At 42.0% G+C, this 451,764-nt stretch overlaps 10 protein-coding genes, 3 long non-coding RNA genes and 4 other non-coding genes across 46 annotated transcripts; 11 read left to right on the top strand and 6 right to left on the bottom strand.

The window, feature by feature from the left end:
• Positions 1 to 2,953: 2,953 nt before the first annotated feature.
• On the top strand, positions 2,954 to 118,610 carry DIP2A (disco interacting protein 2 homolog A). 17 transcript variants are annotated; one of them, XM_072041092.1, is made up of 45 exons: positions 2,955 to 3,212; positions 27,823 to 27,894; positions 39,326 to 39,445; positions 44,957 to 45,076; positions 53,193 to 53,438; positions 58,441 to 58,569; positions 59,713 to 59,832; positions 61,482 to 61,679; positions 63,359 to 63,454; positions 63,690 to 63,796; positions 64,555 to 64,678; positions 64,958 to 65,067; positions 65,474 to 65,576; positions 66,657 to 66,721; positions 67,045 to 67,138; positions 67,623 to 67,742; positions 69,341 to 69,455; positions 70,603 to 70,742; positions 77,864 to 78,000; positions 78,944 to 79,024; positions 79,516 to 79,643; positions 80,753 to 80,867; positions 82,006 to 82,207; positions 82,756 to 82,865; positions 83,010 to 83,090; positions 86,314 to 86,437; positions 87,254 to 87,375; positions 87,713 to 87,824; positions 88,014 to 88,123; positions 88,603 to 88,733; positions 89,895 to 90,063; positions 91,223 to 91,393; positions 93,313 to 93,342; positions 94,540 to 94,601; positions 96,234 to 96,291; positions 96,772 to 96,846; positions 97,511 to 97,685; positions 99,327 to 99,450; positions 101,071 to 102,534; positions 102,619 to 102,708; positions 106,103 to 106,254; positions 106,983 to 116,622; positions 117,366 to 117,475; positions 117,897 to 117,933; positions 118,181 to 118,610. In XM_072041092.1, the coding sequence occupies exons 1-39, from the start codon at positions 3,116 to 3,118 to the stop codon at positions 101,321 to 101,323; spliced, it is 4,746 nt and encodes a 1,581-aa protein (XP_071897193.1). In that variant the 5' UTR covers positions 2,955 to 3,115; the 3' UTR covers positions 101,324 to 102,534; positions 102,619 to 102,708; positions 106,103 to 106,254; positions 106,983 to 116,622; positions 117,366 to 117,475; positions 117,897 to 117,933; positions 118,181 to 118,610. The 17 variants fall into 17 exon arrangements, with proteins under 17 accessions (XP_038037920.1, XP_071897202.1, XP_071897193.1 ...); XM_072041088.1 differs by having other exon boundaries at positions 102,619 to 104,039; XM_072041093.1 differs by having other exon boundaries at positions 101,071 to 104,039; positions 106,983 to 110,341; positions 116,583 to 116,622.
• Positions 99,107 to 101,100, bottom strand: LOC119717455 (uncharacterized). The gene is made up of 2 exons (XR_011810717.1): positions 100,960 to 101,100; positions 99,107 to 99,416 (listed from the first exon to the last, which is right to left on the bottom strand). It is a non-coding gene; the product is annotated as an uncharacterized lncRNA (long non-coding RNA).
• S100B (S100 calcium binding protein B) lies at positions 109,350 to 111,021 on the bottom strand. The gene is made up of 2 exons (XM_021270451.4): positions 110,773 to 111,021; positions 109,350 to 110,282 (listed from the first exon to the last, which is right to left on the bottom strand). Exons 1-2 carry the CDS (start codon positions 111,019 to 111,021, stop codon positions 110,142 to 110,144), a joined length of 390 nt encoding a protein of 129 aa, XP_021126126.2. The 3' UTR covers positions 109,350 to 110,141.
• A 153-nt stretch (positions 118,611 to 118,763) lies between the features above and the next one.
• LSS (lanosterol synthase) lies at positions 118,764 to 129,509 on the top strand. Of its 2 annotated transcripts, none has more exons than XM_072041102.1 (23): positions 118,764 to 118,992; positions 119,073 to 119,268; positions 119,340 to 119,478; positions 119,572 to 119,680; positions 120,034 to 120,155; positions 120,390 to 120,486; positions 121,326 to 121,461; positions 121,684 to 121,792; positions 122,146 to 122,264; positions 122,685 to 122,782; positions 122,917 to 122,944; positions 123,196 to 123,252; positions 123,827 to 123,898; positions 124,597 to 124,647; positions 124,796 to 124,945; positions 125,743 to 125,839; positions 126,013 to 126,118; positions 126,675 to 126,740; positions 127,074 to 127,154; positions 127,431 to 127,601; positions 127,987 to 128,065; positions 128,282 to 128,497; positions 129,074 to 129,509. In XM_072041102.1, exons 1-22 carry the CDS (start codon positions 118,973 to 118,975, stop codon positions 128,465 to 128,467), a joined length of 2,289 nt encoding a protein of 762 aa, XP_071897203.1. In that variant the 5' UTR covers positions 118,764 to 118,972; the 3' UTR covers positions 128,468 to 128,497; positions 129,074 to 129,509. The 2 variants fall into 2 exon arrangements, with proteins under 2 accessions (XP_071897203.1, XP_027317126.3); XM_027461325.3 differs by having other exon boundaries at positions 118,769 to 118,992; positions 128,282 to 128,493.
• A 1,031-nt stretch (positions 129,510 to 130,540) lies between these two features.
• On the bottom strand, positions 130,541 to 145,535 carry TMEM237 (transmembrane protein 237). Its single transcript, XM_072041114.1, has 12 exons — positions 145,499 to 145,535; positions 143,038 to 143,127; positions 141,509 to 141,565; positions 139,758 to 139,871; positions 139,385 to 139,499; positions 138,716 to 138,876; positions 138,000 to 138,123; positions 136,793 to 136,984; positions 135,747 to 135,820; positions 135,168 to 135,261; positions 134,809 to 134,930; positions 130,541 to 132,933 (listed from the first exon to the last, which is right to left on the bottom strand). Exons 2-12 carry the CDS (start codon positions 143,063 to 143,065, stop codon positions 132,866 to 132,868), a joined length of 1,149 nt encoding a protein of 382 aa, XP_071897215.1. The 5' UTR covers positions 143,066 to 143,127; positions 145,499 to 145,535; the 3' UTR covers positions 130,541 to 132,865.
• A 908-nt stretch (positions 145,536 to 146,443) lies between these two features.
• MPP4 (MAGUK p55 scaffold protein 4) lies at positions 146,444 to 173,475 on the bottom strand. 6 transcript variants are annotated; one of them, XM_072041108.1, is made up of 22 exons: positions 170,968 to 173,475; positions 167,216 to 167,331; positions 165,253 to 165,374; positions 164,232 to 164,309; positions 163,637 to 163,717; positions 162,963 to 163,094; positions 162,180 to 162,261; positions 161,212 to 161,297; positions 160,665 to 160,736; positions 160,021 to 160,217; positions 158,813 to 158,877; positions 158,036 to 158,053; positions 156,992 to 157,030; positions 155,976 to 155,996; positions 154,723 to 154,737; positions 153,537 to 153,578; positions 152,498 to 152,668; positions 151,427 to 151,507; positions 150,412 to 150,505; positions 149,486 to 149,594; positions 147,704 to 147,838; positions 146,444 to 146,872 (listed from the first exon to the last, which is right to left on the bottom strand). In XM_072041108.1, exons 1-22 carry the CDS (start codon positions 171,009 to 171,011, stop codon positions 146,681 to 146,683), a joined length of 1,992 nt encoding a protein of 663 aa, XP_071897209.1. In that variant the 5' UTR covers positions 171,012 to 173,475; the 3' UTR covers positions 146,444 to 146,680. The 6 variants fall into 6 exon arrangements, with proteins under 6 accessions (XP_071897209.1, XP_071897204.1, XP_071897205.1 ...); XM_072041103.1 differs by lacking the exons at positions 153,537 to 153,578; positions 154,723 to 154,737; positions 155,976 to 155,996 and adding an exon at positions 148,504 to 148,572; XM_072041104.1 differs by lacking the exons at positions 153,537 to 153,578; positions 154,723 to 154,737; positions 155,976 to 155,996 and adding an exon at positions 148,504 to 148,572 and having other exon boundaries at positions 165,253 to 165,350.
• A 140-nt stretch (positions 173,476 to 173,615) lies between these two features.
• Positions 173,616 to 390,295, bottom strand: ALS2 (alsin Rho guanine nucleotide exchange factor ALS2). Of its 7 annotated transcripts, XM_072041083.1 has the most exons (42): positions 390,175 to 390,295; positions 389,279 to 389,394; positions 365,646 to 365,796; positions 291,529 to 291,770; positions 289,514 to 289,636; positions 252,017 to 252,146; positions 249,799 to 249,913; positions 229,793 to 230,108; positions 229,051 to 229,176; positions 209,069 to 209,158; positions 206,942 to 207,096; positions 204,431 to 205,350; positions 202,809 to 203,169; positions 201,796 to 201,964; positions 201,274 to 201,370; positions 200,782 to 200,859; positions 199,761 to 199,934; positions 198,014 to 198,185; positions 197,590 to 197,770; positions 195,665 to 195,730; positions 192,993 to 193,155; positions 192,099 to 192,230; positions 191,720 to 191,848; positions 191,316 to 191,386; positions 190,874 to 190,940; positions 190,400 to 190,602; positions 190,191 to 190,256; positions 188,878 to 188,976; positions 188,222 to 188,386; positions 185,816 to 185,927; positions 185,397 to 185,474; positions 185,166 to 185,299; positions 182,755 to 182,943; positions 181,575 to 181,692; positions 180,838 to 180,995; positions 180,039 to 180,161; positions 178,835 to 179,011; positions 178,379 to 178,424; positions 177,402 to 177,463; positions 176,632 to 176,781; positions 176,257 to 176,353; positions 173,616 to 174,874 (listed from the first exon to the last, which is right to left on the bottom strand). In XM_072041083.1, the coding sequence occupies exons 10-42, from the start codon at positions 209,086 to 209,088 to the stop codon at positions 174,836 to 174,838; spliced, it is 4,971 nt and encodes a 1,656-aa protein (XP_071897184.1). In that variant the 5' UTR covers positions 209,089 to 209,158; positions 229,051 to 229,176; positions 229,793 to 230,108; positions 249,799 to 249,913; positions 252,017 to 252,146; positions 289,514 to 289,636; positions 291,529 to 291,770; positions 365,646 to 365,796; positions 389,279 to 389,394; positions 390,175 to 390,295; the 3' UTR covers positions 173,616 to 174,835. The 7 variants fall into 7 exon arrangements, with proteins under 7 accessions (XP_071897184.1, XP_071897185.1, XP_071897186.1 ...); XM_072041084.1 differs by lacking the exon at positions 229,793 to 230,108; XM_072041085.1 differs by lacking the exons at positions 291,529 to 291,770; positions 365,646 to 365,796; positions 389,279 to 389,394; positions 390,175 to 390,295 and adding an exon at positions 291,167 to 291,183.
• Positions 213,077 to 246,875, top strand: CDK15 (cyclin dependent kinase 15). The gene is made up of 14 exons (XM_072040421.1): positions 213,077 to 213,548; positions 213,665 to 213,795; positions 214,427 to 214,506; positions 218,761 to 218,855; positions 219,611 to 219,673; positions 221,800 to 221,923; positions 222,490 to 222,610; positions 229,067 to 229,160; positions 231,398 to 231,461; positions 237,880 to 237,977; positions 238,526 to 238,567; positions 240,546 to 240,686; positions 241,122 to 241,257; positions 246,210 to 246,875. Exons 1-14 carry the CDS (start codon positions 213,402 to 213,404, stop codon positions 246,317 to 246,319), a joined length of 1,446 nt encoding a protein of 481 aa, XP_071896522.1. The 5' UTR covers positions 213,077 to 213,401; the 3' UTR covers positions 246,320 to 246,875.
• FZD7 (frizzled class receptor 7) lies at positions 313,880 to 317,615 on the top strand. The gene is made up of 2 exons (XM_072041082.1): positions 313,880 to 316,631; positions 317,248 to 317,615. The coding sequence occupies exon 1, from the start codon at positions 314,418 to 314,420 to the stop codon at positions 316,137 to 316,139; it is 1,722 nt and encodes a 573-aa protein (XP_071897183.1). The 5' UTR covers positions 313,880 to 314,417; the 3' UTR covers positions 316,140 to 316,631; positions 317,248 to 317,615.
• LOC119717456 (uncharacterized) lies at positions 338,633 to 342,253 on the top strand. Its single transcript, XR_005267007.2, has 3 exons — positions 338,633 to 339,029; positions 341,321 to 341,602; positions 341,886 to 342,253. It is a non-coding gene; the product is annotated as an uncharacterized lncRNA (long non-coding RNA).
• Positions 390,296 to 390,337: 42 nt separating the features above from the next.
• Positions 390,338 to 407,195, top strand: LOC140002955 (uncharacterized). The gene is made up of 5 exons (XR_011810719.1): positions 390,338 to 390,433; positions 391,531 to 391,713; positions 393,495 to 393,653; positions 394,235 to 394,378; positions 407,061 to 407,195. It is a non-coding gene; the product is annotated as an uncharacterized lncRNA (long non-coding RNA).
• SUMO1 (small ubiquitin like modifier 1) lies at positions 398,568 to 407,743 on the bottom strand. The gene is made up of 5 exons (XM_027461471.3): positions 407,587 to 407,743; positions 403,080 to 403,154; positions 401,876 to 401,953; positions 400,456 to 400,527; positions 398,568 to 399,441 (listed from the first exon to the last, which is right to left on the bottom strand). The coding sequence occupies exons 1-5, from the start codon at positions 407,596 to 407,598 to the stop codon at positions 399,373 to 399,375; spliced, it is 306 nt and encodes a 101-aa protein (XP_027317272.1). The 5' UTR covers positions 407,599 to 407,743; the 3' UTR covers positions 398,568 to 399,372.
• A 28-nt stretch (positions 407,744 to 407,771) lies between these two features.
• Positions 407,772 to 433,359, top strand: NOP58 (NOP58 ribonucleoprotein). 2 transcript variants are annotated; one of them, XM_072041113.1, is made up of 15 exons: positions 407,772 to 407,933; positions 412,366 to 412,442; positions 414,187 to 414,239; positions 416,056 to 416,180; positions 416,900 to 417,036; positions 418,151 to 418,215; positions 419,516 to 419,650; positions 420,509 to 420,654; positions 421,606 to 421,732; positions 422,351 to 422,514; positions 423,149 to 423,283; positions 424,513 to 424,574; positions 427,176 to 427,309; positions 432,111 to 432,241; positions 433,000 to 433,359. In XM_072041113.1, the coding sequence occupies exons 1-15, from the start codon at positions 407,919 to 407,921 to the stop codon at positions 433,054 to 433,056; spliced, it is 1,563 nt and encodes a 520-aa protein (XP_071897214.1). In that variant the 5' UTR covers positions 407,772 to 407,918; the 3' UTR covers positions 433,057 to 433,359. The 2 variants fall into 2 exon arrangements, with proteins under 2 accessions (XP_071897214.1, XP_027317271.1); XM_027461470.3 differs by lacking the exon at positions 407,772 to 407,933 and adding an exon at positions 409,587 to 409,746.
• On the top strand, positions 414,508 to 414,596 carry LOC113844228 (small nucleolar RNA SNORD70). Its single transcript, XR_003498632.1, has one exon. It is a non-coding gene; the product is annotated as a small nucleolar RNA SNORD70 (small nucleolar RNA).
• On the top strand, positions 418,818 to 418,905 carry LOC113844229 (small nucleolar RNA SNORD70). The gene has a single exon (XR_003498633.1). It is a non-coding gene; the product is annotated as a small nucleolar RNA SNORD70 (small nucleolar RNA).
• Positions 420,759 to 420,842, top strand: LOC113844232 (small nucleolar RNA SNORD11B). The gene has a single exon (XR_003498636.1). It is a non-coding gene; the product is annotated as a small nucleolar RNA SNORD11B (small nucleolar RNA).
• LOC113844231 (small nucleolar RNA SNORD11) lies at positions 421,887 to 421,972 on the top strand. Its single transcript, XR_003498635.1, has one exon. It is a non-coding gene; the product is annotated as a small nucleolar RNA SNORD11 (small nucleolar RNA).
• Positions 433,360 to 451,764: the final 18,405 nt, after the last annotated feature.

Genomic DNA, 451,764 nt, shown 5'->3' with positions numbered 1-451,764 from the left:
CCTAGGAACTTTAACACCATGACTACACTCACAATATATTTGGTGTTCCTGGATAATCAGTATTACTGTATTCATGCCTAGAGTTTGTGTCACTTGGCCTTATGCATGTGGAGGTCTGGTACCAACCTTTGGAGCAGGAAGATAATGCTCCTGATGAGTTTTGGAGGTGCTGGACTGCCCCTGCTACTCTTGGCTCCTCAACAGTTGTTTCCGCCTGTTGATTGTAGCCTGACTCAACAAACTGTCATCCCTGACAACTCTGGGTATTTTTGTCATTTTCTGGTGGGAGCACCCAATGCTGTATTTCTGGGTTACAGGAGCAGAGCAGGACACTATGCAGGCTCATGCCTGCAGCCCTGAGAAAGCATAGCTGCCCTTGGGCAGTGTTGTGATTTGGTGATGAATCTCCCGTGAGTCATTAAGCACCTAGGTGCTATTTCCCACAGGCCTGGTGTAGGTAGAGTAGAGAACATTTCAGTTCTTCCTTTGTCCCTTGCCAGGCTGTTGGTTCCAGAGGCAAGCATGCAGACAGGAGCCACGTGGTGCTCTGCAGACCACAGCTGAGCTTTGTGCCAGCCCCTTAAGAACTTCTATTAGAGATGACACAGCAAGGCATCCTGGCTATTCTTCAAGAAATTAATAATGCACTGCCTTCTTCATGTTCAGTAAGAGCTTCCGCAATGCCTACTGTCACTAATAGTGAGCTAGCACTGTGCTAATTCTATAAACTTTGAGAGCTTTTCCTAGACAGGCTGAAGGTTGCATTGGAAAAAAAAAAAAAAAAAAAAGGATCTCACCCACGTTGCTGTGAAGGCTGACTCAGTCTTCCACTGTCCCTGATAATGGATCTGTACATTGTCCTATACCTGGGTTAGGGTCAGTGTGTGCATATGATCCAGTTTGTGCAATGTTATCTTCACACATGTACTGACTATTATCCTATGACAGCTATTGGAGAACCTATTATACCTGATTTGGCCTAAATTTAAGAGATTTAATGAAAAAAAGCAGTACCTAATTTGGTATAAAATCTAAGTTAACTTCTGCAAAGTTCTATACCCATTCAAATTGACAAAGTAAATTTATGCTGGATCAGTAACTTTAAAAAAAAAAAAAAAAGAATCTGTTGCGGGAGAACAGAGAAGGTCTTGTGAGGGACATTGCAATTGGCGGCCATCTTGGTCATAGTGACCATGAAGCGGTTGAGTTTAAAATTTTTGGTGACAGGAGGAAAACTGCCACCAAAACATCAGCCCTGGATATGAGGAGAGCAGAATTCAGGCTGCTGAGGGAACTCGTTAGCAAGGACCCCTGGGAAACTGCTTTTGAAGGTTTGGCATCCATCAGTGCTAGTTAGTCTTTAAGCGCTGCCTCCTAAAAGCACAGGATCAGGCAATTCCAAAATATCAGAAGTCAAGCAGGCGGGGCAGTAGGCCAGCTTTGTTGACCAGAGATCTTCTGGATCTTAGGCACAAAAAGAAAGTGTATGTCTGCTGGAAGCAGGGTCAGGCAACGTGGAAGGACTACAGGTATGATGTTTGCATTTGTAGGGAGAAAATTCGTGCGGCCTAAGCCCAATTAGAGTTTACGCTGGCTAGGTCTGTGGGAGAAGATAAAAAGGGCTTTTTTAAATATGTGACGAAACATCACACCAAAAAACATCACACAATGGGTGAACAATTGGTTGACAGGTAGGGCTCAAAGGGTTGTGGTAAATGGGTCCACATCAGGCTGGCAGATGGTCATCAGTAGAGTCCCCCAAGGCTCCATTTTACAGCCAGTTCTCTTCAATGTTTTTATAAATGGTTTGGATGTAGGACTAGAAGGTATTTTGAACAAATTTGACGATGATACTAAACTTGGAGGAGTTGTTGACTCTGCTGAGGGTGGAAAGGCCTTGCAGAGAGATCTGGACAGATTGGAGAGCTGGGCAAACACCAACCGCATGAAGTTTAACAAAAGCAAGTGCTGGGTCCTGCACCAGGGACAGGGCAAACATGGCTATACGTACAGACTGGGGAACAAGACACTAGAGAGCAGCCCCACAGAGGGATCTGGGGGCTGTGGCTGACAGCAAGCTGAATGTGAGCCAGCAGTGTGCCCTGGCAGCCAGGAGGGCCAAATGTAACCTGGGGTGCATCAAGCAGAGCATTGCTAGTCGGTCAAGGGAAGTGATTATCCTGCTGTACTCTGCGTTGGTGTGGCCTCACCTCGAGTACTGTGTGCAGTTCTGGGCACCACATGCCCGGAAAAGAGGAGCCTGAGGGGAGACCTCATTGCAGCCTACAGCTTCCTCATGAGGGAGTAGAGGGGCAGGCGCTGATCTGTTCTCTTTAGTGACCAGTGACAGGACCTAGGGGAATGGACTCAAGCTGTGACAGGGGAGGTTCAGGCTGGGCATCAGGAAGAGGTTCTTCAGTGAGAGGGTTGTCACGCACTGGAACAGGCTCCCCAGGGATGTAGTCATGGCACCAAGCCTGTCAGAGTTTAAGAAGCGTTTGGACTGTGCTTATGGTCTGAACTTTTGGGTAGACTTTTGTGGTGCCAGGAGTTGGACTTGATGGACTTCCAACTCAGGATATTTTATGATTCCACGATTCCTTACACCTGTGACACAGGCACCTCACTAGTGAGTTGTCCTGTATTCAGAAATAAACAGAGACCCTTCATCCTCTGTCATTTTCCTTCCTGCTGAAGGGGACACCAGCTGTAGTGGAAGGGCCATGTTCTTCCGCCACACCACTCAAGAAAGAGCAGGTGCGGAGAAAACGTCAACCCTGAAGGCTCTGGGGGGGCTGCCCTGCCACTGCCTCGCGTGTGAGGAGACCCTTCCGCGGTCGTCGCAGGCGGAGGGCGCCGGCTCCTCCTGAAGCCCCCTCTCGGGGCCAAGCTCCGCGGCGGGTCCTAGCCCTGCCTGCGCCGCCAGGGGGCAGCCTCCGGGGGCTGCGGCGGCGGCTGCGCGGTGCGCGGGGGCCGGCCCGGTGCGGCCCGGTGCGGCTCGGCGCGGCGCTTCCTCCCGCTCCCCGCCCGTCCCTTCCGCGCCTTGCGGCCGCGGCCGCTCCCCGTCCTCCCGCCTGGGGCCGCGCTGGGCGGCGGCTGCGGCGGGGCCCGCGCCATGGCGGCGGAGCGGGGGGGCTGCTCCCTGGACGCCGTGCCGCTGCCGCCCGAGGTGCGAGAGAGCCTGGCGGAGCTGGAGCTGGAGCTGTCGGAAGGTGAGAGCGGGGCCGGGGGGGGGCTCGGCTCCTCGGGCCGGGCCGGGGCGCGGTGCCTCTGCCACAGCCCGCGGGGGTGCCGGGGGGCTGCGAGGCCGCGGCCTGGCCGCCCTGCGCCGCCTCACGCCGCGCTGCGGCTCTCGGCGGGCGGCTGTGAGGACGCGGCCGGGCGGGGTGGGCCCGGGGGGGCTTCGTTCCCCAACGGGTCCATACAGCGAGCCCGGAGCGGCTTCTCAGCACCCGGGCTGAAATGTGCTCTGCTGGGCTCAGGTCAGAGGGCAGTCAAGTTTCTTCTTAAGCAGCTATTTGGATTCCAGCAGGCGGGTAGTTCCAGAAGTCCTGTTAGTGTCTTTCGCTTGCGGTCTCTGCTTGTTGTGTGACTGGGTTCTGTGAAAATATCACCCTTTTTTTTTCTTTTCTTTTTTTTTTTTTTGTACCATTTCTTAATAATAGCTAAGATATTAAGCCTTTAGCTACGATTCAAAATATTTTTTATATTTTTCACTGTCCCAAGGACCAGTGAGGCAATGAGGTTACATTCCTCTCCTGGCCTGGTTTCAGAGATGCGGTGGCAGACCGAGGTTTCTCTCCTGGTGCTGTAGTTAAGCCCTTCTGCCTGTTTGCTGTCCCCAAAGGCACGGTTTCGTCCTGCTATCTCCACTCATGTTTGATGATGATGATGCTCCTATGACCCTGTGGCAATTACATTTGTGTTCTTGGATTGCTTTTATTTGTTTGTTTTGTGCTGTTGTTAGACTGTTTTGGTTGTTTGGTTTGTTTTTTTGTGCGTTAGTTGCCTGGCTGGCCACATGGACAGGCAGGCTCTGGGTGCTGCAGAGCAGGCAGGGCAGGAGACCAAGACAGCGCCTTCTGGGAGCAGGTGCTCGTTACGCTTCCCCCGGCTATGTGGTTGGACTATACCTCGAAGTAGAGTAGATAAAAAGCTATTAATACTGTGGCCCTGAGGTAGAAGCAACTGATCTCCTCCTTGAGTGTTGCAGTTTTCAGATCAGTGTGTTCAGGTGGGCAAAACCTGGGTTATTTTACCTCAGGTGTGCTGGCTGAAAGGTGGTGGTTTAGGAAATGGTTCACAGGTCAGCTGTCTTTCCTCAGGTGTGGGACCATTGCTGCAGAGGTAGGGGAGAAGCAGAGGAACAGTAATGCCAGGTTCTCTGCGTTTAACCTGCTGCTGCACAGCTGCTGGGTGGCCGAAATAGCACCAGGGCTTATCACTGCCTGTGTGGGAGATCTGATTCCTTTTTTTGCTATTCCTTTTCTGCCTTGCCCAAATGTCTTCAAAGTGTTTCTGGGTAGGAATCCTTCAACATCTAAAACTATTTTATGCATTTGTGTTCTCTGATCGCCTGGTGTTTGCACGCGCTGCTTTAGCGGACGTCTCTGTAATCAATATTCAGATCTTGTTTACTTGGGCAGGAAGGAATAGTGATCTCGGATTATATATTTGTATTTTAATCTATATAAAATAGAGTACAGTACAAAATTCATATCTACTTCTGGAAAGAGTAAGTTGATACTTGCAGAGATGGTCAGTTATTTTGCTCTTCTATAGACAGGGGAGCATCCTCCTCCGAGATGGACTTATATGATGGGATTCTTAATGCTACAACAAAGCAACAGGTATTTGTGGTCTTTAACAGATCACAGTCCACGGCCACTGTTAGCTTCAGTTTGCTGAAGTTGTCAGAAGCCTTTTTCCTGTATGCACAACGCTGTCCTGAGCTCTGCGTGTGGATGTTGTAGATGGCCTCTGCCTTAACCGAGGCTGGGACTTTAGCAGGGGGGGGCATGAGCAGACTGAACAGAGGTTCAAAGGGGGATTTCTTATGGTGAATAAGCTCTAGATTAGCGAAGGTCACACTTGGAAGGATGTTTCCATAATGCGAGAGGAAGTGTCAAGGGAGGAAAAGGAAATTTGAGATCGAGTGCTTTCCTACTTTGTATGTGTATTTTGGTGAGATGTCATGCGTGCTGTGTTGGGACAGGAATAAAATATGTTCTTTTTAATTAAATTATTGTCATTTATAAATAAATCAGGGAGATGATTAAGAATTTCCTCTCCTTTTGCCTCAGGTTGTTGTAATGAAAGTTAGGAGAAGTGTTTGCCTTTAGAGGAGGAGAAAAATGAAAACAGACAATGCACATTGCTTCCTTCTGAACAATTCAAAATCTGAACTGAAGTGCAGCAGTTCAGCTTATAAGAGTTTTGCATGGGAATGGGACTCTGCCATGCTGCAGTTCTGATCTTGTGTTGTGTGATGCATCCTTTCACTTTTACAGGAGCTCTCTTAATGTTTTAAATTACAATTATTTACATTCTTTATGTAATGGAAAAGTAATAGGTGGGGGAAAAAACAGATGTGAAATTCTACTGTGTTGCTTTGTTTTAGCAGCATCGTAATTGCTTTTATTGCTTGACTAATAAAGATAAGAAGACTAAAAGGTCTGCCACAACCTCTTTGGGAGATAAGGACAATTTTGAGGAAGTCAGCAGCAGCTAAGCTGAACTGTATCTCATTAACCTGTGGACCATGCGGAAGTTTTCCTAACTTATGACTGTAAGATGCTGCAACTTCTTGATGTTATGGAGAGATGAGTGGTTCCCTAATGAGCTTGCCAGGATGCTTGGTAAAAGCACAAAAGTGGCGATGATAAAGTCAAGTACTTCAATTCTTTATTAGTATAGTTCTCCTTGAGAGGGGAAAAAAAAATCTCCCTTTTTTTCTTAAAATTAAATCTGCAGTGGAGATTTTGTAAGATAAATGTCAAATGTGGTTTTTTTTTTTTTTTAAAGCCTCCATCTCTTTTATGATAGCATATCATGTTTATGTGAATTTTTATGTCTATAAAGTATTTGTACAGCGCTTTTCGTTAATATGTGATAATGTTGAAGAACAGTTCTCATTTAGACACAAATGCTACTTATATAATTTATCCATTCACTAAAACCACATTTTATTTTAAAACTATGTTGGAATATGTTTTGACTGTTCTCTTGTGCTTTCTCATAATTTTTAGCTATATTTTTTCCATGGTATGTTACTGCAATTTGCTGGCATTTGCAATTAGATGCCTCTTTTGGGTAAGAGAGAGAAGCTTGAGAGGTCATCAAACACTTACTGTGATAGAAATAGATCCTGGTGTTTCAAGAATATATGAAGCTCCGGTTTGTCTTCTAGAGATGTTGGTTGTGGTACGTCCCTCAGCTTGTGGCTCAGGATCTCACACAACATTAGACTATACTCGTGTCTTTTGCTGGACTCGTGTTGTACTTGTTGTTACGCAGTTCTTATGAGACCAGGTCATGTGGATGCATAATGTGATTTGCCTTCAGTAGATGTTGGACATTTGGAGACGAGTGTGGGATAATAGGCCTTCAGGCAGCTGTTTGACCAGTGTTGCAATGGTATAAGGCTTTTCTCTTTGTTTGCTTTTGTTTGTTTGTTTTTGGGGGGAGGGTGTCTTAATTTCTGATCAGCTTTAAAATGCAAATAAAAGGACTTGGGTTTTCATCTGTTTACTGGGAGTTTTGTAAGTAAGGCTTGTTTTGGAACTGAACTGAAACTCCTAGCAAAGATTATCTACTCTAAATAGGCTTTTTTTTTTTTCTCCCAATTCAGTGTTCCCTCAATTCAAATAGCAGTTACCCTGCTGACTGCAAATTTGCCTGATGGTAAATTCTCCTCTTGATGACTTCTGTCAAACAGTCTTCAGAATCAGTCTAGAGACAAAAGTGTTTGTATTTCCTTAGTTGTAACTTTATTTTATTATTTATTTGGGGTGTTATGTTTTCCAACCCTTAATGCATCGCTCCAAAGTGTTTCCAGTACCTAGTTAAGTTAGTGGAAAGCATGACATTTTAGCATGGGATTTAGATAGAAAGATAGGAAGTTTGATGTGCAGATTGAGATGTTTGTGTCTGCCTAGCAAAAAGCTTGGTTTTGCATAATACTGATTCAATTGTTTATTTCTCTTATAAAAAAAAAAAAAATGTGTCCGACAAGGAGACTTGGTCTGTTTGTCTTAGCATCTTTTGAGATACTGCAGTTAGTATAATGCATATATCTGAGTAGAAGAAGGTGCCTACTAAGAAGGGTTTCCTGAAAAAAATCAAGATGTTTTGTGTCTGACTTTTCTGGCTATTCTGTGACTAGCAAATGGTTTTTGTAATCTCTGCTAGGCCTATACTAACGCTCAGGTTGGGTTTTAAAAATACAATTGATAACAACACTTTTTTTGGACAGAACACCTTCGATAAAATACCTAAAGGTGGAAGTCAAAACTGACGTGCTTAAATTAATTTATTGTGTTACACTAGCAGGATTGATGTGGTATTAAAATACTGCGTATAAAATCAGGTGAGGAAGATGTGCACACAAGTTAACCTGTTTTCCTTATGATAAAGTGTGTTGTTTTTTTTTTTTCTGGTCTCAAGGTGGGAGTTTTCTATTATGAAAATCTTGAAAACATATGTGTGTAAGTTACATTTATTTACCACTGCTGTGATCATTTTAATTTTGGAAGCAAATATAATCTGAAGATAGCAATGAGAAGAACTGTTAGGACTGGAGAGAGAAATACTTTGCAAGTGGATGGCAATCTGTAAAACTTGACCTGCAACATCTTTGTTGCTTAATTTCTGGGCCTCTCCAACAGAAACTGTTAATTGTATGATAATATGTGAGGTATGCCAAATGCCCATTGGGATTAAGTAAGTCTACAACACTTGTCCTTGCATGTTACACTTGACACAGTTCTCAAGTAGTGGTTCGCTGATGAACTTCCAGGATAGTTGATACCCTTTGATCTGGTTTGCTACTGAAATAAGTCACCTTCTGTGTAAAGGAAGCAGATTTCTGATTTTTTTTTTTTCAATTTATTTTATAATAATGGTCTGACAGATTTTGATTACAAAACAAAAGTGATGTCATGAACATTACACTCCTGAAATATTTGGAGAACATAATTATCGTGGTTTGACCTTGTGGAAATCATTGTTTCGCTGCTGTGTCTCTAAGTGCGTTCACAACTTTTGTCACTCTTATATTTCTGTTGTGTAATGCATGTCTGGGATTGTTATTAATAAGAGATTGTTATTTCAAGAAGATCATCGATTTGATAGTGCAAGGGGGGGATTTACACAGCCTGTAACTGACCTCTAGGTAGAGGATTTCACTTGCTACTGGTTGAAATGAAGATGGTGAATGTGCATATGGAATTCCACAGCTCAGAGAGTGACCTGGGAGTCCTGGTGGGCAGCAGGCTAACCACGAGCCAGCAGTGTGCCCTTGGGGCCAAGAAGGCCAGCGGTATCCTGGGCTGCTTTCACAAGAGTGTTGCCAGCAGGTCAAGGGAGGTGATCCTCCCCCTCTGCTCAGTGCTGGTGAGGCCACACCTGGAGTATTGTGTCTAGTTCTGGGCTCCCCAGTACCAGAGGGACATGGAGCTACTGGAGCGAGTCCAGAGGAGGGCTACTGAGATGATGAGAGGACTGGAGCACCTGTCCTATGAGGACAGGCTGAGAGAGCTGGGCCTGTTTAGCCTGGAAAAGACGACTGAGCAGAGACCTCATCAATGTGTCTAAATATCTGAGGGGACGGTGCCGAGAGGATGGAGACAGTCTCTTTTCAGTTGTGCCCAGTGAGAGGATGAGAGGCAACGGGCACAAACTGAAGCACAGGAGGTTTCTGCTGAATATGAGAGGGCATTTCTTTACTGTAAGGGTAACAGAGCACTGTAACAGGCTGCCCAGAGGGGTTGTGAAGTCTCCTTCTCTAGAGATACTCAAAACCTGCCTGGATGCCATCCTTGCAACGTGCTCTAGGTGATCGTGCTCAGCAGGGGAATTGGACGTTGATCTTCAGAGGTCCCTTCCAACCTCAACCATTCTGTGATGATGATGGTCTGCGAGATGATGAGGGACACCTGTGTACAGAAATTAACAATTTAATTAACAAATTAACAATTTAAAAGGAACAGAAACTCTCTGGAGCTGGGAACCATGTTAACATCTCTACTACAATTCTTCCAGATTATTCCATTTTCCAAGTAAGAATTCATATAGCAAGTTGATAAAGGAGGAGGTTTTTTTGCTTGCTCATCCTGGAAAGGGAGACCAAGCAAAGCTGCCTTCCCATCTTTCAGGTCCTGGCTATTTGAGGTAGGATCTGTTGCCTGAGTAGGAATTAGCCAAATGGGTCTCAGAGGCACGTTACTGATGATTAGAAACTGCTCCACATGGATCCAGTTTCCTTTCTCTTCCTGGTGGAAAACTATGCAAGGTTTCTCTAGTTTATTGCGTGCTGTTTTACAAGTTTCTGTTATTAAAAGCAAGGTCAATAAAATTTCACTTTACCTGAACCAGGAATGAGAGAGAGCCACAGAGCTACGTTTTGTAGACTTTGACTCTGTTGTCTCTGGAACGGCCCGTGCCCCCTGCAGCTCTGTATTAGCATTTCCAGCATCCAAAGTTTTTGTTTTAAAAGAATCTAAACAGCCTGAAGTACATCTGAAAAACACCTTTCATAAGCAAGTGAAGATTCTGATTTGCTGTAGCTTAATGGCCAGTTTCAGGTGCTGATAAAAATTGAAATTGATATCCTATGAAAATAAAAATAAACCAAATCAGAATAATGTCAATATATGACAAAAACCACAGCTTCATACTCATTTAGGCAATAGTTGCTGATACTTTAATTCATGGCGTCACAACAGGTTTGAAAAGTCTAGAAATACAGGTGTAAATTGGTCCAGCCACTTTAATTAGAACAACATTTCCGGCTATTAAAAAAATACTCATTTTCTTTACCTGTTCCTTCATCCGTCCCACAATCACATTAGTCAACTACTTCTGCAATACTTCTGTGACAAGCCAGTTCACTGCATTGCTCAAGAAAAGTAACCCAAACCCTCACAAACAAGGCTGATGTAGCTGAAAAGGGAGCACAGAGACAAGGGCACACAGTAACTCTAGCACTGTGCTACTGCTGACACATCAAGCTACGTTTCAGGCTTTGACTACCACAAGATAATTTCTCAGTTTACTAAACTACTCAAGGAAGACAAACTCGCAACCAGCAACACAGAAACACAAAGCAGCCAAAATAATCCCTCTTCCTACTCGTGTCCTTTGGGTAAATTATGCATGCAACCAGAAGTCAGTGGAGACCATACTGAACCAAACTGGCAGAGCTCTGGGCTGAGAATCCTTGATGCACATACTCATTGAATCATAACACAGTGGCATTAGAACAAGGAGAAAAAGACCTCTAACTCCTGCTTATTGAGGGCTCTGGGTTCATCAGTTTTGACTACTGATCAGTTTCAAGGTCATGAATTTTACTGTGCTCAAATGTAACCCAAGGGCATTAGAAACAAGGCAAAGAGCAAAAACGAACAGTCCAAAGTACAGCCATTGTAATTCACACGATATATACTGTAACATCATCTAGCCATTTTCTATAGTTTTTAGTGAGGTCTACTCAGACAAAAAAAGTATGTAAGTACTTGCTTTCTTCAAATACCAAGTTTCTGATTTTTTTTTTCTGAGCATTATTTTTTAAAGAAAAATCCTTACCTGGTTCTTGTCTCTGGAAACAGAGAGTACTCTTTGCAGACTGAAAGAATTCCCACCAAGTACAAATTATACACAAACACCTGAAATTTGAAACTTAAGTATTTTTGTTAGAAAACAATTGTAAACAAACATTTTCCAGTGATCTTGAATGTTAGTTCCAAATCTAGCCTTCCCAGCGTGTTTTAATGACATAATATGCCAGACGTTTTCTTTGTGAAGACAGATCTCTGCATTTTCTTAATATTCCTTATAATATAGGAGAGAGCTCATTCCACTGAACTTTCACAAAAGTCAGTCATCACTCCAGGAAGCAAAAGGACCTCAAAAGATGACAAAACACAGTAGCATACCTTTTACCCCTCAACTGCCCCTTAACACAGTTTTACCACGTGCAGATAGTTGCTGCCAAGAAGTTGATGCACAGATCAAAGGTGAAAGGCATATAGTTATAAAAGCACAGGGCATGCAGGGGTAAGCTTGAAGCCCACCTTGTTTTATTAATAACAGGATCATAATGCTGAAGCTCCAGGGTGGCACAGAGCCTTGCACAGGGGACAGTAACAGGGACGTGCAGCACGATGTTGCACGTACACAGCACGTGCTGCTAGCATCAAAGTTGGACCTACCAGCAGGTCCTGAGCAAGGGGCTCTGCTGACATGTAACATGGCCACGTGAAATCCTGAGAGGGCAAAGAATCTTTGAAAGCCTGGTGAAGAGGGAAGGCACTGCATCAATGCTCACCATTAGCCCCCTCTGCCCTTCTAAATTACATGTTCCCACTATTGACCTTGCACAGCACGTGGTACTTACTGAAAGTGGTAAACTGAATCTGCTCAGCACAAAAAGTGGTCACCCGTAATCTTTATACCATTGACAGGAATACTCTTTTCAGCCTCACTGTTGCATTGTTATCTTCCATGTCACATATGCCCTTACTGTTTCCTTTCCACACATATACCTTGCTGCAAGACAAGGGAAAACAGAACCCCGAATCCCCAGCTTTTCTCATATCCAAAGAAGCTGCAGTTCCAGGACCGGCCTGCAGAATCTTCTTCCTGGTGGGGCAGAGCTGAAGGCTCCAACTTGTATTCAAAGAACCTACCATTACAGATTTTCAGTTTTCTGTATGCGAGCAGCTTTTTCAAATCCTATCTGGTAACATATCAAGTAGCTTGTATTTTCCTTGCCTCTGATTAATCACAGGTCTGTGGTGCACTAATGTATTGATCTTGCACCATGCAATTTTTTATAATTCAAGTTCTAGAAAAGCTCTAAGCGCTGCTGTAACCAGCAAAGAAAATGACTCATTCCAGACTGAATCCAGGACAGCTCTGGAGGAGAAGAAGCACAGATACAGGCAGACACCAAAACAACTTATTTTGGGCATAGACTCACATTGCAGTGGAGCTAAATCACTAAGTCCTGCTCCACCCTTCTCCTCAGGATTTAATCCTGCCAGTCAGTGTAAAGCCCATCTGCTTATGTGCTAAGTCAATTCAACTCACTAACTTGCTTTTAAAAAGTGTGCTTTTTCTCTCATGCTAATTCTTCTCCACTGTACCACACCACCAGACAGGCACCAGATATATCTCAAGATAAAAGCCCGTGGACAGGAATTCTGCTTCTGGGCAATTGCTGCTTAGTCTGGTGAAAGAGCGCCCTACACAGAGAGGGGGGACTGCAAGAGACAACCTCCAACCCCCCTTCATAGCAGCCAGAAAACAAAAAAGGCAAACAAGATCCTCATTGTAAACACTGAGAATCTTTTGTGCCTAAGACGGGAAATGGAAAGAATGAGCTCTTGCAGAAGCAGAAGGGTGCCCCAAAACTTGATCAGAAAACCATGACACAAAGGATAATAGGGCACAGAGGAAGTAGCAGAAATGCAGCATTACACTTTTCCAGTGGGAAGGAAGGAGACGGCCTATAAACTGATACTTCCTGTAGATACATAGGCACACACACTTTCTAAACTTCGACATCAGCCTGTGAAGTATAAACAGCGTCCAGTAGCAGAGAGTATTGTTTTAAGGATAAATGAGAAAATATTACCTCACATCTGTCTTCTAAAGTAGCTGTTTACTTTGAAAGCAGACTAGGGAAAAAAAAAAAAAAAGAATTAGAAATTAAAGAAACAATAAAATTAGGAAAAGAACAAAAATGGATGTCCTTACATCTGCAGATTTCAAGTAGGCAACACTTTCACTAAACACGCAACTGTTTTCAGTAAAAACAGCAGAAGATAAGAAGTATAAGGATACTCTTGGCTAAGACACACACCAGACTCATCCTCACATGTCCCAGAAAATAGGAAAAAAGGCAGAGGGAGCAGAATAACGCTGACAGAAAATTAGAACGATGGAGAAAGAGGCAATCAGAGCAAAAGGGAAGGAGTATTATAGACAAAACCAAGGTCAACCATATTACTCCACTTTCCAATAAGACTTCCCAGCATGGTTACTGCTCATTTTTAAGGCCAACCCTGTACTCCATAATGACAACCCTCAAAATCACTTCTCACTACCCTCTAAAATAGAGGGGAGAAAAATTTCCAGTCTAGTTGTACAGGTCAATTTGTTTTTATCGCACAGCCTTAAAGAGGGATATGTAGGACTTTGAACTCTTCACATCAGTTTTGTAAACTGCCATCTCTCTTGAGACTTGGGTAATAACAATAGTACATTTCCTCTGCAGAAGTAACTGCGCCTCATTTTTAAGGAAGAGACTTTTAATTTGAAATAATTAAAAAGGGGGGTGTTAAACACGCCAGTAAAAATGTGAAAAACTCGTTTTCACTGTAGTAATCCAACAAACAGGTAAAAGACTCCCATTTATTATTGCTGCAAGTATATTAATGTGCTTGGATAACTCTGAAACATTGGGGATAGTTCCACTTACAGCATCTCTCAGATTACAAAACAAATCTGCCTCTGATTTTGGACAGAACACCTCAAAAGTACCACTCACCTGCCCCATCATGGGTAAGAACAAGCTTTGCAAAGTCAGGAGGCTGAGGCACAGGGTGGAGGAGGACAAAGACGTAAGGGACAAATGCTGTCACCTGAGTGCCAGCTAAACCACAGTTCTGCTTAACCCAACAGCAGTGCCTTCCTCCTCGGTCTCTTCTTCCTTCTCCCGCTCCACCAGCACTCCAGTTCACTGTTTTGGTAAAATTTGATCTCTGAACAATTTTAGAAATCTGTTCCAGCCAAAAATAACGTTTTGGATGGAGGACGCATCCCACAGGCCCAGTGCCTACTTACCTGGCAAACTAGCCAAATAGCGTTAATCTGAGAAGACATCTGGCACTTCAGTCCTACCTACCCTGAGCCAGTGAGCAGCAAGAGTCTACACTCACCTTCCAAAAGGAAACTCCAATCTAGACCATACAAAGTAAGGATGATATTTTCATTTTACAGTCTAATAACAATAATATTATTGAAGTCATCATACGTAACTGTCCAGTAAGGGAAAATCTTCCTTCCAACCATCACCTTAATAGGCAAATTAATTTGAGTTTTCTGTCAGAATCACAGATCATCACAGAATGGTTGAGGTTGGAAGGGACCTCTGAAGATCAATGTCCAACTCCCCTGCCGAACACGATCACCTAGAGCACGTTGCACGGATGGCATCCAGGCAGGTTTTGAATATCTCTAGAGAAGGAGACTTCACAACCCCTCTGGGCAGCCTGTTACAGCGCTCTGTCACCCTCACAGTAAAGAAATGCCCTCTCATATTCAGCCAGAACCTCCTGTGCTTCAGTTTGTGCCCGTTGGCTCTTGTTCTGTCACTTGGCACAACTTAAAAGAGACTCTCTCCATCCTCTCAGCACCGTCCCCTCAGATATTTAGACACATTGATGAGGTCTCTGCTCAGTCGTCTCTTTTCCAGGCTAAACAGGCCCAGCTCTCTCAGCCTGTCCTCATAGGACAGGTGCTCCAGTCCTCTCATCATCTCAGTAGCCCTCCTCTGGACTCGCTCCAGTAGCTCCATGTCCCCCTGGTACTGGTAGCTATGGCCTCAGCATTGTAATCTTACAGTAGTGTTAAGATTATAAATAATATTTTAGATATTGAAATGGCTGTTTATAATTCCTGTTATTTATAACTCTTGCCCCAGCAAGTTATATGGGTCTTAAATTTTGAGAAAAGTCTGTGTGCTGCAAAATCCTAGCAGGCTTGGTGTGGTGAAGAAGGTAAACCCCTAAGCAGTGATCACAATAAACTAAAAGTGACATCAGCTAAGTAATAACAAGAGGTAGTCTTGCTATGTTAAAACAAGCAATTGTTTGAAAAGGCAAATAGAATTTACTAATTATTATAATTCCCTGTGGTGACTGAAGCATATTGTTGGACAAATCGATGGCTCATGCAGTACTGACATTATGAAAACTGTTATCACATGAAATAGATTCTCAGTGCCCTTTTATAGGGAAATTCTGAACTTCAAGAGATGAGAACTTACATTGCAGTTGCTTTCACTGGAAATTATATTTGGTAGAATGACTGTAGTAAAATTGTTGACCGTTGCTGTATAAAGACTGTTGTGCTTCTAGCACAACACCGGACAGTATAACTGTTGTTGGAAAGGGAATAATACTGTTGTGTGCAAGTGGTAGAAATATCTTTGGCAAAATGTGGTTCCAGTTATTTTAAATCAAGATATTTCTGTAAGTGCAATGCTTCTCCATTGTGATTAAAGGGGGAAAAAAATGATTACATTGATGCACTGCTTTCGGTTGACGAATCAGATGATAAAATAGGAACTCTATAGTGGTTTTATGTTCACAGAATCACAGAATGCTAGGGATTGGAAGGGACCTTGAAGGGATACACGTCCATTAGGGCTACGAAGCTGGTGAGGGGTCTGGAGCACAAGTCATATGAAGAGCATCTGAGGGAGGAGGGGTTGTTTAGTCTGGAGAAGAGGAGGCTCGGGGAGACCGTATTGCTCTCTAGAACTACCTGAAAGGAAGGTGTGGGGAGCTGGGGGTTGGCCTCTTTTCACAGGTGATAGCACTAGAGGAAATGACCTCAAGTTGCCAGGACCAGATGATCTTGAAAGTCTTTTCCAATCCTAATGATTCTATGATTTCATGTTAAGAATGTTACCAATTTCCAGCTTCTGCAGGAATGGACTTCAGTGGTAGCTCTTATATTGAATTGTATTATCAGTTATAACAAAGGAAGTTGCAATAAGACCTCAAGGAAAATCTGTGCAGAATAGTGACTTTGAAATTACTTTTTGTTTTCCTAGCTGCAGTGACTTGTCAGCGATTAGCAAAAGCTGTACGACTCATCAGAATTGCTTGCTTTTTCAGTCTTTCTTCTTCTGAGATGAAGGTAGAATAATGTTGCTTTCAAGAATGTTACAGGAAGGGAAACATATCAACTATAAAAGTTTTAGAATTTTAAACTCTAAAAATATTTTCCATTATCTGTGAACTAAAATTACTTTCTAAATCTTTGAAGAAATCAGTATAGCTGTTGAAAGAAGACTTCAGTATCTAAGAGAAGTATATGAGGCTTTAAAATTATTATCCACTTGTCAGTTTTTAACCCCATGGTTTATGTGTTAAGTCACGTACACTGAAAAAGATGAAAAGTAAGACAGTTCTGGAAAACTCCCTTGCCCTTGTTCCCTAGAGAAGCTAAAAACGTTGCATCTCATTTCTGAAGTGCAGGAGGATTTATCCAGACAACTCTGCAGAGAGTCTAGGAATGTTATGATTCAGTTATTTTCTTACAGACCAAGATATGTGCTAAGAAACATTGACTCATGTAACATCAGAAAAATTTTGCAGATTGTGGATATTGAAAAACTTAAAATTTGAGAGCTTTGAAAAACAGAATTTTTAGTAATGTTTAGTAAAACAGTTTTTTCAGTAATATACTAAGGCAGTTTTTTTGGGAAAGAAATTATATTTCCAAAACAGAAATCTTGTACAAATACGCCTCTACTAGTACTAAACAGATTTTCAGCAGTAAAAAATCTGCATGTAAGGAATAAAGTTGTTACGTAAGTGAGAAGTGAACTAGATGCTGCTCAGGCTTTGAGGGGCTGGAGCTGTAATAGAAGAGCCAAGTTCATAAAATCTTGGTTGTATTGCTTAATGTCAGTATATTCAGAGATTGCGTATTTATCATTTATTATTTGTTACCTATCTGTCACTTGAATTTTTAAGGAGGATGCTGTTACAGAGCTTGGGAGATTATTCCTTGGGTTATTCCCATAGAAAATGATTTGTAGTTTTTTTGGACGGGACTCAGGGGCTACCTCGCTGTCATTTTCTAGTAGAAGTTTATTACTTAAGATTACCAGATCCTGCCTTAAAGAATATAGTAACTGTTACACAGAAACCGATTTTCTCTATTAAAAAAGAAAAAAAAGGGTTTAAGTGTCATACTAACAGATAATGGGGAAGTTAATGTAACTCAGGACATATGCTTTTGCGGCTTATAAGAAGCTGTCCAGCAAACTTCTGGAAAGGCTATATTTTCCAGGAATGAAAAAGTAAAATGCTGTTGTGACTTAATAAAGCCATGGCAAATTCGTGGATAGTAGCTCAATTGGATTCTTTTTTTCCTCATATAAGGCAAGAGTGCAGAGAGAAGACTGGGGAATTTCTGATAATCCTAATCAGTTTGGATGAATGAGCAAGTGAAACTTGCATTTGTAGAGGAAACGTGGGGAACTTCTACATATTAGATTAACTGGGATTTAATCGATTTTAAATTCCACAGCTGCTTACAAAATGTGCTGAGACTATTAAAGTGTCTTCTGATCGTCACTCAGAATGAAGGGACTAAATATAGCTGTTTGAAATCCTTAACTCTAACAGTACCTGCTTTTTTTGTATTAGTTATATAGGGACTTCTTTAATCCCATGTAAAATAATATGCAGCATTGAAATGTTTATCTGTTGGAAATAGTAAAGAATTTGACTTATGAATGTTTAAACCAAATCATCAAACAATTTAAATGTGATTTGAGGTGTCCATTTAAAAATGCTAGTGCATTTCCTTTGTTATCTCCCAATCTTTGAAGTCTTGGTGGTAGTAGCCATATAAAATGTGGTGTTGAGGCATAACTGTGTATTATGTAATGACTTACACTGAAAAAAGTAACTTAAAATTCATAACTTTCAGAAAGAACAGTCTTTTATTTATTTATTTATTGATTGATTGATTGTATTTGTATGGTTAGATGTCTATGCCCCAGGCCTTTCTGGTGGAACAGAAGGTAAATATTGTATAACTTTGTAATGCTTTCCTAAAATTGCAGTGTTCAGACCTCATTGGTTACTTAAGAAATAAACAACATCCTTTTTAGAAGCACTTCTGCAAAACAGATTTTTTTATACATTAGTGAACTGCTATGCTGGAAACAGATTTCAAGTAGCCTGTTAAATAAACATAGACTGAGCAAGTACTGGGACAGGTATTTAACATGGCATCCATGCCATGTCCCATGGCATCCCCCTGCCTGCCTGTCCATCTTCCCTGTGTTGTGTGATCCCCATCCATAAGCTCTGTTCTGGAAGCCCATTTGCTTGAACTTTAAAAGGAAAAACAAGCAGCCTTTTAGCTTGATCTTCTGACAATTTTGTCTTTGTTCTGACACCTAAAGATTTAATAAACCATGTCTAGTCATTAAATAGTCACTGCATTTGGAAGGGTAATGCCTGTGGTGCCTTAAGTTTGCCAAAGCTTATGGAGTCAAATGTCAAAATCTATTGCTTTATACTTTTTTTTTTTTTTTTTGCCATTTTGGGTACCACAGTATAAAAAGGACATAAAAGTATTAGAATGCCTTCAAAAGAGGGCAACAAAGATGGTGAAGGGTCTAGAGGGCAAGACATATGAGGAGTGGCTGAGGCCCCCTGGTGTGCTCAGCCCCAAGCAGAGCAGGCTGAGGGGAGGCCTCATGGCGGCCTGCAGCTCCCTCACGAGGGGAGCGGAGGGGCAGGCGCTGAGCTCTGCTCTCTGGGGACAGCGACAGGACCCGAGGGAATGGCATGGAGCTGGGACAGGAGGTCAGAAAAGGTTATCAAGAAAAGGTTCTTCACCAGGAGATTGGTCAGGCACTGGAACAGGCTCCCCAGGGCAGTGGTCATGTCACTGAGCCAGCCAGAGTTCACTTTGGACAACACTCTCAGACACATGGTCTGATTTTTGGGTGGTCCTGTGTGGAGCCAGCAATAGGACTTGAAGATCTTTGTGGGTCCCTTGCAACTCAGGATGTTATATGATTCTATAATTCTAGCACGATTCTGCTGCTAGTGAGTTTTCCACATACATTTTTTATGTTCTGATCTCTTAAATTGAATTGCAAGAGACTGTGTAAAAAGCAACTTAACAGTTGATAGGTCAGCTTTATTCTGCAGATATCTGGAAACTGTTTTGGAAATGCAGGTTATACAAGGTGAAAACAGATCCAGGTGTTATCTTTGGAGACATCGACTTCTGTACAAGTGGTGCTATTTATTTTATTTTTTTTTAATTGTGGTGCCCTGCTTTCCAGACCGTTACCAGACCCAGGTGTTCTGCAGGTTGTTGCTGCTCCATCAGGCTCCAAACACCAAGAGCTGCCACTGGAAACCTTAGGAGCACCCCTGAAATAAATCCCCATGCAGACTAATCTGAAGATAGGATCAGATGATTTCTTGTACAATAACTTACCTGAATTGAGATCATTTTGTGCATAAATAGGTACAAATTTTTTGAGGGTGAGAAAGTACGGCCACGTTGATGGCGGCCCAGTAACCTCTTCACAGCTACCCCCCATTCAGTGCCCTGACTGTGACCTTCTTCTGGCAATCCTCTGATCCAAAGGCTGTTATATCTTGGCAGGAGAACTTGAAACAAAAAACTATTCAATATTCTGTTCTTTGAACAATGTTTCCTCAGTGCACTGGATGAGTCAGAGGTCTTACTGAAAAATAAATGTGATCATGTAGATTTTCTCAGTACTTGCCTGCAAGGGGACTACATTGGATTGAACAGACAAGCTTCAGTCTGATGTTTTTGTCCCATATTTGTCTTTGTAACAGTAATGTTTGTCTATGCTTGTATTTTGTGCAGAGTTTTTACATTTGTACTGAGTGGCATTGTTGTTTTTTTGCCTTAGAATTGCAATTCTAGAGGAGGTTGTGCAGTGCATCACTGTTAAGGCATCCAATAGGTGAACTTTAAAAAAATTCATAGATGAGTACCATATTAAAAGTATATATTAATAGAGAGATTTCAGGAGATTAAGTGATTAATAATCACTTAATTGTGATTGCTGTGAAGGAGCAGTGGTGAAAGCTACTAGCAATAGGAGAGCTCAAGGCAAACACAACTGTGCGCTATTATTACTAAAGAACTCTTTTACCTGTGGCTGGGATTGATCCTCTATTCTAACTGTGGGACTCAGCAGACCCTTCTGTGAGTCAGTTCAGATCACTCACTTGAAAGAAAAGAAATACTCCCTCCCTACCTATTTTTTTCTCAAATATATGTAATATATTTTGCAGGGTTGGTGAGCTCAGCCAGGCTTTGAAAGGGTCTGAATGCTGGTGCAGTGTTGTAGCAGAAGCTGTGGTTCAGGGCATGCTGAAGGGGAGCAGGCTGGTCTCTTCCAGCCACAATCCTGTCTCATTCAGCCGCACCTTTTGCCTGCTTGCCAGGGTGAAAAATAGTTTTGCTGCCACACCCCTCTTCAGCCACCCTCTTAGTGAACTGAAGCAATTTTCAGCACAATTCAATGTCCTTTCAACAGCACTTGTATTAGTAACAGCACCAAACTTGCAGACCAAATATGATACAAGCTCTGGATAAAGCAGTATGGTATGGTCATGAGAAAGATGGTGATAGCACGTGTTAAAGAAGAAAAATGAAAACCTCTTGAATGAGTTTGCCTGACTTTGGCACTCATAACTGTTCTAGTACAGTTACATTGTCTCTGTAGTTTATTGATATTTCATTGTAGGCAGATGTCAAAAGTGAAAAAGAGGATCTAGGATCTGTAGGAAGGAAGAAGACCTAGCAGCTCACCTGGCACTAAGTGAATCATCCTGGCTTTTTCTAAACTTGCCGGGTTTGTGTTTAATTCCATGTACTTTGCGATTGCACGAGCTCTAAAGCTGGGAAGATGCAGTGACTGGGGGATGTAGGCAGAACTATTGGGTCTTTCAGCAGCAGTAACCTCATCGGTTTTCTTCAGTGTTTTCCTTGAATGCTATTTTCCTTTGTTGTCTTTTGGACTTGGCTTAGGAACTTCCTTAGCTACTACACCCACTACCTTCTGTTAAGTACCTGGTCACTTCTAGAATCTTCACCTGCCTGTTGCTGCTGTTGAACCTGCAAGTGCATTTTGAGAGAGAGAAAGTCTGTGATCTTTTGAGACATGGTTTTGTGCTGCAATATTTCGGCCACTCTCCCAGTGCTGATCAAAAGTATCTTTCTTACCTGAAGTCAGACTTCCTTTGTACAAGATCAGTATTGGGGAGTTGGCAGGAAGGAAAAACTGTGGTTTGGAAAAACAAGCTGTGGCAATACAGAGAGTTGTCTAAGTAGTTCTCATTGTCTCCAACCTGATTTGGGAAGAGCTGTTTCCCAGACTCAAGAAAGCAAGAAACTGGCCGCCATGAAAACAGGTTTAATATTGGCAGATTTTAAGAGCTAAAGCAATTTTATTCTCCGTATCTGGAGGCAGATGGGAGAAAATGCTATGAGCAATATAGAATACCTCCTCATCCCTTCTTCTGTAGTTACAAGTGTTGTCGTGCCTGGGTTCAGAGCACAGAAACATCAAAGCATTTTTTGAAAGATACGTAGTACTCGGATATTCCAGTTCACAAAAGAACATGTGCCTGTGGAGAGATTTACAGTCCTTCAAGGATGGCAGATTATCCTGATGTGCAGGAGACTTTGGTTAAAAACTTTGCCCATTCTTTATGCCTATCAAAAGCAACTATAAAGATGAATTAGGAAAGGGAAGAATGAAATTGATGTCAGGTTACATGAGTTAGAAGTTTGGAGCTACTGAGCAGAATAAATATGTGACTGAGACTAAAATAATAAGTAGATTGAGGACAAAGGAATCCTAAGAAGTATAGATTATTATCATATCAAAATTACAGATTTCTCAAATAATTTGGGAAAGGTAGAAATACTTAAAGGAATTCCCTGTTGTACATAGGGAAGGCACAGAAGATGCTCTTTTTCAGCAGTAATTGGGAATGTTTAACCTAGTCCACGGGAGTGAGACAACTTTAAATCAGCAGCTGAGGGCAGTTGGCATGCGTGAGGCTTTGAGAAGGGGGTGGAGGGATTCTAGTGGAGATTTTTGAACCATTGTCCCTCATCTTTGAAGAGATTATCCAGAAGATGAAGTCAGGCTCTTCACAGTGGCACATGCAGGGATGATGGGAGGCAGTGGACTTGAAATGAAGCAGGACTGGATCTGGCAGGAGATATGGAGAAGGATTAGGATTGCCCTTTTTCACCCTGAGGGCAATTGGAATACCCAGAGAGGATGTGCAGTTTTTGTTTTTGAAGGTTTTCAGGACTATATAAATACCTGAGCAACCCAATCTGACCTTTTAATTTTCCTGCTTTTACCAGGAGGTTGAACTAGAGATCTCTTAGGGTCTCTCTGAGCCTGAATTACTTTGAAGTTAATTTCTTTCAGTGGTACTAGAAAGAGAAGGAGAAGAGGAAACATTTCAGGAAGGCTTTGCTTGAGAAATGGAGGAGAAAGATTTAGGAGGTTTACCAGGAACACCCCACAGCTCAGAAAGATCCATTAAATGTATCCTTTGAATGAATTAGGATGCATTGAGTAACACAGGCAACTAGCAGATAATAGATGAGTATATCCTAGGACAGGGTGAGGTACATATGAATACAGAAGACTTGAAAACCTTGTTTATCTTTAAGGACCAAGTACTGAATTGTAGGATTGCAAGGGATCTCTGAAAAAGTGGTCTTTGAAGTTAGTGATGTGATTGTAAGAAACTAGGAAGATTAAAAGTCACTCAGAGTTATCTAAAAAGCAATTTAAGGTTGGGACTTTAAAAATGCAATTATAAATAGGGCTACTTCCTGAATAGAAGCATTTTTATTAGACTTCCTCAGTTTGGCCTGATTATAGACACTTTATTTATCTCAAGCAATTGTCATCTGAATACTAAAATTTTAGATTACAGTGAGAGTAATAAAGGTAAGTAGATAAGTAGCTTGAAAAGTAGGTTTAGAGGCAACATAAAGTATATGGCTGAATCCATTACTTACTTGTAGTCCTTAGTAACCTCAAACTCAGTACAAGTTGGTTCTATTAATCTTTGAAGTAGCAAGGTATAAAACCGTATCACTAGTCACAATTCCAGCACTGAAAAATACCGTATTTGAGTGTTTGTAACTCTTGAATAGGAAATAAAAATTTGCACTGGAATATCATTTTTGTAGATGAAAATAACTGAACCCCCCGTTCTTGATTAGTCTTTTACCTGCAATTCATATCCCGAGCAAGTGAAGGTTGAGTCTGAGCTGTTAATTTGAGCAGATATGAAAAATACGTGACTACTTGGAGAAAGGTAAATTGCTAGGTTCTTTTCTGATGTCAGTACTGTTTTTCTAGAAGTACTAACACTTCCAAAGTTTGTGCTGGGAAAAAATGTCAATGTGATGCTGCTGGTGTAGTTCTTGATGACAGTCAATAATATATACCAAGGGTATTGATGCATGTAACTTTCTTCAGCTTGTAAGAGGAGACAGGGATACTCATGATTTATGTCATAATGCTATAGGAAAGCTGGATCTGGTTTGATAAATTGCATTTATAAACTCTGGGTGAAGATTATAATAATTTCACAAAATATATCAGTTGAGTGATTCAAAAAGAGTTTTCATACTTAAAAATGCCTGATGAAGTTGCAGTGGTTTGGAAATGCATTGTATTTTGAAGCTTGTGTCTGTGTGGAAATTCAGACTTGTAACTTAACAGGAACGTAATGAAAATAGTTCTTCATTTCATCTTCTGGTGCAATAGTAGGTAAGATTGTGTTTCATTGAAGGGAAGCATCTCAACTTTTTAAAAACAGGACTATTTAAAACTATAATTTTTAATAATTATAAGGGCAGGAGCCAATGTCAGTCTGGTATATCTACAGAGGTAGCTGACATCTGTCAATCTCTTTCTCTATTCTGTAAAGAGCCCTAATGGAATAGAAGGAAAGTGGCAGAAATTGAGCTTTTTCCGTCTCTCTGTGGAGTGAGCTTGAGGATTTACTGGAGCCATGTATTATCAATGCATTAAACAGACTGACTGCGCCTGGAAACTTGCCAGATTGCTTTTGTGATCCAGCTATTTAACCTTCTTCTACCCTGCCTGACTCTGTACCCTGTCTACCCCCAATGCTGACTGGCAGAAGAAATAAATAATGACTTGTGAAGTAGCACTGAGAGCTGCAGAGCTGCTCTGTTTTCTTTTCCTACATGCTTCTGTCATCAGCAATTTCTTCAGGACTGGTTGCTACATTATTTACTCTGGAGGACAGACAGCGTGAGAAACCGGGCCATTTCTTCCACGGTCTGCATGGTTCACTGTTTGTCAGAGACACCTTTTGATTTCCCAGCTGTGACACCAAGTGTTGCTGGCTTTTCTGATTGTTGATTCTCATCGTAGTTCTTAGAAATGCCATGCTTTCACAATGGACAAAAATCACAGATGCCAGAGTAATTATATCTTCCTCGATTATTTTTGTTTGATTTTGAAGTAAGTCAAAATCAAGTAGCAATGCACTATTCCTTTTATAATACTCTAGAATTATGTAAAATAAAACTTCAAGTTGTTTCATTTAACAAATACTTACCCAAGCGTGTCTAAGAGTTAGAACATGATGATTGCTGGATCAGTTCTCCCATCCCCATCAATGCTCCAAATATGGTGACAGCCTGTTCCCAGAAACACTGGATATTTACATGACATTTTTGCACAGGTGACTTCTGTGTTATGTTTCAGATAGGCAGCGCGCCTGCCTGTTCAAACCACCAAAGTTAACCATCTTTTCTGGCAGTGCCAGTATTCACACTGTTGACTTCCACTTTATAATGAAGAAGTGGTAAAAGCTTCTGCAGCGATTTGTCAATAGATGATAGTCCTGAGACTGTAAATGTGCTTGCCAACACAATCCATACTAAACTGTGGAATCCTTAAAGATGTTAGGCTTGCAAGAGAAAACATTTTTCTTTTGATCTGTATGTTTAATCCACAGTCATCTTGTTCAGAAATGTCTCCATTGACCTCTGCAGATCGTCCACCAGGAGCCATTTCCTCATCCACAGGAAGTACTGTGCTCTCACACTGCTCCCAGCAAGAATTTAAGTGCAAACTACTGATTAAGGACTGGAGAAGTTGCTCAATTAGTAGCAAGCTCACCTTTCCACGAGCTTTTCTCCTGTCTATGACTGCTCCTTATCCAGCAGAAGCTTCTTAGGACTCCTCAGTGCACAGAGCTGAAGCCACAAAGGAGCTTGGCTCCCTTAATCAGCAGCTATATGCCTGAATGGATTTGGGGTGACTACATTATAGATGCTTTGTGCACAAATTAAGGAAATAACGGTTATGGATCACTTCAACATTTTCATCTTTGTTTAGATTAATTTTGTTGGAGCCTCTGACATATTTTAAAATATGTCAAGTATCCCAGGCAGGGTAGTGATAGCTCAAACCGTCCAAACCACTGCCTAACTGTGGTGTTCCCAGCTGGTTCAATGAGGCTGAGAAACCTCAGATTGCTCTTGTGTCATCTAATAACTAGGGAGAAAGTGAGGCTAAATGACAGCAGCTGTGGCCCTGATGTACCAGATGTGGCTCAGCATCTCTTTTGGGAAGAGACAGGGACTACAAAGAAGCCAAATAAAGTGGGTTAATCCCACTGCACCATAGCGGGCAAGGGGGTGGGGAGTGATTGTTGGGGAGGATCCCACCGCTGAGCTTTTGAGAAAGGAAGAAAGAAATCCTTGTTAAGCTTCTCTGACCTGCCGGTGGGGCTGCAAAAGTCTACAGAGATGCTTTTGACTTTAGACTTTTCCTAAGACGATTCAAGGAAAATGCTTAGAGTCAGCATTCTTTTTTTATCCACTAAAATCAATGAATTTTCAAATGCAGTGGGAAGCAAAAGTTTGGGATTCTTGTTTAAATGAGACTTTCTTTCCAACCCTGTCTTCTGAGCTGCTGTTTCTACACCATACCTCTTCAGCTGGGTGATGCCTGACAAGGTAGCTGATCTGCGCAGAGGTTTGATTTAAGGATTGAATCCTTTATGGAGCTGTGATAATGACTGTCCTCAATGAAGTTGCGGTATGGAAAATTTGTATTATGCACAGCTTTTGTCACATAAAGAATTTACTGAGGGGGATTGATTTGGTCTTCCAAATTACTTGTGTTTTAAGATACTGTTCTTCCTGCTTGTGCTTCTTCGATGTTTTCTTACCGCCACCACTGAAAATGATACATCTTTTTCTCTGGTATTTTCCTTCCTTCTTTGTAGAAATGACTTATTTAAAGAACATACTTTGTCATTTTCATCATCTATACCAAGACACACCTGACTGTGCATTTGTGGTTTTGTTTAGGTTTAGTTTTTGTGTCACATTTTTATATAATTGTATAATGATATATAATATTAAATATACATAATTATGTTCCCACATATTTTCTGTTAAAAACTTCTCTGTTTAGCAAAAGTGATTTGATATGAAGCATTTATGCAGGTTTCTGAGTAAAAAGTGGCACATTCTGTTTGGTTGCAATGTGAGGTACCTGCAGGGACTGAGGCATTCTGCGACTTACCTCTGTGGGTTTTTGTTTGTTTGTTTTTAGCAATATCTTCAAGCTCTCATTGATTGTTTTTTTTGTACACTGTCAGTAACTTTAAATGGTGCATATTCATGTAATTGGTGGGATTTAAGTTACTTTATTTCTGTTACCGGTGATTGCTGATGTAGGAGGGAGGTGGATGGATGTTGGAGGAAATGTTTAGAACACATACAGCTGTGGATGGTATTTAAAACCAAACTTATATTTTAAGACAAATACCCGAGGAACATTGGAAATACAGAGGGAGATTAGGTATTTTTTCATAATATCCAATGAATGAATAAAAGTTGTTTTGAGTTCTGCAAGCCTTTGAGAAAGTGTGAATTTTGAGAGTGAGAGTGGTTTTAAGCTTGTTTGTGATCACTGTTTTCATGTCTATGCTGCAGTCTAGAAAATGGGTGAAGCTCGTTAATTTTAAAAATAAAAACAACTTGTTAAGCTTTCCATTAGCAATGCATGAACCCTTTTTGTTTGGTTAGTAGAATCAAAGAAGTACCAGATTCTGAAAGGTCCTAAACTTATTTGGGGTTATGTAGAAGTTTTCCTTTTATTCTATGTGAAAAGATGCATAGTGTCTTAACAATGAAGACCACAACACAAGTTTACAACTAGACACCAGATTTCAAATGTGAACAAAACCTACTGCTAGGAGTAGCTTACTGCCTCCTAGAATTTGAAGGCAGAGTGAGTGGTACAATCTAGTTTTGAAAGGTCTTGCACAAGTATCCAAGAGCGTGATCTCTTAAGTCTTGTTACAGGGAGAGTTTCTGATGCCACAAAAACATGCAGAATCAGGTTTGTCATCTTCAATGGCTTCTATTACGCTGCAAATCTCTTAGGCTATGTCCTGCATTATGGCAAATATCTCCAGAACCGGGTTCAATGTAGCGCTGCAGACAAAATAATTATTCCTGTACTGTATAGCTCTAAGATTTAAGACACTTGTACTTATACATAGGCAGGGAACACTGCATGGGTGTGCACATGGCCGTGAATTGTTTCTCTGACAACCACCACACATGCTGAGTTCTTTGTTGCTAATGTGACTTTTCCAAAGCTAATGAGTTTATTCATAGCTATTATGAAAATGAGGTTTATTTAAGTACTGTTCCAAACAATATGAATTTATTTCTTTGTTTCTTTAGGAGACATCACTCAGAAAGGCTATGAAAAGAAAAGAGCAAAGCTGTTAGCACGGTACATACCACTAATTCAAGGTAAGAGACTCATAAGTTACACCTTTTACAATAAATCTATAAAAATATGTAATGGAAAAGTTATCTTTAAGAATTAGTAACATTTGATTGACATAGCATCTGTTAGTAAAGAAGGGCTACTTTTGTGGGGAAAAAAAGAGGTCTGCAGTGTTTTTTAACACCAAGGTGAGGTTCAACATGGCTGAGTGCTGGGTCCTGCACTTTGTCCACAACAACCTCATTCAGCACTATAGGCTTGGGGCAGAGTGGCTCAAAAGCTGTGCAGAGGAAAAGGACCTGGGGGTGCTGACTGATGCTCGCCTGAATACGAGCTGGCAGTGTGCCCAGGTGGCCAAGAAGGTCAACAACATCCTGGCTTGTATCAGGAATAGTGCAGCCAGCAGGAGCAGGGAGGTCATCGTCCCCCTGCACTCAGCTCTGGTACTACACCTCGAGTATTGTGTTCGGTTTTGGGCCCTTCACTACAAGAAGGACATCGAGGCTCTGGAGCATGTCCATAGAAGGGCTATGAAGCTGGTAAAGAAGCTGGAACACAAGTCCTGTTGGTAATTGCTCTTGCACTGCAGACTGAAAATGTGTAAAACTTGCACTTGACCTCCAACTTTGTCTTTAGGTTTTCTTGAGGATAGGTCTGTTGGTTTAAAAAAAAAATAGATGCTCTCTTAAGGAACATTAAGAGCCTCTTAGGAATTGGTGTTTTATTATAACTCAAAAAGAATTCCAAGCCAAAGCAGAAGAAATGAGATTAAAAATATATATATATATAAAAATATATATATATTGCTGTCAGATTCTGAGATGACAAAAAAGACCTCTATTGACTTGAAGGTATATGTAATTCCTACATTTTGAGACCATATTTTTGCAGTCAGTAGTGGATCTGCATTGAAACATCCAATAAAAGATTTGTTCTGGATCAGCTACATGGTTGTAATCAGCCACAATGCATAACAGTGTGTTCCTGTTAGCTTTTTTAGTGCTGAGGAGGTAGCTCATGTCTGATCTAATATATAAATGTTCTTGATGTAAAGTTCACTAATCAACTTTATGAATATGTTTGGATTAGCAGAACACATTGGATCATTTTTTCATTAACTATGATGAAGCTGCTCTTTCTGAGATGCCAAGTCTTCAACTTGAAGGTCTTGGAAGTTTGATTACTTCAGTCATGTCAGTTGTCTAATGAAATATTACCTGGCCCTCTGTATGTCAGTTCTTTCAAATATTTTTACAGTGAATTAAATAGAATAATGGATGGACTGACAAATCTGGAGAGTGTTTTGTAGTTAGAGAACTGACTTCTTGTAAAAAGTACATGCATCTCTTGAAGGATATCTGTTCGCGTTATTGATAAGACATCTAGTGAAGGGAACTTTTAAAATATGGATGTTTTCCATTGTGAGCTAGTATGCTTCAAGTATCACCAAGGTGTCATGTCTCTTGGTAGGTACAGAAACAAATCTGCTACAATAAGAAATGAGCCAACAAAGCCAATCATATCTCAGGCTGCATCAAAAGAAGCATGGCCAGTAAGTCAAGGCAGGCGATTCTCCCCCTATACTCCACTCTTGTGAGACCTCCCCAGAGTACTGCACCCAGGTCTGGTGTTTCCAATACAAGAGAGACATAAATCTATTAGTGAGTCCAGAGGAAAGCCATGAGGATGGGTGACCAGAAGGCTGGAGCACCCCTCCTACAAAGAGAGGTTGAGAGAGTTGGGGTTGTTCAGCCTGGAGAAGAGAAGGTTTTGGGGAGAGCTCACTGTGACCTTCCAGTACCTAAAGGAAGCCTCCAGGAAAGATGGGAAGAGATGCTCTACCAGGGTGTGTAGTGATAGGACAAGGGGTAGCAGTTTTTAAACAAAAGGGGAGTAGATTTAGAGTGTAGTGAGTGGAAATATTGCTAGCGGGATTATTGCTTGCTAGCCATATAATAAAAGGGAATTCTGCCATCAAGGTTTCTTTAAGGAAAGAAGAATTCTACTAGCTGGTAGGTCTGGTAAAAGTGAAACACAGGGATTGTATGATAAATCTGAAATATTTTTTTTTCCTCTTCTATTTGTCTAATTCTTCCCAACTATTACTGGTTCTAATAAAAGATAGTATTTTTCTGCACAAATTTTTGTATTATTTGTTTTGCAGTTTTCCTCTGCTCTAGATTTACCATTTTTGGCTTTCTTTTGTTTTGGTCATTTAAAATCTTCAAATCTTATGTGTTACCTCTTTTTTCTCATTTAGGTATTCTTGAAAACAAATGAACAACTGTGGTGGTTTTACCTTGCTGGGTGGTTAAACTCCACCTCGACCGCTCTATCACTCCCCCTCCTCCTCAGAAGAGGGGGAGAAGAAAGTATGCTGTAAAGAAAAAAATAAAAGGGCTCATGGATTGAGATAAGGATAATTTAATTAAAGGGAAAAGGAAGAGAGAAACAAAAACAAGCAAAGGCTGTGCAGAAGCACAGAGGAAAAAAGAATTCTGTACTTCCCATCAATGAGCAATGATTGGCCATGACCTGGGAACCTGGGCCTCAATATGCATAGCGGTTGCTTGGCAGGACAGATGTCTTCATAACGAGAGCGCCCCCCTTTCCTTCCCCTTTTTCCCCTTTTCTTGCAGAGTGTGACATCATATGGCATGGAATATCTCTTTGGTTGGTTTAGGTCAGCTGCTGGGGGGGTGCAGGGAGGTGATACCAATGCAGTTTTAGCTACAAGTGCAGAGCACAACACTTTATGAGCAACTGCAGGGAAAATTAACTCCATCCCAGCCAAACCCCAGTACAGCTACTTTGGCACCAAGGCATAGTCAAAAGATGGGGGAGGATTTATTTACAGGGAGATTAGGGAAAGAGTTTATTCCTCAATATAAAACAGGTTATGTAAGTTGGATGGCTGCCCCAAAGAATCATATTGCAAAACTCCTTAAAATGTTTTCAGATGGGTGTGGTAATGGCAAATAGGAATTAATTGCATATTAGTTTAGCAGCTGAGAGGTTTGACAAAGGACTTTTCATAAGCAAGCCTCTAGATAGGAATACCAGCCAACTTTTCTAGCTTGTTTAGAGTTTTCCTAAGTTACTTACTATATTCTGAGTAATTCTTTGGTACTGTCTGAGCAGGGAAACCAACCGTAAAATCCTGGTACTGTCAGAAATCTTCACAGGTGGTTCACAGTAGAAACACCTAACACAGTAGTTTCCTTTTTCAGTGGGATTCTTGCTCCCAGAGAGATATCTATCAAATCAAAAGTATCTGTCTGTCTGATAGGGCAGACACATGTATGCAAGCATTCCTCTTCATTAGGTTGATGCCTTCTCACATGGAAAATTCCTTCCTCCATTAGGTCTGCTAATGGAAGTAGAATTTCTTTGTGATCCTGATCTTGTTGAACCTCTTCTCTCTTTTATGGATCTTAAGACTTAACTGGATCTTAACTGGATCTTAAGACTGTGGGCCATTGGCCAACTGCAGTGTGCATGCTCACATGCTGGGCAGGTAATCATTGCATCTGCTGTTACTGGTAAGGCCGATACGTGCTTTTAAACCTATTTAAACCTATTCTAAAAGTCTGGGGCCCAGGCTTCTCTGAAGAACTAGGTTCATCATGTTTGCTGAAGAAGCAGGCCTTCTGTTCTGATTTGAAGAATTTACACTAAAGGAAAAAGTTATTCTTCCACTGGGTATTTGCAAGGTTAAAGGTCTTCGGTTTTGGCTAATGCTCATATGAAGTCCAGAAAATAAAGGACTTATTTCTTACACTACAAGAGTTTTGGCAGCTTGGTAAACAATGAATGCACATTGTTAGCTGTGCTGAGTGGAAAGGCATGTTATACTGAGATTAAGACATAGCTAATGTAGGAAACTGAGTTTAAGACTGCAGTAATTGGAACTTTCTGAAAAAAAAAGGTCTTGGAAAAATGTTTCTGCTGATAGCAAGGATACATGCTCTTTCTACATAACTGTAACTTATTTATGTATTTCTGCTTGATGTTTTTTCATCTTAGTAATTCTATTAGAATGGATCTAGATTCACAAACCTTACAACACTTTGTTTTCTAGCTCCTTGCTGAAGGAATGTGCAATTTGCTCTGGTGCTTTGGAGTCTGTGATAGCATACATAATTTCTTTATGGACAAAACAAAAAGTGCTGTTGTCTTTCTTGATGCTACTGAATTAAAAACTGCTATTTTGTATTTCAGGCATAACAGCTCTGATCAAATTATGTCCAGATCTTAATAGGCTAATTTGATTTGATCTTAGTGTAATTAGTTGAAATTAAATATATGAAAACTAAATGTGATCAGGTGTGCTAGCTGAAGAGCTGTTTATAGCTTGACTATTAACAGTTTCTGAAAATAGCAAGAGATTACTCTTCGTTTGCCTTTTTAATTAAGTGATTTTAGTAATGCAATGGGAAATCTTTATGGTCAAATATCCTACCACGTTGTTTTGGGAGTTGAATGTGGAAATTGGGCTATTGGATTGACTTTTTATTGTGGTAAATCAAATTTTCATAGATTTTTTTTTTTTAATCCTACCACCAGTCTAGCTGTTATCTTTCTAGGTACAGAAAATGTTTTTGAGTTCCCTGCCAGTGGAAGAAACAAAGTTTTTGCAATTTCACTCTCTGAATATGAAAACAAACAAACAAATACACACAGAGAAATCAGTCCTCCAGGTGGTTCTCAAGTAAACAAATTCAGGAGTCAAGTCCTAGCAATTCATCTTTTTCCATGGTTCATTTGGTAATAAGTTGATGGTTGCCACCTAAGTACCTGATGGCTAAGTCTGCCTACATAGCACAGAGCTTAGTAATCATGTTTTTTAAGGGTGGTGTATTCTGTATGGATGTTTCTGCTAAAAATATTTTGTTTGGGATTTAGCAGCAGTGCAAACTGTATGTTTTGGCCTAAGCCTTTTGACGTAATCAGGAGCAAATGGTCAAATGCTCTAGAGTAACAATTAATGGGGAAGGTGAGAGTATTTCCAGCATGCTTGGCCCTGCCCTTGCTCCTTGCTTATGTTATTAAAGGGCTGAGAACCCTGTCAGGAAGGACCTTACCTATTCTTATAGGTGACCTGTCTCTTAATTGGGAAGCTCCTGAAACTCCTGCTCCTGTAGGGCTTGGAAAAGTAGAGAGGAAACTGCGAAGTGCTGCACTCCTTGGTAAAAACCTCCCCTAGTGTGGTCAGATCCTTGTGTGAGCACCAAGTGAAGTGCTGTAGGTCTTGGATCACAGAGAAGTGGGGTGGAAACCAGGACAGGAGAGGAGGGGATGCACTGAAGAGTAGCAGCAACAGGCTGGCTTGGGGGTGCCAGGGGCAATAAGGAAAGGAGCATGCTGCAGGCTGGATAGCCAGCTGTGGTCTCTGGGCAGCGCCGGGTGCAGAGAGGACAGCAGAGAGGGGACTGAAGCAAGACTGAGAGGTTGGCCTAGAGCCTGACCAGCTGTTTCCTACCCTTGTTTTATTTTCTGCCTTGTCATACACCTTTCCCTGTCTTTCAGTGCTTTGAACATGTTTTGTTCCTTTCTAATTTACAGAGCCAGTTCAACAGCAGCAAAACAGTATAATGGCATACAAAGAACCTGAAGCTTCAGCCTCCTCTTCCCTTGTCCTCTCTGCAAAGCTTTTTAATGTGCTACATCATATTCTGTAGACAGTGAATGGTTGGAAACATGGTATATAACTGTGTGACAATGCAAGGAAAACCAAGATGAGTGATTTGTTGCCATGCTATTTTAACTGCTTTGGCTTTACTTTTCAAGGTACCTTTAAAACTTTGAAAAGTTGAATCTTTCAAGAGTATTCTATCAATTTAGAACTGAAATTACTTTGGGGAGATGAATTTTGGGATCAGTGTTTCTGCAAAGATAATTAAATTTGAGTGCTTAATAGCCGTTTCAAATAAGAGTTTGCTGAGATGTTGAGAAGTCTTTAAAAATGTTGAGTTTGATGTTAAGACATCGTGTCTGATGCAGATAAATGAAAAATGTGATAGGGCAGCTGCTCTGCAGGTAGATTCCCCAGGAAGGTTGCCCAGGAAAGTCCTCTAGCAATAAAGTCGGTGCTTTTGCTAGATATGAAGAATAAAGCTTTTTGAATCAGAAGTGGGCAACTTTTCAGGATTGACTATTAAACAGGAGTTTTTATTCGGTAATATGTTCTTTACTCAAATGTTACTCTCTACAGAATGAAGCTAGTGTAGGTTATGCCTCTTAAACTTTTGCTTTATTTGAATTTTTTTCTTCCCAGCTTTCTTAGGATTGAGTAACGTGTTTTCACATACGACATGGTCACATATTTCTTGCATTAAAATATGTTGCTCATTTTTCTTAAAGTGGAACGAACCTACATGCCTATGAATCACAAATTTTCTTACTTTCAAACCCGGGTCTTCTCTCTTCATTGCAGTATGCTGTGGTTAAATTTTATTTTTTTTTTGATGTGTGCAGGCATATCATACTAGTTAATGGGGCTAAGTATGAAAAACTTGTTTGTAGCTATATTTGTTAACATACAGAATAGTTTACAAAACACTTCTCTCTAGCATTAGTAAAATAGTAGTCTTATAAGTCTTATAAGTGTGCGTGCAGGAGTTCAAGAATCGTTTGGACATACAGTTTAATTTTTAGGTAGTCCTGTGTGGAGACAGGATTTGGACTCTGATCTTTGTGGGATCCAGCTTTTGGATATTCTGTGCTTCTGTGATCATTAAGAACATAAGTTGTACTTGTTCCATCAAAGCCATCTGTTAGCTGATATTTATGGCAGTCTAAGGTAGATGGTCCAGAGCAACTGGATTTATAGGTGCCTTCCTATAGGAAGGCAAGTGTACTTTTTAGACAGTATTTATGGAAATATTACTTCAACATTTGTTTTATTCAGAAATTAATATATTGAAGAACATGACTTTCCTACTGATAAGAACTTCAGAGAAAGTGCAGGAAAAAGTGTATTCATGTTGCTATTCACTATTCTGTGCAATTTCAGGTGAGGTATTTCTACATTGTGCTGAGATTTCTGTTCAAACATTAAAAAACCAAACAAACTGCACTTAACCCTAAAGAGCTCACAAACTCAAACTCTGTAACCTTAATGAGAGATATCTACTGATGCCTTGTTTTTGAAAATTTTCTCTCTGCATATCTGATTACAGATGTGTTTAGCTAGGCATCTTCCTGAGCAAGGCTAGCCAAGTGTCTTTGTTCGACTGTAAATTGTTCAGTGCTGTTACAGTAAATAGTTTTTACTTGTATGAAATAAAATTGCTACAGATGTCATTGTTATCTTTGATTCTTCAGAGTTAATAGATGGAAAAACAATTCTAATTCAAGTATTAACTTTAATCTCTTCCTGTACAGTCAAATTGTTCAGTTAGTTGGAATAAGTGTATACCTAGTGGCCTCATTAAAATGGCATTTTATTTTTGCTAGTTTTTGCTAAGTTAAAAACAGACAAACTACAGTGATAGTGGATCATGTTCCATTAAGTTGTATCTCTTAAAATGTTTTGTTTGTAAAGATCTTCAATGTGAATAGAGGGAGTTGGCCTAATTATCCAGCTGCTTTTGCTGAAGTTTAAGGTTGTGATTTACACAGAACCAGAATAAATTAGCAAATTCACCGAGCTTGTGAAACAGGATTTTTCTGGCATGTAGTTGTGGGAGAAAAAAAAGAGAAGAAAAAAAAAAAAAGCACAAAAACAACAGAGATTTAAGCTGAAGAAAAACAGTCATTGTTTTCCAACCGTGCCACTGATTTTGAGCACCATCTTAATTTAAAGGGAACTTCTGAGGTTTGTTGGTCACTTCATCTCAGTACAATTGTCCTAGTGCTGATCCACAAAAATCTGTTTTGTAAGTATTGGAGGAGGAGAATTTTGTGTTTTGGAGTTGGTAAGCTTTTGTTCATTCTCTTGTGTTTATTTGGGGTCCCTTCTCATCCCTGACAGCCCCCCCCCCATAGCATTTAGCATTGCTCAGGTGGCATATGGCTCTGGAGCATTACACATACAGCTTGTCAGCTGTTGATGGTTTTTTCCTGTTAGTTCATCGTTCCATCTGAAGCCTCCTGTTTTTCCAAGTACATTCGAAGACAAAAGCCCCGTACCACATGCAGCAGTGCCATTGTTCCCAGATAGCGCTGGGCAGTTTTGCCGGTGTCACAGAGTGAGAAAGGGGCTAGTTTGTGGTCTGATGGGTCCTGACCCCAAGGCTCTAGTTGCTTGATTATGTGTATGCAACATGTACAGCTGCAGAAGCCTGAAACAGGGATTGATGGGATCTTCGGTGTCTGGGGAGAGAGGCAAGTGGGGGATGTTGGGTACTGAACTATAGGCCTGCTAAAAAGCAAGGGGTTTTGAATAAGACATTAGTCTCTTCCCCCCACTAACAATTAATAACCTACCTTTGAAGGAAAAAAATGGCACACAATCATTCTCTCCCTCTTTTGTTGCCTACTTCACTCTACGTCCCCTGATAAGATCACCCAAAACTAAGCACATTGTTGGGTAGGAACTTTATTAATGAATAATTGCTGTTTTTTGAATGTTTCATAGATGAGCAGTCTATTTTAGGGAGACTTCCAGTTTAGCTGCTCCTCTTTGTTCTCCTCCTTTTCACCACCCTCATTATCATATTATCTGTTGGCATCTGTTCTTTTCTTGGCCCAGGATTTTAGGTGGTGACTGGCCTCAATCTTTTTTATGAAATATGAAGTTGTTTGGAGAGCGACAAACCTCACTGGACTGCTGACTTTTGGTTATGTAAAACTTTTGTTCAAATGAAATGTAAAATGCAGTTCTTACATGCTTTAACCACTCTTTGAGAATTAGATGAATCGAATCAATTCTGTTTGTAGAATAAATCTGCTAAAGTGTTTCAGGGAACATTACCCGTTGTATTGGGTAGTAGCTGTGTCCTTACTCAGCTCCATGTTCAGCTGTTTTCCATTGGAACACTTCAGTTTCTTTACTGATCCATGTTATTTCCCCTATTGTCAGAGTGGTTGATGTTAATCTGTCACCTACTTCAAAAGTTTTGCTTTTGGAGAGTGGGAAAACTCCATTAGGTTAATTTATTTGGTTTCAGTAGTAAATTGTAAAAGCCAAGCATTTCTCTGGAGCTGGATTAACTTCTAAAAACTTAGGTTAGTGTGGTTTATTATATGTTACTTCCTTTTCCATTACTGAGACTCACACATTTTTATTCTTTTTCCCACTAAGAACTCCTGGGTAATCCAGGGTTGACATCCTGAACGTCTGGAGGTTTTGCCTGTTGGCTGCAGGTTGGGGTGGGGAAAGTGTTCCAGGCTGCATTTACCTAGTGGTCTTAGCAGGTACCTAAGAAAACTCTTGTAAGCAACTGCTTCGGTCAGGAAGATGGCAAAACGCTTTTCCTGTGGATATTAAATTTAAAGAGAGTATTTGAAAGTTACTTCTGATCAGCTGAAACAACTGGTATATACTGTTTGAAAATTTATACCTCAAATGTAAAGACCAGGTCTTACTGAAAGATCTGGATAAAAATCTCTTATAATTGCTATATTTATTAATGAGTGCTGATTTCTTTTTTGGTACGCATTTACGGGAGAGGGGAGGGAACAGAAACCCCCCAAGTGAAAGAGGAATCTTTTCTTACTTTTTAAAGTAATGCATTGACTTCCAAAGAAGCTGGCAGCAATCCTTCTAAAATGTCATCTTCAGTGAAAGCCACCATCTGTAAACAGCTACATTTTGAAAATACTGCTTCTAGTTCTATCAAAACTGAGAGCAGGCAGGAGGGCAGAAGCTATTCAAGGGAAGCAGAGACCAGAATGACAGATAGTACTCAGCCCTGTATGGTACAAGGGCTAGAAACATAGTAAACTTGGTGGAACAAATCTTCATGATTTAAGGAAAGTTTGCTATTGAACGCAACACTAATTCAAATAGCCACATTGATCAAAAATTGATGATGGGTTAGCACAAAAAACAAACAAAAAAATATTCCCACTGCATTATAATGCTACAGATGTTCTACATGTTCTGTAGTGGCTGTTGCACTTCTGAAGGCTGTCATCCACCAGTCTTAAAACAGCACAAGCTACAGTACTTCTTTGTTCCTTTATGTTCTTTCTGGTGTCTCAGTGCTTTCAGTGTGACATGCATCTTCAGAACACCTGCAGGGGGTTTAGTTCTTGGTTTTGTACTTGTGTGTAGATATATAAGAGATAATAAAATTGCAAGTTCCTTGTTCTAATTCAATTTTGTGTAGTCCCTGCAGATGCACCAGGAGCCAGTAGCATGTCTCTTTATTTGGGTGGATGGGGAGTAATAGGGAATATTTATTTGTTACTGTCCACCTCTTTGATTTCTGATTTCTCCTATGCTAGAATCTAAAGCTGAGATTCACCTTTCTGAAATTCAGCCAGCCTAGAGGGCTGCTCTGGGTTATCCACCTGGAGTCACAGAATCAGAGAATCATCTAGGTTGGAAAAGACCTCCGAGATCACTGAGTCCAACCTCTGACCTAACACTAACAAGTCCTCCACTAAACATATCACTAAGCTCTACATCTAAATGTCTTTTAAATACCTCCAGGGATGCTGACTCAACCACTTCCCTAGGCAGCCCATAGAGTCCTATTCTAGGCAGGTGTGGAGAAGACAACTAGAGAGCAGTTCGGTTCTTTTTATTTTGTGTACATTTTATGGGGGTGGAAAGATCTGTGTTCTTGTACTGAATAGCCAATCTAGATTAGAGGAGTTGTTTCTTAGACACCCAAAGGTGACAGAATAGTTCTGCCCTTAATGTTTGTGAGATGTTTATTAGAGAGTTGTAGAGTTCTTGTAAAATGTGATTCTTCTGGTATTATTCCATTAAATGGGTATAGATTAAGCAGACATGCACATTCTCGTTTTTGCTTAATTTAGCAGTCTTGTTTTTAAAGTTGAAATGAATTTGACAGAATGGTTCAAGTTATATCTAAAAGGTAGAGCAGTGTAATTGTGTATTTTCAGTATCCTCAAGTATGATGTATAATTATAATTATTGGGCGAAATGCTCATCATAGAGTCATAGAATGGCTTGGGTTGGAAGGGACTTCTAAGATCAAATAGTTCCAACCCCCCTGCTCTCTGGGCAGGGTTGCCAACCACTAGATCAGGTTGCTCAGGGCCTCACCTAACCTGGTCTTGAACACCTCCAGGGATGGGTCATCTGCAACCTCTCTGAGCAACCTGTTCCAGTGTTTCACCGCCCTCTGACAGCAGATTTGATTTTAGTTTAAAGAATTTAAAATGTAGATGGAAAATTAGATTTTTAAAGGTACAGACTTTGGGCTCCAGTAGGATTTGTAAGTAGGTGTCAGGGCTGGTAGAAAACGTTAAACATGAGGAGCACATACTTTATGTAAGAACCTGAATTTATATTGAAGGAAAACTATATTTCAGGTGTGGATCCATCCCTGCAAGCAGAGAACAGAGTCCCAGGCACCTCGCAAGCTACAGCTGCTGTGTCTAAACAGCAGAAATCACGTTCTACTAACTCAAGGGATGAGCGCTTCCGATCTGGTAAGTAAAAGATAAGTAGCTAAAACACCGGCTGTCTTAACTAGAAAAAGATTACCAGTACAGTAGTATGTATGCCTAAAGAGGAAGATGGAAGGGAAGATCTAATGAGTATTTTTCAAGTAGCTTTATGTATTTCTACACACAAGAGTTTTTGTTCAAATCCAGAATGAAGGAAGTACTAGGAGAGGAAGAAATTGTATCCATGCTTTGTGACTTTTTCATTATTGTGAATTTACACCATGCTTAGCACTTTTCTCTTGTTCGTTGATTGGCTTTCCAGTCTCTAATACAATTACTTAAATGTTTAGAAGAATATAGTATGTGGGCTGTGGGTTTAATTTTGCTTGCTTGGCTGGGATGTTTTTTAAAGGAAGGTTATAGGATTTGAGTATTTTCTGTAGCTCACTTTCAAATATTTCCTGGTTTAAAACAAGTGCACAAAAAAGGGAAATGTCACAATGGATACTCTACATCAGTTTTAAATGGACACCACTCTGACAAACCTGTTTTGGAAAATCATGTGAAAATACCAATGTCATCATCACATCCTGTATCCATTGTTACTTTTCAGGTGGTTACAATACAGTTTCCCTGTGAAATTCCTTGTTACAATAGCGAGAAAAGGCAGGTGTTTGGAAGCTTTTCTCTGCTAAATACCTTTGGATTTCTAACTGGAATTTTTCCTTTTGCTTTCAATGGAAATTATATATCTTGGATTTGGGTATGAGGAGTGCAAGTAATGACATGTACCATAATGGTACATGTGACCCAGTTAATCTTGGGTCACCTTGCATTGCAATTGCTTCATCATGGTAATTTATTGGATCATATTTACCTTGCTTCAGAAATGGAGTTGATATGTCTACATGCGTTCTTTATGAATAATTGAAGGATGAATGGGATCCTTAAATATTCTGAGGAACATATATGGATTCCTTGGAAAGATGTATATAGTCAGCTGCACAAAGAAACTTCTGAATTTCAGTGAAGATTACCTAGTATTAAAATTAACAAAAGGAAAATTTGACTAATGTCCAAATTTGTCGTTTAAATTTATTTTTGCATTTCAGATGTATCTTCAACAGTAGAATCCTTTGAATGTACACTGAAAAAGTAGATTGATTGGTTGAATTGCAACCATGATTTCCAAGTTACTTTGTGAAAAAAAAGAGTTTCCAAGTAAATTACAATCTGAGTCATGGATCTGATATAAAGTAATTCATTTAAGTAGCACTTATTTCTGTTAGTTTAACAACATCAAAATTTGCAAGAAGAGCACAGTTACAACGGGGAATACTTGGGAGGCATTAGCCAGGAGAGCTAAAAGGGTCTAGAGCAATGTTTTCTACATGGCTACTTTTCCTGTCTTAGAGCCTCAGATGCCTTACTTAATTTGCACCAAGGATACTTTAAAGCAAACAAACAAAAAGCAACTAAACAGCCCTGCCATATTACTGGTATTGTTTGGGGGAAGTTTAGTATTGGTCTCTTTAATCGTACAATGCAAGACATATTACTATACGTAGGTGGATATTAAACAAGTTCAACTAGCATATTTGCTTCTGAATGTACCTTTTAAATATTAGTCTATCAGTGGTTCATCTTTTCGTAGAGTTAATATCTCTGTGCTCTTGTTGATTTAAATTTCTTTAAATTAACTTTCAGTAAATCTATACAACTCTGCCTCGTTGGTCTACATGCAGCCTAACAAGTTTGCAGATGACATACATATTAGTGATAGGTCAAGGGGGAATGGTTTTAAACTAAGATGTGAGATTAAGGTTACATGTTAGGAGGCAGCTTTTCACTCAGAGGTTGGTGAGGCACTGGAACAGGTTGCCCAGGGAGGCTGTGCATGCCCCATCCCTGAAGGCACTCAAGGCCAGGCTGGATGTGGCTCTGGGCAGCCTGCCCTAGTGGTGGGCAACCCCGCCCAGAGCAGGGGAGTTGAAACTGGGTGATCTTTAAGGTCCTTTTCAACCCAGGCCATTCTATGATTCTATGTTAAATGTTGTGAAAGATGAACAGCTTTAAACAATAATTTTGGACACTACTGCTTCTTCCATCAGTTGCATGCCGTATGTGTTCTTTAGACTTGAGGGGGGGAGAATCTTGTTTCTTTTTCTGTTTATTTCCTTCTAGCCTTCTATTTATATCTTTTCCCCCTTGCATCTTGTCAGTTCTGCTATGTCCTTTGCAAGAGTAGCTGATGAGGTTGGAATGCAATTTTTTATAGAACAGGATCTCTTTCTGGAGCAATTATAGTACTTTAGAGCCATCAACATAAATTATTTTAAATAAGCAAGCAAGACAATTATGCCTTTTTGTGCAATTAATCTGCCACTTACTAGCTGCAAGCAGATTTTTTTATAGTTTTCCAGAATTGTCTTCTATTTAAGTTAACTAAGTTTTATCATCCACAGATTTTTGTCTTAAAGCAGTAAATCTTACCCAAAAATTTGCAACAGTGAAAATATGGTCAAAAATACTGTAGGCTAATAAATTTCGTAAGTGTTCCCAGAACAGCAGTTAATATTACAGTGCTTTAACTAGATTTGCACTCTGTTAAATGACAACAATGTGGTAGAAAAGCTGAGAAAAGCAGAGACTTTGCAGGCATTTGTGCAGGCTGATAAGCACTAAGTACCTTGTGTTCCACAGTTCAGAGGACACTTTAAGCCACTATATTGCTGTTGTTGCTGCTGGTAGTTCTACCATGAGGATGCCCAATTCCTAGTGAAAACTCCTGTTCCTCCTCTTGCTTTAGCCCCACTGTGGTCTGGTTTTGGCTAAGAAGACATGGAAGTTAGCTGGTAAGCCCTTAGGGTGTCTGAAGATGCTTCCCCAGCAACTATACTCTTTCCACTCTCACTTTTTTTCTAGTAACTCTTCTTCAGCCTCTAACAGCTGGGTCTTTACTGCTAATGCCCTGTTGGATGTACTGCTGCAGTATACAGCCAGTTCTCCCAGCTTGCCTGAAATGGGCTACAAGGATGTGTCTATTCCAGCTGATACACAAGTCTGTTCAGTGTGCAAGTGTGACACCTGTATAGCAGTGTGGAAAATACTGTATTTCATGTCATGTGACAGAGCTTGTTCCTGCAACAGTCCTCTCTTCTCTGTCAGCCTTGCCAGTCATACTTGCTTTCTTATTGTGGGAAGCAACACTTCAGTAGTAAATGCAAAATTCCAGTAGAAAATACAACAAACTAAAGAACTTCCAGGGGAAGTTTTTAATGAAAGAGAAAACCAGTTCCACCAAGAAGTGTAAGGGATGCAACGGTGAGTTCATGGCTGCTTACAGAAGTGTCAAATTATCAATAAAAACTAGTTATTAGTTTGCATGGTTTCCCAATGGGTCAGTTAGCTGGTACAACCTCTCTTCTAGTCTATACACAGTACTACTTACAGTTCAAAAGTTAATCCCAGCATTCTCTGAATGTTATAGTATAATAAAGATACATCCGGAAAATATTCTTTTTTCTTTTTTTTGGCAATCCTTGTCACAGGCATGCAGTCAGATGGGACACTAGTTTGCAGCAGCCATTTTTAGAGGCCTGATGCTTGAAACTATTCCAATTCTCATTAAAATATATACTTATTACCTGCCTGTAGCTATCTCTTGCTTTGTTAGAATTAATTGGAATTGATTGGTGTATTTGAAATAATCTAGGAAGAATCTCATGCTCAAGAACCAAAGAAGTTCCCAGGACTAGTACCAGAAATCAGTTCTTACTCTTTTTAACATGCCTTCTAGCTCTGCGTTTGTCTAAAGACAGATTTTCTGTCATATCATTACTGATCTTGTGTTACCATGAAGCAAGGTGTAGGATTCATGCATCATGAATGAAATAACATGCAGAGTGTAGTTATATCTACAGGGTTGAACATGCTTGGAATTTACAGCTACTATACTGAACTTGAGCTGTTGCTTGTAATATTTGTAAATAGAGTAAATTACATATCCCTGAATTTAGGAGTACTTTTTAAAACTCTGGGATCCTTTTCATAACACAGTCCTTTAAATAGGGATGGATGTATTGCAGGTGAGCATGACAAAGGCTTGTGTCTGGTAATGCTGCTAAGGAAGTCAGAAGGTGCAAGTTTTCTTTGGTACTTTTTGTACTGCTTAAAACAAAACCAACACAGAGTTCAGTAACTTTGTTCTGTTGCTGTTCTGTAGCAGAACTGAAGAGTTATAGCTCAAAGAATAGTTTTTTGTTCTTTTGTTTCTTTGTGTTTTTTTTTTTTTAATGGACCCTAAAATATGGAGTTGTGGCTGACAACCTGTAGTTGGCATTAAGGTTAATTGCTCTAGGTACAGGACAGAGAAAGGATATTTCTTTTAATGTACATTGTGTAAGTGTATTTGTCACATACCTCTGAGTTTCATACTTTGCATATGTCTACCAATCTCCTGTTACATATTTTCAGCCTTAGGTGGCTTAGAATGCATTTTTATTTATTTTTCAAAACTGGACTTAGGGACATGGTTTATTGGTAGAGTTGGCAGTGTTAGGGTAACAGTTAGACTTGATGATCTTAGAGGTCTTTTTCAACTTAAATGATCCTATGATTCTTGTACAGCATCTTCCACGTGAAATGTGATCATGCTTTTTCCTACCACAATACTTGCTTTTTGGCCCTTCATCAGTACATGTTGGTGCATATCCATTTTATCCATTTTTCATGAGTTTAAATCTTAGTTCATAAGTCAGTATATTTTTGGTTTGTCTCATTTCTCCTTGTCATCTGTTCACTTCTCAAGATTTTTTTTTACCTAAGCTTTATGTGTTTAAGTGATGTCAAAAGCTATGTTAAAGAGAAAAATCTGTTGAAGATGATTTAGAATTACTTGAATACAGTATTTTTTATCTGCAGTATAGTCTTGATTGAACACTAATTCCTTTTTACTAAACTCTTTGTTTATGGCTTAAAAATAGCAAAATTTACAGTATACGCATTGGAATTTACCAAAAATTAAAAATAAATGAGTACTGAGAATTAATGTGTTAGGTGTGCTGTAACTTCAATACCGGTTGTCAGGGTGTTCTTCCTAATGATACTAGCAAAGCCTTTTTAAGCTGATTTCATGATGAAAATATGTTGATTTGACCTCTTTGTATTTTCCCTTGAGTCTCTAATGAATTGCTTCTGAACTGCATTTGAGTGGAGTGGGAGGCAAGTGTATTTGTTCAGTCCTACTGAACACCCTTGAAGGAAAAGCAACTGATAAACTTGTCACAGCTTTGAGTTCAAAACCACATTACTGGAATTCAACTTTGGACCTTTCTGCTGTCCAAGAAATGCTTCCTTTGAGACTGAAAACCTGCTGCTGTTCGTGAGCTAAGCAGTTGGACTAAATATAGGACAAAAGCATTAAGGACCTTAATGTGCAATTCATATTTTGTATTTGAGCTGTAAAAGATGACATTCATGCTTCCTATGTTTTTAGAAAGAAATTATGATTGAACTTAATTTCTCTTACCTTTTTGTTTGTTTTCTATGTAGATGTCCATACTGAAGCAGTACAAGCAGCTCTTGCGAAATACAAAGAGAGAAAAATGCCCATGCCTTCCAAGAGACGGTCTGTTCTTGTGCACTCTTCAGTAGAAACATACACACCTCCAGGTATCTATTGAGTTAAAGTATTTAAATGTTGCTAGGTAAACTTCTTATCAAAACATAAAAGAGCAAGTTGCAATGAACTTTTTCCATATTCATAGCTGTATTTGCTGATAACCATATGTTGCCTGGATTTGTTCCTTGATGTCTTTCCACAAAATTTTTAGTGTTTCATCTAGCGATGCTGTAGGTAATAAAGATACTCCTGAAAGCTACAAGGGAGTGTGAGCAGTTGCCCTGTCCATTCTCTTACAGAATCTTAATTGGAAAGAGAGAATCTTGACAAGTATGTCAGAGTTCTAAGCACCTTATTTCATGTTGCATAAGATTCTTTTTCTTAAGAATTAAAAAAGATATACTAGGGTGTTAAGTTGCTCCATTAGCTTGCAGAACACTCATCAGATTGTTCCAATTGTGAGCCCTTTAAGCCATTCAATGTCATATGCTATAATTGTTCAGATTGTTTAGGTCAGGATGTTTCCTTAAATTTTTTAGGAAAAACAATAATCTTCCTATTGCCTCAGAATGAATTCTCTAGAGGTTAAGCAAATCTTTCTCCAGATACGTCTTGGTAGCAAGCCGCCAAGTATTTTGGGGCCAGTATTGTATACAAAGAAGAGTTTAGCTCTTAAGCTGTTACTGATGAGCTCTTGCCATTTCTAATATGCCCCTAGAGTAGAAGCACGCTGACCTCTAGTGCCCTTCTCCATCAATTCTATTTCTTAGTCCTGTAAAAGAGCAGATCTGCTGTGCTGCTCTGTTGCTTCCTAGGCTCTATTTCTTCTGTCTGTCATTTACAGGAAGTACCAATTTTCTTTGCTAGTTGCTCAGTTGCATTTTTTTGTTTGTTTGTTTTGGGTGGAGGTGTCTTTAGTTATTTCATTAGTTAAAAAAATAATAAGTATCTTCTGTAGTCTTAAATCAGATCTTTCTTCACCTTTACATTTTCCCTTTAAGATAGGTTAAGGTATCACACTTCTTGATTAGATTATTCCACTTCTTGTATACTTGGATGCCCATAAGGACAATTAGTGCAGTTGGGTGGTTATCATGCTATTGAGTTTTCTTGTGTACAGGTTGTTTATGTATATATGAAAGTTATTGAGAATTGCATAAACTGAAATCTTGGAGAAAATTCAATTACAGTGACCATCTGTATATTGAAGCTTCAAGAGAGAGGCTGTGAAGTTTCTGTTTATAGCTTTTGAAAGCAATATTAAGTCTTACTGTCCAAAATAAATTCCGATGTTACAATCAGTAGTGCATTTGTGCTGCTTCACTCTGTCCTTCTGTCATTCGTGTAGTTTGCCAAATCACTGTGTGTTTGGATTGAGGTGTATCACAGTAAGAAAAGAACATGCTGTTATTCTGCGTAAGATTTCCTTGCCGAGGCGATCGGCTCTGGGGCAGATGTGTTCTGCAGCAGCGTGGGGGATTGAGATGGGCAGGGCTTTTTTTCTGGCATCAAGGCCACTCGAGGCAGCTAAGGGAGCCGCCAGGACCTGGCAGCCCTTAGGAGGGAGGCTGACAAGGTGTAGGCAGAGCCAGCAGTGGCAGCGGTGGGCCTTTCAAATCGGGTGTTGCCACCATTTTGTAGCCACTCACCGAGGTGATCGGCTCCAGGGCAGACGGAGTTAAAAGTTGGGTTAAAAAGTGGCTAGATAGCTGGGTCTGAAGAGTTGTGGTGAATGGAGTTAAATTCAGTTGGAGGCCAGTCACTAGTAGAGTTCTCCAGGGCTCACTACTGGGACCAGTCCTCTTTAATATCTTTATTGATGATCTGGATGAGGGGATCGAGTGCACCCTCAGTCAGTTCGCAGATGACACCAAGCTAGGTGCGTGTGTCGATCTGCTCGAGGGTAGGAAGGCTCTGCAGGAGGATCTGGATAGGCTGCACCAATGGGCTGAGGTCAGCTGCATGAAGTTCAACAAGGCCAAGTGCCGGGTCCTGCACCAGGGGCGCAATAACCCCAAGCAGAGCTCCAGGCTGGGAGATGAGTGGTTGGAGAGCTGCCAGGCAGAGAAGGACCTGGGAGTGATGGTTGATAGTCGGCTGAATATGAGCCAGCAGTGTGCTCAGGTGGCCAAGGAGGCCAACGGCATCCTGGCTTGTATCAGAAACAGTGTGACGAGCAGGGCTAGGGAGGTGATCGTCCCCCTGTACTCGGCTCTGGTGAGGCCGCACCTCGAGTACTGTGTTCAGTTTTGGGCCCCTCACTACAAGAAGGGCGTCGAGGTGCTTAAGAGAGTCCAGAGAAGGGCAACGAAGCTGGTGAGGGGCCTGGAGAACAAGTCCTACGAGGAGCGGCTGTTCTCCCACGTGCCTGGTGACAGGACAAGGGGGAATGGGCTAAAGTTGTGCCAGGGAGGTGTAGGTTGGATATTAGGAAGAACTTCTTTACTGAAAGGGTTGTTAGGCATTATAATGGGCTGCCCAGGGAAGTGGTGGAGTCACCATCCCTGGAGATCTTTAAATGAAATTTAGATGTAGAGCTTAGTGATATGGTTTAGTGGAGGACTTGTTAGTGTTAGGTCAGAGGTTGGACTTGGTGATCTTGGAGGTCTCTTCCAACCTAGATGATTCTGTGATTCAGTATACAAAAAATAGCTGGCATCCAGAAGCTCTGCTGGGAGAGATAAGTGAGTGGGAGGACAGCTAGACTTCCCTGTCTCCTGTCGCATTTAAACTAGAATCTCCTGGCAGTTTTTTGAAGAAAACCCAAGTATTCCTTTTTTGGATACCTTCAGGACAGATTTGGAGCAGCTCTGACAGTGTCCCTACCTGCTCCATCTCGGGTTTGTGTGGTGCATTAAAGGATAAAAGTCCTGGGGGCTTGAGAGAATCTAGGTAAAACATGTGATAGCTTCCTTGTATATAGTGTGGAGAAGCCGTGAGGTTATGTGATCAGTGCTCATCTGCACACCTTCAAAGGAGTACAGACAAACAGTGGTAGGTTGGGGAGCCCGAACAACACCTTGCCCCAGCTACTCCCAGCCCAGCTCAGAAGTCATCAGCACATCACAGATCCATCTTCACAAGCCCGCAAGAGCACCGTGACAATGAAAACCCAAATCAGTTATTGAGAGGAATGGTTCACCCTCTCCAGGCCCCTCCTGGACTGTCCTTGGAGAGCTTTGGCCGTGTTGTCCAGACATGAAACCTATCAAGTCTGGTCAGCACAAGAGTACCTTCTGGTCTTGGGGAACATGTGTGTATGGGGCACATTATGGGATGCAGGGAAAAAGCATTTTAGGATTGCACAAGATTTATTATGGGTGTTTAGGTGAGGAACCAAAAGTGGGGGAAAGGGTGGATTTGGGTGATTTGTGGAGAAACAAGTACGGGGAAAACAAAGGGGTAAGGAGATTTATAAAAAGAAAAGAAGGCCAATTGTGTAAGTGGTTCACTTCCCTGGCTATGCCCTGCACGTGACCAATTTTGTCTGTCCTATCTCTGTTACAGTCTATTTCTGTTGATTTTTCTGGGTGAAGGACTTCCTGTTCAGTGTGTGGGGAGAGGCTGAGCTCTGGCAGCTGAAGTTGGACCATGGGTTGGGGGACTGTGCCTGGAGGGACCAGTGAGTGGACTCAAGTGTCATCAGTGAGTGGGACCACAAGTCACTCAGGCCTGTGCATCCATGGTGCCAGCAGCAGGAGTGAGAGCCTGAGTGCCAGTCACTGTGCTGGGACCAGCAGTCAGAGGCTTTGGGTACCACTAACCAGAGAGATCAGAGTGAGAGAAACCAAGCACCATGCCCTAGCGTGGGACTCAGGTCAGAGGCCTCTGTCATCCAGGAAAGGAAGCAGAATGAAGCTGTGGGTGCTGCCAGTGTGTGTTATCTGTGTGGTCAACAGTGTATGCATGCACGTGGTGTCTACATGTGCTCTCTGCGTGTGTGTCTACTGAGAATACACGCTTGAGCCTCAGTGCTGCTTGGACCTGGGGCATGGAGCTGTGGCAGCCTCGCCCCTCTTGGGTTAGCAGATTCAGCATTGTATATATTCCCTCAAGAGAAACCGTTTATATAGCTGCAGTCATATCAAATTCCAGCCTCCTTTGTTGTCAAGTGTGGTTACAGAATATAGATAATCTTCTGTGAAGTACCCTGGTGAGGAATGCAGCTGGATTTACCAGTTAAAGAAGAAGAGATTTTTTTGGCTGTTTCTTCGTGGGGGGAGGGGTAAAAATGCTATCAGACAGGAGCTAATACAATGTCATCTTCTAAGATGTCTGTCCAAGTGGTTAGCACAGAAGTAAAAATAGCCAGTGTGGGCTTCAGTGGGATACAGAAAAACCCTAACCAAATTATCGTGAAAGAAGAATAAAGTATTGTCTCTGGGATCTGTTGTGCAGCTTATAAGAGAAGATAACTTGTTATGAGATACCCTTAGAAGAGACAGGACAACTAGATGTATTACTGTATCATGAGAGATCAGGCCATTCAAAAATACTGAGGAGTTGCTTCAGCTGCATCAATGCATAAAAATAATTGTGTTTTTAAGGGCCTTATTTTAGAATCACAGAATCGTCTAGGTTGGAAAAGACCTTCAAGATCATCAAGTCCAACCATCAGCCTGATCTGCAGAGCCCCGTCACTAACCATGTCCCTCAGTGCCACATCCACACGTCTCGTAAATAGTTACAGGGATGGGTACTCAATCGCTTGACCACACTCTTCCTAATCTAACTGTGCAGTCTGCTTGACCACACTCTTCCAATCTAACCCCCTCTGGCACAATTCTAGACCATTTCTTCACATCCTATCACTTTTCACCTGAAAAAAGAGACCAACACCCTTCTCCCTGCCAACACCCTCCTCCCTGCAACCTCCTTTCAGGTAGCTATAGAGAGCATTGAGGTCTCTCCTCAGCATCCTCTGCTCCAGACTGATCACTCCCAGTTCCCTCATTCACTCCTCACAAGTCTCACTTTCCTAGTCCCTTCATCAGCTTCATTGCTCTTCTCTCCACAGTCAAGCAACTCAGTAGCTCAGTAGCCTTCCTGTAGCGAGGGGCCCAAAACTGAACAAAATTAACTGCAAAATTAACTCAGCAAGAAAATTGCAAAGAACCCAACTGGCTTTGAAGCATCTAATTTTACTGTCGAGCACTAGCAACAAAGTTTGTTGCTCTGGCAAGGAAGTTATGAGACTTGTTGGATGTGGTCAGTTGTCTTTAAAATAAATAAATAAATCTGTCGGCCTGTATTTGCTGGTAAAGGTTTCAGGAGAGAATGTTCTGTAAGCATTGTCATGTTACCAGAGTGCTTAGAGCTTTTTCTAAATGTGAGAGCTGGGCAAAAAATTTCAGAAGTCTCATTGCTCACAGCCTGCACGCTCTCTGCACCTGAATGGGAGGCATTCCCTCTACGTACCTACCCTGAATTATCCTTTTTAATAGTGCAATAACCATGAACTTAGGATGGTTCAGGAGTTCCACATGCCTTTGTTATTATTTATTTTTGTCAGTTCAGATCTCTTTCAAAATAATTTTTCTAGCTAATTTAGCACGGTGAGCTTAAAACACTTTTTTTTTTTTCCCATTTCACATTACTGGGGATGTGTAGACCTGAGCCAGTAAGCCACTACATTACAATCCTTGTATTTGCAGAAATGAATGCAATTAAAATCAGACATTGTTAATACTTAGTAACTGAAATGTTGTTACATATAGTTACCATCCATTACCAGGAAGGAAGCACTGTGTTCTAGTTACAGTGTTAAGTTCAAAGCGAAGTCCCCTGGCCAGTAGTAATGGAAGTGCTTTTATTGTCTGTCTTTCCAAAAATTTTGATGTGCTATTGTTTATGTCCCATTGAGTCTCTCATGCTTCCCATACACATTTCACATGATCAGAACTTGGGATGTTGTCTTGGTACACGTTTGGTCCCTAAGGCAGTGGTTTCTGTGGCTATCATGGGTAAGCTCCCAGACAGGAAGAGCTGCAAGCCAAGTACATAGCATTCTGTCCACAGCACACTGAGAACCAAGATTTAACTCCTGTGATTGTCACACAGCCAGGTGTTACCTGGCTAATTTTCTCTTCCTGGTAAAATTGTTTTAATATTGGGAAGTTTTTACTATGAGTATTTCCATTTCATATTCAGTTAATACTTTGCATTCTTTACATTTAAATGTGTTTGTTTTTTTTTCCTCGGCTTATATAAGATATCTGAAAGTGTAGAAATTTTAGATAGACTTTGTTGAACTTGTAACTGGGTAACGGACACCATCAGAATATGTATCCTCTGAGAAACCTGTGTTTTCCTGTACTTTTATTTCTTACTCTGAAGTGATAATATATCACAAATGTGTTTTGTTTTGTTTTGTTTTGTTTTAAACCTGACTATAATCCTATTTTGTTATATCTTCCTGGAATTGTTTATTTTTGCCTTCCGCCTAAAAGAAAGGGAAGGTTGCAAGCACTAATGGGCTGGTTTGGCTCCTCTCCAGAGACAGATGGAGTCAGAAGCCAAAAACTAAAACTGTTGTCCACAGAAATATCACATGAGGCGCAGGCCCAGTAATGGTGATCCACAGCAGTATCTTCTCAAAGATCAGTTGTTTGTGTATATTTATTCAAAGCTTGTCATGTTTGACTAGGGATGGCCAAGTAATGGGAGATTTGTGATTTAAACTTTGAAACGGCCCTTAAGTTAAACTGGATTTCTAATTTTGTGTTTTCACACTATTTAAGAACAATTATTCTAGAGCTGTTGGAAATGCACATATTCTTGAAAGCAGAAAGTTAAACACCTGGTGATTGAAAATTGTTCCCAAAGGTGAGGAAATGATTGTCAGTATGGCTTCAACAAAATTTTGCTATTAAGTTATATATTGCTTAATCTTCTGTGTTCAGTAGATGTAGAAAAATGCCAAAGCAAAGGCTGCAAGTTTCTGAGGTAACCAATCTGTGTTGCCCAGGAGCTCTGTGTCTGGAAATGACTCTGGAGTACAGCAATGGACACCTTGTCTTTTTCATCAGGTGTTTGTTTTTTTCTTTTCTTTTCTCATGCTGACTTCTTCCTGCAGTATCTTTTCTAAATTCTTCTCATCATTGTGTGTGGCTTAAAACCACTGTGTGCAAACTGACTTGATTTGAGCTTTATCAGTATATGGGCAATACATTGTTTTAGGAGCTTCCCTTTGACTACCGGAGTTGGAGGATGTTATATTGAGGATCAAGTTCTTAAAATACCGTAGTTTATTTAGGAAGAAACTGAACATCCAGCTTACATAGTGTGTTTTGTGGCAAGCCTCAGTTTCACATTCTAACAATTTTGACAGGAGATCTCAGACTGAAAAAAGACAAGATGTCTTTCTTTAAAAAGTTCCTATTTTTCACTCAAAAAAAAAGATTTTTTTATATTTTAAAAATTATATTAAAAAAAAACTTTTTATTTGCTTTTGTGTAGATAAATATAGACAGATTGGATGCAAAAGGGAAACTTACAAAAACCTGTGAATAACTGGGTGGTGGTAATTAAAATGGGGATGTTTCATCAGACTTGTAACAGCAACAAATACACATCTACAATGAAAAGATTCTTTATTAAGCATTTATATAATGTGCACATTAATATCACCTTATGTGGTTAAAATCCATGCTTTTTAGTTCCTCTGTTTATTCTTAGATTAATGAAATGACTTTTTCATTGAACTGTATAGCACTGTGTTGTTTTTTTTTAGTAACTAGTTGAAAGAAGTCAGAAGAATCTAAACATTAAAAATACCCAACATGTTTTTTCAGTTTGGATGAAGTTTCACTTTATCTGTTTAGAACATAAATATTCCATAAGAGTGGTATGCTCACTTAGCATAGTTAGTAAGTACACTAGGTAGCTTAGGTAGAAGGTTTTTTCAAGCATTATGTCTTTCCAAATGCAGGAGTTAAATGAAACTTTCCTTCATGTGTTTTCTTATTATAACATGTATAAGTTGTCACATTACGCTGAAAATGGCAATAAGCAGAATTTGTGCATGCGAATATACCATTAGCTTTAATACACGCATCTCATGTGTAGCACATGAGAACACTATGCGAAGAACATGGAAATACTTCATGTTCCTGTCTGTTGGGTCATTCCTACATTACATGCCTGTCATCGTTATTTTAATCACAGACACATCGTCAGCATCAGAAGATGAGGGCTCGTTACGTCGGCAAGGGCGGATCACCTCCACTCCGTTCCAGAGCCATTCCAACGTAGAGCCCTGGCTTAACCGTGTTATTCAGGGCTCGTCCACCTCATCCTCTGCATCCTCCACCTCATCTCATCCAGGAGGGAAACCTGCTGCTGCTTCCAATACTGCTACTGCCACCGCTGCTGCCACTGTGCTTGCAGATCTCATGGCACACACCCAGCTAGGTCAGTAAAGAAATGCCTGTGTGGTTGCAATAAAATCGAATTGAAAATCCCAAAGCAGAGCTACATGCAAAAGTCAGGTATGAATGCTGTACTTCACGAGGAGACATCCACAAATAGCCTTAAAATGTACAATCCACAGACCAGGTACGCATGATATACGTGTATTTTAATTTAAACCAAACCAGTTGTTCACAAGATCTGAACATTCATTCTCTTGATAAAATGCTTAATTTATCAGGAAGCAGAAGTTAAATTTGTAGTTGTCTAAAAAATGGAATTTCAAAAGGATGATATTCTCGGTGCATGCTTTCTGATCTACTTGTATTTAAGCTAGAGAATATTGATGGATTCCAAAGGTGACTTGATTGGTAAACATCCAAAAAACAAGAGAAACATCCAGAATCTTTTGGAATTTTATGAAATTAGAGGTACTAACAAAGCTAAATTTCAAGCTAAAACATTATTTTCTTTTAATTAAAGTTTGTAATGATAAAATTTGTCCTTTATTGTGGGATTAGAGTGAAAACATAGAAGTACTGTTAAGCCAAAATGTAAATGTGAGTTTTTTCTCAATCTCTGTAACACTGAAGGTCTGGAACTTCATGTTACCTTCTTCTTTTTTTTTTTTTCCCTAAATGCAGAGCATTAGTCTTATGCCTGTGAAATATTTGGTAGGGAGGGAGACAGGCCATCTTTTGCACTGTGGAAATGATTTTTATAATGTTTTTGTACACTCTGTAGTGAAGAATGACAGTGGGTTTCTGTGTGTGCAACAGATGCACAGTAATGTAAAGGTACAGGAAGGAACTTAGTGGTGCAGTAAAAACATTTTATTTCAAATAATTTATCTTTTTTTCATCATAATTAGAAAATCTAAATACTACACAGATTCATAGAATGGTTTGGGTTGGAAGGGTCTTTAAAGACCATACAGTTTCACACGCACCACACCACACTCACTCTCCTCCCTGCCACGGGCAGGGACACCTTCCACTAGACCAGGTTGCTCCAAGCCCCATCCAACCTGTCCTTGAGCGTTTCCGGGGCTGGGGCATCCACATCTTCTTCGGGCAGTCTGTTCCAGTGCCTCACCACACCCAGTAAAGAATTTCTTCTGAATATCTAATCTAAACCTATATTTTGTTTTAGTTTAAAGCCTTGTCCTGTCACCACATTCCGTGAAAGAGTTCCTCCCCAGCTTTCCTGTGGACCCCCTTTAGGAACTGGAAGGCCACTATAAGGCCTCCCCAGAGCCTTCTGTTTTCCAGGCTGAACAAACTCAGCTCTCTCAGCCTTTCGTCTTAGTCTTCATAGGAGAGGTGTTAGGAGAGGTGTTCCAGCCCTCTGATCATCCTCATCGCCTCCTCTGGACTCACTCAAGATGATATGGGCCCCAGAGCATGGTACATGATGAAGTTCTTGTGTTTTTAGTACTATGCAGTGTGTATCACATGTATTATTCCTGATGGTTTCAGATTTTGGCAGCTTTACTACTCAACTTTTTGCTTATCTGTAGCTGTATGACTTACCTGTATGTGGACTATACCGAGTTTTCTCTTAATTCATTACAGAGGTTAGGTTGAATATGGAAAACGGTAAATGCTTCAGTAGACTTAAACTGAGTATACAGACTTCTGTATGCTGAGATGAAATACTTCTGAGGTGTCAATTGATGTGATAATTTAAGGCACAAATTTATTTCTCAAATACCTGTTAATTGAGCTAGTCGAGCTGTTACTGTCAAATTTTGTTGAAAGCCCCATCAGGTATCCTTTAGACTTCTTTTTGTAGATAATAGTGTGTTTATAGTTTCATAGACGTGCAGTGGCTATTCATGAGAATGTTGTTTCTCAGCTCTTTGCTAGCATGCCCTCCAAGTACCTTCTGCCTTATACTCAGTTTGGGACACCAGCCTTAGTTTATAGTAGCTATGGGTTTCAAAATGTAACTACTGCTTGTAGTTTGTGTAGTTTTACTTTTTCAGATTTGTAAAGCACATTATGAAACAGGGAAGGGTGTATGAGCAAGGTAGAGGTTGTGGTGGTTTTACTCGAGTGGGCAGCCAAGCTCCAACACGACCACTCTTTCACTTCCCCTCCTCAAAGGGAAATGGGGAGAAAATACGATGCACAGGGCTCAAGGGTTGAGATAAGGATGGGGAGAGATATCGCTCAACAATTATAATGACAGGCAAAACAGACTCAGAGTAGGGAGATAGTAAGATTTACTGCCTATTACTAGCAAGCTAGAAAAATGAGAAACAAAGGAAATAAGCAAAGAACACCTTCCTCCCATCCACCCTCTTCCATCTTCTCCCCCCGAGCATCACAGGGTATCAGGGGAATGGGGGTTGTGGTCAGTTTATAGCACTTTGTCTCTGCCGCTCCTTCATGGTCACTCGCTGTCCTTGCTCCAACATGGGTTCCCTCCCACAGGATGCTGTCCTTCCCAAACTGATCCTGCGTGGGCTTCCCACAGGCGGCAGCTCTTCAAGAACTGCTCCAGATATGGGTCCATAGGAGCAACAGAGATGAAGTGCTGGCCGCAACCCCATTCCCCTGTTCCCCTCTGCACCTTGAGATGCAAGAGGAGATGGAAGAGGGTGGATGAGGGAAGGCATTTTTAGTTTCATTCCTTTGTTTCTCACTTCTCTAGCTTGTTAGTTAATAGGCAATAAATCTGACTATCTCCCTATTCTGATTCTGTTTTGCCTGTCATGATAATTGTTGAATGATCTCCCCATCCTTATCTCAACCCTTGAGCCCTGCACATTGTATTTTCTCCCCCTTTCTCTTTCAGGAGGGGGAGTGAGAGAGTGGTTGTGTTGAAGCTCGGCTGCCCACCTGAGTAAAACCATCACATTAGGTCAGAACTTTTCTAAAGTCTTTGAATCTTCAGTATAGGGTTCTTCCTTAGAGATCGCTTTCTGACTGATGTCTAGCTTTTAGATTTCTGTATTGTACATCATACTTCTTTTTTTCTTGGGCTACTGCCTTCCTTTACGTTTATCTCTGTGTCTTCAAATTAGTAATTGAAATGTACATGTGCTTCAGTTTAAATCCAATTATCTTTAGTCCCCAAGTTACAAGTCTGTTCACAGATGCTTTACCGGCTTTTCTCTTTATGTATTTTGTCACAGTATCTCTAGATGATACAGATTAATTTCATGGATTTTTATGGGTGTATATGAATAAAATGCCTAAATAATTAATGAGGCTAATGTAATTTTCATCTGAGCATAAATCCTGAAAATTGAAATTATTCCTTTCACACACATAATTTTGCCTTCTCAGGGCAGAATTGTGGGAGGATCTGTTCTCTGTTGTGTGTAGGATAAAGCAGCTGTGGACAACAGAGCTGTTGTTTATACGCACCCCTGGCATTTTCTTTCTGTGATTAGGGACATCGATTTGCATGAAACTTGGCTCTGAAATGCTTGTGAAATACCTGAATTCTGTAGAGCAGCACCTCCATATATAGTTACTTTATGTGTTTTCAGTTGGGATCATTGTTTTTTGTTTGTTTTCCAAGAATTTTCATTTTCTTGAGTGATTTCTTTGAACTGTTCACAAGTACACAGAACTTCTGTAACTGTTCCCAAATAGCTTCTTCCTTGTGTTACTCTCTTTGCATCTAGTTGCAGAGCTTTTATGTTTCAAAAATCCATCTTGAGCATGCGGATGGAAGATGGCTTTTTGCCTAACAGGAAAGTGCATGGCAAAACCCGTATCCTTTTAGCATTTCAGCTTCTGATCCAAGTGCACCAAGTTGCGTTGTGTGTGTGTGTATTGTTCTCTCTCTTGATTATTTGTATCCATATGCATATGATGTCAAGTGCATGGAATAGATTTATGCTCTGAGTCACCTTAATGCTTAGTGGTTATGACATATTATATGCAGAATGGTATTTTGGGGATTTCCACTGATAAAGTGTTGTGGCTTAGCTGTGTTGCCATGTTTTCTTGTTACTGGTTTTAACTCTCACCTTTGTCCGATCAAGTGATATTTTGTCCTTCTTGTATCTTTACCCATAGGAAAGAAATTTATGGTCCTTGCTTAGTACCTGGCAAGACAGATCTCCCTAATAAAACAATTGTCATTGCATTGATGATGGCTGCAAAGTATAAGAATGGATTTAGTGTTTTCTGGTGATGCCTCTAAAACTGCTTAGAGCTGTATTGGTGGTTTGTATTAAGCTCTGGAAATCTGTGAACAGAGCTAGAAGTACTTTTTATGTTAGCACTAATCACTTCCTCAAAAAGAGTGGGTTAATACATACATTTCACAGCATAGCCTTTATCTCCCTAGGTTATCTCCCTAGGGTTCTTACTGCAGAATTTGTGCCATACAAAGGTTCTTTGAGGGTTCTGTCACTGGCAAGCTGTGTGACCGCATCCAGTTCTTCCAGCACCGTTGTGTCCAGCAGAATTGTGTTCATAAGCTTTTTCCTGTTACAGTTCTATTCTTATTCATTAGGATTCTGAACATTTCAGGCCTCCAGTTCTTGATAATAGTACTTCAGGCATTCCTTATTTGAACACTTCTTCCAAATAATTGACTATCTTAACCTGTGATTGTGCAGAAAATCATTCCATAAAATAGGTCACAATTTTGGGATGACAGTACTTGCTAGCATTCTGTAGTAGTACAGAAACGTGATGCAGTTCCAAGCAATGCAGGTTTTTGCCTCAAGGTTGTTATAAGGTGTTTCTCAAGCCCCTTGAGTATATGAGAATTTGAGAATTGCCCTGTTTTCCCTATGTAAATGTACATTATAAAACGTTTAAATATTAACTGCTTGTATCACACACCGTTGGAATTAAACAGCTTGTCATGTCAGGCCATACCACATCATGCCTCAGAAAACCCAGTGCTTTTTCTGTTGTGAGCAGTGGTGCACAAAACATGAGAGGAATAGCAAGAAGGCTGTAACAAACAACTTTGGATGTACTGAGTCTTAACGTGACTGATGAGTTCCCATGTCATTCTTACATTTCTACAGATAACCACTCTGCACCTCCTGATGTAACCACTGGTTTGGTGGAACACTTGCATCATGAGCGACCACAACTGGCATCAGTACGAGGAGTTCCCAGAGGCTACAACAGCAGCATTTTGGAAACTGCAGATGGTGATTGTATTATAAATCTCCCACCTTTCCATCTATGTCCCTTTTTCTGAATAAGCAGATGGATAACATAGTGTGTCATAACCCCTCCAAAGCTCTGCAGTACTATGCTGTATATGTCAGACTGCAAAAGGAAAGGAAGCTGTTTTGCATTTCCCTTGCTCTGCCACTGGGAACCAAGTGGAATCTATGTCACCGTTTCAGTATATTTTTATAGTAAAAGACAACAAAAGCCCTTTAATCTCACATTTTAAATATGTATTGTCTCAAAACTGTAAATATAAACAAACACGCGTTGTTAAATGCTATTGAATTATAAATAAGAATATAACATACACAAATGAAAATCAGCATACAACATGGTTTTGTGTTGTGGTTATTGTTTGCTAGCAGTATAAAATATTGAAAGATTCACTTATTTTTTCCATAGCTATCTTTATTCAATTTTCACACTTCCAGTACTGACTGAATGTAAAATGTAGATTAAAGTATGAGAATGTATATGTATCAGTCAGACAGCTAGGAAACAGCATTGTTTTAAAGGACTGTGGTGATTTTACACTGATGCCTAGCTAAACTTCACAACACCACTCTCTCACTCCTCCTCCTGAAAGGAACAGTGGTATAAAATACCATGAAAATAGTCTCAAGGGTTGAGATAAAGGTAGGGAGATCACTCACCAATTACTGTCACAGGCAAAACAGACTCAGCATAGGGAGATTAATTTATTGCTTATCACTAGCAAACTAGAGCAGTGAGAAACAAAAAGCAAACTAAAACACCTTGCTTGTTGGCTCAGCTCTGGCCAGTGGTGGGTCCCTTTTGGAATCAACCAGAGCTGTTTTTATTCTAACACAGGGCAGTTCCTGGACTCCTTTCACATATGCCAACCCCCATATCCCCTCTGCTACCAAAACCTTGCTACGTAAGCCCAATACAAACAAATAAATCTGTGTTTGAAACTGTTATTTATTAAAGCTTTTTTTTCTTTTTTTTTTTCCCTAACAAGCTACTCATTTTGAATAACTCTTCCATCTGAAAACTATACTGAGCTTCGAGTGATGTTGTCAGCAGCGTGGAAGCTATATTATTTTATTGTATGTGTATTAATACATAGTAAGTAATGCATCTTTTCTGCTTGACAGGTGTCCCAGTGAATAGCAGGGTGTCCTCTAAAATCCAGCAGCTTCTAAATACCTTGAAAAGACCAAAGCGCCCACCTTTGAAGGAGTTTTTTGTTGATGATTTTGAAGAACTGCTAGAAGGTTAGTTTTCTTTTAAATAAAAATTTCACTCTTTGTGTAATCAATTAAAGAAAGAACTGTTATGTCTTAAAAAGTATTGTTTTCTTCCTTTCTTCCCCCCCCCCCAAAAAAAAAAGTGATAGAATTATGATATCATGTGACCTTTCTGTCTCTAATCTTTCTGTCTCTGAATCTTCTGATTCAGCTCAGTTTGGACCAGTGTGATGAGCTGGTGAATACTAGAGCCAGTAATTTACATATATTTGGAGAATTTCTATTCACACCTTTGTTAAGAACTACACTGGGAGATTCAGAAATTATATCATGTTTGGTGATGGGCATGCAGTCACTTTTTGCTGCAGACATTTTATACCTGGTCTTACAGTAATCAGTGAATTTGTAGTGGGTACTCACTGGAGTAAATCAAGGAATAGCCAAAGTGTAACTGATCACAGGATGGACCTCTGGAAGCCTCTGACCAACCTGCTGTTCAAAGCAGGTCTGAGTAGGTGTCGTTGTTTTAACCCAGCCAGCAGCTAAACACCACACAGCCGTTCGCTCACCCTCCCCCCTCCCTCTCTGGGACAGGGGAGAGAAAGGGAAAGTGAAGCCCGTGAGTTGAGATAAAGACAGTTTAATAAGACAGGAAAATAATAATAACAATAATAATAATAACAATAATAATAATAGTACAATGATGATAATAGTACTACTAATAACAATGTGTACAAACAAGTGATGCACAATGCAATTGCTCACCACCCACTGACCGATGCCCAGCCTAACCCCGAGCAGTCCAGCCCCCTCCCCCCGGCTAGCCACCCCTATATATTGTTTAGCATGACGTCAGAAAATACGGAATACCCCTTTGGCTAGTTTGGGTCACCTGTCCTGGGTCTGTTCCCTCCCAGCTCTTGCTGCACCCCCAGCCTGCCCGTTGGCAGGACAGAGCAAAAGGCTGAGATGTCCTTGGCTTGGAATAAGCACTGCTCTGCAACAATTAAAACATCAGGGTGTTATCAGCACTCTTCTCATCCTAAGCCAAAACATAGCATTCTACCAGCTACTAGGAAGAAAATTAACTCTGTTCTAACTGAAACCAGGACAGTCGGTCAGGCTGCTCAGAGCTTTGTCTAGTCAAGTTCTGAGTATCTCCTAAGACAGAAATTCCATGGCCTGTCTGGACGCTGTACCAGTGTTTGACCAGTTTCAAAGCAGAAAAAAGGGTTTCTGTATACCTGGTTGGAATTTCTCATGTTCCAGCTTTTGCCTTTACTGTCTTTCTTCACAGTGAGAACACTTGTTCAATTGACACTGAAGGCATTCTTTCTGATGATGATTCTTGACTTTGTGTAGGCTTTCATTTAAACAGATGTTAGAACAAACAGAAGAAAATAATATCCTCCCATAGTAGAGAAAAAGTGAACTCAGGATTCAAATTCTGTTCTGTGGCCAGCTTCTTTGAACAATGTGGAATCAGAACTACAAAATGGTGGTAATTACTTTTTGTGAAGCCAACAGATGATTAGCATGGCATCATCATAAAGCAGGGTAAAAGCAGTGATAGCTCTGAGGAAGGATGAGAATAGTTCATAGAATTACCTTTTAAGTGTAATGTGCACTTTTGATAAAGATTGACATTCTGCCACTTTACTGTTCTCTGGTTTTAGTGCAACAGCCTGACCCAAATCAACCAAAGCCTGAAGGAAATCAGATGAGTGTTCTTAAAGGTGAACCCTTAGGTGTGGTAACCAACTGGCCACCTTCTCTGCTGGCTGCCCTGCAACGCTGGGGAACTACACAGCCGAAATCCCCATGTCTGACTGCTTTGGATACAACCGGGAAAGCTATTTATACACTTACCTATGGTAGGTATTGGTGAAAACTAAGAAAGAAATAGGTGTTCATTGTGAAATGAACGATTGGCTTTCCTTAGGAGGGACTGACTGTTCAGGACAGATCATTTGAGATTTCTACTCAAATAGAAGTTAAAAGTTCATTGTATATGAAAAAGAGTTTTGAAAGTTAACGAAGGCAAAATAATCACATCAGTTCTTTACAAGTGGCTATTTATAAATTTCAAACAATTTTGCTTAAAAAAACCTGCAAAAGAAAGCTAAAAAGAGACTGATGTAAAATAGGAGAAAGTAGCAGATGACTACTAATGGACTCTTAAGATTCCCAAAGTAGACAGAATGCTTCAGTGTGCATGTATGTTCTTGCATATCCTTATAGAGAAAACTTGTACTTCAGGATATTATTGAGGGAAGTGAGACTTGACTGTATCAGTGAATTAGAAAAATTACAGTAATTGTGGGTTTTTTTTGAAGGTAATCTTATCCCTCAGGGTAGCTAACTCTGCAGCATGTTGCTTACATTTAATCACGCAGTATGTTGGAATATTACATTTTCTTGTTTGCGTTCTTGCAGGTGAAGTATGCTTAGGGAAAATATAATTGAGTAGGTGCATTAGTTTCATTACCTTGCACAGGAACTTTAAGAAAGTGAAAACTGTTTAGAAGATCATGTTTAGTTGTATGTTTAAAAAACAAAATGAACAAACATAAAAATAAAAAGAAGCCAAGTTCTAAACTGTACTTGGATTCTGCCAACTTCTCTGGGCAGGTCACAAAGCCATAGTATTTATTTTGATGAACTTGAGTCCTGCACCTGTTTTGTGTTTTTGTTGTGTGTACTTTTTTTTTTTTTAATATACATATATATAAAACTTATAATATATAAACTTGCATATATGTTACACAGCAAAAAAAGATGTTGAATTGAGGAAGTTTGAGACTGACAAACACAAATTACATGATGGTTGGCTACATGGTCTGAAGAGCATGGATGCAAGTCCAAGACACCATACTAGAAAACTGTACCAAATGCATGCTACAATGTGGCTCCCTGGGTTCTACATGCTTTGATTTGCCATTAACAGTGGAAGGGTTTTGCTGTTGCTCAACTTTTTATGAAGAGTTTGTTTTAATCAATACTCTTCTTTTTGGAGGATTGTTGAAGATCGTCTTCTATGCTGTGTCAAATAATTAATTAGGTTTTTGTCTTTGTATTTAATAGTTTGGATGCATTTTTTGTTCTGAGTTATTGAAGGCTGTGTAGATGACTATTGAGCACTGAACTGGCATTTCACAGAGATGGATATTATGGCATTTGTTTGTACCCTTTGTTTCTTAAATTTCAGTTATTTTTTGGCCAAATTAGAATTTTTATTTTTATCCCAGGCAGTTTGATTTCTCTAAGAACCCTTAATAAGGAGTTGTCTAAGTTTTGTTGGAAATACACTTAAGTTATATCAACCAGACTGTGTGTGTGTGTGTGCACTGATACTGCAGATGAGCTCAGCAGGCTTCTGTGGTGTGATTGCTTTTGCAAAAGCAGTGTTCACTTTTCCAGAATGCTTGTGTGACCACTAATTCTGTTTTCACACAACCAACTTGTGTGTATATAGAGCATCGACATTTGCCAGTTAAAAGCTGTGACATTTGCCAGTTAAAAGCTATTTCTTTGATTTCTGCATCATCTTTAGGCAAACTGTGGAGTCGGAGCTTGAAGTTAGCGTATACCCTGCTAAACAAGCTAACCACTAGGAATGAACCACTGCTGAAGCCTGGAGACCGGGTAGGTTTGTTTGATTGGTCTATGTGGATAAAATAGACAGTGTGGAACAGTTTTAGCTAAAGAAAGCTTTGTAATACTGTGATTTTTAATACTGTATTATCACAACATTCAGTATTTCTGCTCCTAGTTTGTGACCCCAGCAGTGTTATGACAATTTTTTCCCACAAACTTAAAAAACCATCCCCCTCCAAATAACAACAAAAAGCATTTCATGTTTTTTAATGTATTTTTGTAGGTAGCTCTTGTATTTCCTAATAGTGATCCAGTTATGTTTATGGTGGCTTTTTATGGATGTCTCCTGGCAGAACTTATTCCTGTCCCAATAGAAGTTCCACTAACCAGAAAGGTAGGCAAATATATTCAGTTTTTTTGGCTTCACAAATGAAGTAGGATCCCTAGGACCCTGCATGTTTGAAAGCAGTATGATGCATCAGCTTAATTACTTAACTCTGCTTCTCAGTAGTTTACCAACTGTAAATACATGTTAATATGTTCATAAAATGTATAATATTTTGAGAAGGGAGAAAAAGCTATGAAGCAAAGAAGTTAGCTATTTTAGGATGTATACTTGTAGATTTATTTTTTTTTAAAGATGTGTGAAATTATTTCTTAAAATATACTACAGAAATGTGATATTTTCAGCTCCCAGTCTATGTAATGGGAACAGAGACAGGCAGAGATATCACAGTTTTGCAAATACGTGGATAATCCCTCAAATGTTGGAAGTTATTAGAAGAGGTGTGAAATCAGGCCTGAAAAGTTACAGGCTCTGTTCTTCAGTGCCTCGGGACTCAGAGGCAGCATAAGACCATCTCTGAGTTTTGCCAGAACATATGAACTTCCCTGCAGGGTTCGAGAAACATGCACAAATATTGTTTTGCTTCCATTGTTTATCAGATCTACTGCCAATTAGTTGGCACTAAGCAAAAGTTGATGCATTTTGAGTGTAAAGTTCAGTGCTAACAACAAAAAAAAATCTTTTGACCAAGGATTTTCTTTTCCTGTGGTATCATTCGTCTTAATTTCAAAACATGGAAAAGTTGCAGTAAACTGTGCTAAAGTGTGATTTATTACTAAGTTTGCTAAAACTTCATTTCTCTGTAGGATGCAGGCAGCCAGCAAATTGGATTTCTTTTGGGCAGTTGTGGAGTAACACTAGCTTTAACCACTGATGCTTGTCAAAAAGGCCTTCCTAAAGCTCAGACTGGTGAGGTAGTTACGTTCAAAGGTATGTTTCTGAGATACTCAAATTTCTTTATACAATAAAGGATGTGTATATTGATTGTTGGTGTTAAGCCACTTCTTTGACTTTGCTTGTATGCTTCTAGCTTATGTATAAAGACAAACTGCCATAATTGTAAAGAGAGTACTTAGTGCTTCTTCTTCCTGTCAGGGGTGTGATGCTGCAGCATTTACTTGCTACGTGTCGCTACCCAGAATACTGGGGGGAAAAAGTACTTTGGAAGTATAATGATACTAACTTTTTTCTTTTTTTTTTCATTTGAAGGTTGGCCTCGTCTCATTTGGTTTGTGATTGATGGAAAACATCTGGCAAAACCAGCTAAGGACTGGCATCCGCAAGTACGGGATGCCAGTGCTGAGATTGCTTATATTGAGGTGATCCAGTATAATATGCCTAACTTATTATTACACTATTCCCGTTTATGTCACAGCACATTTTCTTCCTTTAATCTTCTGGTGCTACAAAAAAGATGACTATAATATGTATAATTGTGGAACAAGAGTGTTTTCCTCAAGGCTACCAGGAAAACTGGTGTGTGAGTGGTTATACTGGCATTTTGGGATCCCTGGGAGAATTTGTTTAAATGGGGTAGAGAGATGGTCAGGTTTCCTTTGATATTAGAATATTTGCTGAACATAAATGCATCTTTTACATAGCTCTTTGATTATTAAAAAAAAAAAAAGTTCACCTTTTTATAATAAAATATCCTTTAAGTTCACTACATTAAATTTTCTTTATTTTGTTGTTAAACTAATGAGCGTGTAAACTTTCTCTTTTCAGTACAAAACAAGTAAAGAGGGGAGCACAGTGGGCATTACTATATCTCATGCTTCCATGCTGGCACACTGTCATGCATTGACTCAGGCATGTGGCTATTCAGAAGGTAAGTTAACTACAACTTTAGAATGATGATCATAGCTTTGATTATCCAGGAAAACTACATTGCCAAATCATGTCTACTGTCTTAAATGAACTTTAAATAAGCTTTAGATACTTTCTCATACTTCAGATTCTCTCTCTGAGCATCATACAAAATCTGTCATAAGATTCTGTGAAACTGCCGACAGCCTTCTACCAGCCAACACTTACATATGCACTCCACTTTTCCTGAAGGCTGAAAATATTCGAGGCTATAGAAGATGTGCATTTCCTTAATTACAGGCTCACAAGGGAGGTGGTGGAGTCACCATCTCTGGAGGTGTTTAAGGAAAGGTTGAACGTGGTGCTTAGGGACATGATTTAGTGGATGATCCTGGCGGTAGGGGGGTGGTTAGACCAAATGATCTTGGAGGTCTTTTCCAACCTTTATGATTTTATGGCTGGGACAACTTATGTGTCTTAGAGCCCTTGGAGTTCTCAGTCACCCAGGGGATGAATGGGTATGTGACTGGCTTGCTGAAGTTTTCTGTTTATTGGGAAATAGCTGTGTATTTTCTTGTATTTTCTGAAAATTTAACAAGAATAGTAAATACCTTGAAGAACCATTTCTTTTACATGTAATCATCCTACATCAGTGGTAAGCAAATTTCACCTGATCAACAAAAGACATCCTTCTAAAATCAGATTAGATCTTATGCCAAACTTTGATTCTGTGTTTTGAATCACGTAAGGCTTTTGAATTTCTCAGAGAAAGCATAGAAGTAAATTTAGTACAGCCATGATAATATTTCTCAAGAAATTAAGAATCAAGAATTTAATTATTTCAAGTATAGCTAAACAATTTTTAGTTGAAAATTTCAGCAGTTGGCATCAAAAGCATTGTTTCAGCCTGCATAGCCCTTTGGCAAAGGTAACAAACATGTGGAAGTGGTATTAAACTGAAAATTAGGTCTTAAATTCTTTGTAATAATCTAGTCTATAATTGTACTTTTAAGATGATTGTAGTAAGTAATATAAGACACTTTCAGATTAAGCAGCCTATATACCGCTTTTTAAATCTGATAGTTTTTTCCTTTGTTTTCAGCTGAAACACTAACAAATGTCTTGGATTTCAAAAGAGATGCTGGCCTTTGGCATGGAGTACTAACAGTAAGTATTTGAATGAATTAAACTGCAGCAATAAGGTTCTCTTTGGGGTAGTGCATTAACATCAGAATGCGGTCATAAACCACAGTTTGAGAACTATATTTAATTATTTATATTTTTATTAATAAAATAGTCCCTTTTCACTAACAGACTGTACAGATATACCTTACATTTTTATTGACTGTACACATAATTTTCACTGATAGTGAAATGTGAGAGTTATGCTGTAGCTGTGTTTTTTTAAAAAGATATTGGTGTGTTTATTAAAAATATATTATGTGTATTCTTTGAACCGCTTGAAACTTTTTTTTTAATATTTTTCTCAGAGTGTTATGAACAGGATGCATGTCATCAGTATTCCCTATGCGCTAATGAAGGTTAATCCACTTTCGTGGATACAGAAAGTCTGCTCATACAAAGGTAACCTTAAAGTATTATTACTTTACCTACCTTTTCTCTGATGATTTATTAAAAACAAACAAACAAAAAAAAAACAGGCAACATTAAATTAAAATCTGTGTAAGATGTCTGCTGTAGGCAAGGCCACTGGTGTTTTATCCAGCTGACTTCCTTTGCCACCGTGATGCCTCAGCTTTAGCAATCAAGTACTACAAATACAGTGTTAAATGTACTGATGGATTGATTGATAAGCAACTTCGATGGCTTATTCTGATAGATCTTTAATGATGACTATTTCTCATCCTGTTAATTGAGTTTATAGTAAGCATTTGAATTCTATAATCAAGTCCATTTGGAGACAGGTCATAGTAGTTAAATAGTAGTAGTTTGTAATTTGTTTAATAAATTTATGTAAATACGCAAAAATATTTGTATAATTTAATAAATTTTGTCTTTATTTTGTTCTGCACACACGCCATAATTATTTTCTTCATTTAATTTTCAGCCCGTGTCGCAGTAGTAAAATCACGTGATATGCACTGGTCACTTTTGGCTCAGAGAGATCAGAGAGATGTCAGTCTAAGCTCTTTACGAATGTTAATAGTGGCAGATGGAGCTAATCCATGTAAGTACAGGTGTATTTTCTGAGCTGTCAGTCCAAGGTGAACTGAAGTACGTTCTAAATCACAACACTGTTTCTGTACTGTAGGAGCTCAGCAGTTCATCTTCAGAAAGGCAGACAGCAGCATTTCTTTGCTAAGAACACTGGAGAGAAACTTTCACAGAAAATATTCTGTTACTCTTTACATAAAAAATAGTTGGCAATGTAATTTGAAATAGGATTTTTAAATTTAAAGTAAATCATAATGTCAGTTTTGAAGTAGTTGCTCATGTAGTGCAGGTAGAAGAAGTCTTTGAGTTGCAATGTGTCTGATTTCTGTACATTCCCATAGGGCTTCCAGCTCTTCCTGTTTGTTACCCATGCTGTGTGCATTGGTGTGGATGCACTTCAGTTTCACCATTGCCCTCACCCCCAAGTAGCGTGGGGGTCAGTCTATAGCGCTTTGTCTCCATCGCTCCTTCTCAGTCACCCTCTTCCCTTGATCCAGTGTGGGTTCCCTCCCACAGCATGCCATCCTTCCTAAACTGATCCTGTGTGGGCTTGCCACAGGCAGCAGCTCTTCAAGAACTGCTCCAGATATGGGTCTGTACCACGGGGTCCATCCAGCAGGAGCACTCTGCTCCAACCTGGGTCCCCCACGGGCAGCTGGTCTGGCCTGGGGCCTGCTCTGGCAGGGGTCTTCCACAGGTGGCAGCTTCCGTCAGTGCAGGTCCACCTGCTCCACCGTGGGTCTCCAGGGGCTGCAGTGGAACCCTGCCCCAACATGGTACTCCACGGGCTGCAGGGGGACAGCCTGCTTCACCATGTTCCTCACCACAGGCCTCAGGCGAACTTCTGCTCCGGCGCCTGGAGCACCTCTCCCCCTCCTTCTTCACTGACCTTGGAGTCTGCAAGGCTGTTTCTCACTCCTCTCACTCTCCCAGCTGCTGTTCCCCAGCTGTTTTCTTTTCCCTTTCTTAAATAGGCTTTCACAGAGGCACAGATAATATCACTTTCTGGCCTGGTTCTGGCCATCAGCAGGGCCCTTATCTAACATGGGGCAGCTTCTGGATTCTTCTCACAGAAGCCACACCTATGGCCCCCTGCTACCAAAAGCTTGCCACATAAACTCACACCTGTGCACCCACTCCATCCAGTAACCACCCCAGTCCCCTGAAGTCCCTTTTGATAGCCCTCAGGCTTCTCTCAGCAGTGTCATTGCTGCCAGCCTGAATTATCACTAAGGAGTAATTCTGTGGCATCTGAAAGAAACACTTGTATAGGAACTTAAGAACTGCATCATTGGCAGACTTTCAATAATGTGAAGTTTTATGGATCGTTGCCTCAGGAAAATTATGCAGAATTTCATAAATCTGTTCTGAGTATGCAGAGAGTCACAGAATTTCGTTCTGTGAATTTGTTAACCACTTTTTTTTCTTCAAATCTGGAATCTAATTGTAGGCTACTGTGTCCTTTAGGCAGTTTGAAAGTGTGTAGTTTCTGTGCAAGGATACAGTCTTTGTACAACTGGGCTTAGGGTAAGCATAGATTTTGAAATTCTGCAGATCAAGCTTTCCTGCACTTGGCAGAAATGTTTCCAATTGTGTGCCTGTTCTTTTTAGGGTCAATATCTTCTTGTGATGCGTTCCTGAATGTATTTCAATCCAGAGGTTTGAGACCGGAAGTAATCTGCCCCTGTGCTAGTTCCTCAGAGGCACTAACTGTTGCTATTCGCAGGTAATTCTTTATTTTATTTTATTTTTTCTGAGAACTGGGCTGAAAACATTTCTTGACTATTGAAATGTGTCTGGTGATAAGGTAGTTGCCAAAAAAAGACAACTACATACACAAAGGTGATCAAAGACCTAGACAGAGGAAGTCTGAGGCTTGCAGGTTTCACCTTCACTGAAGGAAGTGGGAATTTTTATATATATACACATAAGTGTGTGTGTGTTTGTTTATTTATTTATTTATTTATTTGCTTATTTATTTAAAATGTTATATATTCCAGAAGTAATCAGCCATACTATTTTTAAGCATTTTGGAAAATGGGGTCTGATCCTCACTGAGTTTGCTGTAAGACCTTTAGGAAATGCCACTAAAATCAAGACTTCTGCTTACTTGGGAGGAAGAAGATACTGAAAATTCAATTAATCAATGACTTACATATTTTGTCTTGTAATAAGGGGCCAAAGAAAAACAATAATAATTGTAATTGGCCTGGAAAATTCCATTCAATTTCTAGAGATAGAAAGTGATGTGCTGAGAAAGCAGCATGCTTTGCTTATGAATAGGCACATGAATGCTGGATTTTTTGGGCCATGGTTTTGAACAAAATGTACTTTTTTGGGGAAAATACATTTCAAGAAAATTTGATACAAAAAAATCCCTAAATATTGGAGAATCTTCTCTGCTGCAGGAACTGACCTTTCCCAATAAATAAATAAAAAAAAATAGATTTTTTTTTATATAACACTTGGATTCTTCTGTTCTATGTCATCACAAAAGGTGAGCAACTGCACAAAATGGAGTTGTTAGTCCTCAACCAATACATCTCAGAGAGTATTGTTGAGCCTACAAACACTTCCTAATTTTTCTGTTGGACAGAAGATTCAGCCTTTGAATACTTATTCTTGACACTTTGCCCGTAATAGATCTAACTCCTCTCCGTAATGTTTTAGGGTGGGAGGAAGCTATGTGATGTTTTGATCTAACTATTTTTTTAATCTAGTAAAATACGTTACCAGTCTTGAACTCTTGTTTGTGTAGGATGAAAGACCATTATTTTGGTTAGCCTTAATAGACCTGACAGAATTGCACTGTGTTTTTGATGACCCTAAGCCAGTTCAGTTGGTTCATTCTGATTTGACTTTCTGTTTTTCAGACCTCCAGAACTGGGTGGGCCTCCTCCAGGAAAAGCAGTGTTATCTATGAATTGTCTTAGTTTTGGTGTGATAAGAGTGGATACAGAAGAGAAGTTGTCCATTTTAACTGTACAGGATGTTGGTCAGATTATGCCTGGAGGTAGGAAAACATTTCATGTAGGTTTACGCAAACTCCATGTAACTTATCTTTTCTATTATGCTTATGCCGATGAAACAAATGAAATTGGTAAATGAGAATTATCTTCAAGGTAGTATGACTTACATTTTGACACATTACCCGAACACTTCAGTATTAAGTACTGTCTCAACTAAATTGTTAAATGTTTGCAGTAGAAATTAACTGATGATAAACTTGAACAACTATAGGTTTTTGTGTGAGCACATGCATTTGACTGGTTTTCAGAGTTGTGTTTTTGTACATTTGTTAGCATTAGTGCAGACTGATTTACAGCTATGTAATAACAAGTACAGCAGGAAAAAAAAAAAACACCTTAAATCTTAGTAGGAAATGTTATGTTTTATCCAGCAGTTGTTTCTCCTAGTGATAGTCCATGTGTTCATACTGAGCTGCAGCTGCTCTGTGTGCTGTGACAGTTCTTTTTCTTCAGCAGCCCCTGCAGCAGTTCTCTAAGCCTTTTTGTGTACCACAGGAGCATGTGTAGTCCAAGATACCTCCTCTGTTTCTCTCAGCCCTTCACAGTGTGATTTAGTGAGATTGTTCAATATCTGGCAGCAATTTACTATTTTTGAAGGCTTTATTTTTATTGCTGCTTTTTTGTTTTTATCTTTAGCTCTCCAACATTCCAAGACCTAGCTTTGTCCTGATGTGGCTTTACCCACCTTTTAGTGTTTGTTTATGGCCTAGAAACTTAGGTTAGCATAGAAATTTGTCATCTTTGAAACTAATAGTGAGTGTGTGTGTTGCTGCCAGACTCTCATTTTGAATTGCTCTAGAGTATTTGTGAAGAATATATTTTATCTGGTGCTGGATATGCAATTAACAATAATAACTTAAAAATTCAGGAAGCGGCAATTTTGGTATTTCCTCTTAATAAAGCCGTGACACTGAAACTGCGGGAAATCAGCATGCTGGGATGCCTCTCTGAAGTGAATTTACACTAATGCATGCAGCGTGAAGAATAAACATGAGGAAGTAGACATGTACAGTTGCAGGTCTACAGTTGTGTTGGGATCACAGAGACATGGTGAGATGGCTCTCATCACAGAATCACAGAATATTAGGGATTGGAAGGAACCTTGAAAGATCATCTAGTCCAATCCCCCTGCTGGAGCAGGAACACCTAAATCATGTCACACAGGAATGCTCATGGCTGGAGGGTTGCAGTGGAAGGCTCTTTAGGAAGGAAAGGCTGGGGAGATGAGGAGGAGTTGTTTCCCTTTACGTGATAGAATAGTTAGAGTGCATGGAGGTCTGCCTGGGGATGGATGAAGAGACATCTAAGAGCTTATGGGTAAGGGTAGAGCAGATTGGTACAGGTGACATTGTAGTGGATGTCTACTGTAGGCCACCTGACAGGGAAGAAGTGGATGAGGCCTTGTACCAATGGCATCCTCAAATCTATGGGCTCTGCTCTTCATGGGGGCTTCAAACACCCTAATGCCTGCTGGAGGGACAACCCAGGAGGGCATAAGCAAACCAGAAGGTTCCTGGAGTGCAGTGATGACAGCTTCCTGACACAAATGATAAAGGAGTCACTGAGGAGAGGTGCTCTGCTGGACCTCATACTCACAAAAAAGGAGAGGGGAGATCATTGGGGATGTGAAAGTTGAAGGCTACGTGATCATGAGATAGCAGTATTCCAGATCATGAGAGGAAGGAGCAGGGAAGAAGCATGATCACAATGCTGGACTTAAGGAGAGGAGACTTTGGCCTCTTCATGAATTGGCTTGAAAGAGTCCCGTGGGATAACATTCTGGGGAGGAGAGAGGCCCAAGAAAGCTGGTTAATATTCAGAGATCTCCTCTTCTAAGCTGGTATGTTTTAAGATGTCATTTACAGACAATTGGCATCACTATCATGATTTTATATATCAGTGAGAAACATGGAGTGACTTGTCTGATGAGAGGGATAGTTAAGTGTGTATCCGTCTTATGCCTTGAAGTGATATGACTTGTAGTGGATGGCTATTGATATTTTAAAAGAAGTAGTAAGTGGCAAAACTACGTGTAGGTTAAGCTGATGTTAAATGACTTAATTCATTAACTGTTTTAAAACTCTCATCAGCATCAAGCTATTAGTCTGTAGGGCAGATTAATTTCAATTTGACAGAATGATAAAAATTCCATGTCAAGTATAGTTTAGCAGAAATGTCTCTGTACATTCTCTAAGTCAGAACATAGATAAGAGGGTGCTTTCTAGGTGATAATCTAAGAATTTTGTTGCTTGTGACTGTCTCTTTAAAAACAAAAACGAGCAGTTGTTTAAAGATTTATGCCAAATGAAAAGAAATTGTTGTCTTAAAGAACTTAATGAATTCTTTCAAATGAGTCAGCGTGTACATTCTAGTATTGGATATACTTGTGCCTTGCCTTGTAAGTTTTATGGTTTTTCCTGTGTAGTATCATGAAGGATGTGCTCTGTCCCTTCGTGTTTGGCACACAGGAGAGAACATACCACCATTTCCTTGCCTGTCACTTGTCACTTTGAATTACTCTGCAGACTGATGAGTCTTGATCTTTCCCTGTTTTTTCCCTTTCTTTAGATTGCAGTGCTTTCACCAAAAGCCTAATTTGAGTGTCATGCTGTCCCTGAAAGCTGTATTCCATACTTAGGGAATACTTCTGTAAGGTCTTGGAAGTCACTATATGCCTTAGTCATTCAAACATCTTAAAACATAGGAGCTCACATTCCTGAATTTCGTTTGGGCAAATGAAGGTTGGACTAGATCTCAGGTCCCTTCCAAGCTGGGCTTTTCTCTAATTTCTATGAAATGTGCTATGAAAGTAGTCTCCTAGCCAAGAACAAGTAGTCTTGCTGAGGCTTGTTCAGTCAAGCCAAATGGCTTTGATTTCAGTACCCTTGAAGATCCCTGGTGTGCTTTATTCAGGAGCCAGCTTCTTAAAAGGTCATGGACATAAAGTGTCCACTTCTGCCGTCCTTTTCTGCAGACCTTGCTATTCGTTCTGAGACACTGTGGGTCCACCTTCTTACAGTGTCTTAATTAGCAAATAAGACAGACCCCTTAGCACCAGCATGATGTCTTGTGTTGATGCTGTTTAACCCACAGGCCACTCTCAATGCTATATTCTCTTCAGTTGCCTTGGCTGTTCACTTTGATTATCTACCATGAATGCCAATCACAAGAACCACCAGGGAAGTGCAAGCATCCACAAAGAAATGTCTGCATGAAAGATAGCATGGGAATTTGTAGGAGAGAATCTAGTATGCATTTCCCTAAAAACTCCTATGTAGCTCCTGGAAGGATGATGTTTCGTCTCACCTGTTGATGAGCTCGGGCTATTTTGCATGCTTTCTGTCTTGGAACCAACCTTGGTAAGAAGCAGTATTTGACTCATAATGGTCTTTAGTCCATTTTTTTTTTTTCAAATTGGACTGGTAAAGATAGTAGTGAGAGTATCAAACCTGTCTTTTGTTTTCAGCCTCCAACTTTCCCATCAATTGGGATGCAACCAGCATGTCACCTATCATCTTGGAAGCTTATAATATCTTATGCTAGGATGTGGATGGTCAGGGGACTCAATTTTGCCTCCCTGCTGTTTACCATTTCCATTGTTTTGCAGGAATTTTCCTCACATTGTTTCTTTGACAGTAGAATAACCCTATCAATCCAGATCATCTATATCCCTACAGCTCCTAATCATACAAAACCTGGTTCATAAAGTGCTGCAGCAGTTACTTTCTTACATTCAAGCAGAGAAGTTTAGGTTGGAGCCAGATCTTAAGCTTCTGTAAAAAGAACAGGATGTTAGGATGCTTCCTTTGTCTTGAGTTTGTAGATGTCTGTGTCTCAGCAAACATTTGTGCAGATTCCGGTGGTTATCACGATACTTCTTCATTGCAAAAAAATTTAGTTCCTATATCTCAGTGCCTCTTACTGATTTTTGAAGGGAGCTGTTACAGGACAATTTCATGATGCTTTTCGTCTTATTCCTTAGATGGTGAATGTGAAGAAACAGTATTCCATCTCAGTTCTGTGTTCCATTTGGCTTCAGGCTGTCATGTGACAGCACAACACCCTCCCACTGTAGACCTACTTTTGGAGATCTGTGGTGATGGGTACATTTATGATGAGATGTTCTCTTCCAATTTAAATGTTGTGCTCTGGTTACTTGCATGACCACTTTTAGAGTCTAGAGTCTTGTTCATCTTCGTCTATGAATGACCTTACTTTATGCCTAATGCCCTTTCCAGAAGACAGGGAAAATATTCAGGTCCTTCTGTTGAACAGCCTCATATGCTGTTCCCTTCAGGGATTAGGTTTCTCTGGAACTACTGCGAGTGCCTTCAACAGTGGCAGTTAGAGGTGTTTTATCCTAGCTTTTTGTTATTTTTCCTGAGGTTTCCTGCTTCTATAACAGAAGCTGTAACACCTGCAGTGCTAGAAGGGCCCTCTTTTTATTTTCACGGCCCCAGGACTTTCAGGAAGACTTGCTCCCTACAAGAAGATTCTGGCATTCCACTATTGGCACACTGTAACAGTTGCATATGGATCTGCCATGAAACCATGAAAATGGAATGAAAACACTTTCTAACATTCTAACACGTATCAAGCATCCTTGGTGGCAGTAGTTTTCTGTTCTAGCGATCTGCTGTGTAGACCTCCAGAATTCTAACATTCATGCAGTGCTGTTCTTGAAATATTCAAAGCTAAGTCCACTCTTCAGTAGGGGTATCAGTTTGGTCATTTATTTGCACAATAGGATTCTCATCCTCTGCCAGAAATCTCATGGCAGGGCTAACTCCTGAGACTCCATCTGTAAGAATGTACATGTGGACTCATTTGAAGAAAGGAAGTTTTCCTACCAGTAATCAGTATTCTTCATGATGTGTAGTCCACATGTACATTCCTGTCCCATCTACCTTTCCCTTCTCTAATTCTTTTTCAGATGCGATGCTGTTGAGAGACTGAAATGGTGGTAGATGCGCTCTCTTGTATAGCACACATGAAGCAGGAAAAAAAGAAGCCCAAGTACAGGCTCTACAGGTGCTGCAAAAGGAAAACCTTGCAGTAACACATGGCAAGGCAGAACTATGCCTGCTGTTAGAATGTATGTGTAGACTACCTATTTCATACATTGGTTACTGGTAAGTATTTTTTTGACTTGATCAGGGTGATAGGCTTGTCCTAGGGCTTCATGGATGGAGCATCAGTTCAGAACCGCAGGCTAATTGGCTGTGCTCTCTGTGTTTGTGAATGAGTTGAAGACTATTATTTGGTAATAAAGTGTCTGTTTCAATTTGTGACAAAGGTTTGAACTGCCTTTTTAAAAGTTTCTAATGTTTTTAATGAGTTTTTCTGAATGACTAAATTATGAACTGGTGGTTCTTTCCAACCTTGTAGTTCACACATATTTTCAGCAGCTGAAACTCTTGTTCTGCTTTGGAGTTGGACCTGTACCAGTCATTGACCATGCAGTCTCCTTCTTTGGTCAGTGAAGGTTAATATCACAGGGTCCCACACTCTGTATTAATAAACATCTGTTGTTCTAAAAAATTACCTATTCTTTATGAAACCAAGATAATCTAGAGGTTGGTCTATTTGTAGGGTGAATTATTGTCTTTCCTGTTCAGACATAAGTTGTCGAGGACTGAATACTTCACTGAGACTCGACAATGTCCTTAAGCACTTTATCAACTAGCAACTTGGCCCATGCTTGCAGCAGAACTAACTGTATCATGTGTTATTTTTGGATAAAATGTTCTATGTTCCCTTTAGGATTTCTTTTTGTTCTGGTTGAACAATGGTAAAAGTAAGGGCTATCTGTAGTATCGGTTAAGACTGGCTAAATTGGAATGCAATAATACACTCCTTCATAATGGCTGTTGTCAGCCATATCTAGGTTTCATATCTGCCATACGTTCCATGTCCAAAACATTCAAAGGGTCCTGATAGAAATCTTTCCTTTTTACATACAGTACACTTGACAACAAAATACTCTGATAATCTGGATTGGAAGCAGGTACAATGGGAAAGGGCAGAAAATTAATTCGTGGCATAGTTTGTGTTGTTTTTCAAATGTTCTGTGTATTTCATATTGGCTAAGATGACCCATTTGATTTCTTTTTAATCTTGTCTGTAAGTGCTAAGATAAACTTTGTTGCTCTGTTGTGCCTTCTCCTTTATTGTGCTTTTTCTTTTCACTTTGGTGATGGGAAGAGACAAATCCCAACTGCTATAAGCAAAGGGTCTGCTAGAGAAAAGGTTTCTGCCAGAGAAACTTCTAAAAAATTGTTTCTTCAGAAGTGAGATATATAACCAGTGGCCAGAGCAAAGATCAGCGTTATATTTGGTTTACAAGTGTGTATTTGCATGATTAAAAATAAGAAAATGTCAGTGTTGGAAGATCTGAGATTTCAGAAGAAAATTAGTTTTCTTCTAGGTAACAGGAGGATAATAGTAGTAGGACCTTTATGAAATGAAATAGTTTTAATGATTTGAAGAAAGTTGTCACAAGATGAAGTCATCGCACTGAAGCTTGGAAAGAAATAATGTGTTGTCATGGGATTAGGTTCAGCAAGAGACATCTCTCTGAAAGATGGTAGATGGAAGACTGCTTTAAAAGAGGGTGGGACATAATGCAGAAAAATCATGACCTGGCAGTGAGAAATTATAATGGCCTAATTTTCTCGCCATTTCTAGTGTGTTTCTCACATAACTATGAAAACAAAAGTGTAATAGTAGAATAAAAGGTGTGGTACATCTGTAACTTAATATCTTTTCTTTTTCATCTTTATTCTCATATGAGCTTTAATTTGAAGAAACCACCTGCCTTCATATTGAAAAGCAATTGCTACAGTTTTGGAGTCAGTTGCATCTGATACATAGGCTGTGAAGCGCTGTTAAAAAAAAATGCATTTGCAAATTTGTATCTTTCATCTTGGAGATCATATTGCACAGGCTGTCAGAAAGAGAGTTCTCTTGCATGCTGTGTTTTTTTCTGTAGCTGTTAGATAAATTATATTAAAATTTTTATTTGTCTACCAGTAGCCAAGTAACTTCTGTATCAGTTGCTGAAATATACCAATGTTATGATTCTGTTTTCTTCCTTTCCCTTTAGCAAATGTTTGTGTCGTGAAGGTGGATGGGACTCCTTATCTGTGTAAAGCTGATGAGGTTGGAGAAATATGTGTGAATTCAGGTGCAACTGGAATGGCATATTTTGGCCTTCTTGGAATCACCAAAAATGTGTTTGAGGTTTGTATTTCTCTGTGTAATGTACAGTTGTTGTAACTCTGCGTAATGTACAATTGTTGTAGCTCTGGTATTTCTGCTTGAAAATAATATCTTTTCTTCCACTTATTTATTTATTTATTTATTCATTCATTCATTTTTATTTATTTCACTTTTTATTTTTTATTACTTCCCCTTTTTTTAAAAATAAAAAGCCATGGTGAAATACAGTGTCCTTCATTTTTCGTGTCAGAACTTGAAATTCCTTCTCTTACAACCAAAATACAAAGGACCATCAGCAGTCAGTCAGCTGCCTCTATATTCTGCAATACAGTATTGTGTCCATGTTGGCATTTAAATTTATCTCCATTAAGTCTTACGTAAAGTTACATGAAGATATTTCAATTTATTGGTGCATAGCTTGGGACAGAGAGAAGTTAGTTTGATATTTATTCTGCCCAGATTTTTCCTCACAGGGGTATCCTAATTTCAATTTTTCCCTGTTCTGGCAAAAAAGGAGAGGAAGTAGTATTTTTGCAGTAGTATTGCAGTGGGCGAAAATTTGGAGGCTTGGCTGAAGTATGGAATTCTAGAAGAAAGGTGAGAGAAATCCTGGCCATGGTCTTCATTTTCAAAAAAGCCTCTTTCTGTCATTTTGCCTAATCTTAAAACTTTAAACACCTTAGCTTTCAGCACTATAGTTAGCTAGTGAGAACAGCAGTGAGATACCTGATGTAATGCAACAGTTGAAGAAAAAAAAAAAGGCAAGGAAACCACCTGAGTTAGATGGACTGGTGTGTTTTTCATTATTGTAAAAGCTGTTGTTCATACTTGATGTGATAGTGAATGTTGTCCTCAAGTAATTTTTCAGCTGAATTTTTCAGCTGCGGTGAACAGAGGCAGAAAGTATTTTAACTTTGGTTTTCTTAGTACTGTGTGTGTGAATATTTCTTCTGTGTTCTTTTAGGCCATTCCAGTGACAGCCACCGGTGTGCCTGTTTCAGATCAACCCTTTACAAGAACAGGATTACTTGGCTTTGTGGGTCCTGTAAGTGTGAATGAGCAGTTTTGGCCTCACTTTCTCCTGACACCCACATCTGAATGACACATACCCACCCCAGTTGATCTGGTACACAATGAAGAGGAGATAGGTTGTCAGTGGGGAAACAGAACAGAAGAGCTTCTATGACAGCTTGCAGATGAAGTGAAGCCAGAGTGAAACAAACTAGCATCTACCCCTTGAGGGAGCAGTATTTTCATTTATTTTCCGTAATAGTTGGCCCATGTCTTCAACTGCCTCTTGACTGGTGGCAGCTGTGGTGATACTATTTCAAGTCCATGCTGGAAGTCAGTGTCTATATGCCTTGAGCTGTGCAGCCCATGTAGGCAGCAAGCTGGGTCCTTTGTGACCATAGATGCACTGAGCACAATTCTGTGTCAGGGCAGTGACCTCATACCAATATTGTGAATATCATTGGTTTTAGTCAGGCATATTGCCAGGTTTTTCCTTATCTTTTTCTAATCTTGTCTTCTTTTCAGGACTATTTGGTGTTTGTGGTAGGAAAATTGGATGGCCTAATGACAGTTAGTGGTCGCAGACATAATGCAGATGATGTAGTAGCCACTGCATTAGCAGTAGAACCAATGAAATTTGTCTACCGGGGAAGGTGAGTATATTATAAACTTTACCACCATTGATTGAACTTTGTTGCTCTTTTTTCATCTGCAAGCAACGAACAAGCAATATAGTGTATGTGGGAGTTCCTCATGTGAATTTTTACATGTTTACTTTCCAGGAAAAATGGCACTAGGTTGTGGTATGCCAAATAAGAACTTGGCTGTCACTGCTAATTTGGAAGACAAATAGTGACATCCTGCTTCTTGCATATTAGATTTCTGTATAATTTACAATTATCTTCATATATTATAAACATCAAACTTTAAGTGTCTGTTTAAAACTTATTTCAAAGCTTCTCTTAAGACAGTCAAATGAAGCGTGATACAGAATGTAAAATACAGCTCCCTTTTGTCCACCCGAGCAGTCTTATGCAGAGTGGCCTAGGGAAGAGCTTTACAGTGTTCTAAAGAACAAACTGGAAGTGCTGTTGAAGGGCTTTCAAAGAGTGTGTGTGCTGTGTCACCAACCTTACTGCTCTTCAGTTGAGAATCCTTTAGTTCAAGTGTTTTTCTTCTGCAACTGTGACAGTGACACAGAACTATTACCGACTCACAAAGTTGAGCTCTCTTCATTTTTGCATCATTTGCTCAATTCACAGGTCATAAAAATAATGGCAGATACCTGGTTAAGACATGATTAATATTTTGTCCTAGAAGTTGCAAGCCTAAAACTAATTTAATTCACAAAAGGGGAGTAAGTATTCATCAGTGCAAACATCACTAGACATGCTAGCCAGTAATTTGGCATAATTGTTGTCTTTCAGGACAGATGAAGTATGTAAGAGCAACGGGTTTAGTGTGCATGATGGAGCTATATAGGCAAGGTTTGCCTAGCCCTTGCATGTATAGAACCTGCCCGTGTTAAACACATCCTACACGTTAGTGACTGCAAATTCACTTGACCCCCAGTAGAATTTTACAGAAATAAACTTGCATTTGTTCTAAATTTGTCTGTGATTTTGCGATGATCTGGCATGAATAATACTTGTATGTGTTGAAGCAGTACCATTGAAGATTGCAGTCATTGCCATATTATAGTAAGCCATGCTATGTTCATCATATGTTGCATCCTATCATTCTTCTATCCTTTGCGTTTTAGGATAGCAGTTTTTTCTGTGACCGTTTTGCATGATGATCGAATAGTGCTTGTGGCAGAGCAGCGCCCTGATGCATCAGAGGAGGATAGTTTTCAGTGGATGAGCAGGGTTCTACAGGTAGTCAGATCTGTCCTTTCTCTCTTTCCAGGTGAATAAGGCTAATGAATGAAATGAGAATCTTAGAGCATCTGTTTTCCATAAGAAAAAAACTTCCAGTGTAACTAGAGTTACAATATGCTGACTTTGAATGTATTTCAGAGCTGACAGTTAACCAAAAAAAAATGTAAAAAGTAAGACTGCTTTTCAGAATGTTTTTGAACTTAGTATTACTAGGATGACAGTTTGTGTGTTTTAATTCTATGGGTTTCTGCTGATTTCATACTGGCTGGGAGAGTTAAGACTGAAAATGTTTAAGGTTACTTAGTGCCAATTAGCAAAACAGACCCTAGAATATAAGTCACTAATGTTCTTATTCTAGATCTCTAATAGTAAGCAGTGAAAACTTTTTTCTCTTGTTTACTGTATTGTGCTTCCTTGGGGGTGAGGAGGAATTCCGGTAGTTGCATTTAAGGATTTTGGAACAAATTGAACAGTTATAAGAAAGTAAAAAGTGAGAGCACAATTATAGAAGAAGACTCTGTCAAGAGGACAAATTAAGGGAAAACTAGAGAAAACAAGGGAAGATAGATACCTCTTAAGCACAACACAGTTTTGTAGTTACAGTTTCTGTCTAATTTCAGGTTTTAATCTTTTTGGAGGGCATACCTGGTAATAAGCTGTTTTTCACAAGAGAAATTTTAGTTATTTCTAATTTTAGAAGTGTCATAGCTAAAATGGACACCTCAGTTTTAGGTAGCAAGATGTTTCCCTTCCTATTTTTGTGGTTTTATGTTCTACTGTGCTTTTGTGATCGTGCCATACGTGCTAAATTTGCTGTGATATAGTTTTGGCTTTTTAAAATCTCTGCACTTGTTGCCCACTTTTAAGAGACTTTCCTAATCCCTGATGTGCAGGTGGCATCCCATTGATAGCGTGCACAAGCAAAGTCCTGGGTCTGCTCCTGCTCCCATTGAAGTCATGGCACAACTTCTATGAGTTCAGTGAGTGCAGAATTGGACCCTTTATTTGCAAATTATGGTGCAAGTAAAAATTTTAATGTTATTAAATGACTTGAATTCTTGCTTTATCTACATCCAGTTGATAATGTGGAATATTTTGTTGTTGTTGTGTTTGTTGTTTTTTTCTCTTTATCAAGGCAATTGATAGCATTCACCAAGTGGGCGTCTACTGTCTTGCCTTGGTGCCAGCCAACACTTTGCCAAAAGCACCACTTGGAGGAATTCATGTTTCAGAAACCAAGCAGCGCTTTTTAGAAGGTGCTCTGCACCCTTGTAATGTCTTGATGTGTCCACATACTTGCGTTACTAACCTGCCTAAGCCTCGACAGAAACAACCAGGTAAGTAAAACAGCACATGTTGCTTAGGTCTACCTGTCTGTTTCTGAGGGCAAGTGTAGGGTGACCTGGTAGCAATGTGAGAGCTCAGGGTTGTGCATCTTGGATGGCTTCAAGATGCCTAACTTAGCAAAGCTAGTGGTGGTGTCAGAGCAGCCTAGAGCTCAGTGGGGGTATTATGGTCTACCTTGAATCCCAGTTAAATGCGAAGACAGACAGCATGTCCCATTTTCATGCTTCCATAAATATATTGTAAATTGTTCCAGTACTGGCAATCTTGCACAGATGAGTCTTCTTACATACTGTAACTCACATAAGAGAACTGAAGTACAAATAGACCACAGCTTACTGAGTCAGTACTAGACTGCTTTAGTGTACCGTATTATCCTCGTCTCTCTTATTCTACGGAATATGGTCTTTGCTTTTAGCTTTTCATCTTTTCCTGTCTATATTCCAAGTGGCATTTATAGCAATCTACAGTCTGAATTATTGATTGTTGCATGTTTATTACATTTTATTTTTCTTATTTTGCACTGTTTTTTAAAATACAGATGTTGGTCCTGCTTCAATGATAGTAGGAAATCTTGTTGCTGGAAAGAGAATTGCACAAGCCTCAGGGAGAGATGTTACCCAGTTGGAGGATAACGATCAAGCAAGAAAGGTAATGCCAGCATCCTAGTAATATTAAATATTTGAGTTGGTTTCTTCAAAGTTAGGGAAGAACAGTCATGGTATTCTGCTGAAACTAAGCATGGGGCATTCTTAGTGAATCTGAATGTTTTCTATTATTCTTTTTCTGTTTCAGTTCCTGTATTTAGCAGATGTTCTTCAGTGGCGAGCTCAGACAACTCCAGATCATCCCCTCTTCTTGTTGTTGAATTCCAAGGTGAAATGCATCTTAGATTTTGCTTTAAGGTCAAGATCAGTAAAGGATTGTTTGAATTAGATTCACTAAGTTTGGAAAAGACATCCAAGATCTCTAAGAATTCTAAGACAAAAACACATAGAAGTCTTTTTCCTAAAATGCTTCAAGTTATTTTAATGTGTCATGTCATGGTTCTGAAGCAAATATAAATCATTGGTGGTTAGAAAGCAGCATAATTCTACATCTGGAATTTTATTCCATGTCTAAAATTCTAGTGTGCATTTTGTATTTCTAACTTAAAAACATGTCAGCAGTTGTGTTTCCTGCTGGAAAACAACTTCCGTCATTTTAATGGAAGTCACAGTTCTGTCTTTGTTCCTGAGCATAAGGCAAAGAGGAAATCACAGCTGGAGGGTTTTTTTTTTTTTCATTAGAAGATACAGAGCTTAGGCAGAGAACCCCCGGAACAACTTTGGAGTCCTGTTTCCCAGAAGCACTGCATACTCTTCAGGAGACACTGATGCCTTGTCTTTATTAGCCTTTCCCCCCTAAAAAGGATGTCACTCAAACACGAATAAGTAAATGCTTCAATTTTGGAGCACAGGCAGTGTATATGTATTTATATATACATATTATTTAGGGCTTTTGTAGCCTTTATGATATATGACAAGGCAACAGTCGTGTTTCTTAGTTTGTAGATCGTATTTGCTTGTAGTCACTCTGTTCTGTACTTCAGTAGTTTTCAGTAGTTTTGGAGTGTACACAAACCCCAAGCATCCAACACTTTGTAAGGAGATGTAAAAAAAACAAAAACTGTGCTTTTCTATGTTCCTCAATATTTCAGCATCCCTTGAGAAGCTTGAGGAGCAGTACTGCTGTGTGTATTTCATAATATTCAGATGATTTAGATCTTCTGCTTCTGTTCTGGCATATTTCCCCCCCCCTTTGTTCTACCTTCCTTTCTTTCCAGGAGGCAAGATTAGTCTCCAGGAGTCAATTTTGGTTTGAGCCTGTACTCACTAGCTACTCTTCCAATGATGATAACAGCCCAGTGACAAATTGGGTCTACCCTGTGCTGTACTGTACCGCAGATATGTGAAATAACATATGGGCTTCCAGAAGGTCCAGCAACAGTCCTGTGAAGTAAGGGATTTGCCTTTGGGTCTCTTGTTCAGACAGGCAAAATGGTTTAGGACATGGTTCAAAGTTCTGACTTTTCTCCTGAGACTCTGGTTTAGCATAAGAAACTTGTTTATGATGGTGAAACTGCTTCATTATGGTTATAGTTAAAAGCCATCCGTAGAATTGGTTTACCTCTCAGAGTAAAGAGGAAAGTTTTCTAATGTGAAGTCCCTTTCTAGGTCACTTTGTTCAGACAACTTTTACTTTTTGCAAAAAGATGAAGGGTGACTGCAAAAAGATGATACAGAATTTAAGCACAAATAAATTATCTTACTGTGAACACGTGCCTTAAATAGCTCGGACTAATAAGCTGCAATGCTAAACAATTATGTGTTCACCACTCCACATGAGAAACCCTTCTGTTCTATACCTTTTCATGTCAATCTTTTCCTCCCAAGTCCTTGAGCTGCTGAAGTTCCCATCTCACTTGTGTGATTTTACTGTTCTTATTGTGCATGACTAGCTCACAGACTTGCACTTCAGCAGGTTTTCTTAGTAAAACCAAGCAGGATGTCCATGCTGTCCTGCATCAGATTAGGCTTTGGATCAAACAGCTTGGGCTGAGGCAGCTTGTTTTGGATGTGAAACTGGATACCTATGTAACAGACATTTGCTGTGATAATCCTTATCTGCATAGTGGGAGGCTTGATTTAAGTCTCTGTTTCCCTGTGAGGTGTTTGTCCTACCAGTTTTTCTTACATCAGATTGTAGTCTCATAAAGGATAAGTCGTCATTTCCTAAGACTGGGAAGCAAAACGACCTTCACTGTCTTCACATCAAAATCTGGATTAAGACTTCAGTAGTCTCCATGACTTTTTGGTGAATGCCTAAGTAATCCAAAGATACAGCTTTTCCCATTTGAAGATTGTCCAAATACACGGTTTAAGGAAATGTGCTTTCTACAACACAGAGATGCACTGGTGTAAAAGTGACAGTGCATACCAACTGCAGCTCTGGTTGCTTCTCTGTCCCTTTAATAGCATATCTGTATCAAAGGCATTGTAGTGTTCTCTTCACACTCTTGAGAATGCTAATTGCAAAACCTGGAGGTTTAGTTTTGTATGGTAGAGTAGTTCTATAGTCACCTAGTTCCTGAAAGATAAAGGTAACTTTCAGGTAACCTACAGCTGTGAGGTTTGATTGCTTAGTCAGCCACTGTATGTACACCTGGATAAAGTGCCACTGGAAGGAGATAGGAGGGTAGGATTTAATTGCCTGTAATTTGAAGTTTTTGACCAGGTGCATTCCTGCCTTCTCTGTTCCAGAAGCTCTGTGGTTAAGATTTTGTGATTATTTATTCTTTTGTTGTGAGTGTAGAGAAACCACTAAGGTTTATGGCCTAGCCATATAGCAGAGCCAAAGCCTCTGGGCTCTGCTGTTTATGCACTATGTGATCTCACAGTGTAAACATAGGTTTGGACAGTGCCTCCAGATACATACATTTGGCAACCCTCCCAGAGCAGGGAGGTTGAAACTAGATGATCTTTAAGGTCCTTTTCAACCCAGGCCATTCTGTGATCCTATATAGGCCCCTTCTCCACGTGGTAGAACAGAAATGATTACAGTCACTACCAATCTGCAGAAAAGGTAATAGGAGATAAGGAAATAGAATAAAGAGTTGTTGAATAAGAGGAAAGCACTGCAGTCAGTGTAGCGTTAACAATTTGAAAAAATTGTTTGATTGATAGCTTTCTGTAACCCATGCTCATACACTCTGAAATGAAACAAAGCAGATGAAGTGCTTCAATTGCTGCTAAAATAACTGATACTACTGTTTTTTCTCCCTTGGACTATAAATTTCAAATATTTGTAAGGTATTATTTTTGTGGTACCAAATACATTTAAGAACTGCTTCTGGTAATATCTGTAGAATACTCTAACATGCTAAAAGTTCATAATAACAATTTCTGAAATGTGAAGCATATGTTGACAGAGTCTTTAAATCTGCTGTATTGTTAAAATAACTACTATGAAATGGAAATATTGCATCTGCAGCATGTACTTTATTCAGTGTCAAAATGTTTTCTGCAAAGTTTTCTGAAGTTGCCTATGTTCTCTGCAGGGCACTGTAACTAGTACTGCATCATGCATACAATTGCACAAGAGAGCAGAGAGAGTGGCAGTTGCACTGATGGAGAAAGGACGACTGAATGTTGGTGACCATGTAGCCCTGGTTTATCCTCCGGGTAAGGCAATACAAACAGGAAAAGTCAAAGTCAGACATCATAAAAAAAGAAACAGCTCTTGCCAAGAAAACATTCAAACATCCTTTTAATATAGTTATATATGGTAGTGACTTAACATGTCAAGGAAAAGACTTGTTTTATCAATAAGCTGCTTCTCAGAATGTCAAACTGAATTTACCAAACTCTTTATCTAACCACTCCAGATCTCTGGACAGTTATCCAAATATAGTTTGTTCTAAACCACATGAAAAATTCTGGATTTTCAGGCTCAGGAAATTGAATAAAACTGGATATGTAACCATGGAAAGTAACATTAGGGATGTCAGTGTTGATATTTCAGGTTTTTTCTGAATGACTGCCTGCAGAAGTGAAATCTGGACGTCAGAATTGCATTATTAGTGTGTATTTACAGGTGTACCTCAGGAAAAAAAAATCCTCTACAAGTGGGATGACTGAGTATTTCATAGTTACAATTGTGAAAAAATACTTTTAAAAAGACTTTGAGTCATCTTCACAACCTTACAGTACCTTCTTTTTTTTTTTTAATATCTTTTATGCTGCCTGTCCATGAAAATAAATTTCTAAAAATTTTAAAGTTTTTAGATTTTAAATACTTTTTGCTAACTCTCAAATACAAATTATTTTAACCTTATATGACTGGGTTTGGCCAAGAATAGGCGGTTGCTTCAAAAAGACCTTGTGACAAATCCTTGCCTTAATAAAATAAAATTTCTCAGTGCATATTTTGATCTTGCTGAAAGGGTTTGGCCTTTTGTTCTGATAAAATAGCTTTAATTTCACAAATATTCTTTACAGGCGTAGACTTAATAGCGACTTTCTATGGCTGCTTATATGCTGGCTGTATACCTATCACTGTTCGCCCACCTCATCCACAGAATCTTGCTACCACTCTGCCCACTGTCAAAATGATTGTAGAGGTATGTATAAGACATTTCTCTTTTAATGCTTGTGGTGGGTGTAGGTCAGTTGATGCAGATAGTTACATTGCCTGATAAATTATTTTGCCACAATCAGTGTAAAACAAGCCAGAAGAAAATCAGTGTGCAGTGACTGAGTCAATCAATACTTCTTTTAAAACTGGTTTAAAATGTTCTTTCTGCTATTGTAAATTATTTTGCTTTACTTCCGCTGCTTTTCTTCATGTATTCAGCTTACTAGTTATCTCGTTCACATGGATATGAAATTCCCGGAGAATTCGTTAACTGGCTTTACAATGTTTTTAATGCCGTGTTTTGTTTTGTTTTGTTTTTACAGGTCAGTAAGTCTGCATGTATACTTACCACACAAGTGATAATGAAACTGCTGAAGTCCAAAGAAGCTGCAGCAGCTGTAGATATTAAGACTTGGCCCACTATTTTGGATACAGGTACAGAATGTTTGTCCACTAGATAAAATGTATATAGGTTGGAGACTGATTATTGTTGTTGTAGTTATACCATAGCTGCCTAATTAAATGGATGTCTCTTGCATTGCATTGACATAGCCATCCAGAACCTATAGAAAGCATCCAGTGTTAATTCTGTGAAGATACATTTTAATCCTGTGGTCTCTCTAGATGATATGCCGAAAAAGAAGCTGGCTAATATTTTCCGACCTACATCTCCAGATATGCTGGCATATTTGGACTTCAGCGTGTCTACTACTGGCATATTAGCAGGAGTAAAGGTAGAGTACTTGAAGAGAGACTGTTAAATTTAATTTTCTTATATATTGGCATATTTCACATTCATTCCTTCTGCCAGTGGGTCATCTTAGTGTTCAGAAGGCTTGTTCTAAAATGTGCATGACATTAAAGTTTCTTGATGCACTTTTCGGAAGCATTCATTCCTACCTGGTTGTATGTGAGGAATCACTGAGGGGACTAAAGGGAGGGTGTTTGTGATGAAGTTCACAAATGTTTTCAATTGCAATTTATCACAGCAATATTAGACATTCCTTGACATTATTTGACATCACAGGTATCACTTACAGATAGCCTGATAAGTAGCTAAAAATTTCGGCTTATATCCCTTTCCTGTTTCACAGGCATGTAAAAAGAATCACTACCAATTGCTGTATCTTCTACAACAAGCATTTCTGTTGGTATTAAATGTGATACCTCTTTTTAAAAAAATCCTTGAAGACAGCCTGCTTTCTTCTTACAGATGTCACATGCAGCTACAAGTGCCTTATGTCGTTCTATAAAGCTACAGTGTGAGCTATACCCTTCGCGTCAGATTGCCATCTGCCTTGACCCTTATTGTGGTTTGGGATTTGCACTATGGTGCTTGTGCAGGTATGTTACTGAATCATAGGTTTTCTCACATGTCCCTATCTTTCTCCTCACTTCTGTAGAATCCCAGCTAGTTGTAGTGGACAAGACTATAAGTGTAACCCCAGATTAACTTTTTGTAGGCATTTCATAAAAACATACAGCATTCATACCAACATGCAGTAAAAGAGTTATTTAAGTCAGTCAGTTACTTAAGTAACTTTGGTTTTGCAATTGAAATTAATTAGACACCAAATCCAAGGGAGGGAAAAAAGGAACTGAAGTGTTTTCATGGATATCTTCTCTGATGATTTTGAACTTCTGAAAACTTTGAAACTCTTTGAAATTCCTTTCTTTGAAACTCTGATGGTTTTGAACTTCTCCCCTGAACAACATTCATGTTTTCTATTCTAACTGTCACCTCCCTGCAGAAATATCATTCCTACCAAATCTCTCTTCTCATTCACCACGCAGATTTAGACAGGTGCTTTTCCTGGATGCAGACATGAGTGGCGTTTGCTGCAAGGCACACAGTCTGTGCTGGATATTGGGTGCTTGTGGAGAGGGTGAGAGAAGAGTGAGGAGGGGCCATGAGTGTGAGTGAGGTGGGAGCCAAAGAGCATGAATGCTTCCTCATAGCTCTGAATCCGCAGTGAAAGCTGCCAGGGCGATGTTGATTCTTAGGTCAAGGCTAGGCAGGCAATGCCTCTCGTGCAAGCTGTGTTGACTGCATGCTGTGCCTAGCAGGCAGAGATAACAGGTCTAAGAGACAGAGCTGCAACCACAGCCTGCCATGGGAAGCAGGCTTTGCAAAGAAGGCAGAGGTTTGTGGGATGGCACATGTATTCTTACCCTCTCTCTTACTGTAGTTTACATATGTGAAAATGAAAAGTTGCCTAAATTTCAAGGCACTGAGAATTTATTTGCCTGTAGTTCAGTGCAACTTACTGCAGGACAGATAAATTCACCTTGAAGTTTGTGGCTTAACTTTAACCCATAGTGCCTTGCCAACTAATCAGTCGAAAATCCAGTGAGATGCTTGCTTTCTAAAGAGCTGAGCTGAAGTTCATATAGATATCAAGCTCTCACTTTTCCTGTAGTTGTTTGGTTCCCTTCTTCTTTGAGTAACTTCTCGCTTTTTATGATGGCTTGAAGTTTTCATGCTTGTTTTCTTGTTTTCCTTAGTGTATATTCAGGTCATCAGTCTATTCTTGTCCCTCCTCTGGAACTAGAGAGCAATGTATCTCTCTGGTTGTCTGCTGTAAGTCAATACAAAGTGCGTGTCACTTTCTGCTCGTACTCGGTGATGGAGATGTGCACCAAAGGGCTTGGAACACAGACCGACATGCTGCGGGTAAGTGGACTTGTCTCTTCAGCACGCTGACATACAAATACATGTATTTTCCTAAAAACACTTCATTTTGTCCTGTAGAACATGGTCTTCTAAGTGTTTCTTTGAGAGCTTTTAATTATCACTTGTTTTGCAGGAAATGTTGAGATTGCTGAAAGTTGCATCTCTTGCATTTCTGAGGGGGGAGACATCTTATGTTCTCAACTGTTTATTTGTGCCTCCTCCGTGCTGCTGGGTATTTCTGAAGTTTTGGACAAAATACTTAGGAAGGCAAAAATAAAAATAAAAACCCAGCCAAACAGACAAAACAAAACACACATGAAAAAAAACAAAAACCTTCACCCACTGACTGCTCAACCCCACACTTGCCATGTCTCACCTGCTTTTGGGTCTTTTCAGACAAACAATATTGAATTCTAAAACTGATGTAATCTTTCTAACAGTTGTAATTACACACTTTACACCCATTTATTTTGAGGAAAATCTCTTAACTGAAGTTTAATTGATTTGAGAAAGCACTTCTGTCTCAGTGGCAAGAGAGTTTCCATGGCTTTAGTAACTAAGCTGCTCAGGGCCTCTGCTGGAAATGTTTGGCAGCTTGTTGCTTGCAAGAAGGCAACTACATTGTGCTTATTCTCAGTATAGAAAAAAAAACAAAACAAAACAAACAAACTAACAAAAACTTCTGGTCCTCTATTCTCCTGGGCCTCCCTGAAGGGAATCTTGGCCCACAGCCAGTTGTTTTGGTTTCATATTTATGCTGATGAGTATTCATAACATCTTGAGTGCTCTGCCTTTATCTGAACTGTGTAGCATTTGGAGCAAGCAGGTATCTTGTGAGCTTCATGTGGATGCCTGCCCCTCCCTGAGACACAATAATGTTTTGTGTTTTTTCAGCTCAAAATGATGAGTGTCTGTCACAGCTACGTGATGTGAGCGGTTTCTGTCTTGCACATCAGACTGTGACACAAAACTGCTTGGCACAGTTTTAGAGGGCTGTCCTGCTTGGCTGGAGCCAAACTGAATGCAGTCTGTGTTCATATTGTTTAACGAATTCATGTCAGTTTTTAAAGACAGCCAGTTCCACAAATTAAAATGGTTTATTTGTAGAAATGCTGATTTCAGACTTAAAATGTATTGTTTTCTTTATTTAACCCCTCAGATGAAAGGAGTTAACTTGTCTTGTGTGCGAACATGCATGGTGGTTGCAGAGGAGAGACCAAGGATTACATTAACACAGTCTTTCTCTAAGTTATTCAAAGACCTGGGCCTCTCTGCTCGTGCAGTGAGCACTACATTTGGGTGCAGGGTCAACGTAGCAATTTGCTTACAGGTGAGATTAAACTGCTTATTCCTTACTCTTACACACAGTATCTCTGGGAACTTTATAGGAAGTCATATTCAGCTCTGTGTTATTTTTTTCTAATAAGCTACATAATCTAGAGCTCCATTGCTTGCTGTTTCTTCACCAAGTTGAATAAGCTTAGAAGCTGTGAATTATAGTGTTGATTTGCCTGTCTGATTTGGAGGATCAGCATTACAAAACTTCTTTCCTTCCTGCTGTGCAGGAACAGTACTAAATTAAATACATATCTTCCTGTTCATAAATATGGTAAATATTTTGAGCAATGCAATTTCAGCTTTCATGTGATTCAGATTTTGCCTGTTGAAAAATAGCTGATGTATATGTAGAATTAAATGAAGATAAGAGTTCCTCAAATAAAAACTCTTATCTCAAAGACCCAAGAAAACTATCAAGGTTGACAGTTTTCTTTTCACTTTGAAAGATTTCAAATGAGCACTATCAACATGCAAATACGTTTGTGTCATTTCATATAAGAGTTGGACTTACTTTCAATTTAAGGTATAAAATGGGAAGCTTTGAGAGGGAGAATAGGCATGTGTATTACACACCCCCATGTCACAGACTGGAGACAATGACATGCAGTTGTCCAGACGTGTCTTTGATAGCTTAGTATTCAGTTGACGCTAATCTCATATGTGTAGTTTAACCAACAGCTTCTTAAATATGTTGTCATTCATAACTGCTCATTTAGTTTCTTTATTTTTTTGCACATATTAAAGGAGAAAATATTAACACCCTCTAGATAACCAGTTATAAAGAAATATGGCCAGAGTGATTTTATGAATCAGTAGAAAAATAGAAAAAAATGTAGATACAGATGAAATGAAGAAGATTGTGAAGAAAGACTGAAAGTTCCTTGAATATAACATTTTAGATGCCAAGGGTCAAAGAATAACTTTCTGAATGGCCTGTCTGAAAAAGGATTTAAAAAAATATATGTTGGCTATCTGTTGTTCAAACTGTTCAAACTAAGTAGACTGTAGCAGTTTGGGGCTAGGTAAGAGCTTCCTGTGCAGTCTAACTTGGAGGCACATACCTATGACATTAATCTAAGAGCAGCCTTAATAATCTAGAAGACCATACTTAGAATAACACTGTGCTAGTCTATCTTGATGATATCAAGAACTTCTGATAATTCACAGGCAGCAATATGAGAAATCTTCAGTCTCTTTTTATGGTAGAATACTCTGTTTGTCTTAAACTAGCATAAAGCAAGCAAAAAACCAACAGCAACAGAAACAAACAAAAAACACCAAATCAACATTTTTTCCAGGGAAGTATTCCAGGATAATTGTGAGTAATGTAGGACTTCTGGGCATTTAAGCTTTCTCCTCATTTTATACCTCTTTATCTTTGTTTTCATTCTATTTTTAGCTTACTTTTACCCTTTCCCACATTCTTCTAAAGCATAACTGTATCTGACATTTTATGTTGTTGAATTTAAATGAATAGATTTGTAGCCAAACTGAGCATTTGATACAATTTAGCATGCAAATAAATCAGTGACAGCTTACCACCTTACTGGACTGGTCTACTGAGAAGTAAAAGTTACTTCTGAAGTTACAAGTAGCATTTAGATACTTGCAGATGGAGGAGGGATTTATGATAGGACAGCAGACATTATGTATGATCTGCCTTAAGCCTCTTGTTTATTTACTGGGACTTGCATGTTTCCCAGTGAACCACTTTAAAAAAAAACAGGCTCTTAAGTAATCTGAAATGGGAATTTTCTTTTCACTCTGAAACAGTATGAGTTTTGTTTTCTGTCTTATTGTGTGTATCTTATGTCTCCAGTGCCTCTTTGTTTGTATTTTCTTCTTCCCCTTTTTCTCTGTTTCACACACTTTGATGGCTTCTGTTACTTCTGTTTGTGGTCCCACTGTCAGCCAAACAGGCTGGGCAAGCTGGCTGAGCAGGTATAGTGATGCATGTGTGTGCTTGTAATGTCCTAAAGTCAGTCTGGTTCAGTGGTAAAACTCTATAAGGAATGTATCCTAGTTGAGGGAGTTTTCACTTGAAAGAGGTCAAGTGATTTTTTTTCTAAAGAAGTATTTTGTGTCCGTCCGTCCTTCCCCCCCCCCCCAAAAAAAAAAAAAAAAACACTTGTAGCTGAAGTACAAAACCTCTTTCTCAAACATGCAGTATGGGGCTATAGCAAGGAATTATGTTAATGAGTGGTATCTTCCTAAAAAGTAAACACCATAATGCCAATCTGGTATGACCATTGGTTTCCCTGAGCCTTAGCAGTGCTACAGATTTAGAAAGCAATGCCATTATAAAGACATTGTTACTGTTCTCCAGCTCCCTGCTCTGGAGCGGATAACAAAGCAGCCTAATTTTTCAAAACTTCTAAAATGAGCAGCTATGCTATGTTTCCCTGCATGGGAGAGAATAATCACTGACTCTGCCTACATTTTTTAGCTTAAATATGCATTTCACAGTCATTTCTAGTTGCCTTGAGATTAAACTCTGCTGGAAAAAAGAAAAAAGTCCCCTGTTGCCATGTTGGGAAATTAATTTATTTTAGGAGTCTGACCTTCCTCCAGAGTTGGTCAGAAGGTTTATCTTCTGACTGCAAGATGTCTGCCTCTGTCTAGGCCATTACTTGCAGGAGCATTGAAAAGATAGCGGATGGTTAGAGGTATGTTTTAGTCGAATGTTTTTTTCTTCAAAGTTAGTAGAACTTTTATGAAGTAGAACAGCTGAGCTTTAGGAAAGGGGTTATGCCTGTGTAGGTTTATGCTTATATACTTTACACTTGCTATGTAGTGTTTTTAAAGGAGGTGTAATTTTGTAAAACTTTGTAAACTTAAAGGTTTAACTGTATATATACATACTTCACTTGTGCATTGATTTACTAATTTCTACTAATAACTTTACTAATTTCTATTGTAAAATGCAAACATTTATGAAATTGTTATATAATTGCATAAAACATCAATGCTTTATGGCAGTCACTCTAGAGGGTGACTACTTTGACTATTTTTTTGGTAGATAAGGACAGTACTTTATAAGTGTCAGTAAAAGAGGGAGAGGAATTTTTGAGTTTATATAGCCATGAAAATAGGATTTTCTGGCTTCTGTTGATTTTGTTTCGTCCTTTGTATTCATAGGGAACAGCAGGACCAGATCCAACAACGGTCTATGTAGATATGAGAGCACTTCGACATGACAGGTACAGATTATGTTATGGTAAAACATTAACCATTAAATGACTGCAGAGGAGAAAGTTTTATCTCCTCCTCCATCATTTCTTCTGCTCTTCCTTTTTACACCCTCACCTAAGTTGCTGTCTGTTCATCCATATTCTATAATCCAGACTCATTAGCTGTTTCGTAGTCAACTGTACCACCAGCAAAAGGTGATTTCCCAGTTGGCTGGTTAGTCACAGAATTGCAGAAAGATTTGTGTGGGCAGGATCTCAGGACATCCCTCATGCTCAATGCAGGGCCAACTTCCAAGGCTTCAATGCATTACTGAGGGCCAGGACCAGTTTTGTTTGGAAAATCTCCAAAAGTGGGGATTTTCCTTTGGGTACGTGTCCTGAGGCTGACATCCAGCTGTAGGACAATAAATTTCTTACTGTTGTCTCCCTTCTTGCAGCTTATGTGCCTGACTTCTTCTCCTTATGATGTACAACTCAGAGCAATTGGGCTTCATCTTCTCTATAACAATCCTTGAAATAGTGGAAAAATTACAGTTAGCTGTACTTAGACTTTTTTTTCTTCAGACAGAACATGTAAACATCATCTGGAATCTTGTTGAGGATACATTCTATCAGTCTTAATTCTGTAGTCATAATTTTTGCATTATCTTGTCTCTTGGTTAACTTAGCTGATAAAATTGCTGGCATTACCAAGTTCAGACTAATTTTAGTAGTGTTCATACATCTATGTATTTGTTTCTGTACTTACTTTAAGAAACTTAATATCAATACTTGGTATTGATATAAAAAATTCTTCTTAATTGATTATTTTGAATCAGGGGTTTATTATTTCAATCAGGGGCTTAACTGGCAGGTTTTTTTTGACTACTGTTCTGTAATTTTTGGAAGGTTGAATCTTGGTTATTAGAAAACAAGCATCATGTGCACGATCTTCATCTGGCATTTGACCAGATCCATGTAAATTGCTCATTTTTTCTTTATTAAATATAGCACTACGATTTGCCTGAGATACATTGTTAAGTTCAGCCATAGCCTCAAAGCTCCCACGGTGCTAATCAGTTCTAGCCTATGTGTGTTGGGTTAGTAAAATAATGCATAGTGTATAGGAGCCATTTCTCTTGTACACCACTCCTATTGCATTCAATTTTTGCTCCTTCTGCTACTGTGATAACTTCATAAGTTATGCCACTAATGGACAGTGTAATCCTTTTTTTTAGGCTTCTTGCTCCTTACTTTTTGTAATTCCTACTGGGGCTGCTGTGGTTCAGTGTGGCAAGCAGAGGTCCAGGAGAGTTCAATAAAGATGATGAAAGTAAAAAATGCTGGTGAAACTGCAACCTTAGAGCTCTTCTGGAATGAGTTATTCATCTCTCTGGAGAGATGAGTTTCTGATTCTTAAAGGAAACAGATATATGGGAATGCTAATACTAAAGTCTTGAAGACAGCTAGAAACTCTTAACTATCTTGTGAATAATTGAGTGTCAGAAGTTAAATAAACTTAAATAGACGTGCTTCATGATATCCAGTGTTATCCTATCCTTAGCTGCACTGATATCATGAAACACGTCTATTTAAGTTTATTTAACTTCTATTTAAGTTCATGGATCTCTGTACAAATGCATTTTTCTTTTATTTTCTCAGGGTACGTTTGGTAGAGAGAGGTTCTCCCCACAGTCTGCCACTTATGGAGTCTGGGAAGGTGAGAGACTGAGAGCAATCTTTTTTCCTCACTATCCCTATCTGGATGGTGAACTGTTTCTCTCAGTACAGAGTCTGAGCAATGTCAGGCTGAATGTGCTTCGCTAATCACAGTATATCTAGGAGAGGCACTAGAGAGAGCATGACATGAACAGCTGATAAAAGTGAAGCAAAGATTGTAAAATGTAGAAATAGGTAGTATATGTTGCTGTAACTGAAAAAATCGCAGGCCTTCACACAAGGCATTTTTCAGGTGTGAAAGATCAGTTCTGTAGCTAAATACAAGCTGCAAAATAGCTGCTTAGAATTTAAATGATTAATCAACTTAGAAGGAAGAACTGATTGATACCCATGGAGTAAAGAGTAGAAAGGGAAGATTTGCATGGATTGACTTCTGTGGCTTTGCATTATTAACGTACCTTTCTTTTGATGAATTCAACTTCTGTTAACTTCAGTTTTAAACATTTGTTTTCTGTTGAAGATTCTTCCAGGAGTAAAGGTCATCATAGCACACACAGAAACCAAGGGACCTCTGGGAGACTCACATTTAGGAGAGGTAAAGCTTCCGATATTTCGTATTTTGTTTATCAGCAGTGATATAATATATAGATAAATCATATTAGATAAATGCATGTCATACTTAGACAGCCATGATCAAATTAATGTGGCAAGGAAACGAATTCAGCAGAGAGCTGGAATGGTTCAGATACTTATGTGAATGTTTACATGGTTTTCTCCCTCCTGTGCCAAACTATTGAATGCCAGGACCAGGTGGTATCAGTTAACTAGTCTGTGTCTGATTGATAGGTACATGAGGCAGTGAGTAGGTACTGTGTATCATATATTCCATCAGTGGAAAGTAGTAATGAGGTAATTTGCTGCTTGGTTTAATCTGTGCTTTATATACATTTGGATTTGTGCTTATTAAGATACCCTTCTAGTAGAAGATAACTGGTTGGTGGGTGTCCCTTTCCAGTATGTCAAATGCCTAGTTCATTTTTTCTCTTGACTGTCCCCAATTACATGTATGTAAAATGTTTTTTAATCCTTTTTCCTGGTCATTTACTCTGAGCCAGAAATTAATTATTTTAATAAAACAACTCCTGTAATTTATATCAATAAATTATGCTGCCCGGATCTGGCAAAATCACCTTTATTTATATTGGAATAGTTCTCTTCTTTTTTTCTTTTTCTTTTTTTTTTTTTTTTTAATCCCCTAGATATGGGTGAGTAGTCCGCATAATGCTACTGGTTACTACACAGTGTATGGAGAAGAAGCACTGCACGCTGATCACTTTACTGCTCGATTGAGTTTTGGAGACACTCAGACCATATGGGCTCGGACTGGATACCTTGGCTTTCTGCGCAGAACTGAACTTACTGATGCTAGTGGAGGTGAGAGGAAACAGATACACTTAGAGAAGCATGTGCTGAAACTCACTGGGGTAGCTGAGCTAGCAAAGAGTAAGCTGTCCTGCAAGATTATCCTGGCTGCCATAAGAGAGCTGAATATAAAAGGAATCTTTACTCTATATACGTTCATTGATTATAATGATACTGGGTAATCATGCAAAAGGAGAAATTCGTAATGCGCTTTTCATTTAGAAAGTAGGATCCTCTTCCTTTATATCCATTTAAACAAAATAATATGAGTATGCTTGTTAAGAGCACTAGAGACTTTCTACTTACTTCTTGCATAAACCTCTTTTGTACAGAGAGAATACAGTATTTCCGTGCTGATCTAGATAATACTAATAACGGTAAGTCATTCAGCAGTTCTAGGACATGCACAAATATCAGCAATTTCCCAGCCTTTCAGAAGTGAAATGTCTAGAGGAGTAACTTATCCTTATTTTTTTCCAATATATAAATAGTGTTCATCTCCTTTTTTTCTTTCTCTTTTTTTTCTAACTTAAACCAGTGTCTGAACTTGAGAAATGTACACAGATGGAAGAAAAACTTGTTAGCAATGTACCTGCCATTGCTTGTGATTGAACTTAAATGAACAGTGATATCTCCATTGATAGTATCTGTGTCCCCCTCATTGCTGTCACTGGATAAATAGGGCGTTCACAGATACCTTTTATAGATCCTGTAATCGCCCATGATACAAGATAGAACTTTTTTTTTTCCACTTCTGGAAATGTGGAGTGGCTCCCTCTTCTGGAGAAAGCTGATAGTGGAAAGAAAGGGGAATTGCAAGCAGATGTTCGCAACGAGAAGTTGCAGATGGCAAGGCACTAGATTACTACAGCACTTTTTTGTGTCTTGTAGCTTTCTAAAAAATCACATATAAAGATATTCCTGCTGTGGAACAATGTCAGTTGTCCTTAAGTTTGTTAGCATTTGAGAGAACAGCTGTCATAAATTACCACATTATTAGCAAATGTGAATGAAAGATAGTGCTGCTTCCCAGTAGTTTTTAGTCTCAAGTTACATGACTGAGCAGAATTCTAAAATAGGCACAGAAAAAAAAGAACAATTCCTTTCGACAGAGTTACAGGATGAGCATGTCAGTTTGGAGAGCGTGTTCTGTAAGGTCTAGAAGAGCTTTGTGTGTTTAACCTAGGAAAGCTAAGGCAATAGGTTTGTTCTCTTCATTAACTGTGGGGAACTTAAGTTGAGAAAAATGTTGCTGTCATGAGAACAAGTGGGTATAAATTCTTTAAAAAATAAAATAAAAGGGAAATCTCTCCTCCTCTTGATAGGAGAGAAGTTCTTTGGTAAGAATAGTGGGATGAAAAGATGGATTTTGATTAGTTTTATGAACTGAGATCATGTTATATAAGAGAAGTGACAGAACTGGATAACAAAAATTATTTTTAGTCTGGTTTCTTTTGCTTTGAGTCAATATACATAAGTGCTAAATGACCTCACAATTCTTCATCTTTAAAAATGGTAAAGCATGATGTGTATTACGGACTTTCTCCTCAGAAGAACCAGCAATGTCTTGTAACATCAGGAATAAGCACGTACAAATGAGGATGTCTGTTCTTCAGATCTGTTGATGTTTGGAATGTCTGTGTTCTGTCGCAGAGAGGCACGATGCCCTGTATGTCGTAGGCTCTTTGGATGAAACACTGGAGCTCAGAGGAATGAGATACCACCCCATTGATATAGAGACATCTGTAATAAGAGCACATAAGAGCATTGCAGAATGGTAAGAGTTATGGTTCAGTTATTTTTCTGTATCCTTTTATATCTTCCAAAATAGACAGAATCAAATTTTGCAGGACAGCAAGCTAGATTGAGTTAGTTGAGTCTATACCAAACTATAGAGTTGAGCTTACTAAATCCTTGCTTAGAAAATACTGCAGTGAGAATAACCAACTGAAATATAACACCCTTTTTTACCACTCAAACAAACAAACAAAAAATAACAATAAAGAACTCCACATCTTCATCAGAGTTTGATCTTCAGTCAAAGACAAAGAGAGGGCACAATATGAACAGGGTGGCAGAACACTTCGAAGTTGTATTGCTGATTTTCATAGTGGTAAGAATGTATGCCCTTGGATGTTGTACATCTCTAGGATTTCTCGAATCATAGAATGGTATCTTCTAACATATATTATTCTCATTTTGTACTAATAAGATGATACATGCCCTTCGGCTGTAGGTCCTCTTCAGTCATGAAGTGGTAGTGCTTGCTTGTTGTAATTATTGTGTGTCTTTGTCTTCATGGTGGTGAAGATGCAGGGGAAAGTCATACGGGAGGTTGTCTAGGGCAAGGAAGCTGATTCCATGTCTCAATACTTCCTCCACCAAGAAGAAAAGAAGGGTAATGGTTGCAGGCAACTCCCTTCTGAGGGGAGCAGATGGCCCCATATGTTGGCCGGACCCTCCCTGTTGGAAAGTCTGCTGCCTACCTGGGGCCTGGGTCAGGGACATTACCAGGAAACTTCCTGACCTTGATCACCCCTCTGATTATTAGCCCTTAGTGATAATTCAGGCTGGTAGTGATGAAATTGCAGAGAGAAGCCTGAAGGCCGTCAAAAGGGGCTTCAGGAGACTGTGGCGGTTAGTGGATGGAGCAGGTGCACAGGTGGTGTTTTTGTCTATCCCTTCAGTGACAGGGATAGATACTGAGTGGACCTGGAAGGCCCAGCTGGGGGTCAGCCTCTTTTCACTGATAACTAGCGATAGGGCTAGAGGGAAAGGCCTCAAGTTGCACCAGGGGAGGTTTAGGTTGGAAATGAGGAGACATTTCTTCTCAGAAAGAGCAGTCAGGCATTGGAACGGATTACCCAGGGAAGTGGTGGAGTCACCAACCCTGGGGATGTTTAAGGAAAGGTTGGACGTGGTTCTTAGGGACATGGTTTAGTGGGTGACATTGCTGGTAGAGTGATGGTTGGACCAGGTGATCTTGGAAGTCTTTTACAAACTTAATGATTCTATGATTCTCTGAATCTCTGGAAATTTATAAAAGTACATTAATAGCAAGCATGCACACACTGATTGAAATCTCAATGGTACTTACGTTAATACATAAGTGTAAAGGACTTCTAAATACGTGATTGCATGCATATAGGAGAAAAAGACCCACTTAGAGTTTTTACAGAGACAATTTGAGAAATGGTTGGCAGAGAATATCCCAAGAACTTACAGCTTTGATATCTCTTGATTTATACATATTCATATTATTATACTGCTTTTTCACATTACTTACATTGTTCAAGTCCTTACACAAATTATTTGCAGTAAGTCTGTCTTTGGTAGCTTCCTTCGACTGTGGTTTGTTTTCTTTTTCTCACCATTAATATTTACATCCTGCCGACAGTGCTGTATTTACATGGACCAACTTGCTTGTGGTGGTTGTGGAATTAGAAGGCTCAGAACAAGAAGCATTGGACCTGGTTGCACTGGTAACAAATGTGGTTCTGGAAGAACATTACCTCATAGTAGGTGTTGTAGTCATTGTGGACCCAGGTGTTATTCCTATCAATTCCCGTGGTGAAAAACAACGAATGCACTTGAGAGATGGATTTTTAGCTGACCAGCTGGATCCTATTTATGTTGCCTACAACATGTGAAACCAGAAAATCACAAGGCTAAAGCACCAAAATCTAGGGACTTTCTGAATAGCATCTGAATTCATTTGTTATGTTTTTAAAACTGTTGAAAAACTTAGGAAAATGGAGATACTAATCTTCACAGACCTTCACCTTTCAGATTGCATTTAATTTCATAAATCCATTATAACAGTTATTGCTGTCTTAGAATGGAGAATTGACTGGAATTCCTGAAGGAAACTTATGAGAACTATCATGGACCAATGTGCTTTGTTTTGTTGTTTTTTTGTTGTTTTTTTTTTACAATAATTATGAATGTCAGTACTTGATGCACTGCATAAAGGGACATAAGGCGGGGTGGGGAGAGTACACCAGCTGTGAGGAAGACTCTTGGAAATAATTCTGAAAGTTGTGAAGAAACATTTGGACTTAACCCTCAATTAGATTGTTTGCAATGTATTGGTAGTATCTGGGTTGGGACATAACTTCCAAGATTGCACACATCTCTAGCATATTCTCCTACTGTACTGATAGGAATTCTGCACATATTTCAGGTTTAAAAATGCAGCCTTTTTATTTTAAATCACTGATTCATTCCTATTCAGAAGAAACAAGTTCATTCAAATTCTAGATTCAATCTAACAAGAGTTATGCTGCTGTTCAGCTTTTTTGTACCAAGCAAAAGCAAATACTGCATCTGTAACAAGGTTACATATTGTGCCATGCTAAACTCTGTAATGCTATGAACTTTATAATAAAATATTAAATTAATATTCAGTTTTAACTACTTGATGCAGGAGCCTTCACTGCTCTTGCTGTTGTAACTTTATGTTAAAAGTTGCTTGCTTTCATAGCATTAGTTGTTTATTACTGCCCTGCATAACACCAAGTACTTAAGAACTCATTCCAAAGCCAATAGTCTCTGAATTGTTTGTAGAAATGTTTACAAAGCATGATCTTACAGTATGTTTTCCATGAATATCCTGTGATAAAACTTATGTAGTAATTTCTTCCACCGTGGAAAAGATATTCAGTGTTAGGTGGATCTGCTATGGTACAAGCCTTCATTTTTTAGTTCAGTTTAGACAGACCTTTTGTTCAAGCTGAAATAGCCTGGTGGTTGAGTCACACTGACTAAATACAGTTTTGAAATTTCTGCCTGATCTAATACTGCAGTGAACCTAATTCAGAAAGAGAACGTGAAGTTATTCAAATACTTCATGTGTTTGAAGGTAAGTAAGAGACTAGCAAATAATTATTTTTATAGAGTTAATAAGGAGTTTGAGCTACATTAATTTTTTTTATTTTTTTTTTAGTAATGCTTGGGTTTGGCAAAAGAGCCAGGTTTTTCTGCAAGGCAATTTTGCCTGGATCAGTGCCTAAGAAAGATGGATATCAATATCCTGGTAAGAGGATATCAAATGACTCTTGGTCGAATGAGCTATAAAATCTTCTATAAAGTGCTTTCGTATATATTAGTTCTTTGCCCTCATGGTGTTTGATTGTGGTGTATTATACAGCTGCATACCCTCCTATGACTGTAATTATGTACAGCACGTGTGTAACTTATTGTCTAAGTACAGCAGCCTTTAGCAGTGGACTGTGGGACACTCCTCATAACGCAACAGCTGGCAAAAAAAAAAAAAAAGAAAAAAACTACCTAGCCCCAATTTGAATGTTGTAGTTTTTTAGCAAATAAAACATTGTAAGATTTTTGTATGGAGATATTGGTTGACAGTGAGACAAGTTGCCTTGTAAAGTAAGACTTCAAACAAAAAAAAAGCATTAAACATTTGCGAACAGCTGCTGAACGCCTGACTCGCTGCCTGCCGGCGCTCGGCCTGTGCCGCTTTAGCCCCGCCCCGTGCCCGGCCGCCATTTCGCGGCTCCTCCCGCCGCGGCCGCCGCGGCTCCTCCCCAAAATGGCCGCCGGGCGCCGCGGGGCTGTGGTGGCGGAGGTGCGGGAAGGCGTTGGCGCAGCCCAGCGGCCTCGCCAGGCAGCGCCGCGGGCACAGCGGGGAGCAGTGGGGTGAAGCCGTTCCGCTGCCCCGTCTGCCGCTGGGTCTTCATCTCCTCCTCGCACCTCGTCCTCCACCTGCGCTGCCACACGGGCGAGAGGCGCTTCCTGCAGGCCTCGCACCTGCAGGCACACCGCCGCCTGCACACGGGAGAGAGGCCCTTCGGGTGCCCGCAGTGCCACAAGGCCTTCACACAGAAGGCGGGGCTGGTGCTCCATGGCCGCCTGCACACGGGGGCGAGGCCCTACGCCTGTAGCAGGTGCGGGAAGAGCTTCCGCTCCTCCATGCACCTCATCTCGCACCAGCTCCTCGAGTCTGGTGAGAGGAGCTTCAAGTGCGCTGCCTGCGGGAAGGCCTTCAAGCAGGGCTCGTCCCTCAAGCAGCACCTGAGGACCCACGAGGAGCGTGAGCCTCACCGCTGCTCAGTCTGCAGTCGAGCCTTCTCCAGGTCCTCCTACCCCCAGCTTCACGTGAGAACACACAGCAGTGAGCGGCTGTACCACTGCTTGGTGTGCAACCGGACCTATGCCAAAATCTCCACTTTTGAAAAGCACTGTAAAAAGCACCAGCAGGAAGCAGAGAGGTCCAGTGTTAGACCTGGTGCAGTGACAAAAGCACTGGCTGGAGAAAAGACTCAAGAACTGCAGCACCAAGATGACGACCGTGAGCAACCTCACCAGGCTGACGGAAGGCGGCAGCAGGAGGAAAGGCTGTAAGAGGTACTAAAATGAGCTGTTCCTTGTCCTCCCCAGTGTGACTGGGGGGAGGTACTGTCTGGTTTAATTTTTATTGAGTGAAGATGACGTGCTGCAGCAGTGCTCCCAGAGAGCATTTCCAAATGGACTTGTTCCTCTGACTTGGAGCTTCAGCGCAAACACTTTTTTGGGGCATAGCAGACAGGTAGAAACTTGCAGAGGCTGCCTGTAGCCAGTGTCATACGCAGAACTCTGTGTTATGGAAGGGCTCACCCTGTTCACGTGCCCTCATGAATGTTTTTACACAAGCAGCACTATCTAATAATGACTTCCAAAGGTTTCTGAGCAACTGAAACACCCCCTTTTACAGAGTGATAAATGGATATGTCTGTGTATGTGAGAAATACATTAAGTTGTAGTTTCATAAATGAAGATACCTTTTATTTGAAAAGGAAAGGGAGGTGGCACACCCACAGAAAACAGATGGGTACCAACAGAGGGTTTAGGAAACACACAAGAATTTTTTTCTGTAAAGTGTGATTTGTTTTTACAAGTGTTGTACATAGCCAAAAAATAGCAACTTTGAGCCTTTTTCATTTTCTGTTAATTACAAGGCTTGTACATAGTATCCAGATAGTGCTGCACTGTGTGTTTTATTGTGACATTACCAAAGCAGCTTAACTCATCAAAACTAAAGAGGACAGGTTTAAAAAAATCCATATTTTTTTTTATTTTAGACTAAATTACTGGGCATGGAAAACACTGTAACAAACATGGTAAGCCCTGTTTTCTCCTGAATTCATAAATTGTAGTTGGTTCAGCGAGCTGGTTGCCACACTGTGGGAAGGATGTAAGTTGTGGTGAAAGGGTTGCTGTCAAAGCAGAATTTTAAAACACACTCCATTGTGTTAGGTGGGATTCCAGTGACTACTGAATATCTGAGCTAGCATGTTGTACTGACTTTTTATAAGCTTTATGTCATTCTAGAAACAGTACTGTGAGGCTATTGTAAGCCTTTATTTGTTGCTTACTGTTACCCAGGAATGTATTATAGCAGAAAAAAGGAAGCACTGAGTTAATTTTAAATGCGTGTTCCTAATTTTCTGTACAGAGTTAATGATTTTTTAAAGTGATCTATTTTTTCCCTGCTATCATGTCAATACATGTATTTTGCACTTCAGGGATCTTAAAGCATCTGGTTTTGGTTTCTGCAGCTTATTCATAACTGTGTTTTAGCAATTTAATGAAAGGAAAAAGGGAATTTATGAAAGCTTGCACATTTAAAGCATTTAAAGTATTGTAGCATATCCAGTCAGAAATCATGTTAGTGGATAATAGAGCTGAATTACATCTAACTAGTTTACAGTTAATGAAACTGCAACTTTTTTTTTTTTTTTTTAACTTCTCGCACTTTGGGATTTATTTGATGCTGGTTATACTAAGACGTAACTCTTATTGTTGAATTAATGTTTATATTTAGCTGGTTAACATACTTTAAATATTTACATGGCCAGATATGTTAAATAAGATGTTTCTAAGCCAGAGTTTGTTGTTGTGACAAATTCTATTGCAATTTTTTGCTACAGTCTTTAGATTTTGTTTTGTGACCAGTGTTGTTGTTCAGAAAGAACTAAACACACTGTGTTTTATTTACAATTCTGTTATGCCAGTGCTGTAAAAGCAGAGTTCTATCATTTTGTATTTCAGTACATGTTGTTATTAAAATAATATACACTGCTGTCTTTTCCTCCGGTCACTTTTAAAATCCTGTTCTCACCTAAAATAAGAGCTTGCTTATAGAGGTGACAAATGTTTCCTAGTACTATTATTCCTTAAAACTTAGCTTGTCAAGGTAACTGCAAAATGGCAGTTTGTTTTTATTTCTGGCATTTTTGCTTGCCAAGTGTGTACATTAGTGCTACAGTGACTGTGATTATACTTGTAATGTTACAGTGGTGAGAAAATACAAAAATAGCCTTAATTGTTTTGGGGTAGGTTTTTTGTTGTTTGGTTATTGAAGTTGGTTTATTTCCTTTGCTTTTAAAACAAACAAACAAACAAAAACACTTTGCATTTTCCTCTTCTAGTTTCCTGCTCTGTCAGCTGCCTTGCCCCAGCAATTGGAAATCCACACTATTCAGGATGCAGGATGACCTCAGACTTGGTACAATAAAAGCCGAGAATATTTCAGAATGAAGAAACTGGAAGTGTACTCTATTGCCCTGACGGTTGCAGTACAGTAAGTAAAGCTAGGCAAATCCTTTAGATTTAATATCTGGTAGGGGGAATAAATTAAAGCCACAGATCACTCACAGAAATGCTACCACTTTCTTCTGAAATGTACTTTTCAGCTTAAAGTAGGGAGGGAGCAGGGATGTGCTTCCATGTCATTTAGACCACCAGGACAGAAGAGCACCTCTCAGCTTGCAGTGTGGGACATGTGGCCCAGTGCTTTGTTTATATGGTTGTTTTACTCCATCCAAGAAGGTCAGGCCCCTCTCTGAGGACTGTATTTCAATATACAAAATTTTGTATTGAAATACAAAAAAAAAAGTCCACATTTGATTTGTGGGAAAACCATATTGTGTTTTTCTGTTTAAATCTGTTGGGTACGTTATTTTTTGCACTCTTAGCATGCAGACTCTGTGCTGTGACTCTTCTAATTGTTCTAATTCTTGTCAGAGCCTAGAGTGCGCTCCTTCTTCAGGGACAGCATCAATTGCAGTCCCTGTCTCCCCTCCTGGAGCAGCTGCTGCTGCCTCCGGTGCAATATTGGGATTATATGGAGCATAACTTGATTCCTCCTCTGAAAAAGGATTCTTATTGTTTACATATAAGTTTAAAGCCTCAAATTTTATAAGACCTATATTTTGGCCAAAACACTGAAACTCCTTTTATTGTCTTTTTAGGCCAGACAATTACACAATCTCTCTTTTTTTTTTTTTTTTTTTTTGTCTTTTCCCCTAGGTTTTGGGTTGTTTTTCCAATTCCTTATCATTCTCTCCAAAGGACTGTCTTTAGGCACAATCCCAGGGTCTTTAGGCACAATCCCGGGGCCTCTGCCCCCATGCTGCTGACTCTTGGAACCCTTAATCCCCATCTCTTCCTGATGTGCTGCTGTGGACTTTACCTGTCCTGTGTCTGTGCTGGCCTCCCTTCTCCCCAAAGCATCTGTGATAGAGGTTTATGTTACCAAACTATGAGACTATGGAGGTCTGTGTTGCCAGCTTTGCAGAGCATCGTAGACAGAGGTCGGTTACCAAACTACCCTTTCCAGAGACTGTCACATTATGTCTGCACAAATAATAGAACTGGGGGGGTTCTGAGCTCTGCTGGGTTTGGTGCAATGTCAGATCAATCTCATCAGCGCTAGCTTCAAACACTGCTGGTGAGGTGCTGTAAGAGGACACACACCTTGGATATCTAGCTGGCTGTTTCTTTTGGCTGGGATGGAGGCATAACAAAAAAATAAGAATTTCATTAGCCTGTCATATTCACTACCTGAAGAGTGATCTGCCACTGTCAGAGTCTGAAAAACAGTGCTGGTTTTCAGCAGATCTGTTGCTGCCAGTACTGGCACTTTTAAATATCTCCAGTCTATTACTGATGGGAATTTAGTGAGTTAGGTAAGCTTTCTGAACCTGCCTCAACCCTGCTGTGATGTCTGCCTTCCCGAGCTCTGAAAACAAGCAGTTTCAGCCCCAAAGCTGAAGTGACTTCCTTTCTCTGGGGCTTGTGTAGTCTGTGGGGGCCTCAGGTGTTGGCAGTAGCACTGTGTGCAGGAGGGCTTGGCAGCGGTGAGCTGGTGGCAGGGGCACTGCATGTTTCCCAAACTGTTTTGCTGGCCTCAGCCAACAAGTGCGTGTCTCTGCCCATTCTCTCAGCTGAGGCACCACCTATGTCAGCATGCAGCGGGACACAGCAGGAGCAGTGCTGTAGTGCATACCAGGTGGTGCAGATGCCTCTGTCTTTGCAGTCTGTTTCTTTTTCACTTCAGCAAAGTTCTGCTTTCCTCTGTGGGTGCAGTGCAAAGCTGTGTGCTGCACTTGCAGCAGCTAGGGGCACTCATCTTGAAGGAAGCCGTGTGCTCTTCCTCCCTGATGAGAGGCACTGGCTCTGTTCTACCTTCTGTGTAAGGCAAAGCTCCTGTTTATTTCCAGCCATGGTGTTGCTAAGACAGGATCAGCCTTACTGCCAGCAATGTGTGCGTAAACCTCTTGTTTCACCCCCTGATGCTGCTCTGGTTGCTGGCCAGGGGACAGGACAGCCTGCCCTGGGTCTTGCCAGACGTTGCACTGCAGTTCTCTGCTGCTGCAGTGCTCTGCAGGCTGTCTTGGGGAGGGATTCCTCATGTGTGAGCACTGGCAGTGCAGTGGGGCAAAAGGCAGGTGGGTGCCAGACAGCCTCACCTGCAGAGCCTTGTGCAGCGCGTTAAACCACTGCTAACCTCAGGCTCAGGTCTGAGGCAGGGTTGTGAGCATTACAGCTCCCCTAACCTTGGGATGCTCTGGGACAGACAGTGTCCTCGGGCATTGTCCTCACATGTGGCCTTAGGTCTGTACAAGTGCTTGAAATGGCTGACAGAGAGCAGTACCGGGAACTGGTGAGAATGTTAAAAATGTGGTAGAAGTAACTGGGATGCTAAACAATGAGTGCTACCCTAGCATGGCAGAAGTGCCTTTTTAAGTTCCTGATGGAGCAAGAGATACCTTTCTTGTATGCGTGTCTCTGACTGAGTGTCCTCTTTCCTCCTCGTGAGGAGACAGAGAAGCTGGTCTCTGTTGGAAGGCAGGGCATTCTGCTCATGGAGTCTTTGTGAAGTAAAAGAACATGGTGACATCCACAGTCATCTTTATTGTGAATTTATGAGTAGAGATGTAGCTGTGTTGTTCCTGTGTGTGAATGCCTAACTTACAGGTGTGTCTGGTCTGGATGGCAGGTGCAGACTGAAAAAAGACAGGAGCACAGGCTTTAGGGAAATTGTCCTAGGCTCAGTTTGGGCTCTGCAGAGGATCATCAGTGCAAGCCCGAGCATGACCCTGCCAGAAGCAGACACATCCCGAATGGCAGCAATCCTGTTGAGGTGCACTGTGTTCCTTTGGCCTCGCAGTTTGGGCAGCCTGGTGGAGTGCAGTGCGGGCAACAGCCCTGAGCTTTTTGACTGGCAGCAGTGGTGCCAGGGGGGAGTTGAATTGATGCCCAGTTATCAGCCTACTGCCAGCATGTGCCATGGTGGCACTCCCGGCTGTGTCCTTCAGATTCCCCTCTGACAGTGCGTGGTAGCCATAGAGGTGCACGGAGCCTGGGACAAAAGGACACGTTTTTCACTAGAGCCCACTTGTGGCCTAGATACCAAAACATTTTATTCTCGTTGTTTCCACACACTCTGGAGGCTGCAGGTGGTAATGTTGTATGGATTCCCCTTTTCTTTGGGCTGAGCCTGGAGACCTTACCAAGGTGCATCCCAGGCACAGAAACTGCCCCCAGCCCAGGAGCCTCGTGTGCTTTCACTTCCAGTTCTGCAGGCTGCTAAAAGCAGGAGGGTTCATGGGCAAGAGAAAAGCTTGGTCTGTTACATGGTTATGCTTTGCCTTTCAAACTAGGAGTGTCTCAAGTTGCCAAGAGCTGCATGGTCTCTGCTGAGCCCCCGTGATGGGACTGGGTTAGTACCACGTGCAAGGTGGTCAGAGCCCACAGCATCACCAGGAGCCTTTCCATGGAGGCCAGTGGGCTCAGAGACAAGCTTCTGTAACCAGCCCCTCTGCGTTACCCCCCCCACCTCAGGTCTTGAGTTTTCCTTCTCCTTTTGCAAACAACCCCAGATTGCAGTGGCCACCTGCCTCCAGCCCCATGCTTGTCCCTTGTGTATGGCACCAGGGACTGAGTTTGAGATGAGGCATTTGCGCACACTGCATCCAACCCGGCGGGCACTGGTCAAGAGGCTTTCCTGAGCCACCTGGGTGCTTCTACTCACAAAGCTGCAGGACTTAATAAGCTGCTTAAGACTAGCACAAGCTTAACTCCAAGGAGCCCCTAAGCATACCCAGTCTTTCTTTCCCAGGAGACGTGGTACTGCTCTGCATCTCTCCAGCTTGAGTGGGAGGTGCTCAGTTGCTCCCCACTGGCTCACTCATGCTCAAAGAACTCATGGCAAGCAGCGGTGACCATGGCGATGAAGGCTACAAACTCCTGGAAGTCACACTCTGCATCCCCATTGCTGTCCAGCGCCTCCATGACTTTGTCCACAGTCTCCTGGTCTTTGATCTCCTGAAGGGATAGAAACAGACAGCCGAAGCTGGGAAGGATCAAAGCGAGAGGCCTGGACAGTAAGATGTCCCTGTTTCTCGGCCACTCCTATGGCTGAATTCTGTGTAGACACATCCCTAACAGTTTGTTGCTGCTTTATGTGCTTTCTGTGCCTGCAGCTACACTTGCGCAACAGCAGCCCTACTGAACTGGAAATTGCAGCCCCAAGAGTGCTGGTGGGAAGGAGCATCTTGAGTCCCATGGGGCAAGGCTGTCACCTTCCCAGGGAAGAAAATGTATCTAGTTGCAATCAAATCCCCAGCCCCAACGCAGGCTGTTGCCCTTGTCCAGGCACCTCTTGCTCCTGTGGAGCTGTAGGGAAGTGTTTCACACACTGCTGCGAGAATAAACCCTTTCCCCTGTACTTGCTGCCCAGAGGAGACAGGTTAGCAGAGCCAGCAGCTGCTTGGCACGGCTCAGTCAAGCATGCGTTGTGGAGGGCAATACTCACACCAAGGAAATGGGGCAACTCATTGTTAATGAGCTCCTTCAGCTCTGATTTCTTCAGCTTGTGCTTGTCTCCCTCTTTCCCTGAGTACTGGTGGAAGGCATCGATGACGGCGATCATGGCCTTCTCCAGCTCGGACATGGTCGCGGTGCAGTCCTGAGGACAGAGGCAGGCAATGGGTGCGTTAGCCGAGTCGAGCTGCAGTGATGCCTTCTGCTGCATAGCGTGCTGCCCTGGGCTGCCCCCCAGCATCTGCAGTGCCACCCCCTGCACTCCAGGAACATTGCAGAACAGCCCCCCCCATTTGCTCTCACTTCAGGGAGCAAGATCCCAAGAGACCTCGGCTGTGTCTCAGAGGGCCCTGGAGTCAAGGAGAGCTACAACACAAGCAGTGCCTGTCATGGTCCATCCCCAGAGCGGGCACAACCCCTGGGACCAATGTGAGTTTGGCACCTTGGGTCTCTGCTGTGAGCAGGGCATAGACAAGAAAATGAGGGGGAGAGAGATGGCAAAGCCCTGCAGGCTTCCAGTAGATGTTCCTGCATTTCCTGTACATGCAGAGCCAGCTGTCAGATGGGATGGGGTTGGCTGTTAAACCTGTGTTGCAGATGCCCTTTGGGAAATTCTATGGATACAAGAAATGCAGGAGCATAAAAAATGCATTTATTTAATCATGCATGTTGTCGCCTCACCTATTCTTTGGCTCTTGTAGCTTAGCCCATTGCTTTGCCCTGCTTGCTTGGAATGGGAGCAGGCAACGGGGTGAATTTCCAAAACACTGCTTTCTACTTCCATGCCATATGCCCTTGCCTCTGCCTTTTCTTGCCTGCAGTTACATCTCCGACTGAACAGGCGGGGGCATGTAGGCAGGAGTCAGTTTTGGTGGATGCCAGTGGGAAAAAAATAAAGACATCTCTAACTTCTTTCCTCCTGCGCTTCCTCTGGAGACCTTCTCAGGAGTATTAATAATTGCAGCATTTTCTACGGATTCCACAAACAGCCAAACCCAAGATACTCTGAAAGGGAGAAATGCAAATGCACCCAAAGCTGCTGAATGCACTGACACTCAGGGGAAGAAAACAACCAACCATCCAACAACAAGAAGATTGTCTGACGCTCATTTAGTGATAAGCACCTGCCCTGGTGCCTGGCTCCTGTTTCATCAGTGCTGGGCCTGATGCGGAAGGCACTGAAAGTCATCCTGCAGGTGCCCTCCCCTCTGCAGCGGTTATGTCTGAACTGCAAGGCTGTTTCCAAACAGAAAGCATTTCTGAAGTATTTAATTTATGCACCCTAATAGTCACTCGTGTGCTTGCGTCCTGCCTGCGCCAGGCTGAGCCAGTAGCCAGCAGTGCTGCCCGTTTCCCATCCACCGGACCCAGGATTATTTCAGCTCCTTGATGGTCTCCTGCGTGAGGGCAGAGCTCTGCTCCAGCACAGCCATCCCCGAGCCGCTCCCTCCCACCGCACCAGCTTGCCGGCTGCAGCAGCGAAGCACCTGCCCTGCTCCCCAGCCCCTCTCACCTCCCTGCTCACGGTGGAGCTGCAGCCAGGCGATGGTCAGGAACACGGCTGGGCCCTGGCACCTGCTGGCTTCTTATGCTTGGGGGCGGAGAGCCCTGAGCCGTGCCGCAGCGCTGGTGGCACCAATGGTAGCTCGACGTGGGGGTGTCCTGGGCTGCAGAGCCGCACTGCGCAGAGATGCACACAGCACGGCTTTGACTGGCGGCTGGGGCGCAGCAGCTGGCTGTGGGAGCTGCTGCAGAGAAAGCCACCATTGTGAGAAGGAAAAAAAAAGAAAAAAGAAACAGGCAGTCAGCAGCAGTTCCAGCTTGGCAGCATCTCTGGTGCTGCAGCTTTCATACACAGTAAAGGCTATAGGCTGTGAGCAGCAGCTGGGTCAGGGTCTCCACAGTGGGGCTGAGGTTCCCCAAAGCCAGAGCCAACCACGTGGGAAGGATGGAGCCCCCCCTTTCTCTGGGGACCCTGACCCTGGGCTGCAGCACCCTCTGAGACAGAAATATTTTGTTGTGTGTGTCAGAACTTTCTCTTGCTGCGGTTTGTGTCTCTGGCCTCCTGTCCCTTGCTGGGCACCTGTGAGATGGGTCTAGCTGTGTCTCTCTGATGCCCTTTAGTCTTAGGGACAGCAAGAACCTTTACGTGGGGGGAGATGACTGTATCAGGCTGCAAGTGTAGAACGACAAAGTTGGTAGCAGCTGCAGTTCCTTTCTGATGCATATACCTGACAGATGGTGCCAAATCCCTGGGCGTGCCCTCCTGAAGCCTCACAAAAAGCCCCACTGAATCTTTGAGCTGCAAAGGGCGCCTGCCTGGGGCTGTCACCCAGCCAGGAGCTGTGTCCCCGTCCTTCTGTTTGGGGGCCAGCACGAGGCCATGGTGCACTCGCTGCCCGATGATGGCCCCCCGTCTGCTCAGAAATCACCCACCAGACACGGCACCCGCTGCAGGGACTTTTATTCACAAGCACAAGCTGGGGGCTGCCATTCCCGGCAGAGCGGCTCGTGTTGGTGCCCAGCCCTGAGGGAGGTGAGGTGGGGACTGGGAGCTGCAGGGGGGCTGGTGAGAAGTGGCAGGAGCAGGGAGCAAAGTAATGTCCCCAGTGTGAAACCTGAGTGCATTGACACTAAATGCAGACCTGACCACTGAAATCTTTGCATTTATGGCATTGCAATCTGCAGCAGTTAGTTACCTGTGCTCTCAGAGGATTGGCAGGGCTAGGAGGCGCTTTCGGGCAGTGGTGTTTGCAGAGATGAAGTCGTTTGTCATCAGTGTTGCAATGTTCTATTTTCTAAGGATAAATGTATTGATGTAAGAGCTGGGTGTAAGTGGTGCTCTCAGCCAGCAGGAAAGAAACAGTATTTTTCTCCATCAACAATTTGATTTTGGTAGATATCCTAGCTCGGTAACTGGCCAAGAAAAGCATCAATGCACATCATTTCTAGTCAGAGACAAAAAGCTCAAAGCTCTGCCTCGTTCTCCCATTTTCTGATGTCATTGCTTATTCTGTCCTGCTTATTCTTATGACTTCAAGTCATTCCGATGTATATTTTACAGGGAAAGATCTGCTGCACTGGTAGCTTGTGTAGTAAGGAGCAGCAGGATTAGGTGCAAACACCAGAAACCTTGGCCCTTTGCTGCTTCTGCAAATGAGCAGCTCCAGGTGACTTCCCAGATCCTCCCCAGGGTCACTGCCCAGCACACAACCCCATCCTGCTCTGGGTCCTCTCCGACCTGGCACAGGTGCCAGGCTGTGCCAGTCTGGGAGCTTGTGTTCATCTCCACACTTAAATTTACCCACTTCCATGCTGTGCAAAGAACCGCTTCCATTATTTTAAAACTCATGGCCTTGGTCTTTCAAAAGGAGACTGTGACCTTGGGGCTTTTTTCCTCAGGGTCGCTGCTTTTTTTGCCAGAGCTTTGGGCCAATGTATTCAGAGAAACAGAGGGTTTTACATAGCCTAAGGCCGAGCGTGATATTTCAGCCCTCTCCTTGTCTCCCCCTTCCCAGTAAAACACAATGCGAGCTCTTCATAGCAGGCCCTGGGAGAAAAGCCAGCGTATTTCTTTGTGTCTCTGGCGTGTGTGGCACCAGGCTCTGCCAGACCACGAGACAAAGGCTGGTGGTCATTGAACTGGGACAAAAAAGTAATGAAAGGAGAGGAATTTGGGTGGGAGGGGGAAGATGTTTCTGCCTCTGCAGGGCTGTGCTTATAGTCCTAGCACATTGGAAGTGGGATTCTGCAGGTTCCCCAGCTCTGTGCCTTGGTCACTGTGTGTGTATGTGAGCCAACAAATACACTGGCCAGAGATGAGCTGGGATCCTAGGGGGAAGCCCTAGAAGCAGAAACAGCAGCACACAGCTGAGAATGGGGCTGGTGCCCATGGAACTCTGTGGACGGAGATGAGGAAAGGGGCTCAATTCAGTGCCCTGCACGTAGGTTCAGGGCCTCTTCAAGTACCTGATGTGTGTTCTCTCAGCACAACTGCGCGTCATGTTTGCAAAGAAACAGCTCTGGACTCCAGTGCTGGCCCACCAAATAGCCTCCCTTTGGTAGTTCTCATGAAAAACACCAAACGGTTCTGCTGCCACTGCAAATTCTCTGAAGTTGAAAACATTGGGATGCTGTAACCTCAGCTGAAACATGGCCTTGCGCTTAGGTCATTCCCTGGCTGAACCAAAGGACTATTCTAGGTTCATTAAAAATATATGAATTTGTTCTCTGTGAAACTGGCCCTGAGAGAAGGCATTACAGCATCAATTTGCAGTGTCCCTCCTGCGCCTGGTACAGGGAGCAACCCCAAAAGGAGAGGACTGCAGGGGGTATAAAGAGGGAAGGCATGCTGGTGCTGAAGGCTCATGTCCTTGCAGTTCACATCCAAGCTACAATAACCAGCACAGAGGAAACCAAATGGTGGGTTTTTGTTATTTGTTTTGTTTTGTTTTCTTTTTTTTTTAAGGTGCTTCTAAAATACCTGTGTTTCTGTTGAAAATATTGTGGCTACCAGTGTAGTGATTCAGGTCTACCTTCTGTCAAAGCAGAGATGACTGTATTTAGACCATGTTTTGTGAAATTCCTTTGATCAGATCCCTAAATCCCTTTTAAAAACAAACTAGATGATATCCCATGGCTTTAAAGTACCTTAGCAATTTTTGGTCTAGAAACATAACAGGTAACAAATGGCAGATGATACCTTCTGAAGTGAGTCTCATGTTCTAGACTGAACTATAAGGGGGGGAGTTGTGGTATTTGCTTTTTTGAGCTGACTGCATCCTCACCTCGGAAGAATACTTTCAGCTTCTAATGTCTCTGCCAAGCAGAGCTCCCACAAACAGCAGGAGCAGAGCACTACCCTGTTAACTCTGATCTAAACCTCAGAAATGTAGAAATTATTATAAAAACAATGCCTAGTTACCAGGAGTTTGGCAAGTAAAGTTTCATAACTAAGTCAATTTCTAAGGCTGATTCTATAAAGACGGTTCACCTTCCATCACTGACTTTAGGCAAGTATCTTCAGAAATTATCTGAAGATTTTGACAGCCACGGGGAACTGGAGCTCCTTACAGAAAGCTCATCTCAGGCAGACCATTACAACAACTTTTTTTTTTTTTCTTCTAACCAAAATAAATAGGCTAAGCCCCAAATACATCACCCATATCAGTGTTGCAACCAACTGCATGCATTTAAACTGTGCAAAAGCTCCACAGCTCTCCCTAGTGAGGACTGTCAGTACAAGAGTGGAGTTGTTTCTGAGCACGGGTTGAAGATGATGTTTTCCTTACACAACAACCCCTCCAGGGAGCACTCCAGCCCTGCTAAATCATTCAGACAAAATTATACTACTAATGAATGCACCCACGGCTGAACCTGTGTGTGACCTAAGCCTTATTTATAGAATAAATACCAAATTATTTCTCTAATTTCTAAATAAAATTAATAAATCACTGTATTCTTCCCAGGTAATCCCTGATCTTATGCAGGACATGAGTGAAAAGCTATTTGCTAGCAAAGGAGTATTTAAAATTCAACTTATAGTGTGTGCATGTATACAGTCGTATATATTAATTCACAGGCATGTTTCTGTCCCGGGTGTCTGATGAGTGCCACATTTGGAAGTAGAGTTTGCATCCCTGCTGCCTCTCCCTTGCTCCCCAAGGCTCCAGACACTGCTTTGTGATGCACTGCACAGCCACAGTCCCTACCTCCCAGGCATTAAAATCAAGGTTGGATGTTAATTGCAAGTATTTATGGCAATGAGTTTGGGTTTTCAACCTGAATTTCTCACTGTCTCAGGTCTGAGTTCATGTTACCTCTGCAGTACAAGGAAATCCAGGTAAGCAGGAACAGATTTTACTGCCAGATTTAAGTTGGTATGCATTGAGTCCCCACCCATCTCTTTCAACAAAAGACAGCAGCAAGTAAAGCATCCCTGGCTCACATGCTTCCTTTCAGTAAGTTTTTACAGTGGGTGTTACAAACTGTACACATCCTCGGAGGGACAGATACAGTATAAGAACTGTGTTTGCAGGAGGAAAGGGGAATTGGTTCATGCTGAGGACACGTGCTTCAAGTCATTGTCACCACAGCCCTGGGATGGGACAGGAGGGCACATTGCAGAGGGTGTGGAGTGTGGGGTGGGGAGGAACAGACACAGCCTGGCACATCTCCATCACTGGGTCTGATGGCAGATAGCACTCCTGCCCCCATGCTGGCAGTACCTGAGCTCAACCTGTTTGTGGGGGTCATCAGCAGGGCCCTGAGCCTCCTGCCCTGCAGCAGCCCCTGTGGGGTTGTGACCCCACACACTGGCGCCCACACACATTGCCTGTGCTGAGGGCACCCCATCAGGGTTCATGGCCAGGACACCTGACTCAACCCATCACTTGACGCCAGTGCTGAGGCCACCACCCATCCTCACCCCAACCTTGACTCTGTTTCTCTAAGGGGTGGCAGACCTTTGTGCCCAGTATTGTATGCGACATGTGTCTGTACTCTCACTGCTCCAGTTACATGCAAAACTAACAGAACGGTTTATGGGTGACACACCTGCCTGTCACACCTTTGTTGTCCTGGCAGGGCCCTGTATTTAAGGAGTGCTCAAAAGCCAGCCCCGCTACCTTGGGCTGCTGTGCAAGATTGACAGTCAGAGCTACAGCGCTTTCAGACGGGGCTGTTCTGCAGCATAGGTAAATGGAAACAGTCCCTGAGGTAGCAGTGTCGGGGGGTTGGAGGGCAGATGGCACCAGGGCTGGCACTGGGACTGCCCACAGTCCCTCGTGGTTGGGCACAGGCTCAGCATGTTCCCCAGTGGCTGGAGAGGAGGTGTTGGGCTGGGGTTGGTTTAATGATGGAAGCTGTGTGCCTGGGTTGCAATAGGTGTTGCAGGGGTGAGGGCAATTGCTCTCAGGGTCTCCAAAAGGGATGGGATGGCTGTGGGGAACTGCAGAGGCCCCAGCCCAAGTGTTGTCTCTGTGCTTGGGGTATGTGGGGCTTCACCTGGGACAGTGGCTCACGGCTACCTGCAGAAATGCAGTGCCCCAGGAGAAGCTCCGCACCATGGCTGCACACTGTAGTAGCGCACTGACAGAACCTGTTCTTCCCTTGCAGCTCAAAGGCTGTGAGAAGATGTCAACCCCCCATCCAGGTGAGCACCCATGGGTCTGGGTCCAGGCTGTGGGCAGTGCGCACTGTGGGGGCTTTGGGAAGGGCTCGGTGCAGCCATCACAGGCACATGCACTCCTAGGCTGCTCCTGCCCCACATGTCCCCATTGCACTGCCAGGGGACCTGGTCCTGCTAGGTGCAGTAGCCAGGGTGGTGCCAGGAGGTGCTGTGCCTACCAGGAGAGCCCTGTGGCATCACCGCAGTTCTGATGTGTCTCCTCTTCCTGCAGGACCACACGGAGGGCCGCCACCACCACATCCTGGGCCAGGGGGGCCACCACACCCAGAGCCTGGAAAACCTGCACCACATGGACCAGGCCCCCACCCACCGAGTCCCCATCCACCAGGCTCCCACCCACCGGGCCCCCACCCCCCAGGCCCCCACCCACCGGGCCCTCATCACTAGGCAGTGAGGTGCCAGCAAGCGGCTGCTCCCTCAGGTGTGCCTCCATCAGCCGCCCACACCGCCAGGAGCAGGCTGGGTGAGGGGGGCTGCTGCTGCTCCAACTCACTGGCTCCCCTGCAGCTCCCCGTCCCCAGTGGGCTGCCTGGAGCCCACAGGGGCCTCACCTCCCTCAGGGCTGGGCACCACCGCGGAGCCGCTCTGCCGGGAATGGCAGCCCCCAGCTTGTGCTTGTGAATAAAAATCCCTGCAGCGGGTGCCGTGTCTGGTGGTGATTTCTGAGCGGGGGGGGGGGCGGGGGAGGGCAGTGAGCGGGCAGCAGGTGCACCACGGGCTCGTGCAAACAGGACGGGGACAGCTCCTGGCTGGGTGACAGGAGCTCCGAGCTTCAGCGGGGCTCTGTGAGGCTGCGGGGGGTCGCGCCGGGGGGCCGTACCCTGCTGGGAGCCCCCGCACGGCTCCCGCCGCCAATGGGGCCGCCCCCACCGGGGCGGGGCGGGGCGGGGCTGCGGGGGCGCCTGGCGGCCCGATTGGCGGCCGCCCGTGAGGCCATGTGGGCCCAGCGCCGCGCGGCCCCGCTACGGCCCGGCCCAGCCCCAGCTGCAGCCCGGCGGTGCTGATGGCGATGGCGGACGGCGGGTGAGTACCGGCGGGGTGCGGTGCGGTGCTGCGTGGCGGTGGTGGCCTCGCCCGCGACTAACGCTGCCCGTCTCCGGCAGGGTGGTGCGGAGGCGCGGCGGCCCGCGGCGCTCGGCGGCAGCCACGGCGCTACCCGGCTGGCGGCTGCGCTGCGAGGGCGGCCGGCAGCGGTGGCGCTACCTGGGCGACGGCGGCGACGGCGAGGGCAAGGGCGAGCCGGCCGGGGAGCGGCGGGAGCAGACGGCGCTGGAAGCGCACTGCCTCGGCCTGGACACGGTGCGGGGCCGCCGGGCTGCGGGTGCGGGGTCCGGGGGCGCTCCCCGCGCTGAGCTGCCGTCTCCCCGCAGGACGAGCTGCTGCGCCCCTTGCCGCCGGCCGGCACGGCGCGGGAGGCGGCCCTCAACGGCATGCGCTTCTATGCCGGGCTGCAGGCCGAGGACGGGCACTGGGCCGGCGATTACGGCGGGCCGCTCTTCCTGCTGCCAGGTGGGTCCCGGCACAGCGTTGCGGTGCTGGGGGGCTGCGGGTCGCCACGCCGTGATCCGCTTCACGGGGCGGTTGGGCTGTCCATGGTTGCAGGGCTCCTCATCACCTGCCACACCGCCAAGATCCAGCTGCCGGAGGGGTTTCAGGAGGAGATGGTGCGCTACCTGCGCTCTGTGCAACTCCCAGACGGAGGCTGGGGCTTGTGAGTAGCGAAGCTGTGCTTTTGTGGTGCTGTGTCTGAGCTTCAGCATGTGGAGCTGCCGCTTGACCTGCCCAGGCTTGGGAAGCGGGGTGGTACACCTGCAGTACCCACAGGTGGCTGGGCCTGCTTGTGAAGGGCTCTGGGTGTATCCCTTATCACAGAGGCCGCAGCTCTGGCTGCTCTGTGGCATTTGATCCTGCTGCAGGGCAGTACAGAGCATTGTTCTGCCAGGGTTACCTGAGTCTCCCTTTCCCTCAGTTATCCCTGGCATGGCACTTCAGCCCAACGCAGAGAGCCATGTGCATAATGGTTGTGTCCAATGGCTGTGCTGTCTTTGTGTGTGCTCTCAACAGGCACGTGGAGGACAAATCAACAGTGTTTGGCACAGCACTCAACTATGTTGCCCTGAGGATCCTGGGGCTTGGACCAGATCACCCTGACATTGTGCGGGCCCGTGTCAACCTGCACAGCAAAGGTCAGCTCTGTTGTGCCCAGCACAGCAGTTGTGGGTGGCATCTGGATTTTCAGTTACGGTGGGGAAGTCTGTTCCTTTCTTGGACCGCTGCCTGCCTAGCCCTTTTCTGGGAAGTGTGTCGCAGCCTGAGTGACATGCTCCCAAACCTGGGGAGAGGCAGATCCTCTAAGGTGGGAGACAGCAGGGAGCTGATGTGGCTGCATTAACACTGAAAGCTAATATCCATCTCTGCAGGAGGTGCTGTGGGAATCCCTTCGTGGGGGAAGTTTTGGCTGGCTGTCTTGAACGTTTACAGCTGGGAGGGAATGAACACGCTTCTCCCGGAGATGTGGTATATGTCTCCTTCGACGTGCATGTGGGGAGTGTTGTTAGTCCTGCCACCAGGCTCAGTCCAGAGCTGCACAAGGCATTGGTGTTTGCTGGGATAACTCCAGCTGTGGCCTGGATCTGGGGCTGCTCAGACTGCTTGTGAGCTGGGAGGCTAGCAGCAAGGTCAGCTGACAGGTAGATTGCACTGAACGCTGCACTGAAGGGATGCAGGAGCTCAGCCCCACTAGCTTCACCCATAGGGTCCATGATGCATCCATCCAATAGCGCGCTTCTTGCCAATAGCGCCTTCCACTCCTGTGGCCAGACAGAACTAGGCCCTAGCAGAGCAGAGCTTGCCATGCGTACGGCTGCCAGCTCAAACTCTGCTGTCACTCAGAGGATCCTCAGTAGTCAGCGGGTATCAGAGAAGGGAAGTGTATGGCATTTTCCCGGGGAAGATCAGAGGCTGCACAGTGCCAAGGGCTGCTGGTGCTTTGTCAGCAGATACATTCGACAGTTTGCACCTCCACCTTCAGAGTAACATGGGGAAGAGCAGAGCCCCTGGAATGAATTCTCCCTGAGCTTGGGATGCTCTTTGCCCTGTCTGAGCTGGGACAGGAATGGTGTCTGATGACCCTACTGGAGCAGGATCAGCCCAGGCGGAGAGGGTCCGAGTGGGGTCAGGCAGTGTGAATGTTCCCTTCCTTTTTGCTGGAACTGTAACCCGCAGTAGAAGGCCTAGCCACAGGGGATGGGGAAAGGCGTGTCCCACCCTGGCTGTCCCCCTGCTGACCCAGCATCTCTGCATGTCTCTCTTGGCCCTCCCTGTTGATTCCATAGCACATTCTCTGTTACGAACAGGCTGCTCCCTACGTGGTTCCCAGCGCATCCATCCCGACTCTGGTGCCACTGCCGCCAGGTGTACCTCCCCATGAGCTACTGTTACGCCAAGCGCCTGTCAGCAGAAGAAGATGAACTCATACGGAGCTTGCGGCAGGTGAGGAGCCAGCCCTCCTGGGACTCCCTAACAAGAACATGTAGCTCCCTGACTGCCTGCTGTGCCAGCCACATCTTTAGAGCCAGACTGTGTTTCATCGGCAGCTCTTGTGCCTGCACGGACAAAGCAGTCCAGGCAGCTGAGCAAATTTCCTGCAGCAAGCTGCCTCTGGGTATTTTTTCCCAGCTTTCCAAGCTGATCACCTGTATTGTCTTCTGCCAGGAGCTGTATGTGCAAGACTACGCCAGCATCGACTGGCCAGCCCAGAGGAACAACGTGGCTGCCTGTGATGTCTACACCCCGCACAGCTGGCTGCTGGAGGTCGCCTATGGTGAGTGTGGTGTTGGCTGGGGTGGGAGGGTCCTTGCTATGAGACTGCCCTTGAGTAGGCTGGTGTTGGAACCGAAGCTTTCTTGTACCAAGGGGGCTCTTTAAGGTCTGCTGCCAGTTCCTGGTGCATGCCCTGAAGCTGGAATGGAGACGCTGATTGTTTGGTCTTTGTGCCTTTGCTACCGTGGCAGCAGCAGGACCTTATGTCCTGGTCCTCAGGCCACTCTGTGGCAGAGCAGTTCCAATTCCTTCCTTGGCTGGTCATCATGTGAGCAGTGGTGCAGCTGGCCACAGCAAGTAAATCTGTCCACGTGGGGTGAACTCTTCTCTGCGTGTCCCTTTCTTTTCCTGCAGCTGTCATGAACCTGTATGAGGCCCACCACAGCACCTACCTACGGCAGCGAGCCATTGTGGAACTCTATGACCACATCAAAGCTGATGACAGATTCACCAAATGTATCAGCATCGGTCCAGTAGGTTACATGATATCCCTTCAAATTCTTGTTCTTGTCTCTTTAGGAACCTGCTTGGGGTCCCACAGTCCTTTACAGTTGTGGTGTGTAACCGAAACCTTTGAATCTTGCTAAGGCACAACTCCTGCTGTTTCTAATGCTGAAGACCTTAGTGCTAATAGGACACAAGAGAGGCAGAGGGCATGGGGACAGCTGTGGCCCTAGTGTGGGTACCTCTCCTTGTGGTCCAGGGACATGATTTGAGGGGAAGCCCTGGAGTAATCTTGTGGAATCTGCCCCACCATCTGTTACAGTCAGAGTGATGCCACAGAGAGCTGTAAGGGTGAAGCTCAGGACCTCTAGCTGGGTGCTGGGTGGGAGAGATGTGTCTGGGGCTGGAAGATGCTGTAGCCAGAGCAGTGACAGTGCTGCTTTCAACAGATCTCTAAGACCATCAACATGCTGGTTCGCTGGTTTGTGGATGGGAAGAACTCCCCAGCTTTTCAGGAGCATGTTTCCAGGATCCCTGACTATCTCTGGTAAGGACTGAGTGTAATCTGCCTGGCATGATGTGGGGCTCTGATCCCTGTGCTTTTGGCACACTGTGGCTCCCAACCCTCTTCCTGGTGCTTGTGCTGTGCCTGTGCTGCAACAGTTTTCTCTCCTCCCACAGGCTGGGCCTTGATGGCATGAAGATGCAGGTAAGGTGCTGTGGGATTCCAGCTGTGACTAAGAGGGACCCTGGCATGCCAGGAAGACATTCCCCTGCCTGCCCAGTGGCTCAGAGGCTCTGATACTGCATGTGAACTGAGCTGTGCTTATCTGGCGGCTGTCATGTCCCTTTGCTCAAAATCGCTAGCCACCTCTTCTGTTACTGCTGTGCACAGAGCAGGCTGAAGCAGCTTTCTCATTTGCCATTCCTCTGTTGTTGGAACTATCCACTTTCTTCCAGGGTACAAATGGATCCCAGCTGTGGGATACTGCCTTTGCTGTCCAAGCCTTCCTGGAGGTAAGACTTCCCTGAGTGTTGCATGCTGTCTTGGGAAAAGGCAGTATTCTAAAATACCAGGGGCTTCTACTGCATGTCTGCCCAGATCTCTGCCAAACAGATTCTGGCATCACATCATACAGCCGCATCAGGCAGCTGCTCCTTCTCAAAGAGCCTCTTGGTTGTGGCATGCAAGCTTTCCAGAACAGCTGGTACAACCCATCTTTGCCAGATGCTTTTCAAGTGGGATGTCACAGTGCCACATGAATGGGTCAGGTTAGATTTCCCTGTTGTCCCTGTTGCTGCAGTCTTGTGGTAAAACCCTGGCCCTTCCTCCTTGCTGTGCATAGCCTCAGAGCATTTCTGTCTGTCAGAAACAGCAGGCAGGCCTGCTTTCCTACAGAAGGGCAGAGGTAGCTATGGTGGGCATGTGTTTTGGAGGGTGTTGTGGTTGCCCAGGTAAGCCCCCAGCCTGGCAGTATGAAGGGCAGTCATTAATGGCACCAAGGCCAGCAAGATCCCAGCATATCCTCTTACTTCTGAGGGGCACGTTTGGTGGCCAGAACTCCTTGCTGACTGTGCGCTTTGTTTCTAGGCGGAAGCCCAGAAGATACCTGAATTCATGTCCTGCCTTCAGAATGCCTATGACTTTCTCAGGTTCACCCAGGTGAGCAGAACCAGATGGTGGTGTCTCTGCCATGCTGGCTATGCAGACTTAGCTTCTTCTGAGAGCCCAGCTGAATACCTCCATTCCCTCTGAAGAGCTCTTCTTCAAGGCTAGACTAGCAAAGTCCTGGGAACAGCTGCCTGTTTGCTGTGCCATCTTGCTGGGAGCAAGCTTTGCAGCTTGGAGAAGATCTTGGCCAGCCCCAGGCCTTGCTGTGAGGTCCTGTGGGATGTGTGAGTTGGCTGCCTTGGGCTAAGGGAGGCTGGAAAACAGAGCTCAGCCTCTCTGGTGCCCATGTATTTGAGGTGCCCTTCTGGGAAACTCAGCCTTTTTTGCTAGTGACTGCAGAAGCTCCTGCTAGCCAGGCCAGTGGCTCAAGGTGGGGAGGTCACCAGCAGCTTCATGCAGAAGCAGTTGTAGGTCTTACTCACGGTGCTGTCAATGGGACCCCTAAAAATAGATGTCTCACTGCCAGGAAAGAAGCCAAGAGGGGGCTTTAGCCATGCTGAAACCAGGCAAAAATTTGATTTCTCTTCAGCATTCTCTGCTCCAGAGCTGACTTGTTTCCCCATCTGCCTTCCTCAGTAAAGCATAAATGGTGTGCAGTTCCACAGGACTCTGTATCTTTGATGGTTTCAGTCTATAGCCCTGCAGGCGGGCAACTTCAACCTGTCCTCACTTGTTTCTTGTTTTCACAGATTCCAGAGAATCCACCTGACTACCAGAAATATTACCGCCATATGAACAAGGTACAGTGGCTGGAGCTGGCCTACAAAGGGTGCATGCACAGGGCTGAGATTTGGGCAGAGGGGATGGAGTGAATGAGGAGCAGTGCCTTCCCCTGCACAAGAACAGCAAGTTCAGGAGAAGACGCTGAGTCCTTCTGCCCCTTTTCAGGGTGGCTTCCCCTTCAGCACGCGGGACTGTGGCTGGATTGTGGCAGATTGCACAGCAGAGGGGCTGAAGTCAGTTATGCTGCTGCAGGAGAAGTGTCCCTTCATAGCCAAACTTGTTCCCCCTGAGCGCCTCTTTGATGCTGTCAATGTGGTAAGTGCTGCAAAAATTTGGATGGGGTAAATGCAGGCAGCTACACCCAGGTAAAATAAGAGAAGTCAAGGCTACATCTAGTATTACTAAGCCATTGTAAGGCCAATGTGGCCATAGGCTCATAGAATATCCCAAGTTAGAATGGACCCACAAGGATCATTGAGTCTACCATCTGACTCCACATAGGACCACACAAAGATCAGACAATATGTCCAAGAGCATTGTCCAAATGCTTTTTGAGCTCCAGCAGGTTAGTGCTATGGCCACCTCCCTGGGGAGACCGTTCTAGTGCCTAACCACCCTCTCAGTGAAGAATCTTTTCCTGATATCCAACCAGAACCTCCCTGTTCACGCCATTTTGTAGGGTCCTATTGTTGTCACCAGAGAGGAGATCAGCACCTCCCCTGCTGTTCCCCATCACAAGGAAGCTGCAGGCCGCATGAGGCCTCCCCTCTTCTCGAGGCTGAACAAACCAAGTGACTTCAGCCACTCCTTGTATGTCTTCCCATGTAGACCCTTCACCATCTTTGTAGCCCACCTTTGGACAATTTGTAATAGTTTTACATCCTTTTTCTTACTGTGGGGCCCAAAACTGTGCATAGTACTCAAGGTGAGGCTGCACCAGTGCAGAGTAGAGTGGGAAATGCAATGGTCTGGATTGGACCTGCCTGTCAATGTGGTTTGAGATGTGGTTAAACCCATGTGAGTTTGACTTCGTCCTCACAACTGACTTGGGACCTGACTCGTGGTACTGCCTGTGAGTCAGCCCCATCCCCTCACTCTGCTTGTCTGTGCAGTTGCTGAGCATGAGGAACTCGGATGGAGGCTTTGCCACATATGAAACCAAGCGAGGAGGTCACTTGCTGGAGTTGCTGAACCCCTCAGAGGTGTTTGGTAAGGGGAGCTGCATTGGCCCAGTCATCCTGCCCAGTGTGAAGGGGCTGTTTTTTCCCCGTGTCTTTCTGTGGGCTACATGTGCCATGGGTCTTTGGGAAAGGTTGGTAGCATGTCTTGGTGAGCTCCCTGGGAGAGGGACTGTTGCACTGATATTCTTGTCCTGCTGGCAGGTGACATCATGATCGACTACACCTACGTGGAATGCACCTCGGCTGTCATGCAGGCACTGAGACACTTCCAAGAGACGTACCCTGAGCACAGAGCCCCAGAGATCAGGTGAGGCACTGGGAGGGGAGTTGAGTAGGGGGAAAAAACAGGCCACAATGACCCACAGTGCCTGCAGTGGCCTCTGCTGGCACAGTCCTTGCTGAGCCTTGTCAGGGTTCTTGCCTGGCCTCTGCACTGGACTGGAGCAGCCCCTGGATTGGCCCTTGGTGCATTCAGGGCTGAGATGCCAGTGACATGTCCAAACGAGAGCGTCCCCAAGGTGCTAGCGCACAGACTCACTCAAGGAAGAGGGCACAGGCAGTTTGGGATCATGCTGGGAGAAATTGGTGGATCGTCTGCTGCCTTCTTGACTTAGCAGTTGCCTTGATCTTGCAGCCAGTTGTAGGCTAGGTCCCTGCTTGCATACTGGCACGTAACAGAAAAATGCCCCACCGGTGCATAGTTTGACTCAGATTCTGTGTGGCACCACCTGTCTGCTTTCTCTTGCCAATCAAGCCTTTAATCATGGGACCCATCAAATCCTCAGAGATGATGACAAATGTCTCTACAAAGCAGCCCACAGGGTTTGGGCTGCTTCTGCATCAGGTGTTTTTCTCTTGTCCAGAAACACTCTACAGAAGGGCCTGGACTTCTGTCGCAAGAAACAACGAGCTGATGGGTCATGGGAAGGGTAAGCCATGCTCCTACTGCTCAGTTCTCCCCTGTCTGTCCTAGCATGATGGGCCACAGTGGGCAGCATTCATGGCTGGTAGGGTGTGTAAAACAAGCATGTACATGCTGATCTCCCTTGGGGGTTGGGGTGGCTCCAACTCTTCCCATCCCAGTGCATCAGCTGATGCCTGAGCAATCTGGGAACAGGTGCTGGTGGTACAGGGCACGGTTGTGCCATAGGCGCAAGCAGGCTACTGTTCTGCCTGGTTCTATTCTTGCTGTGGATGTAGCAGTGTCACAACCTGCCTCTGTTCCAGTACCCTTGATAATACTGGTCTCCCCTCCCTCCTAGGAGCTGGGGAGTTTGCTTCACGTACGGCACCTGGTTTGGTCTGGAGGCATTTGCCTGTATGCAGTACAAATACTGTGATGGGTGAGTAGGGGTTAGGCAGCTTCTCTGCCTTTGTCTCTGGGGTAGGGTGGGATCAAAGGGTGAGTCTGGGTAGACACACTGTCTGCCCATAAGCACTCCTGCCCAAGATACCACTCCTCCCAAATCTGGTAGGATTAGAGCACTTACTTTCTGAGCCTTGAGCTCTTTGGAAAGTACCTGCTATGGGCAGGGTGAAGCACAGCTCCCATTTGTGTCTGGGAAACACATGCAAGCTCTCCTTTGTACCTAACCCTGTCTTATTGTCTGTCTTTGCAGGGTGGCATGCAGAGAAGTGGCCCAGGCCTGCCAGTTCCTGCTCTCCAAGCAGATGACAGATGGTGGGTGGGGAGAGGACTTTGAGTCATGTGAGCAACGCAGATATGTGCAGAGTGCCACATCACAGATCCACAACACGTGTTGGGCCCTGCTGGGGCTCATGGCTGTCAGGTAAGTGGCCTTCACCTGATACCACATGGTCCAGTGAAATGGAAAATACCATCTGAGTTGTGTGGAAAGGCCAGCACAGGCCCTGGGCCCTGCTAGTGTGGGCCATGCACCCAACCACATTTCTTGGTCACACACCTCTGCAATGGGGGACTGACCAAAGCTGTGGTCCAGCCAGTGAGGCTGTTGATGCCAGACGAGGGAGAGCCAGGGTAAAGCAGAGGTCTTGAGAATCTTGCTGTATTTGTATTGCCTGGTACCCTGGAGTTGCATGACTTGGTCAAGTCTGGGGCAGACCGGAGGTGGTTGAGTTCCCACTTGGGTAGGGGTATGCAGACAGTTCGGATGATACTAAGGTGACTGACTGTATCTCCTTTGTACTCTGCAGGTACCCTGACATTGACGTGCTGGAAAGGGGCATCCAACTGTTGATCAATAAGCAGCTGCCCAACGGCGACTGGCCTCAGGTATGTGGATTCCCTCTTCTCTCTCCAGGGGCTTCCCCAGTGTTGTACATGTCCTGGGCATCATGCAGCCACTGCATCAGTGCTCTCCCTTACCTGGAAGGGAAGTCATGTGTGGCTTTTGGTGGGAAATTCAGGAACATGATGAGCTCAGCAGTGTCCTGGACATCCTGTGGTCTCCTGTCACCCACACCACCTTGCTGTCTGTCTGTCTCTCAGGAGAACATTGCTGGGGTATTCAACAAGTCGTGTGCCATCAGTTACACCGCCTACTGCAATGTCTTCCCCATTTGGACACTTGGGCGTTTCTGCCGGCTGCATCCCAACAGCCCTCTTGCTGAGCAGCTGCAATCCAGACCGTTGGCTGGGGCCGGGAAGACTGTGGAAGCAGCCTTGTCCTCTTGAACCCACACCATGGCCTCTGACCTGCTGTAGGTACCACATGCTGCACAGGGGTACGGGTGCTTCCTGCACAGGATCTTGGTGCTTATCCTAACACACAGACCACTGCCTCTGCCAGGGAGGAGAGTGCTGCCATAGTACCATGGAGTCTCTGCTTTCTGTTGACCCTCTTCTAAAAATACACTTTTAAAGGCTCTTGCCAGGTATATTCTTCCTTGTGGAATGTGCACTGAAGTGCCTTTTCAGACCAGTCTGATGTTCTGCAAAGAGAAAGCTGCCAAGCCGTGTTGTTTTACAAATCGAGACAGACTCTCTCTCGTCCTGGGTAGAGCAAGGCTGGCTTTGTCTTTTTTGTCTTCTCACCTGTCCTGCACCCCCAGGTTGGCTCTGTGCAGGAGGAGTGTGGGATCTGGGGCTTCTCCTGTGCCCAGCATTGTGATAGAGTGCACTGCGAAGTCTCTGGTGAACTGGCCTCTGTTGTGGGTGCCAGCAACTGCCTTTGAAGTGCTCTCTGCACAGAAGCCTGTGCTGAGAGGGAAGGGTTGCTCTCTTCCCTGAGTTGGGAAAGAGGAGTACTTCACTCAGTTTCGCTGCTGTTCTGTCCCACAGCTGGTGGCAGCTGGCTTCCCAGAGCTTCCCAGGTGAAGTCATCAGTATCATTCCCACTTTGGAAAATGGGAAACTGAAGCAGGAAACACTGAGCTGACTAATGTCATGGCACAGCCTGGGTCTCCTAGGCACCAAGCTTCCCCCATGAAGACATCATACTTCATCCCGACTACCACCCAGACAACCACAGGAGCGTACTACACAAGTGCAGAAGGACTGAAAATTAGGTAATTTATACAAATTTATACAATTTATACAAAGTGGGGCTGGGCAGAGCTAGGAAATTAATATACGTAGATATTGTAAAACTTAATGCATATATAATATTTTAGCGGATAAAAGAGAACATGAGTGAGCGAAGTGTTGCGTGTGCCTTTGGGAGCTGTCCCGCATGTGCCCAGCACCAAAATAAACCACATATCTACTTTGTAACTCATTTGCTTTTGAGTTGTAGAGTTCCTCTGTGAATCAGTACTACACAATGCATTCCAAAGAGTTAGTACAAAGCATACTATGAAAAAATTATTCGACGCAGCAGTGCACAAGAAATTTAAGGGGTTAGAAAATAAATCACTAAAAAATTGAGGTAATAACTACATAGCAGAATAGCATTTAGTAATTAAAATAATTAAACTTACCCCGATATGTGTGATAGGATGAAGGAATGAACGCTAAGTTTAAACAGGTCCCTGCAGAACTCATCGTTCTCAAATGTAAGCAATCGGTTCTCCTCGCGGCCCGTCGAGGCGGCTCCTACCGTGCTGTGGCACCGCCCGCACCTCACGGGGATGAGGGGCTCCAGCGATGGCTCCCCGGGGCTGGCAGGACAACTGGGAGAGCGCCAGGGAGCCCCACCGCCTCCCTCAGGCAGAGCCCAAAATGGCGGCCCCACCGCCACCGACCGTTAGGCGTTGGCGGGTCGCCCCCTGCCGTTACGCTCCCGCGTTCACCTCAGCGGTACCCAATAGCCGCGAGGCTGCTCTTGGTACTGCTCAAACTAACGCCGCCTGGCTGCAAGTTGAGACAGTAACACGTAAAGGAATAAGCAACGGGAACTTAACCGAATTTTAAATTCCAATGCGTTCTTAGGTCAAAATTCCAAATTTCAGATTTATATTTAAAAGCCATTTGAGACGCAAAGGCCTCGGCTCGAGGGGCCTGCTCTCGCCTCTCGCTAAAAGCAGGAGCCGGGCCGATTAAAGGCAGCAGTCAGATTCCCCACTTTGTACTCCCCAGTAGCTGATTAAATTCACATTTCAGAAACTAACACATCAGTCAACCTACTTGCTAGTTCTCAGGATTTCACTGCACTGCTTCAGACTGTGCAAAAGACCAGTGCAACAGCAGGAATCTGGCTGGTGGAGAGAAAAGGAAACCATTATTTACATCATCACCACCACAATTAAAGAAAAAAAATGTTTTCCCCTATCATATCTTCAGAGTTTTAATACAATATATAATGTAGCATTGAGGAAAAAAAAGACTGATTTATTTTAAACAAACTAATCATTTGGAAACAGTACATAGTAGTACAATCATTTCTAACAGGAGTTTAGATCAGTTCTTTACTTGCTTTAGATACTTAAAAACAAGAAATTGGCACTAACATTTCTTCATTTTTCCCAACACAGAAATACCCCATTAGAAACAATGGTATGGAAATGCACAGAAGCATTTCAATTAAGGCTCCTACAGTGCACGTTCTGTAATTAAATACATATTCTGTAAACTTTAAAATGTTCTAAAATTTTCCAAGTAACTACAACAAAGAAGCACTGTTAAACTCAAACTCCATTGTGAGGCTTAATGGAATGAAAAGTACCTTGAAAAATAGGTGATTAACCACCAAATTATTTACTTAAGTGTAATTTTAGATGGCAAACCTCAAACCTCATTCTTTCATGTACGTTTATACTCGGGTCTTCCAAAAAATATAAACTGGAAAGCCAAGCCTGGTTTGAAATATTGATCTCATTAAGTTAAATAATTTAATCCCTGCTCAACCATCTAAACAAACTATTATACTTCACAGTGAAAACAAATCTGGCTCCTAGCTAACATTGCTTTGTTCAAGGGATACTTAGGAGGCCAATTCCTAATAACAATTTCAGAAATTAAATCAGTGATTTCTTTCCTACACTGATTTGATCCCTTAACACTGTTGTGTCTAATCTACACGCTTTATGGGGAAAATACACTTTTTATCATGCCAAGATGACAAACATCAATCAGCACAGACATTAATAATAAAATCATTATTAATCTCATCTTCAGGAGCTCAGTAATTCTGTAAACACCACATTTGAAGAAATTGTGATGCTCATTTCACACCGTGTTGGAAACCTACATGGGATCACTAAGTAGTGCCTCATTCCCTATCCCCTACAGCCAAATAACAAGAACTTCCAGTATTACAGTGGCAGGGAGCAGCACCCATCTCTCCATTTTAATGTACAATGCAGTGCCAGCTATAATTTAGCTCTACAGTTTTGCGAAAATACTTAAGAACCATAACAACTGACAAAAAAAATTAATGTCTCCTTCCCACAACAAAGTGAATGCCCTAGAATACAGCCAACAGGTATAAAAAAATCTTAGACACACATTAAATAAAGTAATGCAAAACTCAACACATTAAATAAAATATACAACTAGTTTTGTGTGACATTTTCTTGGGAAATAGATTTCAAACTAGTTCTTGCCTATGTCTACTGAGGAGACTATTTCATCCTATAGCATATCCGTATTTATTCACATCTTCAATGCTTTCATTTTGCCACTTTAATACTGAAGAAAAAGAACAATGGCTGTCATCATCAAAAACCACCAACTGCCACTATTACCACTACATTGCTACGCAGAACACTGGTTGCTGGAGGGTGCTTGCTTTGCTTTAATAACATCACCCAATAATTTTAGTATAGGAGAAATTTCCAATTTCATCCCAACACAAAACAACAAAAATTCTTTGGTGAGAAATCATTTTCTAGCAAAACAGGTAGAAGTAGTAATATTTTTAGCATCTGTGAAATTCAAGTTTCTTTAGAATGACCTGTGAACAACACTATTGCTTGTACCATACAAGATAAGGATAAATCAGTTTTGTAATTGTTGTGCATCTTGACTATCAAGACATTACAGGACACACATCTTGTTGGCAAACCAAAAACACCCTACTGTATCTAAGTATTCATTAGTTGACTGAAATGCTGTGAAATTAAAAACTTTTGTTTCCTTTACCTACATCAACTCGAAAGAACTGGTTTTATCAGGATCTCTGTCAAGAGAACTAAATGAAGAAGATGAATAAATTGTTCTCTTTTAACGAAATAGCAAACAAAACCCCTGACAATCCAACCTCCTAGGTCTAGAAAATACTTTTTATGACAATTAAAACCAAGTATTATTTTACTATGGTTGTTAATTCTTAGCTTTCTTTAACCCAAACTGCTATCAGCATGAGTAACAAAACACGGGTTGTTGAAGGTATCAGTCAAAAAAGCACTAAATAGTGGATCTTCTATTTCCATCTATTTCCTTTGGCTGTCTAGGTAGCAACATTTACTAAAGCACATTGACTTTATGTACTAATCTACTTTATAAAACAAAAAACAGAAGTATAAAAGTTTTCAGTCACATTTGGATATTTAAAAAGTAGCATACATAAAAGATCCATCAATTATATACAATACAAAAATACATTTTTTGCTTTATGAAAGTTATAATAAATGGTTACAACACAGCATGTGTTGAGCCATCAGTTAGTTACAACTGCAAGGTGCGTGCTCCACACTATGGCTGGACTCTGGGTATGATATCTCCCTGGGGAAATTCCTCGATTTCAGCATGAAACATCAGTTCTAAAAGAGAGAGAGAAGAATTTGTTTTTCTTGAAGAAGTTTTACCTGGATATAATTTCATTGTTCCAGAAAATTTCTCCGGAATTTCCTGAAGCCTCATGGTTTTCTTCCCAGTCATAATATCAGCAACTCAGTAATGGGAAGAGCTACCACTGTCTGTAGAAAACTATTGTTGCTCCCCGTAATTAACAGAATTGGTGACGACATTAGCAGCTGATAATAGGAAATATCATCCTGCATTCAGCCTGGACACTTAAATAGATATCTGAAAGTAGACCGAGGGATTGTTGAAGTTCAGAGTGTCAGAACTAGGAAGGAAGATCTCTGTTTAGAGCCCATTCATTTATGGATGTAAACGCCCTGCGGATCCCAGCATAAGTTTGCAACACTAGAACCCACGACAGAAAGTATGATTTATGATATTGCTCACAGCTAGTTGTCACCAAGGTAGTTCAGGCACAGGAAACTGCTTAAGGTCAGCAGTGAGGAACTGTTGAGAAGTTCAGCTGGGCATGCTAAGCAGCTGATGGGGTAGTCCTTACAGAGTTTTATGCTGCTGAGGGCAGAGTTTTCTCTTCTCTGTGTTCCTTTACACATGTACTGCACCCTCAGCATGGGTGTACTTTCTCGCTTGCTAACAGCACATTCAGCATATAGACCAGGTTGTGTTTGCCAACAACCTGTCAATAAGGTAAGATCACACAAAAATCTGCACGTGCAACAGTGCAGTTTTATCTACTCAAGTGTGAGATTCACACACTTATTTTTACTATGCCATCCTTAGGAGATTAACATTTTTCTACTATTTCTGATAGGAAAAAATCCTAACAGAATTTTTCTTTTGAAATTTTTGAAGCAGATTTTCTAATCCTTGTTGGCACCTGTAAACATCTGAAATCTCATTAAAAAATGGACTAAATCCTGCCACTGCCACCCTTGAATAAGCCTATATTATTTTTTAAATGGCTTAAAATACAATTTAGACATCTATTAAAAAGTTTATGTTCAATGATTGTAAAGGCTGCCAACCACGGTTGTTTAAAAAAAAAAAATGTCATTGAGTTAATAGAAATAAGCGGAGTAACTGAGGCCAACTGAAATAAAGAATTGGTAAATTAGAATTCTAAAGTAATCTGAAGAAACACGTTTAATCTTCTTTGGCCTCCCAAACACAAATTTTGTGCTTCAACTCATGATGCTCTTTGGTATGAGTTGACTTACAGCTAATACTTAAAATTTGTGTGTACAACACGAATTGAAGTCACAGGCTACATGCATTTAATAGGAAAGCTTAGTAATGATACACCTTTTGGATCCAAGCTCCAACAACAAAAGGAAGAAGGCTCAGCATGTAGCAAAGTTGCTTCTAAGAAAGGGGATGACCTGCTTGCCCCCTCTTCCAACCATGACCACAAGTACTCCTCATTTGATGCCCTGTTCTGCAAGTTCAAATTTTACTTTTCAAAGCTTGGGAGTTCCTAAAACTACTGCATTGTTCTGTTGAAAATAATATACAGGTGAACTCAAAATGCACTCAGCATTTGCAAAAGGAGCATTAGTAACACTGGAGAATTTTCTAAAACAGAAGCAGAATGAATACATTTTAAACATTCTTTTTTGTTGTTGTTGTTAAAGTTAAAATTAATTTTCTTTCTAATAAGAAAAGACAAATATTTTCAAGTTTCAAAAATCAGCCAGGAGAAACAAGGCTTTTCTTTCCTTTTTAATAACTGCTGCTTCTTTAGAAGATCACACACAGACATCAGCATCCTAAGAAGCACTTGCTTTTAAAAGTTGCTAGTCCTGAACACCCAATGCAGAGCAGAGCCGATAAAAGACCGAATAAACAACATTTAGCCTATTAGTATTTCCTACCTTCACTATGGTCTAGCTCTGGTCGGTAAGACAAGAAGATCCAACTTGCCCCAACTAGAATAGACACTACCAGATTCACCACAATCCATGGCTGAAGAATTTCTTCCTCTGTACCTGCTATCCTGAGAGAAGTACATCAACCAATTAGTCAGGTTACACACTGGTACATAGGTGTTACAATAATTTCAGCAGAGTATCATAAAAAAACAACTTGCTAAGCTAGGTGTAAAAACATAGCTACTACTACCATCCTGATGGTCTTTCATTACAAAGGCCTGTTAAGGAAAGTGGATTCCAAAGACAGCAACTCAGCTAAGAAACCCCATTAGATCACAGAAGTAATTTACTAGGTTTCTTACCAGATGCTGCCATTTTCCGAAGGTGGTGTGTAGAGGTTAATTCTGTCACATGTCATCTGCTGACTTAAGGATAAGATAAGAGCAGTGAAGTACACTGGAAGAAATTGAATTAGTAATGTTAGGTATAAAGCAAAACAAAACAAAAAATGCTGTCTTATCATGACATGGTAATTATCACTACATTTTCTTTCCTTTCACTCCACTGCTTCCAATGATACTGCCTCCTTTAGCTCATTCTCTCTTTTTCAGCACTCTCCTCAAATCTGGGAATTTTGACCCATCAAAGTCTGGTTTCTGCACTTTTGCAATCTATCAGCTACATCAAAGGTGTCATCTTGTGATTCGTTTTTTGCTACTTTTATGTTCTGTATTCAGAAGTGGGAAAAGAACCATCTCAGTAATAGCCCCGCTAATGCTATTGCAAATGCTTTAAAAATATGCAGTGTTCACAGCCCTTGAATGCTATTTTCAACTACTTAGAAAATAACCATAGAGGAAAAACGTAATGAAAATAGAACGTAGGATTTATCCAGTTACTTTATCTTCTGAGCAACTTCCTATCCCCTTCAGGATACTTACAGAATGAAGCTATTGCTGCTGGGTCTAGGGTAAGAAAACCCCTCAGCGCAACTGATGCTTTCGCCAAATCAATCCTGATTACAAAAAAAAAAAAAGATTCATTAACACAGCCCAATAGGATAATAATATTGTTCCTCTAACAGTATTCTATTTTCTTTTAACTTTTTTTTGAGATACCTTTTTCTGTCTCTTTTACAGTGCCTTAATACACAACTATACTGCACACACATGCAATGATCCTTACTATGCCAAACCCAAGAAAGTTTGAAACTAAGGAGGATGTTCCATGAGTTTTGTAACTTTCTCACTGCAGTCATTTCTGGAACAGGGAGAATCTGGAGAGATCTGTGCTCTCTCTAATCCTTGCATTCATTTATTCATTTCAGTGTCCCCAAAACAAACTCAGTTATGCTAATGTAACTGCTTGCAAAGCTTACACTGGTACAGGAGCCATTAGGAATAAATCAGGCCTCCTCCCTGCCACAATTCATTGAAAAAAGGACACAATTTCTTCCATAAAACAGACTCCTCCCCTGGCTTACCATGCTGCTGTGAAGACAACCTGTCATTAGAAACACCTATGAAACTACTCTGCTTATGGTCTCTTTGTTCATCTTTCTGTTCATTCCCACTCTTGAGCAATAAGGCTCAAGAAACCCCAGCTGAGCTGGGAAAACTGTTTATAAAGCCATGTGGCAAACCTAGCTGGGGAATAGATTCACATGAAAAGTAACTTGACAGAAAGAGTAGTTGTTCCGCACCCCTCTGCCCCATAAAAACCATCAGCTCTCCTATTTGATTCACCTCCTGATTACACAGACAGCACAAGTACATTGATACAAGTCAACAGGTAATGGACAGGAATCAGTAACATGAGACTGAATGCAGAAGTACACCTTTTAACTATACAGCCATCCATGTGTAAAATCATTCTCCAAGTGTATTGCATTAAATTATCAACAGCAGATCAAAATAAGCCAGACAAAGAAGGAAAGAACATATTGCATACAAGTTACACATGCCTCCCAAATACAAACAGATTTTACCTATCAAAGGCTGAGACTGTGCTGATAGACAGCAACAAGTAGAACAAACTTTGAGCTGGGTATGCTAGAGCCTTATATTGCTGGAGCAGGTTAGAAATTGTGGAAAGTTGATTTCCTGCCAAGATGTAGATAACAATGATATTCCATACAGCATACCCAGCAAGAAAGCCGTGGGTAAAGAGTCCGATCACCCTGAATGGACAAAAGAACATTAGAAAAGTTTAATGCCTTCAATTAAAGAACTACAGACAGAAAAGGCCTATGAATCCACCCTTTCAACCCTGCTGCCATGACAGGTTGTTTCTGAGTATTTTTTCTGATCCAGGTTTTAAAATCCTACATGATGGGACTTATGCTTCCTCCTTTGACAGACTGCACTGGCACCTGCGCTGTCAACCAAGAAAAAACAATTTTCACTGATTCTCTTGCTAGTTCCCATTTTTACTGCTCCAAGAGTCAAATACTTTCACTCCACACACTCTTCCATTTTACCTATACCTACTCAAGACCACTGCCCCTTTCACCTATACAAGAATTCATAATCAGTCCTTGACAGAGAGTCAGCCTTTTCAGAATTTCCTCAAGCTGTCATTACCCTCCTTGCTAACAAAAAGGTGAAAAGCAAGCACAGGTTTCCAAGTAGAAGACACCAGAGATATGAAAATGGATGTCATCTTCCCATTCTGTATCACAACACAACCACTTGTATAAAAATTCATTTTTTGCTACTGTGTGCAAACTTATGCCCAGTCCAGTTTCACTCCTCCCTCTTTTTTACCAATCAAGATTTTTCATTGGGAACCATCTCAATGCAGCTATTTTCATTCTGGTCATATTGTAGCTGATGGGTGAATCTCATTTCACAACACTTTTTTTAGTAGGTCCCCAGTGTTTCTGTTATCATATTAGTCTCTTTCACTTCAGATTTTCTCTGAATCTTTGCAGTACAGCTTTCTTAGTTGGCTCCAGCTTGTTACTCTTTTTACATGTTGCATTTCACATATGGCATCTTGACTAGAAACAGCTATTATTGTCAGGAAAAACAGCTAAAGGACTGAAAAGCCTTATACCAGCTGCATCTCCAACCACCACCTATCAGAAATATTCAAAAGAAATAAAGATATATCACAATGATAGAAAAAAGGAGCTAACTTCTCAAGAAGAAAAAAAAATACTGCTTATTTACATCAAAATGTTAATCTATCACCTGAAACTTCGATGCACTGAGAGGGCGACATCTCTAGTGGTCCATGAAGCCTTCACATCCATAAGTACATTGATATTTTCAGTGGTTTTAATCAATTCTGCACGGTCAGCTGCTTGAAAACGCCCTAGATGGATGAGGAAATTAATTTTAGAGACTACTGTTACCTTCATCCATTATTTCTATACTAATGCTTGTACTTCCTCCTGTGAAAAAGTATTAAAATTTCCATCAGATTTCTTCCCACTTCCTAGCCTCTGTCAGCTTACATGCAGATCAGGATGCCTTTGTCAGTGTGATATACCCTGATAGATCAGGCTATGGATTTACAAATGTGCAGCACACTTTGTGTAATTACTTAGTGTTCCCTGATACAAAACAAACAAAAACTTCTAGTTGAAAGATTTTTTTAAATACAGTAAATACTTTCTTCTCAATATACTGAGACAGTATTAAGTTAAATAAGCTCAGTTCTGTACTATCAACCAGCATTTTTTTTCCATAGAATTCAAAAATTTAACTATACATGCCAGCAGAACAACACTAACATTCACTATTGAATAATTATAACGTGTATTTACTTGGAAAGATATTTTTTTCCTGGAAAACTTGCTCTTTAAATTCCTCCCAGTGGTACAATACTTGCATTTTCAATACAATTATGCATTTTTTAATTGCAAGAATTTCCTTAAATTACTTAAATCACATGATACACTTACGGTTTTTTTCAACAAACACCTTGCTAACAGGCTGGCTAACTCCAGTGGGAGCAGCAAACACAGGCTGCTGATCTGGGCTCTTTCTGTGCTCATCTTCAATGATGTCTTCCTCCTCCACCTCCAGTTCATTGGAACAGTGCATTTCTGCTGGCCGAGGTTTCCTATTATCACAGGACATACAAAGGAGCAGAAAAAGAACAAGAAGTAAAATTTTAATGCTGAAGACTGCTATGAACTTTTAACGTCTAACTTGACTGACAAGAACCGATTAAAAGGACTAAAATTATCATGGAGTTAGCTAACTAAAACTATAAAGCTAATCCTTAATTTTGGGGGTTTTCTTTCAATTTAAATACCTTCTTGTGTCATAACACCAAGGTGGGAAGAAATACCTACCAAGAGATTAACAATTAAAAAAAAACACATACAAACTCATACAAACTAAATACATACAAAATAAATACAAACTGTAATGCACCCAGGCATGCATAAATCAAACAAGTGGAGGAAGTTAGATCCTAGCCCTGGAAGGGACTGCATGAATACAGTTTATTTTACAAGCTGAATGGTATCATGGACATCTTTGTAATGTCACACAGTAAAACGTTAATCAGTCATTTTCACTACTGCACGTATTTCAAATCATAAGCTATACAAGTTTCATCTCACTTTGTTCTTTTTCTCTGTTTGCGGATCACTGTTTCTTCAGCTTCAGGAATATCCATGCCTTTTCCATTCTGAAATAAGGATGCAACATTCTGCTGGGTAAAAGAGGTCTCACAATCTGAAAATTTAAAATAAGATACATGAAAATTGTACAGCTTTCATAGAACTGGAAATACATTCACTTAAATGCATAAATAGTTATTATATAAAACACCAAACCTAAAATCAGAAATTGAAACTCTAAGCTACCATTCACTCAGAGTACCTCCAGCTTTTACAAGAGTATCTGATTTGAAATGTTTTAAACCAAAATGCAAATTGGCCAGTCATATTTCTGTCATTGATTTTTTTTTCAGTCTACAGTTGTTTCACATACCAGGAGGCACTTTCTTCTTTTTGCGTTTCCTCTGAGGAGGGACATCATGAGGTTCAGGAGTTAGGGGCTCACTGCTTTCAGACTGCCGACGAACAGTTGCTTGGACAATACCATCTGAAAAGTGTAAGAAAAACTCCAGCAACCTCAATTTAGAGACACTGAGAACACATAATAAAAGTTGCTATTTGCTATATTGTGCAGAATATCTATGCTTGCTCAGCTTACAGCTGATGAAAATGTATTGGCCAGTAAATATAAGAGTTGGGAAGCAAATATGGTAATAAGATTATACAAGGTGAAAACACACAGCACATTTCACCCTGACAATTTCATGCCGGGAGGAAATGTAAGTATCCAAGAAGTAGCATGATTGAAATTTGGGTATATAACTGAGGACTGACTGAATGGAATCTAACACAGGAAAGAGCAATTCCTCTATAATTTTCCTTTCTATATGCAAAGATAATACTGAAAAGGACAGAAAAATTAACAGTTTGTTACAAGATGATTCACTCAGACAGATAAACATTAAGGCAAATTAGTGTAAAAAGGGAAAATCAAATTAATTGCTAAACGAACAGCCCTAGGATACAGGAGGAGCAGGGAAATAAAGCAATGCTGAAGAATGTTAACTCCAGTCTGAGAGAAGAATTACTCCACTTTGGAGAAACTAAATTTCCTTGAGAGGTTAACATGAAATTTCATCAAATATTCTAGCAGCAGTAGCATCAATTTGCATTATTTGATGTAGAAAGACAAGCCTTTTTATAGTACTTTCAAGTACTGCAGTTTTTATCAATACCAACTGAATCTACCTTTGTTTTCACTTCAAGTAACAGGTTTCCCCACCTTTTATAGAGTTTTACTGTGCTAAAATGCAAAACTAACCAGCAAAGTAATGGCCAAAGTCAATTGGCCATAACTCAGCATACTAAGAAAAAATCACAAAACTTCATCCTTAGGAAGCCCTGCTAGCAACAGCTCTACTTATTACATTCAACAGCCTTACAATGAGTCTGCCATTACATACCCTTCTAACCAAATAAAGGTTTACTTATCAAACCGTCACATGGTCCCAAGTCAACTGATTTAAAGAAATCTAGTAAATCTTATGAAAACATTTTGCATTATCATAACAGATCAGGCTTGTAATTTTGTTTAAAAGGGTATCTTTATTCAGCAGATCCACTTTTTGTAAAAATACAAAGCTCTTGTGTTAGTCGTATTTCAGACTTTTAACACTCAGAAGATAACAGTCAACTTGTAACTTTATTTGGCCTAGAACTTCTTGAGACAATATGTTAAATGAGTTTCATTTAAATTCATACAAAAAAATCAAGCGCTTAACACACTCAACATTGAAAGCAGCTTACAGATGGAAGTGACTATTTAGTGAAGTATCATAAATTTTTAGAAAGGAAAAAAAAAGATGAATAAATATCAAAACTTTTTTTTTTTCATTTCAGTATCAAAATTTGCTCTATTAGCAGTACTGAGAATGGACCTAGGGCAAAAGAGGATTGAAGTTACTTCTGCTAGCATTACAGACTTGTTCTAAAAAGACAGACGGCGCTGTAAGCAAAAAAAGAATGTGGACATACAACATAAAATCAATTATTATAAATTAGCTGAGAAGAACATTATTCAAAACCAGCACAAGACTGAAAAACGTGCATCTGTCAAGAGCTTTGCTACAGTGTAGGTCTCACCCAGGATTATAAATCCAGTTTTCAGTCTTGGCAGGACCTTACCTAATGGAGTCTTTCCTTTGGGTTTTCTTCTTTTGGGACGACTGAGTGGAATTTCATCTGCAGAACATAAAACACAAGTCTAGCTACACAACATGGAGAAACCTCCATTTCCCTTTTTTTTTAACGGTCATACGATTTCAAGTTCAGAAAGTTAGTCCTTTTTACAAGTAAAGGCATCCTTTACCTTTTACAGATAAGATGACAATTCACCAATTTACACAAGCAGTTAGGGTACAGAAGATAGTAGGAAAACAAGATACAAAATCTTCTTAAGTGCGACAGAGGTTAAATATGCATACGCATGTGTTAAATGAAAAACTGAAATATTTTGAATAATGCTCTGAAGAATAAAAATCCTGTTTAGAGCACATTGACAACATTCCAGTTACCTTGATTCCATATGGAAATAGAAATCAGTAATGAGAACAAAGAAAAATACTAGATAATTATCACTGTGGTAGTCCAGGTATCCATGCAATTTACGTGATTATCAGCCTGAATTTAGGAAAATCATAAGGACCCATCTTTAAAGAGAGGATTAAGTGACACCAAAAGGAACTACTGATGTTTACGATTCTCTTTTTTGCCACAAGAACTCACCCTGGTTTCCTCTTCACATTTAAGAAGAAAGGTGTTGAAGAGCAGTGTAAAAGGAACAAAGGTAGAGAAGAAAGTTAGTTTTGAATCAATTGCAATTCACGAAATTGACATTCTCACTACTTTTTATTATTATTAATTTCCTTATCCTCACCCCAATTTCTTTTTATGAGCAATTGTGTACAACGGGGTTAAGTGCACAAAGCAATCATCAAGACTCAACGCTTTGTGACTGTGCACAGTTTCTCAGTTGGCTAGCTGTAGATCAGATTAGAAACTGTAATCACCTGGATAATTAAAACTCGTCTTACTGCTTGGTATGTAATAAACCAACAAAAGAAGTTACGAAACATTCGAACACACACAGTACTAAAAACACACTGCCTTTATACACTGTCAAAATATCAGATTTGCCTTACGGTACTTTGAAGGAATCTCATTCACCACACCATAAAAAACTATTTAATTGCCTTTCTTTACCCATTGCCCATTAGGATGCTGGAAAAAAATCACAAATTTCTTCCTATACACTATGTAAAAGTGATAGACGCCTATAACCCCATTTGATAATATCTAGTCTAAATTCAAAAATTCCTATTATGAAGGATTTGTAATTTAAATAAACTACAGAACATGAAACAAAGCAAAGATCTAGTTAAGGAAGAAGAAATTGAAAGGAAGGACATCAATAACACTGAAGCAGATGTTAATAAAACTGAATCTGCTATTTGTCAAAATCTCTTTAAAGAGTTTACCTCTCTGAATATTAAAAATGAGATAATAAATTTTCTCAGCCTCAGTGAAACTTTAAAATGCTTTGTATTCCTTGTAAGGGATTCTAGAACAACAAAGTATCAAGAAAAGCAAGTGTTTTTAAAGCCATTATGGCTACACAGATACTTGTTAAAACTAATTTTTCTTCATTTCATTACCTTTAAAAACATAGCAGTACAGAACCATGATCAACTCCACAGAATGACCTGATCTTACCTTGGCACTGGAGGGAGGGCACGCGGGGGACACTGAAAGACAAAAGAGACAAAAGTCAGCTTCTGTCAGTGTGAAACCACCTCTTTTCTGAGCGCCTGTTAAACTACTCCACAGAAAACGGCTCCTTCCAGACACGGTCTCAACATACCGAATGTGTTTTGCTACCTATGCTTCTGAAACCAGATTCTAAGCACCTCATACATAATCAGGTACACACATACATGAACAGTGAGAAACTCCTGGTGGACATGTTTCACAGACGTCATACAGCATGTTCTTAGCACAGTTCTGATGGGCACTGCACAGGGGACATTTGCCTAACAGCTATGTGTGAGGTGCAGCTTGCATTTCACCCTCGCTTCAGTAATTTTCATAGTGCATAGAAGGTACAGCATTCACTGGTACAGCTTGCCAGTCATTTTACTTAAATATAACAAAATATTGCAGTAACTTACATAACTGGTATACTTGCACAGTGTATATCATGAGCACCGTATTTTCTATTAATGAAGTTGTAAATTTAGAACAGAGCAATACTGAATTATAAGAAAAAAATATAAAATAAACTTATTTATAGAAAAGACTTATGAACTTTTGCAAATATTTACCAAGAGGTTAAATGTAACTAAAAACAAGTATATCCTGTTAACAATCCAGAACTCTTATGCTGGATGATTTCTTCACCTAGGAAAAGGAAGGTAATTTCAGATTTTGTATTATATAATTGTATTTAACAGGTACACAGAAGAACTACTTCCCATGTTCCAAAAATTCAGTTGATACCAGAAATAAAAAAGACTGTACAACTGGCAAGACTCAAGGATCCAAAAACTTACCACTTGTTTTTTTCCCATATCATCTGAAACTCTTCCCTGCAAGAGGCACCGTGAACAGTTCTCTACTACTGATGCTGCTCACGCTGAACCTCTGCTAATTCTGAACTAAAAATAAGCTTCTACCAGCCAGGATTAGCTGGATGTGAACCTTCTTGCCCCCAGGCTAGGGTCCAGTACTACTCCTGTTTGAAATGACTGCAGTTTGCTCTGTGAGTTTTCCATTGCAGCAAGAGGATGTCCTAAAATGTCCTAAATGCTGCCTGTACTGAATGGCAGGATTCCATATGCTGGTGAAGGTTCAAGTGAGCAAGCGCTCCTAGGTTTGCTTACCTTACGGAAATGAAACGCCTTGTGTAAGGAAGCACTTGCAGGATTAAGTCTCCAGTCTCTAATCTGGATTTTGGCCATGCGAAGACTGACAGCAAGTGCTACTCACACAGGTAAGGAGCAGCATACCCTGACCAGCACCCAGCAGTGGCCAGCACTGCTCTCACCATACAGGCACACAATAAGGGAGAAAAAATATTGACAAAATTCGAGCTCAGAGCTCATTGCTTTTATTGATTCCTACATTTTTTGTGGTAGTGATTGTGAATTCCCTAGAATATTTGATATTTTCAAAAAGTAAAGTGTGAGAGCTTTTATGCAGCATTCATTGCCTGTGCAGTAGTGTGTCTCTACTCAGTTACCTTCTGCAAAACAAATGAAAAGAAAATGAATTTCTGTATCATTTATTTTTGACAACAAAGGAAATCACATGCAAGCAGCTACTGGCTAATAATCGTCTGTTCTACCTGTATGGAAGTCCTCAACTCTGCCACATACATAAGAGCTTTATTTCCTTGAAGTTTCCAGTTTCTCAGAATTTGAAGGAACTCACTGCAAACTCCACAGAAAAGGTGAGTTTGGGTGCAGGTTTCCAGGGATGTTTTGTTACTGACAGGAGCTGCTGACCAGCCTGCCACAAAGCGCACGCTCACTGCCTCACTGGGTAGCTGGAGCCACAGGCAGTTGGCAACAAGCCTGGGAACTCTCACTCAGGAAAAAAAAAAAAATCCACGCAGCTCCCCAGGTGGTCTGTTCAGAAATGCAGAGCAAAAAACACCTTTACTTTCAAGCTCAGCTCACAGAAAACGGCACCAAGCAGCTGCATTTCCTCTGTGAGGGCGGCGAGGGGAGCTGCTCTCCACAGGGCTGCCAAAGGGGCAATCATTCCAACTCGCAGTTTTAAGAACCCTTAACCGCTCTTTACGGGTTTCAAGCTTTCCGAGCACCTTCCTTTGCCAACGTGCACGAAGGAGAACACGAAAACAACCAGGAAGCCTTTGCTCACGCCCTCAGCCGAGGCGGGCAGCAGCAGGGGGCCAGCGGCAGAGCGGGGACACGGCGCCGCACCTCCCGCCTCAGCGCCCCGGCCCTTCCCCATCCGCCCCAGAGCGCACACCAGACTCCGCAGCACCGCAGCCCCAGGCGGAGGAGGAGGGCGAGGCCCCGGCCCCCGGTCCCCAGCCGCCCTCCTGGTTGTTACAGCCGCCCCGCGCCCGCCCCGGCCCCACGGCGCCCTCACCCGGTTGGGGCTCTGCCCCGTCCCCGCCTTCGCCATGGCCGCGCCCGCCGCCGCCGCCGGTCTCCCGGGCGCCGCGGGGAGGAGCCGGGGCTCGCTTCCGCCACGCCTCGGCCCGGCCGTGCCGCCACCGGGCGGGGAAAGCGAAATGAAGGGAAAAAAACGAAAAAAACAGCCCAGGGAATAAACGCCACAGAGGCACCGTTAGGGGCGGCTGCCTCTCCGTTTCTGAGCGGCACAGCCGGCACCGGGCCTTCCCTCTCTGCCTGTACTCACCCCACAGCCTGGGGACGGGGGGGCTCTGCTCTGCTCTTTCCACGTTTGCTAGGTCTGACTTTACAACATGCAGACATGCCGCTAGCTGCAAGAGGTGGTTTGGAGGAGGCTTGCTATATGAATACTGTCTCTAGCCTGTGAAACTTGCTCGTGTAGATTTTCTCCAACCTGAGCTGAGCCCCCTTCAGAGGGCAATATACCTGTAATGCGAGATGAAGAGAGTAAGAAACGTGTTTGTCATAAGCACTGCACCATTTGGTGAAGAGATGGTGCTGCTTTAGATTAAAGCAAGAAGTGAAAAGGGGCTTCAGAGTCTGCGTCCTTCTTTAACAAATCTATATTGTAGCAGTTTTTACTCACTTGAGGTGATGGGATAGAAGAAAAATACTACATGTACTATGAGGATAACTGGTGTTTCTACAGCCACTTTTCTTGTGGCTGAGACCATGATGCTCCTGTCTTAAGAAGTAAACATGACAAGTAGCAAACATACCTTTATAAATAATACTCTTTGCTCAAATAGATCCTGCTAAGAAAAAATATATTCTGGACCAAGTAAGATTTCCAGCATGTACAAGTATCACAGGACCAGGGTGACCCTAATAAAAAAAAGCAAGGAAAGGATTTTTTGATTTCTGTATAGTTTTTGAATGAGTAAATTATGTGAATACATGCAACAAAATATATTTTCCTTTATTCTTGTAATTGAAAGCTCACAGTATTTCCTTTTTCGTACAAAAATGGACTCAACTATAACACAGTATGATTATATCTCCTGCAGCAGCTTCTTTCCTAATCCTCTTCCAAATCCCTTGCATACAAAGATAAATTCTGACAATCCTGACATTAGGATTATTCGTGAAGTAAAACATAAGCTGTAATCTTTATGAAGCTGCCTGCCACTGAGAATTATGGCTGAGTATCTGAGCATATCCACATTGCAGGGACCCACTGGGGCTCATCTTGTGCACGATGGACTGCAGATAGCAGCTGCGCAGATGCTTCTTGTAAATTGTCATTCACAATCACTTGATCAAAAAACTGACCAAACTGATCTTCCATTTTCTTAGCAGAATCCTCCATCTCCTGTAAATCTTCTTCCTGTGACATACAATAAATGCATAAAGCTCTAGTATCATTTAAACATATTGGCATGACATCTGCAGAACTTGAGCCACATAAACAAGAGGCTCTGAGCCTCTGAAACACAGTCAATTGCCATATCTTTCCCAATGAATTCTCATGTTCCAGCATGTTCCATTTGCTCCCCAAAGCACCATGTTCTAACATTTTATTTCCCCAACTTTCATGTTTCTTCATCATTGCAATTATGATTTATTTCCATATACAGTTATACACGTTCTCCAGTATTTTAAGATCCTAAACTGGATTATTTTCATGGAAACAGTGGTAATAAATGCACTAGACACATTGTAAATACAAGCTATACATTTCCTACAAGCAGGATTTGTGTTTTATCTAAAGAACTCACTGTGGAATTGATATAAATACTGTAATACACTACACAGCATTACTATATATAACACACCAATACATTAAATATTTAAAACAAAAAATTTGATTAAATCACTGAAATGAAGTACATTCTATCTACACAATTCAATGCAAACAGTAAATGTGTTGAGTCGTCTTGTTAAAAGGCAGTTAGTTAAAACAAAAAATACACCAAATAGTCTCCTTGTTTAAAGGTGTTTGATGCGAATGCCTCAATACCCTACATAGAAATTACAACCCCTCTACTTCAAAGAAAATTTAGAGGAAAAAAAGACAAATAAAATGACAAAAAGAACTTAGATTTGATCCTCAAGACACTTTTTTTTTTTTTAAAGAAAGATGTTACCTAGTAACATAGTAGAATGCATTATGTTCTGAAGTGTAGTAAATTGGGTCTCTTCAATTTCCAAATCTCACCTTGAATTTCATGTTCACGTAATAATCTGTAATGATCCTGGCATTTTTACGAGTTTGCCTCATGCAGCTTATGCTGGATGGCTTGATGAATATAATATAGGGCTTCAGTTCATGAGTCCGGGCTATCTGGATGCCCTGCAAATTAAGAATAAAAAGAAGTTAAAGTATTTCAAGTGTATTCATCCCATCTTTATTCCCATAAAAAGCCAATTGTTTACAACGCACTATTATCTCCAGACCTAGCAGTAATCTTTTCCACGAACACCTACTTTAAAATGACCTCACTAATAATCCCCGGAGCAGACATTACTAAGCAAGTATAGCATACTGGTCGTTTAATTCTGATTGGTAACCTTATTAGGAGATGCTTTCAATGCCAGTGTCTGGTCGTTGTCATTAACAAATCAACAACATTAAAGAGGAATCTTTTTTTTTCCCTTTAAAATACTGGGTAGCTACCTTTAGAAAAGTACACCTTTACTCCATCAAAGAAAATATACTGCTTTTGGTAATCTCTGTGCTGTGTAACATTCCCTGATGTTAGCAAGTATTTTTAAACTACTCTACTGCAAAGCATTGGAAGGAACTGAAATAAAGAAAAAGATAGAAGAAAATAAAAACTGCAGCAATTGCAGCATGTAAAGGTGGCCAACCTGTCAGATTTAAAATACAAGTAGGCAAGTACACAGTAATTCTCCTACCTCCCAGCAGTTACTAAAGAACATTTATGTGCCATTGCTCCATATCCTTACTAAATATTGCCCCAAAGTGACACCCTAAAAACTGATAGTGGCACATACGTTCAAGCAACAAGATGACTTCTCTCCCTTCTCCTCCCTCTTGTTTACGGGAACTGCAGCAGAAGAAACCTATGGACAGTTTAAGAGTCAAAATGAAGACTGAAGTGAGGCCTCACCTGCCCCTATAGCCATTTGGATTTTGAATAATACCCCCAACAGGTGATGTAACTTAACTTTTATTTAGAATAACACAAACTACTGCTAACCTAAGGCTCTGACTAGCTCTGTGTAAGTAGAGGGAAGTTTCTAGGAATGCGTGAGTTGTGGTTATCTCTTTACGTTCAGTTATAAGTGATGCTCAAACCCTGCAGCCTAAACAGCTACTAAGTACTAACATAACAGATAAGTTTAAAGCTGTGTCCAGCAAAATCCTACGAGTCTTATGCCCCTTCTCAAACAGCTAACATCTGCAAACCGTGGACCTTAGATTAATTGTAGTCTACAGAGCAAGCATTCCCTTTAAGTTCTTGTAGAGCTATTTGGTTACACAGACCAGCAGCTTACTTACAGCTGTTAAGTTACTTCTAAAGAGAAAGAAATGCACGATAAAATTCCCTATTTTTGCTTGATTAAGTTGTTGCTTTTGCTCAAGGGTGTTTGGAGATTGCTAATGGAAGGACAAAACTCTTAACTAACAGGCCTTGGAGAAACAGGAAATACCATGCAAGAGCTTCCACATGAATGAATAATCCTTGCTGTAATGAAAACTTTTCTGCATCACTCCAAATGATAATGCAGCTGTTGACTCAGAAACAAATTAACAAGAGAATTAGGCAGATCTATATGTACCTGTTACTGTAGTATTTTTCCCCACCACTAAGACCCATGCAAAGAATGATCTACTATTAGTAAGCACCACAAGCTAACATGAAACACAAGACAAAGCATCTAACAGTGTTCAAGTAGCTCAAGGGTGTATATAAAATTATTTTTTTCTTCCAGGAGATACCAGTTGTAGATTCCCTGCCCCTTTACAACTCACCTGTGGTTCTAAATCTATTACACAGATCTTCCCTTCATCAAGGACTGTTCGCACTGCATCAACACTGGTACCATACAGGTAGCCTTTGTATTCTCCATATTCCAGCATCCTGCAACAGTGGCGAGGAAGAAGGAAAATGACAGAGTGCTTGAGTCTCAAGAAGGTTCTATTTAAGGTTACAACGTTCAGATCTAATCCACTGATCAAGAATGAATCATGATAAAAATGTAAGGAACATTGCTGAACAACCTCCACCCTTTTTCTTGCTTGCTACACGGGGCACAAAATCAGGACTATTACAACTAATCTGAACATCTCAAAGCACGCATTTTTCTACTTATTTTGCTATTATAAATGATGTGTTCAGAGGTTGAGATTCTAGTATAGAAGGTTTTACAATGGGTATAGTACTAATAACTTCATAAATGGGAAGATCTCAAAGCACTTTGCACAGCTAAAGCACTGTAGCTTCTGGTGCTAAGTTGGTCTGTTTTAGTATAGAGACCATTGAAGCATACAACAGAGCAGACAGTTCTGAAAGTTTGGCCCTTACAGTTCAGGTTCTTATATGAAGATGTTGTAACTGCAAAGGTTCTGCAGTGGAAATGTATGTAAGGAACACGCCTTTGGTTTTAGAAGGCAGCCCAGTTTTCAGAAGGGCTCGACTCTTAACTTAAAAATGACATCATATGAGCTTGGAAATAGAGATCACACTTTAAGAAGGACTCCAAGATTCCTTATAGAGGAGCTGATTTGCAACTGCATGAAGAGTTTTTGAGACAATGGGCTCAAGTAATTTGACCTAAATTTGCACCAAAGATACAGCAAGCATACAGAGGAGCCCATACCCAAGCCCTAACTACAAAAACGTCTTTCCTTGGATTTATTGTAGTTTAAATAATAAGAGTGTAATTTATCTTAGTTACCTGTGGCTGTACACCATGTTTTCAAAAGTTTCTTTTGATACATAGTGATATTCACGACCATTCATTTCATAACTCTTCTGAACACGAGTGGTATCTGGAAATAGAGATGGGATGGAAATCAATTGCAAGTAAGTTCTTGTAATATTGTAAGTGAAAATGTGACACCCTTCTTGAAGACATATAACAATATTTACACAAGTAATAAAATTACTTTTTTTCATGTTTTAGTCCAGAGTAAAAGCATTGTCTTACTACTGGCTGCCCAGTAGGAAGTGCTTGAATGGGAGGAGAGTGTTTTAATCTGAGTATCAGCAACTCAAACCAAGAACTTCTTTTGAACTGGTATGCACAATTGCTTTTCCTCCTGAGGTAAAGTTAACTCAAGTTCATTCTGAAACATTCTGCAAGCCTTCCCACATTTACAGTTTACTTGTTTTTTAGATCCTAAGCATAATAGAATTCCTAAATTTTCTATGAGATTCAGATTCATATATTGCATGATTGGTTTTCCAAATGAAGAACAAAATAACCACAAGTAGAGACTGTTTCTATGATTATATCAGAAATTAAGCTGTGTAAGTCTCATTCAAGACCAGAATACTAATAAGGAAAGCTGCAAAGCCTATTAAGCACCAACTTCAGATGCCTTCATTCTCATATCCAGTCACTTGAATACTAAGAACTTACATAGTCCACAGCCTAAGAAATATTCTGATTTCTTAATCTAGAAAAGCTAATGTAATGATTAAACAAAACCAAACAGATTTACTGCTATGTAAAGTTCAATGGTTTCATGAGCTGAAACTTGGAAATATCTTTGGCTGATTTGCAAAATGAAGAGGAAGTATTTTAAACTACTTAAATCCTTATAAAACCAAGCAACTCTGACTTGCAGTAAAAATCAACCATGCAGCAAAGAGTGTATGCATACCCAACAACAAGAGATAGGTACCTGACATTTCCTAATCACCACTTTTGAAAGGGGGTGGGGGAGAAGAGGAAGAATGCTACATACGAGGTACAGCACTTTGAAACTCTCGTGGGTTACTTGAGATAAGCCTTCGCCGAAGCTCATTCACACCCACTCCTGCAGGACCTGAAGAGTTGAAAAAAACACCTAATATTACTGACAGAGGCACCTTTGGCATGCACAACTCTCATTTTCCAACACATTTACCAATTCACTTGTATGGGCAACATGATAAACTCATGTTTTTAGTAAACAATGACCTACCACCAGAATAGAAATCAGATAGCTACTTTTGTTGCTGGATTTCTTCACAAGTAATCACTCCACAGTTTAATCCTGTGGATTGCAAGTTCCTGAAAAATGTACCAGAAGCAACTGAACCATCTTGATGGATCATGGCACAAATCACTTCCCAGCAATAGTCACTCCCATGAGGCAACTCAGCAATACCATTTTAAAGTAAAATATTATCAAAACTTCTGGACTTTACTAAATCTGCTTCATTAGGAACGCAGAACAATGCAGAAAAACAGATTTCTTTCAGTCACTATGAGTAAAGACTACTTAGAGACTGCAGCCTGTTTAATACAATGTTTACTATAGCAAATGTTATTAAAGGCATTGTTTTCTAGCTTTCCCTTCCACCCATGACTGAGATTTTTCCAGTCAAGACTTTTCAAACATTCTTCTTTGTACTGCCATATCCATGTATTTTTAATTATGGTTGTGGAAATGCCTCCATGTTTCCCTAGCGAATTACACGTTTTCTCATTGCTTTTTTGTATCAGTACCAACTGAATAATAAGACTAAATCACTTGTCTAATAAAATGCATTTTTAACAAAAATGCATGACTACTGCTGAAGACTTCTATTAAAAAAAAAAGAAAAAACATTCACTGTCTCAAGGAAACATGATGTATACATTAGACTTTAAAATCAACAGTGAGGTCAAGTTTCAAACAATCGTTTTGAAATGTTGCTTTCAGAGCTACCTACACAGTAGCCACTACCTGTTGCAATCAGGAGCAGGAAATCTCAATGGATTCTGACCAGGACAGTTTCCTCGCCTCCATTACAGGCTGTGAAATTAGCATCAGAAAGTAATTACAGCTTACCCACTAGTACAATTAGCCTGTTCCGGTCTGCTGGATGCCGCTGGTACCTAACCACCTCCTCATAAGGAGCTGCAAGAGCGCTGTAACAGCTGCTGGGGCACCGAGCATAGCATGACTGCTGGTTGTTCCAGGATTTCCTGCGACACAGGCGCATACTTCTGCGGAATCCAGCTGTAAGGAACAAAGGTATCAGCACCCAAAACTACAACTGAAATGCAAGCAGCTAGTTCTGTAGCCTAGAATGTCTTCTTCTAAGCTAAACATATGATGCATTTTTGAGGTGTTTCCTTAAACATTCGTTTGACTGCTGTACCTAGTGTATCAACTTGATACACTGAGCATACTCTGAGCATTAGAAGACAGCTAGAAATGAGGTCAAGTCTCATTGAAAGCTACCCAAAAATTAGCCCAGAATTAAAGACCCCAAAAAGACATCCAAAACAAGCCCAATGAGAAGTTTATAGCTGTATAAAGCATCGCTAGGAACAGACCAATTGTGCATTTTTTTTTGGTGGCGGTGCTTGGTTTTTATTTGAAGGTGTAGCTGTAACACTCTGCTAAAAAGCTCTGGAATATTTTTTTCCGCCTACAGAATGAATCTCGGTATTTTACAGATCACTGTGGTTTAGTAACAAGGACAAGTTTGTTGCTTCATCTTACCATCCAGTTCTGAAAGCCTCACTTTTAGGTCTACTTTTTTAATGAAAGCACTCAATTATTCTTGATTTATGACAGACAATAGAACATTATGCTCTAATATAGAGAATCTTGAAATAAGCCAAGTCTAGCAGCCAGTCAAATAAAATGGTGATGACCAGGTCTCAGTGGAAATCTGATGTGGAGAAGCTCAAATGGAGAAAACAAGTACTAGTATAAGGGAAATGACTTCCTGAGGTCTGGAAAACAGAGCAAGTAGAATTCAATTCAGTAAGTCTTTAGGTGAAGTGAAGAAACTTGAAGAAATTTGACTGAAGCTTCACACAAACATTTAATCTAAATCAAGCCCCAAACACCTTACTTATCTTCAGTTACTGCATACCAATAAAGACTCGTTGACCAAATTCACCAAATTCTTCCTCTTCTACAATAAGAAAAAATTCTCATGAAAGAAAAAGAAGACTGAAAGTTTAAGAGCTAAATGGCTAGCAATTATTTCTGATCCCACATGAAAAGTGTTGCAGTAAACAAACTAGTACTATGATTAATCTAATTTTAAAAGCAGAATACTCCATAATATGAAATATTCAAATGTGACCAATATTTCTATAAGAGAGAAAGTTAGCTTACAAATTCATATTGTTTCTAAGTTAGATGTGAAACTTGGTGTTTTATTTGTTCTATTTCTAAGATATTTAGATACCAGACAATGTTTCTAAATACTTCAAGTACAACAAGAACTCTGCATAATTTAAACTTCACAGATTAAACCTAGCTTAGAAGAATTCTTTAGTTATAATGTTAAAATAACCAATAATTCAACAGCTTAAAACAAGAAATAAAAAATAAATACGCAAGTCAATTTCTCTGCCCAATAGCATATTTGGAAAATGCAATACACATCTGCTTAGATCATTCAGGTAGAATGAAAACAATTTTTTTAATCATCTTTATCTGTACCTCAATATCACAGAAAAATCTGTTTCTTCTCATTTCTTTTGCCCCTATTTTCACGATGTTTCTTGTAATAATGTAACGAATTTGGTGAGTCTTCTAAATCTCTACATGCACTTTAAAGTGAAATTTCTTCTACAAAGCTCAAAAATATGAATTTCCCAGTAGATCGATGCTCTAACAGTTTAGAAGCAATTTTATTAATGTGATTTGAAGGCACTTAAAAATGGTGATGGTGTTCACATTTCTCTTCAAAAAGGAGTCTGAATTTTCCCTAATTGTGCATTTAGTTATCCAAGCTGTGTATTGCCTTTATTTAGGCCTTGCTAAATCAAGAATGAGATACAGAAGACATAAGCATAGGCCTTTTTTTTTTTTTTTTTAACCTTCATTTATTTTGAGCTACTATTCACATCTTTTTTTTTTGAGGACTTCTGCTTTATCTACCCTCTGTTCTATGGTATGGAGTACAGCACGGAGTCCTACAGTGAACAAGCAAATCAGGTATCAGCTATCGTAAGTGGAGTGTAGTTCCTGGTAATGCAATAAGCTCTGTTAAATTCTAAAAGCCTACTGCTTACAGGAAATAGGGAGGAAAGAAAAGTTAGTGTTACCTTCTTTAAGCTCCTCTGAGCGTTCAAACAAAAGACAGACATAGAACAATTAGTAAAGACTGTTTCCTCAAAAATAAGATGAAAGAAACCAACCAGCATGACCCAAAGCTTTTTGGAACTTTGGGGAAAGGGTATTGCAGGCTTTAAATCCAAAAAGCACCCAAGGAAGCATGAATATTCAGTTCCCAAAAGACATTCAGCTACAGCACCTACTTCAGTAATCGTACTTGCAAAATATCTCACAAAGGTGTCCAGCTACTTGTTAAAGTAAAATGAAGGATAGAAAATATTTGTGATTTTATTCCTCTGTCTACACACAGCAGAGAGCTGACTCAGCAGTGAGTGCTGAATAGGATTTGCAAGTGTAATCCCCAAATGCAATTATCACTAATGTCCTAGTCTGAAAACAAAAAAAACGTCTTGTAGACCTGCTGGTTCTGTGTTAAAAGCTTTGGGCACTGCTTAAGAGGTGGAAGAAAGCCATCTGTGATAGGAGAAAATCCTACTGGCAAGTCAAATGGAGATTAGCAGCAGGAAAAGTAAGGTGGAATCACATTTTGTCCACAAGATTGCCAAATATCTCAAACAAGAAGTTTAGCAGTAGCAGATTTATTTTAGTGGAAAACTTATTTATTTCAGAAGATTTAGGTTTTGCAGATCTCTGAATATGCAGTATATGCAGCTTTTCCCTACAAGGACCAGCTTCATTAAAAAACACCACAGATTGACTGTCTTATCTTATGCATACAGCATTAATTTCATAGAAGCATTTTGTTGATTGTGTGCATGTTTGGTATGCAAGAAACAATTCAGAACAGCTTTCTTCTCTACCACATCAACAGCTCCCTACAGACACTGTGGAGTCAGGCCTTCTGTCACACTCAAATCCCATTATCCTTTCTGACATCAATGCAGCCCCTGCTGTCGCAGCTTGCACAGGTATAACTAATTAAGATTTGATGTATGTATCTGTTACTGATGCATAAGAAACACAATTGCATTGCCTCTGTAGAATAACAGAATAAAAACTGTACTGTAAGGTAATCTGAGAGGAAGAAAAGACTAAAGCCAACAGGATTTTACAGAATGGCCTTTAAAGCCAAAATGGCTTTTAAAACTAGAATAGTATTCTTGTTTTTTCCATCTGTTTGTTTTTTGTTGTTGCTGTTAATTTTAATCCACTTGCATTTCTGTGGACACACTTCTCACAGCAAAACAATAGCCAGGAATTCTGTTAGGTCAGAGGAACTTACCAGACTCAAATGTTTCTTCATCTTTTTAGAAATCCAGAGAGCAAAGATATTAAAAAATTATTAAAAAATAAGTATTTTCCTCCCATAGAACTTCATAATCAGAAATTAATTTTTCAGGTTCCTATCAGTCTGTCTCAAACACAGTTTTCCTCACTTCCTTCTACAATGAGGTGGCTAAAGTGCAGCTTGCCATTCCTGAATTAACTGTCTGGTCTCTCTCCACAGTCTGTCTTCTGGAAATCTGTTTAGAAACCGAAAACATTTGTTCTCCAATAGCGTAACACACAGTAAGTGGATGGGTGTAGGAATCTGAGGACTCTTCATACAGAGTCTGTGTTGTGTTGTTTTTTTTGTGCGTGTGTGTGACTGCAAATCCACGGTACCTACTTCCATGTGAAGCAGACATTTTCATATCCCCTGCACAACACCAAAGGGGACTCAGGCTCATCTGAGCCTACAGTTAAAGATGTGACAGTGACCGCATCCTTACCCTCCAGTTAAGGATTTGAGGGGACTGAGGCCGCTATGTTCAAGGCATGCTATATGAGCTATGCCACTTTATGTAAATAGTACTTGCTCCCTAAATAACTATTCTTGCTTGGTTCCTAAAACTGTACTTGCTCGGTTCCTAAAACTGTATTCACCTCAGATCACACCCTGTACAATCAATTGTGTGGGTACTCAAAGATTACAATAATATCTAGCATGAAATCTAGAACAGACAAAAATTATGGTAACATTACACAGCCCAAACCTGAATCAAACAAGCTGGACCTCAGATATGTTTTTTGAGTGGTCCCTCATTTCAGCACAACACCTCACTGTAAACAATCATTCACAGTATACCAGAAGTGCAGAAAGCCCATTTTAATACACTATCATGTTTCCAAAGTAAAAAATAAATTCTACAACTAAGTTCACTTTAAGAATGATTCTCTTTACCTGGGAAACAAAATCACACTTTGACTAGCTACTACTTTGAAGTAAACAGAATCATCTCAAGTGAATTCAGTTACCTGTTTCCACGCACTTCTCATCAATCTGCATGTCATCTTCTGCAGATCAACACAAGAAAAAAAAGTTATATGAATCAGAAAAAAATGTGGAGGAAACAAAATTCTTACAGATCTTACAAGACTGAACTCAGACATCAGGAAGATATAAAGCTCAGATCAGTTTTAGACATCTTGATGGACTTCAAGCACTGCAAATCCAACATCATCACCTTTAGTGAGCAAAAGACTGCTCTTAAACCAGTGCTTTGAAGCATTTATGACCAAGAAGTGAACATTTATTTTGAATTGTTTTCGCAGTAGTAGGATGTTTAACATGTCTGTTGCTCTCTTCACCCTATAGAAATCTTTTTATTAAATATTACCATGACAGAACAATTTCCACTCTATTCTCTCTGATAGTCTGTGTGCACATTTTTCTAGTATGTTTTGCTCAAGAAAATGGTTTTGTTTGGTTGATCTGTAGTTATTTTCACATGGAAAAAGAAAGAAAATATCAATTCAGCTCCCTCTCCATGCCCAGACTGCATCAATTCATGTCCCTGAAATCTAATGTCAGGTTTGGTCAATCTCATGGGTTCACAATACTGTACTGTGTGGGTATTCTTTTCTTGTATGCCCCTGCAGACAGGCCCAGCAGCAGCGTGTCTGTCAACCATATTCCTCCAGTCCCAATAAACTACTATCTCCATCCTAAGCATTTGCCCAAAGGTATCCTTTATAGAAATACTCTTGGAGTTGCTCAGGTGAGCTGCTGAACACTGGGGAGAGAAGTGGGGAAAGCAGTTCTTTCCTTGAAGAACCCCATCCAAAACCTCAGTTACCTACTAGATAACGCACAGCTTAATTTTCCACTATTAGAAAATGTAGACTTCTACTATTTCAAGCAAACAGAAGACTTACACACAAAACAGGAACTAAGCAAATGCATGCAAAAGAAACTCAAACTGCCTTGCTTCTGGCAACTTTTCAAGAAAGTTAAAAAAAAAAATAGCTATGTTGATTCTAGGTACAGACATGCAATGTAGCCCAGGCACCATCTCCTACCTTCTTCCACAGTGCTTACTGCCCAGTGTATCATATCCATTGAAGCAGTTAAAATGCAATAAAATTATTGTGAAAGAGCTCTAAAAGTAATCAGTGTGATAAGAATCCTACGCAATGAAGAGCACAATCTAACAGTTATCACAACAGGAAAAATTATAATTTTATGCAAGTAAAAAGAAATAGTGGAAGAAGTGGTGAGAAAAAACAGGATGAACATTCTTTGTTGGGGAGTAAGTAGAAATTTACAGAAAGTTTAATTATCATTGGCATGGGATAATGTTTCTGGATTGTCACCACAAGTACACCCAGAGGTGGTATAGCTTATCTTACACTGAGGAAAAAAAAGTTCTATCTTTCTCTCAATACTGTTATATCAAAGAAATATTCTAAACATACTGCAAAGCATCTTCCAGTGCAGAACTGTTATATGTGTCTCTGGAAAGTCACTAGGCTAGTACCTTTGTCATTTCAGACTTCCTCACACCCAATTCTATAGGCACAGAGAGCTCTAGCTCTTACATATTTTAAGAGGAACTTAATTCTTTGCTTCTCTCAGACATGTCCCAAATACACTGGAGATGACCACCAGCACCAGTCCTCCATGTAATCTATCATTTAGTAGGTATTTTCAAGGGAATACTTTAAACGCCCTTCTGAAGTGGTGTTTAAACAACGTCTTTTAATTAAACCAAATTTGCATGAGCTTATATTTCAGTATTCTGGGAACTAGAAACAAGAATTCTTCCTACTCTGCCATTCAAATAACGTTTTACTCACACATTGATGATTTGAGACAGAGGTGGGGCTGGAAAGGCTGAGACCACCAGAATTCTCGCTGCTTCCTGCAAAGAAACAAATTTAGCAGTTAAAAAAAAGAAATAATTTGTCCACAAGGGCATTATGCTCCAATCAGATTCACTGACTATGTATAATATCAATCAGTACAGACCTGGTAGAAGACGCGAAGAACGGAAATATTAAGTGTTTTAGCCCATTGCAGAGCACTCAAAAATAGCAGACAACCATCTAAAGGCAATTTACAAATCAGCAGCCCCAAAGTATTTTTGGCTAACATGTCAGGGCAGACACATTAGCCATACTGTTCTACAGACTTGTAGAAATTATAAGATAGCCTTCTGCTTCCAGCCTCAATCACAGCCCAGTGAGATTTCAACTTCAATTATAAAAACTGCAGACATTTATATGTAGCATAAATCAAAGCTTATCATATGGCCCTGCTTGAGCAAGGGGGTTGGACAACATGACCTCCAGAGGTCCCTTCAACCTTAACTACTCTGCAATTCTGTGATCAGAAGGCCTTGCATGGCCTTGTATTTTCCTGAGGGTAACATAGATGGGAGATGGTAAGAGGATCAAACAAGCGTGCTACAGCAGTTTAACTTCTGTTTACAGTGGATGCTTTCAGAAACAGAAGGGTATTTATGCAGAAAACAAGCAAGGAATCCTTGTTTCTCCTCAAGCATTCCCTCCCCCCCTCCAATCTCCTTTTCACCTATCATATGAGTTTTGACCAACGCTGAAGAAGTTACTCATGCCTCAATTCTTTTTGTTTGTTTTTTTAATTTTGAAGATAAAATTATGCTCCCATACCATATATTTTAATATCCCACACTACTCCCCACAGCTTTTTTATTTTAAATCATTAATGATGGTCCTAAATAGTCAGGGCCCTTAATTTCCATTCAACTTTCAGATGCTATGCTCCACTAGACAGCTTTGCAACTGACAAAAAGACTATGCGACTGCTGTGGACTTCATAGACTTGGATTTCAGATGGAACAGGTATTTTCAAAAGCATGTTCTCACACAGATACTCTTAACGAAGGAGCAAGAGACCAGTAAAACGAAGGATGCTTTCCATACCACCAGATCCTACTGCTATGACTGGTAAAAGTTTTAGTAGCAAAAGCTGAATAACTGGATTATTTTTGGACTGGAAACCAGAAAAATTAAGGCTTCTTTACCTTTTAAGAAGATGATTTGAAGGTATAAGTCCAGCACAGGCACTGAGATCTGAAACTTTCCTGGCCTGCCACCAGAGAGCATCATTCTGGTCCACAATCTGAAGTATTTCACCCTTCTTAAAAGGCAAACCTGCATCAGCACACGGTATGGCAGGATCTTGCAATGGACAGTAATCTGCCATTGCTCGCACATATAGCTGGCAAACAAACAAACAAAAAAAACCACAAGATACAAACTGAGCTTTAAAATCACAAAGCCAGGTATGACTGCTACTTAAGTCAATTAATGACGAAGACATGTTCAAAAAAAAAATCAAGCACTAATTCCTATCTACAGAACACTGGGGGAAAGGAGGGCAAGCAAAGAAGCATTGTAAATCATGAAAATTCACCTCTACCCTCTAGATGACTCCAAAAATGTCTTTACCTTTAACACAATTATATTTCAGCTTACTATATAAACTGTTTCAGGAACAGCATATTGACATCAGATGAGAGGCAGCCACTAAGGCAAGTAACTCTTTAAGGACTGTGGCAAACTTGTAAAGAATACCATGTCTTTACATACCAGGGCACCACATCCCTATGCAGATACTATTGTTGCAACTGCTTACATTAACGACCTGAAAAAAAGTGCAACTTACTGTTGTTTGGTTGCTGACAGGACGATCAGAAACTGGAATCAGCTTGAACATAATTGTTCCCTGAGACAAGGCCTAAATGATTAAAGAAAAGTATAAAATATAGTATGACTGGTATTCAACATAACCAATTTCATCAGCACAAACTTAACACTGCATGGCTTTGAGGTTACTATATAACATCTATATTGCAGCTGGAATCAGGCAGACTGAGTTAATATGACACCACAATTTTTATTTATTTTTTTAAAGTAGAATCAAGAAGGAAACTTAAAAATCCTGAATAATCTTTTTTTAATACACCTGTTGTTTCTATGTTGTTTCATACATGTGGTGTTTTTTCATACATGTGTTGTTTCTTTCAGCCTGAATTTGCACACATTCTGATTTCACAAGCAGCTGTGAATTTCATCCACAGCAAGGAAACAACCTGAATTTTCTGTTATAAATTTCACAGTAGGTAAGGGAGGTGGAGGTCGCAGACAGGTAGGGAAGAAGAACAGCATATGGTTACTCCCCAAGTAGAAAAAATTCAAAATAGATTAAATACCAGAATATTAATAACTTGCTCAGGCTCAAGTCCTTCAACAGGAACTCCATTTACTTCCACTAGTTTGTCTCCAGCGTACAACAACCCTATAAGGAAAAAGGGATGAAAGAAACATTTTAATATAGCTTTATTTCCTAAAATAATTTCTGAACATCTTCCATCTAAACCCATTACACTAATAAATCATGAAACTTGGAAACAGACCTTTAGAAACTCCTTATCATTTGGGTGCAGAGGGGTACCTTGGGACCCCTTTAAGTCTTTTATGAAGTCTCCATGTTGTTTACTTTTACTGAATAATTAATGTCAATTATAACAACTCAAATATTTACCCAGCTAGAAACACAGTCAACTATTGCCTACCATTTCTATGCAGAGAAGAAAACAGAAGCCAGACAATACCAACAGAAATATTATGATTGCAATTCAGTTTTGTTTCCAACATTTTACATTTTAGTTCCATTTCCAAAGGAACATGGAAAACATGCAATTCTAGGATGACTAAGTAGTAATGTTTCCAAGGAAATGCCATTAAGTTTGCTTAGCAACTAATGCTACCAAAATGTTTAGTTGACTAGTGTAAAGAAGTATTACTACATATTCCTCAGAGCCCTTTATCTTATGGAAGGATATATCTGTAGTCTGTGATTTTATTTCTCCATTAGGGAATGAGCTGCCAATATTCATATTACATCACAGTTTTGGTTATTAACAATCAATTTCATGACAGATTTATGTATTCTTTCTGCCATCATCTCGAGAATGAAAAGCTGTATTTGTACCTCAACTCTCAAAATGTATCATGTTCATATGAAAATGAAATCAGAATGAAACTCACTGCAACATATCACTGTTTACACAGTGCTGTCCAGTGTACGCAAGATAAATTGTAGAAGCAAAGCTATTTATTTCAAAAAAATCTTATTTCAAGTTTCATTTTGTATTATCTTGCTTCAAATTATACATACCACTTCTGTCTGCTAGCCCACCATTGATCACACGGGCAACTGTTATGTCACCTGTTATCTCATGGCGCTTAATGGTGGCACCCTGGCAAACAGAAAAAAACACTGTTTGATCACTGAAGAATCTGCAAGTTTCCTTTCAAATCACAAGCCTGATCTCCTTTGCAATGACAAAAAGGCATTGAAAGATGCACCTTTTAAACACAACACACAGATCTAGCAAGAACATATCAGTAGTAGTACTATTGCATTGTACTAAGTCCTTCAACATCCTCTGCTCCCATCATGCTAAAATAACCTTGATGACCTACTCTGAGACATCTTTATCTCAAACATTATACCTCTATTTTCCTAAAGCAGATTAGTCAAACTATACAATGTTTTCAGCCTATAAGCGCAAATGAACCTTTCTGACTTCTTCCTCCTTTCCTTTTTTTTTCCTTCTTTCCTATTTTGACCAACAGAATAGCTCTTGGTCCTATTTGCATTTTGAATTTTCCAAGATAAAAACATCTGCCAAATGTTCAGACCCTGACTGGACAAGGCTCTGAGAACAACAAGCTCTACTTGTGCCTGCATTAATCAGGAAGAGTTAGATGGTCTCCTAATGCACTTTCCAACCTCAATTCTTGTGATTCTCTGATTCTGTACCAACTAGACAAGTATGCACACAATCTCTGTTACATTCCTAGGGAAAAAAAAAACAACGCAACAATATGCATGTGATGCATTATGCAATACTTGAGTAAGATAAAGTAATTTGACAGACATCAGAAAACTGCCTACCAGAGGTTGGTTGTTTTTCACTAAGCAGACAATCCTCATGGCTTCCTCATTTTCAGGTATGTTGTCTGGCAGTGGTGGAAGTGTTGGTTCAAAATCTTTCTGGGCCACAGTATCATGAGCAGATAGCATGGCCTGTTACAAAAAAAAAAAACATATCAAACAAAGATCAGACAATAGAATAGATTTTTAACTGTGATAGGTCAGGAAACAGAAATCAGAGACTAAGTTCTCAAGTAGACATAAGTCCCTCTCACACCTTGACGACAACTTCTTTCCACTTGGAAATTTAAACTGTGAAAGAAAGTTTTAAGAACAGTTCCTCTCTTTACTTCCCCTAGAAAACTTACAAAGGATGAAACATTTCTATTTGGAGCTCTAGGGTAAGAACACAAGTTACACGCCACATAAAATTTGCTTTTATAGGTCTGTATCAACTGCTCAGAATTTAACTTTGTAAGAAACATCTCTCTCAAATGTAGTCACTAATAAAATGCAGCACACTGCAGCTGGTGCTTCAGATACAGTCCTCATCTTTATTCTCAACTAGGTTAGCTCATAACTAGGAAACTAAGCCTCTTCTGGGTCCTTTGCCAGTCTCCAGCTGTCCATCTGTTTCCATTCCCATTCCAGATACCTCTATGAGACAACTCTTTCTTTTCTTAAGCAGCACTTGCCCTTAAGTGTGGAGCTCGCAGTAGTCGTCTTAGCTCTTTGATCTCTCCAGACTGAGGGGCTTCACGCAGCAACTCTACCACCTGATAACATAAGAGAATAAGCACAGAGACTGGTTATGGAGGACAATAAAGTATTTTAAGATCTGCATATTACATGACTAAAGAGCATACACATACAATGCTCTAGAATCAGACCATATTACCATAGTTGCACATTACTCAGGCAGGCATAGTTTAGTTCAGGCACAGTGCCATGTGCTCTAAATTAGCTTTTTATATGCTTTAACTGATATCATCATTAGTGTCAGTATCTCCACTTGGTCATTAACTCTCAGTAATTCAGAAATTTAGTAGTTAATTATTAATTAGAAAAAATACAAAAATACACTTGTCAGGGCTCATGCAGTCTAGCAATGACAGCTGTATTTATTTCTTATCCCACTCAACACAGGGACAGTTACTAACTGTTGAACATATGGAGAGAGAATCTTTCTAGTTTATATAGTGTACTCACACCTGAGACTAAATAAATATTAAACATTGTTATTTGTTATTTGCAGCTAAGTAAAACAATACACTGTGTACATAGTCTTACCTCACGATTCAGTGCACGCGCCTGCAGTGTGACAGGCATGGGCCTTTTTCCAAGGTAGTTTTGGAGGCATTCGTAGATCTGTTGCATGCCATGATAGACAAGACAAGGCAATAATGACATGATCTGTTCTCTTGACTATATAGATACATACACAACATGCAAAGGACAATACTGCATTTCCAGGAGTTTCTCAACACAACTAGAGCCACAGAGCTTGTGATCTCAATCTTTAATATCTAAGGGATCTGGAATTGATTCTATAATTAATGGTCCTTCCATATTATCATCCAGCTAGCCAGTTATGCTGCAGTTTTTAATTTTCCAATGAGAAAGTCTGATTACACAGGACAGTGGCATGACAGCATCAATTCTTTGAGTTGTGGCTTACTTTCTTTCCCAAGTTGTGGGGCCTGATTAACAAAGTAAAATTTAACTTAAAATAAATTGCAGTATTTAGAACTGCCATACAAGCATTATTACCCATTGCATTTTTTTCTTCTTTAAAATGTAAGGATTTTTAAAAGCCTTGTTAGAACAAAATTTGTATAGAATTTGTCTTATAAAGAGATACTGCTGTTTCAGACAGAAACACCTCCAAAATTCTGCTCTGTAACAATGTACAATGTTCAACTGAACACGAGATCAGCATGGCCAAAACCAAACTGTATGATTTCAAACATCCATGCCAAGAGATGGGATACAAAGCCAGAGATTTAAGAGCACAAAAAGACAGCTGAACAGTGCTGTGCTCAGCCTGTGTTTCCACACCCACAGCCTTGGTACAGACATGTCAAGTGATGACTTTAGTGTTTAGGACACTATAAAAGAGAAAACTTTTTTTTAATCCTGAAAGCAAAAGTGGTTTTGTTCACCTTGACTGCTGCTGTTAGTCCCAAGATTAGGATTGGCAGCAGTTAGTGTAATTAAATTTTTATTGTTCAGACATGGCAAAATAAAATAGCTATTCCCTAGATACCACTTTCCAAGAAACCTTCACCTTCATAGCTGAATATTATTTTACCTTTAAAAGTGCTTGCAGCCAGTGAGATCTGAGCAGGTCATATAACATGCCAACACCATTGACATCTCTTTTACAGAGCAAATTCAGTTCTTGTAGCACTAGGGTCAGAATATGAGACAAACCTGAGTCCAAGAAACAGAAAATTGCAACACATTTCAGTACAAATAGATCAAGCAAAGCCAACCAGTGACCCAGACCTCCGAAAAGCAACTTGCCTCAGCTTATACTTCCAAGAAATATATACTGATTTTCTGTTTGCTCTACTTGTTCCTTGCAATCAACTCTGTTGCATAAGAGATTTTTTTTCTATTATGTTATTCATTAGGGTTAGGTCAATACCAACAATTTTAAAGTTACCTGTGAGAAAAAACACATGGGGAATCCCTTACGTATTGGAAGTCTGAGTTCAAACTCAGATCTCCTACTGAGAAGAGGCAGGCATAAAAAATTGCCTTGTTCATTTTATAGGTTTTTCTTTTAGATGACCCACTGTTCAAGCCAGGGACCACATCCTTCTGCATGTTTGAGAAGTACAGACATTCTGGAGGACATCACTAATAAAATATGTCATCCCATTAAATATATACTGCTGTCAGACACTCAGAACACTTCCCAGGAAACGGGAAGAGCTGTTCTTACTGTTCAAAAGTAGTATTTGGTCTGTCAGGAACAGTATTCTGGTACAGTGGGGAGGGTGGGAAGACAGCGTTCTTCTAAAATCTCAAGGAACTGAAGGTAAGAGGTGACAAATAGATCAGATTTTATACAAAATCAGGTCTAGATACAGAACAGATTTTAGTGAGTGCATGGAATTTACTTTAACCTCAGCAATAAGATTAACTAGAAGCTTTACCTTTTTTTTTTTTTTTTTTATAAAAAAGCAACATTAAACATAGCATGTTTTAACAAGCAATACTGTAATACAGGAAAGATGTTGAAATAGAGGCTACTAGCATCTTGGTTTTAATTAATCAAAATAAAAGTATTTCTTAAAACTACAGCTCATCCAACAGACTTAAATAACCAAGTACTCTCTGATGCACGTAGCATAATCAGCTGCCATTATCCAGTCACCACAGCAAACCTGAACATAGAAACCAGCTCTTTTCTACTTATTTCTCTCCTGAGAACAATTTTTACAGCCACTGACAGTTGTTCCCTTTATCAACTCTAGACTGTGTGATGCTACCAACACTTGCGTTGGATCTGTCTTCAAATTTAGCTCCATTATGCAAGAATGTATACAGGTACTTCCTTGCTAAGTTTCTGCAGATAGGACTTCTACCTCTATCATTAGGCAGAACTGTTGAATATCCAAACTCTGAAGCCTGGGAAAGTACCTCATTATCAATTATCTGTTTCTGGAAAGCAGACATCTAACACTTAAATAATGATTAAGATCCATGAACTCTGTGAACCCTGACTGGAAGCTCCATAGGCAAATATCTCCCACAACACAGTTAACTTTAAAAAGATTCCTTTCTATAGGTATTTCCTAATGCCTAGTAGAATGTTAGTTTTGGTTGAAATACTTTAAGACCTTTTTCCTTATTACTGGTTACCTCTATTTGACAAGTTGCACCACCTAAACATCTCCAAGAATGCTATCCCTATACAAAGTGGTCAAATAGACCAGTGCATTAAATATAGAAGCACAAATCTTTGAAATACAGACAGTCATTTCCTTCAGCAAAAAAAACTCTTGCAGTTATTAGTAACTCTTGATACAGCTGCAGAGACCCTTGACTTCATAAGCCAGAAACAAATGCCAGGTATTCTTCTCTGACACTATAAATTAACTGCCTACCACCATTACAGATTAAGAATCATTCCCACTATTAGGTAATAAAATTTCTAGATATGTTCATCTCTCTCATGACTCATGTGAGAGTCACATGTACACAGAATAAAACTTTTAGCCAGTTTTCTTTCTCCTGGAAAAAGATGCAAGAGTTGTACGTACCATTATCTTGACTGCAGACTTCTGGCACCTCCATCTTCTTCATTCCAGAAGATTCCATCCACTTGTTTAGAGTGCAGCATTCACACCAAGTAGGTTTCACAAAGATAGATGCTGAACTATGGAAAAGAGTATGTTCATATCGGAAAACCATCAGGTATTTTAAATTGATAAGGAAGTAGAAGAGTGGGGACAACCATTCTTATTTCAAGGGCACAACTGATTGCAAGCACAAACTAAAGGCATGTGCCCCAAGTGTTAATTCAGTTACCCACTAGCAACCAAAACAAGACAACTGCAAACCTACCGTTTTACTTCTTGGAATTGCCATTATTATAGACTACTTAATGCAGCAAGCTAAACTGTTCTGTGTATCTTTTGTCCCCCAGCTTTAAGTGCACTACCATAGAAAGTTATCTTTTTTTCCCTATACACAATACAAAATGCTTTACACAGCTTTGAAAAGAATCATATTCAAAGCAAAATTAAATATAATTATTCTAATTGATACAATATTAAAATGTAAGGATTCTGCGAGTTTCTATTGAATTGTCATTGAGCAAAGGTACAGTTTTGTAAAGAAGGGAACCCTGTTTCAATAACTTAAAATTTAAGGTCTTTGGAAGTATTTGTTTCACAAAGATTTCATATTTTCCTTTTTATTACCTCAAACTTCTGTGACAACCTATCACTATACCATAATGGGTCCTTAGACCAGAAGTGGAAGAAGGTCTCCAGTTTGTTTCTAACAAAGCAGTAAGAGACTGTGTTAAAATAAGAGTTCTTAGAATTCTCTGAAGTTGCATGAAATATGGAAATTAACCAGATAACACATTTTCTGGCATTCACACAGTCCTGTCCTGATTGATTTCTCTGGAATTGTAAAATATGGTGCATTTCTACATCAATGCATCAAGAATCCGCATACAAGAGATTTATATTAATTCATCATCTTCATTACATCTTAGCTGATCCAACTTCAAATCACGCTTGAAATTATTCAAATCAAGTTTGGAGATATTGTCATGATTGCCATTACTGTAGGATTACTTGTGAAGGGCTAAATATTTGAACTGGTCACTTGAGAAGATTCAGAGTACAAGTTGAACTGTAACATGAGTTAACTGAGTACCCCAGCCAACAGCAAACAGCAGTGTGACACCATGCACAGTATAATGCCTTACCAAAATCTGTTAAACATATGATAGCTTATCTCCCAGATTAGTAAACCATAAAGGCAGTCATTTCCCTCTAAATTGTTCTGTGGAAAGAAAATATCAAAAGGTACAAACAGGAAATGCCTTATCTTGATCTGCTTATAAAAGCAGAAGGCATTACTGTCACTTTTACTGCAGTTCTTAATACTTATTTTCAGATCATGTTTACTCTCTCCAGTTAAATCACAAAACTGCTTTCAAAAGGCAGAAGAAATGAAGAGAGACACACACACATACCCCTGCCATGAAAATCAAGAGATAACTATTCAAACATTTTATTACTGAGTATTGGCTATTCATTACAACCTACCTCCATAGGATGCTCCATTATATATTTCACTGAGATTCTAATACGAAAGATTTTTACAATTATATCTTCTTTCAAAAGACCAACAAAATATTGTATGATCCTTCCCCAGTTTCCCCAGTATCCAATGCAACATTCCAGTGCTACACTGCATAATCATTTTTCCATTGAGAAAGATTTGTTTTTTTCATATTTTACAAATGTAACATTGAATCCTCCTACCACATATCCATTGGGAACTGTGTTCTAATTTATTTCCCCCCCCCAATAGTCTGAGTTCTGTTCCTTTAAGGGTTTGCCTTCCCCTTTGTTAAGCTTTGTTAAATCCATCATTAGGCAGATCAGCTAAGCAGACCATATAAACCTAGCCATGAATACCTGTTTCTTAATTACAGAAGACATTAGGAGTAGGGAAGAAACTTTACTGTGGGATGGTTTAGACAAGAAAAGAGGAGTCCCTGCATTGTAAAATACATTCAAGGATTCATGGAACCCTGTTTTTTTTACTGAATATCAGCAATATGGAAACACAAATAACCCTCAGCTTGGTTGCTCTGTCCCATGTTTTTGGGAGGGAAGAGTCCACAGCTACAGATCCAGTTGTAGAAGTATTTACAAAGCCAATCTGTGAGTTACATCCTGAAAGGAAGCTTCTTCTGACAGCTTATCCTGTAAACTGCATTTCAGAAGCCTCATTTCCTATTATTACTACTCATTCCAAAGCATCTCTTGCTTTTATAACTAGTTACTTAAATCTGAAAAAACATAAAGATAGACATTTCTAACATTTGTTGGTTACCATGTACAATGGCTGCTTGCTTTTCTTTATCAAGTCCAATAGACACCCAACAGCATACTCCTAATTCAAAATCCTGATTAGTTTTGTGATAAAGGATGTTTGAAGACCAAAAAAAGAGCACGTCCAAACATTTCAGACATGCTATATAGAGATAGTTCTGATCTATGTTTTATTTTGCATATTGAAATCCCAGATTTAAAAGTCAGACATACATATACCCTTCTCACAAAAACAAAGATCACCACCCCTTCACAGATCACCAGAGGGGGAGCTGCAAATACATACGGAAAGACACGAAAGACAAGAGATCTCTGAAAGCTTATTGATAGAACTAGTCAAAAGACAGAGTGTAACACCAGAACAGACAAGCAAAAAAAGTCAACTAAACTTAAGACTCCTGATTAACACTGAAAACTGAGTATTTTTCTTGGTGATAATTAGTGTGAATATAGACCAGCTTTGTTCAACTAGTGTTGCTTACCAAATAAGCATGTCACCATATTGACAGTCACCAATGATGTATTCTCTTGCAAAAAGAGAAGTTTTGCAGAAAGAACCCCTCCAGTCTTCGGAATACCTTAAGTTACCACTTAGTCTTACAAGCCAGATCATGTTTATGATTTCTTCTTAGCTTGAATAGATCTTGCACAGCACAATGAGTCAAAATGGGAAAGAACTAAACCAAAGAAAAGTTATCCTGTACCTGTCAAAGAAAGAATATCCTACAACCTTCTACTTGGCAGTTATTCAATTATTTTTTTTTTATGAGATTAATTTCGGTTTGTTTAGGAGTTTTAGACACACTGTTTTCAAGGTTGACCTCAGATTTCCAAGGAAAACTAAGAAAGCTACTGAATGTTGACTGATTGCCTTTGGGTGAAAGCCTTGGATATAGCTATCAGAAAGTAGCTAGGGTTAACAAACTAAGCTAGCAATCCTTCCTTTTTTACACTACAGTGTTTATGCTCACATTGACAGAATAAGCACTTAAACATCAAAATCTGTCATGTTTTTAACAATGCATCTCACCTCATTCATAAAGCAGTAGCTGTTTCATATTTTCACATAACAGGAAAGCAGCTTCCAACTGTGAAGTCTGGTTTAAGCAGCAGTCAGGAGCAACAGACGATGAATAAGTCATTACCAGAAGAGAAAATGAAAAATGTCTGGCTTATTTGAACTTCCTTAGGAAAAGGTCTACCGAATTGCTAGCTTCTAGGAAAAACTAGCTAAGACTACCACTTGTGCTTTCATTCCTTGAGATATCTACACAGACTGTAAGGCCAAAGCTCATGGTCTTCTCATTCCAGGGATCCTAATAAATTAGATATAATTTCTTGTTAAAAGGCTTACCTGACTATCTACCAGACAGCATTCACACATACTGCATGCAGTTACAGAAGCTCATCAAAAAAAAGACATAGCTCTTTACCTGTTATTAGGGAAAGAACTGGTTGTCCATAATGAGTGCACCATGGTTTGAAGAGTCTAAAGGAATCATGTTACCCCATGCCTATAAAAATCAATTATCCCAAATTTCAGCTACAGGGCCTACTCCCTTCAGCAGAAATGAAATTCATTGAAACTAATATCACACAGTCTAGAAGGTCTTACTGATACAAGATTAGAGCTTTTTAATTTTTAACTAAAAAAAAAACAAGCTAAGACATGAGTAGAATAATACACTTATTTTAAGCGAAGACTGAGATACATTCTTTGAAACCATTTATGCCTATTTTGACCCAAAAACCATTACTACAAGTTTGAGGTAACCCAGGTTAGAAAGCAGACACGAGCATGAATTTTTTTCAGAAGTCACTCTGAGATTTAGATAATCACACCAACATACATAAGGTTGCTGATGGCACAAAAAATGCCATTACTCTTTTGTAATCAGATATATCCGATGATATGATTCCAGATGTATCTGACGATATGAGTCATCCTGCCTCCCTCCAAAACAAAAGCATATAGCTCCACTGGTGAAGCCATTATCTTGTTTACACGGGGGTAACGCCACCAAAGTATTGCCTCCTAAAGCAAAAGCACATTCAGAGAATACATGAGTGCAGCAAACTGCAGTCATGTGAGGGAGGCAGCTTTACTTCCAGCTTCTCGTTGCCAACAGCCCAGTCTTACCAAACAGAAAACTGACAAGATCAGTACATTGATATTAAATCAGTTCAAGTGTATAAGGCAAGGTAGTTCAAAGAAAGGACTTCACAGTCTTTTTTTTTTTTCTACAGTATCTCTCACCATACAAGAGATTGTTCTTTGAAGTGCTTCTGAAACAACAAGAGCAGCTCCGAAGTGAAGCTATGTCCAACAAAATTAGTCAATGTATAGCACCTAGCATTCAAGTCAGATTATTTGGTAAAAGATTAGGAGTAAAAAAGAAATCTCTTTTTAGTTCCCACTCTCCATTCATACACATTTAGCTAATGGTAACTAAAAGCTATCACAAGTTTAATTAGCTTTGCTGTAGCTATGAGGAGAATCTAACTTCAAAATTGCATGCGGGAAATTTATCGTACAGTACAATGGTTTCAGTACAGAACATTTTCTTACCTGTAAATACAGCAGATCACACCATGTCCTGCTCATGTAGAATTTCCAGAGGGAAAGAATATTTGTTGGATGTTAGTAAAGCAAGTATCCTCACTGCCCTGGCTAATCTACAGACATCCCCTCCTTTTTAATCCGCAGAAACCTAACCTTAGAACTACTCATTACCAGGGAGAAGAGAACAAATCCCCTTAACCCTTCTCTTGCAGAAAAAGCCTACTTTGTCTCACATAAGAGGTTTCTTATTTGCAGCAACTTTCCTAGTCAATAGGACACCTAGCTCTTAAGGTCTGTCTTCACTTACTGTGCCTGTAATTACAACAAGAACGTGTAATATTGTAACCTTGATCTTCTGTTGCTCATTACAGAATTTCTGTTGCAGCAGAAGAAATATCCAAATTTCAGTTTAAGAAAATTTAAAAGAAAAATATGAGGAAAAAATGAATTATCATGAAGTAACAGAGATTGAAGTCCTGCAGGTTAACTCTTTTTTTCGTTAGCTACAGAAATACACAGAGCTGCTTTGTACTCGTTTCCTAATGCATCACAGCCCACATAGGCTGTAAATTGGAATCTGTGTCAGAAGCACATTTAATCCTAGGATTCTCTTCATCTAATAACTAAACTATACATCAGAAATACCAAGAACATCCAGCCCAGACTGTCTGCTTTATATTTATGAGCAAGCTAAATTCATATGTGATATCACTACTTGTTCTAAGAGATTATGTATACAGATAGAACAAGTAGATATATTTTGTTTTTTAACCCCTTACTTTGTAACGTTCAAAGTGAATGAAGTTGAACATTTGAAGTTGTTATGTATTTGTAGCTATACCTCTTCTTGAAAGGCAGGAAAGAGAATGGAAAAAAACAACCTCTTATCTCCAGTTACATTCTTGGTTTAAAGAAGAGAAGCAGTATAGGTGTAAGGTCATATGAAAAAAGCTTTTCACATGGCAAAGCTTATAATAAAATCCTTTCTTATTCTGAAGACAAGTAACACTGATGCTGAACAGTTACAGTGAGAAAAAAAATCTGATTTAGAAAAAAAATCTGATTTTAATCATTTGCACTCTTACAAAAGGTGAAATAAATCATGAATCCATCTTTGCAGATTAAAATTATTGCCATGGGTTTACTCAGCTGTTTAGCATAGCTCCTTATTCAGGAGCAATTCCGCTCCTGCTGTTTTCTGTTAAATATTTTGTACGTTTTGTTCAACAGATGAGTGCATGGAAAGATACCTAGCACAAAAGATTAAGTGTTAGAATTCCTGGCTTACACTTCATTATACTCTCCTCTGCTAGTTGCATTTTTTTTTTCCAAACTTTTTATAGGTTGTCTTTCATGCACGTTATTACTTATCTCTCACCATATTATTCAGTATAATTGAAAACGTGAAGAGGTCTGTCATCTCTATATTCTGTTGCAAATATGAGAAGTATAGCAATAGATTTAGGTACCTCATTGCTAGAATTCTCCTCTCCCTTTCTTCAACAAAGTTAAGATTAATTTCGGAAAGACCAATCATTTTTTTACTTTATTATGAAAATTGCTACGTTACAGTCACTGTTCAAAACAGTTTTTAGACATAACGTTTCTTTCCATTTAAGTAGCAATACACAAGCCGTGATTACTATTTCAAAAATATGATTAGCATTATCTATGGTAGTTTGACATAACTTAAACCATTATAATATTCTATAATTGGTCCCCCCCTTTCTTGTGTCAGCCATGGTAAAGAACAGCACCTACAATACCCAAATTATCCATTAGTGGTATTCATATAAATAAGGTTAACCATAAACCACAGAAAAATGCACACACAACCCACCCCAAGGAAAATTATTTGTCCTTTACATATTCAAAAATGCAACAAGGTGGACTTCTTTCACCCTGACATATAAATAACCAAATAAGTTAGCAAGCAAAAGTCTCAGACATAATCCATTGTCAGCTTATTCAAGAGCACGTTCCGATTCTCCTATCACATGAGCTTCTATAGAAAGTTTGTCGTTAGACCTCAGAGTAATGGAACTAAACACAGTCAGATTGAACATTTAAATTCAGTGCCAAAATTTGAATTTGTCAGTGCCTCTTTATTCATTTCATTAACAGAAAGCATGGTGAATGCCTCTATATTTATAATTCTAGTAAACAGGGAAGTCCATAATAGTGTGATTACTTCTAAAACAGCACATTAATACTGCATTCAGCAACTGTTCCGAACAGATGCTTCAAAATCTTTACAGCCAAAACACACTATAGGATGCCCATTATAAATACTAACATGTCTCTATTCTTAAACCTAAAAACTTAATTCGGGAAGACTGAATGGTTCTGTGGTGCAACTCATTCTCTGTAAACATCTCTGCTGACAAACCAGGAATAACAAAAATAAACCTACTGCTTTAGAAGCCATGCGGTCCAGACTTTCACATGTACTCTATGTAGATGCCATGCCTTTTTGTACTATTGTTAATTTAAAAGGAGCAAGTGATCTGTTAGAATAGGAAGAGATCTCTTAGCAAGTACTCGACAAACCAAGCTTCTGTCTTCATCAACATTTCACATATTTCCAATCTTAAAATTGAAAGTTCAAAAATAACAACTGAGTATGTTGATCTGTAACAAGAGAACTGCAACAGTGTTCTCTATTTTAAGTGCAATTTCAGGGAAACGAAGTAGTTGTAGTGAAGTTCCACCCAAACAGCCAGGCCGTAAACGATGGTCTAGGTAAGTTTTTCATGTTGAATCTGGTAGTAGCATGCCTGAATTAAAACAAAGTTCATTTTAGCATATATTCTAGTTTTCAGCAAGCTGATAAAAGCATCATACACAAAAAGGTTTATTTGTTTTGTTGGATAGGAGAAAAAATGAGGACTAGGCCTTCTGGAAGAAGGTACAATACAGTAAAACTGTAAAACATTTTCTGATGCAGTAAACAAGCAAAATGAACAGGAGCTTTTAAGTTACAAATTATGTCCAACTCCTAATGAAGCAATACAGCATGATCTGGAACTCTATGTAATTTGGTTCCCGACTTTGCTAAGGTGAAGTTAATTTTCTGCTAACAACTCTCTTCACCCTTTGATAAAAGGACCCAAAAATGAAAGTGTACAATGAAATGTAGTTCTTACACTACAAGGACACACAGATTCATACATTTCAAAAACACACAGACTGAAAAGCAAAGCTTCTACCACCTAGATAAATGCCCTGACCTTAACTTTTACATCTGACCTGTTGCTAATAGCTAACCACTCCTTAATGCTGGATCAAATATGCATTTGGTCAGCCATGACAAGAAACTTCATATAATTGTTTCAGGTAACACCAAGTAAGATTGTTTCTACTAAATAAAGAGATTCTCAAAGTTTAATCAATTCAAACCATCCTTCTTGAAGCACTGTTACAGGGATGAAAACTCTGCACCAAACTTTATTTCCAGTTTGTACAAACAGAAAACAACAACATTCAGCTAGCAGCTCAGCTTATGATTTTTCATTTTGCAGTTTAACAGCCTTCCCCTGAAACAACTCCACAGAAAAGCTCCACACGCCTGACTTGTCATGAAACTCACTTGTTTGAACAGTTTTCATGAACCAAAAGAGCTTACTTTCAACTACAGTGGTCCTAGCTGTACAATGGGTTACTACCAGAGAAGACTCTCCCCTTTTCCATACTTATAAAGAGAAGAATACAAATTAGAATGTAGAGAATTTAGATCATGTATTTTTTTCCATTTATCTTGCAAAATTGAATTCCTGTGGCATCCTGATGTGGTATTTGACTTAAATATCATCAGAATGGTTCATCTCCAAGGAATCACTTTATTCCTTTCATAAAAATTGGAATAAAGTTTAAGTCACAGGGGACAAACATGATACAAGTGAGCATGCAGAATAGTCAACAGCACCTTGTATGACATTTGAATAAAGTACATTTGCAAATTGCACCATTGTCCTCACAGTTTCTGTAATTGTTATCCTAAGCTTTATGTTAAATTTCGTTGTTCATCCTAACTAAAACAGTGACCAGAATATCAAAGTTAAAACCTAATGATCACAGAATTTTCCCAAACTGATCATTAGGAATTAAGCAACTTTAAGCAACCAAGAAAAAAATTAATAACCCTGAATAATTTCCATACCTTCAAGGTAGTGAACATGATGCCTTGTTCCCCATGCTGCAAGTAAGGATCCATCAAGTCTTCGATTAAGTGCACCTCAGATCCCAAATTCCTTATCCTTGTACATGGTGGGAAAGACACAAAAAACAAAAAGGTGAAGACTACACAACATTGGGCAAAAACTATGCTTTTTCCTAGCCTTATTCTGAGGTCACATCCATTTCAGTTTAACTCTAAAATTTATTCAGCCCAAAGCCAACAACCAAAACATAAAATGTACTAAGTTATAAAAAGATAATAATTAGGCCTATAATGAGAAGTAGGAGTATTTAATAGAAATGAGTACTCATACAGCCTATGCTCAGCTTATTGTCTGATACCACTGCTAGCACCTACCTGGCTCGTAGCACCACATAGAGAAAAACAGGAAATAAGTCATCCATGGACCACAGAAAATCTTCCTGAAGACTCTCAAGTACATTCTGAGATATCTCTTCAAAAGTCTGCTGGATCACCTTCAATTTGTCAGCTGGGGTAAACGTTGTACTGTTTGGAGAGCAAAAGCAAATCAGACTAACAATAAGAAGTTATATATCTGCATCTAAATTTGGAAGACAGTTTGCTAGCTAGCTAGCTAGCCCCTGACCCAAGAAGATAACACAGATCAATCAAAGCACAGCAGCCACAACAGCTGCAAAGGCTGTATAATAGACCCCAGGCTATAATCACAGGCTCAAGGTTCACCACTGCAAGCAGGACTGTCCTCACAGGTTTAAGCTGGTTAAACATTGTTGAAGAGAAGAAAATATCAGTTTCTACTTCAATTCTTACAGCAGAATTCTGTCAGCTGACAGAAACGGAAACCTCCTGAAACATAGGTCATTTTGTCATAACTGTTCAAATATTCACACACATATTTAATTAGATATCTTCTTGTTTTTGATTGTAAGTGGTGTCCTACAGACATTTCTCAAGTACTGGCATTTACACAGCTATACTGTGTTTCCATTGGGATGATTTGTAACACTTGTAGGAGGAACTCTGAAAGTTCTAGCTGACCTCTACTAGCAAGGTGAACAACAAAAAAAGTGACAGATAAAGAACTAGTTGAGTAGATCCACTATAGCAGAAACAGCAAATAACTGAAAGTAACTTCAGAGAATTACCTGATTTGCTGTAAACATTCAACTGCAGAGGCAAAGCAGGCATCCTTTGTGTTTGATGATACCTGTGTGACCGTGAGAAGATTGGTCATTCAGGGTTAGCAACCCACTCTTATGGGGAAAAAGCAGCATATCATGCAACACTGCCATTAAAGCCTTTTTCAGATTTAAAGTGCTATGAGAAGGGAACATGCCAGCAAGCTGAAGTCATCCAGGTTATCTGTCTACGTATTATTTGTACGAGTTTCATTTAACGTTCTGGGAATTCTGTACCCAACACTGAATATATTATGAGAATCAGAGACTTTTTGTGTATTTTCATGGCCAAGGAGAACTAAGAATCGGTGAATCTTAATCATTAACAATCAGGAGGAAACCTTAACAGGAGAATAGTTGAAATCTGGAAGTCATACCAGTCAATAATCACAGACCCAAAGGCTTAGAGCAAACATAAAAGTATAAACGTTAGCTCCTAGTAAGTAACTGAGCTAATAACTTTCTGAATGATTATTAAAATCACTCTTACTGGAGCACAGAGATTGAGTAACATATTACTACTACTGTTTAATACCAGTGTTCAGCCACTGTCAAGGTAATGACTGAATAGAAATTATTCAATTCTCATGATCAGAAAGTGTATAATGGTACAACTCCTAAACACCTTGAAAACTTCCTTGACAGACATTTATTCTCATACTTTTTCTGCAATCAGTGTCCAAGCAAAACGGTTACAAGCATCTTCCTGAACTAGAATTTCTTTCAGAGTAAAACAGTAAGTAACAAAGCCAGACTGACAGCTATTGCAAGAAAATACTGATGTAGCTTTTAAGTAGCAAAAAAAAAAAATATTAGGGATCAAGATAAAATATTATCTCTTCAGCAGAAGGGTTGGCTGAAAGTTCTTTGACCCGTTATTATCTCAGATTCTTTAACGAAGCACTAGGCAAAGCACACAATAAGCTAAGGCCCAATGAACGTACCTTTCTACTCTCACCAAGGATGGACACAGTTCCTGGCCAAAATTTCCTGCAAGAAACCCAATACAATCTATTCAGAAATAAGAGCTTATTGGTCTTACAGTGTATTTCACCTCATGAAAACGAAGCCAGCATATTCTTCTCTGAGAAAGCAACTCTTCCAGCAGGAAGAACTACATCTAACTGAGATAGCTGAAAGATAGCTAGATTTGAAATATCTCCTTCTGATTTTGTAGTGTTACCAATCTTCCTTCCTCCTGCTCTCCCTGCCTTTTTGGAAGAGGGAAGTTTTGATTCATACTCTCCGCCACAGTAGTTAGCTTGAAGATATAGCTAGATACATTTTTATCAGAGAAAAACACTCATCAGGACAACCTTTTTTTTTTTTTTAATTTGCTTTATCTAATTACATACTATAGTCTTATTTTAAGTTTTGCTTTGTTGTTGAAACATACTCACGCTTGCACTCCAAGAAAACTTAGAAGAGCCGTATCATTTTGTTTGTTTAGACGTAAAACACATTCCCAGTAAATATCTTCCTCACGCTCATTGTCTAAGGCATATAACATAAATAAAGGCGGATAGAGCCGTGGCAGTAATACAGGGAGCAGCAAGCCAAAACTGGTTACCACATACCTAAAAAAAATAGAGATGGAGGTCAAGAGAAAGACTTTAAGAAGAAGCACCTGTAAAAATGGGATGAAGAAAATTAACGATTAAAACAAACCTTTAGTTTAGTGTGAGCCTGTTCTATGAGGAAAGATAATACAGTAAACAAAAAAAATCAATCAAGTAGTATATGTGCTGAGAAATACTTAACAGTAACTTTACAGTCCACACACAAGGCATCTTTTGAGGGTGGTGAGGAACCACAACACACAACTGTGTTGGGCTTCTTTTGTGTTTTAAACAGAGCATTATATCTCTGACCTATAGAACATAAAAGCCGGATACTTCATTACAGTTCAAATTGGACCTGCATCTTCAAGCTAATCATTTTGCCTTCATTCTAAGCCACTCTGCTGATAGCTTAACTTCAAATCACAATCTACAAAATAGTCAAAGACCCATGAAGGTACCTGACCTAGCTCCACACACTCACACGAACAAGTGAGGTTTAATGACAAGTAGCTACTGAATTCATGAAGCTGCAAACCTAATAGGAAAAGCTGAACATGGGGTACCTACTAATACCACCTGCACAGCTCACTGGGGTCTCTCTGCTGATCCCTCTCTCCTCATACTGCCCACAGCTGAGGCAGCTGTGGACACGACAATGGTGGACTCAAGGCTGAGGTCCATATCACTTTTACAATGCAGTATGCATGCACTGGACCTGCATTAGCCCAGTACTCAAACACCAAATATTTTTCTGAAGTTCAGGCCCAAGTCTGAGCTTGTTTCCCACCAAAAGACAAAAGCAAGTTTGGGCTTAAGTACAGAACCATCACATGGAACAGGAATGAAATGCTTGCAGCCAACACACAGAAGTTCACTTAACCAAATCTGTCATCAAAACTAAGAAAACCATCCGTTTATATCCATCAATTAAACCTGTGCTTATCTTCATTTCTGTTAACAACTCTTTCTTGAAAGGGATGGGAAAAAGGTAAGGCCTTCATTAGTTCACAGCCACCACCACCCCTCCCTGCCCTTTATGTACCCTGGTTCAGGAGATTCTGATCTGGAGTCAGACTTCCCACTGCAGAATGATCGCCTTCCCTTTGTCTCTGTTGCCACAAATGGGATTGTGCTGCCCTCTTCCGGAAGATCAGGAAACAAGAACCTAAATGGCAATACATATAGCAACTTAAGACATAAAGAAGCTTACACAAAATAAAGCATTAGAGGAGATGTTTGGAAAGAAAACACAGCAGACTAAGACAGTATAGATAATAGAAGCCTTGACCAAAGGGAGATGATGTCAGAGTAGCAAAGGTATCTTTGGCATTGTAGGGTATGGTCTTTATAAGTTTTATTCCAGGTAAATCATACTGTACATCTAATGGTTATTAATTTGGATTCTGGTAATGAGAGCAAAAATACTCCAATTAATGCTTTAATTGCCCTCAAGAATCTAAGCAAACACTTCATATCAACATGGATGAGCCATGTTCCTAACAACTTCAGTGGAATATTCCGCAATTCTATGTTATCACTGCTCTTCCATACCTTTTGAACAATAAATATTCATGGTGTGAAAAGACAGACACTAAATTGGAAATCCATGTTGAACTCTCTCTAGGTGTATTTTAAAAAACAATGCAGGATGTAATTCCCTGTGGTGAAGATTTTTTTTGACGTAATATGCAAGACTCCTTAAAAAGTTTAAGAAAAGATAACTAACACCCAAAACAGAGTAAAGATGTTGGCATACTTGGACTACATAAACACTAGACTGATTCAGTACACACAATATCTTCAATGAATTCTGCAGTAGTTTGACTTTAGAGTCTTATTACCTAACCAATTGGAAGATGCGTTTGAGGTAGGACTTGATCTCTCTCACAGCTTCCTGCAGTAATCGTCGATTAGCTCCTACTCCAACATAGGTCATTCTGTAGACAGCTACCAGTGTTTCCACCAGCTTGCCCAATGGATGGAGAGGAGTATCACATGCCTGATGTGAAATATTAATTGCATAGTCAGATAGGTCAATGCTAGACAAGCTGTAAAAAAAAAAGAACTAAAGACAGATCAGAAATCCAACAACATAATTTGAAGCAAAAATGACAGACATTTTTTATAAAGTTTGCTGATTTTTTAATTAAACACTTGTGATGATAAGATATAAAAATACTTGAATGATAACATTTATGTATTAGCTGAATACAGGCTCATAAAGGAATCAAGACTAATCAGGAATTTGTGCTACTACTTGGACAAGTCATCTGTCCAATACTATTAAAACTAACATCAAATACTCAGCAAGCATTTTATCATGCTCTACTAGGATCCAACGCATAAAAATCAAAACAGTAACTCAGCAGAAACTGAGGTACTATCCATTAGATGCACAATGATTTTAGTCTTAGTTATGGATTAAACTCAATTATTTACGAAGTTAAGAGTAAATATGAATCGATATAAACATGGATTATAAACATAAATGAAAGGGATTGATGGAAGCTCTTACACAAGTAAATGAATTTGGCCTGCTTTGCCAACATGCTACTTGAGCTTTTAAGAGTCACAATACCTTTATCAAATATTTTTTGATATTTTCATATTTTTCCAGGGTAAAGGCACCAATGTGTTGTGGAATGAATTCCAAACTTTCCAGTGTCTGAGTATGTGAACGGCTCAGTAATTCTGGACTGTAGTTATAAGAAGGACAAAAACATTTTACAGATTATTTGAGACACGTAGAATTAATAAAATTGAAGTTAAATGTGGAAGCTACTACAAGAAAGTGATGAGCCGTAAAAAAAAAAGATAGAAGCACACACAGGAAACTAGTCAATCCGCTTGTTCCCCTTAACTTTAAAAGTCTGACAGAATTCTTCAGCCTGAACTTCTCCATTTCTCCCACATCTGTTGCACAAAAATTCTACACCTTTACTTCAGAAAAACTGAATCTGAACCAGCACTGTGGAAATATTCACCCATAGACTTATTTTAACACGAAAGTCTCAACTCTGCAAAATCAGGAACATGGAAGACACTGATGCCCACCCTGACAGACAGCTATAACTATGAGAAGCTTGTTACTACATATTTCCTGGCTATCAGCAGTATTAACTGAAGTCACATTAGCATTCTTATGGTAAATTTCTTGCTGCTAAAAAGCCAGTTTCCTCCACTAATCCCTTGATCTTGCCTACTCAGTTCTCTTACCTCTCTTACCTTGCAGAGTCAAGTCTGTGAAATGAGATTTTTCTGCAACATCCTGAGAAGGCTGTTTCAAGAAGTTTCCTTATATTCCAAACATAAGTTTCCAGAAATACTGTACTACTTTCCAAGTTCTCCAGCTCTCTAAGCCTTCCCACCCCTTGAATTTTCATTCACTCTATTTCCCTGCTTTTCTGCATAAATTTGAATTACGACAACTGAACGTTCCATTCCTGGGCAGCTGGACACAGTAACTACCTAACAAGATACTGATTTTCTGTTAATAATCAGCTATCACCTCATTCATATATAACAAGCATTTAACAGACTGTAACAATCACCTAATCCTAAACATCAACATGTCCCTGAAAGGGAGATGTTGGCAGTGCAGAGTAGTCAGAGTTCTGATTCTGTTTTTTATTTCTTTGTTGTTGTTGTTTGTTTTAACTGAACTTTTACAGTTAGTTTCTGGCCTAGACTAGTGATGAATTCCAGTTTCTTTCTGAATACTTTCTTCAACATGCTGACTACATTCTCTAGGAACTAACCTGTCTTTGTGTTGCCGTCGGTTGGTAGTCAGGGCCACTGCAATGTTGTCCCAAGCCTTCCATCTATCCCCCTGACCTGGGCTCTCACAGCCAAGCTGGTTCCAGCATTCTTCAAATACTGCCTTCCATTTCTCATCAGGAGGCACTGCCAGGATCCCAAGTTTCCGCCTAATAAAGCCACCAGTTAGTCTGTTAAAATTGAATAGTCTTGAAACAACACATACAGCTACAAAAACCACTTATGCCTAACTTTAACTTAGTATGTCAAACTATTTTAATCAAAAACTGGTATACTTAGTCTCTTACAGTTTATCACTAAGAATAAACCCAGACCTACTTACATGCATGTCTCAACTCCAACACCTCTTAAAAAAAAAACTCACAAAAAGCTGGTAAAATGAAATTTAGACAAAAATCATTTATCCTTACCATTTTTATCCTCACCAAGGAACAGCCTTAAAGCACACATTAATCCATGCAACAGATTATAAAGTTACAAGATTACAACATTTTTAATACCTACATGTAGGAATAAATATGAACATAATAATACACAAGTCAGTCTTACTCTTTCTTGTATTATTCCAAGGAACAGCTTGTTTGATCTGATTTCCAAATAAATAGGACATACTGCAATTGATGGGGCTTATCTCCACCACTGGTATTATTCATTCACAAGGCTTAGGACACATTGATATAATAAGAATATAGTACAAAGATTTCCCAAACATGTCACAATTCTAGAATGTACAAAAAGCCTATCCACACACACAAATAGCGAGAATGGATCTATGGTTTCTGTCCCTAAAGTATTATCTACAGGTAATGCTGCATCATATACTAGGGACATGCTGGTTGGGAGTAAAGCCAGTACAGGCATCTTTTCACTGATAGCCAAAGCTCTGGGATCCTCTACAGCCAAAAGAGAAACCAAGATGTGATGTCCCCCTGTATATCAAGCACACAATGAAATTTAGGGCTTTGAAATAAACACTGCCTGGGTTAATAGTTTTATCTTGATTTAAATTAAGTAGCAGAAACTGCCAACCTTCCCTATTTTTTTCCCCCTCCCACAAAATTTAGATGGGAAAAAAAATTAGTTATTAGTTTCCATGTTTCCAGTCTCACAGAGCAGAATTGGATGTTAAGCCTTTCCACAAAATGATATCAGAAGATTTTCAACTTCAAGAGATCCTGAAAAGGGTCGATGAAACCCTCATTTCCACAAGCAATCTTCACAAATACGTACATACATTTATTCATAGACTCCCTACTGGGGTAAAAAGCAGACAGCTGCTATGGTTGCAAGTGTTCAGTACAGCAGGGAAGCCTGCTTAACCTCACATCCTGTTGTAGTTGTCAGCACTGTCAAAAGAAATTATCAGTGAATGCTTCAGGAAGCACACTGGGAAGTAATCTAGGTTAAAATAAAGTTCTGTTTCCCATTTTAATAGGAAATTTGAGAGTAAGCTTCAAAGACATTGAAACCTGTACAACTATTACTAGTATTGAAGACCAGCAAGTTGTTGTACTAAACAATGAACTTTCATCCACAACTCTTAAAAGTTACTTAAATTTCTTCTACTGGAAGATCTAAAGTATGACTTAAATAGAACACATATTTCTTCCGGAGACATTGATTTAATACAACTGCTACAAATAGTATTACGGATGCTTTTCAATATTATCTTTGTCATAACATTTAAATTTTTTGTTTGTTTTCTCCCCCAATTCAGCAATTATTCTGTAATTTTCTTATGCTCTGTTTGGAAGAGGTGTAGTAAATATTCAATTCTGTCCAAATGTACCCTCACTGAGCCTATTAAGTGATATTAAATGAATTAAGATGCCAACAGAGGAATTCATAGAATCATAGAATATCCTGAGTTGGAAGGGACCCTTAAGGATCATCAAGTCCAACTCTTAACACCGCACAGGTCTACCCAAAAGTTCAGACCATGATTACAGATTTCAGACCAATTACAGATTTCTCTTTCTGTTAATTGATGTAATCCCTCAAATGAAACTTATTCTCTCTCACAAATACAATCAAATTATTAGCAGATATGAACTCAGGTTCTAACAGTCAGTCCAGGTATAAAAAAAATTTTGGGACTGCTACAAGTCAGTAGCAGCATGTCAAATCACCTGTAATTTCACACCATTATTTACTTACTGCTCAATTAGTAATATGAATGCAACAATAGCTAAAGAAAAGATTACAGTTATTTTTTTTTTCTAATGGGTATGGAAAAGGAATAAAAACAGGAAAGGTGTTCTCAAAATCTCACTTTCCAATTTAATTGGACTTTGAAAAAGTCCAATTTAATTGGACTTTGAAAAAAAAAGGCCAATAGTTACATTCCAAAGTATCAATGAAACACATCAGAAATTTCTTACTTAATACTCACAATACTTTAGGCTTGTCCTTCTCACTCTCATATAAGCTAGGCTTGAAGTAGGTTCCTGTGATTTTTATCCCAGATCCCCACTCTCCACTGAAGAGACCTTCAATATAGTCTCCATTCGGCAAGGTTAAGGTTCCCTTGAGAGAATAGAGAAAAAAAAAAACTATTTTCCTGTACTGTTTCCCAGGGGATTTGTTTTTAAGATTGTAAGTAGACAAATGACTAATACCAAACCTTTCCACTCAGAGTCCAGTTATCTGAAAATTCCCCTTCATAGACTGTATCATCCTCAGAAAGCAGAATGCCAGTCCCCTACGAACAGAATCACAAATAACAGAGCAGTAAGTATAACAGAAAGCCACATTGCAGATCTGGAGATACACTGAAATGTTTATTAATCCTTAGGAATTTTTTTTTTTCCCACACAAAAAAAAAAGCAGTTTCTGTAGTAGCACTACAGAAAACAAAGCAGGGATTACATAGGAAGTAAAAAATAAAAATAAAAAAAAATGCAACACAGGACAACAGAAGATTAGAAGAACAGCAAGTTTTATACAACCTAACATACTGTTGCATGACCACCCATCTACCCCAAAAAGCTACCACACCTAGAGGACTAGTCATTACAGCACAAAGTCTAGTGCTCAACTCACCATCATTTTGTTGGTGCTGAAGGCTCCTTCATAATACAATCCAAACTGAGTAACCACAACACCATTGCCTTGGCAGAGATCATCTTGCCACATTCCCATGTACTTTTCTCCTCTTAAGAAAAATGAAGTAGGAATAATACAATTAAGTAGTACATTTATATCCTTCCTTTCTTTGGCGTTATTGTGGTATTTGACTATTAGAAACCATTAAAAAGGAGTCATACAGCACTTGCTTCAAGTCTGCCAATCTAGTTTCACTAGCTTAATGGATGTAAGTTTTTTTTGATAGAAAGAAATTGTAAAAAAAAAAAAAAAAATCTTTTCACAATTATAACTTCACTACATCCAAGGAAACTGTTCCTGATGATCTCAAACAGTGTTAAAGCCCAGTTCCTACCCAATTTGTAGTTACAGAAAATAAGAAACAGGGAAATTTAAGTCTCATCTAGATCAGCAAACAAGTTGTACGCAAGGAAAGACCTTCAGCTTCACTAACATCTAACCAACATATTTGACAGTTATTTAGAACAGATGCAATAAGCTTATTTTAGGCAATTTGTTGCCAAAACTTTTGACTTCTTTACCTAAACTCAGATGACTCAATTTGAAGGGATAATAAAGAAAAGAAATCAAGTTGTTCTACCTGGGGACGAAGAGGGAGACCTACAACATCTTATGACATTTCAAAAATAATACTGGAGATGAAAAATTGTGAGGAAATAAGGCTACAGTGTAGCAAGTCTTTGGATAATACAGTTGAACAAAGGTTATGCTAAGAAAAAAAAATGATAAGACAATTAAAGGTTTCTCAATTAAGTATCCACCTCTTTCAGACTATTTAAAACATATGAGTGTTTAAGTCCACAGATGTCAGATCAGTGTTTGAAACAAGCCCCGAATCTTTTCAAACTCTCTCTTTCCAGTTGTTCTTAAAAATAAGTTGTTTGCAGTATACAAGCAATAAACAAAACTGACTTATCTGGGACAATTGTTTACTTTTAGAGGTAAACTAGTGACTGATTTAACAGAACTCTGTTATTACTGAGCATTTTGATTTTAGTATCCCCAAAATTATGGTCACAGTAAAGAGATAAAATCCAGCCTTCGATGCGAATTCAGGGATATCTTCTAGATGCTTAGACTCACAACCTAGCAGGATGCTGGTCTGATATCTCGTGTCTGCTACAGGGGTCTCCGCTGAGTAACAGCTTCTTAAGGAGACAAATGCAGCATATGCAGTTACCAGATGGACAAATGACAGAACAGAAGCCCTGCTTACATGGATGTCTAGTTTGCAATAATTACAAATTATGGAACGATTCTGCAGCTACACCGTATTTTCTTGGGCTGAAGAATAAGAAGTGAAGAAAATGAATTCTTTGGCAACAAACACACTCATATAACCTTCTGAGATAAGAAGGAAAGGGACTCAGATTTGAGTAACTGCAACAGAAAGCAAATGCCACATTCCCTCCTTCACCCACCCCCATGAACTACCACTACATCTACAGATTCTGGAGGTGAGTGGATCTGCCAGAAAAGCTCTCATCTCTTTAGCTTGTCTTAGGTAGATGAATAAGGAATGCAGAGACATCTCATGGCTAGAGTATAATAAATAAAAAAAAAACAACAACAAACACCACCACTACCACATCAAGACTAAATGTAAAACTGAGGTCAGATAACACCCAGAGGTGTTAAAATAGCTCTGTTTCAGAAAAGGACACATATCTCTTTCCCCTCCAGTCTTTTTACTGAAGTGAGCTTTCATTCCAGTTAAACTAAACCTGGTTTCTTGGGCTCTCACCAAAAGACCTTTTTTCAGGAACAAAGCAGCATTGAATTGGTGACCAAGAAGACAGACTACACTGGTCTGTGCTCAGACACCATTTATTTTATGTATAAATTTACTACAATTCAGAAATAGTTCTGTTTCTGAAACCTTCACTAAACTGCTCTTAGAAGAAGCATCTTTCCTCCACTGCACTGAAAGAATAAGTCAAAGCAATGCCCCAGCCTGAGCTGAAGTTTACCTAGCCCTAGATATCAGGTCACTAAGCAACTCAATCTTATAGGCCTGAGACAAAAAGAATATTCCTCTCATACCATTCACAAGAAACATTTTCAGCAATAACACAGTATCCCTCAGTGAGATACCATATTCAGTTCTAGCTGTCAGGCAGGAATATGACAGGAAAGGAGGGCTTAAAAAATGCAGTAACAACTCTAGATATATCAACAAAACCCCTAGATCCATTCTTTAGATTATCAACCCAGAATACCTACTACAAATAGGAACATAAGCACATGTACTACTACTGCTAGTACCAGATCAAACCCTTTCCTACTCTTTCTGCAATTGTCTGTCACACCAGTGTTTAAGGATTCTAACAACTGAAGTGTTACCTTGTGATATCATCAAAAACCCCATAACCGCTCTTCTTATCCATTGTCCACTGTCCAATGAACATACTGGGAGAGGAAGAGGTCAGCTTCCCACTGCGCAGCAAACCATGGCCGTGACGCATATTATCTTGAAAACACCCTTCATAAACTTCACCGGTAGCATAGCTATAACGAAAAAAGAGTAAGATTCCCATAATCTGTCCCCCCGCCTTTTTTGCCCTGTCAAATCTTCCTCTTTTCTTTTCGAAACAACATTACAGCCACACCAAGCAGGAACTATAATTAAAGGATATTTGGGATGTTAGCAAGCTTTTTATGTTTTTGAATTTGATGTTCTGTTTTAAAGCTAACCTCTCCCCACCAAACAAGGATATTAGAGGTTATATTTATCCCTCTGAAAAAAGAGTATAATGAATTATTGGGAAGCGTTAGCAACACTGTAATAGATATTAACAACAGAACACAGTATGAGTACAATAGTGAACAATCCACCAAAAATCAAAGCAGAAAATAAACCAAGCTAACTATAATCACGAGTCTGAAATGCAACTAGAAGACTACATACAGGGATACAGAGGCTTTGTAAGGGAACTGTGTGCCAGAGCATGAGCCCCACTCTCCTTTCTGCAATGAGGGCAACGCAAGTGCTATGTTACCTGTAGACTCCATGCCCACACATTTTGCCTTCCTTCCAGTATCCCACATAATGGTCATCCTTATTCAAGGCTTTGTTTGGCACTCTGTATTCACCATATCTGTCAGTGCACAGAAATGGAACATAAGCAGCCGTAATACTAATGCATTTCATAAAAAAGACATCACATCTGTTCTAAAATCAGCATGCTCTATATTATTTTTAATGCATCTCTAACTACAACAGCTACAGCTTTATTTAAGGAGCAAAAGCAGGAATTTCAGCATCACTAGACCAGGTTAGTCTGTACTGCTTTTCTTGTTTGATTTTGGTACGTTCTTGTATGTGTTTCCCTCTCTACCACACAGCAGTGTTCTTCTCAGCTTTGTAAATGCTACAAGTCTTCTCACATCCTAGGTCTACCTTTGTTGTCTTCAAGTCTTGGTAACTCAAATGTACCTTTATTCCATGGAAGTGAGAACATATCACTATAAAGAGCATTAAAACCAAAAAAAAAAAAAGTAAAGATGCTAGCCTCCAATCATGCTCAAGAAGTTGTACAGAACAGTTCATATTTTCAATATGCCTAAACAGACAACTTATTTGCTGGTTTTGATCTTGTGAAGAGATTAAAATCCAGTTACGAAGATTCTCCTGAGAGCACATCTACCCCAACAACATATTACTATTGCTGAGTGTTGAGAAAACAGCATGCATGCTGAAATATAAGCACACGCATTTGATAGTCATAGCGATTATTGCAAAAATACCAACGCATTTAATTTCTGTTGTGAAATTGTTTGCAATATTTCCATCTCCAACAACCCCCAAATCACTATGGTTAACTAATTACACTTACTGGTTATAAATGACCAAAGTTCTAATCTGGTTTTGTAGTTTGACATTAGCTCGACATAGCTAAGGTGCATTTTAAAAATGACAGAAGCCTGACCACATTTCGGCTTCCTCTCCAATTCAAAACTTTGAAAATACAGCTTGAAACCAATAGTACCATAATATTATTTCTCAACTGTTTTACTACTCTCTCCCTCCATCCTGCACCTGATTACCTCAGTTTCAGTTGTTATGAAATAACAAGTTTTTAATCACACAGTTACAGAGTCTGCTGGGAAGGCAGTGAGCATAACCTCATTTATCCACACGTATCTAAGTATCAACATATAGAAAACTCTTAATATACATAACCCTGAGTAAATGAGACTCACTCCAAAACCTTTATTTAAAAGGACTTAGAATCTTCTTATAAGCTTCATAATAGTCTATAACAAAAGGTGTTCTTTGACCTTTATCTCTGTAAGTACTGGGAGATCTTACCCATCCTCCAGCCCAGTCCGGAAAGTCCCAGAGTACATTCTTCCATCAGCCCACTTTAGGGTCCCTCTGGAAAATATTCAAAGTCATACACATGTACCAGATAATTAGTTTACTTAACAATTCCCAACTAACATCTGTAAATAAGCCTGATTATTGATGCAGCAACCACCTCACTTTTTTTTCCAACCATTACATTCAAACGCTTTTACCTGCCGTGTGGTTTTCCTGAAAGCCATCTCCCATCATAAACAGCATCTTTAAATCGAGAGTCCTTATAGAAGGTGTATTTGGCACTGCGAGAAATAGGAGGTTCCTGTCTTGAAACGTTCCCACCAGCTCCATACAGAAATAAGTCAGAAGTCCCTCTAAGGGCCTGATCCACTGCTTGGCTTATTGCCCTCAGCCACTTTGTCTGAAACAGAGTTTTAACCACAGAATTTAGCTAACAACTGTCTTAACTGTATTTGCTGTAGCGGAGAGATTCAATGCGATCTCCTTTGTGCTCTGCAGTACAGCATTGGAAGCTGTAGCACTGCTACAGTCAAGCACTGGTGTAATCTGCATACCAAGATGTAGGAATATTTAATTCTTGGTAAATATTTAATGAGCACTTCTTATTTGGTTTTACAGCGGGAGAAAAATTCATATCACTGAAGCCATGAAAAAATTGTTGATATACCTACCTTTTCCTGTGGCGTGGAAGAAAGCAGAACAAACTGTTCTTCTGGTGTTGTAATCTTCAATCCATTCCTACATTTGGGGGGGAGGGTTGTTGTATTTTAGCCTAATGAAGTCTCATCCCAAAATAAGGCAAGGTTTCTTAGAGTATGAATATTTCATCTCTCTTCTCCCAACCAAACTAGCATTCACTTGAATATTAAGCCATCAGTAAAGAGAAGCAGAAAAGACTACTGGCTCACCTCTTAATTCTACCTTATTCTTTTTTTTATTATTTTTTTTTTCTTACACACAAATACAATAAAAGCTTTCTAAAAGAAGAAAAAAGGGGTATACATGATTGCATCCATCCCATTCTGCTCCTTGTTTACAATAATTTGTTAGAAAACCTTCATCCTCCCACACAAGACATCTGATTATTTCAGCATCACAATCAATAATACTCACACATTACCAGCTTCTTCTGAAAGAGCTTCTACCCACAGCGTGGACAAGGAGAAAATATGGTGTGTTGAAAACTGCAGGCAAGGAAAAGGGAAACTTCACTGAGTACCGACTGATCCATTACCCTCGCCCCAAGCTTTTTCTGCACTGTTTTTTTCCTTTGAGGACTGAAGAAAACTGAGTTTTACAGGCTCTTTGTTTGCACCTTCCTCCTGGAAACAGCTAAAAGAAACCATGCCAATAATAATCAAATGTCTAAATATAACATTGGAACATGAAAAAAGATACCACTTACTGTTCAAACAGTATTGCAATGAATGCCGCAAAACCTTACCTTCACTGTAAGAAAAACAGGTCATGTTATTTGAAAGAGAAAAAGCTTTGCTCGTGGATATGTGTTGGCTTACCTGAGCGTGCACCAGAGCATCATTAAAGAGGATGAACCAGTTTACAGAGAATCTTCCAGCATGCTGTAGGGACAACCCCCTGTTGCTGCTTTCACAGATTAAACGCCGGTCTGGCTTCCGCAAGGAATCCTGCAGGTAAGGGTTAAAGATCAAGTTACAGAAGCTTACTTCTCACCAACTGTAATTTAAGGTCAGTGGTATTTGTCTGTCATAGTAACCTTTCACAGGCCAAACCTTTCTAGAATTAGAATACTACAACAACAACACAAGGAATAAAAATGGGAACTACAGATAAGTAGCATCAATAATGGACACAGGATAATGTTAACAGCAAGATATACCACCTACTAATTACTAATGGACTGAACTGCAATCATACCGTCATTTTCCCAGGAAAGGTCTTCCAGAAGCCAAGTGTGTATTCTGCTTCTTTTCTTTTTCTGCTAAGAAGGACAGCAAGGCTCTCGTAACAAGAACTAGAATCCTGTAGTTTCTGGTATTCTGGAGATGCCTATAGGGTAGAAGGCAAGGCAGAGCTAAGACAGTTTTGGAGCACACATATCAACAATACTAACCAAGTTGCAACACAACAGCTCATTTTGTTAAATTATCACCGAGTGTATGATTAATGGTCTGATTAATAAAATAACAGTGTAAGCTATTTTCTTGGTCACGTGCTGGGAGTTTAAGTCACATGAGTTCCATGAATGCTAACAGCAGACTGATTAACATACAACTACATGATTTACTTTCTTACAGCTTAACAAAATGCAGCATAGTGCTAATAATTTTAGGAAGAATACTTTAAATAACTAATTGGGATGAATGTACAAGTAGATATTGTTCCTGGTTAAGTCATCTCTTCTTTCAAAAGAATGCAGTTACATCTAAACGGATAGTAAAAGTCTACTTAATATTTACACAGTATTTTTAGTAGCGTTAAAGCCAAGAACTGCTATGCTAATGATGCCAGATGGAACTGAAAAGCAGTAGGCAAACATCAAAATAATGTATTTGCAATTAAGTGCTCAAGCATACCAACAAGTTCTGGCAGGGTAACAAGTTTCTGCCTGTCATGTGATCTGTGCAAGTACAGTTTAAGAATGTGCTTGTAAATATGCATGATCTTTCCCTGCAGCAAATCTAAGTCCTAGGTAGCTTCACTGAGGACTAAGCTACCTCTAATCATGTGGCATCTGCTTTACACTGTTACTTCCAAGCCGTAAGTTTCATGTGCATATTTATTCAGATATAGATACCAAAGACAGCTTACCACTTCAAAACATGTGGCAAGCTTTAGCAAAGTTCTTGCGTAATTATGAAGTCGTCCAAATGGCATGAAAAACAGAGCATTCAGAACTTCCACTAGCTGCAGATTTTCCTCATTCTTCTCAGACAGCTTCTGTAACAGCTCCTGGTTTTTACTCAAGAAGTCTCTAAATGATAGGGCCATTGGGGAACAGAGGGAGAAGAGAAGAAAGACACTAAAACATCAGTGATGTTTTACATCCATGAGCACTGACACAAGCACAGAATGCCCTTTTTTGGATTTTCATACAGCAACAAGTATTATAAAGGCAAAACGCATGCTGCTTATTAACCTATTCCCAATTTAATTTAAGGTAATAATGAAATATAATCATGTCGCTTCCTACCAACTTCTACAAAGCTTCTACTCTCACAAGCTCTGTCATTGCACTGCTTAAAGAAAGCTGACTAAGTTGCCCCACTTGGAAAGTAATTAATTGCCTTTTTCTCTTTTGACACTCTATCAGTAAAAGCTAAAACAGGTGGAATGACTTCCCCATTACCACTGAAGTAGTAAGTTTCTATAACTGTTGACTCATACAAGAGGGTCTGAATGAATTTTAACTTTGTTCCAGTGCACTTTCCTAGATATATCCAGATAATCTCTTCCCCACCCGTTGTTCAAGGAAACTGACCAGTTTTTCCCCTAACTAGAAAAATTACATCCTACCTCAAAGAAAGGCAGGAAATCTGTTCAATCCTCAGTCTGATTTCCAAGAGGGAGAACTAATCTAGTTCAGAGAAGAAGAGGGAAATGATTCTGAAGACAATGCATTAGTATACAAAACCAGGATTTCTTCATTAAAATGAAAACAAACCTACTTTTCCCTCTCCTTCACCACATCTGTGTGCACGCGTGCCAGCACATGACATATCTGCATTAATTCACATCCAGCTGGGATGCATTTGAACCACAAGCTCCAAGAATCAGATGAGACTCAGAAAGCAAGTCTCAGGGACAAAGAACCAGATCAGAGAATCGCACAGCAGGGTCCCTAAGAATTGTACACGACTGACTCGATGCATGAAATGGCACCTTACTAATGTACCTTGTCTCAGCCTGTGAACAATATTTAAGAACTCTCTTGTTCAACAAACATTACAGAGAAAGTTCTTTATAGAGAAGACTACTTCTTAGTTGTAAATTTAAATCAAGTTAACCGCTTGGATAGCTTGCATTTTTGAAGTGCTTTGAGATCCTTACATGGAGGTCTCTCCATAGAAAAGTGTCAAATAACAGATTTGTAACATTAAGAGTACATATGCTTATGCATCTCTATACAATATATATATATATATATATATATATATACACACACACAAATAACTTCCTACTGAAGCTAGCCATCACTTTTTTTTTTTTTTTAAGTGGGGCTACTCCTAACACGTTCGTATTGTGGAGTATCCATAAAAGGCTGACATCATTAGCCATTGATAGAGACAATATTCGTTTGGAAAAAAGAAAAACCATTATTGAAGATGCACTTGACTTCCCTTTGCAAGTTAGAGGACAAAACTTCTAAGACATCTTCTCCCTGAAAGTTTCAGAATCTGGAAAAAATATTATTCACCCAGTGAGACCCCAATTACAATAGAAGCTGTGATGCTAACAGTGACAACTGATGCACAGAATTCAGTATGTGTAATTTCAGGATCCAGAACTTTGCAGGGCTAATTGTAAATATGCTTACACTTGATCTCTGATTTCTTGCAGTTCACCCTAAGTAATGTGGAAAGGTTCTGAAAGTCTCTGCAGTGGGATTTTGTATTTAATCACTGGCACTGGTCCTCAGGTGCAGATGATTCCTTGTACTAGATACCCTGATATTTCAAAGAACTTCCAATACCATTGCCTATGCTACATTTGAAGTGCTCCATAAACAGGAAGAAATGAAAGCTGGTAACTCCTCTGACCTTAGTTTGAAAATCTGCACTGCAACGGTTTCTTCACAGCACTACCATAAAAACATACAGTATCATTACTCTCCTAGGCAAAAATACTATTTGAGAAAAATCTCTACTCTTAGATCTAAAAGCATAATTCCTTACTCACACTTAAGAACACGTATACATGAACAAAAGCATCCCTGAGAGTCACAGAAGACATATGTGCAGAGATTTTATTTTTGCATAATTTCTGAGAGCTTCCATGAACCTAAAGAATTCATACTAAACTGAATTTACAATATCTACTGTCACTAATTCTTACAGAAGTGTGCTATTCTGTATTTTGTAGACAGCAGGATTTGAAAGAAGAATACTGACAAACACTGAATAGATGATTAAAAAAAAAAATAGCCTCAAGACTAAGCTTTCCAAGAATTATCTGAAACCTATTTAGGCCTCTTTCAATGAATTTACAATTATGTATGTTGTGTTTTGTTTTTTTTCCTTCCTCCCTCCACACATTCAAGATAAAGCAATTGAACTGATTCAGCAGCATTTTAGTCCAAATCATAATCACAGTTGAGGGGGATCGATATTTCTCTTCATCTGATAGAAAATGAGTTAGTGTATTTAAGTATGCTGAGGCCAAGTCACTGCACATTCATTACTATATATATACACACACTTCTTTAAAACACATTTCTTCACTAGTTGATCGAAAACTCCAGATAATGGTAAAGGTTTGCTTACATGGCTGGCTTTGCAAGGAGTGTAAATCCTCCCATTACCAGGAAATTTGTTAATGAAGTACAATACCTAAAATGATAAAGAAAAAGAATGTTCTTAGTTCAAAACTGATGCTTTCCTGGAAATAGCAAATAGTATAAATTCCAACTGCATACCAATAAGATGTGTATTAACTACTGTACAAATCATCAAAATCATCATAGAATGGCTCGGGTTGGAAGGGACCTTAAATATTACCTAGTTCCAAACCCCCTGCCAAGTGCAGGGACACCTCCTACTAGACCAGGTTGTCCAATGCCCCATCCAGCCTGGTCTTGAACACCTCCAGGGATGGGGCATCCACACCTTTTCTGGGCAACCTGTTTAAGCATCTCACAGCTCTTGAAATAAATAATTTTCTCTTAACATCTCATCTAAAGCTCCACTCTTCTGGCCTAAAACTATTCTCCTTTGTTCCCCCAAGGTCTAGTATCTGGGTGTTTCTCAAGTGTTCTGGTAACACTAAATACTGAGTATTCACTTTCCATATGGAGGATAGGCATTATCATTCTTGCTGGTGCTATTACACTGCTGTTGCCATTAGCGTAACGCGTAAGAATTACGATGCAACAGAAACTTGAATTTGTTTGTTTTTTTCCCAAGACTTGGGCATGTACAGAATAGGCCATCTGTTCCAATAGTTTAATACTGCTAACTTCTAATTATATTAAAGATGGGAATTTCTTCTTCCTGCTATTCACCATTCTCTCTTTCACTTCTCCCCTACCAAAAAAGAAAATTATTTAACAATTTGGACCATCTAGACATGGTTCCGTGCAACCTGCTTTAGATGGTCCTGCTTGAACCAGAAGACCTCCAGTCTTTTCTTCCCTTTTAAAAACACCATTCAGCCAAGGGCAGAGATCTCAGTTTAACCCAATTAACAGGTAATACTTCAGTGGCTTCTAGGTATTCAGGTGAAAAGAAAAACTGAAGTCAGAGTATGGAAGAAATACATGGTCACAATTATGAACAAATGATTTGATCAACAGAGACAAAAGCTTCTTTCAGGGTAATATGACAAAAGTTTATCACTGATTCAATAAGAGTGATAACTTGTGTTAAAATAAAAGTGCAACTAGCTGCACATTCCAAATACTACTGCACAACAGGTGAAGCTTATGAGTTTATGATTGTGACATTTTGCTCCCTTAGGGGTTTTCGGTTATCTAGTAAAACTACATTCAGATGGGACATGTTTAGACTCTTCCCCTACATTAAACCAATATTTTTCAAAAAGCCTATAAATACGAGGTATGAGATTTCTGCTAGATTTGGATGAAGTTATCTAGCAGTTACTGAAGTTACTATGGAGAAAAACAGCAAATATTCTAAGTCTTCCTCTGCCTGAGGAATTAAGCTATTAAAATAATAACCAGGATACTTTGGACCAAAGTTTAAGCACTAACACCACTGTCTTCTAGGTGAAAGGTGTGATGCTAGCTATTTAGCAGATACCAGCACAGAATTGTTCTTCTGGGAACAATTTTTTAGTTAATGACTTTTGAAAAGACATTTTGTAACCACAGTAAATCCCCAAAGGTATTTTTACTTACTGAACTACCAATAGCAACTCTATTACATTATATTACAAGATCCTCAACTGAAGTAACAAACATGTCAATCTTTACATTTATATGCAGCAATCAAAGAAATGTTTTTACAGAATTTTACATTAGGAAGGCTGAAACTGTCCAGCATGTTCCACTGGCAAAGAGTTCATACAGCTTAACTACAAAATTAGTCTGTGTAAAACTCTGCATACATTTTAAATTGCAAGAACGTAACTTGCATGATAGTTTATGTAGCTTTCCTTATGATCTACTTTCTCCTAATTCAGGGCTTGCTGTAGTCTACAGACACTCAAGATGAGGAAGTTGGATACTTGCTCTGTGTAACTATCCAAAAACAGACTTGAATGCTTCAGGATGGCCAAGCTCCTGGCTTCTTTTACTCCATGAAGAAAGCTACTTAAAGAAGCTCCATGTTGACCGATGAGATAGCATAGCTTGCTGAACCTGCTTGCCATTTCCTGCAACAACTGGATTGTATTTGCGTTGCCCAAATTGTCTGTAACAGACCAGACAGCGATTTAGCTTACTTTACCAAAGAATTGCACCCATTAATAAAACAGAATTACCCCAGTGAGTTGTTTGGATGTTTTACTGGCCATTTCAATTCAATGATTTTAGACTACAAGTAAAAAGATCTTGGCTTTAACTTAAACATAGGCAATGACTTAAATCTCTTAAAAAGTTGATAATAGAATATAAGGGAAATAATATCAAATAAAATAGAAAAATAAGTTCTTACCTAAACCTAGAAGAGGTCTAAGAACCTGAGATTTGATCTCACTCAGTCTGAAATAAAACCTTCGCTCTGTAGAAGCCAACTCATGCAAACTGGCAATATATCCCATTATGTTTTTGTCTACCAAGATCAAACAGTTGTCACCACCAGCTATCACATTGCTTATGTATCCTATCTGAAAAACAAATGAACAAACAAACAAAAAACAGCTTAAAAATTGGAAGTAAAAATAGTAAAGATTAGGATCATACAGAATAAAAGATATCTTTCTTTGTGCTAAGTGTCACTTTAGGTTGTTAATACTTAATATCAAGCACTCCATTCAATGTTGGGTTAATACAGGATTAATAAAGTAGGAAGAACATCTAGAGTCAATGCTGTTCATTATGTTAGTACTGACATCCTGAAAAAACAAAGACCATCTTGTAAGGAAATTCAATCATTGCTTGTTCAAGAGGAAGTTTAGTCACTTCTAGAAAATAAACCTGTGTCAACAATGTTGTCATCAACATAATATCACATCACCTATTTTTCCTTTAATTAGGAAGGAAGATTAACAAGTGTTTAATACACCATCTGCACTCTGAAATGCAGTCCTTTCTCAATGTGGAAGATGTCAGTTTATTAGTAAGAGCAATATTACAGCATTAATAGACTGGACTAATACCAATACCTACACTAACACCAGTTTTAGCTCACAGCTGTTGGAAACAATTCTTCTCTGAAGTCAGCATGAGTGTGTCTAATGCACTGTGACTCCTCACTAATTCTAGTTCAGATGCAACACCATAAGGTTATTCAGATCTAGAGGATCCCTCAGAAACACTGAACCATTAGTGTTCAACAAGCAATCCATAGGCCAATTTTGATATGCAAGAGCCACCTAGACAATATACTACAATTGTCTAACAACAGTCTTATAAGTAGGAATAAAAGTGTGCGTGCATGCATGCACATATGCATGGAGCCAGTATATAAATCCCCATCCTCCTCAAAACCTCTCTCCAACTTCTATTCTGCTAGACATAGGGAAGTAGAAATGAGACCCAGAACAGGTGAAACAAAAGAGCTACTTTCTACCCAAACTATCTCCTTTTGCCACCTTAAACTCAAGTTGGTCTGAATCATACGAAGAGACTAGAAGACACACAGACTACATGCTCCCTCACCTCAAGCCAACTTGGCAATAGCTACAGTAATATTCAGCTTAGCGATGGAAACTGCATATAATCACCCTCTCTCTCCCATAAACATTTTAATGCCTTTGCTCAGTTTCCCCTTTACAGCCATAATAAAGACTGATGCTGGGGAAGCAAACTGTGCAGAACTCAGAGGTACCTTCTGCCCACTCATAAATGAAATACATATGAAGCAGAGTGGCAAAGAGCACACAGTGCCTCCAATCACTTAACAGGAAAATGAAGAGCAATAGGACCAACGAATAAACACATGAAGATAGTGGTGAAAACTGAGCACGATATGAGGGTGTACTTCTGCAACATGCACACATGACGGGAAATGAGTTAGACACCCCAGAAACACCACTTCACTTCCCAAGCACAGGGAAAGACCAGGGAACATAACAATAGTAATTAAGACTCCTCTGCCGCTATGAGTCGCGCTCCTGATTTGACTGCTAGGAATCAGTCACCATACTTGACACCCATAAAGCTGGCTAAACAACCAGCACTGAGCTATTTCCAAAAAATACCAGTATGCATTGCACTAACATAAAGGAAATAAAACTCACCTTACTACAAGAGAGTAACAGAACTGGACTCTTAGTAGAGTTACTTTCAGACAAATTATTTTCAGTTGTCTCTTGGCCACTGTAATATAATCCAGGCTGGAAATCTTCCTCATCAGCTAAGAAGAGAGAATAATCTGGTCCTGCTGCTGTACTCCAAACACCATCACCACACACCTAAAATTCATGAGGAAGAAGACATTAGAAGTCACACCTGAAACTGGAAGATGACAAAAGAAGAGACTACCTAAAGATTCTAGACAGATACACAAGTAATACACCTGACAACAAGCAAATGTGTTAGAGTAGCTGGTAATTTTTCAACAATGTCTTGTCACAAATACATCTCCTGTACTCCATTGAAAGTGATCTCCTTCTAGTTTTCTTTCTAACGGCTAATTTTTTGCCTTTAAATTATAAGCCAGTTTTATTTTTAAGTAGGCATCAGATAAGTTTGATGAAAGTAAGGACATTGTACTTTCCTCTTCATATCAAGGAATTTCAGAGACTGCTAATATCCTGTACCTTAATTTGCATAACACCCAACCAGGAAAACTGCAGATAGTTTTTCATTAAGACAGGTAAGCACCAGGAATTCACCATCAACAGTCTGATCTAACCCTCAAATCATTATGTGACTATTCCCTCAATGTGATGAGTTCAAAACAGACAATCTAAACAAGCAATATTTAACCAACAGCTCTAGAAATACAGTAGCAACAAATACAGTCATGGTCTAGCAAAACCGAAAAAGCCAGAAGCAATTGTTTAGAATAAAAACAGAACAGAAGAATTTCAGTACTTCAACGACTGTATCAGAGAAGCCAAGTGTAAGGCAGAAGTAACATTCGATAAGAAGATAAAAGCAGTTACATTTCTCAGTTTTAGAACTTCAGCGTGGCCAGAAACAGTAGAGGTCCATATAGAGGATTTCTTTGTTAGATTATTCACAAGCTCATTTAAGGAGCGTAGTCACAATATAAGCCAAACACTTCCATCAATACAGTCAGTTTTTTGAAAATACCTTTGCAAGACGAGGGACTGTTGTTGGGGAGTTTAAGTGACCAAGCTGACCAGAGCTATTACCGCCCCATGAATACACCTGTAAGAAACATAGCTACCATCAACATTTAACAGTTTATATACACAGAGGAATACTGAATTGTATTAGTACAACGCTTCAAGTGCGTGAACACACACAAGTCAAAGGTATAAGACGTAGGTACCAAGAAGCAGTTCCCTAATTTCTAGCATATTCCTGAATGTGAGGAGGTAATTTGAGCATAGAAAAAGATATGCATCATGTCACTGAAAACTTCAAATATAATGTTAATGGACTATGCAGAACTTTCTAATATAAAATTTAATACAATTAGAATGTCATTATGCACACTATTTCGATTGTTTCCTGTTTGTGGGAGGAGACAAAGTTTAGACATCGAATAAACACAAAGCTAGGAAACACTCCACATGACAATTAAGTCATAGATAAGCAATAAATGACAATCACTTGTACCTGGGATTTGGCAGTGAGTGCTAAGGAATGATGGCCACCAGCAGAGAGATGAATCACTTCTTTACCATCAAGACTTTTCACACACAGTGGCTGAAGCCTGACAATTTCCAGAACACAAAGAGGATGTTAACAACGAAATCAGAGGTATTGTCAATGTGCAAATAGATATCAAGGTTCTTTTGCTTCCCCCTCATCCCCCCAATAAAGAACAGTAGAAAAAAATCATATGCATGTAGTATTTTGGTAATAAACCAAAGTCAAAAACGCCAAGAAGGAAAAAAAATAGATGATGAACCTCACCCCAGTTTGGACAAGACAAATCAAAATATCACTAAAATTTGTAGTAATTACAAGAGAGAAATTCCAACTGAAGTTCAGTAACAATACAGCGTAAGACATTTTACTTGGAAGACCTTAGGTCAGAACACCTCAAAGAACAAGAGCAATGCAAGGCAGTTGACCAAATCTAAGGAGATATAACCTGACATACCGAAAAATGAAATATATCAAAAAACATCTCACCTTGGCAGAACATCACCATGTCCTAGCTGTCCGTCCTTCCCCTTTCCCCAGCTCCATACCTCTGTTCTTAGAGATGGTAAAAGAGCATCTGCCTCACCACTATAAGTTGGAGTCAGAGCTACAGTCCTCATTTTTGCCCGCCCTACCTTCCGTAGGAGCCTAGGAGAAACTGAAAACATGCCAAGAGGAAAAAAAAATCATCATTTTAGATAAACATATCGCTTACACAGACTACATGTTACACAGTAGGAGTATCAAGGTTTCTTTAAGAGGTCTTAAGATTGAGACCAGAGACTGATGTGCAGGAAGACAGCGTACTGATGCACATGGTGCATGCACTAAAAGTAGACAGATCCCAAGTAATTTTCTTTACTCGTTATTGAAGAATAACAGGCATATGAGAACTATGCAGTTACACTGAATAAACCAGAACTATATATAAAATAAGTATATTCTGAAATGATAAATATTTGCAGTGAACATCAGTATTCCAATTCCTAAAGTCTCTCCTCATATCCAAGACCAATATTGAACAAAGCCACGTAACCACACATTCCGAGCAATTAACACCACTAAAATTGGTGATGGAAGAAGGTCACCAGCTTTGAGGTCTGGCAGGAAAACTGGAATATTTCTAGTGCCCTGGCTCAAAACCAACTCCATGCTGCAGGACTTAAGAGGCCACAGATATTTCATCTGCTATATGATCTCTACAGAAGATAGTTTGCTGTCACTTTGCTAGAAAATACCCAGACTACCAAAATTGGCCCACTTTACCTTACCTTAACAAAGAGTAACAATCCTAAGCCGACCAAGCTTTTCATTTTATTAACATGCAGCATTAGCTAGTCTTTACTTCTCCAGCCATCTTAAAATAATAATTCAGAAAAACCTCCACCTTTAAATTCAATAAATGCTTTTATTTTATCAGTTATAACCATCCACACTATTGTAACTTTTCAAGTCCTTTGTTTTTTGTGTGATTGTTCTTTTTTTTTTTTTTTTTTAAATACCTTGTGACAAGAGGCCAGGTAGGGAAAGTCTTCGACTCCCTCCTTCAGACTCTTCCTCTCTAATATCTACTAAACTGGAACTCTTCTTCCCCTGCATGGATTCCAGTCTGACCTGCTCTTCTCGACTGTCTTTCAGAGCTTCAGGCCCTGGGGAACCGCTGCCAGATTGTGATCCTGAATCATTTGAAGGTGTGCCATAGAAGTTCATTACTTTCTTCAGAGACAAGGCTCCAGCTTCATACGTAGCAGCTACTCTCACACCAACTGCTGATGCACACGAGGCCACCAAGCTGTTTAAGGCAGATGTGCTTGCACCTGGAGGCCCAGGGATACAAGCACTAACTTGTTCTTCTTGAGAAGGCTAAAACCAAAGAAAAAGGTAAAAATATAGCAGACAGCATGTAACAGTGGGACAATGACAGACACATTCATTAATCAAACTACTATTCCTGAAACCTTGTGAGGAACAAGGAGTTAAAGAACATGAAACTACTAGTTTCAGTCACTTTCTAAAGGCAGGAACAGTTGCATGATCCCAAAGAGCTCACAACTGCTAGAATGCATTTGTGTTAGCAAAAGAAAGGAAAACTGTGTCCAGATGGTGTTTATATGAAATTAATTTCTAGTATTTTGTTTTTAATACTTACTTTAGCATGCAATGGCAATAACAAAAAAGCAACTATTTATCAGCTGCTGAAATTTACTCCCTAGAACCATTGTGAAAAGTTTCTTGCTGTAATCATAAAATGCATTAAAGACATTGATACACACTCAGCATCTGAAGTAACAAGAAACTTACAGAATTGTGCATATTGGGCCACAGTGGCAAAGTTACCAAAGTTAACTTTACAACAAATCATCCAATACTTGTTTAAGTACCGTTAGACAGCACCACATAGTTTTGGATTACATTTTGATCTAATAACTTCTGTGTTATATTCCCCTCCCCCCCTTTTTTTTTTTAATGGTGTATATCATAGTGTTTTGGGAGCTGGAAACAGCGTTTATTGAACCTTCACATCAAACATCTGCTGCCGCTCAATAAGAAGTTTTAATTTACTGTTCTGCTACACCATTGAAACATTAACATTGAACTATTTTCTGCATCACACATAACAGTAATATATAAGCATTTTTCACCCCTGTTTATACAGTTATGCCAGCCTTATATGATTAACATTAGAACCCTTTTGTTCAATACTTTAACACTGAGAAATCAGGTTTGTGAAGAACTCATTCCATGTATAGAAAAGGAAGTTTTACCTTGAAGTCAAATTTGTCAAGTCTCACACAAATGGGAAACCCATACAACACAAAAGGGCTAGAGAAAAGAATGGGAAATAGGCTTACGTGGCTTTGGTACTGTGGACCATAAAGAAATGAGACTACAGTACTGTCACAGATGCTTACATTGAAGGTTTACAACTCAACAAAAAATCTCTTCCACTACAAAGAAAAGAACCATCCCAGAAAAGAAACACTTTGAAACTATAGGAATATCACAGCTACATTAAACTAACAGAATATTTCATTTGTGAAAAGAGGAACATCAAGCATAACATGTAAATTTACATGCTACATGTAAATTGTAGCATGTTAAGAGCAAGTTACTAGCTACCAACCTGCTCTGATTCTGTGCAGGCATTCTTCCCCAGGGTCTCATTTAACGTGTGATCTGATAAACTGATCAAATATTCTTTCACTTCTTTTTTGTCGGTGAACAGAGTATTTCCAGGACTAGAAATTCCACTATCTTCCCGTCCATCGTTGCTGGAAAGCACACTTGCTCCGTCAGATTCTAAAGCAACAAGCCTGTGTTCTTCCACAAGTGGTTTCTGACAGTCTTCACTCTGGCTACTTGTTACACTTTTTCCTTCCAGGGTCTCCAAAGAAGGACAGAAGACGTGGTTTTCTGGTTGGTTATCAGCCAGTGCTACACCCAGTGGGCAACAGTGACTATCTGAAATGATTACGTGATCTTCCTTGTCTGTCATGGTAATGAGGAGTTGGCTGCAATGATTGCACCGCTCTGGAATAGGCTTCATTTCCTGCACAGGGAGGCATTGTACCAAAGCCAGGCTGTGGTAGGCTCCACAAGCAATCTGGAGCACAACACGTCCTGCCAGGTGTTCTACCTTCTGTGGCTTTGTCACTGGGAAAGTTGTTGTTATGAGACCTAGCTGGCAGCCGCTCCCCCAAGCCCATATCTCTCTGCTTAGTGATAGTGCCAGTGTGTGCTCTTCTCCACATGCCAGCTGCAAAATCCTTACTGACAGCAGAGGACTGGTTTCAGAATCAGAAATACTGATGGGTTGTGGTTCTGGCACATACAGTTGATTAGCAACTGCACACTGGCCAGCAGAATTGTTCCCCCACATGTACACCACGCCACCTTCTGTCACGGCTCCATTATGGAAGCTGCCAGCTGCCACTGTAATAACATGCTGCCCAAGCAAAGCTTTTTCTAAAATGGGACTCTTAGCACACAACTCCTCTGGTCCTGATCTCCAGGGTAGCTTTCCGAAACTGTAAACTTCTCCACCTATTAAAAAAAGGAAAAAAGAGCATGATTCTAATGAAGTTAAACCAACAGAAAAACTTGAAAAGAGTTTCTGATAAAAATCAGTTTTTAGCTTAATCCTTGATCAGCAAAATTATGGCTATTGATACAGGAAAACTGCTAGTAGCTCTCTGCTACTGCTGCTTCTAAGTTCTATATCAATGTTAACATCACCCTCTGCATACATGTTCACTGTTAAACCAAGTAATACTTCTCTGTTAAAAATTCTACTACATTCAAATGTATTTATTCTGTTTTAGGAAAGGACAAATTCACAGCAAATACACAGATGAACAAAGACAATGTGTCTTACCAATGCAAACTGCTCAGAGAAGACAGTATTGTTAATAGAAACTACAGAAGAAACATCTTAAGAGTACCTAATACACCATTTCTTAATGGTCACATTCTTCATGGGCAGTAAAAGTCACCTTGGGAAAGCACAGCATACCACACAGCAGTATGCAACTTTAATTTATACTTCAGTCTTTCGAGTTTTCCCTGCTATGTACTCTATACAGATAGCCATTCTTGAAGACCATAACACAGAGAGCTTCTCTCTCCATACCAACACCCAGTATCACTGAATTGTACTGTCTGCTACCCTACAGTGAAACAGGATCGACCTATCAGGTGGAAAGGGGAGGGACGAGGTTGAGACACACACTACTGTTTGGTGTTGTACTGTAGCTCCTCCAATATTTATTTTCACCTGAAAAGGTCACAGCAATGCCAATTCAAGAAAGGCAGAAATCTATTTTAAAGATGAACAGTTGTCTTCACAGCAAGAGAAAAATGGCAAATCATATCCACAAACAACATCACTCATAAGGCAACACGCAGGCAGTCCTTTTAATTACTAAAGAAACACATTCCAAAGAAACACCGGAGATCTTTCTCAATTCTGGTAGGTAAGAGATGCTTATAGCAGGCTCACCGACAAACTGGTAACCAATACAATCTTTTTCTGAAGCCCAGTTACATTCAACAGTTTAAATTCTTTTTCCTTCAAAAAGTTCAGAAGGGAAAATAAAGAAGCAACTTCCAGTTAATTCATTACCACTGCAGACCAGTTGTTGATCAGTGCAATTAAGGGCCAAGCTACACAAACACTTAAATGGACTGTATTTAAACATGCTTTTTTTTTTTTAGACCATTCACGAACTAGATTCACCCTAATGCATCTGCTAGATACATGTTTTTTATCAGAAGCACACAGAAAAACAAGGCTCTTACATATCAATACAACTTCTTGCTGTACTGTCTTTTTGGAAGAAAAGATACCATTTTGAGTTAAGGCAGTTCAGACTACATTGCTATCTTTAAAAAGGAAATCCAGAGCTACTGTTAAAAGGGAAAAAAAAGTATGAAAGCAAACTGTGCAACTAAGCTTTATTCCAACACAGTTTTAAGAGCCTTGTAACTATGAAGGAAATACTGACGTTAAAAATCTAAGCATTCAAAAGTTGTGCATGAGACTTACAAATACAATCAAAGAAACAGTCTCAAAGACAGACTGGAAAAATTGAAGTTAGTTATTGCTGCAAATCTTTAAAATTAACATATTTATTACCTTCTGTTAGAAGCAAGCCATGATTTGTACCAAGGGATGCCTGTAGTACAGTCTTTCCACTGAGACCCAAAAGCCGTTCTGGAGTTACAGAGCAGGAACCAGCCTTCCAAACATAGACCAGGCCTCTCTCTTTGGCTCCTTCTGCCTCTTCTGAGCTACAAAAATATTGGAGGAAACAGAATCAGCTTGAAGTTTTCAGTGATAGTGCAAGATGTAGTTTGCTTTTTGCATACATAGGAAAGACTTCAAAGTTCAGGTATTAGCTTCAATTTCATGAAGTTAACAGATTTACAATTTGGTAATCTTAGATGATTTTTGTTGTTAGGTTCAATAACATTTGTTTGAAGGCATTAGCTTTAGTTTTCACCTGCAGTTTACCAACCAGAAAAACAGCTGATCTTTCCACTAGTAACTTTAAACATACATTTTGCAATTAGTACAGCTGATTACATATTGTACTTGTTCACAGCAAGGGGATCAAATTAATACACAACTCTGCCACCGTGCATATGCTGGAGGAGATAGTTGCATCAGTTCTATTTACATGTAAGCAGCTCTGTTCCTGTCTAAATAGAGAGATTTATGTTAACTCTTACAATGTTAGAAGAAACATTTCTGGGTTATTAGCTTTCATTCATATTTTCTATTATTTAATTTTGTGAAATTATGAGGCAGGAAAAAAACAGCTTTGCTCTTTAAGTGAATTTCTCAGATTTAAATGAGCCAGTCATTCAAATCAATTGAACCAAAGGGGAGGGAGGAGAAAAAAAAAAAAAAAAGAAAATCCTGAAACTCTATGAAAGTATCTGGCCTCCCAGGAGTGACTGCAGCTATCCGAAGGTGCTTTAACACTTGACAAGCTCTGGTCTGAATGCTCGGTAAACAACTTCTCTCATTCAGCAGAATGAAATTCTCTGGTATTTGACAAGCATAGTTCTAATAATTTGTGGAGTCCCTTGGTATAAAGAAAAGTCATTTTAATTTAACTTGAAACTGTATACTGATGTTTAAAGAGTTTTCTTCAAATTCATTTCCAGTTTTATACAGAACAGATTCTTACACACCCTGCAGGGAAAAAATAGGATTACCTCTTTATTTGGCAGCAGTCATTTATTACCTACATAAATCAGCTTTTGCAGCTTTACATATAGCTGAAGTTAAATATAAAAGGTAGTGAAAGAGCTTTGATGGAATAGCCGTGTTTGCCTATAAGAAAGGGCACAAAACAACAAATGCATTCCATTACTGAAGCAAAGCCAGAAAAAGCTACTCTGACAGGTCTCATTGTGTATAACACAGAAGTAGCACATTCAAAAGCCATAAGGCACTACTCATGCAGACTATTGATTTTTTTCAATTAAGTTTTGCTCATTGCAGTGCATAGGCTGAATACCTTCACATAACCTGGTGCTGAAATATTTAAAATGATAATAACTAGCAAAAGATGGAATTCTTGTTCTTTTTTTTTTCCTTGTGTGGAAAAAGAAGGTGACAGTCAAGAACTCATCTAAGATTCAGTGAAGTAATGTAATCCAAATAACATAGTATAAAGCTTTCATCAACATACTGTGCATTAAATTTAGCTTACAGCCTGATACTTTGGCTTTTATCCATTTAAAAACTCTTCAGAGACCAGTGTACACCAAGTATGCACATTTATATACCAAGCCTTATTACAAGATACCCATTTGCCAACCCAAACCACCAAACCCATCACGTCTCTTAACATAAAAAAAAAAAAAAAAAAGGAGCAAAAGAGTAGTCTGTTGCATGACTATTAATCCAAAAGCAAAATTCACACATACAGACAACAGGTATGATTTTACTATTCACCACAGAATGTTACTTTTATGTTTCCAGCCATGACTATTCATCTACACGTTTCAATAATCAACTGATAAAACAAGTTGTTGTTCTAATAAGTTGAGTGTTCCAGAAACACTGAAAGTCAAGCTAAACTAATCTTCTCTCCTTCAGCTTAAGTTGCAACTTATAAGTTATACTTATAAGTATATAACTTATACTCTTTATAAAGAGTATGTTGACACCACTTAATAGTTTTACAGGGTGATCATTAGCTGGCACACTGCTGGGAGCCTCTGTGGCTTCACCTAGCTGCTCACTCACCTTCTTTCCTGTGAGTCCATCTGTCAGTGGCAGCACTCCATTACCACCAAATCATTCCTCTTTCAAAAGGAACAATACAATCTCCACAAACTGTAAAACAAACAAACCAGCTATTTAACTGCAAATACAGTTAACCTTAAAAAACAAAAACACAACCCCACAAAACAAGAAGAAAAGCACTAGATCCCATGTGTAAAACCCACATGTAAAATCGCGATGCACTTCCACAATACAAGAATGGTTCAGTTCACTCACAGAGTTGGCAGACAGAAGCTAAACAGCCAGACTTGTCCTACCTACTCATCTCACAATAGGTCTATTGTAAGAACAGACTGAACAAAACCTAGTTCAGAGGCAGAAATTAACATCTCTAATTTTCAGGACACCCTCAAAAAGCAAAGCAGAATAAATTATCTAATTTCAGCTTAAGAACTCTATGCTCAAGTTAAATTTATAAATGGCAAATACATTTGTATGAGCAAATGGTTAAGAACTTAATTCATAGCCTTCATCCTGAATCAGATCACATACTGTATATAATATAGTACAGTTCTATTAAAGCCTATGCAGAAATCCACTTGAAGAATTCAAAACATTTCTTCAGAGTATCAATAAAGATAATACCACAGAAACCAGCATGAAGAAAACAAGCAGCGACTATTTATGCTTTTACTCTTTCAGATTTTGAATTTTGAAAGTTCACCCTCACACCTTTCCATCTTCATGAAGAATTTATCATCTTGTAAGAAAAGTGACACTACAGATGAATTACTAGATGAAGTATTAAAACTTTTAATAATATTGACATATATATGTGATGATATTTATTGAAATGAAGTAAGTTTCAGACAAATTCTTTAGACCATGTTGCTGTATTATAGTTGCTGTCTGATATCTACTGTAACAAAAATAGAAAACAAATGATTTAACACAATGGCCTTTTACAGCAACACATCTCCAAGAAAATATCCAGAATGCCTGAACCCCTTACAGAGAGGAAACACATGTAAAGTACATTCTGTCTTGATTGCAAGAGACACTATATGCAAAGCTGTAATCTGTATACAGACAAGTGTCGGTTCACACTTACAGATAATAATCATCAGGTCGATAAACGACTGAAATAATTCACACAAATTACAACACTTTCACTCAACTATTCTGAATAAAACAGTACCAAACAGACCTTTACAGACAAACGGCCACATCTCAAAGCAAAAGTTTTCAGTTTCCAAATACCGAAAGAGTGATTTGGGCTTCAGAATTGGCAAAGAATATATTTCAAAATAAAAGATTCCATGGAAATAATTATAATAAATCAAACTAATACAATAAAATAATATTATGCTAAATCATAGTGTTTTGTTGTTGTTTGTTTGTTTGTTTTTTTTAAGAGCAAAGTGCATAAGTCAGGCACTTTCTAGGAACAGGGTCCCATTTATCACCAGAAAGACACCACTTTCCAGGTATTTCTTCCCCTTCTTCCTCAAAGAAAAGGAAACAATTTTTAGAGCATTAACAGAGGAAGTCTTAGAAAGATAAACTGTTACGCAACACTTAAGTAAGAGAGGTGTCGATGAAGCACCAAAAGAGACAGAAACATTTCTAGAACTTGTGGTTTTGTGATGTGTTCCTGCGTGCAGTAGGTCCATGTGATTTATATATACAGAGTATATATATTTAAAGCCAATTCAAAAACACAGAGCTCCACAATTCATTTTATTGAAGATGCTGGCAATTCTCTGGGAGCAACTGTAGCTTCATATATAAGTACCCATCAATAAATCTGATGAAGAGATGGGAGCTTTGATAAGGTTGGAGTATCAACATATCTGAGTATGAAATAAGTCCTAAAATCCTTGGCTTCAATAATTGAGTGATTTTTTTAAGGGCTTAAAGATGTTCTTTCCTTCTCGCGAGTGTGCACTGCACAAAACTTATTATATTACTTCTCAAAACTTCCAATTACAACAAAACAGAATTAAGACAGGCAACTGATTAGCTGTTTTGCAAGACCTTACTTCAAGGCCCCATTTGTGAAATGATTACAAGATTTGCAATGCAGGCGGACTGGAAGGGAAGAAAGCAGTATGATAGTGGCGATATGTTTTGTTTTCTTCATAAACAGCTCACAGTTAAGGTTGCATTACTAAGCATTTATGCATAACAGGGAAAACAACAGTTAAACGGTGTACTTTCCATTAACGATGCATTTCTAAGACATTTAAAAGTCATTATCAAGTTCAGCCTACGTTTTCATTCACTCCTAGTACATTAGAATATTATTGCCATTTCTCAGCTAACACAAAATAAGTCATTTTGTCACAGCTACAAACTAAGTCACTTTCTCCCAACTGAATCATTCAGTTTTCTTAGCTGACTTTCACCTAATAACACTTTTATATAAACTATATTGCAGCTTAACAAATACATTATTTCTTTTCCACTAAAATTATCTAAGCTTTTAAGTAATACCGTTTAACGTTCACATAAAAACAATCAGCTACTATACATTATTCTCTTGGTAGGAAAGATTGGTATGATACCTGCACTGCTCTGCCTACCCACTTACTTTCCACATTTTAATTTCAACACCACAAGAACGAAACTGCAAAGAGTTCCAAATAGAGCCAAATTATGAAACAGATTTGTGTTACAAACAGATGGTCACTACCGTGACGCTGATGTCATACTTTCCACTCGCAGAGCAGATTGCTAATTCAAATTCTCCAGAAATCAAACACTATCACATTATAACTACTGCTATGGCAGGGAACGGCCTGGCGTAAACATTACTCTGATTACTATGGGACCGTGTCCTTCACTGGACATTGACTGCTCAGGAGCAAGCACCATAGATATAAACGGAATCTCATATTCAAGGCTGAACAGAAACAACACGTACGCCCCTTGCTTTCCAAAATATAGTCATCACGTGCCCAATTACCCACTACAATTAATAGATAACTACAAATACTTTTACAACTTCCTGACACGTTTACTTCCTAAAAAACGTGTGTCCAAATATCTAAGTTCATTGCACCATACACAGCAGTAACTTACACTGACAGGACGGCCAAGTTTATTGTACAAAATTATCTGCACAGCTTCTGAACGCTGCTACCCCCAAGCTTCCTAGTTCACAGCTAAGTTGTCAATATTCATCTTTCCTGTATGTCTGCAGCCATTTCCGAGTGCTAACTGTGGTTTCTACATGACACGTTACCAACTCAAGAAGCCCTTCAGTTTTGGTCACCACCAACTAGGTACAATCGCTATTTTTAACACTGTGCGATTAAAATCTGCTCAGAGCAAAGCCAACCCAACTTACTGTTACAGGACAGCAATCGCCCCTTCAGATGAGGGCTCAGAGCTTTTTTAACGCCAGTTCCAGTGCGCGAGTGATGGCCTTAAAACGTTATCAGTAAAAAGTGAGGAAAAAAGAGCAACACAGAAAGCTCTTCGCACCAGCTTAAAATACCTCTGTTGGAAGACACCTGCTCCACCACCTCACTGATAAGACCCACCGAGCAGGCGGGAGGCTCACAGGTTATGAAGCAGCCCCCTTCCCTGCTCTCCCCCCTGCAGCTGCACCTTCCTCGCCCCGCACCTGCCCGGCCGCCTCCCCAGGGCGCTGCGGGGCCGGCCCTTGCTGTTTTCACCCAGTCACCGCGCAGGAACGGCCGCGGCCGCCTCCTCCCCGCGCCGCGCGGGGCCCTGCCAGCAGCCCGCCCGCCCCCCACACCTGTTCCCGCCGCCGGGCCGGGCCGCCCCGCGCTGAGGGACGAAGCCGCGGGCGGGTAACGGCGGCGCGGAGCCACTGCAGGGCGAGCAGCGCGCGACGCTTTGCTCCTTCCCGCCCCGGCGGGCGCCACGCGCAGCCGCCGCCACCTCTCCCGCCTCACTCACCCGGCACCGCGCTCGCTCCGCCCCGCCCCGCCGCCCGGCAGCTGACGGGCGCGGGGCGGGGCCTGAGGAGGGGCGGGGCTGGGGCGGGCCGCGCTGACGGGTCCCCGGCGGGGACAGAAGTGGCCGCGGGGCGGCCCCGGGAGCTGCGAGGCGCGGCCCCTCAGCGCGAAGCGTTGGGGCTTGCTGCTGAGGAGACAGCACCGAGCCTGGCAGCTTCGGGTTGTGGAGCTGCTGGAAGAGAGTAACAAATAAAAAAAATAAAAACAAATAGCCAGAGATACAGAGATAACTGAGATACGTCAGTGATGGGGAGGGAGATGGAAATGAAGTGCTCCAAGCCAGGGCAGTCAAGGAGAAAGGAAAGAACCACATCAATAAACAGTCCGCTAGAGAGAGGGTTTGCCTTCTTTTCCTGTGCCAGCTGATGGATATAACCACAGCAACCCTTCCTGTGCCCTCACTGCAGCCGCAGCATTTCCACACTCTCCAGAGTCGAATATGCAGGATGTGGAGGGCCGGGGGTTGTGCTGGTCCTTTCCAAGAGGAGGACGTTGTGGACAGGTTCCAATGGGTGAGTGTGCGACATCCCCAAAGAAAGACAGAAAGTATTTCATCCTATCATTATTCCAACCATGAATAGGCAATTGATTGCTCAATGACATGTCAGTAGCTTCTTGTTCTGCGCAGCAATCTGAAATACGTGCCACTTTCTTCATGAAGCAGAGACAAGGCATTACGTTTGGAGCTGCCACATCCTATGTGCATCTGGAGGAGCTGTGTGAAGGATCCAGTGCAACTGTTTGCAAGGGGATCAGCAGGTGAGCAAGGGCCACCAGTGGCACTATTCCATTCCCCCTGCTTACCAGTTATGGGAATCATAAGAATGAGCTCGAAGCTGAGCAATTCAGAGTACTTGTAGGAAAATACAGGCAAATCAAATGTCTGGCTTTGCCTTTCACCACGATATTTGCAAAGCCCCATCCAACTTTTTTCAGGGAATTCCTCCACTTGAGCAGTGGAGGCTCCACCAGGGCACTTTGCTGCACGGCCATGTGCCAGGGGACTGTTTGCCTGCACCTGAGACAGAGCGAAGGTTTTCCTTGGAATGAGGGATTCCTGCATGATGGAAAAAATGGGGCAAGGGCAAGTTGCCATTACATGGGAGCAGAGAAGCTGAGACAGGGCAGAGTGGGAACACTGACCAAAGCCACACTCCAGCAATAGCTGGTCAGCAGAATGGTGCTGCTCCAGCCATGTGGGCTGGTCCCATTCTGCTGCTGAAGAAGACAAAAGGAGGGGGTTGCAATGCTTTTCTAAGCTTGGCCTCGGTGGGAAGTGAGCCCTAAAAATTTTGCTCAGGTGAATGTGGAGCACCCTGGGAGGTCATTAATACTGTCATCATGCCAAACACTGAGGTGCTTTGTGTGACCTTTCACTCTGACCTGACAGGATCAATGGCCAGTTGGTGGCACTCAAAGTTATCAGGCTGCAAGCAGAGGAGGGAGTGCCCTTTACGGCCATTCGGGAAGGTAAGAAATCAAGATCCTTGTCAAACACACCAGGGGCGAGCAAGACCCTTTATGGCTGTGTAGGACAGAGAAGCCTCCCCTCCTTGTCCATATTTCAGGCAATAAAAATAAATATAGAAATGACACCAATGCTGACATTTGTCAAATGTGCTCTCCAGAGTTGTCCCTGGGTGCTGCAGCACTGACGGTGCTGGGGACAGGCTACACCTTTATTAATACACTGCCCTGAGCAGGGCTGGACTCACCCGCCTTCTGTTCTGTCACACACTTCGCCTCCCTGGCATTAACCTTGCCACGTGCTGTGCTCACCCTGTGTGCTTGTATAGATGTAACTGCACTCAAGTCACACTTGTTCACTGCAGTGAGTTCCTGAACAGTTCCAGTGCTCAAAGGCTGGTGAATCTGGATGCAAGAAATCCCTGGAGGGACTGGAGGAAGTCATTATCATGCAATGCATAACCCCCACCCCAGACTACATGATTGAAAAAAGAGGAATGGGCATTGTCCCATTAGCCACAGGGGCAGCAGACGGTTTTTCCTATGCTTGCCCTGGCCCCTACCTCAGCCCTTCTGCCAGAGTTGCCTACTGACAGAAATGTTCATTGCGTATCAACAAGGAGTCCATAGGGCACTCAGCCGAGTAAATAATTTCTAAAAATCCCTTTTTGCTGTGTCAGTGTTCAATATTGAAACAGGCTCAGATTCATTCTGCTCAGCTCTGAACACCTAACTGCAACACATGCAAAGTGTTAGTGTGGAGAGGCAGGGATGCGCAGACTGTGGGCAGAGATGTGAATTGTCCTCCTTTCAGTCAGCACAGAGCCAGCACAGAGCCACAGTTACTGTCCTCACAACTTAGAGGCCTGAAGTGTGAAGCCTGAAGTGAACTAGATTAAATCCAGATGCAGCTACACTGCTATTATCTTTACAACTGCAAAGCAAAGCAGGCACTTCCACAAGCTAGGTCCCCTAGGAACTAACACAGCACAGCAGTTTTTGCACTGGGCAGCCATAGACTAGAAGTCTCTGCTTGGTGTTAGCAAAACATAGCTGATACCTGGACATCACACATCCCAGCTTAAAGATAAACACTTTCAGTAAAACCAAGGCTTACGAACATTTACTGTTTCAGCCTGGTGAGAAATGCTTTCTATTGGTCACCTTCAGAGAGCACTGGGCAAAGTGCAGCTTTCTCAATTTCTTTAAGAAATGTTTTGTTTTTTTTTTTAAAGTGCCTGATTTTGGTCAAATGTATTTATGTGTCCCTACAGACACAAGTTCACAAACTGCCTGCTTGATTAAGGCTTCTATTTTCATCTGTGCTACAATCCCAAGAGGACCATAATCCAGTTTCTTTCTTACACAGAAATATGCAACCTTTGAGCCACTCTGCTGTCTGGTATTAGTGAGAGCTTTAAATGCAGGAGGCCACGCATGTTTAGTTCTCTACTTCTTACTGCAGTTCAAAAATAGGGTAGATTTTGTCACCGAGATGGAGTGTCAGAGGACAGATGTGCCAGCATTCAGAGCAGCCCTAGCACAGAGGGGCTCTGACACCAGTCAACTCCATGTGAAACTCAGAAAAAACAGATGTCAGTGGACCCTGTCCAGGTTTATACCAATGAAATCAAGATAAGAAAGTTTACAAAGTCCTTAGTCCAATTCTGAGTGAAAGCAGAGAGGTAGCTGAATGTCTCTTTACAGAATGGCTTGTGCTACAGTTTCCCATACACTCATTTCCTCTGGTGGTTTTGCTCTGAATTTACACTTGCAGCCCACCAGTGAAATAAGCCTTAAAAGCTTTATCTACACAGAAGTAACGATGCTCTAAAGATCAGCACCCCTTTAGCATGCTCTGCTGGACAGACTGAGAACCTTAACTTCATTCGTTATAGGAGAAAACAAGGGTGATCCCTTGAAGGGTCTACTTTAAATAGATCTTTTGTGTACTACTGAGCTTTGCAGCATCTGACACCTCAAATTTACAATGTAAGTCAGTAGTGCAAACAAAGCACAAGATTTATTCATGTGGAGCATTCTCCGCTACCCTGGAGGAATGGCGCGCCACTGACAAAGAGCCGCTTCACCCCAGGAAGCCCCACAGAGCCAAAATGCGTTTAAAGCTCAGTTCTAGCTGTAGCACCTGACACCCCAGCAGGGGGTTGTAGAAGCAACCAAGTGAGGAGAAGTTCCCAGGGGCCTGATTCAGGCACGGGGCTGAATTCTCCATTTTTCTGTGGATCCTCTGTACTGTTCCTCTGGAGCAACAGCTCAGTCTGGTCATAAGGGATTTTCAACGTACCACAGAGGCAGGTTAGCAGTCCCTTTCCATGGCAGATAGGCTCTGTGATACAGCCAGAGTATCTTTATTGTGTTCATATGCAATTAGATGCCATGGAAATATGCAGAGGTGCATATTTAAGATTCATACTGCAGTGCCCCGGAGAAATATTAGCGGTAGCTGAATGGACTAGTGGCAGTACCAGCAGCGGTTTAGCTGCAGCAGCACAGAGCTGTGTGCAAGAGCTAATTTACATTCTGTGCTGTTTCCAGTGCTCGTGCTGAATCAGGAATCCCATACTGCTCAGCAATTTCCGAACTGATATATACACTTAGGCCACAGTTGGTTAATACACTAAACCTGGCCATAAGGCTTTTAGAACCAGATGAAATCATTATGGTCACAAGATGCAAAGTGCTAATCCAGTGTAAATTTGCTTTGCCAGCATGAAACCCTTCGAATATTGTTTGCAGAGTGCTTGAAAAACAAAAAGCAGCTTTCATTCAGGACAAAAAGGCATTTGCCCTCCCACTGCCAACCCCAAATCTGTATTGTGCACTTTGGCTAATTCAGCAGAAATGAGGTTGCCGGCCCATGCCTTATGTGGAAAAATGAGTACCACTGTGTGGTCTGACAGTACCTCAAACTGGTTTTAATCAGCAAGGAAGGGTGAGCCTGGAGCAGCTCTCAGGCTTTGCTGATAGATGGTTAGGCCAATAGGCAAAACCTGGCAAAGCTGTGTAAATACCAACAAGTTACTGGTTAGTCAGTGACTTCGTCTCTGTTCTTTGAGTTTGAAACTGGAGAAATGTGTACTTGCACACTGCTGGCAGTGTGCACTTGCAGCCCAGAAAGCCAACTGTATCCTGGGCTGCATCAAAAGCAGCGTGGCCAGCAGGTCTAGGGAGGGGATTCTCCCCCTCTGCTCTGCTCTTCTAAGTCCCCCCCTGGAGCCACGTGTTCAGCTCTGGGGCCCCCAGCACAAGAAGGACACAGACCTATTACAGCAGGTCCAGAAGAGGGCCACAAAGATGATCAGAGGGCTGGAGCACCTCTCCCATGAAGACAGGCTGAGAGAGCTGGGGATGTTCAGCCCTAATAGAAGAAAAGGCTCTGAGCGGCCTTCAAATAAAGGGGGCCTACAGGAAAGCTGGGGAGGGACTCTTTGTCAGGGGGTGTAGTGACAGGACAAAGGGTAATGGCTTTAAAGTAAAAGAGGGTAAATTTAGATTAGATATTAGGAAGAAACTCTTTACTATGAGGGTGGTGAGGCACTGGAACAGGTTGCCCAGAGGTGTTGTGGATGCCCCATCCCTGGAGGTGTTCAAGGCCAGGCTGGATGGGGCTTTGGGCAGCCTGGGCTGGTGGGCAGTGTCCGTGCCCATGGCAGGGGGTTGGAATTTGATGATCTTTAAGGTCCCTTCCAACCCAAACCAGTTTATGATTCTATGAAAGTGACTGATATGTTTTCTCAAAGCACAGACCTAAATTCAGCCTAGTATCTACAGGGACTTCTTTGGGCAGATTTCTGCACAAAAAGCTAGAAGCTGGTGGAAACCTACCTTTCCCCAGACTAAGGGCCTTGCTAAGGACGCAGGTCAGAAGATGGATGGCAGAAGGAAGGCGAAGCTCAGTGGTGGTGGCCCTGGGCTGCTGCATTCTGGCACTTGGATTTCTCAGCCCCTGCCTCTCAGCATTTGCCTTGAAGAAATGGTTTCTCCGCAGCTGAGAAGGTGACAGCTGAGGACAGCTATTTCTGAGAGTCAAGATCACACTTCTGAGGGTGGGATGTGTTCCTGCCAAGCCCAGAGCACTAATTTTTGCTTCTCTAAGAAGCTCTTCCAGAACCAGTATCTGCCACCTCACAGAAGTTTGGAATATTTACCCTAAGTTTTTATTTTCTGCTCCATGTACTGTCTCCTTCCACTACTAGCAGCAGTGGTGACGCCGATCTTCCTTTTGTGTTTCCCCAGCTTCTCTTCTCAAGCATTTGAAACATGCCAACATTGTACTGCTTCATGACATTTTCCAGGCCAAGGAGACACTAACATTCGTTCTTGAGTACATGGTGAGTTTCTCTTTTCTAGCTTCCTGTGAAGCTAGTAATGGGAAGTACAGGGAAGAGACCAGTGGCTGCATCATGAACTTGCTGCATTGTGAGACAGCTACAAAGCAACAAATTGCAATCGTTTAATGCAATGACTGATTTTCCTTCTTAATCTCTTACTTTCCAGCCATGTAACTTCATTCTTTTCTTTCTGTGTATGCAACAACTGTATGCAAAGATGAATCCACATCTTGTCTCTACTAGTGTCACAGAAACAATTTACCTCCATTTACAAAGCAAAGACAGGGAATAATGATACTAGCTCACATCCCATCAGCATCAAATTTGGCACTGACCCCATGTGGCTCACCAGGACCAAGCTGCACGATTCTCTCATGGGCAAGATGCCACTAAACGAGCATGATCCTTGCTACTTTTGTTGGTTTTGCTAATAGCTATCAACCAAATTATAAGGAAAAGACAGGGGATATGCCTTCTTCTTACTGCAGCTTTATGATTAATTCTGGCACAAGTATGAACTCTGTTAACTATCAGCTTCAGGTCATAAACTGCTACAGTGAGATAACAGGTCAGCCAGCTCCCTGGCATGACCCAGCACTTAGGCACATCCTTGTGTACTGCATCTGATCAGATCTTCACCAAGGTGATACATATCCTTGGAGCGGTTGTGTATTTTTTCCACTTACAAAAGAGGAGCTTTTGGTAAAAGTATGTTACGCTTACAGCTCTGCCTCAATTTATCTGTTTTTATTTAGCACACAGATCTGGCACAGTACATGGCCCAGCATCCTGGAGGACTTCATCCTTGGAATGTTATGGTGAGTTCCTTAAAAGATGAGTAACCCTTAAAGCATAAGGAAGTATGCTATTTTCCACTATACATGATCACTGCAAATTGCTGCAGTGCTTAAAACATTTTTAAGCTCTTACTAATATCTATTTGATCCATACATGACAAACACTTTGGAGAGAAGTTGCCTTTGATAAAGAGGTAACAGACTACCTCTCAGTCTCTAAAGACTTTTTTCAGTTAGTCTCTCGTCCCTGAATTTGCAAGAGCACATTCAGCTTTTGTGGACAATTACATCTTGTGACAAGCAAATTTGTCTCTACAAAATTTTGTATCCTCTTATCATTAGAATACATTATTAATCTCCCTAATTAAAAGCTCTTAAATCTCAATCTCTCTTCATATGAAACTATCTTTCTATTTACAGTCATTTAAATCTCTTTTGTTTCTGCTACAGCTTTTTGGGATAGGTTGACTAGAACTGAGCATGGCTGAAGACATACCATTACTTGGTAGACTGATGTTATAATAGTCTCTGACTCTCCTTTGTACACATCTTCACATTTAATTAACTTTCAGGATTTTTGCTGCATACTGACTTACAGTTTCAATGCAGATGTCCTCAGTGAATGCCTGGGTCCTTTTTCTGAGTAGCTTCAGTTAATTTATCTTACAGCTGTCAACAATAACTTTGTACCTTATCAAACTGCCTATTCATCTGGCTTTGTCAGATCTCTCTGAAGTTTTTCACTGTCACTTCTTATCTTGGCTAATCTAAATACTTCTGTCATCTTCAAATGTTGCCACCTTGTTCACATCTTTTTGCAGATAGTTGTTAAGCAACACCAATTCTAATGAAGTTTCTCGGGGCCCCAGATTTTAAACATCCTTAAAGCTCAGATATGTCCAAGATGCAGCGTCGTAGTTTTGGCACGTATCTCAAGGACTCTGCTACCAGGCGGGCTTGTAAAGCACATGGAGTGCATGGCTATAACATGTACTCACTGGCACTTGTGTGAGTAAACACTAGCCAGCTGCACTGCTTTCCTGTCTCAAACCTTCACTGTCAGCAGCAATCAGACAGAAAAAATGATTTACCATTCCTTTGGGGGGGCGGGTCATCTAGATTGCTTCATTTTTGCTTGGCCGATGTTTGCTTTTTATTCTCTGATTCCTATCAAATATGATGCAAGTATGCAGAATATTACAGGGACACTTTTCTGGTACAAAAATGACCTATGGGTGTCACTGTTTTTCCTCCTCTTCAAGTTAAGTTTCTGGTGAAAAATATCTTTTCTCTGGTAAAGTCTATTTACTTCTGCTGTCTTTTGTTTTCTAACCACTATGCAATTTCATACTTTGTTTCTGCCCAACTTATTCTACTGAAGGCTTATTTATGGTGTCATAATGGTAGGAGCTAGACATTTTTTTCTTGCTTTCTTTTTTGCTTGTTTTTCTGCTTTCCTGCCTGCTTCATTCATTCATCAGATCCTATCTGCTCTATGTGTTAGAATCATAGAACCATAGAACAGTTTGGGTTGGAAGGAATCTTAAAGGTCATCTAATTCCAACCCCCCTTCCATGGGCAGGGAAATGTTCAAATCATATCCTTGTGTCTTCTCCCAGCTTGAGGATAACAGCTCACATTTGTCAAACGAGTCAGTTCACTGGTCCAAGCTCACAGTGGGGAGAGGCAGTGCTGGTGTGAGCAGTGGCCCCAGAACTCCCTCTGCTGGTGTTAATCAGCTCAACTGGGCAAAACTTCCAACTCCTTAACCCTTCATTCTACTTAGCTTTACATCTTTATCAACACTGAAGTCAGAATATCTTCTGTTCTGAAAGATGGGTCTGTGTTTCAGCAAGCTGTGTTTCCTCCTGCAGTCAACAATCCTACATTTCCAAAAGATGCACTTAGGAAATGTGCTGTCCTCATGAACTGTCCTCATAGACAAATATTCCATCCCAAAAGCCTGAGGGCAGTCGTATCCCACCACTGTTTTCTACTTCTCAGCCAACACTACCCATTTGGGGGATTTTTACTGTTTTCTCAATTGTTTTGTCTCTGCCTTGTTCTAGGGCTTCTCCTGAAGTTCATAATTAATGTATCACAGCACTCACACAAAATCATTTCATTTTTTTGTTGGCTTTTTCTAGCTGTTCATGTTCCAGCTTTTGCGAGGCCTGGCATACATCCACCAACAACACATTCTTCACCGTGATCTGAAACCCCAGAACTTGCTCATCAGCTGCCTCGGTGAGCTCAAATTAGCTGACTTTGGTGAGTCACAGTTTGGATACTGCTAATATATCTGCTCAGACTGAAGCTTTAGCGTGCATATAGATTTGTATCCACAGCCAATTAAGGCACAGAAGCATAACCTCTTACTGAACTTCAAGAAAGTATTTCTGTGGTCAGTCCAGCCTTTCTTGCCTTTGCACCGATGGGTTCAGGAAGTAGCCTCATGTAAGTCAGAGCAATTACTGCCACATAAAACTGGTTCAAGAGAACTGAGAATCAACCCCTCTCTGTTAAGAAAATAATGTGACATGTTAAGTCCACAACAGTGTGCTGAACAAAAAGGTTTTCTTGGCATCGCTTTGGGATGGCTGCTTCAGGCACAAGTGGTAAAGCCCTGCAAAACAGTGTAATGCTTGATCTGACGTGCCCCAGAGGTTTATTTGAGACGCTTTTTTCTTTATTGTTTGTAAGTTGCGTTGGGGTTGCCTGTGTTTAATGGACCAATAGAAAAATAATGTTCTGTTTCCAATTATTATTATTATTTATGTGTTGTACAGGTGGAAAGACTGTACTGTCACAGCACTCAATATTTTTTATTTTGGCAGGCCTTGCTTGTGCCAAGTTCATCCCCAGTCAGACATACTCCTCTGAAGTGGTGACACTCCGGTACCGTCCTCCTGAAGTTTTGCTTGGAGCTACAGATTACTCTTCTGATCTAGATATCTGGTACTGACCAATGCCAAAGCATCTGGGGTCTCTTGGGAAAAATCATCTTTTTCTGAATTAAATGAAATCAACCAAATTAGAGTAGATACAGTTGTAAGCAGAGGAATTAACACTTGCTAGCAGAAAATGTATGAGCAGTGGGGAGTTTTGTACTGTGGGATTCACAGGTGTTTTTGGGAATGATGTTGCTACATATCAGCTGTGATGTGATATGTATCTCATCTGATAATATTTATGAGGTGTGTACATCTCATTTGGTGACATTTATGGAGCACTTTCAGGTCTTGCAACATAGCATGTTTCCTTAAAGCACTTATTGTTTTGGATATATGTGGTTGGCTGACTCAGTAGTAGCTCTCTACAGCTATAGCTTTGTGAAGAAATGATGGATGCAATCCCAACTACACCAATGATGACTTTGGCCTTAGTTAAATTGTTAAAGGCTTTTGTTAAAGATGGCATTAAAGGGATTCTGAATAGGTCTGGAGATAGAAAGGTGTCTGAGATTATAATTACTTCCATGGTACTTTTTCTTCTCTAAGAACATCTCAGGTGCACTCTGCATTTCATGCAGAAGAAGGCCTGTTTTCAGTTAAAACTTCTTGCCTTATGAACTCTATCACAAAATCTTAAAATGTCTGGGAATCGTAGGATGCAATCTGCACAATGGCACAGCTGAACGGGGCAGGGGGCACTGACAGCAGGTAAAAAGCAGGACAGGCTGAGGGTTTCACAGAGCTCTCACCACTCTTTTTGGGCTGGTGTGGATGTGCAGCTGGGTCATAGGGTTCACCTGTTTTCTGGCTCACTTCTTCACCAATCTGAGCCCACTCCCAGCAATACAGTCCTGACTTACTCATGGACAGCATGAATTTCATGAGGGCAGAGCAGAGCATCTGTATTCCCAGCAATTTTACATCTGTAGATAGTTCTGCTGTTTTACGCTTTCTTCAGACCAGTTAATTCTCTGCCTGTGCCTTGCACACCAGGACTTTTATTAACTGCTATGCAGAGTCAAAGGCTGTGAAAGGGTGGGAATGCAGCAGGCTTAAGTATGTCTAAGAAGAGGGTTTGGTAAGTTTACAAACAGCAAAGCTCCAGGTCTTCCAACAAGTATTTCCTGCCAGAGATCTGTGACTTATCGGACACTGTGATGGCCTAGGTCTGTAGGCCAGTTCAGGGAAACAGGGGATTTTAGTTTGTTCACTTCCCTAGGGCTGATGTTAATATAATTGCTTAGGAGGAAAACCTTGCTAAATTCTAATGGTTTCCAGCTGCTAAGCCAGTCTAAACAGTCCTGTCATCTCCCTTGCACTAGTTGCTACCTCTACCCTCCAGACAGTCTCTCAGGAACGTCTGCTCTGTTTGAGGAAGATGTCTGCCTAACAGATTGGAGAGTTATGCCTTAGGTAGATGCTGGTAGTAACCTGGATTTTTTTCCTTGAAAGCTGAGCCCTGTTCAAAGCCCCGGCTGTACAGATAAAACCCAGCATTTCTGCCTGTGCAAAACCAGCAACCCCACTACAGAACCCTGCCCTGGTGTGTAGTGAATAGCAACAGAGGGCTGGTGTACAAAGATCCCATCCAGCACTCTGACCAGCTCAAACAGCACAGTACTCTCAGTCCCACTGAACTACATTCACACTATAGGCACCTTTGTTATAACGCCTCCTTATAATAACAACATTCAAAGTGTTTGCCCTACAGAAAGATATCATGCTGAGAGAATAGAGTACTTCAGTGAGCTCTATTCAGTAACTTCCTCTAACAAGAGTCATTTATTATCTTGATGTACACTGCATTTAACTTCAATTTTTGTCTATTAGGAAATAATGTGAATTCACACAGATGTTACTTGTCTGTTGGGAAGAAAGAAGAAAAAAAAACTATTTCTTTTGGATACTGCAATTTACATGAAGGCAGGTCAGAATGCCCTTGGTAATGGCATGAGGCAGTGGGTGTTAAAGCCTTGGTTTAAAGAAACCAATTATAACAAAATAAAACATTATGGCAATTCATGCATAGTGCGCTTGAGCAGCAATACTGTCAGTGGGAGGCACATGGGAAGTGAATGAGGCCTTGAATAGATGAAGAAAGAGATACAGAAGGAGACTCACCAGCTCTTGGACTAACTAGAAAAGCTGCTTTAATCTCTCTGTATCTTTTTATTCCCCCTCTTTCTCCCTCGCTATCTCTTCAAGACTTTAGAAGATTCAATTAAGGGATTTCAGGGAGACTAACAATGTTTCAGGGAGATTACGCTGCATATCAGGGAGATTTTTTTTTTCCTAAACACCAAAGGCTTTATGCATGTGCAGCGCTAGTTTTCAGAAGCTTCTAACATCACGAGTACCTGCAGTCATCACTTCTTCAGACAAGCTTTCCTTGTGTAGTATCTTCTATGAGAGACACAGGAATCTCCACAGGTAGAATCACTAGAATAAGAGTTCCTGTGCAGCCATTTAACACAGATCAGCCAGGACCATTACAGCCTTCTCCCCAGTCTAGTTCGCACTGCCCTGCTATGCCAAACTGGGAGACTTAGACCAGGGGCTCCAGTGTATAGAATTGTTCTGTAAGGAGCAAGAGGACAGATATACATCTGGCTAAATGTCAAATTGCTATCTTGCAATGCCAGAGAAACTGTGGAGAGGGATCTCTGGGATGCCACAGAGATACCTTAAATCTTAATACTGATGAAGGTGTTTCTCTGCTGTGCAATGCAGCACTGGAACATGAGGAATAAGTGCAGTGTCCAAACCTGCCCCAGGGATTGCAGGCTGATGTGACAGGGCTGTCTAAACCAGCCCTGTTTACGCTCACTGGAACTAAATATCCCTATAACCAGTTATACCTCTCCTCATACTTCAGCAGTCAGTGTCTTGCTTCACATGCATATCTGGCACATGCTGCAACATCATGTCTAGGCCCCTTCCTGAAAGACACTGTGAGGGACTACAGATGGTACCACTGTCTGTCGCTTTTTTCATGCTAGATGGTATCAAATCTGCTAAATTTAAGAAGAAAAAAAAAGAAAAAAAGAAAAAAAAAAAAAAAAAAACAACACTACTTCAGGAGGTACCACATCCCTGATCTTATTTGCACTGGTGTAACTACTGATCTCATCAGGGTTCTTCTGTCTGACACCACTGCAAGAGACACCAGCACTAGCACTGCACTTCTGTTTTCCTCTCTCAGTGTTGGGAACCAATCCATGAAGCTACACTAGTCTAAGGATACAGCAAGCGTGAGGAGATACATGTGACCACTGAACAGCCACAGAGCAGGGAGTGGAGGGCTCCTCTGGATTTCCTCCTCCTGACAGAATTTGCTGTTCGCCCACCTAACTTGTCTGCACAGAACAACGCACACCTTCCTCTGCCCCAACTCTTCCCTGGGCAGCTGTATGGGACTGACACACTTCAAAAAGCCTTACATCAGATAGTAAGGAGGAAGAGGGGAAAACAAAACACCAGTTCTGACCTAGGTCTAAATCTTTAGAAATATTTAAAAGTAAAGGGTTTTATTTTAATCATTTTTATTAAGAGAAGGATCATTATAATGCTGCCAGGGCACTACCTGTAAATCCCATATCTCAGATGGAAAGTTGAGGCCTCTACAGAAAGGGTAATACGATGACTAGCATCAAGGAGGCCTTGTTTTCAAAGTCCTACTTTAAAAGATAGAAAAAGCTACCTGAGAAACTAAGGTGGGTTCCCATACTTCAGTTGTTCCAGCTACTTCTGGCCTTTTTGTAAGAAAAAAAGCATATTTCAGCCTGGAAGCACACAAAGATATAAACAGTTATAATTGCCACTGACAAATCGATTCAGTATCAAGCAAGCATTAAAGGCAGCTGGTTAGCTGAGTCTCACTACAGGAAACAAAAAGTCCTTCCTTTCCAGCAGTTGTGGTTGCTCTGATAGTTTTGTCTTCATTAGAGACACTGAGGCTTAAAGGCATCCAGAGATAACTGGAATAAACTAGGAAAATAAAAGAGAGCTCTATCAGAAGGGAAATTGGTAACAACCCAAAAGTTGTTCCTCTCCTCAAACCAACAGCTTGCCCATTAGCAAAAAGACTGTTTTATTAGATTTGAATTTCTGAGCTATTTGCTCTTGGGTAATTATTAGCAAATTCGAGCTAAAATCTAGAAAAAATTATGAAAAAAAAAGGTGGGGGGGAGAAAAAACCTTCAATATTTCCATTTATTGCTCTGTCTGGATTTTATGCCTTCTCAGCAATAACGGAAGCCACAGCAGATCTGGTTTTCTGCCAGCCATGAATTCTGTTGGCTTAGACCTTTGCTTAAGAGCATTTTAGGTCATGAAGACCACACTTACAGAGCACTCATCATTAGAAGCTCTTTTCCTTAGTACTGTGTAAGCCTCTAGTCCCCAGGTCCTCAGGGTCTTAAATTCAATTTACAAAACAGCACAGACAGCGCTGTTCATCAGGAGGAACCTCTGCAAAAGATCTAGTGGTATTTCTCTCATCTGGGTGCTACAGTGAGTCCATACAAAGTTTCTGCTGTTGCCAGTCTAATGGTCATTTCTAGCTATGATATCAGAACCCAAACTCTGTGTAAAAGTCATGATCATTTGCTCCAAAAACATGTGGAGTTGATTCTCTTCTCAGTACAAATCGAGTACCTAAATTGCATTGACCATATGCGGTTAAACTTGTGCAATGTGATCAGTGGATTGCAGCAGCCCCTGTGGTTGCAAAATAGGGCGAGCCATTTGGACACATAAAACAGCTGTGAAAACAGAGGGTTGGTATGACACTGGTCTCAGTAAAGTCAATCTGTGGGCTCACAAACAACTGCTAGTGATGTGGTAGTAGTACGAAACACAAAAATCTGCGTCGTAAAAGCTGTGGGTTAAGTTTCATGATAAGCCTGGACCGTGTGAGAGCACATTTAACAAATAAGGAGCTAAACTCACAAGACCCAAAGTAAGGGTACAGGAAGTTAAGGGTAACTGCAGCAGAGATGTTTGTGAAAACAGCATTAGATATGGATCTGCAAACAGGCCTGGCATCACCTGATGTATGAGGATGACCAAAATTAATTCCGCAGATGAGCTGCATGTCAGGCATTCAACTGACCACAGCCAGGTGTGAAAAGCATCTACAGCATTGCAAAAACAAGGTGTAAGGAGTAACAGATGACCAGAAAAGATTACTGGTTGTGGCTCAGCAAGTGAGAATACTTTTGGAGACTGTTAGACAAAGCTGGGTTTTCAACATTTAAACTTAAGGGACTCATATCTGGTATCACAGAAGAAGACTGAGACTTAAATTTGAATAGTTGGGATGGGGCTTAATGAAAAGGCTGGAAAGCTAGAAAATACTTGGATGAAAAAAAGAAAAAGTAAATGAGCAGAGTTTTATACCATACAATAAGAGATGGAAATAGTTGCAAATAGATGTCTCCCTGTCCACAACTATCTCATCATTATTTCCAGCAGAACTAATCCACCTTAGTAAAATTAAGCAGTTTTTGCAGCTCTATTTTTTGTTGTTGTTATTCTGGCACAAATGCAGATCAGGAGATGTCATAAAAATGGGATTACTTTGACTAGCTTTTGCCACTGAAGTCTTTATGCTATGAATTCTTGCCTTCTATTTTCCAGTGAAGAGCCAATTGCTTCTGAAGGGAAATCATTCTAGCACCTACTGCCTTTGTGTTCTTTCTAAGTCTATTCTTCGAGCCCATATAATGTCTTATAGTTTCCCATTTATTTTTCATGTTGTTATCACTCCAATTCTGCACCTTTTTCTCACCGAAAACAATCTACTATTCCACAGACTTCTGCCCTGACTATCTGTTTTTAGGTGGGTTTGTAACAGGATAGGCTGAAAGAGACCTGAAACAAACTGTTTGCTGCTGGAAAAAAGACACCACTTAGTGGGTTTCTCTTCCAAGGATACCACCTGCCTTCTTTTGCTGGTGAAGGGTGTTGTTCTTTTTAGTAGGCAGTGCTGGTGAGAAAAAGCAGATGGGACCAGAACTCATACGGAACTTTGACTGCTCTCTGCTATTCTAAAATATTTATCCTGGAGGGATGTGAATGTGATGAATCTCCAGTCTCCTCCCATCCTATTTTACTTGCTGGGTTTTTAGGTCAAGTGTTTCAGTGTGTACGGCTGAAGTGGCCTTCAATGGAACCTTTATTTATTTACATGTATTCAGACACTCCACGTCCTGCCTTGCTTCCTACGCACACACACACTGGATGAAAAGAATGTAGGCAATACCTACACATCAGGCTCGTACTTTTCAAACATGAGCTACCAAACATAGGATTTACAACTTAGATCAGGATTTATGAATTTACAGAACAGGATTTCTATATTTCCATTCCAACAATTGTTACCTCTCCCCTGCCCACCCCAGATTCATATTGTATATATGATGTATGTGCACGAGTTAATACCTTGGGTTTCTTGCAGGAGCGCAGGCTGTATTTTTGTTGAAATGATCCAGGGTCAGCCAGTATTTGCAGGAACTTCTGGTACTCCTGAACAGCTGGAGAAGATCTGGGAGGTGAGTACAATATATCCTGAAATGGGAGAGAAAAGAACGTATTGCTCCAGCTCCCTACTTAATTTTGAAGTCCTGAGCATAGGTCCTGTGAATAGCAGAATAATTTGGTCCAATCTGCCAGGTTCATAGCAGACTTTGTAACCCATTTTATATTTGGCAACTTTCTTACAGACACCGGAGTAAATCAAATGACTTTCCTTTGATGTTTGTCATCTCATCAAAAATTTAAAGCCAATTAAAGTGACATCAAATTGAAGCAGGCATAAAAGGTGTGCAGGTACTGCAAATTCTGTTCCTTCTCGTTAAATCTTTTACTTATTGTAGGATACAGCACACCATAATCTCACAAAGAAGCTCTAATACTGCTCACAAACTGTCTTGAAAATGGCAGGGTCCCAAGGTTTTTTGCAGGTCCTTTGTTATATTAACTTGGAACATTTTGTCTCATCCAGTTTATAGTGCAGCCCTAGAGAACGCTTTGGCATAATGGGAAGTGTGATAAATTACTTTATAAAGGCAGCAGTGAAAAAGAGCAGAGGTATTCAGGATCCTCTTAAGCTGTATTTCCTGCTGGGGAAGCAGAAACATAGAGCTACGCCCTCAGTGCTGCTTGGTAAAATTGAGGCAGTTACCGGCACTGGTGGATCCTGTATGTTCACGACTGCTCACTGCTGGCTCCGTTACTGAATCTTCAGAAAGGTCAACCCAGAGGTTCCCACTGGATGTTGCTGCAGGTATCTGCCCTTTCACTTCTCCCAGGGATTTACTCTTCTGCATAGGCTGTTTCCCAAACATGGGTTTTCAAAGGATAAAGTACAGAAAGCTGGAACTAGGGAAGTGGTGAGAGAGGACTTTATAGCCTCAAGTCTGTGCAAATCAAGTTTTTCCTTCTTAATCCCTTTACTCAGAAACGCTTCTGCCAGGTTGGGTTTTCCTCTCCACTTTTACCTAGAACGTGTTAAAAATACAGGTAAGTAAACCCCGTTATTAGACTTGAGTTCAGCCCTTTTAAATAAATGCTGAATTACTCTTTCATAGAAAGTGGGGGAAAAAAGAATTACCAAGGAAAAAAAAAACATCCATACTTGGCCAATTAACACAGTTCAAAACCAGGGCAGGGCCCAGTTTTGCAGTGTGAATGAAGGCTATCCTTCCACGTATGACTGAAATCTCTAGATACATTTCCTGTGGTTTTCCAGTTAGAGGGTTATAGCCCTATCGTCATTTCTCTGGTATTATAACTGATACCGTGATTAATAGGATTTGTGCTATTGAAGGCAAAAACTTATTTAAAAATCATGAGGAAGCTTTAAAAGCCATGAAATAATTAGTGCCTTTCACAGAAGGTTTTATGTTATTATACAGCCTGGAATGAGGCTCTGTGTTAGGCCAAAATTTCAAAGCTCCTTAGAGGCTTTCGATGCCTAGCTTGAGATATTTTGCCAAGCGTGAGGTTCAGAATGGGGATTCCCACTGTTTTCTAATAGTCAGCTCCTTTCATGTACTAATAATAGAGGCACCATGCACTGATTTAGAGACCATTTGCAATTATGTGCATGACTTTATGTCATCCGGCGGGCTTATCCCCACACAGGACTGTTGGTTCAAACACCATATAGATATCTCGCTGGAAAATCCCCCTGCTGTGAAGTATGTTCATCCTGTTGAATTATCAAGACTGTCTAACTGTGATTTCACCAACACTTCTCCTAGAGGCAAGCACCACCTCAAGTGGTCTCCATCCTCCCCTCTGTCCCTGACTGCTCATTCCTGCCTGTGTTACCCCTCACTTAGAGGAGTTTCTATCACAGCTCACAGCCTGGGTTGCCAGAAAATATTGGCTGGTACCAGTGCAAGTGGGCAGAGTAAGTCCCCAGTGCAGTGCTGGCACAGGAAGACACTTCCAGCAGTGAAAGGGATTGCACAGTGTGACCCCTGGCTGGTGAACATGTGTGAGTGACACCTGGCAGTGAAGCTAGACACACCTTCAATGATGTTCTCAGCAGCAACATTACATCTCAGCAGGACCCTTTCTGCTGTAACATCGAGTGCTAAAATATCACTGTCATTTATGTGCAGAGATAGATCTAGTACCAGCTAGGGCAGGGGGAATCTGTGCTGGTTCACAGGAAAGGCCACTGGCTCTCTGGTGAGACCAACTCTTCCACCTCCGCACTGATGCAGCGTACCGGCAGACAGGCCACTGCTCGTCTCACTCTCCTTCTTGTTTTGCACAGGTATTGGGGGTCCCAACTGAGAACATCTGGCCAGGACTTTCCAAGCTCCCCAACTACAAGCCAGGTAGGACTTACCTCACAAGAACACCAGCTTTTTCTCTGAGCCACTAACCACTTAGCAATTTGGGGGTCACTAATTCATATTATCAAAAAGCGATGTTTCAGAGCTACTAAATCCCTTAAACTACTTAACAGTAGTTAGTGTTGCTTTAGGACCAACGGCCCAAGATACAAGCAAAAGTACACTTGTGGCAAAGCTGCCTCACTGAGATACGTTAGGCTGCTGGAGGATTTCATTGTCCCAAGTGCTAACAATGCAGTTAGTCTCCACTCCTCAGTGCGAAGGACCAATGTCTCCTGTTATGCACTAGAAAAGCTGACAGGTACCAGGGGACATAGTTTATCTGAACTCTCCTTATTTTCATGGAGATTGGTTTGGGGGCCTTTAAGCCTCAGTTTTAAAGGTCACTGTCCCCGATTTTGATGTGGGCAAGGTGAGAAATCTGTGTGATTTATAAAGCTGGCTTCTTTTATTTCCACATGGGCTGGTAGAGAAGTCTGTGTCCTGGACTTCAAAGGGCCAGTTGTCTCTTATTTTGATGTGGGCAGGTTGAGAAGTATGCTTTGAAAAGCTAGCTCAGTCACTCTCCCTCTCCCCCTCTCTCTTTCCCTTTTTCTCTTTCTCTCTCTTTTTGTTTAATGTTTTCTCTTGGGAAAATATATTCAAGTGTCAGTGAGGGGGAAATGATGAGCACTGATTCTCAGCCTCTCAGCAGGATCATTCTCTAAGAGAAATATAAAAGTGAAATATTAAAAACCCTAGAATGTGAAATCCACCCATCTGCAGTCTAGCCATTCTCTCTCGCTTGTACCCTAACAGAGTGGTGGGGGGAGTCTGGCTCTCTGGAAGGGAAAAAAGAGAACAGGGGGAGAGGAGGAGGGAGAAGACGTGCTTTGAGCAAGAGGTTTACAGGTTTAGTAGAGCATAGTAACATCTTTTCAAAGAAGTGGGTGTTGCTCTGTGACCCAGTCCAAGATGCCCCTCCTTTGATTCTGGTGCATGAACACTAAACAGCCCCCATTTTCACATGGTAGCCGCGATTGGCTGAACAATAACCTGGTCTCACAGTCGAAAGGGCCGGAATCTTTCACACAATTAGCTGAGACACATTAATCAAACCAGCGTGAAATGGGAATGTGTCGCTGTCCTCAGCAAGTTTAATTTGGACAGGGAGCAAGCACAGAGCAGACAGCTGGAGGAAGCACTTTCTTCTCTGACTTGTTGAAGGCTTGGTTGGGTACTCTACAAGTTGTGAAAGGTAGTCTGGGAGGAAAGAAATGCTTATGTGTGGGACAAATTGCTCACAAAGAAGCTTTTGACGTCAGTCATCTGTGCATACAAGGCCAAAAACTCTAGTGAAGCCAATTAGGTATCCTGATGCTATATGCAGGTACAATTGAAAAATGCAAGCATTAAACCGTAAACTAATGGAGAAACTGGTACAGACAGCACAGAATAGCTGAATGTCCACAACTGCCCTCTGCTTTGCACTGTTTTGTCTGAGTAGCAGTGCTATCTGCGGCTTGGGATGGTGCCAGTGGCAGGGCTGGGAGGGAGAAGACAGGCACCTAGGCAGCATGGAAATGGCTCCTGTGAAGACACGTGAAGTCATTATTAGCAGTTTTCAAATCTGAATTGTTATCAGAGTGGATAGAAAGATTCCCTAATGGACTGCAGTGGGGCAGAACTAACCTGTGCTGTGATCCTGCGATGCTGGTGCCTTTTGTGGCTGGCACAGACAGAAATTAGAGGAGTTAGAGGACACCCTCCTAGGGAAGCATCCTTCCGTGCTACCAGTAACATGGAAGAGGGGTCCTGAGCCGGTGTTTGGGGCAATACCTTGCCAGCTGGAGAGCCAGCATCCCTTTCCCCTCCTCAGAGCCTACCGAAGGGGCTCTGAGCTGCTCTAGTCATACAGTGAAACCAAGCACTTGGCTCAAACCTGGGATATAAAGAACAGTCTGGCTAGGATAAGACTATTCACATACAGGTAGACTGTTTGCCCTCGTCAACAACTCAATCAAGTCAATTTTTGACAGGGCTGCCAGTAAGAAGGCAAACCAGTCTCTTTGAAGCTATTTGCCATTCACATGCTCAGAGAACTTCCCCTGCTTCCCTGAAGCACAAGTGCTAACTGTCCCCCCCAGGACACGCTCACCAGGTGAAACTCTGCAGCCTGCCTGAGAAAGCCTTCGCTCTTGAGGTTCTTTCCAGCCCCGTTGTGCAAATCTGAGTGCCTGGGACAGTTCAGATAAGCAAACAAACTTTGGAGGCTTCCCCAAATCTGATGGCTTGAATGCTTTTAGCTAGTCCTACTGATGTTCACAGCGAGCGCAGGCAGCAAACAAACAAACAGGTTCCTGCCTGAGGCAAAGCACGAACACGCGCAAAACAAAGCTCTGAGGTGTGATCCTATTCTCATTGAAGTTGATGGCAAAACTCCCACTGGATTCAGCAGTGTAGGCTCAGCCCCAGACTGAGGTTGTTACTGGAAGGGTTCCTGGGCCAGGTGGGTTAGTAGGAATCTTTCAAACGAAAACTGGAAACCTTTAGATGTTTTCCTGTCACTGCTGTGGGCTGAAGCACATCCTGCTGCAAACCCTGCAGAGGAAATACAGCCTGGGGTCTGCGAGCCAGGCACAGCTGCAGGAAGGGCAGCTCCCCTGCCCCCTCTACGGGCAACTGGCAAAGGAAGTGCAAGGCAATGCTAGTCCACCCTATGCCCCTGTGCCTTCTTGCACAAAGAAGTTCAGAAATGGGCCTCATGTCCATTGCTACAGTTTGCCGAAATCTCAGCCTGTGCCTGAACCCAGGTCAACAGGGAAGATGGGTGAGCAACATTTCCTTGGCCAACCCTGCAGCCTGTGATCTGCCACTCGCTCTCCAAGAGGGAGATGGAGCCTGAAAGCACAGTGTTCCCCCCACCTTGGCTTCAGGACTGGTTCCTGCAGAAGGCGAAGGGCTGGGAGAGCTCCTGCCCCACGTCTCAGTGCACTCGCTGGCCCTCTCCCCAGCTCCCCATGCTTAGGAGCCCTGCCCGTAGCAACAAGGCTTTGCCCTGTGTTTGTTCATTTCTTCTGTTCCCCTCATTTTGCTTCCCCTGAAAGAGGCAGTTGTAGCTCTGTTAACACTATTTTTGAAAGCTCTCATGCTGTGTGAGCTCAAATCCTTGCATTAATCTACTGCTGTGTTCATTTCACTGCGCTGAAAAGCAGGGAGTTTAAATCCCCTCTAAACACCACTGGTGACACCAGAAGGCCACTGTTTTGATCCAGCCCCATTAATGGTTACAAGTTTGAATCTAGACAGCGGGGGTCAAGGGCAGGAAAGGATTAGGAATCACAGCCCATGACATTAAGCTAGTGCTTCTGCCAAACTGGGAATACTGGAGCACCCAATCCATCGTTTAATGCCTCCTTTTCCTGATATTTGGATTGCAAAGAGGAGGGAACAGTGCTTATTTGTTTGTAACACGATGAGCTTGCTGTGAGTGAGCTATAACTTGCTGCGAGTGAGCCCTGATTTATCGCACAGGCTGACTAATGAAGTTTCCTGTGCCAGGTAGTATCATTTCACTTTGCCGGCACACGTTTTTCACTGCACTTCTTCAGATGCAGCAACCGTTTTTAAATTAAGCCTCGTTTTCCGAATGTCTGCAGGCTTTGCTATCATTTTTCAAATGTTGGTAGGCTTTGCTATGCTGAATGAGATTAGAAGCTTTCCATAGGCAACTTTTCCTGAGCACATTTTAGTATCTGTTGCTTTTCCAAACTGCCACCAGCAGATGGAGGCAACAAGCAGCAGGCACTGAGACACAAACTTCAAATGACATTTTTGAGAATGCAGATGAAGTCTGAACTCTGAATCTTTTTATTTATTTATTTATCTTATCTCACTTTTTATGCTGATGCTTCGTTTAATAAATGGGATGTTTGGAAACTGAATTCTAAAACGATGAAATTTTTATTGTCATAATAAACTGTATATGGCTTTGATCCCAAAGGGAAAAGCAGCACTGCAACTAATGCACAGTATATGGTGGCCAGGCTGCAGGGAAACTCCCTTTGTGCCTGGCACTGGGCACAGGCTGCAGTTTGCAGTCTGCCACACAGACAGAGCTCTGATTCTGTCCTGCAGCCGCAGAGGTTTCACTAATGAGAGAAATTTTCTCTGTGAGCCTGCAACCTCAGCACCTTCATCGAGCAGCACAAGGCATCCTCTTTCTCTCTCTTCATCAATTAGGAAAGTTTAACTTTTGTCCCCTGGCTTGCTTGCCTCATTATCAGTTCATTAACCACTTCCACCTGGGTTTGCATATAGGAAGGTATTTCCTCATTAGCACAGACTGCACTGCATACTGATAGAAAATAACAAACCCAAGCACCACCTTTCCGATCTCCTCATACTGTTACAAAAACAATCAGCCCTATACAATCCCATCATTTATGTGTGTACATCATCACTGTAAAATGATTAAATCTGTAGTTCATCCACTTCTTTGTCTGATCTCTCTCACCTTTAAGGAGTAGCTGTTTGCATTGTCTTACGGTTTTAGATTGGTCTTAATCTTTACAGTAGGGAAGATATTTACTGCCCTGTTCGTACCCAGCTCAACAGAATGGGGCCTCAGAATCCTCTACGGGTTTGTCTATATGGGGTCAGTCAAGAGACTAATCTGAACTGATTTAAAGTGGATTAGTTAACTGCATTAAATCCTTAAGTAGAAACACAATGTTTTCTTACCCATATCTTCCATTTATAATCAAAGCTTTGTATACTTGAAGTGGCAAGTTTGTCGGTCCTCACTCAAGCAGAATTCTGCACAGAGATATTTGTTTGGACAGGGAAAGCAGTAGTTGGCTCACTGACTCTTACACTACCCCTTGTAGATAATCATTAATCTGTGTGTTATATAAATGTTAAATCAAAGTAAAGAATCTTGGTCAAGATACAGCAAAGATTATAATTCAGGCATTTTTCCCAATTCCCAGTAAGCAAACAGATATTTCTATCTGCAATGTAAAGAAAATCCTGTTTCCTCCTTGGAATGTTAATCCTGGAAATTTACTTAATAAAAACAAAATCATGTTTCAGTTAGATATCACTGAAACCCTTTGCCCTGCCATTAGCAACTGCACTTTCATTTTTTAACTTTTATTTTAAATTTATTAAAGAATACTCATTTTAAAAGATTTCACTAAAGTACAGTATTTAAGTAATTTTGACATTTTAATTAAATATTAAAGGAAATTGATATATTGCTATGGAATGTTTCCATCTCACTGAAGCAGAACTTTCTGGCTGAAAGTTGCAGCATCTGAAAGTTTTTGGCCAGCTCTGAGAAGAGGTTAAACCTTCTACCTCATGCAAAAAAATCTTATGCCTTTCCAAACCCATTTAAACTCATTTTTCTTCTATTTTTCCTGGAAACTTTACATTTCTACTCAATACAGACAATTTATTTCTACACTTTTATTACAGCTGAGGGGGCAAAGTGAAAGAAGGAGGATCTAGAGAATAAGTTAACAGTGATCCAAGAGGAACATCCTGCCAGAGTTAATCTCGGTGATTGACTAGGGAAGGGGCTACTAAAGATACAGAACTTCTATATATTGCTGGTAATTCCAGAGCTCTGGCACCTAAGCAGTCCTGAATCCCATCCCAGATGATACTGCCATTTACTGCTTCAGCAATTACCTTAGTATTTGGGTGTAGGAGAGCACTTCAGTTGTGACCTGTTACTTACACAGTGACAGACAGGTTTAACAACCTGCTTGCCTGGCTTAATGGTGAAAGATTGCTGCGGGAAAGGTTAAGTGCTGAAAGTTCAGTCATTTGCACGTTTTCAAATTGTCTGTGCCTCAAGTCAGACACGGAGTGACCCAGCCCCAGGGCCTGCCGCCCTGGAAATGGCCGTGCAGGCTGAAGGCCGAGGGGACTCTTCCTTCGGCTACATTTGGACGCTTCTGTCCTTGAATGGTGAGGCTGAGCTGAGCAGCTTGCCGTGCTCTTGACAGAAAGCAGGGGGAGATGCTCTAGGACTGCAGGATAAGCCAGTCCAAGTCCAAACTTGGAGGCTGTTATACGCCAGTCTATTGGCAAGAGAGTAGTGGTGCTTGCCTCCGGGTGGTCTCGCTGCTGTGGGGAATGCTTTTCCAGGCCCTAGCTGGAAGAGAGGGCTGCACCACCCTTCCTGCTCTCATTTCCATGGCTAGAGCAGCTTTCATCTCTGCTGTCAGAAATGGTGTTCAGGAAAATGTGGCTGGGCATAAATTACGGCCTTTCTGATGCAAGAAAATGCCTTTGTTAATCAGCCGTAAGGGTAATCTTCCAAGTGTAAGTCATTTATTCATATCTAAGCTTGTGAAAATCCATGGGTTGTACGAAAACATTTGAAGAATGTATTCTTCCACTTATTCAGCATTTAAAAACGTGTCCTTGAAAACCGGCAACAACAACACAGCCTTCCCAAAAGTGCCAACTCTACAGTGTTCCAGTCTGCTAGAGATGCTTGAAGCAGTAAGTACAAAGCATGCATGAAAATGGTTAACATGATGAATGACAAACTGAGCGAGGGACTGACAGCAAGAGCAGTGTGCAAAAGCAGAGTGGGATCCAAGTGCCTTTGCTTCATCCCCAGTCTTTCCAGCAGCTCCATGCAGAAAAGCCCCACATGCCCCCAAGGGAATACAAGAACCTCAGCAGCTCTTTAGTAAACAATTGCTGGAGATGCAGGCCTGCAAACCTCTTTCTGCTTCCTCAGTGCAAAGGACTCGGGGAGTTAGACTGAATTTATTGAAGTCAACGCAAAGGCTCACTGAAACAGATGGAGGCCCAAGGCCTGCATTCACAATGTGTGAAAGGAAAGGGTTACAGAACTGGAACAGCCTTATTAACATCAATGCTAGTACTCAAGTCCTATAGGAATAATGTATATTTATAAATACTAAGATGACAGATTCTATAGGGCCCTTTGAAATTCCAAGCACGTGTTTTTGTAAGGGCTCAAAGAATGATTTTTGGCTTGATTTTTGTTTCATCCTGTGATTGCATATTATACTTTCTAGAACTGGTGCTTCCAGGAGACCTCAGAGACTCCGAGTGATCTGTGACAGGTAAGCTACCTGTAACGGCAGTGTCAAAATGGCCTCTGGGTTTATTTGTTTCTTTATGCAATCATTTAACTTGAAATGAGCTCTTTTGGCAAGCTGAGGAAGAGCGAGGTGGCTCTGTAGTAACAAGCAGATCCAACGTCAGCTAAGGAACTGATTTCAAGAGATCGCAGTAGAGGCAGGCACACAGTGGGTTTATTACTCTCCCAGGAGAAGTGATTGTTCTCAGATAAGCAGCAATTCAAGGACATTGTGTGCAGTTTTCTGAGGGGCACAGCTGAGATTCAGGCGGTCCTACTTTCCCAGGCCGTCTTGCCCAGACTAAAGACAGGCTTTGTACCGTCCCATTTTTATTTTCTAGAAACATGCTGTAGGAACAGCACTCAACAGTGGTAAGGAAGACACACCAGGACAGCATTACATGAGACAATGAAACAATCTCCTGATTAGTTAAGAGAGGAAAATTCACATTCTTCAGAAGCCAAAAGCAACAAAACAAGGGCCATGGTTACACACCTCACCCTGAGCAAGCACCAACACCACCAAACATTCCCGAGAGTGTGCAGGGAAGGGAGCATTTTTCAAGTGTGTATGTATGCACACACACACACATATATGCCTAAATGTATCAGTGAAAGAAATTTATAATGAGATGAAGTGCCCTAATGTTGCTCAGAGAGTTATTAAAATAGCATCCCCTCAAACTGATTTTGAGGGAGCATTGGTACACAACAGGCTTCACAGATGCATAGGAAAAGAATAGACATGATCTGTCCTCAGGATTGTGTTCACACACAGGTCAAGAATCAACTGTCCTTTGTGGATGTAGCCACATTTTTCAGCAGTGCTGTTTATTATCTGTTCAGCTCATCACTTTGGATTCAGTACTGCTCTAGGCTGCCCTTCAGAGCTGGGTTTCCCAGACTCTGTTCTGAATTGCTGAACGAACACACTGAAGTTTTCAGCAAAGCCCAGGTTGCCAAAATGCCAGCCATTGTCACACACATCTTCAGAAAGACACAAAGCTCCACGTGTCTCAAACCCTGATAAGACAGGTCCTAGAACAGAACAGGCCCTCTCCCTGTCTGAACAAAGACATAACTATTTTCCTTGAAACTCTGCTCTATTGCACTTCTGCTTTTTTGGCCACAATCCCTTCGCAGGCTCCATTACCTCTGCATGCTGCTGAGCTCTGGGCTGCACAAGGTCCTGCCCCGGGCCTGCCACAGCATCCTTACCCTGGGATGGCCAAACAGCCACGCTAGCACGCTCGGCTCTCGAGAAGGAAAGAGCTGCTTCATGCAGGCTGCTCAGCCATGAGGCTCCACGGCCAATTAGGAAATCAAAGGGGAGCTGTGTGCAGAGCTCAGCCGTCACCAGGAAGCCTGAGCAGCAGCGGGAGGCAGCGAACCATCTCGCTGCCCGGTGTGGCAGCCTGCAGCAGCGGGGCCTGAGGGGCAGAGGGGCTCGGGTAAGACCCTGCCACGGCCAGGGCAGCCCATGCTGCAGCTCTGCTGAGCAGCCTCAGGCTGAACGCTTGGGCTCCCTGTCCCGTCCCTGCTCCCCAAACAGCAGGAGCTCAAACTGTTTTGCTGGAGGTGAGAATTCAGCAGTTACCTACCACTGTGAGGCCGGATACCTTTTATAAATGCTTCTTAGACCCTCTTTCTTTTTTTTTTTTTTTTACATTTTATACCCTCGAAACAGAACTGCCAGCACGTCAAATGTCCTGTGCAGGGAGGGGGAGCGTGGGGCGGGGGGATCCCGGCCGTGGTGTCACGTGGAGGGGAGCACCAGGGGGGCAGAGGGAGGAAGCACAACAGGCCGTGATCCGATGGGCATCCTGATACTGAAACCTGAGCAGAACAAACAAACAAAGTAAAAGCTGTAAAACTAAATGACCATTTTTATTTGTTTGCTTGTTGATTTGTTTTCTCTCCTCCACTTCCTCGTCCCCAGCTGTGTGCTTCTCTAGGAAGCAGCCACTTGGCATTGGTGTTTGCTGGGCACAGAGCACGTGTGTGTTACATCTGTTTTAAAGTCTCATCCCGAAAAACAGATTCCTCCTGCTGAATCCCCGACACATTTTACAACCAGCTGCATGACTGGTACTGAGGTAGGAAATGAGGAATGGGTATTTCTTCAGTTTGTTAGTTTTGACCTCCAGTCTGCTCAGTGAGCCAGTCAGGTAGTTTTGTGCACTTGCAGTGCTCACTGTAAATTGTTAACGCCAAGCTCGGCCATTCCAGTTATGCCATGTAAACTGTAGTCCTCCTGGCAACAGTTTCCCTTTTACTCCCAACCTTCTTTTTTTTTTTCAAAATTATCCTGAAAAGATGAGTCTGAGCTGAGATCCTCCATATATACTCCAGCATAATCGAACTCCCACGGAAAAGCAAATGTCCTGGGAGCCATACATCTGGGGTGGGACCCAGCTGCCCCAAGTCCCTCCACTATCTCTGCCTTAAGCTCTGAGAAGGTCTGGGTCCAGTCTGATTCTAGCTTTCTGGCCTGTGCTCATCTCCTGCACTTTTTCCTCCCATTTTCCTAGGCTGAGCAGGGTGCCGCAGCAGAGGATCTGGCCTCTGGCATGCTCACAGCCTTCCCTCCGTGGCAGATCTCTGCACAAGATGCCCTTCTTCATGGCTTCAGCCCTCTGCCTCCACAGCTCTACCAGGTGCCTGCTGGTAAGTTAACTCTTGATTTCACCTCACCAAGAATGACCTACTTCACATGCCATTTATTACAAGTTTCTTCAGTACTTCGGACCCAGACACTTTGTCTCTGCCTGTCCTCCGTCCCTGTTGCTGTATGCTGCAAAATCTACATCCCAGTGCAAATTCCACAGCTTGTTTTTCCATTTTCTTCCACAAAGTTAATAACAGAAGGGGACCTGGATGGGATGCCACCATGGTGCACTCTCACAGCTGAGGTGTACATGCTTTGATAGCGCCTTTCTCCCCCATTCTGTAACCCCAGGGGCCCTGAGCTTTTCCTCCAGCTGGCTCACGCTGTGTATTCAGCGTAACTCACATGCCAGTCCCTCCTGATGGCCTGAATTCCCAGCTGCTCAGCACAATGTGCTAGCCCCAATCCCCTTGGACCGCTCCTCCTGCTCCCTTTTGATGTTCAGAGGCAACAGCTGTTCCTCGTACCCTGTCACACCACCTCTCCCCCATTTTACCTGCCTTACTTTCTTCTCCCCTCACTGCCTTCTCTTAAGCACACAGTCACACAGACACATCTCACACAGACCTGACTCTCCTGCCCTAAGCTGAGGATAAATGCAGGGTTTCTCAAGCTCTAGGTTCTGATCCTCACTACGAGAAGCTCCCTTGTGTTGGGAAACAGGCCAGAGAGCCCCACCATGCTCTGTTGCCTCCTGGGCACCAGCTATGCTGGTTAGTTTTGTAGTGTGGGTTTTTGTGTTTTGTTGTTGTTGTTGTTTTTTAACATAGGGGCAATTAAGAAGAAACCTTCTTGGACTGTGTTGTCAAGCTATTTGAAAACTTAATTTCTGGCTTCTGTGACATATCCCAAGTGAAGGAGCAGCCAGCTAGCATCTCTCCCAAACTGCCGCCCTTCTGAAGGTGCTGTGTGTGTGCGTGTGCAGGAGTGAGAGACATCTGCATTCCTTTTCTGTTCACCCAGCCACAGAGCACAAATCTACTTTGACACTTTTAGAAAAATGAAAAGATGGAATCTCGCAGGAGCCTGCCTGTGCCGGGGGGGGAGGAGGGGAGCACTCACAGCAGGAGGGAAGTTGACTTTTCTTTATACATATAGGGTTTTTTCCATGCAGAGTTTAAATTATGCCTGATAAAAGGAGTTTCGTGGATGTTTCAGTTCTTTCAAACCCTCCTGGCTTCCTCCCAATTAAATGAGGTTTGTCAAAGCCACAGGGCTCTGCTGCTGCCGGAGAGGCGGACAAGCACTTCCCGCAGTGACATCTCCAATCCCCAAGGGAGAAGATGAAAGTGTCAGTGCCAAGAGAGAGAGAGAGTGTGGAAAAAAACAGGTACAGAGACAGACAGTGTGAGAGAAAGGGAGAGAGTGAGAAGAAATAGAAGGAATGAGAAAACAGATTGGCATAATGTGTCAATCTCTCAGACACATTTCCAGAGAGGGGACAGATTCACCTGGGTTTCTACAGCATCCCCTATTTATTATCCCCCATACTGCAGCGAGAAGTACCTTGTGGACAGGCAACTGCACGGCGTTAACATAGCAACCAACGTGTCGGGAGCAAAATCAAAGTGCACAGGGCTGAAACAAGTGCAGGATGGACATGCAAGACCATATTCATGAGTTACTCATTAAGCCTGTAAAAATTAGGCAATTCTGAATAATTCCCCGTGCAGCCACCCCTATTGCCGTAATTGTACAAGACATTTGTTCTCTTGTGTCATGTTGGTGACACGCTAGTTTGGAATTTAACTGTATCATTTTAAAATTCTGGTTGCTATGATAACACAGTGCAGGTTTTTTTAAATATATTCTGTGCCTACTTTGTTCTGGAGGATGCTGGCTATTAGTTCCCATCCTCTGAAGGAGAAAGTTAAAGCAGAAGGGCAAAGAATGAGCTGGAGATGAAAGGTGAAAGGAGGAGGGGGTTGACCCCAAGGTGTGTGAGAGAGTAAGCAGGAAACAACATTGGAAAAAAATAAAAGGTTCCCCTAAGAAATTATTTCCTATTGTTATGAAATAATTGTAGCCACAACTGTCCTTTTTATAAGTTGCTATGACAAGCTGGAAGCCAGAGGATATTTTTCAAAGGTCAATTCCTGGGAAAAAATAATTGGAGAAATCAGAGTTTTAAAAGATAAGAACCCCTTCGAATAGCATCTTGCTGATTACCGAGGGGGATGCGAATGGCCAGACACTGGCTGCTGCCCTGGGAATGGGGGGGAGCAGGGGGCTCTTTGCTTTCTGGTCAGCTCCAGGAGTGGGGAACAGGTTGCTGCTGCTTATGCTCACCTGGGTGCAAAGTGCTAGGAAAAAAGAGTAACGCATGTGGTAAGAGAAGACGACTCTCTGTCCCCTGAGAGCATTTGCTGGCCTTTTTCTGGCCTAAGCCAATGCTGAGACAATTATCTTTGTGCAGTGCAGCCTTGTGCTACAGCAGCTCTGATAAAACTTCAGCCTAACCCTTTGCCACCTGCTAAAGCAGACTGTCTTCTGTCCAATTAATCACTCCTGGAAGATGAGATCCTTGAATGAAGAAAGCATAAGCTGTGCTCTCAACTTCGTGTCAGCCCCGAAGTGCAAAGGGCCTCCTGAGAAGCGATCTCACTCTGCTGTCAGGTCAGACGCAGTACCCATTGCAGCTTATTATTCTTAGCTATGAATTCTGTTTATTTCCATCTCTTTTGGTCTCAAACACTTTAGAACAGGCTCATAGGCAGGGAAGGTGAGCAGTGCAATTTGGGATTAGCACCAGTGTGCTCCCAAGAAAACAGACTGTGAGCAGAGCTTTGGCCATGGGGCTGCAGGGCAACTCAGGCTGGGAACGACTTGCTCCCTTTGGGTCCAGGTGGTCTCCCCTCAGCAATTCAAAACCACTGTGTCAGGTGATACTGTACTGATTCTCCTAAAATTTCCTGTTACTCAGGCCTTCGGAGACGAGGAGAAGGAGGGATTCTGTCTTGATTCTGACAGAACACTGTCATTTTAATGCCTGTTGCATCTAATCATGTTCAAAGCAAGTGTAGACAACGGGGAGGTTAAGGCTGTGAGCCATCACCTACCAAAAATCCCATTTCCATTGGGATCAGCCAGCTCTGGTAGATGTTAACACAGGGCATGTATAGAGAAGAGCTGGCTTTCACAGACACCCTGTTTGGGTTGGCTGCTTTCCCTGTGTTCCTCTACATAGCTGAAAGGTTTATACACTCACTTATATTTTTTGGCTTGCGTGCTTTGCCACCTCTGCATACAGAAAATGGACATCCTTCACTGAAAATCAGATACAGACACCTAGAAATTGAAGTTCTCACCAGGTGTATGAATCTGGTTTATAGCGTGTCTGTAAGGGAATAAACCAAAGCTGGTGTTGAGTAGCAACTCAGCTGTCACTCCTGAACCAGAAGCAGTCATTGCTGTGAACTGCTGAAGCCAATCTTTACTTAACTCAGGCAAAACATCCCTCACTTCTCCTGGCCCGATCTCCACAGTGGTGGAAGATTTGCTTATGAAAATACCAAGAGGACACTGAGGTTTTGTATTATGACATGAAGCCACGGTCCTCGGAAAGAGCCATTGCAACATCACAGCAGATGTTTCCAGGAAGCAGCACACCAAGGGCACGGGCCCCTGGAGACGTCCTGCTTAAGCTCCTTGCTGGGCATCGGTCTGGAGCAGCCACAGTGCTTGCAGATTGCAGGCCCTGCTCAGGAGCACAGGGCGACGAAGAAGACAGGACAAGAAGGAAGGTTTCCTTTGCTCGTGCTCTTGCAAAAGCACAAAGTGGCACAAAGTTTGGCCCACATGACATGTGGAAACAAAGTCCTACAGACACGGATCAAATGCTCTGACTCCCATTGATCTCAGGCCAGAGAATCTCTATAAAGGTCCTATTGTTTAGGGAGATGAACTGCTCTGGGAGGGAGCGCTGCCAATACCCTTCATAGAGGCAGACGCTATTGCATCAGAAGTTGGCAGACATTTTTCTGTATTTTGTCTAATTGCAAAGTTATATCTGAGATTTCTTTAACTTCCACTTTCCTTTCAACATTCCTAAACATGAATCTGAGAAGATTTAGTTGTCTTCTTTGCTGTGAAAGACATCCGGACTGAAACTCCCATGTACTCATTTCCCATCTTCAGGTGCACTTCTGCCTTCACCCAGTTATCAGCAGAAAAGAGCAAATGGGGATGCAGTGATCAGATTTCTAAGGCACAAAAGTTAAAGCTAAGTTTGAGATTATGACAGCAAGCAGCCATGAGCCTAGGAACTCAATTAGCCTGAAAGACAACTATCTCATTATCTTTCCTAAAATGATATAAATACATAAGAATATAAAAATTTAAAATAAACTCTCTCTCTATTGACTGTCTAGATGACTGAATTTCACTGCTCAATTTCTTTAAACACCCACTTTAGTATTTATTTATTCTAAGCGTGAAGCAGCTACGATAATTAGACTGTCAGATTTGGTAAGTTAATGAGGAGTCACTGGAGTGGAAGGTTTTGCATTTGTGAGATTGCTGAAGGAGAGAAGCTCTGTGCCTTCGCTCTATCTCTTTTTTCTTTTTCTTTTTCTTTTTTCCCCCCTCCGCTGGGTGGGAAGGAGAGAGCTTGGCAGTGCAGAGATCCATTTGAATCCTTTTGATTAGCGGGTTGCATTCCCACCACTGTTCTACCAAATAATCTTTTGCTGGTTGCTCCAAGAAAAAGAAAAAAAGAAAAGAAATCATAGATGAGATTTCTAGAGAACGGAGCCTAGATTAAAGAAATCATTTTCCAAAAAAAAAATCAGGAGGAATGGAGCTGTGAGAAATAGGATCCTGAATGAGTTCATATTGTGGGCAATGTCACAGAAGAGTATTAGCACAGTGAAGGAAAAGGACCTTTCTGCAGCTTCTTCTTTAACCTGATTTTGTTGTTGTCGTTGTTGTTTGCTTGTTTATTTTTCTACAGGACAATCAGTGCTCACAGTTCCAGCAGTGAGACTGCAACCTGAAGTCTGTGACCTGTCTGCTCCTTACCAAAAAAACCATCTCTCCGAACGTTCAAGCAAGTTTTGGTAGAAGGCAGAACTGACTGACTACTTCCTGGGTAACCATGTGGTTACCACTGCCAAAGCTGCTGCCATCAGCCAGAGCACATGAATTCCTCTGGGCACTGGAGGTGGGAAAGCAAAACCCATACCCTGAGTTGGATCACCACACCCCGGGCTGAGGACAAAGTGGGAACTTTTCTCACATTCAGAGGGAAGAGATCGGCAAGCCAGTGGCCCCCAGTGCACAGTGTGCAGTAGTATGATGGGAGGTCTGGGTTTGTTTTGTCATATTCCCGAATCTCAGACCAGTGCCCTTTCCTCTGATGCCTCCGCAGTCAAAATATGGTTTCTTTTCCACATTGTTTAAACAGACCAAATTGCTTTTTTTGCCTTTGTCTATGTCTATTGAGTTCACATTTTATAGCTTACTTGTTTTGATTTAACACACAATGGAATTTGCTCAATGAAGTACCAGAAATGACAAAGAGCTCTACCCAGGGGGCAGAACAGCAATGTTGCAATGGATGTTATGACAGTATGTACATTCCTCCACTGCAATGAATAAAGCCATAGCTTTACCTTTCTCGGGTTCATCCTGTCTCACAAAACCCTGCCATGGTGACCCACTGATCTGCAAACTGGTGTTTCTCATTGAAGTCTGTTTTTTTTTTTTTTTTTTTTTAAACTTAGGACTCCAAACGGTGTTGTTGCTAGAAGCAGACGCTGGGCATTTTCTAACATAATTCAGTTACCCTGCCATAGGTCGTACTTTGATTTCATCTGTGTCACTGTGTCAGCGTAACACTGGACCAACATCACAAAATGGAGTTTAGATCAGCCAGATTTTATGATAAAATGTGCTTCCTATGCACGTGCCAGAGCTAGGCAAAATCTCTAGTTTGTAACATCCCTGGTTTTAATTGAGCTGTAATTTAGTATGAGACACTTCAAAATGATGCTTCAGCATCATCGTTTTTCATTTCTTTTTTGTTACAGAAAACCTCTATTACCAAAAGATCACTTAAAGTCACTGTTAATGAAGGAAGTTACAGGAACATAACCTTTTAATATATCCTGTGTCTTTGTTTACTTTGTGCAATTGTTGCAGCATGTGTCCAGTCAGCGTTGCTGGCTGGGTCTGTGCTTGCAGGGCAGACCTGGCAGCTGATCTTATGGCCAAATTAGCTTGACTTACTGCCTGCAACCTAGCTGCGATAGCAGGACAAACCTCAGCCACCCCTCTGTGCCTTCAAACGCACATAGACTGAGTTTACTGCTATAAGATCAGGTCCCAGCACTCACTGCTCAGTCTCGCAGCCTCACTCTCTTCCATCTGGCCTCATCACATGGACAACAGCAGGCAGACAGGACAGCCTTGAGTCTTTTCGAGAAGGACTTGATGTTGCCAGCCCTACAGCCAGATTGGATTTTGGAATCAGCCTGAATTCATTCCCTGCTCACCTGCTTGGCTAAGGGCAGACACGGTGGCTGTTCACTCTGTGATCAGGGAGGAACTAATCCTGCCAAAAAATGGTTGTCATTTCCATTAAGGCTTCTGGGACGGCTCACTTGAGGAGGGCTCTCATGCTTCAGTGTTTACTGAACTTGGTTTTGGCCAGTTTTACCTTATTTTGAGACTATTTCACAAATATATAATTTAAAATAGTGAAACCATGAAGAAAGTAGGAGATCCTCCTGTTTTCTTCTGTGTTTTGTTTTTTTTTTTTTTTTTGTCTTTTTTTCTTTAATATTAACCTGGCTTCAAAGTGATTGTGTTCCTTTGTGTTCCTTTTTTAGGCTGCTTGCAGAACATACTAAAAAAGCTCAAATGTCAACCCAAGTATTCTTCTGCAGTTAATTACAGGAAAACATTCTATAAGTGATGTTTTCAGATTATTAAACTTTTTTTTTTAAGGCATCTGGATTCAGACATGCAGGCAAGGTTAAAATGAAATGGTAATTTTTTTGTCATTTTAATAGGCTACCAATGGAAAGCAGGGGGTTCTGTGTGCTTTTTCAAATCTAATCAGAAGTAGATAGGCATCTAAAGCACAACAGCCTCACGCTGCTACATGAGAGAATGGAATTTCCTGGGAACATAATAAAACTGGCCAGCCTTCTTTCAGTGGCCAACCTGAGTTAGGTTACAAAAACAGACAAAACCAAATAACTAAACATACCAGGCTCAATCATGAATCCATGGACCCCGAGACACACAGTAAGAGACAAAACACCATCACAGTCTCTTCCTTGTTCTCCTTCTCGTTTCAGGAAGGGACCAGATAGTGCCAGGCCTCTATTCCAGAGTGATATATGCTCCGTGCCCATACACCATCTATTTTCTACTCTGTTCCACCTCCTTCCCTCTATCTGCTGAGCAGAAACGTATGGATCATTGGAGTATGCTTACTTTGCATGAAAATGCAAAGAGAAAGCAAAGTAACTGAAGTCACTAGTCCTGAGAATATTTGGCATTAGGATTTATTTGTCTTTTTGATTCAGGACTAAGGCCATGTATTTTTATTCTAACAGAATTCCTTTGCAACAGGGGCAGATTCTGCCCTCCATTACAAGGACATTTGAAATAACTCTTGATATTGATGAAATGAAACAAAATCTTTGTGCATATAAAATGAGGTCAGAGTATGGTCCAGGGTGACTTATTTTTTAAATTCACCTTTCAGTAGAAGAAAAGTGTGCAGATGTCCTGCCTTTTGTTTTTCAGAAAGTAGTGTCAGAAAGATTGACTTGGCAACGAAGATGTAACAGCAGAGTCTGGACGCTGGACTTGCAAAATAAATGCAGCCATGTGTCACTTAATAGAGAGATCCCTGGACCAGCAGATCGATGTACAAACAGGACAGATGGGGACTGACAATTGAAAGAATGTAGAGGCTGATCCAAGGCTTACAGAGACCTGTCATTCCTGGGGTTTGCCTACAATCTCCTTCAACAAAAGAGCTCCTGAGGGAAGGAGGGGATTAGTCAAAAGTTGAGTGAAGTCTCCAGGGAAGATGGCTTCTTGGATAAAGTTGTCAACAAAAGGAATTGTTTAAGACTATTTGTTATAATTTCCTAGAGGGAGCTTCTGCCATCACTAACAGGATTACCAGCATACTGGTTCCACACCAGCAGAGCATTAGACATATGCATTGCAGACTGGTTGCTCAGAGCTGAATTCAGGGGTCTTCTTATACTGGGTCCCAAATACGTGCAGGTGCTGATGAGCAGAGGGGAGATGGCAAAGCACTAAGATGAAGCCAAATACAGGTCATTTCTGGTCCAGCTGTTGCAGAGAGCCCTAGCTCATTAATGAGTTACCAGGGTGTTTTAATCTCCTTGATCTCATGGCTGCTGACAGACTACAAGAAGTAGTCTAACTAAACTAATCTGAGGTGAGTGCTAATCAAGATACATGGGGAAATGACCAGGAGCTCCTTCCCAGCTACAGTTACTGTGAAATTTCTCATAGATTTTTTTACTGGAAAAATCAGAAAAACAACTTACTGCATTCATGTACTAGGCTGCTTGGTCTCAGTTATCTGGGATACTTTTTCTCACTTTTGGGACATCAGAAGCCAGAAGCCTCAGTGTAACCTCAGATTCAGCGTAACCAGCAGATCTGGAAGGAAAAAGGAAGACAGAGCTAAATAATTAAGGTGTAGGCATGCAAACTTTCTTGAAAACTTCTTATTCATCTGAGTAGTGTCACTGGCATGACCAGGGGAACTTCTGTGAGTAAGAATTATGCAGAGCATTGAGGTATTGAAACAAAACCTGTCATAGAGCTAAGACAAAACACCAGAGAAATGAGTGGCAGCCATAGAAAGAGCAGGAAGAAGGCATTTTGTGCTAAGGAAGCTGCATTTCTAGCCCTACCCCAGTCCATTGAGTGCTAACCAATCACTGCAGACCTGGGCAGGAAGCAGCACAGATGTTTACGTTCCCCTTTGCCCTTTCTAAATCCATAATTACAGAGAAAAAGGCATACAGGCTAGCTGCAGGCACTGCTCAGTTAAGAGCACAAGAATTATTCCTTATGTTATTGTCAGAGTCCTTAATGATCTCTGCCTTGATAAAAAAGCCAGCTATGTTCCAAAAACATTTCTACTTCTAGATTGTATGGGCCCAGATCTCCTAAATACCAGGCACTTTCAAAGTGAGTGCGGATGCCTGACTTCACTTTGCAACGCTAAAATGAATTTTGTCTCAGTATCAGGACCTTACACATTTCATTTGTTTTGCAATGAATCTGGAATTACTATGACCTCACAGCAGTATAAGCAAGATCCAACTAGGGCCTATAGAATTCTGCCTGGGCACGTATCTTTGTGTCAGCCTCCTATGTACAGGTTCATTTGTGAAGAGAAGGGTAGTTGGAACCCCTTTTTGAAGAAAAACAATAGCTCTTATGCACATTGGCACTGGCTGTTGCATTGCAAAAGCTTCTAAAAACTGCTACAAAAAGATGCCTTTCAAAAGTGGATTGCAGGCAGTGTTTTAAGAGATAGCTCCCCACTTCTGAGTTACGCTGAGTCATAACACTTCCCAGGTTCGGACGGGGGTCTGGCATGCCTTTTGGTCTCTTGGAGATGGCAGTGAAGAGCAGTGAAGATGCAAGATCTCTAATGCCTGCCATGTTTCTGGTTGGATGTCTGGTCCTAATTGGGAGACACTAAATGCTCAACATATGTTAAATGAAAGGATTTGTTATGCATGGACAGCAAAGAATCTAATGGTGGGAACTGAAGCACTTTCCTCATGGTGTTTATCAGAACATCAGTGGTAAATTTCTTCTGCCCTGGAGCAGCAGAGAGAATGGTTTTGCTGTTTTTGCATAGCTGCTACCCCATAATGGTCAAAGCTCTTATGCTCAGTTGCCAAAGGGCCAAATGATACCTGCTACATCTGTATCTCCAGGGTGGGAAAGCCAGCAAGACCCTGGCAGAAGGATGGGCTGCAACCCAGCACTCTTCCTCTGTTCATTAACCCAACATCAGAGGCCCAGTGCCCTAAATATGTCAGACCAGCGAGAGAAATTGCCCTGGAACCACTCCTCTCCCACACTAATGGACTACTGTTTACATCAGGAGCACTCATCTCAGCAGATTTTCCATCCCCTGGGCTCCCCAATCTCAGGCACAACAGCTCTCAGGGAAAATGGATGTGGTGTTGTAATGAGTCAGGAAGAGTGAACAAGACACATATCTGAATCTATGTACCTAGTTCGTGCCACCCAAAAAGGGGGCCTTGATTCCCCATTTCTCTCTCTGCTTATAGCATCACAGTCTTTCTCTCTTTTGTTCTCTGGCACTTTTCTAATCCCTTGATGAGCTGATATAATTTACTAAACAGGTGGAAGACGATTCGCTCTTTTGCTGGCTCAGTTTTTCATTGCTTTAGTGAGCTGTATCAGATTATGAAGGGGTCAAACAAGTACCACACTTCATGCATGAATGAGTGTGGAGTGGGAAAGGAGGAGCAGGGAAAGACCATGAAGTTCATACTCCTATCTCCAACCTACCCACGTCCAGTTCTTGAGGGTTGTCAACCCTTGTCACATCTGGAAGTTTGGTGTTCTGTTTTGAGGTAATGACTGAACAGGTTCTGTTGAGTAAATGCTCAGTGCTGCTATGGTGTATGTGGGCCCATCTCAAACCTAGCTGTTTGCTGTTGAAAACCTCACAAAAAAACCCAGACACTGCTAAAGAAGTGCAGGACTGACCTTTTTCCAGAAAAACTGACTTTCTCTTGGCAGAGGTAGGAAGCCTTGGTAAAGCAGGTGAGAGTTTATGAAGTGCACGTAAATGGAGATTTTTGTTCATGAGGGTCATCAAACGGTTTCTTCTCACCACCTAATAAAAAATTAAAAACAAATTGAAATTTTGGAGAAATCCTTTAATTTCGAGAACATCATCTTTTATGCAAAGAGAGTTTAACAGCAGACTTAAATATTTGCTTTAAAAACATCCTGAAGTAAATGAAATAACTTTGTTCCCAGGCCAAGATTCTGTTTTACTTCAGGCCAGAGCAAGTTCATTGGCCAAATTACATATCCCCAAGAAAAAAATCAGAGGGCTTTAACATTGGCAAAAGCCTGCCTGTAGTGGTGCAAGTGGGCAATGCTCTTTAAAAGGGAAAAAAAAAAAAGCGCCAAGAAAATCCCCGGTGCAACCCAGCACCGCATTTGGGGAGCACAGATGAAAGCCCTGATGTGGGTCATGTGACAGGTGTCACTTCAGTAATGATATTGGGGCAGAGATAAAAGTCCTCGCCGGCTGCTCATGTGACACAGCTTCATTACTCACACAGCAGGTGGTCGAAGAGTCTCAATGCCTGTATTTTTTTATTATTTTTTAATTTTTTTTTTTTATTCTGTGATAATGAGAAAATGTTTAAACTTCCATCCCTGTGTTTAAACACTTCTTCATGCTGACAGCAGCAGGAGATCCCTTGATCAGCTGTCAGATTGGAAAGTGCAATTTTTCTGGAAAGTAAACAGCGTGTTTGCCAGTTGGAAATCATTTTCTGTTTGTTGGGACTGCTCGTCGCGGAGTGATGGAGCCATGTCACTGCAGCTGACAACTCGGCAACAGGGAATAGAAAACAGCCTGAAAAATGGTTTTTAGACTCTGCCTCTGATAACAGGAGCCTGAGATTTCTGACACTTCCCTATTGTTATTGTGTGAAGAAACGCCATTTAGGGATTGCTTCTGAAACTTTTAAGGCAGCGCCTCAGCATCAGTGTGAGTATGTGGGGCCTTCTAAAAGAAGCTCCAACATTTTAATAAAAGCTTTCAGAGAGAAAAACGAACAGGACACACAAAGGAACGGGGTGAGTGTGCAGACACACAGTGGTGGAGGTGGCCAGGACTCATACCCAGTGAGCGAGGAAAAACAACAACAAAAGTCTCCCGATATTGGAAGATATTTCCTGGCTCTGATGTCACAGAGGCTTGGGGAAATCAGTGTGAGTTTCAGGTGAGACGAGGAAGGCAAATGTGGTCACAAGATTATGCCAGCGAGCTCAACCCAGTCACGGGGCTGCCCGGGCTGGGCTGAAGTTGGAGCCCAGCTCGGCTCTTCTTCCTGAGCACCCTGGAATCCAGCTAAGTGCACTCTACAGGTTAACCACATTTATTTCTTTTCCTATTAGGCAAATATCTTCTCAAAGTCAATTCTCACGAAGAAGAGATACAGATATAATGCACATAATTTTAATTAAAATTAAGGTTTGAATGTGCATATGCAGAGGCATACACAGCATTTTTCCTATGCAGACACAGACAACATCTTATATGCAGAATCAACAAATCAACCTGATTTCAACACTGGGAAAGTTAATTACTCAGAACACGGCTTGGATTGCCTATTAGATTATTTGCAGCAATTACATTACGTGGAGCCTTGGTAGTCTCCCAACAAACGCTTTTCCCTGACGGCTGTGCTGCAGTGTCCCACAGGTGTGCTCTCCTCTCCGCAAAGCTCCCCGTGACGAGCTCCCCGCGTATTACGTCTCCAAGTTTGGTCTCATTAAAGCAGAAGGCTCAGTGCCCCGTTGCTATCTCACTTGTACCGGCAAAGCCCTCGAGCTGCTGCTTTGCTCCCAGCTCAGCACTCTGCGAAGCCCAGGGGAAGGCCCCACAGCCTCTGGGACAGGGACAAGGACAGGGACCAGGGATGGGGTTGGGGACAGGGGTGCTGCTCTGCTCCTGCCCAACACCCAGGGAACTGGGGGCAGAGCCGGACAATCAGCAGAAACGATCCCAAGCAAAAAGATCAGATCAGAATCTGGCCCTTTGTTAGCAGTCATTAAAAAACATAGCACTTTTAATAGGAGCTTATTCAATTAGCAGACTAACAGGCTCCATCAGATAAGCAGGGGATTTCCCTGGGAATCTGAGTCACCGTGGCACATAATGCTGAAGCGGCTCCAAACCCTATGATTAACCCTCTCGGCACTGAACCAGATGAAGAGGCCAGATCTCAAGAAAGGGGTTATTCCTGGATTCTTAAGGGACAAGAAAAAGCTCTCTGCTGCATCTCCAAGCCCCTGAAAGGTGCCAGTGCCGAGTGTGAGTCACACATGCTGGAAGGAACCAGGAGGATCGTGGCACCAAACTGTAGCTGCTGCAGACAGGAGACTCGCCTGATCTCTGATAAACACGCTGACATTTGGCAGCCTGACAGCTTCACAGTTCCATAAGAGGCTTCCTAATTAGAGCCTGGGTGAGAAATAATCCACAACCTGAAGTTTGTCTCTAGCTTCCTTGCTGTACTTTTTTCCCCTCCTCTCTGCGCGCTTTCCTCCTTTTCAGTGTTTTCTCTCACACATTCTCAGCACATCCCCTCCCTGCAGGCGGAAGCTGTTTGAAACACCAAGCAGGAGAAAGGTTAATTTTTGCCTGTCCTCTCAGCTCAGAACAACTCTCAACAAAAGCACCCCTCTTGCATTCCAGCGTTGCCCTTGAAGGAGGCTGGGAGATAGCGCAGGGGAGAGGACAGGACATGTTGGAGTTTATAATGAGGCAAAGTACAACCAGGCTGGAAGGAAACCAAAGCAGTCCCATTCATTCCTAGTCAAACGAGTAGGGTAAACCCAGTGCTCCTAGCAGCAGGAGAATGGGAACTCTGGGTCGGGATCCAGCCCTGCATTTTGCTTTGCTCCTGTTGCCCAGCTCCAAGCAGCTGACCCCAAACAGCACATCGCAACATCCTGAGCCTTTCAGCTGGAGCCAGGCTCTGAGTTTAGCGCTGCCTTTAGGGCTTCCAGTTCAGTGGTGCTGCTCTGTCATAGCAAGACCTTGATCCAGCTGGTCTTACAACGGAATACATCTTTTAGAGATATGAACGGTTACAAAGGCAGATCTTTCAAAGCCACATCACGTTCCACTCATTTACCCCATCAATCCATATTCCCTGAATAGTTCCAGAAAAACTCCAAATGCAATAACCTACGAGTTTGAGATTACATTAACGAGCAACATCTGCTGAGCCAAGTCTAACTCCTGTACTGCGTTTATTTCTTAGGGAGTTACTTGCTGATAGTGGGATTGTTCCTTGTTAATATCCCGAAGTCTTTTCCAGAGTAACAATAGGGGTAGCAAAGCTGTTCAAAGACAACAGCCAGTATGCACCCTACAATAACTGGGATACAGACACAAACACCACAATCCACATTATATTGAGGGTTTTCTATTCACTGTTCTCCTCAATTAGAACAATATTCCCTGGATAGCTACAAGAAACGGGAAGAAATGTGATTCTCCACATACATCTCCCAAGACAGCTGAATGTGTGTTACCACCATTCAGCAGGACCCCAGATGACGACATGGGACCAATACCTGCAGATATTTAACTTCAAGCTCTCTCCAAAGGAAAATAAATAAATAAATAAATATTTCATTCAAAAATATGCACTTGAACTACTTCCAGGACAAACATTTTTGTTGCTGAGATATACTGGAAGATCAGTCCTATAAAGAGGACTGGGAGGTCCTTGAGGAGCGTTCTCTTTTGAGGTTTTCCTCTGTGGGTTTTGTTATAGTTGCTGATGACCAAGTGCTTCACATGCAGGAGATTTCTATGTATTGTACAGCTATGAGAAGAAATATGGACCTACACCTCTGTGCTGGGGAGAACATCTCTACATGAGGACTGGAAAAGTTTGCAAAGCCATTCTTGGCTGTAATGCCTCCACTGCTAAGATACTGAGGCTGAGAAAATTGTCTGCTGAACAGATATTTTCAACAAACAGATGTCTATGAAGTAAGCAGAGCTGGTCCCCGAGGTTCTAACTTTAACAAATTCCCCGAATAGATTGTAGCTGTGTGTTTTGTACCATTGCTTTCTACAAAAAGGAGTATGGATTAGTACACTATTTATAGAGCCCAACCCACTCACTTGCTCGGAGCACCCCTGAAGCTGAGGGAGATGTAACCGCATTTGTAGCCAAACACCACCTCCAGCGTCCATGTAGCATCATACCAAAATTCTGCCTTTCAGCATAGAAGAAACCTTGGGGAAAAAGAAAAAAAAAAAAAAAAAAGCAGAGGTTGTTCTGGACCCAAAATAGCTGGCTCCATCCCTGCCCTGATTTTTTTTTCATGATAAATCAGTAGAGATAAAGATGGAGGAGAACATAGACGTGGCGAAAAGCTCTTCTGGAGGGCTGCCTGGGGAGCACATGAGGCAGGGCTGGCTCTGGCCTCCCTATCACTGCAGAGCGGGCACAAAGGCCAGAAGAGCAGCGTGTTACACAGGCATGCCTGCTAGATATGAACCTTTTTAAAATTCAGATGAGTCAGCTGCCACAAAGATTAGTCAGGGTGACATGGTGTAATACCACAGGAGAAAAGAAAAAACATGGATACTTTTCAATTAAACTCCTTTTTTTTTTTCAGAGTTTAGAATTTCGGTCATTTTAATCCATTTTTAGACTAAGTCCTGAAATACAAATACACAGTCTGGAGGAACTGCTTTTAAAATCTATGTATTTTTTGAGGGATTAACTCAAGTTGATAGATTTAGTCCGTTTTCTTAATTTTGTTCATTTCAGATGTTTAAAAAGAAATTTAAAATAAACAAAATCCAGTCGAAAATTTGGCAAGGGCTGAATCCTTTGGGCACAGTTTTCCCAGGAGAAGCGCAGATCTCTGATAAGCAACAGCAAAGATGCCGCATTTCACAGCTGCATTGCAGATCTGTGGCCTCTCCAGAGACTTGCACACTCTAAACAGGGATTTCTTTAGTTTAAATGCCAGATCCGCTGGGGTCCCAGTGGAGCTCCAGAGGGGCATTATCTAGGAAAATGGGGCACGTTTAATCCACTCCATCAGTAATGCCGAGAATAGTCTCAATATTTGTGAAAATCAAAACCAGGCGTGATGAAAGGTCCTTCATGTCTTGTGTAGATTAAACATCACTCGCCAGCCTTCCCCAGGCAGCTGGGCCATAGTTTGTTTGCAGTATCTCTGTTTATGATATATACATGTAGGTCCTCCGGTGTCTGGATGGAAGCAAGTATGAGCTAGAAAGCTGGCCTGGCTGGGCAATTTCCTGAAGGATGTGCTGGCAAGTTGAGTTGTTTGATAACCACAGGTGCAAAAGGAAAATAACAGCTCTGTGCAACACAGGCTAATTTTGGCTTCACCCTTCTCACTGGGAACGGCTGTTGCATTTTCTGTGCAGAACCTTCCCTGCTAATGAAATCTCAGGCTGTTTTACATTTTGAATGGAATTAAAATAAAAAGGATGAAAAGATTCCACGGCCTCTGAACAGAGCTCGAGTTCGTCACCATGTGACAGTACTACCATGGCCAGCTATCCCCGTCACAGGGTCGGGAACAGTCTAAAACACGATGCTATTTCATACATCTCCCCCAGGCAAGTAGTGCCTGCGCTGATGCTGGTGAGCCATGGGGTAAGCTGCACAAACTTGCATCCTGTAAGTGCTGCAACGCTGCAGGGCGTGCTGCTCTGACATGCTGAGGGCTTCTCACCCGATTCTGTCTGCTTTTATACAGGAGCCTCTCAGAAGCCATTCAGTTGGACGCAGACCTGCGAGATTTCATTCACCCGAAAGCAGACTGTCTGCAAGGGATCTGTGAGCAGGGATGCTGATCGTCCGTCCCTCTGTGGATCCTGAGCAGAAAGGGCCAGGAGACAAACCTGGAGACCGCTGTGAGGCCCCAAGCTCGAGCTGTGTATGAGGCTCCTGCAAGCAGAAGGAGGAGGCTGCTGGGGGGGGTGTAAGGAGGCGACCTGAGACCCAGAAGCTATTTGGAGCTGAGAGAAACCCCAGAAAACATCTACCCAGCCTGCGGAGAAGGGACAGTTATGGTCTGGGCACAATGAATGTAAGCAGACAGGTCGCCAGCTCTCACTGTGTTTGCAGGGAGCTGCCTGCCTGTGCCAGGCTGCACCACAGCCACTGCCAGAGGTAGAAGATGCTTGACTTGCTGCAACTTTGGGAAAAATGGGCAGGCCTGGTGCCAGACAGTGCCTTGGGCAGCTGTGGAGGAGATGCCCCTGGAAGGACTACTGTCCCCCCGGCTCGTAGCTGTGCTCGTGCTTTGTGCAGGCTGATCCCCCCGCTGCCACCGAGGAGGGAAGGTGAGCCTGGGGCAACCGAGCGAGCCCCCCAGCACGATCTGCACGCTCACCAAGCATCCAAAGCACTTTCAAGGGGCTGAACAGATCTTTCCTTGCCAGCACGATTACAGCTGTAATGAGATTTGAAGCAAGCCGTTTCTTCTAAACAATGGTGCTATCTCATTCTGCCCCATTTAGATGATAATCTGCTCTTCCAGATATTAATATTTTCGTATTAATGTAGATCCTTTTATCCCCGTAGCTTAGAACTGGGTTCTGATTTATTAATAGCTGGCTCCCCCTGGACCAGGGGAACAGGATGCTGCGTTGTGACGAGCTTAATAACTCGCTGCTCCCCATTAGTAAATCACAGGCTAGCACTTCAAATTTGCTGCGAGATTTGGGTTGACTTTCCCTCATCCCTTGAAGCATCTTAGGGCTGTTGTGCAAAACTCTTTGCTAACAACCTTGCTTAAATCAGCCAAGTGATCTGCTCTGGGTTCAACCCACTTGACTGAACTTTTACCGGTATTTCAGGGAGCAAGGGCAAAAGCAGAGCTAACAAATTTCACTGGCTTTTCTGATCAAATGGTGCCAGGGCACTTTTCTGGAGGCACCAGCAATACGTAACACCCAGCAGAATTAATGTATTTATTATTTTAGAAGAGCTCATGTTTTTTTAATGTCTCCTGGTTTGAAGGAAGGGTTGAAAGTAAGGGCAGCCTATTTGCATTGTGAATAAAGTTATCTGCCTCCTCCACCCCCCAGAATATGCAGAAATAAATGCCTTCTAATGAACCCTGGGGGGCTGCAGCTTTGATATGGATCTTGCCGGGGGTAGAGTGGACGGGGAGGAGTGCTCGCCAGACTGAAAGGCTGCATGGCATGGGGGTAGGCAGTCTTCCTCAGAGGGAGAGAGAAGGGAAATTGGATTATCTTGCTAGCAGTTGGTGTTTTTCTGTCTCCAAGAACTTGCAGATGAGAGGTCCCAGTTGGGAAGTTAAATTCAGCCCTCTGCAAACAATAATATGTGTTTTTTTTTTCCTCATCTGAATATAAGAGATGATCCTGTCCAAATTCTGGAAACTTTTTTCTTTTGCTCTGGCTGGATGCATGTGGGCAGAGAAAAAAAACTGCAGGATTTGAATTTTGGTTTGGTGGCTGTTGAAAGTGTTCCCTATGTGTGTTTGTGTGTTTGTAAACACAGATTACTCTTTGAATGTGACATCTGGCTTTCAAGGAGCTCCCACAGCAGGCAGAATCACAGCAGTACACACTTCAGTTCCCTCAGACAAATCTATTGTAGGACCGTGTTTTGCAGTTTACAGCACACCAAATAAGCTCAAAAAAACAACAAATGCAGCTGAAGCCCCTTAATAGAGACAATCTGGTTAAATGGGTTGCTTTCTGGGAACAAATTGTTGAATAAAAAGAACACCCTGGCAATGGGAAAGTTTTCTGCGCTGCCAAGAGGTTCCATAAAAAGACCATTTTACAGCGTTAACCCGTTCCCTGTACAAGCCCAAGTGTACCGCAGAGGATCCCATGCTGCTGGGAAGCAGCAGCACCGAGAGCTGAAATACAGCAGCCGGGGACAGAAATGGAGCTCGGCATCCAGGGTGGCTGCGCCTGCTCCCTGGGCTGCAGCTAGCAGGGGATGGTGCCGTGGGGGTGGCACCAGGCCAAGCAGCTCTTCCCCGGGGTGCAGACACGATGGTTTCCTAACACAGGGGCTACACCAGAGTGCTGAGCAAGCTCCTGGGCATATGGGATGTGCCGAGGGAGAGGCAAAGGGAATCACCGGATTTCTGTCCTCTCCCACAGGAGAGTAGAGCAGAACTGATTCTGCAAGGTAACTGGGACAGACAGGAACAAATCAAGATGTGAAGTTGTGCTGCTGTTGGTTTTCAGTACCAGGATGCCACCCCAGTAAGTTTCACAGGGTTGCAGCACCTTTATGCAAAGCCCCAAAAGCAGCATGTTGGGATGATTTGCCCCGATTATCTGGGGAATTTCTGCAGCCTTTTTGAGAGAGGAATTTGTCCCCCTCCCCCCTTCTGTGCAAACAGCAGGCGGACCGTGACACGGAGAGCACTCTGGGCAGGCTCTGCTATCAGGCTGCAGCTCCAGTTTTGACTACGCGGCTGCCTGCGTCAGCTGAAGCCATCCTGCTCCTGCTCCCCTTCCCCTCCCCGCTGCTCCCTGCCCCTGCTCCCTACCAGCAGCTATACCAGCACGCTGGCTGTGTAGCACATGCTGAATGAGAGCAGAGAAGTGATCCAGAGAAAAAGCAACCCAAGGGAAAAAATGTTTATTTTTCAGCTGGATTGGCTCCTGCTCTGGGTCACTGCACAGCAGGGCAAAGCAGGGATGAGAGCCAAGTGCCGAGGACAGGGTCTCTAAGCTGTCAGTCAGTGAAGGTCCCCATAACCACTGCCCCCTCCTACCCCTCTGTGTGGTGGTTTACGTTTCATTTGCAATGGGCTTTCCTTACTTTCCCCCCAAATTTAGATTTCTGCCGCACGTGGGCTGGCTTTAGCGCCAACCGCTTCAGTACCAAAAGGTGTCACGGAATTTTAATGACCACAGATGGCCACAACTTCTGTTCGGTGTCTGATCCGACCCCCCTGCCCCCCAAACCACCACCACACTGCCACCACGGGCCCCTCACGGCGTGCTGGGGAGAGCTGGCTCAGGTGAGTGAGTGCCACCGGTCCCACTCCGCTGCTTGCTGCTCAGCCTGCATTGCCCTGCCCTAACAAAGGCGATGGAACTGCACATAAATACAGGAGAGTCAGCAGCAGAAAATTCTGTAGGTGAATGTGGAGTAAAATCCTTGTGATCCACCTCCTTCAAACCATTCCAAATCCATGCCCTTGGGGGCTTCAGGAGCCGTATTAGCTGGAACACCTTGTTTCTGTACTGGAAGATTAGATTCCCACATTTTTCCACAGGCAAAGGAAGCGTGCCCAGATACAGTTCCTAGCAACTGCACAAATTCAGTGTAAGCAGTGGCCAGATGTTGGCAAGCAGAGGCTGAAGAAAAGCGCATACTATTTTCTCATTTAAGTATATAGGAAAATGGATCCTCCTATCCAGCTGTGAGCCTTTCCAGAATACATCCTGGAGTACAGCTGATGTATGTGCCTCCCACAGCTCGCAGGGTTTGATGCTGTTCCAGGCATGCTTCATGGGGAGTATTCCATTCAAAATAATTATCAACTTGAATAGAGTAAGTACCAATCTATGCAAAAGCCACTCTGGCTGCTGCCTGGGAATAGATTACAAGGCGCATTTGGCTATTGTGTGCATGCTTGTAAATTTTAAAGTGCTGGGTGAGATCTCTGAGTCTGGAGAGCATCAGAGGGTCTTGAGAAGAGCAATTAAATGTGGGACCCAAATCTTTCTCCTTCTTCCTCCCAGAGGAGTCCCAGTCTCTATTTGGTAAAAGTCACCGCGGCTTCAGTAACTCCTAATAAATCTTACACTAGCTTCAGATTTGGGGATCCCACACAGGAAAAACCTGCTCCCAAACTCTCATCTCCCATCTTGGTTACATTAATTTCTCCTTGTGGTCTTTCCTTGACATCCATAATGCTCCACCTCCAGTCCAGACACATCAGAGCGGTTCAGATCTGACTCAGGCAGCGCTGCCACCACACTGATTGCTCTCCCTGAATCCTTCCACCATGGCACCCTTTCCATCACACCACGTCACACGGCTTTCAAGCTCCTCCCTAACCCTGCTGCTTCTTATTTACCCATCAGATCTTCCTTTACAGTCAGTAGGATGCAGCTACCCCCTTCACTGCTCCAGTGCTAGCTGTTCAGTTTCCTCACTTGCATGAATTTCTTAAATACAAGAATCTTTTGCAGTAGCCATAATAATGTGCCTAAATCAGTCCCAGACTTCTATACTTCGTGTCTCCGTGTCTTCCTCTTAGGGGAGCAAGGGCAGTGTTTTCTGAGGTGCATCTCAGTATTGGAGACCCTACGGCAGCTGAGACAACCTTTTGTGTAGTACATGCATGCAACGAAGTCACTGAAGACGCAGCAGGTTTGAAAAGCACCTCGCTGTGCCCTAGAAGCACAGCCAGCTGAGGTGCAAGTGTCCATTCCCCACATATGATCAAGGTCTGTAGTCTGGGCCACAAAGTTGTGAGACTTACGCTGTGGTGTGATTATAAAATAAATCTGACTTTGTGGTTCCCAGTATTAGATCAAAAATGCCACAGCCGTATGACATGAGGCAGAGATCCAGCCTGAGCTCACTTCTCCAAGTGCATTTAGAAAATATGTTTAGAAAACGTAGATAAATTTGTCTAAATGCACTTAAAAATTAGACAAATCTGTTTGACATGGCAAGACAACAGGCTGGGTGCCATCTGCCTACAGCAGGCTACTTTTCCTGCCAACTCGGGTACAGGCTGTCCACCACAGCCAGTCCAAAACAGACGTAACAGCAAAAAGTCACATCAACTCTGCCTCGTGTGCTCAGGTTGGTTTGGCAGAAATGCTGTTGTGTGCCCAGCACTAACCCAGGTGAAATGGAGACTGCTGGGTGAGCTGTTAGTGCGCGGATCCACTGCGCCAGCCAAACCTGGGCCTTCAGAGCACTGGTGGCTTCTTTCCTCCAGGACATGGCAACGTGTTCTGTGTTTGCAGCTGCGTGGTTCACCCTGCTGCAAAGAGTTTTTCAAAAACTGAGGCAAGGCAAACTGTGTGGGCTGCAGGCAACGCCGAGACGCCAGTATAAGGATACAGTGTTCAGACTGGCAACCAGCCTCCTGAGATGAAGACTCTCACAGGCAAAGACTGACTGCTCTAAAGAGCATCACCTACTGTGAGGGAAACTGTGCTGGGTGCCCCCTCTGCATCCCCAGCATCCCGGGAGAGGGCTGCACAGCTGCAGAGATGCGCTTGCGGCCGCAGAGGAGGGAAGGGGTTAACTGGATGCGGGTACCCCCCTCTCTGTTGAACTCATTGATTCATTTTCTCTGTTCCTATTTCTTTCTCTCACTTTCTTCTTCTCTCTCTTGCAGACTGATTAAAAACTCTTTGAGTTTGAAGGTTTTTGTGTCAAAACAGCTCAGCTGCCAGCTGGGTGCCAAGCAGTGAATATTCATGGTATTTAAATGTGACAGTACGGTGGGGGCTAAAGGACGGGCTAGTTAGCTCTTTTTAGATGGAGATTAGCTGCCTCTTTGCTCCTAATCACCACTGTTGTTGAAATATTACAGCTTCTGTTACAACTATTAATGTCCTAAATGAAGAACAGGCTCCTCTGAATAACATCAAACACGAAATGGTCACTTCCAATTTCAGCCCGCTTCGCTCCTCTTTGCTCAGGCGCGTTTCCATGTGCAGCTGGAGACCTGCCCGGGCACCCCGCGCCTGCCTTCACAGCCTGCTGCAGGAGGGGAGCCGCCCCAGAGCCTGACGGGCATCTGCCTCTGGAGGGCTGGTTCAGGGCAGGTCAGTGGGTGGCCAGAGGTTGTTATTTACCTCGTCAGGACAGTGCCTACTTGGAGGCAGCGGCCTCATAGCCGATCCTTCATAGGCGAGCTTTCAGAATCTGCTGCTCTAACTGGAGCCCTTGTTCGCAGCCCCAGCACAGGATGGAAGGCAAGGAGTTTTTTCTTGCACCTAGGAAAAGTCTCGGCAAGTGTGCGCCGAGGCCTGCCACGGCGGTGATGCACAGGTTGGCACGGCGCCGCGCTGCTCTCCGGGCTGCTGTTAGCTAGGGACAGACAAAAACCGCAGCCCTCGGTTCCTCCAGGACCGCTACTGACGGTGAGGTAAGCTGACAGGCTCCTGCCTGGGCTTTACTCAGATAAAACTCCCACTGAAGCCAGAGGCTGGACAGAATTTGTGCCCAGGCGGTGTGAGTTAGTCCTTTCACAGCAGGATCTGGAGGGAAGCCTGACGGAAAATACTTCGCAGCAAAACCTGCCCAGATGTGCGCTGCTTGTTTGGCCATTTGGAAGCTCTCCGCATTCATCCGCAGAACTGCCCGGCGTTACCCAGGAGCATGCCTGGCAGGGTGACGAAGAGGAGGGAAAACCCATGTGTGGTCCTTAGGCTCTGGCAAGAAATAGCAGAGCAGAACACCAGGCTATTGATTTCGTGTTTGCTTTAAAAACAACCTAAGTGCATTCCTGAAGCAAGGCTGGTCTGGAAGCCTAAATAAAATAATATTCTTCAGCCTTGAAAACTGACACTAGACTTCAGTGACTGCTTTAAAGTCCTGTCCCCCAGACTAAGTCCCGCACATTTCCTAAGCTCTTGTCTACACACAAAAATGGTGCTCCTTCAACAAGACCAGTGTAGCTAGAGCAACACAGCTCTCCCCTCTCCATCCCTTCTTCCTTCCCTGCGTGAGCACTGTTACAAAGCACATTTATTTTGACAAAACCTTCCTTATTGGAGGAAAATATGCTTTTACCAATATGGGGCATACTAGGTGCAGCACACCTAAGGGGGTTAGTGATTGCATTACTATTTTGGTAGCAAAAAATCACATCCTTGCACTGTCTCGGAAGGGATGTGCGGAGCAAACCTAGGGGAAAAGGCAAAGATGCATCAAAAGAGGTCTGATGCATTTTCCCGCTGCCAGGACTGAAGTGCTGCATTCCACAGGACACAAATGATCCCATCTGAGCTAGGCAGGGGCTTCTACAACACTCCCAGGCAGCACAGTATCTGGCTAAAATGTGGGCTCATTACTCGTAATGCACAGGCAAATGGGCACTAGTCAGACCTTCTGCAGTACAAGCAGGTCAACAGAAACTGTGTTAGCTCAGTTCACTGGAAAACAACAAACGAAAAGCAACAAGCTACCAAAAGCCATGCTGCATTCACAGATACAGACAATAGGTTTGAGCACTGAGCTGTTAGAAATGCTATCCAGAAATGATAAGAGAAATATGTGGACCTGGCCCTTTAAAATTCCTGCCTCTCCAGGAGAATCACACTGAGTAACACTGTTCTCCCAAAGAAAAAAAGAAGCATTTTTTATATAGGATATACATCCATTCCCTTCTGGCAGAACATCAGGACTATAGATTTCGACAGATTGCATTTGTTATTCAAGATGCTTGTGGGCTATGCAGTTGCAGAGGAAAACCAACATGATTTCTCCTTGGTATCTTAGTAAAGGCAGCCTGCTTTAGATGCTGATAACAACAACAACAACAGACTCACAGCTTCTGTCTTGACACTCAGGATTTCCTGCATCAATCCCATTACCACTCAGACTGAACGACTTCCCAAGCTTCTAAATGCAGTATTTAAAGCTTCACCAGTTCTAATATTCGCAGTAATAATATCAAAGCCTCCAGGTGTCTCATCCCTTGAAGTCAGGATGACCTGAATTGCATTAGGTTTTCCCTTGAACAGTGGTTGCTTCGTTCTTTCTAAGTAAATCAGATGGTACTTAGTACATACTTCTGGAGGAAGCAAAAACAAAAGACAGATGGATGTGGCTCCCAGCAGGCAGCAGTTTGAAAACACGGCACCAAATACATCAATAGTCCCAGTCTGTTCTTTGACATACTGGAGTGCCTCTTGCCTTCTTAAAATAATTTTCTTCAAATCTGTTCAGCCCCACAAATTGTGAGCTCCAAGGCTGTATGAAACGGGAATATCCCCAGTGCAGGCATAGCTGAAGCTGCCAAGTGGTACAGCTGTACAGGCAGAAATGCAAGAATCCTCCCCTTAATCCATGCACTAACACAGGGGAAATTCACAGACAGGCAGTGTTAGCCAGCAAAAATGAAGGGAAGAGTAAGAGGGCACAGTGCCTGCTGTGGGGCTGGGAGCCCTGTGCTCAACGGCTGCATCAGCGAGCTCCATGTCCCAAAAAGGAGCAGGAATGCTGAGAGCTGGTAAGCTAAACTGCAGCAAGACAGGAAAACGGGGGCAGAGCTCTCCAGGCTGAAAGGATACTCATCAAATGGGCATATTTTTCACGGGTGGACAGTACACATCCCAGCACTGCTGCTTGTTAGTCAGGACAGGAACAAAATGATAGCCTATGCTGACAAAGGGTGGGCTATGAAATTCCTAACGCCTTTCCTTCTGACACCAGCCATCACAGAGTGAAAACCAGCTATCTGATCAAGTGTCCTGCCTCCCAGGAGCCCGACAGAAAGAAAGGACACAGAGAAGCAGGCATCACTTCTCTGGGTCAGAAATGTGTAAGGGCATCCTCCTTCCTTCGTAACTCCATGTGGAGGGCTGCTTAAGCTGTTAGGGAACAGCAATTTCTGCTTGTGAGCAGAATGAACAGAACAGGCGTGCCCATCTTTTCCTTTCGCTGCTGCCACATAATCTCATCCATGCCCTAGTTCATCCACACCTAAGCACCAGGTTGCCTTCCCCTGCTTCACTGCAAGCCTCGCATCGTCCCTCTCTCCCACCCATCTGTCCTCCCTCTGCAAGCCTCCAGCCGCTGACCCCGTGCCCCGCTCAGTGCCTTCCCCTTCCTGCTCCCTAGCTCCTTTGTGTCCTTTCAGCTCCTCAGTCTTTATCATGCTGATCTCTCCTCCCCAGCACAGTTGCCCACTTTCCAGCCACAAAGCCTTCCCCCACCTCCTCCAGGGACACCACTTCCAAAAGCAGTCCCCCCTCGTCACCAATACCTCTGTTATCTCACACCCCTCCTGTGTTTGTTTCACCTGCCTGGAAGTGATTAGGGGCAGACAAGTCTGCAGGCCAATGTCCAGCTTTGATTTATAAAGTGATTGATTAATGAGGATTTTTGTCTGCTTTTTACGGAGGATAAGCATGGATGTGCACCACTACGGCCCTCCACCATTTGGAAGTTGTGTCGGGTCCCCACTGTCTCCTGGTGGTCCAGATAGCCCAGCTAAAAGCTTTCTTCAAGCTCTAAAATTTCCTTGGGACAGTGCACCTGCCCTGCACACTGCATGGGGTCATCCTCAAGTCCTCTGGCTGGAGCAAAACGTGGCTCAGCTTGGAGGAGTCATGCAAAGGTCCCTGAGCTCATGAGGAGCATGGTCCCTCTGCACTGGCCAGGCTGCAAATGGGCTCTGAGGAGTACCCTGGGGTTCATCTCACTATTTGATTTAGGTCCTGCTGTCTTTGAGATCATCTCCTTCTTTTATCCAGCTAAGTAAGGACTAGTTTACCTAAGTAAAGACTAGTTGGGCATCTCTGCTAACAATTGCTGGGCAGCTTTCACCTCTGACTGATGCAACTTAAAGCAAGGACGAAGAGCGCCTGGGATAAGAAAGTATTCCCTGAGCAAAGCTGGTGGTAACCAACCTTTTCCTAAAAATGAACGAACAAAGCAGTCTGAGAATGGCTGGCAAAAACACAAGCACCTGTTCCCTTTCCCCAGAGCTCGAAGCATCCAGTTGCCCACCTCCCTGCTGCATCTCTGCAAAACCTGGTGTTACGCATTCTCCAAGTGTGTTGGAGATGTCCCTGCCTCCAAGGACATTATTCCAAGTGGCCTGTTTTCCATGCACTCATTTTTAGAAGTAATTATGTGATTAGTAGATAGAGGCCAAAGAAATGAATGTTCTCAATCATTCACCTCCAACATACTTGAATTTTCTTGCTCTCATCACCTTGCACCTACATCCTGGTGGCCGTGTGGCCTTTTTTAGGACTTCTACATAAAAACTACACTTCTGTGCTGTCCATTCACCAGCAGAGACAAGGGTACACCTCACCCCAGAGAGCCCACCTGGGCAGGCTGTGGCAGGAGGCACAATGACCTCCCAGGCCTCCCAGGCCAGTAGCTGCCTGTTTGCTGCTCTGCTAGCGCCTGCCCTTCGTGGTGCTTGACCCTTCCAGCCCGGCCCTTCCACCAAGCCGCAGTCCCTGAGGAGAATGACTGCATCTGCATTTTCCTCTCGCTCTTTCTTTCCATTGACCGGATCTCTGTTTGGTTACTTTCTAAACTTATTATTCCCAGTTTTTAGCGAAGACCATTCTATCTCATTATGGTTTTGCTCATTAAAATGTTCTGCATTTTCATGGGGGGGGGACTTCTCAAGGCACGGTGTCGCTGCTGCTTTGTCAAGTAGCAGCAAGCACAAGGAGGAAGCTGCCTACAGGGGCTGGATTCTTTTCACAGAACTGCAGGCCAGCTTTCCTCCAGGAAAGCAAAGTCTCCACGTGTCCCCTCTGCCAGCCGGACCCACGGCCAGGCTCTGCACGGAGCTGTGAGCAGAGCAGCCCTGCTAGCAGAGGAAGCACTGGGTAATGGCCCGGCCCCATAAAGCACTCCCAGCTTCAGAATCCCAACCCTGGACAGGATTAATTACCCAGCAAGCGGCTTGTTAGAAGCAATGTTGGCACGCAGATAAGGGAACTGAAATGGAATCAGCCAATTAGCCAGCCGATGGTGCTGAACTAAATGTGACCCCATCGTTAATTGTGGTTGTTTCTCAGCAGTTTTTTCATCGTGTTGGGTGCTCGGGAGAAGGGAGAGAGAGAGAGCTCATCCAGGTGCTTCATTTATTTCTGCTCGGCAGCAGGAACTGGAGGATACAAGCTTCATGACAATCGCACGGCAGAGCTTTAAACCTTATTACACTTACTCTTCCTGAAAGTTATAGGGGAGATGAAAGTCCTGGAAAAGCAGAAAAGAAGGGCTCCTCACACTCTTTAGCGGAGTAAACAGCTGTTCAATATAATGAAGCCTTCTTAGCGCAGTTTACCTGAAGGTAAATTTTCTATGTGAGCGGTGCGGGAGAGGAATTCCTCTCGCTCTGTGTGCTGCACGGCTCGTGGCCCAGCTGCACCATGCAGAACGGAGCCAGCACTCTCAAAGCAAGTTGACATGAAAAGCTTGGGATGGCCTCGAGCTACAGCCGTGGATCTGGCTCCAGACTTCCCCTCGGTTCAGAGGTGTTTGAATCTCAGCCCCTCGCGGAGCCTTTGAGCCAGATGGAAAATCCAGGAATGAGTTTCCTTAAAGTTCAAGAGGGTTCAAGAGGTTTTGCTTTAAACCCATCTCTGGGGATGACCTAAAGCAGTCAGTGATGCAGAACAAAGGTCTGTCTTCTTGTGACTGCTCCCCTAAAGGAAGTAGCTGGACAGTTCTTTGTTATGAATTAATCTCACATGCTCCTGATCAGCTAACACTTCCCTGGAGGAGGAGCGTGATGAAAGAGCATCAGTCACAAGAAGCAGTACATTAATTGCTAAGGGTGGGCTTGTTTCCTGGACGTAGCTGAGCCTGCACTGATGTAGCCACAGGCGGGCCTGTAACACCTCTGCCATCCCCAGCTTGGACATCAAGTCCCTCTCTTTCTGCATCCCGTCTGGCAACAGCCACCGTGGAGGCTTAGCGCAAAACCCAGGAGCGGAACAGAATGGAGATTCTCCCAGTTTCCTGCAGCCTGGAGCACAGAAACTTCCTGAGCTGGAGGCTGCAGCTACATCCCTGAGTTTAACAGCCCTTTACTAGCTAACCCCTTTGAAATCATCTATAACCATGTCACTGCCTGCATCCCGTGACAATGAGTTCCGGGTTTGGCCATGTATTGATGAAAAACAATTATTTTCATTTTCCTTTAAATCTTTTCCTGATAACTTTGTTTGATGCTTCCTAGTTCCCATGCTGTGAGAAACAGAGAAGGATCATTCCTTTCTCACATCTCTGTGTACTTCGTGGCTTGATGGGTCTCTGGCATAACCCCCTCAGTTGTCACCTTCCTGAGCTGCAGCCCCCTAGCCCGTTCAGTCACTTACTCTTCATAAGAGAGTCATTTCATACCTGGTGTCTCTGTTCTTGCCACTCCTGACCCACAGCTCTGCCATATTTCTCCCTGGGGCTGCTCCCACCTCTCCCTGCCAGGCTGAGCCCCCCATCAGCCAGCAGGATGCCTGCCAGCACTGCCACACTTTTTCTCATTCCACTACATCCTCTCTGGGGGACCAGGGACTGCATGCAGCATTCAAGACACATATGCGCCGTGGATCTGTACAGCAGTATAATGATGTTTTCTGTTTTGCTGCCGGCTCCTTGCCTAACTCTTCCCTCCCCCATGTTCAGTCTGACTGATGCTGCACAGTTTTCCTCCCCAGGATGGCTCCGGATCTCCCTTCTGGGTGGTAATAGCTGCTGTATGTACGCATCCACTTATCATTGTTTTTCCCCACATTACTTCTCCATTTATCAACACGGAATTTCATCTGCCATTCTATCACCCACTCACTCTGTATCCTGCAGCTCTTTGTTCATTACAGCAATCTCATGGAAAAACAAGCTCATTACAGTTGAGAAACTCACGCCTTACTCCACCGACTGAGGGGCTGCCTGTGTTGGAGGTGGTGCTGACTGCTTGAATTTCTTCCCAGCTATTAACAGAGGGCCCAGTGTGCACTCTCATCCCCTACCCAGAGGGGCAGGACTGATTGAGGCTCCTTCATCAGCCAAAAGGGCAAAGGATCACATGCACAACACACCATTATTTCCCTACTACTGGCAACTTTCTCCCAACAGACTGCTAATGGCAGTCACCTACCAGACTCCCTCTGAAGCCACCCTTTCCCAGCCCTGCTGCTTCTGAACAGAGGGGGAGAGATCAGCCGAAGCAAGACCTTTCTCAGCACAGCCCTAACTTTATGCTGAGGATCCACGTAGAGCTAGGAGAAGGGAAGTGCTTTGGGCAAAGCTATCAATATCTACCATAACACAGAAATAAAAAACAGAGCAGGGAAACCCAAAACCTTATCACAGCAGTCACTCGGACCCATTATCATGGAAGGGATCAGGGCCAAGCAGTAGCCTCAAGCGTCTTTCCTCCAGCTGGGTATGCCACGCAAAAACACTTTCCCACCCCTCTCTGCAGAGGAGACTTCTCTGTGTGGTACCCTGAGGAGGAATGACCCAACGTCAGTGTCAATGCTGTTTTATAATTTTATCTCCTTGTTCCTGGTTATAGGCTGTTACAGCCACTGAAACCATTCCCCTCCCTTGTGGAGCTCACACCTGGCAAGCACATGGACACATGTAATCTCATTTTCTCAGGCCCTTTCTTATCTACATTACACTTATTTACTTTTTTTTTCTTTCCTCACCCATCAGCCTCTCAGGGCCTATTGTACATCTTGGTGCCTTTCCCTGAATCCTCCCCGATTTATCTAAACCTTTCAGCTGTGATGCAGCCCAGAACTGCATGCAGTATGTTTTGCTTGGGATCTCATCAGAAGCACTGAAAGGAACCAGTGCCTCCCTCGGCTGCGATCTGATGCCTTTCCATATGGAGATAAGAATCTCATTAGCTGCTTTCTCTTACTACCATACCACGCTGCAGTCTCACATGATACGCAGTTTGCTGTCCACTAGCACACTCCCATCTCTTTTAGCCTAACAGCTTTCCAAGTCCCTCCTCCACTAAGTTGCCATGGGCCAGCTGACATAAATGTAGCACACTGACTCGCCCCAGTCACAGATCGGGCTTTTTGTTTGGAACGATTCCTCTTCAGGCTAACCAGCCGTCTTTATCCCGTCACACCTCGTGTCACTTCTCTTGCACACTGCTGAACTCTGCAGCGTCAGGGGGATTTTTGTCCAAGAGGACAGCTGTAACTCTGTGCATTTCCACCAGCACAGCCCATGAGGTGACTGAGTACTCTGCCTCTTGAGACACTTCACCCCCTAGAATTTTGCCTTTAATTTCTACCATGTACACATGGCCTACACACGGTATATTGCCAGTCAGCAGCCCAGGTATGAAAGTTCCTTTCCAGAACGGCTGTAAATTTGTAACTAAAACAATGCTGTGCCTGGTTTTTCACTTCCCTCCTTCTGGTTTCAGTGGCAGCAACCCCAGCACAAGGCAGAGCCCAGGAGTGCTGCCCTGAGATCTGTGTGCGGGGAGGCTGCCTGCGTCACGGGCACGCCGGGTTTCGGATTTCAGACAGTCCCGTACAGCGGGGCTAGCTCCCACAAATCCCTTCCACAGCTAGCTCCTACAGTGCACACGTCTTTTTGCCAGCTGCCCAAAATGTTGCACAAGAGTTATCGGGATTTAGACCAGAACAACAAGGCGGATTTTGGCCTGCATGCCCTTACCAGGAATGGGAGGCTTCGGGGAAGCGGTCACAAGGCCAGGAGACTCCTCTCATTGTGCTGCCGACTGCCTCTTTGTCACCATTCATCCAGCAAAAGGATGGGCTGCTGTGAGCGCCTTTTGCTTGCTCTCTGGAGAACTGGCATTCACAGCTGCAGAGAACTGTTTGGTGGAGTTTCCTAGCCACAGAATACAATAACCAGATGGAGAGCTGCTGGAGCACGGAAGAATGACAGGGGAAGACAGAAGGGGCAAGTATCTTAGCCAGATTCTTAACACACTGGCCTTGAGAAGCAAACAGAGTCCTTCGCAGCCTGCACCAGTAGGCAAAGATGTGCTTCGTCCCCCTATGTTAAAGCAACATCCCATCCTGTTCCCATGAGCTCCAGAACCTTGGGTCCACGTTGCACAGCAGCCTTCAACAAAGCCACGGGTTCTGCGAGTGCTGGGCAGGCACAGAAGTTGGAAGAATCGGACTCCTGCGGGGCAGGTCTGAGAGCTGGGGCAGGGTGCCCACAGGCCTTTCCCCCAAAACTGAAGGTTGCCCGTACCACAGCCACTGCCTGCACAGCTCCTGGGGAGAACGTCAGCCGGCTTTGCAATGAAAGGCCTATGGCAGGCAAAATTTCCTTCTCTGTGTCTATTCTTTATATTTTCTCAATTTCAAGTAAAGAAGTCTGTACAGATCGGTTTGCAAGGCTACGACTGGCACTTTGTGAACAATTTAAGCCAGAATAAGGCAGCACAAGGGAGGATAAAGGTGCCTTTACACAGTCATATGCTCCCTGATCAGTTCTTAAGCTGTCAGGAGCTTTCTCGGTCTTTGCTGAGCACTGGGGCTAGAAGAGACTGATCTCATTCAGTCTTGGCCTGCCAAAGTCTCCGTGAGCTCTTGTAAACTGAGCACAGCCTCAGCCATATTTGCTATACTGGCCATTTCCAGGGCAAGTCAGCTGCATGTGCATACCAGGGAATTCCACAGATTCTTGTTCATAGCAACATTAAAATCCCCTTAACAACAATTAGCACAGATAAGGGGGTAGTGTGGAACTAGAGATCTGCTCCACAGATTTTCCTTATCCCCTGCAGAAGGTCTGGTTGCCTTTCACAGCTCAGCCCATCTCCTCAGCCTGTTCTCAGTACCCACCCAAAGACAGAGCACAGTGCTGCTGCTCTGCTTGCAGACATGAGGTGTCACTTGCCAGCCCAAATTTACACCGAACATGTTAAAGAGGTAACTCTATCCTTGCAGACTTGATGCTGGAGCAGGTACCGTGTGTTATTTTCCACGTCCTCCTTCCCTGCAGCTGACAGAAGGCAGCACCACGCACTGTGCAGTTCAGCTACCTGGCAGAAAGTCATTTGGACTCCCTCCTGCTGCAGACGAAGTCGCACAGCCTGGGGACCCAGAAGAGCAGAGGCCTGGCACTAAAGAGCAAGAGCCATGCCTTAAAGTAGGCACCTACACGCTGGGCAGCTGCACTGGGCAGCCCATGCCCCTCCATGTTCACAATTGTTTGGTAGCAATGAGGGGCTTCATCCCCTCCAAGATCTGGCTCCTGCCCCCCAGGGGTTTAGGAGAACAGATTTTAAAGACCCTCCTGGGAACTCTCTCAAGCTCTCTGTTTACACAGCAGATTGGTGGCTTCTCGTTTGAAGTCAGGATTTAAGCTGTTCTTTCTAATTACAGAGAGACTCTGAAACCTGAGAGATCTCTGCTGCTTAAGACTAAGCAAAGAGACAAAAAAAAAAAAAAAGAAAGAAAGAAAAAAAAACCCTCCACAGTTGCATAGGTAGAACAATACTACATCCAAAATCCAGTGTTTGCTTTAAACAGAAGGCCCCTGCAGCAAAATAGGACATATGCTCTTATTCGTTCCCTGTAGTCTCTTTTCATCACATTATTTTCTGCTCATCACCTCTGTTCCTTACAAGTTATCACCAGCACTCAAGAACATTTGTTCCACTTTGTCTACTACAGAGGATGGGGGATAAATGTCTGAATCCCATCAAACTTCCCTAGACAGGTAAATGAAAGTTTGGGTATTTCCATCCTCTCCGATCTGACAGCCGCCATGGGATCTAACTACATTAGCACATGATAGATTGAAGCTCATTTGAACTGATCACTCAATAATGTTGCCATTATGAGAATAAAAAGGAGTATAATAGCACCCCGTTTCAGAAAGGTAGTTAGTTACACTTCTTAAATGATTCTTCAGTAACTCGTGTTTGTAAGAGCTAGAAAATCCTGGCCCAGCCCCCCAGATCCTTTGTGGTGTCAAAGCTTTTTATGCACTCACCTCTGCAAGGACAGGATGGAAGAGGAGACCTGGGGCAAGGTGGGAAGCAATGTTTGCTCCCTCCCAAAGTGCTTTGTCTCCCAACAGCTTGAGGTTTTCAGGGAGTGGGGCTGGTTCACACAAACCCTCACACGACAGGGCCCTGAGCTTGGCTGGAGCTTCCAGACACCACCATCAGCTGCATAAGAAGGGACGCTACCTCGACTCCCTCGCTGCCACCAGCAAGTGTGATGTTTTGGCAGGTGACAGAGGAGGCGGGAGGTGGAGGCAAGGTGAGAAAAACACTTTGGAACTTTCCCAGCACATCAGAAACAGGCACCCAGCAGCACAAAACCACAGCTGACCAGTTCCCAGTCCACCTTGGGTGCACGAGCCAAGCAGGGAATACGTTAACTACAAGGTGGAAAGTAGCGTGTTTGAAACAAGCTGAAGCACATGGGGCTAATCACAAGCTGGAAACAAGTCCGGTCCTTTTCTCACCTGAGTCTCCTGTGCCAAAGAAAAGTGCTGTCTGCTGGCTCAGGGCACTGCCTGTCCCCTTGGCTCACTCTGGTCTGAAAGGTAGCACTTCTGTAATCAGATTAAGAGCCTCAAACAACAGCTGTGTTTGTTCTCTGAATTAAAGGCAGAATAATTATAAACAATTGTTTTCCTGCATATTAAAAGACTGTCTCCTCTCCTCCTGATTTCCAATTTGTTCCCTGAATATATACACTGCAGCATTAACAGCAATGAATTATTGCTGCTTGGATCACAGCGATCTGCGCAGACTTTCTAACATTTATAATCTCTTATCTGAAAATGACTTGAGGGAAGGGGGCCATAAATCCTATTGAAAGCAAATTCCTTCCAGTATTATCCACTATTCAAATGGATATAGGCTGAATAATTGGACCTGATTAATTAAAAGCTGCAGGGCACCAGAGGGTAAGACTAATGTAGGTCTTCACTTAACCCCTCCACACGCGTTTTTGGGGATTATTTTTAAAGACACAATGCCCTGGCTATCCTGGCTTCGTTTCCTCCAAACCAAGTGACACCAGAGTGGCACACTTGTCTCCTGTACCCCTGCTGCCAGGTTCCTTTTGTCCTGCAGGGAAAACACAGCAATTCTTACAGCACTGTGCCAACCTAAAGTGGTAGCATGGGCTCCTCCACACACGCTGAGGGACTCCTTGAACATGCAGCAATGTGCTTCAGCTTAAATGCTTCTGCTTGGTGTTTCTACCAAAAATTATCATACTAGCAACAAGAAATTATTACAGGGACTTATCTTCAATGTCCTGAGACACAGAGGAATGTAATCCTTCTTTGAAGGAAACTGAGTTGTGGTTGACCTAGGGACACAATCCAGATCCCGAGGTGGACACAGCCGCAATACCACTGCCACCCTCCTGCCCACTGCTACAGCTCGGGACTGCTGCTGCTGCAGAGAAACCACCACAGAAGTGTGATGGTATTTATGTGGCTGAACCAAGGTGTGATTCTGATATTTCGATGCAAATTTTCTGCCCTCTGTTCCCAGTTTTAATGACATTTGGGCACCAAAAAAAAATCAGGGAAACAAGACAGTGCCAGAGCCAGCCTCTAAGGCAAAACAAATATGATTTGATGGGAAGCAAATGAAAATTCCCTCACTTCTCACACCCAGGACATTATTTACTTACCATAGTCTTTCTTCCCTCTTTCCCTTTCACCCATGCAACCAAATCTCTGAGAAATCTCCAGCAGGTGTTTCATGATTTGGTAACAACTTCAGGAGCTGAGCCTTCAGGACTCGGTATTAGGAGCAGAAATTACCACTGTGAAAGCTGAGACAGTTTTCTCCCAGCACAGGAGGAGAGGAGTGTCGGCAGAGCTGAGAAGCTGCACCAAATCTGCAGTGTAAGTCATCTTTCTCCTGTTTCTAAATTAAAAAAATCACTGGCTTTCCAGCTTGAATATTAAGCACAGAGCAGCAGAGCAACAGTGAGACAGCTGCGGTGATGAATTTTTATTCCTTTATTAATAGGAGGACTCTGAAGGGAAAATAGTGAATAAGGGAGGCAGGGGAGATGGAGAAAAAAACTAGCAGATGTTTCTGGTGCTGGGAAAACTGCTCGTATTGAAGTCAACGGTGTACATTTAATTTCAGAGAAGAAAAAGAAAAATGATACCTACTAGTGTGACACCTGCACACGCTTCACCACAGCAACCTTCTCTCCCTTGCACTGAGCTCGTCCATACTGAGGGAGAGCCAGGGATGGCGCCCGGGGCAGAGGACCCCACAAATAGCACTGGCAGTGCTGATGCTGGGCAGCCTCCATAGGGTCCAGTGCCAAACACCCCAATGCAGTAACTTCTGCTGGGGTGAGAGGCTTGATGCCTCACTAGAGGCTTCTCTGCTCCCCCTTCCATATACATAAGGATTTTTGGTCCTTTTCGCTCAATCTCCAGAGGGTCTGTCTCTAAAATGCCCACCAGAAGCTGGTTACTCTGCTGCACTCGAGCAGCCAACAGCAATCAAAAACACCCTCAGCTCTTTGGATTGCACTGAGGTTTTTTCTTTAACTATCTGTCACAGAAAAGGATCCCCTTTAATAAAATTAAAGACAGATTCACAATTCTGTTACTTAGAGTAACCCCCACCCATGGCTAGCTTGGCTTTAGCCCACTGCAAGCTCCTGAGGATAAGAAATATGTTTTATCTACCTGAATGTATTTCTGGTCTTCAATAGACTAAATCCTCTGCAGTGACAGAAAAATATGGTGAAATCATTGAAGCTAAGCATCATCATCATGTTCCTAGGAATTACTGATTGAGATCTACAGTTTAGAAACTCCCTCCATGAATCTTGCTTGTTGAAAATCTCCTAAAACCAGTTTCTGACCCTCTCTGCTGTCACACAGAGTGATCAGAGACACCTGAAGAGGCCAGCAAGTTAGAGATGTTAGGACATACTAACATAATATGCTGGCTTGGCAATTATATGGATTAAGAAGTTCCTGCCCCTCTCTCTTGTTGTTTCTCCTTAGCCACGTTACAGTTCTCTGTCTCCTCAGCTGTGCCAGCAGAGTTCTTAGCCCTGATGCAAATCAGGCTGAATAATCTGAGCAGAAGAATAATATTTTTATTTTTATTTCTGTTATTTTTGCACAGTCAACTGTGTACTAGAAGATTAAAGTGACTTTTTCCTGTGGGATAATAGCTTGCCTACCTCCTGTTAGCTTGCTACAACACCTAACTAAAAAATAATCCACTGACTTATTTGAAACTGTTTTTGTGTCTAGAGAGTAGGAAGGACAAGTAGGTCATCAGAAAATGCTCAGTCACTGAGAGACTTCTCTGGGTAAGAGCTGCAGAGCTGGATTTCCTTCTTGGAGGGCTGATCCCAACATCTGGTTTCACCCACACCTGTTACGAATTGAATAGTAGCCCCTTAAAATGATAGAACAAATGGAAAGCTTCCAGCTCAAATTCACTGGTACCCTGATGGTGATGGTTTTCATTGCACAAACTAAGTGTCAGAAAATGATGGATTTCACTGCAGTTCCAGGCAGCTTTCCTGAAGTTTTGCAGCAGATAAGCACTTCTAATCAGGTGAGGTCTCGTGGCAGATGCTCTAGCAGCTGCTGCACCATGGCCAGGGCCAGCTGCCCCTCTCCTGGCACTTCAGAACCGAGCCAGGGGCCAGACTGTCATCCTGTAGGGCAGACAAAGCTGCTGTTCTGCAGACAGTCTCCTACAGCAAGTGCGAGGGACAGCAGAGGGAAGATGATGCTCTTGTTGGGCGTTTTGGGGGTTTCATGCTGTTGCTCTGACACCGGGGCTGTGTTGGCATGGGGACCACAGGGCTGGAAAAATCCCTTGCTGCTGAATGAAGCAAGGCAGACTTGGCAGTACTGAGCTACCCTGGACCTCACAGCCTGCCCTGGCACAATCCCTGGCTAGCGAGCAGCAGGAGTTCACAGGGAGCTCCCGCATCCCATGCCTGTTAGCTGCTTCTGGCCTCGGCTCTCTAGGGCTGAGCTGTGTGTCCAGCTGAGATACGAGGGGTTTGGTCTCACAAGGATGGGCCAGCTCAGACTTCAGTGTCTAAGGCTGGGTTTCAAGAGTGCATAACTCATACGCACAAAGGGCTTGAGATGCCGTAAAGAAAACCAGATTCTCTGGGGTATGAATGGGGGAGTGGGGGTGGGCCTCTATATATACACTAAAACAAGGTCACCTACAGTTTAGGGAAAGGTAAAGCCACATCAGAGCTGAAGGACAGAGAACTGTTGGTCAGAAAAGGATCAGCCAGACCCAGAGGAGGAGTACTCCACTCCCCCTTGAGAAGGCCCACGTCAAGACAGTACACTGAGGATAAGTCTGCTTTGCAGAAGTGTTCACAAAAGCATCAGAGCAGGCACCCTCTGCCTTTCTAACAATGCTCGGGACACAAGAAGTTGCTATAGCAAAACATATTCCTTGTACCTGCACTGTTAAAGTTCGTGGGCTGCACAGACTGGGGAATCACTGGGGAATCTGGAAAACTGTTCGACCATCTCTTAAATCTTCTAATGTGCCCTAGTGAGGGAAGTTCTGAAGTCTGAGGCCACCGACAGCCGAAGGAAGAGGTGTGCCGTTTTCTGAAGGTGACAATAAAAATTCAAATTTACAGGCGTTGAATTTTGTCACAGTTAAAACCAAGAAGCCTTGTAAAATGAAAATGAGTCACGTAGCTGTGTGCTGTGCAGCACTTGCTGAAATAAGGACTCCAGTTATTTGTGTGGGGGAAGGGGAGGCACAGTTACTCTTTTCTCCTGCTGTGTTTGCTTAAAAAGTCCAGGGCACGTGATGAGTTGGTCCCTTCCTATTTAATGACTCTCAATTTCCCTCTCCTCTAACGCTGTAGCCAGCCTCCTTGCAGGGAAGGTCTGTTTCTAGCTCAGGTGTTTGTCAATTTGCTCTTCCAGGGCTTGCAGTGAAGGGCCCCTGACTGCTGGGGGAATACAGAGCTGTACAGATGTTTTTGCAACACTGAAAGGGGCAACAGGGCCCTGGCATCCAGTTCCTGGCTCAACAGTTTCAACAAGGTCTGTCACTGTCTTCTGGCCACAGAGATAGCTTTGGAATGGGAGAATCTGAAAACCAACCGAGCCTTTTTGTGTGCAGCATGAGAACACATGGAGCACTGACAGAGGGAAGCAGAGGGGGCTGAATAACCCTGATAAGGGAGGGAAAGAGGGGGAGATTGGGAAACAGTGTACGTACAAGGACATCACAGAAGGATACAAGGAGCTGGGAGGTGTTCAAAAGCTCAGTCTGAGAAGTTAGGAAGCAGGTATCTCCCCATTCCACCCCAGAGGGACCCAAAGACAAGCCAGTGCAAGAAACCTGCTCTCTCAAATTGCCAAATGGAAAAACGTTTGGTGCTTTGCTATCAGTCCCCATACTACACCAGAAAAACACCCTGATCGTACTCCTGTGAATCATCTGCAGTCCTGCAGCTGTCTGCGACCCTGTGGTGCCCACCTGTGCAGGTCCCCCCAGCCTGTACAAGGAACGAGCAGTGCCCACGTGCAAAGCTATGCCAGGACACAGAGGTGATCCCCGAGCCCCTTGCTGAGGGTTGGGCACAGAGGTGCTGGGCTCCCAGAGCTGCACCGTGTCTGCGCAAGGCTGAAGCACCACAGAGAGCAGAGAAGCTGCAGAGGATGCAGGAGGAAGAGGTGCAAGGAGGCAAGGCAAACCACAACTTAAGGTAATGCATCTTGAAGGCGCTCTCTGCAAGCCTTCATCAATAATAAAGCTACTGAGGGCGAGGGGGATTGGAGGGGGATTTGTAGTTGCAACACTGAGGTTAGGCTAACCTAGCACCCTGCATCTGCACACCCAAGGCATGTGGAGCCTGAGGTCTGACGGATGGCACCAGCTCACGCACAAACACCTGCTGTTCGTCATTCCTCTTTTCAGGAGGGCACTTTTCTGCCTCTGTCAAACTGGAGAAATTCTCCTCAGCAGCAACGATAATCAGGAATTAACACTGCAACAGATCCGTGTCCCTGGATCTCATTGTGCTAAACACGACTGCCTCTTCAGCACGCTGGCTGCTCAGCAGACTTGGCACAAACACTTGGCACTGGTGGGGTTTCACAGTAGGGCAGCTTGTTACTGCTCATCAAATACCAGCAGCTTCCACCGCGCGCTGCAGAAACTCAGCGAAATGTGTCTCATCTCATCCAGTTCTCACATGCGACTGTATCAGCATTTTTCTGAGATGCAGTTAGCTGGGTGCTAGTACAAAACTGTCACTCCACCTTTGAACAGATGATAGTAACATTTCACCTACCCCCAATGAAAGAGACACTCGCTGGAGATTAAATCTTAAAACCCTGTCACCCTCCACCACTTTTCAAGCGCACCAAGTACTAAAGCCTGCATCTCTGGCAGCAAAGAGCATGGCAATTAGTGCAGAAAATTCTCACTGAAATGCTTCTTGCAAATGAAATGCCTGAGACCTCCCCCCAGACTGAAGACACAGCAGCAACAGCCAAGAAGGACCATGGGCTTTCTAACAACACTTTCTCCACGCAGCCCTCTCGCTACAGACATGGGGCTGGAAGCAGAGAGCTGGGGCCCAGCCCTGGCACCCTCTGCAGCACTCAGAGCTCCCAGCAGAGAACAAGCCTCGTGTGAGCTACCAGAGGACTGAGATCCTGATATTTTGCTGCGGGAAATATATCACCTGCCAGTTCCTACGCATGCTGCAAGTGCAAGCCCCTATGGCACCAACTGGAGGACGCACAGCCTCGATTCTCCATCAGTCAGGTAATGAACAGCAACGACAGACGTAGCCCACTGCTCCCGCTGCCCCAGCTCTGACATCCCAGCACAGGCACAGCTCACTGTGCTTCCCCTCACAGCACCCATGGGGAGCCAGAGGGCATCTAGTTCCTGTTTCCTCTTTTTTTATTCCTCAATGAATGCTTATTCTTTTTTTTTTTTTTTTTTTTTTTTATTTCCTTCGTTCAAAATCAGCCTGAACACATTCTAGGCTTTCATGCTTAACGCTGAATGATCATTGGGTGTTTCTCCCTGTTACCTTCACATGAGCTACATCATCTTGGCGGGCTATTTCTTCTCCCATTATGATTTCTAAATCTCAGTACCATTGTCAGCTGCTGAATACACTCCTTAAGCTTAATGGCTTCTGAGTGAGACAGAAGAGAAGCCTCCAAATATATTTAGAATCCACCTGGAAAACCAAGTAGGTATCTTGCAGACCAGTCTGAGCCTCTGTAAGTTCACTTTTGCCTTCACACTAAAATTACACAAAGAAATCACAAGACCATGGAGTCATTTAGGTTGGAAAATACCTCACCTGGTCCAACCTTTAAGCTAGCAAATAAAAGGAATTGGCTGTAGTGACTAGGTTTATGAAGCAAATTCTAGGAGCTGGAAGCAGGCTACTTGCTGTGCTGAAGCAGAGCACCCTTGCAGTAGGCTATTTCTGATTTATAACATCTAACTTTGACACTGCAACAAATTTTAGCTCCTCAAAAGTATCTAAATCCTTAGTATCTAAAAAAAGTCTGGCAGCAAACAGCAGTGCAGAAAGGTCTGCCCACACTGTGTGTGCCTTGTAAATTAAACAACTGGGATCTCCCCAAACTAGAAAATACATCAGCAACATGTACCAAGGTTTGGGGTCCCACCAATGCCACTGCCACGTGGCACATAAAACCCCTGCTGTCAGATACAGAACCTGCGGTTCAGCCTTGGGGTGCTGATGGAGCTGAGAAAATACTCAGCAAAGCAAGGCTGGCTCCCAAACAGCACTGAGCAACTTTTAAGAAGGTGGGAAACAATGAGAAGGCTAACAGGTGCTGTAGGGAGCTGCGGCAGACAAAAAGAGAGAAGGCTACACTACGCACAGATGTAGTCTCAGTAGTGAAGTGCTCATCAAGGAGAAGGGCTCCCTTCTTCTCATCTGCTGCTCCCTACTTTTATTCCTGCTCCTGTTTCCCAGCTCATCCTTTCACAGCGAGCCGTATCTAGCCCTCAGGCTACCTGCCAGCAGGCCATTCTCATTCACAAGGAGCTAAAGAGAAGGCACAAAGGCGGCCAGTCAGAGGCATATTAACCAGGCCTCGCAGACAGCAAGTTCCTTTCTGCCCTCCCTGAGTCCATTCAGGGCACAGATTCTTGCTATGCAGAGAAAGACCTTGGATATTTCAAAGCAGAAAAGGCATCTGTGCTTGCCTTTGTCTGGGGATTTAAGCACCAGTTACGTGTTTGTCCCAGAAGGTTTAGTCAACAAGAGATTTAGTGAACAAAGAAACACAGGCCAACCTGGACCAGAATGGGCTGGAAGGAAGGCAGCTCAGGTTTCCAAGGCGGTTATGTCGGAAGCCATCATTAGATGCTGCAAAGTGCTCTCTGAGTTTTGTGCTCAAGCTGAACTCGATGCAATCAATGCCAGTTGTTCCATCAGTTTCAGTGAGATACTCGTCAGGCCCTTTGACAGTAAACTGTAAATTGGTACAAGTTCTCCCTTCCTGAATAGAGCTGATGCTCTTTTTCCCTTCTAACAACACAGGTTCCCACTTTCTGATGGATGCTGGGCTGATAGTGGTGTTCTGACAGCAACTGGGCTGCAGGAAAGCTTAACAAAAGATAAAATAGGCAAAGCTTGCTTTCCACAATGATTACTCACAAGTGAGTTGCTCGGACTGCGGACTTCCAGCTGTCAGGAAGCTACAGCGCGTGCGATTCCCTCTGCCAGGCAACATCACTTACAGAAGCACCTGTACTTGGTACTGAAGGCACTGAAGATGAGTAGGGTGTTATTATCAAGCTATCCCACCCGAAATGGTTGGCTTTGAGCATCCTTTCAGGACACTGGCTATAGCCACATTGTCTTTGTTATACACCACACCATGGAGCGGTCTGGGTCCTTGCTTCCCAAGGCAGGCTGTCAGGAAGGTGCAGAATGCCTCAGTACCCTACTCTCTGATTTCCCTGCCAAAAGAAGTGCCTGGTACCAGAGTCTGGGTTCAAACAATGCATGCAATACAGCTTCTTGGGGTTGGAAGGCTGGAGTGGAATAGTTTGGATGCTCCAAGTCACTCAGGTCACAGAGAAGTAAATGCAATGCTCTTTGCTTGAGCTGAAGAAGCACAGCAACAAATGCTCAGCCATGCTCCAGCTTCCCTACAGCACAGAGAGTTGGAAATTCAGTCAGATCTCCACTTTTGGACAAGAAATCTTTAAGTGGTGCACTACAGCCGTTGATCTAATAGTGCTTGACACTGGCAAGAGGTTCTGTGGGGCTGATGAGAAAAGAAGGACACAAAACATAAAAGGAAACAGGCTGTATCAGCTCTATGAAATCCAACCATTCCTGGATTCCCAGAACAGCTCTTTTGGACCTAGCTGTCATAAGGTGTGGTTTACAGATCATCCCAAAACCATTAAATGACACTAGGATTCAGGAAAATGCTTTAAACAGACACCTTCCCTGTAAAATCTATCAGCTTCCATTTAGGACATGGAGCTCCTTCTTCAGAGCATTCTCAGAACATTGTCTGTGCCTGCCTTTCCTGGCAGTCTCCAGAATTTAGGCACCAGCCCATTACAAGTGCCTTCATTCCTGTGACTTGATAATCCCAGCCACCGTGCACATTTGCCATGTTCATACAGCACCGAAAAACATGTGTTACACTGACAGATCAGCTACATATCCAGCTGGTATCTGAGTACTTTTGAGCCAGGAGGACTGAGCAGCCTGCAAGAAGACCCTCACTTCTATTTCCATCCATTCTGCACAGCTACAGAGGCCTTGAATTCCATCAGGAGCTACTTCCTCTCACCTGGTTCTGAGTTTCACACTTCACGACGAGAGTTTGGCTGGTGCTCACTGAGCTGGACAGAAGGGTGTGTGAAACGGCTCAGCCTTCAAGCCAGAGCATTCAGTAAGTACAGAGCAGCTAATAGGGATTTAACCATATAATTCAAGGCTATTTGGCTTCCCAAAGCAGTGTTGCCACTCTGTAGTTTAGAAGCCACTAACTGATGCGTTAATCTCTTAGTATGAGCAGGCCTTAAAACCTTTTGCACAGACCAGCTCTGTGCTGGTCCCAGGCTCTTTTCTTCCTCAGGGCACGTGTCTGCCAATGCGCCTCGCACCGGGAAGAACTAAGGGCAGCCTCAGCAGAGTGCCAAATGCCGCAGCCAGAGAAGAAGCTGGTCACCAACAGTCCTGATGCAACTCATATGGGAGCTGGCAGGGCCCAGCAGCTGTGCCAGCTGCTGAACAAACCCTCTTCACTTCCTGCCCCTCTGCCGCCGCCTCCCACACACCGCGCTCACAAGGGCTGCATTGCTGCATCACACACTTCATTCTCTGCTTTGAAAGTCCAGGCTAATTGAGTGACAAAGTCATTCTGCCTTGCATCTCAGCAGAGGATTTTACTCTAAAGATCCTTTCATCTCCTGACCTTCTCCTCTCTTCCCTCCTCGAGGCCCGGCTATGCCAAGGCCCAGAGGGGCACACAGAGGGGCAGCTGATCCTTTCCCAAGGCACCTACTTGTGGTGCTGTCCCAGCCTCAGCCCCACCACTGCTATTGGTGCTGAGGGAATTCCTGGTTGGGAACCCAGGGAGGGAACTGCCAGCATAGCCAGGCTCTCTGGGCAGTGTCCAGCCCCTCCACAAACACTATGCCATGCAAGAGCCTGCACCAGTGTGCTTACAGCACTCCTCTTCAGAGGACAAACTCCTCTCGTTCCACAAGCAAGATCTACGTTACAACTGCTTTGACTTACGCTGTTCCCAAAGGCTTGAAAATTAGGATTAGGGCTCTCTTGCACAAACACTGCAAAAGCATGACCCAGCAAGGTCCCTGCCCTTGCCTGCTTCCAGCTCGAACACAGTGTAAGACAAGGGTGGAACAAGAAGTGGAGATGGGAAGGATAAGGCTTCCAGGAATCAGATAACGTTACTCAGGCTGGACATGGTGATGAGTGCTACATGAATCACCTATCTGACTCCTTCGTTCTGGTGAAGCAACTTCTTAGAGGCAAAAAGAGTAGTAGAACTTAAAGAAGAATGTACAAAAAAAAAAAAAAAACCAACTAGTATGGACTGTAGGTATATTAGCCCCCAAATTTTGTATTAATGCCGGTTTTGCCAGAACAGCAGACCAGTCTCTCTTACACTGCTTTGCTTTCACAAACTTTAAGTTTTTCCTTCCTACCTCACCTGCACAACCCACACTGCTGGTCCTGCAGTCTCTTCTGCCAAACATGGCTGGACTTGATGATCTTGAAGGTCTTTTCCAGCCTAAATGACCCTATGATTCTGTGACTCTATACGCTCACAGGGAAGACAGACAAAAAGCAGAAGAACTGTACAGCCATCATAATTCCCCCTGATGAATGCCCAAGTATTGCCTCCTTAGAAGACACGTGTTTCCCCTCCTGTTTGGCCCAAATATCCTCTCCCTCCTCTCACAATCCCCTATTCTCATCCATTCAGGGGAATACAGTCCATTAGTACAGTTGCCCACAAAAAAGCACAAACAAGTAACATGTGAGACACTTTGTAGTTAGGCTGCTACTGATTAAATACATGGTGTTTTCCCTCTGTAACACAGAGATAATTTCAGAAAGTGATTTTTTTTTGCTAGAACCGCTGAAGTGCACGGTTACATTCACACTTCCAAGTGTGTGATTCCTCTCTGTCTCCCCAAAATCTCTTTATTTTAAAACTGATGCTTTCTTTCACCACCTCTACCCTAACCAGTGCAACCCACGCCACAAGCAATCCTCCAAGATATTCCCGTCTGTTCTGCTACATTTCCAGAGCAGAGGGGGAACCTCTGCTTGGGCAGTGTATAACACACCGCAGCAAAAAATGGCCAGCATGCCACGTACCTTTGAACAGTGCAGCACTTAAAGCTTTTCCACACGAGATGAAGAATGGCTGGTGCCATGCTTCTTCCTGTTCTCAACACTGAAGTGAAGTAATATTATACTACTACAGTCTGCACCATGGTCCCAAAATGGAAAGCTAGACAAACTACTAGACATGATTATGAAGTACTGTAAACACTGTGTTAATTCCACACAATAAGTGGCTTCATTTCTAATGAAGGCATTCTAGATTTTACCCCTTTATTGATCTCCGTGAAGAAGAGCATGAGCTGAACGCAAGTATAAATTGCAATGTAACATTATACTTGCTTTATATTAATTGCATAGATGTGTATGTACACACACATCCACATTTAGTATCTTGCAATGCTAAATATTAGAGAAAGAACCAACCAATGCACGGAAATTATTTTTCTCTTGCAATGCAGCTAATTATCATCAGGTGAAATGCAAAGATTCTTTTCATTAGCTTATACCCTTCTGGAATGGTGATTTTAGTCTAAAAAGCAATGACAGGCTCTGTTTTGAGGGTATAAGGGCTACTTTGCTCCTCCGACTTTATTCTGTGTAAGCATCCAAAAGGAAACCATCTGGTCTGAAAGATGGCTATGCTATCAATTATCTGTGAGGGTGCATTTTCAAGTGGAATGATATCCTTTCAAGGTTTGGCTACTTTGTTGACGACTTTACCAGTGGAGAATTTTCTTTTAGGTTTCGTTAGTGTGTAAAATTTCAAGACTGAATATGTGTGAAATAACAAAATTTAAAAGGTCAAACAGGAAAGGGAAAGGCAAGCTGGCTAGAAACTGTACTATCAGTGGCATACATTGTTCTGCCAGACATCACCAACTGGGAGGTATTTAAATCTCTAGATAAGTAAAGAGAAAACACCAACAGAGAAAGATGTCACAGATAAATATGTGGTGTGCAGAAGTCACCAGGACAGATGGGTGAAGTAACAGGGAAAAAGTAGAAATAAAGATTCTGCTCCTACTTGTATAACAGCAAACTACTCAGACACAATGCACACGAGTAGCAGTGCAGCCTATGGGTGCAGCAGCACAGAGCTAGTCCCTCTCTTCAAAACATGACCAGCCTTTGCTCTGAAATCTGGAGTAACAGCTGACTGATACAGATAAAAGAGTATTGCATCCATAGTATTGACAGCTTATGTCTCAACATCTCTGCTGTTCTCTTCCCAAGGACTGGGGAGGCAAAGTATGGTGGATGAGTACAGCTGGCTTAGCAGGGCTAGGTAACACTTTCAGAAAAAAAAAGGCAAGTTTGAGATCAGGAGTCAACTTTGCATGATCCCCAGGGTGCCATGTGTGCCTGCTGGGAATTCTCCATTGCTGTTAATATACCACAGACAACACAGCAGAGAATACCTGCCTCTACTAGTAGAATAAATACGGCCTCCTGGCATGAAGGTAAAAGGATCCCTGGAAGGTGTTCAGCTGAGAGGAAACAGCCAGTTCTTAAGATGTGTTTCTGACCTCTCCCAATTTCTGCCAGTGTTAAGTCCATTTCAAAATACATTTCTCCGTTTGGGCTTGGACCTCCCATTTAATGTGATTGATTTTACATCTTTACAAAACACTGTCATGAGGCTAGTTTCTTGAACTGATAATTGCTGCATTCCTTCAGTTCCTTCAGTTAGAACAAACTTTTTTTCAATTTACAGTAATTCTGATCTCTTTTGGGGTTGTTTGTCATCATGCAACACAGTACCCAAAACGTATCTGTAGCCAAACACTTCCACCTGAAGTGAGTAACCTGATTTTTAGCTAATATTTGTATTCTTACACCACACACATCTAAGGAATTCCATTAAAACTGACTGATGTTATTGCCATCTTGTTCACCACCAACTGTACAAGCCAGCTGTAGCTCAGTTCCTCCAGAGAAGGGTGAAAGGAAGAGTAAATGTCAGTTGCAAGCATTTAAAGGAGCCAGGAAACTGTTAACTACCTCTATTGACTGATTCATGTCTATACTTGCAGCTATTAGTTACAGCTGCTCCTGATTCTTGTGTCCTGGAAAAGCTGTATTGCTGCCATCTCCTCTAAAAAGTCCTGAACAAGACATCTGCAGCTTGATAAATCCCATCAAACCTTCTGTGATCTACCAAGCATTTTACCTGAGACCTTGCTGCAGAAATACACGTAGCTTCATGCCAGCGTTAACCATTCACTCCATCCAGATCTTGCAAGTACGAAGGAAAGGTTCTGCCTGAAGATCTCTTCCTTTGAGCACAGCTGGCTATGTAACTCAGAATTGTCCCCAGCATACGGAACTACGCCTGGCTTTAGGGCTTTGAAACAAAAACACTGCAGCCACATAACCTAAGATGCTGACCTCATGTGATTGTACTGTTCAAGCTCTAAAATGTTCAAAGAATTGCAAAGGCTTATCTTTGTGCTTGCAAGCTTTATGCTGGATTTGTTACTTTTGATTCATGACACTGTCTTTGTGAGAATCAGATATAATCTCTCCTTCTGCAGCCAGAGTAACTCAGGGAAAAACATATCAGCAGTTCAGTTGTGTGTTCATGGCTGATTTGGATCAAATGTGTACTCTTAGGTGCAGAGTAAGCAAAACAGCAAAAATCACCATATTCCCACCCTAGCAATGTCCTGGAGATCCCAAGGACTGAGGCGTGCTTATTGCCCATGCTCATCCAGAGCCTCTCCCATGAGCTTTTCTGCCCTTCTACCACAGGCTTTGTACCACCAGCTACTAACCACCATGAAACATGGGCTCCCAGCAAGACTGGGCTGATCATCTTCAACGTGTCCCGTCCCCCACCTCTAGCACCCCATTCAACCCATACCCCAGATCCAGTCCGTCCAGCAGCCAGCACTGACCTTCCCAGCGTGATGGGACACGGCACCCACACAGCAGGCAGGAAACAGACTCCTGGTCTGACACCAACTTTGCAGATCACCTTGGGGAAGCCACGTCGTCCCTCCTTGCCTGAGTTTTCCCAGCTGTGGACGCAGATAAAAATGTTCTTTGAAGTCTATCCAGATCCTTTGATAAAGGACAAAGATTTTAAAACATGATTCTTGACTGCACACTCTTCAGAACACGAATTGCGTCTTTGGCATGGGAAATCCTCTAGCACACCACAAGTGCTAACACTGCCCCAAAGAGAAAACAACAAAACTCCGCATCAGCTTATCATTACAGGCACTGGAAAAATACACTTCGGTTACTGATACACTCTTAGATTTTGGCAAGTCTGTGTGTTATTTCTGAACACAGTCGCAAATTGCTCTGAGTTCAAAGAATTATTCAGCACTGCTCAGGGTTATCTAGGAGGCAAGCCAACCTCCGGCCGTATCACCCCTGTCCTTGGGAATATTTCTCTGGTTTGATCTGAAGCTGAGTGGATTGTGAAGACACACAGCTGGGTTTCTGGACATCATCTAGTACTCCACAAGCTCTGACCAATGTATTTTACTTGCCAGGGAGAGTTTTAATTTTCTTACTTAGAAGAATGAATTCATGTCACGAATATTTACATTGGCTCTGGGCAATCATTTTTTTTGTTCTCCTCCGTTCCCTTAAAGATCATATAATATTTGTTCTAAAGCACTGATGGTCGACAGAGCATGCATAGCCCCAGCTCGGAGCAGGGAGGGTCCTTCTTATGTCACTGCTGTCAACTTAGGACAAAAACTGCGATGAATAGGAAAAAATAAATAAATCTTTTGTTTTCAAAGCTAAATAGCCAAAAATGCAGCTAGAAAAGTTCCATAAAGGTTTAGCTTTCAGCAACTTATAGCGGAAACAAAGCTGATTCCTCCTCTTGCTGTGCCCCCTGACCTCAGAGTTTTATATGTCACTGCCTAGAAGGCCTCTAGTCACGGCAGCCTCTGTGCACGGCTTTCCCAGGACTTTCAGGGTTTTCCTCGGGGGATGCTTGAGTTGGGGAAAAAAGGGCTTTAGCACCAGCCTTCGATTTAAAATAGCAGGGGGAGTTTACTAATTAATATTCATGAGGAGGGAACAGTCTGCTTTTTGTTACTGCTGCCGTTTCCCATGCAAGGTGGGTTGAGAGGGAGGAATACATTACGAAACATATCCTACTGTCACAAGTGCCACCACCTTTAGAGATACAGAAAATCAGGAGCCTGAGAGGAGCCCAAATGGTAAATATTTAACAGGGAGAGGACTTGCCTCCTCTTTCTGCCTGTATATATTAAACTCATTATTTCATTTTAACAAGGGAACTGTGTTTTCCTCAGCTCTTTATCCCCACCCCCGCCCCCCGTTTAAATTCTGGGCCTAAGTGGGTAGTTCCCAACGTGCTATAAATCCCCTCCACCACTAACACAATTGCATGCATTGCCCTGTTTGCTTGGTTTTCAAAGTCACTGCTAACTCTCTTCTAGCTGGAAATGTTACTGCTATTCACTGGGGCACAATGAAGAGCAGACTGCTTCCCTCGCACTTGTACCAAGAAAATTCAGGGATAAATCAGTCATTTTCATACCAGTGTAAAGCTGCCATACCAATCAAGTGTCAATGAGGCAAAGCTTTTCCAGTGCAGCTCCAGATCTGGGGTTTCTGTGGTCTGTGGGCTCAAAATATTCTGCCTCTCACTTCCACAAGCACAGAGTGTAGTCCCCGCCCCCTTCTTCCTCATTCCTTTTGGTATCCCAACAGGCATCCAAGCTCAAAGGTCCCAGAAACAGGAGCCATTTCTGGAAATTACACTTAAGGGTCCAAAACCTCTCCTGTGAGGATGAGCAAAGGGCTCCTTAAATTCTGTGCAATCACTGGGAAAATACACCAGCTCATTTGGCAAAATCACCTGTTATTTAGTAACGCCTTAGAGATGAGAGAGAGGGCTGCTAAGAGCTGCATTACTCACCTCTATCTCTGACACCAGCAGTGCATTCAGGGAGGAACTGAGAGACCTCTCCAACATACATGGAGCACCAAACTGATGTGAGCACTCATGACTCTCTAACAGCAAGGTAGGAGCAAAGTAGCTGAGGGGACACCCAGAAGAATTACCATTTGACATCTTCTGTGGTGAGTGGAACAAACTGTGCTGGCAGAACCATGCTCCTGTACCGACTGAAGTAGTTTCGCTTGCATAGTGCCTGCTCCCTGCAAACAGAAACATGTTACTTCGGCACAGGACATCTACTACTGGGAGAAGATTCACTTCCACTGCTAGGGTAACAAAACTGCTGTAGTAGTGCACATAAAGCAGATGACGGGGTGACTCCCTACCACTCCAGCAGTGTGTCAGGGTGGAGGCACTGCCTCTTGCAGAAAGGTTCGTGGTTAGGTGCTTACACGGCAGCTCTGCAGATGCTGCTCAGTTTGGCTGTCTCCTAAAAATTGCTCATAGCTGTGTATCATAGCTAGACCACAAAGCTGGGACTGCTGAAACCAGAGAGGCGAGGTTAAGGTTTGGCTTCAGGATGGCCTGAAGCATGAGCAGACATTGCACGGAGATATGAGTAGGTGGTCTTGCTGCCTTAGCCAAGGCTAAGGGAAAGCTGAGGCTTTCTGAATATGGCCGAACAGAGGAGGGTTATGTGCCCCTCGTGCCACCTCCCTCACCTAGGCTGTGGCATGCTCCCAGCCCACACAGAGCAGGCTTCACTGGAGCTCTGGCTTTGAAGAAGTATGCCTGACTCCGAGCCGATTGTGAATGCAGAGCATGACCCATTTTAAACAGGTAGGCCAAGAAAACCTCCATCTCTCTGCCTTTAGGGACCTGTTTCAGAATACAGTAGACTTACCTTGAAAATATTTTCCATACTGTTTGATGTTGTGGAACCGTCAGTGGGAATACTGAGAGCATTAGAAGCCTGGGTGGCTTATTGATTTGTTCTAGTTTTATTAAATTGACTAAAGTTCATTCAGCAGTCTCCCTTCCCTGCACTCAAATACCCACTCTGAATGCTGTCTTGAGAGGGGCAAAAAGGAAAGAAAAAAAAAAGGAACTTGAAAGTTGAAAAATTATCTGAAGAAACCTGTGATGTGAAAATGGACTTCATAAAAAGTTTATACCATTTGTATCACTAACGTAGTCTTTTGGGTTCAGTATTTCTTGCTACTTAAATTCTAGAAAAAAATGTTTGCATGTGCCTGATGTTCCTAATGAACGCGCGTGTGTGTGTACAGAGGAATAAAGATTCAAAGAGAAAAGGCCTCCCAAATACATTAATTTTTCTTTTGTCAACCAAAGAAATGAATGAAAACTTAAGACTACTACCCTTTTTGTGAGCAAGAAAGATGAGAATTACATTCCTGGTAACCTATACCCATGAAGTAATGACAGACAAATTAAATGGGTGAGGTCACACAAGACCAGTCCAGACCCTTCCCCTTCCCCCAACAGTAAGATTAGACACCCTGGGAGATTTCCAAGGAACTTTACAAATTAAAGTAGAAGTTGTAAAAATCACCACTGTTCAGCATCCCAGAGAAGGAAGCCAGGACAAGAGAAAGGCAGGGTGCAAACCGCTCAGGGCTGGCTGAAGAAGTGCAGAGGAAGACGAGGGGCTGCGCTGGCACTGTCAGGTCCTGGGTTACCTCCCAGTGCAGGTGGGAACTGCTGCCAAACGGGCTTGGGTCAGGCTGCAGAAAACAGAAGACTGGGGCATAACACGTAAGTGTCTCCTTGGATCTAATTCCAGATTTATCCACACTGATGTGATGCAGAGATAAAACTTCACTGAAGTCAGAAGAACTACATCTGTGCAGACAGGTGTGAGACCTGAATCTGATCCTCGCTTTGCTTCTTCTATTGCTGAAACATGAGTTCATTTCCATGTTACTAATCCTGATACTTCACTTTTGTTATGGTATCATTTAGCAATCAGGAGAGATTTGGAGACTTCTCAAAAACAAACAAACAAACAAACAAACAAACCTTTCTCCGCCATCTCTGTTTCCTAAGAAAATCACCACAGATTTCATGTGCTGCAGCTTTTTTCTGAAAAATACTGATAAAACAGCTTACTACCCCACAGCAGATCATTTAAAGGCACAAGTAGGTTAAAATTTGTAATTCTTCCTGCTGTCTAATTCTGGATGTATTATAAGATGCATTTGTACTTGAATGAAATCTTTTTTAAAAATCATTAATTGAAGCTGTCTGGCTCTGTCATTCTGCCCTCCCATTCTCCACCCAATGAATCAGTAAATTGTAACAAGAGAATCTGGCCAAACAAGTTCCTAATTCAAACGCCATCTTATGGACAAAGAAGTCTTTGAAAATAGTATCCGTCATCTGGCTCCTTGCGATGGAGCGGAAAGTTGTGTTTTTACTTTTCATGGAATTCATCTCTGCCTTCAGCACTGTCAAATGTCGAGTGCGGTACAGTAGAGAGGGGAGTTCAGTGAAAGGAGAGAGCAGGGGGAGGCCTCTGCTAAGGCAGCCCAGGGCAAGCAATTTCCTGCCAATTAACACACGGCTACTGATAATATTTCTCCCAAGAAAAAAGATCCAAATAGGGAGAAATTTTATACCAATTGATTCCAGGTTACTGATAGAGCTTCCTTTTCTAAGTCCTAGTCTTCTGCTCACTGAAATAAGCGGTATGGGGTCTTGGAGTGCATGAGGCAAGCTTTTTTGATCACCGAAATGCAGTAAGTGGCAGAAGAGTCCCACGTCCTGACAGGGTAAGACTGCAGCAGCAGCAGCCTCTGAAGCTGAGTGTGCAACTCGTCACGGCTACTTGTGTGCGGGTATCACTGAGCGGTACTTCTCCCTGCAAGCTGCATCTGCACTCACAGCCAGCGCTGCACAGTTCAGTCACTCCTCTGGGGGAAGCGGATTCAGAGTTACTCACTGTTCTGTCCACAGCAGTAACAGCAAAACAAACTGCTAGAAATCTATCAAACTAAAACTGATTTCAAATGTGTCTAATAAATTTGTTATAAAGCAACTTACCCTTGCATGTGTGGTATGTTGAGGTTTTTTGCTTCTACTTTTTGCCTGCTGGAGTACCTGGGAGAAACAAGAGCCTGAGGGAACTGGAATAAAAGACATTTGTTCTAAGTACAAATGCACGGGGCCTTGTGTGTGAGGAGACTGGAGCCTTTGCCTTTACTCTCCTGCATCTTGTAGCCTCTTTGAGGAGGCTGGTGGGAAGAGGTTAAAGGTTACCTAGAGCTGCCAGTAAGAGTGAAAAATGGTGGACAGTGCCCCTGTTCTTGACTGCAAGTTCCTTTATTTCCTTTTGTCATGGCAATACCTTCCCAGGGAAGGCCTGAATGTTGCAAATTAGTGTTCCAACTTATCTTTCTAATTACCTCTTCAGGTGTAACAGTGAGCCAGCTGCTTGCCTGAACAAAAGAAACTGCTCAGTAGTGCCTGTGCATCAGCATCCATCACGAACACACCAAGTTTATAAAGTATCTGGTTGTTATTAAAGAAAAAAAAAAAAAAAGTCACAGGATTTCCCCCTTTTCTTGGGGAAGTAAAGATCTTGCCCTGACAACTTCAGGCCAGTACAAAAAGTCCTGGGAAGAGATCTCACCTTATAGTAACATCTCTGAAGACAGTACAATTAGGAGAACAGCTGATAAAATCAGATGTATGAGCTGAGCTTGAAGAAACAGGAAGTGTGCATTACTAAAAATGAGACAGACAGAACTAAATGCCTGAGTTCAGGGAGGGGAGGCTAACTTCTGCCAGAGGTGCCTGCAATAAGAGCTGCAGCTTTTATTTTCCACATTTCTCAGGGACAAAAGAAAACTCCCTCTGATGGGAAAGGATGCAAAGGGAAACAACCTGATTTTGGTGACCACGCACAAAAGTTGTCTCAGGAAAAAGGTTCAGTCCTCGTGCTTGTTCAGAAAAGAAGCCCTAGAAACCTGAAATGAATTCCCAGGCACACCATCATCTGTCACACACTCCGGCTGCCTGTGAGTACCTGGCTTTTCTTGGGAAATGGGGTGCTGCCGTGGAAGACTCCTTCCATGCGTAAAATAGCTGTGGCATTCTGCATGAATTTTCACCAATAAAGAACTGAAGTGACTCAAAAGACAAGACCAAAGATAATAGCCATTGTTCAGGACTGTTTTTGTAATCATAGACAATACACCTTGAGGCAGGATACCAAACCCATCCTGACAGATGATGGTCCAGGAAGAGAGATTAGGTTAACTAAGCCAAGGCTGACCTAAGCAAACTGGTAAATCCAGCAGGCACTCGAACCAAGGCATCAGAATCTGATGCAAAGCCTACTGTAGTGGAAATATGAGCTCTTAGTAACACCAGAAATGCACACACACGCACAGATACATGTCTTTACATGGGATTTGTGGCCGGACAAAGGTCGTTGTGAAGCCACATGCAGGTATGGAACCTCAGTGAGCTGCAGGAAGGTGAGAGCTCAGCACAGCGGGTAAAGGGCTCTCTAGGTAAAATCAGAACAGTTGAGTATCTGGATCTAGCTAGAAATGCTGACTCATTAAAAATTAGCCCTCAAGCGTTTTTGTGAATCTGGCTATGAAAATACACAGATATTCTTTTTCAGCACTGAATGGCAAATCCTGTCACTAAAGAAACTGGTTTCAGAAACATAAAACCTGTAACAGTACATTAAAAAAAAAAAAAAAAAAAAGGAAAAAAGATAGTAGTAATAATAATAAATAAACAATCAACTAACCAAAACAGCTTTTACATTTAGGTAATGGATACAGGGAAAAATCTATTTCTTTATTTTATTTGCATTCCAGTGGGTGTTTCTACATCAGGGTTGTGGTCCAGAGCAGTAGTAAAGGCTTGAAGCAAATACAAATTTCCTGAGTACCCACACTTAGTAGGAACTGGTTTGCTTTGCAGAGTGGTTTTGGTGTGCACCAGCTTGATTCCTCCTGGATGCTAAGCCAGAACTGCTGTGGATAACAGGCTAATGAGCTCCACTCTGTAACTGGTCTGAGTCAATGCCTGCTCCTTTGGGCAGCTTCAAAACGCATCTTTGGGGGAATAAGCCATTCATGTGAGCATCTAGTCCAAAGTTAAACTCCCAGACCGTCAGCAGTGCATGTGTAGGGGTCTCAGCACCAAGTAGCTTCAATCTACCAATCCACCCACGTCGCAAAAATTGCTTTAGACACTGTCTAACTGACTCAAAATATGCCAAGTGTTTATTATTCCCTAATGAAGAGCTGCAGAGCTGTGATTCCAGCTCAGAGCAAATGATTACAGCCAAACTATACTAAATAAATCAGTGTTTATGCCAAGTCACAGGGAACAGTGCAGCAGATTAGGCACTCATTAGAGATTAATTTCCAAGCTATGGATTGAACAAAGAACAGATGCGATACAAAAGTTTTCACTTAAACAAAGCCACAAGGTTCTGGTCATATTATGACAATGGCTAATGCATTCTTCGTGGCTTTTTATGTTTAGCTTATCCTGAATATTGTTATTAAAATTACAGCTTCCCTGTGTGTTCTCTGTTTGATGGTCGAACATTATTGTCTTGCCACAGAGTAAGAAAGAAAATGTAAAATTCAAAGTGCTTTCAAAAGTTCATTTCAAAATCACCCATGGAGAGCTCTTTGATGGGCGCTGGTGTTGAGGCATCAGAAGTAATTCAGACACCTGATCGAGTTCATTCAAGTCCATACTCAGATGAAGAAGTTGTTTTTCCTCTCCCTTTCACACCCTAGACTTAAAGTCACTTGTCAATGTCAGAGCTTACAGATTAAAAGTAAAAGCCTCTGCATCACAAACAGACTATTTTTCTAGAAGGCAGAGAACGTTTTTCAACTGCTATTACATATAAGGGATAAGAAAGACATCCTGAAAGATTCAGACAGCTTCAGACATCAATAGAAAATACTGCAAATATTTCTTCAGCTAATACATCGCTTTTCATCATACACTTGCTATATTGTATGCTTATACAGCTCAAGCATATGGTCACATCATAAGAACAGAGCTGATGCTCACACTTGGAATTTTCTTTCCTCTCATGTATAAGATTTTTCCCCTTGCTAAAAGCTGAATTCTACTGAAGATGACCTATATTTACTGCACCATTACGTGGTATCTTCCCTAGCAGGCTGCTCTCAGGAGGCTGGGATGTTACATACCACAGATGGAGACACACACAGGTTTATATTCAAGATTTCAGCAGATTCATTTCAGTGACACAGGGCAACAGAATGGCAACCAGGTACGAATCCCGTTAAAAGTAAATTACTTGAAGGAGAAAAGGGAATCCTGCTTTTCCTGGCAGTTTCAGGACATGACCCTATTAAGCTATATAAAGTTACGTAAATGAAGTGAGACTCATATATTAATGTCTTGATACTAAAGGGCCTCCCATTTAGCACAGAAAAGCTGTACGTCCAGGTGATTTTAACAAGGGCAGCAGGCGCTTTGCATGTAGTAGGCTCACCCCAGGACCAGCAAGACCATGTGAAAATGGACTTCTGGAGACAAAATGAAACTTTTACACCAGGAACTGTGCTCCCCATGTAAGGTAATTAAAGTGGGTACATTCTGAATACCGATTTTACACAATGATGCAGGTCTTGCCTTGTTCCAGTTCCATGTACTTTGATAAGAGTGTGGGGATCTGACTACACACGTTGGCTACTGTAGGGCATCTGCAGTGAGCTGCTGCTCCATCACTTCCAGTCCCCAGTTACCTCCACCCTGCTTACAGGGAGGAAAAATTGAGAAATGAAAGGCCCCATTTCCATTGCCTTAATGTAATTACTAAGCAGCAGGTTCATGAGCTGAGAGGAGCCATCTGCCAGGGAAGCAAAGCAGAGGGTGGGTGAATGAGGCAGGTACAAAATGAGGCCAGCCAAAAATTCCCCAGAAAGTAATATTTAAATCCAAAGACAGCAGTGCAGGGAGAGTAAGTGAAACAGGGAAGACAAGATGCTTTTTCCAGCCTGGCTGATGACTAATCTGAGTCTTGAAATATGCTTTTTGCCTGTCTTTGAGAGACCAAGGCACTGTGTGCCTCTGGGCTGTGCTGCCCGCCACCCCAGGAGGGGTCCGGGTGAGAGGCCCCTTTGCAGCACCCCATCAGGGTGGCAGCCAGGGCTCCCCAGCTCTCCTCACCCCAGCTCCAGGCAGCAGCCACAGCCCTGGCCTGGCTGACAGATCCATAGGTGTTCATCCGAGTCACCGTGTGTACACAAAGCCCCAACTGCAGTCTGCATTTCTAACGTGGCAGAGTAGTGACTTCCACAACCATTTAAAACTGGGAATTCTTCTTTGGCACGTCTCCTGGTAGTTTGTTAAATTTGGGTGGGCTTGTAATGGTGCAGCTTACATGGGGGGACACAAACCTCTGGCAGGGCATTCTGGTCCTGGGAAGGGCACTACCCTTCCTAGATAGCAGCTAGGGCTTTGGGGAGCCTGTAGCAAGGCACCCACCTCCAGGCAGACTAATTGCCATACAGGGCCCGCAGGCTAGGTGCAGGTGGAGAGGGAGCTGAAACCACTGATTTTCTTGGTTTGCTCCATTTGCAATGTCAGCAGCTGTTCCATAGCTCAAGCAGATCTCCTTCCTTTGGTGCCTTCCAACCGAATGGCTGCGAGCCCTAGCTGGGAGGCCAGGACAGACAACAGCTTTTTTTACATCCTTCTTGTACGGAAAAGTCTGAGAGCAGGATGGTTGGCCTCATCCGATCTCCTGGCTACATGGCATGGGCCGTGTTCAGTGAGAGAATTCAGATCATCCCAGATATAGAGGTAGAATTGAACGCAAAGACATCAAATTTCTACGCACAGATTTGCCACTAAGCACACATGGTGAATTAAGAGAAGATTAGAAATTGGGAAAGGAGACTATGTGGAGTGAAACGAGTACTTCAAATGTTGATCCTGTGGAGAACTTCATACTAATTACTTTTGAGAAACACTGGGAACAAAAGGCTGCCTCAATATGTTAACATTACTGACAGCAACGCGTGGTTTTAGATGCCACACCATTCACATTCTGCCTGATCTCTCCACATCTTGCAGACATCCAGCAGATGGATTAGAGCATGGCTAACACATCTGGGTTTAATTGGCTATGCCCTCTTCTGCCCACAGATCTTGTCTGGGAGGAAGGGATAATCGCAGGAGTTTCTTTACCTTTGTGGGGGATTTCTGGGAGTCCAATGGCTCAGCTGGAAGCCCTGTGTGGCAGCAACCCCCAGGCTACTCCACGTCCAGAATCCCCAGACATTTCTATAGCACTGTACTGATCAGCTGCCATCTGAGTCCAACACTTCTGTGAAGTGTCAAAGGGGCTGGTGGTGCATGTTGGAATCAGCTGTGAAGCCAGGGCAGAGTAAATTCAACATTTCCCAAAGCACTAGGTTTGTGGTGCACGTGCAGACCATCTGTACAATGCACAGATGATCTTCCAGCATCACCTTGCTATGTTTTTTTCTCCACAATATTTTGGCAAACATTTCTGCCCACAGTTCTCCAGAAAGAAGTATGGCAGCTATGGACTAGAAAAAAGAGCCCGAGGAAAAAGATTTGATATGAACCCCAACCACCATTGCTGCTGTAATTAGCAAGGTATTTCTGAACCTGGCTCCAATCAGCTCCAAAGCTACAAAACACGGACCCAGCAGGGTTAGAAGTCACAGTCTAGAGATCCCACACTGGCACCATGCAACTGAGCTGTTGGTATGAAGAGAGAAAAAATATCCTGTGAATGTGTCTGAGAGGGGTGGGGGTGTTCAGCTGCTGGATAGGAACAGAAAGGAAAGGTTATTAAGTTTTCCTTTCACTAGAAAGTCAAATGTGGCAGAATCTGACTTTTGGTGGACATCAGGGTGAAAAGGAAGATGCAGCTAAACCTTTCTAGCCTCTTCCTTGCTTCTGAAAGAACTCAAAAAACTATTTAGAGAGAGAAGGAACTGCAGCACTTTTAATCATCACCAGCAGGTCTTTAACCTCACAGGAAACAGAAAAGGAAGGACAGACTGTAAAATATCCAGACAGACTAAAGGTCATTCTTCTTTCCCTTGGGATGAAACATTGCAAGTCGCCTTCAGGACAAATATGCATCTGCTATATACACTCTGTCACACAGAACATCCACATCTCTTCACTGTCACTCGATAGTGGCACACCAAGTTTACATTTCAAAATGGAGATAGGCATGGCAGAGGTGAGCGAGCTACAAGGTAGACAAAGAAAAAAACCAAGGCGCTTCCTCCCAGTAACAGAAGGATCAACGCGAGTCAGATACATTTAGCGGACACGTAGTTAAAATAAAGTGCACTCTATCAGGAAGTTTTCCTGTGGAGCTTGTGTTAGAGATGGGAATTTGGAGTGATGAAGCAGCCCAGTGCTCTAAGAGCAGAAAATGCTTCCTAGATATCTCCAGCTCTTCCCCTCCCTGATTCTGGGCAGTTCACAAAGCCTGCGGGGCAGCCAAAACCAGCACAGAGCTAACTAGGCCAGCTGGGGTGGTAACGGGAGCCTGAGGGGCAACCAAGTATGTGCCAGCCCTGCCTCATCTCTTTGCTGGGACAAACTTCTCTGACCCACTCTACTCTCTGCTACTCTGCCGCCTTTCCCAGGCCACCAAGCCATCTGGGGAACCCACTTTTCATAGCTTGGAGCACAAAACAGGGAGATTTTCATTTCCAGCTCTTTGAGCCTCCAGAAAAAGGGTGGAGATGGGCCTTCCAGCAACACACTGCTGCTGCTAATGAGAAAGCAGAGGGGGAGCTGTGGGCAGGAGGGAGGAGGCTGAGCACGCGCTGAACACACGGATGCTTCTTGCTGGAGTGCCTCAGGATCTGCTGCTCGCTCTCATGTGCTGGCAAATTGCTTAAGTAGTAGGCAAAGAGAAACAGTCTGCAAAGCTTTCCTTAAATGGGTTATTATCAATGAACTTACTCTTTGGTAATAACATTTAAGGACAAATGACAAGAAATTACTGTGTGGAACCATGAAATGACCCAAACCAGCCAAGCACGCTGTGCTCCCTGGTACAAGGTGAACTTTTACACCCTCCACGCCAAGCCCTGTGTAGAGGCGTGCAGGGAAGCGGGCAGAATCGGCTCACACCAATCATGTGCACAAGCAAAAGCAATGATAAGCTCGTTTCTCAAACCTGTCTAATGCTTGTAATCTTTGAGCCTCGACTTAGCTTACTCGCCCATCATACAAACATTTCAAAATAGAAAGAATCAGAAATGCCCCTTTCCTTGCCAGATGCTGAATGCTGCCCATTTCTTGCTGTTCTCCACCCAGCACTCCTGCCATGGACAAAGTGACAGGACTCACCTGCACACCAAGAGAGAAGAAAAGTGTGGGCAGGTACAAAAAGGTGAGTCAGAAGGGAACCAGCCAGGAGAGCCGCTGGCAGAAGCTGACGTGAGCAGCCAAGGACAGGGCCAGACGCCCCATCGCAGGCATGAACACCCTGTACAGAGGCACTGCTGTCTGCCAGTGCTCTCCCCCATGCCGTGCAGTTGCAGCCACTTCTGCAAAGGGCATCCACCGTCAGGGCAGCTGTGTCGGGCAGTTTGGGGTCTGCTGTTCAGGTGAGCCCAAACACCTGGGCAAAACACCAAAACCCATTGAACACCTCACTGTCACAGAGCAGAGAAGTCAGCTCCCTCCTCCTGTTGCTCCCATCCTGCAGCATCACGGCTTAGGTAGGTTCATTTTCTGAGGGCTTCTTGTATGTGCTGTGACAGGAAGGGCTGCCCTTCTCTAAGGAGCAAGGGGCTGGGGTGGCCGAGCACCCCTGCCCCACTGCAGCCTCCTGGGAGCCACAGGCTCCGTGGCCACAGGGGTGGTGGTGTCGCAGCGCCCATCACTTTTGAACGCTGGCACTGCTGTCCCAGCCCGGCCTCTGCTGAGGACTGGCACCGAAGTTGTTAACTTTCCCTTAGGGGAAAGCAATCTGGGATTTCACATCTTGAGGAGGCCAGGCTTTCAGCAGCCACACCGCAGAGGGTGGGGGACACAAATCCCCTTAGACAGAGCCTGAATTGCAGCCACACTGAACAGCTTGAGCTGCAGAGGGGCCAGAGGAATCTCTCACTGCTCCACACCCTGTAAATCCTTTGCTAATTGCTTTATTGCTGTTATTTGCGAAGATAAAGGAAAAGGATTAATTAACTAAGAGAGAAGAGCACACATCTCCCTTGATGGGCTTCATTAATTGATATGGGAGAGAGAAAAATCAATTAACAAATTCCTTTGCCTTCCTGATCAGTCTGGAAACAGAGCCCTGGCACTTTTTTGTTTGGGACTGTGAATGGTAAAAACGAGCCCGCTCCCCTAGCCAGCTGCGAAGGATTCATTCAGCAGTTCGCAGCAAACATCCTTAAACACAGTGGTGCACAGGCTGTCCTTAGCAGATGCTCTGCAATTCTATGACAACGGGCAGTGACGTGACAATGTCAGTGAGGTGACGCTTCTGGGCACCGACTCTCTCATTTGGATGCTTCATGCTCAGGAGAGCTACTTGATTGCAGCGAGACAATACAGCTCTAAAAATAATTGTAACACAGGCACTGGTGTCCCCTGACACTTGAAGCTAGCACACAGTTTTCTGCAATGTATGAGAAGCAGCAAAAGCAAGCATGTATAGGGAATACTATACATTGCATGTATTAGTGTCATTCTTTATGTTTTCTTGAACCTTCATACAAATTCGGAGCTAGACGCAGACACAAGAATCTACCCAAGATTCCTTTCACGTGGCGTATTAGTTGAAGGAAATGAATAGTCCCCAGGGATAAGGCCTCAGAGGGAAGGAAGTGTTTGATGAATGAGGTTAGAAAGGTCTCAGTGTAGCTGTGTCATGCCTCGGTAAGGGCTTCTACAGAGAAGAATGATAGTGGTTTCCATTGCCTACACAAACAAGGGAGGATATTCAGCAGCTGTGTTGCAATGTATAAAAAACAAACAAACAACAACCATCAAAAATCCAACTCACCCCATTTCTACAGTTTTCATCTAAAAGCAATTGGAGTGAGCCAGATGTAATATATTCAATTGTTCAAGCACTATAAATCACTACTCTGTGCTAAAAACACAGATGGGGGAGAGCTGTAGTTATCAGCTGGGAATTACACAATTTGAATCTGATGTCTTGGACAGCAATTCTTAAGTTTCACTGTCACCGTCTCCCAGGGACGAAATTAGTGAATAAAGGAGAAAAAGAGAGCACAGGCATTGAAACTGAGAAAAAACTGCAGAAGAGGGACAGAGCAAGCTAATAAATAAAACAAGAGCCTGAAGGGAAGAGCTGCTTTGTCAGAATATAAATATTTCCCTTCCCCTTTTATCTTTAATGTGGTGCGAGGAGCTTATTAAGGGGAAGTGTAGCTCTGTCCCTGGAGTCCATCCACATAACCATGTAGGGAGCTCAGCCCAGTGCAACCAGCACAGCCACTCACACAGCAACTCTCCGCTGCTGGAGACAAATGGAACGTACCAAGCAATAAAAGGGAAAGCGGGAACCCGTAGCGGTCATTACAGCTCTTATCTTGCTGGCCCTGGTGCTGCTTTATGCTTTCCATTACTCGGCAGCAGTGCGGGCAGGGGCCCAGGCTGGGGAGCTCTGCTCTCCTTGGCTCCAGCGCTGCCTGCGTGAGCCGTGTCCTGCCGGTGCTGCTCCTCCGCAGGGAGAAACCGATGGGACGGTTTGTAACGAAGCCAAACGTTATTTTGGGATGAATAGAAAGAGGGAGGGAGGTGAGTAAAGAGGGAAATGCTGACGAGGGTGTTCTTTGGTCTCCCCCACATTACTGCAGGGCACGCTCCCCGCACAGGACACGCTGTGCCCCAAGCACGAAGCCCGTCCTTGTAACTGCACAGCTCCCCGGTGCCGCCGCACCTCGCCTTCCCCCCGCTGCGCCAAGAGGCCAGCGAGCCTTGAGGGAAGGTTATGAATTAACGGCTCCTCTCCCTCGGAGACCTGCTTGCCGCTAATGACTTGGTTCCCCTTCCCAGCGCTGGCACCAGCACCTCTGCACTGGCCCTTCAAGATGTTCGACCATATGGCTGCACAAAGCTGCGCCATCCGTCAAAGCGTCCAAGGCAGGAAGGGGTACAGTTTCAAATTGCTGCCAGCAGATTCCTTCCCACTATTTCCCTTGCCTGAGCTGTCACAGATACAGGTGTCAACCTGGCTCCTTTACTGCCTCACTCTTTTCATCTACCCTTGGGAAAAAAAAAAAAAAAAAAAAAAGAGAGAGAGAAAAAGAAAAGCTTTGCATTTCCTCTGCTCAGGCCTTAAATTGGAAAAATGAAGGGAATTCATTGTTGGTGCTTGCTGATCCCTCCACCCCTACTGTTGCACCACTGTGGCCCTTTGAGCGTGACAAAATGAGCTCCCCAGGCTTGATTATGCAAGAGACTAATTCCTCCTGGAGTCCAGGGGGTGCCTGTGCTCACTGGCTATACAATTTGGGTTTACCCAGCTTTTGTTTTTGCTTCTGTTTATAAACACTTGGAATTTTTGCATTAAAAATGGACCTGATTTTTCTTTTAACTGTATGATCCTGAATAGGAAAAGAATGTCATGTACTCCTGAAAAATCCTTTTCTCAAGTATTTTCAGAAGAAAATGTTGGGATTATTTACATTTTGGGTCATCCCCACACACATGCAATGCTTTCTCAGGAGCTCCCACCTCAAGTACTGGTTTTTACCATGTTTGAAAAGGTGACTGCCCTAAATGCCACCAATAAATTAAAATTTCTTTTAAAATTTCCATGAACAATTATTTTCAGAAGTGATTTTGATAAGAGTATAGTTTAAAAGGTATTCGTAAGCAAATCAATACTTTTAAAGATGAACAAAAGCAATAACGAAGTTTCATATAACCCTCATACCGGTCCTGGGATTTTGTTTTCAGCTGACCCTGCTAAGAAACAAGCCCTTTGACCCCAGGGAATCCATCTACCAAAATACCACTTGTGCCGGTTCCCAGCTGCCCACCTTCAGTCCCAGCTCATGAGCAGCTTCCCCGGGGTGGCTCGGTGCCTCTGAAGAAGCTCAGAAGCAGCCTGGGACCCCACCACACTCCCCTGTCCCTCGTGGTTTGTACCCAGAATCTTAAAGGGGGAACCAGCCCTACTTTAAAAACAATCCATCAAACAAAACTCAGCTTTCAGAAACTTGAAAGCTGGGGACTAGATGTTAGGCAGCTGCTCAGTTTTTTTCAGAGAGCCCAAACTCACGGTATCTGCATAATATCCCAACAGCAACTCCTACAGACAACAGTAACACCACCACGTTTCAGAGGCCTGTTGCCTCCCTACCCAGGAGCCACGGGCACTACGCTGACTGTGCCACTCAGAGATGGGGCTCTCCTTCAAATTCCCATTTGAAGCACCACGCAAATGACCACAGATCCCCAACCTTAACAAAATGCTATCAGCATCCACAAGAAGTCTCGAGGATTTGTATTCCGCCACCAATGCACCATGTGGGACAACTCTGAAATGCTGCAGGACTCATCTGCTTTGCCCAGAAACTCGTTTTCATCTCAGCCCTCCTCTTCCTGCGTTACACAGTCCCACAACAGGCTTCACAAAAAATAACCTGGTAGGAGCTTGGCAAAGACACCAGCACTAACGTCTCTGCTTCTGCAACTGTACTTTGATAGCACTCAGCAGCTGGAATTTCAGTTTTCCCCAGGCAAAACGCTGTGCCTACGGCAGCAGAGGCCTGGGGCGCAGGGGCAAGCAGGAGAGTGCTACCAACCATGCTCCGAGCACCACTTGGCACACCGCAGGTCTTGCCATGATGCTTGCTCCTCAGGCACGCACCAGCGCGTGCGGCCAGACACCGCACGGTTACAAGGTTCCTAGCTCACCTTGGGAAGAAAGCAGTAACCTGGCACTGCTGCACATTTTCTTCAGAATCTGATTTTTTTTTTCTGTGAGTTGTAACTTCCACTCCAGGCAAACCCATCAAACCCATTCGTAAAAAAATCTTGAGCAGCACAGATTTTGAACATCTTGGAGTCCTACAGTATTTATGCTTTCAGAAATGTCTTGTGTCCTTGTAATTTTAAAACACTCCTGTTTTTTACGATGGCTGGTGGATACTCCAGCATATTGTGCCGTGGTTTCCTTCCTCTTGAAAAACACAGAATAAACATGAATGAGTTGGTCACTAAAACCATAGCTTTACTGTACACATGTAGCAGCTGACCAGAACATGCTTTTAGGGCTAGGTATCAGGTCAGCAAATCAGAGTTGTCAAAAGAAAATCATCTCATGCTAACAACAAGGTACTGCAGGAGTCCCAAAGCAAACTGAGTTCAGTTCCACTTGTGCGAACAAAGCAAATGAGAAATACAGCGTTAAAACCTGAGCTTGGGTGCTGTATGGCTCCCCTGAAGGGGCTGAGAGTTTGCAGTTATCTCTAACTCAAAGGGATGATCTGTGGGAGCAATGAGAGCAGGACCTGTTATTTTTAGAAGTCAGGAGTGAAACAGTCTACCACATCAAGCACCTAAGAATTTGGCAGCAAATTAGGATTTGAGAGCTCTGAGCACCTCCCCAGACTGAGCCTGTGGATTACAAAAGATCGTAACCATGTCCTCACTGTGAACATTCCCGTAGCGTTTTAAACCCTTTTTTAAAAAAATGCAACGATTGAGAGAAAAATATCAGATACAGATATACACACATTCACCGGAAAAAGTTGAATCTCCACTGTTCTAAAGGAAAAAGAAAAAAAAAAAGAAAAAGAAATTGTAACTATGGTCCAGGAAAACACAGGGGCTGCAAATGCCTTGCAATATTAGGCTAAATTCAGAGCAGAATTTCAGCCGTTACTTTGAATTTCCCAGCTTTGGTAGGTGCAAACCAGACATATGATGTTATTTCTTTTCAGCCCATATGAGAAAATGTTACATGCAGCTGAAATCTATTTCAGACAGCAGTGTTTCTTTAGCAGAATGGGATTTCTCTGATGCTTTGCTTTGCTCCATATGCTTCTAATTATTGCTCAATTCAAACAGCTATTTCTGCATTGACTTGCAGGAATCTCAGAAGGCACCTTCTACGTAGGCAAGAAGCATAGCCCATAAATAATTTCAAAAAGTATTAAAGAGGGGAAGCTTCATAGCTTTTCATTCCAATCTGACTATGTGGTATTTAAATAAACCTCTGTGGCTTTCCAGTAACATAGTAGGAACTCCCAGGTGGCAGGGCTGGGGGAAGAGAGGGAGGAGAGCACTAAACATACTAATGAACATGTAATTAAGAAAATGGGCCCTCATTCCCTTCAGAGACTCCATGAGGAGGGAGCTTATTTAAAGTGCTTTTTTCTGGTTCCCCTCCTTCCAGGGAAGGAGATCAGCACAGTATCTCCAGCACCATTCAGCACTATTGTTCCCCACTAAAAAGCAGCTTCAGTCAATGCAGGCTGACACCGAGAGAGGAATTACAGTTTGGAAATGCCTGGTTAAAAGAAAAGGCAAAGAAAAGCACGAGATGCTGGTCCTCACAGCCCCGGTTTCTCAGGAGAGCTGTCTGTCACTCTCCGTCCCTTTTCCTTAGCAGCGCTGCTTCGCTGAAACGCGCTTGGGATCACTGCTCCGCGGGGCTTGCAGGGCAAGGGAAATGCTCTGCACAGAGCAGCGCCCTGCGCCGGGGCCCATCTCCAAGGCTCAGGCAGAAGCCCAGGCAGCACGGCCTCACCTTGCCTCGCAGCAGGGAACCACCTCGGCAAGCGGGTCCCCGGGCACGATCAAAACCCAAGGAAGAAATAACTCTGCTCAATGGTTTATCTGTACTTGGGAAGCGAGGGGGTTAATTTGTGCAACTCCACGAGGAAGAGGGAAAATAAAAGTAATTAAAATGTTTGTTTCTTTTTCCGAGCTCATTTTGGAAGTGAAGTCAGTTAAGGAAATTTCACCCCAAACATAGGATGGTAGCAGTGATTTGTAATTTAAGCATTCATGGGAGGAGGAGAGAGGATTTTGTAAACAGAGGCTTAGGAATTCCTTAGCCTCTTTAGACATCTGGCAAATTCTGTATTGAATAACAGGTCTTCTTCCCTTGTTTTCTAAGCTTTGGAAACAACGTGGTGTTTCTGGAGGCTGCGCTCATCTTTAGCGGGCCTTAATCAAGCAAAGATAAACCATTTGTTTGAACATCAGGCAGTGGCTTCCTGCCAATATGATTGTTAGACGGCAGAATCACATCCCATGAGAAATAGCAGCGCTCCCATTATTCAAGGTATTTAGAACTAGACTAGTTAAACCACTAGCATTGGAGGAAAAGGGATGACGGACAGAGCACCCAGGCTAGTTCAATTAAATTGGCTCACAGCCAAGAAAAAATAGGCCTTCCTGTGGGGGAAGGCCCAGGGAGCCTGGGGCAGCAGCGTCCCAAGCCCTTCCACGTGTGGTGCTCCCTCAGCACGTTCATATCCCACTACACAACATCAGCCAAAATCAGCTACAGCAGTCTTGGAAGTGTCCAAGCACTGTACCACACCAGAAGTACCTTTTAAGATTGAAAGAACGAGAAAGAAAGTTTGCATGTGCCTATGCTGCTTCCACATTCTCAGAGCAGCATCTTCCCCTCTGGTGGACAGGGAACAACAGACACAAATGGCATTTTTACCCTCCTGCCAGCTTCCCTCCATCCTGTGATATCACTGTGCCCAGAGGGATGCCAGACCCTGGCTGCTAATACTGCTGCTAGCAGACAATTTGTCTTGCTCAAAAAGCACCTTGCTTAGGAAAGTAAAAGTGAGAGGAGGAGTTGTCTGCATTTTATACCAAAGGCCTCTGCAACCCCAAAATACTGAGAAAAGAGAGTAAACCCACTTTAAAAGAACAGGGGAATTCAAAGAGTCAAGAAAGGGTTAAAGTGTAACTGATGTCCTCACTGAGCTGCTGAGTGGGGATGAGCTGATCAACTTCAGGTTTTGTTTTCTTATTCATGGATCTCAGAGATGAAAGCAATCACCAGCCCAACAGTCCATCTTTGTGAGTGTTTCCTAATGTTTTCTCCAATTTGATCGTAAATGTGGAAGGCAGTGGAGCTTCCACTGTATCCTTTGGGATACTACTTCATAAGCTAATAATTATCTTACAAATCCATGATGCAACCAGCTTTTACCTCTTTCACTGTGGGAAACCACATCCCCTCCAGCAGTATCCCCTTCCTTTTGTCACCTGTGCCCTCCCCATATGCTCTTTTCAATCAGTTTCTTATGCCTTCAATCTAATTTCAAATTAAGGCTCCATGGTGGGGGGCAGGGACTTCCCTTCCCTGCTCTGCCTGTGAACTACCAGGCTCTCCTGTCTCATTACAGAAACACCAGACTTCTTTGGTGAGCTCAAACAATATGCAATTTAGAGTAATCTACCGGACTGATAAAAATGCAAGCAGATATAATACTGCGAACTTACTTTATTTCTAATTATGCAAATCGTTACGTAGAATTTACATGCATCATTTCCCCCCCAGGCTCCTGGCATCTCCCCACTAAGCTTTAGGGAGTGCAAATTTTGATGTTCTTAGCTCAACAGCCTGCCTGATCATGTAAGAATAGATGTGAGTGTGCCTCAGAAGGCTGAGATGGAAATTGTCGTGGAAGTTCTTTACTCATGTAACCTCAACGAGTCTCACAGTTCAGCTGGCTCCATCGGGGCAGGGTGGCAGGAGGGCTGTCGAGAGCCCTCCACCAGCAGGGAGTTTCTGCAGAGGGCAGAAGGAGCAGAGGGAAGTGCTGCCCTTTGTTCTCCTGAGGGCAATGAGGACTGGAAACCTTGCAGCAGATAATCTGAAAATGTTCGCCCTCAGGCACCCAAAATAACTGCTGGCTGGCAGGGTGGGGAGGGGGTGTTTTGTTTTGATTTCCCTCCCCCCATGGGAAGAGTTTTCTATCAGATGGGATAGGAAACAAGGAAAATGATATTGGCAACGTTTAAGGAGGCTTTAAAACAGCAGGAAAAGACATCATGTCGGGATTGCTGCTCCTCACTCACACTTAGCTTGGAAGTCAAACTGGATCTATTTTTAAATGTGTAAAAAGACATATAATTGTTTGCTCCTAACCATTTCTTGCTGTGTAGAGCAGTGTAGTCAGACAGCTCCAGAACTGGTACCAAAGTCTGAGCCTCTGTAGTTATTCTGGTATTGGGGACTTACCAGGATTTTGGTCTTCAAGGTTTATTGCTGGCAAACAAGAGGCAACATGAGATACTCAGGACACCAGCAGCTGGGAGATTTTTAGAGAAAACCTTTTAAACTCCTGTGTGGTTGCAACAGACAATTTCTCAGTCTGTGAAGTCCTGTGCGGCGCAGTTGTTCTGGGTGGCTGCTAACCTCCTAAGGTGGCTGCTAACCTCCTAAGGTGGCTGCATGTGCCTTCGTGCTGATGAGAGTCCCTGCTGCTGTGAGAAAGTTTAAGTAACTTTGCAGGCTAAAATTTGTGGATTTAGATGGAGGCAAGAACAGGAAATGAGCACAAATGTGCTGCTATTTGAAACAAGATTGATGCTACTTACGGAGGCCCTGGATGATTTGGGGTACCCTACATTCCAGAATCCTGGATTTTGCTTTTTTTTTTTTTTTTCTTGTTTGCTGAAATCTGTCAGGATGCCTTAGACTGACTTGGCAGTCTGAGATTTTCCCAGGCCACAATCTGCCATTCTGAGAGTGCCGCTCCCTCTCTCAGTGACTGTATCCCATCTCCCAATGGCCTAAATATGAAAAAAATGGAATTTGCCCTAGTGAATTTCTTCCTCCATCTTAGTAAATACTGTTGTACATTCCTGCCATCTCAAATGTCCTAGCAGTGTCATTCCACGTGATGAGTTTACTCTCTTCTTATCTCACTAAGAAATGACTGAAGATACGGCTTTCCTTCCTTCTTTTCTGCTTACTTTTTTTTTTCCTTTTGCTTCTCTGATTCTACGTTACATTCAACATAAATGTGATGGAGTCATACTGCTTTTACTGCACACACCAGAGCTCCCAGCCGTCTTTCCATTCATACTATGGTTCACAGCAGTGACTCTAATGAATGGGACCAGCAGAGAACAGGGGGAACCACTGATGCCATCTGCCCTGTCTTGTAAATAAATACCCAGTAAATGTCTTGCCACTTAGTTTGACATTCCTTACCCTGAATAGTTTCTGTCACTGTATCCATACTGCTGAGAGTTTCTTGCAATACCATTTTACTAGCTCAGAATGTGTCTCACTACATACAGAAATCACAATGGTCCACTCACAGGGTAGAAAGTTTGCAGCTCCTTTCCTTTCTCTGAATTGTCATTGCCTGCCAGTGAAACATCTCCTTTCCTCTAACATTTTTCATACTGAATGTCACAAAATGCTTTGCAGATGAAGTCAGTCGTATAAGCCAAAGTAAAAAATAGAAGCTCTAAGGTGATTATTAAAGATAGATGACTCAACAGCTCATGGAGTGTTACAGAAAGATGGGGTGGGGAAATAATTAAAAAAAAAATCAGAATAATCTTTTTGAAAGTTGCTAACAGCCAGAGGGGAAAAAATAATAATAAAAAAAATAACAGTAAATAAGTTCATGGAAGATTTTACCATGGGAGGTTATTTAGGCGAGCGTATCAGAAAAACCTGCTTAGTCACTAGGTGTATAAAAGCAAGTAATTCAGATAACGAGCCTGACCAAACTGAAAAACCAACGTTCTTAGGCGCCCTCCAACAGCTGTAATTGAGAATGAAGAAAATACTTCATTTCTAGAAGCAACTGTTGCAAGCACAAGTAGCTAGTCCTGCCATGTACATATTTCAGAGAGCAGAACATTATTTTTAAATCCATGTCCAGTTTTAGAGAGTAAATTAATTTTAGTAAGCCCATTTATAACTGCCAACTTCTCCTAACAAACATAACAAAAGCTGAAGCTCCATGGTCTTACTGGTATGAAGACACATTGTTCATGGGCAGGAGAGGATATGGGAAACATTTGTCCAACAATTGCTGTTGGAGCTCCCTGAGCCAAACTCTGCTCTCTCAAACTGCCTTACAGGCACCAGCACAGACCGGTGTATTTGCTTAGGCACAATACAAGCGCAATCCTGAATACAAGAGTAAAATAAAAGTAGCAACATGAATGGTATAGTTCCTCTCTCCTCACAGAGAGGGATGGGGTGGATTGGATAAGACTTGGTCACAGCCTGTCTTTGACCACAGGCTCTTGCAGGCCAGCATGAAGGGGAAAGCAGTCACCACTGTAGGGCATTTGTTGAGCACTCCCCCTCTCTGTGCTGCCCAGGACACTCTCCTTGCCTGAGCCTTCCAGAAGCATGATGGTTCCAGCAATCTGTGGCTTGGTGGTGCACTTCAAAACACAACTATGCTGCAAAAACGCACACTTCTGTCCCTAGTAAATGCATGCTGGTCTAGCTCTAGATCTGCTCATCACTCGGCAGGCTGGTAACATCCCTCCCCTGACCTACGTGTTTTCTCTTGCAGACAGGCAGGGTGCTTCCATAGAGGAAGTGCTGCTTGTCTTACAGCCTTCTGGAGTCTCCTTAAGGGCTTGCAGCAATACGGTTGGGGATATAAAATTTCTCCTCTTAGCTCCAGTAACACTGGACGTTTCAAAAAAATCAGCTTTCCCCTAGCTAAAGCTTAGATCTGCATGAATAAAGCGTTTATTCTGCCAGCAAAAACCAACGGTCATGCTGTGATAACAAATCAACCCCCCCACGCTGGGGGAGGCGTTGGTGTGCAGACACGAACATCCCAACAACGCAATCAGCTCATTCTGCAAACGTTCCCGGGCGGTGCATTTTTATTTTTTATTTTAATAACTCTGGGCACGGGCAGCTGTTTGCATTTTCAAAGCCTGCTCAGAAAGCAGCCAGTTAATTTTAGTTCGCTCGGGCCACCCTGAGCGAGCCCCCCCGCCCGGCTGTGCCCTGCAGCGGGGAGGAGAGAGGAGGGGCGGGGGGCCCCGGGGCGGCTCCCCCCATCCCATCCCAACCCATCCCGTCCCATCCTATCCCGTCCCAACCCAGCCGATCCCATCCGATCCCATCTCATCCCACCCCGCCCGGCCGCCCCCGGCCCGCCCTGCCCTGGCGGCGATGGGAAAAAGTTGGGCGCAACTTCTCCGCCGCGCCTCGGGCCCCGCCCCCGGCGAACCGCGGGATTGGCGGGCGGCCGCGGGGCCCGGCGGGCGGGCGCCGGGGATTGGCGGGCGGGCCCCGCGAGGCCCCGCCCCCGGCGCGGTTTGTGAATGGGGCCGGCGGCGGGGGCGGGGCCCGGCGGCGCGCCCGCGCCTATATGGGGCTTTTTGTGCCCGCCGCGGCCACGGGCCGGGAGCTGCGGGGCGGGCGGTGGCGGCGGGGCCGCGGGCGGAGCGGAGCGGGACGGGAGGCGCGCACAGACTGCCCCGGCCCAGCGGCGCCCGTCGGGAGCGGAGCCGAGGGGAGGATCGCATCGCATGGCACGGCGCAGTAATTGGATTTTCCAAGTTCTTTAAGCCCCCGAGTGCAAGACACGGCTCAGCCGGGCGCGGTGCTAATCCGCTTAGCCGCAACCCAAAGCCCCGCCGTCGGGGCTCGGCAGCCGGCCGGGGAGCAGCCAGCGCCGCGCCGCCGCCGCCGCGGGACCCTGCGCGGAGCCGGCGAGAGCCGTCGCCGCCGGTCGTGCTTCTCCGGCTCGGCAAACTTTCGCCAGGGAAGCGCCGCCGCCGCCGCGCCGCCGGAGCCGAGGCTGCAGCCGCCGAGCCGCGCTCCGCCGCCGCCCTCCGGGCGCTGCCGATGCCCCTGGGGCGCCGCGCCGCCCGGCTCTGAAGGCCTCCCCGGGGCCCCGGCGATGCGGGCCGGAGGAGGAGCAGCGGCCGGCGGCGGCTGCCCCGTCCTGGGCCCGGCCACCCTGCTGCTGGCCGCCTTGCTGGGGGTTCCCCCGGCGGGCGCAGCGGCCCACCAGTACCACGGCGAGAAGGGCATCTCCGTGCCGGACCACGGCTTCTGCCAGCCCATCTCCATCCCGCTCTGCACGGATATCGCCTACAACCAGACCATCCTGCCCAACCTGCTGGGCCACACCAACCAGGAGGACGCAGGGCTGGAGGTGCACCAGTTCTACCCGCTGGTCAAGGTGCAGTGCTCGGCCGAGCTCAAGTTCTTCCTCTGCTCCATGTATGCGCCCGTGTGCACCGTGCTGGAGCAGGCCATCCCCCCCTGCCGCTCCCTCTGTGAGCGGGCCCGCCAGGGCTGCGAGGCCCTCATGAACAAGTTCGGCTTCCAGTGGCCGGAGCGGCTCCGCTGCGAGAACTTTCCCGTCCACGGCGCGGGTGAGATCTGCGTGGGGCAGAACACGTCGGATGCCCCGCCGGGGCCCGGAGGGGCTGCGGGCCGGGGGGCCACCGCCCACCCCACGGCCGGCTATCTCCCTGACTTCCTCACCCCGCCGCAGCCTGCCTCCGGCTTCTCCTTCTCCTGCCCCCGGCAGCTCAAGGTGCCCCCTTACTTGGGCTACCGGTTCCTGGGGGAACGGGACTGCGGAGCCCCCTGCGAGCCGTCGCGGCCCAACGGGCTCATGTACTTCAAGGAGGCGGAGGTGCGATTCGCCCGGCTGTGGGTGGGGGTCTGGTCCGTGCTCTGCTGCGCCTCCACCCTCTTCACCGTGCTCACCTACCTGGTGGACATGCGCCGCTTCAGCTACCCCGAGCGGCCCATCATCTTCCTCTCAGGCTGCTACTTCATGGTGGCGGTGGCCTATGCAGCAGGTTTCTTGTTGGAGGAGCGGGTGGTGTGCCTGGAGCGCTTCTCCGAGGATGGCTACCGCACCGTGGCCCAAGGCACCAAGAAAGAAGGCTGCACCATTCTCTTCATGATCCTCTACTTCTTCGGCATGGCTAGCTCCATCTGGTGGGTCATCCTGTCCCTCACCTGGTTCCTGGCTGCTGGCATGAAGTGGGGCCACGAGGCCATCGAGGCCAACTCCCAGTACTTCCATCTTGCTGCCTGGGCTGTGCCCGCTGTCAAAACCATCACCATATTGGCCATGGGGCAGGTGGACGGGGATGTGCTTAGTGGGGTGTGTTATGTAGGTATCTACAGCGTGGACTCGCTGCGAGGCTTTGTGCTGGCACCCTTGTTTGTGTACCTGTTCATCGGCACTTCCTTCTTGCTTGCCGGCTTCGTGTCCCTGTTCCGCATCCGCACCATCATGAAGCACGATGGCACCAAGACGGAGAAACTGGAGAAGCTCATGGTGCGCATCGGGGTCTTCAGCGTCCTTTACACGGTACCTGCCACCATTGTCCTGGCGTGTTACTTCTATGAGCAGGCCTTTCGTGGCACCTGGGAGAAGACGTGGCTCCTCCAGACCTGCAAAACCTACGCTGTGCCCTGCCCCAGCCACTTTGCCCCCATGAGCCCAGACTTCACAGTCTTCATGATCAAGTACCTCATGACCATGATTGTTGGTATCACAACTGGCTTTTGGATCTGGTCTGGCAAAACCCTTCAGTCCTGGCGACGCTTCTACCACAGACTGAGCACCGGCAGCAAAGGCGAGACGGCAGTATGAGACCCTCCTGCCCTTCCTGGCGCGCACACATGCACACGCACACACACGGAGGAGAGGGATACTCAGCAGAAGGGAGGCAACAGCTCAGCTCCCTGAACACAGAGGAAGGGAGGCTTTTCAAAACTTTCCTTCTCCCAGAGGGTTTAAAAAAATTCTTTGCATAAGGGACCAGATGCACCATGTCCAATGGTGCTCGTGCCCAACTAAGTGGAAGAGCACAGAAAGAGGCTGCTGCTGGGGTGGGAGAGTCCTTCACCTGCCAGAAGTCCCCTTTACCTCTCTCTCCCCCAAGGCCCTGGTGCAGGAAAGCAACATCAGCCCAACTAAAACCATCCTGCCTCGCTCCGGAGGAGCAGGAGGGGAAGCCTGATGTGTCGAGCTGCCCCTGCCGAGAAGTAGCCAAACTCTGAATTGCTTGGGTCAAACTGCAGCCCACAGGGCAGCTCCCGAGCCTTAGGTTACTGTCTACTCCTTCAAACGTGGAGCAATCACGTGAGTACTCTATAACCAGCTACAGCCCAGATCATGTGCTGGTGAGATGCCTCTGTTCTGTCAAGTTACAAGTTCCTCTTTTTTTTTTTTTTTTTTTTAAATCTCAGTGATACCTGTTTTAATGATTTCAAAGTGAGAATTCGGCCCTCAGTCTGTTGTTCTTGCTGCTGTGGGGAAGGAGGGGGTTGCTATTCCACACCCTGAAAAGAAATGACTTGTTGCTTTTCAGCAGAAGGCTTTTCCCCCTTGCCTTTGTTCTAGGAGACAAAGGGGGAAACAAAAGTGTTTTCTGTGTAGAAAGGCATAAGCATGGGATCGGTTTTTATGGGCAAACTAACAAAAAGAAGTCGTTGAGGTTCACCCTTGGATGTGAGGAGCTCACAGAAATAAACATTCCTTTTATGAAAAAGGAGGAGGCAGGATGTTCTCGTACTGTTCAATATGGGTTGCTTTTCTAAACTGAAGGAAATGCAAGACTTAGAGGGAAAGAAGAGCGTAACTGAGAGCACCTGCCAAAACAAGATCCATGAAAGTATATAACACAAAGATACTTTTTTTTTTTTTTTTTTTTTTTTTTGTTCCTTCCCATAAACCTGCTTTCTCTCCTGCTTTGTAGTGAGATTGCTGCAGGTAAAGTCAACATACAGCTGGCTTCTGGGGACAGGAAGAATACTTTTGGCTCATGATGGACCGATTTGCTTGCTCCTCAGATTCCCTGAACTGCATTACAATGACTCATGGTGCAGGAGGGGGCTGGGGGGACTGGGTTTTGGTTTTAAAAGAAAGCAGTTATCGCAAGGGAGAAGCCTTTTCATTTTAGCTAAAATACGTCTGTTTAAGTTTCCAGTGATCACATCTTGGAAGGAAGGACGCTGAGGTATTAATCATTAAATCCATCGGTTTTGTTTTGAAATGTGACAGATTCTTCTATTAAATTTTTATGTTGACTTACTCCTTTTTTTTTTTTTTTTTTTTTTTTTTTTTTTACATACTACTCTACCTTTATATTCACTGAAGGGTTGTTTTTATAAGTATATATATGTGTGTGTATTCTTGCCTAAGGACAAAATAGGAAACTCTGGATTTTCAGCAAGTCTCCACCCTATGGCTGCTCTTTTTTTTTTGGGGGGGGGGGGGGAGGGAGTGGGGAATTGTCTGGAACTAAACTTAAAGAGGAGGAAAAAAATGTTCAGGGTGAGGGTGCAGACTGCTGGCTGAAGGCATACCAGTAGTCTGGGCGTGAGCAATGGGCCCATCAGCCAAATCCTTCAGTATATCTGATCTCAGACTTGCAGGGCTTGAGATTTTGTCTCTTACAATGTGCATGTGGAGAAAAAAGAAAAAAAAACAAACACCTGTAAGACAAGTGCAGTATGTATATTTTGTAAATCTCATTTTTTGTAAGAAAATATGTATTTATGTTTTTACTTGTTTTTTTTTTTTTTTTTTTGAAGGTCTGTATGAGGCCCTGCTTCATCCCATGTACAGATCACTAAATAAATGATTTTTAATACAAGGGCTCTGAAATTCTTTTAGTCTTGGAACATGTAGCATGTTATAGAAGGGGGACAGCTCTGGGAGTGTCCTAGCCCTGTCCTGGATCGCGTTTGTGTCTGTCCCCCCAGCTCTGTTGTGAGAGATGGAAGAGATGTTTGGGTAAATGCACAACTGATCAGAAACTCAGCATGACTTGAAACTAGTCTTTCTGAAGTCCTGGCCCCTAACAATAGAACACAGAATTTTGAGGCTTTTCCAAATGTTTGCCCTTGCTTGAGGCTTTCTTCCAGGCTCTGCCTCTTGGTAAAGGCAAGCTGATAAGCCAGTTTCCTTATCTATTAAATAAGGATAATGCTTTCTTCCCATTCCAAATGGACTCTGAAATTGAGGAAAGGGAGGGTGCTACAGGTCCTATAAAATAAATCATAACTTCTTTCCTCATCTCTGAAATGTTGATAATTTCCAACATTTTATTTGTAATGACTTCATCTTATTTATTGGATTCATCACCTTTCCTTTGCCTTAAACCATGACTGTATTGTAAGTTTAGTTACAAAACAGATCTAAGATGCCACAGTGGCGTGCCATCACGGTAGCTCTGGCTGCAATGTTTCACGTACTGAGAACACTGCAGCAGTTGCTCTTTCTAGGCACTATTTTATTTGGATGCTGTGCTTTAAAAAAAAAAAAAAAACACACAAAAAAAAACTTTTACATTTAAAGTTTATAAACTACTGATTTAAGATACTTTCGGAGCTGTCCCCATTTCTGCTGCCTTTCTAGAAAAGCCCCATCTTTCATTTGAAACCACTGCTATGCTCCCTAGAATCTTTCACTTGTCAAATTTCCTTTTTTGAAAAGGCCTTTGCTTTCCCGTGAGCCAGGCGGCTTCAAACTGCTTTATGACATGAGCTCACTGATAATTGCTGAGGGGTTCACTCCACTCACTCAGGAAACCTGAACCTTTCTATAAACATTTCCTCCCAGTAATCCGCTAGTGCCGGCCAGAACGAAGGAACGGCTAAAAGAGCTCGTGCTCAGGACTGGGGAGCAGCGGTGGGACCGGTGCCCCTACGCTGTGCAGCCACGGCTGCCTTCCTAAACATGCAATTAATCCTTAATACATCACAAGCAGCCAAGCTTGCCATTTCTGCAAGCTGCCTATCTCCTCGCTTTTCTCTCTGCTCACTGCTCATCCCCGTGAACTGGATGAGAAACTGCATTTAGGTGTGATAGCTATTTTTTGTTGGTATGTGGAAAAGCTTAGACTTTTTTTTTAGTTCACATGAGATATTCATATCTGAAAGGAAACGTTTCTGTTTCCACCAGAAACCACTGAAGTTGTATGCTTTTATTTCAGGATTTCCTATTAGTTACTTCTGGATTTAAAGTCACTTATACAAAACTATCCAAATCCTGGGATGTAACTTGATTTTTAAAATTTGAGACTGTAGGTGAAATTTGATGCTGGTATAAAGTAGGAGCAACTGCTGTTAAGTTTTAAGCAGATGTGACTCACATCAAGACTGAATTTGCTCACAGTGGAAACAATTTGGAGAATTTCAAGTAGCGATAGCGTCTGGCCTTCTGGAATAAAAATCTGTACCACCGATCCGATAACAAAATAGCAGTTACTTTACTTTCACAGTGGAGTACAATTAAAACAAATCTCTCTCTGAAGTTGCCTGGAAAAAAGGGGGAAAAACAAGCCTTTACCAACCTTTGTGAATCGCTGCAAAACAATTTTTCTTTGACCAAATTCCCTACCCTTCTCCTTTGACCAACGTGCATGCAGTGTTTTCTGAATCACAAGACCTAGGCAAGTAATAGCTATCACTGACAATTAGCCCTGTGAGGTTAGAGCACATACCACATTTTCATGAAAATCCAACACTTCCTGTATGGTTTTTATGTTTCAGAGGTATTAGTGCTACTTTCTATAAGAAAACACTGCTACTTCAGGCAAGTTAAACAACATGCTTGAAAAGTTCTGTAATTCACAGATAGCAACAGCAACTGAATGTCTACACGGAAAAAAAAAGTGCTTTCATAACAAGTCAGTGTTTGTTTGGGTTTATTTTTGGTGGAATACCCACACCAGCGATTGAATGTTTTTGTCTAAGTACTTCACCCACAACCAATAGCTTTGCATGCAAGTAAAAAACCACACACCTCTGTTCAGCAACTGGCAACAGTAAACATTATTTATAATTTCTCATGGGTTTAGAAACCAAATTACTAGCTTGTACTTAAATAGTCTTTTCTTCCTCCATCTCATTCTCACTTCCTTCTAAACCTTACAGGTACTTTCTATACAGTCTGCTCTCTATACTTTCTTTCCACTCCTGTTTATTATTTAAAACCATGAATCCAGCTGAAAGAAATTTAGTTTGTTGCTTGGAGAGGAAAAGAAGACTCTGAATCTTTCAGCACTATGACTGTTCATTGAGATAGACTATTGCCAAGCCTGTTCTATATAAACCAGGATAATTATTTCATGCCAACACGAGCGTGTGGTTTTGGCAGCTACAGCACTGCACAGAATAATATAGGATTGGAAGAATGGCAAGTTCCCAAATGCCCCACTTAGAACTGACAAATTTTGACTAAAATGATGCCCAGACTATAAAATACAAACATCGGGGCTTAACACCGCTCAGATGGTATTTGTTTTGCAGATAGAGGACTGGGTGGTTTCTGACACTGCTTAAACCCAAGGTCCAAGGTTGCCTGTTTCGGAAGGCCAGGCACTGCTCATCTCAATACCAGGCCAGTGGGAGCGCGACACGGCACCTTCTCCTAATGCAGGTAAAGACCAGGCTCGAGCCCAGCACTACCACTGCTGCAGCCAAGTTGATGAACAAGGCCCAGTGAGAACAGAGCCCCAGCAGGGTCATGATGAACACACACTCCCCTACACAACTTGGTCCTCTCCATCCAGCATGCTTAACCGTGCCCAGGAAACTATGGAACTGGGATAAATAAAAAATACGGATAAAGAGCAGGAACAGAAAAGGCCTAGAGCACATTTTTAATAGCATTTGTAAACTGGCGTTATCACTTAACCATATTAAGTAAGGAAATCTCGCTAGCAACAACTTGTTTGTTTTGACTGCCCTGGCTGTGTCACAATAACTTGGTTTGGTTATAAGCAACCCTTCACTTAAAAACATCATTCTTACAAGTACAGGTGGAAAACAGAAAATCAGTGTATGCTGTTTAGGGGTGTAGTCTACATGAATAGGCTTTGGCTGCACAGGTCTTGGAAATCAACACCATCCTATGGCCACCAAGGTAGCCATGAACCCTGCTATTAACACCAGGTTCCCAAAAGCCAAGAAGACAATTGGGAAAAGAAAGAAAAAGGTCAATTTCTCAACTACCTCCAGCTTTACTGGAAGTATTAGCAATTCTAGCATTGGTCTCAAAACAATCCACAGACAGACAATGCTGTTCTCAGGGCAGGCAAGGAGTAACATTATTCCCCCATTGCTGTCCTTTTCCTTAGGCTAACATGCATAAGTGGTACTTAATGAGAAGCTTCCAGTGAATGGGGAGTTCTAACAGGGGTTGTAGGAGAAGAAAAATTCATTATCCATTATCCGGCTCAGATGGGCACAAAAGGGTATTCAGCAAGTAGGCACTAATCTGGGATTTGGAAGACAAGTGCTTGATTACCTGCACTGTAACAGATGGTGGACAGATCACTTCTGATCAGACTTTCAGCAGCATTCAGGCAGCTGAAGACGCACACAGGTACATGGAGAGCTCTTTTTCTAAGTGCTTAAATTGCCAGGTGCATGTCATGAGAATTGACTGAAAAATCTCACCTCTGTCTCAAATTCCCTGTCTGTAAAATGGTTAATGGTGGCACTTCCCTATATCATAGGAATGTTGTGAGAATAAATACTCTCAAGATCAGAAGAAATTAAATACTATGACGACAGGGTTGATATAAATACCTCTGTCAGATCTTCATCCTGTATCCTGATGTTTCGCAAATAGCTCCCATTCTAGAGAATGCCGAATTAAGACCACCAGCTGGAACAAATGATTTGTATGTTTTCCAATACCTTATCCCAAACTAGGCAGGCTGAGCACATGCTTTCACAGGAGTATCACTCTACCCAAAGCTCAAACATAAGGTGTGAGAAGCTGTAATTAAAAATTAAGATGGAGTGGGGGCATGCATGAAAATCAAAAGCCACTGACTACAATCAAACAAAACAGACTTGTGTTACATTGCTGCTTATGCATAACAGAGAAAAGGATTTGGGCCCATCTGTGCTGGTGGTGCACTGTGCTTAGCTCTTCCAGTACTCTCCGATGTCTCATTTTCTGTGCCATGAACAGTTATTAACAACAGACTCAGTGACACCACTGTTTTCCTATCTTAAATTATTATAGTTAACTTCAGCTTGCTGCAGGCAGTATCTAAATCACAGTAGAAAGCCTAAACCAGAGAGATCCGAGGTTTCGTGACAGCTCTTAACAGTGAGAACCCACCTTCCCTAACACGTCTTCACTTCATCACTCAGTTCCTCAACGTTTTTTTCTGTTACCATGACCTCCAACAGCATTTTTCTCTTTACTAAAGATGGCCAAGTGGAAGGATTAGTTGGCTGTTTGGACGTTTTCCTGCCTCAACAACAGGGAACAGCGTGAGACTACTATCCGTCTTTCACCATGAAATACAGAGGGAACTAAGCTGCCTGGGGTAAACGGCTGCGTGTTGCCTTGGTGGCAGCCTTTCCTGCAAGAGACTTCTGTACCCATTCACCTTCATCACACGTCAGTTTTTTGTTGCTAAATATTGTAAACCAACAACACAAACAAGATTCCTAAATACACCAAGGCATTAACCAGACAATAAATCCCCTCCACACAAAAAATACCTGTAACTCAGTTTTTTATGGAAGACGGTCAAAGGGAGCTACTTCCAAAAATATTTACCTCAAGCATGAATTAGATCAGTTGCCTGACATGGCTTCCTTCCAGAAATTTTCCATGTGGGTTGTGTGTATGTGTGCGTACATGTGTATGCACATGCAGTGTGAGTGCATGCAAGAGTAACAAGTTTGAGTTAAAACTGTAGGTAAATCTATCATCAAAAAGCAGTGAAGAGAGAAAATCAAAAGCCCCTTACCCAACGCAGCTGTCTGCTAATTAAACACTGGTGTTAATTGCAGTAGTGTGCCTGGACCCTGTTCCCTGTGTTTGTTGTGGTGCCTGCATGAGCCTCACATCGCTCAGAACTTCCACATTCTCACAGTAAATGAAACCATCTATAAAAGGAATGAAAGGCTGTGATATGTATATATATCTATAGGGCTATTTTTAAAGAAAAAAAAGATTTTTTGTATGAGCTAGTTCAAAGCCAGCTTTGATTATCTAAAGCATGAGTCCATCTTTAGAAAGGGTAAAAAACGAAATGTAAAGATGGAATCTTTTTTATTTAATCCATGATGAAAAGACCATTTCCTATTTGTAACACTCCTGCCTCTCAATTATTTTTTTTCCATTAATGGCAAAACGTAGAAGTTTCAGTCAGCATTTCCCACCCGTCCTTCACACGATGTGCAGAGCTGCATTCCAGTAGGGCCAGTGGCCAGTAAAAGGGATGCCATTCGACACCCTTACACAACGTGCGCAGCAGGCTGGGACCGGGTGGCTTTAAAGCGTGGATAGAAAGCCCTACTCACGAGGGGATTTACTCATACTGACTGGTTTCCCTTACACACACTGCTCACTAACATAGTAAATTGGCTATTGGGTTTGCAGAAGCAACCCTCGTGATGGCTAAAAAATTCCAGCCCAGAGCAGAGGAAGGCAGAGATGTGGTGACCAGGAAGGGCCCGGGCTGTGCCCATCCCCGCTGGGGCCAGGCAGAGCCTGAATGCTCCTGCCCCAGGCCGGCTACAGAGCCAGAGTAAAACCCCAGCGCCACTCTGCTTTTAGGGCAGGCTGAGCCAAACCCCTGCACTGGAACATTAGAAGACTTCAACAACTGTATTTACATTTACCATGCACCAGAAAGCATGCTTTCTGGTAAGAAATTGCTTATCTGCAAAGGTGACTTCATCACTGGATAGCTTTGCTGTGCTAGGAAGGCACAGAGCACTGCATTGCTGTCAACAGAGGGATTTCTTCTACTGTCTCTGAGAACCCATAAAGTTTTTGCTATCTAGCTAGCAGAGCTGACATTAACCAACGGAGTTCACAGTTTAACTCTATGTCTCACTGTCTTCAAGTAAGGATTTTGCAGTGCTGTGTTCTGAATCAAATCTCAATTAAAACTTCTCAAATGAGAACTGAAAATAAACATTTCTCAGAAAACAATCTCAAGAGACTCAGCAATTTCATTTAAATGACTCTTCTGTTTTGCTATCAATTTTCATTAAAATCAGTTTTGTAATAAAACGTCCTTGGGCCAGCTTTTCAGCACTGCCCTCAGACTCCATACATTACTTGAACACAGACATTAAAGGTCTTAGATGCATAAAAATAAGCCCATGGAGGACTGTATCATGATAACTGCTATTTTCACAAGCTCTACTACTCAGTGTCATCACTGGCTGTGTCTTATTTAGCTGGTAAAGTTCTTTGTACAGATACCAGCCTATTTTATTTGTCCTTAAATGTCATTCTGTGCAGACAGGGACGTTTTTATTAGTGAATGAGAAGCAGCGTGTGCCAGCAGACAGGACCTCAGACAAGGGGTCAGGAGACTGGCATATTTTCCCAAACTTGCCCATGCTCTGCCAATTCTTCCAATCATCCTTACCTCTACTTCTTTTTCGGCCCTTCTCTAAATAGGATCATGTTCTTTGGGACAAAAAAATGGTCTCTATTGTCCCCATGTACATGTTGGTGCTGTTCCCATCTTGCTGGAGCCCTGATCTTGACAGGGGCCTCTCAAGATTCGGCACAATGCAAGAGGTTCCAATTAAAAATAATTGATCATTAAGAGGCAGAGAATGGTAAAGAGTGAGCTGGCGCGTTTCTCTCTATGGGGATATAGTCAAACACTAGTGGCAAAGTAGAGACATGTGATGACACTGAGTCTTCCCAAAGAAATGAAAGTGGGAAGTGTCACTCATCACCTTTGGGGCTTTTGTGTAACATGCGTGAGGAATGTTCCCTTCTCTGAAGAGTCTCTGTGGACTCTTCAGATGATGGGATTTACCATCACATGCCCTCTTCTGCTTGTCTTTTTTTGGTTGTTGTACAAAGTGCTGCCATGTGGGGTCTGTGTGATAGCACACACTGCAAAGTATCTCCAGCTGAGCGGAATTGGTGCTGGCCAGTCGGCTTGTTAGCTGGCTGACTATTTACTAAAAATGAAAACCAGACACTGAGGAAACTATCTTGTTCATAAAAGGAAAATATTTATCTGCAATGGAAAAACAGTAATTTGCTGGATATTTCATTAAATGATCACTAGTGAACCAATTAAGTAATTGAGCAGCAGAACAAGGACAGAGCCAACTACTACTCCCCCACACCACCAAAATATGGATTAGAATTAAGCAAAACAATTTACCACTTCACTCTGAATTGCTTCAACTGAAGAAGAAAACAAAGGGGGAAAGCTGAAAATGTCTGAATGTTTTGTTTAAATGCTTCTTAAAGGAAGCAGTTCCAAGTCTGAGTTTGAAAAGCACCCAAAATGAGTGAAAAACATTAGGCAACCTTATGAGGCTCAGCTGGAGCTAAGGGGCAGCCTGGATGGACCGAGGCAATGGCCAAGACAGACAGACAGGTGAAGGCAGACGGCTCGGCTTTGGAAACACAGAGACACGAGGCTCGGATTGTGGGCAGCTTGCCCGTATCACTGAGAAAGTCTGACCCACTCCACCAGCACCATGCAGGCCTGGTAATAAGGGGCACTGTGTAGTAGCAAATGGAAACTTTCTATTTGGCTTGATGAGATTAGAAATGACATATGGGGAGTGTTTGTGAAGAGCAGAGAAAGAAGAGAACAATGAAACCAACTGAGATTGAGACATAAGACGTGTATGGGCACAGTTACAGCTACATGTACACTCGCCTTTCTTGGATTTCAGGATGGCCAGAGAGAAAGCATCTCCTGTGCAAAGCCAAGCCTCTGTGCCTGCTCAGCACTGAGCCCTTTTGGCCAGCTAACAAGTCGGGCTGGCTTGCGGACTCATCTGGCTCGTAGCCAGCCAGCCTAGAGCCCACACAAGACAGATATGTGACTGCCTGCCCCTGTCCAGGCAGGTGTTACTCTGGGATTCCTCAATGCTGTTTTGTCAACAGGGCAGGCCTCCAAACACAGCAAGCTGCTGCCTCTGTCACCCGTTACGCAGCGTGAAGTGGCCAGGCTGCGGAGAAAAATTTAGCCATACATAGCTGCAGTAGCATCTCCGGGGCAAACTAATAGCTGACGGCAAACTGCTGCAATCAACGTCAGTGCTCACCAAAAGATATTCCAATTTTCAAAAGTAAGATGTTTGCTGACAGAAAAATTCAGGAAGGTTGCCAGGAGCACACAGTACCCTTCCAGAATGTCAATCCTAGATATTACCTTGGAAACCAGTAAATAAAGAGTTAAGGTATGAGCAAACACAACCTTAACTGCTGTTTGAGCGATGCCCCAATATGGCCATAACACACAGAGCCTGTGCTATCTCAAAGGCAGAGTGCAAACATTTGGGGAATAGGGCACATGACCACAGGACAGAGTCTAAAGACGCTTTTTTCCACGGGAAAGCTCTTCTGTACCAATGCAGCAGTGACTGGGGGAAGGGGGAGCACTGACACCAACCTTACTCTCCAGAAAGCTGGTTCCTTCCCCAGGACTAACACCTCCTGTCTTTACAAACCTCATCCTCAGACTGCCACAGGATTACTCCTTTCACCCTGCAGCACTGAGCCCGAAGCCCATCCTGCCCTGACCTTGGGTAGTTCCACTCATTCCCTGGGGGAAAGAAGAGCTCTAGGCACCGTTATTACCACAATTTACAAAGTCAGCGCCAAAAGGAGACGCTCCTGAATCACCCGCATAAAGAGGGAGGCAGGGGAAGAGGCAAGCTGCCCTGCAAAGGGACGAGGCCTTTCTCATGTCACAGGCAGCTGAGCGCCTGGGCTGGGCCCCTGCCAGCCCCCACAGCTGACCTGCCCCATCCTCTGCAGCGTGGCCGAGCACCAGCCAGGGCAGGGGGAAGGTTATGCAGGCCCTGCTTTTGAAGAGGCTTAGGCTTTGCCGTGCTTGACAAGACAGAAAACTGCAATCAAGATGCTAGCAGGCAGCTTTGCTGCTGTGTCAGCTAATGCTGGTTGTGGCAGGGGAGGGATGGCAGAGAGTGCCACCTCTGCTGTGGTGTGCACACCGCTCAGAGCTGCATGGCACAGCCGATGCAGCTCACATGCTCTTTACTGTGGCAGCAGTACACTCAGAAGTGTTGTGCTGTCCCTCTTCTCTATTTATTTCTCATTCTCTTCTCCCTGGGAAACTGAGAATCACATTAGTGTCTCCCTCGGTTTTGTGCTACTTTGAAAGCTGAGTAACTAGCACCCATTATTCTGTGACAATGTCCCATCTTACTGACATATCTTGAATATGTACATTTTTATACTGCTTTAATAGTGCTATTTTAAACTTTAAAGCCTGTCACTTGTCCTCATGAAAGTCAGATGGAAAATAATGCTAGTCCCATATTTTTTCTGGTCTTTACATCCAAAGCAGTATTTCCCAGATTAAGCCTATGTCCTCCTGTTGGCAAGAATTTATGTAGCCAGTTTGCAGGGTACTGTCCTGTGACTGCAACTGAAGGGCAAATTTTAGTACTACAACTACAGCACATCTGCAACATGCAAGGGCTTGTATTCGATCAGTTACAACACCTTGACTTGGAGTTTTGGTTGAGCAATGAATGCAGTATCAAATGAGAAATACAGAAGTCAAAGACCACAAAGCCGAACACCACGTGTGGCTGTTCCCACCTTGGTATGGACACAGATCTATACTGCTACTGGTACACTAGCAAGAGATCCAGAAGTGGACCACAAAACAGGGTCTTGGAGATCAAGAGGAGGACCAGAGAGTCTTGAATTCAAACTTCCTTCAGCCTCAGAGGCCCAGACTCCAGTCTCAGCATACAGGTACATTCCTACAGTTTAGGATTCCCCAAAATGTCTCAGAAGGAAGAAGCTTTCCATTCCCATTTACGAAGAGCCAAAACACAGAACCTATCCCACAGTAACAGCTGACTTCATAGGATTTTGACTGTTATGTTGGCGAAATTCTCAGAGAAGTGTCACTGTCTGAAGCAGCAGCTCAGCAAATGGAGCAGACTCCAGTGGCAGCAAGGGTGAAGATGGGCCAGGCTGTGACACATCACCTGCCCACGAGCACATTCTGCAGCAGACTGAGGGACAAGAGCATCCTCACAGACCTTGGAAATCCTCTCCTGACTCTGGGTGGGGTTTCAGGGCTGCAGACTTGACACCTAGACCCGAATGCTCTCAAGCCTCAATCATAAGCCCTGGGTGCAAAGCTCTGAAATTCTGCCTACAGGCTCAGGAAACCAGACTCAGGCTTGCTCTGCTTGACAAAGAAATATCCTGTTGCAGAGCTGGCTAGCAATAACCAACACAACTTGACCCATTTTATGCACAGAGGAAAACAGGTCAGTGAATGCTGTGAAGTGTTGAGTGCTCTCTTGGCCTCTTCCAAGTGATAGCCACTGCATTTTCCTTAGAGCACGACCAGCAAATTAAGAATTAACCAGGAAGGTCAGTCTGCCAAGGCACTTACCATGCATCTGTGGACCAAAGAGCATGTATCTTATTTGTCTCACCCTGTTTTAAAAAAACATCCTCTTAGATTCAGGTGTAAATGTCCGTCTTCCCAACCTACCAGGTGTTTGTCAGACTGAGTGTCTCTAGGGTTAAAAACCTCCCTAGCATTAAGCACTCTTGTAAACATTCCCAATTTATCTGCAGAGTGAGAATCCCAGCACTATTGGAAACAGATAGAAGAGGAAACTGTTAAAAAAATAATAAAAAAATCATTCAGCATATGTTAAGAGTAGCAGTGATTTCTGGCGAGAATTAATTAAACCAGATGAAACACTTCTAATACGATTTGTGCTATCAGATCATTTAATTAGTCCTGGCTTTTAGTTCATCGTAACAAGCTTCTGTGAGGGTGAAAAAGAAATAATTGTTTATTCAAATGGCAATAATTTGGGTTTCTTTAATTGACTCCTAGTGTGAAAGCGTTGATTCCTGCTGTTTCCTAAAATGCTGGGTGGAAAAGCTCTAGCGCAAGCTCCAGTTCCGGAGGCCACTGAGTCCATTTCCCACTGCAGCCTCCCATCTGCAATTCACCCCGCTCAGTCCCACCGCTTCTCAGGGCTTGTCTGTGTGCTGCCGAGCGCTGAGGCAGGGCTCAGCCATTCCAGAGTGCTAGCAGGCTTATTGAGTATTCCTACCTGAAGCCACTGATGTGCTCATAAATAATATTGCTGGGACTGAGAAACATTTTCTTTTCCATCAGGCTGGATATTCTGGAATGGAGGTGTTTTAAAAAGAAAAAAAAATAGATATCTGAAGTGCGTCTAAAAGAGAAGAGGTTTTAGATGCTACAAAATATTTCCCTTCCTGCCCCAAAAGTAGTTTTTTCTATAACTAAATTTAATTCACCAGTCTTTGCCCAAGGACAGGGGAGGAAATTGATTTTGCTTCCCTATCAGGATACAGCATAGAAATGTCACTGAGCCTACGAAGACGTGCTAGCAGTTTTAAAAGTAGGGCTGGTAACTCCTGTTTCTGCTCATTTCTAATTTGTTGGGTGCCAGTCTGTAAGAAGGTCCTGTAATTCCTTCTGGGTATAAGGTGGTACAGGACTAACACATGCAAATGAGACTTAAAAAAAAAAAAGAAAAGGAAAAGAAAAAATCTGCATTTTTGCAGTTTGAAACTCCATGGAAGCATATTGCAGATTTATGCCTAAAACAATGCTGAATTATGGGTCACTGCTGTAAAAACAGAATTCCTTACATTACTTACTCTAATGAGGTCAATGGCAGAAGAAAAAGGCCCCAGTTTGTAAGATCTAGGGGGCTGAGACCTTATCTGCACACTTTCCTGTAAAGCTCCAGGTGCACTGTGAGATCTATATCGTCAGTTCCATGTTAAAAACTATGTTGTCTAAAACAAAACAATCAAAGGCTGAAAAACGAGGCTCTCAAATATCATGAAACAGCAAAGCAAAGGTTGCCTAATATAACCTTCCTTCTGCCTCCGGGTTGAATGGTATAATATACTGTTTCAGTCTCTGACCAGGTACTGCCCCCACATTCATTTTTTTGGCAAGAGCCCCTGCTTCACTCCAGGCATAGGGTTGACAGTGCTCTGCATACAAAGCAGCTCTTCAATATTCTTTTTAATCTCGGTTCTTCAGCGTGGGGCTCAGCTAAACCTACTACAGACTGTCGCAACACGGCATGAACAAGGATACTTTTCCATTCTGTGTTGGTTTTGCTTTGCTCTTCAGCATCAGAATGCTGAATGCTTTGCACTAGTTAACACATTTATCCCCAAAACACAAGGTGAGGAAACATTATCGCTAATTTAGAGAGTAAGATTGAGTTACTTTCTGAAGAAAGTAGAAAAGAAGCAGGAAAAGAGACCAGATCTCTGGAGTCCCAATCAACCACCTAAATCGTCATTTTTACAGCAGGCCTCTGGCCTTTATTCACACCACGCAGCTTCTGCTAGAGGTTAGGCAGCAGCACTGGAGACACAGCCCCATTCACTGACGTAACATAAATCTACTACCATGGCTCCAGACCAATATATTATATGACCCTGCTCCAGGTCTACTTAGGGTGAAATTCAGACCTGTGCAGAGGGCTGGCATTTACGTCCTTTCTCAAAGGTCTGCAGTTGTGTATGTGCCTCATGCTTGTCCTCTGATCTTTTGGGGCAAAGAAAAAAGTAGTGTTGCTTATCCACAAGATGCTGCAATCACATAATTAGAGGCACATGTGTACCAACTGTGATTAGAAGGGGCAGAGTAAAGGTTACATGGGTTTCTTGAAAGCACTTTGATCAGCTAAAAAGCAGGAAAATAAACTAAAAAAAAAAAACTCTACATTAAAACTCATTTTGCCCAATGAATTACGGAGCAAAATAATCTCCACTACTCAGCCATCGGCTACACAGCAAGAGCATGTTCTGTATACTTGAATGCCTTCAGTCCACAAATCAAGAATGTATTATGTATTTAAATGCACTCCTCGCTATGTGAAAGGAAAGGCCTCGGATTTCTTCACAGAAGTAGCTCCTCAGTTATGTGAAGGAGAGGACTGACACAGCATACAGGGCTCACTCCTTAACTGCTTTGCCAAGTTGATGTATTTTAAAATATCCATCTGCATGGCCAGGGGAAGCTTGTGAAACCCGCTAACGGGTGCAAGGTCCCTGCCCTTCTGCATCCACAGGTGATTCCCAAACATGCTTTGTTCCAGACTTTATCGTAAGCCAGTGTGCAACTAAAGAATGTCTTCCAAAATCATAACTAAACTAAAGCAAACCTGGTTTGCACTGGAGCAGTGACATCTACCAATTACCCACTGAAGTCACAGTTTCATTGCCTGCTTTGAGGCCCGTAAATCAGTCAAAAGGTCAAGATTGTCAGCTCAGCAGAAAAACTGCAGCTCTTCACACGCATGCAAGCACACGCACTTCCCTGGGCTTTTGAAATGTTCTGGGGGGGGGGGGGGGGGGGGAAGACACCACCACCCACTGCACTCAGTGTCTGAAGCAAGTTTACCAAATCAGATACTTCATGTTCAAAACCGGTTGTGTTCTTGCAGTTCTAATACTTGCTAAGGGCTCCTTTTTCAGTGAATGGGTGGTAGTAAGTTTAAATAAATTTAATTAAGTTACATGTTAGTGAAGAAAACAGACCTATCACATTCAGATCATCATTCTTTACTGCTGTCATTTCCAACCTAAGCTTTTGATTTTCCTCCTATAGAATATATTTTATCTTTATATATTTTATCTATACATACATACAGACTTTTCACTGTGACCTTTTGTTAGCCCACACTGGAGACTAAGGAGCTAGGTCTGTCTGTCTTTGGTTCAAATTGCTGTAGCTCTCTGCTCTTACACTTCTGTCATGCCTGGGCGTTCCAGCCACAGGGAAAGGCTTGGGCAGAAAGAGGAAGGAGAGCTGGGGCTGAGCTGCACTTGCTGTTCCAGCTGCTGCTGAAAAGACAAGGGGCTAGTGGCAGCCAGCCACTGTCTTGCCCACTCTGCTCAGCCCAGGCAGCAGCGGCTGCCAAGGCAGCTTCCCTGTGCTCTGCTGCAGCCAAAGGAGTCGCCGCAGCTTCACTTCTGGTTTGGCTGCCCTTGGTAACTGCCTCTTTTGCCTACCTCCAGACTTTCCCAATGCCACACAGAGGGGGAAGCTGCACCCAAATTCCCAAAGTCTCAATATAGTAGCTTAACCACAAGTCTGTCTTCCCTGGCTTCTTTCTTAGGCGTATATTGCCTCAGTCTCTGTGTCAAATAAACCATATAGTGTTTCAGAAAACAAGGTTTCCTTCTCCCCAGCTTGAAAAGAATACAATCACTTACTGGTTTAAAAAGGGTGATGAACCTGAGGAAGGGCTCTATCAGGAGACTGTGGTTTACCTTAAAACCTAACCAATGCAGGCACAAATTCAGACTGGTGTTCTCTAGCAGCATATATTATGGCTGAAGCTGTACTACTGAAAACATGATGCACTCTCCAGCCCCCATTCTTAAATCTGTGTTCACCTGCCTGCCCAAAAACACAGAGATAAGCAAAGAAGGGGGCTGTCTGGCCTGTGTGCTCTGCCTGATAAACAAGTAGCTGCTGGCATGCACACATTACAGTGCACACGCTGTCTCTCCCTGTGCTTACCCTCACCTACATCTCTGCTCTCTAGCTGCATTGCTCCTGGGGACTGCAACTGTCTCTGAGGGTTACACAGCATCCTGCAAGGCTATCTCCAAGAATGGGAAAATAAGGGAAAAACTTATGTCATCTGATGAGTCAATGAGAGCTCCAGTCATTTAAAAGGACAACATTTCTAACAGTGGAAACACAATGCAAGGTGCGCTAATGCCCAAGCTTGCTGATCACTCTGGATCCCGAACTCTGCCAGACACAGGCAGGCATGACCACTAGCGGCTCTCAACTTTTATGCAAACTCTGAAGCTCCAGAAATCCCAACATATGTAACCCTTGAGGAGGCTTAATGTGAATTCTTTGCTCCCATTGTTCTCCAATTCACACCGTTCACATGGTGGAGACTTCCTCCTGCTTCCTCCTTGTCAGTGGAGACAGCTTCAACTTCGACAATATGGATTTTATTGTACCCCCCCCTACATCCCACTTCTGCCCCTTGTCAATAGCACAGAGGCCCAAACGCCATCTCAGCTGCGAAGAGGAAATGACTATTCACAAGACACAAAGGTTTATGGATTTCTGCCTAACAAAAGATTATTTCTAAGCAGACTCTTCGTGAACTGATGCCTCAGTTCTTCCAGCAGGAAAGCAGACAGCCTCCAGTCTGCCCAGCACAAACCAGTGAGGGCACTCTTCAGGGCAGGTGTACTACGCAAGGTAGCCTCTTAATCTTCTCACATGCACAAACACTATTTTTCATACCAGCTGCATCTTAAACACTCGGTTAAGATGGTGATTAGTGGTGGTGGTAGGGTGTCACAGTGGGAGCTTTCTTAAGAAGAAAAGGCTTTGATTGAGCCAATGAAAGCTGTTGCCAGGGAACCAGATGCCATGAACACACCACTCCAGCAGTGCAAGAATACAAACCATGTGAGCGCTGGACTGAGCTTTAAATGCATTTGCTGGTTGAGGCCTGAACACACCATTAACCCTTTCAGTACCCAACAGAGCTCACACAATGAACGGGGAAGATGGGAATCTGTTACAAGCCCGGAGGAGCAAAATATCTCCTGATACCTCTCTATTATACCCAGAAGAAAATCAGAGGGGGGAAACTTTTGACCTTTAGTTTTTGACTGGCAAAGCAGGTTTGTTTGTTTGTTTTTTGAAAGTATGCGAGGAAACTTTCTTCAAAGTAACACTTTTACACTAACGTGAAAAGGAATCAGATAAGTGCTCAGACAACCCTGCAAAAGTATTAATTTTGTTTTTGTAGGGGGTGTTACATATGAATTTTGATGTGCACAGTGCATTCACCAGTCAGTTCCTCTGCAAGAGGAGCAGAATAGCTTAGATTCCACTTTTCCCAGATCTGAGCTGGTTTCCAACACAAATGTTACCGATTTGAATTTTATCTGATCAGTTGCCAATTTGTTTCAAAGTTAACTTTCCACTCTGATTACTAAACAGCCTTGTACTCCACCGACAGAGCATTTTTTTTCTTAATGTAAATTCCACAATGCTCTGCAGTCCTACCAGTAAAACACAGCTAAAGCTCTAATTAAAAATCATGCCTGCCATATGTCAATTCATAAGAACTAAAATTAAACTAACAAGGGGCTGTAACCAAAACTTTTTTTGAACACAGTAGCCTGCCCGCTCCATTTTCGAGCAGTAATGTTTGGAAGCAGTTCTTGCAGGACAATGACTTGTCCCAGACATTCTCATCTTTGGGCTTCCAGTTTGAACCTAGCACAGGTTCCTAACTACTAAAAACCATTCCCAACTGAAAGCCCCTTCCTTCCTGAGTAGCCAACGTTAGCTGCGTGCAACTGCTTTGATCCCCCAGGGTTGTTAGCTGCGTTGAACAAGTAAGATGTTGCTGGCGTATTAAAGAGGACTCCCCCTGCCAGTCTCCATTTCAGCCTTTTTATACCCTGTGGTAATGCCGGCTGTCTAGCAAGCCCTGAGTTGGGGTCCAGTGCACTATTGCCTTTTTATTCCTCTCCCACAGCGTAGAAGACCTGGGGGAAAGGAGATAGCAATACCATCACAATGCCTAAGTGGCCATAAAGTCCCACTGTGAGTCCTAACCATCTGCACATATTGTACACAGGTACAATAAACTTTGGGCCCCTCAAATTTATGCTAGTAGATTGGCAAGAGCGGATAGTGCAAAGCCAATTTAAAATCCTCCTGCTCAGGTTGGTGATGATGGAGAATTGGACTCCTGGTTGTCCACAGCTGCTTGTTGTCAAGGTGACACTTACAGTTTGTCTCCCAGAGCCCTTCGGAGTTCCAGCCAACAGTTATTCTGTGGCTGCGCTGCACAGCTGAGAAGTGGGAGAACACAAGTGAATATGGCAAACTGTAGCGCAGACAAATGTACCATGTGCCTCCACAGAGAGCTCCTGTCTCACCAGACACTGAATGGATTTACTTGAGGGTCCCTGGGCCTGCTGTGGCCCTGAGAACTCTGATCAGTTACTACATTGCCATGATCAGGGGCTGCCTGCCTGCTGCTGATATAACTTCTGGATTTAATCTGCAGATAGGAATGCCAGGCTTACTGCAGTTGTTCCCACTGCAGAACCCCCTCTCAGGCAGGGCACCACAGACTTTTTACAGAAGTTCTTGCGTAACCCTCATAAAATAGGGAAAAACAACACTGCAACTCAGCTTAGGTTAGCCCTGGGAAAGTGGAAGAACTGGAAGAAATATCTACAGGCAGAGAGCAGTTATCTAAACACAACTTTGGCAACGTACAAGGGCTAACAGCCCAGTTTTATAACCAGTTCCATACAAAATCTCCAATGATCAAAAACAGTGAGTGTCTGCACTTTGTATTTTGAGTCTAAAACATGCATACACCCAGCTAGATACTGCACAGTGGCAAAGGAAGCCATTCTGGTGCGCTGGCTTAGTGGGACATCGGGATGAAAGTGTCACTTACTGAACAAACATGCTTCCACGGCATGTCAGTGACCTCTGCAGAGCTCCATCTAAGATCCTGGGCAGATGTGATCCTGCTCAGTTTGCAAGAGCAAACAGAACTGCAGTGCAAGATGGTATTGTTACAGAGGCTAATAAGCCAGCCTCTGCGCTACAAAGAGGCGCGGACGTGCTGAAGTTATCGTGCTGGCGAGTGACATTTAACACTGGCTATTGCTTTCCAACTCCTGCTATGTGTTGCTTAGCTCCTCACCAAAGATAATCATCCCCAAACATACACAATCTTTACATTTATGTTCACACAGGCATTTGTGCTGCTATGGTAAGAGGGATTTCATTAAATTTGTAAGCTGAAGCCTTCAAGAAACACAAAGTGCAAGAAGTACTGGTGCATTTCCAAAATGTATTTCCCTCTTTCCCACACACAGAAGATCCACGTCCCAGTTGACTAATTGCATGTGTTGTGTCCCCCCTGACCCGTACACATACTCTGGATCCAAGCGGCAGTACAAGGATTACACCTGCTCTGAGGCAAAAATGACAGCTGCCTGTAGGACTCTGATACATCATATCCTTGGTTGCAGCCAAGTGGAAGATGCACATCTGATGAGGCAGAAGACAGTGTGCAAAAAAAAGGAAACTCTCCTGCACTGAGGGAGCTAAATGCTGCACTAGACAAAGCACTTTCCCTGTGCTCTTTCCTCCGGCTCCATACCCAGCCCAGATTATCATGTCCAGCTCTCTGACAGACCTCTGCAACAAACCCATCCCCAACCACCACTGCAGCCCACATCCCCTTCAGTTTCATCCCCACTCATGCCTCAGTCCTTTCTTTTTCCCTCTCTGCTCCCAGCACCGCATGTCCCCTTCCGCTTCTTAGCGCTGCCAATTATTTTCCATTTCCTTCCTCAGGTCCTGCTTCTGTTTTCCTTGCTCAAATTGTTTCCTCCTTTGCTCTCAAGCCCACCTACATTCGGACCAGCATCTGGTCCTACTTTGAGTTTACTCATTTTTCCCAAGCAAACTCCTCACTGCAATCACTGTCTCAGTAAGACACCCTCTGATACTCAATGACAATACATGTTTTCCATAGCTGTTCCATACCTACAGATTTGGACAGCCTAATTCAATGATATGTTGTTATGAATTTTCACAACTTAATTTTAATGGCATTTAAAACAGACCTGATGCAGCACTCAGAGATGGATTTTTATTTGTAAAATATATATCCTTCTTAGATATAAACTAAGGCAGACTCGCCAATAAAACTGACAATCGTAAAAAGCAGTGGACAAATGGCAGTTGCCACATCCCCTTCCCACAACATTAATGAAATGTAATTAAGCACTGCTTAGAAACTATGTGGCACAGCCTTGCAGAAGAGTTGCTACAGAAATGCAAAGCAGAGAATCAATCACAGGCTTTGTAGTGAATTTAGATTGATATTCTCACCTAAATCTCTATTTTCTTAACTTAATTTACTTTTGGTTCAACTCATTATAGTCATGAGGTACAATCATTTGTACATCTTGGAAGAAAATTATCCTAAGCTGGGGAGAGAACTTAGGATTGCCTTGCCAGCACAGGCTCATTTCTATTGCTGTTCTGTTACAGGAAGTGTTGTTTTTGCCAACTGAAGAAAGTAGCTCCTCTGTTTGAAGACATACTTTTTTTTGTACAATTTCTATTGCTGTTTGTATATTGTAAAGCACTTTGAGCACATGGAGAGTGAAAGACACCGTATAAAATAAAGTTAAAAGTTGCAGTGTTGTAGTGTGCTGTAAGTCTTTGTACATGGCAGCAGGGGGCACTTCCACAAGATGATGCTGAAGTGCAGTTGACAGACCACCCTGGTTTCAAGGCCAGGCAAAAGCACACACTGTGTTCACATCTCACTTCTGAAAGCAGAGCAAGCCTGTACTCAGCGATGGCTCCCCACCCGTCTTGTTCCCACTAAAAATCCTCACAGCAGTTGAGTAGCTTAGCGAGAAATTAAAGAGAAAGAAACTTGTACCTTTAAATGAAGCATAAAGAGAGTAAAGAATTGCACATCTGAGCACAGAAGGAAGCAAATACGTGAATAAGTCCTGGCTACCCGTACTACCGTGGGGCCCAAAGAACAGGATCCCTATGGCAGGAGTCAGGAACACAACTGAGAGGCTGAGACTCTTATCTTCCTCTTCAGTTACCTAAGAAAGGTGAAAAGTTCTTACAGAAAGTTTCTGCATAAATAGAGTTGAAGAACCAGTGACAAAGTCATTCAAGTTACATAAAGACCTACACAAATACACAGGGGATGAGCATTCTACAAAACAATCCCCAGAACTGGTCTCTTCCAACTCCAGTAATACTGTTTTTCTCCATTCTCAGCTAACAAATAATGGAATCTGGAGGACTTCCATAAAGGAAAATAAAATAAAAAAAAGGTCACAATAAAGCAGGTTGGGAAAAATAATGTCATTCTATCAGCTACAGGTATTTACTGCAGGACAGCACATTCTTTACATCTGAACCTGCCCCTTGTAGTATTTCTGTGCTTGCTTGTGTTCTCCCTCACTCTCTCCCTGGCTGATGTAAGGAACTTAATTTCAGTTTGCCACCATAGCAACAGAGAAACAACCTCTGAGCACAATAAGGAGGATGGTGGCAGTGGTTCACAGATCCTGAGATGTTGCAAAGCAAACAGAGTAGAGAGAACAAGTGTATGGGACATAGATGAGAAAAAAGTGACCAACTGCTCTGGACCACCCTCATGCTTTTCAAAAACACAGGATGGAAGTCTGGCTTTTCTGCTCTTTGGAGTAGCACATTGACAAGGCACAGCATTTATGAACTAGTGCATTTCTGAACGAAGAATCTGGCTGAGTGCTCTGATAGTAAATTTGCAGTTCCAGCGGCAAACTGTAATCTTTGAGAACTTGCTGACCATCCTGGAGTCAGGGAAAAATGCCTAATCTCTCCCTGCTAAGGTGCGGCAGTAGGAGGTGATGAAAAAAGACCAGGAGAAACTAGGAGCACTTTATGAACTCGAGGTGAGTAGCTGTAAGAAAATTCACCACCACAGCTCTCGGGGATTGAAGCTCTTCCATTTTGGAATGTTAACTTACAGTGAAATAATCATTTTAATGCCAAATTATTTTACAACATTTATTTGCAATGAAAATTAAGAATGCCATAATAACCAACGGGACAATATAATACAAGATACATGTGTCTGTTGTAGCTAAAACCGAAGAATCTTAAAATTATTGTTTTGAAGGTCACGACACAAAAAAAATATATACTTCTATACAAAAAAAAAAAACCTTCTTGTGTTATTAAATGCCAGATCAATATGTAAACCTGCTAGTTTCTGGATTTGTATGCAGGGTTGTGGGTTTTTTGAGCCTACATCTGTTATACTGATTTGAAATATTTTGTTTGAATAGTACATACCATCACGGGAGTTTCACATGAGCTAAAAGAACAGATTCATTTATATGATGCTCTGCAGTGTTGCGATGAAAAGTGAATACATCAGAGCCACAGCCAAAGGCAGCTTTTTCCTGTGAGTTCATACCAACAACACTAACCCTGACTCAATAGCAGTCAGAATTATTCCTGAAAGGAGCACATTCTGAACCTACTTATGCAGAAGAAACAAAATACTAAAGTGTGCAGGATACAGATAAGAATTTACCTCAGACTTTCCTCCCAGCTGTATCACAGCAGCATTACCAGAGTCAGGGCTGGAAGGAAGCATCAACTTTGTGAATTGCTGACACTACTTTGAGGTCAATTTTGAATCTCTGCTGTACAGCCCAGAAGAACCGTGACCATTTCCTCTGTTAAGCATTACTATCAGAAAAATTCACCTAAGATATAATTTTCGGTCAGTGGGAACCAGAATGTGACACTAACTTTACCTCAAAGAAAGTATGTGAACACCCCAATAATGAGAATAATTTGGAAACCTCTACTTTATTAATTGCATTCAAGATACCAGAGAGTCTCCTGAGAGAAACTGTTGTATACAAGTATTACTTTTTTCTCTCAATGATCCATGATAGCTGATTTATCAGAGCCCTTCTCACACACCTCGTTCAAGGCACACCAATGGAGAACAGATGCAAAGCATCTATCTTATCTGCGGCCTTTATAGGGCAGCCATTCCTCTAACCTCTGAGTGCACAGGGAGATATTTCAGACCAAGATGGACTCCCCCAGTCAAGATAGGATAATCTATTTGAGATGCATGGCTGTTGCTGCCTTCCCAAACATGCTGAAGTTTGTGAGGGAAGCCCCAGTTTTTGAAGCAGACCCCATATTAAGGTCTTTTTACATTAACCTCCTCTCTCTTGCACATTTAACATCCTCTTTGCTGCTGATGACTTATGTAAGGGCTTGTGTGAAGAGAAATTTCTCAAGCTAGCAGGGGCCAGACTTATCTATTCACAGAGGATCCAGCATAAAAAAGCCATGGCCTGATTTGAATGCTACAGAAATAATTATTATCTCTATAACATAACAATTGCCTGCCCCACCTGAGGCCAGGGCCACGCTTCTGAAGCTGGTACCCCCCTTTCTAAAGAGATCAGTTAAACAAGGAGAAAAGCCAAAGATAACATTTAAGCTGAATCAAAAAGTGAGCTACAATTGCTTTATTGATAACACATTTGATCCCTCTACTTTTACATTTCAAATCCATTAATTTGCATTTTTTTAAAAAAAGCATTTCACGATAATAGTAGTCATGGATGAAATGAAGCAAACCAACATGACTGCTGTAGTCTGTGACCCCCCAGTCTTGAAGAACTGGTGTGATACAAACCATATTGAGTACTGACAGGAATATGGCTTTAGCAGTCAGGCTTATCAACAGACATCTGTACTACTTTCTCAGTACAGCTATATACTATGCATGACACAGCTAGTATGTAGAAATTCTCAGGGAAGTGTTTCATGTCTTCAGTACTGCCCCTGAAGTGCTTCCCATACTTAGAGCACTTCTCAGATTCACTCAGAAGTATCCTAACAGCACTTTTACTTCATTTCTTGTATTCCATAGCCCATCAGACACTCTGGTCTCAACATAAAAAAATGAAGTATCCCCAAAATGTTTCTAAATGGGCATAGCTCAGGTCCTAGCCGTGCTGTACAGTGATTCTTAGGTGCAGACAACAGAGCTTGCTGATGGCAGCAGATAAAGCCACAATGGTGAAAGCACGTAAGGAAATAATAATTTCCTGTGTAGTAAGTAAGCCACAAACAGCCCAACTCCAAACTGATAAAAGATTTTCTTTTGCTTTTACCCCTTCTCCCTTTTTTTCCCCTTCTGTTTCAGGATTATTTGAAATGGAAGCCTCATGACAGTCACTCCCATGTTAGCAAGACTTCAAATGCAAAGCACATTATGAAGGACTGCTTGGGTCTGTGTCTTCCAAAAACCTACAGTACGAGGGTGGGTGCACTGGTTTTGTATTCTGAGAAACTGGCTGAGCCTTCATAGAAAATGGGCAGTAGCAGAATGCATCTGTGTGGCCACAGATATGGAAGAAAACTACAGATGAAGTTGCATACCCTCCAAGACTTGCATAAAGCCATCATGGCATATGGAGGAAAGTAGGTAAGAACCAACAACTTACATGAGGCCCCTGGCTCTGTTCCTCTAGATGTTAAATTACACAACCACTCCATGAAACCTCAAAAAGACTACTGCTGTTTGCTGATGTTAATAAGCTGCTAATAAAATTAACCCAATACTGAAACATATTCTTAGCATCATCTTCCCTATAATCTTCCCCTCATTTCTTTGAAAGTTATCAGCTATAGTTCATTTATCATGATTAAATTTGTACCTGTTCTAAGGTTTTAAATGGTGCCAACATGGTCTCTGTGTCTCTACATAGGGTGAATTATTTCTCAAACACATTGCTGTATGGAGAGCTGCTTCCTTTGAAGCCCACATGGAGCCGGATTTTGGCTCTCATAAAGTCTGCTGGAATTTTGCCATCAGCATCAACGGAGCCAGTTCATGTGTGGATTTCGTGTCTATGAACCCTGACAAGCAACAAACCTTCTCAACTTCTATTCAACTGGAAAAAAGTTTTCATGCTAACTAGCTGAGGTTTTTTTCTTCCTTGGATTAGAAAGGGAAGTGTCAGCCATCCCACATGATACTCATCACTCTGGCTCCCATATTTCTCAAGTCCTAGTATAATATTCAGAGCAATTACATAATAGTATTTTGTATTCTGCATAACTCATTGCTATTAAAACGAATAAGCTACACCCATGCCAATGACATGATTTTTTTTCTGCAGTGCAGCAGCTCTACCTTAAAAGAGGTAGAAAGCACACTAAGGCTTTGTAAGAGGACAAGACTTATTCAGCAATCACTGATGGTGTGAGATACTGTAGAGCTGCTACCAGATTTGTCTGTGAAGACTTGGCTTAAATCGTTCTTGGCTCCACCATCAGTGATGTAATAAGTTCATCCCAAACTTGTGGCAAGAATTTATTTATTCATTTTTAACAACATCCTACATCTTGATCTGTTCTATATATACACCCAGTTATAGGTTCACAGATGTCTATGACAGTAAATTCTCAAACTAAGCAAGACTAAGCTGTGCCATTTTTCTGATAACCTAGGATATTAGTAACTTAAGATGAGCATCAGGTAGCAAGAATCCTCATCCAGTATGATATATTTTTTGACAAATACTTAAATATTGCTTGCTTTTACACTGGAAGACAAGTCAGAGTTGACCAAACAATTTACAAAACAAACATAGGCTGTTTTTTTCTTCCAGCCACTTCCTAGTGGTTGTTCATTTTGTTTTCCTGCAAGTCTGTCTCCAAACTAAATGTCAGAGACCAGGCTGTTGTTCCAAAACTGTCCAAAGAAGATGGAAAAGAAAGTCTTTTCTCCTGATCATCGTAGGAGTTGGACTCCAACTTGGAATCTAAATCATAATTCTATGATCTGCCCTCTACTTCAGGGTGTAGGTACAGTGATGGCACTCTGATGTGGGTTGATGGAAATTATATTGCTTGTCAGTACTATAGCAGCCCTGATGAGCAACTGCTTGGGCACAGCTAGCTAGCTAGGTGACAAAAAGCGTTGTGCACAAGTATGACTGGAAACCACCCTTTGTAGTTCCCTGATCCTGGAATTCTGTGGCTTAAGCATTAGCTACTTCACTACTATCCAACAACCTCAACAGAATTAAGGCAGCTGAGGATTTTGGCAACATCTTCACATCTCTAACTAAATCCCTTATTCTTTGGGAAGGAGAATAGGAAGCCCCTATCTTGGTTTTCTAATACTCCACTCAGGGATTTCCCAACACTGAAGGAATCAACACCTTAGGAATCAAACAACTTTAGACACCAGTTAAAGAAGTGACTGATTTATCTAGATGTGCAATTTTTTATTCCTGCAATAATGTAAAAACAGTAGAGTGGAGCCAAGGATTTGCCTCACAGTGATATGATACAGTCAACATTTCCTTGTTAGAGTGCCTCTGCGCTCATTTTCTGGAGATAATATTGCAGTAGGTTGATCTTAGCATTTAGATGAGGCATGGGTTGAAGCTTGCCAAATATATTTTGGAAGCATACCCTCAGGGTCTGGGAGGGCATGGAGCAAGAAGCAGAGATACTGCCTCGCATAGTGTCACTAGCACACGTTCTGCAGGATCCAGCCCACACACCTACCAGGAGACTGAGACTGCCAGACCTGATGTTCAGAAACACTCTCAAGCCCAGCTAAAGCCATCAACAGCTGCAGGTGTTCTCAAAAAAAAAAACCTCTGGCTGCACAGAGTAGATGTTTCCTGAAAAACAGCATTGAAAGGCGGAATTCAACCTCTGATTGGGAAATAAATTACAACAAAACTATTTCCCCTCAAGTCTGTGGCACATCTAAATAATCTGTGGTCACAGCCCTTAAGGCTTCCCTTTCTTTGGTCAGCTGTCTATCCACACTATTAGTTTCATTCAGGAAGAGTAAACAGTCTCAAGATTGGAAAAAGAAAACAGTACATAGTATTTACAAAATGTGTGTCTGCATGTGTATGCGTTTAGGACTGTACCAGTTGGAGAACTGAGAATTTTTCTTCCTCTCTATGTGTTAGCTCAAATTAATTTGTTGAAAGTCACAAATAGCAGGGGATAAGAACACCAGCCTGGGATTCAGAAGACCCGAGTTTAACTAAAAGGGGTTACCACCATTAAAATATAAAGAAATCAGACACCTCTAACAAACAACTGCATCACTAGTACAGGACGCTGAGGGCAAACAGCAAGTCTGTAATAAAACTGGCAAAGCTAATTAGAAGTTATTCAGCAGACAGGCCTGCAGCTGAAAGATTTGTTTTAATCCTATGACTAGTTGTTACCTTCACAGCTCTGTAGAAGCTCACAGAAGCCCTGCTACCATCTTTGGCAGCCCTGGCAACCCTATCCCAAAAACGATCACCCCAAAAATCCATGAGTACAAAGGGTGACCTTCAGTCACTTACATAAGGGACACTCATGAAAACATAAAAACAAGATCTCTTGCCTGTCAGCTATAATACAAGGTTTTTATGTACAATTAAACTGCTAAACTATTTTAGTTTTTTTTAGTCATAGAACAAAGTTAGCGAAATTGACTTTGACACATAAATGGGTACGTGTCCATCTCCCATCCCCTCCTATCCCTTTCAAGGTCTACAAGTTAACCTCACAGAAGTGAGGTAATGCTTACTGGCAACCAGAGAGTGGTCTCCCTGCTAGTTTGTCAATAATTAACAAATTATCTGTTCTGCAGTAACTGGACCAATACCCCTACTTAATACTATGTTCTCCCCTTCACGTGAAAATATGCACAGCCAAGCTATCAAATGGCACCAATGTTTAGTTGTTATACTGACCAGACTGAAAACAACAATCAAATCCTCTTATAAGAACACTGACTTACACACAATTTCTTAAAGCTGTCTGTACTTTCTCATTTATCTATCATTACCCTACAAGATGTTTGTAAAACCATTCATGCACAAGACAGTTAATTATAAAATACACAAGAATAAAAGTTGAAAGCTCCAATTCTTTACAAACTCTATCTTGCAAAATCATTTGGAAGCTTTGGCAGTTGCCTCATTAATGCTTTTATTTCTTGATAATGCTAGTTTATTACCTTGGCTCCAGAAGTATCAAGAGACTTCATCCCTATTGTGCTAAACACTATACAAACACGGAACGGATCAACAATCCTTTCTTCTAAGAGCTTGTATATAAAATCATCATATTCAGTGATATCATAAGAAAATTAAGGCATATGCTAAAGCTTAATGCTATTTGTAGGTAAAACATCAGGAGGAGCCTTAAATATTTCAGCACTGTCACAATCACGTAGCTTAGAGTGAACAGCAAGAGCAACCTTTAATCACAGGAAGCAATTTGGCTAGTCTTAATGATCTCAGATACCAAGTATTCTGTACAAAATACTTTGTATCCCAGCAACCCCCCAAATTACTGTTAAAATCTTAATCCTACAGCTTTACATATGATACGAAAATTTGACCTTTTATACAAGTGCATACTATTAACACCAGCTGAACAGTTTGAAAGGTGTAATAAAATACAATCCTATTCATTCTCAGAAATGAACATTTTTCATGTTACTGATCAAAGGCATTTCAAAAAACATGCATGTGCACTGTATGGACTTGAATGACTGTGCAGATATGTACACACAAATACTTTTGAGTTTTAGTATTTGCATGAGCCTTAAGCTAGCTCTATCACATCTTGCATAGTAACGATATCTGCAGAGATAAAGAGTGAACCTCTACAGAAAGAAAGCCTTTAATCAGTCTTCTAATCGGAGTCTGAACTAATGAGGAAAGTCTCAGCGCAATCTAGATAACTCTTGCTTAACTGCATCTGACATTTTGGAATAGATTAGGTTCTAATGGTCTATGGCAGAGCTTTCTCTTTAGAAGCCTTGAGATGTCATTAATAAATATTGGTCATCGTAGAAGGACTCCACACCCCTGTAGTCGAGACAAAACATCTTATAGGAAATCACTGCCTACTGTGTTGTGAACCACATCAGTGAAGCCAGGCGCAACATCCATCAAAGATTAAAAGAGCAGAAAACGAACACTGCTGTGACCAAACACTTGAAATCATGTGCCGACTGCCACAAACAATTAGAATTCAGCAGGGGTATTCTCAGGCATTCACAAATCATGACCGCAGGAGACCTCAGGAAATGGGGCCACGATTAACCCATCCTGCTGTCCCCAGCCGTAACAACGGGCTGTTATGGGGAAGAAGCTGCAAGATTTCTCATCATGAAAAAGACTCATTTTCCTAAGGCCTTGCCTTCTGATCAGGATTTGAAGAGTAGTTTGTTATACACAGAAACCTGCAGTTAGAGAGCAGGAAATCCATGCTTAATTCTTTTTTTTTTTTTTTAATATTATTTTTTTTGAGCTGGGACAGAGGTATCTGGGTTAGGGTTCTCATTCAGCAGAAAGGGTTCAAAGGCTGCAGACTTGGGGTCTCCAAGGAAGGCAGATCTTCTTGTCCCTCTGCCCCCGTGTCTAGTGTGCATCGCAATGCATCTTTGCGGAGCACCAGTAGGCTCCCAAGTACCCAACCTACTTGTCATCATGCAGCAAGCAGATCAACACAGGAAGACAGATTGGACATGACACTTGCTGATTCTGGGTGGTGGGTAAAGGAAAATGGAAAGCCTTTCTGAACACCACAGCATGTGGAAAATGTGGTACAAACAGCAGGATAACATTCTGGATTCAAATAATATTATATTTGATGCTCAGAAAAAGGACAAAACCAAGCTACCTGGGGCATTACATCCATGGACAAGAAATGTGGAAAGGCTTCTCCTTTTTCTTTTCTTTTTTTTTAAAACAAACAAACAAACTCTTTTTTATTTAAAAATGGGCCAGCTGTACTGAATTCTATATTCTCAAATTTGCTGCAAGACTCCCTAAGATAGCCTGAGAGCTGAAATGGAAATTTTCCCACCTGTCCACCTGTCACTTAAAAAAGACAGATCTAGATTTTCATAGAAAAAGGAAAAAAAATAAGCAAACAAACAAAAAACAAAGAGCTGCAAGGTGTAGCTTTGCTGGCTAGCACAGCCCAATTGCTTCTCAAGACCGCCTGTGCTGTTTCTTGCCTTTATCTGAATACCACAAGTCCCCATCCAACCACTGCTCCCGTTAAAACCTCGTTCATGCAGCCACCCCTGCATTGCCTCAGTAGCTGCAGCTAGCTGCAGAGCTGGGAAAGACAAGAGCTAGTATAGGAAGGAGTTTTGATCATTCTTCAGAAGCTTTATCTTTTTTCATTGTAAATTTCGGCTTCCCAATATTCTTACATGCAGGCACACTGGCTAGCAATACCTTGACATGCTGCCTTGACTCCAGCTCAAGCTGAGAGTGCCCGGTACCTTAAAGTCCTGCCCTGCACATTTTGAGAGGGCTCTGAGGGCTGAGTGGGCTCAAAAGCAACTACCAACACTGATGTCAGTGCAAAATTTGCTACTGCATGGAACCAACCCACTGTTTACAATGGCAGTTGCTCGAAGAAATGATTGAATGCCAAGGAGAAATATATACAGGGATGTAAGAAAAGAATAATCAGATGCAGCAATTGGCTGTACTGTAAAGGAAAATGAACAGGCTTCAACATGCCTGCTGTACTGTAAAACATTTGGGCAAGTACAGGGTGGCCTGTTTTGAGAACTGCCAATAAACACATTCCATGAGTCTACAAAAAATAGAAGCTGACTAACTGGCAGATAGTTATAGTTCTAAAGAATTTGCAATTTATGGAGACAACTACTGTTTAGAGCTATTACTCCTACAACTCATTTATTCATTGTTTAAGAAAGCACTGATTTTCTACGTGTCCTTTCTGTTCTTTGCACACCTGCTCACTGGCATGTTGGGAACCCAGATCATTTACAGCCCATGAAGAGTACAGGTCTTCCCAGGTTAGTCCTTCGTAAGCCACAGAGGTGGCGTGAGACACGCTTGTCCTCATCAAGGAAAAAGCATGGTACATTTCCGAGTCCTTGAGATAAGGTACCAAGACCCCATTAATTTACTCTCAGCTCCTACACTGCACACCACTGCAGCTCACTCAGAACATCAGCAACAGAGTCAGAGCCTGGGACTAGGGCCAAAAATATAGGAGTTGTCTAAAATCAGAATAGACTAGAAAGGTCTTTGATTACAGTTCTCTAGTGAAATCTCACTGGCTTAGCTGCTTATCTGTAGATGTCTTCAAAAGCACCTTCTGAGTTACTGATTAGAGCCTGTTAGCTCATCAGCTTCAGGAGATGGAAGAGAGACACTGAAGTCCTCCCATATGCGCTATTGTTGCAGAAGGGTGACAAAAAAATGAACACCTTGGCACCCATATCTCCAATACCTGAACAAACCTGATAACCACATTGACTGAATCACCCAGGCCATTTGGCCAAGATGTACCTCTTTAGACTCTCTTGAACCTGGGATCCCAACATAATACAGATTCCAATGTGCAGGCCAGAGACATTTAAAAATCATTTAAATGATCTTTAAGGTAGCTTTTTATCTTTAAACAATTATGCAGTACGTTCTTAATTCAATTGGGCAGTTGAGAAAAACTACTGCATTATAGAGGGGGAGATAAAAGAAGCGAACACTTATGCACGCACTCTTTCCTAGTTAAGCAGAAGGAAAACAGAACAAATCTTCTGCATAGAATCTGGAGTGTAAATCAGGTTCCTATTCAAGTAAATTAAAAGATACAAGTAATTTATAAACTCTCACGTCCGTGCTCTCTGGACTTAACAAATGAAGACCCGTTAACACAGAAGAGTCTGTATTCTGAATAAATCTGTGTTCCCCAGATTTGGGACATAGGCTTTGTCTCTGAAAGCTGTAAAAAGTAGCCACAAAGCTTTAGTTCATAAGCAACTTAAACTTCCAGGCTACTAAGATACAGTATTTTGTTTGAAGACAGCCTCTGGCTGGAACCTCATTTTACATCATTTTCACCAGTACAGTGTCCAAACTAGCTATTGTTAAGCTTTCAGACAGCTCCTACTCATGTAATCTCATCTCCAATGACAGCCAAGTATGAACAACTCTGCAACAGATGATCACGTTTCTGCTCTTACTACACTCTGTCTATAGTGATTGCAATAGATTTAGGAAAGTGTTTAGAATGCAAACAAATATATTAAAGAGATACCATAAGTATTTGCAGTTTTTCCAAACTGTTTAACAAAAGCCTGATTTGCAGTCTATTGGGATTTTTCTTCCCATCATAATTTTAGCATCAAAACAAAAAAAAAAAAAAAGGAAAGTGGAGCATTGTAGTTTATTCCTTTTCAATGTCTGAGAGACTTGGATGGATGAAGCTTTTTAAAGTTCCACTAGTCCCCCAGCAGTTTGTAAATATAAACACTTATTTGTACATTTGCAACCTTTTTTCCTCTCCCAAACACAAATTTTCATCGATCACAGGCAACACAATTAACATTATATGCTCTCCTGCCCTAAGCCATGTATATCCTTACTTGCAATCTATCTATTCCATGGTATATGAGGGATCCACCGCTGTTTTCAGGAATATTTCTGGATTTATGGAAAGATCCAAAAGGACTGTACTGCTGTTCCTGAAAAATCTCACCTTCTGCCCGTACTACCAGCTCTCTGCAACAAACTAAGCCAATAAATCCACCTAGCTATTGCTCAAGTCTCTAAACAGAAAACATGATCTAAGCCTGTAAAATCGCAGAGAGCATAGAGAAAATGGATAGGGATTTTCTTTTTTTAGCATTTCTCAAAGGATGTTTTGTGGGGGGACATTATGCATTACTATTGGGCAGATGAGAAAGTTTTTTTCACATACTGTGCAGTCTAACTGCACAACTCACTGCCACAAGATACAAATGCTTGAAATGCATGATTAAAAACAAACAAACAAGCAGCTAAACCAAACAATTATTTGACAAATCCAGAGAAGAAAAATAACAATCAAGAACTATCAAACCTACAGCTCCTCCTCAGCTGTTCCTTCCCAAGCACTCAGAAAATATAATGGGAAAGCAGTTAGCATGTTTCTTCTGTTCCTTCATCCCACTCCTAAGCATGTTTTACTGACCACAGAGACAAAATACCCGGCTGTAGACATTTGGTCTACACCAAGCAAGGCCATTCCTATGCAAGTATCTGCCCCATCCCAGTTGAGGCTAGGCTTAATTTCCCTTCAGAGGCAAGCCAGTGTGCAGCAACAGCACAGAACTACTGAAGTTCAGAAGCTTTGTTCCAAGCTAAGGATTTCTTACATGTTGCTGTTAAAGTAATGGAAAGACCGTATAAACTAGACAGCGTGAGGAAAACTCCCAGTACAATGTGCCTCTCCCTACATCTGCCTCAGGCTTTTAAAACTCATTTCCATAGTAATTTCCTTCTCAACTTGACATTGCTTTGCTCCTAGTTCAATGAATACCTCCCCTGTTTAGTGAAATTCCTGCTAGGATACAGGATGTGAAGGCTTAATACAGTTTGCATTCAAATTACATTTCTATGCCTTCTTCACGATACATAGTTTTAAATTCCAAAGTACTGGTCAACACCTTAAAGAAAAACAAAATCACTGAGGCAAAACCCCACTTCCTGGAATACAGCATGAATTCTCAATTAGATTATAACTTAACCTGAGCCCACGCACATTAAGAGAGTAAGCAAGGAGCTTTCCATGCTCTGCACAAGAACTAATCTCAACTGCTCTCCGTGAGAGCAAACTGCTGAAACTCGGCCATGCCAATTTGTGAATTCAAAAACCAGCATCATTCAGATGTCACTGAATGCATCAGGATGTATACGGATTCTTGCAGCCAACCCCATGACCTTACAAGACAGTATAGCTCTCAGTGGTGACAGAGAAGTAATCCCACAAAATTTCGACCTAAGTAAGTTAGACTTGCTCTGATCTCTCACTGATACTGCACTTCTGCTTCAGACCTCACAAACTTCTTTCAGGACAGAATTTTTTGTTGCTAAACAAGCTTAAGGACAGAGAAAAGCTTGCAAAAACTATGGAAGTCAAAAAATATCTGACAGGAGGAAAATCCAAATACCTGTTCAGGCATTACCAATAAGATGGAGACCAGGGGATGCAAAGGACATGACCTGGAGCCCAAGCGCCTCCTGTTCAGGAGTTCCACAGGTACCCATTGTTCACTGCTCCACTTTGCCACCTCTCAGGCAGTTCCTGGCCTGCAGCTCTGAGACCCCTCAGATGCCCCCAGAACTCGTACAGAATGGGCAGGACAGAGTCTGTCTCACAGCAAAAACTGTGCCAGCATAGGCTCTGGTTTCACGGCACAACAGACTGTAGTCACGCTGTTCTACATACACCTAAAGTTGTTTAGAGACCAGAAACATCCAAATCTTAAAAGATGACAAAATGTTTGGGACTGTCTGACAGTACTGGGGCAAAAAAGGCAAAAGGTTATCAATGTAAGCACTTTGGCTAGAAACAAAGAATAGGAAGAATAAACTTAAAGCTTTCCAGTCTAACAGTGATCTATAAATGGTCACTAAACAAAAAACAGGAACTGAAATAGCTGCATATCCACACGTTGTGGAAGTTAGGATACAATTCAAAACGCAGGACTTAGCCACTCACTGCCATCAGAAAGGCTGGCTTCCCCTTCCTCTACGTGTAGAGTTTTGCTCCCTTTCCGCTTGCTGTAGTATTCACTTGATTCCTAGAAGGGCTGATTAAGGTCACTACACCAGTAGAAAAATAGCCCAGCCAGGAAATAACAAGTAAATGCAAAGAGGAAAAAAAAAAAAAAAAAAAAAAAAAAAACTTCTATCAAAAGATCATTTTGATTAGAAATTGGGTTTTGGACTAAGCACAACTTTTTGAGTGTCTGTTTTCTGCAGAACACTTTAGATTTGTCAAAAATGAAGACCATCTTCAGTCAAATGACAGAAACTCAAAGAAAATGAAGAAATCAAGCCCAGAGGAGATGCAATTGCATGCTGTTCTGCCCTATGCTTCTATGAAAGTTTTCTTCTTGTTTCCTATAGCATGTGGCTGAAAGGTCTCCAGATTGTGAAGGCTGCTACAGCCAAGCACAGGCATGAGCAGAACTACACAGAAAATCCAAGGGGGATTGAAATTCTAAACAAAACTACAGGGGGCTTCATTAGGAACACCACCATCAACATCTCTCATCTTTTGAGACATCCCATTCCATTTTCTGTTGAGGCTACCTCTGTGAAAGACAGAAGCTCTTTAACGATATGAAATATGTATGTCATTTCCCTGCAAAATAACAGGCATGTTTGTCCTGAACTTGACAGATTCCTGAAAAGTGACAAGGCTTACAAATATGTTGCATACAAGGATGCACTGGTTTGATGGCCACTGCTGTCACTGTTAGCTGTGACTCCAGGGCACAGGGAACGTGTCGTAAGTATACTTGAAGTCACGGTTATGCCCATGTGAGGCAGTGTTCAGCAGGTAGCACTGCTGCAATGCAACCCATTTAGAAGTGTCATAAGGCAACATTCCTACTCCACAGAGGCATCGGGAGTGCAGTGCCTTTTTGCCATGGCAGGTTCGGTGACAGGGTAAGTCTCCTACTTGGAGAAGCTGATCTGTCTTTAGCTGCCATTATTTATGCCACCTCCCATTCTGTCATAGACAAACGAGGATATGTGAAGAGCCTGGAAGTTAAAGTAAAAGGACTTCTTCATGAAAACAGGTTGTTTCCTCCTATTCAATCTGCCATAGGCTCAGAACAAGATGTGGTAACGGAAGAACATGGAAAGGTCAGGTTATTTTCTTTAAATACTTTTGTGGCTAGAACAGCTTACAAAAGTGTCTCAAGATCATAACTTAAGCATGATATACAAAATTTGTCCAGGATCTTGCCTCAGATTGACTAGCATTGGATTCTTCCTAAGAAGGGGAAAAAAGTGAACAAAGAAAGAAATTATGAGTGTTTTGTCAGGGGAGTGCCTGCCCTTAAAGAAAGTCCTTCTTGAACATCAACAGTTGGAAACTGATCTCTGAGCTCAGGGTCCCCAAATTAAACTATATAATTAACAAATGAGTACAGTACTTTTTTGGAGTAGAGTCTGTAATTCTGCAAGTACTTAAATTATGAAATAAGGGGGAACTAAAAAGTGCATACTACTACTTCTTTAGAGCTGCAGACAGCAGCAAAATGCTGGAAAGGCTGTGTAGGGGCATTTGTAAGTTCATCCCTGGGGCTGATCTAGGCACCTGGGATAATGACATTTGAAATGCAACAATAGCTAGTGGTGTGACTAGAAATATGCCAAGGAAAAGCACTTAAAGCCCCACCCCATGCTACTAAAATGAGCAGGGCTGTTCCTTGACTTTGTTACAACACTGTAGCTGAGCTATATGTCTAAGGTTATATTCTTGTTAGAACACGATCAAGGTCCCAGCCATACTGCATATTTTAATCATGCTGTAATTGCACCAGGGGACAACAGCAGGATAACCAGGTCCTAAGATACTGACATATTTGAGGTGAAGTCAGAGAGAGCAAGAGAATATCCAGAAGTAGAAAAGACAGCATAGATGAAGTGCCTTAAGGGAAAAGACTCATGTCTGCCAGAAAGTCAGAATAAGATGGGCCTGCATAGAAATCCCATGATAGATTTACAGGCGCAGCAGTTTGATAGGTATACTTGCAAGTATAAATTCATTAAGACTTGCTCTGGTTAAAAATCAACCAGTGTGCCTTGCAGTGGAAGCAAAAGAAGTATGCTGTGTAATAAGAACAGAGAACTAATGAGAATTCTCCAAGCATGTATCAGAAACCTCTTGATTTTCTTTACTACAGTATTCCTCTGGAGAAACCCCCCATTCCGATAGCTGGCTACTCCCTTAATAGCACCGAATCACCCACTTTATCTTGCCTTTACCCAAAAGACTGTCCCTAGCATACTGTGGTGCTACTCACTCCATTCCCTGGAACTTTCAACAAAAAAACACACTGCTGCAGAAGGAAGTCAAGTCAAGTAACACAGCTGTGCTTAAAAAGGAAAAACTGTGTGTGTGCATGTGGAGGGGAGGATACAGAGATAACGATACATATCATGCAGGCCAACAAGGCACCCCGTCAGAATCAGGGGAAATTCTTCCGAAGCTACATCAGGCCAAACATGCTTGCTTTTATGGTGCTGAGAGTTTGGCAGGTATCATCATTTGCTGTCATCTCTGTTGACCAGATACCTATTCATTAACTATTCTTCTTTATTTATGTTATTTATCCTCACTCTAATAGCCAAAGGTTCTATCAGTTATCAGGTTGAGATAAAAGCCAGATTTCAGGGTTCAATAAGAATAATAAATAGAGCTAATACATGACCAAACTGCAGCCCTGAGAATTATCTCCAAGTTTCAAAATATACAAAGCATCAAATAGGAAGGAGTAACAGCATCTCATTTGCATTCATACAGCTTTTAATGTAGTACACATACTATGCTGCTAAACAAAGAAATAAATCCAAGTAGTTATTTTATTTTTTGATGTTAAATGTGCAAAAATGCACATAAGGGACGCAGAGTGACAAAGTATGTGTCAACAGGAACTTCAGCATAACCATGGTCCAGAAGAAAATGCTGACTTCGGAAGCCCAAGACTCCCAAAAGCTGGAGAGCATCCCAATGGGAGGCTTCTTCCTAATATACAATGTCACTTCTACGCTTCCTCTACAAGTCCATTATCAACTACACTGTGAGACTGAACGCTGGTCTATGGGCATTCTTAGCACTCTCAATCCAGCCATTCTTATGGCATTACTTACCTGGATTTTAAAGTAATACGAAAAAAACTCCTCACTCCACTGAACTTGCCTTCATGAGACTACAAAGCAAAGAATCATATTCTAAGAGAATTTTGGTCACTTGACATATAGGGTTCACATTTTAGGAGAAATACCAGAAGCAATGAAGTTACCTACAATGTCAGAAGAGTTACCTAGAGTTTGTGCACACTGTAAGAAACCTATGAGATGCAGTGAAACCCCAAAGGAACTTCTGGTCATCCCTTTGCTTGATCAGCCACAAACTCAACTGAAGACGAGGAATCCTAAGGGTACTGCCACAAAGAAGTAAGCTACATGCAGAGCATCTTGTAAGGTATCTCGTCTGAGTGGGAGAAATGGATTGCTCCAAGCCTGAAACGCATCCAAGCAGAGTCAGCTTTTGCACACTAAATCTGAAGGCCTCTCAGAGCAGGTGTCTTTCAGATTGTTCATGTTCAAAGATGTGCCAAGGCTCCTTCCTCAGCTGTCCATGTCAAAGTAGTGTAGTGTCTCTCTCTGCATTGGACAGAGTTAAAAAAAAAAAAAAATCACATCAGATAAACTCAAATTTCAGACTGCTTAGCTGAAGCTTGTCTGAATGAGCCAGGTCTCTTTGGCAAGAAAAAATTGGGCTGGGTGTCTTGCAACAACACCCCTTCTTGAAGCAATCTGCTACTTCCAGAAGTTTCATCCATTCCTGCACAACATGAGATTGGCCATCTTAGAGGAGATAAAATAAGTATCTGAGAAAATCCAGAAACCAAAAGCAGAGCATATTACTAAAAGTAGGGCTACCATGCTATATAGCAGAATCCCCCATTGCAATATTGGGTAGGTAACAGAAAGACAATTCTCCTTACAGTTAGGAAGAAAAAAAAAATCCTGCCTGTGGCCAGAGCTGCATCTACAATGTGTTGGTTGGAGCAGTCTGCAGCCACCTTTATCTTGAATGCTGAGGTGTGGCTCAGGCTCATGTAGCTAGCACGCCCTAACATGCAATGCACATCTAGATTTGAGTGAGCTTTTATCAGATCAAAATGAAGTACTGCTTGCTGGGACCCGTAGTCTCTGAGGGCTGTATCTCCTTATAAGAAGACAGAGGGCCACAGGGCACGTCACGGAACTCCACAGATTGCATGTGGCCCTCCCACGGTTAGTTTGCAACATGACACACTGCCAGGAGAGAGATCAGATTGGAAATCTGGGCTGACAAGACAACAAAAACTGAAAAATCTTATGAAAATAGATCTCTCAGCTTAGAAAAGCAGAGGAAGAAAACATCTGAGATACGCGAGTCCTCCAGCAGGTACACTGCATACTTGTTACTTTTTCCCTCTACATACTAACAAACCAATAGCCGTGTATATTATTTAAATTGGCATTAACAGAAAAAAATAATTAAAAAAAAAATAAAAGTGGAGGGAAATACCTTTGCTTTTCCCTCTCAAAAAAAAAAAAAAAAAAAAAGTTGTTAATAGCCATCTGGTCACCTCCTTTCACAACAGTTTATTACAAACAGCCCAGAACCCAGAAGACTGTTATCAACCAGTCTTCTAGGTTGTATTTGCATCTCAACTATTACCTCTCCAAGTAAGGAGGTCCATCACTTCAGCAGAACAACTTGCAGAATTAAGTTTGTTCTTTGCTGTGCTTTTATTTTCCAGGCAAATCCCTGAAGAGTTATACCACACTTTACATGGATAGCATGACAGCTTTCGGGATAAATTACTTGAGATGGTGTGGGGCTTTATACTTGTTTTGTGAACAAGAAAATTGAAATACCTAGGGAAAGCTTGGTTTGAAGCAATCCCTGTTTAATGCTTAAATGCTTTTTCCCTTTAAAATGCAAAATTTGGAAACTGTTCCCGCTGTTACTTCAAAAAGCAATGACTTTCCCCAGTATATCTGGTGTTAATGTGACTCTTGAACCATGTCACACACAAAAATCAGAAGTTTTCAAACAGAAAACAGAGAGAGGGTTCGTCCATGTATTTTTCACTCCTGCGTTTCCTTTTAGTTCACCTCCTGGTCTTTTCAGTTTCCCTAGTTCTCCTGCTTGTGCTTTCACAAAGCTTTAGAACTAGAAGAGACCACTCAGAGTAAGTTGGTCTGCCTGCATCTGTAATACAGGCCACAGTATTTTAGTCTTCACTTGCCCTTTTCCTTCTCTCTATCATGACTGTCATCCACAGCTGCTTTTCTGCTCAGACTGACTCATCATCTCAAAGGATGAATTTCCATTTGGCTAACAAATTCCACTCTCAGAAAAACTCTGCACCACAACAACAAAAGGAAAATTGACAGCTTCTTTTTAAAAATATTTTGACGTATTATAAGAAAGTAATGTCCAGAAAACATTATAAAAATACATATAATACAGGTCAGCATAATCATCAGCATGGCCGATGATTCTACACTTAGACCAAAAAGAAAAACACATTAAAAAGTTTTTAATCACTCCAGGATAACTGCAAGGATAAGTGCAAATGTCTCGTGTGTGTATATGTGTATGTATATATATATATATATATATATAGGATCACAATCCTTTAATTATATAAATAAAGGATCACAAATAAAAATCACAAGCACTGTTCTTATCACTTTAGGGCTTTATTCCATGTGCATACAGCTCCCAATCAACTTTATGAGTCACATTCATTTACGACTATGACAGTCCCATTAATAGACACCTCTGATTTGAGTAAAATCTCTATTAATACTTAATAACCAAAGCTGAGCAAGAAGAGAAAAACCTGTATAGAGGAGCCCACCACACAGTTAAATGGGAATAGACATATACAGCAGACATATACAGCATACGTGAATTTTTGCCCCGATTTCTAAGATTAGAAATTATAAAACAAACAACTAGCATATGCTCCTAGTTAAAGCATGGTGGGCTATCCTAGTTGGCAACTGTTATTCCAGCATTGCACAAAGGTGAGGAATTAAGTTGTATTTGTCAGGTTCCTGACATCAATAAAAATGTAAAGATGCTGCTCAGAGCTATTGTGCATTCTGACTTTGCCAAATCTAGTCTCAAAAAAAGTAAAAAATAAAATAAAACAACACAGAAGAACAACAGGAATAGAGCCATTCGGAAACTATTTTTTCCAAGAAACTGGTTAAGGGTATGAGTCACAAAAACACTGACTAGTATTTTCATTTACCTCTCTTACTCCAGGAGCTCTTTGTTACATATCCAAACCCGGGACCAGCAGCCATAAGAACTTGCTGGCTCCCTCCCTACATGATCTCATTTCTGGGCCAGAAGGTACAGCTAAGCAACAGCAGATGGCCATTGGAGGCTATCCAGACATACAGCGAGGTAGCTGCACCCGATCCTCAACAAGCAATCTAGCATTTGCTCTAGAGGAGGGGAAGGCAGAAACGAGAGATGAATGCTGGAACAGAGGGCTACAAGAACGGTCAATCAGCCCACATCAAAAAAAGACTACCTTCACCTAATATATTAGTCATACTAATTTAATTTCAGTCATAAAACTCACAAGTTTCTAGCTACTCACCACTAAATCACAACCCTCAGCAAACAGCAGCTGATTACAAACATCAGATAGATCAAAATAATTTCCTTCCTGTTGAAATACACCTGGACTGCACTTTGCATCTACATTTTACACTGTTCAGGTGACACAAAAGTGTCACTCACTATACTGCAATGTTAGTTTATACCAACTTTTTACAAGGCTCAAAACATTACATTCAAAAAATTATATTTTATGTGCACATGATTACAGTGCTCTCAAATCTTTGTTGAGCTGTTTTCACTACTAATGAGATGTAGAACACCTTGCAAATGTTTTTACTGCTGTGCAGTACCACAGCTCCGCTGAGGATGTGAAATGTCTACGCTGACCAACACGTCAGAGGAAGTCTCAGTAGAGCGCATGCGCTAACTGAGCAGGAATTCAGCCAGAACAGCGCAAAAGAGCAAGAGCTCTTTTCTAGTGCTCTGTATGCATCCTCTTACACAGCACAACATCCTTCAGCATCACAATTACATAAGGTTTACAGCTTGTAGGAAAGATATATGACAAGCAAAACTGTTTTCAGCACTCAAGTTAATTCACCTAAGGCTATCTCAAGTGTGCTTGTGATACTCTGCAGCTATTTTGTGACTGCAATGCACACAGCCTTCCTCGAAAAGAACTTTCTAATGGAAGAGACTATAAATACTTGCTAATTCAACCTTTTCTGTACTAAATTCCTTCTGGAACTGAAACCCTAACTCAGAATATCCATATAAGAACAGAAAGTGTGGCTATGCACAAGTAGTGTATTTTACAAGTACTAAGGCCAGTAAGGTTGTTTTCTCTAAGCCAGCATTAAAAAATCAGTATGCAATATTGCACACAGTTAACCAGTAGAATATAAGACAGAACAATTATTTTTAAAAGCGCTGGACTAACACAGTGCCTTGTTTTGCAAAAGGATGTTATAAAGATACCTTTCTGTACAACGCTATAAATCCAGTATCAGATCCATTAAATCTTTTTCAAAGTTCTACAATTTGTAGTTCTAACAGTGTCTGAATTTCTTTTAAAATACTACAATTGTTCACCTATTAAGATTGACAATCATAAAAACTAAAATAAACACCAGCAAATGCCTGAAAAATTAAGATTGATTAGATGGCTATTGATAAAGACTACCAATGTGGAAATCGCAAGTTACCTTATATCTTTATATACTCATTTCTAACAGCTTTCTTTGGATTACTGGCTTTCGTTCTTCCTATTTCATACAGCGTTTCATTATTTTCCCCACTATGCTTTTTCCACTGAAGATGATGAGCTATGTACCCAAAACACCATCCCAGCGTAAGGTCTCCTACCACATATAGATGTAAAGAAAATCCAGAATGCCAGGAGAGCTCTCAGCATCAATGTCCTCCCAGAGAGCACTTCCAAGGCTCTCCCTGCAGGGAATACATGATGCCCTCCTGGAAGAGCCAAAAGGTAACAGGCACTGCTGTATGTTTGTTCTATGAGCGGAATCTATAATTACTGCTTTTAAACCATGGAGACTAACATGATATTTTTACAAGGAGCCCTGGAAATTTTAGGAACTGCTTTTATTTTGTATTTATGTGCAGAGGAGAGGGGTGTGTGGATTCATTTCTTTCAGTTCACAAGTGCCAGATGCTACTGGAAAAGGAGGACAAAAGTAAGAGAATTAGAACTCCTTTATATACTCTATATATACACCTTTATATATTCCCATAGACTTATCTGAACACTTTATATATTCCCATAGACTTAACAGTACAGAAACAGAAGGGTAACCCTGCCTTGGGTTTGCTTCCACCCCCACCTCTTTCTAGCGGGGTCTAGACAAATGCATCTCAGAGCCCAAATGCACTGCTCAACAGATCACACAGCACCCTGCACACAGTGAGCCCATGAACTGGCCCCTTGCTACAGGCCATCAGGCACCAATAAGATACCTGGCACTTTTGGTACAGAAGAGCATTGTGTGACAAGCAGGAAGCCTAAAAACCAGCAGGGCAACAGCCCCCATAACAGATGAAAGCAGGGCTGATGAGAACTGCCAGATTTGTTGCAAACTGCAAAACTCTGGCACAAGAGTCAATTGCACATCTAACACTCAACGTGTGAGGCTTGGTAAATCTTGTCATGAATGCTAATACTTCACTAAGGAAAAACAACAGGAAAAAAAGATTAGTGGTAAGACTTAACTCTGCAGATTTTCCATTAAAAAAAATTACAGGCGGTGAAGCCACCACATTCATTGCAGCAGGCAGATGTTTTGTAAAACGTCTGTAAAATACATGCTTTTGTCTATTGGCAGCTCTGGATGTCAGACCAGGCTCATGCCCAAAAGCAATGGTCAGTTAGCATCCACCCCTGAAGCCACTCCCATATTGGAAAGGGTTAAAAAAAGAAATGTACCTTCACTCAGGAAGTTTAGAGAAGTGGGAGAAGGGTATGGAGAAAACCCAAGTGAAAGCTCCTATTTTGTAAACTACATATTATTTGTACGTATATTCAGGAGCTGCACTCCTATGCATTATGGATGAAAGCATCCCATATGTGAGCTTGGGAACTGAACACTCAAACTGGGATGCAGAACTGCATTTTGGTGGTCCTTGCAGTTCACACTGAGAAAGATCAAAACCTAACCCTACAGAAAACAGCCAGCACATCTGAAAACACCTAACAAGCTGGATTTACTTTTGTGCTACAGATCATCCAATCCTTTTCAGCCTCATTCTTCTCGGAATTACCAGAGAACAATATAAACAGTTATTTAAAAAGGCTCAAAGCATGTGAAAAGCCTCTCTCTAAAAATGCTTCAGCTCTGATGCTACAGATTGCTAGTGCTGCTTGCTTTTAACAGTGCTTCACTAGACAGTTTCATCATGGTTCCCGATAACGAAGTTCTTCACCTGTCATTATCGGGGTCCTGTTCATTTCAGCTATAATCCAGGTGAAGGTAAAGATTTCATCCCAAAAATGACTTAAAAAAAAAAAAAAAAAAAAAAGCTCTTTAATTTCAGACATCCTTGAAAAATAAACAAATAGGATTCAGTCAACATTCTTCCCACTGCGATAGAATGCCTTCTGCTCATTCAGGAACTTTTGCTAACATCTGCACAGCAAGCTCACCCGAACAAAAAAAGATCTCAGCGCAGCTACTGAAGGGTTGAGGATACTGTATGAGAATTAGTGCCCTGGAATTTGCCAGCTGTAAACCCTGTATTCCTTTCCTTGCAGTGATTGTTAAAGGAGGCAGCAGCTAGTTTATAATCTGCTCAGCTATTTCAGCTATGTACCTCAGCTAGTCAATATGAATCATCTTCTGTTATGCAGTTTTGCAGTTTCCAAAAAAAATAAGTGGCAGGCTAGTTTACAGTAAAAGAGTAGGTCTTGTTTCAGGTAAGGGCCATCACATACACAACATACATCCATGAGTAACTAACGAACAAAAAAAATATAACTTGCATCTCAGATAACTTCCTTGCTGTTAGGAGTAAATGGCAAGCAAACGGGATTCGGTGACATGCAACACAGCCAGTGATTACTGATACAGTAAACCAGTCGATGGAGTCTGGTTCTGGGAAGCTTTAAGAGGAAGACTACTGCAGAAGAAAATGGCTATACCATTAGACATGAGCCAGGTCACTTGACCAAAGCCTACTCTGCATGACAGCCACGTAAACTGCGATGCTGTTTGTACTAACTTGTGACTGTCTCCAGGACGGGAAAGAGGGCATAAGCCAGAAACTCCCTTCTTCAATCCCTCGTCAGTATCTTAATGCCCTTTGCAAAGACAGGGTATGTTCAAACTGCTGCGCTACAGCTCTCCCCTCAGAAGCCGCAGGCAAGCAGGCAGAGGTGAAGTAGCCCTGCTCTACAGGGTATCATATCAACTCCTTGTCAATCTCTCAGAATGCAATAGATAAAATGGCCCAAAACATTCTCCCTACTTCTTTCCTTTCCTGATATTTTGTAGAATCCTGTTACTGCACTGAAACACTCTCTTAAGCTTCATCTTTTTATCATTAAAATGTTTTGCTCTGGGTTTTGAAAGCCCATGCAATGGCAGGTCATAGCAAAACCAGCTGCCATTAAAATGATGTTTTCTGTAACTCTTTTTTTAGACTTGCTCTGGTACCTGAAAATCAAATGTGACTTTCATTTTTCTTGTTTCACCTCCAGTAGCACAGGTCTTAAAGGCCAAATTATGCCTTCAGTTACACATTTACAGCTCTACATACTTCATACCCTCTCCCTGCCCCTGTAAAATATTACATGTGGAGCTACAGGAATTGGCACTGTGTAGCAAGCTTTTCTTTATTACCTTCTCAGGGAATGGACAAAACTGGCAGCTACCGTATTTTAACTAAGTTTATTAATAGATCATTTACTAATTTCGCTGTGACTCAAGCTAAATTCTATGGTCAGTGACTGTTTCCACAATTCACATTTCCTATACATGCTCTTGTGATTGCTACACATAGATGCCTGTGTAGGATCCATTTTGCTTAGCTGTTATTATCATCTACTCTTCTGCCTCTGCAGCACCAACTTGAGCTTTTTGTCTCAATCAATTTCCCTGTAGAGGCCTGAGTTCTCACACAGAGAGGACGTGGGACTGAAGTGGATGCACACTGACTGCCTTAGGATCTACTGACAATACTGAAAATAACTTAACCTTCATCTCCAAACAGGGATATCCTCATTGAAGAATTCCTCTCCTAGAGCCTCTTCCAGTAGGATTCAGAAGAAAAAGAATAACTGCACGTATCTGCTATTTGATATGAGGGCCTTCGATGAGCTACAAACCAGCAATACAGTTAATCAGAGGGAATTCCTCTGGATACAATGAAGTGTACTCTAAAGCCATCAAAGCAAGAGAATTCAGAGTAAAAACAGAGATGCTTTTCCCACCCTGAACATGAGAAAGCATCTCAGCCCATTTCTGTTGCACAGATGAAGTCAAGCCAATGGGATATTGGGAGAATAATTCCAGATCAGGATACACGTTTATTGTAAAACATGTTCCAAGTTAAAGCTTGTTCTTCTTTTTTTTGTAAACAGTGTTACTAAGATAACCTAAAAACAAGAAAAAGCAAGAGACCTCCTAGCAATACTCATTTAGCAGAACACCTGTGAAAAACATTTTAGAAAGAGACTACGTAAGGTTTCAAGCAACTCTCTTAAGTTAAAAGGGAAAATACTCTAGCACGGTATTAAATGTATCCCCTTCAGTAAGAAACATCACATGCATGGCATTTTAAAAACATATGAATTCAAACTGCATAGCTATTTCTTCTAAAAATAAACCTTCAATTACAGTTATTTGCTGAAGTAATACCTCTGCTAACTGTTAAACCGTTTTGAATCATTACTAAAGCTGAAGATTGGCTGACCTTTACTAAAATTAATAAGCATGAATGCTATTTTGCAAAGAGCATTACTGCTGTGGCATGTTGACTGAGAATATCAAAGATAGATCTTTGCCAGATGTTCAGACATAGAAGAATCACCAAAATATTTTTAAACCATAGCAGTAAAATACAGTAAGGTGTACCTTATAAAACTATTGGGATGTAATCCCAAGGAGGAACACTACTCTGGACTGCTTTGGGAACTGGGTTAGACCTTTGATGGTCTGAAAGGCAAGAATAATTAAAATACTTTCTCTCATCACTTGCTAAGACATCTTTGCATAAGTTACAATTTAACTTAATTGTTATTTTCAAGTCTCATCTGTACATTAGTAGTGACAGTGGGGCTAAGTGAAATATCCTTTCAGGAGAAACAGTCCTGTGGAAAACTAAGACGAAAGAGATGAGAAGGCAGTATCAATGGATTTTCTCCAACTCTCCTTTACATTGTCCAGTGAAATTTGTAAACTGAAATTTCTTAAAGGTTTATAATTAAACTTGAAGAACTCACCACAGAACCAACATGAACCACTAATAATATTAAAATTGTCCATTATGCATCAAAAACTTCACGTATCTACTTCAAAGCATCAATTTCAACTTTGCAAGAAATAATTCTAAATTTTTTCCCTAACTCAGACAAGGAAACAATTTAAGTAACTTTGAACCCTATTTTCCAACTTATATTTAAAAATGCTTGAAGTTATGTTTCAGATTTTTTCCCAAAACCACAAGAGGTATATTAATACACTCTGTTTAAAGATGGAAATCAACACCATTATGGGTGCTGACTGCATTATGGGAATTATGGGAATTCCAAACATTATTGAAAATCATTCCAAATCAAGAACGTTAAAGGAATATATAATGGGGTAAAACACAATAAAATACAAATAACTGACTGGACTGGAACACTCTAAGAGTTGTATGTAGTTCACACATTTTCCTCTGCATTATCAGATTTTTCTAGATAGTGCTAGATCTGTGAAAGAAAATTAACGCTTTCACTAAAAGCACAGAAAATAATATTAAAAGTCCAGGAACAGCTAAAAGAAACATAAGGCAACATACATTTTAATACTTATTTTCTCATCAGGTACATTATTCTTTAAATCTAAGTGATGGTGATTGTTTTTTGGGAGAGCAAGAAAGTGACATTTTTTTTTTCCTTATAGCAGTTAACACTAACTCAACCCATTTTTTTAATTAAAAGTTACCATAAGCACCATCAAAAACCTCTGAGTTCTGCTTTAAGATAGCTCCCTGGAATGAAGATCCCTCTCATCTTAATTAACTCCCAGGACAAAATCCTGGCCTCAGTGAACTCTGTGGCTGAACTCTGTGGCAAAACTGCCACCAGTTCAGGAAGGTGACCAGTTCTCTCCAAGATGCCCATGGGAGGCTCTTTGAGGCCATTTACCTCTGCACCAGCTCCTCTTGGAAATGTTCTTTGTTGAGCAACTCTAGCCCCAGCCAGTATTCACTTCTCTGTGGGACTGAAATACTTTAGCTACTATAGCTGTTTCTGCTGAGTTAGTCCTCGTAACAATGCATTTGTCTAAGATGTATATGCACCTAATCTGTTCAAACTGCACTGATAGCTTTACTTGCCAGTGTCTGGCACCTGGAGCCCGGGATGACACTGAACATCTCCGTAACACCTGTCATTCAAAGTTTTCCCTTCATCTACGTAAATGTTTTCCCTGCAAACAACTGCCTGCTCTTGTGTGGTCTATACTCTTTCAACTGCACTTCAGAGACAAACAGAAGTGTTTCTCTCACTTCCCATACATATAATCCCACTTTCTCCAGTCCTCGGGTGAGACATTCATATTGCTGCTTGTTACCTTTCTGTGTGTTTGCCTGCAGATCTCAGCCACATCAGACCATGGCCAGCTGTCCAGTACTGCATGGAAGGTGAGTCCTCAGCAGGGGGGAGTTCCATACTCTGTTCTGATGGAAGAGAGCACTCAGCTCCTGAAGGATTCAAGGATTCACCTGCACAAACAAGAATGCTTCCATTTGTGAAAAGCTCCTTAAAAATGAAAGAGCCTTTCCTACAATTGATCCCAATTGTCCCAAAGTCCCTTCAATGTTGGGATGTTGGGACATCTTAGAAGTTAAGGAGAGTGTACAGACAGTACTTTCATCTGTTAACTATTTATGACCAGACCTTTCCCTGAGACAATGACTTCATGCTTGGAAGAATATGCTTATAGTTGAGTAATTTTATAGAAATAAAGGCAGAATCAGTTTTGTTTTGTTTTTTTTTTTTAATGTCAAAATACAACAAAAACAGTGTTGACTATTAACTTTCATGTCAGTATTTCAACTGAGGAAAATAAAACCTAACATATTTGTCAAGGAATAATATAGCCAGCAGTTTAAAACAAATGGCCTGCAAGATAGTCAGCCCAAGCAAGTATTTTCTTCCATGCTGAAATAAAGACTTTCCAATTTCATTTATATATTTTAAGTATTCAGAAACAGACTTGACTAAAGAACAGCAGTTGGGGTTGTTTTCCTTTTTTCTTTCTTTTTTTTTTCCAAGTGTTCTAGCCAACAGATTCACAAAGGATTTAAGATTTTTTAAAAACAAGCAAGAGTCATGAGGTCACAGATACCAAGTTTTCCTCTTATTATAAAAATGTAAATGCTACTGGTTTACAGTACAGTCTTTATATTTGTTACAGGACAATCAGCTACAGGGCCTTCTAGTATTTTAGAGCAAAAGCACATGAAATTTTTAGCAGCCATTCTCTGGAGGGAAATTTCAAGGTGACTAGAACAGTCCTTCATATGGATAAAAACATGCTTATAATTAAAACAGACTTCTTACATGATCATTTTGCATTTCTCATTCATGTTAGCAGACTGCAAAAAAGTTATGGACACTTGAAAAGACAAAGCTATAATTGATGTTATTTTAATTTTGTATTATAAAGAAGCAAGCTATATAATCCTGTTTAGAAGTAAAATGCTACTTGAAAATAAACTAAAATTCTACTTGAACTGAAATGCTTCTCGAAAGTCTGAGAGGCTATGGGGAACTATTCATTATCAAGACAGTAAAACAGCACACAAAGTTCACAAATTATTCCTGGATTTCACAGCAGCACTTGAAGACTATCACACAAAATGCAACAAATGAGGTTGCACAAGAATTTGAGACGTGAGGAGGTCTCGGATTAAAAGGGTAAGGGCAAGCTCAGAAACATGGAATGTCACATTAAAGTCAGCCATCTAGAGTTTTCAGTCCTTTCTCTAGCAGCTTGTGACTGTGACCCTGCTCTTGGTGCAGTTGGTATTTGCAGGCAGTATTTTAACTATGGAGTCAGCCTGTCTAAGTACACTCAGGCAGCCGCTAACAGGAGTCAGCTGGAGACAGCTGCTTTCCCTCAGCAGATAAACAGCTCTCCAGGTTCAGTCTCCCCATGAAGAAACACAGAAGACACTTCCACCCTTCATTGCCTGCACACATGCAGAGCAGCGGAAGACCCTCAACAAAGTTCTGCACGACTTTTATTTCCTCTGCATGAAGTTCGCCAGGCCTTGCCCAGTCTCGTCTTTGAGCCTACCACCACACAACTGCCTCCCCAACTGCTTCATTAAAGTCATCTAAGATCTACATGGCCCCTACCCTGTCTTTGAGTACTATTGGCGTAATAGGAGGCTTATGTATGCAGCAATTCACAATGCTGTCGTTCTGTACGAGAAAAAAGGGATGAAATTTGTTTTCAGGGCTGACAATTTAGCTTATTTTGTTTGTTTTTTAAATAATAATAATACTAAAACTCTCTATAAGCAGAGAAAGAGGAACTATACAAGATCCTGATCAAACAGCTCTCAGGCAGGAGACTGACTTACCATTTGAAACAAGAACCAATCTTCACAGGTATGCACTTCAAACTTCTTTAACTCAAGAAATGAGTAATAAGGTATAAGCCATACCTACCTATAAAATTTGCTACGATAATACACAAAATATTTCTGGGAAAACCTAAGCACATTGCAGTAAGTGAGTACATAATCAGCATACCTGGAGAAAGGCTTGGAGATCTAAAATCTTACTTGTTTTCCCTTCTCCCCGATATCTCAGCCAGTCTAGTCTATTAAAAGAAACTACTTTTCCCTACACATTTTCCCTTGCAGAAACGTGGACTTCTTTTTCAGAATGCTCTGGTCATTCCACCACCACCCCCCCCCCTGGTTTGTACAGGTATCTGGATTAAGCCATATCCTGCCATTCAGGAGAAGAAAAATTTGTCAGTCAATGTGCAATAATGGGCAGCCCTGAAGATACAGATGCAATGACCACTAAATCTCATCTGAGAAAGCAGTTTTTTTCTAATAAAACCTGTGGATCAGTACCTAGCCATATTAAACAGAGGGAGAAATAAAGGTGGGCCAGGCAGAAAAAAGAGATTAAGGTAGGGCTTTAAACTGGAATGCTTACATTGGAAGGTCTGCATTATTTTAGACAAAGTTAGAAGATGGAAACAAGTCGACTTCACTGTGAACAATAAAAAGGGGACAAAGCATCAATAGTCCCTATTTAGGCAACTTCCCTTCCCTGTGTTGCTTTACACCCTTGCAATAATAAAAATATACAAACACAAACATATTTTACACAAAGCTACATAAAATAAAGCTTTGGGAATCAAGAATATGAAGCACTTCAGTTTTGTAGCAAATCTTCTGATATACCTGTAATTTTCATATTAAGTATAGGACAGAATTATCAGGCTGTGAAGGGAAACTTTTTGCTCTGTTTTGCTGCTTCCTTTCCTGGTGCCTCAGCTGGTCTCTCAATTTACTAAATTAAAGGCTATTTTTTAACAGTGGGAAGATTGTTCCTTATCAGACACCATTCAGTCCAGGTCCTCAATAAGGTGTTATTGGCAAGAACTCCAAAACCTGAGAGTACAAACTGAGGACATCAGGATCCAGTTGCATCAATGCAATTCTTTTACAAAGGGATGCAAACAAGAATGCCTCATATCTGAGTTGGCAATAAAACACCTCAAACTTGGAAGTAATGCTTAAAAAAGAAAAAAAAAAAGTTAAAGGAAGTATCTAATAAAAGTAGTTGTTTCTTTCCCCATACAGTCCCACCCACTTTAATTATCTTTACTCTGAACTGCAGAACTTTCTAACAAAGCAAATAATTGAGTGACAGCAGAAGGGGGAGAGGGGGCAACTTATTTATGCATTTATTTTTTATTACAGGAAGTTCCTGGAATGCAGGCCAGACAATCTAACAAAAAATGGTGAGCAAATAGCTACTGGAAGATTTCTCAGGATTTATGAAAGCAATTTTCCTGATTATCCTCTGCCAAGAATTAGAGGAAACTATTCCCAATGCAGTGGCAAGAAAACATGACTGGGGTCACTGTCACTCCAGCCTAATGCTTAAATCTGTTACTTTGCAAACAAAAATCAGTGACTGTAGGCATAATCATTGTCCTGGTCCTGCATATTGCACAAAGGTCCATAAAATTACTCATGTGCTTAAGTAGTCCCACATGGTTCAGTGGGTCTCATTACGTAAGTGCTAGCAGGGGTCTTAGGTCAGGATACTGCATTCCTTAAACCAGACAAATTCCCACTGAAGTGATTAGGAGCACTTCATTTGCCGAATAGAAAGAATTCCACAGGTATTTGTTTGAAGTGTGAGACAAATTTACTTTAGCCACATTTCCACCTTTCTTTAATGTTTGCAGGAAAAAGCTATTTGAGTGCAGGAGTATTAATGACCAAGGCAAATTTCAGCTGCATTCACAGGTATTTGCAACAGAAGCTTGTGTACTCAGCTACTACCACACAAGTTACCTGATCAAATCACAATGAAGCAACAACTCGAATTTCTGTATCATGCACACATACTTAACAACTCCTTGGATATGTAGGATTTTTATTAAGTTTTATACATATAAGGAAGGGTTGCCTTTCTGCAACTGAAAAGTGGGCTACATTCACTGCATTAGGCTTGAGCAGTGAGCAAGAGCTGAACAGCAAAACAATAAATTAAGCAGACATCTTGCTAAATCAGCGACATAGGACTGAACCCTTAGTGCTGTTCACTACAAATGGATCTGTTGGATTATGGGTCATTAGTTCAACCACCTTCAAAAAGTACAACCCAATAGGAATGTTATTAAACATTTATCTTCAGGGGTAGATTTACTGGAGAAGATAAGGAGGCTGCAGAGACACTGTTAGTACTGCCTATTTTGGCATGCATTCCTGTCATAAGCACCTTTCATTCATAAAAATATCTCAGGAACCCAAAGCATCCTGCAGATGTCTGCCTTTACATGTTGGGGACTGCACGCTGGCACCCTCCAGATGCTGACCAGTTATTTCCAATACACATTACCTGTTAACCTCTTGCTGCCTTCCTATTCCACAGTCAAGACACTGGGGCAAACTATTGAAAAAATACAAACTGAAAGCTGAATTTCCCAATATACAGTCAGTCCTAAGGACACGGAGCTTGCTCCTAACAGCAGGCCATCCAAATTGTTTTCGAAAACCAGAGGAATTATTTAGAAGTGGAATTTTCACGCTCCTATAGGTTTATTTAACTCTCACTTCGGGCCACCACATGTTTGAACCTGCCTCCTTCCGACCCTCTGAGTGGCTGGAGCAGGAAGGCACAAGGCAAAGAACAGGGCCTGCCTGTGAGCCCCGGGAATGCCTTAGAAAAAAATGAAATTCTCCCAGATCTTTTGCAGGTCTTAATCATAGGTCTTCAACAGGCTCCCCAGCCAATCTGTAACACAATGCCACCAACAAAAGTGTCAAAAAGATACACTGTTACTCCTGTAACAATGGTTTGTCATGGCAAAGACACAAAGACCATTAGAAGAGAAATCAGAACTAATTACCGTGTTGGCTGTAGAGGGCAATGGATCTTACTAAACTACTGTTGAAACTGTCACTGCCATACTAAGAAAGAGGGTAATTGGACACAAAAGCAGTTTCTCTCCTTTCCTGGGGAGGTCAGTTCAGGTTCTTGGAAATTTGTACCTTGGCCAATGTGCCATAAAAAAAGTAAGGAATTAATTAAGCAGGAGGAAAGCACAGTTTTCATCACCCTGGTCTATTGTTTCAGCCTTTGCAGGCACTAATATTTGTCACTGCATCAGTTTACACTCACCCATATTTGTGGTTTCCTCACACGAAATCGTAACAATTTAAATTTTCATTTAAAGGTCAAATTCCAGAAAAAGAAGTCATCCTGTGAGGAGAGATGAGATGAGTTGAGTGGATTTTTTTTTTGCAGGTTCCAAGTAAGGAGATTGCAGCCAAAGGCTGAGTGCAGTTAGCTAGCTTTACTTCACACTTATTCTGATGGCTTCCTCATTGCCTCAAAGGAAGGCTTTGTTCTGATTTTAAAAGCTGTATTAGCCTTTCTAGGTTTGAAGCTCTGTATGGAAGAAGCTTACCACACTACTTTCAATTTCTCTATTATTGACATTCAAGAAAGCTGGGTAGTAAAAACTCTTTTAGATTAAAACAAATCTCATTCTGCCCTATGAATTACAATATCAATAATTATTTTTGTTGCAAAACAATTGTGACAACCAGGTCAAGCTGAGCACTTATGACTATGCATCTAGTCTCTAGAAAGTTAAACTAAGTCCTGATTTTGTGAACAAGGCAGGACCAACAACCTGAAGAAGCCCTCTGTCTTTCAAGAGTGGGTCACAGAGTTTCATATCCCTTTCATCAAGACTCAAGCAAGCTAGAGTGTTATTCCATTCCAAAAAATTAATTCCTGTTTTCAAATAGTCACAGAAATACAAACTGCGGCTTAACACACCCTAGTGGTATGAAGGATAGCTAGCTGAAAAACAAACCCAAAGGAGCAACAAAAAACACCACACCACCCCAAAAACTCATACCCCCCAGAACCTACTCTGGAAATTAACAAAAAGGCAGCATATTTCACTGCTGAAAAGCACAATTTTATGGAAGGGTGTTGGCTCTTATCAGCCGCCATGCCCTTACTAGCTAGCTCTTAAAAGTAGAACAAATGTTAGGAACTTTTATGACTGGATGGGGAAAGGCAGGAGATAGACTATTAAAAAGGTATGGGGAAAAGTTAGCACAGAGCCAAAACAATCTTGCAGCTGCATTACATTATCCCAGTGGGAAGTTGCCAGGCTGGCAGCAAAGTTAAGCTCTATGCTCATGAAAGTGAAGCACTGATACCACCAGCTACAACTTGCATTAAATGAACTTCCCACACCTCTGTGCCAATCCAGCTCAGTCCTGATCTGCAACAATTGTGGTGTTCCAGCCTTGGGCTGGTTTTACGCAAAGGTTGCCAGTCAATCTGTACATCCAAAATGCACAGTGATTTACAATTAAGTTTCTTTCATTCTACCACGACAGATAGTGAGGATTATTATATGTAAGCAACAGCTAGCAGTATGGGTACTTCTCTGCAAGTTACTACCCATCCCATCACAATCTAATCATAACACTTAAAATCTATAACCCTAATGAGCTCTTATATTATTCAAGCTAATTATTTTATAGTATCACAAATGTACGTGGTACTTTTTAAAATACAGAATAGAGACATTATCTTTTTTAGTTGGGAGAGTTTACACTAACACAGGATAACACCTTTGGAAATATAATTTGTAGAAATAACTGTGGTAAGAAAAAACATCTTGGAAAAGCTCCACAAGGAAAAGTAGGACCGTGAAGCAGTACAGTGGATAAATATCAAAAGGACAGGCTATGCATATGGTAAGACAAAGCCTAAAACTTTTATTCAGGTCCTTGTCAGCATGACAGAAGCTTAGCATGCCAGCTGAATGCTCTCCTTCACCTACAACAGCATCTCCATGGTCACCCAGGAGACCTTTTACCACAGTCCAAAACCTACTGTTTCCAGACACTGCCAACATTTGAGGAAACCTTCCCTCCTGATGTTCAAGTGGAGCCACAGTGCAAAAGCTATAGTGTGGAACACCACAGAAACACACCAACCTGCTTTTAGCTCTTCAGTTACACAGGGACACATGCAGCGTCAGTTTACTGCTGTACAGCTCCTCCAGCTTACACAAACTCAGCACCATCTCAGGGAGGAACAGATGTTGTAATCACACAAAATTCCATGCAACTTAATTCAAAGCACTTTAGAAACATTTGAAAAAAAATAAACCTTTAACTATGAAAGCATATTATAGATAGGATCACATCACTAGTGGAACGTAGCTGCCTCTGCTCTGCAAAACTGTGGCTGTCTTATTGTTCCCAGCAACATTAGACTACTATCCAAAATCAGGAAAAGGCCTAACTATCAAAGCCTACCTGGAACTACACTCAGGAGTTAATTTTTAATATTTGCAATTATGAGAACTATTTCTGAAAATATTTCAGATATTAAATATCATTCACTGTTGATCAATGATCTGAAATACTTATATTCACAGAAAACTCCATTTTTCTGTGAGGCAGCTGTCCAGAAGAAAGGAGAGCCTCTGAATATTAGAAATACTGAGATCAGCACTGTGCTTTTGGTTTTGCAACAACCAATTTGTGTGTTGTGTAGTATGTTGCCATATACCTTTATGACAAACTTAACTTGCTAACTCCAGAAAAGGGAAGCTTTCATTTGTAAAAATAAATAAATAAATAAATAAATCTAGATTATTGAATTATTCAGTAACTAGTGGGCTGGGTAACATTTCCGAATAGCAAAACTGGCATAAAACAGCACTCGCAATTTGAGATTATATTTAAGAAACTGAGTAAGTCTTCTGTCAGTGCCCATGTTGTGACCAGACAATGGCGTTTGCAGCAAGGCAGGAATCAGCTCCTTCAGACAGCTACTTTTTATCAGCTTTATCTCAGTGCTCAGATAAAAATGTGGAATGATGATGAACAAACACAAAGCAAGGGAGAGGTAATACCTCAGTGCTCATTTCCAAACTAAAGTTTTGCTGTTTTGAAATATATATATAAAATAGCAGAGTAACTCAAAGACCTTGTGCAAGGGATCTTACAGTCCAAGGACATGCCTCAACTTCCATCCAGAAATGTGTTCCTACAGATCTTGTTGCAGAAGCAGGGTCTGAGATGACAGTCAGAAATCTACAAAGATGGATGAAACGAGACACACACTGAGGGAAATGGGAAAGACAAAAGCCTCCTCCTGCACTGTTTGTCCTTCCACAATCGCATAACATTACCACACAGCTACAGAGCTGCATCAGCCACCCAGAACAATATATTTAGCACTTTCAGAACATATTTCAGTGCAAAGAGCAACACAAAACCCAGCACCATTACCTGTTCATGCAGCCTAAACACATAGTTAATATTTCTATGGGGAAACAAAGTCCAAAGAAATGAATTCATCTTCTAAAATCCTTGCATTCACTGATTCCACAGTCCCCAGTTTACCGCTGTCCTTTGTGTGTTTCTGGTCTTTGAAAAGTTTAGTAAATAGGCTAAAGTTAACATAGTGTCAATGAGCAAGTTAATCAGTTCCTAGGTTATAGTTTCACACTGTCTCCAAACTCATGTAGGTATTGTATCACAGTGGCTTACATTAAGTGTGTTTTCACAGCTTTTTGAAGTATAAACCTGAGTTTTGCTTTGATAAAATTATTCCAGAGCACAGATCCACAGGAATTGATCCATTTGAAGACAAGGAGTCCCATACACTTTGCTGTAGTTTTCAGTAAAAAACACTGAGTCTGCTCATCTTTAAGGGGCAAATGCAAATACCTTTCTTTATTAAATGTACTGCCTGTGGTGCTCTAGATTACACCTTCCCGATTTGATTAGTTATGGCTCCATTTTCTCTTCCAACAGAAAATTCCCACTAAGATTCAGAATTACACACAGGTAAATGATGTGTAAAAAAAAAAAAAAAAAAAAATTCTTTACCATCACCAGGAATAAAGATGGCTCCCAGTTGTTGTGCTCATGTCTTCATCTTTCCCCAAGCATCTTTAACATTTACAATAGACTGATCTTTTCTTTTGCTAGATTCTATATGGATGCACTGACTCCTCCTCAAACATATCTAGCCACAATACAGTAGCTTCAGGGGGAGAATTTGTTAGAAAAATGCCATCTGTATTTGTGGTGTTCTATAAACAAAGATATCACCAATCTGATACACTATAGGTCAACTCTTCCTTTCTTTGGTGTGTTCACTTTTCAGCAACTGAAATCACAAGGCATGAAGTCAATAGATATTTGAGCTATTTAAATAGCTCCAAGGATAAAGGTCATGCCTCTGATGTGATTTATCTTCACGGGAACCCACCCAAATCTTGGAAACCACTGCCTTGGAGATAGGAGATTCTGGGGGTTGTATAGATAAGAGGTTGGTATATTAAAACTAGAGATAGCTTTTTACCAGTGTGTATTTAAATAGCTTAGAGCAAGGCCTCAGGTTAAAAAAAATTACCACCAGTATGTTATACTCAGGGAAGTGCCCACGAAGTCACAGAGTTGTTCTCTCCCACACCGGCTAAGAGACTGGCATCTTCCAGTGCATCCAGAGCCTGGCACAGTAAAGGAAATTGGCAGTTGGGTGTTTGAGCCACTGCTGCTTCATGACCCAGCTCTGTTTTTGGCCATGCTCCTAGCTTCACTTCCAAAATAAGGATAAGTCTCTTAAACAGGAGGGAGACAGCTTATCCCTTTGCAAACCTCAAGTGTAGTTCATTGAGCCAGGCTAAACAGCCAACCATGCCAAAGCAGGTAGTCCCACACTACCATCTTCCCCCAGCCTGCCACATACTCCACTCCCTGCTTCCCTTATGCCAGACCTGGCATTTGTCTAACTCCTCTGTGAATCCAAAAGCTCGAGTACTTAGCCAGAAACTAGCCCTGAAGTAAGTAAATAAAAATAAAACTGACAAAGTAGCAAACTTAGTCAAAGGTCTGCTAAGCATGAGAACTGACACCAGGGAGAAAAGGAGAAGAGGGAAAAGCCTGGGGCTCCCTGAATTCCTCAGGAAACCAGTTCCTACAGAGGTAGCAAAAACATCCAACACCAGCACCATCACTGCACAGCCACGTGCAAACAACATCAGCAAAGAACTTTGTAAATACAAGTGGTGAAATCAGACAAACCTAACGAGCAAGGGCAGTATTTCCCTGACTTGCTGTACATATCAATACCCACACAAAAACAACTGTTCACACTAATTTAAAAAGTTTGACCAGTCCTGTGATGTCTGCTACAAGACGTTTTATTTTTGTCTCAAATTTATTCTGTACAACAGAACTCCAGCTTGTGTAACAGAGACAGCAGCAGCACAATTAAAAAATTCCACCTGAGGCCAGCTCTGTTCAGCAACCAGAGGAAAGGAAGAGAGCTAATTAAAACCATGTTCCCTAAAATCACGAGTCATTAGTTGTATGTCCCAGATAAAACATAGTATCTGTCACAGATGTCTGACCTCAAAACAGAATAGGGAGCAGGGGAGGTGAATGCAGTTACAACAAAACACAGGCTAAAGGAAAATGTGATTTAAGAGCTACTAGAATCACTGGTATTTGTGCTTGGGTGAAAAGGAGAGAAGTGGAGCTGTAGTGGATACTAAGGGCACATTCAGGCAAGCCTGGCAACGATAAACCTTATGATAAAATTGTGAGTATTGCCTATTTTCTTAGAGATCGGTGTCATGATGATTTAAGTTCTCTTAACTAATGAGCCCAGATAGGAGGGATTTCAGATTAATTAACTACAGGCTTAAACCTGCAAAGGTGTATTCTGCATCTTGAGACCACTGCACACCTTGCAGAGGAGCTGGAAGTATTTTTTGGGAACAAATGTGGGATCCATTACTGTTTAATTTCTAAGTTCTTCTTGCAGTGCCCAAAACACTGCAGACTGCAGCAGCTACCATTTTTGCATCTACAGCAGTCAGAAAGCTCTTGAACCATTAACATGGGAACATCAGTACTGCTGTTACTCCCAGACATTTCTTTCTTCGCTTTCCAATGTTTTCTCTGTGCTATCTGTCATTACCTCATTTTATCATTTTTCTTTTAATTAAAGATTATTATTCAAGGGAGTAAACAGCACAATTTGAGAATTCATTCAGCATGGATAGACACACATATGATATAGTGACTTAAGCAGGGGATCAGGAAATGAGATGCTTTAAGACCTAGCCTGACAGTCTCTCTCCTGGTCTTTATGCTAGTCATTTACAGTCAAATATTTTTCCCTTCCCTCAGCCAGAAGTCCAGCAGGGGCTCAATTCCTTTGGACAGAAGGAAGTTACCCAACAAATGCTGATGCTCCAACTTGTAGCTACACAATCCTCGTGCAGAGAGCAGACAGTTTACATTTATCTTCACCATAGTTACAACACAGATGATCTCAACTATGTTCTCATCAGGTCAATGCACAGCACAGCTTTACAAACACCACAGGCAGGACAAGTTATGTATACCACATCAGCTGGTCAAGGCAAAATTTGACCTAGATGAGAACCTTCTCCCAGCCTGTCTGAAATATGTATCTTTTCCTTGATCTAGTCTGGCTGCAAACTTAATAGCTAATGCTGACTGGTTAACCACAGTCGTCCCATGAAGACAACTCACTGTGGACAAAACCCAGTCACCTTTTGTTGCCCAAGTCACACGGCACTGAGATTATGGAGGAATTCCAACAGAACATGGCTATGCAATGGACAGTGAGTGGACTCCTGGTGCAGCCCGCCCACCCCCTAAGTATCCCTCCCTTCTTATCATGTTGAAGAATCTTCTCTGCACACACCACAGTATGACAGACAGAAGTAGCAATGCTTCTTTCAGCCTCTTCAGTTTTCCACTGGATAATTCTTACTTGCTTAACGAGAGAATTATGGTTAAAAAAAATCAGTAATTCACTTCAGCATTAATGTGTTTTTCTACCACACAGGAAAGCAGAAACGGACAAAAAAGTAGATCCCTACCTGTAACTAGCTAATTTCCTGGTATGTTACACACAAGTAAGATTAGTTATTGTGGCAACATTTATTGAGTATATGTACCTGTATCTAGTTCATCCCTCATTTTTCCTCTAAGAAACAGAAGCACTGTTTCTCAACTCAGAGAGCTGCAAAGTCAGGATGGTGTCAGTCTGGAAGCTTCAGATTAATGCAGGATAAACAGACTGAGTCAGACTTTAGTTCCCTTCTGCATCCATATGAGATACTATGGGTACCCAAAGCAGAACAGCAAGGTGACATTAATCCTGTGGAAGGTGCAAAATTCACAATCCATTTCTATCTTTTATATGCAAGCGGGAACATTTTCAGAGCATCAAGGATGAAAGAATCTTCTTAGTAAGTGAAATACTAACAGATCAAGTATAGATTAGACTGAATTAGCAAAACTGTTCCTGTTCACTTTTTGCCCCCCTAAACTGATGTGTTTGCAAGTCATTGCTTTCCTTTCCTTTCTCAGTTAAGAGGAAAAAACAAATAACCCATCTTTCAAGGTTTCTCCAGCAGTCAGGTTTTTCTGTTCCAAACAATTATGACAAGAATTCGCAGCAAACTAGGGGCTGTCCAGGCATCTTCCATTAAGTTTCAAAACAAGCAAACATCAGACCTGCCACCAAAAAAAACCCACATCGCAAACACCCATTTACCTTCCCTCCCTTCTCTCTTCTCCATATTCTCACCCCAACACTACATTGCCTCTTCCATATATGCCAACGAAAGCATTTTATTTCAATGGATCTGAACTGGCAAACCAAGCAAAGAAGGAATTTTGTGAACCTCAATGCAGTTCACTAAACTGACACATACACACATTTGGCCAGGTTCAAGGACATAGTGTGCAAAACAGACTAAGTTTTCTCAGTAACTGTCAACTGTCAAAAAACATCAATGAAAATAACTCTCTACAAGGAATTATACTGAAACTTCCTGACCTAAGTTTCTACATTCCCAAAGCTGTATTAAGAAGTGGAAGATTTTTTTTGATAAGCAGAACAGTGCTTATCTTTGTGGACAAAGACAGAATTCTACTCAACATCACCCATTCCTTCAGTAGAGAGGAGGAAGTTTGGGTTCAGATTTGGAGGGCACTGGCTATTCGGCATTCAATCACCATGCAGGCATTAAGCAGAATGTGATTTACTTCACTTTCAAAGCTGAGTGAGCTGCCACAGGGAGCGGCACCATTACTGTGCACTAAGAATATCCAAGCACAGGGGGAGCGCAGAGGAGTTGGGCATTGTAAATTCATATTCCAACTTATTGCACACTAACTTTCTTGTACAGACAAGCCCTTAGACTAATAGGCACCTGGGAGTCTTCAAGTCTGAGTGCCCAATAAATAAAAAGGCTATTTTATTATACTTTTTTTTATTGGTGCTCTGGAACCAAGCTCTGATGTCCCTACTCAGACAATGCTTCCATTGAAATCAAGTCTTGGTCTATTATTAAATACTGTTTCTTTTACAGCTGCAAGCTTTCTAGGTTAGAGGATTTAGTATCAATCCAAATCACTAATCTCAGTCTAAAGGGAACTGTGCATGCATTTATTTTGATTTTATACAGGTACCTAGATACTGTTAGATTCAATAGACTTGCACTCTTGTCTAGTGAAGTAAGTCTTCTCATGTCTATCAATTGCCAACTCAGATAAACTCAAAAGAAAATCAAAATTCAAGTTTCATCTTGTTTTAAAAACTGCTCCAGATTCAGTTGTTTGTGACAGAGACAAGAATCACTAAAAGGTTTGAAAGTCATCAGCAGCTTTCAGTTCAAATTTACCAAGCTTTAAATGCACGATGGACACTCAGAACAGAAAATAGCATATATTTGAAGGCCCCGCTGCAGTAAGTTCATATAGCATTAATCCTCTAGGTATTCTGAGCTGCTACTCCCTACCACCACAGCTATCTTCCATACTGACAGACGAGACTTGAGTAGAGCCCACTGGACTCAATGAAACACCACCAGAGATGAAGTTGCCTAGAATGGACAACCCAATTTATCAACTCCCCAACCACAGCGAGCAGCAGCCATGTTACAGCTTATCTGACTAGCAATAGCAAGGCACTACTAGGAATTATTTATGCAATTCTATGCAGCTGCAAGGAAGCAATAGCAGAAGTGAGCCCTAGACTAAGAAAGCAGATCTGGACAGCATTTGCTTTTTAGCTTCATCTGCAAGAAGCTGCTCTGATTCTGACAAAGGAATCCATTTCCCCCCCACCCCCTTCCTCCCCAAGACACCCAGCCAGCACACGAAGGAAGCAATCACTTACATACATGTTATTTTAACTTCCTTCCTGCTACACTTTTTGCTTTTTTAGAACGATGGGTCAACGACAAACATTTTCCTTCTAGGCAGCTCACTCACAGTGGTGTTCATGGAAAGTTTGACAGCTTTATCTTCCTTCTGAGCTACTTACAGCTGTGACTCCATTACTTTGAAGTCAACTTGGATTCACTTGGAATGAAGTGCAGACATCAGTGACTCAGGCTTAGCGTGTCACCTGTGTTTGTTATCTTGCAGTAGACAATTTAATCAGTTGTTTTTTTTTTTTTTTTGTTTTTTTTTTTGTCTAGGCACAAGGACAAGAAAAAAGTTGATCAGCATTTCACAGGCTTGTTTCTTCACTGCTAGCAGGCCATTTAACATCTGATAGTCCATATAAAAAGGTCTTCCCAGGGGCTTACAGTGTTTGGGTTGTTCTTTTTATAGTGCAGAAGGTCATTAATGAGCAAGTGAAAGCAGCATGGAAATAGCTAGACAAGTCTTGTTGAGTTAATAAGAAACTGTCATTCTGCTTCAGTACTTTTTCATTAAGCCTAGCAATGATCACGTCTACGGAGACTGATGGTACAAATCTATTTTAATGCTCAATTTAGTTCCCCAAGTCTTGAGTTCCCCCCCCCTTTTTTTTAAGCATGGCTTTTTCAGTTTAGAAATTTGAGGAAAAACACTTATACTTCAGCTTTTACAGAGGCAGTTCAAAAGCTAAAACTCCTGTTAAAATAAAGAGCTAGATGTACCCTGACTTTCTGAAAAGACTAGACACTCTAAATCAAATTTGTCCTCCTGCTCTTATGAAACAGTACGTGTTTCTCTACAAAGTCACTCACCATATTGTCATACTTTGCATGTCTCCCAGGACTAGCATCCTTTGGTTGTCGTTGAGTTTAAGTGTCACACAGAAATTAACTCCTCATTGCTTAAATAGGAGCAAGGCACAGACACCACCTTTAACTGAGTCTTAAGTATCACGAGCCCGTCATGCATCACTAACTAACAATGAGTCCACAAAGCCACTTCTTTCTAAGAACTCCATTACAAGAAAAGCTTTAGTAACTCTTTAGCTGCACTTCTCTCTCCCATGTAATTTCAGTGCTTCTGCCTAGAAAGTTAATCACCTTTGTTGTTGCCAGGTCTCTTTCCAGAGAGGATTATCTACCTGTATTTCTCAGCTTCTGTTACTAGATCCCAGCACTTTCTCTTACACAGCTTTTACCATTGTGCTTATTATTCCAATCAAGTGACTTGGAAGAAGTTCAGCATCATACAGGTCACAAGGAAAGCCAATTTATGGAAGTGACCTCTGTGTCACTCTGAGGTGCCATCAGGTCACTTAAGGCTCCATCTCTATACACCACCACCCCTGATCATGCACACGAAGCTGTGCTGGCAGTGGTACAGTACTCAGTAACTTAGGCCTAAAGTCAGGCATATGAACTCCAAGAGGAGGATAGAAAAGATTGGAGCAAAGTTCAGCAAAGAAAACTGATGGAAAACAGCTATGTGTTCCCTTTTGTACCTCACATGTACAAAACCTTCATGTGTGTATCAGACTAGACCAGCTAACACTGAGCAATACCAGCTCTCTCCTGCTGTTTTTAACACTAAAGAAAACAGTGCAGTGCATTAGTGAGGGAGTTTCATTCTCTTATGTGTTATTCTCCAGCATTTGTTAGCTAAACCTCTTAACTCTCCCAGCTACCCATTGCTCACACCAGGGAAGTTCCTAAAGCACACCTTTTCACACAGCATGGGTTTCATCTCTTAGTTGATTTCTCTTTTCTGAACTCCACACATATGGAATTTCTTGTTAGTAAGCCCGTAACGACTGTACATCTCGGCTCTGAAAACTCCCTCTAGAGCTGCTTCCACAGAACTCATTTTTATGTTAGTTTCTTTTCCTTTTCTCCTTACAACAACCTACCAAAAGTCCCTAGATCTTTCAAGGCAAAGTACTACTTCCTGCAGAGCAGATACTGTGGTAAGGTTCCTGAAGGCTTGAAATCTCAGATCATTAAGGTCACGTAAAGGTGAAAAGTGTTTAAAGGACACTGAAAAAGAGGTGAGAAAGATAAGATGCATCCCAACATGCCAAAAATACTGCAGGATTCAAGTCATGTAAATAAAGGGGTTTCCATTATAGGCTATGCTGTTTTGGTGGAATGCTTCATAAACCCACCAATCTGAGGTAACTGAAGAATTCTCCCATTATTCTATTCCATGAGTGCTTCCCACCTTTTCCACTGTTGCACAAACAGTACAATGCAACTGAAGAGTGTTTTTCCCTCCCAGTCACACTTCTGCCAGCTGAGCACTGGTAACTTTCTCAGTATTAGCACTCTAGACATTAGTGCTGCTGCCAAGAAGGAAAAAAGCAAAGAGTTTAGTTAAATCTATAGCATACACCCCCATCTACCTTAAAACACATCTAGCACCTGTGTTGGAGTCATGACTGGCATTACCACAGTAATGCTCTGAAGACAGAGCGAACAATAGATTGAGAACGTAGAAGCAGCAGTAAGGGCTGGTGGAACTGACACCAGAGCAGCAATTGCTTTACAGTCAAAAGGCTTATTTTTTTTTAGCTGTACTTTCCTGGTGAGGCAGAAGGTGGGCAGCAAAGCAGCAGAAAGAGCATAGCCACTCTTAACACCTATACACCATTCAGAGCAGCAAACATGTATTCCCTTATTGTGTTCCTGGTTCTTTCAACACCTAGTTAGCTCTGTGACATCAAGCCTTTTAAACTTAGTACAACACAAAATAATAATAATTAAAAAAAAAAAAAAGCCTGCAAAGGTATTAGCAAGAACTTACACAATGCTTAAGAGCTTCTGAAGGCTTAGATATAAAAAAAAAGAAATAACAGACCACAGCCTTGGGAAGTTTCCTCTTTTTTGGTGTTGTCATTGGGGAAAAAAAAATAAAAAGAAAGCCTATTTAAAGACTTATCTCCCTCTAGGTATTTTTATTCCATAGCCTGCACCATAGAGGTTCAACTTTTCTTACTACACACTATCATTTCTCGATACCTGAGGTAGATCTCCCAAAATCACAACCTCCTGACCACCTAAAGATGATGTTCTGTTTGACAAAAGGTATTTTCCTTGCTCTTCAATCTGCACTTCACAACTTCTAGAGACAACTGCAAGAGGTATCAGCAAAGTCATTTTTCATGCAGCCATCACTGCTTTCTTCTTGCTGTCTCATCAGGACCAGCCTTTGGTTGTACAGGGCTCTACATGTCAGTATCATATACAAGCTGCTATCTAACTCCTTCTTCAATTTTGATTAAGTCAATATAATCGGCCAGCATGGAACTATGCAGGCGTTGCCTCCTTTCTGGAGACAGGAAGATACTGGAGTTTTTCTCCCCCAGGCAAGAAATAAGAGGTGTGAGCTGTGATTTGTGATGAAATTCAGAGCCATGCAAAACTTGCCTGGTTTCAGATTTCATTACCCCTGCACTAGAAAGGTTTGGCAAGGTAAAAAAACCTCCACCAATTAAGGTCATGCAACATCCAGAGTTCAGGAAGTTTCCAGCATGCAGCAAGGTGGTAAGTCACAGCTTCAGTCAATTCTTCTCTTGAAATTTGTTCAAGTTCTCAAGTCCCATAGGGTTTTTTCATGGGCCAAGAAGCTGCCAAGAAGCTACACATGCCCCAACAAAAGTAAATAGGCTCATTTTAACTTTACAAAGAGTCACAGGGAACAGAACAGCTGGGAATGCTATGTTCCTTCTTGGGCTTGAAATATCAGCCTTACAGCCAGAAAAAGACTGGTGTACCCCTTCAGAAGGAAGCTCAGAACAAGACAATAGCAATTCCCCCACTCTAAGGATTCAACATTTTCAACAGTGCTGTAAACCTCAGCAGCAACTAACTTCAGAAATAACTGTTCACACTGTTACATAGAATTTGATCCCCACCACATTTGACGTAAGTTATGAGGTTTAACTACATATTTTGTTTGAATTCCCATCTCCCTCAGCCCTTTCCTGACCAACATCCTAAGAGACATGAGACTGCTCCCACTCTGTAAGACAAAAAGCTCTGCAAATATCCCAGGTCATTCACTAAAGGCTATACCCTGAGTACACTTCTCTGTTAGGTGATCCTTAGACAACTTTTCCCTAAGTTTGGAAGTGGTGATAAGGCATAAGAGGGGAAGATCCATCTCCAAGATCCTCTTTCCCACCTAAAAAGTAATGTGATCTTTTGTAGTAACGCATTTCAGTGTCATGTCCTGACCACAAATTGCACCCTTCTACAATGCTTTTCACACATCCTTGAAACAATGGCTCTCTCTACTGGTGCCTTAACATCCTATGCCACAAGCCAGCTCCGCAGAGAAAAAAACTGCACACCCACAGCAAAATAACTTGCTTTTTTTCTGCTCCTCTTTCTCCAGGCTTGAGATTCCCTCTTTTAGGGGGTGGCTGCCAAACACTGTCCTTAAACATACATTGGAAAGACATCTCCTACTGCTTAAGAACTGCTTACTTCTACAGTTTAATCGCACAACTTCAACTAAAGCTGGTAAGCAAACTGCCTCCTGGGGCTTTGTCAGGAAGTGAGAGCACTATTTTACAGATCCCCTGGTTTTATTTTCATTGTTTTTTTTTAACATGGAATTTCCCTAACAGTTGAGGTCAAATAATAGACAGCACCGCAGTACTAACCTAGCAGCTTCATGGCTCATAGGTCACCTGTAAGCTTCTAATTAAAAAACATCCCTTTATTACTGCTGGCTGCTTTTAGGTTTCAGGAGAGATGTTTTACCCGTTATCATCATTTGAAGGCTCAATACTGGTTCAAGGATTTGGAATTAGACCTGAACTCAAGTCTTCAATTCTAAAATACACCTAAAAAGCAAACAAAAAGCAACCTGCTTTGACCACTTTGTGAGCTTTACTAAAAAGATTTAAGTTTACAGAGGAAAAAAAAATTAACTTCTATGAAAAGTACTAAAAACAAGACAGACTTGTTTTCCACTTCCTTTGTTTCTATATTAGTCAGGCATTTTAATTACATTATTGTCTATCACAATGTGTAACAGCGAAGCATCAGAGTGGAATTTCTTGGCAATTGTAGCCCAACAATAGTGGCCTCTCTGATCTACGTTCACAGTTAGAAAGGACAGCCACTGCCTCCTATTTACACAGACAGATCTCTTGCCAAATTTCCTCTCTCAAGATTAAAACATATGACAGCAACAGCACATAAGCATTTTTAGGGCACTTGCACGAAATCACAGAACCACAGAACATCCCAAACTGGAAGGGACCCACAAGGATCATCCAGCCCAAGTCCTGGCTCCACATAGGACCACCCAAAAAGTCAGACTGTGTTAGAGTATTGTCCAAATGTTTCTTAGCTCCAACAAGCTTGGGACCATGACCATTCCCCTGGGGAGTCTGTTCTGGTGCTCAACCACCCTCTTGGTGAAGTGCCTTTTCCTAACACCCACTCTGAACCTCCTCTGATGCAGCTCCATGGTGTTCCTTTGGGTCCTTGCACTGTCCCCATATACCAGAGATCAGCATCTGCCTCTCCACACCACCTCAGCCTTCTCTGATATGGGCTGAACAAACCAAGTGACTCTGGCCACTCCTCATACTCCTTACCCTCTAGACCCTTCGTCATCTTCATAACACTCCTTTGGAGGCTAAATGTTTTATGTCCTTCTTATAATGTCATGACCAAAGCCACACAGTGTTGAGTGAGGTTGCACCAGTGTGGAATACAGCAGAACAGTCACCCCCATGGACAAGTTGACTGTGCTTGACTTGATGCACACTTTCTGCCCTGTGTCTGGCCTTGTCTCCTCGGGAAGAACACGCTTCAAGTGGGAGGTTTTGCACTTTTAAGTTTCATTTAATTATTCCCATTCTTCATAGTAAATAAACAGGTCCCCATCCACTGCACTTCACTAACATCCTGTCTATTGGTGTGAAAGTGCTTTCTGCGTGATGAGACTGCTTTAAAACAGGACTGTGAAAAACTAAAAGGCTACATGAAGTTTGTTGTTCAGGTACGTATCGATTCACTCAAATTAAAGACATAACCACGCACTCCAGACTAGATGGGTGTTAAAGGAAAACTAACAAGTTACACAGAAAACACATTACCAGAAACAAGATGTATGGTGATTGCAGAAAACCAGGTAGTTAAATTCTGCAGGCCTTTATGCTATTTGAGTCATACAAGACAGCTATGTATTAGTCTTAAACACCAGCTAAGCTGGGTTTCTGACTGATACAATGCTAAGTACCAGGGACTCCAGAATCACAGGGATAAGTCCGATAACACAGACTGCTCTCAGTCTAGGCCTTGACAAGTCTATCAGCTTTTATTTATAGTAAGCAAGCCCAAGGAGAGGGGCTTCAGTAGAATTTATAGGAAACTACCTCAAAGCAGCAGTCTCTAAAGGCAAGATAAAATAAAACAAAAATATCCAACTAGAATAACAAAGTTTTTGGCCTTACCCCTCACTCAAATAAAATTGTTTTATGTAATTATTTTTGTTAAGCTCTAATTATATTTCATGCTCAGAATGAGCTTTTTTTTTTTTTTGACTACTCTGATATTCTTGTAAAAAGAGCAGTGTGCCATGAGAGCGCACACTTAAACAAAATCCTTGCATTTAGGTCACACCTCTCAAAATCAACTGCCTGCTCTAGATCAATTCACCACAAGACAAGAAGCAAAGTGAAGCTTTTTTTTATGCTGTAGTTTTACAAATGCACCTCTTAGAGTCATTTTCAGAAAATATATTCCAAACAAGTCTTCACAGAACATTCATGCAGAAGTCAGTCATTTAAATGTGTAATATAAGTTTTCTATGAGGATTAAGCTACAAAAAATAAGCACTTACTGCTGTTGCTAAAGTCACTGGAACCTATGGGTTCATGTCACTACTAAAACAAACAAAAAAAATAAATCAGACCATCTTCTAACATACTTCAAGATCTTTGAATGAATTACATTAAATGTAACAATTATTAAAATACTAACCACTATTAAATATGCAAGGCATCTACGAATGAGTCTGGATCTTCATTGCACCTTAAGAGAATGGGACTTGCCAGCCTCTGTAATGAAGAGACAAGTGATCTCCAAGGAGAGAAGCAGCTACCTGCTAGGGCCATTACAACTGTATGAGCTATTCATTATGTAGTACTGACATTATTCCGAAGTTTCAGGGTTTACAATTGTGAAAAACATGTTGAAGTTAAGGCAGAACTTCAATCAAGATTTACCTATACTTTTTTTTTTTTTTGAATCAACAGTTTAAATTTTGATGGTTAATTCTGTTGTTGCTCTCTCAATTTCCCTTTTTTATTTTTAAAAACAGGATTTAGAGCCTGAATCTGGATCAGGTCTTTTGAAATCTTCCAGCCATCACAAAATACAGAAAGAAGTCTGGAATAAAAACAAGTAACTCTGAAAAACAGTAACAGAAAAGAAGAGAAACTTTCCTAATTGCAGATTTAAAAAAAGGAGTTCGCAGAAGCTTTGATATTGCACGTCCTGTGGCAACAAAATTTCCTGTCCCTTCTCCAGGAAGGGCTATGTACTTACCTTAGGGACCACTTCTAATTATGGTTCAAACTCAGAATGCAACACAGTAAGCACTGTTGGGCTTGTGCTACAGATTGCTTCATATCATCAGTATAAAGTTAAGGTAGCATAACATTCACTCGCTTGTAGATCAAATCATATGCAGAAAACTGTTAAGTGAGACATGTACATACATGACTCATCCATGCACAGACACCTGATTAACGGTAGAACACTGTTCTTCCTTATAATCCCTTCATAGGGACAACTGGAAAATACAGCTGCAGCAGTGGAAAACACTTCAGGCCTGGTAAAAAGCATGTTCTGCTTTCCCCGCACTGATCTAACAACTGGTCTTTGGGCAAAGTGAAATAGGTGGGTCCCTGTGCACAGTAAACATCTATATTAAAAGAAACCTCAGGAACAGTTTCATCAACAGTAGATAATACGGGGCAATACAAGGCGAAAATAAAACCCAACAACCACACAGCAATTCTTTATTTAATCAGCAGACATCAGGATTTATGCTAAAAAATAAACCAAACTGATTTATGGAGGAAAATAGCTTCCTTCATCTTTTCCTCCAATTTATCATCAGTAAGTACGCACAACTTGAAGTTATCTTCACTCTTCAGGTTCTCATGCACAACTTGCAGACCCAGTAGCACAGGAACACATTTCAGCTGGGATACAACTGTGGTCTGTGGCCATTCTAGTGAAGTCCTAGTGTAGAAATACTGATTTTCTCTTACAAGCAATGCTTTTGAAGCAACAGAAGTGGTACAAGAATCTGAGCAATTGCTGTTTGCCAGGAGATTAATCAGTACCCCTTATCACCACATAAAAGCACATACAATTTCTAGAATAGGGGTGCTGCAGAGACAAAAGCCATATAGAACTTCGGACAATCTGACAAAGGTAGATCCAGCATTCAAAACTCAAAAAAAAAAAAAAAAAAGGCAGCTATAAATACAGACAACACCACGATGCAGAATTAGTTGTACATAAGGTTAATGAACAAAAGCTGGTCTTTTAGCATCTTCCTGAACAGTGCATGCATTTTTCTAATGATTTCAATGGGACATATAGCACGGGTATATAGAGGAATAAGATATTATAATCCATTACTACAAAACAGAATGAAAGGGAGGGATTCAGACAACTTTATTTCCAGGCTTTTGTTTAGCAGTTGCTTACAAGATCAAAGACAAAGGAAAATTCATGTCTTCAGGAATTTTTTCTGGTGAATAGTAATGATGAACTTCTATTAAAAGTAATTCAATTATTAAGCCTCAAGTAACATACATCAATCATCACCAATGGTCAGAAATATCATAACTATACAAAGTACAATATATATATTTTTAAGTCAAAAGTCAAGGATCATTAGTTGTATTAAGTAGACATGATAATTTTTTTTCTTCTCTAGACCACACTAGTGAAGCAGAAAATCCTTAAGTACATCTACTTGAGTGTATGTTTACAACAAACAGGCTGAGGTTATTTAGGCACACCTGTCTGCATTAGGGTGGTACCTAGAAATAAAGTTGAATTTTGTGGAGCCCTCTTACACTGTACAGAGAGACAGTCAAAACTTGTGTGAGGTTAACCATGAGGCCAGAGATAGCCTGAAGCTCAAAACTCACCGGTCTCATATTCCAGCTTCCCTCTGCTAGCTATCATGGTCTTCTACGATTTGTCTTCAGAAGGCAGGTAAGTGTAAGCCTCAGCACATCGGAGAGCAGTCAGAGCAGCAGAACAGCTAACTAGGACAAGATGATTTATTAAAAATTAATAGCTTTCTTAACATCCTCCTCCCCCCTCCTTTTTTTTGGATGTTCATTACAGTCCCGATGATTTGTTGCATCTTTCCCACCATAAGTGAAGATTGACCGTAAGATTCTTGGTATATTCGATTAACTCAGGTGGAATAAAGAACAAAACATGGGCAAAAAGAACAAAAATCAAGTGATTTTTTTTTCCTAAGAGTCACAAAGTTATAAGACAGAGCAAATTCTCATACCTAGGATTACATGAAAACAGTATTTTCATCCTATTAACAACGTGACACATTCCTCTCTGACAAAAATATTACATAAAAATGAACACATTAATAGAACAGATTTACCTCTAAAATGTTTGTAGTCTGAAGAAGCAATCACCAGAGTATTCAAAAACTTACTGCCCGGATCAATATATACCACTTCAATAGTGATTTGGTTTGGAAAGTCTTGTGTTTTTCCCAGGAAAAAATCAGAAGAGAAATGTGGGGATGAAAAGTGCCTGTGTGGCAAAGGCACAAAGTGGAAGAAAGCGACAACAGGGGAGAGGGGAGGAGGCCCAGCCGAGTCACACAGCAGTGTGCAGCCTGCCTGCTCTTCTGAGGAGGACAGAACCTCCCGATCACCTGGTTCAGGCCACTCGCCTCCAACAGTCACCTCAACCAGCAGTCGAGAAATGGCACTCATCGGTGCTTACATACACTTAAACTCCTCCTTCATGACGAAAACACAAAACCAAGGGCTATTTAGTGCGGCCTTACCTGCTCCCACACAGCGCCACAGCTCCGCTGCCCCCAGCCCTCGCCACCACAAAATGGCCGCCCCCTCAGCGTGCCACAGGCCCGGCACAAGGGGAGGGAGCGGCCCCGCCCCTCAGGGGCGGTTTCCCGCCTCACGGCCCCCTCAGCACAGCTCCGTCAGCCCCGCCGCTGGCTTTACCTCAGGGGTGCCGCGCGAAGGGCTCCCTCCCTCCTCCTCAAGCAGCAGGCTTATTTATTTGCCCAGGCGTTATCCACACAGGTAGGTGTGGGAGAAGCTGCCACTCATGGAGGCTTTCTGGCAGGTTAACGTTAAAAAAAAAAAAAAAAATAAAAGTCATGTTTCAGCAGATGAGGGCAGCAAGTACCTCATGAGGAGCAGCAAGTGAGCCCAGACAAGCCCCAGCTCCAAGCAGCCTGCACCCTTACGTCCTCCCCAAGGACAGGTAGAACATAACAGTCCTTCACCTCACCCAGCTGACCTCCTCCAGCCAGGCAGGTGCAAAGCTATGCTCCCTGTCAAATTTTTAAGACCACTCTTAAAAGAGCTAGGAAATGGAAGTAGCTCCTCTATGCCTTCTCATAAAGGGACAGCACAGACTGATGTTAAAAGGATAATTAGATATGCTTCAGAGCAGCATCTTAAATAACTGTAAATTCTGGAAAAGTTTTCTTCACTGAGAAGCACTAGTGACTAGAGCCATGGTGGGAGGACAGGGAGGCTCCCTGAAGCATCACTGTAAGACCAGTTAAATGACCTGGTACAGTCCTCCCTTCAGCATTAGGGACCCCAGCCTTGCTTCCACTGATACAGGTTCTTTCCCCAGATCCTGTGTCCTAGCTCAGAGCTTCAGAAATGGGTTCTGTAACACTGGCTGTTCATATTGTTCTGATTTCACTGCATTGGTCCTCTGACATCAGAATTTTAGGCTTATTTTAAAACTTCACTTGTTTCCTCAAAACATCATTATTTTCTGTGACTAAATAAAACCCCTGTGCTTGCTCCCTAATAACTTCAAGACATGTGGAAAAAAAATACAAGGAAAAATACAAACCTAGAGGTTCAGAAAATACAGCTTAAACAGCAATATATTGGGACATGAAATACTAGGAAATGCGTAAAAGTCATCAGGTATCATGAAGGTGAGTATGTACAGGAAGAAAAATAATAGAACATGCACTCAACATAGAAAACAGGCACTGTTCACCACAGCAACCACAAAGGAAGAATCCCACAAGTCAAAAACTACTTCAAAAAGTACATAAAGCACATATTTCAATAACTTTGAGTATTAATGACATTCTATGAATTATGATTTATCTGCTAGCTCTAAGCATATGAATTATATTCCTTTTCAGATTCCTCATGGAAAATGGCAAGAGTAGAGATCTCCTCAGGAAAAAAGAGCAAAAGAAGGCAGAAAAAAAGGCAGCTACAAGTGGAGGGAAAAGGAAGGAATGAGAAAAAAAAAAAAAAAAAAGAGCATCAGGAAGAAATGGAAAAAGAAACAGAAAATTTGGAAAAAGAACAGAGGATATGTGGTTAGTGACAAAGTTCTAATTCAAAAAGGGAATATGTGAATGATAACAAGACTACTGTAGTCTTTCCTTTTTTGTCAGCCAAAAATGCATCCAAACCTTTCAGTGTTCCAGCATGAAGAAACACACATAACCAAGCACTATCTAATAGAAGACTAATAGAACATAAGTGTGAAGGAGTCAAACTGATCTAGTGAACACAGACAAATTCCAATCTAGAGGAGAACAAGTATTTTAATCTGAAATTTGTCCATACATAAAGCTGCATCTTTTAGCAGTGCACTATTTTTATTTTTTACTAAATTTAGTATTTTCTTGAACTTATTTTCAAAAACTTCATCCATTAGTTATCAATCTGAGACTGTCCTAAAATTATTTTCCAAGACATTAGTGAAAAATTAGTGTTGTCAGTGAAGCACTATTGGTCATGAATTTATTTTTTCAGCCAATTGTACCCAGCTTAGTGATTTCATGAAGACTATATATTTTCCAGACAGCACCAAAACTATCTCATAGTAATGCAGGTTCCTTCTTAATGACACAAATTTTTTTATACTACAAAAACACACTAAGAGCAATTTTTGCTTGTTACCTCTGCAGCCATAGATTTACATAAAAAGTAAGGGCAAAACTGAGAAACATCAATAACAGAAACAAGCCCTGGTAAAACAATTACCACATTTATGTTCACCTTTTGAAACATTCTGCTTATACAAAACAGCAGATAACACTTCTAACATCATCTTTTTGCTTGCTTCTGTATTTTCTCTCTCCTCTCTCTATATAGAAAAAGTATTTATTGGGGAAAACAGCGACCTCCTTTGGTATTTTCAAGAGTTACATTATACCTAGAAGTGACTGAACACTCAATAGGGATATTCTCTCATCATGGGCATTTATAAAAGAAACAGGTTTATAGAAGTAGCATCTTTTGCTTTGTATTATCTTCTATTAAATCACATGGTTGAAACCGATGGACAAACCTGACTTGGTAAGCATTTTTGGAGATTAGTGGCCATACCCAATTTAAGTGGGGAAAAGCAAGTAGACATTCAAGTCAAACTGCCAGACTGAAAAACTGAGAACCCCGAATCAGTTTGGACCATGATCTTAAGCGTTAGTCAGTAAAGCAAAATACCTGAGTTTGATTCTCCTTAAGTTCTTGTGCCCAAAATAAGGAGATTATTAATTCTCATCATTAGTGTCTTTGACTTTCTTTATGCTCCTTACTCTTAGTATGAATCTTCCTGCAAAGAGACTATTTGGACTACCATTCTGTTTACATCTAAGTCTTATCCAGCACATCTTTCGGATTCTTGTTCTAGGTTTCTTCCTGTTCCAGGCTTGTTCTTGTTTCACAAAGCTATGCTTTACTTTTATCTCACAGCTCTTGTTCCCTGTACTTTACATAGCTGTCTCTGTGCTTTCCTCCATCCCTTGTCTCCATATCTTTGTCTCATGTAAACAATATACTTGTAACCCCATCTTTGTCATCTCTCATATGCTTGCCAAAAGCATGCAGCTAAGACTTATAATTCAGGTTTTCACCTTTCCCCCTTACAGATGGTAGAAGGTACACAATATGTTTTAAAAAAATACTAATTTGCAGAAACAACCAGACATATGCTAAGTATCACTAACTAGCACCTGTTGTCTCTTTATTACAATCTCTCTGTCCTTTATTTAGGTTATCTGTTTAGCTTTTCATGCTAAGAACTTGTTCTGCCAAGATTGTTCAGCAAACTCAAGGTTACTACAGCAATTAATAATCATTTATGTTTTAGGTTACAGAAACAAATTAGAAGAGTGGAGGTGCCAGGAAGAGGTGGCAGCAAAGAAAGCACGATTTGAGAAAAGCCATCAGAATACATTTGGCAGCAGAGGGATTATCACAGGAAGTTTCTGCAGTTCCAGAAGACAGCTAGAGCAACATGACAAAGCAGGTAGTCTTTGGCTAATACTTACCTGAACTGCAGATAATTTGTCTGAAAAGATCATTTTTAGTAGAGGCAATTTTGTGCCTTTACCATGCAATTCCTTTGACACTAAGTCCCAAATTTGCAGCACTTCTGCTGCTCCTGTTAGAGATGGTGGTAAGTTACCTCTTCCACAGTCCCTGCAGCCTGAAAAAATTCTACAGCTTGGCTATGATGCAATAGTACAAGATGCTAGCAACAAAAATATTAATGCTACATCTTAATTTGATGTTCTCCATATATTTGATATATTTTCTGAAAGCCCCAGTCCTGGTAGCTAGACACTTCAAGAATGATTCTACTTCTAAAAGGTGTTTGTAGAGAAAGGCTTGAAAATCCAGATATTAAATACCAGATTAAAGAAACAAAATAAATGCAGTTAAATTATGTGATTCAGGAATAATTCCAAGACAAATTCCTGTTTTTGAGATTTTAAATACTTTTAATGTGATTATTCCAGCATTATTTTCATTTGTAATTGATGAAAAAACATTTCCTAAATAGGAAGCATGTGAGTAACCAATAGCTGTTGGTGATCTGTTTTTAAGATGCAGAAAAATGCAGACAAAGAAGGAGCAAAGTGGTTAGAAGAGGAATGCCAGCAGCCGGTGGTAATAGCAGAACACTTGGAGAAGACACCAGGAAGAGTAGGCAACATACGAGGCTAAGGAACAGATGAAAAAAGACACTAGGTAAGCACAGCTTTCAATCAGGTGTGTAGCTATCATACAGAAAGTGAAGTTACTTTCTTTTCTTAGTAATAATAGTGTATTTATATACTTAGTGGCAAAATATGCAATAATAGTTACTTAGTCAAGACTCCAAACAGCATAGTTCACATTGAAGAGCACCATCCAGGAGTAACTTATGCTACCTTCAATATAAGCTCCAAGACATAACGTAATTCTTTTGCTATTTAACCATTTTTTTCCAATATTTCCCTTAATTCCACCAGCAATTTGCTTATATAGTTTAAATATTCAAATAACATCCATTTACACTCTAGAAAGCACAATTAGATTTTTCTACACTTGAAATTATGATTACCTTTATGTAGTCCTTCAGAGCAGACTCCAACACAGCGTGCTTCCAGAACTCATTCCTACCAGAACCTCAGAACACAAGCTGGGAATTTACACATTGCATACCAAAGCACTGCAAACAGTTCCTTCTCTGAAAGGGATCCTAGATCAACTTTTCAGTCACAAAGCACTACAACAGATGAGAGGATACATGATAACTACAGGTGAGCAGCAGGAACTATATTCTGTCTGCTCTATTCATGACGTCGTAACAGTAAAACATACTGGCCAACAAGCTATAAGCTTTTTTTTTTTTTTTTTAACTGCACGCTCCTGTCCAGGCTCAGTGCCTCAAAAGGCACTATTGCATATAGGTAAAGTCAAAGAAACTGCCAGTGAACCAGCCATGAGCCTATTGAGCGTGCAGATTTTGAGTCAAAACACCAGTTTTCTAATCCAAGGAGGAAGTCTGACCTGTGTCTTCAACCCATTTAATTAACGGTGTTTGCAGGCAAAGAGCAGACCTGGAGCAGTGTCTGCAGTTCCCACAAGCACTGTTGACAGAAGCTACCAGCTCAAGATGGTTCTCATCCATGGGTTTTATTTTCAGCTGCTTGAAAGAGCTAGGCCAGAAAACAATACCAAAGAATAAATAAATGCTTGGTGCCAGGTATTTGTCATTGCAGTAAGTTCTTTTAGTTGAAGCCTTCCAACTTGAAGGTTCCAACCTGATTCAAAAGACCAATGTTCCTTTACCAGACAAGTGCTATTCTCCTTCCCTAAGCTGTTTTCCCAAGCTGCAACTATAGTCTGTATAGACAAGAAATTAGACAAGTAAAAGCATCTGTTTTTAACAGCAACCAGAAATGAACCCAGACAGACCATGATAACCTTTACAACCTCTTGAGGTGTCAGAATACATTTCATTTATCCTTTGCTGCTTCATTGTAGATTCTTCAGTTCACTTCAGTTTTAAGAGGAAAAAAACCAGAACTATCAGTTTACAAAAGGTATGAAGATCTTAGTGCTGACTTTGGAAAGAAACACCCAAACCAATCAATTTGTTACTGTTTCAGAAGAATTTTCTTTATCAACTATAAGACAAGCTGTAGCAAGCTAAGAACTTCATTGCAAGTTCACCTTATTTTCTGCTTCACTAATATTATCTAACAAAAAAATGACATTTATAGATTTAAATTGTATTAACATTCCTGTAGAAAGTCTCCCATAGAGAACAGTAATCAATTTCTGAGATTTGTTTAAGCTGAAGTTGAACTTCAGTTGAAATAAACACACATTAAGTATTGGTTCTAAAAGCAAAACAAAGCCAGTTTACTTCCAATGTGCACTGTTCCTACAGTTATCTGTATGGTGTCTCAGAAGCTTATCTTCTCATTTGAGAAAATTTACTTGTACAACAATAATTAAACAGTACATACAGAAGATGCCCAGCTCAGCACAGATACATAAGTATTGTACTCTAAAAATAATTCTAATTCCAAGCAGGAAAAAACAAACAAAAAAAATCCTGTAGTATACAGTTCTAGTGCTTCTAAACATGTGGTTATTCAAAATTTCTGACAGACTTCAAGTGCCAGCATCATCTGACATTATAACTGAAGTCCACTATCTGCAAGCATTTACAAATTTAACTTCAAAATCTCATTTTGCTGAATTTAGATATTTATATTTAAGAGAATAAACACTTTAAACATAGCAGCTTTAAGAACATCTTCATGGAACCTGACCTTTCACGGCACTTAGCAATACAGCTTCTATACAGCATAAAAGTGAACATTAAATATATGAACTTCACAATTAGAAATATTTAAAGCAAATATTAGCTTCTATATTCTAGTGCATAACGGACTCAGTGAATATTGTTTAATTCTCTGACAATCACTTGTTTCTAAAAGTAAAAACAAACAAACAAAAAAAACACAAACAACACCAAGCAGAAGCAGTTAGCAGCAGCTGAACTGAGTTCTTCTAATATCTAGGTAAGCACATAAATGAAGATCAAAGAAAATTTCAGGAGGAAGAGTCTTTTCTCTATTTTTCTGCAGCATATGAAGGCCAGTCTGACTTCCAGTCATGAGCTTCAAATCCATGAATGGTTTAGAAATAATCTGGACCATCTTTTCAGAAAGGAATTCTTTGAGAATTACTACTTCTTCCAAAGAAGTGAAAAAACAGCCTTTGTACACTCAACTTCAAAATTCAGGTTTATTTCAATGTACAACTTCCAAACAATGAAGTTCCTTAAGAAAGATACCAATGCATGAGTAGTTTGTGCATCTTCTCATTTTATATGGAGCTCTCAATATTAATCTGAGTCAGAGTACAGTATTCTTGTTATTTCTGTCCCATCAACAGTTCTAACTGTAAAGATGCTGCTTTAGACCAGCAGCTCTGCTCAGGTACTAGTTCCTCAAGGCTTGATAACTGGTAAGTAAGAGGTTAAATCAGTTTGCCACTGGTACCATATCCACTCTATGGAGACGTGTTTCAGGACAAGGTTACACAACAGAAGAAAAATTGAGCCTTGAGCTTCATCCCACTGAAGCTGAAATAGCACTCTGCAGGAAACCCTCCTCCATAGTCTTAAGAAAGTGACAAGCAGTGCTTTAAAACTAGGAAGTTAATATGGAAGAGCATAAAAAACAGACTTGAAAGAGGAAAATGAACAGTAAGAACTGAAGAAAGCTGGTGCAGCAACAGAAGCACTGGCATCAAACCCAGTGGAAATGGATTCTGTTCTCATCTCCACTTTCAGTTTAAGTAAACCACTGTCCCCCCGTGCCTGTTGCTAATTTGCAGAATGATAATGGGAATGAGCCTACTAACAAGATCGTTACACAAATTTAAATTAAAAGATGATCTGATAGTGCTCAATAGGCTGTTTTATTTCTGGTATCCCAAAGCAGATATATTTAGTATTCTCAAAAAGCAATCAGAGATGATTCCAAAGAAGCTACGTTACTCTGCACCTCATAGTAGCAATTCTTTCTCATCTCCAAAATTGACTTACATAAAATACTTTGAAAAATCCCATATTCCAACATTCCTGACAAAAAAAATTAATCTTTAAAAAATTTCTTAGTGCAACTACGGGTACAGAAGCATTACTAGATCAGAAATAGGACAAATCACCAGAATTAAAATTCATTTATAATTTTACAGCAAGTACCATAAAAGCTTGATCATTCAAAACCTATCTGTAACTTCTTCCTAGTATGCCAGCACTAAAATGGGCCTTTATGAATGCCAAATTCATGTTAAATGAACTTTATTTAAAAATCAAGCCAGGAACAAGTCCCATCTATCTGCTGAAAAGCAGAAGCAGGGAGTGAAGAAATCTTCTCTATGCTGCCTTGCTTATAACCTTCTGAGCTTTCATTCCCCATTATAGGTTCTCTATTTTGAACCTGCAACCAGCTAGTTGATATGTTGACTCTCAGTGAGGCCTCATGTACCATATTCACACTTCCACATCATCCATCACAGAGAAATTATACAATGTTACCATAGTCATATGAAATGTAGACATTAGAAACAGTCCTTGTATTTCCTTCCAAGCTGCCTTTTTCAGCCTAACCTTTGTGCATGAAGTGAAGCAGTACGTAACTATGTGAATATTCCCTAACAGGACAAGAAACAGCTAATAGTACGAGTCCCTGGCAAACCAAGAACAGTTATTTTACTTGGGCAAGTAGAAAAAAGTAAGTGTTTTTATATGAGGTATACTTACAGAGTGCAACTTTTTCTGCCTTCAGTGTAGAGGTACTAGAAAGGCATGCCCCAATCACCACTTTTTACATTTTTACTCATTTCCAAACATTTGAAAAGAAAATGCAAATTGTTTATAAAATTGTTTTTGTTTTTTATTTTAAATGAAGCTGGTACAGACAATGTCCATTCAAAACCCACGTCCCAGGCCAAAAGGTACAAACAAAAGTGTCAAAGTAACACCAGTTGTCTGCTGCGAACATCCTTGCATGAATACCTGCATGTACTAATTCCTATATGAAGTTAAAATGCTTCTGGGATCTTCCGACAAGATTTAAGAATCATTAGGGTTTTCAATTCTATGTCTTCAGCAAAGCCATCTCTGGAGCAACGTACAGATGACAACAGTTCTAGCTTTTCCATTTCCAACTCTGATCTTCTTCGTTGGGCCATCAGCGCAATTTAAGCAAAATAGCTCTGAGTTATGGATACAGAATTTCTCCACAGTTTAGTTCTGAAAAACTTCATCTCGCACTGAAAGTTATAGTCCAGGAGTGAAACAGTCACACATCAAAACTTCAGGGCAGATATGGAAGTCATTAAGAACACTCGCCCACCTGGCAGATCTTACAACCTTCGTGCCTGAAATGCACGAACCTAGTGAACGTACAAATGCATGTGTGTACATGTATTTCTAAAGGGGAGGGCAGGAGGGAAAAGGAGAGCAGGGTTGCAGCTGGATCACAAAAGTTCAGCACAATGAAAACAGAAACAATAGTGTATAATGAGCACGAGAATTCAAAATACCAGACGCTTGAAAATAAACTCCCAGAGATGGGGTGCCAGTTTCAATTCAGTGTTGAACACCACATTACAAAAGAACTATTATTTAAAAATAAAAAAGGATTAAGGGGAAAGAAAGCAAACAGAAGGATCTAAACTGTTGAGTGACCCCCCGTCTGTTCCTGATAAACTTCAATCACATCTTCCTCCTCCATCCCCAGCTGTGAGAACAGAAAAAACAGCACAATTGTTATAAATCTGGTGCACTGAATTCAGAACAGGTCCTAGACAAACCATACAATGCTTTGTTCTGATGTCGCATCATAATTTGACAGAAGACAAAGGGGTGATAATTTTTTAAATTAATATTTCACTATCCATCGCTCAATTTTTATTTTATTTTTTTTCCTTTAATCATAGACATCTCAGCACATCCCAAATTCAAAGCAACAATCTTATCTGTGGAATCTAAATCTACTTGGGAAGCAGTACACATCAGCTTGGAAGCAACTAGCTCTACTTTTCTCTTAACCCCTTCTTGGGTAATGGATGCACAAGGATGTAACCAACAGCATAGTGCAGTATGCATAGTACTGCATAGTAGCACCAGCTGTGTAGCCACGTGGCTTATAAACAGCATACTGCTACAGCACAATACAGCTAAGACCTAAAGCTTGCAACTCAAAACCTGTTTACAACTGTTCTTTTAAAGAAAATAATTTGTTGAATTCCACAGTGCACAAGTTGGACTAATTTGTTCCAGAAGCTCATTATTGTAATTCATTTTTTCTTCCTGATTTATCATTACAATCAGTAGAAGTCACTGGACAGCAGAAGTAACCTATTTTCTGTTTACTTACACTTCCATCTAATCAATGCGAATTAAATACACGTTTGTTCCAAAGTCAGACTGAAGGTTTATCTCAACAATTTACCAGTTCCCTTAGTCTTCTTTCCTCTGTTAAGTAACTACACCTCCCTTCTGAGGGAATGTTACACATGTAGGTCCAATTAAAGTTTTTTTCCTAATCCTTGTATCAACCTTTTTAAAGATTCTAGTCAGACAAGTATAGTCAGACTACATTTGACTAAATGTAGTCTAAGAAGGTTGGCTGTATTTAGAGAAACATCTTCCATCAGATTAACAGGCTAGCAGAACAAATAGACTAACCAATTTTGTGTTTAGTTTCTCCAGTGAACTTGGTATATGCAACACTTTCCAGACAGAAACTCACCTCCTTGGGGGTATGATTATCAGTAATTCTCTGACCCTCGAAGAGAAACCTGAGTGAATTCATTGGAACACCCTAAAAAAATGCACAAGAAAAAAATCAATTGAAACTTGCACATATTCATAAGAAAATGTTTTCAATAAAACCACCACACGTGAAAGCCAAAAAGGAAAGCATTAGTTCCTGTTACAAAGGGAGCTCAGCTATTCTGTTACCCCCATGTATACTGTTAAGTGACTCAAAGAGAATGACAGTGCTGAACTCATGTTTATTCTGAGGTTGCACTGGAGTTCTAGCTCAGCAACTGAGAAGTTTCCTCATCTTTGTTTTGTACAGTGCACCTCTATTAAAACTGAATACCATACTTCAGTAAGTGAACTGAACACCTCACCTTTTCCTCTTCTTTCACTTACTTGATGAGCATAAACCCAAGTGAAATATGACCTGTTTTGGGCATCAATTACATCTCAAGTATTGCTTGCAAATTTTTAGGCATAACAATTCATAGGAAGGAAGGAGAAGCTCTTCACACTGCTCCAACAATCCCTCTTGGCTAATTTGGAAGAAACGTTGGTGGTTCCTCTAAGAGAAAGATTACTTGATAGCAAAAACAGCAACTCTCCAGAATTCAGCCCAGGAGACAGATTTAGCCGTGTCTGTTGAAGCATGTATTTCTCGAAAGTAATCCACACACATGCATTTCCATCAGTCAGTGTCCTGCATGAATAATTTCCGGTATCTGTTCTCAAGTTCTTTGATGAATCCCAACTTTAAGAATTCATATGTGGCTACAAGTATTTGGTGTTTAATCTTTTATTTTCTCCTCTAATAGGATAGCAAACCATATAGCAGCATGCAGATATCAGCATAAAAACACTGAAAATCTAACATGAACAAGGTATTCCTACAGAATTGACAAGTTCAATTTGTATCAAAGTATTAAAATAAAAAAGTATTTCATGCGATTATATCTGAATATAATCGTATATAATATATACAAAGTGAACTAAAACAGAAGTGCTCAAGGAAAGGCCGCACAAGGCATCTATCCCCAAAGCTGGAGGCAAACTAGGCCAGGGCTGCTGGAAATAGCAGCAGTGAATCCACAGTATCTGCCACAGAACCTGGAAGTGAAGTTACAGTTATTGTCCTGGAACAGTAGTTACCTACATCAACCATTAATATTGTGTATTTCTTCCATTTAGGGCATAATGGGCAGCATTAATTGATTACCGTATTAATGATAGTAACAGTGTCTAAGGCTGCCCTCATCTTAAGCTGCAGTCTTCCACAGCTTTAAGGGAATTTCATTTGAATCAGGAAGATTTTAAAGTAACTATAAACTCCTGTCTAGGCATTTTAAAAGGTAACTTCTACACCTTCGGCTCAGCCATTATATATTCAGTATCATTGTTTCACAAACCTGTCTTTGACAGTACGATTCTTTGAGTTTCTTGAGGTGCGTTGTCATTTTCACCTTGAAGTGAATTTCACTGCTGTCCTAAGAACAGAAAAGAAAAAAGTTACTCTTTCTAGTAACTACATATTTTATCTATATTCATTTTAAGACCATCATTGAGAAAAACTTACATAAAACTAGCACTGAACAGTTTAACCATTCATTACACAATTTTAACTATCCCTGGGCATACCTCAGTGGCTAAGTCATCCTAGAGGTTCATATTATGCACTGAATTAATTACTTTCACAGGAAGTTCTATTTTAAAACAGGTGGCATAACATAACCTTCAGCTCACTACAGACATCTTTGGATTTAAAAGTACTAAATACCATACTTGTTTCAGTCTGTGCTCCCATCTTTAACCAGCTGATACTCATAGAAAATCCAAACCTACATGTGCAAGGGAATTCTGCTTTAAGATTCCAAAAGACAAGTTAAAACTTGCATTTCAAATATATGTGAAACCTTGATCAATTACAGCAATTATCCAGAAGTTAGGATACAGGCTGACTTGGCAACATAACACTAACCTAAAACAAAAACTTATGTTTCATTATTCCTTAGTCCTTTCTACCAGCTATAAAGTATGAATAACTACGTCTGTCAAAATGGCCACAGATAAAACAGATGACGAAAGGCTTTGCACAAAAATCTCGTGGGTCACATTTAGCTTTTGAACGTGTTCTTGTCATTGCTGATTAAACCAGCAAGTAGTTAGTTTATGTTAGCCCTACTCTATGTCATCTGTCTCCAGTCAACAGCCTAGCAACCACACCAGTATTCTAACAAACAAAACTGAGTCGAATCAAATGATTTAGGGGTTCTTTGCAGAGAAGGAATTGTGTTCAAGAAGTATCTGGACATCTACTCAAACAACTTAAATTCAGACTTGTGATTCACCACTTATTACCCACAAGCCTACCAACAGAATCTTCTTTCTACTCCTATCTAGGAGAGTTGACCTCATAGTTAGGGTACATGAACTCCAAAGACCTGAAACTAAGAGTATGCTAACACACATTGCCAGCAACTGGTAAATAGCTTTTTTTGGAGGTTGGAGGGGAAGATCAGCATTGGAGAACTGAAAGTATTAACTTCCATCTGTTCATTTCTATAACTCAGAAATTCACAGCATCTACCAAATGTCAGTTATGTAAACACTCACCTGCCCAATGACTTTGAGTTTAATGTATTCCCCCTCTTTCTTATCTCCTAAGTCCTCAGCTGAAGGCTTTGCTTCCTGAAAACAAAACATTTCAAAAATCTGTAATCAAAATCCAACACTTATTTTCATTGGACAATATGATGGCTGCTGTATTAAATTCAAATTATTCAAGGTACTTCCTGTGTGTGTGAAAATAGTAACATACAATTATCATAGGCTGTCTGCACGCAAGAAGTTAAAATGGAAGAAACACAAAGAACATGAGAAGGATCATTTGAAAAGATAACATGCAGAAATTGGAAATATGTTTTTATACTAACTCCTAATCAAACAGCCAGAAAAAAATAGCAAACGCACCAAGAGACTCAGACACTTGACAAAAATGGACAGCACGAGTAAACAGAAAACACTTATGACACCGTATCAGCGTGAAGAGTGAACCGTGAAACATTTTTCCATCTAATCGCATCAACAGCAGTTACTGCTTTCAAAAGGATGGTGAGCTGCCTTTTCTCCTGTGACAACAAAACATCAATTAACGGCATCCTTCTGGCATGTTTGTTACGAGATTAATTCTTAAATGTTAAAGTTGTACTTCTAAGAACTACAATGTTTTGATATCTTTCCAGGATAAGAATTAATTGTACAGGCAAGTTTGATTCAACAATTCAAGCACTAACGTTCTTCAACTTGGTTTAAGTGTTACACTCTTTAAGGCACAAATCAAGGACATCAAAGTTTTCATGTTCACTGTTGACAGATCAGACAAGCCAAAAATCAGGCACTATTAACTGTATTCCTTGCCTGTCACTGCATATTTTGGATGAGGCCTTTGGTTACATTCCGTTACAACACAAAGAGATCTTACGCAGACACTGCCACAGATCCAGATGGTGCTTGATGAAAAACCTCCCAAGAAACAATGATATCCTGCTGATCATATTTCAGATCTACCTTTTACATTCTATTGATCATCACAGTAGACAAAATAAACAGAGTATGTACAGGTACCTAAAGCTTCTGTTTTCCTAAACTGTGGCTTTTTTGCTGAGTATGTAGAAATACCATTAACTCCACCTGGCCTGATTTTTTTTTTTTTTAAATATCCACCTGGCACAACCTGGACTGCTGGGACTGATGTATTACTTTTCCAGCTCAAACCAAGAATTGACCTCAAGCCTTCAAGAAACTAAACACTCACTTCTCAGGTCTCCAAGCAAGTAATTTTTGAAGCATGGAAGGAGTCTTCAGGAGTAAACAGCAACCAGGCTCCCCAAAGTTTTCCCTTTCTATCATATCTGAACTCTAATCTCATGGGACTATTTTAAGGAATAAAGATATGCTGGCTTCCAGTCCTGACTCAGAGGAAAAAAAAAAAACAAGAACCTGAGACCTGTTTTGATAACTTGCACAGACAGCATTTTTACGTGCACAATTACCAACCTCAAGGAATCAGAAAGATTCAGATCTCTACTGATGCAAAGTATGTAACAAATTGTCTCCTGTTTTTTGCTATCACTTGAAGAATTTATAAGAACATCTTGTCTTTTTATATGATATTTCCTATCAGTCACTTAGTTTACCTTTGCATAAGAACTGAATTGCACAGCAGCACATTATCCTAACAGTAGAGGTATTTGTAATAGTTTATGCACTTCTACGCATTGTAACAGATTCACCCATTTAGCCCTCCCAAACACATCATCTTGTAGAAGGTATGACAAAGTATCATTACTACTATAACAGCACGTCTGGCCAATACAACTGGAAAGGAGGGATTTGTAAGATATTCGATCCCCACTCTCAGGGAAAGAAAATGTAAGTACTAAGAATTAATACGGAAAGCTGCAAACAGTAGAAAAAGTAGAGGGAATCAGAGTTCTGAAACACCACACTATAAAGGTGCTTGTTTAAAGCCCCAGAAACCTCTCACCCACAAAAAACAGGGCAGAGACAGAATTCCAGGAAAAGAGAAATTGGATAAAACCAATATTGACAAAAAAGTCTTTTTTTTAAAAAAAACAAAAGGTTTGAAACCAGAGCACAACACCCATCAAGACTGAAACAGCTCCCTGCATTTTGTCAGTGCTAGCTCTACTGCCATTCAATGCCAAATGGTAAAGCCAGTAACAACAGCAACAAAAAAAACAACCAAACAAACAAACACACTTAAGAACAAAGAAAGCAAGGAGATAGCAAGTTACTAAACTACTACCATTGGCTAAAAAAATCCTGGATAAACAATCCACAAGCCAACCTCCAGACTTTTACTCACACTGTGAAAAAAACTAGTGTTTATTGGGGCATCATGAAATGTACATTAAATGAAAAATGGAGAAAAGCACCACACAAACAGCACAGGAATACCACAATGCTAAGTTCTAACTTCACATTAGATCCCTAAAGTTTTAAAGGCTTTGTGCCACAGCTTAACCTAAAGAGCACAACATGAAGTACTATCTCACATTGCTATCAACACCAATCTAACGACCTTAAAACATCTGATGAAATTGGATGAAATGCACTGAGCGTGCCAGGTATTTGCTGTTGCAGCTATCAAAACCACAAAACAAGCATTGTAAAGTTGTAGGTTGCAGATTTCCTCCTCCAGTTTTCTGGAGTACTTAAACTTCAATGTTTAAGACTTACAAAGAACATACTCAGTATACTTTAGAACTTTTAAACTCGAAATTATAAAAGGAATAAGATTACAACACACTTCCTAACCTAGCAAATAAACTCTTGCATTTGTTACAGGAATGAGAAATTACATAGTGCTGTATTTGCTGTACATGAAAAGAAAAAATGCCTGCATCTAGATTCAATTAGAGCAAGAACAGCCCAAGATTCTTCATAGCAGGGATTTTTTTTTTCTCCTCTGCCGAGATCCCACCAAGCAGCTATGAGTTCTTTGAAGTTTGTCCTTCTTAGAAGTACTTTTATCAAAAAAAAAAGTTAATTTCCTATTGGAATCAAAGTAACTAAATCAAGTGCACTTCTTGATTTATACCTAAAAGGACAAGCCAAAATTACAACTAGGGACAAATGGTGTCATCTTAAGAACTGTCTTCCTTGGGGACGTGGAATTAACTGTAAGCAATGAACAATTGTAGGCAGTTTGATTATTCCAGTGGTCTTGATAAACAAAGGAATAAGACCAACAGTTCTGCATTACTGTACATTTCATGGGTGCTTCAGAAGCTGTTTAGCTGTTGTTGCACAGTCCCCCCAACAGTGTGATACAATATATGATAAGGTTTATCTTATCTCCAATAAATACATAAATTAGGGTCATTAACCAAAGCCATTTAAGATAAGCACTCAAAAAGGACAACAAATACAGTGAGTTTTGTACACTTCAAGCAGCTCCAGAGAGCAAGCATGTATGTGTTATGTATGTGTTTTACCGGGACTGGGCTGGAGAAGGCATTACCTAATGGAAGCTATGTGTTAAAACATGCCTTAGCTCACAAACGCAGAGCGCTACAGAACGGGTCATGTGAAGACCAGCCTTCAAAATCTAGTTCAGAATTTACTATTTCTTCACATGCAGCCACTTTTGTGCATTTCACTACACAGGAAGAGCACCCTAATCAGTTTCAGCAACAAGCTGTGCTCATAGCTGCACACTCAGGGGGCAGAGACAGACAATAGCATCCTCACCCACAGAGCTGCACCAGGGGAAGAAAACCACTAGTAGGTAAAGGCAGTGGTTTTTATTCACGGGTCACAATGTATCAAGGCTATTCTGCTAGGGAGACACAGTATATACTGTTTTGGATACTTTTCATTTCCTGCCAGGCACTAGAACTATTCCGGACTTCACAACATTGCAGGAGACATTTGTAGACACTGACATTGATTTTTCCAAATCCAAACTGTCACAGAGATTAAAAAACCACTGCCATCTGAAAGCAATAGAAGAGATCAAGTGAAACAGAACACAAATTAAAACTCAATGCTGTTTTAACTTTTCACCAGCAGGTCACATAGCCTAAAGCCACAGATACAGCAAAGGGCTGTGCGTGCACCGTGCCGAGCGAGGCGGGAGCTCGCTGTACGAGCAACTCTTCGCGCCCCTGCCTGGGAAGCAACACTGCGAGGTACGAGAAGAGAGGGCAGGGTCTCGGTGGGGTTTGATGTGGGCAATGCCGAGCGGGGAAGGTTTGGGTTCTTCCCCTTCCTTTTCCGCTCCCCAGGCAAACGGAGCAGCTGGCAGGCCGGGCCAGCTCCAGGGAGCAGCGCCCTGCCGCACGGCCGGGAAGCGGAAAGCGAAAGGAAGCGGCTGCTCCGCATCGCGGCCCCGCTGCCGGGGCTGCCCCGGCCCCATCCGAGGAGCAGACCGAGGGCGGAGCGCGGGGCGCCCCCCCTGGAGCCCCCCCGGCCCCGCGGCTCGCAAGGGGCGGCCGGGCAGCTCCTCCGCCGCCCCCCGGGGCCGTGCAGCCCCCCGCCGCCGCTCCTTCCCCTCCGCCCGGGGCTCCCCGGGCCGGGCCGGGGGCGGCCGTACCTGGTCAGACATGGCTCGGCCCCGGGGCGTGCGGCAGGCTCGGCTGGGCCGCTGCAGGCGCTCGGCTCCTTTCTCTGCCCGCAGCGCAAACACAGGCCGCGGCGCGGGCGGGATTTCCTGTGCGCCTGAGCTCACTTCCCGCACGGCCGCCCCACGGCTCCTCCCCGCCCGCCGCCCACGAAAGCCCCCCCGAGCCCCACCGGCCTCCCCCGGGCTGCTCACGGCCCTCCGGGGCTGGTGGCGGGGAGGGGAGGGCTTCGCTCCACCGGCCGGCCCGAAAAAAGGCAGGAAAAGGGTAATGGAACTGTAAAATAGCTCCGCAGGAAGAGGAGATGCGTGATCGCCAGGTAGGTTAGCTTTACCAGCTGCTTTGGGGGAAGGGTAGGAGGCATCGCTGGGCAGAACACATCGAGCCACATGGCCTTCAACCTCCATTTACTGGGTTCTTCTGTAACACCAGCCACTGGAGCAGCTGCACTTTGTATCAGCGCTGTTGTGCCTCCCTGACTGAAAGACATGCTGCAAGTGTGACAACGTCAGGAGATGCACCTTTGTTAGCCAGTGAAGCAGTATGCCATGTTTAAACTCTTATGAATTAGTTTTAAACAAAACTACTAAACCCAATCAGAACTAAGAAAAAAAAAGTCAGAAAACACACACTATACAAAGTTACACAATTAAGATGACTTGTTTCATACAAAGCCTAGCAGGGAGGAAAGTCAATTTTATTGATGCTACACCAAGCTGAGAGTAAAAGCAAATTATGAGTTCAAAAACACTATGGAAACCAACAAAGTAAACCATTTAAGACCTTTAAAACAACATACAGCAGTAAGAGAATTAAAAAGGACATACTTAATATTACTATAAACATCGTTTCTACTCACAAATAAAGCCAAGTTTAAAAGCAGAAGAGTGGCCTTACAGTGACATCACTACAGCCTCAGACACTATCAATAAACTTAAGCATAATTCTTAGATTTACTTGTTGTTCCGTACAGTACAGTCAGTAATAACAACTAAAGCTCCCACGACCTGGGGTTCAGTTACCTATCCCTATACATAACGTAAAAGCATAACAATGAAATCTGCATACATGCTAAGTACCCGCAGTGCTGACTCTCTGCCCCTTCTTACTCACTGTGGTTACAGATATGTTACGTCCCCAGGGTACAAACCGTATTGGTGCAGTACCTGCAAAACTGGTCTCTGTTCAGCCCATAAGACACAGGCATGTCAACAGAATTCATAGTTTCATTTTTTAGCAGCCTAAACACAACAGAGAACACATTTAAAAATAAAAATAACACTTTAAAAAAAAAAAAAAAACAAAAAAAAAACAACAAAACACTACCTAAGTCCCTTCCCAAAAAGCCCAAAGCCCTTCTTGCTTCTGCAGCCACCACCGAGCCTGCATTACTTCCTTTAATAACCTCGCTTAATTCTCAGGTGCAGTATCACTTCTCTAATTTCTCTCATTTGTAACTAATGTCAAACAGCTGAAATCAATTATCATTCACCTCCAGTAATTCAGATGGGAGTTTAACTTCCTTCTCCACAGCTGTGCATGCAGTTCAAGAGGCAAGTAGTGTAGTATTTTTAAACCTATTGGCCTACCTATGCTGCACAAAGGCTCTCTGGTCTGTCGAAAACAGCTTTCCTAAAGCTGACCTTCAACCTACAACTAATCTGTAATCTCGTAATAGCAGTGCAGGTGTTTGGGAGGGGTTAGTGTTGGTAAAAATGATGGATACCGTGTTCTAAGGGACTCCCTGAGCCAGCAGCACTGAAGCAGTGCTTTAGAAGTAGAGAGAACCTGGAAATTGCCCTTTTAGCTGAATGCCACCTCTGTGGTAACGAGTTCCTGGACATCGTTTGGTTACAGCACGGAAAGGTCCCGCTGCCGGCTCTCCGCAGCCGCTAGGGGGCAGCGGCGCCGCGCGCGCTCCCGCCCGCCACGTGTCCCGCGGGCGCGCGCGGCGCTTCCCCCGCCGGCGGGAGCGGTTCCGGCGGGGCCGCTGCCCCCGCCCCGCCCCTTCCGCCGCGCTCCCGCTCAGGCCGCGGTTCGGGCCCGCGCCGCTCGCGCACGTGGCCGCGCCGCCGCCAGCCGGCAGCATGCTGGTGCTGTTCGAGACCGCCGCCGGGTACGCCATCTTCAAGGTGCGGGCAGCTGCCGGGGGGCGAGCCGCGCGCGGGGTCCTGCGCCCAGATGGGGGCGGCCATGCGGCCCGGCCTGGCTCGGCTCGGCTCGGCCACCCGCGTGGCCACGCGGGAGAACGGCGGAGCGGGCGGCGAAGGGGCCGGGGCGTATGAGGAGCAGTGAGGTCTCTTGGTGTGCTTAGCCCCAAGCAGAGCAGGATGAGGGGAGGCCTGATGGCGGCCTGCAGCTCCCTCATGAGGGGAGCGGAGGGGCAGGCGCTGAGCTCTGCTCTCTGGGGACAGCGACAGGACCCGAGGGAACGGCATGGAGCTGGGACAGGGGAGGGTCAGGCTGGGGGTTAGGGAAAGGGTCTGCACCCAGAGGGTGGTCGGGCAGTGGGACAGGCTCCTCAGGGCCGTGGTCACGGCATTGAGACTGCTGGAGCTCAAGGAGTGCTTGGACAGCCCTCTTAAACACGTGGTCAGATTTCTGTCTGGTCCTGTGTGGAGCCAGGAGCTGGGCTCAGTGACCCTTCTGAGCCCCTTCCAACTTGGGATGTTTTGTGGTTCTTTTCTGTGACTCTACAGGAGGGGCTGAAAACAGCCCGTATTATAATCAGTGCAGCCAAAGTCGACATAAAGCAAATGTAAGAGGAGAGAGATGCGCAAAGAGAAATGCAGAAGTTCTGCAGAAGTGCTGCAGTAGCAGACGAGTGTAGATGTCAGCAGCTGGGGCATGGTGCCTGGCTGTGGTGCGTGTGCAAGGCAGCTAGAGGGCACCAGGCAGCAAGCAGCAGCGTTCACAAGCAGGCTTTAAACACTTCCTGTCTGAGAGACCGGATTGCAAATGGTGCCTGGCTTAGATTGCGATAGAGCTGGGAACCGTCTGCTGGACCTGAGCATACACAGTATTTTATTAAAATACATGTTTTGAGACAGGCGTTGTTTTTCCATTCTCGTTCTGTTTGCAGTGCTAATGCTAAATATGGAGAGTCATAGCCACACTGCATGTCTGTGGGGCAGTGAGAGCTCTCTTTTCTGAGACACAGTAGTTGCAAATTTATGTAGTTACATTTGTACATCCATCCTCTATCAAAGTGTTCCCTGTAGAGTTTAGCTTCAGTTTGCTTTTTTCCTTTTTAAAGCCACCTCTAGAGATAGTTGCTGCTGCTGTTTTGTTTATTTTTTAATTATTTGAGGGCTGGATGGAATTTGGGCTTCTGAAACTCTAGAAATAGTTGTGGTCGCCCACTCCCATTTTTAGCAGTACCCACAGGTATTCATAGCTAGCATAACTGCTCTACCTTTATGTTTTGGTGGTCAAGAGCTATCTTCCTCTCAAAACAGGGTAGGTCTCAGTTATTCCCTTATTGGTGTTGCTCCTATTGAAGAAACAAAGAGCCTAAAAAGAAAGGGCAAATAGCATAACCGTGTTCTAGATCTCAGAGGGCTCTTCCCAATGAGTCTTGCTATCATGTGGTGCATAAAACGTCTGTAGGTAGCCATATTTTTTATATGCTAGCAACCTCAGTTTAGCAGCTTGTATATATTTTTCTCTGTGTGTCCACGTCTGTTCATAGAAGGTGACAATTCCATCATCTTCGGGATAGAAAGGACAAACTGTAGCAAAGAGGCAAGAGGCTGGGCAAAGGAAGATTTGCCCAAAGGGCTTTTTGTGCTTCAGTGTCCTGTGAGAGATGAGTTACTGTGTTTACTTGCTCAACTACTAATTCAGTTTAAAAAATACGGCCTTCTTTGACCTGTGTTCAAAAATCTGCAAGGGAGCAGAATCTTGTAATCCCTGGAACGATTCTTTGCACTGCACTTAGTCAAATGGCAGTTGTGTTGGATCTAAGTTGCAGCAACAAAACCACAATATTTTTGACTGAGGTATTAAAGAACATAATGTTGTAAGGATCTTGCCCATGTTGTTCCCCTGAGAACTTTTCTAGGAATTTGCAGTACACTTGGCATTTTATGAAATGTGTGTAGGATCTAGGACTGTAATTGTTATTCTTCTGCTGTTTAAAGACTGAAAGGAGATCCCCTTTGACCAGAGCTGGGATTAAGCCATTGCAGCCTCTTAAGTAATTTTTGGCTCATTTGATTACTGAGCTGTGGTGAAGAAGTCATCTATCTAGAGACATCCTCTTTCTTCCTTGGGTTAGCTCAAATTCATGACAATAACTTGTGGGATCGCTCCTTCCTGTGAGGTGTCCCAGACATGTTTGTATTTTCCCAGAGCAGAGGCAGGTTTGGTTTTGGGTCACTGGGGTTGTGAATGAGTCTTGTAGGTGGTAGAGCAATCCTGGTTTTGATAAACAAGGAGAGGGCTTTGAGGAGATGGTGCGGGTTCAGAAGAACCCAGCCATTATTGAGCAACTTCTGCAATGCAGTTGAAAGTAAATTCAATGCTGTAAATGTTGTTGTATGCTGGATGGAATTATAAAGGTAAAGTTGCTGAGAGAGAATGGTGAAACTGGAAATCATGGTTCAATTAACTGAATCTGTTGAATTAACTTCCAGCAGTTGGGTATGCTATAAATCTGTTTCAGGTCTTCTGTGCTGAATGCAGGTTTGAAAATTGTTCAGAAGTGCTTTAAATATAACTGTGTTGTTTTGTTTTTGTTTTGTCTACAGGTTCTTAATGAGAAAAAGCTCCAAGAAGTTGACAGTTTATGGAAAGAATTTGAAACTCCTGAAAAAGCAAACAAAATGTAAGCAGCCTTATGTGGGGGTGGCAGCTTGGCTTTTGGAAGGACGCGACTGCCTGTGTAGTTCTGCATATCTGAGGTTCAGAAAGAAGTATTGATTTTCATTTTTCAGTATTTTAAAACTTAAAAGGCATGAGCAACAGTAATGTGAAATCAGATACTGAGACAAACTTGAGGTGCAATATCAGAGTGAGTGAAAGAAATATATATATTTTTTCAACTTGCAGTGTAATTTGGCCGCAGAAGAGCTATATACCACTGAAGCAAAAAGCTGAACAATATTGAGGGGCGATTTGAATGCTTTGACAAGAATATGTGAATTTGTAATGCTGAAACTGGCTGAAATAAGATTTTTGTGCTCACAGGAAATTATTGAAATAAAAAAAGGTTTAATCCATCTGAAACTAATAGCATGTGAATCCTGTAAATTGAGGGTTAGTCTTGTTGCCAATACCATCAGTGATTGTTAGTGCCACTGAGCAGCTGCACGGGGGTTGCAGTGTGTGGTGATCAAGCTGGCCTTTCTAGCAAATCATTCTGAGATTGGGAACAATGGTGAATTCCTGCCAAGTCCATATAGGGTGTTTTTACTGGAAAACTTCTAACCAGCTCTGGTTAGAACAGATACCTCTGAACAAGCTATGCCTTGCGTTTCAGATTTACCCTTCTCTGGAGGAGTATTTAGAGGAGAGGACAGAATATCCCACATCTGTCAGTTTGTAGTGTTGTTAGTCTTGTCTTGGAAACATCATCTTGGCCCCTTGCTAGAGAGGATGTGGCTTTTAATGGATCTGTGCTCCGATTCAGTTAGTTCGTGTATTTCATGTGTTTATGAAAAGGCACCAAAATAAGCCTGGAGCTTTTGTTGGGCTTGAGTTCTTAGCTGTAGCATTCAGCTTTATCTGTGACCTTGCTGCTTTTGCAGATACTTGACTCACAAAGAGCAGTGGTTAATCAGAACTGGATTAGTCAAATGCCTGTCCCTGACAAGGAATTTACTGAATTGTGATAGCTTCTTAACCTTAGCTCTAGGTATCAACACCACAGATTATGTGAGGGGGAGAAGGAACTTGAGCCTAAGGAGCTGGCACGGTGTATTTAAACACCGTTCATATGATTTTGGCTCCAGTCAGCAGTTTGGGCATGAAAGAATTTTCTGTTTGGTAGTTGTTTGTTTTAAGCTCAACTCAAAACTTGTGTTCTAACATATAATTAATTACAAGGGAGGATTTGAGGATTCATGGGCAATGAATGGGTTCACTTTTAACGTCTTTGAAGGTGTATTTGGTCGAAAAGCAAGTTAAATCTGGGCTGCTCGCAGAGGCAAAAGGTTCCCTTTTGAAGATGAGTGGGAAGATAGTATCATCAGTCAGCAGTGACACCTACTTAATCAGAGTGCTGCTGTCTTGAAATTCAGATGGTTGGTATCTGTCCTTAATTATGAACTACAAATGAAAAGGTGGCTTAGGTTTTCTGATTGTGTTCATCTTAAATAGAAATACTAAATCAAAATTCCTCCTTGAAAACAAGCTTATGGGGCGCAGCTGAAAAGTTACATCAGGTTTGGAGTTAATCAGCACGTTTATCGCTCTCCCTCCTTTTTTGAGGGTCTGGGTATTGATTTCTTGTTCTTTTACAGTTCCTGTCTTGTCTGTAAGACTACAGTAGTGGGGACAGGAGAAAAAAAGTTAATTCTAGCATCTCTTTTATGTACATTTGTTTACATGTGTATTTTTTTCTTCTGTAGAGTAAAGCTGAAACACTTTGAGAAGTTTCAGGACACAACAGAAGCTCTTGCTGGTAAGTGAGAGTTAATGCTGTTCTTACCAAAACCAAACCCGCCACACTAGTTCATTCATTACTTGCCTCTGTTCTTGCTGTGTTTTTCCTTTGCTTAGTTTTTAGTTCATACTTTTTTTTTTTTCAAAGGCAACTGTTTTTGTTGTTTTGATGTCATCCACTCAGTCTGTAGTGTAGCAGAGACATAATGAAGTTTGTTTTTTTTTATTACCATTATTGCCCAAGTAGTTTCCTGATGAGCATCGTGTAGAAGTTGGACTGAGGTATGTAGTCTGTTGTCAATGATGGATTCTTGTTGGAACTGAATGTAAGTGATACGAGTCTACATTTCGTCACTACCACTGAGACAACAGACGGATATCAGAGTACATATATTACAAATGCTCTTGTTTTATGGACATGTTGTGCCTGTTTTTTTCTTGCAAAAAATGCTTGTATTGCACTTTAATGAATTTCAGCAGTTTATTGAATATAAGGCCTTCGCTTTTTTTGCTCTTTAAACACTCAAATAACTTGACACAGCAGACTGGTTTGAACACAAATGATAAAAGAGCCAGCTAACCATTCGGGGATGGCATGCTTATTACTGCTGAATTCACTGTTACTGTATGACTTCTGTAAGTGTATGTTAAACATCACACTATCAAAGAAAGGATCTTCATAATCAGATGTAGCAGGGATAGTTTATGATGGAAGGTAAGGAAGCAGTTTAAAAATGGAGATGCTATACACACAAGTAAAATGGCTGAGATTGAAGCTGCTGTATGTTTTTCTCTACCTGGCATGTTTTTTTGGAATATGTTGCTTTTTCTTAGTTTTAGGTTCAGATCGTGTAGTGTCAGGATTTAAAAAAAAAAAAAGTAAAACTGAAGTGAAGTAGTAGAGTTTGTGGTTTATTTGGGAAAGGGGGGAGATTACTCAGACTACTTAGGTCACATTTATTTTGAAGGGAAAATGATCTGCTTGTTTTAAGTGGCTTAGGAATTATTGGTTAGCTTGAAAGCTTCATGACTTATCTCCATTATAGAACGGATGAGAGGAAGGAGGAATCTGAACACAGCACTTAGATCTTTACCCTTACATTTCATTAAGGTTCTGGAAGTCAAAAATCATTGGCTTCTGCTATATATACTATGATGAAGATGTTACATCAATCACAGTTCAGTGGAGCACAAAGCTGACCTGCAGAGAGAGTTGTATAAGTGCCATCTTAAAATATATTGTGTGGGATTGTAAAGCTTTTACAGATCTATTAATACTTGAGTACAAAAAAGTCCCTTTAAAACTCTTTAGTCTGCATGGTGTGTATTAAAAGGGTTTGTGTCTGACTTCCCAGTCAGTGTGCTTGGCATTGTTCTTTGTTGGACTTTGATGGATGGTTATCATCAGCAGAGGATGCAAATAAGCTGTTACTCAATTTAAGATATTGTGGCGGTGGACTAAGGGACCTGGAAAATGGCTGGTTAATTAAATCACAAACAAAATGTTCTATTAAAACCTTGCTTTCTGAAATGTGAAACCTATAGCTAAAGCATATGATGTACATGTAAAATTCCTTAAAATTGAAAGAAATAAAACTAAAAGGACACAGAGAAAGGTGAGGCAACTGGGAGAAGGGTTCTTGATTTGGGCCTTCAAAACGGCAAGGATACAATTTTCTTCTATTGATTCTAGATATTTCATAGTAAAGTAGTACTGCAGCTCAGACTAGAGCTATGGTGGGCAGTCAAACTAAAAGCACTAAATTAGAGGTCCTATTGTTACAGGTTTTAGGAAAGGAAAGAAACTACATCTTTGGTCTTCTCTTTTTCTACAGCATCCACAGCTCTTGTAGAAGGCAAGCTCAGCAAGAACTTGAAGAAAATTCTGAAGAAGATAGTGGCAAAAGATGCTCATGAACAATTGGCTGTAGCAGATGCCAAACTTGGGGGTGTCATAAAGGTGATAAGTGACTGCCATTTTTCTTTTGTCTCATGCTACTGAAATCTTACAGACAGGTTCCAGAGATTTTAAAGTTGTTAATAATGGAACGTGTTTTGTTTGTGATATGGAAGATAGCTAATCCTTGTGATCAAACGTGTCCTTCAGTTCTTGTCTACCAGTGGAAGGAAGAAGTACAGTAGAGGTGGTCTGCTTTCTCTGATATCTCCTAGGTGTCAAATCCTAGATTCCTGTCCTGTGTTTGAATGTTGCCTGTTCCAAAGACTTTTATTCTGACCCTGTTCTCATCATGTCTTAGGAGATTGGCGTGGGATGCAAAAGGAGTAGGATTCCATGTTGAAGTGAATATTGCCAAGGACAGTGAAATAATTACTCAGTTTTGTGCTCTGAAAAAGATCCCACAACCTAAAAATCTGAACACTCTATCTTTGAATTTTCTCTCTGTAGCCAAACTCTTTTAATAAACTGCAAAATCTTTGGTTTTAATTTCCGGTGTCTTAGAGCCTTAACTGTAAATTTCCCCTTCAAATTGTGTGATTGTTACAGTGTAGAGAACTGAGAGTATCACTGCCTTGAGCATCAGAGAAGACTGGACCTGTTGAGTGACCATAGGATAGGAGTGGGAAAGCTGATTTTACTAAGATAAGGCTACTGGAAGAAGGGCTTTAGAGGAATGCAGTTGTCATCATTGACTTGGATCATTGATTTCTACTCTGCAGGATAAGTTGAATTTGAGTTGTATACACAGCCCAATGGTTACAGAGCTGATGAGAGGAATCCGTTCACAGATTGAAGGGCTTATTACAGGCCTTCCTTCTCGAGAGATGGCAGCGATGTGTCTGGGTCTCGCACACAGGTGAGTTCCTAGAACACCTTTATTTCATCCCATGTTTTCTCCCCTCCTTTGTCCTTAGCCATGTTATACTTGAAGTGTCTGAGTGCATGGCATGGCCTAATATTCACTCTAAGTCACTATGCCTTTGTATCTGGAGTCTTGTTTTATAAAGATTTGCACTCACACTCTAAGGAAACCCATCAACCTCTCCCAAAGGCAGTTGATAGCTTCTTTTTGCATGTTGTGTACTATAGGATTTTGTTTGAAATGTCTCTGTAGCAGTTTCAACCATTAAAACAAGCCATGTATGGTTTGTTTAAAATTCTGCTGCCACTTAGAGATGGGAAGAATGTGATTTGCTAATTTACACTGTCATATATACGTTATATAATGTCTTTCCCCTCTCTGCATCATTATCTTGTTAGGTTTAGTGGAGAAGTAGTTAAATACAGAACTGTTGGATCAGCACAGGGTCAAACATTCATGAGTAGCTTTTAATATTCTGACATGTTTTGGTGTAGCTAATTCTTTAAGAATGTATTTTTTGCTGTTAGGATGCCTCGAAAATAGTCATTAATATTGAAAAAGTACTTTCAAGATGGAAGTCCTCAGTGTTATCATGCTTCAGTAGTATACTGAAAACTTTTAAACATACATGGAAAGTCAAATGCAAATAGGCTTTTCCAAACAGTGAGAATGTATCTTTTCTAGCAAGTTTCTTTTACTAGCATTGCTGGTATTTGCTGCTGGGTAAGTAGCATTTTGTGGATCACCTCCAACCACTGCAGAACTAGAAGTGCTGTTGACAGATAGCTTTTGCGGGGAACCATGCAGAAAGAAACCAACATCAGGAAATAGCCTGCCTTAGTGTTGGCGTTCACTGGTGCATGTGGTACAGATAGCCTTAGCTTTCCCTTTCACCTTGTTTGTAGCATGTGTGCATGTACAGATGTCACAGCTGTTGTGAAAGCATGTGTCAGCTGGACTTCGCCACTGGTCACAGGTGAGAGTGGTCAGTGAGATAAAATTGAATGAATGTATGGGCAGCCATACTCCTGTAAAATAGGAGCAAGCAGGGTATGCTTTGTGGTGGGATGTCAGGAGGCTGATGAAACTGTACTTTTGTCTTCCCCAGCCTTTCCCGATACAAGTTGAAATTCAGCCCAGACAAAGTAGATACCATGATCGTCCAGGCAATTTGTAAGTATTTTTACAGCTTAAATTATTCATGGATTCAGCTTAAGATAGCTGACTTCTTTACAATGGTTACAGAAAAGTATTGCTGTCAATTTCCTCCTAGCATTTGTCAGTAAATTGGGTAGTTCTGTTCAGCTAGGCTTAGGGTTTGTTTCCTTAATAGGGTTTGCCACAAGCAGAGACACTGTTAGGGTGATACAGTAAACTGATGTCCATTTTCTTAGCATGGAGATTAGCAGGCAGTGTTCAGCCCTCTGAGGACTTTGCTTTCCAACATGCCTTGCCTCTGAGTAATTTTGGGAGAGTGTCAGGGCCCCACAGTCAGAATTTCCTGAGTCTTCATTTTGGTGGTAGCTTGCATAGAGGGTAATGTGGAGACACTCTTACGTTAGATATATTAAAAAACAACAACAACAACAAAAAAAAACAACAAAAACTGCAGTATTTAATGCTGTATTTCATGTCCTTGATTTCGTAATGGAAAAGACTGAAATTGTAAACACAGTTAGGAAAGCCTATTCCTCATTTTACCTTGACATCAACATCGTGATCAGTGTACTTGCTGTGAGGTAGTAGTGAGGAATCCTGTTTGGAATATTAATTCCCAGACTGTTGTCAATGATGAAACATAGTTAAGCTGAAAATAATGATTTAATTCAGCTCCTTCGTCACTACCACTGAGACAACAGATGGGAATGTTGGTATTATGTTAGCGGGAAATATTTTAGCCTCAGGGCTCTGTAGCAGTATACGCTGTGGGTGTTACAGCGATGTCGTAAATCCAGTTATCGGTCATATCTGGTAACTGGTGAGCCCGTTGGATTTGTCGGATATATTTATAAAGGCAATTAAAGGGCTTATTACAGTCAAGTAACTGAATACAAGATGAGTTTCTTACAATTACAGGCTTTTTCTATAAAGTTTATTAGATGGACGATTTTTGCATCAGTCTTGTGTGGGTGGCACTAAGAGGAAAAGTCACGCTAGCTCCTGCCCTCCTTTCAGGAGAATGTGCTTTACAGCTGTTGCAGGGGTCTGTTGTCCAAGATGGTCCCAGTGATGAAACTTCCAGGCTGCACTCAGGGGAATTCTAATATTTCTACAATATTGTGCCTAAGATTGTGCAGCTCTCTGAAGAGTTAGGACTTCTAACGTACTGCAGCTTGTGTTTCATTCCAGGAAGTCTTTATAAGGATAAAATACTTTTGTTACTGCCCTTTACGTTATTTAAATTTGTTGATTTAAGAGTTTTCCATGTTTAGATTACGTTCAAGTAATAGAAGTCCATTCTTCTTTCTCTTAGCACTTCTTGATGATTTGGACAAAGAACTGAATAACTATATTATGCGCTGTAGGGAATGGTATGGTTGGCACTTCCCTGAGCTGGGTAAAATCATCACAGATAACCTAACGTACTGTAAATGTGTGCGGAAAGTTGGTGAGTAATAAGGAGGCATGAGCCTGGAGTATGTTTCATGTTAGTATACAATGCATTATGACAGATTTGTAGACCAGCCACTCGCTCATCCAGCGAGTCATGATCACATACACAATCCTGCCATCAAGAACTGGGCTGGTAGAAAAGTAGCATATGCTGTCTCTATCTTGATGCAATTTAAAATTCTGAAGCTTATTAAAAAAACAGTAGCAAATGACCAGCCAGATTTTCATGGACCACGAGCTTATATTCTTACAGTCACAAGTAGCACATCATTTTGGAAATGAGCTGCCAAACACTGATGTCAAGAGAGTCACTGCCTCTTTGTGGCTGTTCTCTGAGACTACAGCTGCTATATGTTTTCATTATAACAGAAAGAATAGTGAATACATTATTTTGGACCCTTGCTTTTCCTCTTAGGCATGTATTTTACATAAATTTTTCTTTTAATAAGAATTTTGCAGTTAAGAGAAAAACTTGTGGTTTTAAGGGAACTTTTTTTTTCTGATTGTAGGAAGAATTACTTAGGCCTGGTGAGTTGTAAATGACTGCTCGCTTCCTGGTATTCTTCCTTTGTTAATCTTGACTGAAAATTTTGCAGCCATCAGCTACTGAAAAGGTGAAGTGTTTAGTGTCACAAAACGAAGTCTTTTTTTCTAGTTCCAAATTTAATCTTTCTAACCATTCTCAGATAGTATAAACAGAGTCTGAGCATTAGCACGTTTTGGGGCTTTAGAATAAGATGATGGCACACTTGACTCACTGTTTGTTATTTTGGCCTTTTATCTTTGTCTCTGTTCTTTTTGTACTTGTTCATCTTGCCACCAGTGCAAACATGCTTTCATCTGTCCCCTGCAGGAGACAGAAGAAACTTTGCCTCCTCTGATGTTTCTGACATCCTACCAGAGGAGATCGAAGAGGATGTGAAAGCTGCTGCTGAGATTTCCATGGGGACAGAAGTATCAGAAGAAGATATAAACAACATAATCCATCTCTGCGATCAGGTATGTGCATGTATGTGAATAACAGTAGGAACTCAATGTTAGTTAACAATATTAGAGCCTCTTCTGCCAAGGAGAGATTTTCCCAGGCCTTTCTAATACAGTTATGATGGCAGTGATGATTCCTATATTGTTGCTTTCCTGATGTACGAACATGAGGGTGCACAGTCACTACCTCATCTGAGCCATCTCAGACTGCTGGTACCTGCATGAAGTCTTCTGAACGTGGTAGTCTTACTTTTGAGTAGGATTTTGATGTCAGTGTTGTTTTAAGCTCTTGGAAGAATGGTACCGTACAGCCTCTTTCTAACCTGTCAGTTTTGAAGTTAGGTCATAAACCCTGGGTTAAAAGCAGAACACTGAAGTCCAAAAAGAATTAAGAGCCCTATCCTGCTTCCATTTGTACTGCCTGTGAATTCCTTCTGACTTCAGTGGTGCCAATTGTGACTTTACCAGGGAGTGGCAGGGTTAGGAGTAGTGAGTTCCTGTTCTTGGTCTAGACTGGGCTGCTTTTTTATGTGTGTTCTAATTGTGTGTATTTGTATAGGAGAAGTACAGAGCATTTATCCTATTTCAAGAGAATGGTGGCAAAGATTTATGTGAAAACTAAATGTTCCAAAGGTTTTGTCCTAAAGAAAATGTCCTTACTAAGAATTCTTCTTCTGCTTCGCTGTCTTTGGCATGTTGTCAGCTGCTTTGTCAGGAGCTTTGCTGAGAAAATAAGTTGTATAGAGGAATGAGCAATACAGATCCAATGTACTTCGTGGACAGAGCTCTGCTCTGGGAGTATGCCCGATATAAAGCTTTCTGTTACTGTGGTTCTTGTCTGTCTGCAGTTTGCACCATTAGCCTCATTGGTTAGAATTCTCAGCACTTCTTCTTTCAATACATTTACCTCTTAGATTTGTCTGTCAGCTAATACTGATTCCTGTAACCAACCTCTGTCTTTGCCAGGTGATTGAAATCTCCGAGTATCGGACACAGCTGTATGACTACCTGAAGAACAGAATGATGGCCATCGCTCCTAATCTCACTGTCATGGTGGGTGAACTGGTTGGAGCAAGGCTAATTGCTCACGCAGGTGGGTCATACTGGCTTAGCTGACCTAATCAGAGGTTTTCTCTGAGGAGCTTGTCAGCTAAAAGCATTATGCAAGGCCCTGATGAGCACCTCTTGTTAAAAGGAACGTGGTTCTTGAGGAGTCTTGAGAATACCAGCATGAGCTTGGTTTGGTAGTAGTCTGTGATGATGTAGTTCTTGGTTGGCCTGAGTTCTCTTTGGAATATGAGGGCAACTTAAGTCACTACCTCTTCTGAGACACTGAGTTCCCTGCTGATAGTCCAGTAACTATTGACATAAGATAATGAAAAGCTGGCTTTAAGCTTTTACAGTCAGACCATCTCAAGTTAGCAACCTTATTTTGGGTTATCTATGCTTCAGTTGTGTGGTTAATGCATTATTGCTGCCAGGACTATGTTTTATTGAGTTAGACTTCTATTGCTGAAATTGCACCAAGATAGTTAATTTAAGCATGAAAGATTGAAATGGCTTACCTGTCCTTCAGGAAATGAGCTTGAAGCAGCCCTTAGAGAAACAGATGGCTCTGAGCTTGCTGCTTTTGAATGCTTTAGGAGTCTAGCATCCTGCTTGTTTAGCTGCTCATCTGAAAAATCACTGTCTCTGTGCCATCTCTTTCTAGGTTCCCTCTTGAATCTGGCAAAACATCCAGCTTCAACGGTTCAGATACTGGGTGCTGAGAAGGCACTCTTCAGAGCACTGAAGACGAAGCGGGACACACCTAAATTTGGCCTTATCTATCATGCTTCTCTGGTGGGACAAACCACTGCTAAAAACAAAGGAAAGGTGAGTTGCAGAACAGTTTACAGGGTTGGCTTTTTTGAAGCATGTAAGTCTGTTGGTTGCTTGAGCTTCACATTGAGACGCTTTCCATGGCCTGCTCTCCTGTGCTTTGTGATTATGTGGAAAGTGCCACTGTCCCACGAATCTTTGGGTGTCATTTGTTCTTGTTGGGAAAGGGGAATGGGATTGTCCATCAACATAACCAAGTAACAACAGATGCATTCCTGCTAAGTTGTGATGTAACATTAGTTTTCTCAATGTGTATGTTACTACTTCCTTCTATGTGATAGTAAACTATGTAAGCCGTGACAGGTTTTAGTCTTGCTTAAAAATCAAATGTGTACTGTTTGCTAAAGGTAGTAACTTTCGTGGCTTGCTTTAAAGTGCTTAGGTATTTTAACACATCAGGGTGAAAGTGTGATTTGCTAGGTTTGGATGTTACTCCCTTACGAAGAAAATATGGTGTTAAATTAACAGTATTTCAGTGTTGAAGAATGATATGCTTTTTTTTTTTTTTTGATTAAACGCTACTAGTAAATGGTTGCTTTGTTCTTCTGTTTGTGGGTATGGTTTCTAGATCAGAGTGAATCATCCCCTTATGTTCAGTCTTAGCATTTAATATTTTGGCCTTGCGCAGATTTCTCGAATGCTGGCAGCTAAGACTGCCTTAACTATTCGTTATGATGCCCTTGGAGAGGATACAAGTGCTGAAATGGGAGCTGAGAACAGATTAAAAGTAGAAACGAGACTGAGGCATTTGGAAGAGAGGGGGGTAAGTACAGTAGAGGACTGCATCAAGCTGACATTCTTGAAAAATCTGTCTCCTATACCTCTTAAGTTTCTATCATATTTTTTGATAAACTGCTTTCAGAGTCTTTGCTAGTGTCATTGTATTTCTGTAGTCTCTCCTGGCCTTGGCCGGAGCAGTAGGGTTTGTAAGCTTGTTGCATCCTTTTGTATCTCATTTTTTCTTGTTTATGTGCCTGTCTTCAAATATGTTATACTGAAAAGTCTTGATTCTGAGAAAGTAAAATCATATACTTACGATCTACTGTATCTCTGTATTAGTTGTAAAGGTATATTGTTACTTCATAGCTTCTTCCTTTCTCCCTTAGAAAAAAGTTTGATTGGTATCGTGTTGTTCCCCAAAATGAACACGGGATGTTTAGTATTCAGCAGCCAAAGCAAGATGTTATTTACAGCAGAGAAGATGCAAATTGCTGCATTACCCTCCCATCACCTAATACATGTTTTGCCTCTCTTTACGTGCTGTTTCATCTGTTGCCATTGGCACAGCATGCTGGAACAATTGTCGGGTTCACTTTCCCTCTTTTAGCTGGTGTGCCTTCTGCATGTGATCTTGCAAGCTACGACTGGGTGCAGTCTTCTAAGCTAGAAGATCCAATGCTAATGCTGTAGTGCTGGCATTGCTAGCATAGAAAAAAAAGAATCCAGAAAAACTTGCCTACTCCTCTGAGCATTTCATGAGAGGCAATACTTCCCATGGAAACAGAAGCATGGAGACAGGTTTGTTAATACCAAAGCACCAGGTGATTACCTGACAGTTGCAAATTTAATCCAAATCAAGTTTTGAGCCTGTGCTGTGGTTTTAAGGTTGGCTATATGCCAGGTATAGTGTGATACCTGCCCTGACATGTGATTATCCTTGCAAAAAAAAAAAGTGCACAAATTTGAGTTGGTCTTGTGAATTTAGAGGTATGATGCATGTGGCTGTGATATGTTCAATCCTGTACTAGATGCCCTTTAATTGCATTGGCTTCTTGAAGAGCCATATTAGAGAGACACATGCCTTTTTCACCCTGGTTACCTCCCTGTCATTATGCTACTTCCAGGTGTAAGACTCATAGTTACGCCAGAGCCTGACCAATAAAAGCCGCTTATCTTTCAATTTTTTAATTCCCTTCAAAGGTTGTGAAACTTCTGTTGTGAATTGTTTTCATTATGAGTAATTTGTTTTTCACTTCTAAATTTTTATTTTAGATAAGAAGAATAAGTGGCACTGGAAAAGCCTTGGCCAGGACAGACAAGTATCAAAACAAGAGGTGAATGTTTTTTCTTTTATTTTTCCAGTTTGGCTGAGTGTAAATAACTCTTTATATTTTTATTCCTGAGAAGCTTTTTGGTTGTGGGCTGGATTGCCTTGAGATCCAGAAAACATGTTCTTTGCTCTTAAACACTGATAACAAGTCCCATCACTAATTGGAATTTCTATGTTCCTGCATTTTACAGTTGTAAAGCCAGTGAACTGGTGAAACAGTCCTGATTTTCTAGTAGTAAATTACTGATGTTATCAGATAACAAGCATAGTTAGATACTATCAGCATCAGCCTCAGACGTTGAATAGCTGGGGAGTTAATATGTAGCAGCTTTATTTAATGCAAGTCTGAATAAGTTAATTTGGAGAAAATCAAAATTTAAATTTCTTTGATACGTTTCGAAGCTGCCCTAGAAACCTACTTAGTATTATTCTTAGGAAAAAAAAAAAAGTTTTGAACAAAGCTCAAGTGCCATATATAATAATATTCTATCTTAAGCAATAGAGCAGTTTCTGGTGCTTTAAATGACTGTAAATTGCAGCTGAGATGGCTGAATGTCTAAGGGTTGGAGCATGTTGTTAATCTGAGCTGTGACACCTGGGTTTTTCCACTTATTTGTTGGCAGGTATCTCGCTTAACTTGGCCTTCTCATTCCGGTAAATTTTTGGTGTGCAGAAGGCACATGCTCTGCAGAAATAGGGCTTGGTGCTAGTTCTGTTAGAAAAAATAACACTTTTGCACCTATCTGCACTCTCCAAACAAGCATCTTTCTCAAGGCTGGCTGTAACTTGCATTTCCATGTGCTGAGCATCTCCAAGTGTAGTGATGGCTGTGATTTCTGGAGTAGCTTTTGAAAGGACAACCATGTGTCAGTGAATGAAGCATCAGGGTGTATAATGAGGCAGTAGCTTAGGGAGGAGAGGAGATGACATGAAGGCTTTTCATCTTTTGAAATGGGGAGTTGTGAAGTTCTGCTGAGACATGTTGCTACTGTTAGGCATGCTCTGCAAACATGTCTAGGCTTGGGGAGAAGAGATGCTGAAGATAATACCTTGCTGTACGGCTTAGTCTGTCTGTTTAGAAGGGGAAGACAAAATGCTCATTTCATGCATTCAAGGCAATACTGAATTCTGGAACTGCTGAATGTTTTTTCGTTTGTTTGCTTTTTTTAGGAGTGGGTTGAATTCCTGTGAAAGTTAGAACTACTTTGTAACAAGAGTCTAGTGCCTATACACTGACAGAAGTGTCTGTCCAATTATCATTGTTACCATTGTAGAAGAGTCATGGTACTACTGCTTTATGGAGATTGTATAAAGGGCTAAGCTCATGTTCTAAGGACACTGGCAAGAATCTCCTAGTCTTGTAAGGAACTACAGATTCAGCATGAATTAGCTACATCAAAGTAATGTTTCAGAAGCTTGTTGTCAGGTAGCTTGCAGAGATGAGGTTTCAAGCCAAGTGTTCTTATGCTTTCTAGAAACAGATGCAAGGGAGTGTTATGCATCGTCATGTTTATTTGCTGATTTTGTTTTATTCATTAGTAGGATTTTGACAATGACAACGAAGCCACTGAGCTCTTTCCTGGGTTTAACTGAAACAGAATCCAGTGTTTTCAAGAGGCTATGTAATCAGTTTCTGCAAAGCCATATGCAGTGGTCGTAGCCATGAGAAAAATCTGTGGTGCTTAGAGGAGCAATTGATGGCACTATTACCATTACCACATACTTCCTAGTCTAATCACCAGTCTCAGTTTTATTTGTAAGTTGTGCAAGGTAGCTACCTCAAATTCCTATGTTACAGAAGTGCTTAGAATATGGCTGGGGGAGGATAGTGTAGGGTTACTGTTTTAAAATTCCTTTCTCCTTGAGTAGCGATTCTCAATGAGTCAGAAAAAAAAACTGCTTTATAGATATTAGATGATTCAACTGCCCTTGAAAAGGTCTGAATGAAGAGCACTGGGTTTCAGAGCAGCTGGTTCTCTGCACCCTTTACAAAAGTTTGAGGCTGAGCAAAGGAGCATATGGTATTAAGGAAGAGGGAGTTTCAATAAGATTAAGTATTCACCTGTCTGTCTTATCAAGTCAGTGATACAGAGGTTAGCCATTACCTTTCCTTTTGACTTGTGTTCTCTTGAATGTAATGGTGGAGAGGCAGTGCAGAAAAAGCAAAAATTAAGCTACTCTTAATTCTGTATGTCTGTTACCCTTAGGATACACTCGTATGGACCCCAAATTTTGGGGAGCCATGTGCTGGTAACTATCCAGCTGCCATAGGAAGGCTTTCAGCTGCAAAGAGATCAAAGGGGTGATTTAAATGCTCTGTATCTGTAGAGTCTCAAACAGATACAAATCAGAACTGGTATCTTCTGTTCAGATCAGATAGTTGTATTTTATGAGGGTATCTCCTGTAGTGACGATTACTGATTGATGAACAATTCATGTGATGAAGAAAGGACCTGACTGTGTGTAGATGCTTTGCTAGCTGAGAAGGATTGATTTGCTAATGTTTTTGAGAGGTTGTACTGGAAAGCTAATGTTCAACTGCAGAATCTTACTTGGGGGCTAGCTCTCCTTTGTTACTTAAACCATCTTGCTTCTTTCATTACAGTGAAGTAAAAGTATATGACCCATCTGGTGACTCCACGCTTCCTGCTGTTTCGAAGAGAAAAAAAATACAGGAGGTGGAAGAACAGGAGGAAGGGGTTGCTGTGAAAGCAAAGAAGTTCAAAGCGGAGATGAAAGGTTAGTTGCTGCAGCTGTGGTGCTAGCATATTGCTGTGTGCATCGTGCAGTGGGATTTAACACTGACAACCAGCTGCTATACCTGGTTACTCTCCTCAGTTATGACATAATGTGTTAATGATAATAGCCTTAAACAATTGTAAGGATAGAAGAACACTTCGAAAAGTAAAATCTCTACTCATTCTTCTTACATTTTCATCAAACAATACTGTTTCATTATGCAAGGAAGTGTTTCAACATGTAAACGTTGAACATTAGAACTCAAAGTTGGAAGTTTCACTCTGAATTCATGATACGTGAACAGTTAATCCCCGGTGAGCTAAAATGGCTGTGGCCACACTTGTTCTTTACTTCTCTGAGATACTGTGTGAAGAAAGGTTCTGGACTTTAACTACAAAGCACTCTGTTTTTTGTAAGGTGGTTCACTTCAGCCAACATTTTCCATCTTTTCTCCTCTGTGCACTTCCAGCATCTCTAAATGGCTGACCTAATCATTCCTACATCAGTGGAGTACCCAGTAACTTGGGACTTTCTGTCCTTCTTGTGAGACCTTGAGCCTGAACTGCTTCCAGTTCTGTCAACTGCACATGCATGAAGGCAGGGACTGTCAAAGCCTTCCCTTTCTGCCTTTCTCTGTGCTGTTCTGCTCTAGAGAAATTGGAGGTAGGCTGTCATGGTAGCTGTCTATAAGCCTCTTAACACTCAGCTTAAACTGAGGTGAACTTTCTAGATGCTGGTTGATAGTTGGTTTACGGTGTCAGTGTACGTGGATGGAGCAACCTGTAGGAACCTAAATTTAGCTGAGAACTAAAGTTTCAATGGAGGGAGAATCCTTTATATTGTGAAGTAGAGGTGTGCCCCAGCTTGTTCTCACGTGCTTATAATGAAACAAAGACAAATAAGTACTTTGGATGCCTGAATGTTGCCCATTTGCTTTTTGGACAGCATGGGTATTTTCACATCTACTGCTTTTGGTAATGTTTTGAACTAACTTCCCTTACTGTAGCCTCAGAATCGTTCCCTTGGGCCTCACTTCCATTGTCAAAGTGTTGACATCTTGTAGGTGTGAGCTCCTTGCAGGTGAAATATTACAATCATTTCCAGCCTGGCCTCTTACAGTACGAAAAGATTATTTTTATTCAGTGGTTCATGTGTTTATAGAGGAAAACTTTTGTTTGCTTTGCTTTTTTGAGCATTGTTACCTCTTAGTTTAGGGGATTGGAGCTTAGCAGTTATCCTTGAGTTACCAGGAATTATTAGAGCTGTAGACAGTGTTTAGAATATTGGTGAACTGCTGAAACCTGTTCTGTTTAATTTCAAAAACTTGAAAAAACCTTCCTGAAAGGGTAGGGCATCCTTCAAAGGTTCACAGCTATTGTTTTTACTCCAGTTCTCTTTTACTGGGACACTTGGGCATTAGAACTATGTTCCTAATGTGTGCCAGATGCTTCAAAGTATGGGAGGAGCAGTTCCAGAGAGCTTATTGACCTCCTATCAACTATATGCAGATCTCATCCTTTCAGCCTGTCTTCCTGTACCCTTTAAAATAGCACTGTCACTAAGTTTGCAAGTTCTTGTTTGACCACCCAACAAAGTACACAGATTTTCCTGACACAGGCTAGACAGACGGTGACCTTGCTCTTTTTCCAGTTGATATGTTTGTACAGTGTGCTGGTGGGGTGGTGGTGAGCCAAGAAGTTTGTTGAGTGGTTCAGTGAGTTCTGCGGTACACAGGAGAGTACAGAGGAGGTCCCAGCATTGAGATTTAGATTGTATGTCCACTTGCATATGCACAAGCCTTTCATTTCTGCTGTTCTTGGCCCTGGTTTTTCTGGTGCAGTGCTCTGTTAGGCTTTTCTCTGGTCCGATTGCACATCCAGACACAGTGTTGCGCAAGAAGTCTCTGCCCCCTCCTTCCCTGTGCTGTTTGTGCAGCTGCATGGTAAATGGTGCTGGTGGAAAAGATGTTCAGGAAAAAGGTGAATTCTTTAGCCAGATAAGTGTGATCCAGTTCATATTATGTGAGGAAGGTAAAGAATGAGATGGGAAGTTGTCACTGAAAAGTGATTTGTCAAACTAATACTTTATTATTCACAGTAAAGGGGGAACAGTATTTTGCATTGTGCTATCCTGAAAACAGAATGTTACTGCAAGGTGTGGTGTGTGGTGTTTGCTGTCTCCCTGTTGGGAGTGCATGCGTGGCAGTACTTTGGAAAGGAACTGCGAGTGGGGGTACTAAGGAGGGAGGCATGACTTCAAACCATCTTTTACACCTAAAAGGAAACCAAGCAGAAAGATAGTGCCTGAAATAAGATACTTAATAAGTTGTTTTCTAATACAAATCTGTGTTAATGGTAGGGGAAAGGAATTATTTTTGTGGCTAGATTCTGAAACTGGATGTGGTTAAACAGAATGCATACTGCTAATGGGGCCAGCCAGTGCCCCCAGTGAAGTGCTTAGCTGAAGTGTCAGAATATAGCAGCAGCTACTCACTTGAAAAGGTGTTGCAAACATAAACAAATTAATGCAGGGAACACTGCAAGGCACAAGGCCTTAAATGCCAGCAGCATTATGAGGTGGTGTCTTTGATAGGCTGTGTGACTTAATTCTGTATGCATAGAGGATCACGAGGAGGGGAGGGTGCATTAGACGCTGGTATGTAAAAACTTGGAGAAGATTGGTAGAAAATGGGTGGCTGGAACTACTACTAGTGATTTCCAGTGCTGTGCAGGGCTGTCAGTCAAACTGCTCTTTTGGGTGCTGCCTGTTGTGTCTTGGTGCCTGATAGTTGTTATGATACACAGCTGTTGTCAACTGCTGTGTATCATAAATCCAGCTGGGCTTGAGTGACTTAAAACTGTTAGATCTGCAAGGAGAAGAGCAGCACCCTCGGAGCCTCTGTCCTCATTCTGCCTAGGTACAGATACGTGAAGTCCTGCAATGAGCTTTGCTAGAAAGGAGCAACTTAAATCTTCCTGTAGGCGTCTGCTGCCAGCTGTGAGAAGTGACAGTGCCTGTGAGCGTGCAGTGCATTATCTGTGGTTGTAAATTGTGACAAGTTCCACTGCCTGATGTGTCATACTTGAAGACAGAGTAATAACAAGTTTTTTCCAGGGTACCACCCAATGTTTTGCTTGAAAATGCATGGCTTACCAGTCCTGCTGAGTGAATATGTGTAGCGTAGTGAAATGTGATTTGTGTACTTTTGGTACTGTATAGCTTTAATGTAATGACTTACTTGTGCCACTTTTTATTTGTGTGTGTCTTATACGGGGAGGTAAGGATACTTATTCTTAATTGGTTTTAATCCATTACACTTGTACACTGTTCACTGTGAATGATGTGTGTGGCAGAATCCACACTTAAGGTCATATATACCAGTTCTTTTATCTGGAATCCTTTGCTGGCTTGCTTGTGTCACTTTTTTAATGTCAAAAACCTGCGTGTGTTAGCTAGCTGTATTTTGCTGTGGAAATGTCTAGAAGTTTTCTACAATTAAGCCTGTTCTATATCTGGAGGTTATGTTGGAGGCAAAGATTGAAGTATATTTTTGACTCATAATCGCATTGCTGCCCTGAGGAACTAAACTTGTGACAATATAATTAAAATGTTAGGAGGTTGGGTGTTTTTTTTTTCTTGTTTTAAAAATAACAGCACTGTTTTTGTTTTTGTTCTTTTTGTAAGTGATAAGTGAGTACGCTTTCCAAAGGAAATTGATTCTGTTTTTTTGGGGGGAGTTCACTGAAAAAATTGCTTCACAGCTCTGGTAGCAGCTGCACATACCACAATTGCTACTAGTTTTGGCATCTTAGTTTTGCAGCTACTGCAGGACAATGGTTGCTATATTATGAATGTACTCATGAGTACTACATCCTGAGAAATTTGGTATCCAGCACTGAATCAGTTGTGCAAATAAATTCAACTTGGGTACACTAAAGTAACAGCCTGGCTACTGCATAAGCTGTCAGCTGGTTAGTGATTTCTGCTTGTTTTCTTTACCGAGAGGTTCCTAGGACTATGGCATGTATTTTAGAAAGATGAGTGGTGGTAAATTATAGTGTCTCTACCACTGTGATTAGATGTGCCAGCTGTCGACGAATAGTTCTGAAAAATAAATGTAAGAGAGCATTAGTAAATCTCTCCTTGGGTTAACAGTCCTCTCAGCTTGTATAAATAATTCAATTCCTGTCTTCCAGGGCAGAGTTTCTGCTCTTGCATTAAATGTTTTATGTCAGTTCAGCATTGAGATCTTTGTGTTTGCCAGTCTAAACAGTTAAGAAAAGATTGCTGATCTGCTTCGTAGCAGATTTCCAATGCTAAGATAAGGGAATCAGTGGAGAACAACCTACTGCAGGCTGAATGCGCTTCTGATGTGGATTGTTGAGTCCTTCCACTGCTCTTGTGATGCCGATGAAAATATTTGCCTAACTGTGGACAGTCTGTTTTCAGAAAGAGTACCTGATAATTTGGCAGGCAAATAAAACATGCAAGCTTGTTTTTGAAATGTTGAAGGCAGCGTATAGGAGTGCTATTTGTGCCAGGAGAGGTGAATAGTGTTGTCACACTGTCGGTCGTCTTACATAGCTGCATGTTTTGATAATAGTAAGGAATAGTTATGCAAGCAGGGGCGAAGTGGAGAAAAAATAGGTATGGAAATACGTAAAGGGGAAGAGTATTCTTTTTTTTGTGTTCTTTCTTAATATTTTCATTGCATCCTCTCATCTCCTAGAAAGCTTTATCTTTTGCCTTAAACGCTTCTAATAACTGACAACCTGCCACTTTTATTCATTCTGTGGTACAGAAGAAGAAGAAGAAGCAGATGTAGATGAGGGTGAACCTGTCAAAAAGAAGAAAAAGAAAAAGGAAAAGAAAAAGCAAGCTGATGAAGAGGAGTCACAGACTGAGGAACCACCCACCAGCCCCACAGTTGAGGTGAGGCAGAATTCCACAGTTGCTTCACCCTTTTTGGGAATGAATTCCCTTCAAAGTACATGGAGTGAGGGGAAAATATTCTTACCTATGTAACTCAGGGCATACAAGGACTATTTTACTATTTAGCAACTTTATTTTTATTATATATATCCGTCACTGTAAAGTCCAAGAAGATTTGCATTCCAAAATAAGGTCTGGGAAATCTGTGGTGGTAGTGCCTCCATGCACCAAGAATCTTTCCTCTCCTTTCCTTAGCACACCCTCAGCTTTAGTCTTCATTATTTATACCTCTTCTACAGAGGTCCCTTGGTGCTAATCCACAGGCATCCCTATTGTTTAGGGCTCCTGCAGAGCAGAGGCTGTACCTGCCGAGTAGATGAAGCATTGTTTGATGTCTCCTAGCAGCAACAGAGTAGATGCTGTAGCCAAACTAATTGCTCAGTTCTGAAATTCTGCTCTAAACATCAGATTTAATTTTCTCTCCTTTGATTAGGGCAGCTACACTGTCAGATATACACTGACCACAGTGCTGAGCTGCCAGTGGTTGTGACAGACAGCACAACTTCCCTTGCCCCCTGGCCTCACTGTGCTGTAACTATCAAGTCTATTAGCAGTAAAGGAAGGCTCCATCTCTTGAATTGTGCTGTGTGAAGCGTGGCAGCTACAAGGATGCTTTGAGTGAGCTCTGTTTCTTAGCTACCTGCGTTGCTTTGCTTCTCCATTATAGTTGATTCATAGCAACGTTTGTTTGTTTCCAGAATACAGAGAAAAAGAAGAAGAAAAAGAAGAAACTGAAAGATGAGGATGAAGACTGAGAAACAGGGGGAGACACGGGCCATGGGACAGCTGCTTCAGAGTAGTATTTCTTGACAAATTTTCTTTAGCCTGTTACTAAAAACTTGTAACTTCCCAATATTGCAAGAGGGCAAGGAGATGCATTTGATAGGTATCTTTTGTCCTGGAACAGGATACCTCTGTGTGCCTGTTACTTGGAAGGATTGCTGGGTTGTTTTGCTGTTCCTTTAGTTGAAAAGCTTGAGTAAATCCTTTTTTCAAATGAGGTCCTCATTGGTAAAAAATAAATAAATAAAAATAAAAACATTTTTATGGAGATCTTATGCCTTTGTCTTTTAACTTATTTGCTGGCTTTCTAACCATTGTCAGGACCATTTCTAAGATTTATTGTTTTAAGAGAATGATCAGCAAAAACCTCTTTCTAAATGTATAAATGTTCTGTTGTAATTTCTTATCTAAGGAATTCAAAGCTTGTAAATGTTCTTAAGTTCTCCATAAAATTGATACAAATATCAGTGCGTAATGTAAAAGATGCATTGAACAGCTGAGCTGTGAAGTCTGCAGTGTAGTTCTCAGGAAAAGAACTTTTTAATCCTTCTTGAAACATTTCAGTTTTGTTGCCCTGACTGACAAGATTGAGGTGCGGGTTTTGAAGTAATGTGGGTTGGCTTCCAAATTGCGTCTGTGGTTGTTGTGGTAATTTTCTTCACTTGATTTTTAAAATAAGCATAGAGTAAAATGACTTTGAGTTCCCTGATAATGAAATAGAAAAAAAGTATTTTTTATTTGTAGCAGAAATAGCCATTTGCTGGTTTTGCCATTCTCTGTTGGAATTACAAGATACACTAAAGAAGCATCATGTGATGAAGGCACTTGGAGCTTAATGTTTATTTGACTATGCTCACCACTCCATTCCTTAATTGTCAACATTTTTTATAGATGTAGGAGTAGACTCTTAACCTAAGCAAAATAGCAATGTCATTAGCAGGATTTAGTAACATTTCAGCTAGTGCAGCTGGTGCTTCTCTGTGGAATATAGTGTAATGACTAGCTCTTGTCATCTAACTGCCTGTGGTTGGCTTATCTTTTAGTGTAAATGGACATATTGAATCCCTAACAAAATTAGTAAGGTGTTTGCTTCATGCACTTCGACCGGTATCACAAACATTAACTTCATTTCCTTTTTCTCAGGAAGATTGTGCTGGGTTTAACTGCTATAATTGAGGAGACTGGTCAGGGAGTATCCTGAAGCAGTGTATAAGGACAGTGTTGCTGTACTGCAGCCGTCTCTTATACTAGGTGTTATGTGTGAGGCCTTCTGTTGCAGTCTGCAGTTGTTTTGCTAAGCAGAGGTCTGGATTGCCTAAGAATACCGAGGCTTTTACACGTTACCTGCTTTTTTGCTAGAAAGGTAAGGTGAATTTCAGCTTAAATCTTTTGACAGGTAGCAAAGGTGTTAGAAATGATTCATAACGTGATAGAGGACTTGGCAATTAGTACATCTAGCTTTTTATTGTAAATACATTTTCAAACAGAAATCCTTACAGACATGGGAGTTCAGTTTCCTCTGAACTCTTAATGTAGTCGCTTCATCAAGTCTCAAATAAATTATGTATGTGCTGCTCAGAAGCTGCCCTATATAATTTATACCCCAATCAGAAAACTTGTGTGAACATCAGTTGCCTAGTAAGTCTAATGAGGGGTCGAACTAGAGTGAGGTTATTTTTGCATAAACACTTTCCTCACTTCTGCTTATTCCTTAGATGAGTCACATTCACTTGTTACCAGTTTTCATACTTAATGTTTTTAGGGGCTTATTACTGCAAATCAGTGTCCAGTATAAGCCAGCTTCCCTGTCCCAAGGCAGACTGTTGCAGCTCAATCACAATGTAGCACACCTTTGCCTCTATTCCTGCTGCAGTGTTGAGAGTGTTAATATCAAGTTAACTACAGCTGCTTTATTCTGCTTCAGAATTTCTGAAGTGCAGTAGTTTTTTGTTCTTTGTTTTTTTTTTTTTTTTTTTAAATGAAACTGCTTTGGAGAAAACAGTACTAAGAGTTCTGTGTATGTGATCCAGAAATATTGGGTGGAAAAAAGGATGCAAGTTTTAAGCTTCTTAGTCCTGGATAGATCATGCATTTATCAGGTACCACCTCTTCTAACCAGGTAAGGAAATAAGTACTCTGTGTTCTGATTTGAACTGTTAAACCTCCTTATCCTAGAAGCAATGAGCTGTGTGCCCCAAGGGACTGCTGCTGAGACATTGATAAGTTTATTGAACTTGATTGCTAAATATGATCAGTGAAAATAAACAGCAATGATAGACTGCAGTCATTGTAAGCCAGGGTCACTGTATTCGAAGTTGCTTATCAGTTCAGGCAGATAAGGCTGGCTTGCTTACGCATGGTTTTCCACAAACAAAGGTCTGGGCATTTGTGTACAATCTTGCATCTTTAAAATGATAAAGGCTATGACTACAGTTGGGAAATAATATAACCTCTTTGCACAGGTAACAGTGACTACCCAAGAATTAGATTAGGCCCTTAATTAGGACTTGGGTCTTTTGATGTGTTTTTTTTTTTTTTTTTTTTTTTAAAGTAGAAGCTCAAATCCTGAGGTTTGTACAGCCTTTCTTTTAAGAAGTAATTGTGCAACAGGACATTTACGTAGAGCCTATACTATAGGTTACTAGTCTTTGCTAGGGTCTTGATCCGTCCAAAAATGGATCTTTAATTTTTCCTGTTTAAAAAAAATGAATTACTAATGTAGGAATAAGGATAGGTGTTTTGATTTAATTGCATAAAGAACAGCTAGCCATGCCGATGATGGCAGTTGAAGTGACACAGTGGGATCTGTGGAATAGGAGAACCTGAAACTTTTTAATATGATTCTTGCTGGTGTACTAGGGTTAAGCCTAGAAGAGTGTAAAATTGTTTTAGAACAGTAGCTGAAAAGTTGAAAAGCATTTCGGATACTTCAGCACTCCAACACTCTGCCCTGCCATCATGGGATACAATGTAGGACACATTCTGCTTTCTTTGCTTCCTGGGCTATACCAACATTGGAAATTTTTCTTTCTCTACAGTAGATAACAGACACTAATGGAAGCCACCAGATACATCTTCATTTCAGTTACTTACAAGGGGAGTATGGCTGCAAGGATGCACACAGCTGTGACTTTGCATTTGAAGAGTTAATACTGTGCCTGGGATGCAGAAAGTAATGTAGTATCTCCGAACCACTCAAAACAAGAGATTCTTAATGTAAACCACTGGTGGCTTCTATGGTATGTGTCACAGTGATAAGATGAGAAAAAGAGCTGATTTCATGGTTTTGCTGCACTTCTTATTGCAGAGACCTGTCACTTTTCAGGGATTTTGTGGCAGAGTATGGGTGAGGAGGGCAATCTTGACTGAGCCTTAGACAGTGTGGTCAAAGATCTGACTAGAAGACATTTATCCTTCCCAGGGAAAGTCTTGAGCAGAGCCTCCAGCAGAAAACAGCTTCACCATGCTGCAGGACACATGACCAACAGCCAGTCTTCTTGGAGCTGCTAGATGCTCATGAGGTAACTGTCACATTCAAATCTGGGCAGATGATAACCTTTCATTTTCTCCTCTGCAAGGGGAGTTTCAAGTATGTGGGCATGTCTGGCTTCTGGGCTAGGGTCCCCTACTTCTTCTCCCCAGAGTCAGCCTGGTTTCTGGGTCCCTGGGTGCCCTTAATTGTTTCAGAAGTGGTTTGTCAGCGCTCTTAGTGCACATGCACAGCATGACAGGCTGGTGCAGGTAAGTGTGAATGAGGTTATGTGGCCATAGCTGCGGTGTGACTTTCAAATCCAGCTAAACCACTTTCATTCATCTTCTACATTCAGCTTTGTTTCTCGGGTGTCAGATTGTTCCTCTAAGCTGTGAGCATCTATATTGAGTGATTGTATTTTCAGTAACACTGATCTATGGTAGAAGGGGCTTCAGATCCAAGGGAAATCTAGAAAAAACCCTCATTTGGATCAGCAGAGTTGGTTGGGTTTGCCATGTTTATTTTCTGATCTTCACATTCCACCTCTAAAAGCTGAGCTAATGCTTCCCAAATCCTGGAAGTGTACAGGGCTCTCCATCTGTTTAGGAAACACAGTGAGAGCTCTGAATGGGATGTGAGGTGGTAGTGTGGGGAAGAAGAGGAAGGAAACTTGTCTGACAATGCAATGGTTACAAACGAGGTTGTCAAAGTCTACGGCGAAACCTCTTGACAGATTGCAGACATGTTAAAGCCTTTCTCTTAGATGGGGTTGAAGTTAGATGTATTTGAACGTATGTGTCCTTTTGCATAATGTCAGAGCAGAAGTTTGTTGCTGCAATGCTGTAGAATCTCCTGGAAAATGACCTTTTAAGACTGGTGGCAATCAGCAAGTGGGGGAGAGCCCTGAAAGCCAAGCTCGGGCTTGGTGGTGCTCTGCCACGAGATCAGAAAGGCTGTACAAAATGGCAGCTACCCTGGATGGGAGGCAGGCTTTTATTTACACGCCTATGAATGCAACACCACAGCACTGACAATGGGAGTAAAAGAACTAAAATTGCCTCTTACCCAATCAGTGCATTGCAGCACACTGAAGCAATACTGGGCAGCACTGTGGCAAGGGAGCGCGCTTCTTCCTCATAGCCAGGCTGCCCGCACAGGGGTGAGCATGAACGGAAAACGCAAAAACAATTCTTGCCCTTTAGTCCCATTCTCTGCATTTTTGCTAGGTTGAGGGCAGGCAGCTGCGGGAAAGGCGAGTGGTATGCCTCGCCAAGTAGGGTGAGTACCACCAGTGGGGCTCCTGCGCTTCCCAGCCTGGTGCTGGCTGCCCTGTGCCCTGCAGGGAGGGGGCTGCGCTCATATTCTGCACCGCAATGTTGGGTGCTTTCTCCATACCTCACCATGTGAAAGTGACCCCTGTGCAGGAGCCTTTTGCATTCCTCATTTCCCACTGAAGTCTCTGGAACAGGACTGATGTGAGGTGTAAGCTCTGTGCCGTATCTCAGGATGCAGTTTCAGTGGCAGGGGGTGGTGGCAGGCAGCTGGTTCTCATTCCCTGCTGCATGCTGTTGCTGCCTGACAGTGCATTCATGTGTATCCATTTCAAACCTGGGGGGATATAGTACCATCAGGTTGTAGTAGTTAAATAAAATCATCAGTGATGTTTAAACCATCCCCAGCATCTCGCGGATATGTGAATGTGTCACAGGTAGGAAGAACATAAACATAGAAATCCAATTTCTAGGATCTCTGCCACAGCATCTTTTAAAAACGTCAGCAGCAACAAACCAAAAAAGCTGCCTTTGTCTAGACGCTTGTTTCCTAATGCTGAATGCCAGGAGTTATTTCTCTTGTACCTTTCTGGAGACTTTCTGGCTGGAGAATGTTCTCTTTCCAGAGGAAATCCTTTTAACTTTTAGCAGCTTGAGACTCTAATTGGATGAAATAATAGCTTGGCACTCCCCCAAGCAATATGATTTTTATCTTTTTTGTTGTCTGCAAAAGTCTGGCTTGTTCCAGTCTTGTGAGTCACGGAGGGAATGTGGATGGCAGAGGATGCTGGTGTCCAGACCGGGCTCTGGGTGATGAAGGCACACGGTCCTTAGTGGGACATGGCCACACGGGCTGAGTTGTCCTCCCCAAAGCTGGGGTGGTGCTGCCTGCCCCAGGGCTGGCATGCTCTTGTCGCCGATGCTGGTGTGGCTCTGGGCAGCATCGTTCTCATTAAGTTATTCAAAGGGGATTTTTTTGTTGGCTACTGCTCTGGTTTCTCCAGGTGACTCATCTTCTAATAATTATGGATTCGTGCTTTGTCTCTGCCAAACACTAACTATTCATCAGCTTCAACTAGCATGTTTTGATGTTTTCAGTGGAGACTTAGATTTGATGGTTTATTTAGCCCAGAAATAAGCCTGATAGAGTAAACACCAGAGCTTTGAACCTCTCTGGATTTTGTTTCTGTATGGCAGATTAAACAAACCAAAGCATTCGGCGCAAGTCTCTTCCTGGGGCCTCAGGGTGCAGAGGAGCAGCCATTGCCTTTGCTGGAACACCCTGCCCTCCTGTGTCCCCAGGGCAGGGTGTCCCTGCCTAGCCCTGCTGCCCTCAGTGCGGGCGCCAGGGAGGGTGGCTTTCCCGGGCGAGGACAATGCTCTGGCTTCGCTTCCGCATGTGCTAAGCAAAGGTGGTTGAACTGCAGCAGGAAGCTGCAGGGGATCTCCTCTCGGATTCTCCTCTGGCTTATTAGAGTTTATCATCAGCTGGCTGAATGCCAGCAGGACTGCACTGACCCCACAGCTCCTCCTGGGGCTCTCAAGGCTGGGCTGCGCAGGACAGGCTTACACTGAACCAAAACGAGGAGTGCTGTGTGCCCCCTTGCTCTTCCCCAACAAGGAACCACCAGTCTCCCATGCCAGCATCGCTTCCCTCAGGGTGTTTCTATCCCTTCTCCGTTTACCATCTTTACAGCTTGTTTTCCTTCCAGCATCTGCACGGCTGCCTCCAACAAAGCACTGGCAGACAATCTTATCTCGGGGCACAGCCCGTCCCGCTCTGCCTGCTGCGGCATCTCGGTTGCAACAAGGTCTCTCTGCAGGATGCCACAGCAGCTCCACTGCAAAAAGGCTTATGGAAGGGTCAGTGCTGTGCTGGCCATTGCTTGGAGGGAGAATTATCCAGGTAGGAGGGGTGACTGAGGCTGTTTTCCCCCTCCTTGGCTTATTTGTTTGATTTGCAAGGCTTTTTGTGTGTGTGTGTGTGTCCCGGGTTTGTGGTTTTTGTATTTTGGTGATCCAAACAGTTGTGCTCTGTGGCATCTGTGGGAAAGGGCCTTGCATGGATTTCAAGAAATGAGGCTTTAAACCTGCCAGGGAAGAGAGGTTGAGAACTTTCACTGCTCATGCCTTCAAGCACATATCCCTAATAACTAATGCACCTGAAACTATTAAAATACAGATACAAATAGCGCCAGAATTAATTAAAGAAACTTAACCATTTCTCTTGCCCAGCCACACCTTGCAAATGAGGAAATATTTAGTCTTATGCAAAAATTTGAAAGAGATCAGCCTGAAAGCTTTGTGGCATGTTCCACACACATTGCTGGGGCAGTATCAAGGCATTTTGCAGAACTCCTAGTGAAAGGTGTTTATTCTCTAAAGGCTTACTGTTAGAGCCTCATGTCTTCTGCAGTCTATGGGAGGCTGAGAGTTTCTGGGCACAGCGCTGAAGACTGGACCCGTTAACAGTGAATGGTAGTCCTGTTTGCTTTCTGAGGAGCTCGTAAATGGGCTCTCAGATACCCCTGTCAGTGGGCAAGCGCTCAATACGACTGGTGTTGTAGTGAGGTGAGTTCTATGGTTAGAGCCTCGTTCAGCAGCCAGCCATCCGCGTTATCAGACTGTTTACTTTGGTTTCTGAAGTCCAACACATGTGCATCACTTTACTGAGCACAGGGGCCAAGGAACTATTACATGCCACTGCTTTTGGCTGGCTCCCAACGTATGCATTTTTAGTGTTTTTTTTCCTTTCTTAAAAGAAAGTGAAGCTTAGAAACTTTTGCTGACAAAAGCTGAAATACCAATTTAATCATGAGCCTACAGAGCTGTCAAAAATATCAAGTAGCATGAAGTTTGCAATAAGTCATTGGAACTTGGAACCCTGCTGCTGACAGTTGAGCAACTACCACTTGCTGAGGTCAAAACTACAAAAAAAAAAAAGCTTTAAGTACATTTTTAACCTTAAAAAAAAAAAAAAAGGTCAATGTGGAATAGCAGAATCTGTGCTTATGTGTTTGTGATCTCTCCATCAAATTTGCTCAACATGCGATGTTAAATCCAGGTTTCCTTGGCTGTCAGATATTGACCATCATCCCTGTGTGAAGCTCTGCCCTTCAGAAATGGCAGCAGTCAGTGGGTTTGCCCACCCATAGCTGTGCTTCACGGGTTCCTGGGGAGAAGGGGGAAGACTGAAAACAAGCATGGAGCCCTGCGTGGCCGTGCCTCGCGCTAGTGACCACCAGGTTCCTGTCCTGAAGATCTGGCTGTACTTGCACCTGACCCCGGTGTGCACCTCTGCTCTGTCCTGGGAAAGAGTTGTGGCCAACCCACTTGTCTTTGGATAGACTGGCTCTGGAAAGCAAAACTGAGTGTCTGTGTGCACACTGATAAGGAGCACTGGCATGCAGGGTTTGATGCAGCTCTGGAGTTGCAGCGGGTTGCCACGTGTTCGTTGTACCCTTTGCTGGATGCCGTGAGTCATCAAAGGTGATGCCTGCAGGAAAACAAGGTGGATATGGCAATTTCTTCCTACAGCTGCTTCCATGAGATGGACAGAAGTCGGGTGTTCTCTGACCTGGTTTTGGCTAAGTGATTTGCACAGAGCAGGCAGTTTTGCCTGTCTTTCAAAGACTGAGGGTAATGGAAGCTTTTTTACATAACATCTAGAAGGTGATATTATGATTTAGGCCAAGGAGTACTTTTTCACATTAAGATGCTTACAGAAGCCAACAACAAAGAAGCTGACATTCCTGCTGAAGCAGCTCCTTCAGCATGAGCCGCGTTGCCCAGCTGCTGTGTGGCAGGGGGATGCACTGGGGACCAGAAGCTTTGGTTGTGCCCGTTTCCATGGGTGTTGCATACGTCAGGGCACTGCTGTTGTAATTCTGGTGGTGCAATCCTGCGACTTCCTCAGTAACTCAGAGTCTTCCTGGACAGGATGGGAAAAGCAGAAACATCTGTAAAGGTCAATGCTGAAGTCCTTCAGAATTAATCCCCAAGACATGGAAGAAACAAGAATAGAAGTGGTGCAGAGGTGATTTGTTTTTTATCCATCATTGCAGATTGCTTTCAACTGTGAATTTGTTGATGAATATTTAATATTCAGTACAGAATTCCATTTTGACATGAAATCTCCAGGGACGCAGTCCTGATACAGAGGGAGGAAAAAAAAAAAACTAACAAAGTTAAACTACTCCTTTTCCTGCTTGTGGTATTTATTTTAATGTTTCCAGGTTCCTGCAGTGTCTTTGCATGTCATTGCTCACTTGTTTTCTTCAGAATCCTTCATTTCTCACTTGTCTGAAATTGCTGCACTACTATTTCACTATGGAAAACAAATATTTTTCCCTCAATATTTGCAAAGCTACCCACAGTGCAACAGACCTCCCTGAGCTTCAGTGAAGGTGGGACTGCTGAACTAAAGGGGAAAAGCTCTGTCGGGCAAAGTACCACCCTGCGTGTGCGGAGCCATCCTGGTCACCCCCGTGTGCTGCCAGGGGTCTGGCAGGGCTGGGAGCTGCTGCTGAGCGCCGTGGTGTGTCCTGGTGTGATTTCATAAAGTTAACAGCCAGGGTCGGGTGATGCGATGCGCTGCCTTCAGACACAGCATGCGTAAACCCAGCCCGCTGCTGAGACAAAAGTGGCTTTAAGCCCTGTCTATCCATCTATCTCATCCATCTGGTTTACTTTTGCCAGCTGGCATGAAAGGCTCTTTTATCTAAAACTATTTCCAGCTATTTCTCCTTTCAGAAACTCTTGAGTGTTCGCATGACTTGTAAGAGCTATTTCCAGCATTTTTGGCTGGCAAGCATTCCAGCTTCATACTTCGTGGCAGGTATTTGAGCACATTCCCTTGCTTTACAAACGGCTCCGAGAGCAGTTCGTTGTGCCCAGGAAGGGCATGTCTCCTGCTCAAAATACCCATTATTTTCTTACATTGTGCTCAGCACCCCTTGAGAAGTTGCAGGCTGGCAGTGTGTTCACAGGAAGGGGCAGGGGCTGTTTGTGCGCTCCATCCTCTCAGGCCAGGCAGTGGAGAGGAGCTGGCAGTGAGCAGCATTACGCTGGGGCCGCGAACCTGCCGATGCTGTTTGCCACCTCTTGAAGAAGCACTTGATGCGAAGTCAAGGCTGTTGCTGTTGTGCAGTAGTTGGCTCGCTTAGAAAGATCTTCTGTGTGTTTTCTTTCCCCCCTCAGATGTAGCACTTTGTGGCCAAATCACACAATCTCAAGGGAGCGTTCTGGCTGAAGAAATGACTTCAGAATTTGGCCTAACATAACTTTAAGATAAAAGCTTTTATGTAATCGCTAATTCACAGTCGCAGTTGCTTCAGTTTCTCTCGTTATCATTCTGAAGTTATTTTTTTCATGCTGGGAGTTGGATTTTCCTGGCATCGCGTCTGTTTTCAGAGATGTATACACCACAACTGCTGACAACTCAGAGCCTGATCCCATGTTCCTCGACCCTGGCTGTAGCTTGTTTTTTCTGGCACCGCTTTAAAGCCTCCCATCTCCGCTTGTCTTCTGATGACCAGTGGCGGCCCTTCAGCTGCAGGAAGAATGCCCGATGCTGTCCTGCTTGTCTTGAGCTCTTCTGTTCCTGGGACAGCAGTGCAGTTTGGTACCAGTCTCTCTGAGGTTGCTCCACAGCTAGCTGTGTGCTGGACAGTACAACAGTATGCCTGTTTATCTCCCTTTTGTCTGGGTTTATTTTTGTTATTGTTACATTCAGTTATGTTTTTTTTCCCTAGGCCTCTTTCCTTGCTTTTTCTCATCTTAACTCAATCGTTTTTTGAGTTTCCTTGGTACTGAGGGGGGAGCTCCAGCTGCTGTTGGGTGGCATGCAGCAGCCTGCTGTACGCGCTCCTTCCATGTCCTCGTTCAGGTCTCAGCGTGCTTCCCTCTCCCTGAAGCTTTATCTGAGCCTTGTGGTTTCCATCACAGCTGCACACAGCTGACGTGATGCAGCCTTCATCCCATAGAGCTGCTGTTTGCTTTGAAGCAGTCAGCCTCTTCCATCCTTTGCTTATCTCCCAGGCACAGCGTGAGGTTGTGCCCACTCCTGCTGGCGAGCTGCTTTGAGATCCTCTGATGAAAGGTTTGCTGTAAATGCTGAGGATCGTCATAGTCGCGTGATCGCTTCTGCTCCCAGGGAGCTGTCTAGCAGGCTGTAGGTATGCGGCATCCTAACGAAACCATGGCAGAAAATGCCTGCCAGCAGCAGGCTGATGCAGGGAGCAGAACTGAAGCAAGAAAGCTGCCCCATCCTTCATGGCTGTCTCTTGTGGCTCCAGCCAGACCTGCAGGCCCACCGTGCAACTGCAGCACGGAGAAACATCAGAGAAGCAATTCCGGCATGGATAAGCCTAACTCCTGACAGTCCAAAGCAAAGATTTGCTCTGAGCAACAGCTGGAGTAAGCAGAGCACATATCTGGTCTCAGCCTTGCTCAGGCTTTCATGATGATCTCCAGCCACAACAGCCTCATTTTTTGGATACAGGTTGCTGCTGCTCATCAGGCTTGAATGAACTCTGGCCAGGCTTGGACCTCTACGTGCTGGAGCAAAAAAATTATAATCAGAAAACAAAAAAACACCTCAGGCTACAGCAGCAGGAGGCCAGAGGCATTGAAGAGACGGGGCAATGTGTTTGGATACACACAAGGCAGCCTCTGTTCTGCTTAATTTTGGAACAGTGATTAGCTTGTGACCTTCTGTGCTCAAGGTGGCGGGCCGGCGATCCACGGGCCTGGTTGTTTCAGGCTGTGGCTCCCGGGCACAGTGCCTTTGGCAGTGCGGGCTGGTGCCGGCATGAAGGGCCTGTTGTTGAGGTACCTCGGATGGGCAGCAGCTGCAGGGAGAGGCTCCTCGGTGTGCCAGGGGCCGTGAGCAGCAGCGTGCGTCAACTGCTCACACCTGCAGAAGCCACGGGAGGGAATAGCCCGGTAGCAGTGGCTGCCCCGAAATTATTTGTGCACATGTTTGGCTCCGAAGGCTCCCGTGCAGCTGGCTGGAGGTCACTGCGAGCGCTGATAAGGATTTGCCAAACAGCAAGAAGACGGGACAAGGTCAGGGGCTCTTCTGGTAGCGAGGCAGAGCATGTTTAGCAAACATCATTATCTTCTGAATTGGGGTGAGAGATTTCATCGACAAAACACATAGGGGAGGTCTGGACACTAGCAGAGGGCAGGAGAAATCTGCTTTACAGCTTTTGGCTGAGTTGAGAGAAACATGGGAATTGCTGCTTCCTTCCAAAACTGAGGATTAGCTTCAGGGAGCCAAGGGCTAGATACAGAGAAACTTTCAGACCTTTTTCTCTTGCCTCTGAACACTGCACAGCTGGCGTCACAGGTTCTCCATCACACACAGCCTGTTGCTGCTACCCTATGGTCCCCTTGCTGTGTCCCTGCCTCCCAAGGGGAGACCCGGGCCTGGGTCCCCTGAGGATGGGGAGGAGGAGCAGAGCTGTGCAGTTCTGGCTCTGCATTTGGTTATCCAAATTCAGGCACAGCTGAAGGGAGGCTTCGTGTCTGGTAGCTCCTTGGCTGGTTGGGCAGGGGGGAGCCCTGATGCAGCTCATGGGCATGAGGAAAGCAGCTGGGAGGGCCTGCAGGTGCTTGGTTCTTCTGCATGACAGGGTGGCTAAAGGCGATGTGTGGCCTTTGAACCTGTGCCTCACCTGGGGAACACGTCCCTGGGCAGGGCAGCTGCAGGTCAGACACAGCCCTGATGGCTTCTTCCAGGTGCAGAGGGTAAGGGTGCTCCCAAAACCCACGAGAGGGAGTAGCACAAGTGCCTGGGGAGGGGGTGTTGGGTGCACCCCAGCAGAGGAAGGAAAAGAGGACAGGTCTGCCTGGGGGAGACAGGCATTAGTGTGATGCTGAGGTGTAGGGATTGATCAGTGGCCAGAGGGAGCTGGGGGGGAGCTTGTCTCTGTGGGGATGTGCTTCTTCCTCCAGCCTCCATCCACTGCTGCAGATGCAGATTTCAGCCCTTGCTGGCAGCACGTAGCAGCAGCGTGCCTGTATCTGGGAAGGTCTGGAAGGCTGGAGACGTTTGCTGTTCTCGCTGACTTTTAGTTCCTGATGGCAGAGCAGCAAAGCCCCCCGCATGCCTGCCTGCATGGTTGGTGGTAGCACCGCTGGGCAGGCAGACCCCAGCACCTCTGCACTGACAGGCCAGGGCTAGGGGTTCCCCCCTCTTCTCCACGCCTGGGGGGTTCTTCCCGCTGCTGTTCTCCTTCACTTGTAGGGCTGGTGGGGCCAGTACCCAGCAGCACCTCTATTACCCTGCAAATGGTTGCCTCTAGGCAAAATGCTAATCCACAGAGAGGTTTGGTAGATATCAGAGGTCTGAGTTTAAGTATTGCCTTTTTTCTTAAAACCACAAATGTAAATTCTGAATTGCTTAACCCTCCCCGGAACTCTTCCTCTTTTTTCCCTCCAGGCTGCCCTCTCTCCTGCCCGCAGCTTTCCTTCCTGTTTCTGTTCGGCGCTCGGTTCAGGTGTCTGATCCTGTCTGCTCTCTCTTTGTGTCCCCCTCCACCTTTCTCTGGAGAGCTGCAAGCTCCAGCAGCTCCTGGGGGAGAGGTGCAGGGGGCCATTTATCCTTGTGCTGAGCATAACCTCTCCAAAGTTGTCGAGATGGCTAAAAGCAAATGTATACAAAGGTGAAACTGAAAAATAAAATGCTAGAGAGGGGATCCCCTGCTCATTCATGAGTTTTACTGAACTCTGCGAAGAAGAGTAAAAAAATAACAGATGCTTTTCTTTAGAAATGAAGGGAAATATTTCCGCTATCTCTCTGCCCATTTGTTCCCCCTGCTTATTTATGCTGTGTACTTCTAATCATGAATCACAAGCAGAGGAAGAGGTTTTGTGGTGCAGACTGTGCTCCCCAGGCCAGTGGTTGGTCAGCCCACTTCATTCTGGAGATGACCTATGGAGGCTGTACCTCACTTGCAGATCAAAGGTTTTCAGTTCTCTGGTGTGGAAAGACAGAGGAAACAGATGGGTTTTGTTTTTCCTTGTAGACCTGTGAGAGGCAGCTAGGCCACACAGAGACACGGGCCCGTTTTTTGATCTGAAGGGGTGTTCTTTACAGATTAAAATGTTTCCAAATTGTCAGGCAGCAGCTGCCATGTTACAGGGACAGCCTTGGAGGAGAATCACAGCTTCCAGAGGAGATGAGGAAAAAAAAAAAAAAAGGCTGAAGAAAGGCAGGGGACAAACACAGGTCCAACCATGCCCCTGTTCCCACCAGCTGTCCTGGCTTGGAGCACAGTATGTCCTTTGGGAAGGGGAGTAATGTTGAGGTGTCACATTGGTAAGGCTTGGTGTCATTCTGGTGCCGCCACTGCCACCACTCAGAACAGCTGGGGACAATTTGCATGCATGGCTGGTTTGCCACTGAAATACTTCATTGTAAACCAGCAAGTAACTCTTGTATTTTGTAGTCACTACTTTTCTCTTTTCGGAGAATGGCTGGCACGGTGTTAATGGACAACCAGCAACAGGCATGGTCACGCTGCTTCCTGTCTTCCTGCCCCTGCCATGGCAAAGGGATTGCAAGTTCACCAAGGCTTCATCAGGTGGTTTCATTTGTTCTCAAGGGGCATTTTTGTTAGCTTTCTGCTGGAAGCATTGTGTTGACTGGATAAATACTCTCAGGTCTAATTGTCTGGGAGAAATTAGAGAACAAAAAGGAAGAGGTGGCTTCTGAAAGCCAACCTGGCCTTGTACTGTCAACTAGCTCATTTAGGGAATGATTAAAGGGGGGGGGGAGGGAGGAGGAATGTAGGAGTAGGAGGAGAGTGTTGGAGATGCTGTGAGCACTGCTCCCAGCCGCCTGTCGTGAGTGTGAGAAGGCGCAGGTAGCTCTCAGGAATGAAGCCCTGCAGGTCTGTGGCAATGACATACCCCTCTGCGAAGGACAAGAAGATAGTTCTGACACAACTCAACCTATCGCTGCTTCTGACTAAGTCCATTGTTGGATTTAATGAACAAGTAAGTGATGTTTCAAACTGATAAACACCCTGCAGCAAATTTCCCATTTTGTGTTGCAATGAGCAAGCCAAGGAAGTTTGGGCAAGCTGTAAAGGGCCTTCAGTGTACGATTTAAGTCTTTATTCAAAGTGGAGGCGTTTCTCAGAGCTAGCATGAAAGTTTCTCTCACCTCCACCCCCAAAATGGAGATAAAGTTTCCACAGACTAAGCAGTGTTATCTCTAAAACAAGACAGTGACTGCTACGAACATTGCTGGTAGTTCATTATCACAGTGAGATATGCATTATGAAACATAAAATGTCTATTAACTGTTTCACTGCTAATTCTTCTACATACCAAATATTATCAAATGTCTATCCTGCAACATGCAACTTCCTTCTTCTCCTTGACCACCAAAAGCTTGCCTGTCCCGTGCCCACCTGCTTACACTTCCAGGCTTGTGACTTGCATCTTTTTGTAATACAATTGTGTTACCTATAGGAGACCATTTACTATCCTCAATAGGAAATGTGGGGCCAGTATACAAGAAAAAAAGTTCAATATCAAAATAAATCTTTCCAGGGACTGCCCTAAAGCAGTGCAATTTTTGTTGTTGTTGTTGTTAAATTAATTAAAAGTCTCCTGTTGAAAGGTAAACAAAGCTGCCACAAAATTTGTCTTTTGATATAGGATGATGTCAAAGACTATGGTGAGTTCATTGTAGAATATGGCTTGTCTTGCAGTAGATTGCATAAGAACAGGGTAGAGTTAGAAATATCCAGGGCTGAAAACAATAACTCATACTTGCAAATACTTGTTGTTTTCAAATGATGGACAGTTGCTGCTATTTTCTCTGATTGGGAGACAAAGAAGAATGAAGCCATAGTAGCCTTCAGACAGGCTTTTATGAGTCTAAAGGCCGAAAGTAATGTCTGGCACAGATTATTTAACTGGGCTAAAGGGGAAACAAATTCCCTCTGAGGCAGGAAATTCAATTTACCATTTCCTTAAAGTAGTATCGTGAGAGTGAGAGCAGCCTCTGTTGCATGGTGCCAAGGAGGCTTTATCAGTCTGAGATCTTGGCAGGACAGACCAGACTGGTTGTCGATTGCTGTGGATAGTGCTTTTCCTGCCGATCAGAAAGAACAGAAAGGAATTGACTTTCCACCACAAAGGACTCGCCCAGGGTTTCAGTCAATCTTTTCTCCATTTGAGTCTGAGAGACTTGGGCTATGATGCCACTTACCCGCTTTTGTCACAGCTTGGTGTTTGTCTGACCCTCTTTTGTGGAATCTGTTTTCCCAAGATGAAGCTGAGCCCTGGAAAAGGAGCAGAAACCAGCAGTCAGCTCAGGCGAGGTGTGAGTGATGATGGTAGGCTGAGGGAAGGCATACAAAGGAAACGTGTCTGTGCTGAAGAAAGGTACTTCGGGAGCCAGAGTGCTTCTGAAATCCCCGGAGGACTCGCCGTTTCTCTTTCTGCGTATCACGTGCCCACTTTCCTATAATTACAGTCTTTCCACAGCCACTCTCGCTGTTCTGACCTTTAACTCCTAGGGGACCCACAGGGGGGCATATTAATGACTCTATGTGACACCCCAGATTTAACCCTGATGGGAAAATCTATGTAAAATAAGTAACTGAATGCTTCCAATGGTAACAGCGTCTGCGTGTGATTACTTGTTTGGCTGCATTGGCTGAAGCTTTAGCTGCTAACTCAGCAGACTGTGAGTAGACAGTATTGTCTTTTCAGTTCATTCTGGCTGTAGTTCAGGATGTTAATAATAATCCAGAGAGCTATATAAGGCTTGGATCCTAGCTATCGGAAACCACCTCTCTTTTGACCTCCTGGTACAGGAGGTGAGATCTGGGAGATGATCCTGCTGACAGTTCCCTCATGTAGCAATGAATGGGAGGCATTCATGGTGGTGACTTGCATCAAATCCATTATTTATTTGGGTACTACTTAGGATTCAGAATGGGTGTACTTATTTGTAGGAAAGTCTGTGAACATCTTGATTACTGTTTTAGCATATGTTTATGCATCAGAGTCAATGCTACGGGGATGCTTTGTTTTTAAATCGGGAACAGAATATGCCCTGAAAACTAAACATTGGGCCATGTAGTTATTCTCTTTCCCCAACACTTATGACAGCACTGAGAGAACACTCTGGCCAAGCTGATAGGCAGCCAAGTATAATTTATGGCTTATTTTAAACTGATCTGTTGACTTCATGAAAGGCCCTGTCAAAAAGAACAGTCCCCTGAGTCTTAGCAATGATAACAGTTGTGTGGCGTCAGCGCTGAAAAACTCTTGGATAACAGTGAAACCATCCTGAGAAATCCTTTTAAAGTGCCTAAAAAATCATTTTTTCTAAAAATAAATGGGTCTAAAGCTATTGTTTGATAGTTCACTTTTGTTTTCTTCATGCCTTGTTCGTGTTATTTTCCACTGATTGCAATATTCTCTTGGAAGCCTGAAAACAATTCTTTGTATGCCTGATAATTTAAAAAAAAAAACACACACCCATGCATTGTTCCAACGAAATGCTGCTAACAATGACATGTTCTATTTCATTTACATACAGTCTTGAATTTGCAAGCGACATCGCTGTGTTTGCATGTGCATCAGTACGGCCACCATCAGGAAACACCCGAGATGTGTATCGGCCTTACTGCTCTCTTCAGTGTCTTGCTCTAGTGCAGACATAGCATAAAGGGCAGTCCCAGTGCCCAGAAAGGGCCTGTGTCATTCAAAGCTCCCTCGCCCTAGGGCAAGATGGCTGTGCCCTGCTGCAAGACCTTAGTGCACATTAGGGCGATACCGAAGGGAGCTTGCAGCTACTGTACCCTGGCTCTTCTGTTGCCATTCTCCTTGCAGCCTGCCCCAGGAATGCTTCCAAGCGCATCCTTGTCCCTGCCAGGCTGTGAGAGCACCCAGCAACGGTTGTAAAAGAGCATCTACTTCATAAGATCTTTTTTCCCTCATTCTCTATTTTTTTAAATCAGTCTCTTCTTAGTTGCATTCAAAACTGTTGTTTCGTCAGGTGAAGTTCTTCCTGGTGGAAATGTGCAGTTCTTTGGGCAGAATACCATCCTCTGAAATCTTGGTAAATTTTTCAGGTTTTCTCTCATCTCTCCCCTGCCTTTTTCTGGACCAATACAACAGACTCTGCAAGTCTTTGTTATTTTGAGTATTTTCCCACTGGTCTTATTTGACATTGCTGAATATTAAGCTCGTGAAGTTCTAACTCATGGTTAAACAGATAAAACAATGTCACAGCAAGAATTATAAATATGCCTTTGTCCAAGCCCATAACAATGAGCGAGTCTGCGAGTGACAGTTCAGATCTCTGGTTTCCTCTCACCACCGTGGGAAAAGGAAGCTGCTTCTGTGCTTAGACAGCAGTGATTGCTTCCTACATCTGTGTGGTGCAGCGGGAGCCAGCCCCTCCTGGGCTCGGCTCGCCAGCTCCAGAGAATCGGGCATAGCTGCTTCACAGCTCCATGGCTCCGTAGCATGACCTGCATCTGTGGCCAGGGACCCTTTGCACCCTCTGTAGGTGCACCAGGCTCGAAGGGAGCAGAACCTGCAGGAGAAGGGCTTCTGCAAAATTCAAGACAGGAGGGAAGGAGAAAAAAGTCTTGCAAACTGCTGGGAACGTGCAGCCAGGAGATGAGTCCTAAGGCCCTGATACAAGGTCTGGTGAAACAGCTCCACAGCCTCAGGGGGGTTCTTTTGCAGGCCTCCGTGGCCTTCACAAGGGTGTCTTCTGGATCGCAGTCTGGGTTTTTGTGAAAAAAGAGAGGAAATAGTTGTATAAAATAGCATGAGTCTCACTTCTGCTTTCTAGGAAAACAAAACACAATAAAAATCCAATCCATTTTGTTGTGAGAATGAAAGTTTTAAAGCAGAAAATCCTTTTATATGATTCCTTGTGGAGGAGAACTCCC

The sequence above is a fragment of the Anas platyrhynchos genome, chromosome 7 (genome assembly GCF_047663525.1).
Source record: "Anas platyrhynchos isolate ZD024472 breed Pekin duck chromosome 7, IASCAAS_PekinDuck_T2T, whole genome shotgun sequence".
Classification (NCBI taxonomy): Eukaryota; Metazoa; Chordata; class Aves; order Anseriformes; family Anatidae; genus Anas; species Anas platyrhynchos.
This window is presented reverse-complemented; position numbering and strand designations above follow the sequence as displayed.

What these genes read in the sequence shown, in the direction of transcription:
- TMEM237 (XM_072041114.1), bottom strand. Translation starts at nt 143,065, where the DNA reads ATGGTTCTGTACTGCTATGTTTTTAAAG. An exon ending in AAAGAAGAAAGTGCCTCCTG is followed by an intron (nt 139,500 to 139,757) that starts GTATGTGAAACA and finishes TTAAATTTTCAG; the next exon opens with ATTGTGAGACCTCTTTTACC. An exon ending in GGTGTTTGTTGAAAAAAACC is followed by an intron (nt 138,124 to 138,715) that starts GTAAGTGTATCA and finishes TCATCCATCTAG; the next exon opens with GGCGTTTTCAAGCAGCTGAC.
- LSS (XM_072041102.1), top strand. Translation starts at nt 118,973, where the DNA reads ATGGCGATGGCGGACGGCGG. An exon ending in ACTGCCTCGGCCTGGACACG is followed by an intron (nt 119,269 to 119,339) that starts GTGCGGGGCCGC and finishes GTCTCCCCGCAG; the next exon opens with GACGAGCTGCTGCGCCCCTT. An exon ending in CCAACGGCGACTGGCCTCAG is followed by an intron (nt 128,066 to 128,281) that starts GTATGTGGATTC and finishes TCTGTCTCTCAG; the next exon opens with GAGAACATTGCTGGGGTATT.
- ALS2 (XM_072041083.1), bottom strand. Translation starts at nt 209,088, where the DNA reads ATGGACTCACAGGAAAGAAG. An exon ending in CAGTCCCTCGTCTTGCAAAG is followed by an intron (nt 199,935 to 200,781) that starts GTATTTTCAAAA and finishes CATGAATTTTAG; the next exon opens with GTGTGTGGTGATGGTGTTTG. An exon ending in TCAGAATCTCCTGAACCAGG is followed by an intron (nt 179,012 to 180,038) that starts GTACATAAAGGG and finishes TATTTTTTTTAG; the next exon opens with GTATGTGGTAACCAGTTTTG.
- SUMO1 (XM_027461471.3), bottom strand. An exon ending in AACTCAAAGTCATTGGGCAG is followed by an intron (nt 401,954 to 403,079) that starts GTGAGTGTTTAC and finishes TTCTGTTCTTAG; the next exon opens with GACAGCAGTGAAATTCACTT. An exon ending in ATAATCATACCCCCAAGGAG is followed by an intron (nt 399,442 to 400,455) that starts GTGAGTTTCTGT and finishes CTGTTCTCACAG; the next exon opens with CTGGGGATGGAGGAGGAAGA.
- NOP58 (XM_027461470.3), top strand. Translation starts at nt 409,702, where the DNA reads ATGCTGGTGCTGTTCGAGACCGCCGCCGGGTACGCCATCTTCAAG. An exon ending in CCGGGTACGCCATCTTCAAG is followed by an intron (nt 409,747 to 412,365) that starts GTGCGGGCAGCT and finishes TTTTGTCTACAG; the next exon opens with GTTCTTAATGAGAAAAAGCT. An exon ending in AACTTGGGGGTGTCATAAAG is followed by an intron (nt 416,181 to 416,899) that starts GTGATAAGTGAC and finishes TCTACTCTGCAG; the next exon opens with GATAAGTTGAATTTGAGTTG.
- DIP2A (XM_038181992.2), top strand. Translation starts at nt 3,116, where the DNA reads ATGGCGGCGGAGCGGGGGGGCTGCTCCCTGGACGCCGTGCCGCTGCCG. An exon ending in AGAAACATACACACCTCCAG is followed by an intron (nt 45,077 to 53,192) that starts GTATCTATTGAG and finishes TTTTAATCACAG; the next exon opens with ACACATCGTCAGCATCAGAA. An exon ending in GGCATGTGGCTATTCAGAAG is followed by an intron (nt 65,577 to 66,656) that starts GTAAGTTAACTA and finishes CTTTGTTTTCAG; the next exon opens with CTGAAACACTAACAAATGTC.
- MPP4 (XM_072041108.1), bottom strand. Translation starts at nt 171,011, where the DNA reads ATGGTGCACTCATTATGGACAACCAGTTCTTTCCCTAATAACAG. An exon ending in TGAGAAGTGCGTGGAAACAG is followed by an intron (nt 155,997 to 156,991) that starts GTAACTGAATTC and finishes ATTTCTAAAAAG; the next exon opens with ATGAAGAAACATTTGAGTCT. An exon ending in ACGTGAACATGAAATTCAAG is followed by an intron (nt 146,873 to 147,703) that starts GTGAGATTTGGA and finishes TGTATGTCACAG; the next exon opens with GAAGAAGATTTACAGGAGAT.
- S100B (XM_021270451.4), bottom strand. Translation starts at nt 111,021, where the DNA reads ATGCTGGGGGGCAGCCCAGGGCAGCACGCTATGCAGCAGAAGGCATCA. An exon ending in AGTTGCCCCATTTCCTTGGT is followed by an intron (nt 110,283 to 110,772) that starts GTGAGTATTGCC and finishes CTATCCCTTCAG; the next exon opens with GAGATCAAAGACCAGGAGAC.
- FZD7 (XM_072041082.1), top strand. Translation starts at nt 314,418, where the DNA reads ATGCGGGCCGGAGGAGGAGCAGCGGCCGGCGGCGGCTGCCCCGTCCTG.
- CDK15 (XM_072040421.1), top strand. Translation starts at nt 213,402, where the DNA reads ATGGATATAACCACAGCAACCCTTCCTGTGCCCTCACTGCAGCCGCAG. An exon ending in GCTCAAATTAGCTGACTTTG is followed by an intron (nt 221,924 to 222,489) that starts GTGAGTCACAGT and finishes TTATTTTGGCAG; the next exon opens with GCCTTGCTTGTGCCAAGTTC. An exon ending in GCTCCCCAACTACAAGCCAG is followed by an intron (nt 231,462 to 237,879) that starts GTAGGACTTACC and finishes CCACTTATTCAG; the next exon opens with CATTTAAAAACGTGTCCTTG.